Source organism: Oncorhynchus mykiss, chromosome 1, assembly GCF_057628025.1.
Source record: "Oncorhynchus mykiss isolate SJ-2025 chromosome 1, ASM5762802v1, whole genome shotgun sequence".
Lineage (NCBI taxonomy): Eukaryota > Metazoa > Chordata > Actinopteri > Salmoniformes > Salmonidae > Oncorhynchus > Oncorhynchus mykiss.
This window is the reverse complement of record NC_143022.1, coordinates 23,736,872-24,242,523: the sequence shown is the minus strand read 5'-3', so window position 1 is coordinate 24,242,523 and position 505,652 is coordinate 23,736,872. Positions and strand designations below refer to the sequence as shown.

At 42.7% G+C, this 505,652-nt stretch overlaps 8 protein-coding genes, 1 long non-coding RNA gene and 2 pseudogenes across 86 annotated transcripts; 8 read left to right on the top strand and 3 right to left on the bottom strand.

Annotated features, from left to right (window-relative positions):
• Window positions 1-13,956: 13,956 nt before the first annotated feature.
• LOC110510264 (kelch-like protein 25) lies at window positions 13,957-51,095 on the top strand. Of its 8 annotated transcripts, none has more exons than XR_016489124.1 (5): window positions 13,957-14,319; window positions 18,352-20,203; window positions 37,162-37,340; window positions 37,927-38,215; window positions 38,320-39,093. XR_016489124.1 is itself a non-coding variant. In XM_021591764.3 (3 exons), the coding sequence occupies exon 2, from the start codon at window positions 18,396-18,398 to the stop codon at window positions 20,163-20,165; it is 1,770 nt and encodes a 589-aa protein (XP_021447439.1). In that variant the 5' UTR covers window positions 13,957-14,319; window positions 18,352-18,395; the 3' UTR covers window positions 20,166-20,203; window positions 49,635-51,095. The 8 variants fall into 8 exon arrangements, 2 of the variants coding, with proteins under 2 accessions (XP_021447439.1, XP_090067963.1); XR_016489211.1 differs by having other exon boundaries at window positions 14,094-14,315; XR_002471547.3 differs by lacking the exons at window positions 37,162-37,340; window positions 37,927-38,215; window positions 38,320-39,093 and adding exons at window positions 44,012-44,090; window positions 44,429-51,095.
• LOC149985440 (uncharacterized) lies at window positions 33,689-61,840 on the bottom strand (annotated as a pseudogene).
• Window positions 61,841-94,238: 32,398 nt separating this feature from the next.
• On the bottom strand, window positions 94,239-251,158 carry LOC110510174 (A-kinase anchor protein 13). 16 transcript variants are annotated; one of them, XM_036971865.2, is made up of 38 exons: window positions 250,831-251,158; window positions 216,093-216,136; window positions 171,805-171,958; window positions 167,627-167,950; window positions 158,148-158,334; window positions 154,946-155,141; window positions 152,400-154,554; window positions 150,064-150,143; window positions 135,047-135,134; window positions 127,650-127,759; window positions 123,049-123,440; window positions 122,383-122,439; window positions 121,828-121,887; window positions 120,090-120,249; window positions 119,760-119,865; window positions 117,069-117,096; window positions 116,832-116,946; window positions 112,717-112,873; window positions 109,907-109,974; window positions 109,694-109,751; window positions 107,888-108,053; window positions 107,535-107,647; window positions 107,131-107,277; window positions 104,693-104,946; window positions 104,456-104,581; window positions 103,961-104,078; window positions 103,586-103,837; window positions 103,311-103,387; window positions 101,764-101,945; window positions 101,460-101,542; window positions 101,156-101,347; window positions 100,338-100,502; window positions 100,167-100,237; window positions 99,452-99,496; window positions 99,112-99,162; window positions 98,464-98,928; window positions 97,800-98,142; window positions 94,239-97,064 (listed from the first exon to the last, which is right to left on the bottom strand). In XM_036971865.2, the coding sequence occupies exons 2-38, from the start codon at window positions 216,123-216,125 to the stop codon at window positions 97,006-97,008; spliced, it is 7,437 nt and encodes a 2,478-aa protein (XP_036827760.2). In that variant the 5' UTR covers window positions 216,126-216,136; window positions 250,831-251,158; the 3' UTR covers window positions 94,239-97,005. The 16 variants fall into 16 exon arrangements, with proteins under 16 accessions (XP_036827760.2, XP_090067259.1, XP_090067229.1 ...); XM_090211133.1 differs by having other exon boundaries at window positions 99,112-99,159; XM_090211103.1 differs by having other exon boundaries at window positions 109,694-109,748.
• LOC149985439 (5.8S ribosomal RNA) lies at window positions 180,847-181,000 on the top strand (annotated as a pseudogene).
• Window positions 251,159-267,007: 15,849 nt separating the features above from the next.
• LOC110510003 (synaptic vesicle glycoprotein 2B) lies at window positions 267,008-308,898 on the top strand. 3 transcript variants are annotated; one of them, XM_021591382.3, is made up of 13 exons: window positions 267,008-267,215; window positions 290,129-290,877; window positions 298,495-298,675; window positions 299,332-299,483; window positions 300,328-300,461; window positions 300,774-300,863; window positions 300,983-301,096; window positions 301,204-301,292; window positions 303,981-304,145; window positions 304,411-304,544; window positions 304,868-305,068; window positions 306,153-306,312; window positions 306,745-308,898. In XM_021591382.3, the coding sequence occupies exons 2-13, from the start codon at window positions 290,415-290,417 to the stop codon at window positions 306,926-306,928; spliced, it is 2,067 nt and encodes a 688-aa protein (XP_021447057.1). In that variant the 5' UTR covers window positions 267,008-267,215; window positions 290,129-290,414; the 3' UTR covers window positions 306,929-308,898. The 3 variants fall into 3 exon arrangements, with proteins under 3 accessions (XP_021447057.1, XP_021446978.1, XP_021447136.1); XM_021591303.3 differs by lacking the exon at window positions 267,008-267,215 and adding an exon at window positions 272,663-273,011; XM_021591461.3 differs by lacking the exons at window positions 267,008-267,215; window positions 290,129-290,877 and adding an exon at window positions 272,838-273,011.
• Window positions 308,899-314,972: 6,074 nt separating this feature from the next.
• LOC110532107 (uncharacterized) lies at window positions 314,973-315,830 on the top strand. Its single transcript, XM_021615727.3, has one exon. The coding sequence runs from the start codon at window positions 314,973-314,975 to the stop codon at window positions 315,828-315,830; it is 858 nt and encodes a 285-aa protein (XP_021471402.3).
• An 8,591-nt stretch (window positions 315,831-324,421) lies between these two features.
• On the top strand, window positions 324,422-325,180 carry LOC110532100 (uncharacterized). Its single transcript, XM_021615713.2, has one exon. It carries the CDS (start codon window positions 324,422-324,424, stop codon window positions 325,178-325,180), a length of 759 nt encoding a protein of 252 aa, XP_021471388.2.
• A 15,753-nt stretch (window positions 325,181-340,933) lies between these two features.
• On the bottom strand, window positions 340,934-344,217 carry LOC110513869 (uncharacterized). 2 transcript variants are annotated; one of them, XR_016482435.1, is made up of 4 exons: window positions 342,695-342,794; window positions 342,466-342,556; window positions 341,770-341,910; window positions 340,934-341,635 (listed from the first exon to the last, which is right to left on the bottom strand). It is a non-coding gene; the product is annotated as an uncharacterized LOC110513869 (long non-coding RNA). The 2 variants fall into 2 exon arrangements; XR_005041338.2 differs by lacking the exons at window positions 340,934-341,635; window positions 342,695-342,794 and adding exons at window positions 343,137-343,182; window positions 343,289-344,217.
• Window positions 344,218-371,712: 27,495 nt separating this feature from the next.
• Window positions 371,713-384,109, top strand: LOC110509695 (uncharacterized). 5 transcript variants are annotated; one of them, XM_021590940.3, is made up of 4 exons: window positions 371,713-371,986; window positions 373,610-373,755; window positions 380,269-380,394; window positions 381,916-384,109. In XM_021590940.3, exons 2-4 carry the CDS (start codon window positions 373,629-373,631, stop codon window positions 382,902-382,904), a joined length of 1,242 nt encoding a protein of 413 aa, XP_021446615.2. In that variant the 5' UTR covers window positions 371,713-371,986; window positions 373,610-373,628; the 3' UTR covers window positions 382,905-384,109. The 5 variants fall into 5 exon arrangements, with proteins under 5 accessions (XP_021446615.2, XP_021446699.2, XP_021446454.2 ...); XM_021591024.3 differs by having other exon boundaries at window positions 371,737-371,960; XM_021590779.3 differs by having other exon boundaries at window positions 371,741-371,986; window positions 373,534-373,755.
• Window positions 384,110-389,568: 5,459 nt separating this feature from the next.
• Window positions 389,569-475,520, top strand: LOC110509621 (low-density lipoprotein receptor-related protein 5). 2 transcript variants are annotated; one of them, XM_036970849.2, is made up of 24 exons: window positions 389,569-389,965; window positions 401,854-402,054; window positions 402,324-402,540; window positions 404,557-404,754; window positions 407,581-407,777; window positions 417,524-417,655; window positions 426,477-426,873; window positions 428,637-428,808; window positions 452,782-452,998; window positions 454,858-455,147; window positions 455,364-455,590; window positions 458,436-458,620; window positions 458,852-459,175; window positions 459,826-460,022; window positions 460,297-460,511; window positions 462,106-462,296; window positions 463,595-463,804; window positions 463,971-464,096; window positions 464,199-464,435; window positions 472,543-472,653; window positions 472,836-473,078; window positions 473,224-473,366; window positions 473,551-473,648; window positions 473,780-475,520. In XM_036970849.2, the coding sequence occupies exons 1-24, from the start codon at window positions 389,881-389,883 to the stop codon at window positions 474,039-474,041; spliced, it is 4,875 nt and encodes a 1,624-aa protein (XP_036826744.2). In that variant the 5' UTR covers window positions 389,569-389,880; the 3' UTR covers window positions 474,042-475,520. The 2 variants fall into 2 exon arrangements, with proteins under 2 accessions (XP_036826744.2, XP_036826681.2); XM_036970786.2 differs by having other exon boundaries at window positions 473,536-473,648.
• A 4,688-nt stretch (window positions 475,521-480,208) lies between these two features.
• Window positions 480,209-505,138, top strand: LOC110509312 (serine/threonine-protein phosphatase 6 regulatory subunit 3). Of its 48 annotated transcripts, none has more exons than XM_090210169.1 (26): window positions 480,209-480,621; window positions 491,106-491,270; window positions 491,399-491,632; window positions 491,849-492,035; window positions 492,154-492,291; window positions 492,380-492,445; window positions 492,530-492,642; window positions 492,765-492,878; window positions 493,463-493,592; window positions 493,928-494,080; window positions 494,315-494,473; window positions 494,552-494,616; window positions 494,818-494,933; window positions 498,263-498,348; window positions 498,498-498,584; window positions 498,911-498,957; window positions 499,670-499,724; window positions 500,031-500,161; window positions 500,294-500,409; window positions 500,562-500,757; window positions 501,784-501,881; window positions 501,973-502,147; window positions 502,469-502,486; window positions 503,500-503,619; window positions 503,761-503,853; window positions 503,971-505,138. In XM_090210169.1, exons 3-26 carry the CDS (start codon window positions 491,406-491,408, stop codon window positions 504,020-504,022), a joined length of 2,742 nt encoding a protein of 913 aa, XP_090066295.1. In that variant the 5' UTR covers window positions 480,209-480,621; window positions 491,106-491,270; window positions 491,399-491,405; the 3' UTR covers window positions 504,023-505,138. The 48 variants fall into 48 exon arrangements, with proteins under 48 accessions (XP_090066295.1, XP_090065967.1, XP_021446127.2 ...); XM_090209841.1 differs by having other exon boundaries at window positions 500,294-500,415; XM_021590452.3 differs by having other exon boundaries at window positions 500,294-500,415; window positions 500,547-500,757.
• The last annotated feature ends 514 nt before the right edge of the window (window positions 505,139-505,652 follow it).

Below are 505,652 nucleotides of genomic sequence, written 5' to 3'. Positions count from 1 at the left end.
AGAGTCCGTATTTAAATCTTTACAAATAGAATTAGAACAGCTTTACTCAGATCTGGCAACGGGTGCCTTTGTCAGATCAAGAGCATAATGTTTTTAAGAGAGTGAAAGAAACACCAGTTATTTTTATACACCTGAAAAGACAAACTACAAAATAAAATCTGTAATGGCACTCAAAATGAATGATGTATTACACAAAGTTCCCAGTACAATATCAACATTTTGCAATTCCTTTTACGAAAACCTTTAAAAGTCACAATTGAATAGAGATACAGTGGGGAGAACAAGTGTTTGATATACTGCCGATTTTGCAGGTTTTCCTACTTACAAAGCATGTACAGTGGGGCAAAAAAGTATTTAGTCAGCCACCAATTATGCAAGTTCTCCCACTTAAAAATATGAGAGAGGCCTGTAATTTTTATCATAGGTACACTTCAACTGTGAGAGACAGAATCTAAAACAAAAATCCAGAAAATCACATTGTATGATTTTTAAGTAATTAATTTGCATTTTATTGCATGACATATGAATTTGATCACCTACCAACCAGTAAGAATTCCGGCTGTCACAGACCTTAAGAAGCCCTCCTGTTCTCCACTCATATTACCTGTATTAACTGCACCTGTTTGAACTCGTTACCTGTATAAAAGACACCTGTGCACACACTCAATCAAACAGACTCCAACCTCTCCACAATGACCAAGACCAGAGAGCTGTGTAAGGACATCAGGGCTAAAATTGTAGACCTGCACAAGGCTGGGATGGACTACAGAATAATAGGCAAGCAGCTTGGTGAGAAGGCAACAACTGTTGGCACAATTATTAGAAAATGGAAGAAGTTCAAGATGAAGGTCACACCCTCGGTCTGGGGCTCCATGCAAGATCTCACCTCGTGGGGCATCAATGATCATGAGGAATGTGAGGGATCAGCCCAGAACTACATAGCAGGACCTGGTCAATGACCTGAAGAGAGCTGGGATCACAGTCTCAAAGAAGATTAGTAATTAGTAACATTAGTAACACACTACGCCGTCATGGATTAAAATCCTGCAACGCACGCAAGGTCCCCCTGCTCAAGCCAGCGCATGTCCAGGCCCATCTAAAGTTTGCCAATGACCATCTGGATGATCCAGAGGAGGAATGGGAGAAGGTCATGTGATCTGATGAGACAAAAATAGAGCTTTTTGGTCTAAACTCCACTCGCCGTGTTTGGAGGAAGAAGAAGGATGAGTACAACCCCAAGAACACCATCCCAACCGTGAAGTATGGAGGTGGAAACATCATTCTTTGGGGATGCTTTTCTGCAAAGGGGACAGGACGACTGCACCGTATTGAGGGGAGGATGGATTGGGCCATGTATCGCGAGATCTTGGCCAACAACCTCCTTCCCTCAGTAAGAGCATTGAAGATGGGTCGTGGCTGGGTCTTCCAGCATGATAACGACCCGAAACACACAGCCAGGGCAATATAATGTTGCTCATATTGCTAATGTTAATTTCCTTTTTCAGCTTCATATCAATGCCTATTCTCAGATGTAATTTTAGCATGTATATCTTCGTGGGGCCAAACCAAAAAATAAACAATTCAGATGCATGGCAGCAAACCCACTACACAATACTAAACAATGCATAAATTGCACTATAATGGTGACAAACGGTGCCCACACACTGTTAGGGCCTACATAAAGCTGTCCCAACAGCATAGTCCAAACATCTTACCACTGCTACACCTGACTATCAGCTGAGCCTTGTCTGGCAGCGAAACAGTTAATTATTTACTGCCTTTAAAAAAACATAGCTGATATGGATAACTTGCTTAAACAAATGTGGTTTCTAATGACAATTGAGATGTAGAAACTATGGCATAAGGAGACGCCTAGCGGATAAGAGGCAATCCGTAATTTCGATAAAGACAATGAGCGAGCTAGGATGGACGTAGTCAAAATAACTATTTGTTTAGCACTTTTTAAATGTACACCAACAGAATTCAGAACATGGGCCGTTCTTACAGTATTCTACCTGCACACCAAGTCAGAACCATAGGATAAAAAAGGGGCTTATAAGCAGACAATGAAAGCTCTTACAATATTCAATGATTAAACTTCTCTTAAACAGGTTATAGGCTACATGTGCACCACCAAGTCAGAACAGTAAGCAAAATTAGGTTGGGAAACGGGACCAAATTATTAGGGTGAGACACATGGGCTACTAACAGCTTACTACACAACATACGCTTAGAATAATTTTCTTAGCTACAGTATACTGCGTTTACTGTGGAGCCCTTAGTCCCACTCAACATGCCTCAGATACCTCTTTTGTCCTATCTCCCACACATGCGGTGACCTCACCCAGCACAACTAGTGCGTCCAGAGATGCAACCTCTTATCGTCACTCAATGCCTAGGTTTACCTCCACTGTACCAGCACCCTACCATACCCCTGCCTGTACATTATGTCTTGGATCTATCCTACCACGCCCAGAAATCTACTCCTTTTATTCTCTGTCCCCAACGCACTAGACAACCAGTTTTGATAGCCTTTAGCTGTACCCTCATCCTACTCCTCCACTGTTCCTCGGGTGATGTAGACGTTAACCCAGGCCATGTGTGTCCCCAGGTGCTCTCATTTGTTGACTTCTGTAACCGTAAAAGACTTGGTTTCATGCATGTTAACATCAGAAGCCTCCTCACTAAGTTTGTTTTACTCACTGCTTTAGCACACCCCGCCAACCCTGAGGTCCTTGCAATGTCTGAATCCTGGCTTAGGAAGACCACCAAAAATTCTGAGATTTCCATCTCCAACTACAACAATTTCCATCAAGATAGAACTGCCAAAGGGGGAGGAAGCCTGCAAAGTTCTGTCATACTTTCCAGGTCTATGCCCAAACAGTTCAAGCATCTAATTTAATTTCCCTCCAGAAAGTTTCCGCCTGTTATAGACACCCTTCAGCTCCCAGCTGTGCCCTGGACACCATATGGGAATTGATTGCCCCCCATCTATCTTCAGAGTTCATTCTATTAGGTGGCCTAAACTGGGATATGCTTAAAACCCTGGCAGTCCTACAATCTAAGCTAGATAGTCTCAATCTCACACAAATAATCAAGGAACCCACCAGGTACAACCCTAAATCCGTAAACATGAGCACCCTCAAAGATATTATCCTGACCAACTTTCCCTCCAAATACACCTCTGCTGTTTTCAATTAGGATCTCTGAGATCTGCATCCACTATGGGTCCGCGGTGAAACGACCACCCCTCATCAATGTCAAACGCTCCCTAAAACACTTCTGTAAGCAGGCCTTTCTAATCTACCTGGCCCGGGTATCCTGTAAGGATATTGATCTCATCCCGTCAGTAAAGGATGCTTGGTCGTTCTTTAAAAGTAATTTCCTCACCATCTTAAATAAGCATGCCCCTTTCCAAAAATGTAGAACTAAGAACAGAAATAGCCCTTGGTCACTAAAATCCATGGAGAATAAGGGCACCTCCTCCCAGCTTCCCACTGCACTGAGGCTAGGAAACACTGTCACCACCGATTAAATCCACAGAAATCGAGAATTTCAATAAGCATTTCTCTACGGCTGGCCATGCTTTCCTCCTGACTACCCCAACCCCGGCCAACCTCTCCATACTCCCCGCAGCTACTTGCCCAAGCCTCCCCAGCTTCTCCTTCACCCAAACAATATCAATCAATCAATCAATCAAATTTATTTTATATAGCCCTTCGTACATCAGCTGATATCTCAAAGTGCTGTACAGAAACCCAGCCTAAAACCCCAAACAGCAAGCAATGCAGGTGAAGAAGCACGGTGGCTAGGAAAAACTCCCTAGAAAGGCCAAAACCTAGGAAGAAACCTAGAGAGGAACCAGGCTATGTGGGGTGGCCAGTCCTCTTCTGGCTGTGCCGGGTGGAGATTATAACAAAACATGGTCAAGATGTTCAAATGTTCATAAATGACCAGCATGGTCGAATAATAATAAGGCAGAATAGTTGAAACTGGAGCAGCAGCACAGTCAGGTGGACTGGGGACAGCAAGGAGTCATCATGTCAGGTATTCCTGGGGCATGGTCCTAGGGCTCAGGTCCTCCGAGAGAGAGAAAGAAAGAAAGAATTAGAGAGAGCATATGTGGGATAGCCAGTCCTCTTCTGGCTGTGCCGGGTGGAGATTATAACAGAACATGACCAAGATGTTCAAATGTTCATAAATGATCAGCATGGTCGAATAATAATAAGGCAGAACAGTTGAAACTGGAGCAGCAGCACAGCCAGGTGGACTGGGGACAGCAAGGAGTCATCATGTCAGGTAGTCCTGGGGCATGGTCCTAGGGCTCAGGTCCTCCGAGAGAGAGAAAGAGAGAAGGAGAGAATTAGAGAACGCACACTTAGATTCACACAGGACACCGAATAGGACAGGAGAAGTACTCCAGATATAACAAACTGACCCTAGCCCCCCGACACATAAACTACTGCAGCATAAATACTGGAGGCTGAGACAGGAGGGGTCAGGAGACACTGTGGCCCACTCCGAGGACACCCCCGGACAGGGCCAAACAGGAAGGATATAACCCCACCCACTTTGCCAAAGCACAGCCCCCACACCACTAGAGGGATATCTTCAACCACCAACTTACCATCCTGAGACAAGGCTGAGTATAGCCCACAAAGACCTCCGCCACGGCACAACTTAAGGGGGGGGGGGGGGGGGGGGGGGCGCCAACCCAGACAGGATGACCACATCAGTGACTCAACCCACTCAGGTGACGCACCTCCTCCAGGGACGGCATGAGAGAGCCCCAGTAAAGCCAGTGACTCAGCCCCTGTAATAGGGGATATAGCAGATGTCCTGAAAAAGCTGCAAAACCTGGACCCATACAAATCAGCTGGGCTAGACAATCAGGGCCCTCTCTTTCTACACTTATTCACCGCCATTGTTGCAACCCCTATTACCAGTCTGTTCAACCTCTCTTTCGTATCATCCGAGATTCCAAAAGATTGGAAAGCTGCCGTGGTCATCCCCCTCTTCAAAGGGGGAGACACTCTAGACCCAAACTATTACAGACCTATATCCATCCTGCCCTGCCTTTCTAAAGTTTTCGAAAGCCAAGTTAACAAACAGATCACCGACCATTTAGAATCCCACAGTACCTTCTCCGCTGTGCAATCCGGTTTCATAGCTGGTCATGGGTGCACCTCAGCCACGCTCAAGGTCCTAAATGATATCATAACCACCATCGATAAAAGACAGTACTGTGCAGCCGTCTTCATCGACCTGGCCAAGGCTTTCAAATCTGTCAATCACCGCATTCTTATCAGCAGACTCAACAGCCTTGGTTTCTCAAATGACTGCCTTGCCTGGTTCACCAACTACTTCTCAGAGTTCAGTGTGTCAAATCAGAGGGTCTGTTGTCCAGACCTCTGGCAGTCTCTGGGGGTGCCAAAGGGTTCAATTCTCGGGCCGACTCTTTTCTCTGTATATATCAATGTCTCTCTTGCTGCTGGTGATTCTCTGATCCACCTCTACGCAGACGACACAACTATGTATACATCTGGACCTTCTTTGGACACTGTGTTAACAAACCTCAAAATGAGCTTCAATGCCATACAACACTCCTTCTGTGGCCTCCAACTGCTTTTAAATGCTGGTAAAACTAAATGCAGGCTCTTCAACCAATTGCTGCCCGCATCCGCCCGCCCGACTAGCATCACTACTCTGGATGGTTCTGACTTAGAGTATGTGGACAACTACAAATACCTAGGTGTCTGGTTAGACTGTAAACTCTCCTTCCAGACTCACATTAAGCATCTCCAATCCAAAATTAAATCTAGAATCGGCTTCCTATTTTGCAACAAAGCCTCATTTAGTCATGCTGCCAAACATACCCTCGTAAAACTGACTATCCTACTGATCCTTGACTTCGGCGATGTCATTTACAAAATAGCCTCCAACAATCTACTCAGCAAACTGGATGTAGTCTATCACAGTGCCATCCATTTTGTCACCAAAGCCCCATGTACTACCCACCACTGCGACCTGTATGCTCTCGTTGGCTGGCCCCCGCTATAAATTTGTCGCCAAACCCACTGGATCCAGGTCATCTATAAGTATTTGCTAGGTAAAGACCCACCTTATCTCAGCTCACTGGTCACCATAGCAAAACCCACCTGTAGCACATGCTCCAGCAGGTATATGTCACTGGTCATCCCCAAAGCCAACACCTCCTTTGGCCACCTTTCCTTCCAGTTCTCTGCTGCCAATGACTGGAACGAATTGCAAAAATCACTGAACCTGGAGACTTATATCTCCCTCTCTAACTTTAAGCATAAACTGTCAGAGCTGCTTAGCGATCACTGTACCTGTACACAGCCAATCTGTAAATAGCAACTACCTCATCCCCATATTGTTATTTATCGTTTTGCTCTTTTGCACCCAAGTCTCTCTACTTGCACATCATCATCTGCACATCTATCACTCCAGTGTTAATGCTAAATTGTAATTATTTCGCCTCTATGGCCTATTTATTGTCTTTCTTCCCTAATCTTCTACATTTGCACACACTATACATAGATTTTTCTATTGTGTTATTGACTGTACATTTGTTCATGTGTAACTCTGTGTTGTTGTTTTTCTCGCACTGCTTTGCTTTATCTTGGCCAGGTCGCAGTTGTAAATGAGAACTTGTTCTCATCTGGCCTACCTGGTTAAATAAAAGTTGAAATAAAAAAATTGCAAAAAGCATTTCATGTTTAGCACACAAAGTAACCGGTGACCTAAAGTTTAAAGTGGAACTGACAGCGTTTTAACTACTTGACAGATCATAATATCAGACAATCATAATATCAGTAAAAAAATATCAAATGTCCAGGTCATGCAACAAAACCAACTTCATACAAGGTTTTAAAAATAGGTCATATTTGACTCAATGTTGCATGACGTACACTAAGGCAATGTTGGCAGAATAGATGGATGCAATTCAATGCATGATTAATATAATTCACCAATACATTTCTTGGTAGTCCAACAAATATTGCTATCAGGTTGTAAACCACAGCTGGCCTGGTACATTGTTTGCTGCCTTCATTCGGGATGCACTGGCATTTTTTCTGCCTCCATGCACAGAATTCTCATGGAAAACCAGAACACCATTGTCAATCACAAATATGAGAATCTGCTCACAAACTATGAGCCACGCCATGAAACCATTACGCAATAAACATTGTTTTCTGAAAAAAAGGACCATTGGTGCCAAATCGGCTGTATAATATGGCAATCAACGGTGCAAATACCCCTCCCAGCTGTTCAAATCTTGCCTACTTCCATAGATGTATTTTGATAATCCATCTGGTGCCAGATCACAGGCTGTTCTCAACACATTATTCAGTTTCACTGATAGGTATCAGATATCTAAATAAAGGACTGCTGCAAACCACAACAAGCTCAATTACCTGAAATGTTCTACTCTACTATCAGCTGTGAGAAACACCCCACTCAGCACCCTGAACCTAACCTGATCCAGTATGGCTCTTAGAAGACTGCTGGGGCCATATGAAGACCAGCAACTTACTGTACTATTTGGGAGCACACCTCGGTCTGATACTACAGCACATATCAAGCATGGTTGTGTTGCGGGGGTCAGTGTGCTGCTAACAGCTTAGCTTACTCCACTGTCCGACTGCCCCATACTGGGCTCGAACCACTGATCTTCTGCTTCTGCTTTGCAACACATGTGACCGCCCTCCTTGACAACATGTAAACAAAAAGTAACTTGTGCTTGGCTGCATCAGCGGCACTTCAAGCTAGCTGTGGAGTAATGCAGTTATGTTCTTAACTCTGTTACAGTTCCTCAGCACCCATTAGCAGTTCCATCCAGTCTGCCAACAATGATAGATAGGGGTCCAAGGGGAAAGGTTGGTGTCTCCATGTCCTCAAATGTATCCTCAGTCATCGCCCTCCCCCTTCTATGTTTCTGTCACGCCCTGGTCGAGGTATTTTGTGTTTATCTTCATTTATTTGGTCAGGCCAGGGTGTGGCATGGATTTTTGTATGTGGTGTGTTTTGTCCTGGGGTTTTGTTAGGTATTGGGTTTGTGGTTTAGTGGGGTTCTCTAGCAAAGTCTATGGCTGTCTGAATTGGTTCTCAATCAGAGGCAGGTGATTATCGTTGTCTCTGATTGGGAGCCATATTTAGTCAGCCATATTCTTTGAGTGTTTTGTGGGTGATTGTTCATGTCACTGTGTTTGTTTACACAAGATAGGCTGTTTTGGTTTTCACGTAATGTTTATTGTTTTTGTATAGTTCGTGGTTTTGTCTTCATTAAAGATGTATCGAACAAACCACGCTGCATTTTGGTCCGATCCTTGCTACACCTCCTCGTCCGAGGAGATAGAAGAAAGCCGTTACAGTTTCTTCATGCTATAATGGCCAACCATTGAGGTTTGGAAAGGGCTTGGTTGTGTCCCACTGGACACACCACATCATTTCAACATGGGAATTTGGGTAATACTTCGTTGAGACGTTTATTAATGAGATTTCAACCTTTATTCACCCACTCAAAAACACAGCCAGAAGTTTGTTGAATTACCAATGTGCTATCACTATGCTTTCAACGATCTAAAAACACAACCAAATTCCCAATCAAAAACAATGTCTGATTTTTGGTTTAGTTGTCACTGCGCTTTCAACCATTTAAAAGCAAAGTTCAAATGGGAATGCAATGTCAGATATTTTGTATGGATAGAACAACTTAATGTGCTTGATTTAATAGCACAACCAAATTACCTGGATGGATTCCAGTTGAGATTACATTCAAAGTACATAGGGCAAGTGATCAATACTGTTTGAGATACTGCACAGATATTTATAGCAATTACAAAAATCTCCACAGACCTGTAACCTGCTATTTTGAACATACAGGCTTCTATGATTACATAAGAAGACATTTATAGTCACAGTAACCTCAACATGTGGCCATGGATCAGTGGAGGCTGATGACTAGAAAAACTGAGGAGGATGGGAGACCCACGGTATACGGCGGGAACATAAAGCATTTAATAAAGACATTTATAGCACAATATTATGGGGAATGAGAGGGCTACTTACACCGTTTCAGGAAGGGATCACAGCAGTGATTGAATGACCACTGCTGTATGAGGAATGAGTTGAGGTGTTCAGAGGCTTGACTTCAGTGCAGTACAGGACTTGACTGGGAAGACAAAACAATAGCACAACACACTACACAGTTAAACAAAAGAGCTAAGGATGAGTTAGTTCAAGCAAGGCGTAACATCATTGATGTGTAATAATGTGATTGTGTATGTGATTGACTACATACAGTAATGAGAGAAAATTGATGGGGGTACTCACAGTGCTTAAAGAGGAAACATTAAATGTAACAGTGGATGATTGGGCACATGAGATGTGGCTTCAGTTCATGTCAGGAGAGAGTTGACAATGGTAGTGGATTTAAATGGTCATCACTTCTTAAATCAGGGAACAGGAGGGGACTTAGCTGGAAATACAAATACATTCTATTATGCGCCACTGTAGGGTTGAACAACAAGTTTGTCCATGAAGTTAAACAAAGACAGCGCATCTCGCCTGCCTGACACATCAAAGTAGCCCAAGAAACGTTCCTGAAAAGAGCCCTGATCATTCACATACCTGACGATAACTGACAACAGCAAGCAGACTGGTGGCACCATAGGTCCCAGAGTTGGGGGCAATTTTTTCTGTCAAGCAACCTTATATTTGGACTAGGTAAGGAGGGAGATTTCCTCTACCCAGACACAGAAACAACTGATAGACAATAGAACTCATGGGCCTGAGCTTGCTTTATGCATGATTGCATCATGCAGGCCTATGCAACTGTAGGCCTCATGACTATTATCTTGATTCATCCCAGTTAATAATTTTGGATTGAAAACGTATAGGCAGCCTAGCCAGCCCAATTTTGAATATAAACCAAATTTGATCACATTCACATGTTCTCCTGACACACAAATTGACTATAAATACATAACGTTACCATTTAGTTACCCTGACCAAATGGACAGCAAATGGATGCATCTGCTCTTATTAGTAGCCTACAGTTGATCAGACAAAAAAATGGTCTTGTTTTCATCCCATGTAGCAACTTAAATCTCAAATGTTTAGGTGTAGCCTAGGCTACTGCAACATTTATTTAATGAGTTTTTGCTTGTGTCTGTCTGGAGTGATCATGTGTTTTATTTTTAAAACTTTTAATGGATGATGCAATGAAACTATTAAATCATTCTGAATTGATTTCGACATCCCAGAAAAGACAGTAGAAAGTTCCATATGTTCAGCAAGTAAAGTATTGAAACGTGCAATTACCGCTACAAGCTCATTGTGGTTGCACTTGTTAGCGGAACTTTCCTACGTCGTGTCCTCTTAAAGCCAATTATTGAAAGCCCAAAAACTCAGTGGTGTTGATAAACTGCTTGAGAACATCCCTGTTTCTTCTTACTTCCTCGTTGTGTTGCGCATTTTGAATACGCAAACCTTCGTCATGATCGATACAGCTTTTTCCCAGAAACTTGAATCGTATATGCTCCCTGTTTTTGCCGTTTAGCTGAACGATCGATGTTCTTCAAGTCACTGTACCCCTCTTTCGCCCAAGGCTCAGACTTTCCAAAAAGCAGGCCAGGCCAGCAAAACAGGCGGATTGATAAAAGGCTCCCTGTTAATGAGGGCCCAACGCCCTCACCTTTTCATCTTACTTCATGAAACTGTTATCAGGCAGAGGTTGACTCTCGTTTTATTCGCACTCCAGAGAATGAAAGTAGTTCAACAAAAATACCCCCCATAATGCTCTGCGGCACAACCCCAATGCAACGCACTATGTAAATCCTCATCAATCTACACACAATACCCCATAATGACAAAGTGAAAACAGGTTTTTAGAAATGTTTGGATATTTGTTACTAATAAAAAACAGAAATACCTTATTTACTTAAGTATTCAGACCCTTTGCTATGAGACTCGAAATTGATCTCATTGATAATCCTTGAGATGTCTCTACAACTTGATTGGAGTCCACATGTGGTAAATTCAATTGATTGGACATGATTTGTCAAGGCACACACCTGTCTATATCAGGTCCCACAGTTTACAGTGCATGTCAGAGCAAAAACCAAGCCATGAGGTCGAAGGAATTGTCTGTAGAGCTCCGACACAGGATTGTGTCAAGACACAGATCTGGGGAAAGGGTACCAAAAAATGTCTGCAGCATTGAAGATCCCCAAGAACAGAGTGGCCTCTATCATTCTTAAATGGAAGAAGTTTGGAACCACCAAGACTCTTTCTAGAGCTGTCCGCACGGCCAAACTGAGCAATCGGGGGACTAGGGCCTTGGTCAGCGAGGTGACCAAGAACCCGATGGTCACTCTGACAGAGCCCCAGAGTTCCTCTGAGAATTGAGAAGCTTCCAGAAGGACAACCATCACTGGAGCACTCCACCAATCTGGCCTTCATGGTAGAGTGGCCAGACGGAAGCCACTCATCATTAAAAGGCACATGACTGCCCGCTTGGAGTTTGCCAAAAGGCACCTAAAGACTCTCAGACCATGAGAAACAAGATTCTCTGGTCTGATGAAACCAAGATTGAACTCTTTGGCCTGAATGCCAACTGTCACATCTGGAGGAGACCTGGCACCATCACTACGGTGAAGCATGGTGGTGGCAGCATCATGCTGTGGGGATGTTTTTCAGCGACAGGGATTGGGAGACTAGTCATGATCGAGACAAAGATGAACAGAGCAAAGTACAGAGAGATCATTGATGAAAACCTGCTGCAGAGCGCTCAGGACCTCAAACTGTGGTGAATGTTCACCTTCCAACAGGACAACGACCCTAAGCACACAGCCAAAACAATGCAGGAGTGGCTTTAGCACAAGTTTCTGAATGTTCTTGAGTGGCCCAGCCAGAGCCTGGACTTGAACCTGATCGAACATCTCTGGAGAGACCTGAGAATAGCTGTGCAGCGACGCTCCCCATCCAACCTGACAGAGCTTGAGGGGATCTGCAGAGAAGAATGTGAGAAACTCCCCAAATACAGGTGTACCAAGCTTGTAGCGTCATACTCAAGAAGACTTGAGGCTGTAATCACTACCAAAGGTGCTTCAACAAAGTATTGAGTAAAGGGTCTGAATACTAATGTAAATGTGATATTTCAGTTTTTTTTTTTTTGTAAATTTGCAAAGATTTCTAAACCTGTTTTTGCTTAATACTTATGGTATATTGTGTGTAGATTGATGAGGGGAAAAGGACTAATGAAACAAAATGTGCAAAAAGTCAAGGGGTCTGAATACTTTCCAAACACACTAGATACATCTCCTTCAAATGTTGACATTTGGTTGAACTGACAACCAAACACAATTCAATATCCAGTTTGTTTACAAATTAATTACTGATATGTTGGATTCACATCTTTATCTCAACCAAAAATATAAGTTAAAGGATGGAACCAAATAAAATCAAACTTCAAAGGCACTTTAAATAAAGTTAATCCTATTCTTTAACTTAGATTTTTGGTTGAGATGGCGACATAAATCCAACATATTCATTATTAACGTAAATATTACATTTCAAATCAACCAAATCTTGAAACCCTAGGCCTATATGTATTGTATATTTTTAGTTGAAGTTTGGATTTAATTGAAACAATAGCTGTTAATGACTTCGCAAAATATATATAGACCTTGTATCATTAAACTATAAGGCACAAGGGGGGGTATATGGCCAATTTACCACGGCTAAGGGCTGTTCTTATGCACAACTCAGAGTGCCTGGAAACAGACCTTAGCCATGGTATAGTGGCCATATACCACAAACTCCCGAGGTGCCTTATTGCTTTTATAAAGTGGTTACCAATGTAAAATAAGTGTTTTGTTATACTCGTGGTATACGGTCCCCTATAACACAGTTTTCAGCCAATCAGCATTCAGAGCTCAAACAATCCAGTTTATAATTAATGTTATATGACTTATAAAGTAAAGTTATATTTCATTTGCTCTGTTAAACCTACCCTTTGAAATGACTTCGATAGCAGTGAATCTATTTATTAAGGGATCTCTCAGTAATCATTCTCACGATAGCACATAAGTGACAAATATCAAAGCTAAGCAGAGCTGGCCTTAGTTAAAACCCTGGATGGGACACCATAATGGATAGCTGTAGATAGATTAACTATCCAGTAGGAGGTGCTGCTCATCTTATTCTCTTTTATTCTGATAGTGGAAATAACATTGAAGATCTGACCTTGTTTCAAAGGTCAAAATTAAACATATTTTATACAACGTTTGTTTGCGTTGGAAAAAAATGTACCTTCAAAACAACAGCTTACATTGACTACTTGATCTCAAGTGTCCCTAATTAGCAAGTACCAGTATTAGAGATGTTTCTTTGCATTGAAGGGGTATCATTGCAGTTCTATACTCTATATTGGAGTATTGGACTGCATAATGCACCTTGCTTGCTTACCTCCTTCTGAAGTGCCTTATTCATTCCCTTGGAGATGGCTTTTCTGTGAACAGAGAAGTTGTATTTACTCTAGGCCATATGCCACAGTATCTGCAGTGGTGTACAGTTGTAGGCCTACTTCCACTAGAGGGAACTCTACACTAGACAAAGGCAAAATTATAGACATGAAACCAAACCAAGTTTTTTTTAAGTCAATGTAGTGCAAAACATGAACCGAATGAGTAACATGTATTTTTCCTTGTTCAATGGTTGAACTTCATGTTCATTTTCGTTGTTGAGTTTTTCTGGAAAATTTTACAAGACTTGTCTTTAGAGTAATATCATTGCTAGGGAGAGAGGGAGTGCCCTCATCTTTGTGGGGAGACTTGAAAGAGGTTGAGGCAAGAGGGATTGGGTTAAATGCATTAGACACATTCATTGTGCAACTGACTAGATATCCACTTTCCCTTACAAATTATCTATGTACTGTAATTCATTAATTGTCAGTGGGCATGCTATTGTTTTGCTGTTACCACCAAGAGGAAGAGGGCGGACCCCATTCTGTCGTTTAATCCGATTGGTCTATTAGTTGTCAAAATCGCACCCAAAGATCTACTTTTATTGGTTGTTGTGCTGAATTGCATTAAATAGGTTGCCGGAATTGGGTAAAGAAACATACCACTGGATATGCATTTTTTTCTTGATTTCCCACCTCAGACCGAACCCAGTTGCAGACAAAGTGGCGTGAAAGGACCTCAACTACTTAGAGTAAAAAAAAATGGTTTAATCAATCAACCAGAAACTAACTATACACTTCTTGGATTCCCGTTTAACAACCACATGTATGTGAGTATGCAGTCAATTGTTATTAGGCTACTTTGCAAGTGTTTATCTGGATGTTGGCTAGCTTGTCATCTGAAGTCTTGACAGAAGGAGTAACTAGGTGGACGTCGTTACTTCAGCTAAAGTTTGTTTGCTAGTTTGTTAGCTGGCTGGCTAGGTAAATTAGCTGTTAAACTTATTTTCATATATAACTAGCTACTTAGCTTGACAGAACATAGGGTTAAACAGGTTTATTTGATACCAATTGGTGGTACTCTAGAAATAGACAAAAAAAACAATGTAACGTTAACGAGTTAGCTAGTTTGCTAACTGGTTAGCTAGATCTTTGGCGAAACCATCGATAATTAGCTAGCTAGCTAGCGTTAACGTGCAAGGCCTGACCAGATCATTCTGAAGATATTTTAGGGGGCTAAGACTGTCAGGTTAGCTTGCCTTAACAATGTGAGCGTTTCAATTAATTTCGCTATCGTCATAATCGGACTTCATTAGCTAGCCTACAATGCAACGGTTATTGGAATGCCAGCTTTGATGTCATGACATGATTCCACATGTGGCTTGTGTTCAATTGTCTGAAGGAAATCGAAGCTATTTAACCACGCCACCTTTTGATGTCTTGAATTCAACTTTTTTTGTACTTTTATAGGAGTTTTAAAATTTAAATTTATTCACTCAACAGCTGTTGTAGCCTAGGTGATACTTCGTTAACGTGATAATTCTTTAAGTTATTTGTTTGAAAGTAGCCAGCCGCCCACCACCCAGGATTTCAATATGATTTATCAGTGTAGTTATATCTTGCTGGCTGGCACATAGGGGTGTATTTTGATGTCTCTGTTTAATAATAATCATAACACACTAAACAGGGTTGATTTCCATTCATAAATAAGTTTGAAAAAATAAATTTTATATGGCACCCTACTGAGACGTTGAAAGCAAAATGCATAATTCCAGGGCTATAGCATAATAGGCTAGGAGTAAACTGGGACCTTGGTGACTAAAACTATTTTAAAGTTAGGCAGTAAAACAAAATAGCTTTATTAGACTTAGTTGTGGAAAATAAGTACATTTACAATGACGACTTTTACAGTTAAAATCTTCATTTTCCAAGTCACACCAGACCAGACACATTAATAAATTCATCCCACTTTAGATGGCAGATTCAGTCCAAAATGTAACTCTTTGGCTTTTCTCTCTGGTCCATCTGGAACAGGATGGCAAAGTGGCCTCCAAAACAATTGTTTCTCAGCCATAAAGGATTAACTCTTCTACTAAGAGAAGAATTTTCATCTTTGAATGCTCCTGGCTTGAATGTCCCTGACTCCCTGGAGCTGTTCTTTCAAACACTTTTTCATTAGACTCACTCACTGGCTTGTCAAAGTAGCGTGAGGGTTTGAACCCACATGCCCTCAGTTGCACAGACACCAGCCATTTCCCAATGGGCCATGTAGAGTCCCTATGGATTGACAGAAGCTCTTGGTTATTAGGACTGCAAACCAGCTGGTGATCCATTCAGCATCACAAATGCAGAGAAGTTCCCTGCTTCAGACTCCTGAACCCTCGGTTCTCCTCCATCCTCCCTGTGTCTAATAATAAAAGGGAGTAGCACTGGAATACAAACACCATGTGAAAAGATCCTGGAAAGGCTTTTAGTCAGAAGGGCTGAGATGTTTACAGAGGGAAGAAACAAGATGGGAAAATAGGGACCTTTTCTTTCTAAGTTTCCTATTGGCAATCTAATTAAGAGGCCCCATTCATGTGTGAATGTCCTGGAAGTTTGGTATTTAGTCTCACAGAGAATGATTCAGCATCGTCCTGATCATGCTGGGCATGACTGGCAGTTATTACTGGCAGTAATAGCTGATTAACAGGTTCTATCTCCAGACCATTGAACTGCTAAACAGTCATCATTATCTGGCCTCTGTCCAGTACCTTGGCCTGAACCTTAGACACTGTCACTAACCGGCTACCACTCGGTACTCTATCCTGCACCTTGGACTGCTGTCCTATGTACATAGTCAACACTGCTCACTTAAATGTTTACGTACTGTTTTACCCACTTTATTTATTTACTGTATTCTAGTCATTGCTCATCCTATATGACTACTGCTGTAAACACCTTTTCTAGTCATACTGTCTATACACACACACACACCATTCACATATTTATATTGCAGACTCTGATATTGCTCGTTCTGATATGTCTTAATTTTTAAAGTTGAAATTTTGTTTATTGTATTGCTTCATTATGGCACTATAGGACCTAGAAACCCAAGCGTTTTGCTGCACCTGTGATAACATCAAAACTGTTAGCCTGACCAATAAACGTTTTATTTTATTTGAGTAACATAAACCACCATCAGAACTCCTTTGGCCATTTTGTGGTTCCCTGGCCTAAGTAATGTACCAGCTCACAAGCTGCATAAAATGTTTCCTGACTACATGAAATATCACCCAGCCCTAATTTCTATCAGACCGTCCTCTAGGGGGAGCATTTTTTGGGATCTGATGCTGCCCCCCCCCCCAACCCTCTTCAGTCTGTGCCTGGATCAGCGGTTTGCTGTTGTAATTGGTACAGGACAATCGCACTGCTTTGCATTTACTAAATTTCATGGTTTGCTGTGTGCCCCATCTTTTTTGTGACTCACCTGCTGCATTGTGTTCCCTGTCAACCTGACATTTACATTTTTAAATGCCCTGCTGATGTGTGTATGCCTGCCTGTGCCCTCCAACCTTCCACAACTGAACCCAAACCTGTCTGCTATGGACCCCAAACTGCGTGTCAACACACACATACTTGGGCTGCTACTATAAAATTAAGTTGCTGAAACAGGGCTTTTATATACTCTCGTCTGTTTCCATGCCATGTAGTTAAAAGAAGACTTGATCCTTTTGGGATTGGAGTGTTGCTATGTGGTAGAAGTACTAACAGTGATTGAGCAGCAGTGTGCACCCCACAATATTTCCCCTCTGTTGAAAAAGAAAAGCATTCTAATGAATATTGAGCGCAATGTCTGCTTGTCTGAGATTGGAATGACTTCACTAATCGAATGCTCTGTGGTATATAATGGTTTGAAAGCTCTGAATTGGTTTATATGAATTACTGTTAGGGTTTTGTGGACTTTGACAAGTGGGAGAGACCGTTTTAAAAAGGGATGCCCGCTGTTGACTGACCATTATTAATAAGCCTGCTCAACTGCTGATATGCTATGAAACGTGCCAGGGAGTCTGCTTTATGATTTAATATGCATGTAGGCCATCGATAAGACATTACATAGGCTAGGAACTGTATCTACTACAATTTAATAAATAGGATTTGGTTACTTTGAAAGGTTGATTTTGAAAGGCTTTCCCACAAACGCTTAACAATTAGGCTATGCTTTACTCAGGAGATTCATTAAGTGGCTTGAATGCAATTTAGCTGAGGGTCGCATTCTGGCCACATTACTCTGTGGGCCTTCTCTGCTGTGTGTGTGTGTGAGCTCCATTAATAAAAAATGCTGAGACTGCTGAATAATTTCAGACATCAAGTGATATCATAATGTTGTACCTACAAAGCACGGTTCATTTTCATGAGTGACTTTGATTTTTTTTTTTTTTTTAATGCACTCATTTATTTAAATAGCCTAACCAAAATCATAGGCCTAACTTGTTTGATTCAATAGGCATATCCACTTTAGGATGATCCATTTTCTGCAATTAGGCTTAGAGGTGTTGTAATAGGCATTATTCCAATGTAGGAATGGCATTCAAATAAGCAGCACGTTATCACATGATCTAGATGTTGCCTAGTAATTGAATACATTTCCCCAATTTGGTTGTCTATGATCAGTTGGATAAATAATACTTTTGTTTCAAATTATATTTTAAGTCTGCCCTTAACTTTGGGCCAATGAGTAGATGTAAAGAATCTGTTAAGTTTATTTGATTTAACAATAAAGCTCAACTTTAGAAGCTCAACTTTAGAAGTAAATTGTATGTTGGGTAAAATATCCACCAGTTTTGTTTTGCATCTCATTTTCTGTTTTTGTTTTTCAATAGTTGGAGAAATTAGGACAAACGACTCCCTGGAGGTCTCTGAAACCATGTCAGTCAGCGTCCATGAAAACCGTAAGTCCCGGACCAGCACGGGCTCCATGAACATCTCACTGTTCCATAAGCCCTCGCATCCAGACAGCGTGCTCACTCACCTCAACACCCTCCGCAAGCAGTGCATGTTCACTGACGTGACGCTGTGGGCGGGGGACCGCTCCTTCCCGTGCCATCGGGCGGTACTGGCTGCATGCAGCCGCTACTTTGAGGCTATGTTCAGCGGCGGGCTCCGTGAGAGCCTGGACAACGAGGTGAACTTCAGAGACAGCGTGCATCCAGAGGTGTTGGAGCTGCTGCTGGACTTTGCCTACTCGTCACGTGTCATCATCAACGAGGAGAACGCAGAGTCGTTGCTGGAGGCGGGAGACATGCTGCAGTTCCACGACATCAGAGACGCTGCTGCGGAATTCCTGGAGAAGAACCTGCACTTGTCCAACTGCCTGGGTATGATGCTACTGTCTGATGCCCACCAATGCAAACAGCTGTATGAGCTCTCCTGGAGGATGTGCCTGGTGCACTTTGAGGCGTTGCGGGACACAGAGGACTTCTACGGCCTCAACAAAGACAAGCTGCTGAACCTGATCCTCAGCGACGAGCTGGAGATCGAAGACGAGCATATCGTGTTCAATGCTGTGATGCGCTGGGTGCGCTACGACCTGGACGGCCGCAGAGACGACCTCCCTGAGCTGCTGGGTGGAATCCGCCTGGCCCTGCTGCCCTCTGAGTGTCTGATTGAGGCGGTGGCCTGCGAGGAGCTGGTGATGTCAGACAAGAGGAGCCGGCAGATAGTGGAGGAGGCCATGCAGTGCAAGAAGAAGATCCTGCAAAACGATGGGGTGGTCACCAGCCCATGTGCCCGGCCCCGCAAGGCAGGCCACACGTTGCTCATCTTGGGAGGACAGACCTTCATGTGTGATAAGATCTACCAGGTGGACCACAAAGCCAAGGAGATCATTCCCAAGTCGGTCTTGCCCAGTCCCAGGAAAGAGTTCAGCGCCTGTGCAATTGGCTGTAAGGTCTACGTGACTGGGGGGAGGGGTTCTGAGAACGGGGTATCCAAGGATGTTTGGATCTATGACACGGTCCACGAGGAGTGGTCTAAAGGAGCTCCCATGTTGATAGCACGGTTTGGCCATGGTTCAGCTGAACTGGAGAACTGGCTGTATGTGGTGGGTGGCCACACTGCCATAGCAGGCATCTTCCCAGCCTCCCCCTCAGTCTCCCTCAAACAGGTAGAGCGGTATGACCCACTCACCAACAAATGGACCATGATGGCGCCGCTCAGAGATGGTGTTAGCAATGCAGCTGTGGTCAGCGCCAAGCTAAAGCTGTTTGTGTTTGGTGGTACCACCATACACAGAGACAAGGCCTCAAAGGTGCAGTGCTACGACCCTCTAGAGAACCGCTGGGCCATCGCAGCAGAATGTCCGCAACCGTGGAGATACACAGCCGCTGCTGTTCTGGGCAGCCAGATCTTCATAATGGGCGGAGACACTGAGTTCACCGCCGCCTCCGCCTACCGCTTTGACTGTGAGACCAACCAGTGGTCTCGTGTTGGGGACATGACTTCTAAAAGAATGAGCTGCCATGCAGTGGCCTCTGGGAACAAACTGTATGTGGTGGGGGGCTACTTTGGGACGCAGCGCTGCAAGACTCTAGACTGTTATGACCCCACGTCTGATAGCTGGAACAGTATAACCACAGTGCCTTACTCACTAATTCCCACTGCGTTTGTAAGCACCTGGAAACATCTACCTGCCTAGCAACCTTGACATGAACAAGGAGTGGTCTCCAGAACTGGGTAAGTGTTAGATGAATTTAGTTATTGTGTTCATTAACCAATTTAAAATACTCTGTCCGTTTCTAAGAATTTGTAAGATCCTTATTTGCATAAAATGGACAAAGACCAGTCAACCGAAATTGGCCAATAGCGTTTATTCTTGAGAGCACTAGTCATAATACCATGTACATTGGTTTAAATACCTCACATTTTGTCATAGCGTCTTGAATGCCCCTCCTGCTCACCGACAAGGACAAAGCTGCTTCTAAAGTCCATTCCAACCCACTAGCGCACATACATTACACACTATATCTGGATTATCTCCTGAAGTCTCACCACAGTATATTACCACTTGACAGTTCCAGTCCCCCCCCAGATATGGAAAACTCTCGCTGTCTTATTTTATCTCCACAGAGTTATAGCCGGGTCGGTTCAAACAGGTTAAGGATTCTCTTTGCTTACTTTAGACACATACAGTGCCTTGCGAAAGTATTCGGCCCCCTTGAACTTTGTGACCTTTTGCCACATTTCAGGCTTCAAACATAAAGATATAAAACTGTATTTTTTTGTGAAGAATCAACAACAAGTGGGACACAATCATGAAGTGGAACGACATTTATTGGATATTTCAAACTTTTTTAACAAATCAAAAACTGAAAACTTGGGCGTGCAAAATTATTCAGCCCCTTTACTTTCAGTGCAGCAAACTCTCTCCAGATGTTCAGTGAGGATCTCTGAATGATCCAATGTTGACCTAAATGGCTAATGATGATAAATACAATCCACCTGTGTAATCAAGTCTCCGTATAAATGCACCTGCGCTGTGATGATCTCAGAGGTCCGTTAAAAGCGAAGAGAGCATCATGAAGAACAAGGAACACACCAGGCAGGTCCGAGATACTGTTGTGAAGAAGTTTAAAGCCGGATTTGGATACAAAAAGATTTCCCAAGCTTTAAACATCCCAAGGAGCACTGTGCAAGCGATAATATTGAAATGGAAGGAGTATCAGACCACTGCAAATCTACCAAGACCTGGCCGTCCCTCTAAACTTTCAGCTCATACAAGGAGAAGACTGATCAGAGATGCAGCCAAGAGGCCCATGATCACTCTGGATGAACTGCAGAGATCTACAGCTGAGGTGGGAGACTCTGTCCATGGGACAACAATCAGTCGTATATTGCACAAATCTGGCCTTTATGGAAGAGTGGCAAGAAAGCCATTTCTTAAAGATATCCATAAAAAGTGCCGTTTAAAGTTTGCCACAAGCCACCTGGGAGACACACCAAACATGTGGAAGAAGGTGCTCTGGTCAGATGAAACCAAAATTGAACTTTTTGGCATCAATGCAAAATGTTATGTTTGGCGTAAAAGCAACACAGCTCATCACCCTGAACACATCATCCCCACTGTCAAACACAGTGGTGGCAGCATCATGGTTTGGGCCTGCTTTTCTTCAGCAGGGACAGGGAAGATGGTTAAAATTGATGGGAAGATGGATGGAGCCAAATACAGGACCATTCTGGAAGAAAACCTGATGGAGTCTGCAAAAGACCTGAGACTGGGGACGGAGATTTGTCTTCCAACAAGACAATGATCCAAAACATAAAGCAAAATCTACAATGGAATGGTTCAAAAATAAACATATCCAGGTGTTAGAATGGCCAAGTCAAAGTCCAGACCTGAATCCAATTGAGAATCTGTGGAAAGAACTGGAAACTGCGGTTCACAAATGCTCTCCATCCAACCTCACTGAGCTCGAGCTGTTTTGCAAGGAGGAATGGGAAAAAATTTCAGTCTCTCGATGTGCAAAACTGATAGAGACATACCCCAAGCGACTTACAGCTGTAATCGCAGCAAAAGGTGGCGCTACAAAGTATTAACTTAAGGGGGCTGAATAATTTTGCACGCCCAATTTTTCCGTTTTTGATTTGTTAAAAAAGTTTGAAATATCCAATAAATGTCGTTCCACTTCATGATTGTGTCCCACTTGTTGTTGATTCTTCACAAAAAAATACAGTTTTATATCTTTATGTTTTGAAGCCTGAAATGTGGCAAAAGTTCGCAAAGTTCAAGGGGGCCGAATACTTTCGCAAGGCACTGTATATAACATAGGCACATGATTTAATGATTCCACGTAACAGTTTGTGCTCTAAGTGCAACACAGTAGTCCTAAACTAGCCAACAATATCTGCTGTGTGAATTGAGCAGTCATTTGAAAGAGTAATAATTTCAGCGAGACCACTCGGGCGAAATCCGTTAAAAGCCAAGATGATGGAATTCATTGCTCTTGACAACCAACCTTTCTCTGTCATGGGTGATGTTGGCTTTTGCCGACTTGTTGAGCACTGGTACACACTACCAGGTGCGGTATTTTTCAGATGTTGCACTACCGGAGTTACACAGTAATGATGTCACTGCTATTAGCTTCACGACATACATACTATAGAACACTGTTTGTCTTTGCGTGTCACAAAAGATACAGTAGCACTGTCAAAGCTGTACAGAACAGTCTGCAAACACCGGCCACGAACGATGTGTTTACAATACCGCGTTGGTAATAAAGCATTTTGTTCGACCGCAACTTCTGGGGTAGTTAGCTTTAGCTTGGTACCTAGATAGCACCAATACAACAATACAAACTGACGAGTACAACCTGCAGTCATTCTCATTATTCTTAGCAATGATTTGGAAAAGTACAAACTCTGCAGTACCTGGATGAAGATGGTTTTTGGGTGTGGTAGCTAGTACTATAGTAGCAGTAAAGGCTAGAAGGTTTATCAGGGGGAAATCGCTGTGCCTCTGTCAGGATCAGCAGAGCAGTAAGCCACTCAGACATTTATTTGTGAGCTGCATTACAGAGGTTTTCCAGTCAATTGGCTATTAGCCTATTGGAGAACATGCTGGGGCTCAATCGGTTTTAATGGCGTGACCAGAGAGCAACCAAGAGCTACTCTAATGGGGGTGGGTGCTGTTCAGTTGTGAAAGCCAGTAGATCCCAAATGTACCTTAACCCCATTAAATATAAAGTACAGCCCTGTAGTTGTTTCCTAAACTGACATGATGTCCTGTTTTTATCAGGAATAAATGAGACCATCGCAGTTATTTACAGTTATGCATGTGCCTGAATTGTGCAATGTTATTTAACCCAATGCTATGGTTCTTATCTGAAAGGTAGGTGAGTGTGTTTGCTGGTGCTGAGCTACTATAGTGGGATTGGAGTATTGCTGAAAAGACCTTCAAACCCAATAACCCCTGTAGTCTTAATGGATGATGTTGCTACAGGGGACAGGGAGGCTCAAGTCAGTGTCCAGTCATCTACCAGGCTGGTGAGAACAGAAGCAACTAACTTAGTTCACATTACCCCTGTGCTGTGAGCTGAGGTTTAGTCTCCTGTGTGTAATCATTAACACTCACCTTACAGCCAACATCATAGGGCTCCATTTCAAAGGAGCAGATGGCCCAGCTTCATAATTAGCCCCTGGGGGCCAGGCTAGAGAGGCTGGATCCCCAGGGTGGCTGCCCTTCCTCTCTCACTGACTGATGAGAGAGGAGACTGTAGCTGGGTGACTCTCTGGTTGTTGTGAAATTGTTAGGTTAGATATTACTGCATGGTCGGAACTAGAAGCACGAGCGTTTCGCTACACTCGCATTAACATCTGCTAACCATGTGTATGTGACAAATAAAATTAGATTTTGATTTGAACTTACAGCTGCTGTTACATCCTCACCCTCTCCACACATCCATTTCTCCCTAAACACAATTTGTTGAATGACTGCAACCAACTTCCCCTGTAAAGGAGTCAGAGGTGAGTTGGTCACAGTACAGACACCCACATGCTTTGGTCTGTGAGCAGGCCAGTGAATCCTGTTTCAGTTATTTACTTTATTTTTTAAATATTTATTTTTACAACTACAGCAGGTTAAAGGGTAGAGTAGATGCCCGCATCTAGTCACACTCCACCTGCTATTCAATTATCTCTCTGGTTCTGCCCCTGAACTTTAAGACAGTCTCGCCTCCCCAGCAATATGGTTGAGCCATCGTGTTGGACCAAACCAGTGAACAGAAAAGCATGTCAGTACTCGGTAGGCACCTTTTATGCCAGAAGTGCGTATCCTAATCATTTTAGATTCGACTGGAGCCTCTTGTCAGACATTTTGGTACCCTCTTACACTTAATCAGATGTCAGCGCTTGAAGCGCTCACATTTTAATGAGGACTTTTATTTATTTTTGTCCCCCTGACTAGAAGCCAGCCTGTGAGGACTAGGGTTACACTGGATGGTTTTGGGTGGTCGAATAGTCATGATTATTAATCCAATCCAATATGAGGAATGATTCTATGAAATATAATTTAGGAAATTAGAATCATTGGTCCATAATATTAAGCCTTTGATACTGTTGGGGTTCGTTTCCTTGTCAATCATTGGTGAAACTAGCATTATGACTATCTTTTAATTAAATCATTAAAACCTTTAATGCAATTGCAGACAAGTTGACACTCAGAAACATGCGCTATGTTCCTGTTAAGTTCTGCAAAATGTAAAAGGTCCCAAGTTATTTTATTAAACCTGTAGTCCAGCCCTAGTGACGTCACTGCCTACGTCATTATCTTCTACTCCTGAGACCAAAACCATGCCTACTCAACACAAACTCTTGTTTATATAGCTATATAAAAGCTTAGCAGTAAATGTTCAAATTGATTTTATAGTGGAATGTTTGACTAATCTCTTACACTCCACTGCAGAGTTCTGTCTTCATTCACACATTTCTCAGAAAGTTTCTTAAGAGGCAGAGAGCCTAGAAAACACATGTGGAACAATACTAAACCTCTATAATGAATATATATTGTTAATCTCTAGTCTAGGACCCTATAAATGTAAGGAGGGAGGGGTCTTATAACCCCTCCCCTTCTATTAATACAACATAAGCATAATCTATTATTATAATATATCAAACATTTGGTACAGCCCGTATCGTGAACCCTAGGTGAACCCTTTTCAATACCAACATGGTAGAAACACTGTATGGAAAATGTATCTGGAGTACTGATGTGCTTAATTTGGCCTGCCTGTGTGTCTGAAGTAGAGGTCGACCGATTAATCGGAATGGCCGATTTAATTAGGGCCGATTTCAAGTTTTCATAACAATCGGAAATCGGTATTTTTGCCCTTTAAAAAAATAAAATAACTAGGCAAGTCAGTTAAGAACACATTCTTATTTTCAATGACTGCCTAGGAACGGTGGGTTAACTGCCTTGTTCAGGGGCAGAATGACAGATTTTAACCTTGTCAGCTCAGGGGTTCCAATCTTGCAACCTTACAGTTAACTCGTCCAACGCTCTAACCACCTGCCTCTCATTGCACTCCACGAGGAGCCTGCCTGTTACGAGAATGCAGTAGAAGCCAAGGTAAGTTGCTAGCTAGCATTAAACTAATCTTATAAAAAAAACAATCAATCAAAATCACTAGTTATAACTACACAACTTTCTAGCTTGTCCTGCTTTGCATATAATCGATGCAACGCTGGGGGATGATTAAACAAAAGCGCATTTGCGAAAAAAGCACAATCGTTGGACGACTGTACCTAACCATAAACAATGCCTTTTTAAATCAATACACAGAGGTATATATTTGTTAACCTGCATATTTAGCTAAAAGAAATCCAGGTGAAATTGTGTCATTTCTCTTGCGTTCATTGCACGCAGAGTCAGGGTATATGCAACAGTTTGGGCAACCTGGCTCATTGCGAACTAATTTGCCAGAATTTTACGTAATTATGACAGATTGAAGGTTGTGCAATGTAACAAGAATATTTAGACTTGGGGATGCCACCTGTTAGATAAAATACGGAACGGTTCCGTATTTCACTAAAATAATAAACGTTTTGTTTTCGAAATGATAGTTTCCGGATTCGACCATATTAATGACCAACGGCTCATATTTCTGTGTGTTATTATGTTATAATTAAGTCTATGATTTGAGCAGTCTGACTGAGCGATGGTGGGCAGCAGCAGACTTGTAAGCATTCATTCAAACAGCACTTTCGTGTGTTTTGCCAGCAGCTCTTCGCAAGCACAGGCTTGAAGTCATAAACAACGCTATCAGCCTAATGGCTGGTGTAACCGATGTGAAATGGCTAGCTAGTTAGCTGGGTGTGCGCTAACAGCGTTTCAAACGTCACTCGCTCTGAGACTTGGAGTAGTTATTCCCCTTCCTCTGCAAGGGCCGCGGCTTTTGTGGAGCGATGGGTAACGCTGCTTCGAGTGTGGCTGTTGTCGATGTGTTCCTGGTTCGAGCCCAGGTAGGGGCGAGGAGAGGGACGGAAGCTATACTGTTACACTGGCAATACTATAGTGCCTAATAAGAACATCCAATAGTCAAAGGTATATGAAATACAAATGGTATAGAGAAATAGTCCTATAAATACTATATGAACTACAACCTAAAACCTCTTACCTTGGAATATTGAAGTCTCATGTTAAAAGGAACCACAAAATTTCATATGTTCTCATGTTCTGAGCAAGGAACTTAAACGTTAGCTTTTTTACATGGCACATATTGCACTTTCTTCTCTAACACTTTGTTTTTGTATTATTTAAACCAAATTGAACATGTTTCATTTTATTTGAGGCTAAATAGATTTTTATTGACGTATTATATTAGATTAAAATAAGTGTTCATTCAGTATTGTTGTAATTGTCATTATTACAAATACATTTTTTTTTAAATCAGCCGATTTTAATCGGAATCTGCTTTTTTGGTCCTCCAATAATCTGTATCGGCGTTAAAATCACAATCGGTCGACCTCTACTGTGAAGAGTTCTGTAAATTGCTCTCCACACTGACGCATTCACCCTAGCTGGCCAAATGAAGCAAATCAGTACACAAGATACATAGTATCTCTGCCTTTTTTTGAAAGGTATTACTTTCAGCTTTGCTGTGTTATGGCTGATCGCAAGGATATCAGTCAATTGAAATTGGGAGACTGGCTTACGCACTGGGGAGCAAGGCCCAGCCAATCCAATTATTAATTTTCTTTGCCCACACAAGGGCTTTATTACAAACATTCTTCAGTTTCATCAGGTGGCTGGTCTCAGAAGATCCCGCAGATCAAGAAGCTGGATGTGGAGGTCCTGGGCTGGTGTGGTTACACATGGTCTGTGGTTGTGAGGCCGGTTGGACGTACTGCCTAATTTTCTAAAATGACATTGAAGGCTTCTGGTAGAGAAATTCTGGCAACAGCTCTGGTGGACTTTGCTGTGGTCAACATGCCAATTGCACGCTCTCTCAAATCTTGACATCTGTGGCATTGTTACAACTGCACATTTTTAAAGTGACCTCTTGTCCCCAGCACAAGGGGCACCTGTGTAATGATCATGCTGTTTTAATCAGCTTCTTGATATGCCACACCTGTCAGGGGGATGGATTATCTTGACAAATTTGTGCACAAAATTTGAGAAGAATAAGATTTTTGGGCATATGGAACATTTCTGGGATTGTTTATTTCAGTTCAAGAAACATGGGACCAAAACTTTACATGGCACTGGCGGAGCTTTACTAGTTAGATGCACTATGCAGAAATTGCTCTGCCATTTCCTGGTTGCTAAAATTCTAATAGTACACCTAATTTCAGTTTGATTAAAAAAGCAAGCATCGTGTAGAGCAGGGCTCTCCAGCCCGGTTCCTGGAGAGCTGCGTTCCTGTAGGTATTCACTCCAACCCGACTCTAGCACACCTGATTCTAATAATTAGCTGGTTGATAAGCTGAACCTGGTTAGTTACTGTGGTTGGACCAAAAACCAACAGGAAGGTAGTTCTCCAGGAACCGGGTTGGATGACAATTTGTTCTTAACCATGACAGAATAATTCATTTAGACATTTTTATGCCCAACATAGGTACAAGGCCATCAGACTGTTAAACAGCCACCACTAACATTGAGTGGCTGCTGCCAACATACTGACTCAACTCCAGCCACTTTAATAATGGAGAAATTGATGTAAAAAATGTATCATTAGCTACTTTAAACAATGCCACTTAATATGTTTACATACCCTACATTACTCATATGTATATAATGTACTCGATACCATCTAATGCATCTTGTCTATGCCGTTCTGTACCATCACTCATTCATGTATTTTTATGTACATATTCTTCATCCCTTACAGGTGTGTGTGTGTGTGTGTGTGTGTGTGTGTTTGTATAAGGTAGTTGTTGTGAAATTGTTAGGTTAGATTACTCGTTGGTTATTACTGCATTGTTGGAACTAGAAGCACAAGCATTTTGCTACACTCGAATTATCATCTGCTAACCATGTGTATGTGACATTTGATTTGCACCATGTAAACCACTGAAATATATTTTCCGGCTGTTTTTACTTTCAGTTTTTTAAGCCAGATTAAGACTCAAACTAGACTTAACGGGAAGCATAGAAATGGCAATAGATATTGTGCTTATGTTGCTTTCAATGCGAATTAAAGATCTATAACACTTCTATGTGAATTTGGTCGGGATGCCCAAAAATTTGCATATTGCTGCTTTTAAACCAAAATTGCAGCTCCATGTGTGTCCCAGTCCCACCACGTGACATTGTGTTTGAAAGCATGGTACACTTATGTTACTGCTTCTCTTACCTCCAGTCCAGAGGGATTGTATTGGGTAGCTGCATTGTGACTGTGCCTAGATCAGTAATTCAGTTAATTTGCCAGAACAAGCAGTCGTGACACCATGCCAACCAGTACCCCCTGCTTCCAGAAAGACTAAACCAGCTAATTGTGTGGCTGTTGCAGAGGCACTACATCAGATTTTGTGGATATTAATCTGATCTCTCTGTGGCACATGTTACTGTCGCAGGAAACATGGTGTTTTGGCCCAATGTACTGGTGCTCCAACTGTAATGCCATGCAGCTGGTAGCTAGACACAGGGAACATAGAGAGTACTAGACTCTCCCTCACGAATCTACATACATTAAACACAGCTTCCTCTCCCCATAATAGGGGGTGGTGAGGCTTTGCTTGTTCCGCCTGCCCTAATTACACTGCTCAAAAAAATAAAGAACACTTAAACAACACAATGTAACTCCAAGTCAATCACACTTCTGTGAAATCAAACTGTCCACTTAGGAAGCAACATTGATTGACAATAAATGTCACATGCTGTTGTGCAAATGGAATAGACAACAGGTGGAAATTATAGGCAATTAGCAAGACATCCCCAATAAAGGAGTGGTTCTGCAGGTGGGGACCACAGACCACTTCTCAGTTCCTATGCTTCCTGGCTGATGTTTTGGGCACTTTTAAATGCTGGCGGTGCTTTCACTCTAGTGGTAGCATGAGACGGAGTCTACAACCCACACAAGTGGCTCAGGTAGTGCAGCTCATCCAGGATGGTACATCAATGCGAGCTGTGGCTAGAAGGTTTGCTGTGTCTGTCAGCGTAGTGTCCAGAGCATGGAGGCGCTACCAGGAGACAGGCCAGTACAGCAGGAGACGTGGAGGAGGCCGTAGGAGGGCAACAACCCAGCAGCAGGACCGCTACCTCCGCCTTTGTGCAAGGAGAAGCAGGAGGAGCACTGCCAGAGCCCTGCAAAATGACCTCCAGCAGGCCACATGTGCATGTGTCTGCTCAAACGGTCAGAAACCGACTCCATGAGGGTGGTATGAGGGCCCGACGTCCACAGGTGGGGGTTGTGCTTACTGTGCTCTTCACAGATGAAAGCAGGTTCACACTGAGCACATGTGACACAGTCTGGAGACGCCGTGGAGAACGTTCTGCTGTCTGCAACATCCTCCAGCATGACCGGTTTGGCAGTGGGTCAGTCATGGTGTGGAGTGGCATTTCTTTGGGGGGCCGCACAGCCCTCCATGTGCTCGCCAGAGGTAGCCTGGCTGCCATTAGGTACCGAGATAAGATCCTCAGACCCCTTGTGAGACCATATGCTGGTGCGGTTGGCCCTGGGTTCCTCCTAATGCAAGACAATGCTAGACCTCATGTGTCTGGAGTGTGTCAGCAGTTCCTGCAAGAGGAAGGCATTGATGCTATGGACTGGCCCGCCCGTTCCCCAAACCTGAATCCAATTGAGCTCATCTGGGACATCATGTCTCGCTCCATCCACCAACGCCACGTTGCACCACAGACTGTCCAGGAGTTGGCGGATGCTTTAGTCCAGGTCTGGGAGGAGATCCCTCAGGAGACCATCCTCCACCTCATCAGGAGCATGCCCAGGTGTTGTAGGGAGGTCATACAGGCACGTGGAGGCCACACACACTACTGAGCCTCATTTTGACTTGTTTTAAGGACATTACATCAAAGTTGGATCAGCCTGTAGTGTGGTTTTCCACTTTAATTTTGAGTGTGACTCCAAATCGAGACCTCCATGGGTTGATAAATTTGATTTCCATTGATAATTTTTGTATGATTTTGTCAGCACATTCAACTATGTAAAGAAAAAAGTATTTGATAAGAATATTTCATTCATTCAGATCTAGGATGTGTTATTTTAGTGTTCCCTTTTATTTTTTTGAGCAGTGTATATTGGCAGTAGTCTGAACAGGCTGGCATTGCACTGAACTTCCCTTTCCCTTTCCACAAAAATCCACTGGCTCGTTGCTATCCCTACCCGCCCTGAAATTTCAAACCTTATTGCATTATGCAGCAGAGCTATGTTCATTCTGCTCCAGTCTTGACCGGTGTCCAGATAAGGATATCATGAGCCGTTACACAGCACACTGTAATAGGAGGCTGAGATCCTTCATCATACAATTACCATGAACCGGTGATATGCCAAATCCGCTATTGTTTCTTCTTTAAAGAAAATTGCCTTTCTTCCACACCGTGTGGGGTGTGAAAGCAGGATGTGCAGAGATGTTAAAAATGCAAAGCATTGAGACTTGTTAAGCAAACCTTATTGGTATCAACTTCCAGGGCATGTTCCATATTGTCTGAGAGCCTTACACAATAGTAGGCTGATACAGAACAAGTTAAAAGGCCTGTCCTCCGCCTTTTACTAATTTTGAATTAAAAGGAATGCAGTCCAGCGTCTGACAGTCTACAAACTTTGAAGGTTAAATCTGCAGGATTATTCATAAATATTATCCTCAAGTGCTTTAACCTATTTCATCAGCAGAAAAAGCTAAACTCATAGTCTCTTGTTCGACGCTGTTTAAGTAGGGATGGGCAGTTATTCGCATACCCAAACGGACGTTAGTATTTGATTTACTTGCGAGACTAATTTGAGTACATAAATGCCTAATTTTAATTAAAAGGCTTTGTCTAAAATTGTATTAAGTTCTGTGACATTGCTACATTACATACAAGGAAAGACTGCATTTCTAAATAGCTTTATTGTCACTTTATGATTTTTCAACGCCGATACCGAATTATTGGAGGACCAAAAAAAGCCGGTTCCGATTAATCGGCTGTTTTTTATAAATATAACTTTATTTTTTCCCCTTTTCATGACAATTACAACAATACTGAATGAACACTTATTTTAATACATTAATCAAATCAACTCAACTAAAATAAAAATTAAATCATGTTCAATTTGGTTTAAATAAGGCAAAAACAATGTGCCATGTAAAAAAGCTAACATTTAATTTCCTTGCTCAGAACATGAGAACATATGAAAGCTGATGGTTCCTTTTTAACATGAGTCTTCAATATTCCCAGTTAAGTTTTAGGTTGTAGTTATTATAGGACTATTTCTCTATACCATTTTGTATTTCATATACCTTTGACTACTGGATATTCTTATAGGCACTATAGTATTGCCAGCCTAATCTCGGGAGTTGATAGGCTTGAAGTCATAATCAGAGCTGGCTTCAAGCATTGCGAATAGATGCTGGGAAACGCAGGAAAGTGCTGTTTGAATGAATGCTTACGAGCCTGCTGCTACCTACCACCGCTCAGACTGCTATATCAAATCATAGACTTAATTATAATATAATAAACACACATACGAGCCTTAGGTCAAATCCGGAAACTCATTTAGAAAACAAAACATTATTTTTTTCAGTGAAATACGGAAACGTTCTGTATTTTATCGACCGGGTGGCATCCAGAAGTCAAAATATTGCTGTTACATTGCACAACCTTCAATGTTATGTCATAATTATGTAAAATTCTGGTAAATTGGTTATGGTCTTTTGTTAGGAAGAAATGGTCTTCAGACAGTTCAACGAGCCAGGCAGCCCAAACTGCTGCATATACCCTGACTCTGCTTACACTGAACACAAGAGAAGTGACACAATTTCCCTAGTTAATATTGCCTGCTAACATGAGTCTTTTACAAATATGCAGGTTTAAAAATATATACTTGTGTATTGATTTTAAGAAAGGCATTTATGGTTAGGTACATTGGTGCAATGATTGCACTTTTTTTATTACTTTTTACATTTTATTATAATTACAGAATTAAGTTGGCTAAATGAGTATGCTAGGGTGATTCTCACAATCTTAGTTTCAAAGATTTCAAACATGAAATCTTTAAAGACATGCATCAACAAATTTCCTTTTTAGGCATTAATATCAAGGTCTGAAGTGTTTGAGCATTCATTTTTAAAACATTTACTGACAATTTAACACCTTTTTGAACATATTTTCCAAAACAAGTCCTTAATCTCATTACATGAACGGTCTGAAAACGTCAAGACCATTAGGAAAGCTAATACATTTTCACATAAAAAATAAAAAAAAGATTTGTTACTTGAAACTCTGAAATAATATATATTTCTAAATTAAGATGTTTATTTGATTTTGACTGACTTCTCTCATTACCGCAACAACTTCCGCAATCTTCAACCTAATATTTTTGATATTTCATTGACACCTGACATATTTTCAAAATGTGGCAAGCCTGAAAGAACGTGACGTATAGATTCTGCATATGCATTTAAAAGCAAACTTTTCCATTCATTAAATTAACATTAAATGGACACAGGTTCTGAAATTAGGTTGATTTTTGGTAATGATACTAAGACTGAGGTATAGTTAAAAACATGACATTTTAATGTAGAAAATGAGATCATATTGGCACAACCATGGATTTAAGTTCAATCAATTTCATTTTGCAGTGCTTCAAAAGTACATAACAAACAGGCTAAAAACAAAACACATACAAAAAACATTAGAACACATATCACTACACACACTGGCCTGTACAGTGTCCCTTGGGATGACGTTTCTATGACCCCAAGCTCTGGTGCAGCTTCTTTATCTTTAAGCCAAAGTTTTCATGCGGTTTGCAAGCACATGTTTCTGTCTGACTCTTTGCTGGCCAATCCAAAGTGGCTTAAGTTTAAAGATTTTTATTTTTTATTGCACCATCATTTAACCAGGTAGGCCAGTTGAGAACAAGTTGTCATTTACAACTGCAACCTGGCCAAGATAAAGCAAAGCAATGCGACAAAAAGTACACAAACAAACGTACAGTCAATAACACAATAGAAAAATCTATGTACAGTGTGTGCAAATGTAGAAGATTAGGGAGGTAAGGCAATAAATGGGCCATAGAGGTGAAATAATTACAATTTAGCATTAACACTGGAGTGATAGATGTGCAGATGATGATGTGAAAGTAGAGCCTTGGAAAGGTTGTGCCTTGGATTCTCAGACTTCTATGAAGATTTGCCAATGTGTCTGTCAGGGCTCTCTTACGGAATGTCTGGCTCTTTTCCGAATTTCTCCGGATTCCCATTTATTACAGTGGAGACTTCATCTTGATGAAGGAAGCGGCTAATGAGTTTGCGCATTAGTCTTCTCTGGCTGTTATTGAATAATGTTCTCTGATGACCTCTCTTTGTAGTTTTCTTCTGGACCTATCTGCCTTCCATGTTGTCAATTACCTGCTTCCTCTTGGCCATCATCTCAAGTCTTTTCTTTAGGTTGACAATCTCTTTGGTCCTCTCCAGCAGCTTTTCTGTGTAGAGCAACTTTGACCTCAATTTGGATTGTTTTCTTTCTTCGGTTCTTCTTTCTGGGTGACTTTCTTGGTGCTTGTCTCTTCTTTTAGGAGTTGAGTTGATGGCAGGGACATTTACCTGCTGAGGTGAGAATGGCAGTTCTCTTGAGGAGGCTGTCTTTGAATAACTTCATTTTACCTCTTGAACATGTTGAAGTGTATTGTCTTCCTCGCTTGATGGTATTATGTCCAATACAGCTTTTAGATGTTTATTTTTTCTGTAATACCTCTTGAGTTTTCCCGCCACTTGTGCTTCGTTTATGTTGCTGCTTTGTCAGATCTGGAGTTTTCTTGATTTTACAATTTTGCTTTTGTTTTTGATATCTAGAAATGGAAAGGAAGCATGAAATGAGCATGTCTCAAAACATGGGGGAAATCGTACTGTTATGGACGATTTTATAGTAAAGACTGAATGGCTTACTGACGTGTGTGTACATCCTATAGTAGTGACTGAATGGCTTACAGACTGTGTGGACATCCTATAGTATCTAAATGGCTTACTAATTCTGTGTGTGGTGGATGTGTGCGCGTGCAAGTGTAGACTTCTAAACACTGTAGGGTATTGACTTCTTATAGACACTGAGGGCATAGGCTTCCTATAGACCTATATGCTAATTACTTTTGCTGTAACTTCTCCAACCCCTAACCTCTTGTCTTCTTTCTGTACTCTTCCAGCAGTTCTGGGTTGGTGTAAGCCTTCTCTGAATTTTGTCAGCCTATGGTAAAGCTTTATTTTTGTCACTTGCTGATTGTCTGCAATTAAACAGGACATAAAGAAAAATATCAACAGTTAGTAAATAATATTTAAATTAATAGTTCATTATATATATATATATTAAATAGTCTGTATGATTCAATTCTCATTACTGAAACAGAAGTTCTCTCTACCACAACTAGCCTTAAATTGCAGTGGTAAGTGAGAATGGTGTTGCGGAGGATGAGGAACCGTAGCATGTTTTGCTAACAATGGAGAAGACATGATGACTAAGCATATTTTTATCACTCAATGTACATAATTAGACATTAATGAATTATATTTTCATAGATTTAAAAACGTAACGTTTTCCTAAATTTTGGAAACTACCTGTATCGGTAATGATAATCAATACTGTCGTGTACGCAGTCTGACGAGATTGTTTAACTTTTAACTGGAGAAATATAAAGATCTGCTTACCATCTTGAAGGTACTGGCAGATTTGTTGCTTCATTCAAAATCAAACTTTATTTAAAATTCTCTGTGTAAACAGTCCAAATGTTGCGCAGGATGAGAACATCAGTCATGGACACCATTTTTCCACCATTTTTTCATTATTATACATGAATATTCGGTTAATAATTTATCATTTGAAAACATCTATTATAGCATCCATTTATTTTTTTCAGGATATTTTAATTTTACTCTGTTTTAAATTACAACATAACAACATACATTCAGACAGAATGTATGTCAGAAACCTTATGGCTTTATTCTTGTGTGCGAACAGATTTGAATGATATGAAAATTTCTGGATAGCCAGTACACCGGTGTGCTCTGAAATTGTTTGATTGCTGATATTTATAGGAAAATATTTTTATTTAATACATTACAAGCATCGTTACATGTACTGTAGTGAAAATACACCCGCTAAATCACTTAATATCTTACCGTTTATTTTATAAAACAGCATTTTCTTTTACCCTCCAAGATTGTGCAATCCTCTCCCCAAGCTTCCTCTGCCTTTGCAGTTTCCTACATTTACCAGAAATCCTCGTAACATTCAGCTCTCTCTCCCCTGGTTGCCACAGTCAGAATTGGCTATATCGTAAACATTCATAAAACAATTTGATTTTTGGGCTTAATTTAAGGTTAGCAATGTCGTTAACCCGGGTGTGTTCATTATACAGTGGTCCCTGCAGCATACTCTCAAACTTGTGTGATTAGAACACTTATTTAGAACATTGTTTCGAAACGTAATGTCCTAAATGTGACCAGTTTATTTTTGGATGCATGCAATGTTCAGACATCCTCAGAAGCTGTGTCCGCATAACACAATCATCCAAACCGGAAAATGTATGCTACATTATTCTTAGCGTTATCTGAGGAAAGATTGACTTAACACAAGCGGTCATATTTGGGTTGACAAACCATAATATGAATTGGCTAATAGCAATTACTATTTACAATTAATCACATCACGGGTGAGCTCAACATTGATCAAAATAATTAGAAAAATCTAAAATGTCACTTTTTTTTCTTCCCCGTGTCAACTTAAGATAAGACATGAGTTTCGTCTGTTTGCAGTATCCATGTTGAAGAGGGTGTGTCTACAATCATTCCCTTCCCTTCATTCAAAGATGAGTGAACCGTCCCTTCACATGAATTGGTTATAACATCTTTGGTCTGAGATGTTTACGTGACACCCAGAATGCATGATATAATGTCAACAAACATGGTGCCACACGTAGCTGGCGAACAGCTTCGGGTTAGTACAACTGTCAAAGTATTTTACACACATCCATTACAATCTATGCAAGAATTGGAACGCATCATTTTTCACCAGTACTTAAAACTAAATATATTATGCTCCATACATGCATACATTTGGTTATGCTACAGTAGAAACAACATGATATACAGAAAATAAGGCATGCACTTTGATAGGAACAGACATGTCCAAAGTTATTATTCCTCTTAGGAAAACAAAGTCAATGCGAGCGCCAGCCATAAAATGCCTTCTGGAACATATGAACTTTCATGTGCCTTTTTAAACTATGTCATCTCTAAATACAAATAAAATTGTTAAATTACGAGCCTAGTTGGTTTAGCCACAGAAAGACCTTCCCACTAGCCATGATTAGCTGAGATAACAAGTGGGCTGGACATGCTGAGAGATGAGTGTGGATTGGTCTGCAGTGTTGCATCTTGTCTATATAATGAGCTGCTCGTGATGCAGTTTTCGAAAGATATAACTTTAACCACGGAGAACTGCAAATATTTTGCTGCTGCTCTCAATAACATTGCTGCCCTGAATTTATCAGATGCTATCGACAAAGGTCAGTGGGGAAAATTTTCTGGATGACGATCGTGCCATGCAATGCTGACTCTGAAAATTACACGTTTTGAAATCGGTGGAACACAACCGGCCAAACAAGCTGTGTAAACTAAACAGAAACACAGGGGTTGTAGTCTGCCATGAAGCTTTCATCCATGTATACAGGTAAGAATCTAGCTATAGATTCAGACATTATATGTTTCTAATTTTGTTAACATTTTCATTGCAGGCTAAAGCTTGCTGTTAGCTAGCCAGCTGGAGTTTGATGGCTGGCTTGCTAACCAAATAACGTTAGTTTCATTTAACTTTAGCTTGCAATGACAATTGGTTTGTATTGCTAGTAACGTTACTCATTGGATTGGGATTATATTTCATATTTTAGCTAGTTAATGTGACTAAACAAAAGACCCCAAGTTAAAGCTTGCTGTTAACCTCAGCTGATGTTAGCTAGCCACTTAGCTAGCTAACATTAACGTGTGTGTGTGTAACGTTAGTGTAGTTCTCAGAATGCCATTCTGCATTGCTAGTTATAGCCTAATGTTAGCTAGCTAACATTGAACCTATTGGGTTAACTTTAGCTAGCTATGACAATCGGTTTGTATTGCTTGCTGTTAGCTAGCCAGCTGATGTTAGATGGCTGGCTAGCTACAGTAGCTAACATTCCCTGTATGAACTGTGTAGTGATATCTCAGAATGCCATTTCGCATCTATATAATAAGGCTAAAATATTTATCTGGAATATGTCTTTCAGCATCAATCAGTAGAATACGCCTGACTCTAATCCACCAGTCATACAGTTACCAAAACTCACCAAGTTTGCCCCCGACTGGTGCTTCGGCCTTATCAAGTGGCGCTTCAGAAAGACCAGAGTGAACACTGTCTGAGATTTCTAGTGTTGTGAAGGACAGCACTGTGACGGGTCAACATCTCACAGCTGGTTGGACTGGAGGATGGTACGGTGCTGGTGGAAAGCTATGGCTGGCAACAACACCTGACTCCGTACTTCAGGCTGCTGCCACAGAGCAAGCAGAGCACAACAGGTAAAAAATTATTTTCATTAAGATTATTCTTATCAATACTTGGGAGGTGAATTGATCTTGTGCAGGGTTGTGTCTTCTGATTTTTGTTATTCCCTGTTTTACAGCTTCGATGCTCTGGTGCCTGGTGTTGTCACCAAGGAGTTTCCGGGCGGTCGGGAACATGTTTCAGCTTCTGCGCATCCTTCCTCACATAGATAGTCTGCCTATAAAATCACCATCTGGACTGGACACAGCTAGACAAATTTATATTTTTAACAAGATCAGGGAGTTTTGCGACGAAGAAGCCATGGACATCACATGCCCTGCACCAAAGTCAAGGGCAAGACCGAAACAGGCTCTCCAAAATATACATTCTCTTGTTCATGCGTGGTTTGGACGGACCAGTCATCAGCACTATCTGCAGTGCCTCTATTCACATGACTCTCTCCTAACACACACGCCATACGTTGCTGCTAATATTAAATGTTTTTATCCTGCTGCTCACCTACTTTACCCCTGATTGTATACAACTACCTCATCAATCACTGATCGATAGTGTTAATATAAATGTCTATTTCTGATATTGCTACTATGCAAGTAACCATTTGGCTGCACAGTTTACACCGTCTGTAGAGACCACCCACTTAGCAAAATATTGGTATGTGTGGTCGTAACATACCACAACAATATTGTGTGACCGTATCAAGTGTAATTTCAGAAATATTTGGCGCATGCATCTTTATGTACTGTACATGAGTAACTCACTCAGGTTGCATGGCCTTAACTTATGTATGGACTACTGTGAAACAGTTTATAAAGTATGTAAATATACTGGTGTGAAAGAATTTGGGCAGTGGTGTGAAGTATTTTTATTAAAGTACTTTTTTGTGGTACCTGTACACTATACTTTTTTTCTATACTTTTGGGGGCTACTTTTACTTCACTACATTCATAAAGAGAATTATTTTTACTCAATACATTTTCCTTGACACCCAAACTACTTGTTACATTTTGATAGAAATTGTCCAATTCACACCTATCAAGAGAACATCCCTACTACCTCTGATCTGGCCCACTCACTAAACACAAATGCTTTGTTTGTAAATTGTCTTGAGTGTTGACGAGAGCCAGGGGCACACTCCAATAAATTGAATTGTGCCGCCTGGTTTAATATAAGGAATTTGAAGTGATTTATGATTTTACTGACAGTTTAGTTGTTTTTTTTACCACTGAATGTGGCTGGGGTTTATAGCATTTATTTCACATAACCCATCAATTTATACAATTGTGTCTGGGTAAGTGTCTATAATATTTATCTGGACACTGTTTACCTGGATGTGTTCCTTATTGTAGGCTACTATTACCTTTTTAGTCTTAGTCTTTACTACACTACTCACTGTTTTAACACATGACCTCATGTGAATCCTTAAAGAGATGGGTGGGGCTGGTTTAAGAGGGTGTGAACAATGCTGAATGGGTGTAGACAAGCGAGAACTCCCAGTTGGTCCTTTTCTCAAAAGTGAGTTTACAAGTTGATCAACTTTCAAAGCAGAATTACTTGCCCATTGTTCCTAATTGCAGTGTATGATATACCATTTTGTAGCTCTGAGTCTCTACTTTTATTCAATTTCAAATGTTGCTACATAAGACCGATTTGAACTGGTCAGTCACATTTTGGAACAGTGAGTGCATTGAAAGGGTGAAGATATTGTAGAACTAGGTGGGGTTCAGCTGAAACTTGTACTTTGTGGCTGTGGTAACTAGTGACTACCCTCACCCCTTCTATCTTAATAAGGGCTTGTATGTATATTTGATGAAGGTTGGGTTGTCGAGTTTGTATTCATCCTCCTGCTTGCTGGCGGACATAAGTCCCCTCGTGGGAGAGAGAAATCCAAAAGGATAAGTAATAACACTTCCAACTGTAAAACATTTATTCACCAAATTATGTTAATGTTTAAATTATTTCATATTTCCAATGTTGAGTCACTGGTGTTTATCAGCCTGTTGTCAAGCTAGCTAGCACAAGATCCGCGTTGGGGACGATGAAATAACGGAAGCCCATTTTTAATGACTGAAGCGAAGTGGGCGATGGAACTGTTGGACGATGTGAGCGGCGAAAATGGGAGATGGACATAAACAGGGCGGGGCCATAGTTGGGGGAAAGCTGAAATTTATGCAAATACTCCGACATCCTTTTGCTATTGACCAATCAAAGCTCAATATAATTGCCAGATCCTACTGGATTGGCTTATACCTAGCCTGCTTGCTAGCACCAACATGAGGGCGAAGCAAGTGTCGCCATCTGAATTTACGCGTTAAAAAGAATCTCGGACGTATCCGACGTGAAAGCTATGATGAACAACTAAACTAACTAATCAAACAAATTTAATCCAATTTATTCATATAGCCCTTCTTACATCAGCTGATGTCACAAAGTGCTGTACAGAAACCCAGCCAAAAACCCCAAACAGCAAGCAATGTAGAAGCAATGCAGGTGTAGAAGCACGGTAGCTAGGAAGAAACCTAGAGAGGAACCAGGCTATGAGGGGTGGCCAGTCCTCTTCTGGCTGTGCCGGGTGGAGATTATAACAGAATATGGCCAAGATGTTCAAATGTTCATAAATGACCAGCAGGGTCAAATAATAATACTAACAGTGGCTGTCGAGGGTGCAACAGATCAGCACCTCAGGAGTAAATGTCAGTTGGCTTTTCATAGCCGATCATTCAGAGTATCTCCACCGCTCCTGCTGTCTCTAGAGATTTGAAAACAGCAGGTCTGGGACAGGTAGCATGTCCGGTCAGGGTTCCATAGACGCAGGCAGAACAGTTTAAACTGGAGCACCAGCACGGCCAGGTGGACTGGGGACAGCAAGGAGTCATCAGGCCAGGTAGGTCTGAGGCATTGTCCTAGGGCTCAGTTCCTCCGAGAGAGAAAGAAAGAGAGAAAAAGAGTGAGCATACTTAATAAATTTATAGCACGGATTTTGATGATCCTTGGTTGGGATCTGAGCAGATTATTTGTTGCGATCGCAAACGTAATAAAATGGTGGTCCGATAGTCCAGGATTATGAGGGAAAACATTAAGAGCCACAACATTTATTCCAGTTAACAAAACTAGGTCCAAAGTATGACTGGCAGTGAGTAGGTCCGGAGACATTTGGACAAAACCCACTGAGTCGATGATGGCTCCGAAAGCCTTGGAGGGTGTCTGTGAACTTTTCCATGTGAATATTAAAGTCACCAAAAATCGGAATATTATCTGCTATGACTACAAGGTCCGATAGGAATTCAGGGAACTCAGTGAGAAACGCTGTGTATGGCCCAGGAGGCGTGTAAACAGTAGCTATAAAAAGTGATTGAGTAGGCTGCATAGATTTCATGACTAGAAGCTCAAAAGACGAACATTTCAGGGTTTTTTTGTAAATTGAAATTTGCTATCGTAAATGTTAGCAACACCTCTGCCTTTGCGGGATGTGTGGGGGATATGGTCACTACTGTAACCAGAAGGTGAGGCCTCATTTAACACAGTATATTCATCAGGCTTAAGCCATGTTTCAGTCAGGCCAATCACATCAAGATTATGATCAGCCATTAGTTCATTGACTATAACTGCCTTGGAAGTGAGGGATCTAACATTAAGTAGCCCTATTTCGAGATGTGAGGTATCACAATCTCTTTCAATCATCGCAGGAATGGAGAAGGTCTTTATTCCAGTAAAGATTGCTAAGGCGAACACCGCCGTGTTTAGTTTTGCCCAACCTAGGTCGAGGCACAGACAGTCTCAATGGGGATAGCTGAGCTGACTACGCTGACTGTGCTAGTGGCAGACTCCACTAAGCTGTCAGGCTGGCTAACAGCCTGCTGCCTGGCCTGCACCCTATATCATTGTAGAGCTAGGGGAGTTAGAGCCCTGTCTATGTTCGTAGATAAGATGAAAACACCCCTCCAGCTATGATGGAGTCCTTCACTTCTCAACAGGCCAGGCTTGGTCCTGTTTGTGGGTGAGTCCCAGAAAGAGGGCCAATTATCTACAAATTCCATCTTTTGGGAGGGGCAGAAAACAGTTCTCAACCAGCGATTGAGTTGTGAAACTGCTGTAGAGCTTATCACTCCCCCTAACTGGGAGGGGGCCAGAGACAATTACTCAATGCTGACACATCTTTCTAGCTGATTTACATGCTGAAGCTATGTTGCGCTTGGTGACCTGACGGTTTCATCCTAACATCGTTGGTGCCGACTTGGATAACAATAACCCTATTAGAGGTCGACCGATTATGGTTTTTCAATGCCGATACCGATACCGATTATTGGAGGACCAAAGGGGCCGATATCGATTAATCGGTCGATAAAAAATAAAAATTACAACAATACTGAATTAACACTTATTTTAACTTAATATAATACATCAATCAATCTATTTAGCCTCAAGTAGATAATGAAACATGTTCAATTTGGTTAAAATAATGCAAAAACAAAGTGTTGGAGAAGAACGTAAAAGTGCAATATGTACTATGTAAGAAAGCTAACGTTTCAGTTCCTTGCTCAGAACATGAGAACATATGAAAGCTGGTGGTTCCTTTTAACATGAGTCTTCAATATTCCCAGGTAAGAAGTTTTAGGTTGTAGTTATTTTAGGACTATTTCCCTCTATACCATTTGTATTTCATTAACCTTTGACTATTGGATGTTCTTATAGGCACTTTAGTATTGCCAGTGTAACAGTATAGCTTCCGTCCCTCTCCTCGCTCCTCCATGGGCTCAAACCAGCAACACAACGACAACAGCCACCACATCGAAGCAGCGTTACCCATGCAGAGCAAGGGAAACAACCACCCGCTCAGAGCTAGTGAAGTTTGAAACGCTATTAGCGCGCACTAACTAGCCAGCCATTTCACTTCGGTCACACCAGCCTCATCTCAGGAGTTGATAGGTTTGAAGTCATAAACAGCGCAATGCTTGACGCACAACGAAGAGCTGCTGGCAAAACGCATGGAAGTGCTGTTTGAATGAATGTTTACGCGCCTGCTTCTGCCTAGCACCGCTCAGTCAGATACTTAGATACTTGTATGCTTGTATGCTCAGTCAGATTATATGCAACACAGGACACGCTAGATAATATCTAGTAATATCGTCAACCATGTGTAGTTAACTAGTGATTATGATTGATGTTTTTTTATAAGATAAGTTTAATGCTAGCTAGCAACTTACCTTGGCTTACTGCATTTGCGTAACAGGCAGTCTCCTTGTGGAGTGCAACGAGAGAGAGGCAGGTCGTTATTGCGTTGGACTAGTTAACTATAAGGTTGCAAGATTGGTTCCCCTAGCTGACAAGGTGAAAATCTGTCTTTCTGCCCCTGAACGAGGCAGTTAACCCACCGTTCCTAGGCCGTCATTGAAAATAAGAATGTGTTCTTAACTGACTTGCCTAGTTAAATCAAGATTAAATAAAGGTGTAAAAAAAAAAAAAAGGCAAATCGTCGCCCAAAAATACAATTTTCCGAACCACGTCCAGATAAAGCGTCCGGGGTGGAAAAAAATGGAATGAAAAAAGTCGAGCAAGGAGAAAAAAATCAAATATAAACGGTAATTAAAAAATAGAAACCGTGAAGTTGGCAGGTAGCAAAGTAAGGTGAGCAACAAACCGCACAGCAGCACGTAAACAAGTCTACAAGTTGTGACCAGAAATTAACACTAATCGTAGATTCAGTAGTGTTAATTGTGAAGACCCAGACGTTATTTAATTTTTTTATCATGAATTGTCTAATTTGCTAGCCAGCTAAAGACATGTGGCAAATTAGTTTTCCCATTTGTTTTCAGGGACTAAAGAGGGCACCTGATTGGCATTTCACGCAATTGGCTTAGCAGGAGGAAACAGTTATGCTTGACTCGTTTGGAGGTAAGACATTTCAACATCTGATGGAAAAATGTAAATGCAGCCAGTTGTGTTCTGTTCAATCTATGCTTGCTTGCCAGCCAAGTTATTTGTGCATTCTGTTGAGTCTGTTTACCTAACGTTTGCTGACTTTCTCTTACGATATTGTGTTGTACCGTTGGGTTTGTCTTAACTTATCCTCTAATTTTAACTAGTAATTTTACTACTCTTAATGTAAACAACTTGATCAAGTCTATAAATATGCAAAACTTAACAAAACAATTGCACATTAAGAGGTTGTACCAGCACTGAAATTTGAGCAGTGAGGTTAATATCTCCCCTCTTATCTGTGCTTGTTCCAGGTTGAAGGATATCCCACCCTGACACCTTGGCAGATGTAAAGAACTTGAGAACCCCCCAGCCACCAGGACAATCACCATATCCCAGGATTTGTTTCAGGGGTGTGCAACATCAGGGGTGTGCAACATCAATGTTAGATACTTACTGTACTGCTGGAGCTAGAAGCATAAGCATTTCGCTGCACCAGCTATAACATCTGCTAATCTGTGACGTGACCAATAAACTTTTATTTGATTGTCATGCAGATGGTTCAGGTCATTGTAATTTATGACGCTCATTCTAAAATACAGATGTGACTTTTGGGGGATTGCACTGTGTGCAAGTCTTACATTTAGACCACAATTAGTTGATTGAGGTGTTGGTAAAGGGCTGGAACAAAAACCTGTAAACTCCTATGTATAAAAACATTTTAAAAACCTGTGGAATTTTCTAAGCTATTTAAAGGCACAGTCAACTTAGTGCATGTAAACGTCTGACCCACTGGAATTGTGATACAGTGAATTGTAAGTGAAATAATCTGTCTGTTAACAATTGTTGGAAAAATTACTTGTGTCATGCACGAAGTAGATGTCCTAACCGACTTGCCAAAACTATAGTTTGTTAACAAGAAATTTGTGGTTGTTGAAAAACGAGTTAATGACTCCAACCTAAACTTCCAACTTCAACTGTATGTACCCCACACATACAATTATCTGTAGGGTTCCTCAGTCGAGCAGTGAGTATCAAACACAAAGACCAGGGAGGTCTTCCAATGCCTCACAAAGGGCAGCTAAAAATTAATGCAGACATTGAATATCCCTTTTGAGCATGAAGTTATGAATTACACTTTGGATGGTGGATCAATACACCCAGTCACTACAAAGATGCAGGTGTCCTTCCTAACTCAGTTACCGAAGAGGAAGGAAACCAAGAGGAAGGAAAGAGTTAGAGTAAAATTGGCTGTGATATGAAAAAATGGAGGATGGATTAACAACATTGTAATTTCTAAACTATACTAACCGAAATGACAGTGTGAAAAGGAAGCCTGTACAGAATAAAAAATATTCCAAAACATGCATCTAGTTTGAAATTGGGCACTAAAGTAAAAATGCAAAACATGTGGCAAAGAAATTAATTTTATGTTCTGAATACAAAACCTTATGTTTGGGTAAAATCACTGAGTACAACTTTTCATATTTCCAAGCATGGTGGTGGCTTCATCATGTTATGGGTATGCTTGTCATCTGCAGGGTTTTTTATTTTTTTAAATTTAAATAAACCGAGGTAAGCAGGCAAATGATGCATGAAGATGTCGGTTGATCTGCTCTACGACGCACACAAGCTTCAGGGGATTCATCTGAAGGTAACCCAGGACCTGGCTGTAAAAATTGCAAAAAGTGCATATGGGATAAAATTAGCCAAAAATAATGTGACCAAACCTGAGTTTTATTATATCTCTCGGATATAGGACAGACACTTCAAAATCTTGTTCCTTATTATTTATTTATTTTACTGTGTTTTGTTATTTATGAATTATTCAATGCGTTTCTATGGGCTCTAGCAGTAAATCAAATCAAAGTGTATTTGTCACGTGCGCCAAATACAACAGGTTCACCTTACAGTGAAATGCTTACTTACAGGCTCTAACGGTGTGTGGGTAAGTAAAGAAGTAAAACAACAGTAGAAAGACATTTTAAAAAAGAGTAGCAAGGCTATATACAGACACCTGTTAGTCAGGCTTATTGAGGTAGAATGTACATGTAGGTATTGTTAAAGTGACTGTGCATATATGATGAACACAGAGTAGCAGAAGCGTAAAAAGGGGTTGGCGGGTGATGGGACACAATGTAGATAGCCTGGTTAGCCAATGTGCGTGAGCACTGGTTGGTCGGGCCAATTGAGGTAGTATGTACATGAATGTATAGTTAAAGTGACTATGCATATAAGATAAACAGAGTAGTAGCAGAGTAAAAGAGGGGTTGGGGTGGGACACACAATACAAATAGTCAGGGTAAGCATTGGTTACCTGTTCAGGAGTCTTATGGCTTGGGTTAAAAACTGTCGAGAAGCCTTTTTGTCCTAGATTTGGCACTCCGGTACCGCTTGCCATGCGGTAGTAGAGAGAAGAGTCTATGGCTGGGGTCTTTGACAATTTTTAGGGCCTTCCTCTGACACCGCCTGATGTAGAGGTCCTGGATGGCAGGCAGCTTTGCCCCAGTGATGTACTGGGCAGTACGCACTACCCTCTGAAGTGCCTTGCGCTCGCAGGCCGAGCAATTGCCGTACCAGGCAGTGATGCTCTCGATGTTGCAGCTGTAGAACCTTTTGAGGATCTCAGGACCCATGACAAATCTTTTTAGTTTCCTGAGGGGGAATAGGCTTTGTCGTGCCCTCTTCACGACTGTCTTGGTGTGTTTGGACCAATCTAGTTTGTTGTTGATGTGGACACCAAAGAATTTGAAGCTATCAACCTGCTCCACTACAGCCCCGTCGATTAGAATGGGGTCGTGATCGGTGCTCCTTTTCCTGTAGTCCACAATCATCTCCTTAGTCTTGGTTACATTGAGGGATAGGTTGGTATTCTGGCACCACCCGGCCAGGTCTCTGACCTCCTCCCTATAGGCTGTCTCGTCGTTGTCGGTGATCAGGCCTACCACTGTTGTGTCATCAGCAAACTTAATGATAGTGTTGGAGTCATGCCTGGCCATGCAGTCGTGGGTGAACAGGGAGTACAGGAGGGGACTGAGTACGCACACCTGGGGAGCTCCAGTGTTGAGGATCAGCGTGGCAGATGTGTTGCTACCTACCCTCACCACCTGGGGGCGGCCTGTCAGAAAGTCCAGGATCCAGTTGCAGATGGAGGTGTTTAGTCCCAGGATCCTTAGCTTAGTGATGAGCTTTGAGGGTACTATGGTGTTGAACGCTGAGCTATAGTCAATGAGCAGCATCCTCACATAGGTGTTCCTTTTGTCCAGGTGGGAAAGGTCAGTGTGGAGTGCAATAGAGTTTGCATCATCTGTGGATCTGTTTGGGCGGTATGCAAATTGGAGTGGGTCTAGGGTTTCAGGGATAATGGTGTTTATGTGAGCCATTACCAGCATTTCAAAGCACTTCATGGCTACGGAGGTGAGTGCTATGGGTCTGTAGTCATTTAGGCAGGTTGCCTTTGTGTTCTTGGGCATAGGGACTATGGTGGTCTGCTTGAAGCATGTTACAGACTCAATCAGGGACATGTTGAAAATGTCAGTGAAGAAACCTGCCAGTTGGTCAGCACATGCCCGGAGCACACGTCCTGGTAATCTGTCATGCCCTGCAGCCTTGTGTATGTTGACCTGTTTAAAGGTCTTACTCACATCGGCTACGGAGAGAGTGATCACACAGTCGTCCTGAACAGCTGATGCTCTCATGCATGCCTCAGCGTTGCTTGCCTCGAAGCAAGCATAGAAGTGATTTAGCTCGTCTGGTAGGCTCGTGTCACTGGGCAGCTCGCAGCTGTGCTTCCCTTTGTAGTCTGTAAAAGTTTGCAAGCCCTGCCACATCCGACGAGCGTCAGAGCCGGTGAAGTATGATTCAATCTTAGCCCTATATTGACGCTTTGCCTGTTTGATGGTTCGTCGCAGGGCATAGCGGGATTTCTTGTAAGCTTCCGGGTTAGAGTCCCGCACCTTGAAGCGGCAGCTCTACCCTTTAGCTTAGTGTGAATGTTGCCTGTTATCCATGGCTTCTGGTTGGGATATGTACGTACAGTCACTGTGGGGACAATGTTCTCAATGCACTTATTGATAAAGCCAGTGACTGATGTGGTGTATTCCTCAATGTCATCGGAAGAATCCCGGAACATGCTCTAGTCTGTGATAGCAAAGCAGTCCTGTAGTTTAGCATCTGCTTCATCTGACCATTTTTTTTATAGGCCGAGTCACTGATGCATCCTGCTTTCATTTTTGCTTGTAAGCGGGATTCAGGAGGATAGAGTTGTGGTCGGATTTACCAACTGGAGGGCGAGGGAGAGCTTTGTACACGTCTCTGTGTGTGGAGTACAGGTGATCTATAATTTTTTCCCTCTGGTTGCACATTTAACATGTTGATAGAGATTTGGTAGAACTGATTTAAGTTTCCCTGCATTAAAGTCTCCGGCCACTAGGAGTGCCGCCTCTGGGTGAGTGGTTTCCTGTTTGCTTATTTCCTTATACAGCTGACTGAGTGCGGTCTTAGTGCCAGCATCTGTCTGTGGTGGTAAATTAACAGCCACGAAAAGTATAGTGGAAAACTCTCTAGGCAAGTAGTGTGGCCTGCAGTTTATCACAATATACTCAACTTCTGGCGAGCAAAATCTAGAGACTTCCTTAGATTTCGTGCACCAGCTGTTGTTTACAAATATGCACAGACCTCCCCCCCTCGTCTTACTGCTGTTCTATCCTGCCGGTGCAGAGTGTATCCTTCTAGCTGAATATCCATGTCGTCATTCAGCCACAATTCCGTGAAGCATAGGATATTACAGTTTTTTTAAGGCTATATTCAATGTTAAATGGTTTTTTTGATACCTACATAGGTCCTAAAAATGTGTAAATCAAATGGCTAAATGATACATTTTATGACCAACTTATAACTTATAATTCCATACGTTAGCTTAGTAGATATTGTGATCTAAGGACTTAAACCTACAGGGGGTTTAATTGCACATACAGAACTAACATTAACAATATGCATGCCAGTCATTCCTGCTTTATTTGACCTTTATTTAACTAGGCAAGTCAGTTAAGAGAGATGAACTGCTTCTCCTAGTTTTTATGAGAAATATTACTGTGATGAAAATTCCAGATTGTCTGCATAATCAACACACAGTATTTAGTATACAGAGCAATGATCGCATGGAACTCCCTTCCATCTCCAATTACTCAAGCAAAATTACCATTAAAAATGTATAAAACATCTCATGGCACAATAGGGACTGAAATTATGCACACACTAACAGTCTACACATTCTTTAGTTGTATTGTTTGTATATCGTTGTATTTTACATTTGTGTGACCGTTCTTGTCTATCAGTGTATCTGTGGAAGAATAGCTGCTGCTTCGGCAAAATCTAATGGGGATCTGAATAAACCAATAAGTTGAGTTGATGTCTTGAGTCTGTATTCCTCATTGGCGCTGTTTTGTCTATTTCAGTGTTTTGCCTCTGAGACATGAGACTTTGGTTTCACTGTGTATCCATCCGCCTCTCTGTTCACAGGTGTCACATGTTTCCGGCCATAGTGACTAGCAGAGGCTTGCCTGCCTGTAGACCAACGAGATGTGTCAAGCGAGTGAAGGGTTTGGTTCCGCCAGGGTCGCCCAGCTATAGCTGTTACGCCAAACACCCCCTTGGAGGTAAAGACTGTTCCAGATTATCTGAGGGGTCTAACGGCAGAACACAAGGTCCTCCAAGAGGGATGCCATTTGCTGGATCTTCTCCCTCACATAACAAGGATACATCCATACCATGCTTCCTAACAGTCTTATTCATGACCATGGAGAGAAACAGACCCTTTATAGACAGACAACCGATTTGGGTATTATTGCTCAGTATTTCTAATTTTATTATTTGAGGGATCCCCTATTAGATCCTCCCAGCTTTGAACCCAGGCGATGTAGTCTTAAGGGGTGATTGTTTTTTTTAAATGACAATTAATTAACTACAGTAAGCAGGAACACTATCCCTTCCATCATAAAATGTGGTGCTGTTTGTTAGCTCTTTGCTGTAGGCTCTCAGCACACACTGTTAATGAGCCTCAGCAGACACTCAGATCCAACAAGCAGCCCTACACTACATTGCAAGTCAACTCTTTAAAACAATGAGATACTGTATATCAAAGAAACACAATACGTATCATCTAACTTTCAGGGGAAGTACATGTTAAAGTATAAGCAGTTGTACTGTATTTACTTTGTATCTATGAATTCAGCCTGGGACTCCTGTCAACACCACAGCACAATTTGCTATTGTTGACCTCTTATCATTGAAGCATTTCTTGAAGGTATGAAACGATACCCATTACTCACTGGTTTAATCAAGATTGTTTCCATGTCATTTCAACCCCCAAATTAAATGTGATTACATTGGAAACATGGAAAACTGATTTGGATTAGCAAAAAGTAATCAACGTAGGGGAATTGTCTTTTTTTCCACCCACCTTTTAACCTAAATCCAATGGACATGGTGACATTTCTTGTTGATTTCAAGTTTAATTCACATTTGTTGACAACTCAACAAAATTTAAAATCAAAACTAGATGTTGAAATTGCATCTGTACCCACTGGGTACATTGTGGTTGATGTGTGTTTTATTTATACAACCTTGGCACTATCCATTTGATAATATGTCAATGAGGGTACTAAGCTTTGATATTGGGATTTTTTTTTCCAGGGGTGAATTTGGTTTATATCTGGAGTTTATTTGTGGAATGATAGCCGCCCAGAAGCTACAACCTTTTTCTTCAGAAGCCCCGTAGGAGGGGGGATTTTTTTGTTTAATTGATAAAGACTCACTTTTAAACTACAGTTACTTTTCCATGTGGGGGGTGCCTTCAAGGACTGTAATAAGGACTGTAATAAGGCCTCCTTGTGAACTGAATTCCTTGTGCCTAATACTGGTAGAAAGGTTTGTCATAAATTCACTCTGTTAAAGTGTTTGAATAAATTACTTTTTAATTCACATTGACTACTGGTTGGTTCCATAAGTACAGGGACGGGGATGAATTGAGTGCCTCAGCCTGCCGTCCTGATTTGTCACACCTCTAATGCAGACATTCCAGAGGGCTTTGAAGTAGACAAAATCATTTTATGATCGTAATTAGAGATAGATTAAGAGCAGTGGGGATTTATTCCGGAATTTCATCCTTTTTCTGATGTGGTTAGTCTGATGAGAACGTTAATAGAAGAGGTAATAGGCACAGCTAAGTCAGCCTAGTAGTAGAAGTAGTCGAAGGAGGTGTCCACTTCACTGGCTGTAGCAACAACAATGCAATAAATATGTTCTCTTGAAAGCTAAGATTCATTATTTAATGCAAGGTTTTTTGGAAGCACAGTTCGGTCGATATTTTTTATTTTACTTTAGGATTCAAAACACTTACTCTTGCAGTATGCTGCATCAAATTACCCATTCTGTATTTTCACTTGTATATAGAATCCCTCCTTCATGAGCACCAATATAAAGACCCTAAAGCTAGCCTAGTGAAGGCAACAGTAACAATAAACCTCGCTCTGCTGAATATGTTGTCTGCCTAAATCAATTATTTAGATTTCTATTTATAACTGTTTGCCTTGCAACCCTCTCTTTCCCGGGATACAAGGGTCTTATCCTGTAACGTTTGCTCTGCTACAGCGAGAAGCTATTAGCATGACCCATTAGGCTGGGAGTGACAGGTGTGGAAGCGGACCACAACAGAGATATTTCCAGCTCAGTCCTGGCCCCTCAGGGAAAATAAATGCAAACTGTAGATTTCACAGATAATTTTTTTTAGCTGAAAGGAAAGTTTAAAAACAGAAGTATTGTCCCCGGCCACTTTTTAAGTAGTGGAAATGGGAATATTCGATCTAGATGTCCACTCATCCTTATACCCATCCAAATAATAACACCAACCCACTCACCAATCTCTCAACCTGACACTCAGAGTGACAGTATGTCCACAAGGTTGTTGCAACTCTGTTTTTAGCTCATTACATACACATTTACCCTCACCTCTAATCTGCCTGTGTGGCTGTCAGCCCAGAAGCTTTAGGAGGAGTTCCAAAGGCAGCCAATGAAGGGCACAGGCAGGCATCGCCAGGCAGCGTAGCAAGTCCTCTGGGCAGGTGGAAGGTGAGTCTTCTGCCAGGAGACGATCCCACCTGCCTCTTAGCCGTCTGGACAGACCACCTGCTGCCCTTCATCATCGCTGATATCCAATATCATCCAAGATCACCCTCCCTCCAACACATACTTTAATGCCCTTAGGGTTTTAGAAGAGAAAGCAAATATCACATTCCTTTTTCATTTATTAATTTATGTGTACAAGGATGTGGGCTTGTCCTGCATGTTAGATTGGGATGGCACTGTTCATAAAACTAGTTGATTTTCCATGTAATCAATTCCCACTATATGCTGTTTTCCATCCTGAGATGGTGGCACTCTGCACCAGGACGTCCCTTGTAACCCCCACACAAATTGACTCCTGACTACAGGTGTTACCATATAATAAAGTACTATACCTAACTACTTTCAGGCTGCATACTTCCAAACTGCTACATGAAATGGTCTGTGTATAGCCCTAATAGCATGTTAGCATTCACAGGGAGGTTGCTCACTAATTGAAATGCAGCATCAGAGTTGTTACATGTGTTTTCATAAGCTGCTTCATAATTGAGCAATCCTGGATCTTCACTTATGTATCTTTTAGCATATTCACCCCTCTCTTCCCAGTTCAGAAAACCCTCAAGCAACACTTAAGTCTTGCTAAACTTTACAGGATTTCAAAATGCAATGAATGCCTACTGTTTTGAATAAATAAATATCAACAACCTTTCTCACTGTTCAGAGAAGGGAACAGAAAATGCTTTGTTTCAGTGTCCTTTCATGTTTTCTAACAGAATACTTATGCTTTGGCATTGCATTTGCTCAATGACTACATGCTACAGTACATCCCCACCGATAATACAGCCAGACGTATATGGCAGGGTCTACAGGAAATCACAACAAAAATAAAACCAGCCACGTCACGGACACCGATGACACACTTCCAGACAAACTGAACACCCTCTTTGCCCGCTTTGAGGATAATACAAGGCCATTGTCGCAGACCTCTAACAAGGACTGCACCCCCCCCCCCCCCCTTCTCCGTGGCCGATGTGAGTAAAACATTTAAACGTGTTAACACTCGCAAGATTGCTGGCCCAGACGGCATCCCTAGCCACGTCCTCAGAGCATGCGCAGACCAGCTGGCTATCAAGGACTGTGGGCTCTCCTTCTCCGTGGCCAACGCGAGTAAGACATTTAAACGTGTTAACCCTCACAAGATTGCCGGCCCAGACGGCATCCCTTACCGCGTCCTGGTGGCTGGTATGTTTACGGACATATTCAATCTCTCCCTATCCCAGTCTACTGTCCCCACATGCTTCAAGATGGCCACCATTGTTCCTGTACCCAAGAAGGCAAAGATAACTGAACTAAATGACTACTGCCCCGTAGCACTCACTTCTGTCATCAAGAAGTGCTTTGAGAGACTAGTCAAGGATCATATCACCTCCACCTTATCGGCCACCCTAGACCCACTTCAGTTTGATTACCGCCCCAACAGGTCCACAGACAAAGCAATCGCCATCACACTGCCCTATCCCATCTGGACAACCTATGTAAGAATGCTGTTCATTGACTACAGCTCAGCGTTCAAGACCATAGTATCCTCTCAACCCGCCTTGTGCAAATGGGGCCTGGACTTTGATGGGTCGCCCCCAGGGGGTGAAGGTAGGAAACAACATCTCCACTTCACTGACCCTCAACACTGGGGCCCCACAAGGGTGCGTGCTTAGCCCCCTCCTGTACTCCCTGTTCACCCACGACTGCGTGGCTATGCAAGCCTCTAAGTCAATCATCAAGTTTGCAGACAACACAACAGCAGTGGGCTTGATTACCAACAACAAGAAACAGCCTACAGGGAGGAGGTGAGGGCACTCAGTGTTTGGTGTCAGGAAAATAACCTCTCAGTCATTGTTAAAAAAATAAAAGAAATGCATGTGAACTTCAGGAAACAGTAGAGGGAGCACTCCCCTATCCACATCGATGAGACAGCAGTGGAGAAGGACGAAAGTTTTAAATTCCTCGGCGTACACATCACAGACAAACTGAAATGGTCCTTCACACAGACAGTGTGGTGAAGAAGGTGCAACAGTGCCTCTTCAACCTCAGGAGGCTGAAGAAATTGGGCTTTTCACCCAAAACCCTGACAAACTTTTACAGATGCACAATCAAGAGCATCCTGTCGGGCTGTATCACAGCCTGGTACGGAAACTGCACCACCCTCAACCGCAAGGCTCTCCAGAGGGTGGTGCAGACTGCACAATGCATCACCAGGGGCAAACTACCTGCCCTCCATGACACATACAGCACCCGATGTCACAGGAAGGCCAAAAAGGACAACAACCACACGAGCCACTGCCTGTTCACACCTCTACCATCCAGAAGGCGAGGTCAGTACAGGTGCATCAAAGCTGGGACCGAGAGACTGAAAAACAGCTTCTATCTCAAGGCCATCAGACTGCTAAACAGCCATCACTAACTCAGAGAGGCTGCTGCCTACATTGAGACCCAACCACTGGCCACTTTAATGAATGGATCACTTGTCACTTTAACTAATGCCTCTTTAAATAATGCTACATTCATGTTTGCCTTTCTTACATTGCTCATATCATATGTACATAATGTATAACATGTACTGTACATACAGTATACCATTATACCATCTATTGCACCTTTCCTATGCCACTCGGACATCGCTCATCCATATATTTATATGTACATATTCTCATTCACCTCTTTAGATGTGTGTGTATTAGGTAGTTGTTGGGGAATTGTTAGATTACTTGTTAGATATTATTGCACTGTCGGAACTAGAAGCACAAACATTTCGCTACACTCACATTAACATCCACTAACCATGTGTATTTGACCAATACACTTTGATTTGAGTTGAGCTACTGCTAGCAATAAATATGTCTTATCCAACAAGGTGCAATTATCTGGGTACATTCATTCATGTCAATCCTGTCCTTTAGTGTTACCATGAATCCATTTTAGATAATTGGCATAGGAGAACTTTGTTTGACAGCTTGTAAATCTCTTCTGAAAGAATTCTGTTCATAAGACTTGAACATGAACAATCCCAGCTTTAGAACTCTGGGTGTCAACTAGTCTGATTAATCAGACTGTAATACACAATTCATTGGTACAGTTGAAGTCGGAAGTATATATACACTTAGGTTGGAGTCATCAAAATTCGTTTTTCAACCACTCCACAGATTTCTTGTTAACAAACTATGGTTTTGGCAGGTCGGTTAGGGCATGTACTTTGTACACGACACAAGTCATTGCTCCAACAATTGTTTACAGACAGATTATTTCACTTATAATTCACTGTATCACAATTCATTAAGTTGACTGTGCCTTTAAACAGCTTGGAAAATTCCAGAAAATGATGTCATGGTTTTAGAAGCTTCAGATAGGCTAATTGACATAATTTGAGTCAATTGGAGGTGTACCTGTGAATGTATTTCAAGGCCTACCTTCAAACTCAGTGCCTCTTTGCTTGACATCGTTGGGAAAATCAAGATAAATCAGCCAAGACCTCAGAGAAGAAATTGTAGACCTCCACAGGTCTGGTTAATCCTTGGGAGCAGTTTCCAAACGCCTGAAGGTACAACGTTCATCTGTACAAACAAGTACTCAAGTTTAAACACCATGGGACCACGCAGCCGTCATACCGCTCAGGAAGGAGATGTGTTCTGTCTCCTAGAGATGAACGTACTTCAGTGCGAAAAGTGCAAATCAATCCCAGAACAACAGCAAAGGACCTTGTGAAGATGCTGGGAGGAAACAGGTACAGAAGTATCTATATCCACAGAGTATCCAAAACGAGTCATATGTCAACATAACCTGAAAGGCCACTCGGCAAGGAAGAAGCCACAGCTCCAAAATCGCCATTAAAAAGCCAGACTACAGTTCGCAACTGCACATGGAGACAATAGAACTGTTTGGCCATAAGGACCGTCGTTATGTTTGGAGGAAAGGGGGAAAGGCTTGCAAGTCAAAGAACACCATCCATCCAGCAATGGGGTGGCAGCATCATGTTGTGGGGGTGCTTTGCTGCAGGAGGGACTTCACAAAATAGATGGCTTCATGAGGATGGGAATTTGTGGATATATTGAAGCAACATCTCAGGACATCAGTCAGAGAAGTTAAAGCTTGGTCGCAAATGGGTCTTCCAAATGGACAATGACCCCAAGCATACTTCCAAAGTTGTGGCAAAATGGCTTAAGGACAGCAAAGTCAAGGTATTGGAGTGGCCATCACATAGCCCTGACCTCAATCCAATAGAAAACGTGTGGGCAAAACTGAAAAAGCGTGTGCGAGCAAGGAGGCCTACAAACCTGACTCCGTTCCACCAGCTCTGTCAAGAGGAATGGGCCAAAATTCACCCAACTTATTGTGGGAAGCTTGTGGAAGGCTACCTAAAACGTTTGACCCAAGTTAAACAATTTTAAAGGCAATGCTACCAAATACTAACTGAGTGTATGTAATATTCTGACCCACTGGGAATGTGATGAAAGAAATAAAAGCTGAAATAGAATAATAGTAGAGAGAATTATTTAACATTTCACATTCTAAAAATAAAGTGGTGATCCTAACTGACCTAAGACAGGGAATTTCTACTAGGATTAAATGTCAGAAATTGTGAAACTGAGTTTAAATGTAGTTGGCTTAGGTTTATGTAAACTTCTGACTTCAACTGTATATACTGCCTGCAAAATCATGTAAATGTTCCTTACAAGCCAGAATGTTGAATTAAATTACAAACCGCACATACCGGTTGTCTGTGCGGTTCGTCCTTCAGCTGCTCTACATTTTTTACAAAATATCCACAGGTAAGTATTGTTTACCTGACTTTTTAGAGAGCTGGTAGGCATATCAGAGTAGGATGGAGAACAAGCAACACATTTTTTAAATGTTTTATTAGGATTTAAATGTACCAAAAAATTAAAAAATAATGTTGTTCTTCATCCTCTCCTGATTTTTTTACCTTTATTTAACTGGGCAAGAAGTTTAGAACAGTTATTTTCTTTTAAATGACAGCCTAGGAACAATGGGTAAACTGCCTTCTTCAGAACAACACATTTTTACTTTGTCAGCTTGGGGATTTGATCTTGTAACCTTTCAGTTACAAGTCCAACGCTCTAACCACTAGGCTACCTGCCAACCCATTGTTCATGGAATGCTTGGTTCAATAGCTATAGATGAGTGAAAACCAAATATCCAATATAAAACAAACTTTACCTTGGTGCCTAATCAAACCATACCTACCAGCTCCCTAAAAAGTTGGTTAAGCAATACTTTCCTGTGGATATTTTGTCCAAAATTTAGAGCAACTGAAAGACAAGCCACACAGGCAACCGTTAGAGAAAGTTTACATTTTGTTCATCATTATGGCTCGTAAAGAACGTTTACACGATTTTTCAGGCAGTATCTCTCAATTGCCCTACTGTAAATGTACAAGTACAAGGATCTGACATATACTGTGAGCCACACTGTTGATGACCACTATACTGTGGGCTATAATGTACGTACAGTCAGGATAATAACCTAGTTTGGCAGCTTCCCAGAAATGTCATGAACATACACAATTGAGTGGAGAAACAATGCATGCCGGTGAGATAATAATTTAAGATGAATACAAATATATACACAATTCCTGGAAGCGGAAAATGTCAGAGTTCCTTCATGGTCTGCGTACTCACCAGAAATGTCACCCATTGAGCACGTTTGGGATGCTCTGGATCAACGTGTACGACAGCATGTCACAGTTTCCGTCAATATCCAGCAACTTCGAACAGCCATTGAAGAGGAATTGGACAACATTCCACAGGCCACAATCAACAGCCTGATCAACTCTATGCGAAAGAGATGCACTGCATGATGCAAACTTCTTCTTTTTTTTTAAAGGTATCTGTGACCAACAGAAGCGTATCTGTATTCCCAGGCATGCAAAATCTATAGATTAGGGCTTTATTTATTTATTTCAATTGACTGATTTCCTTAGATGAAATGTAACTCAGTAAAATCTTTGTTCCATGTTGCGTTTATATTTTTGGTCAGTGTACATTAAGAAGACAGGGAGCCTTTCACACACTCACTCCTCCCTCTAATGCCAAACATAGATCAGGGCTTGTCAGATACTCCACAATCTCATATTTTATTTACCACTGATTAAGAGAGACATGTGAAATCAATAAATTCCATTAGCCCTATAAGTCTGTGTAAAACTAAATAAACACTTTGAACAGCGAATCTCACTCCCCAGCGATGGGATTGACAGTGGTCTGCTGCACTCACTGCTTAGTATGCAGACATGTTCTGCAGAAAGTCTATTGACCTTCTCTCAGTGAGTGCCTTGGATACACAGACTCCTGGGAGTTGAGAGGTTAAACGTCAAGCTGAGGATTGGCTGCAGCAGTATTGTGTGTAAGGGGTGGTTGGTGTTGTCATTGTGGAGCAGAGAGCAGCAGACTAGGACTGGCCTGACTGCACCACTGGGATAGAGCATACAAACAGGAACAGTTGAGGACAAAACTACAATTACAACAAACCCTACACTGAACAGTAGGCTACAACATAGATAGTGTTGTGTTGTAAATTTGCAAGCTTCCGCATTCACAATGGCTCACAAATTCTGGGGAAAGTATATTGGTGGTAGTTTAACTCAATTCAAATATAGTTCGTGTTTTCAGTAGTTAATTACTATTTTGCCATGTAGCGGTGTAGAAAACCACTGGAATTACTAATAAATTACTTTTTTGCAAAAAGTAAAGATGGGTCTACATTCTTAGAAAAAAGGGTTCCGAAAGGGTTCTTCACGGTTCTCCTATGGGGACAGCCAAAGAACCCTTTTAGGTTTTTTGTTTTTCTTCTAAAATTGTAGGCAAGAATTTCCTTTCTTTGTTAGCATAATACCTGCCTCATTTTCACTTGAAACAGGTTTGTGTTTAATAGACTCAACAACACATCCTGTTAACAAGGGACTCGAGAGCGATCTGTTTTTGCTATTTGTATTATATGACATTTTAGATTTGCATATGATCATTTTTCATAAAGTAGTTTGGATGTAGATAACTACTTTTTCAATGTATCTTTAGTTAATAAACTATATTTTTCTGAAGGGTAGATTTAGTGTAGCTGAATTCTTCCAGTGTGAAGTAATTGGTACCTTGGAAAACTATATTTTCAGAATAGCTTCCCCAACACTGAATCTCTTTCAACAATACATGGACTTTAAGCTTGAGCTGGAACTCAGAACCAAACATCATAAAGACAATCAAATATTCCATCCAGGACACAACTGTTGCATGTTGCCCTCCCCTATTATAAATCATGTATAGCAGCCATGAGAATTAACAACATGTGAGCTGAGCCAGGTCTCTAGTTGAATTTATTCAATTTAAGCTCAATGTATTAATTAGTCCCTGTAATAATGGTGTATGTAGTAACACTGGTTAATTCATGTAATAACTTTTATAAATATAATAACATTTAGTATTTTATTAAGATCCCCATTAGCTGTTGCCAAGGCAGCAGCTACTCTTCCCAGGGTCAGAAATAAAACATTACATCATACAAACATTGTGCATCATATGTACATTGCTCCATTATTACATTACTAAAAATGTGTATGTGTCTCTCTCTCATTGTGCTGTGAGTTGTTGTTTTATCTGTTTTTTTAAATCAGATTTTATTGCTAGCTTGAGTTACCTGAGGTGGGAGAGAGTTCCATGTAGTCATTGCTATATATAGTACTGTGCATTTCTTAGCCTCTGTTCTGGACTTGGGGACTGTAAAGAGACCACTGGTAGCATGTCTTGTTTCAGTGGGGTGTGTATGGGTGTCTGTGCTGTGTTTTAACTGATTGAAACAGACAGTTTGGTACTTTCAATACCTCTGACAAAGACAAGTAGTGATGCAGTCAATCTCTCCTCCACTTTGAGTCATGAGAGATTGACATGCATGTTGTATTTTTGTAAAATCCTGTCAAGAAAAGAGACTCAGAAGCACAGTTAGCCTAAAGTTTGAAATGGAGGTCGCTAACAAACCGTTTCAATGCTGCAGGAGCTGTGATATTTTGTTTTATTCCCAGATAACGTGGTCCCCCCGGACTTTCAATGTAGCAACTGTTTGCTCGCAGAGGTGAAGTGACTACTTGTTTGCTAAGAGTAGTGAACTTACACAAGCTACTGGGGAATCCACATCACCTGACTTGCCTAAGTAAATAAAAGTTAAATATAACAAAATAAAACATCCACATACTTTCTCTTCTACTCCAGTAGCTGGACGCCGCTCTAACCTGATGGGTGTGTTGCCGCCATGTCGTCTCTCCATAAACGACTGGCCAGTGTTCTGCAGGGATCCCTCCACGAAAGGGTCTCCCCCTTCCCTGGGAAATTGAATTAGTATGATGTTTCTGGATGACTTAATGGATGTTCCTATTTGTTACAGGCTTAGGTTTTTCCATTTGTTGTTTTGACTGAATGGAAGGCCAATGCAATGATACTGTATGTTGTGTGGTTCTAGGTTAGATATTGTCCACCCTACATACTAACATACTGTACATTCAAAATTCAACATACCACCTACCTCAGTCCAAAGTCTTTTGACGGCTGGACATTTCCATAACAGATGCATTAGTGTACCAACCTCGATTTTGTGCTTTTCCATGTTGCATCCCACTGTACTGCAGTGAGAGATACACCCAAGTCCTGTTCCCAACATAACTGAGCAGGGATGTTGTTGTTTGAGGAGAAGATGCCAACCAGCTTGTATAAGGCGGTAAACTTTTTTTTTCCCATAAGCAACACCCCTCAGTTTGCTGTCTATCACACTTTTAGATCCCACATCAATACCGTTGGAGGATTTACATTTTATTATTGATTTGTGTCAGGACCTGGTTACGAACTCGGGTCTCTGATGTGAGAAACAGTCACTTAGTAAACTGAGCCACTAATAGTCGGCAGAACCCAGAAGATGAGGCAGACACAGCAGTACTAGAGACGGTGATTTAATAAAGAAAAAAAACCTTCAGGCAAAAATATAAATCCACAACGTCAGAAGTAATTCCAAGAGAAAAAATGTATATCCTCCAAGACACAAGGAAAATCCACAAAGTGGTAACAGCAGGGAAAAAACAAACCTCAAAAGAATAATCAAAAATAAACAAGAACAAAACCAGAGTACCTCAAGAAAATCCAACTAGCGAAACAAAAGTTCACAGCATGGCTGGGTGCTAACATACAAACACAGAGCAAAGAACTGAGGAACACTAAGGGTTTAAATACATTCAAGGGAAATGAGGCACAGGTGCAACTAATAACTAGAACAAGGGAAAAACAAAAGGTTCAAAAAAGCACAATGGGGGCATCTAGTGACCAAAACCTGAACAATCCTGGGCAAATCCTGACAATTTGAGCTGAAAATAGGGTAGAAATGCCATATTTGTCACGCCTGTTATCCCTCCCCCTCTCTGGCACTCGAGGGTGCCAGGCTGCCCATCATTACGCACACCTGTCACCATCGTTACGCACATCAGCATTTCATTGAACTCACCTGGACTCCATCACTTTGTTGATTGCCTCCTTTATATGTCTATTCCTCAATTTGATCCCCATGTCAGCATTAATGTCGTTATGTTTCCCTTGTCCAGGCGCTGTCCGTGTTTTGTTTCATGTCTGTTATTTATAAAATATTCAGTCCATGTACTTGCTTCCCCTCTCCCAGTGTCTGTCCTCACAGAATGCTGACACCAATATTGGAAGCATCAGTGAGTTTTTTGTTGTTTTTTGTTTTGGTTGGTGAAGTCAGGTCCGTGTGCCACTGCCGAAGAAACCAGGGATGCCTTAGCTGGCTCGAGAGGTTTTATTATTTTTGTTATCCCTTTTTCTCCCCAATTTCGTGTTATCCAATTGGTAGTTACAGGTCAAGAGCTATGCATCCTCTGAAACACAACCCAGCCAAGCTGCACTTCTTGACACAATGCCCTCTTAACTTGGAAGCCAGCCGCAGGAAACACTGTACACCTGGCAACCATGTCAGCGTGTATTGTGCCAGGCCCGCCACAGAAGTCGCTAGTGCGCGGTGGGACAGGAACATCCCTGCTGGTCAATACGAACCACAGAACCCCCCCCCCCCAAAAAAAACTCTGTTAGTGATCCCTCTAAATTCTGGAAAACTGTTAATTCACTGAAGCTTGGTAATTCCTCTACTTCCCTGCCTAAGCAAGTAGTTTTAGACTCCATCATTACTGAAAAAGTTAAGATCTGCGATGCTTTTAATCAGCATTTTATCTCTGGCTTCCTGTTTGGCTTCATATTTCCTATTCCTGGTTTCCTATTTGAAAGAAATGGTAGTCATACCGGTCTTGGCCAGCCAGTTAAGCACCAAATTAAATTGCAAATGCCTTAGATGATGAATTGTGCTGGCAATTTTGTAGCTTGTTAAAATCTTTTGATACTGTAGTCCATGTTTTTCTGTTGAATAAGCTATTCTCAATAGGGTTGGGTACTGATGCTTGCCGATGGTTTCATAATTATCTCAATGACAGAACTCAGGCCATCAAGGTAGATGGGGTAAAATCTGAGTTCCTTTAGTTACATAAAGGGGTTCCCCAAGGTTTGATACTCGGCCCAGTATGCCCCACTAATGTTTACAATCTATATATACTGAACAACAAATGTAAAGTGTTGGTCCCATGTTTCATGAGCTGAAATAATAGATCCCAAAATGTTCCAAACACACAAAAAGCTGATTTCTCTGAAATGTTAGTGAGAATTTCTCCTTTGCCACGATAATTAATCCACCTGACAGGTGTGGCATATCAGGAATCTGATTAAACAGCATGATCATTAGACAGATGCACCTTGTGCTGGGAACAGTAAAAGGCCACTCCAAAATGTGCCTACCCTTAGTGACTATTAAAACCTACCCTAACCAGAAACCGTGGATATGTAACGATCTTCTTCATCTGCGGAACAGGAATAGGAAGGATCAGACCAATATGCAACGTGGTACGTGTCCATGTTAAATGTATTACAACTGAACACAAAATAACAAACGTGAAACAACGAAAATCGAAACAGTTCTGTATGGTGAAGACACAGAAAACAACTACCCACAAACCATAGTGGGAAAACAGGCTGCCTAAGTATTGTTCTCAATCAGATACAACGATTGACAGCTGCCTCTAATTGGGAACCATACCAGGCCAAACACATAGAACTATAACACATAGAACAAAAACATAGAATGCCCACCCCAACTCACGCCCTGACCAAACTAAAATAGAGACATAAAAAAGGAACTAAGGTCAGGACGTGACAGGATAGATGGCAGCATTCGCGCAAAACTGAAAGTGCGAACCATCGCATTTAACCATGACTGAGAATATGGCTGAATACAAAAAGTGTAGTTTTTCTGTCCACAAGGCAATCAAACAGGGCGAAATGTCGGTATTGGGACAAAGTGGAGTCGCAATTCAACGGCTCAGACACAAGACGTATGTGGCAGGGTCTACAGGCAATCACGGATTACAAAGGGAAAACCAGCCACGTCACAGACACTGACGTCTTACTTCCAAATAAACTAAACATCTTCCTTGCCCGCTTTGAGGATAATGCAGTGCCACCAACATGGCCAACTACTAAGGGCTGTGTTTCCTCCCTCTCCTTCTCCATGGTTGACGTGAGTACCAACAACGACAAGACAGCCTACAGGGAGGAGGTGAGGGTTCTCGGAATGTGGTGTCAGGAAAACAACCTCTCACTTAACATCAACAAATCAAAGGAGATGATCGTGGACTTCAGAAAACAGCAGAGGGAGCACTCCCCTATCCACATTGACTGGACAGCAGTGAAGAAGGTGGAAAGTTATAAGTACCTCGGCTCATCTCGGACAAACTGAAATGGTTCACCTCACACAGACAGTGTGGTGAAAAAGGCGCAACAGCGCCTCTTCAACCTCAGGAGACTGAAGAAATGTGTCTTGTCCCCTAAAACCCTGACAAACTTTTACAGATGCAAAATTGAGAGCATCTTGTCGGGCTATATTACCGCCTGGTATGGCAATTGCAGCGCCCACAACCGCAGGGCTCTCGCATCACCGTGGCCAAACTATAGGACACCTACAGCACCCAATGTCACAGGAAGGCCAAAAAGATCATCAAGGACAACAACCAACCAAGCCACTGTCTGGTCACCCCGCTACCATCCAGAAGGTGAAGTCAGTACAGGTGCATCGAAGCTGGGAACCAAAAACAGCTTCTATCTCAAGGTCATCAGACTGTTAACAGCCATCACTAACAAAGAGAGGCTGCTGCCTACATACAGACTTGAAATAGAACCCCTTCAAATTCATAGACAGTGCTCTAGTTGCAGAAGCTGTACACGGAGTCTCTGTGTTTACACAAATACACAGATTGATGGTGGCAACACTTCCTTATTCAGATATTGCTCCACTATAACTCAGAGGCCAGTGTAATAAATAAGACCTGATCGCTGCTGCTGCTGGGACTGAGCTCACTACTTTCTACAGGACCATCCCCCTCTACACCACTACAATACAGGCAACCTGACCTCAGGACACACCAGGACTGTTTACATGGGAGGGTTTCTGTTGGAACTTACCTTAGTCAGTGGTCATATCCAAATGAGTTAATGAGAAACTGGCGAGTCATCAGCGTCTCCCTTGCCTGAACTTTACTTATCGCCGATACTACTGTGATCTTCAAAAAGTGATGTATTTCTTTGCTCTCTCCTAATCTAATCCCATATAACAGTATAGTTACATTGCTACATGTTCAGTGGATCATTTCATATTTTATATTTTCTTTCATAATTTGTTACGGTTAAGTGAATCATTTTATGTAAACCTGCTGAGAAAATTCTCAACATTACTTACTGTATAGCCTACTGTGTAATGACAGCTTGAGAGAGGGGAATGTAGGAGCGAACATAGCATTTCCACAGAAACATGCTGTGACACGCTCCACCCAGGTTTAATGGGAAGCCTGGCTCCTTAAGATTGTCAAATTTACATAACAGGAGTCTGGAGCTGCCGGGTATAGGTAAGCCCAGGGATCGACAGCCCAGGATCTCTGTCTGGGCATTACTCTGGGGTAATGTCATCTGTCTGTCTGTCTGGCAGTAAACGTGCCAAGTGTGGGAAGGAACTATGCGTGAAATGAAGCTGTGAAATCAGAGGTGACCTCCCAGAGCAGTGCTGAAACAACAAAGCTTGTGCTGGATGCCACAGCCGCACAAGCTCACACTCTGTCTTACACACGCTCTCTCTCACAAACATGCATATACACGCTCTCTCTCACACACATGCATGCACACACTCGCATGCGCACAATCCCATGCACGCACACTCACACACAACAAAGTACAATATAAAACTCTTTCATTTTTGCTAATCCTTGAGAGATTATCTTCAAGTACACATCTGAGTAGAGGAACAGCATGCCAGGGGAGAACAGTGTTCACACGTCAACAGCACACAGAAGAATGAATCTGAGCACAGGGTTTAGTCACTCTTTGCTGCACTGCCTTTCAAAGTAGGACACTTTGTTTGTTGTCATTGTTTGCATTGCTGTTTCCATTTTCTCGTGAGTGAGAATCATGTTATGTAAACCATGTTCACTGGTGAAAGAGCGTGAGAGGGGAGATGTGAAGTGGGCAGAAGGGAGGAGGGAGGGAGGGAATGGGGGAGTTGTTTCAAGCCTCACACCACGTGGAAGAAATATATTTTGGAGGCAGTCATGTCAGCCACAGACTCAGCGTGTGAACAGGGCCCAGTGGGGGTTTGATGCGTCCTCTTATAGAAAGCACAACCTGAAGAAGTGTAGCCTGATGTTCTACCCCGAGAGGAATACTGTACAAAGAGCATGGAAGTCATCAGTTATCACCAATGTAATTTGTAAATGTATTATGGAATCTACGTGGAAAAAAACCTTGGATTTGAAAATAGTTGTTTGAGGGTGAAATTTCAACCACAGGATTATGTCATCATGGTAACCAAATTTCAACATAGACAAATCTTGAATAAAATATGTAAAATTTGTACCTTTAGAACAATGTCAGATGTTTCAACGTTATATCCATTACCAGACAAAAATGATAGACCGGGCAGCACCTCCTACTGGAGAATTGATCTATCTACAGCTATCCATTTGGTCTTCCATCCAGGGATTTAACCAAGCCCAGCTTAGATATGATATTTGTCACTGACTATTACCAATGTGCTATAGTGAGAATGATTATTGAGAGATCTCCACTTAAAAACTAAATAGATTCCCTGTTTCTAGTAAAGTCATTCCTAAGGGTAGGTTTACCAGAGCGAATGAAATGTGGCCATACTTTATCACTCATATATAATTTGTAAAGTCATCAACAGCTATAGTTTCAATTTAACTCAGAAATCAACTAACAATAGACAATACAAAAAAAACACTTAGCAAAAGGGTTCTTTGGCTGTCCCTATAGGAGAACCCTTTTTTGTTCCATGTAGAACCCTCTGTGGAGGGTTCTACATGGAGGGTACAATAGGGTACAACAGCTTATTTACTTGTCGACAAGTTAACAATTTATATGTTGGATTCATGTTTCCAACTCAACCTAAAATACAAATTTAAGAATGGGATTAAGCCAGTGTCTCAGATGGAACTATCCAAGCAGTAGTTACATCTCCTTTAATTGTTGATATTTGGTTGCATTGTCAACCAAACACACTTCAATATTACTTTTGTAATACAGTAAAAAGCCTAAAGTTAAGGCTATTTTACAAACTAATGTAACATTCTATTTTAAAATTAGTAACACATCCATGGCCACATTTCGAGGTTACTGTAACTCTAAATGTCTTGTGAAACCATATAAAGTGTGCATGTTCAAGAGAGCATGCCTAGGTGGTTACAGGTCTGTGGAGATCTTCACAATTCCTGTAATAATATGTGCAGAATCTCGAACAGCATTAATCACCTGCACATTGCACTTATAATGTAATCTCAACTGAAATCCATCCAAGTCATTTGGTTCTTCTATTAGATTAAGCATAGTGATAACATATTCATCTGTTGTATGAATAAACAAAACATCTGATGTTGTATTCCCATTTGAACTTAGCTGTGCTTTTAAAGGATTGAAAGTGCAGTGATAGACATTTGTATGAAAACTAAACAAGCAATCTGTAAAAAAAAATAGTTTTTCCATTTAATTTTGGTTGTACTTTTAGATGGTTGGAAGCATAGTGATACCACATTGGAAATTCAACTAACTTTTGGCTGTATTTTTGAGTGGGTGAATATAGGTTGTAGTCTTATTGATCAAAGTCTCAACCAAATGCACTACTTGACCGAAAGTATGCTCGTCGAACATTTCATTCCAAAATTATGGGCATTAATATGGAGTTGGTCCCCCCTTTGCTTCTATAACAGCCTCCACTCTTCTGGGAAGACATTACACTAGATGTTAGAACATTGGTGCGGGGACTTGCTTCCATTAAGCCACAATAGTTTATATCGAGGTCAGGCACTGATGTTGAGAGATTAGGTCAGGCTCGCAGTCGGAGTTCCAATTCATCCCAAAGGTGTTCGATGGGGTTGAGGTCAGGGCTCTGTGCAGGCCAGTCAAGTTCTACCACACCGATCTTGACAAACCATTTCTGTATGGACCTCGCTTTGTGCATGGGGGCATGTCATGCTGAAACAGGAACGGGCCTTCCCCAAACTTTGTTGCCACAAAGAATCGTTGATAATGTCATTGTATGCTGTAATGTTAAGATTTCCCTTCACTGGAACTAAGTGGCCTAGCCCAAACCATAAAAAATTGCCCCAGACCATTATTCCTCCTCCACCAAACTTGACAGTTGGCACCGTTCATTGGGGCAGGTAGCGTTCTCCTGGCATCTGCCAAACCCAGATTCTACCAGATGGTTAAGTGTGATTCATCACTCCAGAGAACGCATTTCCACTGCTCCAGAGTCCAACGGCGGGAAGCTTTACACCACTCCAGCCTCTTGGCATTGCTGCTCGGCCATGGAAACCTATTTCATGATGCTCCCGACGAACAGTTATTGTGCTGACGTTGCTTCCAGAGGCAGTTTGGACTTGGTTGTGAGTGTTGCTTCCGAGGACAGACAATTTTTACGTGCTATGAGCTTCAGCACTCAGTCCCGTTCTGTGAGCTTGTGTGGCCTACCACTACGCGGCTGAGCTGTTGTTGCTCCTAGATGTTTCCACTTCACAATAACAGCACTTACAGTTGACTGGGGTAGCTCTAGCAGGGCAGAAATTTGACAAACTGACTTGTTGGAAAGGTGACAACCTATGATGGTGCCACGTTGAAAGTCACTGAGCTCTTCAGTAAGGCGATTCTAATGCCAATGTTTGTCTTTGGAGATTGCATGCCTGTGTGCTCGATTTTATACACCTGTCAGCAAAGGGTGGGGTTGAAATAAGCCGAATCCACTTATTTGAAGGGGTGTTCAAATGCTTTTGTATATATAATGTATTACCCAATTATCCAAGTTTAAATGGCGTGGTGTGCCCATTGGGCAGTATTCTTCCTTTCCATTTTGTAGTCTTGCTCTATAGACTCCCCAAATATGGTAAATATGTCACTGGAAGAGCACTATACTTACAGTGCTCTGTGCGCTATGCAGGGATTCCACTTCCACATTTCAGGACTCTGTATACTGTATACTCTAATGTGGATTGAATCTCAAAGGTCTCCCATCCCTCCCCTCCTGCCAACAGTTGTGTGACAGGACAAGGCCTCTTGTTAGTCAAGGTAGGTACAGTACAGTCTGCAGTGAACAGGGCCATGCACCAGCCAGAGCACGGCGGCTCCCAGGGGCCCGATGGACAGGCCTGGTCAGGACATGACAGGAGACAAGAGAGGTGTGGTCCCCTGGACAGATGAGTCATCCCACACATTTTTAACAATGCAATTAACAGCCTTTGAAGAGGTGGGATACCCGGCCTGTTGGAGGGAGTTCTCTGGGGTACAAGGCAGTGAAGAGAAGAGAGGAGACGAGAGGAAAAAGGAGAAGAGGAGAGAAGCTGCTGGCTCTCTCTCACTCTCTGAGAGGAGTTGTTCTACCTCTGGAAATCAACAGCAGCCAGCCTTGGTGCCAGAGTAGAGTAGAGCAGAGCCAGTGTGTCAAAGACAGGATATGCAGCATAACACATCCACCCTAATGGACCTTACCTGGCATTCCTGTCCTTTATCAGATCACTCTGCACTTTAGAACCCAACCCTGCTATATGCTGAATCACTACGCTATACAGATGATGAAAGGGCACGGTGCCTTTCAAGAATACTGTAGGAATGCTGTCATAATACATCATAGCATAATGTAAGCTCTTTACGGTAAATGTGTCATATATAGCATGTCACTGCAAAGGACACTGTGCAAAGGACACTAGCAAATTATAAGGTCATTAATAAAGTAATGTATAAAGTATGGTGTTCAGGTGTTGTGACAATAATCGTCAAGAGGTCACTGTTGGTGCACAGTAATCTATTTGCCATAATAGCTGGAGAACAGTATCCTGAAAACCCGGGCATCAGAGCAGCCATACTGCTGTTATTCTTTAGTCTCCTCTCCCCTTCTTCTCTGAGTGACCTCTCCTCTCTCCCTGGTTTCCCCTGACTGTAATTCAGTGGAACACATTACTATGGCTCACGTAACCACCCTGTCACATTGTCTACTGCGGTGTTCAGGGTAAATACAGCTGCTGCTCCCTCCCTCCTCCTCTCCATCCCTCTCCCTCCAGCAGTAGGTTATATGGCCAGACCGAGCCAACTGCTGGGGGGGGGGGGGGGCTCAGGGAGTCAGTCTGTCCAGTCCTAGTAGCTGTGTGTTTGTATAACAGTCGTATGACACTGTGACTAGGTATTATAACTGTCCTGAGGAGGGGGTGGGACAGGGTATGAACCCAGTGTTTAGAGGGGTAACCACCGGAATGTCTGGGATAGTACTCGCCTGAAGCTGTCCAAGCTGTAATTTTGATCCCACTCTTGAAAGTTGTAATAGTAGAATGAATGGTAACACTTTACTTGACACTCAGTGTCACAACACATCATAATATGTCATAACCGCTGACATAACTTGTCATTAACTGTAATATGGTCATAACATTGTCATGACACATATTTAGACCTGTTGTGACATATATTGCGTTATTTTAAGGCCGGTTATGACTCCTACATAAGAGTCTCAAAACCCACAAAGCCTACCACACGAGGCAAAACATTCCATTACACCATAGCCTACGTGTCAACAGTATGTTTAATTAATTACATTGACCATATTAAATTATACAGTTGAAGTCGGAAGTTTACATACACCTTAGCCAACTACATTTAAACTCAGTTTTTCACAATTCCTGACATTTAGTCCTAGTAAAAATTCCCTGTCTTAATTCAATTAGGATCACCAATCACCAATCAGTTAGGATCACCAATATTTTAAGAATGTGAAATGTCAGAATAATAGTAGAGAATGATTTTTTTCAGATTTTACTTATTTCATCACATTGGGTCAGTGGGTCAGAAGTTTACATACACTCAATTAGTATTTGGTAGCATTGCCTTTAAATTGTTTAACTTGGGTCAAACGTTTCGTGTAGCCTTCCACAAGCTTCCCACAATAAGTTGGATGGATTTTGGCCCATTCCTCCTGACAGAGCTGGTGTAAATGAGTCAGGTTTGTAGGCCTCCTTGCTAGCACATTCTTTTTCAGTTCTGCCCACAAATTTTCTATAGGATTGAGGTCAGGGCTTTGTGATGGCCACTCCAATACCTTGACTTTGTTGTCCTTAAGCCATTTTGCCACAACTTTGGAAGTATGCTTGGGGTCATTGTCCATTTGCGACCAAGCTTTAACTTCCCGACTGATGTCTTGAGAGCTTCAATATATTCACATAATTTCCCTCCCTCATGATGTCATCTATTTTGTGAAGTGCACCAGCATCACCTGCAGCAAAGCACCCCCACAACATGATGCTGCCACCCCTGTGCTTCACGGTTGGGATGGTGTTCTTCGGCTTGCAAGCCTCCCCTTTTTTCCTCCAAACATAACGATGGTCATTATGGTCAAACAGTTCTATTTTGTTTCATCAGATTCGAGGACATTTCTCCAAAAAGTACGATCTTTGTCCCCATGTGCAGTTGCAAACTGTAGTCTGGCTTTTTAATGATGGTTTTGGAGCAGTGGCTTCTTCCTTGCTGAGCGGCATTTCAAGTCATGTTGATATAGGACTCGTTTTACTGTGGATATAGATACTTTTGTACCTGTTTCCTCCAGCATCTTCACAAGATCCTGTGCTGTTGTCCTGGGATTGATTTGCACTTTTCGCACCAAAGTACGTTCATCTCTAGGAGACAGAACGCGTCTCCTTCCTGAGCGGTATGACGGCTGCGTGGTCCCATGGTGTTTATACTTGCGTACTATTGTTTGTACAGATGAATGTGGTACCTTCAGGTGTTTGGAAATTGCTTCCAAGGATGAACCAGACTTGTGGAGGTCTACTATTTTTTTTCCGAGGTCTTGGCTGATTTATTTCGATTTTCACATGATGTCAAGCAAAGAGGCACTGCGTTTGAAGGTAGGCCTTGAAATACATCCACAGGTACACTTATTGACTCAAATTATGTCAATTAGCCTATCAGAACCTTCTAAAGCCATGACATCATTTTCTGGAATTTTCCAAGCTGTTTAAAGGCACTGTCAACTTAGTGTATGTAAACTTCTGACCCACTGGAATTGTGATACAATGAATTATAAGTGATATAATCTGTCTGTAAACAATTGTTGGAAAAATTACTTGTGTCATGCACAAAGTTGATGTCCTAACCGACTTGCCAAAACTGTAGTTTGTTAATAAGAAATTTGTGGAGTAGTTGAAAAGTTTTAATGACTCCAACCTAAGTGTATGTAAACTTCCAACTTCAACGGTATTTATTTATTTTCCCTTTTGTACTTAACTATTTGCACATTATTACAACACCATACATAGACATAATATGACACATCTTTATTATTTTGGAACCTTTGTGAGTGTAATGTTCACTGTTAATTATGTTTATTTCACTTTTGTTTATCTATTTCACTTGCTTTGGCAATGTAAACTTAAATTGTAATTGCACACACATTGATGTCAGACATGCACCTACCCCAATGCTCTGTTGCTGATGAGTGGGATGACTGCAGGAGCAGATTTCAGCAGCAGGACAACACACCCTTTTTTTGAAAAGGCTTAAATATATTGGGTCAATAAGTATTCAACCCCTTTGTTATGGCAAGCCTAAATATGTCCAAGAGTAAAATTTAGCTTAACAAGTCACATAATAAGTTGCATGGACTCACTGTGTACAATAATAGTGTTGATACTTTTTTTACGACTATCTCATCTCTGTACCAAATACATAAAATTATCTGTAAGGTCCCTCAGTCGAGCAGTGCATTTCAAACACAGATTCAACCACAAAGACCAGGGAGGTTTTCCAACGCCTCGCAAAGAAGGGATTGAAAATCCTTTAGAGCATGGTGAAGGTACTAATTACACTTTGGATGGTGAATCAATACACCCAGTCAGTACAAAAACACAGGCATCCTTCCTAAAGCAGTTGCCTGTCACGTTTCTTCAAAATCGAACCCAGAAGCAGACCAGGACAAGTAGAGTAGGAAGAAGGTGAGTATTTATTTACAAGTGAAAGTGAATGGTTAGATATATCCAGGTGGCGTAGCGGGCAGCAGTGGTGAGTAGATGGGAGTAAATAGGTGTATCCAATGGGGAAGCGGAATCCGACGACGACCAGGCGGGAATGGGGTAAATGATCCGGGTGAGTAACTGAAGACAAAACAAACAGAGGTAAGTTTAAGGCAAGCAATACGTAACAAACAACAAAACAAAAACAACAAAACAAATTCTATCCAACTTGAGGCTGATACTCTGGCACAACATACTGTTCATGGCTAACGATCCGGCAGGGAATGGATGTCAGGTCCGGGCTTATGAAGAGGAGAGATGATGATCAGGACCAGGTGTGCAGATAGCTGATGGGATACAGGTGCAGGTAATCAGAAACCCCAACTGGCTACATTGCCCGGCAACCAGACAGGGTGCGTTCCAGGACGCCGGAAAAAACACTCCAGGACAGAACATAGGCAAAAAACAGACTCAGGAAACGGGATTCGTGACATTGCCGGAGAAGAAGGAAACTGCACAGGGATTTCACCATGAGGCCAATGGTGTCTTTAAAACAGTTACAGAGTTTAATAGCTATGATAGGAAACACTGAGGATGGATCAACAACATTGTAATTACTACACATTACTAACCGAATTGACAGAGTGAAAAGAAGAAAGCCTGTACTGAATACAAAATATTCCAAAACATCCTGTTTGCAACATGGCACGAAAGTAATACTGCAAAAATTGAGAAAAATGAACTTTTTGTCCTGAATAGAAAGAGCTATGTTTGGGGCAAATCCAATTACAGAGTACCACTCTCCGAATGTTCAAGCATAGTGATGGCTCCATCATGTTATGGGTATGCTTTTCATCGTTAGGGACTGGGGAGTCTTTCAGCATAAAGAAAAAATGGAGCTGACTCACAGCTGTAATCACTGTCAAAGGTGCTTCTGCAAAGTATTGATTCAGGGTTGTGAATATTTATGTAAATTCAATATATCTGTATTTCATTTTCAATAAATTAGCAAAAATGTAAAAAAAAAACATGTTTTCACTTTTCCATTATGGATTATTATGTGTAGATGGGTGAGATTATATATATTTTTTATACAGTTTTAATTCAGGCTGTAACACAACAACATGTGGAATAATATAATGTGTAGGAATACTTTCTGAAGGCAATGTAAACGTGACAATAGTGAAAAAGTTCAGGAACCACTTCCCTACAAGCTGGAGAATGACAATGACTGACGGTGATCACAGCTAAGATATTAGGTTTCCATGAAGGCCAAAGAAAGGTATTTGGTCAGATGTTGGGTAAAATGTGGAGAAATTCTATTAAGAAAAGGAGAGAACATAGCACAGGCACACACAAACATTGAGTGACAAAATACGATTTCTGAGAGGATACTATCTAGAAAACAACTTTCGGTAGTTTCACACGCGAGGTGTTGCCGTGCGTCAGCATAGGGTACTATCCACTTTCACACCTTTCAGATGAAATCATAGAGAGAGAACACGCTGTACTGTCAGAGGCACGGGGAAACAGGAAACGGGATGGATTCATCATAAAACTGTATTCACATCAAAGACACCGTATTACTGGTCTGGCATGGATTTTTAGAAACACTCGAAGGTCATGTATCTCCTCATAATGAACATTGATGTCTGTCCTCCCCCTAAACTTACCATTTCATATCCACAGGGATCCGAAGAGGATATATGATGGATATGAAAGATTCCTGTCATTCAATCAGAGTACAAATAACTATATAAGGTTCCACAGTCGACAGTGCATGTCAGAGCAAAAGTCATGAGGTCAAAGGTATTGTCCGTAGAGCTCAGAAACAGGATTGTCACAGTGGCCTCCATCATTCATCAAGGGAAGAAGTTTGGAACCACCAAGACTCTTCCTAGATCTGGCCGCACGGCCAAACTGAGCAATCGAGGGAGAAGGGCTTTGGTCAGCAAGGTGACCAAAAACCTGATGGTCACTGACAGAGCTCCAGAGTTCCTCTGTGGAGATGGGAGAACCGTCCAGAAGGACAACCATCTATGCAGTACTCCACAAATCAGGCCTTTATGTTAGTGGCCAGACGGAAGCCACTCATCAGTAAAAGGAACAACAGCCCGCTAGGAGTTTGCCAAAAGGCACATAAAGGCTCCCAGACCATGAGAAACAAGATTCTCTGGTCTGAAGAAACCAAGATTGAACTCTTTGGCCTGAATTCCAAGCGTCACGTCTGGAGGAAACCTGCCACCATCACTACGATGAAACATGGTGGTGGAAGCATCATGCTGTTGGGATGTTTTTCAGCAGCAGTGACTGGAAGACTAGTCAGGATCGAGGCAAAGAATAACAGAGCAATATACAGAGAGATCCTTGATGAAAACATGCTCCAGAGCGCTCAGGACCTTAGACTGGGGCGAAGGTTCACCTTCCAACAGGACAACGACCTTAAGCACACAGCCAAGATGCAGGAGTGGCTTCGGGACAACTCTCTGAATGTCCTTGAGTGCCCAGTCAGAGCCCGGACTTGAACACGATCAAACATCTCAGGAGAGATCTGAAAATAGCTGTGCAGCAATGCTTCTAATGCAACCTGACAGACCTTGAGAGGATCTGCAGAGAAGAATGGGAGAAACTCCCCAAATACAGGTGTGCCAAGCTTGTTGCGTCATACCCAAGAAGACTCAAGGCTGTCGTCGCTGCCAAAGGTGCTTCAACAAAGTACTGAGTAAAGGGTCTGAATACTTATGTAAAGTGATATTTCAGGGATTCTTTTTTGCTTTGTCATTATGGGGTATTGTGTACAGATTGATGAGAAAAAACGAATTTAATCAATTTTAGAATAAGGCTGTAACACAACAAAATGTGGAAAAAGTCAAGGGGTCTGAGTACTTTCTGAATGCACTGTATACAGAATCAGCACAGTACTAGTACAGTAGCTTGGTTGGGATGTTTCTATGTGGTGAGTGTTTCATCACTGTTATAAATCAAATCAATAATGTCATATGCAACAGCAACAGACTGAGAATGGCTGCTGTGTAATCCTTTCGCCCAACCGTTGAACCTATCAGAGATCCCTATGGATCTCTAATAGGTTATAAATGACCATTGGCAGACTCAGAGATACGAATGGATAAAGAATGAAGGAGAGGAGGGGGTGGCACACCATTGGTCCTCTGTCTCTCTCTCTCTCTCTCACTCACTCATCCTTTCTGTGAAAAACAGCCTATCTATCTGAGTGCATAGTGCCATTAGTATTCATTGTTCAACCATTGATGGAAACATACACACATGACCTGACAACAAATATCGGCACTTGTCTGAGATTGAGGTTCCTCTCCACAATAATAATAACACCCTGCTTACTATTACCTGTCACCTTCCTCCTGTGGCTAGACTGTGAGGGGAGCAGGATAGGGGAGAGAGAGAGGGGATGGGCATTATACAAGCCTATTTGGAAGAGGAACAACACAATCTAAGAAACTGACTCCCTCCACTGTGACACAATATGAAAAAGATGTTTAATCTTTATCAACATCTAGCATAAAAAATATATGTAACACGCTTGAGGGTGTCTGGGGGAAATCAAAGGCTGGCAATGGTGAACACGCTGTTTTTGATACTCAATGGCCGTTCTGTTCTCTGTTCGTATTGAGACACACTCTCTGTCTGGATTTAAAGCCCAAGAAGTAATTGATGGAGTGGAAACACGTCCGTTATCACAAAGGCACCCAAAAAGAAGAGACAAACGTGGAGCAGACAGAGAATGCCATTGTTAAGTAGTGAAAGGCTCTCTAGAATGATCTCTCATCTTCATTAGTCACACCCTATTAGCAGGCTTAATTACTCCTATCTCCCTGGCCACTGGTCTTCCAAGTGTAATCAATCAATCGTGCTCTGGACCCGGCTGACAAGGACGGGAGAGGACTGGCTTTCATGGCTGTGTGATCAGACTGACCAACCAGATGCATTCCTACAATTTATGTCTACAGGTGGCAGATGCATTACTATGTTTACGGTTATGAATATGAAACTTACTAATAATAAACTCTCTCCAAAAACAATGTTTGTTTCTAAGCTGCTGCAGGAGCTGGACTGACTTGGCTTCCACCCCTTTGGTGAGCCATAGCTTATAGATAAATAGTGCACTTTATAGCAAATATTACAGTCTGGCAGGGGCAGACCGAAACGCCAGATAGGCTGGATAATGTTTTGCCTAGTGGGCCTGTCTAACTAGTTTTTTTTTGCACAAAATGATAAATATCTGGCTAATAATCGGGGCCTCAAGGAATAAATGGGCTGGTGTGGGGGTCTTGAATGGGCTGGTGTGGGGGCCTTGAATGGGCTGGTGTGGGGGCCTTGAATGGGCTGGTGTGGGGGCCTTGAATGGGCTGGTGTGGGGGCCTTGAATGACAAAATGTGCCGGTGTTGGGTCCTCAAGGAAAAAAACGGTCCGCTGTGTTTGAAATGTTCACTTTATCAAACTGTTTCAAGGTATTTGCATGCCATATGGTCCGCTGTGTTTGAAATGTTCACTTTATCAAACTGTTTCAAGGTATTTGCATACAATATGGTCCGCTGTGTTTGGAATGTTCACTTTATCAAACTGTTTCAAGGTATTTGCATGCCATATGGTCCGCTGTGTTTGAAATGTTCACTTTATCAAACTGTTTCAAGGTATTTGCATGCCATATGGTCCGCTGTATGTAGGGATGTGAACATAGCAGAATCAGTGTGCCCTATGGCGTACTTTTTAATGAGAGACTTAAGTGACCAGGACAACTAGTTAAGAATTATTATCAAAGGCTAAAACTAGGTCCCAGAGTTTTTCCTGGTTAGTTTACATGTGGAAGAAACACTCCTGGTCCTATCCATAGCCTATCAGGTGTGTGATTGTAGTTGATCATTAAATTGCCTGCCTGGGACCTTGGTATAGGCTGACTGGGGCCCTGGCATGGTCTGAGTTGGGACTTAACATTGAGATGTCAGAACCCTAGCGTCCTCATAATGCTCCTTCAGAGAATGTGACTCCTGTCCTCTCCTCGCTTCATTCCATTCCAAAGCATTTAGCAGTGATGTTCAGTAAAAAAGGACACTGATTGGCTTAAACCTATAGCATCTTTTCCCCCTATTTATTTTTTTTACCCAGAAAGGGCCTTCGGACGATTACCAGTCAGTCAGGGAGGACACTAGAACTGATGCCTAGTAGGGCCAAGTGTTTTTTTCCTCCTCTAGATTAGCATTTGAATAAAAACTGAAGGACCCTAGGGCCGAGGAGGGGAAAACAAGGAGGACTTTGCCCGGTGGTGAGAAGCAAAGGTTTCCTTCACAACCAAACTATTCTCCTGTATTAGCCAGTGGCTGAAAATAGCCTTTTGTCTGTGTTATGATTATTATGAATAATGACTAAATGATGTATACATTTAACGTAGAATTATAACTAACATAATTCTACCCTGTCTTTCTATAATGATAAATAATATTTGTTCATTAGGAAGGGGTTATGTAGCTTAGACCTAGGAAGAAAGGAATGCATGTGTGTGTCGAAAGAGAACGGAGAGGTGCATTAACCTATGTTTGAACCAACCTGGCTGTAACTCTGGGGAGATTAGATAAGACAGGGAGAGCCCCTCCAGAGCTCTCATATCTGGGGGAGACTGGAATTGTCAGCTGAGTGGTAATAAACTGTGGTGAGACTCATGAGAAAATCCCTATGTTGGTGTGTATGTATGTGTGTAGGGTAAGAGAAAGCTATAAAAGGAATGTCTTTGTATATGTACAGCAGCGTCCTCGTAAATAAACCTTACTGACTATTGTAAACTGGCCTCTGCATATTTCATTTCAATAAGAACCTTACAAATTCTTAAGTAATAGACAGAGTAATTTAAGGGAAGTTCAGTTTATGAACATTGAGAACAAAATTCTCATAACAGTCTGAGTCTCACTAATGTCATTCATTATATTATACAAAGCAGGATCCAAGGCCCCTCTGTGCATCACTTCATCCCCCCAACTTCATCTACCTGTCACTACAGACATGAATCAACAGGTTTCACTTCGGTTTTCAAGATAGTTTGTCTTACTTCAAAATGCAATTATTAATTATTGATAACAAAATACATTTCTTGAAAGTGAGAGGGGAGAATACTATGTTGTATACTGTACATACTGTTAGAATGAATATAATGAACAATCCCACCAGTTCCATGTTTTTTTGTGTCAACCTGCTGTGCAGAAGACAATTCCTCTACCCCATTCAAAGTAGGCTAAACAATTTGAATGCCTAATGACTAGAAGTCTTGAGTGGTCAGATCATGAAATTCCAATACTTCAGACTAGTCAAGGTGCCCTGCCCTGCCTATGGCTCTGACCTCCAGCCAAGTTTCTCTCAAGCAACATGTTTGTCTTCTTTCTCTCCTCTTTTTCATTACAGGGTGGTATTTGCCAAGCAGCTGTCACTGAGGAGATGTTGGCCATTGTGTGTCAACAGCCTGGTAACAATGGAGGTATGCCCAATAGGAAGCATCTAAATCAAAGTCTACAAAATATTTACATTCAACAATTTTTGTTTTAAACAGAAGTCCCATTTAAAGTTAACGGTCACAACCTTGAAACTAAAAACTCCTAGACAGAGAACTACATCAGTGGTCATCAACTGGTCAATCACAGTAGGCGAAGTGTTCCCATTTTATGTGTCTGAAGGTTCAAAATCAGCCTTCCCGGTGGGCCCGGAGAGCAAATCAAGTGCTCTATAGGCCTATCGCTGGCCAATCGAATGTCTCAGATTTCCATGTCTGCAGTAATGTAGCAGACGTTTAAAAAAAAGCAACAGGAAAGTTGTTACTGTGAGATTTCTAAATGTTTAAAACCATGACCTTAGTGATCACTCTTTAACAGCCTGTTTTCGTAATGGCTGCTCAGTGAAATGACCTGTCCTGATTTGTCATACGCCTGCAAAACATTTTTAGGAGCAAAGCCTTCCTTCATGACCTGGCCTCTGTAAATTGGTATAGAATCAGCTTCGAAGACGCATGGACCTTTTTTTTTTTACATTTTCAGTGGTATTGTTAACAAACACCCCATAAAGAAAATGAGAAAAAAAACAGGTTCAGCCCCTGGTTCGACCATGATCTGGCAGAGTTACTCCAACTCAAGAATTCCATTTGGCGAAAGGCTCGGCACACGCATACTCAGGTTGATTGGCTCTTGTTCAGGCAAATGAGAAATAAGTGCACTCAGGTTATCCGGAAGGGCAAGGTTATTAGCTTAAAGGAGCAGTTCTCTCTCTGTATTCTCTCTGGTATGCAATCTGGTTTCTTCTCAGGTTATGGATGTGTCACTGCAACCTTAAAGGTCCTAAATTATGTCACCATTGCTTTTGATTCTAAGCAATGTTGTGCTGCTATTTTTATTGACTCCCCACCTGTGTGATTACTACCTCTGAGGGTTTAGAGCTTGAGGTGGTCACCTCATACAAGTACTTGGGAGTATGGATATACAGTACACTGTCCTTCTCTCAGCACATATCAAAGCTGCAGGCTTAAATCTAGACTTGGTTTCCTCTATCGTAATCGATCCTCTTTCACCCCAGCTGCCAAACTAACTCTGATTCAGATGACCATCCTACTACCCATGCTAGATTACGGAGACGTAATTTATAGATCGGCAGGTAAGGATGATCCCGAGCGGCTAGATGTTCTTTACCATTTATCCATCAGATTTGCCACCAATGCTCCTTATAGGACACACCACTGCACTCTACACTCTTCTGTAAACTGGCCATCTCTGTATACCCGTCACAAGACCCACTGGTTGATGCTTATTTATAAAACCCTTTTAGCCCTCACTCCTACCTATCTGAGATATCTACTGCAGCCCTCATCCTCCACATACAACACCCGTTCTGCCAGTCACATTCTGTTAAAGGTCCCGAAAGCACACACATCCCTGAGTCACTCCTCTTTTCAGTTCGCTGCAGCTTGGTACTGGAACGAGCTGCAAAAAACACACAAACTGGACCGTTTTATCTCCATCTCTTCATTCAAAGAATCAATCATGGACACTTTTAGTAACAGTTTATTTTTCTCTACCTAACTAGGAAAGTAAGTTAAGAACAAATTCTTATTTTCAATGACAGCCTAGGAACAGTGGATTCACTGCCTTGTTCAGCGGCAGAACAACAGACATTTTTTACCTTGTCAGCTCAGGGATTCGATCTTGCAACCTTCTGGCTACTAGTCCAACACTCTAACCACTAGACTACCTGCCGCAGTTGTGGCTGCTTTGCGTGAAAAAACTTCCAAGAAGGCGTAGCAGTGGGATGTCTGTATTGATTGTCTTGTCCCGTCCCTTGTATATATCGTTTTTCTTTGTATATATTTCGTATATATTTTTTACATTTTTAAATCTAATTTTCCATCTACGGACTGAACATACTCTCCTGCAACCCGCCTCACCCAATGTGGTATGGATCTTCTATTTTTTACACTTTAGAACCGGAACCCCCTTCAGAAGGTAGCGAGCAAACTAGCTACTAGCTAGTAGTCAGTTAGCCACTGCAGGCGGTCATCACCGTTAACTCGGACATCTGCCAGCCTCAGCCCGGTCAACTCCTGCCAGCCTGCACAGCTCGATATCAACCCAGAGAATATCGGACTGCTTTTCTCTACCACATCTCCGGATTCCTCCTGCAAGCTCTGAACTTTTACTCTGGATCATCGCAGCTAGCTAGCTGCTATTTGAGTGGCTACTCCTGGCTAATGTCTCTGTCCCGAGCAAGCACCAGTAAACCTGGAGCTAGCCTCGAAGTAGGCCCATCTCCCGGCTAGCCGAAGAGATCCATCAAGCAATTCCTGGGCTTCAATTACCTCTTTTTCCAATTGGCCTGGACCCTTTGCTGCCGAAACGTAGCCCCGCTGATCCATCACGACTGGTCTACCGACGTAACCGTCCGATGGGGTTTCTGTCCCTAAGCAAACACCAGTTAGCCTGGAGCTAGCCTCGAGCTAGGCCCATCTCCCGGCTAGCCAAAGAAATCCATCAGATAATTTCTGTGCTTCAATACCGCTTTTCCCAATTGGCCTGGACCCTTTGCTGCCGACAAGGAGCCCCGCTGATCCATCACGACCGGTCTGTCGACGTAACCGTCCAAGGGGGTTTCAACAGGTTCTCCCATTGCGACATCCCCCTGAGGCCCATCTGCTAGCCTGCTGCTATCCCCGGCCTTCTAGCTGTCTGAATCGCCGTGCCTCCAGCTCGCCTAGCTACTCAATGGACCCTATGATTACTCAACTACAAATGCCTCCCCCTAATGTCAATATGCCTTGTCTATTGCTGTTTTGGTTAGTAATTGAATCTTATTTCACTGTAGAGACTCCAGCCCTGCTCAATATTCCTTAGCTAGCCCTTATGTTCCACCCCCCACACATGCGGTGACCGCACCTGGCTTAAATGGTATCGCCACTACTCACATCCTACAAACCTTGTCTGTACATTATGCCTTGAATCTCTTCTTCTGCGCCCAGAAACCTGCTCCTTTTACTCTTTGTGCCGAATGCACTAGACGACCAGTTCTTCTAGCCTTTAGCCGTACTCTTATCCTACTCCTCCTCTGTTCCTCTGGTGATGTAGAGGTTAACCCAGGTCCTGCAGCCCCCAGCATCACTCCCATTCCCCAGGCGCTCTCATTTGTTGACTTCTGTAACTTTAAAAGCATTGGTTTCATGCATGTTAAAATTAGATGCCTCCTCCTTAAGTTTGTTTTATTCATTATTTAACACACTCCGCCAACCCATATGTCGTAGCTGTGTCTGAATCCTGGCTTAGGAAGGCCACCAAAAATCCTGAAATTTCCATCCAGAGCTATAACATTTTTCGACAAGATAGAACTGCCAAAAGGAGTGAGTTGCAATCTACTGCAGAGATAGCCTGCACAGTTCTGTCATACTATTCATGTCTGTGCCCAAACAATTTGAGCTTCTACTGTTAAAAATCCACCTTTCCAGAAACAAGTCTCTCACCGTTGCCGCTTGTTATAGACCCCCTTCAGCCCCCAACTGTGCCCTGGACACCATATGTGAAATGATCGCCCCATCTATCTTCAGAGTTTGTACTGTTAGGTAACCTAAACTGGGACATGGTTAACACCCCGGCCATCCTACAATCTAAAATAGATGCCCTCAATCTCACACAAATTATCAAGGAACCTACCAGGTACAACCCTAAATCCGACACCATGGGCTCCCTCTTAGATATCATCCTGACCAACTTGACCTCTAAATAGACCACTGTTGTCTTCAACCAGGATCTCAGCGATCACAGGCTCTTTGCCTGCGTGCGTAATGGGTCTGTGGTCAAACGACCACCCCTCATCACTGTCAAACGCTCCCTAAAACACTTCAGAGAGCAGGCCTTTCTAATCGACCTGGCCCAGGTATCCTGGAATGATATTGACCTCATCCCTTCAGTAGAGGATGCCTGGTTGCTCTTCAAAAGTGTTTTCCTCTCCATCTTAATAAGCATGTCCCATTAAAAAAATGTAGAACTAAGAACAGATATAGCCCTTGGTTCACCCCAGACTTGACTGCCCTTGACCAGCACAACAACATCCTGTGGCGATATCCTACTTTTCAGGGAAGTCAGGAACCAATATACACAAAGTCAGTTAAGAAAGCTAAGGCTAGCTTTTTCAAACAGAAATTTGCTTCCTGTAGCACTAATTCCAAAAAGGTTTGAAACAATGTAAAGTCCATGGAGAACAAGAGCACCTCCTCCCAGCTGCTAACTGCACTGAGGATAGGAAACACTGTCACCACCAATAAATCTACGAACATTTCAATAAGCATTTTTCCATGGCTGGCCATGCTTTCCAACATATCAGCACCCCCTGCTGGGCTAGACAATCTGGACACTCTCTTTCTAAAAATGATCTGCCAAACTTGTTGCAACCCCTATTACTAGCCTGTTCAACATCTCTTTCGTATCGTCTAAGATCCCCAAAGATTGGAAAGCTGCCATGGTCATCCCCCTCTTCAAAGGGGGAGACACTCTAGACCCAAACTGTTATAGACCTATATCCATCCTGCCCTGCCTTTCTAAAATCTTTGAAAGTCAAGTTAATTAACAGATCACCAACCATTTCAAATCCCACCGTACCTTCTCTGCTATGCAATCTGGTTTCCGAGCTGGGCATGGGTGCACTCAGCCACGCTCAAGGTCCTAAACAATATCATAACCGCCATCGATCAAAGACAGTACTGTGCAGCCGTCTTCATCGACCTGGCCAAGACTTTAGACTCTGTCAATCACCGCATTCTTATCGGCAGACTCAATAGTCTTCGTTTCTCAAATGACTGCCTCGCCTGGTTCACAAACTACTTCTCAGATAGAGTTCAGTGTGTCAAATCGGAGGGCCTGTTGTCAGGACCTCTGGCAGTCTCTATGGGCGTGCCATAGGGTTCAATTCTCAGGCCGACTCTTTAATCTGTATACATCAATGATGTCGCTCTTGCTGCAGGTGATTCTCCCACTTAAAAAGATGAGAGAGGCCTGTAATTTTCATCATAGGTACTCTTCAACTATGACAGACAAAATTAGAAAAAAAATCCAGAAAATCACATTGTAGTATTTGGTCAATAACAAAAGTTTATCTCAATACATTGTTATATACCCTTTGTTGGCAATGACAGAGGTCAAACGTTTTCTGTAAGTCTTCACAAGGTTTTCACACACTGTTGCTGGTATTTTGGCCCATTCCTCCATGCAGATCTCCTCTAGAGCAGTGATGTTTTGGGGCTGTTGCTGGGCAACGCGGACTTTAAACTCCCTCCAAAGATTTTCTATGGGGTTGAGATCTGGAGACTGGCTAGGCCACTCCTTCGTTGCCCGGGCGGTGTGTTTGGGATCATTGTCATGCTGAAAGACCCAGCCACGTTTCATCTTCAATGCCCTTGCTGATGGAAGGAGGTTTTCACTCAAAATATCACGATACATGGCCCCATTCATTCTTTCCTTTACACGGATCAGTCGTCCTGGTCCCTTTGCAGAAAAACAGCCCCAAAGCATGATGTTTCCACCCCCATGCTTCACAGTAGGTATGGTGTTCTTTGGATGCAACTCAGCATTCTTTGTCCTCCAAACACGACGAGTTTTGGTTTCATCTGACCATATGACATTCTCCCAATCTTCTTCTGGATCATCCAAATGCTCTCTAGCAAACTTCAGACGGGCCTGGACATGTACTGGCTTAAGCAGGGGGACATGTCTGGCGCTGCAGGATTTGAGTCCCTGGCGGCGTAGTGTGTTACTGATGGTAGGCTTTGTTACTTTGGTCCCAGCTCTCTGCAGGTCATTCACTAGGTCCCCCCGTGTGGTTCTGGGATTTTTGCTCACCGTTCTTGTGATTATTTTGACCCCACAGGGTGAGATCTTGCGTGGAGTCCCAGATCGAGGGAGATTATCAGTGGTCTTGTATGTTTTCCATTTCCTAATAATTGCTCCCACAGTTGATTTCTTCAAACCAAGCTGCTTACCTATTGCAGATTCAGTCTTGCCAGCCTGGTGCAGGTCTACAATTTTGTTTCTGGTGTCCTTTGACAGCTCTTTGGTCTTGGCCATAGTGGAGTTTGGAGTGTGACTGTTTGAGGTTGTGGACAAGTGTCTTTTATACTGATAACAAGTTCAAACAGGTGCCGTTAATAAAGGTAACGAGTGGAGGACAGAGGAGCCTCTTAAAGAAGAAGTTACAGGTCTTTGAGAGCCAGAAATCTTGCTTGTTTGTAGGTGACCAAATACTTATTTTCCACCATATTTTGCAAATTCATTAAAAATCCTACAATGTGATTTTCTGGATTTTTTTTCTTCTCATTTTGTCTGTCATACTTGAAGAGATGTGAACTGTGAGAGATGGATGCTAAAACAAAAATCCAGAAAATCACATTGTATGATTTTTAAGTAATCAATTTGCATTTTATTGCATGACATAAGTATTTGATCACCTACCAACCAGTAAGAATTCCGGCTCTCACAGACCTGTTATATTTTCTTTAAGAAGCCCTTCTGTTCTCTACTCATTACCTCTATTAACTGCACCTGTTTGAACTTGTTACCTGTATAAAAGACACCTGTCCACACACTCAATCAAACAGACTCCAACCTCTCCACAATGGCCAAGACCAGAGAGCTGTGTAAGGACATCAGGGTTGAAATTGTAGACCTGCACAAGGTTGGGATGGGCTACAGGACAATAGGCAAGCAGCTTGGTGAGAAGGCAACAACTGTTGGCGCAATTATTAGGAAATGGAAGAAGTTCAAAATGACGGTCAATCACCCTCGGTCTGGGGCTCCATGCAAGATCTCACCTCGTGGGGAATCAATGATCATGAGGGATCAGCCCAGAACTACACGGCAGGACCTGGTCAATGACCTGAAGAGAGCTGGGACCACAGTCTCAAAGAAAACCATTAGTAACATACTACGCCGTCATGGATTAAAATCCTGCAGCGCACGCAAGGTCCCCCTGCTCAAGCCAGCGCATGTCCAGGCTCGTCTGAAGTTTGCCAATGACCATCTGGATGATCCAGAGGAGGAATGGGAGAAGGTCATGTGGTCTGATGAGACAAAAATAGAGATTTTTGGTCTAAACTCCACTCGCCAAGTTTGGAGGAAGAAGAAGGATGAGTACAACCCCAAGAACACCATCCCAACCGTGAAGCATGGAGGTGGAAACATCATTCTTTGGTGATGCTTTTCTGCAAAGGGGACAGGACGACTGCACCGTATTGAGGGGAGGATGGATGGGGCCATGTATCGCGAGATCTTGGCCAACAACATCCTTCCCTCAGTAAGAGCATTGAAGATGGGTCGTGGCTGGGTCTTCCAGCATGACAACGACCCGAAACACACAGCCAGGGCAACTAAGGAGTGGCTCCGTAAGAAGCATCTCAAGGTCCTGGAGTGGCCTAGCCAGTCTCCAGACCTGAACCCAATAGAACATTTTTGGAGAGAGCTGAAAGTCTGTATTGAAGGATCTGAAGGATCTGGAGAAGGTCTGTATGGAGGAGTGGGCCAAAATCCCTGCTGCAGTGTGTGCAAACCTGGTCAAGAACTACAGGAAACGTAGGATCTCCGTAATTGCAAAGTTCTGCTTTTCTGATGTATCAAATACTTATGTCATGTAAAATGCAAATTAATGCAAATTAATTACTTAAAAATCATACAATGTGATTTTCTGGATTTTTGTTTTAGATTCCGTCTCTCACAGTTGAAGTGTACCTATGATACAAATTACAGACCTCTACATGTTTTGTAAGTAGGAAAAACTGCAAAATCGGCCGTGTATCAAATACTTGTTCTCCCCACTGTATATCTCTCCAGTGTAAATTGCTAAATTGTAATTACTTCGCCACTATTGGCCTATTTATTTCCTTACCTCCTTACTTCATTTGCACACACTGTATACAGATGTTTCTATTGTGTAATTGACTGTACATTTATTTATCCCATGTGTAATTCCGTGTTTTTGTCGCACTGCTTTGCTTTATCTTGGCCAGGTCGTAGTTATAAATGAGAACTTGTTCTCAACTGGCCTACCTGGTGAAATAAAAATAAATGTAAAACAAACTGTGAACTCTCCTTCCAGACTCACATTAAGCATATCCAATCCAAAATTTAATCTAGAAACGGCTTCCTATTTCGCAACAAAGCCTCCTTCACTCATGCCGCCAAACATACCCTCATAAAACAGACTATCCTACTGATCCTTGACTTCGGCGATGTCACTTACAAAATAGTCCCAAACACTCTACTCATCAAACTGGATGTAGTCTATCACATAGCTATCCGTTTTATCACCAAAGCCCCATATACTACCCACCACTGCGAACTGTATGCTCTCGTTGGCTGACCCTCATTACATTTCCGTCGCCAAACCCACTGGCTCCAGGTCATCTAAGTCTTTGCTAGGTAAAGCCCCACCTTATCTCAGGTCACTGGTCACCATAGCAACACCCACCCATAGCACGCGCTCCAGCAGGTATTTTGCACTAGTCATCCCAAAAGTCAACACTCCCTTTGGCCGCCTTTCCTTCCAGTTCTCTGCGGCCAATGACTGTAGCGAAATGCAAAAATCACTGAAGCTGGAGTCTTATATCTCCCTCTCTAACTTTAAGCCTCAGCTGTCAGAGCAGTTTACTGATCATTGTACCTGTACACAGCATGTTTTGTACACAAAATGTTTTTTGTGCTATTGACTGTACGTTTGTTTATGTGTAACTCTGTGTTGTTGTTTTTGTCGCACTGCTTTTCTTTATCTTGGCCAGGTCGCAGTTATAAATGAGAACTTGTTCTCAACTGGCCTACCTGGTTAAATAAAGGTGAGATAAATAACCATGTTGTTGTCATGTGGTGTTGCTACATGATGAAATGTGTTGCTGCCATGCTAGGTTGTTGTCTTAGGTCTCTCTTTAAGTAGTGTTGTGGTGTCTCTCTTGTCGTGATGTCTGTTTTTTCCAATTTTTTTTATTTTTAACCACAGCCCCCGTCCCTGCAGGAGGCCTTTTGGTAAACCGTCATTGTAAATAAGAATTTGTTCTTAACTGACTTGCCTAGTTAAATAAAGGTTAAATAAAAATAAAAATAAAAACTAGAGCGAGAATGTCAGCGAATACAGCAAAGAGCTTTTGTTTTTATGAGCGAATTCATGTTTAAGTTCATTCTCAGCACTGTCAACACAATTCATTCAACACTTTTATAAGCCATAAAATGTGAGTTCTATCTTCTTCCGCTCGCTCTACAACCAGCATTGCAGCTGTAATGAGTAAGTAGGAAAGTGTATCAATAGGCTTGGTTGCATTGTTATTAGCGGATTGGGACTTTTTTAATATCGAGGAATATCACTTTCTCTGCTCATAGGCGTAACAACATGAATTTGTGCAGAAATAAGGCAGAAATAATGCGATGCGACTCAAGTTTCACAATCAGCTGGAAAACCGTGTACCTTTTTGGTCAGTGTGTCACGCCCTGACCTTAGAGATCCTTTTTATTCTCTATGTTTGGTTAGGTCAGGGTGTGACTCAGGTGGGAAAGTCTGTGTTTTCTATTTCTTTGTTATTGGCTGTGCGTGGTTCCCAATCAGAGGCAGCTGTCTATCGTTGTCTCTGATTGGGGATCACATATAAGTTGCCATTTGCCTTTTGGGTTTTGTGGGATCTTGTTTTCTGTTTAGTGTCTGTACCTGACACAACTGTGCGATTTCGTTTTCACTTTGGTTATTTTTTTTTTAGTGTTTTTTGAAAATAAAATATGAACACTTTGGTCAACTCCTTTCGACGAGAGCCATTACACAGTAGAGGAAAAGGAGAACGGAGGGATGTTGAGATGCTGACTGAGGATGAGACTGAGCATCAGCTGCAGGCACCATCAGCCCAGTAAAATACAAATAAAATACAAATGATTTAAATGTATGCTCACTCAGCTGTTCCCCACAAGTAATATAACAACTTATCTATTACAGGTGTGATCATATAGCCTACCTGACATTTTTCAAATATATACAGTACCAGTCAAAGGTTTGGACACACCTTTTGTAGAGTAATAGTGAAGACATCAAACTGTGAAATAACACATATGGAATCATATAGTAACCAAAGTGTTAAAATCTAAATACATTTTTTACATTTGAGATTATTCAAAGTAGCCACCCTTTGCCTTGATGACAGCTTTGCACACTCTTGGCATTCTCTCAACCAGCTTCATGAGGTAGTCACCTGGAATGCATTTAATTTAAGAGCTGTGCCTTCTTAAAAGTTAATTTGTCAACATACATTTTGACTCAGTGATTTTGACTCAGAAAAGTTTGGTGACCACTGAGGTGCATATACAAACTGGTAGAGATAAATATTTTTTTATCATGTTAGGTTCTGAACAAACAACTAGTGAAAGCTCAAACCAAGTTTCAACCCAATGGGTGCCTCAGCTGCAAGCACAACATACAAGTCACAGAAGCAAATACTTATACCTAAGATAAACAATCCTTCTCTGTTGCTAGGCAGAAACTCAGTCTGCTCTTCTTACTGGTATTGTCATGGCCCTGCCTAAGTCCTCTGGCCCCCCTCTCTCTTCAAATGTTGACCTTATTGAGTTGAGTTCCACACCCATCCTTATCGTAGTTCTACAGCATCTGGCCTGCCTCATCAGGAACTGAGACTAGACTGTTACTCTTCACTCTTCGCTGTAACGCTCGTCGGAAGAGGAAGAGTAGTCGGACCAAGGTGCAGCGTAGTAAATGTTCATACTTTATTTACAACTGAACACTAAGCAAAACAACAACGACGACCGTCACGTTCTGACAGCTACACAGAGCTAAAAAAAAAAAAAAAAACATCCCACAACCTAAGGTGGCAAAACAGGCTGCCTAAGTATGATTCCCAATCAGAGACAACGATAGACAGCTGTCCCTGATTGAGAACCATACCCGGCCAAAACATAGAAACACAAAACCTAGAAATAAAGAACATAGAATGCCCACCCAAATTACACCCTGACCAAACCAAATATAGAGACATAAAAAGCTCCCTACGGTCAGGGCGTGACATTCGCCTCCTTCCTTAGAAATATTAATATTCTTCAATGACATGTTTGCACAGCTATTAACTTTCTGTACTTCCCCTTGTCTCACACAGTAACTCTCCTTACACAAAGTTTGTATTCAACCTTCATTTACCCCTAACATATACTGTAAATGTCTTATATATGCAAAGTAATCAATGTTCTATAATGGTGACATGAATAAGTATATTTGAAGACAGAATCCAATAGGTAATTGTTGTCCCATGTAGCTGATTTGGAAGAGTATGGCACTTGCAACACCAGGGTTGTGGGTTTGATTCCCACAGGGAACCAGTATAAAAATGTATGCATGCACTACTGTAAGTCGCTCTGGATAAGTGTAGTAATTAGATCACAAACAAGGCCCTACAGCTGCTTGCCCTGTGACTGGGGGTGAAAAAGCTGACTACAGTTGTTTGTGTACCCAGACCATGGACTGTGGCATTCACTACTCTGGATGCAGCATTCCAGGGGTTTCTATACATCTGCATTTGACCAGAAACCCATTACTCAAGCTAATGCCAGCACAAAACACACCCATTCATCTTTTTCTTTTTTTAACACACATCAACAGAACATACAGACAAGCCAACCAACACAACATGCTGCACTTCCTCAAAATACTCTATTTACATACAGACACAGAGGGCTGTGGTAATTGGTCAGATGACACCCAGTGGGCTGTGTAGTGCAGCTCCCCCAGAAGGCCCAGTAAGATCAATGAGCAGTCCGTCTGGTCTATTCAGGACAGAGCAGAACAACGCTCCATCAGAAACATGGTGGAGCCTGGAACCCCTGATCGGCATGCCGATGAACTCATCCTCTCTCTCTCAAAGAGCATGTTCACCAGGAGCCCAATGGACTCTCACATTTTCAATTGGCCTGGCAGGCCCTTTGATCTATTGTTGTAACCCAGTGATTGAAATTTCCTGCTTGCTCACCAGTAGCTGGTTGCAGTGCCTGGTCAGCCTAGTGCTAATGATGCACACACAATCCCAGCAGCTTCCAAAGCCCCCGCTAGTCCAGCGCCAATGGCAGAGCGAGTGCTAAGCTCCCAGTGAACCGGCACATTAAAATACCCTTGTTGACAACCGTAATGGAGCGAAAACAATTGAATTCCTTCAGCTGCGGCTACAACCCATAGATTCTATTGTGGCCTGTGTGTGTGCATCTTGCATAATCCCCCCCCCCCCCCCCCCACAGAGCTAGGGGATGTTGGAGGAGAATTGGGGGAGAGCCTGGTTGTGGTGGGCTGGTGAGTAGAAGACGGTCTTTGGGGAAAACAGCAAAATTACAGAGCATGCAGAGAAGGGCAGCATCTGCTGGAGCACAGAAGATGATGACCAAACCCCTCACATGTCACACCAAGGATGTGCTCACATGCCAAGCTGTGTGACTGCCTTACTGCCTGACTGCTACAGCACAGTGGGAGGCCATAGAAAACCAATAATGGGCAGGGAGGAAAAGTGCTTTTGAAGTGCATGTACCTTACAAAAAAATGAGTTCTGGTTCAGAAGAAAGACATGTTCATTTAACAGCCTGAAAAAGAAGCAGAAGTTCTGGATGAGCATTATTATCCCTTCTCTCTCTGCCACTCCAACGGTATCAATATAACCCTAATGCCATCATTTATGATTCATGGAAAAGGCCAACAAAAAAAAATACATTCTGCAGATCAGGTATAGAGAACAAATTATCAGAAATAGAGATTGAAAGGTGGAGGAGGAGAGAGGAACAGAGGGAGGGAGTAAAACAGGAAGAGAAGGAGAGAGAAAGAGCTGCAGAGCGGAAGCAATTTAGTTCTGAACCTTTAAGAGTCTAGGTGAAATATGATTTGCCGATGGTGGGAGCCGCTGAGGGGGTAAATTATGAACCCTAGCCTCATCATCGCTGCCCCCGGGGAGAGGAGGCCCAGAGATGGATGGAAATGGCTTCAGACCCTCTGCCTCCCATTTCCATCAGACAGTGATTGAGTTCAATAATAACCCATCGGGTGCTGCCTGCGTGGTGTGTGGGGGAATGGGAGAGACAGGGAGGCACTGCACTGTCCTGCCTCCAATGTGATATATATGGAATGAACAAAAGAACGTGACACCTGTGAGATTTACGAGGTACTGGCTTGTAGAAACCCAGGCTGGCAAGTTATACAGCTTTCATTGTAAAACAAAGACATCAGTCAGCCATCCATCTGAGATGACTGCCTGTCTCATTAAAGTTATTATCATATTGAAATAGCTCAGTACCATACAGGCTGGCCTCTTTAATACATCTTAATATGTATTATGTTTCTTTGATGCCTCTACGTTCTCTAAGATCAGCATATCAGTATATTCTTCATCTGGTATCAAGGTGTTTCCCATGTTAATTATACACAGGTTTCCGTACTCAACTGAGGCAGATAGGTTGCCATAACATACTGTAAGTTGACTACCACGGTGAGCAGATCATTGATGTTTGTACTATAATATGTAAAAGGAGAATAATGACTCATGCCCATATCGGAGCACAACACCAGTCTGCCACTATTGTTCTAGCGAACATACCGACAGTATTTATATGCCCGTCGACACAGAACACAATAAAGACTCAGGTTTCTTTTGTTTTGTTCCTTTTTCTTTTCTTCCCCCAGATGGAGCAGTCTAGAATGGCTCTTTCACGTTACACACCAATTGGCACCAGGAGCTAGATAAAGGTCACTACTGACAGTGAGCAATGCATGATAATATCATCCTTTACAAGCCAAATCTCTGCTGTTCTGCTCACATTCTAACGGTGTGACAGGTTGCCCAGTCATTCTTCCACTGCAGTTGAGGGAGGGAGGGCCAGGGGGATTTGGAAGCACTTTGAAAAGGTCATACTAGCAAAGATGAATATGTGCTTAGGTGAAGTTATAATGGCAGACATCTTGTAGGCTGGAGCTTTGGGAATTATATAGATCTGGACCTGAAAGTGGGGCATTTCACAGCAGCTGCTAGAGAATGCTCATCATGGCTTAATAAAGCTGTTCGTATCCCAAAAAACGTTCAAAGTCAAATATGGATACTCATCTGGGACAAAATAATAGAAAGCAGAAATAGAGAGCATATTGTGTTAGTTACAAACTGATAGATTGAATGGATCTGATTAGACAGTTTATCTTCCCATCCTCGTACCTTGAAGTCCTGTGTTTCTCCTCAGCGCAGTGCAGTACGGTGCAGGCCAGCTGGGCAGGGTCACTTATTGTCACTGACAAAGGCAGGGCTAGTCACATCCAGATGTGGACTCCGCCACACCCTCTACCATAGAATTCCTCCTGAAGCCACTCTCAGCCTACAGAGCTGTCAGTGAGGTGGATGAAAAAGACAAGTACATTTCTATCTTGTCCATGGAGTGGAACACACAAGCGTAAAGAAAGACAACGTCCCCTGCAGAGGAATGGCAGTTTCACGAGGTACGTCGTCAAACTAGACAGCACAGGATCATGAGACAGAGAGAGAGAAAGAGAGTAACGGGTGGTTAAATCAAACATAACCTCTGTGCAGCTGGCATCAGACAGTCAATTAAGGCCAACATTCACCCAAAAACTGTGAAACACGATCCGTGCAGTTGTCCTGCTTGACTGGCCATTATGTGTGGCCTAGAGGCACACCAAAGCCATTTCATTATAGAACAAACAATTAACACACAAAGACAGGGGGAGAAAATAGACACAGACACAAATCTCAGTTGACAAACAATAATAGTTATTTATTAAGAGAAAAATGAATTTACATTTTATACCTCCAAAACAGGGAGGACACTGATAAATAAAGCCTCATTATAAAAAGCTTAAATCGATCCAAAAATCCACAAACAATACTTTAAAAGTTAAATTTGTACATGACACATATTTACATAATGGTTGCTTTGCCCTTTTATTTTTTATTTTTACATGAAATTCCGCAAGAAATACAAATTGTACCTTTTTAGTACAAACAACAAATGACTTTAAAAGCACTGGTATACAGTATAACTGTAAAACCCACTCCAACTCCTCACAGATGCTGGCTAATATTCTAGTGCATTTCAATTTGAGCATAATGGTCTCCCCTATCTCTGCATTTGCCACAATGCATCATGTACAACATTTCAGAGCCACTGTAGCACTGCTCAACATCTATACTGTAGACGGCCATGACAGTTGTTGTTGAAGGGATGATTAGCAGATATTCCCAGAAGAATATCAAGTGATAAAGGGTAGGGTCTAAGAACGTTCACACCTGTCAAAAGCGGAATATGTCTATTAAGGCAAGTCAGTAAATGTGAATGAACCAATCAATCAACCAATGATCCCTCCCTATGCTTTCACTTTTATAAAATCACTAAACAAGGGGCCATGAAACACCATGTTAACGTGGTGATTCACTTTGCATATATATGACCAGGGGGAATTGTTGTGAAATATCAAGATGACAAATCGAACAGAGTAGATAGTATTGGTGAATTATGAAGATTGCCACAGCGCCATCTGATGGTCAAAACAAGATAAACCAACGCAGACAAGAAGAAGCAGAGCAGTTAGGCTGCATTTACATAGGCAACCTAATTCTGATATTTTTTCCACTAATTTGTATTTTTACCCATCAGACCATATATATATTTTTTAGAGCTGATCTGATTAGTCAAAAGACCAATTAGTGATGAAAAAGATCAGAATTGGGTGTAAACACAGCCTGTGACTGATGATTAGCACCATATTTCAGTTTTACAGAGTCAGAAGAGGACTTTGCTGTGCTTTCATTTTAAATTCTGCTCATCAGCAGTAAAGAGAAACGACAAAACTGAAATATTACGCATTATGAACCACTGGTTATATGGATCAAAACCCCCAGACTGGAGCATGGACGGAAAAATATCAATGAAGAAAATACAGGGACATGAATTATTCTGGACTATTTGAGAGGCACAAGAGAGCTTGTGGTACCACAGGCTACCAATACTAGAGCAGACTGCAGGGGACATAGGGAAATATGGGGTTTTGTCCAGAGGAAAGGTTTGCTTTGGTTTGACTAATAGACGAACAGCCTGTCCTGCAGGCAGATATACAGTATCAGTGTAATTCCAATGGGAATGGTTGGTCAGGGCTAGATTCATCTATTCCAATATCAGCATTAAAATATTACCCAAAAATTGTATCAGAATTTCTGTTTCTGTAAATCCATTGTTGTGAGATAGATATCCCTTAATCAGTCTGGATTTCGATTTAGTCTGTGTACATTGAATGATTGTCACTCATTGTAAAGCAGGAAGTCTTGCCACTTGTAACAGAGTGAATATTATCATCACCTTCAAACCCTATGCCAGTATTGCATTGCAGTGATTGACAAATAAAATGGTTCACAAATTCAAACTCAAGTGTGCAGTGGAGGAATAGAAACACCGCAAATGTTTCTTCTACCCATTCAATCAGCTGGAACCATAACGTCTAACAGTTTATCATCATTATATTCAATTGCAAAGTGGACAATAGCGACAAAAGCAAGTCAGCCACTATGTCTTTGAGTTTCGCTTCCTTACACACTCTCTTTCTTCAGCTCTTCCTCTTCGTCACTCATCTCTCTCTCTCTCTCTCTTTTCTCTACTTTCTCTCCTCCATTACAAGCTATTCTTTCTCTTTATTTGGCCTGTCTTGTTTTCCGTTTCTCCCAGACTCATTCATCCTCTTCTCATAACTCAAACTCTGTGGTTAGTCATGTCTTCTCTAACCTTGAGTTGCCTTTCTTTACAACTGATGTAGTGCTGATGGGAGAAATGAGGCTGTAGTTCCTTACAGGCGGGAACAAAGCATTATGGGGCCCAGTGTTAAGCAATACCTTTAGAAGTATGACAATAAACACTATTGCATAAGCTTTACTCACTCAACTGGAATTGTTGAATAGGGTGTACTGTATGCTCTATTTTGTCATATTGGCAATTAGGGTATACTTAAATTTGTGAAATGCAGCATATTCTACAACAGTCACTCCCCTACGACACCTGCTCTGTTAAATCTTCCCTTCACATAGAAAACGAATGTCAGCTACTGTATACTTCATGAATGTTAAATCTTCTTCTAGCCATGGTAAAATTCCTGAAACTGTCCAAATCATAACGGAACACTATCAAACTCCAAAGTAACCAACCCATGCATACCAATCCAATCCATGCCACAGCAGACTTGCAGCTTCACCACAGAATCAAACCCAAATTATCTTCATCTAAAAGTTACACCTTGACAATTCAGTGGCAACTAAGCGCGAAGTGTCTGCATGGTTCCATAATAAGTTCACAGGAAGTGCTCAAGCTGTACATCCTGGCCATGGCCATGGTCGACCCCTCCAGGTCCAGGTCAGTGGGTAGGGTACAGTATGTCAATGGGGTGCATGTCTATCTGGCCACACTACTACATGGTCTGGCAGTCAGTTGATGCAGTGAGTGTGGGGCATTGTGGGATAGTGGATGACAGCGGGATCAGCAGAAGAAGATCTTTCCGTCGCACTGAGGCTCTGTGACCCCAGTGTTCCCGGGATCTGTGGGGAAGAAAGACGGACATAGACTTTAGTTAGACTGTAACAACATCCATCCCTTATACACCGAGTATACCAAACATTAGGAACCTTTCCCCCCTTTCGCCATCAGAACAGCCTCAATTTGTCGGGGCATGGATTCCACAAGGTGTAAAAAGCGTTACACAGGGATGCTGGCCCATGTTGACTCCAATGCTTTCTACAGTTGTGTCAAGTTGGCTGGATGTCCTTTGGGTGGTGGATCATTCTTGATACACACAGGAAACTGTTGTGAGTGTCAAAAACCCAGTAGCATTGCAGCTCTTGACACAAATCGAAGCGCCTGGCACCAACTACCATACCCTGTTCAAAGGCACTTAAATCTTTTGTCTTGCCCATTCACCCTCTGAAAGGCACACTGTCACATACATAATCCATATCTCAATTGTCTCAAGGCTTACAAATCCTTCTTTAACCGGTCTCCTCCCCTTCATCTACACTGATTGAAGTGGATTTAACAAGTGACATCAATAAAGGATCATAGTTTTCACCTGGTCAGTCATGAAAAGAGCAGGTGTTCTTAATGTTTTGTACACTCAGTGTATAGCGCGTAGCACAGGTAACTCAACTTTTCCCATGGCTCTCTTTTCCTTACAAAGATGTTTGGTGCTACTGGTACCTAGCTGGTGCTACTGGTATCTGGCTGGTGCTACTGGTACCTGGCTGGTGCTACTGGTACCTGGCTGGTGCTACTGGTACCTGGCTGTGATTGCTGCCCCTTCCCTTTCTTCTTCTTCTTCTCCTTCTTGTCCTTGGTCTTGGCCAGCTGCATCAGGCGGTTAGGGATTTGGTTCTGGCCCTCTGTGCTGCTCTGGGCCTTGGAGCTGGCGTTGGAGGAAGAGGACGAGGAGGAGAAGGGGTTCAGGTTCTTCCCTTTCCTCTTGGAGCCCATCCTGAGGAAGGGGTCTTTGGTGGCGGGGGAGGAAGACAACTCTGCCTCCCCTCCTCCAGGCTCTTTATCCAGAGAGGTGGAGCTCTGAAACTTCATGGACTCCTCTGAGGTGGTGGAGGGCGTCCGCTGGGTCCTGTGTGCCTGCTCTGCCTACAGATCAAACCAAACCATACAACAACAAGTAGGCACTTAAGCCTCACAGAAACTTAATGATGGAATCTGACTTTTGAAGGAAGAGATTTTATCTAGGATTCAAGGTTGAGCTAGTTTTAGAATTAGAAGCTCAGGCTTGAGCCCAGGTTATGGTAAAGGGTTATTTAAAGGCCATCATTACATGGCCCATATGTAGTCAGTCCATTGTGGTTACATTTTGTTAAATAATAGTTATTTGATTTCTGTAATGTGAGGTAACAGACAGAGACCAGTGAGCAGTAGCCCTCTTTGAGAACCGTGTTGGCCGATCCAGCTCACCTCGGCTTTCTTCATCTGCTCCACCATCTCAGCCTCCCGCTGCAGCGTCTCCTTGTCTCTGTCCAGCTTCCTCTGGGCGTCCCTCAGCCTCTCCAGATCCCTCTGATACTCCTCCTTCCTCCTTAGAAGCTCCTTCCTCTCCTCCTCCATCTGCCTACGCCTCTTCACTGTCTCCTCCTCCTGTTCCTTCACCTGCACCTCCCTGTCGCCCAGCCCCGACTCCCTCACCTCCCACTCCCTCTCCCTCCTCCTCCTCTCATCAGCGTGGGCCACCTGCTGACGCTGCAGGTTGGCCACCTCCTGCCTCTGCTTCTCTAGGCTGCGCTGTTTCTCCTGCTCGATCAGGGAGTTGGGCCGCGAGGAGGAGGAGGACAGGGAGGAGGTGGAGGAGTGGCGCGAGGCTGGCCGCTCAGCCAGAGCATGACGCTGGTCCTCAATGAAGGTGTCCTGCTGCACCACCACTGCCTGCAGGAGGACAGTAACAATGGTTATAAACACATGAAGTTGTATTGACATGCATACTAATGGCCAGTTTTTGTATGTCAGTATGCTTTTTAACAGCTCTGCGTGATTTATCTAATAAAAGAGGATAGGAAACATGAAGAAGCGAGGAGAACATCGTATGAAAGAGAGGAGAAGTGGATATACCTGCAGTGTGCTGAGGAGGTCATGGAGGTGTGTGACACTCTGGAGGACCTGCTACATTATAAGACGAGAAGAGAGATCATAAACATGTACCTGTGTATGGTTACACAGTAGGAACATACACACAATAAAATACTTCCTATGAAATAACATAATACAGTACAGCGGCAACTAGAGGCCTGTCTGTGGGAACAGGTAGTGATGCCTCTCTCACGCAGCCAGTCAGCCAGTCAGTCAGTCAGTCAGCCAGTCAGTCAGTCAGTCAGTCAGTCAGCCAGCCAGCCAGTCAGTCAGGGATGTACAGTATGCTGGTAGTGTAACATAGCGTTGGAGTCAGACCTACCTCACTGTTCCTCTTGAGCAGTAGCAGTAGGTTGTTGTTGCCCCCCTGTGGAAGAAGACAAGTACAGCTGCAGTTAGTTACTGAGATATTAACAGAGCTGCTGAAGCGAGGGGTCACGTTAATCACCCCCTCAAAGGAAGAGATTGATCCCACCTGCCTGGAGGGGCGGCCTGAGCAGAGGAGATTGTAGGCATTAAAAGCACAGGACTGCTCCCACACATTTCAGCCCAGCCCGGGGGCATCACCTAGCCTAATGGAGCCTTATTAATATGGACCAGCTCAGCTCAGCCCGGCCTCGGGCTGGGATAATGTCTGTCTGTTAATGTCAGTGGTGATGATGGGGGACCGGACCAGGCCTACTGAGACACATACATACAAGTTTAAATCCTTCCTGATGGCATTGGTTAGGAAATAATAGTTATAAAGAATAGCCAGGAGTTAATGAACAAAGTGTGTGTGTGTGTGTGTGTGTGTGTGTGTGTGTATATATGTGTGTGTGTGTGTGTGTGTGTGTGTGAGTATGTATATGTGTGTGTGTGTGTGTGTGTGTGTGTGTGTGTATGTGTGTATATGTGTGTGTGTGTGTATGTGTGTAGATGTGTGTGTGTGTGTGTGTGTGTGTCTAAGCTGGTCTTCAAGCATTCCTCTGTTCCTTTCATTCATTTGCTGTGACTCACACACATACACCTCTGAGTTGTACAGTTACTGTAATTACCTTCTTTAACACACCGTCTGACTCAGTCCTCCGAAGGTCTAATGAGTCATCCCCCTCTTCTTTCTCTCCGTCTGGAATAAAAAGAGACCTTTATCCCACAGCTCAGCTACAGTATGACAGGCAGTCAGGGTACATAGGGAGAGGGAGTAGGAGTGAGTGATGTGACCTTACTTTTGGAGATGTTCATCTGGTGGCTGTCAAAGCCACCGAAGGTCTCAGCGCGCCGAGGCAGACACACTGGCCCCACACTGCCCCCTGATGCATCTTGGGTACTGGACACCTGCTGCCCCACGGCCCCGCCCAGACTTCCATTCACCAGCACATGGAGAGTCTCCACTGAAACACACACACACATTACACACATAAGGATAGGACCTGCACTCTAGTTCTGTATTCATGCCGTAACATGACATAAAATCATTCACAGTTGTGTGTTGTTTTTTATTACTATTTGCCAGGTCTTGTGACCCTTAACTGGCTACATGTACACACAGCATCCTGTATGATTTCAGTAACGACTACACACACTACTCTAGGTAGCTGAAGAAACCTGGACAGACCTCCATAAACTGGGTTTCTAAGGGAACCAGGAGAAAATGAGAAAAAATATCAATATCTGGCTCATTACTCAACCTGCAGTGTTAAAGCAATCCATTTGTATTGATTATATCGCTGTCTACAGAGAGAAAACGCTGATATAAATAACTATGACAAGTAACCATATATCACTCTGGCTTTAGCCAACAATGAGTTTTCGGCACTATTCTGTAATCTCTCTGCCTTGGTCTTTCAGCTGCTACCGGCATTATATTATATTAGGGGTATTTTCGGGTAATTTCCTGATTGTTTCTGATTGGTCCTGTGTGTCTTTAGGGGCAAATCACTGGTTGGCCATGTGTCCAGGTAATTCAATAGGTGACCACTGATTGAATAAAGGGACATCTGTGTTGTGTTTGGTCTCTGCCAGAGGACTGTCCACTCTGACTCACCTTCCCTCAGGGCATCCTTCATGATGGGCTCTCCCTTGGTGATGTCATCTGGGGTGGCTCTAAACAGCATTTTGGTCCTGATAGACTGGGTTGGTCTGGTCTCCTCTGCTGGTCCCTCACACATGTCCCTGAACACCTTCACCTTCTCCTCCAATAGACTCATGATCTGCTCATCCTTCTTCCTCAGCAGCTCTGAGAGGAACAGAGACACACACTGTGGTTAATACCTGTCATACACAACACTGACAGAGGATATCCATCAGGTTATACAGAATTTGATGAAAAAAACAGAACAGGTTTTTACCTCTAATCTCCCGTGCTTTGGTCTCTAGCAGTCTCTTGTCTTCCTCGGTCTCACTGGGGATTCCCTCATCGTCATCCTTCTCTCTGTTAACACACACAATCCTCCATCAATCAAACCATTTACACTGCATGTGGAGTATAAAACAAACATGTTCTGCATATATATTTGTGGGTACACAATGTGTGTGTTCCCATTGATATAGAATTCCAGATATTTTTTATAATAAACAAATTGCTGTGGTCTGATGGGTTTTCCCCATTCTAGTCATTATATTTCTATGTGTGTTCCTGTCTAACTGACTCACATGGAGTGCATGGCGTCCTGTATGAGCTGCATCCAGGTGTTGCGTTCCTCCTTGGTGCTGGCCAGCACCTCCACCATCTCTGGCTTCTCTATTCCCGCTGTGATCAGGAACAGACCCCTCTCCTCGTTAGCCACCTCACGCACAATCAGCTTCTGCAGGGAGATCACCGTGGACCGCTGATCCTGGGGGACGGGAGAGCGGGGATGGAGGGGAAAGAAAGAGGGAAGAATGGAGTGAGAGGAAAGAGAGCGAGAGAGAGAGAGAGAGAATGGAGGTGAAAGGATGTATTGACCAGGTTTCTATTGAAGGATGTATAGACCAGGTTTCTATTGAAGGATGTATAGACCAGGTTTCTATTGAAGGATGTATAGACCAGGTTTCTATTGAAGGATGTATAGACCAGGTTTCTATTGAAGGATGTATAGACCAGGTTTCTATTGAAGGATGTATTGACCAGGTTTCTATTGAAGTGTGTATAGACCAGGTTTCTATTGAAGGATGTATAGACCAGGTTTCTATTGAAGGGTGTATAGACCAGGTTTATATTGAAGATTGCATTGACCAGGTTGCTATTGAAGGGTGTATAGACCAGGTTTCTATTGAAGGGTGTATAGACCAGGTTTCTATTGAAGGGTGTATAGACCAGGTTTATATTGAAGATTGCATTGACCAGGTTGCTATTGAAGGGTGTATAGACCAGGTTTCTATTGAAGGGTGTATAGACCAGGTTTCTATTGAAGGGTGTATAGACCAGGTTTCTATTGAAGGGTGTATAGACCAGGTTTCTATTGAAGGGTGTATAGACCAGGTTTCTATTGAAGGATGTATAGACCAGGTTTCTATTGAAGGGCGTATAGACCAGGTTTCTATTGAAGGGTGTATAGACCAGGTTTCTATTGAAGGGTGTATAGACCAGGTTTCTATTGAAGGGTGTATAGACCAGGTTTCTATTGAAGGGCGTATAGACCAGGTTTCTATTGAAGGGTGTATAGACCAGGTTTCTATTGAAGGATGTATAGACCAGGTTTCTATTGAAGGGTGTATAGACCAGGTTTCTATTGAAGGGTGTATAGACCAGGTTTCTATTGAAGGGTGTATAGACCAGATTTCTATTGAAGGGTGTATAGACCAGATTTCTATTGAAGGGTGTATAGACCAGGTTTCTATTGAAGGGTGTATAGACCAGGTTTCTATTGAAGGATGTATAGACCAGTGGGAGGTTTCTATGGAAGCTACTATAGGGAAATTCAATGTAAAGCCCAAGGAAAGGGGAGCTGAATGAAAACTCCAAACGTAAGTGAATGGTAAAAAACTGCAAGATAAGATTCTACAAAGAGTGTAACCAAGCTAATATACTGCTTCATTAAAATGTACATCTAGAATGCCACGGCCTTGCGAGGCACAATATTATTAGAGGTGGATAAACCTTGAAGGACTGGTGTTATAACAGCACAGAAAGGTAAACTTGGTGTAAAGTAACATGAAGTGGGCACGGTTCTCTACAAAGTGTATGAAATATTGAGCTGGGAAAAACAAAAATAACATACCAGTGAGGCAAAGACATATTTCTGGTCTTTCTCCTGGAGGAACACAAACACGTCAGACAGCAGCATGGCCTGGACATCTGAGGAAAATAACAGAGTCGGGATCAGTGGAGGAGGGAGGAAGGGGCAAGAGAGGGAGAGAGTGAGAGAAATTGAGGACAGAAAGAGTGAAAAAAACTAGAAGGAGAGGGAGAGAGGAGGGAATGAGAAAGAAAGAGAAACCTAGCGAGAGACAGAGAAGGCGAATGATACAGAGATAAACAAGGCTGATCCCGTACCCTTTAGTCTGCCTGCAGAGTTCTTGAGCTGCAGTGGTCCATCATGCAGCAGCCTCCTGCCTCTCACCAGGTCTTCCCGTGCAAACATCTGGCCACTCTTCATCCTCTGAATGGACTTGCTGTCCGTACGGCTGTACACTTCTTTCAACCGTTTCTTCTTGTCGTGTTCATTCACCTTGTTGTCCACCGCATTTAGAATCTCCTTCACCAGTCTCAGAGCCTGGGTTATATCGTCATGGTCTTCCTCATTCTCTGCATCAGGGAAAGAAGAGCCGCATGTCACTTCAGCACACACAGAGGGAGAGACATCACCACTCTTTCTCACAAAGTAAGTGTACGAGTGCCATTCAAGGAATAGAGAATACCAGGCCTCACCTTTGGTGTGATGCAGTATTCTCTGTAGTAGCACGGGGTACTTGGTTATTCGCTGTGTCACTAATAAGATACACTCTGGAATGCCTAGTCTTCGGACGATTGTGCTGCTCATCTTTTTCTGAAAAACAGACAGATCCAATTCATATATGAATATTCTGTTTCAAACAACTGCAGATTTATGCAATAAAATTACAACAGTGTAGTGGCACCACCTGGTGGATAAAGTTATGTTTTTCATACTGCTTATAATCAATCAAATGTATTTATAAAGCCCTTCTTACATCAGCTGATGTCACAAAGTGCTGTACAGAAACCCAGCCTAAAACCCCAAACAGCAAGCAGAAGAAACCTAGAGATGAACCAGGCTATGAGGGGTGGCCAGTCCTCTTCTGGCTGTGCCGGGTGGAGATCATAACAGAACCAGCAGGGTCAAATAATAATAATCACAGTGGATGTAGGGGGTATAACCATGTACAACAAAGAGCAGTTAGTTACCTTGATGAAGGCTTGGAAGCGTTTGTCTTTGGTGTGAAGCTCCTTATAAAAGTTAACCGCCTCATTGTGGCGACTGCAGAATTTCCCGTAGACTTTCTTCATGCGGTCGGCATTGGGCCCTGAGAACTGCAGACCAGACAACCCATCGAAGATTAACTTACAGGTTAGTCTGCTAGTCAACATTTACACAACGATCACTAAACCCCTCATGCCATCAAACAGTCTCCCCCTGCTAACCTGTGAGACAAGGACGTCTCCTATCTTGTGGATGAGGAAGCTCCCGTCATCCCGACCCTCGATTGAAGACTCCCTCTTGCGCTCCAGGAGGTGGGTGAAGAAGTCTGTGTGTAGGTCCAGGAGTTCGTCCAGCATGGGAAACACCCGCTCCACCGTGAGGGCCTCCAGCTGCAACTCCTTCTGCAGGCCCTTACTGTACACCTCAGACATGATCCTCAGCGTCCGTACGTGGTGCATCTCTGTCTGGACCAGCTCTGCAGAGAGACAGGAAGGGAAGGGTAGGACGGAGAAGTAGAGAGTGGGTTATAGTGCAACATCCCAATTAACAACACCCTCCTCACATTGTGTTTAACCCCAGGGTGAAAGTAAGCCGGTAAGGTCCGGTACAGAGTATCGTCAAAATAACTAGTGGGGATACGCCGTACCGGTTAAACATGGCCCTATCACAATAATTAAACAAAGATGCAAATAAAACTGTCAGTTTTATGTCAGTCGCATGAAAGAAATGTGCGAATGTGTAATACGCTCCAAAAAACATTTGTGTCGTTTTTTGCAGTGGTGTAAAGTACCTAAGTAAAAATACTTTAATGTACTACTTAAGTCGTTTTTGGGGTATCTGTACTTGTCACGAGTCCGACCGAGGGTGGTTTCCCTTCCCGGTCGGGTGGCGCTCGGCGGTCGTCGTCACCGGCCTATTAGCTGCCACGGATTGTCTTTCCTCCCCCTCCTTGTATGTTTATTGGCACCTGTTTATATATGATTAGTTTGTCTTTATTAGACAGCCGGCCCGTCTGGTTGTTGTGCGGGATTATTTCAGTGTAACCTTCGGCTCTGTTGTAGTTAGTGCCTGGTCGTGCATTTTCCGTTGTACATTTTCATTCCCTGTGTTTGGGGCCGTTACTATTGTGAGCACCCTGTGGTGCGTTGGTGCTATTAAAGATGCACAGCATTGCACTCTCTGTTCTCCTGCGTTTGACTCCACACCCACGACACCCGGAGCATTACAGTACTTGACTAGTAATATTTTTGACAACTTTTACTTTTACTCCACTACATTCCTAAAGAAAATAATGTACATTTTACTCCATACATTTTCCCTGACACCCAAAAATACTCGTTAGATTTTCAATGCTTAGCAGGACAGGAAAATGATCTAATGCACGTGCATATCAAGAGAACATCCCTGGTCATCCCTACTGCCTCTGATCTGGCAGACTCACTAAACACAAATGCTTGTTCGTAAATTATGTATGAGTGTTGAACTGTGGCTATCCTCTGGCTATCCGTAAAAAAAAAAAGAGAAGAAAATTGTATCGTCTGGTTTGCTTAATATAAGGATTTTTTTGTGATTTATACTTTTACTTTTGATACATAAGTACATTTAAGTACATTTAAAGTACATTTAAACATTTGTTTACATACTCATCTCATATGTATATACTGTACTCGATACCATCTACTGTATCTTGCCTATGCTGCTCTGTACCATCACTCATTCATATATCCTTATGTACATATTCTTTATCCCCTTACACTGTGTACAAGACAGTAGTTTTGGAATTGTTAGTTAGATTACTTGTTGGTTATTACTGCATTGTCGGAACTAGAAGCACAAGCATTTCGCTACACTCGCATTAACATCTGCTAACCATGTGTATGTGACAAATAAAATTTGATTTGATTTGATTACTTTCACTCAAGTAGTATTTTACTGGGTGACTTTCACCTTTACTTGAGTCATTTTCTTTTAAGGTATCTTTACTTTTATTCAAGAATGAAAATTGGGTACTTTTTCCACCACTGCGTTTTTGTTGGTTTTGGTGTTCAGCAGGGTTTTTTTCGGCTGTTCGAACACCATTTGTTTTCTTGAGGCAAGTCGAAGTCCGATAGACGAAGTCTACGCTCCTTCGTTGGTGATTGTTCAACAGTAATACTCTTAGTAGGAGTGGGAACTATGAACGGGATTCTTCAATTAAGTGTTTGTTGTCATTCAACAAGAGACGACTAGTTTTCATGCACATTTTTTCACATGAGAAATAATGCACCGAACATCTTAGTTTGATGTAAAATTAAGCGACTAAGACCTCCTCGGCAAGAACAAGAACAAAGTGAACCTAGTATGCGGGCGCCTTAACAGATGTCTCTTTCCACTCATCAAATAGCGGATGTACAGTGCAGTGTACGGATGTAGGAATGATTTTAGAGTAGACAGGCTTACAGGAGCCTATTGAAGTGATTGTTTGACAATCAGATGAGAACATGATGACTGGTTGTGTTTATACCACATTAAAAGGTAATACATTTTAAAAGTAAAATGGACAAATCTTTACTATTAGTCCCACAGATATCTTATTAAATTAATAAATGAATTGTTTGACTGAAACAAAGGATGGGAACATATGGAGGAATGAGTGGGATTGGGAGAGTTGCCCTCCTACCATAGATGACGTCCTGTCTCTTCACCACCTCCTTCTTGAGCCCCTTCACATACTTCTTGTCCACAGTGAAGGTCCAGGAGTCTGCCTCAAGATCCTTAGACTCTGCCTCAAACTCTCCCATCAGCTGGCTGTCCATCATCTCAGTCCCTAGGACAACACACATGAACAGTTAGTATGAACGGGGCAGGAGTGGCTATACTGTATGTACTGTAAGCATACATATGCTCTCCTACACTCACATATGCTGTAAATTGGACCAATACAAAGTCATGCAAAACAACAGCTGAAAACAGAGGAAATCCGAACATGTCACATTTGCTCACTCCTTTGAACCGATCCCCACAAAGAGAGTACAGCAAATACAGGCTCTGTCACAGTGATAACTCTCCAGCTCACTACCTTACCTTCATCAGTGAGAGACTCAGTGGACTCATTGACCTTGGAGGTCTTGTGCAGTGAGTCTGTGGACTGGGACAGGTACTTCAGGCCCTTCAGTGGCATCTCATCCATCAATGGCCTGCATGGACAGACAGACAGACAGGGTGGAAGAGAGAAACAGAGTTAGTGAAGGAGGGACTGTTACAGTGATAACATAAGTTGTGTATACACTCTGGTTGTACAATGCATTTGACACAACACTTGTGAGTACACAGTATTGTTGATGTGTGTCAGCATGAAAATGTACACCGTTTGTACAACCCTAGTATGTAAGGGGCGATAGTGAGTTGGTTGGTGATTGAGTGGCGTTGTGTCTCACCCTGCGATGTTGCTGATGGAGATGCTCTTGGACAGGTTGCTTTTGTTAAAGGGGAGAATGCTGTGATTCCTGCGAGGCACCACCGCTGCCACCGTAACCATGGCCTGGTCATCAGGGGACAAGATGGCAGACCACGGACGCTCCCGAGACGATGTCGATGATGTAGCTGATCACACGAATACAGTTAGCATGTAAAGTAGTACAGCTCATTAGGATATCAGGAATTCTACATGCACAAAGTCAAATAAATACTGTACATAAAAACATATACAGTACTTGGGATTTTTTTGGGGGGGGAAATATTAACAATGCATAGATTGAGACAGACAAGGTTGAAGTTAGAAGTTTACATACACTTGGGTTGGAGTCATTAAAACACGTTTTTCAACCATTCCACAAGATTCTTGTTAACAAACTATAGTTTTGGCAAGTCGGTTAGGACATCTACATTGTGCTTGACATAATACATTTTTCCAACAATTGTTTACAGACAGATTATTTCACTTAAAATCACAATTCCAGTGGGTCAGAAGCTTACATACACTATGTTGACTGTCCATTTAAACAGCTTGGAAAATTCCAGAAAATTATGTCATGGCTTTAGAAGCTTCTATTAGGCTAATTGACATCATTTGAGTCAATTGGATGTATTTCAAGGCCTACCTTCAAACTCAGTGCATCTTTGCTTGACATCATGGGAAAATCAAAAGACCCCCAGAAGAAAAAATTGTAAACCTCCACAAGACTAGTTCATCCAAGGAAGCAATTTCCAAACACCTGAAGGTACCACATTCATCTGTACAAACAATAGTACGTACGTATAAACACCGTGGGACCACGCAGCTGTCATACCACTCAGGAAGGAGACGTGTTCTGTCTCCTAGAGATGAACGTACTTTGGTGCGAAAAGTGCAAATAAATCCCAGAACAACAGCAAAGGACCTTGTGAAGATGCTGGAGGAAACCGCATAGAAGTGTTTGGCCATAATGACCATCGTTATGTTTGGAGGAAAAAGTGTGAGGCTTGCAAGCTGAAGAACACCATCCAACAGTGAAGCACGGGGGTGGCAGCATCATGTTGTGGGGGTGCTTTGCTGCAGGAGGGGCTGGTGCACTTCACAAAATTTCACATCATCACTTCACATCATGAGGATGGAAATGTATGTGGATATATTGAAGCAACATCTCAAGACATCAGTCAGGAAGTTAAAGCAAATGGTCTTCCAAACGGACAATGACTCCAAGCATACTTCCAAAGTTGTGGCAAAATGGCTTAAGGAAAACAAAGTCAAGGTATAAAAGGTGGCAATCACAAAGCCATGAGCTCAACCCTGTAGAAAATTTGTGGGCAGAACTGAAAAAGCAGAACTGAAAAAGCGTGTGCGAGCAAGGAGGCCTACAAACCTGACTCAGTTACACCAGAACTGTCAGGAGGAATGGGCCAAAATTCACCCAACTTATTGTGGGAATCTTGTGGAAGGCTACCCAAAACGTTTGACCCAAGTTAAACAATTTAAAGGCAATGCTAACAAATACTAATAGAGTGTATGCAAACTTCTGACCCGCTAGGAATGTGATGAAGGAAATAAAATCTTAAATAAATAATTCTCTCTACTATTATTCTGACATTTCACATTCTTAAAATAAAGTGGTGATCCAAACTGACCTATGGCAGGGAATTTTTACTAGGATTAAATGTCAGATATTGTGAATGTCAGGAATTGTAAATGTACTTGGCTAAGGTGTATGTAGACTTCCTACTTCAACTGTACATCTGAACTGCACAAATAAATATATCACATTTACTTCTCAATACGACTCCGGATATGGACTCAGAATCTGGCACCGTTTGCTGCTTCTGCTGCTGAAAAATACAGTAGTGTATTACAATACATCAATGCCATTAACAAGCCTGTTACCCATTCATTCACGATAGACAGAGACCGATCCCGCACAGATGCATTCTGCTCCTGTGTGTTTGAACAAAGTAGCGTTGTAGACAGCTGACGGCAAGCTTACCTTCATTTTGACCTGGACACACACAGGAAGACGCTCTCTGCAGCCCTTATGGACCTGTGCATTGCAGTCTGAAATCATCAGAAGAAAAACAACATTAGGACAAAGATTTGGTAGAAACATCTGTTAAAGATTGCAGGAAAAGCAGAGTAGTATGGTCTACCCATCTCACTCTCCTCCTTCATCAGGTGACAACGTTGCTACTTGCTACTAGTGTAAATAATGTAATTTCAATGCAACAAGATCACACAACAGTGTAAAAAACCTGCTAGCTTGGTGATGTGACTCATACCAAATCAACATAGCTCATCTGAACCACCCTGAACTATAGAAACAAACAGGCAGCAAGAGGAAACTCTAATCTGTACACTGAGAAAATGTCTTCATCCAGATTCCATCCCATTTTACGCTGCATAAAAGAATTAGAAAAAGTCCCAAAATGGTATGATGTTCTGTAAAGAAAAACATATTTTTTATGTTTCTGCCTAGTTTCCCTTTTCAGACAGGGTACAGTGTCTTACAGTACCTCTTCCAGCACTCAATTTTTGACCTCTGAACAACTACAAAGTCTTGTTTACTGAACACAGTTAGCAGACACACCCAGGTTAAGGTGAGTGGTGTTCAGAGCAGGCGCCATATAAACAGTTGACCTAACAACATAAAACATAAAACAGAGGAATCAAGACTAAGTGTAGAGTAGGAACAGACCATAGAGTTCAAAGTGTTCCACTCCACCTTCAGTCAAGCCCATCCAAACAACACCAACACAACAACACTTCAGGGAAGAAAGAGTTGGGAAGAGGGGAGAAACACAACAATGAGCAGGCTCTCCCAGCTCTCCCAGCTGGAGGTTTTAAACAGTGAGAGGGGACTGTGCTATTACTCTCTCCCAGCTGGAGGTTTTAAACAGTGTGTGGGGACTGTGCTATTACTCTCTCCCAGCTGGAGGTTTTAAACAGTGTGTGGGGACTGTGCTGTGCAACACGGTGTGTGTCCATTTTTTAAATTGTGTGTCAAACACAGATGACAAGACCGAATCTCTCAAAATGAGTCTGAGAGAACAGAGAGAGGAGCAGTGGTGTAAAGTACTTAAGTAAAAATACTTTAAAAGTACTACTTTGGGGTATCTGTACTTTACTTAACTATTTATAATTTTACTTCACTACATTTCTAAAGAAAATAATGTACTTTTTACCCCAGACATTTTCTCTGACACCCAAAAGTTACATTTTGATAGGAAAACGGTCTAATTCACACACTTATCAAGAGAACATTACTGGTCATCCCTACTGCCTCTGATCTGGCAGACTCACTAAACACAAATGCTTTGTTTATGTCTGTGTGTTGGAGTGTGCCCCTGGCTAACCGCCAATAAATAAAAACAAGAAAATGGTGCCGTCTGGTTTGCTTAATATAAGGAATTTGAAATTGTTTGTACTTTTACTTTTGATACTTACGTACATTTTCAGCAAATCTATTTACTTTTGATACTTAAGTATATTAAAACCAAATACTTTACAACTTTTACTCAAGTAGTATTTTACCTGGTGACTTTCACTTTTACTTGAGTCATTTTCTATTACGGTATCTTTACTTTTACTCAAGTAAGACAACTGAGTACTTTTTCCACCACTGGAGAGGAGGCAGCTCTCCATTAGACACTACACTCTATTAGTTCATATTTCAGAAAGAACTCATTGACTCTCCACAAAGCCCTATTTTACTATTAGATAAGATAAGGATCAAAATCACTGATCAAGAAAAAAAAAAATCTGAATAATTATGTCAATTGTCAAAATGAAGGGCTGGTTTCAAATGTAGGTCTTTGCTCGTCAAACCCGATGTGGGCCACAATTCTGTGTATCTGTGTGACAAAAACGAAGTCACTTTTGAGAAATGAGCAAAGGAAGCCCAAATAGGGCTTACAGCACATTCTCTGCCAGTGGAAGAAAGGAAGAAAGAAAAAGAGAGAGAGAGAGAGAGAGAGAGAGAGAGAGATAGCCGGGATGTAAGAGTAGAGTTGACATCTTCCCAGCTGCGTCAGGGGCCAGGGGCAGGGTGATGCAACCCATTGAAACGTTGAGAGGACTGACTGGGCCGAGGGGCACATCCCTCCCCTGACTCTGGTTCCCTCTAACCACCCAACTCCTATTCACTGGGACAGACCCACCCAGTCCATCACGCTTCAGACAGACTGACAACAAACAAAGTAGCTCTGAGAAAAAGTATTGGAAGTGGTCTACTCTGCTCTTCTAATGCATGCTGCTGGCCATACAGAGATGGTGGGAGGAATTAATATACTGCAGTGACATAGTTCCTATATATGTCCACTTCTGATGGCCCCAGAATAAACAACATCCTCTTTAGCTCTCTGCAGATAGACCCTGGATATGGAGAATTTCCCGTGTCCTGCTTAATGTGGAGCAGTTTCAGTAAAGTGACTAGACTGAATGAATAAACAGGATAACCAGTCACCATTTTGTCACATTACTTGGAGCTAACGTAGGATGTTCCACCACCAGACATTACACAATGATGGAAAACACGGCTTGAGCCCCTGAAAACATACCTTAAAGTACTGAATCTCTTGACTTACGGAGACAGCATAGTTTCAAAGTTTCAAAATACACACAAAACAGGTCCAAAGCAGCACCAAGTGTAGGCCTATGTAATCACCATGTAAAGGAATAAGGGGTATTGAGGTGTGGTAAATGGCGCTAAAACTAGAGCAGTGGTCCCTTACCACGGAACAGAGAGACTAAATAACTCTGTGGAGTCTGGTTTCTCATAAACACTCAGATTTGTTGTCTTACTGGTGCAGAGGAAGGCTTCTTTAGTGATAATGGGTTTGTTGCATTGGTGGCAGGTTGAGGATGGGGCTGGGTTCACAGAGCTGAAGAGATGGCCGTTCAGGTTTTTTTTCTCCTTCTCCTTGGGGTCTTTATCTTTCCCCTGAGCCTTCTCTTTCTCCTGCAGAGAGTTAGAGACACAAAGGGAATACCATAAATTCTCTAAGTCAAAGCACTATGGCACTGTGTATGCTTTCCGTACTGTAAGCAATCAAGGTCTCACAAATAGATCTCACACTTCGATAGTACTTAGCCAAAGCCGAGAGATATGAGTCATTTGTGCAAAGATGTACTGAAGTTTGACAGCTGTCAAAAACCCCTTCACAATATTTCTGTATTTTCTATCCAGAAGTCTCATTCACAAAAAGAAACATAATTATGACAAAAGGTTACAATATATCAATATAACCACAGACACAATACACTGGACTGGCCAATAACACACTCTCAGGTTGACTGTACAGGTAGACACTCATTCCTAATCAGTACAGGAAATGAAACAACCAATATCCTATGATTCTGACTCAAACTAAATGTGTTGCTATAGCAATTCCTCCTGAAAAAGGGAAGAATGTGTATTTAGAGAAGAGCATCAGAGCCTGTTCCTTTCTGAGCAGTGAGCCGTGAGACAGGCAACAGGCGTTAGCCAACACAAAGAACCAATATCTCCTACCTCATCCTGTATTGTATCAGCCCTCAGCTTCAGGGAGCAACCGTGTGCCAGGACAAGTCTACACAACATCACAGTGGCAGTCTGTCTGTCTGTCTGATACATTATTACAGTGGCAGTCTGTCTGTCTCTCTGTCTGATACATTATTACAGTGGCAGTCTGTCTGATACATTATTACAGTGACAGTCTGTCTTTCTGGCTGATACATTATTACAGTGACAGTCTGTCTGTCTGATACATTATTACAGTGGCAGTCTGTCTGATACATTATTACAGTGGCAGTCTGTCTGTCTGATACATTATTACAGTGACAGTCTGTCTTTCTGGCTGATACATTATTACAGTGACAGTCTGTCTGTCTGTCTGATACATTATTACAGTGGCAGTCTGTCTGATACATTATTACAGTGGCAGTCTGTCTGATACATTATTACAGTGGCAGTCTGTCTGTCTGATACATTATTACAGTGACAGTCTGTCTTTCTGGCTGATACATTATTACAGTGACAGTCTGTCTGTCTGTCTGATACATTATTACAGTGGCAGTCTGTCTGTCTGTCTGATACATTATTACAGTGACAGTCTGTCTGATACATTATTACAGTGGCAGTCTGTCTGATTCATTATTACAGTGGCAGTCTGTCTGATACATTATTACAGTGACAGTCTGTCTTTCTGGCTGATACATTATTACAGTGACAGTCTGTCTGTCTGTCTGTCTGATACATTATTACAGTGACAGTCTGTCTGTCTGTCTGATACATTATTACAGTGACAGTCTGTCTGTCTGATACATTATTACAGTGACAGTCTGTCTGTACGCTGGTCTGGAACAACAGGCAGTACAGAATCTACAGATGGAACTCTGGCATTCCCATGTTGCCAGCCATCAGCACAAAAGAAGGAAGTGAGATACCATGGATGTACCATGAGTGTCTGTGCTGACTGTTTTGCAGTCTCCGTTACACACCAGCCCCACTGCAACTTCCAGCCTATAATCTAGCTCACAGTCTCAGCAAACTATTGTAAAGTATGTACAGGGCATTCAGAAAGTACTCAGACCCCTTCACTTTTGTTACATTACAGCATTATTCTAAAATGGAATAGATTCATGTTTTTCCTCATCAATCTACACACAATACCCCATAATGACAAAGTGAAAACAGGTTGAGAAATGTTTCATAGTTTATTAAAAATAAAAAAACAGAAATACCTTATTTACATAAGTATTCACACCCTTTGCTATTAGACTCAAAATTGAGCTCAGGTATATCCTGTTTCCATTGATCATCCTTGAGATGTTTCTACAACTTGATTGGAGTCCACCTGTCGTAAATTCAATTGGTTGTACATGATTTGGAAAGGCACACCTGTCTATACAGGTATAAGGTCCCACAGTTGACAGTGCATGTCAGAGCAAAAACCAAATCATGAGGTCGAAGGAATTGTCCGCAGAGCTCCGAGACAGGATTGTTTCGAGGCAATATCTGAGGATGGGTACCAAAAAAATTCTGCAGCATTGAAGCTCCTCAAGAACACAGTGGCCTCTATCATTCTTCAATGGAAGAAGTTTAGAACCATCAAGACTCTTTCTAGAGCTGGCCGCCCGGCTAAACTGAGCAATCGGGGGAGAAGGGTCTTGGTCAGGGAGGCGACCAAGAACCTGATGGTCCCTCTAACAGAGCTCCAGAGTTCATCTGTGGAGATGGGAGAACCTTCCAGAAGGACAACCAAGATTCTCTGGTCTGATGAAGCCAAGATTGAACTCTTTGGCCTAGAGGAAACATGGCACCATCCCTACAGTGAAGCATGGTGGTGGCAGCATCATGCTGTGGGGATATTTTTCAGCGGCAGGGACTGGGAGACTAATCAGGATCGAGCAAAGACGAACGGAGCAAAGTACAGAGTGAAAACCTGCCCCAGAGCTCTAAGGACCTCATTCTGGGGTCAAGGTTCACCTTCCAACAGGACAATGACCCTAAGCACACAGCCAAGACAACGCAGGATTGGCTTTGGGACAAGTCTCTGGATGTCCTTGAGTGACCCAGCCAGAGCCCGGACTTGAACCCGATCAAGCATCTCTGGAGAGACCTGAAATTAGCTGTGCAGCGACACTCCCCATCCAACCTGACAGAGCTTGAGAGGATCTACAGAGAATAATGTGAGAAACTCCCCAAATACAGGTTTGCCAAGCTTGTAGCATCATACCCAAGAAGACTCAAGGCTGTAATCGCTGCCAAAGGTGGTTCAACAAAGTACTGAGTAAAGCGTCTGAATACTTATGTATATGTGATATTTCAGTTTATTTTTTATAAATTAGCAAAAATTGCTAAAAACCTGTTTTTACTTTGTCATTATGGGCTATTGTGTGTAGAGATTGATAAGGGAAAAAAACGATTTAATACATTTAAGAATAATGCTTTAACAAAATGTGGAAAAATACAAGGGGTGTGAATACTTTCCGAATGCACTGTACAGGGTACATACTTTCAAAACCCATATTGGAAGCTATACAAACATTGGACATTTTTATCAGTCTGTATGCATGTGTTATGGATTGAGTAGCATTTTTGATGATAAGCATGTTCTTCTATGTAATAACTAGGCCTGCTATAAAATACATAGAAATATATTGTTTTGGATACAACACAGGGAAATCAAATCACATGAGAACTGTGTTGATGCATGGTCTGGGCATTACTGTTATTTCCCTTAATGTTATCAGGAAGTCTAATGTTATTAGGTCTGAAAGAATTGTGGTTTGTTTTCGTAGCAGCAGTGATGCCATACAGACGTCTGTTTGAGACAAACCACAGCATGCCTCTGTTTCCTGTTTGGCTTCCCTACTGCGTGCAGACCAGGCGCCTCGCTCTGCTTCTCACAACTCACAGACTCACAGCCAGATACACTTACCCAGCAGATATATACTGTATACTCCCTCACAGTCATTTACAATCTGATTATGACACCTAGAACACAGATAAGCACCAGGGAAAAGTATCTTATTCTGGAAACTACAGTTTTGAGATTGCAATATGTGTATTAACCTGCACACAGCTATAAGCCTGGACATAAATTATAACCTGAAAACGTGTATCCAAAGAACTACAATGAGAAACCTTTAGACACGTAATAATAATAATAATAATTTGGATTCAACACCAATACAGACAATGGCGCTGGGATCAGACTGAAAAGGTACTGTACTACTGGATCTTCTTAAATTCAAGTCACTTCAATACTTTATTTATCCCCTGAGGGTCAATTCGGAGCCAGGCCCTATGCCGGTTATTTCATTGTTAGTCTACACCTGTGTGTACACCTTTGTTTACAAAGCATGTGACCAATAAAATGTGATTTGCTTCGCTAGTGCAGGAGGAGGAAGAGAGGCTGAATGGACAGACTCACCTTGTTCTTTTTAGTACTCATCTTGCTCTTGAGGTAACTGAAGGTGCGGCTGACCTTGGTCCCCTGTCTCCCCTCAGAGTCGCTCCGCAGTGGCCCCGGGTCCTCCTCAGAGATGCTGGATGAAAAAGAGTAGGAGAACCAGAGAGACAAACTCAGTATACTGTCAGATACTACCCTGCTGGAGAAATAGCCTTTAAGAACAGGCCCATATAAAACGGGACAAGGTTTCTGTCTTACCTATGCTCTAGTGATGCCGATCCCATTCCTACAGCAGAAATAGAGAGAGGAGGTGATGAGCTGGATCAATGGAACAGCAGATTGTGTCATTTATTTATTTACATTTGTATTATTTTTTATTGGTACACCGGATAGGTGCAGTGAAATGTGGTGTTTCACAGGGTCAGCTATAGTAGTACGGCGCCCCTGGAACACATTAGGGTTAAGAGCCTTGCTCAAGGGCACATCTACAGTTTTTTCACCTTGTCGGCTCAGGTATTTGAACCACCGACCTTTTGGTTACTGGCCCACACTCTACGTGGTAGGCTACCTGCCACCATAAATGGGACAGGGAGTTGTAAATGTAGTTAGAGAAATATAAATATGATCAAAATATAGTTGTACATGTATATACAATACGAGCAATGAAAGCATGTTGAAACAACAGAGATTACAGAGTGGAATTCCCCCCCCCCCCAAAAAAAAGATATGTACTTTTATCAGTATTTTGGTTCAGTACAAGCATACATTACATAACCATTACAATACATTTCCAAGCAGAGGTGATATCACATAACACGTAGTAGTACCAACATCCAACAGAACCAGGTTAAATGTGGAATTGCACACTGGGTCATTTGGTTAAGGCCAATTAACAAGACCAACAAATACATACACAAAGGAATGTGACGATTATGCAGCATATATGTACACTAGTAGTCAAGGGTGGCCAATAATAAAGAGATTTACTGAGGGTCAGACACAGCACTGAAACGCAGCCTCAGAACTACAACAAAGCTCAATAAGACACACATATCACCACAAACACAGAGACATTTTCAACAACAAAAGTCTGCCAGGCAAAATCTCTCACAGCTCTTAAGCTGTAGATATGACACGCTAGAGCAGCGAAAGCTCTTTGAAACGTCGTCCTCCAGCAACGGCCCGGGCAGGGATTTTCTTCCAATCGTTCTCTCCAAAATAATATACAAGGCTCAAAGGAGTGTGAAAGCAGCAGTGAAATGTTCCTATCCTTTCTAGCAGCTGTGAAGCCCAACAGGAACACTTTGACATGTGTTTATGTGGATTCCAAAGAATGGAGGCTAGGGGGAATAAATAGAACTGATGGAGGAAAGAGAGGGGAGAAATGTGTGTAAAACTCACAGGAGAGACAATAGGAATGTCCGCCATGTCAAATACAATAGAAAAAGGGCTACTTTGAAAAGGGGCTACAATGCTAACAGAAAGCTGATTATTTGGTCTCAGTTAGATACCAATAGAGGGAAATAGATTCTGGGATTATATGTGTCTCCAGCAGATGTAACATATGGCTGACTGGACTGCAAAAGGGCTTTTCACTCTGCTACAGCGTCCCTACTCTTTCAAAAAATCTGCACAATGAGTCTGCTGTTCTTGCATGGGTTTCAGCAATGTAGATAGAGTTCAGAAATACAAGGCTCTTAAAAGGACAAAAGAGTTAACTGTTCATAAACATTTATGAAATATGTGAACATCTTGGCAGGTTTGACATCCTTTCATACTTTTTTCAGTCATTTTCATGGCAGCCAAGGTTTTCGAAACTGATCAAATAGTTGAATTTGCTTGAAACTTCACATAAACAGAACAGCAAACAGTGCATATTTGATCACCTGTTGAGATTTGTATTAGTAACTAGAGGCAATTTAAGCCTATGTAAGTAAAACATTTTTAGAAACAATGACTTCTACTGATTGATATTTCATCAAACCAAATTATTTGCCTGACAATGTTAACCTTGTTAAGGTTAGGGGACCAAACAGAGATGAATTGATTTAAAAGAGTTGATTTAGAGAGAGGTAACGTCCTTTAGTGACATGGGTTGACCTAGAGGCACACTACACAGGAAGCAGCCAGGCGCTAAGGGGCCACTCAGGGCATTCTGGGAAATGTAGAACATCACTGGAGGAAGAGCCAATAGAAAATAATGTTCTATGTTGAGTCGGTCCACTGACTATCCAGTTCAAGGGGACAAAAAATATCAAATCACACGTTAAATTAGCACAAGAACCTGGGCCGCCCCTCATTCCCTTCCAAGTGATCAAATGACTGAACCCTACACAAAGGGACAGGGAAACAAGAGAAGGCAGAAATAATAACCCCAGTGATAGTGAGGAGAAGATCTAACAGTAGCCCCTGTTAGCCCCAGAGGAGATTGGGATTGAGAGAGTTAACAAACCACCTGATTCCTGTCTGGGAAACACAGCAGAGGGACAGAGAGAAAATGTACCTGTAGGACGAGGTTGGAAACAGCAGGTGACAGGAGACTTGATTGTTGGATAGATAGAGCCATGGGCCTGAATCCGCAAAGCATTTCAGAGTAGGAGTGCTGATCTAGGATCTGTCCATATAATCTTATTCATAATGACCTAAAAGGCTAAACTGATCCTAGATCGGCACTCTTACTCTGAGACACTTTGTGGGTACATGCCCTGGCCTTGTGTACCACCATGTCACCAGAGAGAGAGAGAGCGAGAGAGCGAGAGAGAGAGCGAGAGAGAGAGCGAGAGAGAGAGAGAGAGAGAGAGAGAAAGAGAGAGAGAGAGAGAGAGAGAAAGAGAGAGAGAGAGAGAGAGAGAGAGAGAGAGAGAGAGAAAGAGAGAGAAAGAGAGAGAAAGAGAGAGAAAGAGAGAGAGAGAGAGACAGAGAGAGAGAGAGAGATAAAGTGACCCTCACCGTCCAGGTCTCTGTGACTGATGGCCAGCATGGACACCGACTTGGTGAGTGCTTGGTGAGGAATGGAGGTACAGCTGTGTCTCACAGGCAGAACTCTACCTGATTTCTGAAATAAAGGAGAGAGAGAGAGAGAGAGAGAGAGAGAGAGAGAGAGATCAGTGAGCTGTCTGGGTGAAAATAAAACATGAACTACAGTGCATAGAGAGAACCAGTCTACATGGGATGGTACGAAGATTCATTGATTCAGTACAAGTGAAAGTCATTGTGCAAGCAAAACACAGGACCTCTATGGTAAAGATACGCCTGGACAGTATAGTGTGTGAGGGTTACCTGGCTGTCGAGGCTGCTGTAGTCTCCCAGGTCTGACTCCTGCTCCTCTGTTAGGGACAGAAGCGAGCCCCTCTCCTCACTGTCCAGACGCGCAACAGTTCCCACACCAGAGGAGATCTTCCCAGCATCCTCCTCTCCAGCTAGACCCTCCAAACTGTAACTGCAGACAAAACAATACCATGTTAGTGAAAGAACACTCCACTGGTGTTTCTGGTGAAAGATGTGGTAATTTGTTTAGGGACAGTAGATACAAACACCCTGTTCGATCTTTAAACCCTTGGCAGGAAGTGAACTCACACCCAGCAGATCTTCATGCTCCAGAAAGGATGACACAATCAGTTATTTCAAAACTGAAACCACACAAGTGGAGAGGACAAGTACATACAGATATACACAGTTAAAGGAAAAATCCACTCCAAAACAATATTTTTTACTTTTTTAAATTAGCCCACTGTTGATACAGTCCCAAAATGTTTTGCATGTCAGCAGTTACGTTTTGAAGATATTCGATTTTCAAGAAGCAAAGTGTCACTTGCCACATCATGATAATGATGCGTTTTGCACATCTTGATATCTTGAGAACTTGAAAAAAATAACAAAATATATTTTTTGAGTGGATTTGTCCTTTAACTAGATCCCTGCAGTGAGGAGATGATGAGATACAGAAAAGAGGAAAAGCATGTATAGACAAAGAAAATACATATGAACACCAGCACAAACAGGAAGAAACACATACATGTAAACTTAAACACAAATGTAAGAGGGAAATAACTGAAGTAAAATAAACATAAAAATAGAATTCCCCAAGCTTCAAATCAGTTAAACAACCTAGCTAACTTGATTAAAAATTGTAGCATGTTAAATAATAGGCGACAAATAAACCCCTTTGAGACCATACATATGTCATTTATGAATGCATAAGAAATGCATAAGAAATCAGCATTCACTATTAGAGTACAACAGATCTATTATCTCATTCTAGCTGTGTGTCAATTGATCCTCTCACTGAAGCTGTCAGTCTGGCTAAGCGAGATGAACAGAACTAAAACCATAACTCACCTGTCTGGCTCACTGATGATGATGATGACTATATTAGTCATTCTAATCTTTGCAATAGTTAACAAGCAGTGTAGCAGTATAATACTATTGTTCTAAAGATGCTTGATGCTTCCTCTCTAAATTCTAGCTTCCTTGTCTCAGAAGAGCGAGAGAGAGAGAGAGAGACAGAGAGAGAGAGAGGGGAAGAAGATAAGTGACTGTGCATCGCTGAGGTCGACCACAACTGACCAACAAGGTGAATAAGACAAAGATAGAGCAACAGCAGCAGTGACAAAGCATACACCAAGCCAGAGACACACCAAGCCAGAGACACACCAAGCCAGAGACACACCAAGCCAGAGACACACCAAGCCAGAGACACACCAAGCCAGAGACACACCAAGCCAGAGACACACCAAGCCAGAGACACTCCAAGCCAGAGACACTCCAAGCCCGAGACACACCAAGCCAGAGACACACCAAGCCAGAGACACACCAAGCCAGAGACACTCCAAGCCAGAGACACTCCAAGCCCGAGACACACCAAGCCAGAGACACACCAAGCCAGAGACACACCAAGCCAGACACAGACATGCACAGAACAGAGAACATGCAGAGGCCTCATCCTCTCTTTTTATTTATTTCATTTTGTTTGTGTGTTTGTCCTCTTAAGCTATTAGTTGACACGGTGATGGCATACCTTCTGCTATCAATCTGTGCCGGGTGGGGAGGGGGGACGTTGGAGGGACACCAGCTCATACTGACAGGGAGAAGCCAGGGAGGGAGAGGGATGGAAAGGGACAGGAGAGGAGAGGAGAGGAGAGGAGAGGAGAGGAGAGGAGAGGAGAGGAGAGGAGAGGAGAGGAGAGGAGAGGAGAGGAGAGGAGAGGAGAGGAGAGGAGAGACAGACAGGAGCAGAAGGGAAAGGGTGATGTTATTTCAGGGTGAGATGTGATGGTCAAAGGGGTGAGTTAATGGGTAAGGTTTTTTTCCCATTGAGGTGTCTTGATACATATCATATTGGAGAGATAAATAAATAAAAACAATAAAGTTTTCACTGTCTTCATTCTTTATATGTTTTAGAAATTATTTTTCAATTGCATAAGGCACATAAAATACAATTTGATTTGATTAGGGAGTGCTCAATATAGGTAGCAATGCATTTTACATTTTCTTTCTGTAATTAAAACACAGCTTGGCAGTGACACACCAGGGAGAGTCAGAATGGAAACAGTGAGGAATAACTGTGTGGTACCTTCTCCTATGAAATGTTGGCTTTCGAGGCTTCCCTTCCCCTTGACCTTGCAATAAACTGAGAAGAGATGGAGAGATGAGGAGAGGACAGAACAGATGGGATGGACAGAGAGAGATGAGAGCACTGACAGTACAGAACATGATCACATGGGTGATAATGAATAAAAGGAAAATGGTGCCAATAAAAATCACAGTGTTTAACCTTTGACCTAGACCAGGTCTTTCCCACAAAGTCCACTGACACAGAGGTGCCTCCAGGCTTATCTAACTGTACTGTATAAGGCTCCCTGAGGGAAAAGCATGGATTAAATACACACAGAGACAAATATCTACATACACATGCGCTCACACACAAACAGTGGCCCACTGACACACAAACACAAAGTGTCTGAACTTGAGGCCGTATGAGGACCAGTCCTCGGAAAGCAAGTCTCTGTCAGTCTCATCCCTGCAGACTGCGCTTCCCAGGGTACTACTGTCTCAAGTGACTCCCCAATAGATATCATCATACCGAGGACAAGTCAGGATACTGTAGGAGTTGGAGGCTTATGGTTCACACAGATTATGACTTTTCACCACTCATCCATAGCTATCCTTCCTGGGTATGTACTATAGGGTAGTGAGTGTGTTGAGTTAGAGGTCAGTGTGTGGGGTTAAGAGGACTCACCTGCGTTGGTTCATGTCTGTGTCTCCTGCAGGATTCTTCCCCGGGCCCCAGCTGTGCCGGCGGAATGGAGAGAGCGAGCGGATAGAGGAGCGCAGGATAGCGGAGCACACAGGCACCTCTGTCAGCTTGTCTTTCCTCTCGTCCTCCTCTCCGTCCCTCCCTGTCGTCTGCCAGGCGTCTCCGGCACTCCAACTGGCCCTAGTGCTCAACACCCCTGCCCCCGCCCCAGTCCAAGCGGGGCCCACTCTGCCCTGGGAGGAGACACTGAGAGGACCCACACTGCCCTGGGAGCTGGCGCTGAGGGGACCCACACTGGCCACGTCGTCTATGGAGGAGAAGGACACCGACACACCACTGTTGCTTTCACTTGGCCCAGTCACAGCCTCCTCTCCCTTTGGACAGAGAGAATACAGAAAGACCCTGTTACCCACTGCAGTCAACTGAATGGCATTGTGGAAGGATTTGGAATTGCACATTTCAGCTAACACATTTGGGTAAGGGGCACTTTGTTTTACACCAAAAACAAAGCTAAAAACATAAATTATACTAAAGGTGTGAAAGCTAAATAAATCTGTATCTATTGTCAAGGTAGTTAGTTTTGACCTAATGTCCTGTCTTGTATGCCAGTGAGGTTAGACCTGATGACCGGTCTGAGCTGCCTTTAGTCTGAGCTTACTGCAGCCTTCAGTGTGGCGAGGGGAAAGGGCAAGGCAGTGAGAGAGAGACATGCTGCTGGGAGAGAGAGTTCTTTCCAGCCCTATAAAAGGTTACATAACAACAGAAACACACACACACCCTTTAGGGAGGCCGGCAGGCAGGCAGGCTGCAGATGATTTCCATTGGGACTGTATCATTAGTTTTCACATTGTCCAGTAGTGGGCGTGCGAGCGGGTGGTGAGCTAACGGACGGCCAATTGTGGCTCAGAGCATAATCATGCAGGCCCCTTTATGAGGACCAGGCCATAGAATATCAGCTTCCAGAACAAATGAGTCACCCTTCCTGAGCTCATGCAGCAGAGCAGCAGTCAACCAGCTAACACTGTCTACACAAACACACACCTATAGGCAAGGTTATTATAGTAAATGAAAACTGAAACTAAAACAAGAACTAAAATTGGAAAAACTATTTAGTAAAGTGATATTAAAACATTTGAAAAAATAAAACTACTGAAACTACTCCCATTGACTGTAAAACTAATTAAAATAAAATAAAAACCATAATAAATTAAGCTGAGTTTTTTTCTTCTACACTCAGGACAAAAATCTAAAAGGGGATTTCAAGCTTTTTTGGTAATGGGGTTTTTGAGCTTCTGAATCTGGAGGTAAATGCTGCCAGTTGATGCCGATGTTTCAAATAGGCGGAGCTTGTGCATCACTATCCTTATTATCTATAACGAGCTAACAGTCAAGAAATCTGAGGGCGAGTACAGGAAGTAACTGAGCCAATCTAGAACAGCTTGTGAAGTTGATGGAGCCGTTCGCAATCCAACCAAACCAACTTCAAACTGACAGCCATTCACTGATTGATGTGGTGACCTGCCTTGAGGCACACTTGCAGTCAATTACTGTTGCAAAATAGTTGGCACATGTCCTCCTGAAGTTACTGCGTGAGCTCTTCGCATGCATACTGAATCCTCTGGCATCCAACTTTCATCCAACCCCTGCATTAGCTTGCCTCATGGCACAGATACAGAGATGTTATGTTTATCCAAGTCTATGGTCTTGGCCCATCACCTAATGTATTACTGCCCCTCAGCTGCAAGAAGTGGCACCCCCCCCAAAAAGACTATAGGCCTACAACACATAAATAGCTCCTAGCCTCCCACGCATAGGCTACTTTCTGTCCCTAACACTAAAACAGAAATTAAATAATAAAACGAAATAGAAATGTTGTTATCAAACTAAAACTAAATAAAAACTAGTAAATCAAGTCTAAAATCTAACAAACTAAAATAAGTTTAAAATAAAATGTTAAAATCTAACATGAAAACACATGTAATAACCATTATACTAATTTTGATAAAACATGAAAAGGTCTTGAGTCAATAAGTATTCAACCCCTTTGTTATGGCAAGCCTAAATAAGTTCAAGAGTAAAACTTTGCCTAACAAGTCACATTATACGTTGCATGGACTCACTCTGTGTGCAGTAATAGTGTTTAACCCCCTAGAGTTGGTTGATGCACTGGCGCGTCAATCTAAATTACATAACAAAAAAATCTGTCAGTTTAAGCTAGAGATATATTTTTTTTGTGGGGGGGAGGGGTGGGCACAAACTAATGGAAAGGGGAGATTATGGAAAGGGGAGATTCTCACGAACACCTCTCCGTTTTGCTCTACGACCCTAAAACTGTCACAGAACTCATCTGAAGGTAACCGGTACCGGTTTAAAAAAACAAATGGAAGCATGAAGATTGTTTTGTGACTAACCAAAAAAAAGGGGTTAAATATGTGTAAAATTGTACATACAGTGCATTCGGAAAGGATTCAGACCCCTTGACTTTTCCACATTTTGTTACGATACAGCCTTATTCTAAAATATATGAAATTATGTTTTCTTTTCGTGAATCTACACACAATACACCATAATGACAAAGGGAAAATCAGTTTTTAGATATTTTTGCAAATGTGTTAAAATTTTTAAAAAAATAATACTTTATTTATATAACTATTCAGACCCTTTGCTATGAGACTCGAAATTGAGCTCATGTGCATCCTGTTTCCATTGATCATCCTTGACATGTTCCTACAACTTGATTGGAGTCCACCTGTGGTAAATTCAATTGATTGGACATGATTTGGAAAGGCACACATCCGTCTATATAAGGTCCACAGTTGACAGTGCATGTCAGAGTAAAAACCAAGCCATGAGGCATTGTCCGTAGAGCTCCAAGGCAGGATTGTGTCGAGGCACAGATCTGGGGAAGGGATTTCTGCAGCATTGAAGGTGCCCAAGAACACAGTGGCCTCTTCCTAGAGCATGCCGCCCAGCCAAACTGAGCAATTGGGGGAGAAGGGCCTTGGTCAGGGAGGTGACCAAGAACCCGATGGTCATTCTGAGCTCCAGAGTTCCTCTGTGAAGATGGAAGAACCTTCCAGAAAGGCAACCATCTCTGCAGCACTCCACCAATCAGGCATTTATGGTAGAGTGACCAGATGGAAGCCACTCCTCAGAAAAAGGCACATGACAGTCCGCTTGGAGTTTACCAAAAGGCATTTAAAGGACTCTTAGACCATAAAAAACAATGATTATCTGGTCTGATTTACCAAGATTGAACTCTTTGGCCTGAATTCCAAGCGTCACGTCTGGAGAAAACCTGGCACCATCCCTACGGTGAAGCATGGTGGCGGCAGCATTATGCTGTGGGGATGTTTTTCAGTGGCAGAGATTGGGAGACTAGTCAGGATCCAGGAAAAGATGAACAGAGCAAAGTACAGAGAGATCCTTGATGAAAACCTGCTCCGGAGCGCTCAGGACTGGGGCGAAGGTTCACCTTCCAATAGGACAACGACCCTTAGCACACAGCCAAGACAATGCAGGAGTCACTTCGGGACAAGTCTCTAAATGTCCTTGAGTGGCCCAGCCAGAGCCCAGACTTGAACTTGTTCTAACATCTCGGGATAGACCTGAAAACAGCTGTGCATCCAACCTGATGGAGATTGAGAGGATCTGCAGAGAAGAATGGGAGAAACTCCCAAATACATGTGTGCCAAGCTTGTAGCGTCATACCCAAGAAGACTCGAGGCTGTAATTGCTGCCAAAGGTGCTTCAACAAATACTGAGTAAAGGGTCTGAATAGTTATGTAAATATTACATTTCAGTTTTATTTTATTTGATACATTTGCAAAAAAATCTAAAAAACAGTTTCTGCTTTGTCATTACGGGGTATTGTGTGTAGATTGATGAGGGGAAAAATTATTTAATACATTTTAGAATATGGCTGTAACATAACAAAATGTGGAAAAAGTCAAGTGGTCTGAATACTTTCCAAATGCACTGTATATATTTCCTGATTTAGAACAGACACAAAATCTTGTTTCTTATTATTTATTTTTTGACTGTCCTTTTTGCCATTTATGAATATGTTCTTCAATGGTTCTATGGCCTTTAGTATTAAATGCCAAAATCAGTATTTATCCACAAGAAACAAGAAATGAGGACCAAGGCTGTAATGTGAAATTGCATTGGAGTGCCATTATGCCGCAGCCCAAAAAAAAGGGTGGGGGGCAGGGCAGGGGAGGAATGAGCGAGCGAGGGGGATGAGGTCATAATGAGTTAGCTGGCCCAGGAAGGAGTGCTCATGGGAGGCTGCTGATGTTACATGGAACAGGCAAGCTGACCAGTCTGCTGTGGACTGGAGGTGGGGGCCAGAGGCCAAAACATAAACTAACGAATAGAGGAGCTGGGAATTATATGGAAATATATCACCAGAAACATCCAACATAAAGTCATAGACCATGTTGTTTGTGTTATAGGATAACTGACTTATAATATACTTGTATGCTATCATGTCATAGCCACTCAAGACACAGGCTTACTATTCTTCTTTGACGGTGTTGTGACTATAAAGGGAATGTCTCGTTCCAGTGTGCTGATCTCACCTTTCTGAAGACCCCTTCCTCTCCCAGACTGTCCAAATCACTGACAGAGTCCCACAGGGTGGTCGACACAGAGCCTCCAACAATCTCTGAGCATGGGGATACTGGGAATTCTGGGAAAGAGAAAATTGGTATTAAGATTAGAGTCAGATATTTACTATGGCAAGGCAGCACATATTTCATTGTATTGTTATTTTTAAATGTAACCTTTATTTAACTAGGCAAGTCAGTAAAGAACACATTCTTATTTACAATGACAGCATACTCCAGCCAATGCAGAGTCAATTGTGTGCTGCCCTATGGGACTACCAATCACAGCCAGATGTGATACAGCCTGGATTCGAACGAGGTACTATAGCGACGCCTCTGGCACTGAGATGCAGTGCCTTAGACCTCTACGCCACTCGGGAGTCCCAAGTCAACAGGCTTTAAAAGACCATCAGATTTTTCAATATCAAAACGCAACAGAAAGATTGATCATCAAGGTCACATTTTCTAAGAGAATTGGGCCAGATTCACCACAACACAGTCAAATGCTCAGTGAGACAAATGTGCTGCAAAACATAATTGCATCGCTAGTTGCAATCCTTTTGGGCAGGATGTTGATGTCAGAAAGGATTTTATTCTATGAGTATACTGTATGAGTGGGTTGTTGTTTTGTCATTGTTTGCCCTAGCAACCAGTGGAACAGTGGAAGTGAAAGTTGCCTAAAGCGAAGGGAAGCGCATAACATAAACACAAGATACAGTGATTTGGAGATCTTTTTAAGCTATGATCAAATCAAATCAAATGTTATTGGTCACATACACATATTTAGCAGATGTTATAGCAGGTGTAGCGAAATGTTTGTATTCCTAGCTCCAACAGTGCAGTAGTATCTAACAGTGCAGTAGTATCTAAAAACGATTCACAACAATACACACAAATCTAAAAGTAAAAGAATGGGATTTAGAAATATATAAATATTAGATTGAGCGGCATTGACTAAAACACAGTAGAATAGAATACAGTACATATGAGACAAGTAAAGCAGTATGTAAACATTATTAAAGTGACTAGGGTTCCATTATTAAAGTGGCCAGTGATTCCAAGTCAATGTATAGAGGGCAGCAGCCTCTAAGGTGCAAGGTTGCGTAACCGGGTGGAAGCCGGCTAGTGATGGCTATTTAGCAGTCTGATGACCTTAAGATAGAAGCTGGTTTTTAGTCTCTCGGTCCCAGCTTTTGATGAATCTGTACTGACCTCGTCTTCTGGATCATAGCGGGGTGAACAGGCCGTGGCTCGGGTGGTTGATGTCCTTACTGATCTTTTTGGCCTTCATGTGACATCGGGTGCTGTAGGTGTCCTGGAGTGCAGGTAGTTTGCCCCCGGTGATGCGTTGGGCAGACCGCACCACCCTCTGGAGAGCCCTGCGGTTGCAAGCTGTGCAGTTGCTGTAACAGGCGGTGATACAGCCCAACACTATGCTCACAATTGCATAATTTTAAAGTTTGTGAGGGCTTTAGGGGCCAAGACACATTTCTTCAGCCTCCTGAGGTTGGTGGACCATTTCAGATAGTCAGTGATGTGTACATCGAGGAACTTGAAGCTTTTCACCTTCTCCACTGCGGTACCGTCAATGTGGATAGGGGCGTGCTCCCTCTGTTGTTTCCTGAAGTCGATGAACAGCTCCTTTGTTTTGTTGACATTGAGTGAGAGGTTATTTTCCTTGCACCACTCTCCTAGGGCCATCACCTCCTCCCTGTAGGCTGTCTCGTCATTGTTGGTAATCAGACTTACTACTGTTGTGTCATCTGACAAACTTGATGATTGGTTGATGATTGAGTTGGAGGAGTGCATGGCCACGCAGTCATGGGTAAACAGGGAGTACAGAGGGGGCTGAGCACACACCCTTGTGGGGCCCCTGTGTTGAGGATCAGTGAAGTTGAGGTGTTGTTTCCTACCTTCACCACCTAGGGGGTGGCCCGTCAGGAACTCCAGGACCCAGTTGCACAGGGCGGGGTTCAGACCCAGGGCCCCGAGCTTAATGATGAGCTTGGAGGGTACTTTGGTGTTGAGTGCTGAGCTATAGTCAATGAACGGCTTTCTTACATAGGTATTTCTCTTGTCTAGATGGGATAGGGCAGTGTGCATTGCAATGGCAATCGCATTGTCTGTCGATCTATTGGGGCGGAAAGCAAATTCAAGTGTGTTTAGGGTGTCAGATAAGGTAGAGGTGATATGATACTTAACTAACCTCTCAAAGCACTTCATGATGACAGAAGTGAGTGCCACAAGGCAATAGTCATTTAGTTCAGTTACCTTACCTTCTTGGGTAGAGGAATATCTTGAATCAAGTGGGGACAGCAGACTGGGAAAGTGAAAGATTGAATATGCCTGTAAACACAACCAGCCAGCTAGTCTGTGCATGCTCTGAGTACGAAGATAGGGATGCCATCTGGGCCAGCAGCCTTGCGAGGGTTAACACGCTTAAATGTCTAACACACGTTGGCCACGGAGAAGGAGAGCCCACAGTCCTTGGTAGTGGGCCACCTCGGTGACACTGTGTTATCCGCAAAGCGGGCAGAAGAAGGTGTTTAGCTTGTCCGGAAGCAAGACGTTGGTGTCCGCGACGTGACTGGTTTCCCTTTGTAGTCTGTGATTGTCTGTAGACCCTGCCACATACATCTCGTGTCTGAGCCGTTCAATTGTGACTCTACTTTGTCTCTGTACTGACGTTTTGCCTGTTTGATTGCCAAACGGAGGGAATAACTACACTGTTTGTATTCGGCCATATTCCCTGTCACCTTGCCATGGTTAAATGCGGTGGTTCGCTCTTTCAGTTTTGCACGAATGCTGCCATCTATCCACGGTTTCTAGTTTGGGTAGGTTTTAATAGTCACAGTGGGTACAACATCTCCTATACACTTCGTGATGAACTCAGTCCCTGTATCCGTGTATTCGTCAACGTTATTCTCAGCGGCTACCCGGAACATATCCTAGTCCGCATGTTCAGTAACAATCTTGAAGCAACGATTCCGATTGGTCAGACCAGCGTTGAATCGACCTTAGCACGGGTACCTCCTGTTTGAGTTTCTGCCTATAGGAAGGGAGGAGCAAAATGTAGTTGTGATCTGATTTGCCAAAGTGAGGGCGGGGGAGGGCCTTGTAGGCATTTCGAAAAGTTGAGTAGCAGTGGTCCAATGTTTTACCAGTGCGAGTACTACAGTCAATGTGTTGGTAGAACTTCGCTAGCGCTTTCCTCAAATTTGCTTTGTTAGAATCCCCAGCTACAATAAATGTGGTTTCCAGTTTGCATAAAGTCCAGCGTAGTTCTATAACCGAAGACAATTATCTTGGGAGTTAATATGGTCGGATATGATTGAAGTATTCTAGGTCGGGTGAACAAAAGGACTTGAGTTTCTGTATGTTATCACAATCACACCATGAGTGGTTAATCATGAAACATACATCCCGCCTTTCTGCTTCCCGTAGAGTTCTTTATTCCTGTCTGTGCGATGTACTGATAACCCACATGCCTGTATGGATGGGGACAGTATATCCCGAGAGAGCCATGTTTCCGTGAAACAGAGTATGTTACAATCCCTGATGTCTGTCTGAAGGGGATCCTCGCTCTGAGCTCATCTACTTTATTATCCAGAGACTGAACATTAGCGAGTAACATACTCGGAAGCGGTGGATGGTGTTCACGCCTCCTGAAGTCGGACTAGAAGTCCACTACGAATATCTCTTCTCCGCCGGCTGTATTTTGGGGCAGCCCCTGGAATAAGTTCAATTGCCCTGGGGGAATACGAACAACGGATCCAATTCGGGAAAGTCGTATTCCTGGTTGTAATGTTGGGGAGTTAACGCCACTCTGATATCCAAAAGTTATTTCTGGATGTATGTAATAACATAAAATATTTTGGGCTAATAATGTAAGACATAACACACAAAAAAACAAAATACTGCAAAGTTGCTTAGGAGCTAGAAACAGAACTGCCATATAAACTCAGCAAAAAAAGAAACGTCCTCTCACTGTCAACTGCGTGTATTTTCAGCAAACTTAACATGTGTAAATATTTGTAAAAACATAACAAGATTCAACAACTGAGACAGAAACTGAACAAGTTCCACAGACATGTGACTAACATAAATGGAATAATGTGTCCCTGAACAAAGGGGGGGTCAAAATCAAAAGTAACAGTCAGTATCTGGTGTGGCCACCAGCTGCATTCAGTACTGCAGTTCATCTCCTCCTCATGGACTGCCCCAGATGTTCCACTCTTCCACCAAGGCACCTACAAGTTCCCGGACATTTCTGGGGGGAATGGCCCTAGCCCTCACACTCCGATCCAACAGGTCCCAGATATGCTCAATGGGATTGAGTTCCAGGCTCTTTGCTGGCCATGGCAGAACACTGACATTCCTGTCTTGCAGGAAATCACGCACAGAACGAGCAGTATGGCTGGTGGCATTGTCATGCTGGAGGGTCATGTCAGGATGAGCCTGCAGGAAGGGTACCACATGAGGGAGGAGGAACGCACAGCGTTGGCATTGCCTGCAATGACAACAAGCTCAGTCCAATGATGCTGTGACACACCGCCCCAGACCATGACGGACCCTCCACTTCCAAATCGATCCCGCTCCAGAGTACAGGCCTCGGTGTAACGCTCATTCCTTTGACAATAAACGCAAATCCGACCATCACCCCTGGTGAGACAAAACCGCGACTCGTCAGTGAAGAACACTTTTTGCCAGTCCTGTCTGGTCCAGCGACGGTGGGTTTGTGCCCATAGGCGACGTTGTGCTGGTGAAGACCTGCCTCACAACAGGCCTACAAGTCCTCAGTCCAGCCTCTCTCAGCCTATTGCAGACAGTCTGAGCACTGATGGAGGGATTGTGCATCCTTGGTGTAACTCGGGCAGTTGTTGTTGCCATCCTGTACCTGTCCCGCAAGTGTGATGTTCGGATGTACCGATCCTGTGCAGGTGTTACACGTGTTCTGCCACTGCGAGGACGATCAGCTGTTTGTCCTGTCTCCCTGTAGCGCTGTCTTAGGAGTCTCACAGTACGGACAATGCCATTTATTTCCCTGGCCACATCTGCAGTCCTCATGCCTCCTTGCAGCATGCTAAGGCACATTCACGTAGATGGAGCAGGGAGCCTGGGCATCTTTCTTTTGGGGGTTTTCAGAGTCACTGTGACCTTAATTGTCTACCGTCTGTAAGCTGTTAGTGTCTTAATGACCGTTCCACAGGTGCATGTTCATTAATTGTTTTTGGTTAATTGAACAAGCATGGGAAACAGCGTTCAAACCTTTTATAACCTCAGGGGGCTGAAGAAACTCGGCTTGTCACCAAAAGCACTCACAAACTTCTACAGATGCACAATCGAGAGCATCCTGTCGGGCCATCAGACTGTTAAACAGCCACCACTAACATTGAGTGGCTGCTGCCAACATACTGACTCAACTCCAGCCACTTTAATAATGGAAGTTGATGTAAAAAAAAAATGTATCACTAGCCACTTTAAACAATGCCACTTAATATAATGTTTACATACCCTACATTACTCATCTCATATGTATATGTATATATACTGTACTCTATATCATCTACTGCATCTTTCCATCTTTATGTAATACATGTATCACTGCCACTTTAAACTATGCCACCTTTATGTTTACATACCCTACATTACTCATCCAATATGTATATACTGTACTCTATACCATCTACTGCGTCTTGCCTATGCCGTTCTGTACCAGCACTCATTCATATATCTTTATGTACATATTCTTATCCCTTTACACTTGTGTGTATAAGGTAGTAGTTGTGGAATTGTTAGGTTAGATTACTCGTTGGTTATTACTGCATTGTCGGAACTAGAAGCACAAGCATTTCGCTACACTCGCATTAACATCTGCTAACCATGTATATGTGACAAATAAAATTTAATTTGATGTGAAGTTATTTGGATTTTTACGAATTATCGTTGAAAGACAGGGTCTTGAAAAAGGGATATTTTTTGGGGGGCCGAGTTTATGTCGGCGAAATCTTACTTAATGGCAACTAATCTCTGCACAGATGTGAACAGTAGTCTAAATCCTATGAAATAATGAGCAACATAAACTATCTTCTTTAGATATCAAAGGTAGCAGAGGTAGGGTAGCCTTGTTCGTGAGCTGCACAGTGTGCTGCATGCCTGGCCTGCCAAGCAAAGGGGTGCAGTGATAACGAAGGGACACATGGTACAGTAGGGATAAGATTCAAAGAAAGCAGTGCCATTCCATACCCATCTTATCTGCATCAATGACCTTACCATTTCAGTGCTCCAGACTGGGACTATTTAGTTGCCATTTTCGACCCTTTGACTTGACTGTGCAAGTTCAATTCTTAATTGGTGGCATTGGTGCGAGCTGCACATTCAATCTATATGGTCACCTTACTTTAAAAAAATATATATTTTTTTAGGAGGCTAAAACCATGATTTGGTGAAAAAGTCAAGTACATTAACTGCATCATTCCTGTAAAGAAAGTGTCTGCCTGCCCCTGTACCTGTTTCACTGCTGTGTGGAGCAATCCACTTTCTCTCCTTTCCTGGGAAAACATTTATGTTCCAGGATAAAACAAGTAAAGTGTTCTTATTGTATAACATTTCAAAATCCAATTGTGGGGAAACCATGGTTCTCAGCTTTCTGTAGGTATCATTTTTATTTCTCAACTCAAAATGTTGCGCTCAATATAAACTATTTTGCAACAGAGATACTTGATATGGTTTTGAGATCTGGAATGCGCAAAATGCGATATGGCCATTGAGATTGCATAGGCCTCATTGGGCAGCATAGGCTATAACAAAATTAGTCAATTACTTGCCTGAACGTGTTTTTGTTTAGGCATTTTAGTTTGCTTGATATTTGGCAATGTGAAAACAACTGGACCAAATGAAAAAAAATACAATGTAACAAGTAATCTAAATGATTCGAACTATAGCTCAGAACTGTGTGTGAAAACGCCCTAAGCCTCTCTCGCTCCTCCTACAAAGCGCTGCTCTCTCCTCTACAGTATGTCTTAATCCTCTGAAATCAAGTTACAACCTCGCCTTTCCAACTGAGATCCTCCAGAAATGAAATTACATTCTGGCAAATGCTCTTCCATGATCCAAGCAAGGACCTCTGGAACTCTGACAACCCTCCTAATCTTCATTTATGCTCCTCTCTATTTTATATAACCCCCAATGATTAGTGACTGCCTGACAGAAAAGAAAACTCAACACTGGCAATGCCATGGCTGGAAATTGTCAATACAAATTCCCCTGACATGCTGCCTTGAAGACAGAGTTTCTTTGACTAACAGATCTGTATGTAAGTTCCCTTAGCCTCATCTACAGTACTGCATCATATTTTGACTCGTTCTTACCTGTGCATTCTGGGATCGTGGTTTTCACCTGTAGTGTGGGATCTGTGCAGGGCTGGACAGGGTAAAATGACTCCTTCTCTTTGTGGATCTGTAAACAGAGGACATTTGGGATCAACAAGACTGAACTTATACAACAGATGTCTTCAGCAATGTAGAGGGTCAAATGTTGTAGTTTTTGAGAGACAAAACCACTACTGGATATTCACCAACTACCCGTTTCTCCGAATGTTCTATTTTCATAAACCCCAAGAATCTGAGAAGAATTCCTAGTATTCTCAACCACATTGTCTTGGCTGGTTGGTTGTGTATGAACAGTCAGACAGACTTACAGTAGTGTTAGTCTCAGGACATTAACATTGATGGCCTCTACTTTGGAAGACCCCATTTTCCCTACCACAGAACCATTTGAACCATTTTCCCTACCACAGAACCATTTTCCCTACCACAGAACCATTTTCCCTACCACAGAACCATTTTCCCTACCACAGAACCATTTTCCCTACCACAGAACCCAGCCTTGCATATGGGGGAGAGAAGAAATACATTCCTGGGGGTAGAGAGAATCTAATCACGTGAATAAAAGTGGGACTGTGCCGCAATCTGACTTGCCAGGCCCACATCTGGCCTATCCCATGGGCCCAGGTCTGCTACAGGCAGCATAGAGGCAGCATACAGGCAGCAGGCTCTCTGTCTGGAACAGCCTGGGCTGAGCTAAGCTGAGACTGCTGTTCACCACACATGCTGCTGGGAATTTGGACTGGGAGTCAGAGAGGAATTCTGCCCACATGTAAACATGAGGCCTGATTGACATTCAGCTAACAGCTGCTAGCAGTCTGAGGCTCTGGGTCTAGCAGGAGTTCAAGTAATATAAGGATGATCAGTGTTCACTGTTCAGATGGCAGTACGAGCAGAATAGAAGAGGGAGAACACAAACACTCAGATTCATACAGAGAGTGATGACAAAATGAATAGAGATAAACTATTGCTTTTTCTAGTAGATGCCCTTATTACAACCCAAATAGATCAGCTGAAGATTTCAAGAGTTAAAATATAGTGACTACAATAATTACACTTCTCCAGGGAGGGGTTTATTGAGAACTTGGCCAAGGAGAGTTGAAGAGGACAGAGAGGAGATTCACACCGCTCAGCCTCAGTACCCCATCATACAGCCCCAAACATCACACCCACAGTCAGCCCACTCATCATGTGACTCCAGGTCGCCAACTACAGAGCCAATCCTGGCCATGTTCTATTACAATCTCCACCCGGCACAGCCAGAAGAGGACTGACCACCCCTCAAAGCCTGGTTCCTCTATAGGTTTCTTCCTAGGTTTTGGCCTTTCTAGGGAGTTTTTCCTAGCCACCGTGCTTCTACACCTGCATTGCTTGCTGTTTGGGGTTTTAGGCTGGGTTTCTGTACAACACTTTGAGATATCAGCTGATGTACAAAGGGCTATATAAATACATTTGATTTGATTTGATTTGAATCCTCACATGTACTGTACTCAGTTTGTAATAAGTGTGTGTGTGTGTGCATGCTCGCGTGTGTGTGGCTGTGTGCTTTTGCTTATACTATCTTTGTGGGTACCATAGTCCTCACAAGGATAGTAAAACAAGGACAATTATGACAATTGAGGACATTTCACCGGTCTCCACAAGAAAAAAGGCTATTTTAGGCTTAAAGGTTAGGTTTAGGGTTAGGGTTAGAATTAGGGTTAGGTTAAGGTTTTAGAGAAAATAGGATTCTGAATGGGAATCAATTGTTTAGTCCCCACAAGGATAGTAAAACAAACACGTGTGTGTGTGTGTGTTTACATGAGTATATTATTCAAATGCACTCATGCATGCAAGTGTGACTGCATGTGTGTGTGTGTGTGTGTGTGTGTGTGTGTGTGTATCTGCTTATGCTTATGTGTTTATCCAGGACATTCTCCAGTCACACACACACAAACACGCACGAGCAGCTGCTGATTACAGGGCCTTATTGTTCCTCCCCTTATCAGCTGCTGCTGCTCAGACTCAGGCCAGGGTGACAATACGGACACGTGACCTGGTGATACTATCCTCTCAGACCACACAATGGCTTTATCACACCACACGACCCACGGAAAGATAGATGACCCATGACCACATCTCAACATGCTTTTATCACTGACAGACAACCCACGATGAGACCTCATCAAGGTTTATCTCACATAGACAACCCACGGACACATCGCAACATGCTTCGACAGTATCACACCAGACGACCCACATTCGGACATAAGCATGGTTTATCACGAAAACCGAGGACACATTAGGACCTTTCTATCCCTTTACAACCTGTAGATGACCCTGTGGAGACCTATCACATAAGGCAACCCCATCCTATCACAGACCAGCCCCACAATGCACCACCCTTTATCCAACCAGACTCTAAGATGTAAAGGTCCTGACTGAATCAATGACTATGGTCCCATCAGCCCAGACCCAGTTGAGTTTGTGACAGCCCCCTGGGCCCCTGACGGTGTGCCCAGTCCACATCAAACACAGGACTCTGACACCGGACACAGTTCATTGGCAAACTGCTGGACACATAGCTGGATTCCATTCTGATGCCATGTTGTGTAGTCACCAATTGTGATGTTAAGGAGCCTTGCAGTCTGGGTTGGTAGGACACACAACCTGGTCTACAGTCAGCGAAATCCTATCTTGGCTAAATATCCGTCTGAAGACCTCGACTCTGACTCAACCACTATACAGTACATTCTCAAAATGGGCAGAAAAATGATCAGCTATCTGGACTTCCAGAGGAGAGTTCACTGTCTATTGGGTTTCCACCACTGAGGAGAGAAAAGTCAAGACGTCCAGGATCTTTTTGTTAAAGAGGAAATACATCAGTCAATCAGTTACCTGTCTGGACTAAACAGTCCTTAAGGGCCAGAGATTGTTGGATCATAAATCATTTCAATTAACTTATGAAGCCATTCCACTGCTTTTTTTCACAACACAAACATGTGCACTGACGTTCATTACTAATGACAACTTACTCGATGACAAAACTGATTGAGTCAGGTAAAAGTCAATTATATTTCAAAGCATGAAACCCAATAAAATCTATATGCATTTTTGTTATGAGAGAGAGAGAGAGAGAGAGAGAGAGAGAGAGAGAGAGAGAGAGAGAGAGAGAGAGAGAATAAAGTCCATGTGTACATTGCTCTTCTCTGTAGTGGGAATGTGAAAACGTGGATTTCCCCATGCTTGTGGTTAATTGTCTTAGCCCCACTAGAGGGATGTGGGGGGAGGGGGCTTCTATACCAGGGGCTCTGCACAGTCAAAGTGGCTAGTGGACAATGCACAAGGCCTAATTGATGGGCCTGCCTACAGCCCAGTCAATCACTGAGCAGCCTCTGTGTGCCCTGCAGCACTAGGCGGAGGAGAACACTACACTCTTATCCTCCAGAAGCCCAGGGTCCAGGCCCCACAGCAGACACACACACCGGACACACATATTTAACATACAATATAGAACATGAGACATGGACACAGTTCTTATTGTATACAATGCATGCAGGTACAAACACATATCCATTATTATCCAACAATGAATAATAATTCATTTTTGTTCTATTCTATTTTATTATATTCTATACAAAAATAGCATGCATTTACACAGTATTTCAGGCCTTAAGCCTGTCTCCTGTGCTGTGGATGGGTGGAGAAAGAGGCTCCATGTTCAGAAGTGTCCCCGAAGGAAAATAAACCAAAATATAGTGTATGGCAGACAGAGACCTGCCATTTCCACAGTGACAGCCAATGGCTGGCGTGACACAGTGACATCCAATGGCTGGCATGACACAGTGACACAGCAAGGGAGAGGAATGTCCTTGGAGAGAACTAATTCGAAGTGCTTTGTTACAGTACTTACTGTGTAGATAAAAACAACACTGCCAAGCTTAGTTTACGCACATACGATCAATACATGCACTTAGAATAGATTTGTAAATTGTTTTTATTTAACTTTTATTTATTCAGGCGAATCCATTGAGACCAGGGTCTCAATTACAATGGTGCCCTGAGGACAACGATACAACAAATTCAAAATGATCAATAAAAATAAACTGAAAATTACATAATAAACACAACAGCTTCAAACACCAAATACAATTGTTTATATTAAATCCAAATGGTTGCAATTCTCATTAAATTCATTCAACATTAAAGTCCTAAACTGCCCTTGAGGCACCAGAGTCAAGATGAGTTTTGTAGACTATTCCAAAAATGGGAGGGGCACTAAAACTGAAGGCGGCTTTACCGAGGGGGAGGGGGGGGGGGTAATTTCAGAAAAGATTTCTCCCAGGAGTGGTACTATCAACGAGTAGCAAGGAGTTTTACCCTGGTCTATCTGGCACTGAGTTCACTTGGCCATCGCCCTTCACGGCACACATGACCACACCAAAGAACTTCACAGGACAGTTTGTCAGTCTGAGAAAGGGCCAAAGCTAAGGAAAAATAGATTTGATCTGACCACTACCGCCGTCAACCCTACTTTTGACAGATGCAATAAATAAGGTATAGAGGCCATCTTGTCTCTAATATACAGTGCCTTCAAAAAGTATTTATATCCCTTGACTAGTTCACAAATGTGTTTTCCCCCTCACCCATCTACTGTACACACAATACCCCATAATTACTAAGTGAAAACATGTTTTTAGACATTTTTACAAATGTATTGAAAATTAAATACAGAAATATCGAATTTACATAAGTATTCACACCCGAGTCAACAAATGTTAGAATCACCTTTGGCAGCGATTACATCTGTGAGTCTTTCTGGGAAAGTCTCTAACAGCTTTGCTCCAGTGTATATTTGACCACATGTTTTATTCTCCTGCTGAAAGGTGAATTCGTCTTCCAGTGTCTGTTGGGAAACAAACTAAGACAGGGGCTCCTCTAGGATTTAGTCTGCTTAGCTCTATTCTGTTGATTTTTATCCTAAAAAAACTCCCTAGTCCTTGCCGATGACAAGCATACCCATAACATGATGCAGCCAGCACCTAGCTTGAAGTGGTACTCAGTGATGTGTTGTGTTGGATTTCCCCCCCAAATAAACACTTTGTATTCAGGATATAAAGTACTTTTCTTTTCCACATGTTTAGCAGTTTTACTTTAGTGCCTTATTGCAAACAGGATGTATGTTTTGGAATATATGAATTCTGTTGAGGCTTCCTTCTTCTCACTCTGTTATTACAGTTAGTATTACAGTTAGTATTATGATTAGCATTACGGAAAGTATTAGACTCACAGATGTAAATTCTCGGGCCGACTCTTTTCTCTGTATATATCAATGATGTCGCTCTTGCTTCTTTGGCAACTAAGTTACGAGGAATGCTTGTATCTTTGTAGTGACTGGGTGTATTGATACACCATCCAAAGAGTAATTAATGACTTCGCCGTGCTCAAAGGGATATTCATTGTCTACTATTATTTTATTTTTTTTAAATACCAATCTACCAATGGGTGCCTTTCTTTGTGTGGCATTGGAAAACCTCCCTGGTCGTTGTGTTTGAATCTGTTTGAAATTCAGATTGTGTGGGGGACAGAGATGAGGTAGTCATTCAAAATGAGGAAAAAGTAACACAATAACAGTGTACTTGGTCTTCTCTTCCCCTCTGTATTGAAGCCATCCAAAATGTTATTTAACATTTTAGTGATACAGCAGACGCTCTTATCCAGAGCAATTTATAATTAGTGCATTCATCTTAGGATAGCTATGTAAAACAACAGTCACAGTTGTAGTGAGTACATTTTCCCTCAATAAAATAGTTATTAGCAAAGTCAGTGCTAGTAAGAAAAGACACATTTGGGGATTTATTTAAGATACTCTTTTTAGAGGTAGGGTTTCAAACGTTTTTGGAAGATGGGCAGGGACTCCGCTGTCCTAACAGAGTGAAGCTGGTTCAATCATTGCCAGGACAGAGAAGACTGGGCTGAGCGGGAGCTATCCTCCCAATCGGGTGGGACGGCCAAGTGCAGAGGTGGCAGAACAGAGTGCTCAGGTTGGGTGTATGATTTGAGCATAGCCTGAAGGTAGGGAAGGGCAGTTCCTCTTGCTGTTCTGTAGGAAAGCACCATGGTCTTGTAGTGGATGCAAGCTTCGACTGGAAGCCAGTGGAGTCGGTGGAGGAGCGGGGTGACATGGGAGAACTTGGGAAGGTTGAACACCAGGTGGGCTGTGGCTTTCTGGATAAATTGCAGGGTTTTTTTGGCACAAGAAGGAAGCCCAGCCAACAGAGAGCTGCAGTAGTCCAGACGGGAGATGACAAGTGCCTGGATTAGGACCTGCGCCGCTTCCTGTGTGAGGAAAGGTCGTACTCTACAGATGTTGTAGAGCATGAACCTGCACTGCCTTGATATTTGCAGAGAAAGACAGGGTGTTGTCCATGGTCACGCCAAGGATTTTTGCACTCTGGGAGGGGGACACCATGGAGTTGACAACCGTGATGGAGAGTTCTTAAAGCGGGCAGGCCTTCCTCGAGAGGAAGAGCAACTCCGTCTTGAGGTTGAGGTGGTGGGCCGACATCCAAACCAGGTGTTAAATCTCATCATTGTCCAATGCTAGTCTGGCCTGTTCTGTGACATCCAAAGATGATGGCGAGCAGAGAAGAGAGGTCGCAGGACTCAAGCCCAAAGATAGAGTCTGACGCCTGGCCACAGAGATGCAGCCTGAGCCCTTATCACACACCTAATCCACAGGCCACTCTACTCTGTCCAAGTGCTTGAACAGGCTCTGCTGATTTGGGCTGGCCTCTCTCAGACACAAATAAAGTGCCCTTCCTTACCACTACATATACTGTATATTCACCAGCCCAAAGCCCACAAGACACATTCCACCTCTGTTCCCAGTGCCACCCAGCTACAGTAGGGAGACATGCTTGATGTGATAATGATGTGAGAGATGCTATGAATATCACTCAAATCCTTCATCCTCCACTGAAAAGGTTGCCATACCCTTGAGCAATAATTGTGTTTTACAGAAAACAAATTCAGGTTTGCCTGTTTTATAAGACTGTATCTGTGAACGTCTATGGAAAAACATGATCTAAGCTGTATTATTTTTTAAATAAAATGTTTTATCTGTACAATTAAAAAGGGGACAGGTTTTGACAAGCCTATGAGATATTGTAGGCATAATCTATCCCGACACACACAGACAACTGAATACGCATCACATGCAGAATCCTAGCATTGTATTCAGTGACTCACACTTTGCACACAGACAAAGAGTCAACCAAAATAAACAAGGAGCAAGAGTGATAGAAAGGGAGAGAGAGACAGGTCGGGAGAGGAGAGAGAGGAGAGAAGGGAAGAGAAAACAGAGAGAATGAGAGAGAAAGAGAGAATGAAAGAGAGAAAGAAGGAAAGAGAATGGATATTAATGGGATCTGGCCTGCAGGCCTCCACTCTCCATCCAAAAACAAACTCCGCCCTGAGAGCACACTCCTAGAGACTGCCAGTGTGCCCATCTACCAACGGCTCACACACACACTCCACACCTCCTGAGCACACACAGAGGAACAGCTAATAATTAGACACAACCGGACAAATACACACTCAGCGACTAAATAATGTTTCTGTGACATTTTTGCGGCGTAGATATGAAATCTACTTTGTTACCACACGGATACAGCAGAGAAGAAAAGCTAAAACACACATTTCTAGTTACAAAATAGTTCCATTACCATATCCATAGGAGTAGAGCTCTCTCTCATGTGGCAACTGAAAATATTCTCTGTCCATTCATACCTTTATCAAAACGACATCCACTGTTCTCTCCCCCTTTCCACGCAGACTGTACCTCCGCTTGTGTCGCTCGTACATCTTTCCAGGCAGTGAAAAGGAGTGGTTATTAACAGAAATGCGCTAGATTCCAACATGAAGCCCAGCCTTGTGGAGTCCTTCGTAAAGTTTGGGGAAAATGAGCAACTCTTCCCACATCTGCTCACAGAACCAGCCCCTGGGTCTGACCCTCCCTCCGTCTCTCCCACACACTCCTCCCTCCTCTCAAATTCACTGTTACTCACCGAGCCTCTCCCTCTTTTCCTGGCCTCCCTTTTACTGATACTGTTTTTTTGGCTTTTTTGGCTGTTTTCCTCTATTCATCTATTTCCATTTTTGGTTCATTTCCCGTCCTCTTATCCTCCCTTCTATCTCCATCTATTTCCTCTTCCTGTGTCTCTTTAGTGACGAGTTGAACAGTGTTGTGCTGTGATGCTGAGCGGCAGGGAGAGCGCGTGTGTCTTTGGAAACAGTCTAAGGCAGCCAGCCATGAGAGAAGCCTCTGAGGCCTGCCCTGAATACTGCCATCCTGACCCCAGGAGAGGGATGCTCTCCTACAAACGGTGATTCCTCGGCCATAAGGAAGAAAGATAAGTATTTTCCTAAGGGAAACTATCAAATAAAAGTGTGTTAGTCACATACACAGTTTAGAAAATGTTATAGCGGGTGCAGTGAAATTCTTGCACTAGCTCCTAACAATGCAGTAAAATGTCAAATAACTACACAAATAATCAAAAACAAATACTGTTACTTCTCCCATAGGTTTCTATTAAATAACACTACAGTTAGTAATTGTTTTCATTAAAAACATATATTTAAGTAGAAACAGCAAATGCATGGTAAACATCCCAAGCTTATCAGTAAGCTCACAATTCATATCTCAATGTGAGTAAAAATGACCTCAACCCCCGGGAACAGAAGAGGAGGAGAATGCAGAGCTGCCCCCTGTGTGGAAGACTGGGGAAGAAAGCAGGAAAAAAACTCCACATCTGCAGACAGATCAATGGAAAGGACAAACAGCTGGAAGCATGGCAACCATTAAAAAACTGTCCACTTGACAAGAGAGAGAGAGAGAGAGAGAGAGAGAGAGAGAGAGAGAGAGAGAGAGAGAGAGAGAGAGAGAGAGAGAGAGAGAGAGAGAGAGAGAGAGAGAGAGAGAGAGAGAGAGAGAGAGAGAGAGAGAGAGAGAGAGAGAGAGAGAGACTTGAGACGGCTGGGGCTCCTTCCTTTCTAACTAACACGTCTGGGCAGCAGAGCAGAACGCAACACAACCCCTGGAACCAAGAGCAACATGGTCCTAATCCTACTACTCCCCAGGGCACACTACACATAACATTAGGAGAGGAACAGAAAAGAACAGACCAAAATACATGATGTGCCCATCTTGTTTAGGGTTTTTTTTCTAGTCAGGTCATTCTCATTGGTGAAAACCTATCACTATGGAGAAGGGGGAAAACATGTGGTTTTAGCTTCTCTTTTTCCTTCCGACTGCGTAACTTGCAAGAAATGTCCAACCAATTCACATTGTTACATCCTTATTACAATTGCTAAGATAGTTCAATCAACTGGCAGTCTGGTTTAGCAGCCATTCTGAATAGGAAGTCACACACGAGGGCAAAGACAGGACAAAGCCATGCAAGCTGATAGAAACACACTGTGCACACAGAGTGCATAGCCAGAAAATGAGAAAACAGCACAGAACACTCTCAAGGGCACACACACACATGCAAATGCACACACAAATGCACACACACACACACACACACAAATCACCCTCATAGCCAAAGCTTCCTGTTTCTATTGAGACTGATCTGCGTGCCCCGCCCCCACCCGACCGTTCTAACAGTAAACACTTCCATATTTCCTCCAGCCTCTCGTGCTGCGCTAACAAACGGCGGCCTTCTATTTGAAGGCAGTCGTTTGCATGCCACAACAAACTCTCAACACATGCCTACTGTAAATAACAGCCCTTTTCAAAACATTTAAGAACGCAGAATTCACTAAATGTCAATAAGCGTATCATTTCCCATGCTGCCTGCTCAGTTAGCATAGTGGTGTGGGTGCAGCTCGTCCCTGGGAGAAGGATCATTTATCATAAAAGGGTCAGGGTGGGTTGAGAGAGGTGGTAGAGGGGGGGGGGGGGGGGGGAGCACTGTGAAGGGGCCTTTGTAAAGCCCTGATGCATACAAACATAGAGGGTCTGAGACTGGGTCTCTGCTAAATACATGGCACCTATGGAGCTCTGGGCTTAGGACCTAGGCTAGTTCAGGACCATAACCAAAAAAGACCTAGGCTGTTATAGGACTACCCTATAGGACCTACGCTGGTGTAGGACCTCCCTACAGTAGGTGTTAGAGAAAAAGAAAGAAAAACAAACTATGTTTCCTCATAGACTCTTAGGACATTTTTTTAAACTAGGCAAGTCAGTTAAGAACAAATTCTTATTTACAATGACGGCCTACCAAAAGGCTTCCTTCGGGTATGGGGGCTGGGATAATACATTAAAAAAAATGATATAGGACAAAACACACGTCATGACAAGAGAGACACCACAACACTACATAAAGAGAGACCTAAGACAACAACATAGCATGGCAGCAACCTAAAAGGGTTATTCGGCTGTCCCCATAAGAGAACCCTTTGAAAAACCCTTTTTGGACCCAAGTAGAAACCTTTTGGGTTCCATGTAAAACCCTTTCCACAGAGGGTTCAACCTGGAACCAAAGAAGGTTCTACCTGGAACCAAAAAGGGTTCTACCTGGAACCAAAAAGGGTTCTCCTATGGGGACAGCGAAAGAACCCTTTTGGAACCTTTTTTTCTAAGCGTGTATCCTGCTGTACAACTACAGAGGACCTACGGAGGAAGAGGAAGAGAAACCAGAGGGAGGGAGAAGAAGAGGGACATATGTAAAGACTTAGTGAAACGACTGATATTCCCCTTTTCACACACACTCACGACAGCTAGACTCACCATGGTCAAACTCAGTGAGCCATGAACAGGCTCAGTGTGTTTGTCTAGCTCCACTGATCAATCTCACTGAAGACTTCACAAGCTACCCCTTCCTCCCATCCCAATGGTCCCCAAAATCAAACAATATGGTGGAAAACCTCCTTCCTGTTATGAATGGAGCACTGGGCAGCCTCAGGATCTACTAAGTTGTACAGTGCCCAGACAGCCCATTTCACTGCAGTAAGGACGAGTGCCAGATTTATAACAGCCTTAATACCATGCTCGCTTTGGTAACCTGTGAAAACTCTCAAAATCATTACCCTTCCTAATCACAATTCCTGACTAAACTGCAGGCTCTCAAGAATTCCTCTAAAATATTACTGAACCAAGGCTTCTGGAGAAGAATAAAAACAACTTTTAATAATCTATGTTGTCTTTTTCTTGTTAAACCATATGCATTGCAGTGAAGAGCAGCCCAAGCACACATCTGGAGGTAGTTATACTAGAACACAACACAAGGGGGTGCCTGAGGACACACAGCCATGGCTGGCAGGAACAGAAGCTCCATCTGCTCTGTCTTTGAGGACCTACTTCTCTCCAGGCTGCTCTCTGCAACTCTTCCCCCACAGTACTCAAGAGTTCTGTTTTTCGAAGATTACTCAACTGTACCTCGCATTAACTCCTTCACACTAAAATCTGTGATGCATGTCAAAACAAAGCATTCCACACACGTAACATCTTACTTTATATCATCAATGTAATATCAATAGTGAATCTGTAAGTGCTCTATATTCTCCTTTGTATGATCCATGTATTGTTGAAAACTTTGGTCATGAACATTTTCAAACAAATGTAGATCTCTGGTGCAGTCTGTCGACTAACATGCAGCTCCAGTTGATGTAAAACATCTCTCTGTTGGTGACAAGCACCAAGTTATTATTCCAGGTATCTCCTCCAATCTGTCCCTCTGACATGTTGTCATAATCAATGAGGCAGAAACCAAAGATTGTGAATAAATAAGATAGTTTACTCAGGCCATTTACCATTGAAAAATGTTTGTCAAGGTTCCTGTTCCTGTTAAACTCAACTTCATGATTTACGATGGAGTTGAGCGGCGACTAGTGTTGGCGGACTGGAGCTCCGACGTCACATAAAATTACATTTTTATCCAAAACGACTGATTTCAGCAACTAAAACAATAGTCCGCAATTACACACAACATTGTGTGAGTTTCTTAAAAGAGAGAGTGCTCCAGAGTTAGTGTAATTCCTTTCAAATGCTAACAATGTAGGGAGGTGGGAGTCTGGCCAAGAGAGAGCTGCGATAGTGGCCCTGTCTACAGTGCCTTCAGAAAGTATTCACACCCCTTGACCTCCTCCAGATGATGTTGTGTTACAGCCTGAATTAAACATTTATTACATTGATATTTCTTGTCACTGGCCTACATACAATACCGCATAATGTCAAAGTGGAATTATGTTTTTTGAAATGTTTCCAAATTGAAAAAAATGAAAAGCTGAAATGTCTTCAATATGTATTCAACCCCTTTGTTATGGCAATACTAAATAAATTCAGGAGATTATCTCGTCTCTGTACCCCACACAAACAATTTTCTGTAGGGTCCCTCAGTCGAGCAGTGAATTTCAAACACAGATACAACCACAAAGACCAGTTAGGTTTTCCAATGCCTCGCAAAGGAGGGCACCTACTGGTAGATGGTTAAAAAAAATATGGACATTGAATATCCCTTTGAGCATGGAAAGTGTATTATTACACCCAGTCACTACAAAGATACAGGCATCCTTCCTAACTCAGTTGCCGGAGATGGATATGGTGGATTTCACCATGAGGCCAATTGTGACTTTAAAACATCTAGTGGACCAGTATCCCTGTGGAACACTTGACACCTTGTGTCCATGCCCTGATGAATTAAGGCTGTTCTGAGGGCAAAAGGCTGGGAGGGAGCAACTCAATATTAGGAAGATGCTCTTAATGTTTTGAACACAGTGTATACTTCCATCAGTTTTTCAAACTGGTACTGGGCTATTTTCAGACAGGTATTTTGAGGCTTGTAGGCATCCTATAGCAAAACAACTGACATGTTGGGGTCATAATAGAGGGGTCATAATAGCCTGAGAAGAACAATTTTCGGGATAAAAAAAAAAAAAAATGCTAATTAGATTCCTGCAGGGGCGCGGAAATTGACTTGAGGGTTTTAAAACAGTTACAGTGTATAATGGCAGTGATAGGGGAGAACTGAGGACGGATCAACAACATTATAAGCTAACATTACCAACCTAATTGATAGAGTGAAAAGGAGGAAGCCTGTACAGAAAACACCTATTCCAAATGCATCCAAGTCACTAAAGTAATACTGCAAATAATGTGGCAAAGCAATTAACTTTTTTCCTCAATACAAAACTGGTTGAGAGAATGCCAAGAGTGTGCAAAGCTTTCATCAAGGCGAAGGGTGGCTACTTTGAAGAATCTAAAATATATTTTGATTTGTTTAACACTTTTTTGGTTACTACATGATTCCATGTGTTATTTCATAGTTTCAATGTCTTCACTAGTATTCTACAATGTAGAAATCTGTTTGAAAATCTATAGTAAGACTTGAAAATGGTTGTCTACCAATGATCAACAACCAAATCAACAGAGCTTGAAGAATTTTGAAAATAATAAAATGGGCAAATGTTGCAGAATCCAGGTGTGGAAAGCACTTAGAGACTTACCCAGAAAGACTCACAGCTGTAATCGCTGCCAAATGTATATTTCTGTATTTAATTTTCAATACATTTGCAAAAAATGGGCTATTATGGGCTATTGTGTGTATTGTAGATGGGTGATACATGTTTAATTGAGGCTGTAACACAACACAATGTGGAATAACTACTTTCTGAAGGCTCTGTGTACGTATACATGCCACTCCCCAGATTAGCATGAGAGCAGCACAGCTCCGCCACATTCAGAGTGGTGGGGGGAACAGAAGTACAGAACAAATTACAACTGAACAATACTAAAATACCTCATGAGGAAATACAAGTATCATAGTTGCAGACAGAGTTTAAGCTAAACAACGTCGATGACAAGCACACTGTGAGATTGTGGTGTGATTGTTTGTGTGATTGCAACAGTGGTGCCACACACCATGTGTTTGTGGCTGAAGCATATGACATGAATGAAGTATACAGTATGAGATCATCCCAGTCACATAGGCTCTGTGGCCTATGCTGACACAAAATACCACAAGACAATCACAAAGGAAGGCTGCCTACATCTGGAAGGTCAGTCCCTCACCATAACATCATTAAGCAATAAGGCCCAAGGGGTTGTGGTATACGGCCAATATACCACGGCTAAGGGCTGTTCTTAAGCACGACGCAATGCAGAGTGCCTGGATACTGGCCCTTAGCCGTGGTACAGTATATTGGCCATATACCACAACCCCAGAGGTTTTATATTGCTATTATAAACTGGTTACCAACGTAATTAGAACAGTGAAAATAAATGGTCTGATATACCATGGCTGTCAATCACTCAGCATTCAGGGCTCGAACCACCACGTTTCTAATACCTACTATACAACAGAACCTTTTAGAACCAGGTGGTCAAAAACAGATAACGACAATGGTATGAAACAATATGGCTTCCCATAGGAAGAGATATGTTTCTAGAGCTGTGATGGAGGGCAGTGCCCTGGCCCTGCTGGTGTGGATGTATCATGCTGGTAATAAGACACTTCCTCTCCCTCCCTTCCTTCACACTTCTGCTGCTGCTGTCAGACTGTTATTTCTGCCTCCCTCTCTACGGCTTGTTTCTTACCCCTCATATCACTCCTCTCAGGGGAGAGAAGATACAGTGAGGTCATCTTTCTTTTCTCCTGGTTAAACAGGGCAGGGCAGGGCGCACACACACAGTGAACCGCATGGCCACAGCTTTCCCAAATCTTCCCACTCGACTTTTAGAAGACAGAGTTCAACTTATCAGGCCGAAAAGTGCGTCATGTTTGTACGGACATCCCCAGAAGTGAAGGCAAACATGAAAAGGGTTTATTTAGTGAGGTCAGGTGAGACTGCTTCCCAGAAACAAATAGTCTCCCAGTCATGAAAAAATGTTACATTAATCAAAGTACATGTGACTTCCCCCTGATTTGTGGGAACTGGAGTCACAGTACGTTTTTACTTATGTTCCTAGTTCTTAAACAACCTGAGACTGTACATTCAGAAACACATGAACACAAACTCACCAGTGTAGAGTCTGCCGTGTCTGAGAGGGATTCCTTCTTCTCCTTCTCTTCTCCCTGGGATGGACAGACGATGTCTTTGTCTGGGGAGAGATACAGTAAGAGACATAGGTATGACACAGGAAGAGGAATATGAAGCCATGACCTTATGGAAAAACTAACACAGAATCCGCTCAGTAAATGAAACTTCATTTGAACTCAAAACACAAACTCATAATAACGAATCATACCAGTAGTGTCTAATGTATAAAATGGTCTATGCCTTGACAACCATTTGGATAGCAACGACAAACCAGCTGTCATGCAGGAAGAGAGGAGGTAGGTTGGGGGAAACGTAGTCATTTCTATTAGGGAACAATGATGTTGCTCAGCATCAGTCAACACTGCCCTGCTATTTATACCACATCAGTGTAGATGTAGAGGATCTATTCTGCCTCATATTCCCATCCAGACGGGAAAGGGCCAGGGCGTAGCCATGTGCTTACAGACTGCCAAGATTTGGCCCGGGGCTCCAAGTGGAAGACCACCGTTCAGGCTACCTCTATTTTCAGAACCTACTGTAAGGTCTGGTGAGATCATTGTATTGTTGCTTGGATACACAGACTGACATACATAAATACACAGCCAGCTCCATTCACATAGCGCTCTAGATGACTGATATGAAGCCTTTGACCTCTTCAGACTGACTAAAGGACCAGAGGCCAGAGGCTCATGTTATGTTTCTCCTGAAAATGAAGCTTCTCTAATTCACATACTAAAGCTGACAATGTTATGGACTTAAGTTACATTTTGTTCTAGTTTCTGTTTGGGGACTTGTTTGACGTAAATATTCCGTAGTTCAACATCGCCAGAATGTCATGACAAATGACAGCCTCTCTTTAGCAGCAGTTGACACATAGCTGAACTAATGGTCACATGCTCAGAGTCATACGACAGTGTGCCATGCCTCAGAGCAGGCGGTGCACATCAACAGCATTTGAGGGATGCACACTGGGCCTGAACTTAGCAGCTGGGCCAGGCTCAGATACTGTATACAGTAGAGCAGGGGTCTCCAACAGTTAGTTCACCAGCTAACAGCAGCTCGCAGCCATCCTCAAGTTTCAAGTTTTTAATTAGTTGTATGTATGGGATACGCATGGTATACATCGTCCAATGAAATGCTGACTTGCAGGTTCCTTCTCCACAATGCAACAACAATAAGAAATAATACAAGATAAGAACACAAACTATGAGTAGCTTGCCAAGCAATTCTGAAAGTACATGCGTTTTCTTCATGCGTTCCATCGCAAACTGTGAAAAACATAAAGCTCCCGGTTACTTTCCAGTCGAAGCCACATTGACATTATCCCACTCCTATTGGCTTAAAAAGCCAAACGTAACACATTATCTGCCAATTCATTACCAGCAATATTGCTTGTCTGTCTGTTTGGTGTGCACATTTGTCTATCACCCTGTGCGTAGCCAGTTAATGATGCTAATGATAACCGTCTCGAGGGTAGACAGAAAAACTTTCCCCAAAAACCTTCTCAAGTAAATGTTAATTGCTAAGCAGGCTTACCTGACAGAATATGATTATTTGTATCAATTGGTTGGCCATTGTTTTGCAAAGTGCTGTATCAGTAGTCCTAACAGCAGAAACATTCCTAGACAGACACATTCCTCTCTTATTTAATATACAATTAAAGGTGTATTACATAACAACAACAAAATAATCACCTCAAAATTGGTCATCTGATGCATTGACATTGACTTCATGAATTCTCTATGAATATGTGTATTATTGAGAGTAAAAAAATCTAAAACCAGGAAAACGTCCTGAGTCAATGTCAATGCATCAGAAGACCAATTTTGAGGTCTTGGAAAATAACTAAAAAAATGTGATTTTTTTGTGTAACCTTAAATTGTGCATTAAACAAGAGAGGAATGTGTCGGTCTAGGAATGTTTCTGCTGTTAGGCCTACTGAAAAAAATTGGGGGGGGGGGCCTTATAGTTGCTTATTAACCATTATTTTACAGAAAACACATCTCTTCTACACCAAGGACCAGGGGGAGAATAGAAGAATGTGCCTATTTGAAAGCTATAAAAAAATGAGGCTAGAAAAGGTTGGAGACCCCTGCAGTAGAGGGTGCATGTAAATGAAATATGAGCTTCAGGTTAGCCTCATGACCGAAATCTCTTTGAATTTCAGCTAGTGCCGACTGTATACTAAAAGCATTCTTCTTGAGCAATAAATGAATATCTATGCAAGCAAAACAAAGACAAAAACGGCAAAATCAGGATATAAAAGGGCCATAATTAGCTACAAACTAGCTATATGTGTATTATTATGTGGCCTTACCTTTCACTGGCTTGTCAAGCTGTCTTAAATCTTCAGAATGCTCTTCTTTAGTATCCAGTGTTCTCACACACACACCATCCAGGCTTTCCAGTGTGTCTGAAGACTGAAGGCCCAAGGACATGCCAATGACTACTTCCACAGAGGAGCTGTTCTGCTCGTCATCCAGGCCTGTTCCATTGTCTAGCTCCAAGGGGGAAGTCAGCTCTGGATTCAGGGATGTACCACTGTCTGGGTGTGTAAGGGTGGTCAGGGTCAAGTCACTGGGTGTATGTGTATGTTCAGGTGGGGCTGGTGGGGCCAGGCTCTCTGGGATGGCCTCCTGATGTGTCAGCTCTGAGGATCTCTCTGGGGAGATAGAGGAGGAGGAGGATATGACCTCAGCACTCTGTCTGTCCATAGCCCTTTCATCATGTAATAACGTGTGCGAGTGGGAGTCTGCACACTCTCTGCTGGCTTCTACACTTTCTTCCTGTGTCAGACTCAGGCCTGGTAGTTGGGCCTCCACTCCATTCTCACTTCCATGTGTGGTATTGGACAGATCACTGTTCTCCTCTACCTGTCTGACATGAGGCTCATCCGCTCCCTTTGAGGGGTTCTTGACCATCACATCCTCCTCTAATGGACTTGCTGAGACAGTCGGACCCCTGTCTGAGGTGCTAAGGCTCTCAGTGGCCTCAGACACCGTGACCCCTGACCTTCGTGCAGTGTCTTTGGGTCCAGTCTGATGCTTACTCTGGCTCTCTGCGGCAGCTTCCTGTACCTGGCCTCCCTCCAGCATGGAGTTGGAGTTACATTGTTCTAGGCTTGCTACAGCAGCTGCTACTGCTACAGCCACCACTGCTACTGCTGTGGCTGCTATTTCCTCTCTACATGCCAGAGAGTCTGCCTCTTCTAACGATGCCCACTGTACAGACACCTTCTTCCCAGGGGCCTCCTGTCCTGTGACTGTCCCCTCCTTAGACAGTTTGTCTGTGGAGCAGCCGACAGACTGGACGAGTTCCCCCTCCTCACAAGAGGATGTGTGGACCGTGACATCACAGTGTTGTCCTCCCATGGTCTCTCCACTCTCTCTGTCCTCAGCTGTTCTGCTGGCTAAGTCAGTGGACGGCTGTTCCTCACATTCCTGCCCAGTCTCGTGGCCCTGGCTGTGGGTGCCGTCCTGGTCCTGCCTTGGCTGTGGTGGGGTTGCCACTACCTCCACTGTATCCTCAACTTGTTGATCCAGGACCTGCTGCTCACTGGGTTCTTTTGCTGTAACGTAACCTGGTCCGTGTGAATGGCTGCTCTTGATCTCTCCCTCCACCATAATGGGGCTCTGCTTCATGCTGTTTGTGTCAGTCTCTCCACTTCTGCTGCTGGTTGTCTCAGTGCTACCGTTGGTCTGTTGGCTGGGGTTTCCTGCCTCTGTCTTTCTCTCGTCTGTACCGCCCCTCTCAGACTCCCAGGTCTGGTTGCTGTTATCGGCCCACTCGGGCTCCACAGAATAACTTGTCACTGCTGTAGTGGTTTCCTGTCTTTGTTCGGAGTCCTGTGCCTCTACAGCTTGTGCCTCATGGCGGCTCACTGCTCCCGTCAAAGTCTGAAGAGTACATTCAGAAGTGGCCTCAGCATACTCCACCTCAACCTCACCGCTATGTTTGTTGTGCTGTCCATTCTCCACAGGAGCCCCAGACTCCATCTCCTGGATGTTCTCAGGCTCGCCCTGCCTTTCCATAGTCCTCTGAACACTTGTGTCCCCACAGCCACTACTTCTGCTGACTGTAGTCCTCAGGGACTGATGCTTAGCTTCCGTGTGTTCCTGAGACTGCGCGTGGCCCATGGCTCGTGAAGCCTTTGTCGGAGCAGCAACAGCCTTATCGCCCGTCTCAGTCTCTGCTCTCCACTTCTCGTTCTCTTCCTGGTTCCTTTTACAGCGCCCTGCCTTGCTGCCCTGCGTGGCAGTGATTACGCCTGTCCTCTCTCTATCAGCTTCCTCCTGCTGGTCTCCACAGGATGGTGCGCTGAAAGCTGCAGTCTCGCCCTCTCTCCGCTGCTGGGCATGGCTGTGGGGGGGCTGGGACTCTGTGGCTGAGTGTGCTGATGTGTTGCTGATGCCACTGGATCCTGCTGTAGTGTTCAGCTCATCTGGTGACTGCTGCTGGAGCACATGATCTTCCTACAGCACAAACAGAAACACAGTGTGAATAACAAATGACACAAATAATAAATCACACACTATTTATTACACACACACACACACACACATATTAACTTCCTGTAAAGATAAGATGTACAAAAAACTTTCAGAGCAAACAAATGGAGAGCATGCAGGTAGATCACAATAGGCCATGTTTTCTCTTTTGGCAGATATTAATTAGCTAGCTAGTGCACACAAGATTTGGTTGTAGGATCTGAGAGTACATACTGTACTGTATGAGCCCTTAGCTCCATTAGGAGATGTAAGGAATACCTCAAGTCATGATTTAAAACAACAACATGTGAGAGTTAAAATCAGAAAGAGATGAAAGCAGACTTGGTTTAAAAGCAGATAGAGTTATATATCTCACCTTGTCGTCTCTGTGGCGCTGTATGAGTTTCTGTAGCTCCTCCACCTCTCCCTTTAGGCTGGGCAGAGGTTTCCCTAGCAACGTGTCCACCGTCAGGGTGTATGTGTTCAGTTTAGGGTGGTGCTGCAGCACTCGGCCTCCTGGGTAACACTGTCTCTCCTCCGTCTTTATCCGGGTCTCTGACAAGGTCTCAACCCTGCCCAACACAAACAGAGCACACCGTGTCAGAACGGAGGTAGCCAAATCACATAGCACTGATTCAGCATTCAGCACCACTACCTACGCCCATAATATATCACCTAGTGTGAATGACAGGTTCATTCTGGGGGTAGGAAGGCACTGGAGACATGGTGTACTACCAAACCTTTCAACAATCGACCGCCAACCTCCAAACTGGTTCAGCTTCATTGTATTGCTACTTCTACTCGGTCAGCTTTCTGGTATTTAATTCATTGTTCTACGGTATCAGTGGAATTGAAAATGAAAACACTACCTCTCCCTTTCTAATCTACTTCACGTGAAAACACTTCTACCGAGTAACAAAAATGAAGAAAAGAGACCAAACATGGCTGAGCTAAAATTAAGTTTCCTTCATGGTTCTAGACTAAATGTGTCTTGTAATGGGTAAACCCAGGTAGGGTCGAAATGTCTATAGCAGTGTATTGTCCTGTTGAGCTGGCTCTGGGTAGGGTCGAAATGTCTATAGCAGTGTATTGTCCTGTTGACTAGGTAGAGTCACATTTTCTACTCTCTTACAATGCGTGTAACTGACCCCAACTGACTCAGGGGTGATGATGTCACTGCTGGTACACTCCGGTGAGAGACACAACAAAACAATCTGATGGAAATAGGGCTTTAGAAACAAAAGGAATGAGGGAGTATGTAAGTCCCCCTCTAGCCCCAGCCCCATGAAGCCCCTGGGACAGGAGTGCAGACCTAGGTTCAAATAGTATTTGGAATAATTTAAAATACTTAATCTGTGCTTGATTGAGCTTGCCTGGCATATTGGACAAATGGAACAGTCCCAAAAACGTCATATCACGGCCATATGGTACTCCAGGCAGGTTAGAGCAAACACTAAAAGATTTCAAATAGTATTTGAAGCCAGGTCTGCAGTAGTGATGCGATCTGGGGCTGTTCTCACCTGCCTCATGGCACTCAGTGCCAATGCAGGGCAATAAAGGGCTGAATGGGTGTCCATGGCAACCCCCTGACATCACTCAGTGGGGACTGAAAGGCAAGACGCAGGGCGGGGGAAGAACAGAGGCACTTTGTGGGGCCTGAGGCAGCCTCAACTCTCTGCACATCCAGGGGAGATATCTTAACAACACACAGAACTGCACTATACATGTTAGAGCTTTTACTACTTCATTACTAGATTACTAGTATACAACTTAACCAACTTCTTCCCACAGTCAGCAGGTGGAATTAACACATGTATGCTGTCTTCAGAGTTGGAATTCAGTCATGACACCTAACTGTTTTCTTGTGCCAAATAACAGCAGGCCCTCTGCTTCTCCCTGACCTGAACTAATCCTGTCTCAGAGCATTTAACACCAGCAGCCAGGTGACTCAATCTCTCTACTCCCAGCTTAACTCAGGACTACTTCAAAAACATAACAGCTTCCCCTAACAATATCAGACAGATAGGCTTTGTGTCCAGGTGAAGGAGTACAGGTAGTGTAGGTAAGAAGAAAATGCTGGTCTGGTATGGAGAAAAGCTACAGCTTGGTTCTCTTCTGTAACACACACACACTAACTCTCCGAGGAGCTCCCACCAGGCCCTTTTCTTTCCTATGGTTATAAGGTTTCACCGCCTCCACCAAACCAGGGCACGGCCGACAGACACCCAGGATCCGGTGACCCAGGGGACAGCCTGTGTGACGCAGACCGACCGAGAGACACCGTTGATGTGGCCTGAGAGTGTCTCTGGGCCAACTCTTTACTGTTCCTGGTCAGCACAGGATAGCATATCTCTGTCAAGGACTGGGCGACACCTCAATCTCCATGTTATAGAGAAAGCTGATGATCTCAGGTGATCTCTGTAATGAGGTTGCTCATATGTGCTCAGCTGGAGAACAGATCACCACCTTGTCACGGACACTGATATGTGCTCAGCTGGAGAACAGATCACCACCTTGTCACGGACACTGATATGTGCTCAGCTGGAGAACAGATCACCACCTTGTCACGGACACTGATATGTGCTCAGCTGGAGAACAGATCACCACCTTGTCATGGACACTGATGGAACAGGTAAACAAACTGGTTTGGTGAGGTGCCAGTGGAGGTTGTGTTCATCGTCTACCAATAGGACAGAACTACCCCTGCTAGATCAAATCTGATAAAGCTCTGACAGTTTGTATACAAGGACCCTAGAACATCTATTTCCCGCCACTTGTACATGTGGTGCCTGGTGTTTTTATACAGCTCAGATGTGTCACAGAGCACATGAAAACAGTCCCATACAGCTATCACAGCCGGTGAGAACGCTGTGCAGTCTACGAGCTGTCATCTAGCACGTACACTTTTCCTCCTAATTCTAGGTACATTTTGTGATTTTATCCCACGACAAAAGACCCATACTAGTCTGATTTTATGTACTTTAACAAAGTGCATATAAATAAAGTTGGATTCTTTGGTGATTTCTGTGCTGACTTCAGCTGTTTACAGCAGCAGTCCGGAGTCTGTCCTTGGTTGGTCTGCTTATCTGTGTGTACCGCCAACACTCCAAACACATTTCAACATCCACAACAAGTCCCTCCTAACCATAGAGCTGCTCCCATTCCCATGGTTACATAAAGACCTCTCGTTGATTTGGATTCCAAATCCTAGTTTGCTAGCTAATGTCTTGAAGAATATAGGAGTGCAAGAGTATGTGTTCAAAAAAGAGGAAGAGGTGCTAGGTAAAGATGTGACGATGTTGAGAGCCAATAAATACTGTGGAGAGGGCTGTGCCTTTCATTCACAGATAAAACAGCAGAATATATTATGATGACACTGTTAGTTCAGCAAGTTCTGATGTTCAGCATACAGTCCGTCCCAGGGTTAGTAGAAACGATTGGCTAGCCAGCCTACTCCCATAGAAACATAATAATAATGTATCTGAAGGTTATTACTAGTGTAATAAAGGCTATTAAAAGGTTATTCATGTTTAGATCATGTGTGTTATATACAGTATGTGATCCAGTTAAGTACTCACCCAGTGAAGAGCTGCTGTAGCTGGTCGTGGCCCCTCTTCTCTGCCACGCTGACTGGTGTAGAGCCCTGCTTGTTGGGCAGTCTGAGAGCCTCTCTGCCTCCTGGCTGCTGGAGCAGAAACAAGGCTACCCTTCGCAGACCGCGCCGAGCCGCAAAGTGCAAGAGGGTCTCGTGTGGACCGGGCTCAGCTGAACGGGACACACAGGGAGGGAGAGTTACACTGGGCTCAGAGACGGTCAACAGTTACAGCCTTCTAACTAGAACACAACACACATTCAACGATGTCCTGCCAGTGAGCATCCAACAACACTCCAGCTTCTGCTTAATATCCAACCTGTTTTCTCTACTACCGTGTGACCAATAATCTGTTTTGCAGTACAGTATGTTCATATGTAAATCCCTCAGTGCGTTTGCAGGCGGACACGGTCGTCCCTCTCTCCACTCTCCCTAACCCCTCCCACCTTTGCTATCAGCCTTAACTGATAACCCTGTCAGAGTCCCGCCCCCTAACCTGTGTGACACACTGTCCTTCCTGAGTCATATGTCTATTAACCCCACCCCCTCCTACCCTCTCACTCCTACTGGTCAGACTGCTGATTCTCTGCTTCAATGCACACTGAGTCACCAGGAAGGCCTGACTAACTGTGTGTCTAACTAAAAAAACACACAGCTATAGTCCAATTCGGTGTGAGTAAGTGATTAAGTCTTATGGAGACCTTCTCCCTACCGATCACAATGATGTAGTAGGAGTGATGTAGTAGGAGATACAGTGGGGCAAAAAATTATTTAGTCAGCCACCAACCAGTTCTCCCACTTAAAAAGATGAGAGAGGCCTGTAATTTAATGAATCATTAATGAATTTATTTGCAAATTATGGTGGAAAATAAAATAAAATATATTTGGTCAATAACAAAAGTTTATCTCAATACTTTGTTATATACCCTTTGTTGGCAATGACAGAGGTCAAACGTTTTCTGTAAGTCTTCACAAGGTTTTCACACACTGTTGCTGGTATTTTGGCCCATTCCTCCATGCAGATCTCCTCTACAGCAGTGATGTTTTGGGGCTGTTGCTGGGTAACACGGATTTTCAACTCCCTCCAAAGATTTTCTATGGGGTTGAGATCTGGAGACTGGCTAGGCCACTTCAGGACCTTGAAATGCTTCTTACGAAGCCACTCCTTCGTTGCCCGTGCGGTGTGTTTGGGATCATTGTCATGCTGAAAGACCCAGCCACGTTTCATCTTCAATGCCCTTGCTGATGGAAGGAGGTTTTCACTCAAAATCTCACGATACATGGCCCCATTCATTCTTTCCTTTACACGGATCAGTCGTCCTGGTCCCTTTGCAGAAAAACAGCCCCAAAGCATGATGTTTCCACCCCCATGCTTCACAGTAGGTATGGTGTTCTTTGGATGCAACTCAGCATTCTTTGTCCTCCAAACACGACGAGTTTTGGTTTCATCTGACCATATGACATTCTCCCAATCTTCTTCTGGATCATCCAAATGCTCTCTAGCAAACTTCAGACGGGCCTGGACATGTACTGGCTTAAGCAGGGGGACACGTCTGGCACTGCAGGATTTGAGTCCCTAGCGGAGTAGTGTGTTACTGATGGTAGGCTTTGTTACTTTGGTCCCAGCTCTCTGCAGGTCATTCACTAGGTCCCCCCGTGTGGTTCTGGGATTTTTGCTCACCGTTCTTGTGATCATTTTGACCCCACGGGGTGAGATATTGCGTGGAGCCCCAGATCGAGGGAGATTATCAGTGGTCTTGTATGTCTTCCATTATAATAATAATAATAATTGCTCCCACAGTTTATTTCTTCAAACCAAGCTGCTTACCTATTGCAGATTCAGCCTGGTGCAGGTCTACAATTTTGTTTCTGGTGTCCTTTAACAGCTCTTTGGTCTTGGCCATAGTGGAGTTTGGAGTGTGACTGTTTGAGGTTATGGACAGGTGTCTTTTATACTGATAACAAGTTCAAACAGGTGCCATTAATACAGGTAACGAGTGGAGGACAGGAGAGCCTCTTAAAGAAGAAGTTACAGGTCTGTGAGAGCCAGAAATCTTTCTTGTTTGTAGGTGACCAAATACTTATTTTCCACCATAATTTGCAAATAAATTCATTAAAAATCCTACAATGTGATTTTCTTTCTCTTATTTTGTCTGTCATAGTTGAAGTGTACCTATGATGAAAATTACAGGCCTCCCTCATCTTTTTAAGTGGGAGAACTTGCACAATTGGTGGCTGACTAAATACTTTTTTGCCCCACTGTAATCTGGCCTTGTCGATGGGGCCTGGCAATCGCCATTACCATCCCAACAGTATGAGGACACACAGGGGGAGGATTCAGAGGCTGGGAAAAAGACTGCCACAAAACGGAGTCCTACTAGAACCGTAACCTGGTATTGAGGAGATAAGGATTAGGTCCTAGCAGGGGTGAGGATTTAACACAGTTACACCAGGTCTAACAACAGGGGTCTCATTTATCAATCATATGAAGGCAGAAATCTGCGCGTAATCCATGCGTAGGATCATGTACACGCAAAGTGTGAGATTTATCAGTATAAACATTTGGTTGGGTGTGTGTGAATTCACACAACCATGACCATGCGTACACACACGTGCCAAGTGCTGGAATGAGGGAGCTGCTTGTCAAGCACAGAATGAGGAAAAAATATATGTTGACCTTTTTTTAAATTATGATAGTGGGCCTAATAATGATGATAGTGGGCCTAATTAATTGTATTTCCATTGTGAATTCATGCAACATATCTTGACAGGCTATATATAATTTGACCATATCAGTGCCTTTGTTACAATATTAATCAATATAAAGTACAGTCATTTTGCTAAATTAGAGGCACGTGTGAAATTGAGACCTCTGTTGAAATACTATAAACTATAAACTGTTGGAAGATTTGGCACATGCTGCATTTCGGTTCATCAGATATCGTTTCCCAAAACCAATCTCATAGGATCTTTGTGAGGATGTGAGACCTACTTTAGAAAGGCAAACGTTCCATTCCGGTGCACATCAAAGTGCTATCTACCCTCTGGATTTTGGCAACAGACACGTTTCTGCGGGAGATTGCAGATCGGCATCTCACATCCCTCTATGAGCCAATGTTTTGGATGCAATCATCACCAAAACACCATCGCACAACAGGTTGAAGTCAAGAGGGGTTTCTTTGCCATCAATGGGTTCGCAAATATGAACTGAGCAATAGACAGCACCCACATCACCATAAAAGCACCATCCCATAATGAGTTCAACTATGTGAACAGAAAAGGTTTCCACTCTTAATGTACAGGTGATAGGTTATGTGATGCGCAAAAAAACACTGCTAAATGTGGAGGCCTACAGGAGGGAGCTGATGGCTTATTAGTGAGTTTTGCCTACTCATTTGAACTCTATTTTCCATTGTTAAGGCAACTTGAAATGGCCCAATTGGTCCTCGCTTTATACTTACGTTTGCATTTTTAATGATCAAAATATAACCGAGGCAGCCAAATTAAACCTTTTGGTTGTACTCAGTGTTTTGTTTTAATCTTTTTTTGGTTGCGCCGTTGTAGGCTATTTCATGGTACGGAGTTGTATATTCCCCACTGGCTTTAAAGGGATGATTTTTACCATAGATGGTGGTCACTCTTTACCCACGACTGCGTGGCCAAACAAGACTCCAAAACTATCATTACGTTTGCTGACGACACAAAAGTGGTAGGCCTGATTACCGACAACGATGAGACAGACTATAGTGAGGAGGTCAGAGACCTGGCAGTGTGGTGCCAGGACAACAACCTCTACCTCAATGTGAGCAAGACAAAGGAGCTGATCGTGGACTACAGGAAAAGGCGGGCCGAACAGGCCCCCATTAAAGGGGCTGTAGTGGAGCATGTCGAGAGTTTCAAGGTCCTTGGTATCCACATCACCAACAACCTATCATGGTCCAAACACACCAAGACAGTTGTGAAGCGGGCACGATGACACCTTTTCCCCCTCAGGAGACTAAAAAGATTTGGCATGGGTCCCCAGCTGCTCAAGAAGTTCTACAGCTGCACCATCGAGAGCATCCTGACGGGTTGCATCACTGCCTGGTATGACAACTGCTCGGCATCTGACCGTAAGGCGCTACAGAGGATCATGTACATCACTGGGTCAAAGCTCTACACCCAAGCCATAAGACTGCTTAACAATTAATCAAATGGCCACCCGGACTATTTATATTCATACCCCCCATTTGTTTTTACATTGATGCTACTCGCTGTTTATTATCTATGCATAGTCACTTCACCCCACCTACATGTACAAATGACCTCAACCAACCTGTACCTCCGCACCCTGACTGGGTACCGGTACCCCCTGTACACAGCCTCGTTATTGTTATTTTATTGTGTTAATTTGTTATTTATTTTTGGTAAATCTTGTCTTAACTCTTTCTTGAACTGCACTGGTGGTTACGGGCTTGTAAGTAAGCATTTCACGGTATTGTATTCGGCGCATGTGACAAATAAAGTTTGATTTGAACCAAATAGCCAAGGTTGTGCACGAGCACTGAGAAGAATTGGTATTTATCAACAGTTATCATCTCCTACCACTGTGAGTATGAAGCTCGTAGGATTGTTTGATAAATCACACTTTTTCTATGCGTACAAATTTCTAAATTCTTTCGTAAGTAGTATTTTAGAATAGTTTCTACACAATGTTGATAAATGAGGCCCCAGGAGTCTTGAAGCAGAGATTGTAATAACCACTGCAGAGTAGAGGTTGTTTTTATGTTTAGGTCTCATTTTCCTGTCAGAAGATGGCAGAGAAAAAGGGAAGTAAAACAAGAAAAACAGGCACTGTATTTCGTCACACTGACAGACACACAGGACAAAAAGAACAAAACAAATGTTAGGAAATCTGTAATACCCGAACTTACCATAATGCATGCATAATAAACAATATAAACTCAATGGCCTACAGTTGACGGGAAATTATCAACGTGAAAAATAAAAATCAACCCCGCTCCAGATCTCTACAGGCTCAGTTCAGTGGATCCGATTTGTAGAAACACAGAGACAATATGAGCATGGGCCGTCATTTCCTCTCTGTCAGCCCCATTCTATGGTAGAACTCTCACTCCAACAACCACTTACAGGAGTAGGGAGAGACACTAACAAATCAGATTTTCCACCAGTGCTGGATTCTCATGGCTACTTTTCTCCCACAAACCCTCAGTCTAATAGACGCCGGGCGATGCGCTGGAATGCTAGCAGATCCTCTGTTGGCATTTAGAGCGCTGGCAGCCGATGTGACAAGGGATGAAATATGCCTTTAGGAGTTTTTCTACGTTCTTCATGATATTAATGCCCCTCTGTGCTTTATTTTACTCAGAATTAGTTTTTGGCTGTGGCCGGGAGGTGCCAGTAGAGCCACCTAACAAAGACAGCCTCTAGGCCAGGCGGTGCCATCATGCAGCTAACAGAGAGAGCCTCTAGACCGGGCGGGGCCAGCAGAGCCAGCTAACAGAGAGAGCCTCTAGACTGGGCGGTGCCAGCAGAGCCAGCAAACAGAGAGAGCCTCTGGGCCGGTTGGTGCCAGCAGAGCCAGCTAACAGAGAGAGCCTCTAGACCGGGCGGGGCCTGCAGAGCCAGCTAACAGAGAGAGCCTCTAGACCGGGAGGGGCCAGCAGAGCCAGCAAACAGAGAGAGCCTCTGGGCCTGTTGGTGCCAGCAGAGCCAGCTAACAGAGAGAGCCTCTAGACCAGGCAGTGCCAGCAGAGCCAGCTAACAGAGAGAGCCTCTAGACTGGGCGGTGCCAGCAGAGCCAGCTAACAGAGAGAGCCTCTAGACCGGGAGGGGCCAGCAGAGCCAGCTAACAGAGAGAGCCTCTGGGCCAGGTGGCCTGCTGCTAGCTCCAGTTTCAAGGCTCACTGTGCCTCACCAAGGTGCCCTGGACCAGCTTCAGGAAATGCCAGGGCTGGATAAGGCATTAAACAGCTGGCCCACTCTACCGGCAGGTTGGGGAGAGGAATGAAATGTTCCTAACCTGACTGCAGCATCATCTATTCTAAAAGGACCATTCATCTTTCCCCCTTTTCTTTTTTCAAACATCAAAGAGTTTTGGAATCAAATATTATCAGGGAAGACCTCGGGTAATAGTGGAACCGGAGGAGATGCAAAGCACAGGGGATATAAGCAGGCTCACATGTCCCACCAAATAGAGGACAGCATGCTTTCATATGGGTGCACGTCAGACCCAGAACCACCTGAAGCATATAAACCGGCCAATCTGACAGGTGTTTCTAGCTCGCCATACATTGTTGGCTTGTTCTGTAAATTGTTACTAGGCAGATCCCTGTGCTCTTACATGCTGATTCCCTGAGAAAAAAGGATCAAAGCCATTCTGATACTATAAACCTATCCCAATGCGTTTAATAGGGATATATATCTATCACTGAGTGGACAAGACAAAGCAGTCCTTTGAGAGGCTGATAGGAGGGGCTCAGTCTTCTAGCTCTGTGAGTTTTTGTGTTCCTCTTATCTATTCCTGACAGAGGCACTGGTTTACAACCCAGACAGAACATCTGCTCACCACATCAGCTCTGACAGAATGCAGGAATTGGAACTAACATTAGAGGACTAAACACATTCTGTTAGTATTACAATCTGTCATCAGTCAAAGCTAAATACACAGACGGTAGACTAGATGCAGACATGGGTACACAGCATACCGATTTTAGGGCTTTGGAATTCAGACCATGGTTGTGTCCCGATCCAAAGGGCAGCTGCCTGCTGCCTACCTGCTTCCCAATGAACCTATCTTAGTAGGTAGCACTTTCCATTTGGGACAAGGCCCAAGGCAGCATCACGTGATAACACATTCACATTCCACTGAGCGCGAGACATTTGTTTACATTGTAGTCACTGTAGCAGGGTGAGCTAGCAATTCAGTGAACAACTATCCCAAAATTGAAATATCTGACATGAATAACAAGTAAACAAGTAACCGAGTCGATCTCCTCAGTACCTGTTAATGAATTAAGTTGACACCGACCAGAATAATTATCCTACGTTATAGGGTCCTCCTCTCGCATATTGCTTGGTGTGCTGCTCCATCGTTGTGGACATGACAGGTAAGCTTGCATGATAGAGGCTACATTTTTTTTTTTTTATATATAGCTAAATAAGCTATTTTACTGAGTGTTTAGGAATTATTAATAACCATAATAGTGGCGTTTCAGTGTGAAGCTAATATTGCATTCGAGCTTCTATTGTTTTTTCTAATAAGTAGGCTTGCATTGTGATTCATTCATACTATCAAACCATCTCACACCCGTGCATATTATTAAATGACACGGATGTTCAAGATAACGTGGTGTTATATTAGTTGACAACTAATATTGAAAGGTGATATGATGCAATCTAACTAGATTAGAAGGCTACTTCAATTTAATGTCAGCTGAAAAACAAGGTGTTGTGGGTTAGCCTCCCCGGCAAAGGATACATGGGATGCTACCTTCAAAATAGCCGAATGAAGAGTTCTGATTAGACGGAGTACAACTACGACCGGAAGGACTTTTTTATAGCAGGTTAGGAGAATCTATGCAGCAGGTTATGATAATTAAAGTGGCAGGTTGGGGACTTAGGTTAAGGTTAGGAAAAGGTTCAGACAGAGTTAGATAAAATGCTCTCCTAACCTGCTACAAAAGTCACTTCCGGTCATAGCTGATCTCCCTGTAGTCACAACCTGAATGAAGGCCCCTTAGAAGGCAGCACTTTAAGGTACCTTGGGATTGGGAGGCAGCATCCTCGTCATTTGGGACACAGCTCATATGTGCCTATGTCAACAAAAGTCTCAGGGGATGAGAAGCACAAAGGACTGAAAGGTCCTTCAAATGGCTTTCTGTAGTATTGCTGTAAATATCAAATCAGCCTGGAGTTTACATTCTTAACTAAAGATATGTGCATGATGGATTATAATTGCTAAGCACTGACAATGTTAGACAATGTTAGAAAACAGAAATCTGTCTTCTCCAGTATGGTGTTCCAAATTACCCAGCAGGAGCCAATAGTTTTCATGATGACCTATGGGTCCTATACTATTACAGTATATTGCTATAGGGCCATACATTCAAGTGGCTGAAAGGGCTGCCTGTCTGTCTCATCTGCCTCTAGTTTTTTCATGACTGTTCGTGCACAATTATTTCATCCTAAAATACCAGGTTTTCCTCCTTTACCACAATCTCTTATTACTGGTGCAGAGAGAGAGGAGCAGAGAGAGAAGGGAGGAGAGGAGAGGAGCAGAGAGAGAGGGGAGGAGAGGAGAGAGGAGCAGAGAGAGAGAGGGGAGCAGAGAAAGAGGGAAGCAGAGAAAGAGGGAAGCAGAGAGAGAGAAGAGAGGAGCAGAGAGAGAAGAGAGGAGCAGAGAGAGAAGAGGGGAGGGGAGCAGAGGAGAGGGGAGAGGAGCAGAGAGAGGGGAGGGGAGCAGAGGAGAGAGGAGCAGAGAGAGAAGAGAGGAGAAGGGAACAAAGAGAGAGGAGTAGAGAGAGAGGAGAGGAGAGGAGCAGAGAGGAACAGAGAGGAGCATAGAGGAGCAGAGAGAGAGGTGATAGCACACTAACACTCTACTGACAAGAAGAGGCTTACTGTCTCCAAATGAAACAAGTACAAGTCAGCTCTGACCAGAGCCGACATTTATCCCAAATGTCCCCTTTTGTGCTCCAGAATATGTCCCAGGCTCTGGTTAATAGGCCATATAAACACTGTGTGTTACTGCCTACTTATTAATTGGGTGGGAATGTTTGTTTTTAGCATATCTGACATTGCATTCCTGATTTATGATGATGAGGAGCAGAAAACAGAAACACAGAGGAAATAAAGTGGGTGTAAACGCAGTCGGAAAGCCGAGCCATGAACATCAGGAGTGGAGAACTGGTGCTATCCCAGGGGACACTGCTCTCTCAGCTAAAGCCCTTCCTCTCCTTTCTAGGGTAGACCTCTCTAGTCAGACTCTCTCCTCTGTCAGGACCCTCTGTGTGCCAATTAACAGAATCGCTGCAGTTTGACTGAAAGTAGTTACACATGTCAGAGCCCCTCCAAAAAAACACAAAATGAATAAAGTGACCTCTGATTGGCCGTTAGCTGGAGTGGATCTTTCTCCTAAAGGTGGCTGTTGCGAACATTAATGCACAGGCGGAGCTGGAGTATCATTAGTGAACCACCTGGTGGGCACGCTCCACTACTCACACAGCGGAATGGGACCCCGGCCAAATCATCTCTCGGTGGAAACAACAAATGTTCCCTAATTACCTCACTGAGGTGTGAACAGAACACAGCAACACATACTGTAGGAAATCTACAGGCACATACATTAAGAGGGTATAAGGCATAATAATGTACAGACAGACCGTGCTGCAACACTAAACTGTGAGAAACATACAGAAGTAGACGCACAGAGACACACAAAGCAGAGACCCCATCCCTACTCACCAATGCTGTTGTCCAGGTTGGTGCCTGGTGGTGTGCCTACGTTGGAGCCCAGGACGCTCCACCCCTGGGGCAGGGCCAGGTGTCTGAGTGCCAGGGAGAGGCTCTCGTCTAGTCTCTCACACTCCTGCAGGGGGATCTGGCACTCATCCAGCAACAGAGCCCCCTCCAGACCGTCGGCCCGCCCTGCAGCGCTCACCAGGAACTGGGCCATGTCGAAGGCCAGGTCCTGGACGAATTGGAAGCGTTCCTCGGCCACAGGGTCCACCGAGCCATCAGACCGCGCAGAGCACAGCGTGACCTGCACCGACTCACAGCAGTCATGGGCTGGGGAGGGAGAATGGAGGGTTAATATAACCTGCACACGTGCTTCAGACATGCCAAATATACTTTACAGTGTGAGTTTACAGTGTGTCGTAGCCCTACAGCTCAGACTCCAGAGAGAAGAACAGAGAAAACCATGTTCAAGCTCCACTGTCCTGCTGCAATGCTGGCTTGAGTTCTGTGGCTTCGCTGGTTGCTAAGATGCACAAAGTCCAAACATTAAACACTATTTGTCAGTGAATAGTTTTAAAAACCACAGAGAAATGAAAAGGAAGCCTTTAGCATGTATGTCTCTAGTCAGCTAATATGGGTGGGAGTGACAGAGTAACTGCCACGTTGCTTGCCCAAATAACTTGGCTGCATGGGGTCAACAGGTTTCAAAGCAGACAAACATGAATCTAGCCTCCATCCCAGTGGATCATTAAACAGACCATTTTAAAACAGACCACAGATAGAGATGTAACATTGAAGAGGCCTGTGAACCAAAAGGTAAATATGCTATTCTCACAATCAGAGGAATATTCATTCATATTCAAATTACCATCAAAACCTATTAGCAACAACAAAACGTGTTTAAAACATGGCCTAGTGACGTGATATACAGAGCTGTTCTTTACCATGTTCCTCCCTCCCTCTAAACGTGTTTAAAACATGGCCTAGTGACGTGATATACAGAGCTGTTCTTTACCATGTTCCTCCCTCCCTCTAAACGTGTTTAAAACATGGCCTAGTGACGTGGTATACAGAGCTGTTCTTTACCATGTTCCTCCCTCCCTCTAAACGTGTTTAAAACATGGCCTAGTGACGTGATATACAGAGCTGTTCATTACCATGTTCCTCCCTCCCTCTAAGAATGCATGGACTCCACAGCAAAAGGACTTAGTTAAGGAGAGCTCATATTATAAACAGGAGTGATGGGACAGAAGACCCAAATACACACGCACACAACACACACACACACACACACACACAACACAAACACCGATAAATCAAAGCTGGGGCAGCCATCATACCATCATCAATATGCCACTTTAGCCATGTTTTACATGGCCCCTGCATTCTGCTCAGGGTGATAACTGAAACCGGGTGAAAGACAAAAACACCTAAATATATTTTTGTTTTATCACCAAGTCTTCTTCTGGTAAGGCTGTCTAGACATAAACAGCCCTTTGATGAAAACATGGTTTATTGCCAACAACCAGACTGAGATAGATATACAGTCGTATGAAAAAGTTTGGACACCCCTCTGAGGCTGCATAATAATTGACTCTGTCGTCACAGAAAATGATCACAATGGCATGCCATTCATTTTCTAATAAAAGCTGAGTACTGGGGTATTGTCCAGACAAAGATTTTTAGTGTAGCAATATTAAGTTGTATGGAATTAAATCAGATGTGAAAAATAGGCTATGCAGAAATGTAGGCACCCTTGTCATTCTGTTGATTTTAATACCTGTAACTACTTAGCACTGATTAATTGGAACACACAATTGGTTCGGTGAGCTCATTAAGCCTTGAACTTCATAGACAAGTGCATCCAATCATGAGAAAAGGTATTTAAGGTGGCCAATTGCAATTTGTTGTTCTCTTTGACTCTCCTCCGAAGAGTGGCAACATGGGGGCCTCAAAACAACTCTCAAATGACCTGAAAACAAAGATTGTTCAACATTATGGTTTAGAGGAAGGCTACAAAAAGCTATCGCAGAGATTTAAGCTGTCAGTGTCCACTGTGAGGAACATAGTGAGGAAATGGAAGACCACAGGCACAGTTCTTGTTAAGGCCAGAAGTGGCAGGCCAAGTAAAATATCGGAGAGGCAAAGTCGAAGGATGGTGAGAACGGTCAAAAACAGCCCACAGACCACCTCCAAAGACCTACAACATCATCTTGCTGCAGATGGTGTCACTGCATCGTTCAACAATTCAGCGCACTTTGCACAAGGAGAAGCTGTATGGGAGAGTGATGTGGAAGAAGCCTTTTCTGCACACACGCCACAAACAGAGTCGCTTGAGGTATGCAAACGCACATTTGGACATGCCAGCTTCATTTTGGAATAAGGTGCTGTGGACTGATGAAACAAAGATTGAGTTATTTGGTCATAACAAGGGACGTTATGCAAGGCGGCAAAAGAACACAGAGTTCCAAGAAAAACACTTGCTACCCACAGTAAAATTTGGTGGGGGTTCCATCATGCTGTGGGGCTGTGGCCAGTGCCAGTACTGGGAATCTTGTTAAAGTTGAGGGTCGCATGGATTCCACTCAATATCAGCAGATTCTTGGGAATAATGTTGAAGAATCAGTCACAAAGTTGAAGTTACGCCTGGGCTGGATATTTCAACAAGGCAATGACCCAAAACACTGCTCAAAATCTACCCGGGCATTTATGCAGAGAAACAAGTACAATGTTCTGGAATGGCCATCCCAGTCCCCAGACCTGAATATCATTGAGAATCTGTGGGATGATTTGAAGCAGGCTGTCCATGCTCGGCAACCATCAAACCTAACTGAACTGGAGATGTTTTGTAAGGAGGAATGGTCCAAAATACCTTCATCCAGAATCCAGACACTCATTAGAGGCTATGGGAAGCGTCTAAAGGCTGTTATTTTAGCAAAAGGAGGCTCTACTAAATATTGATGTGATTTTTCTATTGGGGTGCCCAAATGTATGCACCAGTCTACTTTTGTTTCGATGCATATTGCACATTTTCTGTTAATCCAATAAACCTAATTTCACTACTGAAATATTACTGTGTCCATCAGTTATTTGATAGATCAAAATGAAATTGCTGATCCAAACACCCATTTATAAATGGAAATCATGGAAATTGTCAGGTGTGCCCAAACTTTTTCATACGACTGTAATTATTGAGCAATGTTCTCACATTATAACAATGTATTTCCATGACTGTGAAAAAAGCAAGATGGCATACATCTAGGAGAGAAGCAGTCATTTACAAATGCTACTTTCCTGTGGCAGCTGCCAAGAGACTCGTCCCATTTTAGTGGAACCATAAAGCACAAATCATTAGCTGGAAATCCATGTACAATGTCTCTCTGTGCCCATGAAGAGCAGGGTGTGTGTGTATTACTATCCTCGTGGGCACCGGAAATCCTCCAAAGTCCCCACAAAGATAGTAAAACAAGGACAAGTATCCCTCGTGGGGACAAAGGCTATTTTAGGCCTAGGAATTAAGTTTAGGGTTAGAATTAGGGTTAGGATAAGAGAAAATAGGATTTTGAATGGTAATCAATTTTAGGTCCCCACAAGGATAGTAAAACATATGCTGTGTGTGTGTGTGTGTGTGTGTGTGTGTGTGTGTGTGTGTGTGTGTGTGTGTGTGTGTGTGTAGTAAAACAAGGATAGTAAAACAAGGAAAGTAATCTCCCTTGTGGGGACATTTCCCACATCCACATGTGGACAAAGGCTATTTTAAGCTTAGGGGTGAGGTTTAGTGTTACAATTTGGTTTAGGTTTAGTGTTACAATTAGGGTTAGGTTTAGGCAACGGAGGTTGCTGAGGTGAGGTCGGGTAATAATAATGGCTAAAAAGGGGCAAATGGTAGCTATGTGTTTGTTGTTGATACATTTCCACCTATTCCACTCTAGCCATTACCAAGTGCCTGTCCTCCCCAATTAAGGTGCCACCAACCTCCTGTGCTTTAGGGTCAGGGAAAATAGAATTGAATAGAATAGAATTGTAGGTCCCCACGAGGATAGAACCACATTATGTGTGTGTGTGTGTGTAATCATAAAAGACTTGGTTAATCCAAACGGATCTGCCACACACACACCACCAGTACGACTGTCCAGCATCAGACCTAGCAACCAGTTGTGTGTGTGGTGCATGGTGGAATTTACCTGGGCACACAGCCTGTAGGGTGACATGGCTTATCCTCAAGGTACTGGTCAGGTGCCTCTGGGTGGTGCCAGCAAAAAGCAGGTAGAACTCTACATCCTCCTCATCCTCCAAACGCTCTCCATCACCCAGCTGCACCGTCAGAAGACACTCACCCTGGAACAAGACAGACAAATAGAAATACAGTTATACATTTGATCTACAAAGTTTGATTTACATAGTTTTAACCCAAACAGAAACAGAGAACATTAAGATCATGGTGGTCAGGTATCAACACCTGTCTATTATAGTGGGAAGAGGCTGGGTTTTGTTATATCACTATCAATCTGTAATGTAGGTTGGAACACTCTACTGTATACAGAAAAACAAACCCTGCTAAAACAATAATTACCCTGCCTTATTTAATTACAGTGTATTGCGTAAGAAATGTGTGTGTACCAGTGTTGGGGAGTAGTGAACTACATGTAGTTCAACTAGTAATTGAATTACATTTTGCAGTAGCTTGGTGGTAGTTGAATTAAATTCAAATCTAGGTAGTGTTTCCAGTAGTCAATTACTCTTTTGCCATGCACAGTGCCTTGCAAAAGTATTCACACTCCTTGGATCTCTTCACATTTTATTGTTACAAAGGGGGAATAAAATAGATTTAATTGTATTTTTTGTCGACAATCTACATAAAATACTATTTAATGTGAAAGTTAAAGACTTTAAAACATTTTTAAAAGATCGATAGCAATTCAATAACTAAATATAGGAGTTACATAAATAAGTATTCAGCTCCCTGAGTCAATACATGTTAGAAACCCCTCTGGCAGCGTTTACAGCTGCGAGTCTTCATGGGTAAGTCACTAAGAGCTTTACACACCTGGATTGTGCAATATTAGCCCATTATTCTTTTCATAATTCTTCAAGATCTGTCAAGATTTTGGGGATCATAGCTAGACAGTAATTTTCAAGTCTTGACATATTTTTTTAAGCAGACTTAAGTCAAAACTGCAACTTGGCCACTCAGGAACATGCACTGTCTTCTTGGTAATCAACTCCAGTATACACCGAGTCTACCAAACATTAAAAACATGTTTATAATATTGAGTTGCATGTTGAGTTTCATCCTCAGTTTTCTACCATCACTGCCATTAAACTACGTAACTGTTTTAAAATCACTAATGGCCTTATGGTAATATCCCCGAGAAGTTTCCTTCCTTCCCTGCAGCTCAGTTCAGAAGGACGACTGTATATTTGGGTCTGGGTGGCTTAAAACATACTGTAATCCACAGCATAATTATTAACTTGACCATGCTTAAAGGAATATTCAATGTCTGATTTGATATTGGCAACGATCAACCAATCACTGCCCTTCTTTACGAGGCTTTCGAAAAGTTCCCTGGTATTTGTAGTTGAATCTGTGATTGAAATTCAATAATTGACTGAGGGACTTTACAGATGTTGTACGTATGGGGGACAAAGGAAGGGTAGGTCATTCAAAAATCATGTCAACCACTATTATTTCAGTGAGTACATGTTACTTATTATGGGATTTGTTAAGCCAAATTTTACGACTGAACTAATTTAGGGTTTCCTAAACAAAGGGGCTGAATACTTAGGCAACAAATTATTTCAGTTTTCACATTTTCATTAATCTTAAAATATATATACACTACCATTCAAAAGTTTGGGGTCACTTAGAAATGTTCTTGTTTTTTAAAGAAAAACATTTTTTTTTTGTCCATTAAAAGAACATCAAATTGATCAGAAATACAGTAGACATTTTTAATGATGTAAATGACTACTGTAGCTGGAAACGGCTGATTGTTTATGGAAAATCTACAATGGAGTACAGAGGCCCATTATCAGCAACCAACACTCCTGTGTTCCAATGGCACATTGTGTTAGCTAATCCAAGTTTATCATTTTAAAAAGGCTAATTGATCATTAGAAAGCCCTTTCACAATTATGTTAGCACAGCTGAAAACTGTTGCCCTGATTAAAGAAGCAATTAAACTGGCCTTCTTTAGACTAGTTGAGTATCTGGAGCATCAGCATTTGTGGTTTTGATTACAGGCTCAAAATGGCCAGAAACAAAGAACTTCCTTCTGAAAGTCTATTCTTCTTCTGAGAAATGAAGGCTATTCCATGCAAAAAATTGCTGTGTACACAATGCTGTGTACTACTCCCTTCACAGTACAGCACAAACTGTCCCTAACCAGAATAGAAAGAGGAGTTGGAGGCCCCCGTGCACAACTAAGCAAGAGAACAAGGACATTAGTGTCTAGTTTGAGAAATAGACGACTCGCAAGTCCTCAACTGGCAGCTTCATTAAATAAAACCCGCAAAACACCAGCCTCAACGTCAACAGTGAACAGGTGACTCCGGGATGCTGGCCTTCTAGGCAGAGTTGCTAAGAAAAAGCCATATCTCAGACTGGCCAATAAAAAGAAACGATTAAGATGGGCAAAATAACACAGACACTGGACAGAGGAAGACTGGAAAAAAGTGTTATGGACAGACAAATCTAAGTTTGAGGTTTTCGGATCACAAAGAAGAACGTTTGTGAGACGCAGAAAAAATGAAAAGATGCTGGAGGAGTGCTTGACGCCATCTGTCAAGCATGGTGGAGGCAATGTGATGGTCTGGGAGTGCTTTAGTGGTAGATAAGTGGGAGATTTGTACAGGGTAAAAGGGATCTTGAAGAAGGAAGGCTATCACTCCATTTTGCAACACCATGCCATATCCTGTGGACGGTGCTAAATTGGAGCCAATATCCTCCTACAACAGAACAATGACCCAAAGCACAGCTCCAAACTCTGCAATAACTATTTAGGGAAGAAGCTGTAAGCTGGTATTCTGTTTATAATGGAGTGGCCAGCACAGTCACCGGATTTCAACACTATTGAGCTGTTGTGCGAGCAGCTTGACCGTATGGTACGTAAGAAGTGCCCATCAAACCAATCCAATTTGTGGGAGGTGCTTCAGGAAGCATGGGGTGAAATCTCTTCAGATTACCTCAACAAATGTACAACTAGAATGCCAAAGGTCTGCAAGGCTATAATTGCTGCAAATGGAGGATTCTTTGACGAAAGCAAAGTTTGAAGGACACAATTATTATTTAAATTAAAAATCATTATTTATATCCTGGTCAACATCTTGACTATATTTCCTATTCATTTTGCAACTCATTTCAAGTATGTTTTCATGGAAAACAAGGACATTTTTAAGTGACCCCAAACTTTTGAAAGGTAGTGTATATAATTGTTCTTCCACTTTGACATTAGAGTGTATTGTTATACAGTGCCTTGCGAAAGTATTTGGCCCCCTTGAACTTTGCGACCTTTTGCCACATTTCAGGCTTCAAACATAAAGATATAAAACTGTATTTTTTTGTGAAGAATCAACAACAAGTGGGACACAATCATGAAGTGGAACGACATTTATTGGATATTTCAAACTTTTTTAACAAATCAAAAACTGAAAAATTGGGCGTGCAAAATTATTCAGCCCCCTTAAGTTAATACTTTGTAGCGCCACCTTTTGCTGCGATTACAGCTGTAAGTCGCTTGGGGTATGTCTCTATCAGTTTTGCACATCGAGAGACTGACATTTTTTCCCATTCCTCCTTGCAAAACAGCTCGAGCTCAGTGAGGTTGGATGGAGAGCATTTGTGAACAGCAGTTTTCAGTTCTTTCCACAGATTCTCGATTGGATTCAGGTCTGGACTTTGACTTGGCCAGTCTAACACCTGGATATGTTTATTTTTGAACCATTCCATTGTAGATTTTGCTTTATGTTTTGGATCATTGTCTTGTTGGAAGACAAATCTCCGTCCCAGTCTCAGGTCTTTTGCAGACTCCATCAGGTTTTCTTCCAGAATGGTCCTGTATTTGGCTCCATCCATCTTCCCATCAATTTTAACCATCTTCCCTGTCCCTGCTGAAGAAAAGCAGGCCCAGACCATGATGCTGCCACCACCATGTTTGACAGTGGGGATGGTGTGTTCAGCTGTGTTGCTTTTACGCCAAACATAACGTTTTGCATTGTTGCCAAAAAGTTCAATTTTGGTTTCATCTGACCAGAGCACCTTCTTCCACATGTTTGGTGTGTCTCCCAGGTGGCTTGTGGCAAACTTTAAACAACACTTTTTATGGATATCTTTAAGAAATGGCTTTCTTCTTGCCACTCTTCCATAAAGGCCAGATTTGTGCAATATACAACTGATTGTTGTCCTATGGACAGAGTCTCCCACCTCAGCTGTAGATCTCTGCAGTTCATCCAGAGTGATCATGGGCCTCTTGGCTGCATCTCTGATCAGTCTTCTCCTTGTATGAGCTGAAAGTTTAGAGGGATGGCCAGGTCTTGGTAGATTTGCAGTGGTCTGATACTCCTCCTTCCATTTCAATATTATCGCTTGCACAGTGCTCCTTGGGATGTTTAAAGCTTGGGAAATCTTTTTGTATCCAAATCCGGCTTTAAACTTATTCACAACAGTATCTCGGACCTGCCTGGTGTGTTCATTGTTCTTCATGATGCTCTCTGCGCTTTTAACGGACCTCTGAGACTATCACAGTGCAGTTGCATTTATACGGAGACTTGATTACACACAGGTGGATTGTATTTATCATCATTAGTCATTTAGGTCAACATTGGATCATTCAGAGATCCTCACTGAAGTTCTGGAGAGAGTTTGCTGCACTGAAAGTAAAGGGGCTGAATAATTTTGCACGCCCAATTTTTCAGTTTTTGATTTGTTAAAAAAGTTTGAAATATCCAATAAATGTCGTTCCACTTCATGATTGTGTCCCACTTGTTGTTGATTCTTCACAAAAAAATACAGTTTTATATCTTTATGTTTGAAGCCTGAAATGTGGCAAAAGGTCGCAAAGTTCAAGGGGGCCAAATACTTTCGCAAGGCACTGTATATATACACTGCTCAAAAAAATAAAGGGAACACTAAAATAACACATCCTAGATCTGAATGAGTGAAATATTCTTATTAAATACTTTTTTCTTTACATAGTTGAATATGCTGACAGCAAAATCACACAAACATTATCAATGGAAATCAAATGTATCAACCCATGGAGGTCTGGATTTGGAGTCACACTCAAAATTAAAGTGGAAAACCACACTACAGGCTGATCCAACTTTGATGTAATGTCCTTAAAACAAGTCAAAATGAGACTAAGTAGTGTGTGTGGCCTCCACGTGCCTGTATGACCTCCCTACAACGCCTGGGCATGCACCTGATGAGGTGGCGGATGGTCTCCTGAGGGATCTCCTCCCAGACCTGGACTAATGAATCCGCCAACTCCTGGACAGTCTGTGGTGTAACGTGGCGTTGGTGGATGGAGCGATACATGATGTCCCAGATGTGCTCAATTGGATTCAGGTCTGGGGAACGGGCGGGCCAGTCCATAGCATCAATGCCTTCCTCTTGCAGGAACTGCTGACACACTCCAGCCACATGAGGTCTAGCATTGTCTTGCATTAGGAGGAACCCAGGGCCAACCGCACCAGCATATGGTCTCACAAGGGGTCTGAGGAACTCATCTCGGTACCTAATAGCAGTCAGGCTACCTCTGGCGAGCACATGGAGGGCTGTGCGGTCCCCCAAAGAAATGCCACCCCACACCATGACTGACCCACCGCCAAACCGGTCATGCTGGAGGATGTTGCAGGCAACAGAACGTTCTCCACGGCGTCTCCAGACTCTGTCACATCTGTCACATGTGCTCAGTGTGAACCTGCTTTCATCTGTGAAGAGCACAGGGCGCCAGTGGCGAATTCGCCAATCTTGGTGTTCTCTGGCAAATGCCAAACGTCCTGCACGGTGTTGGGCTGTAAGCACAACCCCCACCTGTGGACGTCGGGCCCTCATACCACCCTCATGGAGTCTGTTTCTGACCGTTTGAGCAGACACATGCACATTTGTGGCCTGCTGGAGGTACTTTTGCAGGGCTCTGGCAGTGCTCCTCCTGCTCCTCCTTGCACAAAGGCGGAAGTAGCGGTCCTGCTGCTGGGTTGTTGCCCTCTTATGGCCTCTTCCACGTCTCCTGATGTACTGGCCTGTCTCCTGGTAGCGCCTCCATGCTCTGGACACTACGCTGACAGACACAGCAAACCTTCTTGCCACAGCTCGCATTGATGCCATCCTGGATGAGCTGCACTACCTGAGACACTTGTGTGGGTGGTAGACTCCGTCTCGTGCTACCACTAGAGTGAAAGCACCTCCAGCATTCAAAAGTGACCAAAACATCAGCCAGGAAGCATAGGAACTGAGAAGTGGTCTGTGGTCACCACCTGCAGAACCACTCCTTTATTGGGGGTGTCTTGCTAATTGCCTATAATTTCCACCTGTTGTCTATTCCATTTGCACAACAGCATGTGAAATTTATTGTCAATCAGTGTTGCTTCCTAAGTGGACAGTTTGATTTCACAGAAGTGTGATTGACTTGGAGTTACATTGTGTTGTTTAAGTGTTCCCTTTATTTTTTTGAGCTGTGTATATATTTGTTTTTACTATTAAACCTATTTTAATCCCACTTTGTAACACAATAAAATGGGAAGAAATCCAAGAGGCATGAATACTTTTGCAAGGCACTGTAGTGGTATATCTAACTACTGGAACTACACACTACTCTTTTTGCAAAGGGAGTGTCTCCTAATCTGTGGGCTGCAGGCCAAATTCAAAGTAGACAGCCCTCAGCCCTAAACCCTCAGCCCTTGAATTACGTTTTATATCGTCATATCCGAATGTACCTTAAATGTCCATTGACCAAGGGAGAGAGAGTGATGATTGGAGAGGCAATGTCTCTGGTGGAAATGTTGAAATTCAGTTTAAAAACAACCAACCTAAAGCTATTAATGTACCTAGCAAGCTAGCATAGCTAGCTAGCTACCGTACAGTTACTCATAGCTGGCTAGCTAGATTTATAATTTGGTCATTTATTCCAATACATTTCAGAATTCCCTAAAATATGTTTATGAAGCTAGTTATATTTTAAAGGCTCCTCACTACGAGACTGAGACGATTTTACAACAATAAAATCAATGTCATATGGTACCAGTCAAAAGTTTGGACACACCTACTCATACAAAAGTTTTAAACAAATCAAAATATATTGTAGATTTTAGATTCTTCAAAGGAGCCACCCTTTGCCTTGACAGCTTTGCACGTTCTTGGCATTCTCTCAACCAGCTTCCCTTGGAATGCTTTTCCAACAGTCTTGAAGGAGCCCCCACATATGCTGAGCACTTGTTGGCTGCTATTCCTTCACTCTGTGGTCCAACACATCCCAAACCATCTCAATTGGGTTGAGGTCAGGTGATTGTGGAAGCCAGGTCATCTGATGCATCACTCTTCTTCTTGGTCAAACCAGATGGGATGGCGTATCGCTGCAGAATGCTGTGGTAGCCATGCTAGTTAAGCGTGCCTTGAATTCTAAAGAAATCACAGACCGTGTCACCAGAAAAGCAACCCCACCATCACACCTCTTCCTCCATGCTTCACGGTGTGAACCAAACATACGAAGATCATCCGTTCACCTACTCTGCATCTCACAAAGACACGGCGGTTGGAACCAAAAATCTCAAATTTGGACTCATCAGACCAAAGGACAGATTTCTACCGGTCTAATGTCCATTGCTCGTGTTTCTTGGCCCAAGCAAGTCTCTTCTTATTGGTGTCCGTAGTGGTTTCTTTGCACCAATTTGACCATGAATGCCTGATTCACGCAGTCTCCTCTGAACAATTGATGTTGAAATGTGTCTGTTACTTGAACTCTGAAGCATTTATTTGGGCTGCAATATTTGAGGCTGGTAACTGGCTGAACTTATCCTCTGCAGCAGAGAACTCTGGGTCTTACTTTCCTGTGGCGGTCATGAGAGCCAGTTTCATTATAGCGCTTGATACTTTTTGCAACTGCACTTGAACAAACTTTTAATGTTCTTGAAATGTTCAGGTTTGATTGACCTTCATGTCTTAAAGTAATGATGGACTGTCATTTATCTCTGCTTATTTGAGCTGTTCTTGCCATAATATGGACTTGGTCTATTACCTAATAGGGCTATCTTCTGTATACCACCCCTACCTTGTCACAACACAACTGATTGGCTCAAACATATTAAGGAAAAAAAATCCACAAATTAACTTTTAACAATGCACACCTGTTAATTGAAATGCATTCCAGCTGACCATCTCATGAAGCTGGTTGAGAGAATTATTAAATGTGACACTTTGCGGCCACCTGATTAGTTTGCAATGAATTGTGGGTCATATCAATCCCACAAGAGATCAAGTTCTTCACTCACTCCTTCAAGCTAATTCGAGGGCAGAGGAGGCAACGTTAGTTAATTGGACCTACACTTAAGATAGCAATCAAACTGCATCCGGTTTCGACGAACTAGACTTCAGCATGCTAACTAGTTATTCGGGCCTGAGCAGTAGGTGTCCAACTTCGTAGATGTTAGATGGTAGAAACCTTAGATGTCCAGGGCTGCACGCGCGCCACACTCAGCAGATCAGTATGTGTATACCCTTTGCCGAGAGGCATGGGTAACCCGCCGAACCCCACTCATGATAGGGATTGGGAAATGCAATTATTTCCCAGGAACAAGGAATTCCCAGTAAGCACGGATCATAAGTCCCTGCCCTTTGTACACACCGACTGTCGCTACTACCGATCGGATGGTATAGTGAGGTCCTCGTATCGGCCCTGCCGGGGTCGGTCACGGAGCGCTGAGAAGACGATCAAACTTGACTATCTAGAGAAAGTAAAATTGGTAACAAGGTTTCCGTAGGCGAAACTGCGGAAGGATCCTTAATGGTTTGCCAGCCGCCGGCACAGCTGACAGCTGGCGGCTTCCCCCCCGCCTCCGGTGCAGGCAGGGGTTTAATGTCTCCCTTCCTGTCATCTCATCAGGAGCGCCCGCACGCTGTCATTTCAACCTCAAACCTTTTTGCTCTGTGAACTGTGGCCTCTCGCTCTGGTAAAGACGGGGGAAAGGAAGGCAACCTTCCTAACACTGCCTAGCCACCAGCCTCTGCATAAAAACAAAAAGAGTACAACCCTTGGCTGGTGCGTCGATGAAGAATGCAGCTAGCTGTGAGAGCTAATGTGAACTGCAGGACACATTGATCATCGACACTTTGAACGCACCTTGAGGCCCCAGGTTCCTCCTGGGGCTATGCCTGTCTGAGGGTTGATTTGCCATCAATAGGAACCCCTGGGGTTCCGTGTGGCCTTCGTCCCCCTAAGTGCAGACCAGGACGGCTCGGTGGGAGTGGGCCTCGGTTCTCTCTCCTCTCCCCCGTGCACCCTTCCCTTCCTTCCATGGGCGGGAGGCACCCGCGTTCGCTGCATGGTCGGGCGTGGCTTCCGGTGGACTCTGTCTCTTTGTGCTGCCCGCACTACGTATGCAGTTCTCGGGAAAGCCCTCAGGGTTAGGTTTGGGCCACGGATCTCCGACCACCGACCTGAACTGAGAAGGTGAGCCCGGGCGCCCGGCCACACTCCATCACTTTGACTACGACCTCAGATCAGACGAGACAACCCATTGAATTGAAGCGTATTAGTAAGCGGAGTAAAATAAACTAACCAGTATTCTCTCAGTAGAGGCAAGCTAAGAGCCCAGTGCCGAATCCCCATCCATGCAGTGGGCGGCTCGCATTCCACGCCCGGGCTTCTTACCCACTTAAATATTGAGAATAGGTCGAGATCGTTTCGGCAAAGTAAATACCTGCTTCAAAAATATCTCTCATTGCATTGCATGCTCATGCATGAAATCTTTAGTTGTGTTTTTTTTTTTTGCATAAGAAAGAGGACTCACCCAACATGTATGATAGGTACTGACCGAGGATGAAAATCCTGATGACCACTAAATGTCCTCGTTTACCCATATTTAGATCAAATGCACTTTTTTGTCAATACTATGCGAATGACAAGTCCAATTCAATCAAGTGTGTGTGAGTGACATTGTGAATATCATATTTTAGAATGTTTTAAATATATATTTGGGGGGGGGGGGGGGGGGTGGGTGGTTCTTTGACGGTTGAGGGGCAGCTCTCGAGGGGAAATGTGTGGAAATGTGGATGGTTCATGGCCTGGAGGTTGGGAGCTTGGGCCGGTGGCCGAGAGGTGTTTCATGTCCTAGATTCACTTGGTGGGAGATCTGGTTGCTCCTGTGGGTCGTTCTGGATGGGAGTATCTGCTAGATGACTGAATGTAATGTAAATGTTGAGCAGCTTCACTGCAAGTAGATTGTATGGCAGTTAGCCTAGTGGTTGGAGCATTGGGCCACTAACCGAAAGGTTGGTGGCTCGAATCCCTGAGCTGACAAGGTAAAAATCTGTTGTTCTGCCCTGAACAGTTAACCCACTCTTCCTAGGGTGTCATTGTAAATAAGAATTTGTTCTTAACTGACTTGCCTAGTTACATTTTTAAAAATGCACCAAAAAAAAGATGACTATGTGCTGCAGAATTTGTGAATTTTGTCTTGTATAATAAATTATATACATTAGTTTATACTAGATTAAGCGTAAACTTTAATTAACTGTAATTTCGTTAGTTATGCTGCAACATTCCCTCCATCTTGTGCCAACATCAGTTCCTTTTTAAATCTTGGTTCCAATAGTTTAGAATTTCTTCTAAGAGATGGTCAGTTGGATATGCTATCTGCAAGGTTTTGTATATCTTCCCTATCATATGAACATCCTTTTCTGACTCAAATTAGATTCCTGCAGGTTACTCTGATATCCAAAAGATGTCAAATAAAAATTGTGAAATGTTACTTTTAAGTTGTATGTATTTGAAACTATCTAGATTGGTCAGTCCAAAATTACTTTTTAATTCTGTCATGGAAATAAATGTATTTCCGGTTTCTATTCCTTTAGTTTTCCATGTGGACCAATTCATCAGTGAATTCTGAAAAGCTATCCAAGGATTGTTCCCCATAAGGTTGTGTTTTTAGGGACTGATATTGGTTCTTGTAGAACACGTTTCATTTTCTTCCATTTTGTTGTAGTGTTTTTAACTCAGAGGTTGTTGATGCTCTTTGCTTTATCCTTTGAAATTAGACAAGTAAAAACGTTGGGTAGCGAGATGATACAATTACAAGGAAGATGTCCTTTTTATTCTATGAATTTTATTTGCCCATTTAAAGTCTGATATGACCGATTATACTTTTTTAAAGAATGTCTTTAGTGGGGTAATTGGTATTACAAAATAAATACAAAAACTTTGGCAGCCATGACATTCTTAAGAAGTGTATTCTACCTGTAAGATGTATGGGGAAATGAGTCCATGTATTTACAGTGCCCTCTGTAATTATTGGGACAGTGAAGCATTTCTTCTTCTTTTGGCTCTATACTCCAAAAGTTTGGATTTGAAATCAAACAATGACTATGAGGTTAACATGAAGACTGTCAGCTTTAATGTGAGGGTATTTTCATCCATATCGGGTGAAATGTTTAGAAATTACAACAGTGCATAGTCCCCCCTCAAAAGTATTGGGACAAGTTCACTTATATGTGTATTAAAGTAGCAAATTTGATCCCATATGCATAGCACACAATGACTACATCAAGCTTGTGACTACAGGTTGGTTGGATGCATCTGCTGTTTGTTTTGGTTGTGGTTCAGATTATTTTGTGCCTAATAGAAATTAATGGTAAATAATGTGTTGTGTCATTTTGGAGTCACTTTAATTGTAAATAACAATATAATATGTTTCTAATCACTTGTCACACCCTGACCATAGTTTGCTTTGTATGTTTGTATGTTTTGGTTGGTCAGGGTGTGAGCTGAGTGGGCATTCTATGTTACATGTCTAGTTTGTCTAGTTCTATGTTTGGCCTGATATGGTTCTCAATCAGAGGCAGGTGTTCGTCATTGTCTCTGATTGGGAACCATATTTAGGTAGCCTGTTTGGTGTTGGGTTTTGTGGGTGATTGTCCTTGTTCCTGTCTCTGTGTTACTTTGTGCCAGTATTAGGCTGGTTCGGTTTTTGTGGTACGTTTATTGTTTTTGTATTTTATTCGTGTTTACTTTGTTTCATTAAACATGGATCGCAATAGCCACGCCGCATTTTGGTCTGACTCTCTTTCACATACAGAAAACCGTGACATCACTTCTACAATAATGTGGCAGATACCATGATTACGGATAATCCTGAATGAATCTTGAATAATGATAAGTGAGAAAGTTAGAAGCAAAAAATATCATACCCCCAAGACATGCTAACCTCTCACCATTACAATAACAGGGGTGATTTGCATTTTGGGGATATGACATTTGTGCTGTAATTTCTGAAACAGTCCACATGATAAGGATGAAAATACCATCAAATTAAAGCCGACAATCTGCACTTCCTCACAGTCATTGTTTGATTTCAAATCCAAATTCCCACAAGATACCACGAGAATTTTTCCCAGATTAGGAGCCACTCCCTTTCGCCAAAAATAAAAAATGGATGAAGTAGGTAACAGAAGTCTTCAAATTGATAGGGCCCTATGTCACATTTTCTTTTAAATCCCAGCTATGTGTAGTTCTTCAGACAGGTCTGCTATATTTAGGGACACAGTGTAAAATGCAAGACAACCTGTCGTTCCGTTAGAACCGGTAGATTTATATATGGGGTTCGTGACATGAAGTTACCAAGCGCATGGTCCAGTGTGACAGCCAGCCACACATAGCAATAGCCTCAGCCTGAGAGGAAGGAGATAAGATTAGAGGATGGCTATGTTTCCTGACAGGACTGCCCTTATTTATAGGTTATCTGTTGGCCTGTCCAAAGCACTGCACTAATAGAGATGTCGGCCTGCTCTCCGTTGTTTTCCCTCACAGCTCCACATCATAGCCACTTTATCACATGCAGCAGTAGATAACGGCTGGGGGACATTCAGAGTCAGACACAGGGGTACTGACTGTCTAGTCCAAATAAACCAACTCTCTCCTTCAGTGACAGGATCTCTTCATAAAGAAAGAAACACTGAAGACATGCAAAAAACAAATATGTGAGAAACATACATTTCATGGGTAAAAAGAATGCATAGCATATTCACTCATTACACGCACAAACAATTCCCAAAGACTATACAAAAAGTGGTTCAGTGCTGCAAAGACACAAGATGACACATGCAACGTGTCCACTGACAGTATTCTTCAAACACTGGAAACACAGGCCTAATGTGAAACATGTTTTCATGGTTCAGAGCTACCAATTGTAGCCTTTGTAGCGGCTAGCTAGCTCACTATAGTGGTTGTTCAATAAGGGAGTGACGTGCAGTGGGCCTATGTGGACAGGACTATTGACTTTGGACATCCTGCAGTGCTGAATGCCAGTAAACTTTTCTCTCTGGCTGATGACGGTTAGAGGACAAGAGGCACAATATGGGGGAATACAGTATTGAAGGCTCTCTGACCATATACAGTTGAAGTCGGAAGTTTACATACACCTTAGCCAAGTACATTTAAACTCAGTTTTTCACAAATCCTGACATTTAATCCAAGTACAAATTCCCTGTCTTAGGTCAGTTAGGATCACCACTTTATTTTAAGAATGTGAAAAGTCAGAATAATAGTAGAGAGAATTATTTATTTCAGCTTTTATTTCTTTCATCACATTCCCAGTGGGTCAGAAGTTTACATACACTCGATAAGGATTTGGTAGCACTACCTTTTTTTAACTTGAGTCAAATGTTTTGGGTAGTCCTCCACAAGCTTCCCACAATAAGTTGGGTGAATTTTGGTCCATTCCTCCTGACAGAGCTGGTGTAACTGAGTCAGGTTTGTAGGCCTCCTTGCCCGCACACGCTTTTTAAGTTCTGCCCACCAATTTTCTATAGGTTTGAGGTCAGGGCTTTGTGATGGCCACTCCAATACCTTGACTTTGTTGTCCTTTAGCCATTTTGCCACAACTTTGGAAGTATGCTTGGGGTCATTGTCCGTTTGGAAGACCCTTTTGCAACCAAGCTTTAACTTCCTGACTGATGTCTTGAGATGTTGCTTCAATATATCGACATAATTGTCCTGGCCTCATTATGCCATCTATTTTGTGAAGTGCATCAGTTCCTCCTGCAGTGAAGCACCCCTACAACATGATGCTGCCACCCCTGTGCTTCACGGTTGGTATGGGGTTCTTTGGCTTGCAAACATCCTCCTTTTTCCTCCAAACATAACGATGGTCATTATGGCCAAACAGTTCTGTTTTTGTTTCATCAGACCAGAGGACATTTCTCCAAAAAGTACAATCTTTGTCCCCATATGCAGTTGTAGACCGTAGTCTGGCTTTTATATGGCAGTTTTGGAGCAGTGGCTTCTTCCTTGCTGAGCGGCCTTTCAGGTCATGTCGATATAGAACTTGTTTTACTGTGGATATAGATACTTTTGTACCTGTTTCCTCCAGCATCTTCACAAGGTCCTTTGCTGTTGTTCTGGGATTGATTTGCACTTTTCGCACCAAAGTATGTTCATCTCTAGGAGACAGAATGCGTCTCCTTCCTGAGCGGTATGATGGCTGCGTGGTCCCACGGTGTTTATACGTGCGTACTATTGTTTGTACAGATGAACGAGGTACCTTCAGCCATTTGGAAATTGCTCCCAAGGAACCAGACTTGTGGGGGTCTACAATTTTTTTCTGAGGTCTTCCCATGATGTCAAGCAAAGAGGCACTGAGTTTGAAGGTAGGCCTTAAAATACATCTACAGGTACACCTCCAATTGACTCAAATGATGTCAATTGGCCTATCAAAAGCTTCTAAAGCCATTACATAATTTTCGGGAATTTTCCAATCTGTTTACAGGCACAGTCAACTTAATGTATGTAAACTTCTGACCCACTGGAATTGTGATACAGTGAATTATAAGTGAAATAATCTGTCTGTAAACAATTGTTGGGAAAATTACTTGTGTCATGCACAAAGTAGATGCCCTAAACAATTTGCCAAAACTATAGTTTGTTATCAAGAAATTTGTGGAGTGGTTGAAAAACGAGTTTAAATGACTCCAACCTAAGTGAATGTAAACTTCCGACTTCAACTGTAGGCTAGCACTGCTGTACTAACTGTAACATACAGCTGGGGAATGGAGCACCTGAGATTATGGCTAATCCTGCAAGAGATTATGTCTCATCCTGTATGCACCTGAATGTGCAGAACCAAATTGGCCTAGAGCCTTTGTACCGCATGTATCTTTAACATATAGCACTGACAGCACCCTTACGAAAAAATATTGCAGTCAGAGTGCAGTATAACTGCTGTACACTGTAGTATAACTGCTGTACACTGTAGTATCTCTCTGCTCTGTCTGCAGCAGCCATTTTCTACAGTAATGGTGCATGGCAACACAAAAGAGGAGGGTAGCTAGTGTGTCTGTCTGCAGCTACCTCCCTGCTACTATGCTGTGTTGCGCTGTTACTGCAAGCTTCACTCTTGATCGAAGGTTACGTATGTAACCACGGTTATGTGAGCTATATTGATCACTCCAATATTGGAGGTGAGGATTTACAGATTTACTCCCGTGTACACCTGTGTCATGGCTGGGGTCCGCCCCTATATACAGAACCCATGGCCGCGACACAGGTTCTCTACATCATTTTGAGGCGCCTCTAGCACCGTAGAGGATTGGAGTGATCCATATAGCTCACATAACCATGGTTACATGCGTAACCTTCATTATGTTTCACTATATTGGATCACTCTAATATATTGGTATACCCGTACCAGAGTTAGTCCGTGCTAGAGAGGCCAGGCCAGCGGTAAAGACCCAGCGCGGGACCGAGAGGGCAGTCAATGTGGAAGCGGGTTCCTTGCACAGTCCCCGGGAAGGGGAGGCAACACACAGGACCGCTGAACCAACCGCAGAGGGAGGTGCCACATTTACTTGATAGTACTAAGCAAAGGTGCAAGAGGAAGACCAGCTGGCTGCAGCACAGATGTCAGTGAGGGGCTCTCCTCTCAGTAGAGCCCAGGACGAAGCCACACCTCGTGATGAATGTGCCACCACAGATCCCAGCACTGGCCTGCCAGCCAGGCGGTATGCTGTCGTGATCGTGTCCACGATCCAGTGAGAGAGCCGCTGCTTTGATAACCCAGCCCCCAGGACTCTCTCACTATAGCAGACAAAGAGCTGGACTGTTGTTCTCACTGACTGTGTCCGCTCCACATAGGCAGCCAGTGCCTGCACAGGGTACAACATGCCGGAGGGAGGCCCAGACTCCCCCGCCACTGCCGGGGGGTCGTAAGCAGAGGATAAAAGAGATGTTCACATGCCTGTCTGACAGAACATTTGAGAGGAATGAAGGGTTAGGGCGGTAGCACTCGGAACTTACCGAAAGATCATGGAGCTCACCCACCCTCTTCATGGGAGTAAATCGCTACCAAGAAAGCCACCTTCATAGAGAGGTGTTTCAGGGAGGCAGACTCCAACGGTTCAAAAAAGCTGCCAAGACCACATCCAGATCCCAGCTCGCCATTGAGCGGGTCCTAGCTGGATGCAGGTGATGAACCCCCTTCATAAACCTGGAGACCAAGGGATGGCGCCCCACTGGCCTGTCCATCCACCCCACATGGCAGGCAGATATAGCAGCCAAATACTCTCTCAGTGTAGAGGCTGCCAAGTCCTCATCCAAGTGAAACTGCAGGTATTGGAGGACATACTGCACCCTGCATGACTCAGGCACAACCCCTTGTCCAGGAGTGAGGAGATCTCCATCCGCAGGGTTCTTCTTCAGGGGGTCGGCCACAGTGGTGACACGAAGGCCCCTGAAGGACGGGGGCCGGCACCGGAATTGGAGTCGGTACCCCTCGAGCATTATGGACAAAACCCAGGGGGACTCCACACCCTCCTTCCACTATGCCCTTTGAGACCGGGAGAAGCGGCTGAGGGCGGGGAAGGGTGTGTCAGGGATCCTGCCGGGGCCTTCCTCTCCTCTGGTGCCCCGAGGGTCTGGGTCACCCAGGCATGTTCCTATGGTGGTGACGGTTAACAGGTTAGGCTGTGCCCCTCCCCGCTGTCGTCCCTCAGCACGATGGGGCAGGATGGGGCATGAGAGGGACCCCACCATTATTTGGGTACAGGTGGGTGGAGACGGTTCATCTGCCTTGGACCCAGGGCCTGAGGAGGCTGCATTAACTGTCTCAGGGTCTCCCAGTCCCTACGAACCTTATCGGTCTGCTCCAGAACCATACTGCTCCAGAACCTCAGAACCTCTTCAACCCCTGGGTAACAGAGTCTGCAGGTAGGCCTGCAGCAGTATGGTATTGGTAAGGCGGCCAAGAGAGCAGAAGGACCCAGATGTGGCATTCAAGTCCACCTCAATACTCTGGGGGGTCCCGGCTTCAGTCGTGGGTTCCACCCTATAATCTCCTGGTCCGGGAGGACCATGGCAGCTATCATGATGTCCATGGTCGGGTACTCCCGGAGGCCGAGTAACTGATCCCACAACATAACTCCATGGTCCTTTCTCTGCTGTGAGTTGGAAGCAACCCCTGGCAGAGGCCCAACTCGCCTCGCAGAACTCAGCAGAGATGGGGACAGATGGAGAGTCATCACTGTCCACCAGTTTGATGTCCATTGCAGTGGCTACCCGAGTGAGTAAGCTCCTCTGCCGGCTTCTGATGGCCTGTCAGCCTGGTAGCCCCGCTCACGGTGAAGAGTGACATCAAGAACAGCCTATCACTGGCCAACAGGGAACAGCTGTCGTCACCATTGAAGCTATCAAGGGGACAAGCAGGCAGACAAAAAAACACCAACCAGGTAATGGATTTGATTTATTAATTGTTTTTGTTTTACGCCAACTGCGATATTACCTAGCCGGTTTAATATCCAAGCAGTAAAATCAGCACCATATAATGGAGTAACTCTGTTAAGGAACTCCAGAGTTATTGTCTCAACGTAGTGGAAAGCCCACCACGATTCTCTTACACTCTACACTCTACAGGGAAAAGAACAAGAAAAAACCCTGCGGGGTAATTAGCAGAGCATAGAAGTGGAGAGCAGAATGTTAAAGCAATTCACAACACACTAATAGAACAAGCCAGTCGGCAAGTTGAGTATTGTAAATTACAGTTTGTGGCAGCAAGAGCCATCATATTAACGGATGCACACAGAGTCGTGTAACGCTAATGAAACACAAGTACAAACCACAGGCGGAAGATACAGATCAACCGCGTGCAGCAAGTGGAGCACTCAAGAGGAAGGGCCAGCAACCCCAGGCTGCAAACAGACAGTGAGTATACTTCCACACAAGATATTACACTTACCAGTGACTTACCAAGCGAACTTCAGAAAGTTTGTACCTCAAACCATACGGACATCAGCCGAGAAAATGAAAGAGAACGTGTGTCGCGGCCATGGGGTCTATATATGGGGGCGGGTCCCAGCCGTAACACAGGTGTACACGGGAGTAAATCTGTAAATCCTCACCTCGGATGTATCCCTCCGCCGCGGAGTGATACCAATATATTGGAGTGATCCACCTTTTGGAAACATGATATCCTCGCCGGTCCCACTACCATTCACAAGGGGGCAATAGGAAGAGTTGCCTTCCCTTGCTAGTAGTAGCTAGCTGGCAGCCTTTTTAGATTCCCACATCTCCATGTGAAATAATCCAATTTATAATTATAAAAAACATGACCGGGCTAATGTTCTTATACCTGCGAGTGTAACCTAAAACATTATCCCAGTTTGATATGCTGCTTGTGTATTCATTCCAATATCAGCTAAAAATAGAGTACCATCATGTTTTGGTCCCAGAGAAAAAAAAGCACATGGCTAGCTAGATGGCTACATCAGGATCTACCAATAGTCTGTAATCACAAGTTAATGCTTCTAAACAAAATAACTTTTTGGTTGGATTCTTGTTGTTTGGTTAACAATTTGAATAGTCGCTGAGATTATATTTGGTTATCAATGCAAAATATGCTACTTTGATGAATTTCCTATATAGCCAATAGATTAGATCAAGGAACCAAGTAACAACATTACCTCCACGGCTGCGGAAGGAATGATACGGAGCGTGTCAATTTTCAGGTAGGAAAAAGTATGTTGAATGCAGGAGCATATTACAAGGAGCCGCCCCTTTTGTGAAGAAAAACACTCCGAATCTTGCATCTGCATAGAGTAGATGCAATTGTAGTAAGCTTTAGACTCAGATCACATCGATGTGGAGGACACCTCCCCCACCTGTTGATGTGCACTACCCTGCTAGGCTATATGGCCTTAGGGTAGCAGAGAGATGGCTGGCAGGTTGGGTTCCTGGAGACTGTAGTCACTGAGAACAGAGTCTTCCATTTGTAAATTCTGGAGCACATTATAGTTGTGTATGATGTGAAAGAACAAAGCCATCTACAATCTATTTTTTTTTCCACTTATGTAAATGTTGCCAGGGAGTTAGACAGGTTTGAGACTTGGGTCAAATGACAAAATTCTGTGACAAAAAGCTATTTAATATTTTGAGCAGACAGAATTACTTGTTTGCAAAAGGTTTTAGGCCTGTCATCTGCAATATGAAGGCAATCTGAGAGCATCGGAGGACAAACATTTCTTTCAAGCAATCAAAAGTACAAATGGTCAAGAGTCTAAAACAAATCCAACCAATACAAAGTAAAGTCATGAAATGCTCCTCAGCAATGACAAAAGGCTTAAAACACCAAAGAGAATAGTCTGAAAAGAGAAAGGAATCACTGCAAAAGAGTCAGAATAAGTATAATGCATTGCTGTCCAAGAGCATGAGAATGAGCATGCATGGTTAACTGCGCCTTGGGCTACTTTCAGACTGTGAAAGCCCAATATGGACAACAGGTGTTGAATCAGAAAGAAACAAAGAGGAAAAAGAGAACTAAACAATGAGACAAAAGACAACCCTGCAGGGGTTTATGATTGTGAAATATATTTTGTATATATTTAAGATGTGATTCTTTGTTCCAAATCATGTAGGGTATGTAGCACTACATGACTACCAGACGTTGGAAATTGAATGCCCTAAGGTTTTAGGCGATACGGCCTAAAAATCATCTAGATCTTTTCAAATTTATAGGAGATTCACGAGTATGATTCACAAGTACTTCCTGGTTTGGGGGCTTATCTAAACTTATGAAGGGGAAGCTCCAGATAGCCCAGAATAAACTGATCAGGGTAGTATTGAAGGTGAGTCCACGTACTTACATAGGCAGGAGCTGCTTTCAGGAACTAAACTGGCTGCCTGTTGAGGCTAGGGTGTCCCAGATTAGACTGGGTTTGGTTTACAGGAGTATTTATGGTTCTGCACCCAGATATCTAAGTGATTACTTTCCTCATGTTAGGGATGCACACAATCACAGCACCAGATGAGGTGTTGCTGATATGTGCTTATACAGGTTCAGGAGTAATGCTGGGAAAGGTACTTTCTTGTATACTGGAGCCTCAGAATGGCAGGGTTGCTTCTGTCTATAAAAACAACATCCTCGCTGGACAGCTTTAAAAATAAAGTCAAATTATGTTTGATGTATGATGTAACTGGAATGATGAGAGATGTTCTTCTTCTATGTTTTTGTTTTATTATTTCAATGCCATACGATATTGCCATTCGATATTGTCTAGCCATCTTATGTCAAAAGGACCACAATGGAAATTAGTCCCAGACTTTGTTTTATCCTTGATGATTTTATTCACGTGTATGTATGGCTTTTAAGTTGTATGTGTGCTTGTTTTTTTTTAATTTTCGAATTAATAAACTAAACTAAATACAGTGCATTCGAAAATAATTCAGACCCCTTGACTTTTTCCACAGTTTGTTATGTTACAGCCTTATTCTAAAATGGATTAAATAGTTTTTAGACATGTAAACAAATGTCTTTAAAAAAAACTTAAATATGACATTTACATAAGTATTCAAACCCTTTACTCAGTACTTTGTTCAATCACCTTTGGCAGCGATTACATCCTCAAGTCTTCTTGGGTATGACACTACAAGCCTGGCACACCTGCATTTTTCTAGGGCTTGCCATGCTTTCCACCTGGCTACTCTGGACGGCTCTGACTTAGAATATGTGAACTCTAAATACCTAGGTGTCTGGTTCGATTGTAAACGTTCCTTCCAGCATCTCCAATCCAAAATTAAATCTAGAATCGGCTTCCTTTTTCGCAACAAAGCCTCCTTCACTCATGCTGCTAAACATACACTTGTAAAACTGAGTATCCTACCGATCCTTGACTTCGGCGATGTCATTTACAAAATGGCCTCCAACACTCTACTCAGCAAATTGGATGCAGTCTATCACAGTGCCATACATTTTGTCACCAAAGCCCCATATACTACCCACCACTGCGACCTGTATGCTTTCGTTGGCTGGCCCTCACTTCAAATTTGTCGCCAAACCCAATTGCTCCAGGTCATCTATAAGTCTTTCACTGGTCAACCCCAAAGCCAACTCCTACTTTGGCCACCTTTCCTTCCAGTTCTCTGCTGCCAATGACTGGAACTAATTGAAAAAAAAAATCACTGAAGCTGGAGACTTATATCTCCCTCACTAACTTTAAGCATCAGCTGTCAGAGCAGCTTACTGATCATTGCACCTGTACACAGCCCATTTGTAAATACGCCACCCAACTACCTCATCCCCATATTGTTATTTATTTTTGCTCTTTTGCACACCAGTATCTCTACCTGCACATCTATCACTCCAGTGTTAATGCTGAATTGTAATTATTTTGTCACTATGGCCTATTTATTGCCTTACCTCCTTACCTGCACCTGAGCTCAATTTCGAGTCTCATAGCAAAGGGTCTCAATACTTGTTTTTAATACATTTACAAAAAATAATCTAAAAACCTGTTTTCGCTTTTTCACTATGGGTTGATTGATGAGTAACATTTTTGATTGATTTGAGTAACATTTTTATTTAATCCATTTTAGAACAAATGTAACAAAATTGTGGAAAAAGGAAAGGCACTGTATATGTAGATTTTTTTTATATTTTCTCTTTAACCTTTATTTAACTAGGCAAGTCAGTTAAGAACAAACTCTAATTTTCAATTACGGCCTAGGAACAGTGAACTGAACTGCCTGTTCAGGGGCAGTTCGACAGATTTGTACCTTGTCAGCTCGGGGGTTTGAACTTGCAACCTTCCGGTTACTAGTCCAACGCTCTAACAACTAGGCTACCCTGCCTGCCCTCTAAATAAGCTTTGTTGTACAATTAAAGGTAAAATACACTGCATTTCAAACAGTCAGCAATATCTTAAAGATTTCAAGGTTTGTGAAATTATACCTAGGATTATTAATTTTATCAAAATAGTTTAACCTGCTTTTTTGAAATAATCACTGATCTGGCTTTCAAGTCTGTCTATGAAAGCACGCTTTTTGTTACAAATTGAACCAGATCCATGCATAATGCACATTCCCTGACAATGATCAAATTCTTGTAGCAGGCATTCTAGAACATTAACACAATCTCTCAAGCACAAGCCCACATGCTAGTGAGTAGCCAGCTAATCTTAATATCTCAAGACGAGAACAGTTGAATTGTTATGAACACACCATTCTGTCTGTCTCCAACTGTTTGAACAGCACGCTAGTCTGTCCCCTTTGTTCAGATGTTGAAATCAAGTGTCCTACCTTACTTCTCCTAATGAGAACAAGTTGCCAATTCCTTATATAATTGTGTTTTATGCTTTTTGCACATTTTTAAAACACAGACTAGACAACTAGTATAACAGCATTTGGTTCAAATTCTGCTAGCGGTACATGGCACTGCGCACAACAAACTGAGCATACATTTTCCAGAATCAATGTTCATTGACACTCTCATTTTAGTGTCTTCTCTGCACGCAATTTGAGAAGTTGAGACATAAATAAGGTATCGTCAGAAAGGTTTAACTTCTCTATTAAAGTAAAATAATGTCTCAATGTGTTTCAGTATCCATTAGACCGATTCTGTTGGACCAAACCTCAAATGCAAATAGCGAGTTGAAACCACTTGTTAGGGAAGAAGAAGTGATCTCTCATCTTTGTCGTTGTGAGTAGCAGAGGGAGGGGCTTGGTGTGTGAACAGAGAGGAAAAGGTGAAGCGGGAAGTTTCACTCTCGCTAAAATCTTTCAAAAATAAGCCCAATACTTTTCTACGGGCTTATTTTGGACCTAAGCTTGTTGCCTACCTTCCCACCTTTAAGACAATGACTCCCATTGTTAGGGCGGCGACATGAGCATCTCGTCATTATATTCAGATCTCTGATGTAAATTGGCAGGTGCGCACAGCACAGAAGGAGCGAAGGAGACCAGACCAAAAACACAACATGAAAACAAGAGGACATAAATGCTCATAAAAACATCTATAAAGAAAAAGTGTGATTCTTGCTATATAGGCATTTGGAATATCCCGCAAAAACATATATTCTAATTAATCAAACAATTTCACCATATTACGTTGCCCTGGTTCCAACTATTCCACTTCTCTGCCCTTGGGTCCTGAGTGGGTTGCCTTGCCTTCTTATTGTATGCTCTTAGGCATTCTTGGGTTGTTTGTGATGCTGTTCCAGATATCTACATCAGAAGTAGGCCTAAATGCTCACTGGAAATAACCCCAGAGAGAGACAGTCCAAGGAGGGGCTCCTTCCTGGCTGCCTGCACCCTACTGATGCACTTCTAATGACAGACTAACTTTGACACTCCTCACACCAAAGACAGGGTGGCTTTCGGGCCCAGAGTGTGTGTGTGCCTTAACGTGTGTGTCCTGTGTCCTCCTATTCATTCAGAGACTGCTGTATGACTCCAAGGGCCCTTGTCAAGGACATAAAGTACAATCTCCAAGGCTTTGTACAAGAACTGGAGTCAGGACACAGACTCTGTACTCTGTTCCTACATTTGTTCTTAGCCAGTCTGCAACAATTACATCAAATCAATAGTGCAGGACATGTGATTGAATTATCCACACTGCTCCACTACTCTGACTCATTTAGCTCCAAGGCCATGACCAGAGTTGGTCCCTGTAGGCTTAAAATCACACAGAGCCTAAACCTCTACTGTCAGAAACAAGTTCAAACACACAATATTGGAAAAATAATTCACTTTTTTGAGTGCTTGTGCTATGTGCAGGATGAGGATCCCTAGTTGAAATGTCCTCCCTATGCGTACACCAGCATGTGCCAGCCACAGCACAGCCACACAGCATATGTGAATGAGTACTGTCACGAGTGGCTGGCATGGTGAGGTGTGCCCCGGTCCCGATACATTCCTGACCTCTCTACTCACACTACACCACAGCCAGCACCCTGCACCAGGGGAATGAGTACTGTCACGAGTGGCTGGCATGGTGAGGTGTGCCCCGGCCCCGATACATTCCTGACCTCTCTACTCACACTACACCACAGCCAGCACCCTACACCAGGGGGCTAACTCTGAGCTTACAGGTGAGGAGCCAAGGAAAGATGAAGAAAGAAAGAAACAGAGAAATGGAATGAACTTCTCCAAATGTAGCCTAGTTACTTCCTTCCTCCTCTATGGGTGGGGCACCAGAGGCAAAACAGTCGTGTGTTTCAAAGTGTGTCAACTCTTCACACATCACTTAACTTATGTGTTCCTTATAGAACAGAGTTGTTACTTGAGTTCACTTCTCTGTTCAATATTTAGAATAAAAAGCTGACAAACGTCACGTAATGGACTGGAAACAGCAGACACATGGCAGGAGTAAGCAACCAATAGTGACCACATACACAAGTACTGCAGCACATCTCAGTCACGTTGCTCTGCAGCTGTTAGTCTAGTTCAACGCCTGGCTCAGTGTGTCGGAGAGGTACTCTAAGAGAATGTTTTATAAATCAAATCCCTTGTTTTCTGCATGCTTTCTGCCACCGCACACTGAACCTTTTTTTTCTCCCGTCTCCTGACAGAATCCTGTACTTTAGCCTTACCCACCACAACAGGCACAAACAGTGATAGGTTGCATGCATCCAGAGAACACTGCTTAAGTTACGGAATATTTACTTTGTCAGTGGCTCTGATGTCAGTACATCAGCCAAGTAGAGTTTTGAAAGTAAATGCTGCGTCGCAAAATTAGGTAATCCAGCTGGCCACAAATCTGTGGCCAAATAAGGACTGTATGTATGAATGTATTAGATCAGAGTTATAATAGCTGATCTTGCGTCTGAAAGCAGAATATCTGTGGTGGAGAGCAAGGCTGGGATCGGATACTCAGAGTGATCAGGTTCTGTTTGCTTTCCTCTCTGTTAATGAGGATACCAGCACATACACTGAAAATACAAAACATTAGGAACACCTTCCAAATATTTAGTTGCATCCCCTCTTTGCCATCAGATCAGCCTCAATACACCAGGGCATGGGGGGGATCAGATTTAATATTGCAAATAGATTATGACTTCTATCAATGTAATTGTTTGTATCATTTCCAATCCCCCATATGTATTTTTTATGTACTGTTCTTGTCAAAAGTTTGGAAACAATTACTCATTCTAGGGTTTTTCTACATTTTTTTCTATTAGATTTGTTTAACACCTTTTTTGGTTTTTATATGATTCCATATGTGTTATTTCATAGTTTTAATGTCTTCATTATTATTCTGCAATGTATAAAATAGTAAAAATAATGAAAAACCCTTGAATGAGTAGGTGTGTCCAAACTGTTGACAGTACTGTGTGTATATATAAACTCAGCAAAAAAACGAAACGTCCTCTCACTGTCAACTGCGTGTATTTTCAGCAAACTTAACATGTGTAAATATTTGTATGAACGTAACAAGATTCAACAACTGAGACATAAACTGAACAAGTTCCACAGACATGTGGCTAACAGAAATGGAATAATGTGTCCCTGAACAAAGGGGGGGGGGGGGGTGAAAATCAAAAGTTACAGTCAGTATCTGGTTTAGCCACCAGCTGCATTAAGTACTGCAGTGCTTCTCCTCCTCATGAACTGCACCAGAATTGCCAGTTCTTGCTGTGAGATGTTACCCCACTCTTCCACTAAGGCACCTGCAATGAGCCTGCAGGAAGGGTACCACATGAGGGAGGAGGATGTCTTCCCTGTAACACACAGCGTTGAGAGCAAGCTCAGTCCGATGATGCTGTGACACACTGCCCCAGACCATGACGAACCCTCCACCTCCAAATCGATCCCGCTCCAGAGTACAGGCTACGCTCATTCCTTCAATGCTAAAAACGAATCCGACCATCACCCCTAGTGAGACAAAACCGTGACTCGTCAGTGAAGAGCACATTTGCCAGTCCTGTCTGGTCCAGTGACGGTGGGCTTGTGCCCATTGGCAACTTTGTTACCGGTGATGTCTGGTGAGGACCTGCCTCACAACAAGCCTACAAGCCCTCAGTCCAGCATCTCTCAGCGTATTACGGACAGTCTGAGCACTGATGGAGGGATTGTGCGTTCCTGGTGTAACTCGGGCAGTTGTTGTTGCTATCCTGTACCTATAACGCAGGTGTGATGTTCAGATGTACTGATCCTGTGTAGGTGTTGTTACACGTGGTCTGCCACTGTGAGGACAATCAGCTGTCCGTCCTGTCTCCCTGTAGGGCTGTCTTAGGCGACTCACAGTATGGACATTGCAATTTATTGCCCTGGCCACATCTGCATCTCCTCATGCGTCCTTGCAACATGCCAAAGGCACGTTCATGCAAATGAGCAGGGACCCTGGGCATCTTTCTTTCAGTGATTTTCAGAGTCAGTAGAAAGGCCTCTTTAGTGTCCTAAGTTTTCATAACTGTGACCTTAATTGCCTACCGTCTGTAAGCTGCTGGTGTGTTAATGACTGTTACACAGGTGCATGTTCATTAATTGTTCATGGTTCATTGAACATGCATGGGAAACAGTGTTTAAACCCTTTATAATGAAGATCTGTGAAGTTATCTGGATTTTTAAGAATTATCTTTGAAAGATAGGGTCCTGAAAAAGAAACATTTATTTTTTTAGCTGAGTTTATATCAGTAATTTATTTGTTGGCAAACAAGTTTCACTGTTACAACAAATATTAGTTATGAGGTCATTCAACTTGGAAACCCATGCAAAAATGAATAAATAAAAAGTCATATTCATACTCATAATAAAAACTACTCTGTGTTGCTGAATTATTACTACAAATACAGTGGGGCGAAAAAATTATTTAGTCAGTCACCAATTGTGCAAGTTCTCCCATTTAAAAATATGAGAGAGGCCTGTAATTTTCATCATAGGTACACTTCAACTATGACAGACAAAATGAGAAAAAATCCAGAAAATCACATTGTGTCACGTTCTGACCTCTATTTCTGTTGTTTTGTATTTATTTAGTATGGTCAGGGCGTGAGTTGGGTGGGCAGTCTATGTTTGTTTTTCTATGTTTTGGGGCATTTCTATGTTTTCGGCCTAGTATGGTTCTCAATCAGAGGCAGGTGTCATTAGTTGTCTCTGATTGAGAATCATACTTAGGTAGCCTGGGTTTCACTGTGTGTTTGTGGGTGATTGTTCCTGTCACTGTGTTTGTTGTCACAGGATAGGACTGGTTTGCGTTCTCACATTTCTTGTTTTCGTTAGTTTGTTCATGTGTAGTGATTTATTAAAATATGAATAACCACCACGCTGCGCTTTGGTCCGCTTCTTCTCCTCCTACAGACGAACGTCGTTACAGAATCACCCACCACAACAGGACCAAGCAGCGTGTCAACAGGCAGGAGCAGCAGGAGAAGCAACAGCGGCAGCAGGAGATACGTAGTAAGGAATTCTGGACATGGGAGGAAATCCTCGACGGGAGAGGACCCTGGGCTAAGCCAGGAGAATATTGCCGCCCCAAGGCCGAGCTGGAGGCAGCAAAAGCAGAGAGGCGGCATTATGAGGAACTAGCACGGCAGAGCGGATGGAAGCCTGAGAGTCAACCCCAAAAATTTCTTGGGGGGGGGGCACAGGGGGAGTGTGGCAGAGTCAGGAGTCAGACCTGAGCCAACTCCCCCCGTTTATCGTGAGGAGCCAAGGAGGAGCTCAGAACCAGAGCTGGTGTTGGAGGTGAGCGAAGCAGAGACTGTGAAGGAGTTAATGGGGAAATTGGAGGAGAGTGATATGAGGGACTTGCTGGTTTGGTGCATGAGGCACGACATTCGCCCGACGGAGCGTGTCAGGGATTTAATGGCACCGGGGTCAGCTCTCCATACTCATCCTGAGGTGCGTGCGAGGGGTCTGGTGAAGACTGTGCCAGCCTCACGCACCAGGCCTCCTGTGCATCTCCCTAGCCTTGCACGTCCTGTGCCATCTCAGCACTACAGTGCTCCTAGCAGTGCTAACTGTGGCGGGCGTGGTGCTGGTCAGGCACCGTGTTATGCAGTTGTGCGCACGGTGTCCCCAGTACGCGTGCTTAGCCCGGTGCGCTACATCCCAGCTCCCCGCATCTGCCGGGCTAGGGTGAAGATCCAGCCAGGGCGGTTGCCGGAGCCTCTCGCCTGTCCTGCGCCGCTGCCGGAGCCTCCCGCCTGTCCGGCGCCTCTGCCGGAGCCTCCCGCCTGTCCGGCGCCGCTGCCGGAGCCTCCCGCCTGTCCGGCGCCTCTGCCGGAGCCTCCCGCCTGTCCGGCGCCTCTGCCGGAGCCTCCCGCCTGTCCGGCGCCGGAGCCTCCCGCCTGTCCGGCGCCGCTGCCGGAGCCTCCCGCCTGTCCGGCGCCGCTGCCGGAGTCTCCCGCCTCTCCGGCGCTACCAGGGCCTTCCTCTTCTCCAGCGTTGCCGGAGCTTCCCGTCTGCCCAGCGCCAGCTGAGCTTCCCGTCTGCCCAGCGCCAGCTGAGCTTCCCGTCTGCCCAGCGCCAGCTGAGCTTCCCGTCTGCCCAGCGCCAGCTGAGCTTCCCGTCTGCCCAGCGCCAGCTGAGCTTCCCGTCTGCCCAGCGGCGCCAGCGCCGCCCGTCTGCCCAGCGCCGCCAGCGCCGCCCGTCTGCCCAGCGCCGCCAGCGCCGCCCGTCTGCCAGGAGCCGCCAGCGCCGCCCGTCAGCCAGGGGCCGCCAGTGCCGCCCGTCAGCCAGGGGCCGCCAGTGCCGCCCGTCAGCCAGGGGCCGCCAGTGCCGCCCGTCAGCCAGGGGCCGCCAGTGCCGCCCGTCAGCCAGGGGCCGCCAGTGCCGCCAGTCAGCCAGGGGCCGCCAGTGCCGCCAGTCAGCCAGGGGCCGCCAGTGCCGCCAGTCAGCCAGGGGCCGCCAGTGCCGCCAGTAAGCCAGGGGCCGCCAGTGCCGCCCGTCTGCCAGGAGCCGCCAGTGCCGCCCGTCAGCCAGGGGCCGCCAGTGCCGCCCGTCTGCCAGGAGCCGCCAGTGCCGCCCGTCAGCCAGGGGCCGCCAGTGCCGCCAGTCAGCCAGGGGCCGCCAGTGTCGCCAGTAAGCCAGGGGCCGCCAGTGTCGCCAGTAAGCCAGGGGCCGCCAGTGTCGCCAGTAAGCCAGGGGCCGCCAGTGCCGCCAGTCAGCCAGGGGCCGCCAGTGTCGCCAGTAAGCCAGGGGCCGCCAGTGCCGCCAGTCAGCCAGGGGCCGCCAGTAAGCCAGGGGCCGCCAGTGCCGTCAGTCAGCCAGGGGCCGCCCGAGCAGCTGCCCCTCTGTCCAGAGCAGCTGTCGCCCCTCTGTCCCAAGCTGCTGCCGCCCCTCTGTCCCAAGCTGCTGCCGCCCCTCTGTCCCGAGCAGCTGTCCCTCTGTCCCGAGCAGCTGCCCCTCTGTCCCGAGCAGCTGCCCCTCTGTCCCGAGCAGCTGCCGCCCCTCTGTCCCGAGCTGCTATCGCCCCTCTGTCCCGAGCAGCTGCCCCTCTGTCCCGAGCAGTTGTCCCTCTGTCCCGAGCAGCTGCTTCACCTCTGTCCCGAGCTGCCCCTCTGTCCCGAGCAGCCCCTCTGTCCAGTGGGGTCATTGAGAGGGGTGGCCATGGTGAGTAAGCCAGGGAGGCGGACAATAAGGCGGACTAAGACAATGGTGAAGTGGGGTCCGCGTCCCGCGCCAGAGCCGCCCCCGCGGACAGACGCCCACCCAGACCCTCCCCTATAGGTCAAGGTTTTGCGGCCGGAGTCCGCACCTTTGGGGGGGGGGTACTGTCACGTTCTGACCTCTATTTCTGTTGTTTTGTATTTATTTAGTATGGTCAGGGCGTGAGTTGGGTGGGCAGTCTGTTTGTTTTTCTATGTTTTGGGGCATTTCTATGTTTTCGGCCTAGTATGGTTCTCAATCAGAGGCAGGTGTCATTAGTTGTCTCTGATTGAGAATCATACTTAGGTAGCCTGGGTTTCACTGTGTGTTTGTGGGTGATTGTTCCTGTCATTGTGTTTGTTGTCACAGGATAGGACTGTTTTGCGTTCTCACATTTCTTGTTTTCGTTAGTTTGTTCATGTGTAGTGATTTATTAAAATATGAATAACCACCACGCTGCGCTTTGGTCCGCTTCTTCTCCTCCTACAGACGAACGTCGTTACACATTGTAGGATTTTGAATGAATTTATTTGCAAATTATGGTGGAAAATAAGTATTTGGTCAATAACAAAAGTTTCTCAATACTTTGTTATATATACCCTTTGTTGGCAATGACAGAGGTCAAACGTTTTCTGTAAGTCTTCACAAGGTTTTCACACACTGTTGCTGGTATTTTGGCCCATTCCTCCATGCAGATCTCATCTACAGCAGTGATGTTTTGGGGCTGTTGCTGGGCAACACAGACTTTCAACTCCCTCCAAAGATTTTCTATGGGGTTGAGATCTGGAGACTGGCTAGGCCACTCCAGGACCTTGAAATGCTTCTTACGAAGCCACTCCTTCGTTGCCCGGGCGGTGTGTTTGGGATCATTGTCATGCTGAAAGACCCAGCCACGTTTCATCTTCAATGCCCTTGCTGATGGAAAGAGGTTTTCACTCAAAATCTCACGATACATGGCCCCATTCATTCTTTCCTTTACACGGATCAGTCGTCCTGGTCCCTTTGCAGAAAAACAGCCCCAAAGCATGATGTTTCCACCCCTATGCTTCACAGTAGGTATGGTGTTCTTTGGATGCAACTGAGCATTCTTTGTCCTCCAAACACGACGAGTTGAGTTTTTAGCAAAAAAGTTATATTTTGGTTTCATCTGACCATATGACATTCTCCCAATCTTCTTCTGGATCATCCAAATGCTCTCTAGCAAACTTCAGACGGACCTGGACACGTACTGGCTTAAGCAGGGAGACACGTCTGGCACTGCAGGATTTGAGTCCCTGGCGGCGTAGTGTGTTACTGATGGTAGGCTTTGTTACTTTGGTCCCAGCTCTCTGCAGGTCATTCACTAGGTCCCCCCGTGTGCTTCTGGGATTTTTGCTCACCGTTCTTGTGATCATTTTGACCCCACGGGGTGAGACCTTGCATGGAGCCCCAGATCGAGGGAGATTATCAGTGGTCTTGTATGTCTTCCAACTCCTAATAATTGCTCCGACAGTTGATTTCTTCAAACCAAGCTGCTTACCTATTGCAGATTCAGTCTTCCCAGTCTGGTGCAGGTCTACAATTTTGTTTCTGGTGTCCTTTGACAGCTCTTTGGTCTTGGTCATAGTGGAGTTTGGAGTGTGACTGTTTGAGGTTGTGGACATGTGTCTTTTATACTGATAACAAGTTCAAGCAGGTGCCATTAATACAGATAACGAGTGGAGGACAGAGGAGCCTCTTAAAGAAGTTACAGGTCTTTGAGAGCCAGAAATCTTGCTTGTTTGTAGGTGACCAAATACTTATTTTCCACCATAATTTGCAAATAATTTCATTAAAAATCCTACAATGTGATTTTCTGGATTTTCTTTCTCATTTTGTCTGTCATAGTTGAAGTGTACCTATGATGAGAATTACAGGCCTCTCTCATCTTTTTAAGTGGGAGAACTTGCACAATTGGTGGCTGACTAAATACTTGTTTGCCCCACTGTAAGTATAGTACAAAACACACACACTCTCCCCTAGGAGATTATATATATAATTGAATTGAAGTCGGAAGTTTACATACACCTTAGCCAAATACATTTAAACTCAGTTTTTTATGATTCCTGACATTTAATCCTAGTACAAATTCCCTGTTTTAGGTCAATTAGGATCACCACTTTATTTTAAGAATGTGAAATGTCAGAATAATAGTAGAGAATGATTTATTTCAGCTTTTATTTCTTTCATCACATTCCCAGTGGGTCAGAAGTTTACATACACTGACTTAGTATTTGGTAGCATTGCCTTTAAAATGTTTAAGTTGGGTCAAACATTTCAGGTAGCCTTCCACAAGCTTCGCACAATAAGTTGGGTGAATTTTGGCCCATTCCTCCTGACAGAGCTGGTGTAACCGAGTCCGGTTTGTAGGCCTACTTGTCCGCACACACTTTTTCAGTTCTACCCACAAATGTTTTATGGTATTGAGGTCAGGGCTTCGTGATGGCCACTCTAATACCTTGACTTGGTTGTCCTTAAGCCATTTTGCCACAACTTTGGAAGTATGCTTGGGGTCATTGTCCATTTGGAAGACCCATTTGCGACCAAGCTTTAACTGATGTCTTGAGATGTTGCTTCAATATATGCACATAATTTTCCTCCCTTATGATGCCATCTATTTTGTGAAGTGCACCAGTCCCCCCTGCAGCAAAGCACCCCCACAACATGATGCTGCCACCCCCGTGCTTCACGGTTGGGATGGTGTTCTTCGGCTTGCAAGCCTCCCCCTATTTCCTCCAAACATAACGATGGTCATTACGGCCAAATAGTTATATTCTTGTTTCATCAGACCAGAGGAAATTTCTCCAAAAAGTACGATATTTGTCCCCATGTGCAGTTGCAAACTGTAGTCTGGCATTTTTATGGTGGTTTTGGAGCAGTGGCTTCTTTTTTGCTGAGTGGTCTTTCAGGTTTTGTCGATATAGGACTCGTTTTACTGTGGATATAGATACTTTGTACCTGTTTCCTCCAGCATCTTCACAAGGTCCTTTGCTGTTGTTCTGGGATTGATTTGCACTTTTTGCATCAAAGTACGTTCATCTCTAGGAGACAGAACGCATCTCCTTCCTGAGCGGTATGATGGCTGTGTGGTCCCATGGTGTTTATACTTGCATACTATTGTTTGTACGGATGAACGTGGTACCTTCAGGCATTTGTAAATTGCTCCTAAGGATGAACCAGACTTGTGGAGGTCTACCATTTTTTTCTGAGGTCTTGGCTGATTTCTTTTGATTTTCCCATGATGTCAAGCAAAGAGGCACTGCGTTTGAAGGTAGGCCTTGAAATACATCCACAGGTACATCTCCAATTGACTCAAATTATGTCAATTATCCTATCAGAAGCTTCTAAAGCCATGAGAGAATTTTCTGGAATTTTCCAAGTTGTTTAAAGGCACAGTCAATTTAGTGTTTGTAAACGTATGAATTGTGATACAGTGAATTCTAAGTTAAATAATCTGTCTGTAAACAATTGTTGGAAAAATTACTTGTGTCCTGCACAAAGTAGATGTCCTAACCGACTTGCCAAAACTATAGTTTGTTAACAAGAAATTTGTGAAGTGGTTGAAAAACGAGTTTTAATGACTCCAACCTGAGTGTATGTAAACTTCTGACTTCAACTGTATATATAATCCTAAACCACATCTAGAGTGCTGCTTGGACACAGCTGCCTCCGCCGGCTCCTGCTATATGTCTAAAGGCCCTGAGTTTCCTACTATATATCTGAAGGCCCTGGTTTTCCTGTTTGAGGACTGAGCATGCTCATGCCAGGAGAAGAGGAGATCCCAAGCCTAGCTGTGAGCACTGAGCCCAGCTGATCCCCTTCTTCATGTGGCTGCTCCCTGAAATCAGACACCGCTGGGCCATGCATCACACAGCAACAACCTCTTCCTTCCCCCTCTCTACCTCCTTCCGCTCCATGGGCCAGGCTGAGTGCTCTGCTTAGGGATCCAATGGCAACTTGAAGCCAGGCCCTTATTTTAAATATTTTAAATACATCGGGATTTTGGCAATGAGGTCCTTAATCTACTTCCCCAGAATCGGATGAACTTGTGGATACCATTTTTATGTCTCTGTGTCCAGTATGAAGGAAGTTGAAGGTAGATTTGCGAGCCAATGCTAACTTGCGTTAGCACAATGATATGGCTATCAGTTCGCATCCAGATACCCATAGACGTTCAGTGTGCTAACGCTGGTTAGCAATTGCACTAGCGCTATTTAGCAACTTCCTTCAAACCGCACGCAGAGACATAACAATGGTATCCACGAGTTCATCTGACTCTTGGGAAGTAGATAAAGGGCCTCATTGCCAAAATTCTGAAGTATCCCTTTAACTCCCTGCCTGGATGCATCAACATGTTTAGACGTTTTTGGAGAAAAAAAAGCCACTTAGCAAAGTCAAAGCAAACCTTTAAGTTATTTAACCCCCACATTCTGTTCTGGGATATGAGCAACACGAAACCATGTTTACAGAGCAGACTTGGTTATGACCAAGAATATACGGTGAGAACCTCACCAACAGCACAGACACATATGGCCATCATCTGTCCATGTAAAGTTAGACCAGACATCCTAGCCTAACAAAGGCAAGGTGAACAAGGAAAAATAAAATGGCAAAGGAAGAAATGGCAGCAGTTTTACGGGCGCCCAACCAATTGTGCTATTATGTGTTTTTCTCGCATTATTTGTAACTTATTTTGTACGTAATGTTTATGCAACTGTATCTTACGGCAAAAAAAGAGCTTCTGGATATCAGGACACCGATCACTCACCTCGGATTAGACAAAGATTTTTTTCTTCAATAAGCAGGACACACAGGACATACTCCAAACACCTGACAAGGCCAACATCCCAGTTATTTGCAAAAGGAAAAGAGGCAGGCACAGAGGACACAGAGCAGGATGCCTCGTTAGGATCCGCCGACGGCAAGTGGGTAAATTGCTGTTACCGTAAATATTACTCGCCAACGTGCAATCATTGGACAATAAATTAGACGAGGTACGATCACAAATATCCTACCAGCGAGACATCAAAAACTGTAATATACTATGTTTCACGGAATCGTGGCTGAATGACGACATGGATATTCAGCTAGCGGGATATACGCTGCACCGGCAAGATAGAACAGCACACTCCGGTAAGACGAGGGGGGTGGTCTGTGCATATTTGTAAACAACAGCTAAGGAAATCTAAGGAAGTCTCTAGATTTTGCTCGCCTGAAGTAGAGTATATTGTAATAAATTTCAGACCACACTACTTGCCTCAAGAGTTTTCAGCGATACTTTTGGTGGCTGTTTATTTACCACCACAAACAGATGCAGGAACTAAGACCACACACAGTCAGCTGTATAAGGAAATAAGCAAACAGGATACCACTCACCCAGAGGTGGTGCTCCTAGTGGCCGGAGACTTTAATTCAGGGAAACTTAAATCAGTTCTACCTAATTTCTATCAACATATTAAATGTGCAACCAGAAGGGAAAACATTCTAGATCACCTGTACACCACACACAGAGATGCATACAAAGCTCTGCCATGCCCTCCATTTAGCAAATATGACCATAATTCTATCATCCTGATTCCTGCTTACAAGCTAAAATTAAAGCAGGAAGCACCAGTGACTCGGTCTATAAAAAAAAGTGGTCAGATGAAGCATATGCTAAACTACAGGACTGTTTTGCTTTCACAGACTGGAACATGTTCCGGGATTCTTCCGATGATATTGAGGAGTACACAACATCAGTCACTGGCTTTATCAATAAGTGCATCGAGGACATCGTCCCCTCAGTGACTGTACGTACATACCCCAACTAGAAGCCATGGATTACAGGCAACATTCGCACTGAGCTAAAGGGTAGAGCTGCCGCTTTCAAGGTGCGGGACTCCAACCTGGAAGTTCTTAAGATATCCTGCTATGCCCCGCAACGAACCATAAAACAGGCAAAGCATCAATAAAGGGATAAGAATGAATCATACTACACCAGCTCTGACGCTCATTTTATGTGGCAGGGCTTGCAAACTATTACAGACTACAAAGGGATAGCACAGCCGCGAGCTGACCAGTGACAAGAGCCTGCCAGACGAGCTAAATCACTTCTATGCTCGCTTCGAGGCAAGCAACACTTGCATGAGAGCGAGGCATGCATGAGAGCATCAGCTGTTCCGGACGACTGTGTGATCACGCTCTCCATAGCCGACGTGAGTAAGACCTGTAAACTGGTCAACATTCACAAGGCTGCGGGACCAGACGGATTACCCGGATGTGTGCTCTGGGCATGTGTTGACCTACTGGCAGGTGTCTTCACTGACATTTTCAACATGTCCCTGATTGAGTCTGTAATACCAACATGTCTCAAGCAGACCACCATAGTCCCTGTGCCCAAGAACATGAAGACAACCTGCCTAAATGACTACAGACCGTAGCACTCATGTCCATAGCCATGAAGTGCTTAAAAGTCTTGTCATGGCTCAAATCAACACCATCATCACAGAAACCCTAGACCCACTCCAATTTTACATACCACCCAAACAGATCCACAGATGATGCAATCCCTATTGCACTCCACACTGCCCTTTCCCACCTGGACAAAAGGAACACCTACTGTATGTGAGAATGCTATTCATTGACTATACAGCTCAGCGTTCAATACCATAGTACCCTCATAGCTCATCACTAAGCTAAGGATCCTGGAACTAAACACGTCCCTCTGCAACTGGATCCTGGACTTCCTGACAGGCCACCCCCAGGTGGTGAGGGTAGGTAGCAACACATCTGACACACTGATCCTCAACACTGGAGCCCCCCATGGCCAGGCACAACTCCAACACCATCATTTTGTTTGCAGATGACACAACAGTGGTAGGCCTGATCAACGACAACAACGAGACAGCCTATAGGAAGAGGTCAGAGACCTGGCCGGGGACCTATTGTCCTTACCCGGACTATTGTCCTTATTTTCTATGGTGGAGTAGGTCAGGGCGTGACTGGGGGTTAGCCTAGTTTATTATTTCTATGTGGTATTCGAGTTTTGTTTTTCTATGTTGGTGATTTTGTATGATTCCCAATTAGAGGCAGCTGGTAATTGTTGTCTCTAATTGGAGATCATATTTAGGTAGCCTTTTTTCCACCTGTGGGTTGTGGGATATTGTTTTGAGTTAGTGCACGTAGCAAATCTGTAGTCACGGATCGTTGTTTGTTTCTTGTTTTGTTTATTAGTTTCACTTTAATAAATTATGTGGAACTGTAATCACACTGCGCCTTGGTCTGTTTCTACAAACGATCGCACTGTGTGCCGTTCCCCAAAACCTCTTTTACGCTAATGCTACTCTCTGTTCATCGAATATGCATAGTCACTTTAACCATATCTACATGTACATACTACCTGAATCAGCCCGACTAACCGGTGTCTGTATGTAGCCTCGCTACTTTTATAGCCTCGGTACTGTACAGTCGTGGCCAAAAGTTGAGAGTGACACAAATATTAATTTTCACAAAGTTTGCTGCTTCAGTGTCTTTAGATATTTTTGTCAGATGTTAATATGGAATACTGAAGTATAATTACAAGCAATTCATAAGTGTCAAAGAATTTTATTGTCAATTACATGAAGTTGATGCAAAGAGTCAATATTTGCAGTGTTGACCCTTCTTTTTCAAGACCTCTGCAATCCGCCCTGGCATGTTGTCAATTAAATTCTGGGCCACATCCTGACTGATGGCAGCCCATTCTTGCATAATCAATGCTTGGAGTTTGTCAGAATTTGTGGGTTTTTGTTTGTCCACCCGTCTCTTGAGGATTGACCACAAGTTCTCAATGGGATTAAGGTATCACCTTTGCCCTATGGCAAGGTGCTCCATCATGCTGGAAAAGGCATTGCTTGTCACCAAACTGTTCCTGGATGGTTGGGAGAAGTTGCTCTCAGAGGATGTGTTGGTACCATTCTTTATTCATGGCTATGTTCTTAGGCAAAATTGTGAGCGAGCCCACTCCCTTGCCTGAAAAGCAACCCCACACATGAATGGTCTCAGGATGCTTTACTGTTGGCATAAAAAGGACTGATGGTAGCGCTCACCTTGTCTTCTCCGAAAAAGCTTTTTTCCGGATGCCCCAAACAATCAGAAAGGGGATTCATCAGAGAAAATGACTTTACCCCGGTTCTCAGCAGTCCAATTTGCAGAATATCAGTAAGTCCCTGATGTTTTTCCTGGAGAGAAGTGGCTTCTTTACTGCCCTTCTTGACACCAGGCCATCCTCCAAAAGTCTTCGCCTCATTTTGCGTGCAGATGCACTCACACCTGCCTGCTGCCATTCTTGAGCAAGCTCTGTACTGGTGGTGCCCCGATCCCGCAGCTGAATCAACTTTAGGAGACGGTCCTGGCGCTTGCTGGACTTTCTTGGGCGCACTGTAGCCTTCTTCACAACAACTTAACAGCTCTTGAAGTTCTTGATGATCCGATAAATTGTTGATTTAGGTGCAATCTTACTGGCAGCAATATCCTTGCCTGTGAAGCCCTTTTTGTGCAAAGCAATGATGATGGCATGTGTTTCCTTGCAGGTTACCATGATTGACAGAGGAAGAACAATGATTCCATGCACCACCCTCCTTTTGAAGCTTCCAGTCTGTTATTCGAACTCAAACATTATGACAGAGTGATCTCCAGCCTTGTCCTCGTCAACACTCACACCTGTGTTAATGAGAGAATCACTGACATGATGTCAATTGGTCCATTTGTGGCAGGGCTGAAATGCAGTGAAAATGTTTTTTGGGGATTCAGTTTTTTTTTTTTTTTCACCTTTATTTAACCAGGTAGGTTAGTTGAGAACAAGTTCTCATTTGCAACTGCGACCTGGCCAAGATAAAGCGTAGCAATTTGACACATACAACAACACAGAGTTACACATAAAATAAACAACCTACAGTCAATAATATAGTAGAACAAAAGAAAACAAAAAGTATATATACAGTGAGTGCAAATGAGGTAAGTTAAGGAAATAAATAGGCCATGGCGGCGAAGTAATTACAATATTGCAATTAAACACTGGAATGGTAGATCGGCAGAAGATGAATGTGCAGGTAGAGATACTGGGGTGCAAACGAGCAAAATAAATAAATACCAGTATGGGGATGAGGTAGGTAGATAGATGAGCTGTTTTCAGATGGGCTATGTACAGGTGCAGTGAACTGTAAGCTGCTCTCACAGCTGGTGCTTAAAGCTAGTGAGGGAGATGTGAGTCTCCAGCTTCAGAGATTTTTGCAATTCGTTCCAGTCATGGGCAGCAGAGAACTGGAAGGAAAGACGACCGAAGGAGGAATTGGCTTTGGGTGTGACCAGTGAAATATACTTGCTGGAGCGTGTGCTACGAGTGGGTGCTGCTATGGTGACCAGTGAACTGAGATAAGGCGGGGCTTTACCTAGCAGAGACTTGCAGATGACCTGTAGCCAGTGGGTTTGGCGACGAGTATGAAGCGAGGGCCAACCAACAAGAGTTTACAGGTCGCAATGGTGGGTAGTGTATGGGGCTTTGGTGACAAAACGGATGGCACTGTGATAGACTGCATCCAGTTTGTTGAGTAGAGTGTTGGAGGCTATTTTATAGATGACATCACCGAAGTCGAGGATCGGTAGGATGGTCAGTTTTACGAGGGTATGTTTGGCAGCATGAGTGAAGGATGATTTGTTGCGATATAGGAAGCCATTTCTAGATTTAACTTTAGATTGGAGATGCTTAATGTGAGTCTGGAAGGAGAGTTTACAGTCTAACCAGACACCCAGGTATTTGTAGTTGTCCACGTATTCGAAGTCAGAGCCGTCCAGAGTAGTGATGCTGGACGGGCGAGCAGGTGCGGGCAGTAATCGATTGAATAGCATGCATTTAGTTTTACTTGCGTTTAAGAGCAGTTGGAGGCCACGGAAGGAGAGTTGTATGGCATTGAAGCTCGTCTGGAGGTTAGTTAACACAGTGTCCAGGGAGGCGCCAGAAGTATACAGAATGGTGTCGTCTGCGTAGAGGTGGATCAGAGAATCACCAGCAGCAAGAGCAACATCATTGATGTATACAGAAAAGAGAGTCGGCCCAAGAATTTAACCCTGTGGCACACCCATAGAGACTGTCAGAGGTCCGGACAACAGGCCCTCCGGTTTGACAAACTGAACTCTATCAGAGAAGTAGTTGGTAAACCAGTCGAGGCAATAATTTGAGAAACCAAGGCTGTCGAGTCTGCCAATAAGAATGTTGTGATTGACAGAGTCGAAAGCCTTGGCCAGGTCGATGAATACGGCTGCACAGTAACGTCTCTTATCGATGGCGGTTATGATGTTGTTTAGAACCTTGAGTGTGGCTGAGGTGCACCCATGACCAGCTCTGAAACCAGATTGCATAGCGGAGAAGGTATGGTGGGATTCGAAATGGTCAGTAATCTGTTTGTTAACTTGGCTTTCGAAGACCTTAAAAAGACAGGGTAGGATAGATATAGGTCTGTAGCAGTTTGGGTCTAGAGTGTCACCCCCTTTGAAGAGGGGATGACCGCGGCAGCTTTGCAATCTTTGGGAATCTCAGACGATACGAAAGAGAGGTTGAACAGGCTAGTAATAGGGGTTGCAACAGTTTCGGCAGATAATTTTAGACAGAGAGGGTCCAGATTGTCTAGCCCGACTGATTTGTAGGGGTCCAGATTTTGCAGCTCTTTCAGAACATCAGCTATCTGGATTTTGGTAAAGGAGAAATGGTGGGGGCTTTGGCGGGTTGCAGTGGAGGGTGCCGGGCAGTTGACCGGGGTAGAGGTAGCCATGTGGAAAGCATGGCCAGCCGTAGCGAAATGTTTATTGAAATTCTCAATTATAGTGGATTTATCGGTGGTGACCGTGTTTCCTAGCCTCAGAGCAGTGGGCAGCTGGGAGGAGGTGCTCTTATTCTCCATGGACTTTACAGTGTCCCAGAACTTTTTTGATTTAGTACTACAGGATGCAAATTTCTGTTTGAAAAAGCTTGCCTTAGCTTTTCTAACTGCCTGTGTATATTTGTTCCTACCTTCCCTGAAAAGTTGCATATCACGGGGGCTATTCGATGCTAATGCAGAATGCCACAGGATGTTTTTGTGCTGGTCAAGGGCAGACAGGTCTGGAGTGAACCAAGGACTATATCTATTCCTAGTTCTACATTTTTTGAGAGGGGCATGCTTATTTAAGATGGTGAGGAAGGCAATTTTAAAGAATAGCCAGGCATCATTTACTGACGGGATGAGGTCAATGTCATTCCAGGATACCATGGCCAGGTCGATTAGAAAGGCCTGCTCGCAGAAGTGTTTCAGGGAGCGTTTGACAGTGATGAGGGGTGGTCGTTTGGTCGCAGTCCCATTATGGAAACAGGCAATGAGGCAGTGATCGCTGAGATCTTGATTGAAAACAGCAGAGGTGTATTTAGAGGGCAAATTAGTTAGGATGACATCTATGAGGGTGCCCGTGTTTACTGATTTGGGGTTGTACCTAGTAGGTTCATTGATAATTTGTGTGAGATTGAGGGCATCAAGCTTAGTTTGTAGGATGGCCGGGGTGTTAAGCATGTCCCAGTTTAGGTCACCTAGTAGCACGAAGATGGATGTAGGGCAATCAATTCACATATGGCAGAGGGAGGTCTATAGCAAGCGGCAACAGTGAGAGACTTGTTTCTGGAAAGGTGAATTTTTAGAAGTAGAAGCTCAAATTGTTTGGAGACTTAGATAGTAATACAGAATTCTGCAGGCTATATTTGCAGTAGATTGCAACACCGCCCCCTTTGGCAGTTCTATTTTTGCGGAAGAAGTTACAGTTAGCAATGGAGATTTCAGGGTTTTCCTAAGCCAGGATTCAGACACGGCTAAGACATCTGGGTTGGTAGAGTGTGCTAAAGCAGTGAGTAAAACAAACTTAGGGAGTAGGCTTCTAATGTTAACATGCATGAAACCAAGGCTTTTACATTTACAGAAGTCAACAAATGAGAGCACCTGGGGGGTGGGAGTGGAGCTAGGCACTGCAGGACCTGGATTAACCTCCACATCACCAGAGGAACAGAGGAGAAGTAGGATAAGGGTACGGCTAAAGACGATACGAACTGGCCGTCTAGCACGTTCAAAACAGAGAGTAAAAGGAGCAGGTTTCTGGGCACGATAGCATAGATTCAAGGCAAAGTGTACAGACAAAGGTAAGATAGGATGTGAGTACATTGGAGTTAAACCTAGGCATTGAGTAATGAAGAGAGAGATATAGTCTCTAGAGATGTTTAAACCAGGTGATGTCATCACATATGTAAGAGGTGGAACAACATGGTTGGTTAAGGCATATTGAGCAGGGCTAGAGGCTCTACAGTGAAATAAGATAGTAATCACTAACCAGGACAGTAATGGACAAGGCATATTGATATTAGAGAGAGGCATGCGTAGCCAAGTGAACATATGGGTCCAGTGAGTGGTTGGGCTGGCTGGGGACACAGCGATTCCGACAGTTAGCAGGCTAACAAGCTAACAGTTAGTAGGCCGGGGCTAAACAAGCTAGCAGCTAGTAGACCGGGGCAAGCTAGCAGTCAGCAGGCCGGGTTAGCAAGCAAGCAGTTAGCATGGCTAGCAGTTACAGACCGGACAGGTAAGCTAGCAGTTAGCAGGCCGGGCCTAAACAAGCTAGCAGTTAGCAGGCCGGGTTAGCAAGCAGTTAGCAGGGGCTAGCAGTTAGCAGACCAGGTTAGCAAGCAAGCAGTTAGCAAGGGCTAGCAGTTAGCAGCCCGGGCAGGCAAGCTAGCAGTTAGCAGACCGGGTTAGCAAGCAAGCAGATAGCAGGGGCTAGAACGTTAGCCTTTGGGGGACGTCGCGATGGGGGTGAGTCTGTTTTTGCCTCTTTGTGCGGTGACGTCGATAGACCAGTCGTGGAATTAGTAGGGTTCCAAGTAGCTCTAGGTAGCTAGCAGGCCTAGCTGGTTAGCATAATGGGCCTTCAGCGGGCGTCGGAGGGGCCTGTTGGAATCCTCGGGCAGCCCAGGAGTATACTTCGGTGGTAGCACAGGAGCCCTGGCCGGGCTAGTTTCAAGTTAATTGGTGCTTACTCTGGGATGGAAACGCTACCCAGGAGTAGTCTTCCGGGATTGCGATTAGCTAGTTGTGAAGATCCAGATGAAAATGTTCAGTTTGCGGTAGGAATCCGGGGATAAAAATAACAGGTCTGTTATGCTCTGGTTAGAGTCACATTGTTCGAACTGACGAGAGCTTTCCGAGCTGAAGGTTAGCTGATGACCGCTGGCAATGGTTTGCTGACTGATAGCTTGTAGTTAGCTGGCTAGCTTCAGTTGAGGGATTCCGGATCCGAAGTAAATATAAATACTTTAGGGGAAAAAAGCAGATCCACGCCACATTGGGTGAGGCGGGTTGCAGGAGAGTATTTAGATGTTGAGGTTTAGCAAAATATTTTAAAGGATATGCGACGAAAAAGATGTAAAACGATATATACAATGACACGACAGGACAAAGACGTCTGACTGCTACGCCATCTTGGAGATGGTTTCATTTGCATGGCTTCATTTGCATGGCAAAGAGGGACTTTGCAGTTAATTACAATTCATCTGATCACTCTTCATAACATTCTGGAGTATATGCAAATTGCCATCATACAAACTGAGGCAGCAGACTATATGAAAAGTAATATTTGTGTCATTCTCAAAACTTTTGGCCACAACTGTATATAGCCTCGCTACTGTTACTTTTCACTGTCTTTTTACTGTTGTTTTTATTTCTTTACTTACCTATTGTTCACCTAATATCTTTTTGCACTATTGGTTAGAGCCTGTAAGTAAGCATTTCACCGTAAGGTGAAATACCGTAACACCTGTTGTATTCAGCGCACGTGACAAGTAAACATTGATTTGATTTGAACATGGACAACGAGCTTTAACGAGAGGTACCACCTGCATGTTTTAAAACAGTATAACAAGTTACAGTAACCCACATAATCTAATAACAGTGTTATGTCTCGAGCCCAGCCACCCTTCTGAAATGTGGGCACCACATGCACTGTGTAAATCTAATTAAACATGCTCTAACCCAAGCAAAACACCAACATGCAATTACCCAGGGCAGCAATATAACTCGGCCCACTGGCCCTCACTGTCACAGAGCACAGACAGACTCTATCACTCACTCAAACCAATGTTATTTACACATACATTCTATGTACCATCTATATTATGGATACATTTCTCTCTTTTAGTCTTAGGTTCCTTTAATGAAAATGTCAATATTTAATTTACGTGTCACAAAAACAGAACTCTTTAATATCTATAGAACATGTATTCCAGCAACCATAATAGGTTTTAATGGTTTGAATCCATTTCCCAGATGCACCACAGACAGAAATACGATTTTGGATTAAAGTGGCATACTTACATATAGCGGAGCTTGCTGTGGATTTAGTTTCATGACACTGGACACTGTGGAGAGAAGAGGGAGAACATCAGAGTTAATAAATATAGTAAACCCAAAAGCAGAGGGCAGCATGAGGTAAGCAGCAATTATATAGTCTTACACTATCACTTCTCTGTGTCAGCTCCACACAACAGGCCAACAGCCTAAGTCAGACCATGGAAGGCGGTGTGGCTGCAGCAGCACTAGCCTTGGGTCCAGACGAGGCATTTATTAATCCTAAATCAGACCATGGAAGGCGGTGTGGCTGCAGCAGCACTAGCCTTGGGTTCAGACGAGGCACTTATTAATCCTAAATCAGACCATGGAAGGCGGTGTGGCTGCAGCAGCACTAGCCTTGGGTCCAGACGAGGCACTTATTAATCCTAAATCAGACCATGGAAGGCGGTGTGGCTGCAGCAGCACTAGCCTTGGGTTCAGACGAGGCATTTATTAATCCTAAATCAGACCATGGAAGGCGGTGTGGCTGCAGCAGCACTAGCCTTGGGTCCAGACGAGGCACTTATTAATCCTAAATCAGACCATGGAAGGCGGTGTGGCTGCAGCAGCACTAGCCTTGGGTTCAGACGAGGCATTTAACAGACCAATCAGGCCTAATAACCGTCATTAAGGGCACATTACAGAAATGTAGCTGCCTATGCCTATAATGGCTACCCTGTTCTTCCTTTTTCTCTGTTCCCTAAACTAAGGAATCTAGCTGCTTTCTTTGTCTGTATAGAACACTGCAGATAGAGAGAGACCATTCCTGAGGTTTGGGATTTTGTTGTTAATGATTAAGGTCTAAATATTTTAGCATTTTCTATGCTGTTTTCATGGACTACAGGTTGAAAAAATGTCTGTGAAGATGTGGTGGACCTTGACTCTGATCAGCTGAGCACTTTACATATGTACAGTCGTGGCCAAAAGTTTTGAGAATGACACAAATATACATTTTCACAAAGTTTGCTGTTTCAGTGTCTTTAGATATTTTTGTCAGATGTTACCATGGAATACTGAAATATAATTACAAGCATTTCATAAGTGTCAAAGGCTTCTATTGACAATTATATGAAATTTATGCAAAGAGTCAATATTTGCAGTGTTGATCCTTCTTCTTCAAGACCTCTGCAATCCGCCCTGGCATGCTGTTAATTAACTTCTGGGCCACATCCTGACTGATGGCAGCCCATTCTTGCATAATCAATGCTTGGAGTTTGTCAGCATTTGTGGGTTTTTGTTTGTCCACCCGTCTCTTGAGGATTGACCACAAGTTCTCAATGGGATTAAGGTCTGGGGAGTTTCCTGGCCATGGACCGAAAATATCAATGTTTTGTTCCCCGAGTGACTTAGTTATCACTTTTGCCCTATGGCAAGGTGTTCCATCATGCTGGAAAAGGCATTGCTTGTCACCAAACTGTTCCTGGATGGTTGGGAGAAGTTGCTCTCAGAGGATGTGTTGGTACCATTCTTTATTCATGGCTGTGTTCGTAGGCAAAATTGTGAGTGAGCCCACTCCCTTGCCTGAAAAGCAACCCCACACATGAATGGTCTCATGATGCTTTATTGTTGGCATGACAGGACTGATGGTTGCACTCACCTTGTCTTCCCAGGACAAGCTTTTTTCCAGATGCCCCAAACAATCGGAAAGGGGATTCATCAGAGAAAATGACTTTACCCCGGTCCTCAGCAGTCCAATCCTTGTACCTTTTGCAGAATATCAGTAAGTCCCTGATGTTTTTCCTGAAGAAAAGTGGCTTCTTTGCTGCCCTTCTTGACACCAGGCCATCCTCCAAAAGTCTTCCCCTCACTGTGCGTGCAGATGCACACAACAATTGAACCGCTCTCCTTGACGTTCTTGGTGATCCAATAAATGGTTGATTTAGGTGCAATCTTACTTTAGGTGCAATCCTTGCCTGTGAAGCCCTTTTTTGTGCAAAGCAATGATGACGGCACGTGTTTCCTTGCAGGTAACCATGATTGACAGAGGAAGAACAATGATTCCAAGCACCACCCTCCTTTTGAAGCTTCCAGTCTGTTATTCGAACTCAATCAGCATGACAGAGTGATCTCCAGCATTGTCCTTGTCAACACTCACACCTCTGTTAATGAGAGAATCACTGACATGATGTCAGCTGGTCCTTTTGTGGCAGGGCTGAAATGAGGGACTTTGCAATGAATTGCAATTCATCTGATCACTCTTCATAACATTTGACTCATTTCAGGAAACTAGGCGTATGTCGTGCGTCACTACTTCACAGGATAGCCATTTGAACGTAAACTTTTTTTTATTTTATCCAAATGCGTTTTTCGGCAGAAATGCCTTCTGGAACATGTGAACTTTCATGTGCCTTAATAACAAACGTGCATGCCATCTGTAAATACGAATAAAATTGTAAAATTTTATTGATGAAAATGATGAGCCTAGTTGGTTTAGCCACAGAAAAAGAGAGCAACCTTGCTGCTAGTCATTATTGGCTGAGATAATGAGTGGGCCGGACATGCCGAGAGATGAGTTCAGATTGGCCTGCCATGTAGCATGCGTCTGGCTGTAAAATGTGCTGGTCAGGATGTGTAGGTAATAATTTCTAACTCTGCTTTTTGAAAGATATCACATAGCAGAAATGCAAAAGTGTTGCTCTCTACTTCCTGGAGGACCGAGTTTTGAAATCTTGAGATGTGGAAAATTCTGGCAATGATTGCAAATATGCAGATGAAGTCGAAAAGAGAACATACAAAAGGCTGTTGTATAAAACACGGTCTCCCAATTACATCTTCAAACTAAGGCAACAATGGCTTCCATGGGAGAAGTGTCCATACATGTATACGGGTAAGAGTCTAGCTAACTATATTTCCCGATATTACACGTTTCTAATTTTGTCAGAAAGTCATTTTCATTTCAAGTTAAAGCGTACTGTTAGCTAGCTAGCTAACGTTAGCTGGCTGGATGGCTGGCTCGCTAGCTAACGTTACGTATATGATCCGTGTAGTAATATTATTCATATCTCATAGCTATTTGCATTGCTAGTTATAGCCTAATGTTAGCTAGCTAGCTAACATTGAACCTGGTTGGTTAGCTACCAGAAGATTCATGCAGGGTAGTAACGTTATGAGTTGGTATTATGGCTCATTGTTTAGCTAGCTAGCTACATGTCTAAGCAAAAGACTCCACTATGCAAGTAACCATTTTAATAAAATGATGTCACTGCGACAACTGTTGATAGACGTAGTTGGTAAATTCGCTCTGATTTCAGAGCTCTCTCGTCTGAGTGTGCCAGAGTGCAGAAAAACTGACGAATTTACGAATGCTCAACACCCGTTGAATATGGCCGGTGTCAGTAAACGTTGGCCAAAAAAGCATAACTAAATTGTTGCCAGCAGCACAGTTGCAGTCACCAACGCTCTGAATAACATAACAACAGCCTAACCGACTCTGCTGGGGTGAGTAAAATGAGCTGTTCCCTCATTTATGTCAGGAAGTAGCTAGTAAGCTAGCCAACATTAGCCAGTTAGCTTAGGAATTGTTAGGTCAGAGCGCTCGGATCAACCCTACTCCTTGGACAGAGCGTCCAGTGTGTGCTCTGAACGCTCCGAGAGCGAAACGCTCTGAATTTACAAACGGACAATCTGACAACGCTCTGAGATTATGAATGCCCAAAGCGAACTCTGAGCACACTCTGGTACTCCAGATTGACTTTACGAACACACCCGTAGTAAAAACCAGCCTTTAGTCTTGAAATCTTTGGTTGTTTAGTACATGGCCTCATGCGAATCCTTAAAGAGATGGTTTGGGGCTTAGGCTTAAGAGGGTGTGAACGATTCTGAATGGGTGTAGACAAAGAAGAGCTCTCTGGTAAGTGTATCAAAACATTCAAGGACAATTTTCTCAAAAGTGAGGTTACAAGTTTATCAACTTTCAAAGCAGAATTAATTTCCTATTTTTCCTCAACTGTAGTGTATGATGTACCATTTTCTAACTCTGAGTCTCTGCTTTTATCCAATGTAAAAAACACTATTTAAAGTTTTGCTACATAAGACCGAATTGAGCCGGTCCATTAAATGCAAACTCTGATCCCGGGTCAGCTGATCTGTGTGACGAGGCTCTGTTCAAAGCAGCAACAGGAAGTGTCTCCATTGAAAAGTGAACAGAGAGGCCTAACAGGCCTGGATGGCACAAGCCCTGCCATTCATCCCAAACATATCACTTTGCATGGCAAGTAGAGACCCATAGATATGCACAGGCAGACAGGCAGGGAAACTGTTATGGCCCAATAAATACAACACAGACAATGTTGCACTGCAGTGAGCAATGGTAACTTTTAAAGAGACAGTAGCATTAGTTTCCAACTCAATACTTATTTCCTCTTTAGCATTACTTCATCATGTACTATGAACTCACTTTGAACTTGCACCAGTTGTTATATTGTATTTGATCAATGCATAAAATCACACACACAAACAAACACGCATGAAGCTGCCTGCCTTCTACACAACACAGAGTGACTGTGACACAGACCTCACTTCAGGTATATGTTTTGAGAGAACAGAGCAGGCCTGAGAATATGTGCATGTGCCCTTTCCATGCTTTGGAATCTCAGTGTGCTGCTGAGTGTGATACCCATGTGCAACAGGGTGTGGGCTTTAACCAGCTAAACCTAGGCATGAAAACATCTATGCACCACACACAGTAGGCCTTACTCAGTCCACAGCAACACTGACTGAACTAGTCGCAACTAGCCTCCTTATTGTATCATTGAGGAGAATGTTCTCTCTTGTCAATCCATTAGGGCGTACTTTTTATCTGTGAAGCAACCATTCAATGGGAGCTGAGTAAATGGAAAAACCTTCCTCCTCATTATCTTGTCCACCTTCTGTCTACTTCAGATGATAATCCACCCCCCCCCCACTATTGTTTAGCAATCAGCCTCAAGTCACGTTCTGCAGGGGGGAGTTTAAAGAGGCAATCTGATTATTGAGTCCCAAGTCACACACTGTACCCATGCCCACTGACAAAATGAAAAACTGATTTGTTTTTGGAAGAATATATGACTTTAAACTGAATTGCAGTCCTGTAGGTGCCGGTCACTCACATAAAGTGTCTCTCTAATCCTTCATTGTGATGTCAAACTCCCAGTTATAATTCCCTTTAAAACCACCAGCACAACTGCACAGACCATAGCCCTGCCTGCCCAACCCCCACTATAAGCCACTGCTGCAGCTTGAGCACCAGCCCCATTCTACCCCTTCCCTCATCAAAGCCCCTGTTCCAGTCCCAGCTTAACCCCCATGAACCCTCAAAGTGAGTAAAAGCCCCAGCCTCATCCCCAGTCCCCATAAATTATTTTGATTAGCTAATGTTACCTTGCTAGCTAATGTTACCTAGTTCTGTAGCATATATTATAATATGAATTACACTGCATGATAACACAACTGTACTTTTATATTCATATGGGAGAGGTAAATGTTCATAATTGATATGCTAACATTACTTGATCATGAAGCATGCTGTTAGTTAGCTAGCTAGCCAGCAGGAGTGAGCTGTATAGCCTATTTTCAGCTAATTTAAGTGTAGGGATGAGAAAATAAACACTTTAATTGTCTGCACATGCTTGTGGATTGTTGCATTATTCAAGAGTGTAATGTGGTTTGTTTGCATTATTCAATATTGCAACATGTTATAGAAGAAAAGTTGCTCGGATTGTTAAATAGTTTGTGCTTACTGGCTCGTGGCTACTGGGATATTTACGGTCAAAATGAGCTCCGGACCAAGAATGTCGCATTGCCAGCCACAACGAAAGGTAAGGATTTAATGTGAATTGAAAAGTAGAAATCTCTTTTGCCACTCCACTCCTCAGACTTCCTCTCTCATAGTGGGAATAGGGCCTTAGACCCAGCCACATGCTGACCCCCTGCCACAAGCGTCAGACAGCCTGATGCTGTTGGCCTCACACTCACTAAACAGGTGCTGATTTAAAATGGAACTCATTGCAAATACATCATCAGCTTGTCCACATACTGAGCAGTGAAGTGATCACCACCAGCAAGGAACATCTCAATCTCTGCCATTAGCCAGGACCAGGCAGAGACAGTTTGTCAGAAGGAGGAAGAAAGTCCTGACAGAGTGCTGTACGGTGAGCTGCTGAACATGGCTACAGAGGGGAGATTAAGAATGACGAAGGAAAAGAAACCGCAAACAGACAAAAGTGGCTCCCTGAAGTAGAAAAACACTATAGGATGGGCCAGGAGAGCGACTGTAGCGGCAAACAGCAGAATCAGCAAGGCTGCGGTTTTCCGCACCATATCCATGTCTAAAGGCATTCACAAAAAAGTAGAGAGGGGGAACTGTTGTTTGTGTGCCTTGGCTAGCTCTCTCTGGCACCGCTGAAACTCGACCCGTACATTTGGTCTGCTCCAAAACCCCATAAACCCAATAAAAAGCCGACCATTTCAGAGGGGGAGAGGCCAGGACAGGACAGGAAGTGGGGATTCAAATAGAGGGTATGGACAACAAGCAGCTCAGAGTCAGCTCCTCCCAGCATCATAAGTCTGGAGGAGTGAGGGGGAATCCATCATGGGGCAGGTCATGCTCACTGTTCCTGGGACAGTTTCTAGTTCTTTCCTCCGTAAATGGTACTACTGTTGGAGTCAGATACACAAACAAGTTAGAGGGATAATCAGCTGTCTCTAATTATACACATTGATCTCATCCTGATGCCCTAAGTCCTCACAGTCCAGTCTTGCAGACAGAAAGACAGACGGACAGAGGGATGGACACACACAGCCCTATACCTACTGACTCACACAGACAGAGCTTGAACTCTGACCTGTAAAGCGTCTGGACATCAACTGCTGTCAAAAAAGCTGTAAGGAGAGATGCTAGTAGGGTTGTCCCAGACTAAAAAAAAATCTTGGTCGACCGAGAGTTGTCTGTTTCGACCAACCGATTGTTAGAAATGTTCAAACCTGTATTTTTCCATATATAGACACACCCTATGTTTGAATAAAATCAGCTATATGTAGGCTAATGAGCTTGTCTGATGCTTTAAGCACTGCAATGAAAAATGAAGACACACAAATTACTAAAGAGGGAGCCAGAGATCAATACGGCCTAACCAGAAAAAAAAGAAAAAACTTTTCCTGACCCCTTTCCTTCCGCTGCCCAGTTAACCTCCTGATGTTGCTGGTAATAGGCTACACCAGCTGTCTGCAACCTTTTCCATTTGGAAAGCCAAGTTATCCTAACATTTCTACTGATCTGCGTGCCAGTTATGATTTTTACATGCACATTTTTGTGGAACAGTTTAATTTAATTTAAAATAAAGTGTTCATATCTCAAAATCAAATGTCATGTGGTTAATCAAAATTCTAAATGAAATTATATAAATCTAAAAGTAACTTCTATTGCATTGCCAATATGTAAAATAGCCAACATAAAGCTAACAAATAAAAACATTGCAGCCCGCAGGTAAAAAATATCTTGATTAAAATAAATATCCTATAAATCACATTGGCTACGTATGGCCTATCTGCAAGGAACTTGAAAAATTGTATCAACTATGTATTAACTTGGTCCAGCCCGAAGCAGTGCTAGCAAACTTGCAACATTGTATAAAATATAAGGGATAAGAAGTAAATTAGGTAGGCTTATTTTCTGAAGTTTCCACCAGATCAGAACATTACATTTTTTGTTTACTTGCTGTTTGAGGCAAAGAAAAAAAATACTTTGAGAATCTCCACAACGTGTCAACTCCTACACCAACAAAGGTAAGACTGTAATAATAATACAGTGCATTCGGAAAGTATTCAGACCCCTTGACTTTTTCAATATTTTGTTATGTTACAGCCTTACTCTAAAATGGAATAAATAAAACATTCTGCTCATCAACCGACACACAATACCCCATAATGAAAACAGATTTTTAGAAATGTTACAATAAAAAACAGAAAGTCCTTATTTCCATAAGTATTCAGACCCTTTGCTATAAGACTCAAAATTGAGTTCAGGTGCATCCTGTTTGCATTGATCATCCTTGAGATGTTTCTACAACCTGGAGTCCACCTGTGGTAAATTCAGTTGATTGGACATGATTTGGAAAGGTCCACACATTTCTATATAAGGTCCCACATTTGACAGTGCATGTCAGAGCAAAAACCAAGCCATGAAGTCGAAGGAATTGTCCCTAGAACTCCAAGACAGGATTGGGTCAAGGCACAGATCTGGGGAAGGGTACCAAAAAACAGAATTGAAGGTCCCCAAGAACACAGTGGCCTCCATCATTCTGAAATGGAAGAAGATTGGAACCACCAAGACTCTTTCTAGAGCTGTCCGCCTGACCAAAATGAGCAATTGGGGGAGATGGGCCTTGGTCAGGGTGGTGAACAAGAACCTGATGGTCACTCTGCCAGAGCTCTGGAGTACCTCTGTGGAGATGGGAGAATGTTCCAGAAGGACAACCATCTCTGCAGCACTCCACCAATCAGGCCTTAACGGTAGAATGGCCAGACGGAAGCCACTCAGTAAAAGGCACATAACAGCACGCTTGGAGTTTGACAAAAGGCACCTCAAGGACTCACAGACCATGAGAAACAACATTCTCTGGTCTGATGAAACCAAGATTTAACTATTTGGCCTGAACGCCAACAGTCACATCTGGAGAAAACCTGGCATCATCCCTACGGTGAAGCATGGTGGTGGCAGCATCATGCTGTGGGGATGTTTTTTCAGTGGCATGGACTGGGAGACTAGTCAAGATCGAGGGAAAGATGAAGGGAGCAAAGGACAGAGATATCCTTGATGAAAACCTGCTCCAGGGTGCTCAGGACCTAAGACGGGAGCGAAGGTTCACCTTCCAACAGGACACCGACCCTAAGCACACAGCCAAGACAAGGCAGGAGTGGCTTCGGGACAAGTCTCTGAATGTCCTTGAGTGGCCGGACTTGAACCTGATCAAACATCTGGAGAGACTTCTGGAGAGACCTGAAAATATCTGTGCAGTGACGCTCCCCATCCAACCTGACAGAGCTTGAGATTACCAGCAGAGAATAATACAGGTGTGCCAAGCTTGTAGAGTCATAACCAAGAAGACACAAGGCTGTTATCGCTGCCAAAGGTGCTTCAACAAAGTACTGAGTAAATTATCTGAATAGTTATGTATTGTGATATTTCTAAAAAAAAAAATTGATTTGTCATTATGGGGTATTGTGTGTAGATTAATGAGGCAAAAAAAAACTATTTAATCTATTTTAGAATAAGGCTGTAACGTAATAAAATGTGTGAAAGGTCAAGGGGTCTAAATACTTTCCGAATGCAATGTATATTGAATGCATTAACATAAATCACCATAACAAAACAAACATTGTAGATTAGAAATGATGGGAATTAACAGTAAATGTACCACTGGTGATTTGGACACATATGTTTCATGTTAGTTGCAGATGAACCTGCAGGGCTTCCGTAGTAAATTTGTGTTCCCTGATATTAATCCTTAACAACAGGCCGGTGCATGACAGAGCGTTGCCTGGAGATTATTCTATATATCCAGAGAAATACCCGTTACTAACCTATAATAACATCTGATCTTCAAAGGGAGTGAGAGAAGAGGGCCTGGCTCGCTGCTACTGCCCTGAAGTTGTAGTTGTTGCACAATAGACCACAGAACGAGTTCAGCCAGCGTAAACTAATACTGTTCTGCGTAAAAAAATTGCTGCTATAAGTTATGCAAGCAATGTTTTTATTAATATAACACTTACTTTCTCCGCTATACAATCCGGTTTCCGAGCTGGTTTCCAAACTACTTCTCAGATAGAGTTCAGTGTGTCAAATCGGAGGGCCTGTTGTCCGGACTTCTGGCAGTCTCTATGGGGGTGACACAGGGTTCAATTCTTGGGCCGACTCTTCTCTCTGTATATATCAATGATGTCGCTCTTGCTGCGAGTGATTCTTTGATCCACCTCTACGCAGACGACACCATTCTGTATACATCTGGCTCTTCTTTGGACACTGTGTTAACAAACCTCCAGACGAGCTTCAATGCCATACAACACTCCTTCCGTGGCCTCCAACTGCTCTTAAATGCTAGTAAAATGAAATGCATGCTCTTCAACCGATCGACGCCTGCACCCGCCTGGCCGACTAGCATCACTACCCTGGAAGGTTCTGAATTAGAATATGTGGACAACTATAAATACCTAGGTGTCTGGCTAGACTGTAAACTCTCCTTCCAGACTCATATTAAGCATCTCCAATCCAAAATGAAATCTAGAATCAGCTTCCTATTTCGGAACAAAGCATCCTTCACTCAAGTATAAGTCTTTGCTAGGTAAAGCTCCGCCTTATCTCAGCTCACTGGTCACTATAGCAGCACCCACCTGTAGCACGCACTCCAGCAGGTATATTTCACTGGTCATCCCCAAAGCCAACACTTCTCTGCGGCCAATGACTGGAACGAATTGCAAAAATCATTGAAGTTGGAGACTTATATCTCCCTCACTAACTTTAAGTGTCAGCTGTGAGAGCAGCTTACCGATCGCTGCAGCTGTACACAGACCATCTGTAAATAGCCCATCCAACCAACTACCTACCTCATCCCATATTTGTTTTGTTTTTCTGCTCTTTTGCACACCAGTATTTCTACTTGCACATCCTCATCTGCACATCTATCACTCCAGTGTTAACTGCTAAATTGTAATTACTTCGCCACTATTGGCCTATTTATTGCCTTACCTCCTTACTTTATTTGCACACACTGTATATAGATTTTTCTATTGTGTTACTGACTGTATGTTTTTTATCCCATGTGTAACTCTGTGTTGTTGTGTTTGTCGCACTGCTTTGCATTTTGCTTTTTTTTCTTGGCCCAGGTCGCAGTTGTAAATGAGAACTTGTTCTCAACTGGCCTACCTGGTTAAATAAAGGTGAAATTATTATAATTATTATTATTTTTGGTATTTTTGGTTTTGCATTTTCATGCCAAAAATTTGCATCAGCAGCAAAAAGGACCAGCCACTCATTCTGCACTTGAAAACATTTGAGTAAAAAGCGAGAAAGTGCTTACCGGTATTGTAATGCCGATAATGGCTTTACTCAGTAATGGAGCACGTAGTCTGACAAACCACGACACAACTAACATATTTACTCTGTTTGTGTACATCCTTGGGTTGTTGTCTCAGTCTATGTGGATGAGTGGAGTGTGTGTGGAGTTGATTTGCTCTGCAACCACAGCTTCAGTGCCCTCAGTGGTGGTGGCCATGTTGGGTAATCAGTAAACAGAGGAATTGTGGCACATACCTCAGTGTGGTAGAATGAGACATTGTTCCGCAACAAGAACAAGGTCAGTGAGTTTAACTTGATTTATTAATCTGGTGAAACACAGACCCGCAACACAGATAGTTAGAGCAGGCTGCAGAGTCTCTCAGGTTAAAGACCTAGAAGTAGAGTATCCCACTAAACAAAAACAGACAACTATGGTCAATCCCAGAATGAGTGGAGAACTCTGTGGAGTTCAGCAACTAAGGCCAGACACCTGTTTGTTTAGTCTGAGTAAATACATCAGACCACAGACTCCTCAGTGCTAGTCTCTACCTCTGGTCTCTGTTACCTCTGGTCTCTTTTAGGGAGGCATTAACTGCACTGAAACTGACTATTTCTCTTTAAAAAATCATAAAATATTAAAGTTCTGCTGCAGAACTAACATACTGCAAATCAAATGCAAGGGAGTACCCCGGCAGTAAGTCTAGAGAGAGAGACAGTATTGATGTACTGTAGCTCAAGCCTAGGTAAGTCAATTCCCTATTGCACTACACAATTACCAGGGAGGGATATTAGTGTGGATGTGGATGATGCTGAGACAACAGCACTACACAAAGCCTGAAATAGCATTAGGTGATTACGGATTAGCTGGCTAACGCTAACCCATTTATTACATTAGGTTAGCTTTAACCCTCTCATCTGCACAATCCATCCCAACAGAGAAACAAAAAACTATGAATGGATGATAAGGACTCCCATGTCTTTCAACACAACACAATTACCGTCATTAGTTATTATATGAAAAGTATGGCAGCTATGAGGTATCATGGTATAAGAACACGGCTGGACCCCTGGTACAGACTCTCATGCTATTACATGTGCATGCCTTCGTCATGGTGGAGGAATGCATGAACAATCTGAGCTACTGGGGCTGATGTTCATTCACAAGGGTCTGCAGAAATAGTTTGGATGTCAATGTCCCTCCCGATGGTGGTGTTGTTGCTGCGAGTCTGTGTGTGTATTTACAGAGCCGACTCAGAGGGATAACAGTGCATTGGGGGCTGATGGCGTCAACGCGCACACACACACACACACACACACTTGTGACATTAACAGGATGTAGCATGTGTCACTCTCTAAGGAACTTCCAAGTGGAACATGGGAAAACCTTTGTACTGTGGACCAGTCAGGCCCTCTGAGAGGTCAGGGGTCATGTGCACCATCTCCTGCAGATTGCAGCATTACATAACTGGTTGTGTACCTGATAGCCATATGCAAGACAACAGAGTACATAGCAAAGACTATGGGCTATCTGAATTATTCTTAATCAAAGCCTGGTATCTCTCTAACTATGACCAAGCCATCATGTGGTGGGAACAAATCATTATGTTAGGTAATGTTTACATTAAAGAGATTCTCCGGTAGGTTTGTATATTTTCTTAGCCGGTAGTTCTGAAAGTAGTGCTCAAGAGCCAAAAGTGGTACTAGCCTCCAATGCTCCGGAGCATGTCTCTAAGCACCGGAAGCATTCACTAGACTTGGAAAAGACCAGCTTAAGTTGAGACCTTCAAAGCGCTCCAGCATATCTACTCTACCATGACAGGATTCCAATGTTGGCAAATCATTCTTTATGCATTCAATACCTTTCTTATTTATTACACTTGTTTACCATAGACCGGGGGGGGGGGGGGGGGGGGGGGGGGGGGTCTGTAAGAAGTCACCTTGGCCTTTACATGATACCATTGGCACCACTGTGACTGAGTTAATGGCAAGGTAATATTTCTAACACACACACACATACACACACACACACACAAAGGTGGAACATTGGCCCAGATTTTGTTCGTACAAGGAGTGATTAGATTGCATATCTGGCTTAATCATTTCACTTCAGTCACACTTTGTGATTTTAGCTGCCTGTCTCACCTCCTGGAGCTCAACAAATCAGCTGTCTCACAGTTAAGGTCTCCATGCCGACAGACAAACAAAAACAGCTCAGTTAGGATATCCCTGCTGCAAGTCAATCCCGGGATATCTAAATGGAGCCCTAGCCATTAAGGGAGTTAGGGAACTGTAGTGCTGGTAAATCAGAAGGGAATATATAACAGCTACAGCTGGCACAGGATCATCATGTAGCAAGGCCAAGACTGCTTTCAGATATATTCAATGTCCTAAAAAATGACCCAACAACTGATGATTGATCTCACTGTTAATGCGTTTTGTAATACAATAGTGTCTAATCAGTCTTCAGACCAATAGCCTGGTGGAACACTGAACAGCTAAGAGTCAAGCAGAAATAGCCTGATGCTCACTGTGTCTAAATCAGTCTCTGGTGCTGTAAACAAGCCTTCTTCGTTTGGGGTCATGGCCTGTGTGCGACTGTGTGTTCTGAGGGTGGGACAGAATCTGTTCAGGTCAGCAGGACAGGAATATGGTTTGATGGAGTTAAAGTTTAACCAGAGACCTGGTTAATGCTCACCCCATTGGTAACTGCAGGAGAAACTAGCCTCCCACAAACCACCATGAGCCACCTCTCCTCCAGAGGGAAGGGGAAAATAAGAAGACAAAATGGAACATGTAGCATCTCTAGAGATCAGGTTTGGTATAGCAATTATTCAGAGTGCAAATAAAAATTATATATATTTTACTTTTAGTTTCTACGATGAGGTAAAACAATGTAACGGGACATCTTTGAAGTAAACATGGGTCTTCTTAAAAAGGTTTGGCATTTGAGTGGCTGCTCTGAACCAGTGAAGGGTTTTGGTGGAATGCATACCAAGGATGGAGAACACTCAGAACAGACGGAGCATCTAAAAGGAGCCTGATAACCGCCTGTTCTGAAGATGGCGGTGCCCAAATTTAGAGATCGCTAAGAGCTTGTTGAGAGGCTTTCATGCCAGCAAGAATCACTGGTGCACAGAAGAAAGCAAGGCTCTGGGGATGTTAGAGGAGGAGTGGTGGGAGATAAAGTAAGATGAGGATCAGCCCTTGAACTGCAGGTAAAACAATCCAAATGTTGCTACACTCCTGCCGGAGCGCTCATCGGTTTTCCTCAAGTCAGGACAGAGGAGCAATAGAGGTTTCCTATTGGTTGAGAGGATCTGCCTACATGGGCCCTACTTTAATAGATATCAGGATATGTACCATAAATGACCCCGCCTCTACACACAGCTGTGACTGACCAGCAGAGCCAGAACTCAACTCACAGACCCAGAGGGGTGTCCAGGAGTCTCCCTCCACAGCAGACTTATTCTCAGTCACTGCAGTCCCTGGTTCGAATCCAGGTTGCATCACATCCGGCTGTGATTGGGAGTCTCATAGGGTGGTGCACAATTGGCAAAGCGTCGTCCTGGTTTGGCCGGGGTAGGCCGTCATTGTAAATAAGAATTTGTTCTTAATTGACTTGCCTAGTTATGTAAAGGTGAAATAAATAAATAAATCTCTGTCCTGAGAGTGATGCATGTAACCTAGATGTCGCTCAAATATACTGTAGCCTGGCAGCAATACTGGCATATTGGAAAGAAGTCATGAACTAAAAACAGAATATGGCCTGTTGTTTGTGAAAAACAAAGCTCTGGATTTGCATATAGCCTAGGTGTGTAAAATCCCAAATACCTTAGTAGCTGTCTGATCACAGTGTTCTAAATTACCTCAATGTCATCAATCACTTTCTATACAGGAATGACATTTTGCTCCATTATGGCCTGGAAACAGCTGTATTCTGCGAGTATACAGTGGGGCAAAAAAGCATTTAGTCAGCCACCAATTGTGCAAGTTCTCCCACTTAAAAAGATGAGAGAGGCCTGTAATTTTCATCATAGGTACACTATGACAGACAAAATGAGAGAAAAAAATCCAGAAAATCACATTGTAGGATTTTTTATGAATTTATTTGCAAATTATGGTGGAAAATAAGTATTTGGTCAATAAGAACTTGCACAATTTGTGGCTGACTAAATACTTTTTTGCCCCACTGTATGTACAGTATAGTCACTGTTTCTAACACATAAATAAGTTAAATAGTCTCTCAAACAGGAGAGAGGGTGCATCTGCTTGCCTCTTTCACCATAACTATGACAGTCACATCATCACACACTACACTGCAGCACAAGCAGAAATCAGAGTCCAATTAAAAACCCAGTCTGAAGACAATACCTCCCAGTGTGTCCCAGGCAGCTTGGCCGCTTGGACACTCTGGCAGAGAGACAGAGAGCTGCAGCTCATTCACAGACAGGCAGACAGACAGACGGACGGACGGACAGATGGACGGACAGACAGACAGAGACATGCAGGCAGGGGGCTGTGCTGACAATCCCCAATTCTCATCCACCTCTACACAGACTGCCATTCATTTGAAGTAAAAACAAAACATGGATCTCCAAATAGTAAATGATACAAGTGTCAGGCAGGAATAACATGGTGCCCAAAGAGAGCCATGTCTGTCTGTCTGTCTGTTCAATTACAGGTCCTGACTGAAACCACAAAACCGGAAATGCCGCTACATCAAACTGGAAGTATTCCGACTAGCTTAGAAAGACAGTACCGAAGAGCCCTCACTGCTGCTCGATCATCCTATTTTTCCAGGTTAATTGAGGAAAATAATAAATAATTTATTTTTGATACTGTCGCAAAGCTAACTAAAAAGCAACATTCCCCAAGAGAGGATGGCTTTCACTTTTCAGCAGTGATAAATTCATGAACTTCTTTGAGGAAAAGATCATGATCACTAGAAAGCAAATTACGGCTCCTGTTTAAATCTGGATATTCCTCCAAAGCTCAGTTGTCCTGAGTCTGCACAACTCTGCCAGGACCTAGGATCAAGGGAGACAGAGGTTTTTTAGTACTAGATCTCGACACATTGATGAAAATAATCATGGCTTCTAAACCTTCAAGCTGCATACTGGACCCTATTTCAACTAAACTACTGAAAGAGCTGCTTCTGTGCTTGGCCCTCCTATGTTGAACATAATAAACGGCTCTCTATCCACCGGATGTGTACCAAACTCACTAAAAGTGGCAGTAATAAAGCCTCTCTTGAAAAAGCCAAACCTTGACCCAGAAAATATTTTAAAAACTATCGGCCTATATCGAACCTCCCATACCTCTCAAAGAATTTTGAAAAAGCTGTTGCGCAGCAACTCACTGCCTTCCTGAAGACTAACAATGTATACGAAACGCTTTAGTCTGATTTTAGACCCCATCGTAGCACTAAGACTGCACTTGTGAAGGTGGTAAATGACCTTTAAATGGCGTCAGACCGAGGCTCTGCATCTGTCCTTGTGCTCCTAGACCTTAGTGCTGCTTTTGATACCATCGATCACCACATTCCTTTGGAGAGATTGGAAAGCCAAATTGGTCTACACGGACAAGTTCTGGCCTGATCTTATCTTTCGAAAAGATATCAATTTGTCTCTGTGGATGGTTTGTCCTCTGACAAATCAACTGTAAATTTTGGTGTTCCTCAACGTTCCTGTGTTTCCAGGGAGAGCATAAGGAAGTGGATGGCTGCAAATGTTCTACTTTTAAATTCAGACAAAACAGAGATGCTTGTTCTAGGTCCCAAGAAACAAAGAGATCTTCTGTTGAATCTGATAATTAATCCTGATGGTTGTACAGTCGTCTCAAATAAAACTGTGAAGGACCTCGCCATTACTCTGGACCCTGATCTCTCTTTTGACGAACATATCAAGACTGTTTCAAGGACAGCTTTTTTCCATCTACACAACATTTCAAAAATCAGAAACTTTCAGTCCAAAAATAATGCAGAAAAATGTATCCATGTTTTTGTCCATTCTAGGTTAGACTACTGCAATGCTCTACTTTCCGGCTACCCGGATAAAGCACTAAATACACTTCAGTTGGTGCTAAACACGGCTGCAGGAATCTTGAATAGAACCAAAAATGTGATCATATTACTCCAGTGCTAGCCTCTCTACACTGGCTTCCTGTCAAGGCAAGGGCTGATTTCAAGGTTTTACTGCTAACCTACAAAGCATTACATGGACTTGCTCCTACCTATCTTTCCAATTTGGTCCTGCCATACATACCTACAGGTACGCTATGGTCACAAGACGCAGGCCTCCTTACTGTCCCTAGAATTTCTAAGCAAACAGCTGGATACAGGGCTTTCTCCTATAGGGCTCCATTTTTATGGAATGGTCTGCCTACCCATGTGAGAGACGCAGACTCGGTCTCAACCTTTAAGTCTTTATTGAAGACTCATCTCTTCAGTAGGTCCTATAATTGAGTGTACTCTGGCCCAAGAGTGTGAAGGTGAACAGAAAGGCTCTGGAGCAATGAACCAACCTTGCTGTCTGCCTGGCCGGTTCCCCTCTCTCCACTGGGATTCTCTGTCTCGAGTCACTGGCTCTTCCATGCCGTCCCTAGGAGGGGTGTGTCACTTGAGTGAGTTAAGTCACTGATGTGATATTCCTGCCCGGGCTGGTGCCCCCCCTTGGGTTGTGCTGTGGCAGAGATCTTTGTGGGCTATACTTGGCCTTGTCTCAGGATGGTAAGTTGGTGGTTGAAGATATCCCTCTTGTGGTGTGGGGGCTGTGCTTTGGCAAAGTGGGTTGGGTTATATCCTGCCTGTTTGGCCCTGTCCGGGGGTATTGTCGGATGTGGCCACAGTATGTCCCGAGGTGCATTTACTCCTGAGGTGATGGATGACCTGTTGCACCCTCGACAACCACTGTGATTATTATTATTTGACCCTGCTGGTCATCTATGAACATTTGAACATCTTGGCCATGTTCTGTTATAATCTCCACCCGGCACAGCCAGAAGAGGACTGGCCACCCCTCATAGCCTGGTTCCTCTCTAGGTTTCCTTCTAGGTTCTGGCCTTTCTAGGGAGTTATTCCTAGCCACTGTGCTTCTACACCTGCATTCCTTGTTGTTTGGGGTTTTAGGCTGGGTTTCTGTACAGCACTTTGTGACTTCAGCTAATGTAAGAAGGGCTTTATAAATACATTTGATAAATTTGATACCAGTAGGCTGAGGTTGACAAGAGTGCAGTCTAAAGTCTTTATAGAGGTGTAGAAGGAGAGGATGTTTTTAATCACCTGCTGCTGGTTCGTCTTATCTAAACACCCTATCAGGCCCTGAAAAGGCCTATTGTACAATCCTGTGCCACTATGTTTACACACTGGATATTCAATACTAGTTAAGAAAGGCTACACATCAGCGCACAGTCCACATCAGTAAATAACTTCACTGTTTTTTACAAGATGTACAAAGGTCATTTTGATGAATGATTTGACTTCCTAGAAGGACATGACTAAACACTCCAAACTTCTGCTATGAAGTGGACCATGAAATAGTGTTCATTAAAAGTCATTATCAACACATTTCCTAAGAGGAGAGATATTTAAACGCTCTTACCAAGCCCATGCCTACACCCAAATGCTAAATACGGAATCTGTTCTAAGGGTTGAAAAAATATGAAATGATCTTTCTGAGGATTAAGTAACAAAGTGGGTGTAGTGAATTCATAAATTAACAAATGAAAAAGATAACAAAAAACTGGTGTCTCACTGACCTAACCTTTCATAAAAGTAGAAACAAACGTTGTTACTGATAACACAGCACAAATGGCAATGTTTACAATTCACTGCACACGGGCTACAAATGGAATACTGCAAATAGCAAAAATAATTTGCAACATGACTCTGACCGATAACTGCTATGATTACCTTGGGACTAAGTAGTAGCATATTAGCGACAGAGATCTACCACCACCACAGAGCATGACAAAGAGCAAGGGAGGCTGAGCAGATGGTCATGAAAGCTACAGCAGTGTAGTGGATGTGGATAGGTCCAGCTAGCACACTGCTGCTCTGCTCACAGGAAGCTGTCCAGACGCAGGCACATCATCATTAAAAGTGCAGATGTGGGCTCAACTCACACAAAGGAGGACAAGTTGAAAAGGAAGCTGAAGAATCATTCATCTCAGAGGTAACTAAAGGTCACCAAAGTTCACGGCAACATTCAGATCTGAAATTATCCCAGCACTTTAAAACTCTTGCCACTGGTAGAGTGCTTAACTGAAGGCACTTGTTGGAACTTGGAAAGGCCAGCCTTTTAAGGTCTGAGTGAGTGATTTTCATAACTTATTTTCCTTCCATTTACACGGAAGCACAATACATATCGAATGCAGACTTTACATCAACAAAAAAATAGGAAGCAAGGCAGTGTTTGGAACATGCAGTGACTCCAGAGGATCCCGTGTGTGTGCTTGGCCAGGCTGAGGCCCACTACACTGATTACAGAAGGGCTAAATATGGAGATGGTGGTGAGGGGGAGATAAAAGATGTGATGTCACAGTGGAGAGGGGGAAAGGCAGCCAGGCCACAGGCAGGTGTGTGTCAACAGCACTGGAGTGTCTGGGACATGTGCTGTTGGATGCTGTTGGTTGCACTCTCTAGTGCAGATTTGACTTGGCTTGTTTAACACATGCTCCCTTCTGAACAGTTGATGGCCCTTCTGTAAACTCCTCTATAGTAGGAATGCTAAAAATGAAAGATTGGTACAGAGGATCTGGAGTGAGTTATTCATGTTTATTATGATGAAATTTAACAAAATAAAACCTTCTGTAGTCATCGGGCAGATCAAGGAAGAACCAAGTTTAATTTGATGAAGTAAAATGGCAGAGATAGAACTCTGAGGCCTATCTGTTTGCAATCAATGTCGTCCACTACAACACAAGGCACAAGTGTGAGTATGACTCGACACAAAGAAAGCCTAACTTGGTTAGCTAATTCCATACTTTTGAATCAGTGCTATGAATAGAAGTGTTGCTTGGTAGTGCCATCAAGTTTTCAACATATTCTAACACAGCCTCTATCTGAAGTACTGTCATTCTATTGTCACATCCTTTGTTGGAGTAAAAGGTGCTGCTTGGTCAAGCCGACGTCTGCATTGGCCATGCAGCATTTACGGTGATATGGCCTCTGAGAAGTCAGGGCATTCATACTTGCAAAGGAAATTGTCAAGGAAGTGAGTTTGAGTTTATACAGGACCTCCCACCGTCACCTACCATTAACCAATCATGTCAATGCGGAGCTATACAGAGCCCTCTGCATTATTAGAACATTTGGGAGGCGCACGGCGATATGGTACGGAGCTCAATTTGGCCTCTGCGTGGCTGCAGAGGCTCCACAATTGCGTCACACCATCCATATAGCACTTCCGACCACATTTTCGGATCAAGTATAAATGGGCTCTTAATGTGCGCTGCAATTGAGGACACAACCAGAGTTCGGTGTGCAATCTTTCATTAGGGGGAGTTAGCAGTAAGTCAAGCATGCTTCGTATCAGACCGAGACAGTTGGGCACTGGAAAACCACTTCTCAAGTCACTTAAAACCGGAAAAGCAGGAATGATTGGAATTGTGACCATGCTTACCACTGCAGAATAACCACAGACATATAAGTGGAGTGAAGAGAAAACAAAATCACTGGACAGGGAAGACAGTATAGAACACTGAGCTCTGCTCTCATACATTATTTCCCGTCTGAAATAATAACATCCCAATAATTCACCCAGTCCATCTGTGAAACAGCCCAACAGCTACAGTAGCCAAAGAAAGCTTATATACAGTGGGTATCATAAGTATTCCCCCCTTTGAAAACAGTTTTAATTATTTGTTAAAACTGTTTTCCCACCCCATTTGTTACATTTGAAGTGTGTGTGACCTGAGATAAAGAGGTGAAAAATAAGCCCACAAATTGAGTATTTGTTTTATGGAGGTCAATGAGAGTGTTGAATTTGGTCAACTAAAAATGTAATTGCTAATTTGCCATGTGAGGCGTATTTGATTGAAAATAAGTTCCATAATGGTTAGGTTGATACGAATGTGCTGATATAAGTGGACGTACACATGGCATTACGGCAACTTTGAAAAAAACAACTTTATATCAGAGTTGTTTTTTGTCCTGCAGTATTACTCTAGTGCCTTGCTAAATCATGTCCACCCCTATTATTTTACCATGTGGGAACATTGTCCTGGACTTATTCCACATTTTGTTTTGTTACAGCCTGAATTCATTAATTAATTAAAATTATCCACAATGATTGTTCCTGTGCTTAGCTCCATTCTGTTTCTTTTTTTATCCTGAAAACCTCCCCAGTCCTTAATGATTACAAGCATACCCATAACATATTGCAGGCACCACTATGCTTGAAAATATGGAGAGTGCTACTCAGCAATGTGTTGTATTGGATTTGCCCCAAACATAACACTTTGTATTCAGGAAAAAAAGTGAATTGCTTTGCCACAATTGTTGCAGTATTACTTTAGTGCCTTGTAGCAAACAGAATGCATGTTTTTGAATATTCTTATTCTGTGCAGGCTTCCTTCCTTCAGTGAAGGAAGCCTGATTTAGCATGTATTTCTTGGTATGGCAAACTCCCCAAAAATGTTTTAGATGCATGCCAGAAAAGCCACTACACAACAATAAACAATACATTAATTGCACCACAACGGTGACAAAATGTGCCCACAAACTCTTAGGGCCTACATTAAGCTTTCTTTTCAGCACCATGGAGTGAATACTTACCACTGCTACACCTGGCAATCAGCGGAGCCTTGTCTGGCAGCGAATGTATTGCCTTTTAAAAAAACAGATGATATGGCCGACTTGCTTTAACAAATTTGGTTTCTACTGACAATTGAGATGTACAAATTATGGCATAAGGGGACAATGAGCAAATAAAAGGCAAGCCATAATTTTGATTTATAAATTATTGAGCGAGCTAGGACAGACATAGTCAATATAACTATTCGTTCAGCACTTTTGAAATGTACAGCGACAGAATTCAGAACATGGGCCATTCTTACAGTATTCTCCCTGTACACCAAGTCATAACCGTAGGACAAGAAAAAGGGGGAATATCAGCAGACAATGAAGCTCTTACAATATTTGATGATTACATTTCTCTAAAACAGGCTATAGGATACATGTGCACAACCAAGTCAGAACAGTAGGCTAAATTATGAGGGAGAAAGGGACCAAATGATGAGGGTGAGGCACATGGGCTACTAACAGCTTACTAGACAACATACTAGGAATGCACGATATATCGGTGAACTTATTGGAATCGGACAACATTAGCTAAAAATGCCAACATCGGTATCGGCCCGATGTCTAGTTTAACGCTGATGTGCAAAACGGATGTCAAAGCAGATATAACATGACATAATGACTCCAAGGAAAATATTGCGCTACACAGGCAACACAGCATTCCTAACCTAGCCCACAATGTCTGCTGTGTGGATCGAGCAGTCATTTGAAAGAGTAAGACATTTTCAGCGAGACAACTCAAAGGTGAAATCTATTAATGCCAAGATAATGGAATTCATTGCCCTTGACAATTAACTGTTCTCTGTCGTGGTTGACGTTGGCTTTCACCAACTGGTCGAGCACCGGTACACACTACCAAGTCAAGTGCGCTATTTTTCAGATGTTGCCCTACCGGAGTAATAGCATCAGTGATAGCATCACTGCTATTAGCTTCACAACATACTATGGAACGCCGTGTGGGTTTTAAGTATCAAAAAAGATACATGTCAAATAACACTATTTGACGAGTAAAATTCCCCTATTTGACGAGTTAAATGAGCTTTTAATTTGAGACGTCAAATAACACAGTTCTATTATAGAATGTTGTGTGTTCTGAATTAGCATGTGCAAGCCAAGCACCACCACTACTATCAGCCAAAGCTGTACAAAAAAGTCTGCAAACAAGCAAACACCAACCACGAACGATGTGTTTACAATACCGTGTTGGTAATAACGCATTATTTGTTTGACCACAACTTCTGGGGTAGCTAGCTTTAGCTTGGTACCTAGCTAGCACTAACCAGCCTGAAAACACTGACCAGTAGAAACTGCAGTCGTTTTTGTTATTCTTAGCAATGATTTAGGAATCCTTGTGAGTAAGTATTAGCTTGGTAGCCACTTGTTGTTCTCCTATTGAAATTGAACTTCAGTTCATGAAAATAATCAGCTGGCCAGCTACTTCCCTGTTGCCTAAAGCTAACGTCATAGGCAGTCAGCTAGCTTCATCTGGCTAGTGATGCTCGACCGGACCGGGATATGTGTTATGTGCTAGCCACAATAAGGATTAGGCACAATAGTGGAATTTTGCCTTCAAAATAAAAGTACCTCTTTCAAAGTGATGGAGACGTTTACAATTGATGGAATCATGCCATATTTAGACTAGATAATGTTAAACAAGGTTGGAATGTGAAGCAATGAAATTGGGTATCAGTCTACTCAGTGACACCCACAGAACACAACTGTAAAGCGTTTACACAAACATTAGCGTTGCAGCTCTTAAAGTGCTTTGAGAGACTAGTCAAGGACCATATCACCTCCACACTACCTGACACCCTAGACCCACTCCAATTTGCTTACCGCGCCAATAGGTCCACAGACGACGCAATCGCAACCACACTGCACACTGCCCTAACCCATCTGGAGAAGAGGAATACCTATGTGAGAATGCTGTTCATCGACTACAGCTCATCATTTAACACCATAGTACCCTCCAAACTCGGCATCAAGGTTTCGACCCCGCCCTGTGCAACTGGGTACTGGACTTCCTGACGGGCCGCCCCCAGGTGGTGAGGGTAGGTAACAACATCTCCACCCCGCTGATCCTCAACACTGGGGCCCCACAAGGGTGTGTTCTGAGCCCTCTCCTGTACTCCCTGTTCACCCATGACTGCGTGGCCATGCACGCCTCCAACTTAATCATCAAGTTTGCGGACGACACTACAGTGGTAGGCTTGATTTCCAACAATGACGAGACGGCCTACAGGGAGGAGGTGAGGGCCCTCGGAGTGTGGTGTCAGCAAAATAACCTCACACTCAACGTCAACAAAACAAAGGAGACGATTGTGGACTTCAGGAAACAGCAGAGGGAGCACCCCCCTATCCACATCGACGGGACAGTAGTGGAGAGGGTAGTAAGTTTTAAGTTCCTCGGCGTACACATCACGGACAAACTGAACTGGTCCACCCACACAGACAGCGTTGTGAAGAAGGCGCAACCTCAGGAGGCTGAAGAAATTTGGCTTGTCACCAAAAGCACTCACAAACTTCTACAGATGCACAATCGAGAGCATTATGTCGGGCTGTATCAACGCCTGGTACAGCAACTGCTCCGCCCACAACCGTAAGGCTCCCCAGAGGGTAGTGAGGTCTGCACAACGCATCACCGGGGGCAAACTACCTGCTCTCCAGGACACCTACACCACCCGATGTCACAGGAAGGCCATAAAGATCATCAAGGACAACAACCACCCAAGCCACTGCCTGTTCACCCCGCTATCATCCAGAAAGCGATGTCAGTACAGGTGCATCAAAGCAGGGACCGAGAGACTGAAAAACAGCTTCTATCTCAAGGCCATCAGACTGTTAAACAGCCACCACTAACATTGAGTGGCTGCTGCCAACATACCGACTCAACTCCAGCCACTTTAATAATGGAAATTGTATTTATCCGTTATTTTATCAGGTAAGTTGACTGAGAACACATTGTCATTTGCAGCAACAACCTGGGGAATAGTTACAGGGGAGAGGAGGGGGATGAATGAGCCAATTGTAAACTGGGGATTATTAGGTAACTGTGATGGTTTGAGGGCCAGATTGGGAATTTAGCCAGGACACCGGGGTTAACACCCCTACTCTTACGATAAGTGCCATGGGATCTTTAATGACCTCAGAGAGTCAGGACACCAGTTTAACGTCCCATCTGAAAGACAGCACCCTACACAGGGCAGTGTCCCCAATCACTGCCCTGGGGCATTGGGATATATTTTTTAGACCAGAGGAAAGAGTGCCTCCTACTGGCCCTCCAACACCACTTCCAGCAGCATCTGGACTCCCATCCAGGAACTGACCAGGACCAACCCTGCTTAGCTGCAGAAGCAAGCCAGCAGTGGTATGCAGGGTGATATGCTGCTGGCAATTGATGGGAATTGATGTAAAAAAAAAATGTATCACTAGCCACTTTAAACAATGCCACTTAATATAATGTTTACATACCCTACATTACTCATCTCATATGTATATGTATATACTGTACTCTATATCATCTACTGCATCTTGCCATCTTTATGTAATACATATATCACTCACTAGCCACTTTAAACTATGCCACTTTTATGTTTACATAACCTACATCACTCATCTCATATGTATATACTGTACACGATACCATCTACTGCATCTTGCCTATGCCGTTCATTCATATATCTTTATGTACATATTCTTTATCCCTTTACACTTGTGTGTGTATAAAGTAGTAGTTTTGGAATTGTTAGGTTAGATTACTCGTTGGTTATTACTGCATTATCGGAACTAGAAGCACAAGCATTTCGCTACACTCGCATTAACATCTGCTAACCATGTGTATGTGACAAATATATATTTTTTTATCTGAGCAGTAGACGTCAGCTTTTTGACTGCAAAAATGATCTGACCACTGTTCCATGGCAACTGAGTTAGGAAGGATGCACATTGACAGATCTCCCGACAGGCCAAAAAACATGAACCCAAACCCTCCAAGATCCCCCCTCCCACAGTTCCCCAATAGCTGTCCCTCAACCATTCGAGACCCCTCCCACAGTCGCCCCCCAAGAAGAAAAATAAAAATACAATTAATTCCGTTCCACACCCCCAATGCACCAAAACTGAATGCACTGAAAGGGATATTAAACGTCCTTTTTTACCAATCCACCACTGGAAAAGCTCCCTGGTCTTTGTGGTTGACTCTGTGTTTGAAAATCACTGCTTGACTGAGGAACCTTACAGATGTATGGGGTACAAAGTAGAGGTCGACCGATTAATCGGAATGGCCGATTAATTAGGGCCGATTTCAAGTTTTCATAACAATCGGAAATCGGTATTTTTGGGCGCCGATTTCGGATTATTTTTTTAATCAAAAAAAATAAATAATTGTTTATACCTTTTATTTAACTAGACAAATCAGTTAAGAACACATTCTTATTTTCAATGACTGCCTAGAAACTGTGGGTTAACTGCCTTGTCCAGGGGCAGAATGACAGATTTTCACCTTGTCAGCTCAGGGGTTCCAATCTTGCAACTGCACAGTTAACTAGTCCAACGCTCTAACCATTGCACTCCACGAGTAATCTGCCTGTTACGCGAATGCAGTAGAAGGCAAGGTAAATTGCTAGCTAGCATTAAACTTATCTTTTAAAAAACAATCAATCATAATCACTAGTTATAACTACTAATCCAGTTAAGCAAGCAATATTATCCAGGTGAAATTGTGTCATTTCTCTTGCTTTCATTGCACGCAGAGTCAGGGTATATGCAAGTTTGGGATGTCTGGCTCATTGCGTACTAATTTGCTAGAATTTTACATAATTATGACATAGATTGAAGGTTGTGCAATGTATCAAGAATATTTAGACTTAGGGATGCCACCCGTTAGATAAAATACCAAACGGTTCCGTATTTCACTGAAATAATAAACGTTTTGTTTTCGAAATGATAGTATCATATTAATGACCAAGGGCTCGTATTTCTGTGTATTATTATGTTATAATTAAGTCTGATTTGATAGAGCAGTCTGACTAAGCAGCAGCAGCCTCGTAATCATTCATTCAAACAGCACTATTGTGCGATTTGCCAGCAGCTCTTCAGCAGCTCTCACAGCGCTGTTTATGACTTCAAGCCTATCAGCCTAATGGCTGGTGTAACCAATGTGAAATGGCTAGCTAGTTAGCTGGGTGTGCGCTAATACTGTTTCAAACGTCACTCGCTTTTAGATTTGGAGTAGTTATTCCCCTTGCACTGCAAGGGCCGCGGCTTTTGTGGAACGATGGGTAACGATGCTTCGAGTGTGGCTGTTGTCGATGTGTTCCTGGTTCGAGCCCAGGGAGGGGCGAGGAAGGGGATGGAAGCTATACTGTTACACTGGCAATACTATAGTGCCTATAAGAACATCCAATAGTCAAAGGTATATGAAATACAAATGGTATAGAGAGAAATAGTCCTATAAATACTATATTAACTACAACCTAAAACCTCTTACCTTGGAAGATTGAAGTCTCATGTTAAAAGGAACCACCAACTTTCATATGTTCTCATGTTCTGAGCAAGGAACTTAAACGTTAGCTTATTTACATGGCACATATCTTTACATGGCACATATTACTTTCTTCTCCAACACTTTGTTTTTGCATTATTTAAACCAAATTGAAAATGTTTCATTATTTATGAGGCTAAATTGATTTTATTGATGTTTTATATTAAGTTAAAATAAGTGTTAATTCAGTATTGTTGTAATTGTCATTATTACAAATAAAATATATATTTTTTAAAATCGGCCGATTAATCGGTATCGGCTTTTTTGGTCCTCCAATAATTCGGTATCGGCATTGAAAAATCATAATCGGTCGACCTCTAGTACAAAGATAAGGTAGTTATCCAAAAATCATGTTAAACACTACCATTGCACACATTGTGAGTCCATGCAATGTATTATGCAAATGTTTACTCCTGAAATGATTTAGGCTTGCCATAACAAAGGGGTTGAATACTTATTGACTCAAGACATTTCAGCTTTTCCTTTTTAATTAATTTTTAAAAATTCCAATTTGACATTATGGGGTATTGTGTGTAGTGACAAAAAAAATCTAATTTTAATCATTTTTAAAATCAGGCTGTAACACAACAACATTTTTAAAAAGTCAAGGGGTGTGAATACTTTCTGAAGGCACTGTATTATACCCACCGTAGATTGAAAAACTGAAATAAAACTCTAACAATCCAGAGAGGTGTTGGTGATTCAGAGGTGTGGTGTGGTCTTCCCCCGTGTCACTCGTCCCCCCTCTCTACCAGGGTATCCAGCTGGTGTCATGGGTGTTTAGACACAAGGGTGCACGCTTTGTTAATAGAGGGTTTTTAATGTTGTCATCCCACATTAAAATGGGAGGAAACTCAGGCAGTGAATGCATTCTTCAATCATCCACTACATACAAAGATCTCCCATGGATTTGAGTTCTAACCTTCCTGTCTATGTCTTCTAGCCAGCGTGAGGACCCCAACCAGCCAGTGATGTTGGCTTGGCAGCATATCTACCGTTCTACTGTGGAGAATGTTGCTGACAAGATGCCAGTATGCAATTCCCTTTAACACCTCCATCCTTAGAGTCACACTTGAAAAATAAAAAAGGTCATATTTCAATCAGCAAGTAATGAAATAGGCGAGAAACAGACACATTGCTCAAAGTGAAACTCAGACAGGATAATTTCATATACCCCTGTTTAACCCCAGGAAAACGTGAAAGCACTTTCAGATCAATCTTTAGCAGGCCCTGTAGTCTGTGAGGAACTACTCATATAAGGAGCTGAAACTGAAACCCAGGCAGTGAGTGGCAAACGGACCCTCTTGTGTTTCATTAGACAGAGAATTCCACTGTATGAAATGTTAGAAACCACTTTCTCCTGTTTTACAGTTCTATTCCCAGAGCAATTTCTTCCCACAAGAGTGGCTGTTTTAAACGTCATATTCCAGAATAGAATGTGTCAATCTTCAGAATACAATGTTTCTCATGGTTTTAGGCCTATATCATCAAAGTGCTATAGCAGTCTTTATGAACCAATGTGACTAACTGCCCCATGCCAAAAGATATCAGACAGATTCAAATACAGTGCCTTCATAAAGTATTCATACCCTTTGAATTATTCCACATTTTGTTGTGTTAAATTGTTTATACACAAAAAAACTTCTAGAAATGTTTGCAAATGTATTGAAACTTAAATACAGAAATCTAATTTACATAAGCATTCACACCCTTGAGTCAATACAAGTTTGAATCATCTTTGGCAGTGATTTCAGCTGTGAGTCTTTCTGGGTAAGTCTCTTAAGAGCTTTGCACATGTGGATTGGACAATATTTGCACATATATAGATTTTTTATTATTATTCAAGGTCTATCAAGTTGGTTGTTGATCATTGCTTGACAACCATTTTCAAGTCTTGCCATAGATTTTCAAAACGATTTAAGTCAAAACTGTAACTAGGCCACTCAGGAACATTCAATGTCATCTTGGTATGCAACTCCAGTGTATATTTTGCCTTGTGTTTTAGATTATTGTCCTGCTGAGAGGTGCATTTGTCTGCCAGTGTCTGTTAGAAAGCAAACTGAACCAGGTATTCCTCTAGGACTTTGCCTGTGCATAGTTATGTTCTGTTAATTTTTATATATTTTTTAAAACTCCCTAGTCCTTGCCGATGACAAGCATATTCAAAGTCTGCGTTTTTATATTTACACGGCATGGCCGAGTAATTAGGGCCGATTTCAAGTTTTCATAACAATCGGTAATCACCCTTTTGGACACCGATTACATTGCAATCCACGAGGAGACTGCGTTGCAGGCTGACGACTTGTTACGCGAGTGCAGCAAGGAGCCAAGGTAAGTTGCTAGCTAGCATTAAACTTGTCTTATAAAAAACAATCAATCTTTACATAATCACCAGTTAACTACACATGGTTGATGACATTACTAGTTTAACTAGCTTGTCCTGCGTTGCATATAATCAATACGGTGCCTGTTAATTTATCATCTAATCAAAGCCTACTTCGCCACAATCCTGTCTCTGAGCTCCACGGACATTTCTGTCACGACTTCCGCCGAAGATGGCTCCCCTTCCTGTTTTGCGGTGCTCGGCGGTCGTCGTCACCGTCCTACTAGCCGCTACCGATCCCTTTTTCGTTTGTCTGTTGGTTTTGTCTTATTAGTTTCACCTGTGTGTATTTTGGTTAAATTAGCTTCCCTATATGTAGTAGTTTGACCCGCCCTTGTTTTGTGCGGGATTTTTTTTTTTGTTACTCTGTTGGTTGTGGTTTTCATGTTTGTATTCTCCGGACTGTTTGGTCCTGTGTTTGGGCTGGTCGGTTTATGCGCCCTGTATGTTGGCGTGACCGTTTTTTGCCGGAGAATAAATTACGATTTACCGAACCCTGCTCTCTGCGCCTGACTCCAACCCACCACTCCTAGTAGGCTGTGACAATTTCCTTCAAACTCATGGCTTAGTTTTTAGCTCTGACACACACTGTCAACTGTGGGACCTTATATAGGCAGGCGTGTGCCTTTCCAAATGATGTCCAATCAATTGAATTTACCATAGGTGGACTCCAATCAAGTTGTAGAAATATCTCAAGGATGATCTATGGAAACAGGATGCACCTGAGCTCAATTTCGAGTCATATAACAAAAGGGTCTGATGACATATGTAAATAAGGCATCTGTTGTTGTTTTTATACATTTGCAAACATTTCTAAAAACCTGTTTTCGCTTTGTCATTATGGGGTATTGTGCGTAGATTGATGAGGATTTTTTTTATTAATCCATTTTAGAATAAGGCTGCAATGTAGCAAAAAGTGGAAAAAGGGAAGAGGTCTGAATTCTTTACCATTCTTTACTCTTTGCACTAGAGTTCAACTGATTATGATTTTTCAACGCCGATGCCGATACCAATACCGATTTTTTATATATATATATATATATATATATATATATATATATATATATATATATATTTGTAATATTGACAATTACAACAATATTGAATGAACACATTTTTTTAAAGTTAATATAATACATAAATAAAAATACATTTAGTCTCAAATAAATAATGAAACATGTTCAATTTGGTTTAAATAATGCAAAAACACAGTGTTGGAGAAGAAAGTAAAAGTGCAATATGTGCCATGTAAAAAAGCTAACGTTTAAGTTGCATATGAAAGCTGGTGGTTCCTTTTAACATGAGTCTTCAATATTCCCAGTTAAGAAGTTTTAGGTAGTTATTATAGGAATTATAGGGCTATTTCTCTCTATACCATTTGTATTTCGTATACCTTTGACTATTGGATGTTCTTATAGGCACTATAGTATTGCCAGCCTCATCTCGGGAGTTGATAGGCTTGGAGTCATAAACAGCGCTGTGCTTCAAGCATTGAGAAGAGCTGCTGGCAAACGCAGGAAAGTGCTGTCAGACTGCTCTATCAAATATCAAATCATAGACTTAATTCTAATATAATAAACACACAGAAATACGAGCCTTAGGTCATTAATATGGTCAAATCCGTAAACTATAATTTTGAAAACAAAACGTTTATTTTTTCAGTGAAATACGGAACCTTTCTATATTTTATCTAACGGGTGGCATCCATAAGTCTAAATATTGCTGTTACATTGCATAACCTTCAATGTTATGTCATAATTATGTAAAATTCTGGCAAATTAATTACGGTCTTTGTTAGGAAGAAATGGTCTTCAGACAGTTCGCAATGAGCCAGGCAGCCCAAACTGCTGCATATATCCAGACTCTGCTTACACTAAACGCAAGAGAAGTGACACAATTTCCCTAGTTAATATTGCCTGCTAACATTCATTTATTTTAACTAAACATGCAGGTTTAAAAATATATACTTGTCACGCCCTGACCATAGAGAGCCCTTAGTTCTCTATTGTGTAGTAGGTCAGGGCGTGACTAAGGGGTGATCTAGTATAGATATTTCTATGTGGGTGCTATTATGGTTCCCAATTAGAGGCAGCTGTTTATCGTTGCCTCTGATTGGGGATCAAATGTAGGTAGGTTGTTTCCACACCTGCATTTGTGGGATATTATTTTGTGTTTTGTGCATGTGCACCACGTTGTCACGTTTTGTTGTTAGTTTATTTGATTTATTGTTTTGGCTAAGTTTCACTTTATAATAAATATGTGGAACTCAACATTCGCTGAGCCCTGGTCCGTCTCTCCTCACCTTCGTGACAGAAGATCCCACCATAACAGGACCAAGCAGCGTGCCCAGGAGGAGAAGGGATCCTGGACTTGGGAGGAGGTCTTGGATTGGAAGGTAGCCTGGACTTGGGAGGAGATCTTGGATGGGAAAGGATCCTGGACTTGGGAGAACATCATTGCAGGACAGGATAGCCTTCCTTGGCGGCAGACGCAAGGAGAGAAGGGAGGACAGTGACGATGCCGGGGTTCGCGGCCACAAAGAAACCCAAAAAAACAGCCTGACATTTTTTTTGGGGGGGGGGGGGGCACAAGGGGTGAACCAGAGCCAGCCATTCTGGGAGAAGAAGGATAAACTGGAGGAGAGTAAACGGAGAGTCAGAGACTGTCAGTGAGTGGATGGAGATATTGGAGGAGAGAGAACGGAGAGAGTTGTTGAGTTGGTGGAAGATGCACGCATTTGCCCTAAGGAGCATGTTATCAGTTTAATGCCACCTGAGTCAACTCTCCGTACTCGTCCTAAGGAGTGTGCTATCAGTCTGGTAAAAATCTGTGCCGGCTCCACGCACCAGGTCTCCGTACGCCTTCCCAGCCCTGTACGTCCTGTGCCAGCTCTCCAAACTCGCCTTGAGGAGCGTGTCATTTGTCCGGTACCAATACTTGTGTGTTGATTTTAAGAAAGGCATTGATGTTTATGGTTAGGTACATTGGTGCAACGACAGTACTTTTTTCGTGAATGCGCTTGTTAAATAATCACCCGTTTGGCGAAGCAGGCTTTGATTCGATGATAAATTAACAGGCACCGCTGTTTTTTATAAGATAAGTTTAATGCTAGCTAGCACCTTACCATGGCTCCTTGCTGCACTCGCGTAACAGGTGTTCAGCCTGCCGCGCAGTCTCCTTGTGGAGTGCAATGTAATCGGCCATAATCGTCATCCAAAAATGCAGATTACCGATCGTTATGAAAACTTGAAATCGGCCCTAATTAATCGGCCATGCCGATTAATCGGTCGACCTCTAAACTGCTCTGTACTTATTGACTCAGCTTTTCCTTTTTAATAAATAAATAATTTGACATTATGGAGTATTGTGTGTAGGGCAGTGACACAGCAATATAATCCATTTTAAATTCAGGCTGTAACACAAATAAATGTGGGAAAAGTCAAGGGGTGTGAATACTTTCTGTAGGCACTATATCTAGGCTAAAAGTGATGATTTGCACTGCAATCCTGATTTCTTACAGACATTAAGGCCTAGCCTTTGGACAAGACCCAAGTGCAGATATATATATATATATATATATATATATATATTTTTTTAACCTTTATTGTCAGTTAAGAACAAATTCTTATTTTCAATGACAGCCTAGGAACAGTGGGTTAACTGCCTGTTCAGGGGCAGAACGACAGATTTGTACCTTGTTAGCTCGGGGATTTGAGCTTGCAACTTTTCGGTTACTAGTCCAATGCTCTAACCACTAGGCTACCCTACCGCATACAGATGAGCCACATACAGAGCTAAGAGGGGGAACATGAAACATGCATGTATGCCAGACAGACTGCGAGTCCAACTGTGTGTGTGTGTGTGTGTGTGTGTGTGTGTGTGTGTGTGATCTGTAATGCATGCTGTGGGAAACAGAGACCCAACATATGTTGGGAATTCCACTACTCCAATTCTTGACAACAAACTCAAAGCTACAGAATGTAATCAGACATTCTGAGTTAAAAGCAATAAAACATCCAAAACAATAACATGTAGCATGTACTGCAGGCTAGCTCCCAGGCCTTGGCATGTTTTACCAATCACAAACTCTCTTGGAGAAGTCACACCGAAGTCTGTCTCCTGTAGCCAATTGGTATAAACATCTTATCTAAACAAATAGATTGTTTAAAATAAAAAAAACATGTATTATGTTTATCACAATGCTAATGTTGTAGTCTAGTAATAAATGTTACATTAACATCACATCTGATTCAATGTGGCTGTGTGTTTCAGACCACATTCCCGAGCCCCTGACCTTACAGAAGAAATAGTCCCCTAACAACATACAGCTATCTGCATTTTTACAAAAGTAATATAATCTTAAAAGGTGAGACACCTGTATAGTGAAAAGGTAACAGGCCGGATTTTGTATTGCACGAGTTCTATAAAAAACTACATGAAATTACATCAGAATTACATGTAGGCTAATTACGTCATGGAAACCATGCATTGTATTAATATTGCAGGGGATCATTTTTAGGAGGTCATTCTATTCAGTCTGGTAATAAATGTGTCCGTTTTACTGGCACAATAGTGGAGTGCAACCCCCCACGTCTTTTTGGTGGACACTCATTTAGCATTTATATCTGATCCGAATTTAGGAGGTGATGCATGGGACGGGGTTGTACCGGTGTGTGCCACAATTATTTACCACCGACATAGCTTCGATTATTTGGATTCTAAGCAGCAAGGCCACCTCAGGGTCACTACGACAACGTTCTTAACACTTTTACATTGGTGCAATCATGAGGCTAGACGCAATTAACCGGCTACAATCTGCCATTTCTAATATGGGGGAAAAAACATTGTATCTCGTGCAAAAGAGACCGAAATAATTGTTTCAAAATAGTTTCCAGAAAACAGTTTATTCACATTTCCCAAATGCTACTGTCCTTTTACTCAACTCGTGCTACAGCCTAAAATGTTTCTTACCTCGAATTTAGCGGGTGTTTAAAGCGTGCGTTCCTCTTTCCGAAGCATTCCCCTCTCCATTCACAAGTTATCAGAACACAAACCACAACCTTTTCGTGCCATCTATACTCATTGATCTGCAGAGAGAAGTCCAGATCCCTTGGGCATCTAATTTTCATATAAAGTCCCTCTTCTTCTCAGCATATTGAATGGCCGCTACTTCTAAATGCAGTAGGGCTACTAGATAGCTCCCAGAGCGCCCACTTGTTGATCTCGCTTAAAACTCTATTCTCAGTTCACCAGAAGACCAGTATTCTGCCAGCATCACAAACAATGACGTGACTATCATATGGTAATTTTGAAACCTTCAAAATAAAAGCCCGCATTTCAAAACACTGCAATGTGGATAGTGCATTCATAATAACCTGAACAAAAATACAAACGTTGGTCCCATGTTTCATGAGCTGAAATAAAAGATCCCAGAAATGTTTCATACACACAAAAAACATATTTCTCAGAAATCTGTTTACATCCCTGTTAGTGAGCATTTCTCCTTAGCCAAGATAATCCATTCACTTGACAGGTGTGGCATATGAATAAATTGATTTAACAGCATCATCATTAAGCAGGTGCAGCTCGTGCCTCTGGAAAATAAAAGGCCACTCTAACATGTGCAGTTTTGTTACACAACACAATGCCACAGATGCCTAATGTTTTGAGAGAGTATTCAGTTGGCATGCTGACTGCTGGAATGTCCACCAGAGTTGTTGCCTTACAATTAAATGTTATTTTCTCTACCATCAGCAATGTCGTTTTAGAGAATTTGGCAGTACGTCCAACCGGCCTCACAACCGCAGACCACGCCAGCCCAGAACCTGTACACCCGGCTTCTTCACCTGCTGGATGGTCTGAGATGAGCCACCCAGACAGCTGATGAAACTGTGGGTTTGCACAACCAAAGAATTTCTGCACAAACTGTCAGAAACCATCTCAGAGAAGTTAATCTGCGTGCTCGATGTCCTCATCAGGGTCTTGACCTGACTGCAGTTTGGCATTGTAATCGACTTCAGTGGGCAACTGCATATCTTCGATGGCCACTGGCACGCTGGAGAAGTGTGCTCTTCACGGATGAATCCCGGTTTCAACTATACCGGGCGGATGACAGACAGAATTTATGGTGGGTGAGCGGTTTGCTGATATCAACATTGTGAACAGAGTGCCCAATGGTCAGGGTGGGGTTATGGTATGGACAGGCATAAGCAACGGACAACAAACACAATTGCATCAATGGCAATTTGAATGTACAGAGATACCATGACAAGATCCTGAGGCCCATTGTTGTGCCATTCATCTGCCACCATCACCTCATGTTTCAGCATGATAATGCATTGCCCCATGTTGCTAGGATCTGGAAGTTGAATATGTCCCTGTTCTTCTATGGCCTGCATGCTCACCAGACATGTCACCCATTGAGCATGTTTAGGATGCTCTGGATCGATGTGTACGATAACGTGTTCCAGTTCCCGCCAATATCCAATAACTTCGCACAGCTATTGAAAAGGTGAGGGACAACATTCCACGGGCCACAATCAACAGCTTGATCAACTCTATGCGAAGGAGATGTGTCGTGCTGCGTGAGGCAAATTGTGATCACACCAGATACTGACTGGTTTTCTGATCCAGGCCCTTACCTTAAAAAATGGTATCTGTGACCAACAGATGCATATCTGCAGTCAGGTGAAATCCATAGATTAAGGCCTAATATGTTTATTTAAATTGACTGATTTCCTTACATTAACTGTAACTTAGTAAAATCTTTTAAATTGTTGAATGTTTAATTTATATTTTTGTTCAGTGTATATTGCATTTTAATCAATGGCCCCTTTTTATTATTCCAACAAGAAAATGCAATGTAATTTATGAAAACAAATATGTAAAATAAAAATAGAATAAAAAAATTGCTACTTAAATATGATCCCCAATTAGAGACAATGATTACCAGTTGCCTCTAATTGGGAATCATACAAACACCAACATAGACAATATGAACTAGAACACAACATAGAAATGATAAACTACAATACCCCCTAGTCACACCCTGACCACCTTTTCTACCTGTCTCAGCTGTAGTGGGGTGGAAAATAATCAGTCGGGTCTCCACTAAGTTTTGGAGGTGGACTGTTTAATAGATATATGCATTTAGTCCTGCGTGTTATATTAATGTCAAACAACACATTAATATACTGTTGTTGTGTTGAATATCAGTTGGAAAGACAAAACCCCTTAACACTTATTTTTTTGTTGCTTACTCTGTTTGCTCCCAGTGTGAAATAAAATTCCATTCCATCCTAAACTTTCATGCATTGCCTTGCCCTAATGGAGGTGCCAAATATTGATTATTAGCAGTTGATTAGTCTACAAGACAAAAGACACAATGTAACAATGATGGACTGGCAGGCCTGTTACTGACCTAGATTAACTTCATGGTGATAGTAATGGCTGCACCTTCACACATTTAAATCAGCCCAAGGCCAGCCTTGACAAAAATGCGTCAGGTCAATCTCTTGGCCTGGCAAATAAAATATTTGTTTAGGCTTATATCACCCCAATAATGCATAGCCTTCTAACACTTTCATAAAACCCAGCTTGGTCGCAATTAATCCAAAAGGTTTGCCTCTTGGACTTTGTCTTACATGTCCCTTCTTACTTACTTACTCTCTAAAGCAGTCTTATTAGCAGTCTTACTTTGACACAATAACATTTTTATATGAGTTATTAGAGAGATAATTACTTTGTAATACATTTTTTTAATCTACAGAAAATGCCTGGTAATAGTCATTACATGTCATTTGTAAATGTAAAATGTAAATTAATTAGATTTTTGTTGAGTGTGTATTGATTTCAGGACCATGGATAGTACCAGGTTATTTGTACGACATGGTTATTTAAAGCTGAATATGCATGGCATGGTCCTCCTCCAAAACTATCCATATTTGGTTAGTATCGACCCTACTGGGTATTTTCAACCCCACATTAGCTGAGACAGGTCGAAAAGTTTTCTCTAGAAGCCAATATGTACAGTTTGTTACAGCAGATTGCATTGTGGGCTATGGAGGGGGCGGAGCAAAAAGCCAGCAGCAGGCCATGCGACACAGTCCCCCTAAAAAAACGAACCATGTTTGGTTAGTGAAGACTCAAATGAGTATTTCCTACCCCTGTTTATATAAGACAGGTAGTAATTTAAAATAAAATCTACAACCCAATAAGTGTCCCAGATACAATGCATTGCATTGCAGTGAATGGAGTGGATGGAGTAAGGAGCACCAGCACTCTGTATTAAACCCATTGCCCAGCAATGTTTTGCAGATACTATTGAGTAATTCCAAAAACATATATTTGTACTTTATTACAAATGTATTTCTTTAAATATAGTTTACACAATAGCTTTCAAAATACCAGTATTTGTGTAAACTTTCAAAAGAAATGCTGGTTTAAATAATACAATGTGAAAAATAAAATACATAAAATTATCCATGTATTGCTTAAAAGGCGGTTGCAATGCTGTGATAAACAGTTGTACTGCACTAGATGGCTAAACAAATCAATAATCTCAAAGTTTAGCATGTCTTTCCCTGGGGACTTTATTTTGAAAAATGTGTATCTCCGGTCCTGCTAACTATTTCAGTATAATATATCCTGCTGCTAGGAGAACGGTAATCACAAGACGCATGCATCAGAGGGCGGTTATACCATCTCTAGGGAGACGATGTTTAGTTGGAACTATGTTCCATTGTCTTCTCTCACCGGTCCAACGAGCTGTCACTCAGTCATCCTTATAAAATATAGGTTAGTGCTACCAGAGATCCTTGGGACATCCCTACCCAACATCCTAACGCTAACCTTAACTATTTTAAATGTAAACTTCAGTAGGGTGATGTCAGAGTTATAAAATAGGGTGGGTTTTGGCATTGTGTCGGGTTTCTTTCTATGCAATTCACGTTTTTAAAATGCATCAATTATAGGTGATGAAACAACTGCATATAAAGTTGACAACTTGTCATTTTCACATCATTGCATAAGACTGTACAGTATGCTTTGAAACCATGGAGTATTATGTGTGAAGGGTAAACACAGTACATTTATTAGGCAATCATGAATGTACTTCATGTAAGTAAGGTGGACTTCTAGTGGCTATGTGAAGGGACATGGTTTATTAATGTCTCTAACTTATAAATGCATACGCTTAGACTGCACTGTGATTGACATGGCAATCATGCATTGCTCTGCATGACCAATAGCATGTAATGCCATCATTAATGTACCTGTTAATGTAGTTTATTTTGCCTCAGCTACTGTAGAAAATGTCATTAAGGGTGGTTATTGGTAAAGAAAAAACATAGATGAGAAACCCATTAACTCCAACTTTAATGGTTTTACTGTTTGTCATAAATTCTATTTAATGCACAATAGATCTAGTCCTTAGTCCTTAGTCCTTGGTCCTTATTCCTGGAACGGGAGAGGGGGTAAACAGAGGGTTAGATGCTCCCAAGCTGAAAAAACATTGTGTACGTGTATGTATACGCACACACACGCGCACACACACACACACACACACACACACACACACAGAGGAGAGACAGTGTGAGTGCTTTGTGGTCATGCTGAGAATACGCCACAGTTTTATGTCCTCATGAAGTGTGGCAGTCTGTCAGAAAACAGGTGATTGAGGCCCGCTCTCCAGGAACACTGGCCCCCTCTATTTGGTCACCTCTGAGAGATAACTGTTCACGTGAACTGTCCTCGGCCCCAGCCGACCGTATAGTCATTTCAAGCACAGCCAGGGTGCCACAAGACATAGCCATAATAAACATATTATAACCATTAGTAGATGGGTTTTGTGAGTTAGAATAATTTAGTTCAGCTAAGATCTGTTTATATCACCACCCAGGACCACCTGGCTGGAAGTGGATCATGCATCCTCAATGCTTTAGCAGATAATAAATATTACAACTGGAAACCTGTGTGGGCCTGTGCTGTGTAGTCAGTGCATGCATGTGTGAGTGAGGCACCCAGTGTGGGTAGGGTACAGCTCCTTGCACGTATTTGGGGCATCAGTATGGTCGAGACAGTGTTAGGTTTTATAGGGAGCAATGGACATTGCATACTAGGGATGAAGAAGAGAGTGTGAGAGTCGGAGTGGGGCTAGATTAATAAAACTTGGGGCCTCTGGGTTCAAATAAAGTGCACCACACTAACACCAGTGTACAGTCTAGCTCGCCATTCTCTATTCATCCAGGGAGGGAGTCCGCTTGAAAGCCGGTCTGTCTTCTGAAGACTGTGGCATTATCTTGGGTACTGCTGTTATATCAAACGGTTTAAAGGTGCTGCTGTTATATCAAACTGTTTAAAGGTGTTAATGTTATATCATACAGTTTAGAGGTGCTGCTGTTATATCAAACTGTTTAAAGGTGTTAATGTTATATCAAACAGTTTAAAGGTGCTGCTGTTATATCAAACTGTTTAAAGGTGTTAATGTTATATCATACAGTTTAGAGGTGCTGCTGTTATATCATACAGTTTAGAGGTGCTGCTGTTATATCAAACGGTTTAAAGGTACTGCTGTTATATCAAACAGTTTAAAGGTGCTGCTGTTATATCAAACTGTTTAAAGGTGTTAATGTTATATCATACAGTTTAGAGGTGCTGCTGTTATATCGAACGGTTTAAAGGTGTTAATGTTATATCATACAGTTTAGAGGTGCTGCTGTTATATCATACTGTTTAAAGGTACTGCTGTTATATCAAACGGTTTAAAGGTGCTGCTGTTATATCAAACAGTTTAAAGGTGTTAATGTTATATCATACAATTTAGAGGTGTTAATGTTATATCAAATGGTTTAAAGGTGCTGCTGTTATATCAAACGGTTTAAAGGTGTTAATGTTATATCATACAGTTGAGGTGCTGCTGTTATATCATACTGTTTAAAGGTACTGCTGTTATATCAAACGGTTTAAAGGTGCTGCTGTTATATCAAACAGTTTAAAGGTGTTAATGTTATATCATACAATTTAGAGGTGTTAATGTTATATCAAACGGTTTAAAGGTGCTGCTGTTATATCAAACGGTTTAAAGGTGTTAATGTTATATCATACAGTTTAAAGGTGTTAATGTTATATCATACTGTTTAAAGGTGCTGCTGTTGTATCATACAGTTTAAAGGTGTTAATGTTATATCATACTGTTTAAAGGTGCTGCTGTTGTATCATACAGTTTAAAGGTGTTAATGTTATATCATACTGTTTAAAGGTGCTGCTGTTGTATCATACTGTTTAAAGGTGCTGCGGTTATAAACCAACTAAAGGTGCTGATGTTTTATAGCAAACTGTTTGAAGGTCATTCATTAAAGTCTAGAGACTCAGGTTAGTGTGAATCTTTCAAACGGGTGCAATGTATTTATTTTTTTAATCAAGTGAGTCTGCCTCTTGCTCTTTTCCTATTCAACCCTTTCTCATTCCTGTCTTTTCCCCGTCTTCCCTCTCCCTTTTCCTGCTTCTCCACCCTCCTTTCCTCGCCCCTTCCGAGAACGGGGCCCCTGGACTACACACTGGTTCCATGACTACCACGTGTTAGTGGGCTTTGAAGAACTGTCATGTTTTTTTAGGCTGAGAATGCGTCGCTCTCTCTTTTTCTCTCTCTCTTGGTTCTTCAGTAAGCAGCCCAAAGGTTAGATAAATAGGACACTGGGCGCGAGGAGATGCAGCTCAGGTTTTCTATCATGCTGGGCTGCTTTGAAACGCATTTGTCCAGGGCAGCATCAGGCCTGATTCTGAGGGTGGAGGAGCGTAGGGGTACTCTCAACGGCGGTGCTGTGGGACACTGCTACTGTGGGCTGCCTGGGAGGATGAATGGATGGAGAAAAATACACAGGGGATCACTAACCAATGACCATTAGGACACAAATAAGCACAAAGTAGATTCTGTGTTACAGCATCAGTGATTGTGGGTTAGAGGACATCTTGATATGTGCATACAATTGCATTGTAGTTTTCAGTCATCCGTTATATAGTATGGTACTTATACAAAGGCAATAATATCTTTTCACCAGATAATCAAGAAAAATATCTTTATCCACTGCATATAACATTTAAATACCCACCAGGCAGGAGACCTACAGGCAGGGAAGGAACACAAGTGATATGTTACAGAGATTCCTGCCAAGAGCAATAGGCAGTAATGTCTGAGGCTGACAGACAGAGGTAATATAGAGTCTAAATTTAGTTTCTCTAATCCTGCAGGAGCTCTAATGTGCTTAACAATAATGAGATTCATCCCCCTGTAATTCTTTAGCTTCCGCATTTTATTTCACTAGGCAAGACAGTTAAGAACAAATTCTTATTTATGATGACAGCCAGTGGGGTAGCTGCCTTGTTCAGGGGCAGAACAACAGATTTTCACCTTGTCAGCTCAGGGATTCAATCTAGCAACCTTTCAATCATTGGCCCAATGCTCTAACCACTAGGCTACCTGCCGCCCCACTAGGCTACCTGCCGCCCCACTAGGCTACCTGCCGCCCCACTAGGCTACCTGCCACCCCACTAGGCTACCTGCCACCCCAAAGCATTATGTTTCCTTTGCTTGATCTGGAAGTGGTATTCCATTCAAGGTAATTCATGAGACATTTCTAAGCAATGAAGTGTGTCCAGTTTTGGACAATGTAAAAGCAATTTATGTAAATTGAATAAAATAAAGTTTGTTTATACAGGAGGTGGGACCATTATCAGTAAAAAAATATTACATCATTTGTCAAGTAGAGGGCACTGTAGTCATTTTAATTAAAACACAATGGATGTTTGTTTGTTTCAATGGGAGACATTTACTTGGGCCCGACTCCATGAGGGGGAAAAAGGGGACTTAGCCCCCTCAGTTGAAACTTGTGCCCCCTCAGTTTTAGGTCCCTATATAAAAATAGCAAAAAAGTTCAAATTATTGAGTGACAGGTTGGAGCAAAATCTGTATCTCCGCTGCACATTGTAAGCAATGGACAGAGCGCGCCATGTGTGTAGGGGGGCTCTGGAAAGCCACTGGGACAATTAGGTATGAATCCTTTGGGTTTCCATAAAAAGTGAGAGAACACGCTTCTCTTCTGTTGTAGGCTAAGCAAATAAAGGTGATGTGCCTCCACATGTAATATTTTATTTTGATTTATAAGGGTTAAGTTTACCATTGAAGCTGCTTCACTCAACTTTGCCTCGCGCCCCACCATAATTTCAGAGTTAAGTTAGCTTCTTAGCTAGCTGTAAAACCAGCTATTCTGCAACAGCCGCATGATGGATATCAGAAATTGGTTTCACCAAAGTATCCAAACAAAGCGAAAGGAGAAGGGGAAACCTGGCTACTGTGTCAGTGGTTGTTAAAAGTTCCACTCTGACATCAAAGTCAGACTCGAAGGTACAGGGCTGCTGAAGGCAGTGATGGACCCGGCTTTAAGTTTACAGCCACCATGGTGCACAGAATCCTCAGTCATCTCAATACAGATCTTTACACTGGAGTCAAAGTGGTCTGCAGTACTTTGGAGTGCAAGAGAAGCTGAGGTGTGACAGTGAGTTTGAAGTCATTTGGGCACAGTGCAGTGCCAGTGGCACTGATGCACCACCAGCTCCAAGCAAATGACTACCTTATGTAGGCTGAGTACAAATAACCAGCAATACGTGGTGGACAGTACCGTAGGCCACCAGGACAGAGGACAAGAGACTGTAAAAGACTGTTCTTCAGCCCGTTGGATGCTGTCATTGGTGAAGTGTGAAATATTCTGCTAACATAAAAGCCAACTGGTGGAGGGCCTGTGTACCCTTGACCGAGAGAGCCATACCTTTCTAGATGTGAAAACAAACCACTGCTACGCAAATCAAATTTGGTGGAAGCTGAGTTTAGTGTTGCCCACTAGTTTTTGCAGTTTGAAATTTCCGGCTCTGGCTCCAATGAGGACAAATGGACCCCACTTGATATCCTGCAACTATTCTCTGGGCTTTTCTCTGCTATGCTGACTGTTTACCGCACTGAAACATGTATTGACTTTTGGTGCGTCCACAGCTACAGCCAATAACTCGTTTTTCACTTTGACAAACGTATTCAGTCAGCACAGAAGGAGTATGCTACACCTGAGGAAAGCTCAACTAATACAATTGGCATTTGAGGGGGATCTTAAAAAGAACAATGGAATGATCGATTACTCGGGAAGTTCTACAGAGCTTCAAGGAGGCTGCAACTCTTCTGTAAAGATAACACTCTAGCTGGTTGTTTAAATCAAAATCTTGGTGTTTTCAGCAAAAACATAGGGTATAGAATGGTAAAAGGATTTCATTAGACAGCCTTGGTTTTCAACAGCATTGCTTTAGTGTGTGTCAATGGTGCTGGTAGAGCGCAGCGGAGATGTCACGCCAACCTGTTCCTTCTTGGGCAAAAGCACTCAATGGTCTAGGCATTTGAACTTTTGTTTATTTTGGTATAGCATGATACAGTTGAAGTCGGAAGTTTACATATACTTACGTTGGAGTAATTAAAACACAAATTTCTTGTTAAACAAACTATAGTTTTGGCAAGTTGGCTTGGACATCTACTTTGTGCATGACACAAGTCATTTTTCCAACAATTGTTTACAGACAGATTTCACTTATAATTCACTGTATTACAATTCCAGTGGGTCAGAAGTTTACATACCCTATGTTGACTGTGCATTTAAACAGCTTGGAAAATTCCAGAAAATTATCTCATGGCTTTAGAAGCTTTTGATAGGCTAATAGACATGATTTGAGTCAATTGGAGATGTACCTGTACCTTTTGTAACGGTTTTCTTGAGGTGAAGGAGAGGCAGACCAAAATGCAGCGTGGTTTCTATTCATGGTACTTTAATAAAGCAACTACACATGAACAAACAAAACAAGAAATGTGGAAAAACCAAAACAGACCTATCTGGTGCAAACACAAAGACAGGAACAATCACCCACAAACCCAACACCAAACAGGCTACGTAAATATGGTTCCCAATCAGAGACAATGACTAACACCTGCCTCTGATTGAGAACCATATCAGGCCAAACATAGAAATAGACAAACTAGACATGTAACGTAGAATGCCCACTCAGATCACACCCTGACCAATCAAAACATAGAAACATACAAAGCAAACTATGGTCAGGGTGTGACAGTACCCCCCCCCCCCCAAGGTGCGGACTCCGGCCGCAAAACCTGAACCTATTGGGGAGGGTCTGGGTGGGCATCTGTCCACGGTGGCGGCTCTGGTGCTGGACGTGGCCCCCACTTCACCATAGTCTTAGTCCACCACCTTGTCCGCTTCCGTGGCCTCCTAACCACGGCGACCCTACTGGACTGAGGGGCGGCAGCTCGGGACAGAGGGGCTCTGGCGCCTCTGGGCTGAGGGGCTCTGGCGCCTCTGGGCTGAGGGGCTCTGGCGCCTCTGGGCTGAGGGGCTCTGGCGCCTCTGGGCTGAGGGGCTCTGGCGCCTCTGGGCTGAGGGGCTCTGGCGCCTCTGGGCTGAGGGGCTCTGGCGCCTCTGGGCTGAGGGGCTCTGGCGCCGGACAGGCCGGAGACTCCGGCGGCGCCGGACAGGCGGGAGCAGCTGTAGGGGTGAGACGGAGAGACAGCCTGGTGCAGGGGGCTGCCACTGGAGGGCTGGTGCGTGGAGGTGGTACCGGATAGACCGGACTGTGCAGGCGCACTGGAGCGCTTGAGCACCGAGCCTGCCCAACCTTACCTGGTTGCATGTTCCCGGTCGCCCTGCCAGTGCGGCGATGTGGAATAGCCCGCACTGGGCTATGCAGGCGAACCGGGGACACCATGCGCAAGGCTGGTGCCATGTAAGCCGGCCCAAGGAGACGCATTGGAGACCAGATGCGTAGAGCCGGCTTCATGGCACTTGGCTCGATGCCCACTCTAGCCCGGCCGATACGCGGAGCTGGAATGTACTGCACCGTGCGCTTCACAGCATAACACGGTGCCTGCCCGGTCTTTCCAGCCCCCCGGTAAGCACAGGAAGTTGGCGCAGGTCTCCTACCTGGCTTCACCACACTTCCTGTGTGCCCCCCCCAAGAAATCTTTGGGGCTGACTCTCGGGCTTCCATCCACGCCGCAGTGCTGCCTCCTCATACCAGCGCCTCTCCTCCTTCGCCGCCAGCTCTTTGGGGCGGCGATATTCTCCAGGCTGTGCCCAGGGTCCTTTATCATCCAACTCATCCTCCCATGTCCAGTACTCCTCGCGCTGCTCCTGCTGCCGCTGCCTGTTACCACGCCGCTTGGTCCTGTTGTGGTGGGTGATTCTAACGGTTTTCTTGAGGTGAAGGAGAGGCGGACCAAAACGCAGCGTGGTTTCTATTCATGGTACTTTAATAAAGCAACTACACATGAACAAACAAGAACTGTGCAAAAACCAATACAACCCTATCTGGTGCAAACACAGAGACAGGAACAATCACCCACAAAACCCAACACCAAACAGGCTACCTAAATATGGTTCCCAATCAGAGACAATGACTAACACCTGCCTCTGATTGAGAACCATATCAGGCCAAACATAGAAATAGACAAACTAGACATGTAACATAGAATGCCCACTCAGATCACACCCTGACCAAATAAAACATAGAAACATACAAAGCAAACTATGGTCAGGGTGTGACACCTTTCAAGGCCTACCTTTGCCTCTTTGCTTGACATCATGGGAAAATCAAAAGAAATCAGCCAAGACCTCAGAAAAAAAATTGTAGACCTCCATAAGTCTGGTTCATCCTTGGGAGCAATTTCCAAATGCCTGAAGATTCCACATTCATCTGTACAAACAATAGTACGCAAGTATAAACGCCATGGGACCATGCAGCCGTCATTACCGCTCAGGAAGGAGACACATTCTGACTCCTAGAGAATAACGTACTTTGGTGCGAAAAGTGCAAATCAATCCTAGAACAGCAAAATACCTGGAGGAAACTGGAGGCAGAAGATGCTGGAGGCAACAGGTACAAAAGTATCTATATCCACAGTAAAACGAGTCCTATATCGACATACCTGAAAGGCCGCTCAGCAAGGAAGAAGCCACTGCTCCAAAACTGCCATAAAAAAAAAGACTACGGTTTGCAACTGCACATGGGGACAAAGATTGTACTTTTTGGAGAAATGTCCTCTGGTCTGATGAAAGAAAAATAGAACTGTTTGGCAATAATGGCCATCGTTATGTTTGGAGGAAAATGGGGGAGGCGTGCAAGCTGAAGAAAACCATTCCAACCGTGAAGCTCGGGGGTGGCAGCATCATGTTTTGGGGGTGCTTTGCTGCAGGAGGGACTGGTGCACTTCACAAAATAGATGGCATCATGAGGCAGTAAAATTATGTGGATATATTGAAGCAACATCTCAAGACATCAGTCAGGAAGTTAAAGCTTGGTCACAAATGGGTCTTTGTTACGAATCCCTTTTGGCCCGACAGTCTAGGGCGGGATGGTAATGAGACTCGTAACATAACTCATGCAAATTATAACAGTGACAAAGTAAAAGTGTGAACGAAATAACCAACTGACAACTGAAAATCTACCGTCAAACTCAAGGTTTATTTGAAAACAAACGGTAATGGGGGGAGCAGGAAAAGGGGCTGAGCTGGACCCAAGGAAAGAAACAATAAGTATTCAAAAACACCCCTAAGCTAGACTAGCCTACTTTAACAACAGCTAACTAACCAAAAATACAGTGGGTGGTCCGCCCAGTTCTAACTAGTGTATTTAACAAAGTCTACCTACGGGTAGTGTATGCCCATGGGCAACTTGTCTTGGTTTCCCCTTTTCCCACCAGCAACAAACAAACACCATAACCAAAACAATACTCACAGGTGATGAAAGTGCTAAGGAGGTGCTCAAACACAAAGAGAGAGTGAAACACAGAGACCTACAGACATGGCATTTACAGAGAGATTGAGCTCTAGAGCAAACAACTGATGGGGTTTTTAAACCAAGGGAAAAGAACTGTGATTGGGTAGGAAACAGGAGGAGGTGTGTCTTCTGATTGATGATTGGATTGGTGACTGATTGGGGAGTGATGATTTTCACCTGTGAGGGGAGAAGGAGAGAAAACAACACAGGATACACACACACACACACACACACACACACACACACACACCTTTGTGCAATGAAGAAGTAGGGCTGTCCAGAATGAGGATCGAGTGAAGTGTACTGTTTGATAGAGGCAAGTGACCTGAAAAGCACGCTCCACTTTGTTTTCCTCCGGTATTGAACGCAGTTTATCCCGTCTTAAATTTGCATCGATTATTTACGTAAAAAAATCCCTAAAGTTGTATTATGAAAGTTGTTTGAAATGTTTGGACAAAGATTACAGGTATGATATTTTGTAGTCATGTTGCGCCAGTTGGAACCGGTGTTTTTCTGGATCAAAAGCGCCAAATAAATGGGCATTTTGGATATGTAACAACGGAATTAATCGAACAAAAGGACCATTTGTGATGTTTATGGGACATATTGGAGTGCCATCAGAAGAAGCTCTTCAAAGGTAAGGCATGAATTATATATTTATTTCTGAGTTTTGTGTCGCGCCTGGCGGGTTGAATTATGATTGTCTGTCTTTGTTTGATGGGGTGCTGTCCTCAGATAATAGCATGGTTTGCTTTCACCGTAAAGCCTTTTTGAAATCTGACACGTTGGCTGGATTAACAACAAGTGTAGCTTTAACTTGGTATATTGCATGTGTGATTTCATGAAAGTTTAATATTTATAGTAATTTAATTTGAATTTGGCGCTCTGCCATTTCACCGGATGTTGTCAAATCGATCCCGCCAAAGGGATTTGATCCATAAGAAGTTTTTAAGGACAACAAAGTCAAGGTATTGGAGTGGCCATCACAAATCCCTGACTTCAATCCTATAGAGAAGTTGTGGCAAGGAGGCCTACAAACCTGACTCAGTAACACCAGCTCTGTCAGGAGGAATGAGACAAAATTCACCCAACGTATTGTGGGAAGCTTGTGGAAGGCTACCCACAATGTTTGACCCAAGTTAAACAATTAAAGGAAATGCTAACAAATACTAATTGAGTGTATGTAAACTTCTGACCCACTAGGAATGTGATGAAAGAAATACAAGCTGAAATAAATCATTCTCTCTACCATTATTCTGACATTTCACATTCTTACAATAAAGTAGTGATCCTAACTGACCGAAAACAGGGAATTTTTACTATGATTAAATGTCAGGAATTGTGAAAAACTGAGTTTAAATATATTTGATTAAGGTGTATGTAAACTTCCGACTTCAACTGTAAGCAGAATTCAATATAACATAACAATCCGTATTATCAGCATATTCAACAGCATTTAAAAAATATAAATTTTATTGCATTTAATAATGTTATTTTGTGATCAAGCCATCAATGTTTTGTGATTATTTGTGTCCTAAAAAAGTTAGCTAATGGGTTACAATTAGCATGTTTGACATTTCAGTGGAAATACTACTACTATCAGCTTTTTGTTAAGTGGTTTAGCAAAGAAATACATCCTGTATTATCGGCATATCGGCCCAGTTATTGGCCACCTTACTATTTTGGTCAATTACAAGATATATCCGTTTCATTTTGTTCAAAAAGAGACACCGACCTCGTATGCAAAGTGTTTACTAGATAGTTGACTAGCCGTCCAGTAAAATATATATATTCTTTAAACGGACCTGGCAACTTTTCAATTCGTAGCCCGGTCCGATGTTAGGGGAAAATTTGCTCATTTCAATGCAAGAACCCAAATGACGCCCCTGCGTATAGCTACATATCAGTATGTTTCACCATAGAAATAGATAACTACAGTATAATAGACTTTATTGGTAGCCTACTGGTTTTCGTGGTAATAAATGGAACTGTACGAATTGGAAATGTGTATGTGGTATGCTGGCATTGCTTAATTGATTATGTGGGTTGAATTTGATCCACAGAAGTGTATCGTGTCGTATTACAACTCGTGATTTCCATGTTTGAAGTGACCTATAGGTCTATTTATTTGACAGGACAGCTGTGGATGGCTGCATCTCACTGTAGTAGGCTGTAGGGTATGTTTTGTTTATTTGGATCTCCATTCACCTTTTGTTTACCATGTTTGTTTACTATTAATGTAAAATATAAATTGTGTCATGCCTTTATTGATCTGATATTTTGTTTTCTAGGCCTACTTGGTACCTCTGTTTTGTTCTGTTTACATTCATTAGTTTGCATTCGCAGTTGTCGGTATTCTAAGCCAAACTGCTATTCAGTGTTTTTGTTTGCATGCATGGACAAATAGGCTACTACTTTCAACATTTAAATTGCATTATTTTGGTAAGACAGCAGTGTGTATGGCTGCATTCACATAGGGTAATTCACCTATTACAAACAGTCTATCTTGTAGCCTATATTCATTACCAAAATGGCCTTGCTTTCGTGTGTAGGGCGCTGTCCATTGTGCTGATACAGCGCAGCGGAGAAAGGCTACAGATTCCTTGGCAATCTGTCACTTCTGTCACTTCAAAAGCACTCAAAAGCATTTCGCTAAACCCGCAATAATATCTGCTAACATGTGTATGTGACCAATAAAATTTGATTTTGATTTAATAAATAAATTCTTTAGCATGGTGGTGGTGTTGGTGGTGGTGGTGGTGGTGATGCTGATGCTGGTATGTGATGTGGAATGCCCGTCCACGCTGCATACAATATGAAGGATGACTGCTGCTAGCTGTACTCTGCAATAATGTATGACAGACGCCAGCCTAACCCTGCAGCAGTCAGTGTGTAATGTCACGTTGATATTGATACATTATTTAGCTGTGAACTGCATGCAATCAGAGACCCTGGGTTTCTGGAGTTGGTGATACAACAAATACAGTATATAATATAAATGCATTTCTTTGTTGAAAATATAAGTGTGCCGTTCTTAATTTGATTCTGTTTGTTCCCATAGAGAGTACTTTTCCTGTAGGATACCTGGCTCTACCTGCCATACAGGTACATACAACCCTTGTTACAGTATGAGCAGTCAGTCAAGAGTTAGATGCAGGCTGGCAGTGGGTCTATGGTCTGATCCAGCCAGTGGATAGTGCTGACTGGGCAGGATTCTGGTTGTGAGTGGGTGTTACAGGGATATATATGGAGGGGGTCTGCTCTGCACTCCTCCACTCATGGGGAAAGGCCTCCACTATCTGATTAGCATTCAGCTAGTGCCCAGACTGCATCAAGAAACTCCGCTGCTCTAATACTCCACACTCCTTCCTCCCTCCCTTTCACCTCTCTCACTCTCTCTGCATCATTCTGCTGGACCGGGAGGACCCTCCAATACAAAGTGAATGCCGTGCAGGGGTCTTCCAATCTCAGGGATGAAGGTAAACAAAATTCCATATTCTCTTGCTTTTACAAAAAATAAACAGCACTCAACTTGGCTGAACTCAGAGATTATTGTAGTTTTTTTTTAAAAGTAAATCAATACTTGTTGGGCTCACTGGGTGGACAGTAAGTTCTGCATGATGATGTTACAGAGGTTCCTTATTACATAACTGCTGTGGGAATATCAGTGTACTTATGGAAAACATACTGCAGCATAATCTGATGTCTTTGAAGCATTCCCTCTTGACTCATTACTCTATTATCACTACTGATTACAATTCTGACTCCGTAGAAAGATCAATCGATAAATTGATACATGAACAGGTTTTCATATACAATTTTAATTTATTGTTGGTTTTTACTGTAAGGCAGACTTTATAATGTTGCGTAAAGACAGCGCTGTTGCAGTTGGTCGGGAGATTTGCTTGCCCAGTCCCAGGGTGGGGATTCACCTGTAGCTTATTGCAACTTTGATTTGCTAATATTCTCTATTTGTGTTCTAATTCTATTTGTGAATATTCCGATTTTTATCTTTCAGTCTGGAAGAACTCTGGGTTTAGTTGTGGTGTTGGTTGTGCTCTGATGCAGTAGGGTTGGGTTGCAGCATCACTGCATTTCATCAATCTTGATCACATTGTTTATTTTGAATTCCCTTCGTAACATTAACAGCCCATGATTGTGAAAATGGTGAGATTAAAACAGAGTGAAATGTCTTCATGTTTCTCGAAACATAATGAGATGGGCTACCTGAAAGGATAAAGAGTATTGAAAGAACTGATATAGCCTTGAGACAGGTACTGATGTTTCTGATTCAAGCCTTCATTTCCTCAGTGCATCCAGCAATGTCCCAGTTATTCAAAGGAAAATGTATGAGAACACATTATTCCATCCACAGTCCACTATCCTAACAAAGGCTGTGGATTGATGGGTATGACTTGGATGTACAAAACTAATACAAATAGAAAATCTATTGATTCTCAAGCCGTTTGTTTTGCTGGAGTTAATTGGGAGGTGAGATATCCACTTATCCCAAACCATTCATGAAAACAAACATTGTTTGTTGCACGTAATATCTGAGCAGGGGAACACAACCCTTCTGGGCATAACGTGAAGCGGCAGGGCATTAAAGCATCTAACGACCCACTTAGCTTTTCTACAAGTGGTCTGAGGCAGTTGGTAAATATCGAAAGGCTTCAAGTGCAATTTTAGTAACAATGGTTTTAGGAAACAGATTTAACGATGCACCTACAAAGGTTCTAAAGATGAACTTAGCCTTAAGATGCTTTTGTGAAACCGGTCCAGATATTTAGCCAATTATTGGGCAAAATATAGGAATTGGGCTGCCTGTGTCAACGCAGCCTCAGTACCAGGAAATTAATCATAGAAATTAGGTCTGAGGGCTAAGATGGGAACACAGAGGCCATTGACACTACAGGGGAGCTAACGGAAATATGCAGTCCAGCGTTATCATCGTTTCGATTCAGCTCACACACACCCAAACATAATTATAGGGATTACCAATCAACAGGTCAAGAGCTGCTGGAGCTGGTGTTACATCCCTACATCCCATTTGTGATGAAGGGCTATGCTCTCAGGATATTTGAAAACACCAGATATATAACAGTTCCTATATCAGAGTAATGCTTTAACAAGATCATAGTGATATGGGCACCATTCAAAATATATATTTGAAGTGGTTTTGATATGGTATGGATAGGAGCGTTTCATGTTTATCCTAACATGTTCCAGCAGTACACGTTTATATCATACTAGGAGTATTTGACAAGCATAACATAATACAGTATTAGAAAGAGCTGTCATTGTACTTTATCAAAGATGACTTATTCATTACTTACATAATATAGTTATTGAAGGGAAATGACCACAGGTGGCCCTTGGTGTCCCTACTAACATACTGTGTAGCCAGGGCAGCGCTAGTGCAGTGGGTGTCGTCATTCATTCACCTGCCCTAGTGCCTTTCAGCTGTGTAAAGAGCAGGAGAATAGACACTCCGCCCCCACACCTCGGCACCTGGCCTCTCTCATGGGCATGGTTGTCAGGCAGGTAGCGCTCTCTGTTCCCTTTTAGGTCTTTTAAGTATCTCCCTCTTTTCCCTGGGCTAGATCAAGGGGAGGCAGACATTACAAGGCCTGATCATTATTTATGTGGCGTCCAGAGGGGGTTATAAACCAGAGAAATAAAAAATATATAAAGTTAAGTAAGGTAATTGTGTATCTATGATATCTACAGTTGGTCTGATTGGGGGGGTCATTGTTTATTTCTGGATAATAATTAGGAATGAACTTGTGTTATTTACTGGTAAATGCTCATTGGGTGTTAATTACCCTGTTTTGAGGGGTTGATGCCAAATGGGCCTGTCTTGTCTGGTCACTGCCATCTGTTTGTAGATAATTATCTGTTGGGAGGGAGGTAAAGTGGTAGTACAGCTGACGGTAGTAAAACATACATTATCCCTGTTTAACAGCGCTTCATCCAGGAGAGATGATAGGCTCCGCAGAAGAATAGAGAGAGATGCTCATCTGGGTCCACGCTGATTTATGAGTGAGAATGGGAGGGAGAGATGGAGATGGCATCACTGGATGCCCCACTGGATTGTAATGATGATTTGTGTCAGGGCCTGCAGAGTGGCAGGCAGCATAGTATGGGGGATAGACAGCTCAATGATTAATGTTGGGGCCCTGCTGCACCAATCTGTTCAGAGGGATTTGATGATGCTGTTGTGGGTTTAAACACCCGCCCCATTCCTCCAGGACCCACCCCCTACAGGCTGATATATATTTTCTCTCTCTCTCTCTCTCTCTCTCTCTCTCTCTCTCTCTCTCTCTCTCTCTCTCTCTCTCTCTCTCTCTCTCTCTCTCTCTCTCTCTCTCTCTCTCTCTCTCTCTCTCTCTCTCTCTCTCTCTCTCCTCTCTCTCTCTCTCTCTCTCTCTCTCTCTCTCTCTCTCTCTCTCTCTCTCTCTCTCTCTCTCTCTCTCTCTCTCTCTCTCTCTCTCTCTCTCTCTCTCTCTCTCTCCCTCCCTCCCTCTCCCCCTAACAGTTAACCAGTCACTGATACCATCTCTCAAGCAATGTAGCATTTTGTCATCTGCATATAAACGAATTCTATGGCAGAATATTTTGAGGCGGCAAGCATATGATGTTTAATGAAATGCAGCCACACTGATATAATCAAAGTGGTTATGCATACAAAGGATGATGGATGACCACTGGATAAATATAAACCAGCCAGGAATTATGAATTGAACTCAACTCATTCAAACCACTGAGAATAATAAAACGTGATTTATACCCCTAGTGTGTACCCAGCATAATCCCTATATCTACCTCAGAGAGCCTCCTGCCTTAAAAGCAAACAGATACACGGGGTCAGTTGGAATCAAAGCTTATCGATCCTGTGTGACGACTACAACAACTGGACGTGTCGGTTTGCTCTCAGGGTGGAGAATAAATTGCCCTGGATGGCGTAGTTATTTTAAGTCAGACCGGTAAGAATGAGGTTGGTGAATGAGGTTTGTGAATGGATAAAGGTTAAATATTTTTTTTAATAAATGTACTATACTGTAGTAAAGTAATTGTCAAAAATGAAGACAGATTGTCTATTAAATATATTTAGTGGATGGTTCTTCCTCCTGACCCTATCTGTTGGAATTAATCCTCTTTCGAGCAGAATTATATGGCATGGGGATTAGGGATCTCTAGATGCTGTGTTGGCCATCTACTCTCCATAATGATGTCCTAGTAGGCAGCAGCAGGACAAACCAACTGGACCTCTCCAGGGGTGGGCCCTCCTGCCTGCCTGTATGCCTGGCTGCCTGGCTACAGGGAGGGGCTTAGGGGGAATCACCCACATCACAGCTGTGCAGTTAGGACAGAACTCCATTTTAGGACGATAGCGGAAGTCCCACTACACCATTTTAGAAGCATGTACAGTACATACATCATCGTAGACAGTTATTATTATTATTATTATTATTATTATTATTATTATTATACAAGGGATGGGTGCGGAATGCTGATATTTGAATTATTGATGACCTATCTGAGGATAGTCTGAGGATAGGAAGTACCAACAGTTTTATTCTCGTTCTGTGCTTTTCATGGCTCATCAGAGACAGAGAATGTAATTCTTTCTATTTGGTCATTCCTGCAAATGTTCAGTTGAATGTCACTGGTAATAGGATAAATTAACTGTGTTTTAGACAGACTGGCTATTTCATCTCACAGATGCCATTTCCAGTCAAACTATTGGTATTAAACGTTATGTACATTATGTAGTTGGAATTTGTCAGACAACTTGACATCCTGAATGGACCATCTTATGGACTCACCATATTATTAAGTGAAGACAACTTTCTGAATCTTAGAAGACAATTACCTTTATTCAGTACAGTATAGGTCTTCTGGCAGAGTAAACAGCAGCCACAGCATCTGTCTGTGAAAGTCAAGGACCAGGCCAAGCCTTTTAATGAGCACAGTGGGTGCTGCTCCATATGGACTGCCCTTGGTGCTTTACACCCCCCCCCCCCCCCCCCCACACACACACACACACACACACACACACACACACACACACAGTTAGGCAGACTGAAAGGTGAGAATAGAGGGCCTGCTGATCTGGATCAGGTAGACAGCTCTGGACAGAAATCTGTGGGCCAGTGTGGCTGTTAATCTAATCCTGACAGCGAGCTTTTATTCCATTATAATAGCTGGTTATTTATCACTGTACAATTCTGCCCAAGGAACTCTCATCAAAATATGACAGGGTAGCTTCAATTCCCTGCCACGCTAAAATATGTTTTTTTAAGCACTATTGTAAAACATTCAAGGTGTGGAAGCCTACAGTTGTATTTGACAGTATGCTGCCAGCCGCATCCTCCTGTGTGTAACATCACTCCATCTTAGAAAGGAGCCAGAGCAGCATACTGTAGACGGCCTGCAGTAATTCACCTGTCCTGTGTGACACTGCTGAACTCCTTCTCCTGAAAACCCATCTGAAAGTGTCACAAGACAAACAGCAGCTCTGAGCTGAGCTGCCTCTCCTCCCACTGTCTATTGTAGGAGTACAGCAAGATCATCCATTTCCACTTTAACCTAAGCCAACACGAGGCAGCAGATAACCTAGCTGTTAGGAGTATTGGGCCAGTAACCGAAAGGTTGCTGGTTCGTATACCTGGGGGAAAAATGAACACGGTAGTTAACCCCCCAACAACACTGGCTCCCCAGGTGCTGATGACATGGACATTGATTAAGGCAGCCCCCCGCACCTCTTTGATTCAGAAGAGCTGCGTTAAATGCGGAAGACACATTTTGGTTGAATGCAATCAGTTATGCAACTGACTAGGTATCACCAGCCACCCATCTGCCAGCCTCAATCCCTCCTCCACATCTCTGCTCTCCTCTCATTTTCACTCTCCTTCCATCACACACACACACACGCACACACACACACACACACACACAATTCAGCGCAGTAGTGTGTCTCTCCTTCCTTCCGGGGAAGAGGTGTGAGCTTGTTGTTGCAGAGAGGTTGGGTGGACTCTACCATTGTGAGTGTGATGGGGTGGGCGTGATCAGGGATAGGGAGCTCCTCCTTTGATGAGTGGGGCGGATAGCAGGCGCAGACCCTAATCTGTTCCTGAGTTGTACACTGAAGCTAGAGGAGGGTATCCTCTGTTACTTTACTACCATAGGCCCCAGTCCTGGATTTGAACCTCTTTTAAGGGATGTTTTGGTCTTTATCTAAAGGAGGAATTACTGTTTTGATGCCAACACTGGTAAGATGACACATTTTTGTTTGTTTGTTGATGTTTTTTCATTTCAAATGCATTATTTTCTCTTGATTTTAGATTAGATTCTGATAGAATATTTGCTGGTGTTTTTATCCTAGAAAAAAGGCTGGAGGCAAAGGCTGAGGATGCAATCTCAAGAAGCCCTGCACTTTTCAGCACTTTTTTCACATCTTAAAACAGATCATTCCAGAGTAGTTTTGGGAAAACCTTACAGATAAGCAAATGCAGAAAACACCGTCTTCAAATAAATGAGGAAGACACTAAGGAAGGAACTCCAATTTCAGCAAGATAGATTACGGGTAATATTGCACAATCAATAGATATATTTCAGATAGACTTTTCCCTGAAATGTTTTGAGTCATTAATGTAGCATTGCCAATGAAAATGTATTTGATACTTACATTTTTGTATTATTCATTTATTTAACCAGGAAAACCACTGTTAGGGTAAGAAATCATGACCAGAATAGCAAGGATGTGAAAACAAATGCAAAAAAAGTTTAAATCATATATATAATATCATATATTATATTTATATATATAATTTGATTTCACATGCTTCGTAAACAACAGGTGTAGACTAACAGTGAAATGCATATTTTGACATTTTCTGTTTGTTTCCAATATACTGTAATATCGTGAAGATACTCATGAAAGCGATTGCCACAGATTCCAGCGCTATTCATTTCTACTGTAGTGTGCAGATAAAGTTGCTACAGATGAGAGAATGTTGTTTAAATCAAAGAATGTACCAAGAGTTTGTTGCTGTGCTAAACAATTTTTATTTGGATCCTCTGTTGAAGAAGCAGCAGCTATTCTTCCTGGGGTCCACACAAAACATAGAATATGACAAAATACATAACACTAATGGACAGGAACAGCATAGTACATAGATCACAGAATTGATGTGATGCTGCAGCTAAATTAGTGTAGGTTCTATTGCTCTACTTAGCTGGGCTTTACTGAGGGAGTGTGTGTATGAGGGGACAGGCTGCTTCCTGCAGTGGAAAGGAACATATGCATTATTTATCAATAATAATCTTGCCTATGCAAGGCAGAAGCAAAGCACGGCGGTGCATTACTGTCTTTAGATCACATAACCAGAGCTGGCCTGTTAGCACGTTATTCTCCTCCTAAGAAGACAACAGCCAGAACAAGCCCACTTACACTCTCTCTTAACCTGCTGTCACATGCAAAGTGTGGACAGATGGGAGGGTGGAATGGGACTATCTCCAGAGGCCAGTGGGCCCAGAGAGGTCCCTGGGTATTTCAGTCACGTTTTATCTGTATTCCACATTCATCTTAACCACGATCAGGAAGAAGTTCGTATGTGTGTAAGAGCTAAATCAAATGCTCCAGAGCAAAATATCCAACATTTAGAAGTTGACAGGATATCTTAGACGATTAGATCTCTGAGATGGCTGGTGTGCTTTGAGATAGGGCTGATATGGTGTGCACCAATAAAGTGTTGCCGGTAAAATGTGTGTTTAATCAAAAAAGATAGGTTGAGGGGAGACTCGATATTAAACAACGGGACGAAAACATCAATGCTTTGCTGCAACAGGTTCTGTAGCTAACTTAGATGCCCAAGGGAAAATAACACAATTGACGGTCTACTTTCATCTTGACAATCTGACAGTTTGTCCCTGTTGAAAGGTCGAGAGAATGTTGTTTTCAATCCTGCACGTCTGATGATCTATACAGGGACAATATGTAGCTTCTAAAAAGTGAAAACACCAGGACCATGTTAAAACCAGGTAGCAATACTTAATGCATGAAGTAAAACCCCAAAACAAATATAACTAAATAGATTCATTCAAAATATTTAAAGGTCATTTAATTTGATGGTCAATCTATTTGGAGAAATGCTGATTGTTATAAAACAAATACATTAATCAAATGCCAAATACTTACTCAATGCTCTTTGTATGTACCAGGGACATTATGTGGTCAGTTCAATTTACTGTGGGTTGAGAGCCAGGACCAGTGGTTTGGTTTTATAGTGGGCCCTCCACTATCGAGTGAGGAAATTGACTGACCGGCCTTTTCTCAATTAGATTTGCTCATCTCCTGCATCCTCACTCCTGCATCCTCACTCCTCCAACCTCTCTCGCCTCCTTTTAAAAAAGGTCAAAGGTAATCGAGGAGAGGTGGCGAGGAATATGAATGGAAGATGAAAATGCTCTTGTTTGAAATAAGCTCCTTTTTCCACTCGCTCATCATCAGGCAAATTATGTTTACAAGAGTGGATATCAAAATAACCTTGTAAAGTGATAAAAACTAAATAAGTAAGTTGTAATTCAAATGTTTAGTACCACATCATTTTTAAATGTCTGCATGCTTTCAACAACAGCTGATTCAAAGGGTGTTTGGCAGATATCAAAACTTTTCCGCGTTAAGGTACACTTGTGCTTCTTCGCCAAAAGGAGGCTATAGAGGGGAGGACCGTTTGCCTGTTAACGAATTGGTACTCCTCGACCACTCTGCCACTTATCAGTTTCTGGGTCACAGAGAGAGGAAGGAAGATGGACTTTTGCCCAAACGAGAAAAAGCCATAGAATATGCTAATGCTTGTACACATACAAAATAATTGCCTGCAATCGACGCAGAAAGAAAATATGAATTTTAAATAAAAAGGACAACTTCAGTAAGGTTACATTCATGATACTTTACATTAGAAGCTCTATCCGGTGAATCATCAAGACTCTTCAAATATGGTTGAAAGTATTCCTTCTAATGCTAACTGCTTAAGAGTCTATTGATGCTATTTAGCTGTGCAACTGAGGGCTTTGGGGGCTGAAAATAATGTGGTACAGACTGTCCCTGAATATGAATCTTTAATATGTTGCACTTTAAAGCATCTCTCTCTCTTTCTCTCCCCCATTCTTTCTCTTTCACTCCCCCATTCTCTCTCTTTCCCTTGTTCTCTTCCTTTTCATGACCCTCCTTCTCTCCGTGGCCTCTTTGAGCACCTTCATGTGTGTTTTGAAGCTTTGTTCTTTTATTTTATCTGCCGACGCCATTCATAATGTTGAATTTTACCGCTACAGTACGTCCCTGGACATGACATAATTACAACAAAATGGTCTTCCAGAACAATACCAGTAATGAAAATAGCATAGCAATGTCCTTCCGGAGACCCATCTCAGAGAAAGCGTCTCTCTCTGGCTCTAGGATGGACGGTTGTAGGAGGCAGTAAATAGAATGTGCAGTCAGACGCCAGTGGGTTCTTTAATATTTAACCATGAGTTACAGCAGCATAGAGGCACTTCTCCTAATGACACAGAAGATCCCCCACTTCATCTTAAACCCACGGCTCGGCTATCGTCACTGAACCTCTTCCAGTGGACCCTTTGTTCTCCCCTCAGGTCACAAAGGCTGTCCAGACCCATGCCATCATATTTCATTTAACACGTGTCAAGCAGCTTAGGGCTTCCCAACTGATTCCCTGACTTTGTCATTGTGACCATTCCTTTTGAAGTGAGTGATAGCTGCCCAGGGATATTGGTCATAGGAGACATGTCCTCTGTGTGCCTGAACATTGGACCTTGTTGGTGCACACAGTGAGTAGTCTCTCCCCACAGCCACTGTAGTGAGAAAACACAGTGACAGTCACTGGGAGCTCGTCAATAACATCATGATGAGTTCTAGTCCAAGGTTATTATCTCAGTTCTGTCTTTGGTGATCAGTAAAGCTACAATAGATGGTTTGGCTACCTCATGATGACACACTGCCAGCAAAGGAGGTACCATCGGCGATATTATGTAATTAGCAATCTTCAATTGCTACCTGGGCATGACGATCATTGATGACCAATAGTTTACTCCTAACAATATATCCAATCTCCTGTGCTGAATCATTGGTCACACAGCAATGTAATTAGGACACTTGTTGAATGACACTGATGAGACTGGCCGGAAATGAACAGTGTGTTCAATTAACAAGAGGCTATGAGAATGAAATAATAAATTCCATTTTATCCGTAGAACGGGCCCCATAGCAATCTGGAATCTCTCTGTCCATTGGTAGTGTTCTTAAAGAACTGAGGGCCAGAAAGTGAATCAATAACAAATTATTGAAACTAATGTGTGCTCTGTTCTATGTGCCTTGAAGCATAACGGTACACACTGCAGGGCCGAGTAATAGACATCAGCCTCCCCCTCTCTGTTTAATGGACCTCTCACTTTTATTTCTCCCTTTTTATTTGCGGGGTAGACGACAGCATGAGACCAGCACACTGCCACCCCTCAGCCTGGCCCCTGACTGGCACACCAGGCCTTATAACATATATTTTATTTCCCCACCCAGGGATGGCTTGGTTTATATCTCTGATATTTACCATACACCCAAAATTGGGATGTATCAGAACATATCTATCTTATTTGTATGTGAGATGTTGATGAAATACATCGCAATGGAGAGGTAGTGATAGTGGTGAAGATAAAAAAATAATACTGCCAGAGCAGAACCATGAAATTAGCCTATGTGTGAGCATTTTCATTTGCTGAGACTACAATGTCTTGCTTGGTATCTTGAGCAGATGTAAAATGTTTTGGCTTCAGTTCTGTTTTGTACTAAACTATGAGTCATTGCCTTTATGCGCAAAAACCTCCAGCAAACTTTAATGACGTAACAACACCGAACACTAGGCACAGTATTCTTCCCTTTATAACAAGATTCACTCAAGCATCAGATCTGAATCTGATACACCAGATGCTTAAAACAAACCTCTTTTGTTTTAGCACTAATTAAGATAGAAATACAGACATATGAGGAGATATACATCACATCACATCAATTAGTGGGAAGAGGGGATGAGATGGGATGACAGGACAGCACATTTTTTTTGTGTTTTGTTTTTTTACCCCTTTTTCGTGATATCCAGATGGTAGTTACAGTCTTGTCCCATCACTGCAACTCCCGTATGCACTCAGGAGAGGCAAAGGTCTTTCCTTCGAAAGACAACCCCGCCAAGCCGCACTGCTTCTTGACACACTGCTCGCTTTACCCAGAAGCCAGCTTCAGAGGAAACACTGTACAGCTGGTGACATTAGTCAGCATGCATGCACCCGGCCGCCACATGGCATTGCTAGAGCGAGATGGGACAAGGACATCCCAGCGGGCCAAACCCTCCCCTAACCCAGATGACGTTGGGCCAATTTTGCGCCGCCTCATGGGTCTCCAGGTTGCAGCCGGCTACGACACTGCCCAGGCTCGAACCCAGATCTGTAGTGATGCGTCTAGTACTGCGATGCAGTGCCTTAGACCGCTGCGCCACTCGGGAGGCCAGTTACAAACACTGAAGTGAAGAGAACTCCTTTAAATGAACACGTATGCAAAAGAGCAAGGCAGCATCATTAGCTATGTTTCCATTAACTTGTCCAGTGATTTTTCTGTCAACATTTAGAAAGTTTGCATAGAAAATAGATGCAACAATTACCTGCTAGGTTGCGTTTCCATGGAACTTTGAAAACAGCTTGACGTAATGACGTCACACCTAAAAACTATATATCTCAAAAACCTACACTGTTGAATGAAAATATTGTGGTTGAAGGGTTTCCATTACCCATTTAGGCAAATTACGCATTAATATATTGGCGGCAGCTTGTATGCTTTCCCACCTATCTGTTTCATGTCTCAGGTAGCCTGTGAAAGCCAACATGGATAGAATGCAATAATTGACTAATATTTGCATATTGTAATAATTCTCATGTGCCAACGTATCGCCTCGGTTGATGACATGGTGAAACGTGCATTCCTGTAGATCTGAAGTAATTAGATGGTGAAACGTGCACTCCTGTAGATCTGAAGTAATTAGATGGTGAAACGTGCACTCCTGTAGATCTGAAGTAATTAGATGGTGAAACGTGCACTCCTGTAGATCTGAAGTAATTAGATGGTGAAACGTGCACTCCTGTAGATCTGAAGTAATTAGATGGTGAAACGTGCACTCCTGTAGATCTGAAGTAATCAGATGGTGAAACGTGCACTCCTGTAGATCTGAAGTAATTAGATGGTGAAACGTGCACTCCTGTAGATCTGAAGTAATTAGATGGTGAAACGTGCACTCCTGTAGATCTGAAGTAATCAGATGGTGAAACGTGCACTCCTGTAGATCTGAAGTAATTAGATGGTGAAACGTGCACTCCTGTAGATCTGAAGTAATTAGATGGTGAAACGTGCACTCCTGTAGATCTGAAGTAATTAGATGGTGAAACGTGCACTCCTGTAGATCTGAAGTAATCAGATGGTGAAATGTGCACTCCTGTAGATCTGAAGTAATTAGATGGTGAAACGTGCACTCCTGTAGATCTGAAGTAATCAGATGGTGAAACGTGCACTCCTGTAGATCTGAAGTAATTAGATGGTGAAACGTGCACTCCTGTAGATCTGAAGTAATTAGATGGTGAAACGTGCACTCCTGTAGATCTGAAGTAATTAGATGGTGAAACGTGCACTCCTGTAGATCTGAAGTAATTAGATGGTGAAACGTGCACTCCTGTAGATCTGAAGTAATTAGATGGTGAAACGTGCACTCCTGTAGATCTGAAGTAATTAGATGGTGAAACGTGCACTCCTGTAGATCTGAAGTAATTAGATGGTGAAACGTGCACTCCTGTAGATCTGAAGTAATTAGATGGTGAAACGTGCACTCCTGTAGATCTGAAGTAATTAGATGGTGAAACGTGCACTCCTGTAGATCTGAAGTAATCAGATGGTGAAACGTGCACTCCTGTAGATCTGAAGTAATTAGATGGTGAAACGTGCACTCCTGTAGATCTGAATTAATCAGATGGTGAAACGTGCACTCCTGTAGATCTGAAGTAATTAGATGGTGAAACGTGCACTCCTGTAGATCTGAAGTAATTAGATGGTGAAACGTGCACTCCTGTAGATCTGAAGTAATTAGATGGTGAAACGTGCACTCCTGTAGATCTGAAGTAATCAGATGGTGAAACGTGCACTCCTGTAGATCTGAAGTAATTAGATGGTGAAACGTGCACTCCTGTAGATCTGAAGTAATTAGATGGTGAAACGTGCCAACCAACCAGAAAAGTAAGATGAAGAATTCCAGGTATTCTTGAAAGTAAGGACAATCCATTTCCTTCAAAGAAACATAATTTTTATAGTTGAAAATTGATTTTTGCAAGAAGTAGGCATTTACAATTAATTTTGGGGTGGAGCTTTATAGTTATGTGGTGACATCACGTGCCCGTAGGCTACCTTCATTATTATTTGCCAATCATAATTTATTCGAAAAAAAGTTTCCATCATCATTTGTCTTAATAAAGAAAGTTCTTCTACAGATTTTTCTACAGAAGAAAAATCCACCCATGTTCGAACAGATAGAAATGTGGTCGATCTTTAGAAAATGTATCCTATATCTGCTGTTTCCATTACACATGTCGCAATGATTTTTTTTGCGACATTGTGTTTGTCGAATAAACCTGGGTCAATGGAAACCTGCCTAGTAACAGTTTAACGAGATGTTTTAAATCAACTTCCGAAGCATTCTATAAAGTACTGTATTTTTCCAACCAAACGAACCTCATAGTCCTATAGTGTCCTCCATATATATTATTCTAATGGCCTTGGAGATATACATTGATACATGATAGAGGAAGGCATAGATGGAGTCAAAGCCTGGTAGACAGACTCAAAGCCAAATAGATGGAGTCGAAACCAGATAGACGCCATAGACGCCATAGATAGATTTTTATGGTTCTGGATAGAGTACCTACCCAACTGAAAGGCACAAGCTAGTGTTATGCAACTCCCAGCTGGGCATGGCGTCAGCAAAGAGAGAACCAAGGCAGGATGGGCAAGGCGGCGCAGCAACCTGAAAGACTCTGGATCATGGGAGAAGTGTTGTCCTCTGACTAGAGAGAGAGAGAGAGCGAGAGTGAGGATGGTCACATGAGACAGAGTTTATTTTGTTTGTTTTCAGACCGAGACAATGAAAACTGGTGAAAATTGACAACCTGGTTTGAGATGAGTTACGAATGGCCTCCTATGCCACTTTTCAGGGTAAATTTCACATTTCCCAGACTACAACAACTAATGTCGAGATTAGATCCAGTCAAGGAATAGAGGTGTCAACGTGCTCTAATAAAACCAGCCTACTCGTGTGTAGAAAGACACCAATGAAAGGGAGGGATTGTTTTTTCATTCAGCCAGACATTCATTTCCTTCTCATACACAGCAATAAAAGCCAGGTCTCCTCCTGCCATCCTTCACTCCTGACTTTATCAGTTCAGTGTTGACATCGAAGCATGGAGTGCTGCATCTTTTATGTTTGGCCCTGTTTTTCTGCTGCTGGAACAATAATCTAAAGCTTTCGGAGCAGCGCTGGACATAATTACATTTCTGCAGTCTTCAGCAAGATTCAATTGCGGGGCAGCCGATCTCAATGTCTGATTTCTCTCTGTCTCTTTCACACACGCTTTCTCTCTCTTTCTCTCTCCCTCTCTCTCTCTGCATTAGCATAAGGGTGGGTTAGAGAGAGAAAGAGCTGGACACAGATCGTGGGGCGGGGGGGGGGGGGGGGGGGGGGTCAGTCCAGTCACTGAGAATAAGTGGGCTGGTTGAGGTTTAATGTCAAAGTGGGGGATTACAGATTGTGCACTGTGTTAGTTCCAGCCAACCACCAGTCTCATTGGTCAACATGTATATTCCATCCAACCATGCCAATAATCACCGTGACACACACCCTATAAAGACTTCTTACTTTGTTAAATATGGAGATTTTGGGTATGCGTTGCATGCCTGCCAATTAGTGAAAGTTGTTACACATACAAACTGAGAATTATATCTATACCTGTTCAGATATCATCAATATGTCATGTATGACATTTGGCTTCCCATGGTTCATGTTGGCTGACTAACCTTTTCCTCAAACATTGATGTGGCCTGATTAGTCAGGGGGCAGACACAGAGGTTGTTAGAGAAGGTTGCTACTGTATTATTAAGGTTGCCACAATCATGTGTGCAGACCTGATGCAGCACCCAAGTGCTCTCTGCTGTGCTGTGGCTGTAGCTCCACACTGGTTCTCATGTGCCTTTCTACTTGATTATCTGCATTATGCCCGTTTCTGGTCCTTTGATCCCTGAGGCAGTAATGATGTACTACTGCCCAAGACAAAACCTCCTCATCATCACACTTTTAGATGATTTGAACATGTTGCGATGAAATGCTAATATCGGTCCCATAATTTGAATGGGATTTGTGCCACACATGCTAAAACGTTAGCATTAGCAAACGGTGCCAGCCACTGCCAGGGAAACTAAACCAAAGCATGGATTGCTGTAATACCTTGTACATAGACAGCTTACAGGGTAAGGAGACCAATGTGTCACTTTGTAATTTGGGTGAACTTTCCCTTAAAGAACAACACCAGGAACATAAAATATAAAATCGAGGATCAGGTCACCCCTGTCCATGTAATCTTATTCATGGTGTCATCTAAAAGGAAAAACTGATCCTAGATCACATTCCTACTCACTCACTTACATAAAGTCAGGAGAAACCATAGAATCCTGACCATGGAAACAGAGACCATTTGTATGTACCAGGTTGACACAGATTCATGCCTACAAACCGCCTGCAGTTTCCCTCAGATGTAGCCAACGTAGGCAGCAGGTACCAAGGGAGTGACCGTCCGTAGCCTAGATAGGGAGTTTTGCTTGCTCTCTGGGGTTTTAGGCTCGGTTTCTGGATAAGCACTTTGTGATAACTGCTGATGTAAAAAGGGCTTTATAAATACTTTTGATTGCAATAGATTTGTTATATGTTTGGAGGAGTCATCCCCTTAGACATGCAGAGAAAGGTCAAACCTCATGGATGCAAATGTATATGATGCAGGCTGAAATCATCACATCATCTCATAACGTGATTTAATAATGAGAGGGCAGAACAAATAGTGTATATTATGAATACACCAGCATATCAGAATCACTGCTCACCCACTGGACACGCCCTGGTTGAATCAACATTGTTTCCACGTCATTTCAAGGAAATTACATTGAATCAACGTGGAATAGACATTGAATTGACGTCTGTGCCCAGTGGGCAGGGCATAACCTGGTGAGTCAGCTATTATAGCATTATAGTGTTATAATGTTATAGACCCCAAACAAAATGTAGCTTTTGCCACAGAGTCTATTTATGGAATAAGGGTGTGGTATATGGCCAATATACCATGGCTAAGGGCTGTTCTTAGGCACGACGCAACACGGAGTAGCACGGCTGTCAGCCAATCAGCATTCAGGGCTTGAACCACCCAGTTTATAATGGTATAATTCTCTGGCATCTGGAGTGGAAGTTGTGACTCGTGCCTATCCTGTGCCAGAATGTCTCGCTCAGGATGTCTATACCTGGTGTAGTCGTGGTGGTGCTCAGTGTCAGGAAACAGAGACTGTCCTCTCTGGTGAGACTACACTGGGAGGGAGGCTGGCACAAACTCAGCTCACAGACAATAAAATGGTGGCGCAAGGAAAGCAAGGAAATCACTGTACTGTGGTGGTAATCAGCTCCAGGTCGGTTCTAGTAAACTACCTACACACCACTCACTTTCTGGTGTAGAAATACTGGAGTTTACTTGATCTGTTTGTTTGTGTCAGATTCATCCAATGTTCATGTGTTAAATATTACATTTTTTTCTGAAGAGGAAAAAATATAGAATGAGTGTACAAAACATTAGGAACACCTTCCTAATATTGAGTTGCACCTCCTTTTGCCCTCAGAACAGCCTCAATTCGTCAGGGCATGGATTCTACAAGGTGTCAAAAGTATTCCACAGGGATGCTGGCCCATCTTGACTCCATTGCTTCCCACAGTTGTATCAAGTTGGCTGGATGTCCTTTGGGTAGTGGACCATTTTTGATACACACAGAAACTGTTGAGTGTGAAAAACCCAACAGCGTTGCAGTTCTTGACACACTCAAACCGGTACGCCTGACACCTACAACCACTGAAACATTTTGTCTTGCCCATTCACCCTCTGAATGGCACACATGCACAATCCATGTCTCAATTGTCTCAAGGCTTAACAAGTGACATCAATAAGGATCATAGCTTTCACCTGGTCAGTCTGTCATTGAAAGTGTTCCAAATGTTTTGTACACGCAGTGTATGAGCAGTCTGTATGTAGCCTAGGGAGTGTCTGCCTGAATCACTTAAATTCATCAGAAGAAACAATATCAATACATAAACCTCATATTCACTCTGGCATTCTGCCTCTGGAAAATGTAGATGAGCATAAAGAAAAATATATATGTAGATGGATATTCCAATATGATTTAAGGGAGCTCCTTATTGCCCTTTCCATTGTCTATAAAATACACAAGCACTTTTCCTGAATTGTAGTCATTACTGAAGCAGAAACAGACAGCCAATACCATGATACACAGTAATCATCATCAAGTAATGGCCCTTCATTTACCAAGCTCACTTCAGACATCCACCATGATATCCTTCACCATAGAATGGCCTTTTCACTCAATTTCTGGAAGGAGGCTTAGTGTGCATGAAATGGTGTCTGTGTAAAGAAACTGTTGTTTCTCATGTCATGCTCCACTCAAAATAATGTGCTTTAGATGTTTTCATAGCAAATGGTAGAGAGATCCGTTTGATATATATCCTTTAAACTAAATACCACAGCACTGGATGGGCTCAGCTGATTATCACATAACCTTTATTTGCAATTTATTACACAGTCTGAGTAACATCATGAAAGAGCACTTGATCGCTCCACAAAATATGATTTCCCTACCAACACATTCAAAAGGCTATAGATTCTAAATCATCCACTCCATGCTGTCACTTCACACTGTCGATAAAGCCTACCTCTCCTGATACCTGCTGGTGATTTGGCAGGAAAAACTGCAAACTATCATATAAAACTGAAATATTTAGTGAACTATAAACGCAAATGTTCTTAGACACACTCTAGTAACCTCAGCTCTATAATAGCGTAGAAGATTTTGTTATAGTGTCTATATGCCTCAAAGCAATCTCCATTCAGTGGTCAATTCCTGGGCAGTTGAAAGCACATATTATATTGGACTGGCGCAAGTAACACAGTATAATATTCCACTCTGTGCTTTAGTAATCACCTACTATTCTGCATTTTGTTGATATTTCTAATGTTGCTGCTTCCCACATAAAGTCAAATATTGTTCAGACATTGGTGAGAAGGAATCGCTGTTTGAAAAGCACATCTCTAGGCTACCTGCAAAGTGTTCCACCTTGCTCAAGGATGATTCGATTCCCATAGACAGCCTCCTGTGTCAAGCTTCCTGTGGCACTTTATGACACTACTGTTATTGACAGTCTATTGCTTATTCAATGAGTTGTTCAAATCTTTGATTCCCTGCTGCTGGTTCCCTCCAGAGGTCTGTGCCCTCTCCCTGGTGTTAGAGTGCCTTCCGTTCATCATGTCATCACAAGAGAACAGAATAATTCATTCAAACATAATGTAGCTGTGTAGTAAGATTCCTGCAAGCCTGAAATTTAAGCTGTCTTTACATGGTGCTCCCTGCATAATATAAATGAAATAGACTAAAACATATTATTTTAAACCACATTTAAACCAAAACAAGAAAAGGCCGTTATCTACAGCAGTGTTTCCCCCAACAGCACACATTGTTGTTGTAGCCCCAGTCAAGCACACCTGATTCAACTTGTCAACTAATCATCAAGTCCTCAATGAGTTGAATCAGGTGTTTTGTCCGCAAAAATGTGTCCTGTTGAGGTTACTGGAGGACCGGAGTTGGGAAACGCTGACCTACAGTGCTGGACTCGTACACACCTCAAACTCAACCCTGGACATCGAAGCCAGTTCCATTAAATGTTTTCAGGGACTGATTTAGACCTGGGACACCAGGTGTGTGCAATTAATAATCAGGTAGAACAGCAGCCTCCGAACCTCATAGGGTAAGAGTTAAGTAACCCTGTCCTACACGGTTCTCACATGCCATACGTTTGTGTTTGATCAAATGTTTTACTGGCCTGTCCTGCAGTCTTTATCCGACAGTGAATTCAACCATTTACACCTCATTGTATTGTACTCTGCTACCAGTACTTTTCGAACAGAGCATGGGTTAGCTACTGATCTTTTTCCCTCTCTCTGTCCAATACCTGTTCTGTCTCAGAAAGGAACCGCTCATCTCTCTGGGATCTCAGAATACAGGGTATCAGGTAGAGTTGGCAACCGTGCTGAAAGTGATTCCCTCCCTGAGCCAAGTCCATATGGGCATCGTGACCTTCACTTGTCTTAGTCAACAAACAAGGAAGTGGCACTAGAGTAGGTTTAGCAGTATAGAGGCAGGGCCAAGGCTTTCAGTATGTATTTTCACACTTTATGAAGAGAAATAGAAGAAGGAAAATATATATCCTACATCAGTGTTATTCAAATCCAGGTCTCAAGCTGCTGCTGGTTTTCTTTTCTACATCACAGATAATTGATAGATATTCAGTTTTGTACTCCACAGTATATTCGATTGGTTAGAGAGCCCACTCACCTGGGGTCTGAAACAGTCCCTTATTAAGAGCCTAGATGGGCAGGAGGAAAACCAGCAATGCTGCAGAACTTCAAGGCCCATATCCCATGTGCTTCATGGTCTTGCCACTGCAATATTAAACAAAATACACTACATGACCAAAAGTATGTGGAAAAAGCTCTCTAATTCATAGACAGAGGTTTGGATGCAAGGACTGACCATCCATGAGATCAAAATTATAGTTTTAACTATGCTTTGAGGCTATACAGTGTTTGTTTACATTTACATTGGTTTACTACAAGGTTTGTAAACAATCTTATTTTGGGTTCTGATGCGTACAACAGTTAAATTAGCTCATGAGGCATTTAAGAATAAATGGGTATATATAATTAATTTATGAGTCCAAAAATGTATGTAGCAACTAAGGATTCCAGATTTAAACTAAACACAGATGGACAAACAATATCATTCCGACAGCTATGGAATTGGGCAGGGGGAACAGCTGCTGCAAAATGTATTATAAATTGATTTTACTCAGACAACCCTTTTCAAACTAGTGAGAACAATGCCTTGGGGAGCTCTCGTCCCATGCATTACTAATGATACTATACCTCATGGCATAAGCAGTCTTCTTTTCCTGAACCCCTATTCTATTCATGCAGTATGATTGTATCATACAGGACAACCCTCCAATCTGTCACAGGTATTGCTTTGCGCCTCTTTGCTCCCTGTTCTCATCCAATTTGCCATTCATTTCCTCTTTGTAGAGAGAAGGGCCTTGGTGCATGAGTGCTGTGTGAACTAGAGTGCTTGCATGGAGAGGTGAGAGAATGTTGCTGTATTGCTGAAGGCAGCCAGGCTGGGTGGGTGGGTGTGTGTGAAGGAGGATGGGAAGTGTTGATTAGATGTCAGAGAGGAAGACATGCACTATATATACAAAAGTGTGACTCCTTAAAATTAGTGGATTTGGCTATTTCAGCCACACCCGTTGCTGACAGGTGTATAAAATCGAGCACACAGCTATGCAATCTCCATAGACAAACCTTGGCAGTAGAATGGCCTTACTGAAGAGCTGTTATTGTGAAGTGGAAACGTCTAAGAGCAAAAACAGCTCAGCCGTGAAGTGGTAGGCCACACAAGTTCACAGAATGGGACCGCCGAGTGCTGTAGCGCTTAAAAATCATCTGTCCTCGGTTGCAACACTCATTACCAAGTTCCAAACTGCCTCTGGAAGCAACGTCAGGATAAGAACTGTTCGTCGGGAGCTTCATAACAGGGGTTTCCATGGCCGAGCAGATACACACAAGCCTCAGATCATAATGCACAATGCGAAGCGTCTGTTGGGGTGGTGTAAAGCTCGGCGCCATTGGACTCAGTTGAAACGCATTCTCTGGAGTGACGAATCATGCTTCACCATCTGGTAGTCCGACAGACGAATCTGGGTTTGGTGGGTGACAGGAGAACACTACCTGACCCAATGCATAGTGCCATCTGTAAAGTTTGGTGGAGAGGAATAATGGTCTGGGGCTGTTTGTCATGGCTCAGGCTAGTCCCCTTAGTTCCAGTGAATAGAAATATTAACACTACAGCATACAATAACATTCTAGATGATTCTGTGCTTCAAACTTTGAGGCAAAAGTTTGGGGAAGGCCCTTTCCTGTTTCAGCATAACAATGCCCCCATGCACAAAGCGAGGTCCATTCAGAAATGGTTTGTCGAGATCGTTGTGGAAGAACTTGACTGGCCTGCACAGAGCCCTTACCTCTACCCCATCAAACACATTTGGAATGAATTGGAACGCAGACTGCGAGCCAGGCCTAATCGCCCAACATCAGTGCCCGACTAATGCTCTTGTGGCTGAATGGAAGCAAGTCCCCGCAGCAATGTTCCAACATCTAGTGGAAAGCCTTCCCAGAAGAGTATAGGCTGTTATAGCAGCAAAGTGGGGACCAAATCCATATTAATTCCCATGGTTTTGGAATGAGATAGTTGACGAGCAGGTGTCCACATACATTTGGTCATGTAGTGTAGATCCAGGGAATCATCATCACACACGCACAAACACACACACGCAGTTCCTGGCTTGGCCTCCTGGGACTCCTTATCCGTTTAATGAATCCAAGAAGATGCCCATGTACCTTCCGGTGTCCCTCATTACACCATGATTACAATGGAGAAACAAATTAATCCTATTCTCATTGACTACCACTACAAAATAGGCTATTAAATACTCAAAGGTTGGCTGATATAGAATATGTAGTGGGGTAGATTCACAAAACTTCTAAAAGATTCAAAAAGTAGAGATAATTCTCAGTGAGTCACATTTGCCTCATTCCTACCAGATGAATGATTAGACTCTGATGCCCATGTGGCAACACTTCCTTGACAGCAGCCATAGTGTCATCTCAGTGTAGTGACATGGTGGGAACAAGTGATAGAGAGGAGGGGGAAGTTGGAGTGGAGGCATCCTATCCAGAGAGCCAGTTGAGAGACTAGTGACAGCCAGCCAGCGTCGCCCAGGGCGAGACGAATCTCATTTGTAGCATTACCAGGCTCTTTGGTGTTTGAGAGGGCTGAGGAAAAGGCCTGCTTGTGACTGTGACAGTGTGGATTCCCTCCCTCACTGCTCTCTGGCTATAGAGATTTAAAGAGCACTGCTATGGGGTGGATTAGTGGGGGAGATTCGTTAGGGTTCCGCTGATCTCAATATCAGAATGAATGTTCAGAGGTTTAACAAGAATCTAGATTCCAATCTGCACCATATGAAACTTTAGAATCATTTACAATTATAAAACGGTTGTTTGGATCCTGGAGGCTGATTGGTTGAAAGCAGGGAGTAATAGCACCACAATCCTCGCATTCTCCGGGTAATGCATGTTAACAGTTCCATTAGAATTATCAGTGCGCATCCACTGTCCCACAACCCAGCCTGTTAATTTATTAACTGTACAGAGAAATTGTGAAAGTGATATATATAATTACACAATTATAAGGCTCATCAGGTATGGGGTGCCTTATTATTGTTGTCATTGTTGTGTTTAAGTGTTAGCTGAATGGTCTGAGAGGTTATTACATTATACATCTAGTCTATGACCTGGGGTAACTTATTGTTGGTAAAGACATGTATAAGTAGCAATAGGAATTCTCTAAGGAACATATTGAAATTGATCATGTTAAGGAAATATTTTATTGTTCCAGTGAAAAAATTAACCCCCTGAGGCATATTCATTCAATTTCAGTAGGTGTTTCAGTATTGAGTGCATTAGAACAACAGAAATCGTCTCATTATAAGCCTTTTGTGTGGTAACAAATTAGATTGAAAACGAAAGTGCAGGATAACTGTTTTATTTCTTCTGTTTTAAGAGAGAAGAGCAGGCAGATATCAGGGCTGTCGCTGAGACCCAATGGATAGATACAGTCAATGCCATGTGCAGTAGATCCCAATAATATACAGTATGTCTGAGTTCTAGTGTCATCTCCCAGTCAAATCTATTCAAAATGAAGAAACATTCCCATGTTTTCTGAGTAAATCAACAGAGTATTGATTTTGTTATCAATCATAAGAAATTTGGATGGCATAACTGAATAAACTTCCTCTTTCAGGTTCAGCATGAGGCCTTGTGAAGAACTGAACAGTCAAAGGTAGTTATTCGAAAACAATCATTATTGTTCCAGTCCAGGTATTGTTCAAAAGATTACTTGAACAACACCCTCCTCAGATTAGCAGAACAGGAACAAGAAACAGCGACAGCATAGCACCTGGAATACCAGAACACATAAGGAGCAGAACACCGGACCAAGGTGCCCAGAATTATGCCAATCTAGTCAGAATCACCTGAAGGATCTTACTGCAACAGTGCTGACTTGGCTGTAACGTCTCAGCGATAGCATGGCTGATCCTTACCAGAACAATGTGTACCACCAAGGAGGAGGTGACCCCTACGGCACCTACGGAGAGGGAGGAGACCAGGAGGGCTACGGTTACCAGGGCGAGTCCTACCCTCAGGAGGAGGATGCAGCCAGCGATGCCACGGAGGGCCATGATGACGAGGACCAGATGTACGAGGGGGAGTACCAGGGGATCCCCCACCCTGACGAGGTGAAGGCGGCCCAGAGGGCAGCGAGGGCCAAGGCCAGGCAGGCTCAGGCAGGGGCCACGGAGCTGGAGGAGCTGGCTGAGCAGTATGAGGACATCATGGAGGACTGTGGGCATGGACGGTTCCAGTGGAGCCTGTTTATAGTGCTGGGCCTAGCCCTCATGGCTGACGGGGTGGAGTGCTTTGTGGTGGGGTTCGTGCTGCCCAGCGCAGAGAAGGACATGTGCTTATCCAATGGAGAGAAAGGCATGCTAGGTGAGTCATGGCTAAATGCCAACACTTGTTGGAAGACATACAACCCATATTAACACTTGTCTTGTATAACGTCTTGGTCAATTCATTCTGGGAAAAAGGAATAAGAGGCTGAATTAAGATGCTGAATTAAGAGTCTGAATTGTATTGGGAAAATAATAATGTTATATCTTCAAAATGTCTTACTTAAAGTTCTGATACCAAATGAAAGAATTCATCAGAGGACACAAGTCAGTCCCTGCACGACATTCTGTGGATATCAGTGCAAACTGTGTAAAAAATCAAAGCTAAGTTGTGGATTGTCTTGGGGATGGTTCCAGCCAATAGCAGCCTTGCAGTCAATACTAGCCGGCAGGTACTTAAGTGCTCCGTAAATTAAAAAAGTTCTCAAATAAGCTAATGGCACAGTTGATTTCAAGATGAATCTGGATGCTTTTTATGCTCTACTTTACTTCAATATATTCCTGCTTAGTGAAGCAGGGGAAAAATTGATTATCTGTTTCTCCACGGCAAATAACACGAGTTTGGCAACTGGAGCGATCTGCGGCATGCCACCAATCACACTGATTGAGACTATGCAGTATTTTGTAGGCCCATGTCTGAGGGAAATGTGGTTCTCTCTCCGTTCCACCCTAACATAAGCAGCTAGCTATATGCAAAAGTTGCTCTCAGAGACTGCCGTAGAATATTGCAACACAAAAAGGGGCATCCAAATGTTGAAAGTTTTCTACTCAAAGGCTAGATGAAAGTTTACATATCTATAAGAACTGACAGAGATATATCAAACTAGACTTGAGAAAATGGGGTTGAGAATAGGACTTCTTTGAAGAGTTGGACACATTGTTCTAGTGCAGTGGTGGAGTCAGACACCACTTTGAAACCTTTGAAACCTGTGGGTGGAAGCTGTCCAAGGAGACAAGTATCTGGAATGAGAGGGCAGTTTTTTCTCCCTCTCCACAGCCTTCCCAGCCTCAGCGGCCCAGCAGCCCATCCGGCTGTACTGGTTGATAGTACTGAGTCAGCAGGTGGCTGAGGAGATGAGATCAATAGCCACTCTACTGACCTTGTGTCTAGGATACATACTGTTTGCCTGCTGCTTCACTTCCCTTTGGCTAACTACACTCTGTCAATCACAATCACGAGCAACTTTTATTCACAGCACTGTATATTCTGTAGCCCTCAGATCTCAGACTGACTCACATAGACAAAGTAATTGCCCTTCTGGGATAATTAAAAAATATATATTATTGAATGAAATTGAATTGAATAAATAGGGTGGAGTCAACTTTTAGGAACTCAGAGGATACAGGATAAGCTGGATCATACACTGAACAATAATATAAAAGCAACATGTAAAGTGTTGGTCCCATGTTTCATGAGCTGAAAAAAAAGATCCCAGAAATTTACCATATGCACAAAAAGCTTATTTATATCAAATTTTGTGCACAAATTTGTTTAAATCCATGTTATTAAGCATTTCTCCTTTGCCAAGATAACCCATCCAACTGTCAGGTGTGGCATATCAATAAGGTGATTAAACAGCATGATCATTACACAGGTGCACCTTGTGCTGGGAACAATAAAATACCACTCTAAAATGTGCAGTTTTGTCATACAGTTGTTTGACAAAACTGCACATTTTAGAGTAGTATTTAATTGTCCCCAGTACAAGGTGCACCTGTGTAATGATCATGCTGTCTAATCATATAATGTGTAATGATCAACACAATGCTACAGATGTCTCAAGTTTTGAGGGAGTGTGCAATTGGCATGCTGACTGCAGGAATGTCCACCAGAGCTGTTGCCAGAAAATGTAATGCAAATTTCTCTACCATAAGCCTCCTCCAATGGCATTTGAGAGAATTTGGCAGTATGTCCAAATCAAATCAAATTTGATTGGTCACATACATATGGTTAACAGATGTTATTGAGAGTGTAGCGAAATGCTTATGCTTCTAGATCCGCCAGTGCAGCAGTATCTAACAGGTATTATCTAACAATTCCACAACAAAACCTAATATTGAACAAATTCCACAACAAAACCTAATACACACAATCTAGTAAAGGAATAGGATACGAATATATTGGTATAAAATATATAGATGAGCAGTGACAGAGTGGCTAAGATGCAATAGATATTAATGAATAGATAGTGTAGGATACAGTATACAGTATATACAGATGAGAAATGCAAGATATGTAAACATTCTTAAAGTGGCATTATTAAAGTGGCCAGTGATATCAAGGCTGTAGGTAGGCAGCTGCCTCTCTGTGCTAGGGGTGGCTGTTTAACAATCTGATGGCCTTGAAATAGAAGCTGTTTTTCAATCTCTCTGTCCCAGTTTTGATGCACCTGGACTGACCTCCCCTTCTGGATGGAAGCAGGGTGAACAGGCAGTGGCTCGGGTGGTTATTTGTCCTTGATGATCATTTTTGCCTTCCTGTGACATCGGGTGTTGTAGGTGTCCTGGAGGGCAGGCAGTTTGCCCCCGGTGAAGCGTTGTGCAGACCGCACCACCCTCTCAAGAGCCCTGCAGTTGTGGGTGGAGCAGCTGCCGTACCAGACGGTGATAAATTGTGCACATGTAAAAGTTTAGTGAGGGTTTTCAGTGACAAGCCATATTTTTTCAGCCTCCTGAAGTTGAAGAGGTGTTGTTGCGCACTGTCCATTTCAGTTTGTCGGTGATATGTACACCAAGGAACTTAAAACTTTCCACCTGAGGATCAGCGGTGGAGATGTTGTTTCGTACCTTCACCACCTGGGTGGCGGCCCGTCAGGAAGTCCAGGACCCAGTTGCACAGGGTGGTGTCGAGACCCAGGGTCTCAAGCTTGATGATGAGTTTGGAGGGTACTATGGTGTTGAATGCTGAGCTGTAGTCAATAAACAGCAGTCTTACATAGTTATTCCTCTTGTCTAGATGGGATAGGGCAGTGTGCAGTGTGATGGTGATTGCATCGTCTGTGGACCTATTAGGGCGGTAAGCAAATTGGAGTGGTTCTAGTGTGACAGGTAGGGTGGAGGTGATATAATCCTTGACTAGTCTCTCAAAGAACTTCATGGTGACAGAAGTGAGTGCTACGGGGCGGTAGTCATTTAGCTCAGTTACCTTAGCTTTCTTGGGAACAGGAACAATGGTGGCCATCTTGAAGAATGTGGGGACAGCAGACTGGGATAGGGATTGATTGAATGTGTCCGTAAACACACCAGCCAGCTGGTCTGCGCATGCTCTGAGAACACAGCTAGGGATGCCGTCTGGGCTGGCAGCCTTGCGAGGATTAACACATTTAAATGTTTTACTCACATCGGCAACGGAGAAGGAGAGCCCTCAATCTTTGTTTGGGGGCCGCCACGGTGGCACCTTATTGTCCTCAAAGCACGCAAAGAAGTTGTTTAAAATGTCTGGAAGCAAGACGTCGATGTCCGCGACGGGGCTGGTTTTCTTTTTGTAATCCGTGATTGTCTGTAGAACCTGTTTGAACCGTTTAATTTCGACTCCACTTTGTCTCTACACTGACGCTTTGCTTGTTTGATTGCATTACGGCGTGAATAACTACACTGTTTGTATTCAGCCATGTTTCCAGTCGCCTTGCCATGATTAAATGCTGTGGTACGTGCTTTAAATTTTGTGCAAATGCTGCCATCAATCCATGGTTTCCGGTTAGAGAAGGTTTTAATAGTCACAGTGGGTACAACATCTCCTATACACTTCCTTATAAACTCGCTCACCGAGTCAGCGTATACGTCAATGTTATTGTCTGAGGCTACCCGGAACATATCCCAGTCCATGTGATTGAAGCAATCTTGAAGCGTGGAATCCGATTGGTCAGACCAGCGTTGGATAGACCTAAGCACCGAAGCTTCCTGTTTTAGTTTCTGCCTATAGGAGGGGAGCAACGAGATGGAGTCATGGTCGGATTTGCCAAAAGGAGGGCGGGCCTCACATCCGGCCTCACAACCGCATACCATGTGTATGGAGTTGTGTAGGTAAGCGGTTTGCTGATGTCAACGTTGTGTATAGAGTGCCCCATTGTGGCGTTGGGGTTATGATATGGGCAGGCATGAGCTTCGGACAATGAACACAGTTGCACTTTATCGATGGAAGTTTGAATGCAGATGATGAGATCCTGAGGCCCTTTGTCGTGACATTCATCCGCCGCCATCACCTCATGTTTCAGCATGATAATGCATGCTCCCATGTCGCAAGGATCTGTACACAATTCCTGGGAGCTGAAAATATCCTAGTTCTTCCATGGCCTGCATACTCACCATGCACGACAGGTGTTCCAGCAACATCGCACAGCCATTGAAGAGGATTGAGACAACATTCCATAGGCCACAATCAACAGCCTGATCAACTCTATGCGAAAGAGTTGAGTCGCGCTGCATGAGGCAAATGGTGGCAACACCAGATACTGACTGGTTTTCTGATCCACGCCCCTACCTTTTATTAAGGTATCTGTGACCAACAGATGCATATCTGTATTCCCAGTCATGTGAAATCCATTGAATAGGGCCTCATTTATTTATTTCAATTGACTGATTTCCTTATATGAACTGTAACTCAGTGAAATCTTTGAAACTGTTGCATGTTACGTTTATATTTTTGTTCTGTATAATTATCTTGTGTAACATCTAGATTTAAAAAGAACAAGTTAGCAGCTTTTCTGTTTAAGTGTGGCATGATTACAAATTCAGTCAGGTATCCTATTAGTTATTCACTATCTCATCTTGCCCTAAATGTTGCTCTTTACGGTAATTTAATCTACAGTTTATCCAATGCCCCTCAACATTTTTCATTCCAAATGTACAGAATACACTACAGTTTACTTCAATGGTTTAGATTTTAAATTCCTAACCATAATCAATCAGCCTCAATTGGTCTACTAAAATATGAGATGCCTCTAATTCACACTTTCACTGTGATCACTGCAAACATTCTGACTCAATGGATGTAAACTGTCCAATCAGAAGGCAGAGTGGCAGCACTGTCACTGTTCTACAGGGAGAGGAGGTTGGGGGATTGATCCTCATCTCCATATGTTTATCCGTTGACAGCAGGCCCGAGTCTTCGCTCTCATACCAGTCATCACCCACACCCCCCATGGCATTGCCATCTGCAGTGACATCATGCCACCATGCTAGGCGCTGGCACTTGGCACAGGCTGCTGGTGGTAAAATGTGTTCTTTTTGGGAGATTCTTCCCCAGTGATAGGGTTAGGTTGAAAGGCTACAGGTAAACTGAGTAATGGTTTAGATGTACAAATAAAGTGCATAGAAAAGTGCTCTCATCTGCAATAGTCAAGCAGGCCGCTGATGTACAGTACTTGAATGGGCACATGAATTATATCTACGGTTGGAAATTTACATACACTTAGGTTGGAGTCATTAACTCGTTTTCAACAACTCCACAAATTTCTCGTTTCTAATTTTGGCAAGTCGGTTAGGACATCTACTTTGTGCATGACACAAGTAATTTTTCCAACAATACTTTTCAGACAGATTATTTAATTTATAATTCACTGTATCACAATTAAAGTGGGTCAGAAGTTTACATACACTAAGTTGACTGTGCCTTTAAACAGCTAGGAAAATTCCAGAAAGCTTCTGATAGGCTAATTTACATAATTTCAGTCAATTGGAGGTGTACCTGTGGGTGTATTTCAAGGCCTACCTTCAAACGCAGTGCCTCTTTGCTTGACATCATGGGAAAATCAAAAGAAATCAGTCAAGACTTCAGAAAAAAAATGGTAGACCTCCACAAGTCTGGTTCATCCTTGGGAGCAATTTCCAAATGCCTGAACGTACCATGTTCATCTGTACAAACAATAGCACGCAAGTATAAACACCATGGGACCATGCAGCCGTCATACCGCTCGGGAAGGTCTCCTAGAGATGAACGTACTTTGGTGTGAAAAGTGCAAATCAATCCCAGAACAACAGCAAAGGACCTTGTGAAGATGCTGGAGGAAACAGGTACAAAAGTATCTATATCTACAGCAAAACAAGTCCCATATCAACATAACCTGAGAGGCCGCTCAGCAAGGAAGAAGCCACTGCTCCAAAACTGCCATAAAAAAGCCAGACTGCGGTTTGCAACTGTACATGGGGACAAAGATCGGCCTTGTGGAAGGCTACCCACAACGTTTGACCCAAGTTAAACAAATTAAAGGCAATGCTACCAAATACTAATTTAGTGTATGTAAACCTCTGACCCACTGGGAATGTGATGAAAGAAATAAAAGCTGAAATTATTCTCTCTACTATTATTCTGACATTTCACAGGATTAAATGTCAGGAATTGTGAAAAACTGAGTTTAAATGTATTTGGCTAAGGTGTATGTAAACTTCCGACTTCAACTGTACTTATCTGGGGCTTAATTAATAGGCTTTATTACCCAAGGTTAGAAAATACTGTACTTTGAGGCAGAAACACATACTGTCACGTTCTGACCATCGTTCGTGTGTGTTTTCCTTGTTTTAGTGTTGGTCAGGACGTGAGCTGGGTGGGCATTCTATGTTGTGTGTCTGGTTTGCCTATTTCTATGTTTGGCCTGATATGGTTCTCAATCAGAGGCAGGTGTTAGTCATTGTCTCTGATTGGGAACCATATTTAGGTAGCCTGTTTTGTGTTGGGTTTTGTGGGTGACTGTTCATGTCTCTGTGTTTGCACCAGATAGGACTGTTTGGGTTTTCATTTTTCTTGTTTTGTTTAGTCTGTTCATGTATAGTTGTCTTTATTAAAAACATGAATAACCACCATGCTGCATTTTGGTCCGCCTCTCCTTCACCACAGGAAAACCCTTACACATACACCTTCATGATTATATCAAATGTCAGCGTTTAGCGTACTTAAACAAAACTTTTTTTTTTATGCAAGCATTCATTATATGCAAAAAATAGGTGTTAAAGTCAAGCTTTGAGAGATGGACAAATGCACACATTAAATACTGTTATGTTTCTTTTGATACAGGTTAAAGTCCTTAAAGTGGTATGACATAGAAATATGATACCTGTTAAGGCTTCACAAAATACCATTCAAGGCTATTCAATTTGACCAAAAATAAATTTTGTCTGTCGTTACCTTAGAAACGCAATTTTACCCCTCTGACCTAGCCTTGAGAATGAGTCAGAATGCAGAGTACAAAAATATATTTACAAATGCACAACTATTCCAACAATTTATTTTGTTTGTTTTTGGGGTGTTTTCAGTTAAAATGTATTGTATTACACAGAGAGATTTCTCAATACTGCCCTAGGACATTGCCCTCCACTGTCTGTCTGTCAGGAGGGATGTACAAGCCTGTCTCCTGGTGGACAACATCAAAGTGGCACCAATGTCCAGATATCCAGTTTCAGCATTGCTGCCGATGCTGTGGCAGTTGTTGAGCATTCAAAAACAACTCTGTATACTGTATGTCATCAAAGGTGTCCCTAAAATACTGTTCTGTGATCCATAAAAGCACACCGCATCACCAGAATGTATGGTCACCTCAAGTGTGCTGAGTGGAATCTACCTTCCACTTTATTCACTGAGTTCAAATCACTAGATACATGTCTGCTAGTGAACTGTACCTGTACTGGCTACTGACTGTGTCTTGCCTTTCTCTCTCTCCTGCAGGTTTGATAGTGTTCCTGGGCATGATGGTTGGGGCGTTCATCTGGGGAGGCATGGCAGACAAACTGGGCCGCCGGAAGTGTCTGATCTGGGCACTCACCATCAACTGTGTCTTCGCCTTCCTCTCCTCCTTCGCCCAGGGATATGGCTTCTTTCTCTTCTTTAGGCTCATCTCCGGCATCGGGTAAGAAAGACCCCATCTATTGAGAGCGGGGAAACGAGATGAGTTTCTACTTGAAGGAATTAGGGTTGTGACTGGGATGCTATAGGACAAGTGAACATGATCCTTTCGACCTGATAAAATATACTTTGAACAACGTAACGGTTACAAAGTCACAGCCTCTGAAGAAGCTACATGGAAGAGGCAGTAGTTACTGTAGGACTCGTGCTAGATTACACTTCCTCCCATGTTCAGCACATTCAGAGCTACTCTCCTCCTCCACCTACAACAATGCAGCATTGTGCTATCTCAGAATAGCATTGTTCCACAGGGATGTAAGCAAGCTTTGCTTACTGACTCCAGAATCAGGTCAAAGCGTATGCAAAAACATTGTGTATACAGAAGACCTCAGCTGGAGGAGCATGGTGTATTAGACTATTGTGTATCTATGTATGGTTGGATATTAGTGGAAGCTCAAACTACTGACCTTCAACTACTGACCTTTCGGAAACTTACCTGATTACAAAAATACTGAAGTCTGTTCTTCCTAGAAAAATAGATGATTCATCTAGGGACTTCCTGGATTCATAATGGTGAAATAAAAAAGCAAATCTCTTGTGTTATCTACAATCATAATCTGTCAATGAGTTCCTATACTAATCCTCTGTATCTCCCTTCAGTATTGGAGGTTCTGTCCCCATCGTCTACTCCTACTTCTCAGAGTTCCTTCAGATGGATAAGAGGGGGGAACACCTGAGCTGGCTGTGTATGTTCTGGATGGTGGGAGGCATCTATGCCTCCTTCACAGCCTGGGGCATCATCCCTCACTATGGTACAGTACAATACTGCATACTAAACACTCAACAGACAACCCTTACTATAGCGGCCATGACCTGGGATTAATATCATCCTCCTTGCTGACATAAGCAAGTTCACCCAAGTTCAGCTACAGCAGTCCCTGCATTGGATGTTATGGTAATGTAACACGACTAAGCCACAGGAGGTTGGCGACACCTTAATTGGGGAGAATGTGCTTGTGGTAACGGCTGGAGTGGAATAAGTGGAATGGTATGCCATTCCAGTCGCTACGTTCTAGCCGTTATTATGAGCTCAGCAGTCTCCACTGGACTAAGCATATGTGTTGGGTTAATTAACTGGCTGATAGATTTGTAATCCTAATATTAGTCTGTAAACACACCTATAGACCCAGGGAGTGATTTGGCTTGTGTTCCAGGTTCTAGAGTCTAGACACAGGTAATGGATGATGATTGTGTGGTGGCTGTATTGTATTGTGCTGTGTTCCAGGCTGGGGCTCTAGACCGAGATAATGACTGAGGTTGTATGTTGTGTGTTGTGTTCCAGGCTGGGGCTCTAGACCGAGATAATGACTGTGGTTGTGTGTTGTGTTCCAGGCTGGGGCTCTAGACCGAGATAATGACTGAGGTTGTATGTTGTGTGTTGTGTTCCAGGCTGGGGATCTAGAACGAGATAATGACTGAGGTTGTGTGTTGTGTTCCAGGCTGGGGATCTAGACCGAGATAATGACTGAGGTTGTATGTTGTGTGTTGTGTTCCAGGCTGGGGCTCTAGACTGAGATAATGACTGAGGTTGTGTGTTGTGTTCCAGGCTGGGGCTCGAGACCGAGATAATGACTGAGGTTGTGTGTTGTGTTCCAGGCTGGGGCTTCAGCATGGGGACAGAGTTCCAGTTCCACAGCTGGAGGGTGTTTGTGCTGGTCTGTGCCCTGCCTGCCATCACCTCCCTGGTGGGGCTCATGTTCATGCCTGAGAGCCCCAGGTTCCTCCTGGAGGTAAGATCTATTTTCTTAAGATTAAGATGAACAGTACAGGAACGTAATACTCAGGACCTTTAACATATGGTGTTGATCATGCAATATTTTCATACAAAACCCCAAACCGAGTTTGCAGATGTATTTGGTTTAAAAACACACACAACTGAAATGTGTGGACTATAGGGAGGTTTTGACTTACAGTGTAACGATGTGCGCTGAGAGTCAGGAAGCAAGTTCAGGGAGTGAGTGTTTTTAATAAATAAACGCAACATAATACGAAACATGAACAACGCACAGACATGAAATACAGTATGTGGCTGTCTTTGTCAGAATGCCAAACATGACGAGGCCTGGATGATCCTGAAGAATGTCCATGACACCAACTGGAGGGCAAAGGGCCAGCCTGAGAAGGTCTTCCAGGTGTGTAGAGACAACATCACAGATGACCACTAAATAACACTTGCTTGAAGGGCTGCTTTGGCATTTTCAGCTTCACAGAATATAATGAAACAAAGTGAACATAATTTCATTCCCCTCAGGTGACACACATCAAGGCTCCTAAGACCCAGGAGGATGAGTTCATTGAGATCCAGAGTGCCACAGGGACGGCTATGCAGCGGTGGGCCGTCCGGACCCTCACTCTGTGCAAACTGGTAGGACCAAAAATGTTCTGAAATCAAACACATTACTAATGAGACCAACATTAACACCAACAGGCTATTAGTATGTGATGTGTCACTATGCTGTGTTTTCATTGCAGGTGCTGAAGAACGTTGCTTCTCTCTTGGGACCTGAGCTGAGACTGAGTACACTGTTCATGGCAATCATCTGGTTCACCATGGCCTTCAGGTAAATACAGTGCCTTCCACATTTTGTTACGTTACAGCCTTATTCAAAAATGTATTACATTGTTTTTATTCCTCATCAATCTACACACAATACCCCATAATGACAAAGCTAAAACAGTTTTTCTGAAAATGTTGCTAATTTATTAAAAATAAAAAACTGAAATATCACATTTACGTAAGTATTCAGACCGTTTACTCAGTAATTTGTTGAAGCACCTTTGGAAGCGCCAAATACAACAAGTGTAGACCTTACCGTGAAATGCTTACTTACAAGCCCTTAACTGACAATGCAGTTCAAGAAATGTAGATAAGAAAATATTTACTAAATAAACTAAAGTAAAAATATTGAATCAAATCAAAAAGTAACACAAGAAAATGACATAACAATAATGAGGCTATATACAGGGGGTACTGGTACCAAGTCAATGTGCGGCGGTACAGGTTAGTCGAGGTAATTTGTAAAGTGACTATGCATAGGTAATAAACAGTGAGTAGCAGCTTTCAATGTAAATAGTCCGGGTGGCCATTTGATTAATTGTTCAGCCGTCTTATGGTTTGGGGGTAAAGCTGTTAAGGAGCCTTTTGATCCTAGACTTGGCGTGCGGTAGTAGAGAGAACACTCTATGTCTTAGGTGACTAGAGTCTTTGCTGATTTTTTGGTCCTTCCACTGACACCGCCTAGTATATAGGTCCTGGATGTCAGGAAGCTTGGCCCCAGTGATTTAGTGAGCCGTACGCAATACCTCGAGACTTCTTTAATATTAGACATCGCTCACCAGCAGTTATTGACAAAGAGACACGCCCCTCGTCTTACCAGATGTAGCTGCTCTGTCCTGCTGATGCACAGAGAAGCCAGCCAGCTCTATATTATCCGTGTCGTCATTTAGCCATGTCTCAGGGAAACACAAGATATTACAGTTTTTACTGTCCCGTTGGTAGGATAGTCTTAATCGTACATCGTCCAGTTTGTTTTAAATGATTGCATGTTCTTGGGGACCTTCTTAACCTACTTCTCGTCTAATTCTTACAAGGCACCCCGTCCTCCTCCCCCTTTTTTTCTGTCTTTCTTCACACTTATGACTTGGATTTGGGCCTTGTCTTGACACAGCAGTATATCCTTCGAGTCGCACTCATTAAAGAAAAAATCCAGAAGCTCTTTCAGTCATAAGAGACAGTAACAGCAACATTACGTACAAAATGAGTTAAACAATATGAAAAAACAAAACAAAATAGCACAGTTGGTTAGGAGCCTGTAACACGGCAGCCATCCCCTCCGGCACACCTGTATTTGGGGAGTTTCTTCCATTCTTCTCTGCAGATCCTCAAGCTCTGTCAGGTTGGATGGGAAGCGTTGCTGCACAGCTATTTTCAGGTCTCTCTAGAGCTGTTCGATCGGGTTCATGTCCGGTATATTTTCAGTTCTCTCTTGAGCTGTTTGATTGGGTTCATGTCCGGGCTCTGGCTGGGCCACTCAAGGACATTCAGAGACTTGTCCGGAAGCCACTCCTACGTTGTCTTGGCTGTGTGCTTAGGGTCGTTGTCCTGTTGGAAGGTGAACCTTCGCCCCAGTCTGAGGTCCTGAGCAGGTTTTCATCAAGGATCTCTCTGCCCTTTGCTCCGTTCCTCTTTGCCTCGATCCTGACAAGTCTCCCAGTCCCTGCCGTCGAAAAACATCCCCACAGCATGATGCTGCCACAACCATGCTTCACCATAGGGATGGTGCCAGGTTTTCTCCAGACGTGACGGTTGCCATTCAGACCAAAGAGTTCAATCTTGGTTTCATCAGACCAGAGAATCTTGTTTCTCATTGTCTGAGAGTCTTTAGGTGCCTTTTGGCAAACTCCAAGCGGGCTGTCATGTGCCTTTTTACTGAGGACTGGCTTCCATCTCGCCACTCTATCATAAAGGCCTGATTGGTGGAGTGCTGCAGAGATGCTTGTCCTCCTGGAAGGTTCTCCCATCTCCACAGAGGAACTCTAGAGCTCTGTCAGAGTGACCATCGGGTTTTTGGTTACCTCCCTGACCAAGGCCCTTCTCCCCCAATTGCTCAGTTTGGCCGGGCGGCCAGCTCTAGGAAGAGTCTTGAGGGTTCCAAACTTCTTCTGTTTAAGAATGATGGAGGCCACTGTGTTCTTGGGGAGCTTCAATGCTGCTGAAATGTTTTGGTAGCCTTCCCCAGATATGTGACTTGATACAATAATCTCTCGGAGCTCTATGGACAATTCCTTCGACCTTTTTGCTCTGAGCAAAGAGTTTGCATACTTATGTAATAAGGAATTTCTGTTTTTGTTTTTTAAAATAAATGTGTTAATTTCTAAAACCTGTTTTCGCTTTGTCATTATGGGGTATTGTGTGTAGATTGCTGACAATGTAATTTTTTTAAAGTCCATTTTGAATAAGGCTGTAACGTAACAAAACGTGAAAATATTCAAGGGTCTGAATATTTTCCGAAGGCACTGTATATGTACAATATATGTGATGCTAAACAGGAAAGATTGTATACTGTGAGCAGCTGATTGTAAATACCTGTCGATACAGTCTGTGTCCCAAATGGCACCAAATTCCTCCCATGGGCCCTGGTCAAAAGCAGTGTACTATATAGGGAATAGGGTGCCATTTAGGATGCCAAAATACTGTATTTTAATGTTGTCTACTGTGGTCCAATAACGCTGATACCATCGTATTCCAGTTACTATGGACTGGGTGTGTGGTTCCCTGACATGATCAAATACCTTCAGCAAGAGGAGTATGAGTCCAAAGTCAAGGTGTTCCACAGAGAGAGAGTAGAACGCTTCCACTTCAACTTCTCCCTGGAGAATCAGATCCACAGAGAGGGAGAATACATCAATGACAAGTATGTAATATCCATGCTCCACCTTCTGGCCCTTCTAAGTACTACACCACAGCAAGTAATACTGTATTACAACAATTTATCATTGTCATGTCTCTTGATAATATCACAATGTAACATATCATTCTATGTAAGTACGGCACTTATTACTTATTTCACAATGATACAGACAATATTGAGGAAGGACTGTGCTGTCTGTCTTTCTAGCATGTAATGTGCCAAGTTATCAAAAATTCAGGAATCATGCTTTTGTGTTCCATCCCTTTAGGTTCATCAACATACAGATGAAGTCTGTTAAGTTTGAGGATTCACTGTTTGAAGATTGTTACTTTGAGGACATCGAGTCCACTGAAACAATATTTGAGAACTGTACCATCAGATCCACTGTCTTCTATAACACAGGTGGGAGCCGCTGGAGGTGTTACAGTAGGCCAACCAATGCACCACATTGTCAACAAGTTTAACCCTTTGGAATGTTTCCAAAATGAAAAAAGGTTCAACAGAGATTGAACTTTTGCAAAAATCAAGTCCTGCTCAATATGAATGAATGATGTATAATGACAATGCAGTATGTAATGCATTTCAAAATCATCAATTACCGTTGCTATATTTCACTGAAAACAGACAGTACATATTGACCAGTGGACTGAGAATTGCAAAGCCGTTAATGTTTCTCCAAGTACACTATTTATGTTATATCGTTGGCATTGTCACGTTTCCTCCAGATCTGTATGAGGAAAGGTTCATAGACTGTAGGCTGGAGAACACCACATTCCTCCATAATAAGAAGGGTTGTCACTTGGACATCGACGAGGAGAACGATGTGCTCATCTACCTGGTCAGCTTCCTGGGGTCCCTGGCTGTTCTACCCGGCAACATCATATCAGCTCTGTTCATGGAGAAGATAGGCAGGGTTAAAATCATAGGTGAGTTGGTCTGTATTGGACAAAGTACAATGGTAATAGGTTTCTATGATTTTAACTGTATTGGTTCTTATAATGGACAGGTAGGAAAATCAAATCAAATTTTATTTGTCACATACACATGGTTAGCAGATGTTAATGCGAGTGTAGCGAAATGCTTGTGCTTCTAGTTCCGACAATGCAGTAATAACCAACAAGTAATCTAACTAACAATTCCAAAACTACTGTCTTGTACACAGTGTGAGGGGATAAAGAATATGTACATAAGGATATATGAATGAGTGATGGTACAGAGCAGCATAGGCAGATACAGTAGATTGTATTGAGTACAGTATATACATATGAGATGAGTATGTAAACAAAGTGGCATAGTTAAAGTGGCTAGTGATACATGTATTACATAAGGATACAGTCGATGATATAGAGTACAGTATATACGTATGCCTATGAGATGAATAATGTAGGGTGAATAACATTATATAAGGTAGCATTGGTTAAAGTGGCTAGTGATATATTTACATCATTTCCCATCAATTCCCATTATTAAAGTGGCTGGAGTTGAGTCAGTGTCAGTGTGTTGGCAGCAGCCACTCAATGTTAGTGGTGGCTGTTTAACAGTCTGATAGCCTTGAGATAGAAGCTGTTTTTCAGTCTCTCGGTCCCAGCTTTGATGCACCTGTACTGACCTCGCCTTCTGGATGATAGCGGGGTGAACAGGCAGTGGCTCGGGTGGTTGATGTCCTTGATGATCTTTATGGCCTTCCTGTGACATCGGGTGGTGTATGTGTCCTGGAGGGCAGGTAGTTTGCCCCCGGTGATGCGTTGTGCAGACGTGACAGGTGTAGATTGAGTGTATAGCAGCAGCTCAGCTATTATTCTGACATTCTGCTCTTCAATTGGCAGATGAGAAAAGTATGAACATTGAGTTTTATAAGGGTGTGAGCCTTGATATATGATCAAGGAACATCGAAGTGTGATTGATTCTTACCGCACACCTCACGGCTCCATCTCCCTCTGCACATGATGTGCCAGTGCCACTGAGCTCACTGTTTCCTACTATGATCCCAATCTGCTTCTCCCTTTGCAGGCCTCTCCATGCTGATCTCAGCTGGCTGCACCTTCTTCCTGTTCCTGAGCTTCAGTCAGGCGGCCATCATAGCCTGGCAATGTCTGTTCTGTGGGGTCAGCGTGGCAGCATGGAATGGCATTGAGGTCATCACAGTGGAACTTTACCCAGCCTCCAAAAGGTACAGTACAGCAATCTGGAAATCAGACATGAATGTATTAGCTAGGCCCATCTAATTTATTATATTGTGCCTATTGGAAATAGATTGTTGATATGATATTGTATGATTTGCTTCATACTGTTAAAAGTATGTCAACCCATTATCATCAGTTACTGAATAAAATGGATGGAAAATGGTACATTTAATTTCAATCTTTATTTTACTAGGCAAGTCAGTTAAGAACAAATTCTTATTTACAATGATGGCCTACCCCGGCTGCGCCAATTGTGCGCCGCCCTATGGGACTCCCAATCATAGCCAGATGTGATACAGACTGGATTCGAACCAGGGACTGTAGTGACGCCTCTTGCACTGAGATGCAGTGCCTTAGACAGCTGCACCACTGTGTCCCCTGTGGTGTATTTAACCGATGTCCCTAACCTCCTCTCACAGAGCCACAGCGTTTGGGGTGTTGAATGCTCTCTGTAAGCTGGCGGCCATCCTGGGCACCTCCATTTTTGCCTCCTTTGTGGGGGTCACCAAAGTTGTCCCCATCCTCCTCTCCTGTACTGCTCTGGTGTGTGGAGGTCTGGTGGCCCTCAAGCTACCTGAGACCCGGGAGAAGATACTCCAGTGAGGAGGTCATACTGGCTAAAGGTCACAGGAGCAAGGAGCCACCTTTACAGGCGGAGTTCCTCTGGAAGACACACAGGCATTATGCAAGATTGGTTGTAACCACCTGGAGCTGACAAGAGTTTGTTCCACCAACATAGAGATCCTTTAATTACATGCTAACTAACAGTGTTCTTCATTGTCTGTTCTGTCTCATTAGCTACGATGTGTTTGGAGTGAAATGCTTTAAAATCAACTCCAAAAATCAAAATTATTATTGGGATTAAATGGGAATATTTCTCTAATTCCTTATCTATTGGTCTAAAAACCATAGTTTGCCCCATTAATGTACGATATTGTCGACACAAGATAAGAATGGGAAAATATGTAAACCTCTTGATGGAGACTGGTAACCAGAAACAGATTTCTGGTCAAGGGAATCTTTCTCCAATGCCATTTTGAATTCAGGTACTTGTTTTAATCTTGGCCCTGCCTTAATGAATACTTATCAACTCAAACACTCTACCTTCTCTCCAAAATGTAAACTATATTGACTGTAGTGTAGCATTCCCTCCATGTATTCTCGTCTTGTGTTTCAATCAACCCACAGTATGTAGTGGGAGGACAGCAAATATCCTTCACCACATCTATACTGTATTTTTGAATCATTACCTTTAGTTGAGTGTTTGAGGTTATAGTCCATTAACAAGGGGTATATTCAGTAGGTTGCCATTTAGGGAACAGCATACAACTGCTATTTACTGCAGTATTCTCCATCAAATTTAGGAGATAACGTATTTGGCCGTTCCATTCTAATCTTATTTGCTGTCATGCTCTGAAAATGTAATCCTGCTGAATATGCACCTGCAATCAAACCAAAAAAATTGCATTCCAATTTTCCAATTGAAACTAACTTGCAACTTCATTCAGCAAACTGTTTGGTCCTAGAGTGTGTTTGTGTGCTTGATGTAAATGTTCTCAGTTTCTCACTTGGGCTGTGGTTTATTTGTGTTGTCTATGCAACAACATCTTTAGTTTTTCTGTGGAAGTGGTACCACATAGGAATATGGGGGAAAAAATGAGTTTTAAAATATGTGGGGGAAATGCTCTTATTGGTGATAGGAGATTCACTGAAGCACACAGTGCTGTTTCTGCTAACTGTTGACTGAGTTGCATGTGTGTGTTAGTAATGTTTCTGTGTCTTTCATGTGTTGTTCAAAAAGTAAGTCGTCTGAATGATGATTGCTGTCTGTGTGTGTCACTGTAAATAGCTGACTGGATTGTAGCCTGTACCGGCTTGAATTAACAATCACTTTAGTTAGTTTAAGCATTTCTTAGCTGTTTCTTGTCAAGTATTGTGGAGCCAATTGCATTTCTTTCCAATACAAAACAAGACTTTTGCCAATTATTTCTGTCATACTAACAATCTAACAGTTGCACAAACTGAAGCTTTGCTGTTGAAACACTATTTTGCATTTGACTATCCTTATTGTATCTACACTATATTCACACAATAACATATTTCAAAATAGAGAAAGCTACAAAACAAGAATAAAGGTGATGTTGCATCATCCTTTTTCAAAGTGTAGGTTTGGTTTCCTTTAGTCTATAGAACATCTGTACCATTATATGGAGGTATACATAATTATTTCCTATACATTGTGTAATACCTGTTATCAATTGAGTTGCAGGAAGAAATCAGCCTTAATTGAATGCGAGGATTCAATAAAACATTTTTTCTTTCTCAAGCATCTTTTTGAGCAGCAGCATCACTGTTATAAAGGGATTGGCTTATGGATACACTTCTTGGGTGCATTCATGTTTGTGTCTGCATCTTTGTGAAACAGAAAGCCATACTTTGTTCTTTGTTTTTATATTTTTATCTCAAAATATTGTCTGTCGTGGAAAAAAATATTTTGCATATATTTTTTGTTTTGGGGTTTTGTGACTGTGAAAAGATGAAACAAATAAAATAAATCTATCAGTGTACTGTGAGCGATGGTTGGTTTGTTCTTCTTGGCATTAAGTCTGTAATAGGCCACAGAGTGGTAGACAGACCTGGTTGATTCAGGTTTCTACAGTGATATGAAAGTTGTAAAATAGGAACATGAGGAACTGCACACCAGTCATTCATTCTGAATTAGAAACATGCTCTCTTACGCTTGGTTGAGATGTTTTGAGTCAGACATAGAACCCACTCAGGGGTCCCATCATTTCACCTATTTTGAGTGGGGGGGTACTTCTCAGCACAGAGCATTGGAGGGGGGGGGGGGGGGGGGGGGGGTTGTGGGTGGTGCTGTTTACTCTACCAGAGGTGTGAAACAACTTACTTCACCAGGCAGTTCCTCATGGACCACAGGTCCAAAAGCAGAGTAAAAATGGGAGCTGTGGATATTTATAGGTAAAGTGGGACAGAATGAATAAATTGTATTTCTTCGTTTGCATATTGTATGAAGAATTGTTAACAATTATATCGGACATCTATATAGCGGCAGGTAACCTAGTGGTTAGCGCGTTGGGCCAGTAATCGAAAGGTTGGTGGATCGAGTCCCTGAGCTGACAAGGTAAAAATCTGTTGTTCTGCCCCTGAACAAGGCAGTTTACCCAATGTTCCTAGGCTGTCATTGTAAATAAGAAATTGTTCTTAACTGACTTGCCTAGTTAAATAAAGGTTAAGACATTTTTTTTAAATCTTGTGATCCTGTTCAGCACGTGGCTATGGAACCTGCTGCACTGGACGTGCTATCTTGGTTCCTCTCTAGGTTTATTCCTAGGTTCCTGCCTTTCTAGGGAGTTTTTACTAGCCACTTGCTTCTATATTTGCATTGCTTGCTCTTTGGGGTTTTAGGCTGGGTATCTGTATAGCACTTTGTGACTCCTGCTGATGTAAAAACGGCTTCATAAAATGCATTTGATTGACTGACATGATAGAGGTCAACTGCTACAAATATGAATCTAGAGAACATCCATCACAGCTCTTCTCTAAAACCCCAAACAGGGCTTTAATGGCGAAAACTAGACTCACGGCTTTAGACAACTCTGGAGAACTAGTGAGTGCTGATTGCGCACCCCTGGGAAGGCTCAGGCCATGTCAAGCTGGCTGAAGGTTTTGGGGGCATGGGGAGGGGACAGGACAGGTGCTAGCTCGGGCTCCAGCTTTCACTATGAGGTGCTAATGGCCACTGCCTCTACCCCACAGGCCACTGGCCTCTCCCACATAGCTGTGGGAAATAGTTTGGGCCCGCGCTGCAGATGTCTTCACTTATTATTCTACAATTTCGAAAATAGAAAAAATAAAGAAAAACCCTTAAATGAGCCAGTGTGTCCAAACTTTTGACAGGTACTGCAGTTGGCTACATCAGTCCGCTAATACAGGACTATTAAAGGCCCACTACTTTCACTACTTTCACTACTTTTGTGAATTTAAAAATATATATATTCTATATATATATATATATATATATATATAGAGAGAGAGAGAGAGAGAGAGAGAGAATTAAACAAATTATAATAATCATTCATAAAAGTAGTGAAAGTAGTGAAAGTAGTGAAAGTAGTGAAAGTAGTGGGCCTTTAATAGTCCTGTATTAGCGGACTGATATAGCCAACTGCAGTACCTGTCAAAAGTTTGGACACACTGGCTCATTTAAGGGTTTTTCTTTATTTTTTCTATTTTCGAAATTGTAGAATAATAAGTGAAGACATCAAATCTATGAAATAACACATATGGAATCATGTAGTAACCAAAGAAGTGTTAAACAATAAAAAAAATGTCATATTTTTGATTCTTTAAAGTAGCAACCCTTCGCCTTGATGACAGCTTTGCACACTTGCACACTTTAAAGAAGGAAACCCCCCACAAACCTCCCCAGTCCCAGTGCATGAGGTGGGCAACTCATTGGTTCTTTAACTGATCATATAAAATCACAATCTATTTTGAAATTCCTCATATTGTTAATTTTTTTAATATATGGGTTAGTAGGGGATTCAAGACTGGTCCTTCAAAGTGAAAATATCCACATATTAAATAAAGATAACATTAATAAAATATAACGTATGCATACTATTCAATAAGTCGGTTATACTATCTCATAGTGTCAGCATACTGTAGCATGTTTCTCAATCACAGCAAACTATGAAAGGCCTTAATTGTGTTTGACCATCTCTTTAGTCCCAGTTACACGTGGGGTGTGACTTTCCATTACTGGTTCACACAGTCCAGAGAACAGTGGCTGTGTCTTTAGCTGAGCTTATTACAGGTGCCAAGTGACACCTTGGCTGTGAGAGAGTTACCCCTGCTCTAAACTGACCACCAGTGTACACACTACGATCTGGTGGCTCTTCATATTGTGGTCTTAAACTGCCATGCTGTAGGCGATATGTGTAGTGCCTTCAGAAATTATTCACACCGCTTGAATTCAAAATGGATTAAATATCGATTTTTTTCACCCATCTACATACAGAACCCTATAATGACAAAGGCCCAGATTCTGACCAGAGTCAAGCGCGCGTAAATGGAACTGTAATTTATAACTTCATAATATCTATAGAGAATGAGTAATCCATTTGGAGAAGGGGATTGTAAATACACATTTTATACACACAATACACAAATACACACAATACACATTTTCCTTATGATCTCTGGAGACGAATGTGAAACCAGCCATATGGAAGAAAACTGAAAATCATATCAACATGACATGCATTGCGGTCCCTTTTCCACAGTGAAATAGTCTATAAATATACGTGTTATGTTATTTAGATTTCTAATTGTGTGCCCTCGTAATTTGTGTGGATGAAATTTGGAGACCAAGCTATAGGCTTCTGTAAGACTGAACCTGTCGAGTTGATGTATGCGTTTAAGAACGTTTTGATTGTATGCCTGGGCTTTTCTCCAGTTTATTTTACAATTTGTATCATTAAATATGTTTTGTATCATTAAATATGTTAAATATTAGCCACTATTGGGAGCCACCGTGAGTAAGAGCCACATTCATGTATTTTTGAATGATTCTATTCCGTTTAATTTACTTTCCTCTGTCACGTCCTTGTAAATTGTTCCCGAGGGTTGTTAGCATTAGTGGATCATATTAGTCAACGTTGAGCAATACTTTGGGACATGTAGCCTATTTGAATCATTATGGAACTCAGAACAGACGTCGCAGGTTAAACCTGGAGCCTGGCGCACAGTTCACGACGACTGGATCGTTGTCATACAGTCCCATGATTAGTGAGAATTAGGGTAGAGTTATAGGATTATTGTTTAACCCCTATTGTACACTTTTTCCCCCACCTTTCAATATTTCATGGACCTGAATATGACAACTTTCAGGATTAAGAAAACCACCTTATTTTGTTATTCATCAATAGACATTATTTCGTGGGTAAAGGCTCTCCAAACCATTAAAACATATATATACAGCTGAAGTTGGAAGTTAACATACACCTTAGCCAAATAAATTTATACTCACTTTTTCACAATTCCTGACATTTAATCCTAGTAAAAATTCCCTGTCTTAGGTCAGTAAGGATAACCACTTTATTTTAAGAATGTGAAATGTCAGAATAATAGTAGAGGGAATGATTTATTTCAGCTTTTATTTCTTTCATCACATTCCCAGTGGGTCAGAAGTGTACATACACTCAATTAGTATTGGGTAGCATTGCCTTTAAAATGTTTAACTTAACCTGACAGAGCTGGTGTAACTGAGTCAGGTTTGTAGGTCTCCTTGCTCACACACGCCTTTTCAGTTTATTCGGGGCTTTGTGATGGCAACTCCAATACCTTGACTTTGTTGTCCTTAAGCCATTTTGCCACAAATTTGGAAGTATGCTTGGGGTCATGGTCCATTTGGAAGACCCATTTGCGACCAAGCTTTAACTTCCTGACTGATGTCTTGAGATGTTGCTTCAATATATCCACATTATTTTCCTACCTCGTGATGCCATCTATTTTGTGAAGTGCACCAGTCCCTCCTGCAGCAAACCACCCCCACAAAATGATACTGCCACCCCTTTGCTTCACTGATGGGATGGTGTTCTTTGGCTTGCAAGCCTCCCCCTTTTTTCTCCAAACATAATGATGGTCATTATGGCCAAACAGTTCCATTTTTGTTTCATCCGACCAGAGGACATTTCTCCAAAAAGTACGATCTCTGTCCCCATGTCCAGTTGCAAACCGTAGTCTGTTTTTTTATGGCGGTTTTGGAGCAGTGGCTTCTTCCTTGCTGAGTGACAGGTTATGTTGATATAGGACTCGTTTTACTGTGAATATAGATACATTTGTACCTGTTTCCTCCAGCATCTTCACAAGGTCCTTTGCTGTTGTTCTGGGATTGATTTGCACTTTTCGCACCAAAGTACATTCATCTCTAGGAGACAGAATGCTTCTCCTTCCTGAGCAGTATGACGGCTGCGTGGTCCGAAGGTTTTCCTCTAGGATTTTTCCTTTGTTTAGCTCCATTCCATTAATTTTTTTATCCTGAAAAACTCCCCAGTCCTTAATGATTACAAGCCAATCCATAACATGATGCAGCCATCCCTATGCTTGACAATATGGAGAGTGGTACTCAGTAATGTGTTGTATTTTATTTGGCCCAAACATAATACTTTGTATACAGGAAAAAAAGTGAATTGCTTTGCCACATTTTCTGCAGTATTATTTTAGTGCCTTGTTGCAAACAGGATGCATGTTTTGGAATATTTAAATTCTGTACAGGCTTCCTTCTTTTCTCTCTATCAATTAGGTTAGTTTTGCGGTGTAACGACAATGTTGTTGATCCATCCTCATTTTTGTCCTATCACAGCCATTAAACTCTGTAATAGTTTTAAAGTCACTATTGGCCTCATGGTGAAATCCCTGAGCGGTTTCCTTCCTCTCCGGCGACTGAGTTAGGAACACCTGTGTCTTTGTAGTGACTGGGTGTATTGATACAGCATCTAAAGTGTAATTAATAACTTCACCATGGTCAAAGAGATATTTAATGTCCATTTTTTTTTACCCATCTACCAATAGCTTCCCTTCTTTTTGAGGCATTGTAAAACCTCCCTGGTCTTTGTAGTTGAATCTGTGTTTTAAATTCATTGCTCGACTGAGGAACCTTGCATATACTGTAAATGTATGTGTGGGGTACAGAGTAGTAGTCATTACAAAATAATGTTAATCACTATTATTGCCCATAGAGTGAGTCCATTCAAGTTATTATATGAGTTGTTAAGCACATGTTTACTCCTGAACTTATTTAGGCTTGCCATAACAAAGGGGTTGAATACTTATTGACTTCAATACTTCAAGACATTTCAGCTTTAAATTTGTACTTAATTAGACAATGTTTTCGAAAAACACAATTACACTTTGAAATCATAATGTTGGGTGTAGGCCAGCGACAAAATAAATGATTATTTAATTAATTTTAAATTCAGGCTGTAACACAACTAAAATTTGGAAAAGTAAAGGGGTGTGAATACTTTCTGAAGGCATTGTACCTATATTAAACAATTAATACAAATTTTAAATATTATTTTATATTTTATTTAATTGTAGTCTATTTAATCATTTGTCTTTACGCACACAAATGGATATCGCTTTCAAAATGTGTTTGGATGTATAAAATGTGTTTGAAGGAAATGTTTCCCACGTCATGAAAAATGAAAGCAGTCAATCAGAATATTCAGCCTCTGAACCACTACGGTCTGAATGAAAGAATATTAACAGTGGCCTTATTCAAATCATTAGCTGATGTATCTCATGAGGGACAAAGACAGATGACTATGGAGGCCACAATGGTAAAAACATTATAAGAGAGAAATTGTTTATTGTTTTGGTGAGGGGTCAAATTTGACACGTCACTCTCTGAGCAGCAGTAGTTGTATTTTTTCCCAGCAGACTGCTGGTGGCTACTCTCTCTATCCAGGAGCTCTGGGAGGCCATGGAGATGGTCTGAGAGGGTCTGTGGAGGTGTCACTTCACACCTCAGACTCCTGCATAAAACCAAGGCTCTCTGAATGACCAGCCCACAGGCCAAGCTCTTCAGTTCAGTCCTACTGTTCAACATACAGGACACAGCATGGATATCTCTGCTCCTCTACTCAGCAACTATGGTGTTGGTGTGCAGTACCACTGGAGTTATCCCAGTTCAGACTCTGAGTTCTATAACCTCTCTTCTCCAGAGACCTGTATCATCTCACCGACCTCCTGCATGGACTTCTCCCTCTCCTGGCTACCTCGGGGGACCGCCACAGGACCTCACAGACCAACATACTCTGGGGGAGCCAAGGCATCCGCTTCCCCGTCCTCCAGCGATGAAGGAAGACTCTCTGGAGGGAGGATTAGAAAGAACTGCTCCAAGAACCCCAGCAAGCAGAGACAGAGTGCCAGCGAGAAAGAGAAGCTGAGGATGAGAGACCTGACCAAAGCCCTCCACCACCTCAGGACCTACCTGCCCCCCTCTGTGGCTCCTCCTGAACAGACTCTGACCAAGATCGAGACGCTGCGCCTCACCATCAGCTACATCTCCCACCTGTCTGCCCAGCTGGGACTCAGCGAGGAGGCTCTGTGCCAGAGGAAGGAGCTGAACCTCAACACATCAGGACACCACATATCACCTCAACAAGAGGTGTGCCAGTTCAGCCCCTCCTCATTGGGGAACTGTTGGAGAGAGGAGGCAGAGATAGGGAGATGTGCAGGGCAGCACCAGACCCTCCACCACACAGCCACGTCCACGTACCCACTCCACAATACGACTGGGATGGAGAGACACCCGATCAGCAGTAACGACAACGTTATCAACTCAAGTATGGATTCTCTGTTGGAATCGCCGGTGTATGCAGAGACTGCACAGTCAAGTCAGGTATGTACACTGATTATCCATCCACTACACATTTCAATAAAGCACAGATTCAATGTACTTGTAAGTTACAACTAGGTGTTTAAATAATTGTCAATTTATATGGTGAGTGATACAGTGGATTGTGTCTCTGTACTACCAGTGATTATTCACTGCAGTGTTCCAGTTTGATGAAGTCCCATATTCAATGGAATTAGACATCCTATTTGAACCAGTCAACTAATTACACATTTCTTTCTTTAGGTATTCAGCAAAGATGACCATTATCAAAACTTTGCTCAAGACTTCTGGATGTAACAGATGTCCTCATCAAGAGAATCTACTGTCCAGTCAATGAACTTTTACTTCGATTTACAGAGTCATTATATGTTAATATAACTCGTTTATTTTACTTTCAAATTCTATATTTCATACAACGATCATTGTAAATACAAAACGTATTCTAATATTTATAATTAAATATTAACTAACTACTTAACTGTGTCTTTGGTTGTTCCTGACCTGTATTTAAAGTAAAGTAGTATTGTTTGCAAGTAAAGTACCAAGTAATAGTATTGAAATATTAATGATGTATACTGTACTTTTCTGTCTAGACAATTTTACGTCAATCATGTAAGTCAGTTCACACCGCTTTTTGTGATGATGAAACACAGTCATTCTTCAGCATGGCAGTATTATAAGTCCATTTTAAGAATAAATGCAAACACAGTCAGGCTGCCAGACAACATTTACACAGCAAGATCAATTCAATAAAAGAGAAACCTCTGTTGGTCAATATTAAAACGAGTATTATGTGAAATACAGGAAGTCTACAGTCAGACGTATCAGTAAACACATAGAGAAAAGATTCACACACAACTTAGCATGACTATGAAACACAGGGCATGAACCAGAGCACAAACATGTCTGTTGTACATAACCACAACATCTTCTTAACTTTACAGCACAGTTAGGTTTTCACAGAGAAGCTCCAGACTCCACACTCCTCTCTGACATTAACATTCTAATGACCCCTCTTATCCTAGTCCTGATAAAGAGTTTAGCACCTCCATGCTAATATGAGAATGAGACAACCCTGATTAGAGCCCTAGTGAGGGACAGAAAAAAACAAGCTTTTATTTCACATGGAACATAAATTACACTCATGGAGAGTAATGAGGTCAAGGTGAAACCTTAACTTTGACTGAAACCATAGCTGCCAGAAACCTGTTAAAATAACTGATTGTAATATTGGAGAACTAAAGAGAAAGTTAGATATAGTCCTCTATCGTGATCAGTATACCACAGTGTGGCATACTGACAGAATGTAATATCAACAGAATGTAATATCTTATGTTGTTCTTGTCTGTTCTGTACTTTATTATGTGTTTGGATTTGTTATGTGGATCCCAAGAAGATTAGTAGGTAATGAGGATCTTAATGCACTAAACTAAACACACACACTGCAGTATCAGCCTATGTATCAACTATCTATCAGCTATGTATCAACTATATATCAGCTATGTATCAACTATCTATCAGCTATGTATCAACTATCTATCAGCTATGTATCAACTATATATCAGCTATGTATCAACTATATATCAGCTATGTATCAACTATCTATCAGCTATGTATCAACTACCTATCAGCTATGTATCAACTATATATCAGCTATGTATCAACTATCTATCAGCTATGTATCAACTATCTATCAGCTATGTATCAACTATCTATCAGCTATGTATCAACTATCTATCAGCTATGTATCAACTATATATCAGCTATGTATCAACTATCTATCAGCTATGTATCAACTATCTATCAGCTATGTATCAACTATCTATCAGCTATGAATAAGAATTTGTTCTTAACTGACTTGCCTAGTTAAATAAAGGTTAAATAAAAAATAAAAAGCAATGTATCAACTATCTATCAACCCTCTATCAACTGTGTATCAACTGTGTATCAACTGTGTATCAAGCCCCAGAGAGATAAACAGATCCAGGTCATTACTGATCCTCTGTGTTGGCACCTCTCAGTCTGGAGAGAAGGTATGATCCCTGGTTTAAACCAACCTTAACTATCCCATAATGTGAGAGAGGATGAGTTAGGATATGCGTGTCACTGGGGAGGTGAGGTGTTGGATATCTGGGGAAATAAAAATAAGCACCTGTTTCATCAGCTTACCAAGGGCATTTGATTTGTTAATGGAAAGCTCAATACACCAATACACACAGGCAAAAGCAAAGATTTAGACTTAAGTTGTAAATAAACAATCCAGCATGCAGGCTGGGAATGAAACTAGTTCATTTTAATTTGCTAATCAACCTTTGATCCTAAAGACTGCAATACTTCCTTATCCTTATCCCTTATTCTGGTTTAAGGGACATTAATCACATATGTTAAAAATCTCCTTTAGAGTTGAGAAGAGTAGAATATACAAAGCAAGACTTATGACACAGTTAGAAATAGTAACCAACAAAATACTACATGATACAAAGTCATGACAAAGGATTATGGCTCATATTTTGTGTTCATTACCATCAATGAACTACCCAGTAGCTAAACACAGATAAGAATAATTTTTGAATACATTCAGAGGGGTCTGATTCAGAGGTCAGGCCGAGTTTAGGAGAAGACATGGAAATGTTACCTTCTGACCTGTCCATCCCTGCATATGTCAGTTCTGTCAGTGCCACAGCGATGTCTCCTCACACACCACGTCTCTTTAAGAAAACCCAGAGAAAAATCAGTTAGTAGACACTCAACTAATTAATTCTACCCATACTCCTTACTTTCAACAAATGTGACTCTACATTAAGAACACCTGCTCTTACCATAACATAGAATGACCAGGTGAATCCAGGCGAAAGCTATGATCCCTTATTGATGTCACCTGTTAAATGCACCTTAATCAATGTAGATGAAGGGGAGGAGACAGGATAAAGAATCATTTTTAAGCCTGGAGGCAATTGAGACATGGAATGTGTATGTGTGCCTTTCAGAGGGTGAATGGGCAAGACAAAAGATTTAAGTGCCTTTGAACGGGGTATGGTAGTAGGTGCCAGGAGCACCGGTTTGTGTCAAGAACTGCAACACTTCTGGGTTTCCATACTCAACAGTTTTCTGTGCGTGTCAAGTATGGTCGACCACCCAAAGAGCATCCATTCAATTTGACACAACTTGGGTAGCATTGGAGTCAACATGGGCCAGCATCCCTGTGGAACGCTTTTGACACCTTGTAGAGTCCATGCCCTGACGAATTCAGACTGTTTTGAAGGCAAACGTGGGGGGGGGGGGGGTGCAACCAGTGGCATGTATTCATGGATACCAAGGGAAGCCAGGCTTCCACAAAAGAGTGTGTCTTTCGTCTCTCTGTATTTAATGTCCTTCAATTCGCAACAGGTTGAATGTATCTCACCAGAGAAAGCATCTATCTGATGTTGTCTGGTCAAAAAGAGCATGCCATTGTTGTCGCCTGTATCATTGAATGCAAGGGAAACCAGAGAGCCTTTGGCCTTCCTTGATAAAAAATAATATAATAATAAGAGCAAATCAGCGTTGACCTGAACCGAGTGAGCTTAGCTGTGAATGGTCCTGGCGCATCAAAAAAAAAAAGTGTCAAGGGAAGCCAGTTTGAATTTGGCTTCACACCAAACAAATCACATCAGAAGCCAAATGTCATTGACAGATAAAATCTAGAATAGTTTAATCTCATTGTGTTGTTGTCCTCTGGTGGCTAGCTAGCAAAAAATCATCCCTTTCCTAAATTAGCCATGGATGGAGATAGGGATTTGGACTTGTGGTTTTACTTAATTCTCCGTACTGGCCAATGATTATAATGGCGATTCTGATCCAATCATAACTTCATACATTATGCCCCTGGACTGAGAGGATGGAAGTTCAACATGTAGCTAGATGTAGTAGGCTAATGTTAACTAGCTGGCCTGGTGCATTGTTGCCTATGAAAGGAAATTAGGCTTGCGAGCAAGCATTTTAGCCAGGTAGCTTAGGAAAACAAAAACTCAAAGCGAGTTATGTATGCAGTGGCGACAGGCGGGGATTGCCTGTTTTGCATGTTATTTTGGCATTAATATGTGTCACATATCAGTTTGCAAACAATGTAAAATATATATATATATCATTGAGTTAATAAAGCCAGCTTAAAAATGCAGGTCTTTCAGCTTAGCCTCTAGCACTTAGCCATCCCGGATCCGGGATCGTGAATACAGCCTCAAGCTCATTACCACAACGCAACGTTAACTATTCATGAAAATCGCAAATGAAATGAAATAAATATGCTAGCTCTCAAGCTTAGCCTTTTGTTAACAACACTATCATCTCAAATTTTCAAAATATGCTTCTCAACCATAGGAAAACAATCATTTGTGTAACAGTAGCTAGCTAGCGTAGCATTTAGCGTTAGCGTTAGCGTTAGCATTCAGCAGGCAACATTTTCACAAAAAACAGAAAAGCATTCAAATAAAATCATTTACCTTTGAAGAACTGCAGATGCTTTCAATGAGGAGACTCTGTTAGATAGCAAATGTTCAGTTTTTCCTGAAAGATTATGTGTTTAGGAGAAATCGCTCCGTTTGGTGCGTCACGTTTGGCTACCAAAAAAAAAACGAAAATCCAGTCATCAAAACGCCAAACTTTTTTCCAAATTAACTCCATAATATCGACTGAAACATGGCAAACATTGTTTAGAACCAATCCTCAAGGTGTTTTTCACATTTCGCTTCGATGATATATCGTTCATGGAAGTGTGCTTTCTCTCCTGAATCCCAGGAGAAAATGCCCACCAATTTAGACAAAGGACACCGGGCGGACCCCTGGGAAATGTAGTCTCTTATGGCCAATATTCCAATGATATGCCTACAAATACGTCACAATGCTGCAGACATCTTGAAGAAACGACAGAAAGGGCAGGCTCGTTCGTGGTGCATTCACAGCCATATAAGGAGACAATGGAAAACAGAGCTTCAGAAATTCTGCTCATTTCTTGTTTGAAGTTTCATCTTGGTTTCGCCTGTAGCATGAGTTCTGTGGCACTCACAGATAATATCTTTGCAGTTTTGGAAACGTCAGACTGTTTTCTTTCCAAAGCTGTCAATTATATGCATAGTCGAGCATCTTTTCGTGGCAAAATATTACGCTTAATACGGGCACGTTTTTTTTATCCAATAATGAAATCGCGCCCCCATAGACTCAACTGTTGTGGTAGGGCAAGCCAGCAGAAAATACGAAGCGTTGTGCCATGATTGGCTCAGTGTTCTGTCACTCATGGGGACACTACGTCACCACCAAGTCTAAGGTGAAAGCTAGAAAATTCTAGCCCCTTGTGTGGTGCCATGGAGTTACATTAGAAGTGCCGATCCAAGAAGGCTCAAGGTCATTGGCACAGATAAAATGACGTCAAATCACGTTTTATGTACAGTAGCTTTGATTGGACTGATCATGTCAACATCATACTTTCAAAATCTTAAATAGCAGTCATCATCATGAATCACGTTGACAATCTACTGGCAAATCCGTTTTAATCCTTGTAATATGAAGAGAAATGATGAAGAGAAATTTTAGAATAAACACATCAAATTCAACAATGAGTGGTTTGGAAGGAATCAGGGACAATGGCTAACTTCATAAGCAATCACTAGCCTGCTATTCAGTTTAGTGGCTGTGTGGTCCCAAATCTCGGATTAAGGGTCTATTTTCCAAGTTCAAAATGATAAACATTCAACATTGGCCATGCTGTCAGTGAAGTATGATTTGTGCCGTGCTCAAAGCAACTGTTAACTCGGAACTGCAAAAACTTGACTGCATTGAGTTCAAGACAACTGGGAAGTCGGGAATAAATTAGCTCCGACTGGGAAAATACATTTTGAACGGTCATCCAACTCGGATATGTAAATCCGGCTTCTTTCTCGAGCTACAACCTGAAGATCAATGACTTCATCATGATTCAATCTTGTTTTTTTTCAAGTTCCCAGTTGTTTTGAAAGCACCATAAATCCAGAGAATGCCAGACTTTGATGACAAAATTTTCCCACAAATTTTCCCACGAATGACCACCTTCCTGTTCAAGTGAGTACAACACAACAAGGTGAGTCCAAAATTATATTGTATGCTGCTGCATAAATTATGTAATATGCCAGGGAGATATGTATACTGTAGCTAAGAAAGTAATACTATATGTATGTTGTGTAGTAAGATGTTAGTAGCCCATGTGCCTCACCCTAATAATTTGGTCTATTTACCCCTCTTAATTTTGCCTACTGTTCTAACTTGTGGTGGTGCACATGTAGCTTATAACCTGTTTTAGAGAAATGTAATATTGCAAGAGTTTTCATTGTCTGCTTTTTTGCCCCCTTTATTTTTCCTACGGTTCTGACTTGGTGTACAGGGAGAACACTGTAAGAATGGCCCATGTTCTGAATTCTTTAACTATATATTTCAAAAGTGCTAAACAAATAGTTTTATTGACTACGTCCATCCAAGCTCGCTCATTAATGTCTTAATCGAAATTACGGATTGCCTCTTATCCACTTGTCGTCCCCTTATGCCATAGTTTGTATACTATCTCAAGTGTCATTAGAAACCACATTTGCTTAAACAAGTCAGCCATATCAGCTATGTTTTTTAAAAAGGCAGTAAATTAGGCTAAATTAACTGTTTCACTGCCAGACAAGGCTCTGCTGATAGCCAGTTGTAGCAGTGGTAAGATATTGGGACTGCTGTTGGGACAGCTTTATTTAGGCCGTTTGTGGGCACCGTTTGTCGCTGTTATAGTGCAATTAATGTATTATGTAGTGTTGTGTTGTGTAGTGCCTTTGCTGGCATGCATCCCACATCTTTTTTTTCCCCCACCAAGATTTACATGCTACAATCGCCACTAACTGTATTACAGAGTCATAGACCGTTTAGCAACATGAAAGACTCATACTACTAATTTCTCTACAAGTAGTGTGAGTCAACATGTTTTTTCTATTTGCATGCATGCACACACACACACACAGAGAAATCAGTACCATGGACAGACACATCATATTTAGCTTACTGATTGGACTAAATCGTTTTTGGAATCTTTTAGTTGTCACTGTATTAGACAAAGCATAGGTGATTAGATCATGTTGAAATGTTGAAGTTGAAACATTGATGGAATAGTGGATGTAGCGCCTGTTTCCTTTGCGACTTGCAGTAACTCTAAATCAGTAGTTGTTTAGTCGTCCGAAAATGTGGGAAACATTAACTTTCTTGACCATGCTGTAGGTCATGTAACTGTTTGACACATGCAATAGGATTTGTGGACTTCACCGGACAGATGTTGCTCTACGGTTTTTCCCAGTGATTTTACCCACACACCGCTACTTGGTGCAACTCAATACGTGGAAGGTGTTCCTAATGTACTCAGTGTATTTTTAGTCACTGTAGAAATGAATTAGAACCATTGGTTGTGTTGCTGTGAAACACTTTTTAAAAGTGTGTGTGTGTGTTCTGGCTATATTCTGAGTCTCATCATCACAGCTCTACACCTATGAGGGAAGGGGTTAAATGTGACACTCTCTTCTGTGGGAACATTCTCTTATGACCAGTTCCACAACCACTGCAATCCACATGGCCAGGGCTGAGAAAGGTTGAGGTGTCACATAACACCTCAGGGCCAGAAGAACAGCTAAAACCACAAAAACACAACATTACTTCTGTTCACAGGGTTTATTAATATGAAAAAGGTGTTAGAGATGGTTTACAATAGAATTACTCTTTCCAAATCTAAAGTTATTATTAGAGCCTAGTTTCAGTTTTGTATACGAAACAATTACTACAGAGTAGTTTTCATCCACGTGTGATATCACATTGATATATCCCAGACAATTGGGCCTCTTTTTGCATCCGGTGACTAATTCACTCGCATAGAAGGGCATCGCCTTGATCTTGTCAGAATAACAACATCTCACCATAATTTGTGATATGACATTCAATCTAGGCCTAGTATGCATGAAGGGAGATTTCTTTCTCTCAATATTAATAGCAAATAATAGACAAAACAGCTCTACCTCTATTTCTCAAGGCAGTGTAGGAGCTTGTCTAAACAGAGGCGAGGTGTGACCTCTTCACACATTACAGCTGGCACACTTCTTTTACTACTGAGGGCTGCTGAGAACCCTAGGACTATTGGTCATGGAGAATGATGAGATTCTGCTAAAGGCAGGCATTGTATTGAGTTATGTAGAAATATAATTGAATAGACTTTGGGTGTTTATAATTATTTGCATAATCTGCATTCCAAAAAACAAATATGAATATTTTATTTGCTAAATATTACCCATATTCAAAAATAAATCAATACAATCCTATCCATTACTGCCAAACTTAGTGAATTGTGCAATACAACAATCGCTCCCACTATGAATTATTGAACTTGATGCAGACTTAATTCTAATCTGCCGGCTACCTCACACCTGGTTCTAGGAAGATGTGTTTCCCAGGGACCCCCTGCCTCTAGTGTGATCTCTCCTCGGGCACTTTGAAGTCCAGGCATCCTGAAGGGACCATTGAAGGTGACACATCACACCTCTGTCTGCAGGATAAATTGGGGAGCAGCTCTGAGGTGCCCCAGTACTCCTCACAACTTCTTCAAGGACTGACTGAACTGAAGATCCCTGCTGCTCAGAAACACTGCAGTCATGGACACTGCTGCCTTCTCCAAACTCTTGCTTCTTCAGGCTGGAGATCATCTGCTGGACAGTGATGCCTTGCTGGAGCCTGGTTGTCCCACCTTAGACCCTGGTTACTACAGTGCCTGTAGTAGCCTATCGCCTGCCTCCTCCATTGACTCCTGCTGCTTCTCTCCCCCTTGTTTCCAGTGGGGAGCTGTTCAGGAGAAGGAGGCTGCAAACCCTTCAAGCTGCATCAGCCAAGCTGCCAAAAGACAGGGGAAAGAAGAACTCCCAGCTCAGGAGAAGAGACGGTCTAGGTCAAAGTTCCCTGGGAAGAAGCGGGAGAGCGCCAGCGAGAGGGAGAAGCTGAGGATGAGAGACCTGACCAAAGAACTCCACCGTCTCAGGACCTATCTGCCCACCTCTGTGGCTTCGCCTGAACAGACTCTGACCAAGATCGAGACCCTGCGCCTCACCATCAGCTACATCTCCCACCTGTCTGCCCAGCTGGGACTCAGCGAGGATACCCCATGTCTGAAAAGAAAAATGGATTTCACACCATGCCAGTACTCACAAGATATGCCACAATTCCCCCAGGGCAGGTCCATGTCTGGACAGTGGTGTCAAGAGATACTGCAGGGCAACAACCAGAGCAATAATCAATACTGTCTGCCACTGGCCACAACATATACCAACAACACAGAGCCACACATGGAAACAGACTACCTAATGCCAGATGTTTCCTATCAGGACATGTCCTTATATCACAACCAAGTTTTCCAGTGACAAGCTTGTTCATTTAGCCCATTTCCAATGCTGATTTAAGTGGTTGTTGGGTGAATGCACCAGAAGAAGATCAAATCAGAGACATTGGACAAAAGATCCCCTAAATATCTAAACTGTGACACAATTCTGATTGTTTCAAAGAGAGATGATTTGTATGTAGCTATTTATCAGATTATATTTTTCCTAAATTGTATTTATTTCTTGGATTAGGTTTTTAATAAAACTAATGTTGAGAGTAATATTGCTTTGTGTATTTTATTTCTTTAATTAATCAATTACCTATCATGTTTTTGGCAATTTGTGAAATATATCCTTTGATTTTGTAGACTATGATTTACAATAGGCTACCTTAATGAGATTAGTAGTCTACAATTGACTGTTTTACATTTATCATAACTAAGGATTAGCCTGGCTGACGCGGCTCACGTGACTCATATTGCAGGGAGAGCTGTGACAAGGAGGACTTCAAGCTAGGTGTTAGCCAGACTAGCTAAGGATATACTCTTAACCCAGAAAGCGTTCTTTTTTTACCACTTGTAAACTACTGAACCTTTATGAAACCTATGAGGATAAACATTTGACAATGTTGTAACTATGTGTCACAGCCTACTAGGAGCGGTGGATTGGAATCAGGCGCAGAGAGCAGGGTTCAGTAAATCGTGATTTATTCTCCGGTCAAAAAACGGTCTCGCCAACATACAGGGCGCATAAAACAGACCAGCCCAAACACAGGACCAAACAGTCCGGAGAATACAAACATGAAAACCACAACCAACAGAGTAACAAAAAAAAAATCCCGCACAAAACAAGGGCGGGTCAAACTACTACATATAGGGAAGCTAATTCAACCGAAATACACACATGTGAAACTAATAAGACAAAACCAACAGACAAACGAAAAAGGGATCGGTAGCAGCTAGTAGGACGGTGACGACGACCGCCGAGCACCGCCCGAACAGGCAGAGGAGCCAACTTCGGCGGAAGTCGTGACACTATGTCAAACATTAGACCACCAATCTCACATAATCCTACATTAATTGCACACACATTACACAGTAGGATAATATACACTTGCCTATGTATTTATTTGACTCTATACTCCAGCATTTTGTACATGAGATCAAATGTTAAATATGAGGCGACAGTACAGAATGTCACATTTTATTTGAGGGTACTTTCATACATATCTGTTTTACAGATTAGAAATGAATGTACTTTATGTACAGTATCTAGGCCCAAAATGTTAAGGTGTCATAAGTATTTGGACAAATTAACTTATAGTGTATAACATTTCGTCAAAAGTTTAGTATTTGGTCCCATATGCTTAGCACCCAATGACTACATCAAGCCTGTAACTATTTTTGGATAATGTAGTGCACAAAATAAATGAATGGTAAATAATGTATTGTGTCATTTTGGAGTCACTTTTATTGTAAATAAGAATAGAATATCTTTCTGAACACTTCTATATCAATGTGGATGCTACCATGATTACTGAGAATGATGAATGAATTGTAAATAATGATTTATTTAGTGAGAAAGTTACAGATTCCCAAAGATCATGCCTCCAAAACACGCTAACCTCTCACCATTACCAATAACAGGGGAGGTAGCATTTTTTGTGGAGTATGATATTTATGCCTGTAACTTTCTAACTTTTTTCATTATTCACAATTCATTCATGATTATCCAATTAATGTAGAAGTGTTTCATTTACAATAAAAGGGACAATCTACCATTCATTTATATTGGGCAAAAGAAAAACCCAAAATACAACCAAAACAAACTGTAAATGCATGCTAGGAACACGGAACCAAGTACTAAACTTTTGACTAAATGTAATAGACTATAAGGAAAGTTGTCCAAATGTTTATGACACCTTCAAATGGGGGGACTAGATACGTAATGTGCTTTACATTTCTAAACGTTAAACAGATATGAAAATGCCCTCAAATAAAAGGTGACATTCTGTAATGTGTATTTTTATAGTCACTGAACTCCACCATGGTTCATTGAACAAAGCCCAAGGGAAAATTGATGGAGTTTTTGTAGGTTTTTTCGATAAACGCCAAAAAAATAGGTCTGGGGTAAAGACAGGCTTTGGAGATCTTATATGTTTTGTTCTATGAGATAATATTAATTAGTTAACATTACTTTTTGTGAATTGTGAAGAATTTACGTAATAAAAAATAAAAAACGCAAATCAAGGCTTCATAATTCATAAAGGTCATGTTAACTGACTGATATTATCCCATAGAACAAAACATATACGATCTCCTAAACCTGTGTTAACCTCAGGCCTTATTTTTTAAGTTTATCCCCAAACCCTATTCTTTCCCCATTCATTTTCGTCATAGGAATGGCTGAACGAACCAGAGGTAATGCAGTTCCGTTTTTAAGGACTATAAACTGGCGAGCTCTATTGTAACTGTCTTTACCATTTTCCTGCTGTCAGTGTTGATATCCTCCATCGCCGGGATAAAGATAAGTGCCCGTGTTCACCTCGGGCCCGCCCAATCACAAAAAACAAAAACATTCTCAAGAGTTGTTTCACATTTGACAAATTATTACTTTAGCCATGCAGTAGACCTAACGTCAAAACTTGTGACCTAACGTCAAAATGTGTTATTATTTATTTAGACCGCATAAAATTATTTTCACTGCAGAACAGAGAAGAGATGACCACCAACTACGCTGAGGCCTACTGACTGTGAGTAGACATTTTATATAGTAGCATAGGCCTAGCCAATGGTTCCACAAAAATACGAAAATACAACCAGTATGCTGCAGATAAACTTCAGTGAACTACTGACAAAGACATTTACAAAAATGTATACTGGAGCAGATCAGCATATTATTATTACAGCAGGTTGCTGTATGCAGGTCACTGTAATAATAATACTGTAGTGTGTTTCGACTGAACAGGTAGGCTATTCCTTAGGGTCGGAAGCAGATGTGCCGCTAGAAATACAAGTGGAGGTGTAGCCTACTAAACTCAACTCCACATTTTACGATGGTGTTGAGCGGTGACTAATGTGGGAGGACTGGAGCTCCGACATCACATAAAATGAACAATGTGCTGTGTAATAGCGGTCAATTTTTGTAGTGTTGAAATCAGTAGTTTGGGGCGGCAGGGTAGCCTAGTGGTTAGAGCGTTGGACTAGTAACCGCAAGTTCAAACCCTGAGCTGACAAGATACAAATCTGTAGTTCTGCCCCTGAACAGGCAGTTAACCCACTGTTCCTTGAAAATAAGAATTTGTAATTGAAAATAAGAATTTGTTCTAAACTGACTTGCCTAGTTAAATTTTAAAAAGTAGTTTAAAAAAAAAAGACTTCAGAGCTCCAGTCCGTCCACACTAGTTGCCGCTCAACTCCATCGTAAATTGTTGATTTGAGTTTAATCGGCAAGTGGAGCTGCAGAGTGTATCACACGCCATCAACAACTGTAATCTAAATATATATATTCAAATTGATATCTTATTTTATCACTCCCCTCAAAACGTTTTAGTGTGCTTGCATACAACATGGTATGCCAAATAATGAGCCTAAAAACGCCCCTGCTAAACTACAGCCATCTGGTGTGCGGCATTGAAATCAGCCATTTAGTGAATGCTGCCTTTGAAATCAATGAAAACTGCTATACTGCTCGCGTTGCGTCACATCAGATGACAGCGTCCAAGCTCAATAATCGCTCAGGTTCAATTCTCGATGGCTGACCCGTGCAGTCATTCTATCTTGTGAATGGAAATAATGATTCATTTTGCGTGATTTTGGTTGGTTTCTGTGTAGCAGGTAGAGCTTCACATTGATGGTGATATGTGTAGTGTAGCTGAAGTGTAACGTTGTCTACTCTGTGAAAGATCAAACACATATCCCATCATCATTACATAGGAGTGTTAATTGAACCATCATTGGGCTTGTAAGGGTTTCAGAGGATTATCTTGGTGGTATTTAACACTCAGGGGCAGGACATGGTGCTAATTGTCACTAAAGCTTCCTTTCTTCCTGGCTTAAGCAAACAAATGAAACCTATTAGCCCAGCAAGAGGCCTCCTCTGTTACTCATTCAGTCCAGACAGCACCAAGTTCACTCAAATCAACAGCTTTTCTCTATGTGAAACATCATTTTTTTTCCAGATTTCACAAGATTGATCTACATGAGTCCAAGATCAAGATGGCAGAGTCATGAGGTATGTATATCTGTGCACAGCCCTTATATAAATTGCCTGTAGGGCGAACCTGAGAGGGGGTGGATGGGTAGTTTATGGTCAGTTTAGGTAGGGGTTGAGCTTCTATTAATCTCCCTGCATGTGCTGTGGGTGAGTCAAGGTGACAGCTAGTCAACAAGGTGACAGCTAGTCAACAACTGCTGTCCGTGTATCCTGATTCCCAGACAGTCAGTGGAGGAATGTCACACTCTTCATCTGTCCATGTCCCATCCACTTCCTCTCACCAACAACAAATGGACAGGTTAATGGACAAGTTTAATGTTTTTCAACAAGAATGCTATTATAATAGAAATTATCTATTGAAAACTCAAAAAAATAATACAGTCATAGATACTCATAAATAAAGGTTAAATAAAATAAGTATTAAAATAGATAGTCATAAGATAAGCAGGGGTCAGTAAACCAGAGGTGGGGCAATTACATGTTACTTATGCCAATACACACAAACCTGTACTGTATATTTGGTTTACTGATAAGTCCCTTTTTGGTGTCCAATTCACTGTGTGAACATGTACTCCCCACTTTCTGTCACAAAGTCCCGAGCCAATGATTGACTTTCAACATTACTGGAGATGTAAATGATGACAGACATTGCATGCAAATTTTGTCATAATCTAAAGTCTATACCAGGTACCTGTAGTCCATAGAGTATTGATATAAATAGACAGATTGTTTGGATTGACTGTATTTGTCAATATGAAGACAATGGAAAATCAAAACAGTAGTTCAACATGATCTTTCTAATAGTACCCTAACAAAATAATCAGATGGAACCTACCTATTTTGAAGTTCATAGTTCTTAGTACATGCCAGAGATGGCATCGGTTTGTATGATTCACTAGCGGTAGTAGCATTCTTGAACACGTTCCAACCGAAAGCCCACTCTGCATTCCCACCTGCTGCCAGGTCACTGCAGTACTCCGTCATCCTCCAATTAGGATGTATCCTGATATCACATTTTTTAAGTTGTTATGACAGGGTGGAATTCTTTGTTGTTGAAAATAGAGCAAAAAAATCCTGATATAGTATAGGCTAAATTATGTATACCAGGTACTCCTTAAAGTTTATAAATTAATAAATTATCTATATATACCAACAGGTTGATGTCAGGGTCAGCCATCCACTGACTGTACCAGCCTTTAGTCAGATAATCCAAGATGGCGTAGCAGTCAGAAGTCTTTTGTCCTCGTCTTGACGTGTCCCGTGTATATATCTTTTTATATATTTTTTCTTCGCATATATATATCTTTTTTGATTTTCTTAACCTGAACTTCAACATACTCTGCTGCAATCCGCATCACCCAATGTGGTATGGATCTGCTATTTTCTTTACTTTTGAACCGGAACCCCCAACAGAGGATAGCCAGCTAACTAGCTACTAGCTGTCATCAGCTACCTTTAGTCCGGAGAACTCTCGCCAGTCAGCACAGCGCGACTCAAACCAGAGCAAATCAGACTTATTTTTCTCCATATTCCTACCGCAAGCTCTGAAACTTTTCACCTGGATCATCACAGCTAGCTAGCTGCTATCCGAGTGACCACTCCTGGCTAACGTCTCTGTCCCGAAGCAAGAACCAATTAGCCTGGAGCTAGACTTTTCTAGGCCCATCTCCCGGCTAGCCGAAGAGGCCCATCAGCCACTCCTTGGGCTACAATTCCTATTTGGCCTGGACCCCTTTTACTCCTGTCACGGAGCCCCGCCGACCCATCACGACTGGACTACCGATGTAATTCGCACAAGGTTTTTTTTCAACTGGCTCCTCCGTCGCGACGTCCCCTGAATGACCATCTCCTAGCCTGCTAGCCACGGTCCACTAGCTGTCTAGAGCATGTCGGACTGTTAGCTGAAGAGGCCCATCGGACAACTTCTTTGGCCACTATACCTATTTTGCCAATTGGCCTGGACCCTTTTACAACATGGAGCCCTGCAGATCCATGACGACTGGTCTGCCGACGTAACAGCATGAGGGGGCTACAACAGACTTCTTACATCACGACGTCTCTCTAAGGCCCTTCTGCTAGATTGCTAGCCCCGGCCCGCTAGATGTCTGAATCGCTGTGTCTCGGGCCCGCCGAGCTACTCACTGGACCCCTTTGATCACACAGCTACACATGCCTCACCCGAATGTCAATATGTCCATTGCTGTTTTGGTTACTAATTATTGCCTTATTTCACTGTAGAGCCTCTAGCCCTGCTCAATATGCCTTAGGTAACCCTTTAGTTCCACCTCCCACACATGCAGTGACCTCACCTGTTGGATAATGGTTTAAATGTTTCTAGAGACAATATCTCTCTCATCGTCACTCAATGCATAGGTTTACCTCCACTGTATTCACATCCTACCATACCTTTGTCTATACATTATGCCTTGAATCTATTCTACCGTGCCCAGAAACCTGCTCCTTTTACTCTCTGTTCCGAAAGTACAAGACGACCAGTTCTTATAGCCGTACCCTTATCCTACTCCTCCTCTAATCCTCTGGTGATGTAGAGGTTAATCCAGGCCCTGCAATGCCTAGCTCCACTCCCATTCCCCAGGCGCTCTCATTTGTTGACTTCTGTGACCGTAAAAGCCTTGGTTTCATGCATGTTAACATTAGGAGCCTCCCCCCTAAGTTTTTTGTTCTAGCCGTGTCTAAATCCTGGTTTAGGAAGACCACCAAAAATGTTCCATCCGTAACTATAACATTTTCCAACAAGATAGAACTGCTAAAGGGGGTGAAGTTGTAATCTACTGCAGAGACAGCCTGCAGAATTCTGTCTTACTATCCAGGTCCGTGCCCAAACAATTTGAGCTTCTACTTTTAAAAATCCACATTTCCAGAAACAAGTCTCTCATTGTTGCAGATTGCTATAGATCACCCTCTGCCCCCAGCTGTTCCCTGGACACCATATGTGAATTGATTGCCCCCCATCTATCTTCAGAGCTCGTGCTGTTAGGTGACCTAAACTGGGACATGCTTAACACCTCGGCCGTCCTACAATCTAAGCTTGGTGCCCTCAATCTCACAAAAATTATCAATGAACCTACCAGGTACAACCCCAAATCCGTAAACTTGGGCACCCTCAAAGATATCCTCCTAACCAACTTGTCCTCCAAATACACCTCTGCTGTCTTCAACCAGGATCTCAGTGATCATTGCCTCATTGCCTGTGTCCGTAATGGGTCATTCCGTCAGTAGAGGATGCCTGGTTATCATTTAAAAGTGGAAAGCTGCCACGGTCATCCCCCTCTTCAAAGGGGGAGACACTCTAGACCCAAACAGCTACAGACCTATATCTATCCTACCCTGCCTTTCTAAGGTCTTCGAAAGCCATGTTAACAAACAGATCACCGACCATTTCGAATCCCACCGTGCCTTCTCCAGTATGCAATCTGGTTTCCGAGCTGGCAATGGGTGCACCTCAGCCACGCTCAAGGTCCTAAACGATATCATAACCGCCATCGATAAGAGACAATACTGTACAGCAGTATTTATCGATCTGGCCAAGGCTTTCGACTATGTCAATCACCACATTCTTATCGGCAGTCTCAACAGCCTAGGTTTCTCAAATGACTGCCTCGGCTGGCTCACCAACTTCTTCTCAGACAGAGTTCAGTGTGTCAAATCGGAGGGCCTGTTGTCCGGACCTCTGGCAGTCTCAATGGGGGTGCCACAGGGTTCAATCCTCAGGCCGACTCTCTTCTCTGTATACGTCAATGATGTCGCTCTTGCTTCTGGTAATTCTCTGATCCACCTCTACGCAGACAACACCATTCTGTATACCTCTGGCCCTCCTTTGGACACTGTGTTAACCATCCTCCAGACGAGCTTCATTCAACACTCCTTTCGTGGCCTCAAACTTCTCTTAAATGCAAGTAAAACTAAATGCATGCTCTTCAACCGATCGCTGCCCATACCAGCCCGCCGTCCAGCATCACTACTCTGGACGGTTCTGACTTAGAATATGTGGTTAACTACAAGTACCTAGGTGTTTGGTTAGACTGTAAACTGTCCTTCCAGACTCACATTAAGCATCTCCAATCCAAAATTAAATCTAGAATCAGCGTCCTATTTCGCAACAAAGCATCCTTCACTCATGCTGTCAAACATACCCTCGTAAACCTGACTATCCTACCAATCCTTGACTTTGGCGATGTCATTTACAAAATAGGCTCCAACACTCTACTCAGCAAATTGGATGCAGTCTATCACAGTGCCATCCGTTTTGTCACCAAAGCCCCATATACTACCCACCACTGCGACCTGTGTGCTCTCGTTGGCTGGCCCTCGCTTCATATTCGTCGCCAAACCCACTGGCTCCAGGTCATCTATAAGTCTTTGCCAGGTAAAGCCCCGCTTTATCTCAGCTCACTGGTCACCATAGCAGCACCCACCCGTAGCACGCGCTCCAGCAGGTATATTTCACTTGTCATCCCGAAAGCCAATTCCTCCTTCGGTCACCTTTCCTTCCAGTTCTCTGCTGCCAATGACTGGAACAAACTGCAAAAATCACTGAAGCTGGAGGCTCATATCTCCCTCACTAGCTTTAAGCACCAGCTGTCAGAGCAGCTCACAGATCACTGCACCTGTACATAGCCATCTGTAAATAGCCCATCCAACTACCTCATCCCCAAACTTTTATTTATTTATTTATTTTGCTCCTTTGCATCCCAGTATCTCTACTTGCACACTCATCTTCTGCACATCTATTACTCCAGTGTTTACTTGCTATATTGTAATTATTTCGCCACTATGGCCTATTTATTGCCTTTACCTCCCTTATCTTACCTAATTTGCACACACTGTATATGGACTTTTTCTATTGCATTATTGACTGCATGTTTGTTTATTCCATGTGTAACTCTGTGATGTTGTTTGTGTCGCGCTGCTTTGCTTTATCTTGGCCAGGTAGCAGTTGTAAATGAGAACTTGTTCTCAACTAGCCTACCTGGTTAAAAAATAAAAAGATTCTGAGACTCCACCAGTCCAGTGCCATCCTAATGGCATTCACCTGGTTGTACCTGGTTGTGCTTGATGTTATCATAAAGCCGTATACTCATTTCAGACCATTTCAGGGCCATTCCACTCACTGGTCTGTTTGCCCACCAGGCACCTTAGTCCAGTCTGAAGTAATAGTCTTAGAAAAAAAGTGTCACTAGATTCCTCACATAATCCTATGACAAGAACAGAGAATAAGATACTATGTATGTATTCAAGTACGATCAGTATTTTCTGTCTCAAATGATCTTATACGTGTAATTGTCACAAATTATATGACTGACATTCTACCTGCATAGTCCCAAAGTTATCCAGAGCGGACTCCCATGTCATGTGTTCCTTTTCTTTGCAGAGATATTTTGTGGTTCTCAGAGATGTTTACATTTTTTATTACATTTTATTACCCCTTTTTCTTTTGTGATATCAATTGATAGTAACAGTCTTGCAACATCTCTGCAACTCCCGTATGGACTCGGGAGAGGCGAAGGTTGAGAGCCATGCGTCCTCTGAAACACGACTCCACGAAGTCGCACTGCTTCTTGACACACTGTACCAATGTGTCAGAGGAAACACCATACAAGCTGGTGATCGAAGTCAGCACCGCAAGGAGTCGCTACAGTGCGATGGGACAAGGACATCCCAGTCAAACCCTCCCCTAACCCGGACAACGCTGGGCCAATTGTGCGTCGCCTCATGGGTCTCCCGGTCGTGGCCGGCTGCAACACAGCCCGGGATTGAACCTGGATCGCTCAGCGCTTATGTTGTGGAAATGATTATTACTTTGTAGAAAGGTAAACTGGTTAGAAATGCAATCACCAAAATATGATGCATCCATCTGCTTTGTGACATCGTGGTGGTTCATAAATGTTAAAATCCCAACCATGCCAGATTAAAAGCATTGTCCACAAAAGGTGACCTGTTTATAACTGATATGACCTGCAATATTAAATAAAATAGTATGGTATGACCTGCAATAAAAAAATCTGACTCTATCAGTGTTGTATTCAAGCAGAATAACATGGGCAGTAATACCCTTCCTACGTAATCTGATGAATACGTTTTTCTTTTTACCTGATGAATAGCCCTCAATTGGAAGAGAAGATGTTCCCACTTGCTAAGGTGATACTTAACCCTGTAGTATCCAGTCACATTGAGGTTGGCTAGTACCCACTGATCACTTGTCAGGTTATTGCTTATAGCTGAGGAAAATAATATAATGCATGACAATGAAGATACTGATAGTAGATCAAATCTGCTTGTTATTTCATCAGATCATTTTATGTTTTAATATTCGTCCACAGTTTTCCACAGAGGACACTAGTAAACAGGTTTCTTGTATCTGTACCTTTTTTCTCAAGCAGCCATATTTCTTTCTGAACCACTCCTGCCTCCATCCACTCGTACCTAGTCACCAAAATGAATTATTATATTATTCATACGTATGTAACATTCATGACATATACAGTGCCTCGTGAAAGTCTACATAACGAAATTTTGCTGACTTAAAATTAAATCTAAATGTATGTCCAGACTATGTTCGGATGGTGGTACAGTCTACACAGAATCAGGGTCCAATATGAATTGTTGCTGGGAGATCTGTCCAGTGGCTGTATTTATGGTGACCACTGGGAAGCCCATCTGATAAGCCTCCCTCTACAACTGGATCCTGGAATTCCTGACAGGCCACCCTCAGGTGGTAAGGGTAGGTAACAACACATCCGCCACGCTGATCCTCAACACGAGGCCCCTCAGGGGTGCGTGCTCAGATACCTCCTGTACTCCCTGTTCACTCATGACTGCATGGCCAGGCACGACTCCAACACCATCATTAAGTTTGCCAATGACACACCGACAACGATGAGACAGCCTATGGGGAGGAAGTCAGAGACCTGGCCGTGTGGTGCCAGGACAACAACCTCTCCCTCAATGTGATCAAGACAAAGGAGATGATGGTGGACTACAGGAAAAAGAGGGCCGAGCATGCCCCATTCTGATCGACGGGGCTGCAGTGGAACAGGTAGAGTTTCAAGTTTCTTGATTACATCACCAACAAAAACATGGTCCAAACACACCAAGACAGTCGTGAAAAGGGCATGACAACCTATTTCCCCTCAGGAGACTGAAAAGATTTTGCATGGGTCCTCAGATCCTCAAAAGGATAATTATACAGCTGCACCATCGAGCACATCCTGACTGGTTGCATCACTGCCTGGCATGGCAACTGCTCGGCCTCTGACCGCAAGGCACGTCAGAGGGTAGTGCGTACGGCCCAGTATATCACTGGTGCCAATCTTCCTACCATCCAGGACCTCTATACCAGGCGGTGTCAGAGGAAGGCCCTAAAAATGTCAAAGACGTCAGCCACCCTAGTCATAGCCTGTTCTCTCTGCTACCACAAGGCAAGCGGTACCGAGCACCAAGTCTAGGTCCAAGAGGCTTCTTAACAGCTTCTACCCCCAAGCCTTAACACTCCTGAACATATAATCAAATGGCTACCCAGACTATTTGCATTGCCCCCCCGCCCTACTTTTATGCTGCTGCTACTTTATTATCTTTGCAGTCACTTTAATAACTATCTACATGTACATTTTACCTCAATTACCTTGACTAACCGGTGACCCTGCACATTGACTCTGTATAGGTAACTCCTGTATATAGCCTCACTATTGTTATCTTGTTGGTTAAGGGTTTGTAAGTAAGCATTTCACTGCTCATGGGATCAATGTTCTTTGGGGTAAAAGTAAACTAAAGTAAACCTGTTGTATTCGGCGCATGTGACATGCACTGTACCAGGAAGCTACATGCCACCGGCATCTACTGCCTAGAGAGGGAGACCAGACACATAGGGGAACTACTAGAGAGATTTTGTATGTTCCCTGAACCATTGGAGGGAAGAATTGTCATTATAATACTGGTCTCCACATTCTCATTGATATGACTATAAATGGAAGATATTAATGTGGGCTCGGTCAGTATCATTTGCTGCTGTGAAGACAAACATAAAATCTGATGGAATCTGTAGTCCTGCTATAATACTGCCAAAATCATTCATTTCAACAATACAAACCAACTAGCTGAAAATAGGAATAGACAATGCACAGTATTGATTGTTTCTAAGGAACTTAGTCATTGTAGATGATACCAAAGGGTTGTCTCCACAGTGTTATCGTAGGCAAAGTGATTGAGGTAGCTCTTGAGAAACATATGTTTGAGGCACTTAAAGTGGAAAAAGTCAAGGAGTCTGAATACTTTCCAAATGCACTGTATATAGTTATAGTTGATACACATTTTAAATTATTTGAAGTTAGGATAGGCTGAACATGTGACAATTGGTTTGGTGTCTAGCTTGAACGGTTCAATAATTACTGTTGTTGGGTTATATTGTGCAAACCTATGCAGAATTATATAGTTATTAGTTCGTAAAAGTTTTAAATATTTTGAAGTTAGGATAGCCTTTACATATGAATGTTGGTTTTGTGTGGTAAGCAGTTGTGGTCAGAAGTTGTGTGGTTGTTGTCAGTGGTTGTGGTCACTAGATGTGGTCAGAAGTGTGGTTGTAGTCAGATGTGTGGTTTTGGTCAGTTGTTGTGGTCAGAAGTTGTGGTCAGTAGTTGTGTGGTTGTGGTCAGAAGTTGTGTGGTTGTGGTCATTTGTTTTGGTAAGTAGGTGGGTGTTTCAGTAGTTTCGGTTAGTAGTTGTGGTTAGTAGTTTTGTTCTTAGTAGTTGTGGTTCAGTAGTTGTGGTCAGTAGTTGTGTGGTCAGTAGTTTTGTGGTTGTTGATAATATTGTGTGGTTGTGGTCAGAAATTGTGTTGTTGTGGTCAGTAGTTCTGTGGTGTGGTCAATAGATGTGGTGAGCAGTTGTGTGGTTGTGGTCAGAAGTTGTGGTCCGTAGTTGTAGTTGTGTGGTTGTGGTCAGATGTTGTGTGGTTGTTGTTTAGGATATGTGTGATTGTGGTCCCTAGATGTGAAAAGCAGTTGTGTGGTTGTGGTCAGAAGTTGTGTAGTTGTTGTCAGTAGTTGTGTGGTTGTGGTCACTAGATGTGGTCTGTAGTTGAGTGGTCAGTAGTGAGGTCAGTTGTGTGTTTGTGGTCGGACATTGTGTGGTTGTAGTTAGATGTAGTGTGGTTGTGGTCAGTAGTTGTGTGGGTGTGGTCAGACGTCGTGCGGTCCTGGTCACTAGATGTGGTAAGCAGTTGTGTGGTTGTTGTCAGAAGTTGTGCGGTTGTGGTCACTAGATGTGGTAAGCATTTGTGTGGTTGTGGTCAGAAGTTGTGTGGTTGTTGACAGTGGTTGTGGTCACTAGATGTGGTCAGAAGTTTGGTGGTTGTTGTCAGAGGTTGTGTGGTTGTAGTCAGACGTTGTGTGGTTGTGGTCAGTTGTTGTGGTCAGCAGTTATGCGGTTGTGGTTAGATTGTTGTGTGGTTGTGGTCAGTTGTTGTGGTCAGCAGTTATGCGGTTGTGGTTAGATTGTTGTGTGGTTTTGGTCAGTTGTTGTGGTCAGTAGTTGTATGGTTTTGGTTAGTAGTTGTGTGGTTGTGGTCACTGGATGTGGTCAGCAGTTGTGTGCTTGTGGTCAGATGTTGTGATAAATAGTTGTGGTCAGTAGTTGTGTGGTTATGGTCTAGTTGTGTTGTTGCCGGTCAGTAGTTGTGTCATGGTCAGTTGTTGTGTGGTCAGTAGTTGTGTGGTTGTGGTCAGTAGTTGTGTGGTTGTGGTTAGAAGTTGTGTGGTTGTGGTCAGTAGTTCTGCTCAGCAGCTGAGTGGTTAGTAGTTGTGTGGTCAGAAGTTGTGGGGTCGTGGTCAGTAGTTGTTTGGTTGTGGTCAGAAGTTGTACGGTTGATGTCAGTAGTTGTGTGGTTGTGGTCACTAGATGTGGCCAGCGTTGTGATTCTGGTCGGAAGTTGGGGATGTAGTCAGTAGCTGAGTGGTCAGAAGTTTGGTCAGAAGTTGTGTGGTTGTGGTCAGAAGTTGTGTGGTTTTGGGCAGTAGTTGTGGTCAGAAGTGTGGTTGCGGTCATTATTTGTGTTGTAGTCAGTTGTGTGGTCAGTAATTCTGTGGTTGTGGTCAGAAGTTATGATTTTAAGTAGTTTTGGTCAGTAGTTGTGTGGTTGTGGTCAGTAGTTGTGGTCAGTAGTTGTGTGGTTGTGTGGTTGTGGTCAGTAGTTGTGGTCAATCGTTATGGTTATGGTCTAGTTGTGTGCTTGCGGTCAGTAGTTGTGGTGTGGTCAGTTGTGTGGAAAGTAGTTCTATGGTTGTAGTTAGTAGCTGTGGTCACTCTTCACCCTTAGAATTGTTGCCCTCTGTGTCTGAGTATAGCAACGTCAACGGCTCCGTTTGGGCAGCTCAATGATGACACAGAGCTGTTAGTAGACGTCAGCTAGACACTTTTTGTCACTCTAAACTCAGACAGAGCTGTAACTTTTAGTGGGTTGAAGGTATTCCTAGTCCGCTCTTTCCAATCAGAGGGGTACAGCCCACCCTTCTATTTAGAGACTAGCCAGTTATGTTATTTAGAGTACAGAGCATGGTCCTGGAAAAGGAGGACGAAGCTGCAGTTCCCCCAAAAAGTTTTGGGAAAATATGGTAATGCAGGTAGTAAAACAGCTGTACTGTAAAATCTGTAGTAAATATCAGAGGAAGAGTTCATCATTTGTTACATTTTTGTCTAACCTGAGGGGTAGTGATCAAATAGGTCGTTTTTTGCAAAAAGGTTACAGAAAATGTTGTCGATGCGGTAGCTAACTATTATTACACCCGTACCGAATATTTGTTATTATTTCAGATATGAATAGCGAAAAGTAGACCAATGACATACCCTCTAACTTTGTCTAAGTCGTTAGAAAAGAGGTCAAAGTAGATCTATGTCAAAAGTTATTTTGCATTAACAGTGAATTGCAGTCGGAAGTGATAACGTCTCAATCGGGAGCTTTAGAATGTTGAGGAAAATGCCATGAAAGTGAATGAAGATTGTTGTTGTCCTTATTTTTGACAATGTAAAACTTAAAGTATAAAATATATCAAAAGGTTGTATAAACTCAAATAGGGTAAGACTATTCTGCACATTTAAAAGTTTGAACAGCGTTTAGCTTAAGCGGTGTAGGAGGAGTAGCATGCTAAAGAAGAAGGTCGAAGATTGAAGCTGGGGCTTTTGCTGCGCAAGTCCCAAAATAATTAGAAGAAGAATGTCGAAGATTTTGAATTGGATGTTTGCGTTGCAAGTCCCATTAATTACAGTGGAGTGTAATTACAGTGTAACAAGAATTGTAATATCTAATGTAATTTTTACACTGTACTTGGGTTAGGTCATAGGTAGATGTTACTGCTGTAAGTACTGCGTTATAAGGAGTAATTACGATACTTGTTACATTACATTGCCCTTATTACTGTGTAACTGTTACCGTAAAAAGTCTAGTTGACAACATATTTAATCAAATATGTTTGTCCAGTGACTATTTCAGAGTGCTAGTCCACCGATTATTATATAATTATTTCCAGCCATGTAAACGTCCATAAGAAGCAAAATTACACCATTAGAAAATGCATTGTAAAACAGTTGTATTTATTATTTCCACATTATTCCACATTATTTCCACAATCCACAATCATAAACCAGTGTTTAATAGCAATGCAGCATTTTAGAAAGTTAGTCTTTGATAGAAAAATTATGTTTTAATTCATACAACGTTATTTCCCCAAAAAATAGAAGTATAGGCCGACATAGTATTTCTGATTAAGGGGCAGGATAACTTTAGAATAAAAAGTGTCATTGACTGTTAGAGAGACAAAAAAACAACAAGAAACATGGCTTTAGGATTGGTCTTAGATAATAAATAAATGGACAGGTGTTTGTTTCTCCATGTGACCATTATGGTGCATCAGTCTCTGCTTTAAGCCATGCCTGCACAGTTCTTGTTCTCTGCCACCCATTTGATGTTAGCTGTTGTCCGCTCAATGGCCTGTGAAATTGCAAAGATACCCGAGTCGAAGCCAACCTCAGTTGTCTGCCTGTAACTGCATGAGCTGTGACAGCGAAGAGAAACATTAACTTATATTGTGCAATATAGAAAACTCTACATTTAGGGTCCACATCGTACCCCAATACAAACATGTTGAGCAATATGTGCTGACAAATCCCCTAATCTGTAATACCATCTGTTAGAACTCAAATTCAGTTGAAAACCTCTTGGTCACACCATCGATGAGATTGGAGATGGAGAAGGAGAAAGAACCACCTCCGTACCTATGACAGACGAGGTCAAGTAAGAAAACAACATCTAATGTAGAGTTAGATCAAATATCAGTGTACCAAATGTGACAAAGAATCACTTCGAAATTAAACAATCAATACAATATGTGATAAAAGCTCAAACTCACTGAGTTAAGATGTAACCCCATCTGTCTCTCATAAAGTCCCAGGCCAGAGACTGGCCAACAACATTGCTTGCAATGTAAAAAATGGTAGAGGTGGCATCCTGCTTGCAGATGTTGGTTGCATCCAGGGTGTAGTCCAGGTACCTCAATGGTGAAAGGAGGTACAAAGACAGTATGAGGCATTGAAGCACCTCATATTCATGTCAGACACACAAGTCTCTTTAAAGCACTCCTTGAAAATGTCTCCTTTTTATGCCAGGCAGAGAATCAATGCTTTGCTGTTTATTGAATACTCTGATGCCTAGGGGAGGGATAATCACAGATCACATTTGACCAATAAGCCATGGATACGTAGCACTCTTAACTCATTTGTTGAGTAGCCAGGGCTGCTTTGTACAGGTCAGGGCAGATCAAAGCTTGTCTGCCTGATTAGCGATGCTGGCAGCCTCAAACTGCTCCCAACCAAATTCCCACTCTGCAGCCCCCCCACCCCGCACTGATAACAATGCAGTACACTGTCATCCTCAAGTTGTGGTGTATTCTAATAGGAAATCAAATATTTCAACATTTAAGCATGGAATATCCTATCTATCATCACACCTTTTAATCTTAAAATAGTGGTGCAAAAACATTTTGATATTCACGGTTAATGGTATCAAGAAATGTATCGGAATTGTGTTTAAATCCCGCTGAACTCACGGATTGTTGACAGGGTCAGCCATTAGTCAGATTCTGACACTCCGTCATTCCAGTGCTACAGGCCATCCTAATGGCATTCACTTGGTTGTACCTGAGGGTAGGAAGATACAGTACAACTAAGTAAGGGGATTGTTTTGGTTTTCAAGCAGTTAAAAAAGCCAGAGTGCTGTGCAAAAGGTGGCCATAGCAGGGTAAAATGATTATAATGACATTTTATTGATTAACTCACTGGTCCATATGCCCAGTGGGTACTGTTTTCCAGTTGTCAGTGATACCCTTATAGTATGTAAAGTGGTTCTACTTGTTTTTGAGGTAAGCCTAAAAGACAGAAAACACAACTAGTGTTCGTGCCAATATGTTTTGTTTATTCTACTATTTTTAAACATGTTTGTATTGCTTGCTTATTGCCTTTCAAGAAAATAAACCAACCTGCATATCCCCATAGGCTTCACTCCTATCAAACATGAGGTAGAAAAATTCCAAGTTGTCAAGAGCTGACTCCCACGGCATATATTCCCTTTCTGTTCGTTGTTCGCAACACTATTGTTAGGTCGATATATTTTGCCCTTTACAGAACTTTTTTTATTTATTGAGACTCCTTATCGGCCTACTATAAATAAAATGTTAAGTATTACTCTTTAAATCATGACTACAGTGAACTATGTACTCACCTTGCAAGGTTAAAAGGATCATCCACCAATTGAGCTCCATTGATAACTGGAATTGACGAGACAAAAACCACTAACATCAGCATTAATTACTTTTTTTTCTAACAAGACAATAATTTGGGATGGAATAGATTGTGTGTTCATCAATGGCTTACCTGAGGAATGGTGCTCAGTACGTTGATGAGACTTTCCCAGTTGGCTTCATCATAGCTCTAACCCTGTAGTATCCAGAGACATTTAGGTTGACCAGTACCCATTCTTTCCCAGTGACTTTCATTTCAGGCTTATTTGCTTAATATTTAGGGACAAACACAACATGTCAGCTTCTGAATCATATAACATGTGCCACCAGGCAGTCATTCTCAAATAATTATCTTTGATGAGAGTATCTTGGTAGTATGGTAATCCTTAGATTGTGCTCATCTCTATTCTTTAACTGTTCATTGATTTAAATATACCACAATACAGATCTTCACATCAGTGATCCTAATACATGTACAATACATGACAAAAGTATGTGGACACCTGCTCGTCGAACATCACATTGCTGTGGGGACTTGCTTCCATTCAGCTACAAGAGCATTAGTGAAGTCGGGCAATTAGGCCTGGCTTGCAGTCGGCGTTCCAATTCATCCCAAAGGTGTTCGATGGGGTTGAGGTCAGGGCTCTGTGCAGGCCAGTCAAGTTCCCCCACACCGATCTCAACAAATCATTACTGTATAGTCCTTGCTTTGAGCACAGGGGCATTGTCATGCTGAAACAGGAAAGGGCCTTCCCCAAACCATTGTCATAAAAAGTTGGAAGCACAGAATCATCTGGAATGTCATTGTATGCTGTAGCGTTAAGATTTCCCTTCACTGGAACTAAGGGGCTTAGTTCGAACCATGAAAAACAGCCCCAGACCACATTCCTCCAAACTTTACGGTTGGCACAATGCATTGAGTCAGCGTTCTCCTGGCATCCGCCAAACCCAGATTCGTCCATCGGACTGCCAGATGGTGAAGCTTGATATAGTGTATCACTCCAGAGAACGCATTTCCACTGCTCCAGAGTCCAATGGTGGTGAGCAACGTTTGTCTATGGTGATTGTATGGCTGTGTGCTTGATTCTCTACATCTGTCAGCAATGGGTGTGGCTGAAATAGCCTAATCAACTCATTTCAAGGGCTGTCCATATACACTATAAAATCGAAGTCGGAAGTTTACATACACGTTAGCCAACTACATTTAAACTCGGTTTTTCACAATTCCTGACATTTAATCCTAGTAAAAATTCCCTGTCTTAGGTCAGTTAAGATCACCAATTTATTTTAAGAATGTAAAATGTCAGAATAATAGTAGAGAGAATGATTTATTTCAGCTTTTATTTCAGCTTTTATTTCTTTCATCACATTCCCAGTGGGTCAGAAGTTTACATACACTCAATTAGTATTTGGTAGCTTTGCTTTTAAATTGTTTAACTTGGCTCAATTATTTCAGGGAGCCTTCCACAAGCTTCCCACAATAAGTTGGGGTAAATTTTGGCCCATTCCTCCTGACAGAGCTAGTGTAACTGAGTCAGGTTTGTAGGCCATCCTGCTCGCTTTTTCAGTTCTGCCCACAAATTTTCTATAGGATTGAGGTCAGGGCTTAGTGATTGCCACTCCAGTACCTTGACTTTGTTGTCCTTAAGCCATTTTGCCAGAACTTTGGAGGTTTGCTTGGGGTCATTGTCCATTTGGAAGACTCATTTGCGACCAACTTCATGACTGATTTCTTGAGATGTTGCTTCAATATATGCACATAATTTTCCTACCTCATGATGCCATCTATTATGTGAAGTGCACCAGTCCCTCCTGCAGCAAAGCAACATGACTCAAAGGATATCAATTAGCCAAAAAAAAAGAGACGTCCTAACCCACTTGCCAAAACTATAGTTTGTTAACAAGAAATTTGTGGAGTGGTTGAAAAAAGAGTTTTAATGACTCCAACCTAAGTATATGTAAACCTCTAACTTCAACTGTACGCTCTAGGGGTTAGACCGAAAGGTTACTAGATCGAATCCTCGAGTTGACAAGGTAAAAATCTGTCGTTCTGCCCCTGAACAGGCAGTTAACCCACTGTTCCTAGGCCATCATTGTAAATAAGAATTTATTCTTAACTGACTTGCCTAGTTAAATAAAGGTTAAATAAAAAAAATATATAAAATATATATAGGAAAGGTAATCAGGGACGTGATGGAGTCCAGGTGAGTCTGACAACGCAAAGGCTTTTCTGTGGGCTGCATTTGAGTTGTGGCAACAACTCTGAGACAAACAGTACAATGGTTATCAATTGTTTAGAAAACAATCTGTCAAATGTAGGTGTAATCAAATATCAAATATTACATCTACAGTATCATGTCAATTTATTCTATTCTAGGTATAAATACCCAGGGGATAAGTGGGGAAGTGTTACAGGTGTTTTAATACCCAATTAAAATTAAACACTGTCAATTCATAAGAATTTGTAAGACTCTTATTTGTATAAAATGGACAGAGATCAGTCTTTAAAATCAACCAACAGCGTTTATTCTCGAGAGTACTGCCCATGATACATTTTACCACAAGTTATAAACTGAAAATGACGTCAGCGTTTTCTAACTGTTCCGTCTCCTCTTGACACTGGTACAAAGGCTGTATAGTTCTCAAGCCTTCCCACATCGTCTAGAGCCAAGGCCAGCCTGTGTAGATAAGCATTCTAGCCAGTCTAGCGATATAGTCATTAATTTCTACCAAGGAACAGACAGTCATTGTTCTAATTCTTGATTATATTTCCACACATTATATTCAGTACTAGGATTAAAAAGAAAATTCATACATATACAGTAACATAATAGTATTCTGATTGAAATGTATACATAATTAGTCATTATTGATAAAAAATTCCCTTAACAGGAAGATGGGTGACAGCTGGAGGGGGGTGGAGACAAGCACAAGGACAAGTAAAACAGATCAGGGTGTGAAAATCACATCGTTATGATGCACTATATGGTGCCTGATCTCACAATAGTTAGAGAAAATAAAGCCAGGTTATACCGTTAAGAGTTCAAAACACCTGACCTTGGGTGTGACTCTTATCTCAACATTTATTTGATAAATGGAATTTTAAAATGCTAAGAGAGCAAATAAAAAGCTTTGTCAATTTTTCAGAAAACAAAGAGAGGTAAAGTGTGTTACTTTGGAAGATGCTTCTAAAGGATGGATTTTTATTGATTTATTCTGATATATTCTCAATTTCTTCCTTTATTCTTTTATGGATTATGTGTGTATTGTTTTGTATTGCCAGGTATTACTGCACTGTTGGAGCTAGAAACACAATAATTTTGCTGCACCTGCGATACCATCTGCAAATATGTGTATGTGACCAATAAACATTGATTTGATAAGATTTATGAGAGTTCTTTCTAGTGTGCACATTTAATCTACCCGCTCTCAACTTTTGATGTGTCCATATCTTCAAAGATACAGTAGTTACCCATATAAGATTTGAAAGATGTGAAGACACTTACAGTATTATTGCCACATGATATTAGACATTGATCTTACAAAATAAACAGAACCTTGGTGACTCTCTAATATACTGTATTTTCTTTTGGAAAGGGGATTTGACCTGATAATAAGTATGGGCTTTCAGATCATGGAAACAGTTTCTCAAGTTATGTAAATTCCTATAATTCTGTGTAACCTATTCTCATGGCTGTGGTCCTAAGCCATTGCAACATATCTTAGGCCAAAATAGGTCAAAACTGGATCAAATGTGGAAGCTCTATTGCCCCCCTCCATCCCCACCCTGAAATTCAAATTCTTAGTCTAATTTATTGTGTTTAATGTACATTTTAAATAACATGTTTCCTAAGTCGTAGACGACTATGCATGTTACTACACTGTACCACAGCGCCCATAAAGGACAATATCCATCCGGACCTTTGCCACCTAGGGAATTTGTGTCACTGGAGTTTCTCAAATAGTAGTTGAGTACCCCTGGTTTAGATCATTACACATGTTTTTTAGATTGTCTGCCACGTACACTCCCTCTCCGGCGCTCTAGGTCACCAGGCTGCTCATTATCACTCACACCTGTCACCATCGTTACGCGCACCAGCGCCTCATTAGACTCACCTGGACTTCATCACCTTCCTGATTACCTTCCCTATATCTGTCACTCTCTTTGGTTCTTTCCCCAGGCGTTATTGTTTCTGTTCCAGTGTTCATGTCTGTACACTACTCGTGGTTCTTGTTTTGTTCTATGTTCATTTAGTTATTAATTACACTCCCAGAACTTGCTTCCCGCCTCCCAGTGTACACGTTACATTGTCTGAAGCCTGCATTTCCCAATCATAATTTAGGTCACTCAAGATAATAACTGATTTAGTAAAAGACAATAAACTAGTTAACTCCTAGAGTGCACAAAGGTTAGCCAAGGGAAGGCAGTAGATCCCTATAACAGTAAGGGATACATTTTTCCTCAGACAAAGGCTTAACGATATTATCTTAAATGTTTTGGCAAGGGAAACGGATTTCAGTAAAGAGACAGATCAATTATTTTTAATTACAATGGCCATAAGTTGTGCTCAAAATGTGCTGTGATCCTACTCAAAAACAATTTGGATCATGAGGTACAATGAGTTCAAATAGATCCTCAATGAAGATGGATTAGCTTGAATATACTGCTTGATGATAAACAGTTACGGCTCATAAATGTCTTTAATGGCATTCAAATAGAAATATCAAACATTTTATGAATTATTGAAAGATACACTACTAGCGTGTTTTAACTTGTATATAAATGGTAAACTGTCTGACACACAAAAAGGGGCTGATTTGTCTCCTACTGAAGCAGGAGCCGGGAGACAGTATAAAGACCCAGTCTCTCTAAAAGGCCCCTCACCCTTCAATGTTGCGATACAAAAATATTGGCAGAATTAAAACGATCTTATCGAATATTATTCATCACAGTCAGACAGGATTCTTAAAAGGAAGATACATTGGAGATAACATTAAACACTTTTTATAAATAATTGAAAACTATGAGAATGCAGGGAAACAAATCATAGTGTATAGCAGATTTTGAGAAAGGCTTCGATAAAGTAAGGGTAGAATTTATTTTATTTATAAGTGGCTGGATTATTTCAATTTTGGAGAATCTCTTATAAAATGGATTAAAGTCATGTATAACACTCCTTTATGTAAAATTTTAAGTAATGGTTATTTCTCTGAGAATGTTGAATTGTCAAGACATGTAAAACAAGGTCATTATGGCCATTGAATTGTTAGCTATAAAAATGTGATCCAATTATAAAATTAAGGGGTTAGAAATGAATGGGCTAGAAACAAAGGTAGCAATGTATGCTGATGATTAAAATTTCTCTTGAGTCCACAATTTTCAACTCAACTATGATAACTGTACTATATTACAAATTGTGTCTCCAAAGACACAACATTTTAAATTGCTATGTGGTCTCCCGATTTAAATAGGTGACTGATGCAGTTGATGTGCTTGGTGTACACATCCAGTAAAAGTTGAATGATCTTGCAACTATCAATTTTAATAAAAAACGTCCCAAAATAAATAGGCACTTGAAACCATGGAAAAGGAAACACCTGTCCATCTATGGGAAAATTACCCTGATTATTTCGATATTGCAATTTGCATATCTATTCATGGCTCTACCGACTCCAGGATAACCTTATGTGAGCAAAAAATACTTCATTTTATTTGGAATGGAAAACCAGATCAAGTTAAATGGGAACATTTATGGAATGAATATGAGTTTGGAGGGCTAAAACTATTAACTATCAAGGCATTAAACCTCTCAAAGCTTCTATTATACCAAAACTTTATCTAAATCCAAACTGGTCTTCCAGTAGGCTACTAAAAGAGGCACATACGATGTTTAAACGTGTGATCTTTGCTGTTATACAGGTTAAAACTATACATTTATGGTGGATTGACAATGAAACCCTGTTTCATGTATCCTTATTTTTAAATGAAGCTATACAGATTTGGTTACAATTCCAATTGTATCCTCCAGAAGAGGCAGAATATAAACTGAGTGTACAAAACAATAGGAACACCTTCCTAATATTGAGTTGCACCCCCTTTTGTTCTCAGAGCAGCCTCAATTCATCAGGGCATGGATGACTCCAATGCTTCCCACAGTTGTCAAGTTGGCTGAATGTCCTTTGGCTGGTTGACCATTCTGGATACACATGGGAAAAGGTTGAGTGTGAAAAACCCAGCAGCATTGTAGTTCTTGACCCACTCAAACATTTGTGCCTGGCACTTATCAACATACCCTGTTTAAAGGCAGGTACATATTTTGTCTTTCACATTCACCCTCTGAATGGCACACATAAACTATCCATGTCTCAAGGCTTAAAAATCCTTCTTTAACCTGTCTCCTCCCCATCATCTACACACCAACCAACCCATGCTCAGGCTATCCTACCAATCACTCAACCAGTCAAACTTTCCATACTTTTTTCAACTATAACCAGTCACTACCATTAATACTACAGAATCTATCACTACAACTTATTTCACAAACATAAATACTTTAAGACAAGCAAGCAAGCACACACATTTTCTTTAGGAAATGTATTTTTCTAGTTATTGTTATTTGCTTTTTTCCACACACTCTAGCACTTAAACCGCTTAAGCTGTCAACACCAATTCAACTTTGGAATGTGCAGACTGACCGTCTTCAGGTTGCTTGAGAAAATCGAATCTACTTTAAGAGAAGCTAGAAAGCACACAAGTGTTATTTAGGAAATGTACTTTTCGAGTTTTAAATATAGTTTAAAAAGTGTAAATGCTATCAAAAATATTTCCTCAACCAATCTAAGTTGAGGTCGTTGGTTTCTTGTTAATATCGCAAAGTTTTTAAGCTCTAGTGCGAGCAGAAGAAATCCAATAATAATAGTATGTAAGAGTGCTAGAGTGGTCTTGCTTTTAGCAAGTACATTAATAATTATATTGATAGAATATCCAGTATCTTAATAGGCAGCAACTTTAAAATACAGTATTTCACTGTCAATTCATTATGGAGGAGTATTTATAGTCAGTGGTAAATAAATGGCATACTACAAAAAAAATCTGAATTTGCTTCTGATAAATGTTTTGCATGGTTGGCGTATCGGTGTGGCACCTCAGACACAGACAGATGTAATCACCTAATAATACCTTATAATCTCAAATATATTCTATACTTCGGGTCCAAACCATTAAAGAAAGAAATCGGAGGAGAAAGGCCTTGGTCAGGGAGGTCACCAAGAACCTGATGGCCACTCTGACAGAAATCCGGAATTCCTTTGTGGTGCTGGGAGAACCTTCCAGGAGGACCAACCTCTCTCGAGCACTCCACCAATCAGACCTTTGTGGTAGAGTGACAGACAGAAGCCACTCCTCAGTAAAACGCACATGACGGCCAGCTCGGAGTTTGCCCAAAGGCAGACTCTCAGACAATGAAGAACAAGAGTTGCTGGTCTAATGAAACCTAATGAAACCAAGATTGTACTATTTGGCCTGAATGCCAAGCGTCATGTCTGGAGGAAACCTGGCACCATCCCTACGGTGAAGCATGTTGGTGGCAGCATCATGCTGTGGGGATATTTTTCAGTGGCAGGGACTGAGAGACTAGTCAGGATCGAGGGAAAGATGAACGGAGCAAAGTACAGAGAGATCCTTGATGAAAACCTGCTCCAGAGTGCTTCGGACCTCAGACTGGAGCCAAGGTTCACCTTTCCAACAGGATAACGACCCTAAGCACACAGCCAAGACAACGCAGGAGTGGGTTCGGGACAAGTCTCTGAATGTCCTTGAGTGGCGCAGCCACAGCCCGGACTTGAACCCGATCAAACATCTCTGGAGATACCTGAAAATAGCTGTGCAGCAACGCTCCCCATCCGACCTGACGGAGCTTGAGAGGATCTGCAAAGAAGAATGGGAGAAACTCCCAAAATACAGTTGTAGATTGCAGCATCATCAAATCAAATCTTTTTTATTTTTTTCACCTTTATTTAACCAGGTAGGCTAGTTGAGAAGAAGTTCTGCTACCTGGCCAACATAAAGCAAAGCAATTTGACACATACAACAACACAGAGTTACACATGGAATAAACAAACACATACAGTCAATAATACAGTAGAAAAAGTCTATATACAGTGTGTGCAAATGAGGTAGAATAAGGGAGGTAAGGCAATAAATAGGCCATGGTGGCGAAGTAGTTACAATATAGCAATTAAACACTGGAATGGTAGATGTGCAGAAGATGAATGTGCAAGTAGAGATACTGGCGTGCAAAGGCACAAGATAAATAAATGAATACAGTTTGGGGATGAGGTAGTTGGATGGGCTATGTACAGCTGCAGTGATCTGTGAGCTGCTCTGACAGCTGGTGCTTAAAGCTAGTGAGGGAGATAAGTGTTTCCAGTTTCAGAGATTTTTGTAGTTTGTTCCAGTCATTGGCAACAGAGAACTGGAAGGAGAGGCGGCCAAAGGAAGAATGGGCTTTGGGGGTGACCAGTGAGATATACCTGCTAGAGCGCGTGCCACGGGTGGATGCTGCTATGGTGACCAGTGAGCTTGTTGTCAATGGTGGAAGAAGGTGAAGAGGACCAAGGTGCAGCGTGGTACGTGTTCATGGTAGATTTTATAAAGAAACTGAACACTAGAACAAAAAAACAACAAAGCGGAACAAACTAAACAGTTCTGTCTGGTGCAGACACACAAAGACAGAAAACAATCACACCACAACTAAAATGGTGAAAACAGGCTACCTAAGTATGATTCTCAATCAGAGACAACGAACGACACCTGCCTCTGATTGAGAACCATACCAGGCCAAACCCATAAATACTATATAGAAAAAATAACATAGACTACCCACCCCAACTCACTCCCTGACCAAACTAACACAAAGACATAATAAAGAAACTAAGGTCAGAATGTGACAGAGAAGAGATAAGGTGGAGCTTTACCTAGCAGAGACTTGCAGATGACCTGGAGCCAGTGGGAACCAGGCAGCTGCGACACGAACGTCAGAAATAGCAATATAAAGTATGCCTTACCTTTGAAGATATTCTTCTGTTGGCACTCCAAAAGGTCCCAGTTACATTACAAATGGTCCTTTTGTTCGATAAAGTCCTTCTTTATATCCATAAAAACTCAGTTTAGCTATAGCACTTCAGTCAATAATCCACTGGTTTCCCTCCATAAAAATACATACAAAGTGAATCCCAAATGTTTCTAATAAACGTTTCCAAACAAGTCAACAACAAAAAAAAGTGCCAGCCATTGAAATCAGTGGTAGGATGACATTTTAATTTTTATTGTCCTCTGGGTTTTGCCTGCCATTTCAGTTCTGTTATACTCACAGACATTATTTTAACAGTTTTAGAAACTTTAGTGTTTTCTATCCAAATCACCAATTATATGCATATCCTAGCTTCTGGGCCTGAGTAAGAGTCAGTTTACTTTGGGCACGCTTTTCATCCGGACGTGAAAATAGTGCCCCCTACCCCAAAGAGGTTAACCTCTATAACCTCACAGTGTCCAAAGAAGGTCTAGAGGTATACAGAATGGTGTCGTCTGCGTAGAGGTGGATCAGAGAATCACCAGCAGCAAGAGCTACATCATTGATCTATACAGAGAAGAGAGTCGGCCCGAGAATTGAACCCAGTGGCACCCCCATAGAGACTGCCAGAGGTCCGGACAACAGGCCCTCCGATGTCTGAGAAGTAGTTGGTGAACCAGGCGAGGCAGTCATTTGAGAAACCAAGGCTGTTGAGTCTGCCGATAATAATGTGGTGATTGACAGAGTCGAAAGCCTTAGCTAGGTTGATGAATACGGCTGTATCTCTTATCGATAGAGGTTATGATATCTTTTATGACCCATCACCAGCTCTGAAACCAGATTGCATAGTGGAGAAGGTACGGTGGGATTCGAAATGGTCGGTAATCTGTTTGTTAACTTGGCTTTCGAAGACCTTAGAAAGGCAGGGATCTAGAATGTCTCCCCCTTTGAAAATGGAGATGACCGCGGCAGCTTTCCAATCTTTGGGAATCTCAGACGATACGAAAGAGAGGTTGAACAGGCTAGTAATAGGGGTTGCAACAATTTCGGCAGATAATTTTAGAAAGAGAGGGTCCAGATTTTGCAGCTCTTTCAGGATTTGGGTGAAGGAGAAATTGGGGAGGCTTGGGCAAGTTGCTGTGGGGGGTGCAGGGCTGTTGACTGGGGTAGGGGTAGCCAGGTGGAATGGATGGCCAGCCGTAGAAAAATGCTTATTGAAATTCTCAATATTAGTGGATTTATCATTGGTGACAGTGTTTCCTAGCCTCAGTGCATTGGGCAGCTGGGAGGAGGTGCTCTTATTCTCCATGGACTTCACAGTGTCCCAGAACTTTTTTGAGTTTGTGCTACAGGATGCACATTTCTATTTGAAAAAGCTAGCCTTTTCTTTCCTAACTGCCTGTGTATACTGGTTCATAACTTCCCTGAAAAGTTGCATATCACGGGGGCTATTCGATGCTAATGCAGAATGCCACAGGGTGTTTTTGTGCTGGTCAAGGGCAGTCAGGTCTGGAGAGAACCAATGGCTATATCTTTTCCTGGTTCAATGCTTATTTAAGATGGTGAGAATGGCACTTTTAAAGAATAGCCAGGCATCTTCTGCTGACGGGATGAGGTCAATATCCTTCCAGGATACACGCGCCAGGTCGATTAGAAAGGCCTGCTTGCTGAAGTGTTTTAGGGAGCGTTTGACAGTGATGAGGGGTGGTCGTTTGACCGCAGACCCATTACGGGCACAGTGATCGCTGAGTTCCTGGTTGAAAACAGCAGAGGTGTATTTGGAGGGCTAGTTGGTTAGGATGATATCTTTGAGGGTGCCCGTGTTTACGGATTTGGGGTTGTACCTAGTGGGTGCATTGCTAATTTATGTGAGATTGAGGGCATCAAGCTTAGATTGTAGGATGGCCAGAGTGTTAAGCATGTCCCAGTCTAGGTCACCTAGCAGCATGAGCTCTGAAGATAGATGGGGGCAATCAATTCACATATGGTGTCCAGGGCACATCTGGGAGCAGAAGATGATCTATAGCAAGCGGCAACAATGAGAGACTGGAAAGGTGGATTTTTTTAAGTAGAAGCTCAAATTGTTTGGGTACTGTTCTGCCAGCTATCTCTGCAGTAGATTGCAACACTGCCCCCTTTGGCAGGTCTATCTTGTCGGAAAATGTTTTAGTTAGGGATGGACATTTCAGGGTTTTTGGTGGTCTTCCTAAACCAGGATTCAGACATGGCTAGGACATCCGGGTTGGCAGAGTGTGCTAAAGCAGTGAATAAAACAAACTTAGGGAGGAGGCTTCTAATGTTAACATGAATGAAACCAAGGCTTTTACGGTTACAGAAGTCAACAAATGAGAGCACCTGGGGAATAGGAGTGGAGCTAGGCACTGCAGGGCCAAGACTAACCTCTACATCACCATAGGAACAGAGGAGGAGTAGGATAGGGGTAAAGCTAAAGGCTATAAGAACTGGTCGTCTAGTACGTTCGGAACAGAGAGTAAAAGGAGCAGGTTTCTGGGCGCAATAGAATAGATTCAAGGCATAATGTACAGACAAAGCTATGGTAGGATGTGAGTACATTGGAGGTAAACCTAGGCATTGAGTAATAATGAGAGAGATATTGTCTCTTGAGACATTTAAACCAGGTGATGTCACCGCATATGTGGAGGTGAAACTAAGTGGTTGGTTAAGGCATATTGAGCAGGGCTAGAGGCTCTACAGTGAAATAAGACAATAATCACTAACCAGGAAAGTAATGGACAAGGAATATTGATATTAGGGAGACGCATGCGTAGCCGAGTGATCGGCGATTCAGACAGCTAGCAGGCAGGGGATAGCAAGCTAGCAGTAGGGCCTTAGAGGGACCTTTTGGAGAAAAAAAACTCGGGCAGATTACGTCGGTAGTCCAGTCGTGATGGATAAGCAGGGTTTCGTTGAGTAAAAGGGGCCCAGGCCAATTGGCAAAATAGGTATAGTGGCCCGAAAAATTGGCTGATGGGCCTATTAGCTAAGAGTCTGATATGCTCTAGACAGTTAGCGGGCCGCGGCTAGCAGGCTAGCAGATTGGCATTCAGGGGACATCGCGACGTAGGAGCCAGTTGAGTACCCCCTTGAGCAGAGTACGTCGGTAGTCCAGTCGTGAAGGATTGGCGGGGTTCCGTTCCCCGTACCGGCAGTAGAAGGGGTCCAGGTATTGTAGCCCAGGAGTGGCTGGCTGATGGGCCTCTTCAGCTAGCTGGGAGATGGGCCTAGCAAAAGCTAGCTCCAAGCCAATTGGTGCTTGCTTCGGGACAGAGATGTTAGCCAGGAGTTGTCACTCGGATTGCAGATAGCAAGCTTTGATGATCCAGGTAAAAAGGTTCAGACTTGTGGTAGGAATCTGGGGATATGGAGAGAAAATAGGTCCGGTATGCTCTGGTTTGAATCGCGTTGTACAAACTGGCGAGAGCTTTCCGAGCTTACTGCTTGCTGATGACTGCTAGCAGTGGTTAGCTGACTACTAACTAGTAGCTAGTGAGCTGGCTAGCTTCTGTTGGGGGATTCCGGTTCCAAGGTAGATAAAAATACTTTAGAAAAAACAGATCCACACCACATTGGGTGAGGCGGGTTGAAGGAGTGTATTTTGAAGTTGAGGTTTAGAAAAAGATCAAAAAGATATGCGAAGAAAAATATATAAAAATATATATACATGGGACACGACAAGACGAAGGACAAAGACGTCTGACTGCTACGCCATCTTGGATGCGTTGGTCACATACACATGTTTAGCAGATGTTGACGTGAGTGTAGCGAAATGCTTGCGCTTCTAGTTCTGACAGTGCAGTAATATATAACAAGTAATCTAACAATTTCACAACAGCTACCTTATACACACGTGTAAGGGATGAATAAGAATATGTACATATAAATATACGGATGAGAGACGGCCGTGCGGCATAGGCAAGATGCAGAAGATGGTATAGTGTAAAGTATATACATATGAGATGAGTAATGTAGGTTATGTAAACATTATATAAAATGGCATTGTTTAAAGTGACTAGTGATACATTTATTACATCGAATTGTTAATTATTACAGTGGCTAGAGATTTGAGTATGTATGTTGGCAGCAGCCACTCAGTGTTAGTGATGGCTGTTTAACAGTATCATGGCCTTGAGATAGAAGCTGTTTTTCAGTCTCTCGGTCCCAGCTTTGAAGCACCTATACTGGCCTCGCCTTCTGGATGATAGTGGGGTGAACAGGCAGTGGCTCGGGTGGTTGTTGTCCTTGATGATCTTTATGGCCTTCCTGTGACATCGGGTGATGTAGGTGTCCTGGAGGGCATGTAGTTTGCCTTCGGTGATACGTTGTGCAGACAGCACTACCCTCTGGAGAGCCTTACGGTTGTGGGCTGAGCAGTTGCCGTACCAGGCAGTGATACAACCCGACAGGATGCTCTCGATTGTGCATCTGTAAAAGTTTTGTGTTTTCGGTGTCAAGCCAAATTTCTTCAGCCTCCTGAGGTTGAAGAGGCGCTATTGCACCTTCTTCACCACGCTGTCTGTGTGGGTGGACCATTTCAGTTTGTCAACTTTCCACCTTCTCCACTACTGTCCTGTTGATGTGGATAGGGGATTGTTCCCTCTGCTGTTTCCTGAAGTTCACAATCATCTCCTTTGTTTTGTTGACGTTGAGTGTGATGTTATTTTCCTGACACCACACTCCAAGGGCCCTCACCTCCTCCCTGTAGGCCTTCTTTGTTGGTAATCAACCCTACCACTGTAGTGTCATCTGCAAACTTGATGATTGAGTTGGAGGCGTGCATGGCCACACAGTCATGGGGGAACTGGGAGTACAGGCGGGGGCTGAGCACCCAAGTGGAGGTGTTGTTTCCTACCTTCACAACTTGGGGGCGGCTCGTCAGAGTCCAGGACCCAGTTGCACAGGGCAGGGTCTCGAGCTTAATGACGAGTTAGGAGGGTACTCCTTTGTTATCTACTAATAGGCTTTACCCAAGTGTTAATAATATTCCATAATAGCCCTCATTATCTCTGGTTACTTCAAATTGTTGTGATCAACTCCTGATAAATGCAATGGCTTGGGAATGTTATCCAAACATTGATATCCAAAGTAGTTACAAAGAATGTACATGAATTGACAGGCAGTGCCGGCCCCAAGCGTTAGCGGCCCCCGGCCGCTAGGGAGCCTCCAACCATTTGTATTATATTTTTTTATTCAATTATTTTGGGGGGAACTCAGTCAAGATCTCAACTTACTATTGAGAGTAATTATTTTTTTGTGTGTATTTTTCACCCCTTTTTTCTCCTCAATTTCATGGTATCCAATTGGTAGTAGCTATAGTCTTGTCTCATCGCTGCAACTCACGTACGGACTCGGGAGAGGCGAAGGTCGAGAGCCATGCGTCCTCTGAAACACAACCCAACCAAGCCACACTGCTTCTTGACACAATGCCCATCCAACCCAGAAGGCATTTTAACGTCATATTTTTAGCCGGTGGTAACTTCGCTTTCCAGCTGGTTCTGTTCCACAAGTTACCACCGGCTAAATCTCTGACGTTAAAATGCCTATTTACTCTGTTCCAGCTGACTGCGCAATTCACTAACCAATCAGCATTCAGGATTAGACCCACCCATTGTATAAAGTACAATACACCAGGTGGAATTTAGAAATGTGGTTGTGCATCAGCAATTCTTCTCTTGTTATGTCTGTCAGTCACTCAACTAGCCATTTCAGCAACAACAACACAAATAGATTTGTAGTGTCACAAACGTGTGTATAGGTGGCAGGGAAGTCAGGCGCAGGAGAATAAACTTGGTAAATGGAGTTAATAAAACAAAACATAACTCCAAAACCATAAATGAAACAAATTGGGTACGAGGACCCATCGCGCACCAAATACAAACACGAAACTGAAACAAGAAACAATCTCTGACAAAGACATGATGGGAAACAGAGGGTTAAATACACAACAGGTAATTAATGGGATTGAAACCAGGTGTGTAGGAAGAGAAGACAAAACCAATGAAAAATTGATCGATTGCTAGAAGACCGGTGACGTCGACCGCCGATCACCACCCGAACAAGGAGAGGCATCGACTTCGGCAGAAGTCGTGACAGTACCCCTCCCCTGACGCACGGCTCCAGCAGCGCAACGACACCGGCCTCGGGGACGACCCGGAGGGCGAGGCGCAGGGCGATCCGGATGGAAACGGTGGCATTCTCGCAGCATGGAAGGATCTAATACGTCCTCCACCGGAACCCAGCATCTCTCCTCCGGACCGTATTCCTCCCAGGGGCAGGTTTCGGGTCGAGAGCCAGACCCTGTCCCCTGGTGCAAACACCTGGGCCTCACTGCAGTGACGGTCTGCGCCAACTTTCTGGCGCAGTATGACGCGCTGAAGGTGGACGTGGGCAGCCTCCCAGGTTTCCTCTGTGCGCCTTAACCAATTGTCCACCGCAGGAGCTTCGTTCTGACTTTGATGCCATGGAGCCAGAACCGGCTGATACCCCTAATACACATAGAAAAGGAAAAAGGTTAGTGGAGAAGTAGCGTAGTGAGTTCTGGGCCATCTCTGCCAAGGGCACGAATTTCGCCCACTCCTCCGGCCGGTCCTGGCAATAAGACCGCAGAAACCTACCCACATCCTGGTTAACTCTGCCCACCTGCCCATTACTCTCGGGGTGAAAACCTGAGGTAAGGCTGACCGAGAACCCCAGACGTTCCATGAATGCCTTCCAGACCCTTGACGTGAACTGGGGACTCCGATCAGACACTATATCCTCAGGCACCCCATAGTGCCGGAAGACGTGTGTAAACAGAGCCTCCGCAGTTTGTAAGGCCGTAGGCAGACCGGGCAAAGGGAGGATATGACAGGAAAATGACAGAAAAATGATCCACAACGACCAGGATCGTGGTGTTACTCTGTGAAGGTGGAAGATCAGTTAAGAAATCCACCGACAGGTGTGACCACGGCCGTTGTGGAACGGGTAAGGGTTGTAACTTACCTCTGGGCAGGTGTCTAGGAGCCTTGCTCTGGGCGCACACTGAGCAGGAGGAAACATAAATCCTCACGTCCTTAGCTAAAGTGGGCCACCAGTACCTCCCATCAAGAACGCACCGTCCGACCTATCCCAGGATGACCAGAGGAAGGTGACGTGTGGGCCCAATAGATCAGTCGGTTGCGGACATCAGACGGAACGTACAGATGCCCAGCTGGACACTGAGGGGGACAGGGCTCTGCACGTGACGCCCGCTCAATGTCCGCGTCCAGCTCCCACACTACCGGCGCCACCAAACAAGAGGCTGGGAGTATGGGAGTAGGATCCATGGACCGCTCCTCTGTGTCATACAGCAGGGACAGTGGGTCTGCCTTAACGTTTTGGGAGCCTGGTCTGTAAGAGAGGGTAAACACAAAACGGGTGAAAAACATGGCCCACCTTGCCTGGCGAGGATTCAGTCTCCTCACCTCCCGGATGTACTCCAGATTGCGATGGTCAGTCCAGATGAGAAAAAGGTATTTAGCCCCCTCAAGCCAATGTCTCCACGCCTTCAAGGCCTTGACGACAGCCAACAGCTCCCGGTCCCCCACATAGTTTCGCTCCGCTGGGCTGAGCTTCTTCGAAAATAAGGCACAGGGGCAGAGCTTCAGTGGCGCACCCGAGCACTGAGAGAGCACTGCTCCTATCCCAGCTTCGGATGCGTCCACCTCCACTATGAACGGCAAAGAGGGATCCGGATGAGCCAACACAGGAACCAAGGTAAACAGAGCCTTCAGGTGCCTAAAAGCCCTGTTTGCCTCAGCTGACCACTGCAAGCGCACCGGGCCCCCCTTTAGCAGTGAGGTAATGGGAGCAGCAACCTGACCAAAACCCCGATAAATCTCCGGAAGTAGTTGGCAAACCCTAAGATTTGCTGCACCTCCTTTACCGTGGTGGGAGTCTGCCAATTATGCACGGCTACAATGTGATCACTCTCCATCGACACCTCTGATGTGGAAATCTGAGACGGACTGTTGGAAGAACAAGCATTTCTCAGCCTTGATGTGCAGGTCATGCTCCAACAGTCGACCAAGCACTTTGCGCACCAGGGACACATGCTTGGCACGTGTAGCGGAGTATATCAGAATGTCGTCGATATACACCACTACACCCTGCCCGTGCAGGTCTCTGAAAATCTTGACCACAAATGATTGGAAGACTGATGGAGCATTCATCAACCCATACGGCATGACTAGGTACTCATAATGCCCTGAGATGGTACTAAATGCCGTCTTCCACTTGTCTCCCTTCTTAATATGCACCAGATTGTACGCATTCCTGAGATCCAGTTTAGTGAAGAAGCACGCCCCGTGCATTGACTCAATCATCGTAGCGATAAGAGGTAACTTCCGGCGCCGACAGAGATGGCCGCCTCGCTTCGCGTTCCTAGGAAACTATGCAGTTTTTTGTTTTTTTACGTGTTATTTCTTACATTGGTACCCCAGGTCATCTTAGGTTTCATTACATACAGTCGAGAAGAACTACTGAACATAAGAGCAGCGTCAACTCACCATCAGTACGACCAAGAATATGACTTTCGCAAAGCGGATCCTGTGTTCTGCCTTTCACCCAGGACAGCGGAATGGATCCCAGCCGGCGACCCAAAAAAACGACTTCGTAAAAGGGGGAAACGTCGTGCACCACTCCCTAGCATTCTTCTCGCCAATGTCCAGTCTCTTGACAACAAGGTTGATGAAATCCGAGCAAGGGTAGCATTCCAGAGGGACATCAGAGACTGTAACGTTCTTTGCTTCACGGAAACATGGCTCACTGGAGAGACGCTTCGGGGTCGGTGCAGCCAGCTGGTTTCTCCACGCATCGCGCCGACAGAAACAAACATCTTTCTGGTAAGAAGAGGGGCGGGGGCATATGCTTCATGGTTAACGTGACGTGGTGTGGCCACAACAACATACAGGAACTCAAGTCCTTCTGTTCACCTGATTTAGAATTCCTCACAATCAAATACCATACTCAAAGGAGCGGTGGCCTCCCCGATAAACCCTGACCCTAATGGTTGACTATCTAAAGCATGAACGGGGAAAGGCATATTTACAGGAACAATGGGAATCCCTAAACTATGAGCTAATCCTTTATTAATGAAATTCCCAGCCGCACCTGAATCTACTAGCGCCTTATGCTGAGAACACGGGGAAAATTCAGGAAAGGTAACAGAGACAAACATATGTGCAACAGAGGGCTCTGAATGAGAATGGTGCCTAGTCACCTGGGGTGCCGCCAGAGTGCCCTGCCTGTCACCTTGATACCCAGAGGAACCAACCCGGCACCGACCAGCAGTGTGACCTCTGTGGCCACATATGGTGCACGAGCGGGAACCCCCTCCGTTCTCCCTGTGCACTGCACCTCCCAGCTCCATAGGTATCGGAGAGGGTGTGCGGGAGGATGGAGGAACCAGACCCTGATCTGAACGTCCGCGAGTAGCCAGCAGGTTGTCCAGCCGGATGGACAGGTCCACGAGCTGGTCGAAGGTGAAGGTGGTGTCTCTGCAAGCCAGCTCCCGACGCACGTCCTGACGTAGACTACAGTAGTAATGGTTGATTAAGGCCCGGTTGCTCCATCCAGCTCCGGCAGCCAGGGTCTTAAACTCCAGTGCAAACTCCTGGGCGCTCACCCGCTGCTCTGCCCTCAGATGGGTGGTCGAATACTGTCCGGAAACAGCGGGTGAATTCCTCAAAATCGTCCAACGCTGCATCTCCCCCTCCACACACAGCGTTGGCCCACTCCAGGGCTTTCCCGGTGAGGCATAAGAAGGGGACGAAACTCCTCACGGTCCAATGGAGCTGGGTGGACCGTGGCCAGGTACAGGCTTAGTTGAAGAAGGAAACCCTGGAACCCGGCAGCATCTCCGTCGTATCTCTGTGGCATGGATAGCTGGATCCTGTTAGGTTCAGGTGGGAAAGGGGCGTTCAGGGGAGACCCCGGTTGTGCTAGTGGAGGCGCTGGGAAAACTCCCTGTGTCTCCCAGCGGTTCATATTCTGGACAACACGATCCATGGCGACGCTCAGTTTGGAAATCATTGCTGTATGTTCCATGACGCGCGCCTCCACCTCCATGGTCGGGGTACCTTCTCCTGCTGACTTCATTGGTGGTCAGAGATTCTGTCACAAACGTGTGTATAGGTGGCAGGGAAGTCAGGCGCAGGAGAATAAACTTGGTAAATTGAGTTTTTAATAAAACAAAACATAACTCATAAAACCATAAATGAAACAAATTGGGTACGAGGACCCGTTGCGCACCAAATACAACACAAAACTGAAACAAGAAACAATCTCTGACAAAGACATGAATGGAAACATAGGTAATGAATGGGATTGAAACCAGGTGTGAAGGAAGACAAGACAAAACCAATGGAAAATTAAAAATGGATCAATGATGGCTAGAAGACCGGTGACGTTGACCGCCGAGCACCACCCAAACAAGGAGAGGCATCGACTTCGGCAGAAGTCGTGACATGTAGTTAGTCTAACCAGCTATCTAAACTTCGCTGAATACTGACCAGGCACATACCCAAGGACCCTGACCTCCAGCGGGTGCCCAATAATTTTGTTTGTCATTCTCACTCAGACATCATATTAACATGGGATAAGTCATATCAAAATGTGTAGAATTGCAGTAAATTAGCTATAAAACTGCAAAACTTTCTCTCCACCCCATAGCAAAACAGGTAGAATTGCAGGAAATTAGCTGTGAAACAGCACATTCTTTCTTTCTGCTCCATGGCAAAATTAGTAGAATTGCATGAAATTTGTTATAAAATTGCTAAATGTTCTCTCCGCCCCATGGAAACATTTGTAGAATTGCAGAACACTTGCTTTAAAACGGCAATATTTTCTCTAGGACATGTAGATAACCTTCAATTGAAGATGGCCTATCTACATGAACTCACTTTATTCATGTAATGATCTTGCCCGTAGATATTTTAAAAGCGTAATAACCTATAAAGATAGGTAGGGATGTAAAGATAACACTCGGGTGTGCATTGCTAAAAGTTCATTTAATGTGTTTGAGTCAATCAATTGTGTTATGAAAAGGAAGGGTTGATGTACAGAATGTAGAATATATTTGGTAAAAGACCAAATCCATACTATGGCAAGAACAGCTCAAATAAGCAAAGAGAAATGACAGTCCATCATTACTTTAATACATGAAGGTCAATCAATCCAGAACATTTCAAGAACTTTGAAAGTTTCTTAAAGTGCAGTCGCAAAAACCATCAAGCACTATGATGAAACTCTCTCATAAGAACCGCAACAGGAAAGGAATACTTAGAGTTACCTCTGCTGCAGAGGAAAAGTTCATTAGATGTAACTGCACCTCAGATTGCAGCCCAAATAAATGTTTCACAGAGTTCAAGTAACAGACACATCTTAACATCAACTGTTCAGAGGAGACTGCATGAATCAGGCCTTCATGGTCGAATTGCTGCAAAGAAACCACTACTAAAGGACACCAATAAGAAGAAGAGACATACTTGGGCCAAGAAACACGTACAATGGACATTAGATAGGTGGAAATCTGTCCTTTGGTCTGATGAGTCCAAATTTGAGATTTGTGGTTCCCACAGCTCTGTCTTTGCTGGTGACACTGTCAGTGATTTATTTAGAATTCAAGGCATACAACCAGCATGGCTTCCACAGCATTCGGCAGCGATACACCATCCCATCTGATTTGCGTGTAGTGGGACTATCATTTGTTTTTCAACAGGACAATGACTCAAAGCATACCTCCAGGCTGTGTAAGGGCTATTTGACCAAGAAGGAGAGTGATAGAGTGCTGCATCAGATACACCTGGCCTCCACAATCTCCTGACCTCAACCCAATTGAGTTGGACCGTGAAGTAAAAGCAGCCAACAAGTGCTCAGCATATGTGGGAACTCCTTCAAGACTGTTGGAAAAGCATTCCTCATGAAGCTGGTTGAGAGAATGCAAGAGTTTGCAAAGCATACCAGATCCTCAAAAGGTTCTACAGCTGCATCATTGAGAGCTTCCTGACTGGTTGCGTCACCGCCTGGTATGGAAACTGCTCGGCATCTGACCGGAAGGCGCTACAGAGGGTAGTGCATACGGCCCTGTACATCACTGGGGCCAAGCTTCCTGCTACCCAGCACCTATATAATATGTGCTGTCAGAGGAAAGCCCATAAAATTGTCAGAGACTCCAGTCACTCAAGTCATAGACTTTTTGCTGCTACCGCACAGCAAGCTGTACCGGAGCGCTAAGTCTTGGACCAAAAGGCTCCTTAACAGCTTCTACCCCCAAGCCATAAGACTGCTGAACAATTAATCAAATGGCCACCGAACTATTTACATTGACCCCTCCTCCATTTGTTTTGTACACTGCTGCTACTCACTGTTTAATAGTCACTTCACCCCTACCTCCATGTACAAATTACCTCAGCTAACCTGTACCCCCGCACACTGACTCAGTACCGGTACCCCCTGTACATAGCCTCATTATTGTTATGTTATTGTGTTACTTTTAATTATTTTTTACTTTAGTTTATTTGGTAAATATTTTCTTAACTCTTCTTGAACTGCTCTTTTGGTTAAGGCGTTGTACAGTAAGTAAGCATTTCACGGTAAGGTCTACACTTTTCGGCGCATGTGACAAATAAAGTTTGATTTGATTTGAAGCTGTCATCAAGGCAAATGGTGGCTACTTTGAAGAATCTAAAATCTAAAATATATTTTGATTTGTTTAACACTTTTAGGTTACTGCATGATTTCATATGTGTTATTTCATAGTTTTGATGTCTTCACTATTATTCTAAAATATAGAAAATAGTCAAAATAAAGAAAACCCCTTGAATGACTTGGTGTATCCAAACCTTTGACTGGTACTGTATATTGGAAAGAAAAACAGCTAGAGAATGTAATGTTATCTGACAGTATTGATAATAGTATTATAAAATGGTATTGAATATTGACGCCAGTAGACCATTACAGTTGATACAATTTGACAATAGTAGTTAGCTAAATGTTTGGTGCAACTTCTTAATACTGACTGCTGTTGGTATTTATTTATTTTTTAAACTGTGGCTTTAAATCTAAACAACAATCACGTTTAGAAATGTTCAAGTATGCCAAAAACATTTATTTTATTTTATTTATTTCACCTTTATTTAACCAGGTAGGCTAGTTGAGAACAAGTTCTCATTTACAACTGAGACCTGGCCAAGATAAAGCATAGCAGTGTGAACAGACAACAACACAGAGTTACACATGGAGTAAACAATAAACAAGTCAATAACACAGTAGAAAAAGAAGAAAAAAACAGTCTATATTGTTTCTGAAACGTTGGTTCCACTTTATTATGTATGTTCATACACTCACATACGTATTTCTTTGGAGAGTGAAGCTAAAACTTTTAATTTGATTCTTTACTCCAGCATTTTGGATTTGAGAGAAAATGGTTCAATATGAGGCGACAGTACAAAACGTTACCTGTTATTTGAGGGCCAATAGAAATGAATGGTAAATATTGTATTGTATTATTTGGAGTCACTTTTATTGGAAATAAGAATATATGTTTCTGAACACTTGGATGCTACCATAATTACAGAAAGTCTGAACTCTAGAAAGAGGCCAGAGTTCCCCACTTGGAAATCTGAGTTGGATGACGATTCAGTCTCATTGTCCCAGCTTTGAAACACCTGTACTGACCTCGCCTTCTGGATGATAAAGGGTGAACAGGCCATGGCTCGGGTGGTTGATGTCCTTGATGATCTTTTTGGCCTTCCTGTGACTTCATGTGCTGTATTTGTCCTGGAGGGCAGGTAGTTTGCCCCCAGTGATGTGTTGGGCAGACTGCACCACCGTCTGGAGAGCCCTACGTTATCGGGTGGTGCAGTTGCTGTACCAGCCCGACAGGATGCTCTCATTTGGAAATCTGTAAAAGTTTGTGAGGGTTTTAGGGGCCAAGACAACATTTTTCAGCCTCCTGAGGTTGAAGAGGTGCTGATACACATTTTTCGCCACACTGTCTGTGGGAGTGGACTATTTCAGATGTGTATGCTGAAATAGTGATGTGTACGCAGAGGAACATAAAATGTTCCACCTTCTCCAATGCGGTCCTGTTGATGTGGATAGGGGTGTGCTCCCTCTGCTGTTGTCTGAAGTCCACAATCAGCTCCTTTGTTTTTTTGACATTGAGTAAGAGGTTATTTTCCTTGCACCACTCTCCCAGGGACCTCACATCCTTCCTGTAGGTTGTCTTGTCATTTATTTTGTACCTTTATTTAACTAGGCAAGTCAGTTAAGAACAAATTCTTATTTTCAATGATGGCTTATGGACAGTGGGTTAACTGTCAAAAAGACAAGACAGATTTTTACCTTGTCAGATCGGGGATTCGATCTTGCAACCTTTTGGTTATTAGTCCAACGCTCTAACCACTAGGCTACCTGCTGCCCCATTTGTTAGTAATCAAGCCTACTACTGTTGTGTCATCTGCAAACTTGATGACTGAGTTGGAGGTGTGGGTGGCATTTGGGCAAAGGGAAAGTACAAAGGCTGAGTGCAATAATTATTCTATAAGGGTTGAATAGGAGCCATATGTCTGGGGTTGGAGCTGATAGATCGTAATTACTATTCTATAACACTGTCTTAGGTCTTTACTGTTTTCTATCATTATGTACTCTTAGTATGAATATACAATTATTATATATTCTTCGAGATTGAAAGTAGTGTTAGGTTTAAGCTCTTTGTGTATGAGAAGTGCAATTATCTAGTGGACTTCAGGAGAATGTGGGAATGTGTACTCCCAATAACTCAAGGCCTCTCCTGACTGATAAGACCCATGAAAGGCACAGAGGAGTACAAAGGTTCTGAACTCCGGTTGGGACACGATAAAATCAATAGGAAGAACAGACTAGCAACAGAGACAGATTGTCCATCCTAGACATAGAAGGGGGGAGGGCCTAGTCGGAAGGTATAAATATATGTGCTTGTGTGACTGTATACATGCTATGCAGCAGGAACACCCAGTATGGTGAATACATTTAGCTTGAGTTTGTCTTGGTCTGTCTGGATGATTGCACCAGAAATTAGAACCTAAAACCAATAACAGGCGAGGTTAGCATTTTTTTCCATTTTTTTAAAATGTAGCCTTTATTGAACAGCCCGGGATCGAATAGGGTCTGTAGTGACTTTGATTAAATGTAATACACTATAAGTGAATTTGTCCAAATAATTAACACCTTCAAATGGGGGACTAGATACAAAAAGTTATTTAATTTTTAAATGGTAAAACAGATTTGTATGAAAATGTCCTCAATAAAAGGTGACATTCTATACTGTCACCTCATATAAAATATGTTGAACAAAAATATAAACGCAACAAGTGTTGATCCCATGTTTCATGAGCTGAAATAAAAGATCCCAGAAATGTTCCATACGCACAAAAAGCTTAGTTCTCTCAAATTTAGAACATATATTTCTTTACATCCCTGTTAGTGAGCATTTCTCCTTTGTCAAGATAATCCATCCACCTAACAGGTGTGGCATATCAAGAAGCTGATTAAACAGCATGATCACTACACAGGTGCACCTTGTGCTGAGGACAATAAAAGGCCACTCTAAAATGTGCAATTTTGTCACACAACTGGCATGCTGACTTCAGGAATGTCCACCACAGCTGTTGCCAGAGAATGTAATGTTAATTTCCTGGTAACCTGGTCAAGAACTACAGGAAACATATGATCTCTGTAATTGCAAACAAAGGTTTCTGTACCAAATATTAAGTTCTGCTTTTCTGATGTATCAAATAATTATGTCATGCAATAAAATGCTAATTAATTACTTAAAAATCATACAATGTGATTTTCTGGATTTTGTTTTAGATTCCGTCTCTCACAGTCGAAGTGTACCTATGATAAAAATTACGGACCTCTACATGCTTTGTAAGTAGAAAAACCCTTCAATGAGCAGGTGTGGCCAAACTTTTGACAGGTACTGTTTTTCTTTATTTTTACTATTTTATACATTGTAGAATTTTAAAAAAGTGTTAAACAAACCAAAATCGTATTTTCAGTACGCTGCAGCTAGCGCAACAAACACTAAAACTGGACAGTTTTATCTCAATCTCTTCATTCAAAGACTCAATCATGGACACTCTCACTCTTATATTAACAGATGTGTCTTGTTAAAAGTTCATTTGTGGAATTTCTTTCCTTCTTAATGCGTTTGAGCCAATCAATTGTGTTGTGACAAGGTAGGGTTGGTATACAGAAGAAAGCCCTATTTGGTAAAAGACCAAGTCCATATTATGGCAAGAACAGCTCAAATAAGCAAAGAAAAACTACAGTCCATCATTACTTTAAGACATGAAGGTCAGTCAATACTGAACATTTCAAGAACTTTGAAAGTTTCTTCAAGTGCAGTTGCAAAAACCATCAAGCCCTATGATGAAACTGGCTCTCATGAGGAATGCCACAGGAAAGGAAGACCCAGAATTCATTACAGTTATCAGCCTCAGAAATTGCAGCCCAAATAAATTCTTCACAGAGTTCAAGTAACAGACACAATCTCAACATCAACCGTTCAGGGGAGACTGCATGAATCAAACCTTCATGGTTGAATTGCTGCAAAGAAACCACTACTAAAGGACACCAATGTTAAGAAGAGACTTGCTTGGACCAAGAAACATAAGTAATGGAAAATCTGGTGAAAATCTGTCCTTTGGTCTGAGGAGTCCAAATTTGAGATTTTTGGTTCTAACTGCCGTGTCTTTGTGAGACGCAGAGTAGGTGAACGGATGATCTCCGCATGTGTGGTTCACACCGTGAAGCGTGGAGGAAGCGGTGTGATGTTGTGGGATGCTTTGCTGGTGACACTGCCAGTGAATTATTTAGAATTCAAAGCCAGCATGGCTACCACAGCATTCCGCAGCGATACACTGATAAGTTGTTTTATAAGTTGTTTTAAAGAGAAAAAACAACAACTTTTATTTAAGTCAGTTAAGAACAAATTCTTATTTACAATGACAGCCTACCCCGGCCAACTCCGGACAATGCTGGGCCAATTGTACCCTGCTCTGTGGGACACCCGATCACGGCCGGGTCTGTAGCGATGCAATGCCTTAGACCGCCATCCCATCTGGTTTGCACTTAGTTGGACTATCATTTGTTTTTCAACAGGACAATTACCCAACACACCTCAAAGGTGTGTAAGGGCTATTTGAACAAGAAAGAGAGTTATGGAGTTCTGCATTAGATGACCTGGCCTCCACAATCACCCTACCTCAACCCAATTGAGATGGTTTGGGATGAGTTGGGCTGCAGAGTGAAGGAAAAGCAGCTAACAAGTTCTCAGCATATGTGGGAACTCCTTCAAGACTGTTGGAAAAGGTGAAGTTGGTTGAGAGAAAGCCAAGCGTGTGCAAAGCTGTCATCAAGGCATAGGGTGGCTACTTAGAGGACTCTAAAATCTAAATTCTATTTAGATGAACACTTTTTTGGTTACTACATGATTCCATATGTGTTATTTCATTGTTTTGATGTCTTCAATATTAGGCCAATTGTACGGACCTCCCGGTCGCAGCCGGTTACGACAGAGCCTGGGTGCGAACCCACTCTGATGGCACAGCTGTCGCTGCAGTACAGCGCCCTTAACCACTGCGCCACCAGGGAGGCCTGCCACTGCATATTCTTGACCTTCAACAGATGCACAGCCTTTGGCAGGGGAAAAAAACTCTGCTGTGAGAGTAAAATCTCCCACTCAATGGTGTTCTGTTTCAAATATGTATGAATGCCACCACTGGGAAGACAGACAAACAAACTAAAGCCAAAGACAAATATGCTGTTAAAATGAACAAGAATGCAGTAAGTTCAAAGACAGATCACTGTAACTTACAACAATTTAATTTGAATAATTTTGAAGTAGTCTATTGGTAAATAGCCCACCCATTTTCACCTACCTCATCCCCATACTGTTTTTATTTATTTACTTTTCTGCTCTTTTGCACACCAATATCTCTACCTGTACATGACCATCTGATCATTTATCACTCCAGTGTTAATCTGCAAAATTGTAATTATTCGCCTACCTCATGCCTTTTGCACACATTGTATATAGACTCCCCCTTTGTTTTCTACTGTGTTATTGACTTGTTAATTGTTTACTCCATGTGTAACTCTGTGTTGTCTGCTCATACTGCTATGCTTTATCTTGGCCAGGTCGCAGTTGCAAATGAGAACTTGTTCTCAACTAGCCTACCTGGTTAAATAAAGGTGAAATAAAAAATAAAATAAAAAAAAGTACTAACTGACAATGGAATGTTACTCAATAAATTGGAAGATTGTGGACCTTTAAACGGGTGTCCCAACTCTGTGGACACAAAGGATCCCATGGGGTGGTTCTTATATTTGTCCTGTTTTCAACTGCATGTGTATATCATCAAACTATTCCTATCATGTAATACTGTATGTAAAAGTAACATTGTATGAAAAGTGTATGAATAATGCATATGTAACAAAATATCTGTAAAAAAAAAAAAAGTGACTTTTGTCCTCCGAAGAGGGCGGTGGATGGACAATAAGATAAATAAAAATAAAGAGGATGTAAGTGAGTGGTGAGTTTCACACTGTAAAGAACTTTAGGTGTCTAGAAAAGTGCCATGTAAGTTCAATGTATTATTATTAAATGTTTTGCTATCATCTATAGCTTGAAACCATGTCTTTGTACAGAGACGGAAACTGGTACAAAATATATATATATATTTAACCTTTATTTTAGTCAGTTAAGAACAAATTGTTATTTGCAATGACAGTCTACCCCGGACAAATCCGGACGAAGCTGGGCCAATTGTGTGCCGACCTATGGGACTCCCTATTATGGCCGGATGTAATACAGCCTGAAATCAAACCAGGAACTGTAGTGACGCGGCTTGCACTGAGATGCAGTGCCTTAGACCGCAGCATCACTCGGGAACAAATAAATAAATAGACTATACTAAGTGCCTAGGTGCCAAATAAATTCACAAAGCTGAAGTTTTCATCTTAAATCAACCAAAAAAATCTACTAATATCAAATATTTTAATTTCTGTGAAACTGTGTACGCTTTACTTGTGGATTTTGAAAATAAAATCTACACTTAAGCAGTGTCAATTTGTTTGTCTCACATGCCATTTAAAAAACTTTGTAGATATTGGAGTAAACCTTCAGTATTTTGGGTTACGACAAGTAACTATCAGCCATGAGTAAAGGGCAACACCATGATAAGCTTGCAAGTTGAGTTTGAATAAGACATCTGATAAACACTTTGCATTTATAATAGTTGTTTTTCTTTATCTAATAAATAATCAAATCATTGACGAATCAATAGATCAAATAAATACGTCTCTCGCATGTCCCTGCAAGCCGGCCGGCATACGCGTCATCACATCTCGTCATCTGATTGGTTGTTTACTACGAACCGTAAACCGGCATACGCGTCATCACACTCCCTCATATGATTGGTCGAGTAGGCGGACCTTCTGACTTTGTGATTGTGGTAACTAGTGATGACGACCTTTAAGTAGTTGTTTGCTTAGCAAGCTAGCTACTTCAGTTAGCTACACCTGTGTTGGAAAGTGGGATGTTTTTCTGATGTTGGTTGACATGAGATGACACGTCTTTGGTTTGTCTATAGACTGTCAACTGCTATGGTGTTTTCTAGCTACAAGAACAGAGATATAAGTTGACTGAAGGTGTGTATTGTTAGCCTCCTGCCTGGGTGAGTTTCATTTGGTGTTCAACTAACGTTAGCTAGCTATCCAGCTAGGCGGCTAGCTAGTTAGCTGGCTCCCCTACCTAGCTACTACCAAATAATATTGAAGTGGGTATTGACTGTTGAGTGTCATTTGCTACCAGAGATATGGGGTTATTTATCTACAGTCTCTGTTTGTTACTACTAACAACTTTGGACCTGTGCTGTGGTGGATGTGGTAGGAACTAGCGAAGTGAAAAACTATCCTGTACTAACTGTTAGTTAACTGTCCAATTTGGCTAATAAAGTAACTAGCTAGCGAACGTTAACAAACTAACGTTAGTGTGATGAACCTGCATTGCAACGCAGTGTTGGCTATTAGTTAGCGGCTAGCCAAATTACTGGGCAAGGGAGAGGTTCGTTCTAGTTCAGCTCCCTGTGTTAAAAAAATAAAGATATCTATCTCGTTGAGTAAACTCGTCTAGGGAGAGGTCTGAAGACAGATGCTTGTATGTTTAGGAAAAAGTAATGCAGGTTTAGCTGTATTGACAAGCATCTGCGACGGTATATGGTTAACCTTAGTGCCAAATGAATGCACAATGGGTTAAACATGTGTAATAAATAACTAGCCAGAAGGCTCTGGTGTTTTTCATACACATACTCTGTAAACTGGTCGTTTGTCCAGTTGTGGAGTGAAGTGGAGCAAATCCATTGTTGAGCCCATCACATGATCTCCACTTTGGCATGCATGTATAGTAGTGAACTGTGACAATTTGCTCAGCTCAATGCTGATTATATTTAGGGTAGAGCCAACAGGAGTTCTGAAAAAGTGTTCTTGAGTTTGCCTTTTGTAAACTTGAGCATTGTCTAAAAACACAGTGAGTGTCCAGAAAGAATGAACAGGACTCTGGAATTCAAAAACTGCTTTGAGACCTACTCAGTTGAATGTCTGACCTGTATACGTGTGATATTTATTGTATCACAATTATAGTGCCTCAACATAAAACCTGTACCTGAAGGCCAGAATAGTTAACCATAGTTGGTATTGCCCTGTACAATACCAACTTTTGTGCCTTTCTGCAAGCTTAACTTGCTCTCTGGTCTTCAGGCTAGCTAGATCTTAGAACTGTAACCTCATGTATAATTTGTGTAATAGTCCATACAATTATAATATTGCGTGAGATTTTAGTTCCTCATTACCCGAGATTAATAAATTACGAAAGTCCCACCTTGCAGTTTCCGTGCAATCCTGCTAGATGGTGCTCATGAGTCGAACTTTGATTCTAAACTGCTCAGGTCCCGTTACTCAGGGCAGACGCCTACAGCAAAACATCGACTGTTTTATTTCGCTCTACGGATGTAAAAAATGACAAACTATTTTTATACAAATGTGTCTTGAATAAACTGGAATTTACATGGTTATAATATATTCCAACTGCTGCTCTATTGAAAAAATATAATGAAATGCAAGTTTAAAAATAAATAAAGTCAAGTAGGCCTATATGAATTTGTATGGGCTGATGACAACTGCAAACACCTTAAATAAGACCGTTTTCCATGCCTGTGTCCTGTAGATGTTAGAGCTGTGATGGTGGTGTCCCCCCTGCCTTCATTGTGACTCCTGTCCACCACCTCTGTCTCCCTTCCCAGTGCGTGCCACCATTTCACCATGACCCTGCATCTTCTCCTGGTCCTGGGGCTCTTTTTGCTGCCTTGTCTGTCATCCCATGTTATCAGCGAGTCCTGTGTTATAGCCAGCCTGAAAATGACAAATCAAACCCAATGCTTGGAAGAATGTAAGTTTGAGTCAGCCTATAAATCAGGTGTTACTGCCATATTGCAGTGGTTTGTCCCACTGAAAACGCACCTAAAACTCAAACAATTGATTTGACTGTAAACGTATAAAATGGCTTGTTGTTCAATGTAGCCTACATACACCCTGTTCACAGAAGTTAATTAAGTAATTTTTGTTACGTTGTCATACTACTTGTGGAAATGGTATTTGCTCATAAGGTGTCTAAAAACTCATTTAGAAGATAAGCTATGCTGTATGCTACCTAGAATTGCATCCAAATATATTGGCACCCATGCAGTTTTCATAAAATATTCCCCATTTATTTTAAGATAGACACATTTTTTTTTTTAAATATACATTGCTCACCATACCTTGTTATTGGATTTTCAGTATTGCGCAACCAATTTTATATTTGTAAATGTAAGTTTACAATTGTAATTTAGAAAATAACGACAAATGGCATCAAAAATATTATTGGCACCCTGGAGCTAGTACTTGGTTGCATAGCCTTTGGCTAAGAACTGCCAACAAATTATTTTTGTAGCCATCAATGGTTATGTTTACATGCACACTAATAATTTGATTTTAAACTGATTGTCATTTTTGCAAGGTTACGAAGATGGACGTTTTTGAAATATATACGCCTTAGTTCCACCTCCCACACATGCGGTGACCTCACTTGGTTTAAAGGATGTTTCTAGAGACAATATCTCTCTCATCGTCACTCAATGCATAGGTTTACCTCCACTTTATTCACATCCTACCATACCTTTGTCTGTACATTATACCTTGAATCTATTCTACCGTGCCCAGAAACCTGCTCCTTTTACTCTCTGTTCCGAACGTACTAGACGACCAGTTTGTATAGCCTTTAGCCGTACCCTTATCCTTCTCCTCCTCTGTTACTCTGGTGATGTAGAGGTTAATCCAGGCCCTGCAGTGCCTAGCTCCACTCCCATTCCCCAGGCGCTCTCATTTGTTGACTTCTGAAACCGTAAAAGCCTTGGCTTCATGTATGTTAACATTAGAAGCCTCCTCCCTAAGTTTGTTTTATTCACTGCTTTAGCACACTCTTCCAACCCGGATGTCCTAGCCATGTCTGAATCCTGGCTAAGGAAGACCACCAAAACACCTGAAATTTCCATCCTTAACTAAAACATTTTCCGACAATATAGAACTGCCAAAGGGGCTGGAGTTGCAAGCTACTACAGAGATGGCCTGCAGAGTTCTCTCTTACTATCCAGGTCTGTGCCCAAACAATTTGAGCTTCTACTTTTGAAAATCCACCTTTCCAGAAACAAGTCTCTCATTGTTGCCGCTTGCTGTAGACCATCTTTTGCACCCAGCTGTGTCCTGGACACCATATGTGAATTGATTGCCCCCCCATCTAGCTTCAGAGCTCGTGCTGTTAGGTGACCTAAACTGGGACATGCTTAACACTCTGTCCATCCTACAATCTAAGATTGATGCCCTCAATCTCACACAAATTATCAATGCACCCACCAGGTACAATCCCAAATCCGTAAACACGGGCACTCTCAAAGATATCATCCTAACCAACCTGTCCTCTAAATAAATCTCTGCTGTCTTCAACCAGGATCTCAGCGATCACTGCCTGCATCCGTAATGGGTCTGTGGTCAAAAGACCTCCCCTCATCACTGTCAAACACCCCCTAAAACACTTCAGCGAGCAGGCCTTTCTAATCGACCTGGCGTGGGTATCCTGGAAGGATATTGACCTCATTCCATCAGAAGAGGATGCCTGGTTATTCTTTAAAAGTGCATTCCTCACCATCTTAAATAAGCAGGTCCCATTCAAAAAAATGTGGAACCAGGAACAGATATAACCCTTGCTTCACCCCAGACTTGACTGCCCTTGACCAGTGCAAAAACTTCCTGTGGCGTACTGCGTTAGCATCGAATAGCCCCCGCGATATGCAACTTTTCAGGGAAGTTAGGAACCAATATACACAGGCAGTTAGGAAAGCAAAGGCTTGCTTTTTCAAGCAGAAATTTGCCTCCTGTAGCACAAACTCTAAAAAGTTCCAGAACACTAATGTCCGTGGAGAATAACAGCACCTCCCAGCTGCCCACTGCACTGAGGCTAGGAAACACTGTCACCACTGATAAATCCACGATAATTGAATGTCATTAAGCACTTTTCTACGGCTGGCCATGCTTTCCACCTGGCTACCCCTAACCTGGTCAACAGCCCTGCACCCCCCCACAGCAACTCGCCCAAGCCTCCCCCATTTCTACATCACCCAAATCCAGATAGCTGATGTTCTGAAAGAGCTGCAAAATCTGGACCCCTACAAATCAGCCGGGCTAGACAACCTGGACCCTCTTTCTAAAATTATCCGCCGAAATTGTTGCAGCCCCAATTACTAGCCTGTTCAACCTCTTTTTTTGTATCGTCTGAGATCCCCAAAGATTGGAAAGCTGCGGCGGTCATTCCCCTCTTCAAAGGGGGAGACACTCTAGACCCAAACTGCTACAGACCTATATCTATCCTATCCTACCCTGCCTTTTCTAAGGTATTCGAAAGCCAAGTGAACAAACAGATCAGCGAACATTTCGAATCCCACCGTACCTTCTCCGCTATGCAATCTTGTTTCCGAGTGATATCATAAACGATATCATAACAGCCATCGATAAAAGACAATACTGTGCAGCTGTATTCATTGATCTGGCCAAGGCTTTTGACTCTGTCAATCATCACATTCCTATCGACAGACTCATCAGCCTTGGTTTCTCAAATGACTGCCTCACCTACCTCTGGCAGCCTATGGGGGTGCCACAGGGTTCAATTCTCGGGTTGACTCTTCTCTGTACACATCAATGACGTCGCTCTTGCTGCTGGTGATTCTCTAAACCACCTCTACGCAGACAACACCATTCTGTATAGTTCTGGCCTTTCTTTGGACACTGTTAACTAACCTCCAGACTAGCTCCAATGCCATACAACTTTTTCCGTGGCCTCCAGCTGCTCTTAAATTCTAGCAAAATGAAATGCATGCTCTTCAACCGATCGCTGCCCACACCTGCCCGCCCGTCCAGCATCGCTACTCTGGACGCTTCTGACTTAGAATATGTGAAAATACATAGGTGTCTGGTTAGACTGTAAACTCTCCTTCCAGACTCACATTAAGCATCTCCAATCCAAAATTAAATCTAGAATTGGCTTCATATTTCACAACAAAGCAACCTTCACTCATGCTGCCAAACACCCTTGTAAAACTGACTATCCTACCGAACCTTGACTTCGGCGATTGTCATTTACAAAATAGCCTCCAACACTCTATTCAGCGAATTGGATGCAGTCTATCACAGTGCCATCCGTTTTGTCACCAAAGCCTCATACTACCCACCACTGCGACCTGTATGCTCTTGCTGGCTGGCCCTCGCTTCATATTTGTCGCCAAACCCATTGACTCCAAGACACCAGTCTTTGCTAGGTAAAGCCCCGCCTTATCTCAGCTCACTGGTCACCATAGCAGCACCCACCCGTAGCACGCGCTCCAGCAGGTATATTTTACTGGTCACCCCCTAGCCAATTCCTACTTTGGCCGCCTTTTCTTCAGGTTCTCTGCTGCCAATGACTGGAACGAACTGCAAAAATCACTGAAGCTGGAGAGTCCTATCTCTCTCACTAGCTTTAAGCACCAGCTGTCAGAGCAGCTCGCGGATCACTGCTCCTGTACATAGCCCATCTGTAAATAGTCTATCCAACGACCTCATCCCCATACTGTTATTTATTTATTTTTCTCCTTTGCACCCCAGTATCTCTACTTGCACACTCATCTTCTGCACATCTGTCACTCCAGTGTTTCATTGCTATATTGCAATTATTTTGCCACTGTGGCCTATTTATTGCCTTACCTCCCTTATCCTACCTCATTTACACACACTGTATATAGTCAATAACACAGTAGAAAAAGTATGTTTGTTTATTCCATGTGTAACTCTGTATGTGTCGCTTTGCTTTATCTTGGCCAGGTCGCAGTTGTAAAAAAAATAAAAAAAATAAATTGCTGCGTCATTGCGCAAAATGGTACGCAGCATCATTTGGATATGTGTACAACTAAAGTTAAACATTCACCTTTATACTACCAATTCTGTCAAGCCGTGTGCGTATACAGTTTGATGCATACTTTCGATAAATCCGATTTATGTACAACACAGAACGTACTGCAAATGCCTCTGCAACACAAATGCAGCGGCCCATTGGAAATGAATGTTCTTACGATGTACCAAAACAACTGATAAGTATGCGTCTTACAAAGTTAGAATGTGAAAACTATTTCTATGTCTGATCTCAGAATCAAATAGTCTTCGCAAAAATAACATGGTCACTGTGGTAGAGCGTTTGTGATTTTCTGCATTTGTCAAAAGTCCCGTCAAGTAGTCTGATTTCAAATGTGTCCGTGTAAACAGGATTATTAGGGATTATAATACATTTGTGCCAGTAATTTTGTCCATGCCATTTGCCTTTATTCTCTCAATTTAAATTTAAGGTTACTAAAATAACATTTGTTCTGCAATGTTGAAAATCCATTAAAAAAAACTTATTCTACAAGAAATAGGGAACTGTTTAATAAAAGTGCAGGGTGCCAATGTATTTGGCAGCAACTGTACCTCCCTGCCTCTAAAAGTTTACCTCTTGGATGATGTAGGAACACAACTGATATGGGAATAGTCTGTGGAATATCGTCTTTGTTAAAAGCAAAGCCATGTGTTTTTTTTTTTTTTTTTTTTTTCAAATCACATCTCTGCTAAAGGACATATAATTTCAAAGAAGCCATGTGTTTCAGATTTAAGATGAAAGGGATGCTTAGGCCTTGCTGTGTTTATGAGCCTGGCCTTGCTTTGGTGAGTCTTTGTCATGACATGTTCTTTAATTAAATCTTACAATACTTTTGCCGCACACGCTGCACCACCTGAGTGGTCGGATGCATGCAGCAAGTACACGCATGTACCCCAGGCAGTATTTATCGGGAGGAGTTAGTTGTAAATGGCCCAGCCCTCTTTCAGTTCCACCACATGATCCACTCTAAACAAGCGACAGCTTTTCTGAGAGGCATACGATGCAATGTGGGTTGAGAGTAGTAGGGCATGAAAACAAGGTTGGTATTACCATCTGGAAGCATGTAATGTGTGGTATGACAAAGCGCTATAAATACATAATCATTCAGCATTCCAGCTTAGAGACCTGTATGTTTGGTACACGTCAAGCCCCTAGCATAGGATGACCCCTAGTAATTTAAGAGGGAGGGGAGAGAGGGGCCCTCTGCAACTTTGATTTTCAAACCCACTGACCCTGCTTTCCCCAACTCCCAACCCTCCACTCTTTTCCCGTCCCATTTGGAACAGCTGCAGAATAATTTAAAACACAAAGTGTCTGGCCTTCCAATTAGTTTGCCGTCACTGACCAGGAATGGCTCTCTAGGCCATTTCACCTGAAGTTTTTAACCACAAAGGACTAGCAGCAGCTCCAAAATAAGGCCGGGGAGGAGTGTGACATGAGGTCTCACAACTAGCTCTGCTATCTCTCACACTGACTCCCTAACGGGCTAGCTCCTCTCCTTCGGTCCAGGCCCAAGGCTGCCTCTGGTCTGAAGATTTCCCCCACCTGTTGTCCTCATCAGTAGGTCTGCTCTGCAGTGGGAGAAGAGACACCAGGCGGGCACTGCTGGATGTTGAGGCTGAGGTGTTCTGGAGCTACCTCTTCAGTCACACAGTTTGGCAGGGATCAAAGGAGGTGTAAACAGGCCTGTTTTTCTCCCATCTGTTTCTGTAATGGATCCCAGGTCTCATGAAAAAGCCCTGACAGTGGTTGCTGAGAGGAATGAAATAAAATAAGAGTTGCACAAAAAAAATAGAGTAAAAACAACCCTAGTGCTGTGGTGAAAATGTAAGAAGTTCCCAGGGCTGATTGTGGTAACTTTTTTTTATAAGGATGGTAAATGTTTGGATAAGTTGTTGACCAGCTATATTTTTGTATTTAAAAAAATAAAGATAATTTAACCTTTTATTTAACTAGGCAAGTCAGTTAAGAACAAATTCTTATTTACAATGACGGCCTACACCGGCCAAACCCGGATGACGCTAGGCCAATTGTGCAGCCGTTTGGGACTCCCAATCACAGCCGGTTGTGATACAGCCTGGAAAAGAGCCAGGGTGTCTAGTGACACCTCAAGCACTGATATGCAGTGCCTTAGACCGCTGTGCCACTCTGGAGCCCAAAGGTGATGAGGTAACATATTGATGTTGCCTACATAACAAATGCTTTTGGTTCATGCTGCTGTTCAGTCTGAATTGATTTGATTCATGGCAGGAAAATTTACTGAATTCATTTGAGATGTACAGATTGTCATGGTGCCAGGAATCTTGCTCACAATGAAGCATAAAGGGGTACAATTTATTTTGAGCAATTACTTATTTGGCGATGGTTTAATATAAGATTTTGACTGCATGCAAGAGTTTCTTTTAATTTGTTGTGTTCATTCCACAGGCTTACTGTATATGACCTGTGATCACTCTGTCTTTTGGAAAGAGAACTACACATGCTTTTTCTTGAAGTGTCCCAATGGCACTAACTGCAATGATATCTCCGTCGATGACCTGATAAGGATACAAGGTATACAAATGCTGCGATATTTAAACACAGTTGGTGGAGAATGTTTAAATATGAAAGTGCATGTGTACTCATTGTTAGTAATGTTCAGAATATAACTTATTACCGTCAATATAAATATTATTACACTGAACAAAAATATAAATGCAACATGTAAAGTGCTGGATTCATGAGCTGAAATGAAAGATCCCAGAAATGTTCCATATGTACATTTCATCCCTGTTAGTGAGCATTTCTCCTTTACCAAGATAATCCATCAACCTGACAGGTATGGCATATCAAGAAGCTGATTTAAATGGCATGATCATTACACAGGTGCACCTTGTGCTGGGGACAATAAAAGGCCACTCTAAAATTTGCAGTTTTGTCACACAACACACTGCCACAGATGTCTCAGGTTTTGAGGGAGTGTGCAATTGGCATGCTGACTGCAGGAATGTCCACCAGAGCTGTTGCCAGAGAACTGAATGTTAATTTCTCTACCATAAATCGTTTGCAATTTTGGCAGTATGTCCAACCGGCCTCACAACCACAGACCAAGTGTAACCATGCCAGCCCAGGACCTCCACATCTGGATTCTTCACCTGCGGGATTGTCTGAGACCAGCCACCCAGACAACTGATGAAACTGGGTTTGTACAACCAAAGATTTTCTGCACTGTCAAAAAAACGTATCGGGTAAGCTCATCTGCGTGCTCGTCGTCCTCACCAGGGTCTTGACCTGATTGCAGTTCGGAATCGTAACCGACTTCAGTGGGCAAATGCTCCGCTTCGATGGCCACTGGCATGCTGGAGAAGTGTGCTCTTTACGGATGATATCCGGGTTCAACTGTACCAGGCAAGCATATATCTGATTTTTATTTATTTTTCTGCATGTTAGTGATGGCAATTTGTTTGCACAGAGATACCGTGAATGAGCTACTGAGACCTATTGTCGTGCCATTCATCCGCCGCCATAACCTCATGTTTCAGCATGATAGTGCATGTTGCAATGATCTGTACACAATTCCTGGAAGCTGAAAATGTCCCAGTTCTTCCATGGCCTGCATACTCACCAGACATGTCACCCATTGAGCATGTTTGGGATGTTCTAGAACGACGTGTAAGACAGTGTTCCAGTTCACGCCAATATCCAGCAACTTAACACAGCCATTGAGGAGGAGTGGGATAACATTCCACAGGCCACAATCAACAGCCTGATCATCACACCAGATGCTGATTTAAAAAAAAAATAATAATAATAATTTAAGGAATCTGTGACCAACAGATGCATATCTCTATTCGCAGTCATGTGAAATCCATAGATTATGGCCTATATGAATTTATTTCAATTGACTGATTTCCATGTATGAACTAACACTGTAAAATCTTAGAAATTGTTGCGTGTTATTTTTGTTCAGTGTTATTGATAAATCTAACGGTATCTTTTGGTTTGTAAATTAACAATCTATTTTGTGATTTGTAATACTTATCATGTAATGCATTTACATTTGTCAGAATTTAAAATCAGTTTTTTTCCCCCCAGATAAAAACATCAGTGGTCTTAAGTGTGACGCTGGACCTACCACTGAGTCTTCAAGTTCCAGTTCCATAACTTCATCAGAAATCTATCAAAATCCCACTGCTCCTGAATTGACAGCCAGCAATAATGCCAATCAAATTACAGACACCTCTGCCCTCAATGAGACTGACTCTACCTTGCATTTTCGTGAGGATAATGGGCAGGCCCCCATCTCCACTGCATTTACTACCATTACTGCAACACCCATGCCAGCCGCTGAGAATGACACCTTCATTCCAAGTAAGACTGTTAGCAATGCCTCCAGAGGAACTACAGTACCTGACATACCCCATAAGTCAACAGTCCAAACCTCTGAGACAACCACTTCAGTAAAGCAGGAACCCAGAACTACAAAGACTCCCTCAGCCCTGACCCCTCCACCAGCCAATCCACAGATGACGACAACAGCATTATCAACAACAAATACCACTACTATCACCACTGCAGTACCAGTAGCAATGCTGTTAACTACCACCACAACACACCCAACAACAAAACCACCACCAACAACTACCACCACAACAGCAATACCACCAACAACAACTACCACCACAACAATACCACTAACAACTATTCCAAACATAACCACCCCTACCACCATAGACTCATCTACAGTTGTGGAGAGGAATCCATCACCAACCAGTCCGGCGGTCCCCAGCTCTCAAGCTACCTCCAGAAATGCCATAGTCCCTTCGACCTTCACTGTTGAGGTCAGCACAAAAAGGCTTGATGGAGGTACCAACAGAGCCATTATAGACGTTGTTGCCGGGGGGCCTCTGACACGCCAGTTGGTGGACACAAGTATCCTATTGGCTGTCCTGTTGTTTGGCCTGGTCTTCTTCCTGGTTATGGTTGTCCTCTTCCTCACACAGGCCTATGAGAGCTACAGGACGAAAGACTACACCCAGGTGGACTATCTCATCAATGGAATGTATTCTGATTCAGGGGTTTGAAAGTTGAGTGTTTGTTTTTCTAATTTCTTTATTGGAACAGGATTAATAACTTGTGAGTTAACAGATTGCCAAAGTATCGCAACAGTGGTTTGTTTGTCCTATATTTCTGTCTTACATTTCTACGCAAATGCTTCCAGCCCCAACCCATAGGACGAAATACATATATGGTTAAGTACTCTTTTTTTTTTTTTTCCTAAGGAATGTCATTTGGATTGTTGTGGGAAAGAGGGTGAAAATGTCCGGTGTTTATTATTTTGTTTGTATCCATTGCGTTGTGTATGCATGTCATTTTTCATGCCTTTTTTTCTTTGTTCATGACTAGCATATTTCCTTTGTTTACCATTCCTCTCCTTGGATTAAGATTGAATGGCAAATTGATCACTGAAGCACATTAACGTTGAAGCCAAGGGAATTGTCTAGCCATTTATGAAGGAGGAGGAACAGTTTGTATGATGACCAAAAGAGACTTTCCAAGGCAGAGGAACTTCTGTCAAGGGTGGAAATGGGTATGAAGGCCTGTTATGTGCCTTCATGCACTGTTAAATTATGGTATTTCACAAAAGAAAGTTTGATAAAATGGCAGTAGGGGAAAATCAGCACTTTAGCAATATGCATTAGTAGGCTGCTAGTGTTTCAACTGTTGTAAGACTTAAGATTTCTGCAGGCCTGTGAACAGTATATGCTGTGTTTCCCAGGCAGGGAGAAATATTGATGTTGTTTATTACAAGGGCATATCAATCAGTCTGGGTGTACTCAAGGTGGTGCACATAAATATCCCACATCTGTAGCCCAGTAATTACTTCCTGGGAATGTGATGCACATGTAATGTCTGAGAAGGTTTGAAGGTGTGGACTAGGAATTAATTGACAGAAGAAAATAATGAGAGCAGGGAGGTGGTCCGACACCTTAACAATGCACTCACCAGTGATGCATTTTTTTGGGGAAAACAACAGATTCCAATTGTAACATTTAGGAGAAAACAACTTTTGGTACCTCGAGGCAGTTTTTAAATGGTGTTTCTCTGCTGCGTTTCTGCTTAGCTCTCTTCATTCCAGTGCTTTCTAAAATGTCCTTGTTCAGACATCTATTACCTTGGACTTTATCCCTGTTCCACACACAGTTCTCTTGGGAACTTCCTGGTCCAAACATGCTTTAGTTTCCCATTTCCTGGAATAGTTAGCAATAAAATAACATTTTTGACCCTTGCCAAAGAATATTGCATTTAGTAAAAAAATAACTAACAATTGGTTGCTACAGTATTTGTCATTGATCATTTATCACCCCTCTGCAATTCCCCAATATATTGCTGCCAAGACCTGATATTCATTTTTTTTTTTTTACTTCAATATTCTGTATTTGCTCTGTTTGTGTGTTTGCTCCCATTATTGAGCTGTAACTGTCAGATCAGAGACAGCAGGAAATCACAGCCTCCAGGACATGCGATTTCAATATCTGCAATATGAATATCTGGTGAGAAGCAGAGAGTGAGGGGGTTAGTGATAAGCTCACTGACATGCCTGTATAAGCCTTTTGTTTTGAGAGGGCCTGTTCCACATGGACTTTGTTACACTGTAGTGTGGATATTACTGGGAGAAACAATATTTATAAGCAACAAAGACCAATGATTTTAATTTTTTTGTGGATAAGGCCCAGTGGATCAAAGGGAATGCCGACGGCTATATGGTGCAGGTGACTATAAAGACAGGTTTCATTATGGCATATTTATCTGGGCTGGGAATGGTTGCCTGCCTCACTCATACACAGAGGGACATCTGCTTCTACTTTTCCCCCTTTTGAGTTCATGCCAGTTGGAGAACCTTAGCATTCAACCCGAGTGCTTTTTCTGCCAGGACTATGGCTTAATCCTCAGTGTTTACAATGCCTGGTGTCTTATGAAAGAATGAGGGGAAAATTGTATATCATAAAAGTAACTTTTCTGTTATTGTATATTATAGAGAACATGAGTAGAGACCAAGTGTGCCATTGTTTTAAAATGTTTTTTTATTTAAAAAAATAATTTACATCCTGCGGCTTCAGACACATTATCAAATCAGTAAATAGTCCGGATGGCCATTTGATTAATTGTTCAGCAATCTTATGGATTGGGGTTAGTAGCTGTTAAGGAGCCTTTTGGTCCTAAACTTGGTGCTCCGGTACCGCTTGTTGTGCAGTAGCAGAGAGAGAAGTGCATGACTTGGGTGACTGGAGTCTTTGACCATTTTTGACACCGCCTAGTATATAGGTCCTGGATGTCAGGAAGCTTGGCCCCAGGCATGTACTGGGCCGTTCGCATGACCCTCTAGCGCCTTACGGTCAGATGCCGAGCAGTTACCATACCAGGCGGTGATGCAACCAGGACCCATGCCAAATCTTTTCAGTCTCCTGACGGGGAAAGGTGTGGTCGTGCCCTCTTCACGACTGTCTTGGTGTGTTTGGACCATGATAATTTGTTGGTGATGTGGACACCAAAGCATTGAACTCTCGACCCGCTCCACTTCAGCCCCGTTGATGTTAATGGGGTCCTGTTCGGCCCTCCTTTTCCTATAGTCCACGATCAGCTCCTTTGTCTTGCTCACATTGAGGGAGAGGTTGTTGTTGGTCTCATTGTTGTCAGTGTTCTGGCCTACCACTGTTGTGTCGTCAGCAAACTTAATGATGGTGTTGGAATTGTGCTTGGCCACGTAGTCGTGGGGTGAACATGGAGTACAGGAGGGGACATGCACCCCTGAGGGGCCCCAGTGTTGAAGATCAGTGTGGCAGATGTGTTGTTGCCTACCCTTACCACTTGGGGGCGGCCCATCAGGAAGTCCAGGATCCAGTAGCAGATGGAAGTGTTTAGTCCAGGTGGGAAAGGGCAGTGTGGAGTGCGATTGAGATTGCGTGATCTGTTTGGGCAGTATGCGAATTGGAGTGGGTCTAGGGTTTCCGGCATGATGGTGTTGTGAGCCATGACCATCCTTTCAAAGCACCTCATGGCTACTGACTGCTACGGGGCAGTAATCATTTAGGCAGGTTACCTTCGATTTCTTGGGCACAGAGACGATGGTGGTCTGTTTGACACATGTAGGTATTATAGACTCGGGGAGAGATTGAAAATGTCAGTGAAGACATTATGGGCTAAGTGTAGTGTCAGCTAGGCAAATCAAAGTGCAACACAAATTTGGAGACTGATACTGTTAGGTAATATATTTATAAATGTTATTTCACCTTTATTTAACCAGGTAGGCTAGTTGAGAACAAGCTCTCATTTACAACTGCGACCTGGCCAAGATAAAGCTGTGCAACACAGAGTTACACATGGAATAAACAAACAAAGTGAGGGGGGAATGTATTTGATCCCCTGCTGATTTTGTACGTTTGCCCACTGACAAAAAAATAATCCATCTATAATTTTAATGGTAGGTTTATTTGAACAGTGAGACAGAGTAACAACAAAAAAATCCAGAGAAACGCATGTCAAAAATTGATTAGCATTTTAATGAGGGAAATAAGTATTTGACCCCTCTGCAAAACATGACTTAGTACTTGGTGGCAAAACCCTTGTTGGCAATCACAGAGGTCAGATGTTTCTTGAAGTTGGCCACCAGGTTTGCACACATCCCAGGAGGGATTTTGTCCCACTCCTCTTTGCATATCTTCTCCAAGTCATTAAGGTTTCGAGGCTGACGTTTGGCAACTCGAACCTTCAGCTCCCTCCACAGATGTTCTATGGGATTAAGGTCTGGAGACTGGCTAGGCCACTCCAGGACCTTAATGTGCTTCTTCTTGAGCCACTCCTTTGTTGCCTTGGCCGTGTGTTTTGGCCGTGTGTTCATGTTGGAATACCCATCCACGACCCATGTTCAATGCCCTGGCTGAGGGAAGGAGTTTCTCACCCAAGATTTGACGGTACATGGTCCCGTTCATCGTCCCTTTGATGCGATGAAGTTGTCCTGTCTCCTTAGCAGAAAAACACCCCCAAAGCATTTTTCCACCTCCATGTTTGACGGTGGGGATTGTGTTCTTGGGGTCATAGGCAGCATTCCTCCTCCTCCAAACACGGCGAGTTGAATTGATGCCAAAGAGCTCCATTTTGGTCTCATCTGACCACAACACTTTCACCCAGTTGTCCTCTGAATCATTCAGATGTTCATTGGCAAACTTCAGATGGGCATGTATATGTGCTTTCTTGAGCAGGGGGACCTTGTGGGCGCTGCAGGATTTCAGTCCTTCATGGCGTAGTGTGTTACCAATTGTTTTCTTGGTGACTATGGTCCCAGCTGCCTTGAGATCATTGACAAGATCCTCCTGTGTATTTCTGGGCTGATTCCTCACCATTCTCATAATCATTGCAACTCCACGAGGTGTGATCTTGCATGGAGCCCCAGGCTGAGAGAGATTGACAGTTCTTTTGTGTTTCTTCCATTTGTGAATAATCGCTGTTGTCACCTTCTCACCAAGCTGCTTAGTGATGGTCTTGTTGCCCATTCCAGCCTTGTGTACGTCTACAATCTTGTCCCTGACATCCTTGGAGAGCTCTTTGGTCTTGGGCATGGTGGAAAGTTTGGAATCTGATTGATTGCTTCTGTGGACAGGTGTCTTTTGTTACCTGTATAAACTGAGATTCGGAGCACTCCCTTTGTGTGCTCCTAATCTCAGCTTGTTACCTGTATAAAAGACACCCGGGAGCCAGAAATCTTTCTGATTGAGAGGGGGTTAAATACTTATTTCCCTCATTAAAATGCTAATCAATTTGTAACATTTTTGACATGCGTTTTTCTGGATTTTTGTGTTGTTTTTCTGTCTCTCACTGTTCAAAGAAACCTACCATTAAAATTATAGACGGATCATTTCTTAGTCAGTGGGCAAACATACAAAATCAGCTGGGGATGAAATACTTTCCCCCCTCACTGTACAGTCAACACAATAGAAAAAGTATATATACAGTGTGTGCAAAAGAGGTAAGATAAGGGACGTAAGGCAATAAATAGGCCACAGTGGTGAAATAATTACAATATAGCAATTAAGCACTGGAGTGATAGATGTGCAGAATAGGTAATGCTAAAAAAAATAAAGGGTTAAGCATGCCAAATATCCTCTGGGAGGATGGAGTAAAGCCTACATGGCCATTTGTTGTAAAGGAAGTGTATACCCCTATAGCATACCCTTATTGAGAAGCGGATGTTAGTCTTCCGATGAATCATCCTGCACTGGACCAAAAAGGACTCAATTTGTCACTTTGTTTTCACATCCACTGTAGCCTACACAATATATTTATGAAGTCAAAATGATTCTCACTTTAAGTTGTTTTGTGTTTTTAAGCTAAGAAATCCATTTCAATATTTACTACTTTATATAAATCAATATTTGACATTATATAAATCTAGTTTGTGACAGAACACTACATGGCCAAATGTATGTGGACACTTGCTCATCTAACATCTCATTCCAAAATCATGGGCATTATTACGGCGTTGGTCCCCCCTTTGCTGCTCTAACAGCCTCCACTCTTCTGGGAAGGCTTTCCACTAGATGTTGGAACATTGCTGTGGGGACTTGCTTCCATTCAGCCACAAGAGCATTGGTGAGGTCGGGCACTGATGTTGGGCGATTAGGCCTGGCACGCAGTCGGCATTCTAATTCATCCCAAAGGTGTTTGTTGAGGTCAGGGCTCTGTGCAGTCAAGTTCTTCCACATTGATCTCGACAAACCATGTCTTTATGGACCTCACTTTGAGTACAGGGGAATTGTCATGCTGAAGCACAGAATCCTATAGAATGTCATTGTATGCTGTCGTGTTTATTTCCCTTCACTGGAACTAAGGGGCCTAGCCCGAACCACGAAAAACAGACCAACCCCAGACCATTATTCCTCCACCAAACTTGACAGTTGACACTGCATTTGGGCCAGTAGCGTTCTCCTGGCATCCACCAAACCCAGATTTGTCTGTCGGACTACCAGATGGTGAAGTATGATTCATCACTTCAGAGAACATGTTTCGGCTGAAGTTGCTTCCACAGGCAGTTTGGAACTGTTGCAACTAGATGATTTTTAAGTGCAATGCGCTTCAGCACTCAGTGGTTTGTGTGGCCTACCACTTTGTGGCTGAGCCGTTGTTGCTCCTAGAGGTTTCCACTTCACAATAACAGCATTTACACTTGGCCGGGGCAGCTATTGCAGGGCATACATTTTTAAGAACTGACTTGTTCTAAAGGTGGCATTCTATGAAGGTGCTATGTTAAGTCACTGAGCTCTTCAGTAAGGCCATTCTACTGCCAATGTTTGTCTATGGCGATTGCATGGCTGTGTGCTCGGTTTCATATACCTGTCAGCAACTGGTGTGGCTGAAATAGTCAAATCCACTCATTTGAAAGGGGTGGTATATATATATATATATATATTGTACCTGTGAGATTTTTTTATTTAACTAGGCAAGTCAGTTAAGGACAAATTCTTATTTACAATAATGGCCTACCCTGGTCCAACCCTAACCCGGACGACGCCTGGCCAATTGTGCGCTGCCCTATGGGACTCCCAATCGCGGCCGGTTGTGATACAGCCTGGAATCGAGCCAGGGTCTGTAGTGACGCTTCTAACACTGAAATGCAGTGCCTTAGACCGCTACGCCACTCGGGCCCCTTATAGCCTTAATTAAGTTATCTATTTTTTTTCTTGGAAAATATTTAGATGTAGCAATGATCTTGTCATTGAATGCTTTGGAATTCAATGATTGTAAATGAATTTGTGACATTAGATATGTGCTTTTTTTTTAAAGGTGCAACTATAATTTAAAAACTCTCAAGTGAAACACCACGGGCATAAAATAACCGTATGTCTAGTGACGTCGTCCTTTTTCCGCTGTCATTCTCGTTTGTGCCTCCACGATGAGGGCAGGCAGGCAGGCGGGAGTAGCGTTCCAACAAAAGTATCGACCAAGACAGTCGCTCGGATTATAACTTTATTTTGCACAAATAACCAGAAGAATGGAGTCGGAGTTATGGAATTAAAGCTACGAGCAATTGCAATGGACGTTTTTCTCGTGGAATTACTGTTTTATAGTAGCTTGCTCTCTGTAGTTAATGGTAAGTAGCGACTTTTATTGTTCGGATTTAGCTCCGAGTTTACAAAGTTTTAATATGTTTTTTAGAAAACACTGGGAAGCAATGTGGCTTTAGTTACGTGAATGTGTCTCGCTAGAGGTCGGTAGTTATAATAGCCATAATTAAGTTATCCATTTGTGTTTTAAAGTTAAATGGGCATGTATTTTCGTATATTTTCTTTAGATATACGTTTGAGCCTTTTCTTTACAAGTTGAATACTCACTCCGTGGCAAGGCTATCGCAGGAGTTCACTCAAGTCTAAACTTTCTCGCGTTTTCAATTGATCAGAAGAGTGACATTTTTCAAAATAGGAATTTTGACTATTTACCCCAACTTTACTTAATTCTTGCAGGGTACAGCAAAAGTTCATTTTTAGAGCCTATACTCAGAGGCCTCAATGCACTGCGATTGATCGCCGGTGTCGGGTGTCATAAGGACACCGTTTCTGCTTGAAAGTGTGCAAGGTTTGTGGAAAGGAACGACGTTATTTCTCTGATTTCTTTACACACTTTGTTTTGGAGTAGCAAAATATAGGCCTACAGAATGTCCCAATGAGATAGGTGAGACAGTTAGTCTTGATGTGCACATATTTCTGAATACAAATATACATTTTAGTTATTTTGTAAGATGTAAACCACTAGCAAAATGCATAACAAACCTTTCACCAATTACATTCCATATCTAATACAAGTCTACAAGTGGGACTAGGTCTATAGAGTTCCTGGTTATTTTGGTGCATCTTGTCTACTACACTGTTATAGGTCCCATACAAATATTTGTATGCACTATTAGACAGCTGTTTCCAATAGGTTGACTATGGATGAGTTTGCACTATAGATGAATGGACTGTATGGATACACTTAGTTAATCTTTGATCAAATACCTAGGCTGGCTATGTCTAGGAATAAATCAATCAAGTCTTTCTGTATGCAGTGTACTTGCATGATTAGGCCTGCACATCAAGTGCAGTAGACAACAATTTCCAAAAGTTGGAGAAGTTGAAATATAATCTTTTTCGGTTTAATGGCCCGTTCGTCTTTCAAGTTGAAAATGGCAGATTAGGACATGTCTTTAAAGCCCACAATGAATTTGTTGATCCATTTTCCTGGCATTGATTTGGGTGAATTTTCATATCTAGTGTGTTATCATGAAATACTCTCTTTCGCCAACTCTGAATGAACTGTTAATTTAGTTACACCCATGGGCCACTGCTACGGTATAAGCAGTGTGTATCAACCTGAGAGAATCTCAGTGTGTGACTTTGACAGAGTTTAGGGAGGGGGTGAGTGGATGTAATACACACTCACAGGCTAAAACACAAAACAAGTGTCATCAAACACCAGTCAAGCCAAACACCCAGTGCTGTGTGTAGAGAGAAGCCCTATATTGCCCTGTGACTTGTATCAATCACTGTTTATTAAAAAATAAGCCAATATATTTTATGTATGATTTATAAAAGTGTTATTAATACTCACATCTCACATTACACATCCCAGGTAAGATTCAGCCCTTAGATCACTTCAGTGTTTAACATTTAAAAATTAAGTTTGACCATGTTATGTAATTGTGTTGCTTTCTTGCAACTGCATGTTATCATGAATCAATCCTTTCATACCTACGCTATTTATACAATAGATCTGAGTTTTGGCTACTTTTAAAATAAAGCATGGCAGTGTATGGAAAAATTAGCTTGTCTTGAGGTGTGGATGTTATTCAATTCCATGGGTGAAGAATGTATAGCTATGGATTAAATATTTTTCCTTTTTTTTAAACTTTTGAAATACAAGTAGGTTATTGGTTGCATTTCATCTGGGGATTTAGAGGAAGTTTAGTGGAAATCTACTCAGTAGCAGGCTGTCTTGATTTCCCCTGGTTCTCCCACACTCCTAGGGAATCACTTCTCAAGCTGGGCACAGTTCTAGAGCAATGGAGGCTTTCTACCTTTCCTTTCAGGACCCTGTGAAGGGTACAAAAGTATCTATATCCACAGTAAAACGAGTCCAATATCGACATAACCTGAAAGGCCGCTCAGCAAGGAAGAAGCCACTGCTCCAAAACTGCCATAAAATAGCCAGACTACAGTTTGCAACTGCACATGGGGACAAAGATCGTACTTTTTGAGAAATGTCCTCTGGTCTGATGAAACACATACAGAACTAATTGGCCATAAGGACTAGAGGTCGACCGATTTATGATTTTTCAATGCCGATACTGATTATTGGAGGACCAAAAAAAGCTGATACCGATTAATCGGACAATTTTATTTATTTATAATAATGACAATTACAATAATACGGAATGAACACTAACTTAATATAATACATCAAAATCAATTTAGCCTCAAATAAATAATGAAACATGTTAAATTTGGTTTAAATAATGCAAAAAGAAAGTGTTGGAGAAGAAAGTGCAATATGTGCCATGTAAGAAAGCTAACATTTAAGTTCCTTGCTCAGAACATGAGAACATATGGAAGTTGGTGGTTCCTTTTAACATGATTCTTCAATGTTCCCAGGTAAGAAGTTTTAGGTTGTAGTTATTATAGGAATTATACGACTATTTCTCTCTATACCATTTGTATTTCATATACCTTTGACTATCGAATATTCTTATAGGCAGTTTAGTATTGCCAGTGTAACAGTATAGCTTCCATACCTCTCCTCGCTCCTACCTGGGCTCGAACCAGGAACACAACGACAACAGCCACCCTCGAATTAGCGTTACCCAAGCAGAGCATGGGGAACAACCACTCCAAGTCTCAGAGCAAGTGACATTTGAAACGCTATTAGCGTGCATCCCACTAACTAGCTAGCCGTTTCACATCACATCGTTACACCAGCCTAATCTCGGGAGTTGATATTCTTGAAGTCATAAACAGCAGAGCTGCTGGCAAAACGCACGAAAGTGCTGTTTGAATGAATGCTTATGAGCCTGCTGGTGCCTACCATTGCTCAGTCACTGCTCTATCAAATCATAGACTTAATTATAATATAATAACACACAAATGCGAGCCTTAGGTCATTAATATGGTCGAATCCGGAAACTATCATCTCGAAAACAAGACGTTTATTTTTTCAGTGAAATACAGAACCGTTTCGTATTTTATATAACTGGTGGCATCCATCAGTCTAAATATTCCTGTTACATTGCACAACCTTCAATGTTATGTCATAATTACGTAAAATTCTGGCAAATTAGATGGCCCAAACTGTTGCATATACACTGACTCTGCGTGCAATGAACGCAAGAGAAGTGACACAATTTCACCTGGTTAATATTGCCTGCTAACCTGGATTTATTTGAGCTAAATATGCAGATTTAAAAATATATACTTCTGTGTATTGATTTTAAGAAAGGCATTGATGTTTATGGTAGGTACACATTGGAGCAACGATACGCACCGCATCGATTATATGCAACGCAGGACACGCTAGATAAACTAGTAATATCATCAACCATGTGTAGTTAACTAGTGATTATGATTGATTGTTTTTTATAAGATAAGTTTAATGCTAGCTAGCAACTTACTATGGCTTACTGCATTCGCGTAACAGGCAGGCTCCTTGTGGAGTGCAATGTAATCAGGTGGTTAGAGCGTTGGACTAGTTAACTGTAAGGTTGCAAGATTGAATCCCCGAGCTGACAAGGTAAAAATCTTTCGTTCTGCCCCTGAACAAGGCAGTTAACCCACCGTTCCTAGGCCGTCATTGAAAATAAGGATGTGTTCTTAACTAACTTGCCTAGTTAAATAAAGATTAAATAAAGGTGTAAAAAAAATAAAAAAATATGCCAAATCGTTGTCCAAAAATACCGATCTCCGATTGTTATGAAAACTTGAAATCAGCCATTCCGAATAATCGGTCGACCATCGTCATGTTTGTAGGAAAAATGGGGAGGCTTGCAAGCCCGAAGAACACCATCCCAAACGTGAAGCATGGGGGTGGCAGCATCATGTTGTGGGGGTGCTTTGCTGCAAGAGGGACTGGTGCACTTCACAAAATAGATGGCATCATGAGGGAGGGAAATTGTCATTGTCATCGCAAATGGGGTCTTCCAAATGGACAATGACCCCAAGCATACTTCCAAAGTTCTGGCAAAATGGTTTAAGGACAACAAAGTCAAGGTATTGGAGTGGCCATCACAAAGCCCTGACCTCAATCCCATAGAAAATTGGTGGGCAGAACTGAAAAAGCGTGTGCGATCAAGGAGGCTTACAAACCTGACTCAGTTACACCAGCTCTGTCAGGAGGAATGGGCCAGAATTCACCCAACTTATTGTGGGAAGCTTGTGGAAGGCTACCTGACACGTTTCACCCAAGTTAAACAATTTAATGGCAATGCTACCAAATACTAATTGAGTGTATGTAAACTTCTTACCCACTGGGAATGTGATCAAAGAATTAAAAGATGAAATAAATTATTATTCTGACTAACTGACCTAAAACATGGATTTTTTACTCAGATTAAATGTCAGGAATTGTGAAAAACTGAGTTTAAATGTATTTGGCTAAGGTGTATGTAAACTTAAGACTTCAACTGTATCTGTTTCGGCTTCTTGCAGTCAATAGTCCGTCTACAAATTATTTGTAGTTATGTCCTGGCCCCCGATGAATCTACAGTGCCTTGCGAAAGTATTCGGCCCCCGATGAATCTACAGTGCCTTGCGAAAGTATTCGGCCCCCTTGAACTTTGCGACCTTTTGCCACATTTCAGGCTTCAAACATAAAGATATAAAACTGTATTTTTTGGTGAAGAATCAACAACAAGTGGGACACAATCATGAAGTGGAACGACATTTATTGGATATTTCAAACTTTTTTAACAAATCAAAAACTGAAAAATTGGGCGTGCAAAATTATTCAGCCCCTTTACTTTCAGTGCAGCAAACTCTCTCCAGAAGTTCAGTGAGGATCTCTGAATGATCCAATGTTGACCTAAATGACTAATGATGATAAATACAATCCACCTGTGTGTAATCAAGTCTCCGTATAAATGCACCTGCACTGTGATAGTCTCAGAGGTCCGTTAAAAGCGCAGAGAGCATCATGAAGAACAAGGAACACACCAGGCAGGTCCGAGATACTGTTGTGAAGAAGTATAAAGCCGGATTTGGATACAAAAATATTTCCCAAGCTTTAAACATCCCAAGGAGCACTGTGCAAGCGATAATATTGAAATGGAAGGAGTATCAGACCACTGCAAATCTACCAAGACCTGGCCGTCCCTCTAAACTTTCAGCTCATACAAGGAGAAGACTGATCAGAGATGCAGCCAAGAGGCCCATGATCACTCTGGATGAACTGCAGAGATCTACAGCTGAGGTGGGAGACTCTGTCCATAGGACAACAATCAGTCGTATATTGCACAAATCTGGCCTTTATGGAAGAGTGGCAAGAAGAAAGCCATTTCTTAAAGATATCCATAAAAAGTGTTGTTTAAAGTTTGCCACAAGCCACCTGGGAGACGCACCAAACATGTGGAAGAAGGTGCTCTGGTCAGATGAAACCAAAATTGAACTTTTTGGCAACAATGCAAAACGTTATGTTTGGCGTAAAAGCAACACAGCTGAACACACCATCCCCACTGTCAAACATGGTGGTAGCAGCATCATGGTTTGGGCCTGCTTTTCTTCAGCAGGGACAGGGAAGATGGTTAAAATTGATGGGAAGATGGATGGAGCCAAATACAGGACCATTCTGGAAGAAAAACTGATGGAGTCTGCAAAAGACCTGAGACTGGGACGGAGATTTGTCTTCCAACAAGACAATGATCCAAAACATAAAGCAAAATCTACAATGGAATGGTTCAAAAATAAACATATCCAGGTGTTAGAATGGCCAAGTTAAAGTCCAGACCTGAATCCAATCGAGAATCTGTGGAAAGAACTGAAAACTGCTGTTCACAAATGCTCTCCATCCAACCTCACTGAGCTCGAGCTGTTTTGCAAGGAGGAATGGGAAAAAAATTCAGTCTCTCGATGTGCAAAACTGATAGAGACATACCCCAAGCGACTTACAGCTGTAATCGCAGCAAAAGGTGGCGCTACAAAGTATTAACTTAAAGGGGCTGAATAATTTTGCACGCCCATTTTTTCAGTTTTTGATGTGTTAAAAAAGTTTGAAATTTCCAATAAATGTCGTTCCACTTCATGATTGTGTCCCACTTGTTGTTGATTCTTCACAAAAAAATAAAGTTTTATATCTTTATGTTTGAAGCCTGAAATGTGGCAAAAGGTCGCAAAGTTCAAGGGGGCCGAATACTTTTGCAAGGCACTGTATTTAATGATCCCTGTTCTAGTGTATATAGAGTTGATAGAGAGTTAACCCTCACCGGTTAGACCTAGATGTTAGTGCTGAGTTAAGCTACAGCCTTATTAGCTACAACACCAAATGAAAATGTGGCCCATAGGCTGTTTGTTTCCATGTATATATTAGCTGGATAATCCTGCTGGTGGAGCCACTTGAACATGATGATGAACATCACTCTTCTGAGTGAATGATCGTGCCCAAAGGCCAGTCATGGATGTTTAGGAAAGAGCTGGCATTGTTTCTTGTAGTGAGACTGGCTTCTCCTTGGCCCTGCCTCTTGGGTTGTGGCAGAGACAGAGTGAGACTGGTTTGCAGAATGTGGAGTGGACAGGCCTGGCTGCTGCCTCTGCTCTGTTCTCATAAAAAGATCAGCTGTTGTGGAGAGATTGATCTTTGTAATCCCCGCTGTTATGTATCCACTGGGGGCTGAGGTGTCAAGAATCCTCACTGATGGCTTTCGTTGGTCTCTCCCTGGGCCTCCACATTCTGCTGTCTTGTTAGGAATGCCTTTGGATTACCAGTGCTGCATATTTATTTTTAACACGCCAATACACACAACCACTTAGAACTTCTTCTACACTACATCCTTGAGATCTCATAAGAAGTATGTAGGCTACTTGTTGTATGCCAAGTGTTGAGTATGCCTATTTTCTAGAGGCAGCGTTTCTGTGATTGTGGCTTTTCTAGAGCATAGGTCTAGTTCTCCTGTACATTTTTAGGGATTGATACTGTGTTCATTGTGTTCTTGTGTTCCTCTGTAGGTCTCACTTATCCTCTTTCAGTTTTGACCTATGCACCTGTGATTCAGGGAAGAAAGGAAAGAGGCACACATGGCCTTATGGTAGAATTAGGCTATGACTTGTGGCTTTACATCTAACATCAAATTGTATTGGTCACATACACATGGTTAGCAGATGATATTGCGAGTGTAGTGAAATGGTTGTGCTTCTCGTTCAGACAGTGCAGCAATATCTAACATGTAATCTAACAATTCCACAACAATTACATAATACACACAAATCTAAGTAAAGGAATGGAATAAGAATGTATATACATGTAAATATATGGATGAGCAATGACAGAGCGGCATAGGCAAGATGCAATTGATGGTATGAAAATACAGTATATACATGAGATGAGTAATGCAAGATATATGTAAACATTATTAAAGTGACCATTGATCCATTTGTTAAAGTGGCCAATGATTTCAAATCTGTATTTAGGCAACAACCTCTCTGTGTTAGTGATGTCTGATGGCCTTGTTATAGAAGCTGTTTTTCAGTCTCTCTGTCACAGCTTTGATGCACCTGTACTGACCTCGCCTTCTAGTGAACAGGCAGTGGCTCGGGTGGTTGTTTTCCTTGATCATTTTGGCCTTCCTGTGACATCAGGTGCAGTAGGTGACCTGGAGGGCAGGTAGTGTGCCCCCGGTGATGCGTTGTGCAGACAGCACCACCCTCTGGAGAGCCTTGCGGTTGTGAGCGGTGCAGTTGCCGTACCAGGCGGTGGGCGATACAGCTCGACAGGATGCTCTCAATTGTGCATCTGTAAAAGTTTGAGGATTTTTAAGACAAATTTCTTCAGCCTCCTAAGGTTGAAGAGGGGCTGTTGTGCCTTCACTACATTGTCTGTGTGGGTGGACCATTTCAGTTTGTCCGTGATGTGTAGGCCGAGGAACCTTCTCCACTGCTGTCCTGTCGCATGTTGATTTTGTCCACCCACACCAGACGCGATCAGGATACGCAGGTTGAAATATCAAAACGAACTCTGAAACAACTATATTAATTTGGGGACAGGTCGAAAAGCATTAAACATGTGAATTTAGCTAGCTAGCTAGATTAACATTGGGTTGCTATTTTACCTGAAATGCACATGGTCCTCTACTCCGACAATTAATCCACAGATAAAAGGGTAAAAGTGTGTTTCGTGTAATCTCTCCTCCAGGCTTCTTGTTCTTTGGACTTTATATGGCGGTTGGCAACCAACTTGAAGGTGCACTACCAACTGGACTTGAGTGTGAACCTCAGTTCATCTTTCAATTACCCATGTGGGTATATGCTCCTAAAAAGCAATGTGGAGACGGGAGAAGAGGGACTTGCAGCGATTGTATAACATGTATGTGTACATTTATTTAGCAACACTTGTGCACGTGACACGAGCAGTGTGGTCAGCATGCCAAGCTTCTTCTCCCTTGTTCTTCACAAGTACCTGTATGATAGCAGTCTTCTCAGTGTCTCTCTCACTGTCTAGCAGGTGCACCACACTACAAAGACATATGGTATGTGTTTGTGGAATCCAGATTTTATGCCGCAATAAAATCATGGTCTAAACAAGGTTATGTATGGGGAGGGTTTAACATGTGTAGCTCATCTGTTAATTTGCCTCACAACTCTTTTGTAGTCAAGAATGAGGAGTCGTGTTCTGAGGTTGTGTAGATAGACGGGCAGTACATTGTGATTAGTCTGGGTTTTTACCCTGTTGAAGGGAGGACAGTAGGAGGTGACTCAACTGGTTTGTGACTACGATGATTTCCCATTGTAGCCAATTCAATTGCATTAATTCCATTACCGATTTTGTAACAGCATTGAGTTTTAATCACTTAATAATTCATAAACAAACTTACAGAAAGCAATTTCCAAAACAAAAAATGTGTTGATATTAGTTGGCAGGGGTCTTTTCTTCAACATTGTGTTTTGATATACACTGCTCAAAAAAATAAAGGGAACACTAAAATAACACATCCTAGATCTGAATGAATGAAATATTCTTATTAAATACTTTTTTCTTTACATAGTTGAATGTGCTGACAACAAAAATCACACAAAAATGATCAATGGAAATCAAATTTATCAACCCATGGAGGTCTGGATTTGGAGTCACACTCAAAATTAAAGTGGAAAACCACACTACAGGCTGATCCAACTTTGATGTAATGTCCTTAAAACAAGTCAAAATGAGACTCAGTAGTGTGTGTGGCCTCCACGTGCCTGTATGACCTCCCTACAATGCCTGGGCATGCACCTGATGAGGTGGCGGATGGTCTCCTGAGGGATCTCCTCCCAGCATCCGCCAACTCCTGGACAGTCTGTGGTGCAACATGACGTTGGTGGATGGAGCGAGACATGATGTCCCAGATGTGCTCAATTGGATTCAGGTCTGGGGAACGGGCAGGCCAGTCCATAGCATCAATGCCTTCCTCTTGCAGGAACTGCTGACACACTCCAGCCACATGAGGTCTAGCATTGTCTTGCATTAGGAGGAACCCAGGGCCAACCGCACCAGCATATGGTCTCACAAGGGGTCTGAGGATCTCATCTCGGTACCTAATGGCAGTCAGGCTACCTCTGGCGAGCACATGGAGGGCTGTGCGGCCCCCCAAAGAAATGCCACCCCACACCATGACTGACCCACTGCCAAACCGGTCATGCTGGAGGATGTTGCAGGCAGCAGAACGTTCTCCACGGCGTCTTCAGACTGTCACGTCTGTCACATGTGCTCAGTGTGAACCTGCTTTCATCTGTGAAGAGCACAGGGCGCCAGTGGCGAATTTGCCACTCTTGGTGTTCTCTGGCAAATGCCAAACGTCCTGCACAGTGTTGGGCTGTAAGCCAACCCCCACCTGTGGACGTCGGAGCCTCATACCACCCTCATGGAGTCTGTTTCTGACCGTTTGAGCAGACACCTCCTCCACGCCTCCTGATGTACTGGCCTGTGTCCTGGTAGCGCCTCCATGCTCTGGACACTACGCTGACAGACACAGCAAACCTTCTTGCCACAGCTCGCATTGATGTTCCATCCTGGATGAGCTGCACTACCTGAGCCACTTGTGTGGGTTGTAGACTCCGTCTCATGCTACCACTAGAGTGAAAGCACCTCCAGCATTCAAAAGTGACCATAACATCAGCCAGGAAGCATAGGAACTGAGAAGTGGTCTGTGGTCACCACCTGCAGAACCACTCCTTTATTGGGGGTGTCTTGCTAATTGCCTATAATTTCCACCTGTTGTCCATTCCATTTGCACAACAGCATGTGCAATTTATTGTCAATCAGTGTTGCTTCCTAAGTGGACAGTTTGATTTCACAGAAATGTGATTGACTTGGAGTTAGTTACATTGTGTTGTTTAAGTGTTCCCTTTATTTTTTTGAGCAGTGTATTTCTTCTGCATTTTAACACTTATTTTCTGGTAGATGTTTTACCAGAAATCAAAGACTTTGCATTTTCCTAATTAATTTGATGGAAAAAAAAAAAAAGTGAGCCTTTAAAATAAAATTGACTCTTAGTTTTCATTTGACACCTACATTGACATTTGTCAGTGTTTCCGCTTTGAAAATGTGGCGCCGGACAACATGACCAGAAAGATTAAACATTTTAACGGCCATTTGAGAAATTTACCGGACCCATATGCATTGCTCAGAATGACAGAAATCCCATTTAGATTATGACAATGCATTTTAACAGAACGTGCAACTCCTGTTCCGTATGTGACCGAGATGAAAATCTCTTATACATGCGGGCTTCAATTACCAGTTAAAAAAAATGAAATTGTAGCTATTTTTAATCATGCACCAAAATGTTTTTTAACACGCGATTCCATTTAGAATTGTTGCGCAATGAATGTTCTTATAAAAGCACGTTTTAATACAGGAGGAGAAATCCCACTCAAAATACGCTCTGTATGCTGTCTGCGTGTGATAGTTGTGTTGGATAAATAAGATACATGATGACTAACAAAAATACACACAAATAACCTATCAACTGATAAGCATGACTGTCAAACGTATTTCCATCGATGAATAAAAAGCATTATCTTGCAAAGGGATTTTTTTTCTGCTGGTCATTTTGTCCGTAAACAATTTGTTAGTTCAGTAATAGGAAAAAAAAAGGAAAAAGCTGCCAGTTGCCAGCCAACGAAAACCCTGGCTACGATGAACTTCACATGTTGGTGCTCATGGGTCCTTTTAGATGGAAATACTTTTTTAAAACTCTATTAGGCCAAGTACAGATTTTTATGCTCTTTAACAAAAGTCTATTCAAGTGGCAGAGAGCTGACACCATAAGTTTTCTATTACTATGCCACTCAGTCTTATTCATATATTAAACTGATGCATTGGAGTAACTGTCCCAGTGAGGCGCTGTGCTGTGGTGGAAACTAATGATGGCTCTTGTCTGGTGTTTTGGTGCTTAGTTACCTGGCATGCTGGTAAACCACAGCGTGGCACACCTAACCCACAGCCCTCTCTCCTCTTTTCTCTGCAGGCATTGTGTCAGCACTGTCTGCATGTGATGACATCAGTCTGTGTGCATGCATCCAATGCCTCCATCCCACTCAAAAGTCACTGAGGCACCACTTACTTACTGGGTGGCACATTATGCAATCCAGCCTTTGGCTATTGGCTTTCACTCTCATTGCGGAATATCTAACTCGATTCTAAATGTAACTAACATGAACTGTCATGGAATTCTCTGCCTAGTTACTTTTCAACCTTGGTAGGTGGCGGTACTAAATGAGAATAGCTGGCTGTGTACCCTTTCTTTAATGTATTTCTTCTGATTTTCCTCAGGATCCCCCTTGCTGCTGTTTGCCAACCGGCGGGATGTGAGGCTGGTGGATGTGGAGATGGGAAGGCCAGAGTCAGCAGTGGTGGTCAGTGATCTGGAGGATGCTGCTGCTGTGGACTTCCTCTACTCTGAAGGACTCATCTTCTGGACCGATGTCAGCGAGGAGGCCATCAAGCAAACCTACTACAATCAGTCCACCAACTGTAAGCTTCACACTGCTACATCCAAGTTAGGGACTGTTCTTATGTTGTTGTCTTACATTTGTAAGTGTGTTAAATATTTAGTTTTTAAGTTTGGTGCAAATATAATCGAAAAACAATTTATTCTGCAAAACAGAAAAACTTGAAGAAAGGTCCAACACCTCTGGATACATCTAGAAAAGAACAGCAGAATGTCACTATTAATGGAGGGATATTGATATTGAAGTTTAGACCTAAGTGTTCCTACTGAAATGTTGGGCTTTTGTTTTCAGCTCTGAAAGAGGCCTTGGGGACAAGGCAAACGGTTGTTGTGTCGGGTCTCGACTCCCCTGACGGACTAGCTTGTGATTGGCTGGGCCGTAAACTATACTGGACCGACTCTGAGACCAATCGCATTGAGGTAGCCAACCTGGATGGCACCTCTCGCAAGGTGCTATTCTGGTTGGACCTGGACCAGCCCAGGGCCATCGCCCTGAACCCAGCCCACCGGTGAGTCTCTGGCCTGGCCTCTCTCTCTCCCCTGACGGGGATGTTGGTGATGTATCCACAGCAGCAGCCCCTTCCATCCATGTGTATTTATGGTTATATATGCATCTGTTGGTTGAGTGAGATGGTTGAAAACCTGCTTTTCAGCTGGGTCTGTTTCCTGTTGTTGTGTTGCGTAGATCCTCTGGAGTTGATTGCTCTTCTCTCATAGGGCACTGTTTCTAATTATATGTTGGGGACTAAGGATGTGTATCCATTGTTAGCATTATTGAGTCAGTATAATTTCACTCTAGTCAGTGGAAAGTACTGCAGTAATACCTTTTTTATTTCATGGATTTGGTGCTATTTTTGAACATGTATGGTTTTGTGAAAAAAAACTTCAAACCTCAAGAACCTGAGTTTTGCAATTTATTAACATGGGGTTATAAAACGAAACAAAGGTTAAAAGGGTGAAGAGTGTAAAACGATGATCCATTCTTCCACAAATCCACATTTTGATTTTAATGGAGGTGCAGAAAAGATATGGCACTTGGTCAAAAACAATACTTAGATTCTTTCCAGACAAGGCATTTTTTCGGTTGCATGTAACTTCTTTAGACCTTTTATGGAAGTACTTACCGGCCGTAATGGCAGTAACGACGATAGTTGCTCTGCGAAACTCCATTATTTGGTAGGCACCGATCAAACTTTGACATTATTAAGCTTGAATGCTGGTGAAAGGCCAGTTGAATGGCTGCTTCCTGGACTTGAAGGAGAATCGCCATATTCAACGTCTCCTGTAAGACCAGATTCTGGTTCAGTGTAGACCTAGATCAGCATGTGTGTGCAACGGTATATTTTTAAATCGGAAGAATATGCGAAGCATTAATATTTAAGAAGCATCAGATGATAGAATTAACTTTAATGTTCCAAGGGAAAACTTGTCTTAGACACACAGCTACACACAAGCTACATAAAGCAAGATAACATTTAATGTAACATCTAATTAGCGTCCACTGGGAAAAACTGACCAACACTTTGGTTCCAGCCCTGTCACAATAACTCCTCCCTGGCTTTTTCATTCATTGTCATGTCAAAAAGCATTGAATTCAAAGTGCCCACGATATCCCAAGTTTTGGTTGAAGTTTGTTTTATACAAGGAGAAATCCCCAATTAAAACACTTAGAATGTACTGTATGTGTTGCCACCCTAGGGTCATGCACTACTCATAAAGCATATTTAGAACTTTTATTATTAAAAAAACTAAAATACCTTCAAATATGTCATACTGTCAAAAATGTGAAAAATATTGTGATGATATTTTGGCCATATCGCCCAGTCCTACCAACACCTTCTCTAGACATTTTGTGAACCACAGACCAGGACAATTGGGAAACCAGGAGGCAGCTCATACGTTGTTCACAAATTCTGTAAGTTTGTGTCTGGTTAGGTTATTTTAGAATCGCTTTTCAGTTCTTAGACCATTTTGATTCTGTCAATTTAACCGAACCTAGGGCCCACACCTAGATCTGTTATATTTGCTGGTGGCCTTCCCTGCCCATCCACCTCCATAGCTGTCTATGAATAGAAATTTAGCATGCCTAATTAAGCCTGCTTTCAATGTAGTGCACATTGAAGCGACTGCAGCTATTCTGGGCACAACATGCAGACAGCTTGGAGATCTGGCGAATTTTAAGATATATATCTGGCTTTGTCAGAGGACCTGTAGACATGTGAATTTGTGTGTGTGTGCATGCGTATGTTTGCGAGCATCTGTGGTTTTAAAATGAGGATAAGTAGAAAAAAGGTTTCAACTTTCAAGCCCTTTGTAGAGCACCACTGATAAGACTCACTCTGTGTTTTGCTGGGTGTTTTGTCTAGTTTGTTTCCAGCTGCATTTGGCTCCAACCACAAGACTTGCCCAGTGCAAATAAAACCCATTTGTCTGACTTTTCTTTCATAGGTATCAGATGTGGTTATGTGGGTGGGTTTGTTTGGCCTGATCAGATTGGTTGTGATTTTGACACAATTATTTTCCAGCTATATGTACTGGACAGACTGGGGGGAGGAGCCTCGCATCGAGAGGGCAGGGATGGACGGAAGCAACAGGAAGATCATCGTGGAGGTGGACATCTATTGGCCCAATGGCCTCACCATTGACCTGGACGAACAGAAACTGTACTGGGCAGACGCCAAGCTGAGCTTCATACACAGAGCCAACCTGGACGGCTCCTCACGGTTAGTTGGTCTTCTCTCTCTCGAGCACACATTTTCTCCCTCTCTCCCTGTTCTTCTCATTATTGTTTTTTACACCCTTAGTGGAAAAACAGCCAGGGATCCCAGACTGAACTATAGCACTGGGCTGAACTTAATTTCAGAGGATGGTATGGATGAAACCTCCAATCCAAACACATTTGAATCTGGAGGCCCCAATCCAAACATTGGCTCTGCACGTAGGCCGAGTTGTGACCCCTCCCTCTGTGCGGTTCTCTAAACTGGAAATGACATCTCCGCCATACTGTTGTAACCCTATCTGACTTGGCATTATGGTTGTGATTGGGGCCCTCGGGGCAAAGATTGTGTAATTGAGGTTTAATGGCAATATTAATAAAGAGGTATGGCATGTTTACCTTTTCTTGTTTAGACAATAGACCACTTTCAACAGGATGTAGAATGAGAGAGGTTGTTTTCTCAAGACCAATGCAGTTGTATTGCCCTTAGAGTTTGTGTATAAGTTGCTCAGGAAACAATTTCCCAATTTGAGATTGAGGATACGAACAAGATGCACCATGGTAGAATTTTCCAATTGGCAAGAGACAGTTGAATTGCATAATTGACCTCCAGTAATGGTACTCCATTGTTGAAGTTGGTTGGAATTATCATAAGCACTTTTACGGAGAAATGTAAACTTCATCCCAGAAGTAGTTTCTGTTAGCATTGACCTATTCTCTGTGTTAAAGCGAGAGTTTTTGCTTTTCATCTGCACATTCTTGAGACGTCTGATTAATGGAGCAGTTTGCAGTATGTTTTAAATGGCTTCAAACACACACATGTCCAACTTCCAAGTACGTCAAATGCGAAATAGCTGTGAAATCGGGATGTAATACATTTCTTCTCTCCCAACCAAGTTCTTCAAACGCTATTAACGTTTTGGGGAGAACATGCTGTCACCCTCTATCCCTCTGGAAATGGATCCCTTACCAACCAACAGTTGAAGTCGGAAGTTTACATACACCTTAGCCAAATACATTTAAACTCAGTTTTTCACAATTCCTGACATTTAATCCTAGTATAAATTCCCTGTTTTAGGACAGTTAGGATCAATCACCACTTCATTTTAAGAATGTGAAATGGCAGAATAATAGTAGAGAGAATGATTTATTTCAGCTTTTATTTCTTTCATCACATTCCCAGTGGGTAAGATGTTTACATACACTCAATTAGTATTTGGTAGCATTGCCTTTAAATTGTTTAACTTGGGTCAAACATTTTGGCTAGCCCCTCCACAAGCTTCCCACTATAAGTTGGGTGAATTTTGGCCCATTCCTCCTGACAGAGCTGGTGTAACTGAGTCAGGTTTGTAGGCCTCCTTGCTCGCACACACTTTTTCAGTTCTGCCCACCAATTTTCTATGGGATTGAGGTCAGGGCTTTGTGATGGCCACTCCAATACCTTGACTTTGTCCTTAAGCCATTTTGCCACAACTTTGGAAGTATGCTTGGGGTCATTGTCCATTTGAAAGACCCATTTGAGACCAAGCTTTAACTTCCTGACTGATGTCTTGAGATGTTGCTTCAATATATCCACATCATTTTCCTACCTCATGATGCCATCTATTTTGTGAAGTGCACCAGTCCCTCCTGCAGCAAAGCACCCCCACAACATGATGTTGCCACCCCCGTGCTTCACAGTTGGGATGGTGTTCTTCGATTTGCAAGCCTCCCCCTTTTTCCTCCAAACATAACGATGATCATTATGGCCAAGCAGTTCTATTTTTGTTTCATCAGACCATAGGACATTTCTACAAAAAGTACGAACTTTGTCCCCATGTGCAGTTGCAAACCGTAGTCTGGCTTTTTTTATGGCTTGAAAAGCAGCCTTTCAGGTTATGTCGATATAGGACTCATTTTACTGTGGCTATAGATACCTTTGTACCAATTTCCTCCAGCATCTTCACAAGGTCCTTTGCTGTTGTTCTGGGATTTATTTGCACTTTTCGCACCAAAGTACATTCATCTGTAGGAGACAGAACTCGTCTCCTTCCTGAGTGGTATGACGGCCGCATGGTCCCATGGTGTTTATACTTGCATACTATTGTTTGTACAGATGAACGTGGTACCTTCAGGCGTTTGGAAATTGCTCCCAAGGATGAACCAGACTTGTGGAGGTCCTAGCTTCTAAAGCCATGACATAATATCTGGAATTTTCCAAGCTGTTTAAAGGCACAGTCAACTTAGTGTATGTAAACTTCTGACCCACTGGAATTGTGATACAGGGAATTAATTATAAGTGAAATAATCTGTCTGTAAACGATTGTTGGAAAAATGTCCTAATCGACTTGCCAAAACTATAGTTTGTTAACAAGAAATTTGTGGAGTGGTTGAAAAATGAGTTTTAATGACAACCTACGTGTATGTAAACTTACGACTTCAACTGTATGTAGTCACCGGCCTGACTGTGTTGTCTGCTGGAGCCGAAGGGAGCAGAGTGCTGTACTAGTGGATGGGGTTGCACTATGCTGTTCTGCTCTGACTGACTTCCTTTCTGAATCAGGACAGCTGTACCATTAGTGCAACCGTTCCCCTTCTAAAGAGTGTACCAGATGCTCCATTAAAGTCTGACAACCTGATTTGTTTTATTTCCTCCTGGAAAAGGCTTGAAGCGGCTCCTGAAAGCTACGTGTTCTAACAGATCTGCTTTAGGGTCTCAGAGAGATCCCAACCAAGGGGCTCTCGGTTGTTTTTGGGTGGTTAGTTGAACTGTCATGCATTAAAGATAGTTGAACTGTCATGCATTAAAGATAAAAACGGTATTCTGCTCTGTAAACATATGTTGAATTCACAGGGAGACTGTGGTGGAGGGCACCCTCACCCACCCGTTTGCCCTCACCCTGTCAGACGAGACTCTCTACTGGACAGACTGGCAGACCCGCTCCATCCACGCCTGCAACAAACACACTGGAGACAAGAGGAGGGAGATACTCAGTGGAATCTACTCCCCCATGGACATCCAAGTGCTGGGTTCAGATAGACAGCCAGATAGTAAGTACTGCTGGGTCCTGATAGACAGTCCAGACAGTAACTGCTGCTGGGTCCAGATAGACAGTAACTGCTTCTGGGTCCAGATAGACAGTAACTGTTGCTGGGTCCAGATAGACAGTCCAGACAGTAACTGTTGCTGGGTTCAGATAGACAGTCCAGACAGTAACTGTTGCTGGGTTCAGATAGACAGCCAGATAGTAAGTACTGCTGGGTCCAGATAGACAGTCCAGACAGTAACTGCTGCTGGGTCCAGATAGACAGTAACTGTTGCTGGGTCCAGATAGACAGTAACTGTTGCTGGGTCCAGACAGACAGTAACTGTTGCTGGGTCCAGATAGACAGTTACTGCTGCTGGGTCCAGATAGACAGTAACTGCTGCTGGGTCCAGATAGACAGTAACTGCTGCTGGGTCCAGATAGACAGTAACTGCTGCTGGGTCCAGATAGACAGTAACTGCTGCTGGGTCCAGATAGACAGTCCAGATAGTAACTGCTGCTGGGTTCAGATAGACAGCCAGATAGTAAGTACTGCTGGGTCCAGATAGCCAGTAACTGCTGCTGGGTCCAGATAGACAGTCCAGACAGTAACTGTTGCTGGGTTCAGATAGACAGTCCAGACAGTAACTGTTGCTGGGTTCAGATAGACAGCCAGATAGTAAGTACTGCTGGGTCCAGATAGACAGCCAGATAGTAAGTACTGCTGGGTCCTGATAGACAGTCCAGACAGTAACTGCTGCTGGGTCCAGACAGACAGTAACTGTTGCTGGGTCCAGATAGACAGTAACTGTTGCTGGGTCCAGACAGACAGTAACTGCTGCTGGGTCCAGATAGACAGTAACTGCTGCTGGGTCCAGATAGACAGTAACTGCTGCTGGGTCCAGATAGACAGTCCAGATAGTAACTGCTGCTGGGTTCAGATAGACAGCCAGATAGTAAGTACTGCTGGGTCCAGATAGCCAGTAACTGCTGCTGGGTCCAGATAGACAGCCAGACAGTAACTGTTGCTGGGTTCAGATAGACAGTCCAGACAGTAACTGCTGTTGGGTCCAGATAGACAGTCCAGACAGTAACTGCTGCTGGGTTCAGATAGACAGCCAGATAGTAAGTACTGCTGGGTCCAGATAGACAGTCGAGACAGTAACTGTTGCTAGGTACAGATAGGCAGTCCAGACAGTAACTGCTGCTGGGTCCAGATAGACAGTAACTGCTGCTGGGTCCAGATAGACAGTCCAGACAGTAACTGCTGCTGGGTTCAGATAGACAGCCAGATAGTAAGTACTGCTGGGTCCAGATAGACAGTCCAGACAGTAACTGCTGCTGGGTCCAGATAGACAGTAACTGCTGCTGGGTCCAGATAGACAGTAACTGCTGCTGGGTCCAGTTAGACAGTAACTGCTGCTGGGTCCAGATAGACAGTCCAGACAGTAACTACTGCTGGGTTCAGATAAACAGCCAGATAGTAAGTACTGCTGGGTCCAGATAGATAGTCCAGACAGTAACTGCTGCTGGGTCCAGATAGACAGTAACTGCTGCTGGGTCCAGATAGACAGTAACTGCTGCTGGGTCCAGATAGACAGTCCAGATAGTAACTGCTGCTGGGTTCAGATAGACAGCCAGATAGTAAGTACTGCTGGGTCCAGATAGCCAGTAACTGCTGCTGGGTCCAGATAGACAGCCAGACAGTAACTGCTGCTGGGTTCAGATAGACAGCCAGATAGTAAGTACTGCTGGGTCCAGATAGACAGTCGAGACAGTAACTGTTGCTGGGTACAGATAGACAGTCCAGACAGTAACTACTGCTGGGTTCAGATAAACAGCCAGATAGTAAGTACTGCTGGGTCCAGATAGACAGTCCAGACAGTAACTACTGATGGGTCCAGATAGAATGACAGCCAGACAGTAACTACTGATGGGTCCAGCTAGAGAGTCAGACAGTATCTACAGCTGGGTCCAGATAGTCTGACAGGCAGACAGTAACTAGTGCTGGGTCCAGACAGTAACTAATGCTGGGTCCAGACAGTAACTAATGCTGGGTCCAGACAGTAACAAATGCTGGGTCCAGACAGTAACTATTGCTGGGTCCAGCTAGAGAGTCAGACAGTATCTACAGCTGGGTCCAGATAGTCTGACAGGCAGACAGTAACTAGTGCTGGGTCCAGACAGTTACTAATGCTGGGTCCAGATAGATAGACAGACAGTAACTAATGCTGGGTCCAGACAGTAACAAATGCTGGGTCCAGACAGTAACTAATGCTGGGTCCAGACAGTAACTAATGCTGGGTCCAGACAGACAACAAGACAGTATCTAATGCTGGGTCCAGACAGTAACTAATGCTGGGTCCAGACAGACAACAAGACAGTAACTAATGCTGGGTCCAGACAGACAACAAGACAGTATCTAATGCTGGGTCCAGACAGTAACTAGTGCTAGGTCCAGACAGACAACAAGACAGTATCTAATGCTGGGTCCAGACAGTATCTAATGCTGGGTTCAGACAGACAGCCACACAGTAACTAATGCTGGGTCCAGACAGACACCCACACAGTAACTAATGCTGGGTCCAGACAGTAACTAGTGCTAGGTCCAGACAGACAACAATACAGTATCTAATGCTGGGTCCAGACAGTATCTAATGCTGGGTCCAGATAGACAGTAACTGCTGCTGGGTCCAGATAGACAGTCCAGACAGTAACTGTTGCTGGGTTCAGATAGACAGTCCAAACAGTAACTGTTGCTGGGTTCAGATAGACAGCCAGATAGTAAGTACTAATGGGTCCAGATAGACAGTCCAGACAGTAACTGCTGCTGGGTCCAGATAGACAGTAACTGCTGCTGGGTTCAGACAGACAGTAACTGTTGCTGGGTCCAGATAGACAGTAACTGCTGCTGGGTCCAGATAGACAGTAACTGCTGCTGGGTCCAGATAGACAGTAACTGCTGCTGGGTCCAGTTAGACAGTAACTGCTGCTGGGTCCAGATAGACAGTCCAGACAGTAACTACTGCTGGGTTCAGATAGACAGCCAGATAGTAAATACTGCTGGGTCCAGATAGACAGTCCAGACAGTAACTGCTGCTGGGTCCAGATAGACAGTAACTGCTGCTGGGTCCAGATAGAGAGTAACTGTTGCTGGGTCCAGATAGACAGTCCAGACAGTAACTGTTGCTGGGTTCAGATAGACAGTCCAAACAGTAACTGTTGCTGGGTTCAGATAGACAGCCAGATAGTAAGTACTGCTGGGTCCAGATAGACAGTCCAGACAGTAACTGTTGCTGGGTCCAGATAGACAGTCCAGACAGTAACTGCTGCTAGGTCCAGATAGACAGTAACTGCTGCTGGGTCCAGACAGACAGTAACTGTTGCTGGGTCCAGATAGACATTAACTGTTGCTGGGTCCAGATAGACAGTAACTGCTGCTGGGTCCAGATAGACAGTAACTGCTGCTGGGTCCAGATAGACAGTAACTGCTGCTGGGTCCAGATAGACAGTAACTGCTGCTGGGTCCAGATACACAGTCCAGACAGTAACTGCTGCTGGGTCCAGATAGACAGTCCAGATAGTAACTGCTGCTGGGTTCAGATAGACAGCCAGATAGTAAGTACTGCTGGGTCCAGATAGCCAGTAACTGCTACTGGGTCCAGATAGACAGCCAGACAGTAACTGCTGCTGGGTTCAGATAGACAGCCAGATAGTAAGTACTGCTGGGTCCAGATAGCCAGTAACTGCTACTGGGTCCAGATAGACAGTCCAGACAGTAACTGCTGCTGGGTTCAGATAGACATCCAGATAGTAAGTACTGCTGGGTCCAGATAGACAGTCGAGACAGTAACTGTTGCTGGGTACAGATAGACAGTCCAGACAGTAACTGCTGCTGGGTCCAGATAGACAGTAACTGCTGCTGGGTCCAGATAGACAGTCCAGACAGTAACTACTGCTGGGTTCAGATAGACAGCCAGATAGTAAGTACTGCTGGGTCCAGATAGACAGTCCAGACAGTAACTGCCGCTGGGTCCAGATAGACAGTAACTGCTGCTGGGTCCAGATAGACAGTCCAGACAGTAACTACTGCTGGGTTCAGATAAACAGCCAGATAGTAAGTACTGCTGGGTCCAGATAGACAGTCGAGACAGTAACTGTTGCTGGGTACAGATAGACAGTCCAGACAGTAACTACTGCTGGGTTCAGATAAACAGCCAGATAGTAAGTACTGCTGGGTCCAGATAGACAGTCCAGACAGTAACTACTGATGGGTCCAGATAGAATGACAGCCAGACAGTAACTACTGATGGGTCCAGCTAGAGAGTCAGACAGTATCTACAGCTGGGTCCAGATAGTCTGACAGGCAGACAGTAACTAGTGCTGGGTCCAGACAGTAACTAATGCTGGGTCCAGACAGTAACTAATGCTGGGTCCAGACAGTAACAAATGCTGGGTCCAGACAGTAACTATTGCTGGGTCCAGCTAGAGAGTCAGACAGTATCTACAGCTGGGTCCAGATAGTCTGACAGGCAGACAGTAACTAGTGCTGGGTCCAGACAGTTACTAATGCTGGGTCCAGATAGATAGACAGACAGTAACTAATGCTGGGTCCAGACAGTAACAAATGCTGGGTCCAGACAGTAACTAATGCTGGGTCCAGACAGTAACTAATGCTGGGTCCAGACAGACAACAAGACAGTATCTAATGCTGGGTCCAGACAGTAACTAATGCTGGGTCCAGACAGACAACAAGACAGTAACTAATGCTGGGTCCAGACAGACAACAAGACAGTATCTAATGCTGGGTCCAGACAGTAACTAGTGCTAGGTCCAGACAGACAACAAGACAGTATCTAATGCTGGGTCCAGACAGTATCTAATGCTGGGTTCAGACAGACAGCCACACAGTAACTAATGCTGGGTCCAGACAGACACCCACACAGTAACTAATGCTGGGTCCAGACAGTAACTAGTGCTAGGTCCAGACAGACAACAATACAGTATCTAATGCTGGGTCCAGACAGTATCTAATGCTGGGTCCAGATAGACAGTAACTGCTGCTGGGTCCAGATAGACAGTCCAGACAGTAACTGTTGCTGGGTTCAGATAGACAGTCCAAACAGTAACTGTTGCTGGGTTCAGATAGACAGCCAGATAGTAAGTACTAATGGGTCCAGATAGACAGTCCAGACAGTAACTGCTGCTGGGTCCAGATAGACAGTAACTGCTGCTGGGTTCAGACAGACAGTAACTGTTGCTGGGTCCAGATAGACAGTAACTGCTGCTGGGTCCAGATAGACAGTAACTGCTGCTGGGTCCAGATAGACAGTAACTGCTGCTGGGTCCAGTTAGACAGTAACTGCTGCTGGGTCCAGATAGACAGTCCAGACAGTAACTACTGCTGGGTTCAGATAGACAGCCAGATAGTAAATACTGCTGGGTCCAGATAGACAGTCCAGACAGTAACTGCTGCTGGGTCCAGATAGACAGTAACTGCTGCTGGGTCCAGATAGAGAGTAACTGTTGCTGGGTCCAGATAGACAGTCCAGACAGTAACTGTTGCTGGGTTCAGATAGACAGTCCAAACAGTAACTGTTGCTGGGTTCAGATAGACAGCCAGATAGTAAGTACTGCTGGGTCCAGATAGACAGTCCAGACAGTAACTGTTGCTGGGTCCAGATAGACAGTCCAGACAGTAACTGCTGCTAGGTCCAGATAGACAGTAACTGCTGCTGGGTCCAGACAGACAGTAACTGTTGCTGGGTCCAGATAGACATTAACTGTTGCTGGGTCCAGATAGACAGTAACTGCTGCTGGGTCCAGATAGACAGTAACTGCTGCTGGGTCCAGATAGACAGTAACTGCTGCTGGGTCCAGATAGACAGTAACTGCTGCTGGGTCCAGATAGACAGTAACTGCTGCTGGGTCCAGATAGACAGTAACTGCTGCTGGGTCCAGATACACAGTCCAGACAGTAACTGCTGCTGGGTCCAGATAGACAGTCCAGATAGTAACTGCTGCTGGGTTCAGATAGACAGCCAGATAGTAAGTACTGCTGGGTCCAGATAGCCAGTAACTGCTACTGGGTCCAGATAGACAGCCAGACAGTAACTGCTGCTGGGTTCAGATAGACAGCCAGATAGTAAGTACTGCTGGGTCCAGATAGCCAGTAACTGCTACTGGGTCCAGATAGACAGTCCAGACAGTAACTGCTGCTGGGTTCAGATAGACATCCAGATAGTAAGTACTGCTGGGTCCAGATAGACAGTCGAGACAGTAACTGTTGCTGGGTACAGATAGACAGTCCAGACAGTAACTGCTGCTGGGTCCAGATAGACAGTAACTGCTGCTGGGTCCAGATAGACAGTCCAGACAGTAACTACTGCTGGGTTCAGATAGACAGCCAGATAGTAAGTACTGCTGGGTCCAGATAGACAGTCCAGACAGTAACTGCCGCTGGGTCCAGATAGACAGTAACTGCTGCTGGGTCCAGATAGACAGTCCAGACAGTAACTACTGCTGGGTTCAGATAAACAGCCAGATAGTAAGTACTGCTGGGTCCAGATAGACAGTCCAGACAGTAACTACTGCTGGGTCCAGATAGAATGACAGCCAGACAGTAACTACTGATGGGTCCAGCTAGAGAGTCAGACAGTATCTACAGCTGGGTCCAGATAGTCTGACAGTCGGACAGTATCTACAGCTGGGTCCAGATAGTCTGACAGTCAGACAGTAACTAGTGCTGGGTCCAGACAGTAACTATTGCTGGGTCCAGCTAGAGAGTCAGACAGTATCTACAGCTGGGTCCAGATAGATAGACAGGCAGACAGTAACTAGTGCTGGGTCCAGACAGTAACTAATGCTGGGTCCAGACAGACAACAAGACAGTATCTAATGCTGGGTCCAGACAGTAACTAATGCTGGGTCCAGACAGACAACAAGACAGTAACTAATGCTGGGTCCAGACAGACAACAAGACAGTATCTAATGCTGGGTCCAGACAGTAACTAGTGCTAGGTCCAGACAGACAACAAGACAGTATCTAATGCTGGTTCCAGACAGTATCTAATGCTGGGTTCAGACAGACAGCCACACAGTAACTAATGCTGGGTCCAGACAGACACCCACACAGTAACTAATGCTGGGTCCAGACAGTAACTAGTGCTAGGTCCAGACAGACAACAAGACAGTATCTAATGCTGGGTCCAGACAGTATCTAATGCTGGGTCCAGACAGACAGCCACACAGTAACTAATGCTGGGTCCAGACAGACAACAAGACAGTATCTAATGCTGGGTCCAGGCAGACAGCCAGACAGTATCTAATGCTGGATCCAGACAGACAACAAGACAGTATCTAATGCTGGGTCCAGGCAGACAGCCAGACAGTATCTAATGCTGGATCCAGACAGACAGCCACACTGTAACTAATGCTGGGTCCAGATAGATAGACAGCCAGACAGTAACTAGTGTTGGGTTCAGATAGATAGCCAGCAAGACAGTAACTAGTGCTGGGTCCAGATAGACAGCCAGCCAGACAGTAACTAGTGCTGGGTCCAGATAGACAGCCAGCCGGACAGTAACTAGTGCTGGGTCCAGATAGACAGCCAGCCAGACAGTAACTAGTGCTGGGTCCAGATATACAGCCAGCCAGACAGTAACTAGTGCTGGGTCCAGATAGACAGCCAGCCAGACAGTAACTAGTGCTGGGTCCAGATATACAGCCAGCGAGACAGTAACTAGTGCTGGGTCCAGATAGACAGCCAGCCAGACAGTAACTAGTGCTGGGTCCAGATAGACAGCCTGACAGTAACTAGTGCTGGGTCCAGATAGACAGCCTGACAGTAACTAGTGCTGGGTCCAGATAGACAGCCAGCCAGACAGTAACTAGTGCTGGGTCCAGTTAGACAGCCTGACAGTAACTAGTGCTGGGTCCAGATAGACAGCCTGACAGTAACTAGTGCTGGGTCCAGATAGACAGCCAGCCAGACAATAACTAATGATGTGTCCTATTAGACAGCCTACATAAATGTGTGTGTTCATGTATGATCATCTTGTTTGGATAAAGCAAATCATGTTTAATAAGCCCATGTGGGCTGGGCATTGTAAAGATGCATGACACAACAATAAAATCAATCAGACAACCAGACAGTATGTAGTGCCTTTTCAGTTCAATCTGTACAATATGTTAATGTTAAGTACACATGAATGTCCCCCCAGTACTCTTAGTTTTCTTATGCACAACATAAGATTGCCTTTGTTTTGTAAAGATATTTTTTAGACTGAACTGATGGACAGTTAGTGTCCATACACAGTAAAATGGGGTCATGGTGTACAATTAATCTGTCAAGAAATGAACATTTTCAAATGTCTGACATTCCTGGCTGGACAAATAAATGTCTGTGCTGTGCAGAAACAGAGATGTTCCAGCACGCTATGATTCCCATCTCCGTGGCATGTGTGTATGCGTGCGTGGGTGTGTGTTGAGACTGGAAGTGACAAACTGATTACTTTGGCAGTGTGTAAACATTGGTGCGCCAGTTATTGTGTGTGTTTGTTTGGGGAATGAATGATAAAGAACTCCACCATTATGGTGGTTTGCTTCTCTCCAGGAGTGTGGGGAGGGCAGGGGATGTAGAGAAAGAAGGGTTAGATTTTTTTGAGTAAATGACATGGAAATTGAGGAGGTAGCCTAGTGGTTAGAGCGTTGGGCCAGTAACCAAAAGGTTGCTGGATTGAATCCCGGAGCTGACAAGGTAAAAATCTGTAATTCTGCCCCTGAACAAGGCAGTTAACCTGCTATTCCCTGGTAGGTCGTCATTGTGATTAAGAATTTGTTCTTAATTGACTTGCCTAGTTAAATAAAAATGTAAAAAGAATTATAACATTGGCCAATAAATCATTACCTTACCTGTATATCAAGCCTCCATAAATCAAATCCAAAAATGTATTGGCTTTTTTTAGACTGCGTGTGAGAGGAGTTTGAGTAGTTTGAATGTAGCCTTGTTGTAATCAGCCTGTAGTGCTGTGTGAAGGGGAGAGGGTTGGTGTTTGCTGCTCTGCTGTGCCAGCCACTGGGCTCTGTAGCTCTGTAGTGCCATGCTGAGAGTAGACAAGGAAAATCTCACCACATGATATCAAACTTTATGGCACAGCTATTGTCCAAGCAGTGATTTTATTGTGGAGGGAAATATCAATGTTGGTCTTGTTTGAAAATGTTTTTCTTTGGTTTTACTTTTAGTCTTCCCAAGTTCTCCATCAATTGTTATGTTGTGAAAATGGTTCTCTGAATATACACCAATGCATATGACTAGATCAGACCCTCCAGGATTATGCGATTCTGTGATAGAATTGTTTTTGTTGAATCACCAATTTCCTGCATATTATGCGTGGGCTTGCAAATTTGACCAATCACTGCAATGTTTCTGCATAAAACATTCAAATCATCACAATATTATTGCCTAAAACTGACCCATCACCGCAGTACAAAAAGAGGGCTTGCAATTTTAACCAATCGCATATGTTTCAGTCAAGCTACACATCAACTTTCCCTAGTCAGTGGATTTGTGAGAATTTGGACAAAATAATTTGAAAATGTCAAAATTGATGCAGCAAAGTCCTTAACTTTTCCCGCAAATATCACAAAAAATCCAAACAAAATTCTGGAGGGACTGATGGGTGTTTGCAGTGTGGATTTCAGTCTTAGTCAGTGAAACTGAAAGGACCCCATCTTTGTTATCTCTTCTGACATTGCTCATTGCGCCCACAGTCCATACCCCATGCAGCGACAGCAATGGAGGCTGCTCCCACCTGTGCCTGCTGTCGCCCATGCAACCCTTTTACAGCTGTGCATGCCCCACTGGAGTCAAGCTCAAGGAGGATGGGAAGACCTGTCGCCCAGGTAAGAGACTAGCTGTCTGTGACCATCTAGACCATCATCTGGTGTGGGTTACTAGCTACTCAGTCTTTTATAGGGGGCACTATGCGTCCCAAATGCCACCCTATTCCCTATACAGTGCACTACTTTCGAACAGAGTTCTATGGGCCCTGAATGGTCAAAAGTAGTGCATTATATAGGAAATAAGGTGCCATTTGAGACTCGGTCCATACAGTGCCCCCTCAGTGATAACTCCCTTTGCTTATGCTACTGTACATGTGTTGTGGTTTCACAGACGTTCCCATCTGGTGTATGGGACGTTATTGACATTCCTGAGGTGATTTTAGTTTTGGACTGTCTTGCATTAGGCCTATTGAACTGCAGAGCTGCTCTTAATAATTTCATGTTATCGTGTCAAATGTCATTTTGTCCCATTTTCTTTAACTAGATTAGGAAATAAGACAAAGCTCTACTTTTAATTACATAACTATGTAATTAAGCATAACATTTTGTGGAGAAAAAAAATACAGTCGTTCAATTGAGATATTTGTCTTGGGTGCATTGGCATCCTGTTCCTCGTCAAAACATTAGCATGCCTAACCAGAGAGCCATGACAGAGACCTCATCTCTGACAGATGGCAAGCTTCTGAATGCACAATTTACCCTGCCGTTTGCTCTTAATTTCTATTTCTCTCACATACAGACAGCTACATTTAGGCTAGAAGCATAGCACTCCACCCTTCCTCTCTGCACATTCCCTACTTTCCAGAGTTTACCAAAGACCACATATGAGACAGACTGAGATTCAGGAAGGTTGGACCTCCTCTTTTTTTGCATTGTTATGTTTCTGCTGCTGTCATTCTCCTTGCTCTGCTACTCCAATCTCATTGCCTTGCTTCTGGGCAGAGAGACATCACGTAGGTAGCCAGGCCTAATCAGGTCACTGCTCCGTTTGTGTGTGTAGTGGTTACGGCCCGGGCTCATGAAACCTGTTTATTTGACTTGCCCCAGAGTGTGTTTAACATTCCCTCTGCTATGGTCTCGCTCTCTCTCTGGAGGGTCTGATCTCTTAACCCCTCCTGCCCATGACTTAAGGCATCCACATGTTTCCCATCTGAAACAGTTTGTTCATTAAGTATGTGGACACCCCTTCAAAATTTGTGGAGTCTGCTATATCAGCCAACCCGTTGCTGACGGTGTATAAAATCGTGCACAGCCATGCAATCTCCATAGACAAGCATTGGCAGTAGAATGGCCTCACTGAAGAGCTCAGTGCCTTTCAACGTGGCACCGTTATAGGATGCCAGCTTTTCAACAAGTCAGTTGGTCAAATGTCTGCCCTGCTAGATCTGCCCCGGTAAACTGTAAGTGATGTTATTGTGAAGTGGAAACGTCTAGGAGCAGGAATGGCTCAGCCGCGAAGTTGTAGGCCACAAAAGCTCACAGAATGGGACCGCCGAGTGCTGAAGCGCGTAGTGTCTGTCCTCGGTTGCCACACTCACTACCAAGTTACGAACTGCCTCTGGAAGCAACGTCAGCACAATAACTGTTCGTCGGGAGCTTCATGAAATGGGTTTCCATGGCCGAGCAGCTGCACACAAGCCTAAGATCACTATGTGCAATACCAAGCGTCAGTTGGAGTGGTGTAAAGCCATTGGACTCTGGATCAGTGGAAACGCAACAATGTTCCAACATATAGTGGAAAGCCTTCCCAGAAGAGTGGAGCACAACGGGACACCAACTCCATATTAATGCCCATGATTTTAGAATGAGATGTTCGACAAGCAGGTGTCCGCATACTTTTGGTCTTGTAGTGTTTATTATGACTCCATTTTGTGAGGTTTTTGGCCTCACAGCTGTTTGTGGACACACACAAAAAATTGAGGCAAGCCCAAGTCTACACCCCTTTACAGTAGTGTTTTTTTTGTCATTCAACGACAGATCAAATCAAATTTTATTAGTCACATGCCCCGAATGCAACAGGTGTAGGTAGACCTTACAGTGAAATGTTTACTTACGAGCCCCTAACCAACAATGCAGTTAAAAAAAAATATGGATAAGAATAAGAAATAAAAGTAACAAGTAAGCAGCAGTAAAATAACAATAGCGAGACAATATACAGGGGTGTACCGGTACAGAGTCAATGTGCGGGGGCACCGGTTAGTTGAGGTAATATGTACAGTTGAAGTCGGAAGTTTACATACACCTTTGCCAAATACATTTAAACTCAGTATTTCACAATTACTGGCATTTAATCCTAGAAAAAATGCAATGTCTTAAGTCAGTTAGGATCACCACTTTATTTTAAGAATGTGAAATGTCAGAATAATAGTAGAGAGAATGATTTATTTCAGCTTTTATTTCTTTGATCACATTCCCAGTGGGTAAGAAGTTTACATACACTCAATTAGTATTTGGTAGCATTGCCTTTAAATTGTTTAACTTGGGTCAAATGTTTCGGGTAGCCTTTCACAAGCTTCCCACAATAAGTTGGGTGAATTTTGGCCCATTCTCCCTGACAGAGCTGGTGTAACTGAGTCAGGTTTTTAGGCCTCCTTGCTCGCACACGCTTTTTCAGTTCTACCCACACATTTTCTATGGGATTGAGGTCAGGGCTTTGTGATGGCCACTCCAATACCTTGACTTTGTTGTCCTTAAGCCATTTTCCCAGAACTTTGGAAGTATGCTTGGGGTCATTGTCCATTTGGAAGACCCATTTGCGACCAAGCTTTAACTTCCTAACTTATGTCTTGAGATTAGAGGTCGACCGATTAATCGGAATGGCCGATTAATTGGGGCCGATTTCAAGTTTTCATAACAATCGGAAATCAGTATTTTTGGACACCGATTTGGACGATTATTATTATTTATTTTTTTACACCTTTATTTAATCTTTATTTAACTAGGCAAGTCAGTTAATAACACATTCTTATTTTCAATGACGGCCTAGGAATGGTGGGTTAACTGCCTCGGTGGGTTCAGGGGCAGAACGACAGAGCGACAGACCTTGTCAGCTCGGGGGATTCAATCTTGCAACCTTACAGTTAACTAGTCCAACGCTCTAACCACCTGATTACATTGCACTCCACGCGGAGACTGCCTGTTACGCGAATGCAGTAAGCCAAGGTAAGTTGCTAGCTAGCATTAAACTTATCTTATAAAAAACAATCAATCAATCATAACCACTAGTTAACTACACATGGTTGATGATATTACTAGTATATCTAGCGTGTCCTGCATTGCATATAATCGATGCGGCGCGTATCGCACCGATACCAATGTGTACCAAACCATAAACATCAATGCCTTTCTTAAAATCAATACACAGAAGTAAATATTTTTAAACCTGCATATTTAGCTAAAATATATCCAGGTTAGCAGGCAATATTAATCAGGTGAAATTGTGTCACTTCTCTTGCGTTCATTGCACGCAGAGTCAGTTTGGGCCGCCTAATTTGCCAGAATATTACGTAATTATGACATAACATTGAAGGTTGTGCAATGTAACAGGAATATTTAGACTTATGGATGCCACCCGTTATATAAAATACGTAACGGTTCCGTATTTCACTGAAAAAATAAACGTCTTGTTTTCGTGATGATATTTTCCGGATTCGGTCATATTAATGACCTAAGGCTCGTATTTCTGTGTGTTATCATATTATAACTAAGTCTATGATTTGATAGAGCAGTCTGACTGAGCAATGGTAGGCAGCAGCAGGCTTGTAAGCATTCATTCAAACAGCACGTTTGTACGTTTGCCAGCAGCTGTTTATGACTTCAATCCTATCAACTCTGGAGATTAGGCTGGTGTAACCAATGTAAAATGGCTAGCTAGTTAGCGGGGTACGCGCTAATAGCGTTTCAAACGTCACTCGCTCTGAGACTTGGAGTGGTTTTTTCCCTTGCTCTGCATGGGTAACGCTGCTTCGAGGGTGGCTGTTGTCGTTGTGTTCCTGGTTCGAGCCCAGGTAGGAGCGAGGAGAGGGACGGAAGCTATACTGTTACACTGGCAATACTAAACTGCCTATAAGAACATCCAATAGTCAAAGGTTAATGAAATACAAATGGTATAGAGAGAAATAGTCCTATAATTCCTACAACCTAAAACTTGTTACCTGGGAACATTGAAGACTCATGTTAAAAGGAACCGCCAGCTTTCAAATGTTCTCATGTTCTGAGCAAGGAACTTAAACGTTAGCTTTCTTACATGGCACATATTGCACTTTTACTTTTCCAACACTTTTGTTTTTGCATTATTTAAACCAAATTGAACATGTTTCATTATTTATTTGAGGCTAAATTGATTTTGCTGATGTATTATATTAAATTAAAATAAGTGTTCATTCAGTATTGTTGTAATCGTCATTATTACAAATAAATAAATAAAATCTTCCGATTAATCGGTATCGGCTTTTTTTGGTTTTCCAATAATCGGTATCGGCGTTGAAAAATCTTAGTCGGTCGACCTCTACTTGAGATGTTGCTTCAATATTTCCTGCTTCATGATGCCATCTATTTTGTGAAGTGCAACAGTCCCTCCTGCAGCAAAGCACCCCCACAACATGATTCTGCCACCCCCGTGCTTCACGTTTGGGATGGTGTTCTTCGGCTTGCAAGCCTCCCCCTTTTCCCTCCAAACATAAAGATGGTCATTATGGCCAAACAGTTCTTTTTTTGTTTCATCAGACCAGAGGACATTTCTCCAAAAAGTACAATCTTTGTCCCCATGTGCAGTTGCAAACCGTAGTCTGGCTTTTTTATGGCGGTTTTGGAGCAGTGGCTTCTTCCTTGCTGAGCGGCCTTTCAGGTTATGTCGATCTGGGCCTCGTTTTACTGTGGATATAGATACTTTTGTACCGGTTTCCTCCAGCATCTTCACAAGGTCCTTTGCTGTTGTTCTGGGATTGATTTGCACTTTTCGCACCAAAGTACGTTCATCTCTAGGAGACAGAATACGTCTTCCTCCTGAGTGGTATGACAGCTGCGTAGTCCCAGGGTGTTTATACTTGCGTACTATTGTATGTACAGATGAATGTGGTACCTTCAGGCATTTGCAAATTGCTCCCAAGGATGAACCAGACTTGTGGAGGTCTACAATTCTTTTTTCTGAGGTCTTGGCTGATTTCTTTTGATTTTTCCTTGATGTCAAGCAAAGAGGGACTGTGTTTGAAGATAGGCCTTGAAATACATCCACAGGTACACCTCCAATTGACTCAAATTATGTCAATTAGCCTATCAGAAGCTTCTAAAGCTATGACATCTTTTTCTGGAATTTTCCTAGCTGTTTAAAGGCACAGTCAACTTAGTATATGTGAACTTCTGACCCACCGGAATTGTGATACAGTAAATAAGTGAAATAATCTGTCTGTAAACAATTGTTGGAAAAATTACTTATGTCAAGCACAAAGTTGATGTCCTAGCTGACTTGCCAAAATTATAGTTTGTTAACAAGAAATGTGTGGAGTGGTTGAAAAATGAGTTTTAATGACTCCAACCTAAGTGTACGTAAACTTCAGACTTCAACTGTGCGTACGGTCACTGTGGGGACAACTTCATCGATGCCCTTATTGATGAAGCCAATGACTGATGTGGTGTACTCCTCAATGCCATCGGAGGAATCCCGGATCATATTCCAGTCTGTGTTAGCAAAACAGTCCTGTAGCGTAGCATCTGCTTCATCAGACCACTTTATATTGATCTAGTTACTGGTGCTTCCTGCTTTAATTTTTTTCTTGTCAGCAGGAATCAGGAAGATAGAATTATGGTCAAATTTGCCAAATGGGAGGGAGAGCTTTGTGTGCGTCTCTGTGTGGAGTAATGGTGGTCCGGCATTTTCTTCCCCTCTGGTTGCACATTTAACATGCTGATAGAAATTTGGTAAAACGGATTTAAGTTTCCCTGCATTAATGTCCACGGCTACTAGGATCGCCGCCTCTGGGTGAGCATTTTCTTGCTTGCTTATGGTGAAATACAGCTCATTCAATGCTGTCTTTGTGCCAGCTTCAGTCTGTGGTCGTGAGATGACTTGTTTTAATGTACATTTTTCACTTGAGAAATACTGTACCAAACATCTTAGTTAGATGTAAAATTGCACGACTAAGATGTCCTCAGCAAAAGAGAAGTTCTGACAATTTTGAGGAAGAGTATACTGGCTATGGCGTCTCAAGAAGGACAAACGCTACTTTTTCCGCTTATTTCTCATTTTTCAAGCAATGGGTGTATGCGAGCACACTAGTTTGAATCGAACCGAACCAGCTAAACCGAAGCACGCAGATGCCTTAAGGAGAGGCCCCACCCACAACCCTCCTCGTGTGTGTATAAAGGTGATAGAAAAAAAACTGAGTTGTTGCGGTTTTCTTGGTCAACCCTTGTTTGTGGAGTGACTGCCCTGATTGGAGGCTGTTTTACCTGGGTTTACTTGTCAGGTGTGCGTAAGTGGTGGCAAGGAAGTCAGGCGTAGGAGAGCAGGTATTTGGTAGCACACGGAGCCTTTTTTCCAGGCGAACCAAAAGCACATGGCACAACGAGATAAAACAAATGGAAAATGAAAAATGGATCGGCGATGGCTAGATGCCCGGCAACATCGAACACCGCCGGAACAAGGAGAGGCATCGACTTTCGGCCGAAGTCGTGACAATACTGCCCTGTTTCTTTAGCTTATCTTTAACTCTGCATTTTTTTTAAGGACCCGTAAGTAAGCATTTCACTGTTTGTCTACAGCTGTTGTTTACGGCGCATGTGACAATGTCATTTTATTTGTTGGGACGTACCAGTTAAACGTCAAGCCAAGGTAGTCATAATTCTGAAACCCAGGTTCAGGCTGTCATAGTCCTGGTTCCCATCCCTCTCTGCAGGGGACAGAAAACACTATTGTCTATGTGCACCAGTCCTGTTAACGACAGCCTATTCATTACCCCAAAAGGACTCTCCTCTCCCAGGCCAGGGATGCAGCGGAGCCTCTCTATTTGAATTTATAACTCTTCCAAATTGAGGCGGTGTATTCCCAGGCCAGGAGACAATGAGTCTTATTCTTTTAGCCTTCATTCCAGAGGCACAAGTAAAACATAGAGAGGGCCTGTGTGTGTGTGTTAGGGTAGCGGAGGGTTAGTTATCCCAGCCTGATAGTACATATATGTATTCAGTGACCACAGGATTAAACAGACCTCCAGCAGTGTTGACAGCTAAACAGAATGTAAGACAATACCACATTGTATCAGCTCTGATAAGGAGGAAAGCAGTGTGTGTGTGGGGGGGTGAGGGGGCTGTGTAAAGTTTTTTAAAGCACGCATACACGCTCCTCATTTGTTTAACTTGGGTGGCTAAATGGAGGGCATTTGTTGTGGATTTAGGGGACATCTTGTCACTTTGTCAAATGTGAAGCAGACCGAGGAGCGAATTTAAATCAAAGACGTGGCGTTGTTCTCTTCTTGATGGAAAACAAAGGGCTATTTTTTCACTGTCATTACTGATTGGTGTCACCCCTGATGGATGACCCTTCTGATTGGGTGTCAGTAGTCTGCAGCTGGTTTTAAGGGTACTGGAGCGTAAATGGCTAAAACAGGAGATTAGGCAAGGAAAAATTTGACCTAATTGCCTCTGCAGAGTGTGGCCCCAGTGACCAAATGCAGCTGCTATTTCAACCATTCTACGATTCCACTAAGGAAAACAAACATACACTTTTAGATTTTTTTTAAAATTTGTTTTATTTTTATTTCACCTTTATTTAACCAGGTAGGCTAGTTGAGAACAAGTTCTCATTTGCAACTGCGACCTGGCCAAGATAAAGCATAGCAGTGTGAGCAGACAACACAGAGTTACACATGGAGAAAACAATTAACAAGTCAATAACACAGTAGAAAACAAAGGGGGAGTCTATATACAATGTGTGCAAAAGGCATGAGGAGGTAGGCGAATAATTACAATTTTGCAGATTAACACTGGAGTGATAAATTATCAGATGGTCATGTACAGGTAGAGATATTGGTGTGCAAAAGAGCAGAAAAGTAAATAAATAAAAACAGTATGGGGATGAGGTAGGTGAAAATGGGTGGGCTATTTACCAATAGACTATGTACAGCTGCAGCGATCGGTTAGCTGCTCAGATAGCTGATGTTTGAAGTTGGTGAGGGAGATAAAAGTCTCCAACTTCAGCGATTTTTGCAATTCGTTTCAGTCACAGGCAGCAGAGTACTGGAACGAAAGGCGGCCAAATGAGGTGTTGGCTTTAGGGATGATCAGTGAGATACACCTGCTGGAGCGCGTGCTACGGTTGCCAGTGAGCTGAGATAAGGCGGAGCTTTACCTAGCATGGACTTGTAGATGACCTGGAGCCAGTGGGTCTGGCGACGAATATGTAGGGAGGGCCAGCCGACTAGAGCATACAAGTCGCAGTGGTGGGTGGTATAAGGTGCTTTAGTGACAAAATGGATGGCACTGTGATAGACTGCATCCAGTTTGCTGAGTAGAGTGTTGGAAGCCATTTTGTAGATGACATCGCCGAAGTCGAGGATCGGTAGGATAGTCTTTAAAGATAAAGGCTAAACTTAAAGACATTTGAAATGCATATTTAGATCTGGTCTTTTGGCCTCTTCTCACTTTTTTTTAATTAAAAAGTGATAACATTTTTTATTTTCATAAGCTAAAGAAATAAAATCAAGATTTTAAAGTTACACTATAAATTGCCCCCTGAAATGTTCTTTACTAAAACATATTAATTTATGCTTGTCAGGTAAGGCTATGTAGAACCTCAGATAAATCCCCAATAAGCTGTTATTTCACATGCTAGTTGAATGTTATGCTTTCTCCCCACTCATTCCCAATTATATACACTTCTCTACCCTAGGTGCGGAGCAGGTTCTACTGTTGGCCAGGCGGACTGACCTGAGGAGGATTTCTCTGGACCTCCCAGACTTCACTGACATCGTTCTGCAAGTGAACGACATCCGCCATGCCATCGCCATCGACTATGACCCTGTGGATGGATATGTGTACTGGACAGACGACGAGGTTAAAGCCATCCGCTGCTCCCGCATTGACGGCACCGAGGCCCAGACCCTGGTCACCACGGAGATCAACCACCCAGATGGCATTGCGGTGGATTGGGTGGCCCGGAACCTTTACTGGACGGATACGGGTACTGACCGTATTGAGGTTACAAGGCTGAACGGAACCTCGCGCCGCATTCTGATCTCAGAGAACCTGGATGAACCAAGGGCCATTGTGCTGGACCCTGTCAATGGGTACGTGTGTCCATTTGTAGATTTGTGGCTTTTTTTCTTACTTCATCACAGTAATCAATTTAACTAATTTCAGCAAAACATTTGAATTAATGTATTTGAACTCAGTAACTTTTTTACAGCATTCCTTTTGATTTCAACAAAACCTTCCGTACATATGTGCCCATTGAAGAAGTGATCAGAAATGTGACTTTGGACCTGAATGCCAAAACATTCAGGAGATAAAGGTGCTCAAAGTTGACCCACCATACCATGAGACAACCATGTCTGCTTTACTGGAAAAGATTAACGGTTGAGTTTGATATCATTTAAAAGCTTACAAACGGTGTCAAACTAATTTATTATTTAATAAAAATGTAATTGAGTAATCAAACCCTTTACTCTGTACACTCTAATCACCTTTGGCAGGGGTTATAGCCTCGAGTCTTCTTGGGTATGACGCTACAAGCTTGGCACACCTGTATTTGGGGAGTTTCTCCCATTCTTCTCTGCAGATCCTGGATGGGGAGTGTTGCTACACAGCTATTTTCAAGTCTCTCCTGAGATGTTCGATCGGGTTCAACGCCGGGCTCTGGCCGTCCCATTCAAGGACATTCAGAGTCTTGTCCCAAAGCCACTCCTGTGTTGTCTTGGATGTGTGCTTATGGTTTGTTGTCCTGTTGGAAGGTGAACCTTCTAACCAGTCTGAGGTCCTGAGTGCTCTGGAGCAGGTTTTCATCAATGATCTCTCTGTAATTAGCACTGCTCATCTTTGCCTCGATCCTGACTAATCTCTCATTCCCTGCCGCTGAAAAACATCCCCACAGCTTGATGCTGCAAACACCATGCTTCAACATAGGGATGGTGCCAGGTTTCCTCCAGGCGTGACGCTTGGCATTCAGACCAAAGAGTTCAATATTGGTTTGATCAGACCAGAGAATCTAATTTCTCATGGTCTAAGATTATTTTTGGTAAACTCCAAGCGGGGGTGTCGTGCCTTTTACTAAGGAGTGGCTTCTGTCTGGCCACTCTACCATAAAGGCCTGATTTGGTGGAGTGCTGCAAAGATGGTTGTCCTTCTGGAAGGTTCTCCCATCTCCACAGAGGAACTCTGGAGCTCTGTTTGAGTGACCATCGGGTTCTTGGTCACCTCCCTGACCAAGGACCTTCTCCCCAAACTGCTCAGTTTGGATGGTTGGCCAGCTCTAGGAAGAGACTTGATGGTTCCAAACTTCTTCCATTTAAGAATGATAGAGGCCACTGTGTTCTTGGGTACTTTCAATGCTGCAGAATGTTTTTGGTACTCTTCCCCAGATCTGTGCCTCGACACAATCCTGTCTCGGAGCTCTACGGACAATTCCTTCGACCTCATGGCTTGATTTTTGCTCTGATATGCACTGTCAACTGTGGGACCTTATATAGACAGGTGTGTGCCTTTCCAAATCATGTCCAATCAAATGAATTTACCACAGGTGGACTCCAATCAAGTTGTAGAAACATCTCAAGGATGATCAATGGAAACTGGATGCACCTGAGCTCAATTTCGAGTCTCATATCAAAGGTTCTGAATACCTATGTAAATTCTGTTTTTTCAAAAATGTCTAAAAACCTGTCTTCACTTTGTTATTATGGGGAATTGTGTGTAGGTTGCTGAGAAGAAGAAAAGTAGTTAATCCATTTTAGATCCATTTATATTCAAATGGATTTTCCGTATATACTAACCCAAACCTGTTTTTTTTTTTTACAAACGGTGCAAACGGTAATTCTGTGCTGGATTCTCTCCACAGTTACATGTACTGGACAGACTGGGGGGAGAAGCCTAAAATAGAGCGTGCTAACCTGGATGGAATGGAACGTCTCGTGCTGCTCAATACCTCGCTGGGTTGGCCCAACGGTTTAGCCATTGACTATGAAGCAGGAAAACTATACTGGGGCGATGCCAAGACGGATAAAATTGAAGTAAGTAAAAAAAATAATTAAAATTTTTTTTTCTTATGCAACAAATAGTGTATGGTGCAACTATACTATTACCATCATGGTTTGATGCTGTTGATTGTGGAAGCAGTTGAGTTTAGATCTCCCTAGGACTTGTTGTTCTCTCATTCATTCTCCTCATTTGAGGTTGTCTGGTGTGTTGGTGTTGCCTGTGGAGGTTGAGAAGTGCTTCAGGAGCACATTCTTAGATGAGGTGAGGCAGCCGTGGCCTGATATTTATCTGACCACTGATCCCATGTGAGCGACAGAGGAATGTCAGAGAGAGCTCTTATGTAATACCGGGAGAGGCAACACTAGATTTCCTGTCAGACATGCTCTGCAGTTTTAGCGTTTTTTTGTATTCTTACGGCTAGGACTTTATACTGTACATCTTTCCTGACTGCCTCTGTTTAAAGCCTACTTTTTTGAAACACTGATATTGCCCAATATTGTTATTTTTGGGGGGCCATGTGAAGGACAGAATTATTTGAAGAGGATAGAAACTGATCTAGGCCCCTCCTATGTGAGAGCGCGGTGGGTGATCATATCTTTAGAGGAATAGCTGTGTGTGTCTTCAAGGTTTCTGACTGTATTGTAGGATTTATCGTCTACCTGCATGCACAGGTCCCTGGGTGTACCATGGTGGCCATTTTTCTCCAGTCACACGCTCCATATAATATGTAAATACAGGAAGAGCCGGAGCCTCCTCCCAGATGAGGTTTAACACAGGACTTGATGGAAATAAGTTTGTTTTCCTTTTCCTTGTGTGTGTGTGTGTGTGTGTCTCCTGTTGGTTGAATATTCCCCTCATCATAACTATGCTTTTACCAGTGGCTATTGAACTCCCTTTAGTTTCTGCTTGTTTAGGAGCAGTATGTTTGACTGACCCCATCAGTCTTTCGAAGTTAACCCAGGGAATAGTTTTCCTAGCTCGCCTCAGTCGCCTAGCACCCTGCAGGGGCATTGTTCACAGTATCTGAAAGCATGAACTGCCCCTAGCTCCAGAGTTGGAAGGGCAGCAGGGGAAAGGGGTGGCTAGGGAGAAGACATTCCATTTACAGATTCACTCAAACTCTTGGTTGAACTGTACATCATTTTGACCTACCTAGCTAAAATGCTCTGAAGCTGTTGTTTTTTATTAAGGGGGTCAGACGTGCAGGCTGAGATGAATGAGCAGGGATTAGGGAGCTCCCGCTGAGATATTGAGCTCACTGAGAGGCCATAGACTTGTCCACATGTCACGATACCAGAATATTGACTTCGGTACCAGGTTTAGAATAATGATACTCGATGCCATCGCAATAGCAAAACAATACCACGTTGGTAAATCAGTTTATAATAGCAATCAGGCACCTCAGGGGTTTGTGGTATATGGTCTATATACCACGGCTAAGGGCTGTATCCAGGCACTCCTCATATATAAAAAATATAATTTCTGGATTACATGTATGTTTTTTTTAAAGTATTATTGCAAGGTATTACTGCACGGCTGCAGCTACAAACACAAGCATTTCGCTGCACCTGTGATAACATCTGCAAATCTGTATTGGCCGTTGTTGGAAGAAGGTGAGGACCAAGATGCAGCGTGGTATGTGTCCATATTTATTAAAATGAACACGGAAATAACAAAAATACCAAAGAGAAACGACCGAAAACAGTACAGGCTGGTGCAGACACACAACAGAAAACAATCACCCGCGAAACACAATAGAAAACAGGCTCCCTAAATATGGTTCTCAATCAGGGACAATGATTGACAGCTGCCTCTGATTGAGAACCATACCAGGCCAAACAGAGATAGCAAATCATAGAAAAACTAACATAGACAACCCACCCAACTCACGCCCTGACGTGACAAAACCTGTTTACGTGACCAATAAACTTGGACTTGATTTATGATGGTAAAATGCATCCCACCAATTCACGATAGAAAAAAAAGAAAACCGTTGTGCCGGTATTGGGGTCACATCTTTTGAACGTATTGGCTAGATTCAAGCAGTTTTTTTCTGGGGAAAAGAGGGCGTCGTGGCTATGGAACCTGGCTAGGAAATGAAGTGGGGAAAGTGGGAGGGTACAAATTCAAGTACAGACTTGGGGGGAGAAAAACATAGCTGGGCTGTTTTTAATTTTGTAAAGCAGCTTGTTTCTTAACCAGGCAAGGGTAGCAAAACTATAAGGCTGGTTGGTGGTGACTGGTTAGCTATGGGGAAGCAAGAGTCGCCTGCGCGATTTGTATAATCAATTTAAGTCATCGCTGAAAAGCTCTCAATCTCTCCAAAAAGTATTGTCCAGTCCACTTAGTAGTCAGATTTTAGTCACAGAGATAATTTAGTCTGGTTTTAGTCAACTAAATGAAAAATACCATTTGTTTAGTTATAGTTTTTTTCTGGGTCAGTTATAGTGTCGTCAATTGAAACTCAAAAATAGATATTTTACAAATATTTTAGGGTGTTTTCACACTTTGTCCCTTCCAGACAATTTTCGTGAAGTGGTTCACTGAATTTTGCTCAATTCAAAAGAGTCCCCCAAAGTGAACCAAACTGAGACCACCTTTTTTAGGGCAATGTGAACACAAAGCTCCCCAGGTTTGCTTGTCATTATTCCCGCACCACACACTAGACTACTGCAACACCGTTTCCCCTGCCATAAACCTTCTCCCATTGGAAAAAATGCGTGCTGTTTCTAGATAGGCCTATTGATTGGCGATTGTCAAGGATGCACAGAAATTCCAAAATACAGTTGAAGTCGGAAGTTTACATACACCTTAGCCAAATACATTTAAGCTCAGTTTTTCACAATTTCTGACATTTAATCCTAGTAAAAATTCCCTGTCTTAGGTCAGTTAGGATCACTACTTTTATTTAAAAAATGTGAAATGTCAGAATAATAGTAGAGATTATTTATTATAAGCTTTTATTTCTTTCATCACATTCCCAGTGGATCAGAAGTCTACATACACTAAATTAGTATTTGGTAGCATTGCCTTTAAATTGTTTAACTTGGGTCAAACGTTTCGGGTAGCCTTCCACAAGCTTCCCACAATAAGTTGAGTGAATTTTGCCCATTCCTCCTGACAGAGCTGGTGTAACTGAGTCAGGTTTTTAGGCCTCCTTGCTCGCACACGCTTTTTCAGTTCTACCCACACATTTTCTATGGGATTGAGGTCAGGGCTTTGTGATGGCCACTCTAAGCCATTTTGACAGAACTTTGGAAGTATGCTTGGCGTCATTGTCCATTTGGAAGACCCATTTGTGACCAAGCTTAAACTTCCTGACTGATGTCTTGAGATGTTGCTTCAATATATCCACATAATTTTCCTACCTCGTGATGCCATATATTTTGTGAAGTGCACCAGTCCCTCCTGCAGCAAAGCACCCCCACAACATGATGCTGCCACCCCCGTGCTTCACGGTTGGGATGGTGTTCTTTGACTTGCAAGCCTCCCCCTTTTTCCTCCAAACATAACGATGGTCATTATGGCCAAGCAGTTCTATTTTTGCTTCATCAGACCAGAGGACATTTCTCCAAAAAGTACAATCTTTGTCCCCATGTGCAGTTGCAAACCGTAGTCTGGCTTTATTATGGCGGTTTTGGAGCAGTGGCTTCTTCCTTGCTGAGCAGCCTTTCAGTTTATGTCGATGTAGGACTCGTTTTACTGTGGCTATAGATACCTTTGTACCAATTTCCTCCAGCATCTTCACAAGGTCCTTTGCTGTTGTTCTGGGATTGATTTGTACTTTTCGCACCAAAGTACGTTCATCTCTAGGAGACAGAATGCGTCTCCTTCCTGAGTGGTATGGCGGCTGCGTGGTCCCATGGTGTTTATACTTGCGTACTATTGTTTGTACGGATGAATGTGGTACCTTCAGGCATTTGGAAATTGCTCCCCAGGATGAACCAAACTTGTGGAGGTCTACAATTTTTTTTCTGAGGTCTTTGCTGATTTTCTTTTGATTTTTCTCATGATGTCATGCAAAGAGGCACTGAGTTTGAAGGTTGGCCTTGAAATACATCCACAGGTACACCTCCAATTGACTCAAATGATGTCAATTAGACTATCAGAAGCTTCTAAAGCCATGACATAATTTTCTGGAATTTTCCTAGCTGTTTAAAGGCACAGTCAACTGTGTATGTAAACGTCTGACCCACTGGAATTGTGATACAGTGAATTATAAATGAAATAATCTGTCTGTAAACAATTGTTGGAAAAATGACTTGTGTCATGCACAAAGTAGATGTCGTAACTGACTTGCCAAAACTATAGTTTGTTAACAAGAAATTTGTGGAGTGGTTGAAAACCGAGTTTTAATGACTCCAACCTAAGTTTATGTAAACTTCTTACTTCGACTGTATGTGTGGCGTTTTTTTAGTTCAGATTATTTGTTTGCAATGTGTGATCTATAGGCTAAGAGAGCTTCAGTCGATTTTGGGGTTTGAATAGTGTGAAAACACAAACATACAGTATTTGGTGAGATCACAACACAGGGTAGAAAATCTGTTCTAGCTCTTAAAGGGGCAGTAGACTACATTGGATGTACAATTTTAAATTACAGCATTAATTAATCTGCAGTTATTCTTCTGATATTATTATTCTAATATTTACATGTTAATAGTATCGTTTTTTTACTAAATGTTATTTAGCTTCTTTTTTTTTTACCCCAGAGTTCACTTTAAAGAGGACTGAGATATGTTATTTTAAAGAGCACTATATGTGAAAACACATTTTTTAAACTGTCTGTTTGAGTTCGGTCTTTTATTTCTCCCAATTTATGCTTTGGTCAAAAATATGAGAATAGGGCGAGCCCACTACATTATTTGGGAATAAGTTAACAGAATGCAAACTTATAAAAGTTAAATTTTCACTGGACAGTTACTTTAAATCTAAGTAATAACCTGTTTAATTTAAGTGCCACATTTCTATAAGCATCACACACTAGTGTTGCCAGAAGTCTTACATTCCTTACCTTTCTGTCTGGTGAAGAGTTGTTTATTTTGTCTGTAGTCTGGACCCTGCAGCCCAGAGCCCCCCTACTTGACTCTCACTGTCTGTGTAGAGCAGATGGGGGAGAAACAGAAACCGAGCAGGACTAGTGGTGGAGCGCTTCAGAGAGGAGGGGGTTGGGCAGCACTGCCTCGCCTCTCACAACACAGCACACCTAACCAATGTGCTGACTGACAAGGGGAGCCCCTCGCCCATGTGCTCTACCGTGACCCCTGCACTGGACCTGACAATGGCAGCATAGAATGGTGGCGGGGCTGGCCCTTAGTCTTCCTCAGCAGCCCCCACCCCTGAACCAGATGCACACTTTGGTGGCAACCCTGCTTCCAGAGGCTCCCAGCAGCTGACAAGTGTGTCTTGTTCTGCTCTTTTCACAAGGGTTTTTCAGCTTCACCTGATGGAGGCCCGGGCCATTCTCCCACAGACCCACTTAGCTGCTGAAAGGGACAGTAGTGCTTGAAGTGCTAATGGGGGGAATCCACGTGCAGCTCAGACATCAGCAATTTCTCATTAAAGTTTTTTTTACAGAATGCAGCACTTGTTTTTAATTCCCCTTTTGTGTTTTTGTAATGGCTGTCCAATACTATTTTTTCCTTAAAGAAGTGTTAATTTAGTTGCTACTGTTTTCTTTTTAACCTTTTTCTTTTTAGATGAAAACAACATTAGGCATTGAATGAAACGTTTTTAAAAGTGCCTTCTGGCATTTGGAATGTGGCAGTTCACTGGCTGAATGGTTATAAATAGAGGTCTGGAGGCTTTTTAGCCCTCCTCCCAGCCTCTCTTTCCATCCCCCTTTTTCTATTTTTCTGTGCTGTTGAAGGAGCCTGTCTGAGAATATATTTCATTCTTCCTTTCTGTTTCAAAGTGAATTGCTTTTGTGTCCAAATACATTTCCATTATAAATGTTTCATGTGTGAGGGGTTGGATCTTCAATAAATGTTTTTCATCTTCACACATAGCATAGCTTTCATGCACTGGCATGTGTGGCTCTGACCCAATTTACATCTTCCGATGTGGCTGAGAGTGTCTCTCAGGGGACGTTTCGTATTAAATACCACTTTTACTCTAGTTTTTAAAGATAATTATGGCTTACAATTCACCATTTCCATCTCCAGAGGTAGCAACCTTTCAGAGTATGCTGGAAGAGGCATGTTTCAGTCGGCATTTTCCATTGCTTGCTTGTTGAGTAAATAGTCTAGAGTAAGTCAGACACTTTCAATTAAGTACATTTTGTAAATATCATTTGTTTTTCTTTGTCCATCTTAATATATTTTCTGAAGTGAAGTTACAATACTATTAAAGGACCCATCTTCTGCAACGTAATTGAATGATCAAGGATGAATAGAGTTTAGCATGTACTGGAGTTTTACCGGCAAAACTAGAGGCTAGGGCTGTGGCTGTCACACAATTTCGTCAGCCTGTGATTGTCAAGCAAATAACTGTCAGTCAGGCGGGAATTGACCGTTAATTCACAAACACATTTAGCATCTCCTGGCTATAATGATATAATAATGATGAATCCAAGGACCGGTGATTAGTATTCTGGCAACGTCGTACGCCAGAGGGGAGGAGCAGGAGAAGACGTGAAAGTACCCCCGATGCGCTGCTCCAGCCGCAGGACCACGCCGACCAGAGGGACAACCCCGAGGACGAGGAGAGCCGGCTTATTCTATCCACTGGAATCCCAGGACCAGTGATTAGTATTCTGGCAACGTTGTACGCCAGAGGGGAGGAGCAGGAGAAGACGTGACTGTACCCCCGATGCGCTGCTCCAGCCGCAGGACCACGCCAACCAGAGGGACAACCCTGAGGACGAGGAGAGCCGGCTTATTCTATCCACTGGAATCCCAGGACCAGTGATTAGTATTCTGGCAATGTCGTACGCCAGAGAGGAGGAGCAGGAGAAGACGTGACAGTACCCCCGATGCGCTGCTCCAGCCGCAGGACGACACCGACCAGAGGGACAACCCCGAGGACGAGGAGAGCCTGCTTATTCTATCCACTGGAATCCCAGGACCAGTGATTAGTATTCTGGCAATGTTGCACGCCGGAGGTGAGGAGCAGGAGAAGATGTGACAGATATGAAGAAAATGTATATTTCAAAAGAACAGAATAGCATACTCTGAGTTGTCCTTGTGTTAGGTCCTTATCTGGTTATGCCATATGGCTGTGGGCTACACTAGTTCATTTAGCAGACAAGAATTGCTTAGAATTACAAAGCATCATTTTATAGTATGAAGAATACAATTGAACAAAGCTGAATAAAATAGAAAGGATATTTTCTCCGAACAGTGAAAGCACGAGCCTATATCAATCTACTATCCCCCATAGTAGAAAAGATTACCTATTCTGTGTGAGAAGTAAATATTCCAAAGATAAGTCTGAGACAGTTGTGGTATGTGGTAGTTCCCAAATTAATACAACCACTAGCGTCAACAAACCTTTTTTACGCAATGTGGCTGACGCAACAGATCAGAACATTTAGCTTAAAATGTTGATAAACTATTAGGCTATTTCTTAATATTATAAGCGCAGCAATGCGCAAACGGCAGTCAAGGCACAAGGTGAGACCCAAATGCAGACACAGGAGGCAGATGGTTGGAGTCTTACCATGTTTATGAATCCAAAGAGATGGGCAAGAGAATGGTTGTGGACAGGCAAAAGGTCAAAACCAGATCAGAGTCCAGGAGGTACAGAGTGGCAGACAGGCTCGTGGTCAAGGCAGGCAGAATGGTCAGGCAGGCGGGTACAGAGTCCAGGAGGTACAGTGGCGCAGACAGGCTCGTGGTCAAGGCAGGCAGAATGGTCAGGCAGGTGGGTACAAAGTCCAGAAACAGGCAAGGGTCAAAACCGGGAGGACTAGAAAAAGGAGAATGCAAAAAGCAGGAGACCGGGAAAACCGCTGGTTGACTTGGAAACATACAAGACGAACTGGCACAGAGAGACAGGAAACACAGGGATAAATACACTGGGGAAAATAAGTGACACCTGGAGGGGGTGGAGACAATCACAAGGACAGGTGAAACAGATCAGGGCGTGGCAGTAGGCTATAAGCTCGAATGTTCCGTTAATGGGAAAACACTTATCAAAAGTGACCGCAAATGCGATTGTGCATGCTTTTATAAAAGGTGCATTTTTATGGTGAACATTTTCTTCCCCAAACTTGAAACTCACGCGCTTCTTATTTATGCCAGTTAGGCTCTACACCCCTTGTAAAGTGGATTAATATGCTTAATTTTAAGATGGTATTTGGCCACTATTTAGTTGTGATACAAACCTTATCAAAAGATAAGGGCTAGGCTACATGAGGTGTGCGACTATGATTTGAAAAAGTTGTAAAAAATAAGGCGGCAATGTTTCTTGCCTTATGCTGGGCATCATTCACAAGTGATGGTATATAATTCAAAAGTGATAGGCTAATATTGTCACCCATGAGACTATTCTTTATTTAATCTTGTCTTTACATATACTAAATACTGTGTGAAATTGGTTTTGATTTAGAATGGACCATTATCATGCACCTGTCTCGAAACATGTCAGCCAGGTAGGTTATACTCCTGTGGTAAAGATAAGCAATATGCCTCATATTAGGAAAGTTGAGAAATAAATATAGTAGGCCTAGCCTATAGAAAGCTGATGGGATCCTTCTCTTTTTAAGAGGCCATCACTCTGTTTCATCGCACAATTGCAAAGCCTATAGAAATGTTGCTGCTCTCATGAAGTGTTTGATTAGATTTTCTATTACATTTACATTGATGTCAGAGTGATTAGAGGGACAATATAGTGCTGTGTACCATGCAGTTGGCAAGTTTGGTAGGCTACTAACAACCATCAGCAGCATCACAACTTCGAGAAGCCTAATTACCATAACTAAACGGTCACGTGGAATTTGACTGCCTTCATGACTAGTGACTGCTAGTGTGGCGGTAATACGATTACAGCCTTACTAGAGGCTAGCTAACCTATTCCCTGCACTAGTAAAGCTAGCTAGCCAGGTAGCTACCGGTAACTATTAGCAACTGTAGATAATTGTTTCCAATGTTGTTTCAATCATAGGAATACCTGTCACTATGCTAGCTAGCTACCATTCTACTGTTTTTCATTATCTGAAGAGTAATGGTTAGGTAGCTACTAACTACTGTACTCAATGTAGTTAGCTTACTAAACAACAACTGGAATGACCTAGCTGTAATGTTTACATGTATCCCCACTAGCTGGTTATTAGATGACCAATATAACAGTTGGCCCTAAATCTTTTTGTAGTGAGCTAAGGAAAGCAACTCTTCCCTGTATGTATCAGTAATGGACAGTAGCTAGAATGTGTAACGCTAACAATACTATTAGAAATAGGCCACTACCAACACAGTATGCCAACTTCTTGCACATTGTTGTGTTGAGCCGGTGCCCTTAGAATAAGGTTGTCACTTGGTCAAATATGAATTCATATTTTTTACAAATACATTGCATATCAATAAACATCATACAATGTATGCATACCATGTAATCCTACTGTATGTTCCTTTTGTATTAGCAAACTTCATCCAGATATTACACTGTTGATGTGTATGTAGTAGTGCTGCAGCTCTCTGCCCCCCTGATTGCTGAATCATTAACCCATATTTTTAACCTGACAATTATATCTGGTACTATCCCCAAGGTTTGGAAGGCAGCCATTGTACTCCCCTTCGAAAAAGTGGTGACCCTTGTGAACTAAATAATTATCACCCTATTTCTAAACTTTCTTGACTAGCTAAAATATTAGAATCCTTTATTAATTCTCAGCTAAGATCTTTCTTATCTTTGAAATGTATTCTAAATGTACATCAGTTGGGTTTTAGACCAGGTCATAGCACTCTCTGCTGCATCCCTAGTTATAAATTATGTGGTTACCTGCATGGATAAAAGGCAACATTGTGCCGCCCTCTTCATTGACCTGTCAAAGGCTTCCGATAATGTTGATCACTCACTGCTAATTCAGAGGCTTTCCTCAATTCGCTTAGACCAGGCTGCATGTAACTGGTTTAAAAATTACTTGACAGATAGAACTCAATGTGTATCTACTTATGGTGTTAAATTAGGTTTCCTGGATATTACGAAAGGTGTTCCGCAGGGGTCAATTTTGGGTCCACACATTTTGGGTCAACATAACTTCTTTGCTGACAGGCTACCAAGTAGGCCTATTCCTTTTCCCGAGATACAATGGAGTTTGAAATGGTGATTGGCCTAGAGTCCACTGCCTCCTTTTCTTTTAAACGTGCTGCTGAAAGCCTAGTTTTGAATACGGTCCAAGAACATCCCCTTTCATCTTGGGACTCGCACGTCTGAAAGAAGGCTAAGTTATTGGCACTCTGATTAGCGGGTTTTTCCTTAAACAGTAAGGGAATTGTGGTCTTTTATTTGTCTCTCTTTGTGTTTTTGCCTCTTTTTGAGGAATCTGACTCCCTCTGCAGCCGCGCCACCCCCACCTCCCGGTGAAAGCCTCTGATGTTGCCGCACACCCCCTCTTTCACCCCATCACTGGTGAGATCCTGAGGATAACTCATTTGACTGATGCGCTAGTCCTCTATACAGAAACTCCTGCTTTGTTGTACAATTATGCAGATTCTCCTTCGGTGGAGCATTTAGTCACCCTTCATTGCCGTGTGTGTGCGGCGGGGTTCCATATGGTACATTAGAGGGAAATAACAGGGGGCGGTGATGGAATTTCCTCCTGTAAAATATGAGAGGAATGAAAAATATATCCAGGAACTGGGTGTTAGTTCTCAGAAGTGGTCTGAACCTCAAAGACCTCCTGTGATCTCAACAGCTAGGCCTATACCCATCTCTACGTGCTGGTGAGAAAAGAGTAGAGGCAACTTTGAACCCATGTGTGAAAATAACACTTTTCCTTCTATGGCACTCTGAGCCATGAATCTCATTAAAATAACCAAGATTAGGGCCTCCCGAGTGGCACAGTGGTCTAAGGCACTGCATCGCAGTGCTAGCTGTGCCCCTAGAGATCCTGGTTAGAGTCCCCCCCAAAAAATTACTACGATTAAATGGACAAAAATAGATTCTAAATTGCCTGTTTTTATGACAAATAAATCATTATGTGAAGTGGTCTATTTCTATTTTAAAAAAGTGAAGAAAGTGCACGAACAACAATGAGTAATTGAGTGCATTTGATTACTTGAGTTGTTTTCTGTGCTTCAGTCAAAGTAGTGGCATCCAGGCCTTTTTCACCACAACAATGAAAAGCCTTGCTCTGAATGGAAGTCTTTATTTGGGCTTGAGAGCTGAGTCTGACCAGCTGAAGGCCCTGGTGCTGATGGATGCTGGCTGAAACCCCTCTCGTCTGAAAGGATCAATAATCTTTTCTTTAAAGTTCCTCCGAAGCGTCGCTCAGGTGGCCTCGCCACATTGTTGTGTCTTGAGCCGTGAAACTTAATTTGTGGAGGATTTTCCAACAAGGGGCCTCTCTCTAAAACATTGGCCATGCTAATGACAGCTTTAGTCTCAGTGTAAGTGGCCCGTCCAAGCCTCTTCACATTCAGGACGGTGGGTAGGACAGCAGCTGAGTAAGCCATAGAGCACTCAACACGTACATAGCCCTCTGATCGGTCAGTCTCAACTGCTCATCAACAGGTAGACTCACTCTGCTAATGCCTGTCCGACCACTCCCACAGTCAGTAAACTCAAACCACCAACTTCTAGGAAAAAAGTTCAAAAACTCCTTAATAAATTCCCATTCCCCTATGGATTCCTTTGCCCATCATAGTCAATTCTGCGTTTTCGTTCAGTAACACTTTTGAGGGATTAAGTCTGGCCCAGCATCAGCTGGGTTGTTCCCCTCTTCCTACAGGCTATCCAAAGGCTTACTATGGAAATCTGTGGCTTTTATTAAGAGGGAAGGGGGTGATGGCATGTGTATCTCATGTTCAGAGGTGTCCAATAAGACATCTTTGTACCAGCTTGTTGTGCTGGCCTTGTTGGCTTGTTTTGTTTGCACTGCTACGTTTTATAGCTCACTTGTCACCGCATCTGGACCGAATAGTTTGGCTTCCGTTGCCCTTTGCTTTAAATTACACAAAAATAAATGACTGGCCTTTCTCCCTGAAAGGGTCTGCTCCCATTTAACAGTGCCTTGATAAATTATACTTTTTTTTGTGGAGACTTCAGTCAAAACCCAGATTTCTTTAAAAAGCCCCTTGTCCGAGAAGCCAAGAAGTTAATTGCCTGGTAACAGATTGTTGCTGTTTTTTGCCTTATACAGTGAGGTCTTAAAACATTCATGTGCCAAGCTCTGAGGAAGGATGCAATGTTTGAGGAGAATAAAAGACACCTGACTTTTGTAATATTTTCCACCCCCATCGGCCCATCTGCTCACTCACTTCGCCATACATCATGTACAAGGCTGTTTTAGAAGACATCTCTAGGTATCTGAAAGACTCATTAGTGGCAAGTGCAGCTCTTTTAGTGCATTCATCAAGGTTAGTTAGTGTTTTAAAGATGGCTGCCCAGGCTGATGGTTAAGAGCTGGCTTAAACCTATTAAACTCCAATGTGTCTGACATAATTAGGCTAGATGAATGGAGGTTTTCCAATACATTTTTTACATGAAGAGAACTATTAGCTATTACCTGTTTCAGGTGTCTTGCCACAATTTTCCAAGATATCTCACCGGTAAACGCTCATCATCATCGTCTTGATGGCTCATAGCGGTGCACCTTTTGTAAATAACAAATAAAAACTAAAGATGGTTTGGAGAGTAGGCTCTTGAATCAACAAGAACGTCTGTTTTCTTTTTGACGTTACAGCCCTGCTATATGGGAGGACGTGATCGGCTTCTTCAAAGGTTAATACCTGTACAGAGTGCTGTCTGGCTCTTCTCCCTAGCTCCAGCTATGAGCCTGCCTGTTCTCATAGTGTTCAACCAGAAAGGCAGTCCCAGCTCCGTGCTGCACAACAATCTGTCTCATTTCCGTAGGGATGTGCATTATTCCACATCTGTCAGCAGGCGTGGGGGGGGGGGGGGGTGTTCCTCTGCTCCTGTTCTGGCTATGTTTGTGGCTTAACATGATTGTGCCGTGGCTACCCCTCGTTCCATAGCAGTGTTGTGATGAGGAGTTGCCGGCAGTTGTCGACTTGTCTGTTCACAATGCAGCCCATATGTATCCTAAATACCACATTGTGTTGGAATTTACAGGCAAATAGGCCTGAGTGGCATTTAAAGAAGTTGCTGAGACATCCAGCCTGTTTAGACCGTTCTTTGAAAACCCAGTTGAGAAGAAAGGAATTAACTCTGATAGTTCCTAGCTACATTAACATTAAGTCTACATTTTCCTTGAATATGGTGCATGGAGGGTTGATTTCCCCATCACTTTTCCCTAAGTTATGTGTGTGTGCAGGTGGGCTCAACGATTGACTGACATTATAAATATAGGCTAAATAATGTTTTGTATACTGGTTCTGTACACTGTTGACAGTACTCTTTGCTGTAAAGATTCTGAATGAACAGCCTAAATGAGCCCCAAAGCTCTTCTTACCCAAGTTATGTATTTACTCATGCCTCCTGGATCAGCAGGATTGTCTGAGTGTGAAAGCTGTAACACCATGTAAGTGTAATAATGTTTTGGCTATGCTGGACATACTGTTGGCAGGCCTGGTAGGCGAATACATGGCTGTTTATAGACTGGTGCATGAGATTGACTGTGAGTGAATCTCTCCAGACACTATATCTATATCTCCTGGGAAGGTGTATGGATCAGGAGAAGATGGAGTTCCATGGATCAATAATTATTATGTTCAGCTACAGGTAGACCAGTGTTTCCCAAACTTGCTCCTCTGGAACTCCAAGGGGTGCACATTTAGTTATTTTTTTGCCCTAGCATTACACAGCTGATTTAGATCATTAAAGCTTAATTAGTTGACTTTTGAATCAGCTGTGTAGTGCTATGGCAAAAATCATAACATGCACCCCCTGGGGTCTTGAGTTTGGGAAATACTAAGCTAGACCCACTCTGCCTCTGGTTCTGTGTGTCTGTTTGGGTGTGTGTGTGCGTGTTGGAGTTTGTCCATATGGTACAGTGGGATTTGGGCAGGTTTTTGTATGGAAATATTCATGCCATACATTATAAATCCCAGTATTTCAACTTGATCCTGTGGGGCTAAAATGTCTCCTTCAGCCAGGAAATAACTCAATCATCTACCATTTGAAGGTATGCCTTTATAACCAAATGATTGTATTTTATATATAGTTTTCTAGCAATAAGCTAATCCTGTTACTGTACTATGTGAGGAAAAGCTGTTTGCCCAGGCTCTGAGGTAGGAGTTCGGCATCATATTAGGCTCATGTTGAGTTCCAGAGGAGGGCTACGATTATGATAATATAAATATGTATTGCAGTAGGATGTTGATATTTTGTAAACAGGATACAGGAGCTCATGAGATCCACCAATTATTTTTAAAGATTGGTCTGTGAAGACTAACATCAACATGTAGGAGCAAGCCAGTAAAACATATTCTAGAATCATTTGATCATACAGCCAATAGTCTAGTCTTTAAACCACATTTTTGTTAAAGGATTCAAACAGTAGAAACATTTTATATTGGGTGACATAGTTTGAATGTTATTTGAGAATATAGCGTTTTTTCTCCTTTCCTGCTTATTTCCTGTGGAGGTGGTCAACCCTCAGAAGGGAGGGAGAGAAAGAAAAGAGAGAGGGAGGCTTGAAAAGGGACTGAAGGGGGTTGGGGGGGAAGTGCATGGAACATTGAGATGGATTGGGAGGATTGGAGGGGGAAAGAAAAGCAGTATGGACATTCTGTTTGACTTAAGGCAGCGCTCTTCTCGGCAGATAAAAATATAATATAATTTGTTGCCGAGTCGGGCCCTCGGAAGAACTGGCCAAACCCTATAAACCCTACCTGCCCAATGATATGACGGGCAGGTAGGAACACAAACCCAGGAAAATACCCAGATCCCACTACAAATATCTAACTTTTTAAGGACATTGACTTTATAGCCTACATGCTTTTTAATTCAGATGAAATAGGATAAACTAGTGCTTGATATTTTAAAAGGTCTTTGGAATTATGATCTGTAATTTTGAGACGGTGTTAAAAAGAAAACATGTTATTTATGTCATAAATGCTGTGTGTGCCATTCCTCTGTCGTCTGTGTAGAGCATTGGTCAGGCCTCAGTCATTTTCCTCAGAGAAGCTTTAAAGTGGAACTGACGGCTTTTTAGCAAAAAGGAAATCTTGATAAAATGTTTTTTATATTTTCTGACAAGCGAGCAGTCATTTTCATACTTTCATAGAATGTTTGAGAATGGCGTAGAGTAAGGCATTTGTAAAAAAAAATGTATGTAAAAAAATATTTTTTTAAATACAGCCATGCGTTTGGACAATTAATAGCCACTGCAGTAGATAAAACCTAATAAAAACGTGCCAGTTTTGTTCAGGCCCAGACTACACAGACCGGTGCGCCATAACCAATCAGAACTTGTGTAGGCATATATGTAACTAAGCCATTTGCCACATGTGCCTTTCATCATACACTTTGAAGTGGACTGTGTGTTTACAGACTGTAGCATTAGCTCAACTTTAGATCATTAGAAAGTGTTTGTCAAAAACCACAAAATACCCCTGAATGGTTTTCTGCTCAAATGTAAATAAATACTACGGACATTCTCTTATATTTGGGAACTTAACAGTCCTATTGATCAAACAACCCTGAACAGGTAGGCTCTCTATCTCTGTTGCCTATAAGGCAGGGCTCTCCAACCCTGTTCCTGGTGAGCTACCTTCCTGTAGGTTTTCACTCCAACCCGACTCTAGCACAACTGATTCTAACAATTAGCTAGTTGATAAGCTGAACCAGGTTAGTTTACAACTGGGGTTTGAGCAAATTTTGATAGCCTAGCAAAAGACAGTTTTTTTTTTCCTTTATCCTCTGTTTTTCCAGCTAATTGTATTTTGAAATATTGCAACAGGCCTAGGTCTATTATAGATGCTTTTCACTTACAACCACAAATCAACAATCAGCTATTTCATATCCTGCTCGCGCTGCCCAAATAGCACGCTTCCTGACTGTTGGTTATGCCCTATCATTGTAATTTAAGGCTCTCCAACCCTGTTCCTGGTGAGCTACCTTCCTGTAGGTTTTCACTCCAACCCGAATCTAGCACACCTGATTCTAATTATTAGCTAGTTGATAAGCTGAACCAGGTTAGTTACAACTGGGGTGGGAGCGAAAACCTACAGGAGTGTAGCTGTCAAGGAACATGTTGGGATACGTCTGCTATAAGGGCTCCAACACACTGGTAGGATTGTCAAACGTTTGCCTGCCGACAGTATTTGGCACCTCTGAACAGAATGTCGGCATTCACACACACCAAAGACTTTGGAAGTCGTCAGCCTCGCCGCCTTGTTAAAGTACTTCAAAACCAGACGGTGGCAGAGTAGCATTGTTTGGCAATGCATATCCGTGCATGACTGTGCCTTTAAACAGCTAGGAAAATTCCAGAAAATGATGTCATGGCTTTAGAAGCTTCTGATAGTCTAATTGACATCATTTGAGTCCATTGGAGGTGTAGCTGTGGATGTATTTATCTATATCTTTATCTATATATTTATCTGTGTATCTATATCCACAGTAAAACGAGACCTATATCGACATAATCTGAAAGGCTGCTCAGCAAGGAAGAAGCCACTGCTCCAAAACCGCCATAAAAAAGCCAGACTACGGTTTGAAACTGCACATGGGGACAAAGATTGTACTTTTTGGAGAAATGTCCTCTGGTCCGATGAAACACAAATAGAACTGTTAGGCCATAATGACCATCGTTATGTTTGGAGGAAAAAGGGGGAGGCTTGCAAGCCAAAGAACACCATCCCAACCGTGAAGCATGGGGGTGGAAGCAGCATGTTGTGGGGGTTCTTTGCTGCAGGAGGGACTGGTGTACTTGACAAAATAGATGGCATCACGAGGTAGGAAAATTATGTGCTCTGTCTGGAGGAATGGGCCAAAATTCACCCAACTTATTGTGGGAAGCTTGTGGAAGGCTACCCAAAACGTTTGACCCAAGTTAAACAATTTAAAGGCAATGCTACCAAATACACATTGAGTGTATTTGACCCACTGGGAATGTGATGAAATAAATAAAAAATTCTCTCAACTATTTTGACATTTCACGTTCTTAAAATAAAATGGTGATCCTAACTGACCTAAGACAGGGAATTTTTACTAGGATTAAATGTCAGGAATTTAGTTTTTAAATGTATTTGGCTGAGGTGTATGTAAACTTCCGACTTCAACTGTAGCAACTGTAACAATTTAATTAACTCATCCCATACTGCCAGTGTCAGCCCATAGCCAAATGTTTAGCTAGGTAGCCAGCAAGCTCGGCAGCTAACACAGGCAGCTCTTTCATGGAAACTAGCTGATGCATTGTGATTCAATACTAGCTACAATGGTTAGCTAGATTGGAGGAAGTATTTTTAGTGTTGGGTGCATTGCGTCTTTGCACTTAGCTAGCTACCATCCCATAGCCAACATTGCATATGAAGTGTGACTGGCTCATCCGTGGTTGTAAGGAAAACATGCACCTTTTTTTCCTTTTGTTGGCTCCCCCACTTGGGGGTTCATGCTTTCTGATTGGCTCAAAGTTAAGTTGTTGTCCACTTACAAGCGTTGCGATTCTACAAGTAGAATCAGTAGATTTGTCGGCACGGAGCAGGAATCGATTTTGTTCTAGCAAGAGAAGGAACGGCCACCCACTGTGAAAAGTATCTATCCGCAGTCAATCAGTAGTGAGATTCTCATTGTGTTTCATGCTTAAGATCAATAACTAATTTTAGCCAGAGCAAGTTGAGCTAAAATCTAAATAGGGAACTGTAGATAAACCCTCTCAAACCTTTTCAGCTTGTAGTTGGTTGTCAAAATGGAGCTGATAAACGCTGAGAATAGTAGCCTGCTCACCCTTCTGCAGCTTGCCTGCTAACGCATGCTTCTATCCCAACCCACGTTTTGACAACAATGGGAACTTGCCTGCCTGCCCATTTGTTCGATGCCAAATATATTTGATTGACAACTAAGAGATGGTAACTGTGGATAAGTCGTTCAAGTTCAACATAGCTGTATTTGGGGAAAGCAAAACAACATATTTAAAAAATCACCTTAATTATAAAGTATTGCTGCATCTGTCATCACCTTTGCAGATTAATGTAAGATAGCCAACTATTCCTAATATGATGTAGATTGGATAGTCGTAAATTAGGCTAATAATATATGTATTTTTATTTAACTAGGCAAGTCAGTTAAGAACAAATTCCTATTTACAATGATGGCCTACCCGACCAAACCCTAATCCGGATGACACTGGGCAAATTGTGCGCCGCCCTATGGGACTCCCAATCACGTCCGGTTGTGATACAGACTGGAATCGAACCTGGGTCTGTAGTGATGCCTCTAGCACTGAGATGCAGTGCCTTAGACCGCTGCGCCACTCGGGAGCCCAATATAACTGACTCACTGTTCGAAAAAAATACTTCTGCTTTTCTTCGCCTTTCTTTGCACACATCCAGAGCTCTGCCCCAGCTAGAGTGACATTTTTTTAGGTAGATCCAAGAAAAATCTTTAACTATTTTTGCCTTTTTATAAATGTATTTCATTCAATTCTACGACTCTTTACCTTCGACTGGAGACACTAGTATAATCTTTAATACCCCAAAAATTACAGTGTAGGCTACTCGGCTGACCCGGACAAACTGAGGTAAATGAAAGCGACCTCGTCTTGGAGGAGGAAATTATTGTTCTAAGAAACTGTCAAGGAGCACGGAGACACCCAATGATAAAGACAGTGAATATGAGCACTCACCGGGATATGACCGATGCTCTTCACTATAGTGCCAATAAGATGAGCTACTGTTCACTCAAACTATTGCGAGTTGAGAATTTTGATAGCCTAGCAAAAGACAGGTTTTTTTTTTCTTTATCCTCTTGTGTTTTTCCAGCGATTTGTATTTTGAAATATTGCGGTAGGCCTAGGTCCATTATAGATGCCTTTCACTTACAACCAGCTATTTCATATGCTGCTCGCACTGTCCAAATAGCAAGCTTCCAGCCTGTTGGTTATGCCATGACCTTGTGATTTTAAAACAATCCAAATAGCAAGCTTCCAGCCTGTTGGTTATGCCATGACCTTGTGATTTTAAAACAATCCAAATAGCAAGCTTCCAGACTGTTGGTTATGCCATGACCTTGTGATTTTAAAACAATCCAAATAGCAAGCTTCCAGCCTGTTGGTTATGCCATGACCTTGTGATTTTAAAACAATCCAAATAGCAAGCTTCCAGCCTGTTGGTTATGCCATGACCTTGTGATTTTAAAACAATCCAAATAGCAAGCTTCCAGACTGTTGGTTATGCCATGACCTTGTGATTTTAAAACAATCCTAAGCAACAAAGAAAAATAATAAGCTAATGATCCTCTGTGGCTAAATAATTTTCTCTGGTGTAGGGTTTCGAAGGATTGTATTTATTATTGTGTAGACCAGATAAATTATATAACTTTTCCAAGTTCAATTTACTTTAGGGGAAGTGATTCACATGTTTTGCTAGCTTACCAAATGACACCTGCATCTCTAGCTGTAGCCACCAAAAAACTAAATGGAGGGAAAGTCTGCCACTCAACCACTCGTCCATCCAATGACATGGCATCCTTCCAGCAGGTAGCTAGGCTCTGTGGTTTTAGCTTGCCAAACATATAGCTACATATTCTCTCCGCACCATGGAAAAATGTGTGGAATTGCAGGAAATTAACTTTAAAATGTTTTGCTCGCAAAAGGGGAGTGGTATGGATGTCGGTACGCAAACCCACGAGTCACTGCAGCCCCTCATGATGAGTTTGTGTGGCTCCCATCCCAATGAAAGTTGCCCATCCCAGCTCTACATCATGACATTTTTTGTCAAATATAACCTCTTTTGTAAAACCTCTTATGAAGTTGGTTTTGAAGCATAAACTGTCCATTTTATATTTTTGACTGATATTATCATTGTCTGTTTATTTCTTATTTACAAAGTAGTTAAAACACTGTCAGCTCCACTATAAGCTGCTAGCTAGTAGAAACTAAGACTGGGCTTTGAGGGCCATGCAGCCTTCTTCCGTCACACTGCCCCGGCCTGCAGATTGAATTTGTAAGGCATCTCAATGACACTGAGGCGCAAAGAGGACGTTTACAATTGGCTGGCATTGAAGCCTGCCGAGGTTTGACTTTTCCCTGAATTACTGATGAGACTTTTGTGTTTTCTGTTTTGTTTATCTTTTCCTCGGTCAAGAAAAGGGTTCTCACACTATTAAAAAAAACTCTCCCAGTGAAAAAGAGCAGGGAGAAAAAATGGTGCACCCATCTTTCAGTGGTGAGGGCCATGTCTAATTGTCTCAGTAAAACATGAATAGAACGTCTAAGGGAGGGGGATAGACTCCTGCTGATAGGATGGCCATCAAAGTGCTGTTTTTTTGTTTTCCTGGTTGGTCCTAAATGTTGAGTCCATTTTGTGTTTTGTTTCCAAGATTTTCCTTTTTGGTAGAAGGGGAGGTAAATTCCGTCAACACTTTCTTATTTTTTTCCCCCTGTGGCATTATATGTTTTAATGACCTCAGAGGCCTGCTTAGGTTTGTTCTGGACTAATTAGCCTAGGCAGCTGGTGTGTTCTTAACAGCACAGAGGGTCCAGTGTGTGCTGGCAGCCATGCGTTTACCCGTGCCTCCCCCACTTCCCTCCATCCTCCCCTCCACTCCCAGGCTAGCCCCAGAAAGAGTTAACCTGGAGAAAGTGTGTCCGCACCGTGGCTGGAATCCAGAAAATCCAAAAATCAACCAGCTGCACACTTAGTCCTTTGATGCGCTGCAAGGTGAGCGGTGTATGTGGAATTGTCAGGATGTGGAGGAACATGACTCCATAGAAAGAGCAGTAATCTTACCTGGATTAGACTACGAAAGAAATGGAGAGGGAAGGAATGCCAGAGTTGGAGATTTTCTCCATTACTGGTAAAAATAGCTGGGGGTTTTGGTGGTTACTCGGGTGAGCAGTCAAACAATGTCCTATAGTCCACTGAAAGCATAAATGCAAGGGGAAACAGATGTTTGAAAGGTATGCCATCCAATAAAAAGGTCTAATTACACCAGTGGAAAGAATTCATGCCTTACTCCTACGTAACCATGAGACGAGAAAGATCAACTCCAGCCCATCCTATGTTCAACCACGCTCCCAAGATTGTGTTATAATAATATTAAAGTGAAAGTCTGCTTCCAAAGCACAACTGGTCATCCATATTTTAATTGGGTCACAGATAATGCTCTAATTAGGCCTAACTGCAAATTAACATATTTGCATTCCAAAGTCAGGAAAAAGTGTTTAAAACGGTCAATTTCCCTAAAACAGGGAATCATAACATTCATGGCATACCACACAAGTTGTGTGAAGCTTCCAGGGAAGTCCAGTTGAGGTATTATATCTCTGCTAGCTGGGGCTGCTATAGAAACTATGGCTGCTGTTTTGTTGAGCATTATGACCTACCCTCTCCCCCTCAGTGTGTTACTGCAAACCTTTCTGAATATCTTACCAGTTCCCCGTTAAGACTTTCCACTGAGTTGTGCTTAGCCTTCTTAGTCAGTGCTATATGCTTTCTCCTAATGTCTTTATCCTAACAGACACACAGGTATAATGTTCCATAAAGAATGCTCGGTGTGAACCCAGTCCACCCCTCTAGTCTCTCTCTCTTAGCCATGTGGTCAGAGCAGTTTAGTGAGCTGGATTATCCTCCATCTCACCTTCTCCTCAAAAGCGACACCATTTCTCTGTGGTGTCAAATTCTGCCTGTCCCCCTCATATTGTGCTGTCTGCAGTGTTTGTGAAGAGAAAAAGTATTTCACCCAACAATGTGCCAATAATTTATTTATTTTCATATTGGGAGAGCGGGAGGAAGTCAGTGAGTCGCTCCATCAGCTGTAGGAAGCGAGGGACTGAATTACAGAAATTAATCAAGTGGACACCCCTCCAGGGCAGGCAGCCCTTGGAAGCAGCCTCAGCCCATCGCCGTCTGCACACTCCAAGCTCCCTGGCCACACAGGAAGAGCTCAAGATGGGAACCACACCATACAGAAAGTCTTTGTTTTAAGAACTTCTCGGCAAAACAATATGCCACACTAATATGGCCCTCACTGGCAGACCCGTCTGTGAATGCGTAGGTAGTATTTAGACATCAGCCGATATCTGTCGAAAGGGCCTAAGTTTTTATTCACTAGAGCGATCCAAAGTCATCTGTAAGACCACCAGATCAAGTTGCCATTGTTAAATACCTGCTGTGAACCGGATATGCAAGTGTACTGGTGCCTTTGTGCTCAGTTCCTATAGGGTTTTGTAAAGTGCTTGTGGACGGCATCGTTTTCATCCAGAGAAGTCAACTTTTCATTATCATTTTTGTGTCCGAGCTACTTCGGCTTGTCTCCCACCAAAATAAAGACCTAGGGTTGGTTGTTTGTATGGAGTGATTAACACCCACGTGAACCCACTGATACCTCCATGTAAACTGAAATGGGACAAGCACACAGTGCTGATCTGTGTAGTGCTCAGTTTCTCCTAGAGTAGAATATGCTCATCATGTCACGTAGGAGTAGCCATAATAAGATGCCACACTCCAGAATTTTCAGTCAGACTGAAATATTTCCTGGAACTTACACCAGTTTGCTAAAATAAAAAACACAGGTCTATTTTCAGTGGCACAGTTTTGTGTAATAGTAATGCCGGGTCGGCTAGGATTCGTGTCGAGTGTAATTGCAGCCTTTTCAGAAATAAGCAGTTAAGTTCCCAGTAAGGAACAGTCAGTTTCAGCTCTCTCTTTCTGCTCCTCATAAGACAGAGGCATGCTTTGGCACCACTCCCTATATCCGTTTACTTCATTTTCTAATGCAACCCTTGTGACTGGAATCCTATACTGTCACATTTATTCATTTAAATATGATATACTCTGCGTGAATAAGGATTATTTGTGTGGTCTCCCACTTAGCAGAAATTGTGTTTTTCCCCAGATAGAGATCTTGACGGTCATGCTCCACAGTTAATGGTGATCTTTGAATATAAATAGCTTGTCAGTTTGCAGTTAGTTACATATTGAGTTTTATTGATTTTAAAAATGTCTCCATGATTTGGCTTTGAAACAGTCTTGAAATTAGTGCTCTCAACAACTCTATTAAATACTATTGTCATTGTCAGTGCATTCTATCCAGTGTCAGTAACCTGCTCTGACCTGTTTGTGTGTTTTAAATTGTACCTTACCTCAGGTTATCAAGAATTAGATGTCATAACTCATATTGACGCCTACAGCATCTATGGCAGGGATCATCAACTAGATTCAGGCGCAATACTTTTTTTTATTTTCTTGAGCGGATGGTCGGGGGGGGACACACACGACATAATTCCAAATAATTTGTAGACTGCAAATTGACCGCAAGAAGCCCAAACAGATATATTTGACTAAAACATAATCATTTCAAACCTTGCTAACTTCTGTATACAATATTATGCTTGGGAATACTGTGGAACATTTCTGAAATTAAATCACTTGATTTGCTATTGTTTTTACAAAAAAATATTTGTTTTGGTTAGTAAACTTTGGCAGCCAAATAAAATCCCCACCAGTTTCTTTCCGCCAATTGGGGAATCCTGATCTATGGGTGTGGGTAGATGCTTGTGTGTTACAGAACAAGAGCCTGAGGGCAAACTTTTGCTTGGACAATTGCTTATGCCTAATCAGACAAATGCCTATCAGTTGCTGTTTCCTACCACTGTGCCCTTGAGCAAAGCACCCAACTGCTCCACGGGTGCTGAAATGACAAACTTTTTTGCTCATACTTGGCAAAAGATACTGCTTGGGTTGCCCATCAATATTAAAACCCCCTCCTCTCCGTAAACCCAGGTGATTGATGTGGACGGCTCCAATAGGATGACCCTACTGGAGGACAAGCTACCCCACATCTTTGGCTTCACGCTGCTGGGCGACTACATCTACTGGACGGACTGGCAGAGGAGGAGCATCGAGAGGGTCCACAAGACCAACGCCATCCGAGAGATCATCATTGACCAGCTGCCTGATCTCATGGGACTCAAAGCCACCAGAGTCACTGAGGTCTCCGGTAAGAGAAAGAGGAAATTATGGGGTTTTATTGTTATTTGGATGTACACAGCTGTAGTAGTGTAAGAAGTGTGTTTCATTTAAACTCAGCAAAAAAAGAAACATCCTCTCACTGTCAACTGTGTATTTTCAGCAAACTTAACGTGTAAATATTTATGAACATAAGATTGAACAACTGAGACATAAACTGAACAAGTTCCACAGATATGTGACTAACAGAAATGGAATAATGTGTCCCTGAACAAAGAGGGGGTCAAAAGTAACAGTCAGTATTTTGTGTGGCCACCAGCTGCATTAAGTTCTGCAATGCATCTCCTCCTTATGGACTGTACCAGATTTGCCAGTTCTTGCTGTGAGATGTTACCCCACTCTTCCACAAAGGCACCTGCAAGTTCCCAGACATTTCTGGGGGGAATGGCCCTAGCACTCACCCTCCGATACAACAGTTTCCCAGGCGTGCTCAATGGGATTGAGATCTGGGCTCTTCGTTGGCCATGGCAGAACACTGACATTCCTGTCTTGCAGGAAATCACGCACAGAAGGAGCAGTATGGCTGATGGCATTGTCATGCTGGAGGGTCATGTCAGGATGAGACTGCAGGAAGGGTACCACATGAGGGAGGAGGATGTCTTCCCAGTAACGCACAGCATTGAGATTGCCTGCAATGACAACAAGCTCAGTCCGATGATGCTGTGACACACTGCCCCAGACCATGACGGACCCTCCACCACCGAGTACAGGCCTCGATGTAACACTCATTCCTTCGACGATAAACGTGAATCTGACCATCACCCCTGGTGCGACAAAACCGCAACTCGTCAGTAAAGAGCACTTTTTGCCAGTCCTGTCTGGTCCAACGTCAGTAGGTTTGTGCCCATAGGCGACGTTGTTGCCGGGTGATGTCTGGTGAGGACATGCCTTACAACAGGCCTACAAGCCCTCAGTCCAGCCACTCTCAGCCTATTACGGACAGTCTGAGCACTGATTGAGGGATTGTGCGTTCCTGGTGTAACTCCGGCAGTTGTTGTTGCCATCCTGTACCTGTCCCGCATGTGTGATGTTTGGATGTACCGATCCTGTGCAGGTGTTGTTACACATGGTCTGCCACTGCGTGGATGATAAGCTGTCCGTCCTGTCTTCCTGTAGCGCTGTTTTCGGCGTCTCACGGTACAGACATTGCAATTTATTTTCCCTGGCCACATCTGCAGTCCTCATGCCTCTATGCAGCATGCATAAGGCACGTTCACACAGATGAGCAGGGATCCTGGGCATCTTTCTTTTGGTTGTTTTTCAGAGTCAGTAGAAGGGCCTCTTTAGTGTCCTAGGTTTTCATAACTGACCTTAATTGCCTACCATCTGTAAGCTGTTAGTGTCTTAACGACCGTTCCACAGGTGCATGGTCATTAATTATTTATGGTTCATTGAACACGCATGGAACAGTGTTTAAACCCTTTACAATGAAGATTTGAGAAGTTATTTTCATATTTACGAATTATCTTTAAAAGACAGGGTCCTGAAAAATACATTTCTTTTTTTGCCGAGTTTAGGTATAGTGTGGCGCACAATTGGCGAAGCATCGTTAGGATTTGGCCGGGGTAGGCAGTCATTGTAAATAAGAATTTATTCTTAACTGACTTGCCTAGTTAAAATAGAGGTTCAATATTTATTTTTTATTTTAAAGTTCTACAGTATTAAGTATGCAATAATTCTGAGTACTACTAGGGTAAATGTTTTCTTATGTATGATGTATTATCACAACTGGCAGCTGTAAACAGTCCTTAAAGAGGACAGTACCAGACCTCCCGGTCTGCTGCAGCTAAACTGACCATGTCTCTCTCTGTCCCTCTCTCCCTCATAAAGGCACAAACGGCTGTGTGGAGGATAATGGCGGCTGCAGCCACCTGTGTTTCCACCGGCCCCAGGGCCTGCGCTGTGACTGTCCCATGGGCCTGGAGCTCCTCAGTGACATGAGGACATGCGTGGTGCCCGAGGCTTTCCTGCTCTTCACCAACCGGGCTGACATCCGCTCCATCTCCCTCGGGACCAACTCTAACGACGTTGCCATCCCCCTCACCGGGGTCAAGGAGGCCTCCGCCCTCGACTTTGACGTCTCCGAGAACAGGATTTACTGGACTGACGTCAGCACCAAGGTGAGAATGACTCCTTTTCTCTGTCATTCTATTCTAGTCATTCGTTTTAGGGTTTCCATTCAAATTTTGGGGGTTTGTTTTCTGTCATCTGGGTTAATTTAGCTATCGGGATGTTTTATTTATATTTAAGCTCCAGTCTTTTTTGGTTCATATTGAGCTCAGTGCCTGACTGTTGTACCAGTGTCTGACTCTACTCCACTGTCCTCCCTCCCTCAGACCATCAGCAGGGCCTTCATGAACGGCAGCTCTGTGGAGCATGTGATCGAGTTTGGGCTGGACTACCCAGAAGGCATGGCAGTAGACTGGATGGGCAGGAATGTGTACTGGGCCGACACAGGGACCAACCGCATAGAGGTGGCCCGGCTGGATGGACAATACCGACAGGTCCTGGTGTGTAAGGACCTGGACAACCCTCGCTCCCTGGCTCTTAACCCTGCCAATGGGTAAGATTGACTGGGATCCAGCTCATCTGCATGACACAACTCACAGACCTGTCTGACTGGCATGAGCCTGGTCCCAGATCGGTTTGAGCTGTCTTGCCAGCTTTGAACGTGTGAGAATGTCCATAGGAGTTGGAATGGCAAGGCGGTACAAACGGATCTGAAACCAGGCTAGGCTGACGTCATCTGTTCACCAGTACCCATAGAGATGACTGTCTGGCTGGAGGAATCCCCTTCGCATGATTCGTTCCCTCTGACTTTCTTAGGTAGGGAGTGTAGTGAGGTTGCATCAGTGGCACAGCACTGCGGCTTTCAAGTTTTAGTCACGTGCACATGTACAGTGAAATGTCTTTCTTGCAAGCTCATTCCCAACAATGCAGTAATCAATATCAGTAGTACTATAAAATATAGCCGAACAAAAACACACGAGAAATAGAAATAAGAAGAACACAAGTAAGCTATATACAGGGTCAGTTCATGGTCCATGCCAATACCATAGTTACAATGAGCAGGAATACAGTGTGGTTGAGGTAGATATGTATTGGGGTAAGGTGACTAGGCATCAGGATATGATAAAGGATATGAAGATAAGATAAACAGAGTAGTAGCAGCATTGTGTATGCGTGATGCGTGTGTGTAGAGTCATTATGAATGTGTGCATGTTGTGTGTGAATACATTTAAGTGTGTGAGTGTATAGTAGTCAAAAATAAAATAGAAGGGTCAATGCAGATAGTCTGTGTAGCCATTTTGTTAGCTATTTAGCAGTCTTATGACTTAGGAATAGAAGGTGTTTATGAGCCTGTTGGTGTCAGACTTGTTGCTCTGGTACCACTTGCCGTGCGTAAGCAGAGAGAACAGTCTTTGGCTTGGGTGGCTGGTGTCTTTAGCAATTTTCACCACCTGATTTGGAGGTCCTGGATGGCAGGGAGCTGAGCCGCAGTGACGTACTGGGCTGGCCGTACCACCCTCTGTAGCGCCATATGATCAAGGGCGGTGCAGTTGCCAAACCAAACAGTGATGCAGCCAGTCAAGATGCTCTCAATGGTGCAGTTGTAGAACTTTTTGAGGGTCCAATCCAAATCTTTTCAACCTCTTTAGGGGGATGAGGTACTGTTGCGCCTTCATGACTGTGCGGACCATTTTAAGTACTTTAGTGATTTGGACACTGAGGAACTTGAAGCTCTCAACCAGCTCTCGATCAGCTCCCCCCCGTTTCCTGTAGTCCACGATCAGCTCTTTGATCTCTACTGACGTTGTTGTCCTGGCACCACATTGCCAAGTCACTAACCTCCTTTCTGTAGGCGTCTCATCGCCGCCGGTCGTGTCGTCAGCTAACTTGATGATCGTGTTGGAGTAGTGCGTGACCATGCAGTCGTGGGTGAACAGTAGGGGACTAAGCACACACCCCTGTGGAGCCCCCATGTTGAGAGTCAGCGTGGCGAATGTGATGTTGCCTACCCTACCCTTACAGACGGAGACTTCTCCTCCATGTGAGGAGTTGTTAGTCGATACATGTGTGCCAACATGTCACAGCATTTACATGTCTGGGTTGAGTTCTACAGGTATTGTCCCCATTGCTGGGGCCGTTGCCATTTACCAATTTACCAGTCCATATTGAATTAGTTTGGGAATGCAGACATAGTCTTGGCTGGCATCAAGTGTTTGGGGATATATGGGCTAGAGGTCGACCGATTATGATTAATACCGATTATTGGAGGACCAAAAAAAGCCGAAAAATCGGCCGATTAATTGGTATCGGCTTTTCTTGGTCATTATATATATTATATATATATATATATATATAAAATGATAATTACAGCATTTCTGAATGAACACTTATTTTAACGTAATATAATACATCAAAATGAATTTAGTCTCAAATAAATAATGAAACATGTTCAATTGGGTTTAAATAATGCAAAAACAAAGTGTTGGAGAAGAAAGTAAAAGTGCAATATTTGCCATGTAAAAAAGCTAATGTTTAAGTTCCTTGCTCAGAACATATGAAAGCTGGTGGTTCCTTTTAACATGAGTCTTCAATATTCCCAGGTAACAAGTTCTAGGTTGTTCCATATTTTATCTAACGGGTGGCATCCCTAAGTCTAAATATTGCTGTTACATTGCACAACCTTCAATGTTATGTCATAATTATGTACAATTCTGGCAAATTAATTACCATCTTTGTTAAAAAGAAATGGTCTCCACACAGTTCGCAACGAGCCAGGCGGCCCAAACTGCTGCATATACCCTGACTCTGCTTGCACAGAACGCAAGAGAAATGACACAATTTCCCTAGTTAGAAGAAATTCAGGTTAGCGGGCAATATTAACTAAATATGCAGGTTTAAAAAATATATACTTGTGTATTGATTTTAAGAAAGGCATTGATGTTTATGGTTAGGTACATTGGTGCAACGACAGTGCTTCTTTTCACGAATGCGCTTGTTAAATCATCACACGTTTGGCGAAGTAGGCTGTGATTCGATGATAAATTAACAGGCACCGCATTGGTTATTTGCAACACCGGACAAGCTAGTTAAACTAGTAATATCATCAACCATGTGTAGTTAACTAGTGATTATGTTAAGATTGATTTTTAATAAGATAAGTTTAATGCTAGCTAGCAATTTACCTTGGCTCCTTGCTGCACTCACGTAACAGGTGGTCAGCCTGCCACGCAGATTCCTTGTGGGGTGCAATGTAATCAGCCATAATCGGTGTCCAAAAATTACAGATTATTATGAAAACTTGAAATCTGCAATAATTAATCGGCCATTACGAATAATCAGTCGACCTCTAATATGGGCTCGTTCTACTATGTATAAAGCAGCTCTGTGTGTCTCCTCAGCTACATGTATTGGACAGAGTGGGGAGGCAAGCCCAGGATCGCCAGGGCCCACATGGACGGCAGCAACATAATTACCCTAGTGGACAAAGTGGGCAGAGCCAACGGCCTCACCATCGACTACATCGACCAGAGACTCTATTGGACCGACCTGGACACCTGTATGATAGAGTCAACCAACATGCAAGGTAAACGCATACAGTAGTCAAGCTCTTCTCCAACCCCTCTGTTGTTTATGATTGATGATACATGATGAGCATAAAACTCTGTAATATTGCTATGGTTGACAGCAATATTTATTCATGTCCATTCTCCTTTTCCACCCAATATTACTGTACAAATATATCATATTGCTGTGGTTAACATCAATATCCTCAGATCTTCAATAATCCATATATTGATAATCATGTTTCATCCAGGTCTGCAGAGGGAGATAGTGGCTGACGACCTCCCTCATCCGTTCGGTCTGACCCAGTACCGGGACTACATCTACTGGACAGACTGGAACCTGCGCAGCATCGAGCGGGCCGACAAGCGCTCTGGGCTGAACCGCACCATGGTCCAGGGACACCTGGAGTACGTCATGGACATCCTGGTCTTCCACTCCTCTCGCCAGGATGGTGCCAATGACTGCTCCCAGAACAACGGCAACTGTGCCCACCTGTGCCTGGCGTCGCCCTCCGGCTCCCAGTGCCGCTGTGCCTCCCACTACATCCTGGACTCAAACAGCAGGAACTGCAGCTGTGAGTAGAGAAATGACCAGGGCCGGCATTGATAGGGGGTTGTTGGGTTTATGTTTTTAGTTTGGTTCAGTGTTGTATTTAGTGTGTTGGTACAGTCAGTTTATTCTGTTTTGAGACATATGCACTAATCTCCTGTGGACATTTTACTGTAAGTTGGAAATGTAATCTCTCCGTTAAGAGTAGGCGAGTCAGTGTATTTTACAACGTCTTTGCTCTAGAAGGATGTATTGTCTTAATCAAATCCAGGTGTGTCTACAGCCCTTGGCCATGCAAAACCTCATAACACGTGTCTGTCTGAATCATACCATGAGCTGACCTCAGACTTTCACTGAGGCCTGATGTGGACAAGTGTTAGAAAGGAGGTTGCTGTGCACATATCACAGACTGAGCATTCCTCTGGTCTTGGCATGGGATGAAGGCCCTGTGTTCCTACATGTCTTTTTCTTTCTTACTGTTGCATACTTCCCTGGCCTCTGGGGACCACTGATTACTGCATTCTATTAAGCTGATTACAACATCCTGAGTCATGGAAAGATTGGTAGGAGAGGGAGGAAGAGATATAGAGGGAGGGGACCGAGAGAGTGAGCGAGATGGAGAGATTCAAATGTTTGGATTCGGCCTGTTAACCTCTGACCCCTCCCTCCCCCCAGCCCCCTCGAGCTTCCTCCTGTTCAGCCAGAAGGCCTCAATCAGCCGCATGGTTCTGGGTGAGCAGAGCCCCGACATCATCCTTCCCATCCACGTCCTCCGCAACGTCCGGGCCATCAGCTACGACCCCCTAGACCACCTGATCTACTGGGTGGACGGGCGGCAGAACATCAGGAGGGCCCGCGACGATGGCACACAGGTGAGTCATGCTGATAAAGAGGACCATATATTTACATACACACTTAAGATGCATATAGTATATTGTGTATATGAATGTTTTTCAATTATATTCTAGTTTACATGCATATAAAGTTGAGGGAGTTATAGAACTTAATTTAATTGACGTCAGTGCAGCCATCATGCACAAATACATTTGTTTGAACACTCGCATATCTTTTGTCGACAGTGTGAAACCTTTCACAATTACAGGCCCTTTCTCTAATTTAATATCTATCTCCTTCATCCTCTTCCAGTCGTCAGTGGTGGTGTCCACCACTTCCACCCACCAGCAGCAGCCTGACAAACAGCCCCACGACCTGAGCCTGGACACCTACAGCCGTACTGTCTACTGGACTTGTGAGGCCACCAATACCATCAACCTCCAGCGCCTGGACGGAGATGCCGTGGGCGTGGTGCTGCGAGATGAACATGACAAACCCAGAGCCATTGTAGTCAACGCCGAAAAAGGGTGAGGAGGGAAGGGGGAGTGTTGTATCAAAGAGACTGCAAAACAAAGTGCTGCCTGGTTCATACTGTTACAGCTCGAGGCAACGTTTTTTTGTGCAGATAGAGGCAGACTGACTCAATAACTGGATTTAGGGATGGCAACATTTCTATTTCAAATCTCCCAGGCTCGGTTTTCAAATCTACCCCGATTGTGGTGGACTTGGGAATGAAAAACCGAGGGACCTCACTCACTTGAAAGCTTTTGAAAATAAACAGGACTTCCAAAATAGTTCAGTGTCCCCTTATGAAATATTTTCAAGTGAGCGATGCCACTTGTATGTCTGTAAATATAGCAGTTGGCTGGCGGGCAGATCAGGGACTGGGTGTGGCGACACTCCAAGCAGCAGAGTAATTAGTGGGTGATCAGGTGTTTAGTGATGTGGTGTTGACAATTTGACATAGGAGACTCTGTGGAACAGTGTTTATTTTCCTTCGATAGGGCAGGGAAGGAACCACAGCCCCAAGTAACTACGAGGCTGAGAATGTCAGGTCATGTGTGCAGCAGATGGTTGTGTTTACTGTTCTGCCTGCACTACTTTCTCCTCTCCAGTGGTGCAGTAGTATGGTCAGGGCCGTAGGTCAGGGCCTGGCAGGCTGCACTGTAATTGTGATGCTCATTGTTGATGCGGCCGTCCTCCATGTTCCGTTCTATTTGGGGCTCTCCTATGTGGTTTGGCTTGGATGTGGCGGAGATGACTTCTCTCATAGGAGTGACCCGGAGTAAACTAATCAACATGAGACGTTTAATCCCAAAAATCTCAAACTGAATATTGTTGGCAATCAGCTTGACAATTTGTATAATTTGACATGGTCTTGTAGTTGTTTTTATCCGATTTGAAAGTTGCTTGTCTCTCCATGGGCATGGAAAGCACTAAATAGACATTGAAGATATTTGGCCGAGCTCAGTAGACAGTCTCAAAAGGTTACAGGCAGGTTGAAGAGCTGTGGGGTTCATTTGTATTCTCCCACTTTCCCTTGAAGTGACGGCTTCTACATTTACTCAAAGCATTATGTTATTACATTAATACTTCAACTGATTACACTCAGACTGATATAAAAAAAAAATGGTTCCCTTTTGACTTGAAGAAGCAGAACCAAATTACAAACAGACGAGCATTTGCGCAATAGCATTTCTTCCTTCAAGTCTTCTGTCTAAACAGGTGTTAAGGGAGGTTCTTATCAGAGCTGATAGAAGCTGGTGTGAGACGTAACAAACCGGGAAAGCCCACAGCCCGATAATAGCCTCTACTCCTCCAGGCTCTGAGAGGGGGGCCAACTTAACAGCCCTGCGCTCTTGTCTACACCCAGCACAGTACAATTCAGGCTGCCCTGCCCACTCATCAAAACACATATCTCAACTGTTATTTATCTTCCATCTATCAGTAAATCTCTGACTGATTTACATGTTGTAATGTGAGTAAGATATACATATCAATGTTGACTAATGTCTAAAATCCTGTACACAGTTGGTGGTTTAAGGTTTGGGCAGCAACTGTTCAAATGTCTGTCAGTATGCTTTTCGTTGTTTTTTCTTACTGCCTCCATCTCTCCTGTAGGTATATGTATTTCACGACCATGCAGGATCGCTCTGCTAAGATCGAGGGAGCGTCTCTGGATGGGACAGAGCGGGAGTCTTTGTTCACCACGGGTCTGATCCGGCCTGTAGCCCTGGCCCTGGACAACAAGCTGGGGAAACTCTTCTGGGTGGATGCTGACTTGAAACGCATTGAGAGCAGTGACCTCACTGGTGAGTCCCAATGCTAAAGAAGTGTGGACAGCCATTCTAGATCCAGAACGTCAGCACTCAAACACTGCTGATCATCTGAAAAGCTGTTGTTGCTATGGTTGATCAGTTTTGACAGCATTTATTTACATCTCTCATTCTCAGTAGTACACAGCAGTACCATGGAAAATTACACAATGTTCCTCGAGTCCAAACACAGTTTGTGGTCTAAAATAGTCTGCCCATCTTCCTAATACGTCTGAAAGCCTACATCTTCACACTAGAAAAGCCTGGCCTCTTTGGACCCCCCTTCAGGCCAATGAGGAGTCATTTGGACTCAACATACTAATGAATACAATTTCATGTATGCTATCGGGAAAATAATACTTTGGTTGTGTTTATGAAGAACACAATAGCATTTTTATTAGTTTGTTACTGTAGGCTGTGGAGTGGATGGAATTGTGATATTTTGAAAAAGGGCTCCTCTCTTCAGTCTTAAGAGTTATTTGGCAAGGGTAAATGTTTTTTTGGTTTTTTTAAACATCAGAATCTACTATATATAAATCAAGTATTGCCTTCCTGTGACACTACAATGATATGAAAAGGTCACTTTTTCGTGAAAAACAACTGTTTTTAACAATTCTGTTTGATACCGGTGCTAGGCGCACTGGTTTGAGTGTCGAACTGCAACGCGGCTGGGTTTTTCATGCTCAACATTTTCCTGTGTGTATCTAGAATTGTCCACCACCCAAATGACATCCAACCAACTTGACACAACAGTGGGATGCATGGGGGTGCAACTCAATATTAGGAAGGCGTTCCTAATGTTTTGTACACTGTATGTGTGTTAAATAGACTTATTTTAGGAGAAGTCCAGAACAGAGGGGGGCATGACTTTAAAATGGCAGGGAAATTTCCATTTCAATTCACATTGGGTCAAAATGATCCCCTTGGCCTTTCTAGTGTTAAATAATTCCCCCTGCCTCTGAAGTCTGGACTGGATATGAACAATACAGCATTCAGACTGATTTCTCCAGGCCATTTATGCACCATCAGACTTTAAAGTTATACAAGAGAGTGTCTTTATTTTGGCAGACCATGTTTGGCAACAGTTATTGAATATTAGTCAACCTGGTTTTAGTGATGGTGTCTATATTTATACCTATATACCTATATAAAGTTTAGAACTTAAGAAGGAAGACCTAAGGGTCTGAAAATAAATGCATTTGGGAGGATACACTGTCTTTGATGTGAGATATAGGATATCTATTGTTTGGTGTATACTACCCTTGTTCTGAGGTCATTCCTATTCCTTCTCCCAGGAGCAAATCGTATCGTCCTCCAGGACTCTAACATCCTGCAGCCCATGGGTCTGACAGTGCTGGGGGAGCACCTGTACTGGATCGACAGACAGCAGCAGATGATCGAGAGGGTGGACAAGCTGATTGGGGAGAAGAGGACCCGTATCCAGGGCCGCATTGCCTACCTCACCAGCATTCACGCTGTGGAAGACATGGACCCTACAGAGTTTGGTAAGGCACCTGGAGGAGCCTGTGTTTAGCCACTTCCTATTGCCTCAGCAGATACCAATTATTTTGGAAAACAATGTGTGATGCAGTGCTTTACTACAATAGAGTTCCGTTACTCTCCAGGGGCAAAAACTCAATGTCCACGTCTTCTCCTTCCTCTTCTTCACAGCTTCTCATCCCTGTTCCCATGACAACGGAGGCTGCTCACACATCTGCATTGCCAAAGGAGACCGGACACCTCGCTGCTCCTGTCCCACGCACCTGGTCCTGCTGCCCAACCTGCTCATCTGTGGAGGTACAGCTGCTGCTGTAACACATTCAATAATGATGTGCGATACACAATAAGTCAAGTTTTACATCAGGCATTGGCTCTGAATCTAAACTCCTCCCACTTCAGACCCACCCACCTGTTCCACAGAGCAGTTCACCTGTGCCACGGGTGACATTGACTGCATCCCCATGGCATGGCGCTGTGACGGCGTTGCTGAGTGTGATGACAACAGTGACGAGGAGAACTGCCCCGTGTGCTCGGCAATCCAATTCCAGTGTGACAAGGGCCAGTGTGTGGATGCTCAGCTACGCTGCAACGGAGAGCCAGACTGCGCAGACAACTCCGATGAACAGGACTGTGACAGTACGTTCACTCAACTGACTTTATGCACAATATTGACACATACTGCTGCGCCATCTTGGAAGTATGTAAGACGTTTTAGTCCAATGTAAATATAGTCTTTCGGTTTTTGTATACGTTTCACTCTTTTTTACATTTTCAAATTAAATATACCTTCCTGCAACCCGCCTCACCCAATGTGGTACGGATGTGCTATTTTTTAGACCTTATAACTGGAACCTCCATCAGCAGCTAGCCAACTAATTAGCTACTAGCTATTTAGTCATTGTTAGCCACTGCTATCGGTGTTTACTTTTAGCTCGGACTCCAGACGCTTTAGCCCGGATAATACTTGCCAGTCTGCTGATATTTCGCTGTACATTCTTTTTTTCCCACTACATCACCGGATTCCTGCCGCAAGCTCTGGACCATTACACCGGATCGTCGCAGCTAGCTAGTTACTACTGAGTGGCTATTGTAGCGAACGCCCTTGTCCAGAAGCATGCACCAGTTAGCCTCGAGCTAGGCCCATCTCCCGGCTAGCAAACAAAGTACACCAACTACAATACCTCTCTTGCCAATTGGCCTGGACCCTTTGTCGACACTGAGCCCCACCAATCCATCACCACTGGTCTGCTGACATAATTCAGCCGATGTGCTCTCAACCGTGGATGTTGGTGATGATCCACCTGCTAGCCCGGGCCCGCTATGCTTCCTGAAAGCCGTGTCTCCCGCTCGCCTAGCATAGTAATCGACTACCGAACGGCTCCCTGTTTCATCTATTGCTGCTCATTGGACCCTATGATCACTCGGTTACACAGCTGATGCCTGCTGGACTGTTCATTAACACAGTACTTCATTTTGTTTATCTGTCGGCCCCAGCCTCGAACTCAGGCCCTGTGTGTAGCTAACTGATCCTCTCTGCCCATTCATCGCCATTTACCTGTTGTTGTTGTCGTCCTAGCTGTTTACCCGTTGTTGCCTTAGCTCTCCCAATCAAGACCTGTGATTGCGTTATGCCTTTCTCGAATGTCAATATGCCTTGTATACTGTTTAGGAGAGCTCTCATTTTATTTTACTACGGAGCCCCTAGTCCTGCTCAACATGCCTCAAATAGCCCCCTTGTCCCACCCCCCACACATGCGGAGACCACACCTAGCTTAACTGGCACCTCCAGAGACAAAACCTCTCTCATCGTCACTCAATGCCTAAGTTTACCCCCACTGTACTTGCACCCTACCATACCCATCTGTACACTATGCCCTGAATCGATCCTACTACGCCCAGAAATCTGCTCCTTTTATTCTCTGTTCCCAAAGCACAAGACGACCAGTTCTTATAGCCTTTAGCCGTGCCCTCATCCTAATTCTCCTCTGTTCCTCTGGTGTTGTAGAGGTTAACCCAGGCCCTGTGTGTCCCCAGGCGCTCTCATTTGTTGACTTCTGCAACCGTAAAAACCTTGGTTTCATGCATGTTAAATCAGAAGCCTCCTCCCTAAGTTTGCTTTATTCACTGCTTTAGCACACTCCGCCAACCCTGATGTCCTAGCCGTGTCTGAATTAGGAAGGCCAGCAAAAATTCTGAAATTTCCATCCCCAATTACAACAAGACAGAACTGCTAAAGGGGCGGAATTGCAATCTACTGTAGAGAGAGCCTGCAGAGTTTTGTCATACTATCCAGGTCTTAGTTAGAGCTTCTACTTTTAAAGATCCATCTCTCCAGAAATAAGTCCCTCACTGTTGCTGCTTGTTATAGACCCCCCCCCCGCCCCCAGCTCCCAGCTGTGCCCTGGACACCATATGTGAATTGATTGCCTCCCATCTATCATCAGAGTTCGTACTGCTAGGTGACCTAAATTGGGATATGCTTAACACCCCAGCCGTCCTACAATCTAAGCTAGATGCCCTCAATCTCACACAAATGATCAAGGAACCTACCAGGTCCAACCCCCTCATAGATATCATCCTGACCAACTTGCCCTCCAAATACACCTCTGCTGTTTTCAACCAGGATCTCAGCAATCACTGCCTCATTGCCTGCGTCCGTTATGGGTCCGCGGTCAAACGACGACCCCTCATCACTGTAAAATACTTCTGCGAGAAGGTCTTTCTAATCGACCTGGCCCAGGTATCCTGGAAGGATGTTGACCTCATCCGTCAGTAGATGATGCCTGGTTGTTCTTTAAAAGTGCTTTCCTCACCATCTTAAATAAGCATGCCCCTTTCAAAAAATGTAGAACTAAGAACAGATATAGTTCTTGGTTCACTCCAGGTTTGACTGCCCTTGACCAGCACAAAAACACCCTGTGGAGAACTGCACTAGCTTCAAATAGTCCCCGCGATATGCAACTTCTCAGGGAAGTCAGGAACCAATACACACAGTCAGTTAGGAAAACAAAGGCTAGCTTTTTCAGACATTTGCATCCTGCAGCACTAATTCAAAAAAGTTTTGGGACACAAGTCCATGGAGAATAAGAGTACCTCCTCCCAGCTGCCAACTACACTGAGACTAGAAAACACTTGTCAGCACTGATGAATCCATGGTAATCGAGAATTTCAATAGGCATTTCTCTACGGCTGGCCATGCAAAATCTGGATCCCTACAAATCAGCTGGGCTAGACAATCTGGACCCTCTCTTCCTAAAATGATCTGCTGCCATTGTTGCAGCCCCTATTACTAGTCTATTCAACCTATCTTTCGTATCGTCTGAGATTCGACCGATATCCATCTTGCCCTGCCTTTCTAAAGCCAAGTGAACAAACAGATTACCAACCATTTCGAATCCCACTATACCTTCTCCGCTAAGCAATCTAGTTTCAGAGCTGGTCACGGGTGCACCTAAGCCACACTCAATGTCCTAAACAATATCATAACCATCATCGATAAAAGACAGTACTGTGCAGCCATCTTCATTGACCTGGCCAAGGCTTTCGACTCGGTCAATCACTGTATTCTTATCTGCAGACTCAACAGCCTTAGTTTCTCTAATGACTGCCTCGCCTGGTTCACTAACTACTTCTCAGATAGTTCAGTGTGTCAAATCGGAGGGCCTGTTGCCCGGACTTCTGGCAGTCTATGGGGTTGGCACAGGGTTCAATTCTTGAGCCAACTCTTTTCTTTGTATATATCAATAATGTCGCACTTGCTGCGGGTGATTCTTTGATCCACCTCTACGCAGACAACACCATTCTGTATACATCTGGCCCTTCTTTGGACACTGTTAACAAACTTCCAAACGAGCTTCAATGCCATACACACCTCTAACTGCTCTTAAAACCTCTCTGGGATATGCGGGACGCTAGCGTCCCACCTGGCCAAAAGGCAGGGAGAATGCAGAGCACCAAATTCAAATAAATTACTATAAAAATTAAACTTTCATTAAGTCACACATGCAAGATAGCAAATTAAAGCTACACACAAAGCTACTTGTTGTGAATCCAGCCAACATGTCAGATTTCAAATAGGCTTTTCGTTGAAAGCAAACGATGCTATTATCTGAGGATAGCACCATAGTAAACAAATAGAAAGCATATTTCAACCCTGCAGGCGGGACACAAAACGCAGAAATAAAAATAATTCATGCCTTACCTTTGACAAGCTTCTTTTGTTGGCACTCCAATATGTCCCATAAACATCACAAATGGTCCCTTTGTTCGATTAATTCTGTCGATATATATCCAAAATGTCCATTTATTTGGCGAGTTTGATCCAGAAAAACACCGGTTCCAACTTGCTCAACGTGACTACAAAATATTTCAAAAGTTACCTGTAAACTTTGCCAAAACATTTCAGACTACTTTTGTAATACAACTTTAGGTATTTTTTAATGTAAATAATCGATCAAATTGAAGACGGGATGATCTGTGTTCAATACAGGAAGAAAACCAACTGAAGCATGCTTTCTGGTCACGCGCCTCTAACAGTACACTTCATGTGACCCTCGTTCAAGATGGCCGTACTTCTTCCTTACACAAAGGAATAACCTCAACCAATTTCTAAAGACTGACATCCAGTGGAAGCGATAGGAACTGCAAGAAGGTCCCTTAGAAATTTGGATTCCCAATGAAAACCCATTGAAAAGAGTGACCTCAAAAAAATAAATCTGAATGGTTTGTCCTCTGGGTTTTGCCTGCTAAATAAGTTATGTTATACTCACAGGCATGATTCAAACAGTTTTAGAAACTTCAGTGTTCCTATCCAAATCTACTAATAATATGCATATCTTATCTTCTGGGGATGAGTAGCAGGCAGTTGAATCTGGGCATGCATTTCATCTGGATGTGAAAATACTGCCCCGTCACCAAGAAGTTAAATGCTAGTAAAAGGAAATGCATGATCGATGCCCGCACCCGCCCGACTAGCATCACTACTCTGGATGGTTCTGACTTAAAATATGTGGACAACTATAAATAGGTGTCTGGCTAGACTGTAAACTCTTCTCCAATCCAAAATTAAATTTAGAATTGCCTTCCTATTTCACAACAAAGCCTCCTTCACTCATGCTGCCAAACATACCCTCGTAAAACTGACTATCCTACCGATCCTTGACGTCGGCGATGTAATTTATAAAATAGCCTCCAACACTCTACTCAGATAATTGGATGCAGTCTATCACAGTGCCATCCGTTTTGTCACCAAAGCCCCATATACTACCCACCACTGAGACCTGTATGCTCTCGTTAGCTGGTCCTCGCTACATATTCGTCGCCAAACCCACTGACTCCAGGTCATCTACAAGTCTTTGCTAGGTGAAGCTTTGCCTTATCTCAGCTCACTGGTCACCATAGCAATACCCACCCGTAGCACGCGCTCCAGCAGGTATATTTCACTGGTCAAAGCCAACACTTAATTTGGCCGCCTTTCCTTCCAGTTCTCTGCTGCCAATGACTGGAACAAATTGCAAAAAATAACAAATTTGCTGAAGTTATATATATATATATATATATATACACATATACATATATACATACATATATATATATACATACATACATACATACATACATACATATATGTATATGTATATGTATGTATGTATGTATGTATGTATGTATGTATGTATGTATGTATGTATGTATGTATGTATGTATGTATATATATATATACATATATACATATATACATACATACATACATACATACATACACACATACACACACACACATACAGTGGGGCAAAAAAAGTATTTAGTCAGCCAGCAATTGTGCAAGTTCTCCCACTTAAAGATGAGAGAGGCCTGTAATTTTCATCATAGGTACACTTCAACTATGACAGACAAAATGAGGAAAAAAATCCAGAAAATCACATTGTAGGATTTTTAATGAATTTATTTGCAAATTATGGTGGAAAATAAGTACTTGGTCACCTGCAAACAAGCAAGATTTCTGGCTCTCACAGACCTGTAACTTCTTAAGAGGCTCCTCTGTCCTCCACTTGTTACCTGTATTAATGGCACCTGTTTGAACTTGTTATCAGTATAAAAGACACCTGTCCACAACCTCAAACAGTCACACTCCAAACTCCACTATGGCCGAGATCAAAGAGCTGTCAAAGGACACCAGAAACTAAATTGTAGACCTGCACCAGGCTGGGAAGACTGAATCTGCAATAGGTAAGCAGCTTGGTTTGAAGAAATCAACTGTGGGAGCAATTATTAGGAAATGGAAGACATACAAGACCACTGATAATCTCCCTCGATCTGGGGCTCCACGCAAGATCTCACCCCGTGGGGTCAAAATGATCACAAGAACGGTGAGCAAAAATCCCAGAAGCACACGGGGGGACCTAGTGAATGACCTGCAGAGAGCTGGGACCAAAGTAACAAAGCCTACCATCAGTAACACACTACGCCGCCAGGGACTCATCCTGCAGTGCCAGACGTGTCCCCCTACTTAAGCCAGTACATGTCCAGGTCTGTCTGAAGTTTGCTAGAGAGCATTTGGATGATCCAGAAGAAGATTGGGAGAATGTCATATGGTCAGATGAAACCAAAATATTACTTTTTGGTAAAAACTCAACTCGTCGTGTTTGGAGGACAAAGAATGCTGAGTTGCATCCAAAGAACACCATACCTACTGTGAAGCATGGGGGTGGAAACATGTTTTGGGGCTGTTTTTCTGCAAAGGGACCAGGACCACTGATCCGTGTAAAGGAAAGAATGAATGTGGCCATGTATCGTGACATTTTGAGTGAAAACCTCCTTCCATCAGCAAGGGCATTGAAGATGAAACTTGGCTGAGTCTTTCAGCATGACAATGATCCCAAACACACCACCCGGGCAACGAAGGAGTGGCTTCGTAAGAAGCATTTCAAGGTCCTGGAGTGGCCTAGCCAGTCTCCAGATCTCAACCCCATAGAAAATCTTTGGAGGGAGTTAAAAGTCCGTGTTGCCCAGCAACAGCCCCAAAACATCACTGCTCTAGAGGAGATCTGCATGGAGGAATGGGCCAAAATACCAGCAACCGTGTGTGAAAACCTTGTGAAGACTTACAGAAAACGTTTGACCTCTGTCATTGCCAACAAAGGGTATATAACAAAGTATTGAGACAAACTTTTGTTATTGACCAAATACTTATTTTCCACCATAATTTGCAAATAAATTCATAAAAAATCCTACAATGTGATTTTCTGGATTTTTTCTCTCATTTTGTCTGTCATAGTTGAAGTGTACCTATGATGAAAATTACAGGCCTCATCTTTTTAAGTGGGAGAAATGGCACAATTGGTGGCTGACTAAATACTTTTTTGCCCCACTGTATATATAGAGAGAGATATCTCCCTCACTAACTTTAAGCGTCAGCTGTCAGAGCAGCTTACCGATCGCTGCAGCTGTACACAGCCCATCTGTAAATATCCCATCCAACTACCTACCTCATCCAATATTTGTTTTTCTGCTCTTTTGCACACCAGTATTTCTACTTGCACATCCTCATCTGCACATCTATCACTCCAGTGTTAATTGCTAAATTGTAATTACTTCGCCACAGGCCTATTTATTGCCCTACCTCCTTCATTTGCACACACTGTATACAGATTTTTATATTGTTATTGACTGGTTGTTGTTTTGTCGCACTGTTTTGCTTTATCTTGGCCAGGTCGCCGTTGTAAATGAGAACTTGTTCTCAACTGGCCTACCTGGTTAAATAATGGTGAAATAAAATAAATAAAAACACTTCCAGATCAGTAAAACATACACCAATGTCATAGGGATTAAAGGGCGACTGCACTTCCTGATTTGACCTCGTTTTGAAGATTGCTCATTGAGAAATGCTAGCGGCCATGACTAAAGCCAAATTATAGTTATCTTGGATGTGGGCGTGCTATGTTCCCATATCGTACCCTTGCAGGTACTGTTGTTGTTTGTCCCTCCTGAGTCACCGTAGCAACAGCCACTTCCTCAAAATAAATTGAATTAATCTAAGAGAAATCTGTAATTTTGATATTTTAGCTTAGTCGTGCAATTTTACATCTAGCTAAGGTGTTTGGTCCAGTGTTTCTTAAGTAAAAAAATGTGCATGGAAAACTAGTCAGTGGGTTTTGGAATATTGACAAGGTGCAGTTGGGATACAAATGCGCTTTGATCGTCTCAATTCTCATTTTGCCCCAAAAGTTGGCAGGCGTTAGTGATTGACACTGTCAAACACATCAGCATGTGGCCACTCCATAAACGGCTTAGGGCCAAGAGTTATTTCAACATAACATTGGCAACGTGTTGTCTTATGTAAACAAGTCAGAGGCGCTGTGTAATGGGCAGGTCTGTCTCACTGTCTGGAAGTTCTGGCTGCTATGGTTGGAGTGCACACAGCTGCTTCTCTCGTGTTAGTGGGCACGATCGTAATCATACCCAACCCTTCAGTAAGTCGCGACGAACACACAAAACTCAGTTTTGGACAAGATGGACTGACAAATGATGCCATTTACACTTTGTGGTAATTTTTACACTAGAATAAATGTGTTTATGCTTCATAGATGCCACATAGAATCAACTTCTCTGAATTTAAATGGCCTAAAGGGCAGTTGGCCTTTAATACTGGGAGATTGTACTATCACCACCAGCAACCTTGTTTGTATTGATTTGATGATAAGCCATGCCAAGTCTTGTAACGTGGACTTTGCTCTCCTCCCCTCAGCCATATGCCTGCCCAACCAGTTCCGCTGCAACAACAAGCAGTGCATCCTGAAGAAACAGCAGTGTGACTCCTACAATGACTGTGCTGACAACTCTGACGAGCTCTTCTGTGGTGTGTTTAACTTCACTCAGTCACTTGAGAAAATCAAGGGAGTTCAGAATTTACACTATTGTCATATTTTTCAGTAAGGAGAAACCAGTCAATCCATCTACAATATCACATTGATTTAACCGACTACTCATACTTGGCAGCAGTCCGTTAAACCTGTTGTAATGTCTTTGCCCGTCTTGTAGAATTCCTCACCCCCCCGTCAAGCGACGTTCAATCACCATCTCACACCAGCACCATCGGCCCAGTCATTGGCATCATCCTGTCAGTGTTTGTGATGGGAGGGATGTACTTTGTGTGCCAGCGGGTGGTGTGCCGCCGTTACAAAGGTCCCAACGGAGCCTTCCCCCACGATTACATCAGTGGCACCTCACACGTACCCCTCAACTTCATCGCACCCAGCAGCTCACAGCACGGAACCTTCACAGGTAAAGGTTGGCTATTACACAACACTGAATACTAAAGATCAAATGGATGAGTGTATAGATATGGCCTGTACTGTGAAAGGATAGTATTTACATGCTGAAGCAGGTAGTTGTTGTCACTGTATTTGACTGTTTTGTTGTTTCTTAGGTATCTCGTGTGGGAAGTCTATGATGAGTTCTGTCAGTCTGATGGGGAGCAGCTGTAGTGGGGCACCACTCTATGACAGGAACCATGTGACAGGGGCCTCCTCCAGCAGCTCCTCCAGCACTAAGGGAACCTTTTATCCACAGGTATGTACCCAACTTCTCTGCCCTCTCTTAGGAACCCAACACCTGTCCTCGCCGCGGTGTCTCTCATACATTATTTCTAAAAACTGAGGGGAATGTACATTTTCTCCTGTTTGAACTTTACTGGACACTGGATGATCTCAAAACTTAAGTTTGTAATTGAATGGGTAAGGGTTTGTATTTGCAGATGCTCAACCCGCCTCCCTCTCCAGCCACGGATCGCTCCCTGTATAATGCAGAGATCTTCTACTCCTCTAACAGTCCCTCCACCACCAGGTCTTACAGGTAAGAGATGAGGCACACTTGATCAGTTTCTCTCTTTGTATTATGCAACAGTCAGCTTGATGCAAATTGGCACCTCTTTGCTGTTGTGAAATAAAAAAGTATTTTCTCTCCTCCATGCTTGCTCCTGAAAGGCCTTATCTAATGCGCGGTGTGGCACCCCCCACCACCCCATGCAGCACTGATGTCTGTGACAGCGACTACACCACAAGTCGTTGGAAGAGCAACAAGTACTACATGGACCTAAACTCAGACTCTGACCCTTACCCTCCTCCCCCTACTCCCCGGAGCCAGTACCTATCAGCAGAGGAGAGCTGCCCCCCTTCTCCATCCACAGAGCGCAGTTACTTTCACCTCTGTCCCCCACCCCCGTCACCATGCACTGACTCTTCATGACACCCGGGGAAATAGCCATGTCTGTAAATAATTTTAAATATTAACAAATGAGAATTATATTTTATTCATATCCACTGATTGCCATGGGTTAAGGTGGGGATGGAATAGGGCCAGATCAAGTGTGACGTTGTTGTACAGTAAATTGTATCACTTGTCTATATTTTTCACGTTTCCCACCCTCGTTTCAGATGGAGTATCCTCCTAATTAGAAGACTTTCAATCTGACTATTCTATTGGCCTTTAATAATTCTTCGTTTTTTTCAGCAAAGTACTTTAGAACTTCCTTCAAACGTACCAATTTACAGTGACATTTGGTTTGAGAAAATACTGCATTCAAATGTTACACTGGTGATGTGGCCAACCACATTACCATTAACAAAACAAATTGTAAATATTTGTAATTAAGTAAATAAGAAATGTTTCACAACAGCCATGAAATGCTCTTATTAATTGAACTGGTCCTGAGCATGTCTTTGTTTTGGAGTTTACCAAAAATGTGTTTGCTGCTACTGTACATATACTTTACTCTGAATTATGAGAACACCCAACAAAACAATAGATCATTAAGCTGTTTCAGTTAGTAACGTTATTATTTTTTTGTGTAGAACAGTATGTATACATGTTAATTGTTTTGAAGGAGTCCTTATGGAATAACTCATAAGAGCAGCTTCATCGTTGATGCAGTTATCAACCAGAAATGACAAGGTTTTGCACAACCTTAACTCTATCATGAATCTCTTATGCAATGTCCATGTGACATACTAGACTGACTATTTCCATTTATTGAAACAATAATACTGTTGATATTTCAGCTTTTATCCATGAGACAAATGTCTGTAGTTTAGTAAAAGCTATTCCATCTTTTGTAAACAATGTTTGAAAACTGTAGATGATTAAATTGTAGTGAAACCCTCACTATCTTCACATACCTTTCAACCTATAGATTGAATTTCAGAGTGGTGAATATCATGCACCTGTAAAATCATGGCTCCATTATATTGTCTCACTTTGAAGATTGTTAACATTGTCAAACTGAGCACTTCCTTAAATGAACTATCCAACCAGTTAAGAAATGTGAACAGTGAATGTAAAATTACATAGAGAGGGAAATGTATTTTGAATTCATACCTCTTGTGCTTGTTTTCTGAGCTTTTTTCTGCCATTTGTATACAGGCAATTAACCATGGTGCTGACAAGTGAAATTAAATCATATGATCAAAAGTGTCAGGCTTCCATCTGTATGTTGGACACCTCTGGCTTCTAGCAGAGAGGTTGTACAGGTTCCTCAGACCTCCACAACACAACCTGCTGCCCAGCCCATTTCAAGCCACGCCCTTACTGGACAGGGACAACTCCAGCTGTACTTCATTGTGCCAGTATGTAGATGCTCCCCAAACAAACCTGTGTTGTGTTATTTACACTTGTGACAATTTTTGTATCAAAAGCATTTTTATATAATAAAGGTTCTATTTTAAGGAATACTTGTGTGGCTACTTTAAAGAATCAAAAATATTTTGGTTTAACACTTTTTTGGTTACTAAATGATTCCATGTGTTATTTCCTAGTTTTGATGTCTTAACTATTATTGTACAATGTAGAAAATAGTAAAAAATAAAGAAAAACCCTTGAATGAGTAGGTGTCCAAACTTTTGACTGGTACTGTATATACAGTAATATTAATTTGTTGCATGGAAAAGGTTTTTGGTGATCCAAATAGGGCTCACATTTTCTATTGCGATACTATTAACTGCACTGGTTATGCGAGTGAATCATAGCTAAATGCTGCCACCACGTGTAGAAAAGTTGGAACGTCATCCTTATCTATTTTTCAGGTCTCGTTTTTTTTTTTTTTTTTTACAAATGGACATCCATGTCAAATCATATCAATCTACCCCAGTAAAGTCTAGTTATGGCCAGAATATTTTGAGTGAGGACTGAAGGCGTGTTGTATGGGCTGACCCAAAGACACCCCTAGAGCAATTGCTGCTGCTTACAAACTTCTCCAGCATAGCACATCAGTCTGCAGTTCAAATAATAATGCTGAGCCAGTGTGGTATGTCAACCTCAAACAATAACAACCTGTATAAAAGCTGCTGTCAATGTGACCCCTATTAGGAAGGATTACAGACTGGACATGGAAAACTCATTGAAACTTTGCAACTCATGCCTTGGGTATGTAAAACCAAAGGAAACTACGTATGAGGAAACATAGCTATTCAATGTCTTTGACGTTCCTATTTTGGTGTACAGTACATTGCAGAAATAGTTGTGCATGCGTGAAAGATTCCCGTGAAACTTTTGAGCAGGTTGATTGAGAACAAACAACGATATAAGAGTATTGCATTTGGTGGCTGGCATTAGAGATTACTAAACTGCTCTCCATTCACTGTTAGAGGACCGCTATACTCTTCAGGTGAAGTTACTCAAGTGCAGGCCTGTAATGACAGGCCTTAACTGGAAAACCCCTCACATCACGTTTTTTGTTTTGCTCATTTCGTTTGGATGTCTTCCATCTCCGACAAAGTTCTACTTTCACTTGCTACAATCCCTAATGTTAACAATGATTTTTTTAAATTAAATAACTCAATGTTATCAGGGGAGTAATAGCAAAAGACAGGGGAGACCCATCTTGGCAATCAAGGGCCAGTGTCTACAGGATTTTGATCCAACTCCTATTGATTCAAAAATGATCACACGTAGACTGTAGTCTGCAAAACATCTTTGGCACTCTGTGCATTTGTAACATGACGATACTGTAGGCTTGCAATACATCAATGTTCAGTTTAAGGTCATTTCCATCTTCAGACCCCATGGTTACAGGTTGTAATGTCACAATAAGAGAAAAACTATTCAGAATACTCATGACACCAACACTTTACAGTGATAATAACCACAGGGACAACACAACAGTTAAAAATGCTGCACAATAATATGGTTTAACACTGACAGATAATTTTTGCTTCATTCCAAGAGATATCTGGGTTTCTCAACTCCACGATATGTACATCTCCGCAGTGGTGGCTGGTGGCACTTTAAAATGGGGAGGATGAGCTCATAGTAATGGCTAGAACAGAATAAATGGAATTGTCTCAAACACCTGGTTTCCATGTGTTTGACATCATTCCATTTACTCCATTCCATTCATTATTATGAGCCATCCTCCCATCGCCAGCCTCGGATTGAGTTGGGTTGCGACGACTGTGGGAAAAGTGTAGCTCCGACTACATCGAGTCGCTGTCATTCGATACGAGGAAACAGTTGGTGGTTGTATTTGACTAGTTTTATTAAAAAGTAGGGATTTCAGCAAACATAGAAAGGCACGCAGCTGCAGAAGAAAAACGTACATACACCCTAAGAGTTTAAGAATTCAGAATTGCACAAGTACCGACTGATAGTGACTCGATGTAGTCTGAGGTTCAGTCCACCCAGTCATCTCCGCTCAACTCCAATGACGTGAGGTACATCTTGGAGTTGAGAAAAACTTGGCTAGCCAAGACATTAACTTCGATCAGTTGCACTGGCTCTAAATCCTCTAGATGCAAAGATAAGCAACTCTCCTGGCACCGGGTTTAACCCATCAATCTCATCACACTGAGAAATTATACAATGTAGTTTAATGTAGGATACTTTTGGAAATACACCTCAGATTATCAGGTGTCATTTCTTAGCCTGACAACTCACACTATATTCTTCCACTGCTCTGTCATTCACTGCATACTTCAAATACTGAAGTTGTTTGTGGATCAGTGTATCAAAGCCAATGACATTTTCAAACCGCCTCTTTGCTAGAGGTCGAATGATTATGATTTTTCAACGACGATACCGATTATTGGAGGACCAAAAAAAGCCGATACCAATTATTGGAGGACCCAATAATATAATGCATATATTTAGTCTCAAATAAATAATGAAACAGATTCAAATTTGGTTTAAATAATGCAAAAACACAGTGTTAGTTATTATAGTTATTATAGGAATTATAGGACTATTTCTCTCTATACCATTTGTATTCCATATACCTTTGACTATTGGATGCTCTTATAGGCACTATAGTATTGCCAGCCTAATCTCGGGAGTTGATAGGCTTGGAGTCATAAACAGCACTGTGCTTCAAGCATTGCGAATAGATGCTGGGAAATGCAGGAAAGTGCTGTTTGAATGAATGCTTACGAGCCTGCTGCTGCCTACCACCGCTCAGTTAGACTGCGCTATCAAATCATCGACTTAATTATAATAAACACACAGAAATACAAGCCGTAGGTCATTAATATGGTCAAATCTGGAAACTATCAAAACAAAACGTTTATTCTTGGTTAAGTCTAAATATTGCTGTTACATTGCACAACCTTCAATGTGATGTCATAATTATGTACAATTTTGGCAAATTAATTACAGTCTTTGTTAGAAAGAAATGGTCTTCACACAGTTCGCAACGAGCAAAACTGCTGCATATACCCCGACTCTGCTTGCACTGAACCCAAGAGAAGTGACACAATTTCCCTAGTTAATATTGCCCGCTAACATGAATTTCTTTTAACTAAATATGCAGGTTTAAAAAATATATACTTATGTATTGATTTTAAGAAAGGCATTGATGTTTATGCTTAGGTACATTGGTCCAACGACCGTGCGTTTTTGCAAATGCGCTTGTTAAATCATCACCCGTTTGGCGAAGTAGGCTGTGATTCGATGATAAATTAACAGTGTTAACTGTTAACTCCTCCCACATTGATTATTTGCAACGCAGGACAAGCTAGTAATATCATCAACCATGTGTAGTTAACTAGTGATTATGTTAAGATGTATTGTTTTTTAATACGATAAGTTTAATGCTAGCTAGCAACTTACTTTGGCTCCTTGCTGCACTCGTTTAGATGGTCAGCCTGCCACGCAGTCTCCTCGTGGAGTGCAATGTAATCGGCATCCAAAACTGCCGATTAATAGGGCGACCTCTACTCTTTACCTACGTGTACTGGCTTTGGCTCAACCCATCGGTTTCTGGACCAATCAGACCCCCTGAGTGTGTTCAGATTCAGTGACAGGTTGGGGAGTTACTCAGATCGAGACTCACTGCCAGAGAAGAAACTAGTGTCTGTGTGCATGTAGTAGCATTTGGCCGGAGCAAGGAGTCTAAGTATCCTTTATGTTACCAATTCACAACGCTGAGTGGAAATCTTATGCTAGAGTGAATCACAGACCATAACCACAGGAGGCACTTATATGCAAGACATCCTGCAACTTAGAAAATTGTGTGTGTCCCACTCAAAGCAAGGCCTACTGTGTGTTCGAAGAATGTTCCAACAGAAGGGCGTGCTAAACTATAGTTTAGTTTAACGTTGTAGATCAGTTACCAAAACAAATCCATCTACCATCTTTACCTCTGCAAAAGTCCCGCTATTCCCTGCAGCTGCGTCCAGTTTTGGCGAGAGTGAAACCTCCTTGTTAGCTAGTTTGTTAGTTAACAATTGAAACAGGTTGCCTGGGTCCAATAAGCAACTAAGGCATTATAACTTGAACGGTAAGGAGTCGTATACCAGTTAACGTTAATACTATAGCGAATTGGTTAGGTTACTAACGTTAGCTCATCTGATTTTGTGCTGTCTGACTTTATTAGCCAGCTAATTTTCACACACTCATATTTGATCAGTTAAGTTGGCTAATGTTGCTCAACATTTCTCTGGCTAGCTAACGGATAATTCGATCCAGCTAGCAAGATACTTAATTAACAATGCCAGTTGTTTTTACACTTCATCACCTTCTCACCAACCTCTTCGTTATCGTTCAGGGGCCTGTAGCTGGCAAACTAACGGCTTTCCGCTGTCTTTCCAGAGTGCACGCTAATACTGTAACTAGCAAATTGCCTGTCTCTTATCTCTTCGTGCTGCATTCTGTTTATGTGAACGATTGGCTGAGCCTTGGGAACAGCCAGTATTGCTCCAAACGCGCATCACTCGTTCGCTTACAGCCAGTAGTGATTCAAAGCCTCTTCCCCAAAAACTTTTCTCATCGGATCTACACGAATCATATAGGTCACCGAATTATTTGATTAAAAACGGCACATTTAGCCGAAAGGTGACTAGTTTGCATCCCTGCAGTCCAGCTCCAAAACGTAAGAAATCACTTTTCACTCAGTGTTAACTCCTCCCACATAATCGAATCCCTTCCTTGTTTTTTCACGCGTTCCACCCTCCTCTATCTGCGGAAAATGGGAGTATCTCGACGCGGCAATGTTTTTTTTACCGCAAAGGAGTGGACAGTATGCAGTGTACAGTACCAAATCACAAGACTGAACTCGCTAGAAGTAGGTCTAATTGGCGTAATTCATAGCCAATAGAGCGCCACCAGTATGTTTGATTGACAGGTAGATACTTCAGTTGTGGTGGGGGAAGGGGTCGTTGAAGTTGATGGAACCGCCATCTTGAAAAGTGCTCTCTGATGGTCTACCTTTTCGCGCCTGTCAGAATCACTTGTAAACATAATTTTTTTTTCTTAGGATTTGAATGTTCCTCGCTTTTAACACTTTAGGCTAATGGATCAATAAGCTACATGCCGGGGACTCGCCATATACCGCTGTTTATCGGTACGTACTTGCTTGCTATTCCATGCAGTTCTGAGGAGACACGAACAGCACTGGACCAGCTAACTCGCTAACCGGAGCAACACTAACTTTAGCATTTTCTCGTTAGCTCCCGGTAACGTTGCTACACCGATGTATTTCACTTGTTGTATCTTGTAGTCAATAGTTAAGGTAAGTTATTGTTATTATGTGGGACTGAAAGTCGACTGGGGTCGATTGAAATACACAATATTGTTAGCTAACGTTAGCCGTATTTTAGTGTTCGACACCGTTTGGTTTGGCCTGTGCTCTGGTTAGGGTACTTCCGAAAATGCTAACGTTTGCTAACCAGAGTTAGCTAGCTAGTTTGCATGTTATCCATCAGTGTTTATACCTCTTTCCTCTTTACAGATGTTGGTATGTTTTAGCTAACTAAAGTAGATACCATAGTTGGAGCGTCAAGTCTTCCAAAATAACAACCTTGTTGACATCTATGTTAGCTAGCTAACCAATATCCGGCTAGGTGGGTAACATTAATGTTTGTTGGCTAGTTAGCGTTTGCTTTTCGGGTAAATATGCTTTGAAGTAGTTAACTACTAACTAGTTACCTAGCTTGGAGATACCGGGAAAACACTTTTGTATTTTGCTAACTTGTTGTTTTGTTCTCAAACTCCAGTTAGCCAACTTGGCTAGTTAGCTATCAATTAGCGGTCTATTGATGTTTTGTATGTAGCTAGCTAAGTCGTCTTTGAATTGTTTTAAGATTCTCCAAGTCACGCGAAGTATTGCATTTAGCTAGTTCAGTTTCTGATCCCAATAGTTAACGTTACATAACCAGCTAGCTAGTTCCAGCTTGTCCTGATATATCTCTATATTAGTTAAGTTACCTAGCTTGATAGCAGACTCGTAAAAGTAGTGTACAGTACGAACACTGAACAGCAATTAGCCCCACTTGTTAGGGAAAACAGCAATGTAACGTATATGTAGCCCTTTGCTCTGGGCAATGTATTATACTTGGCAAACAAAAGTAAGCCTATAGCAAAACACATTACCTAGGTTGGATGACACGTTCTAGTTTAGTTTACATGGAACAGTAGCTACAGGTTGTACACCTGATAATGTGTCCATCATTGGGCGTTACAGAAAAGCCCCATACAATCCGCCACCATAGATTTTTTAACTAACCTGTTCATAGCAATAGTTTATTCCTTCTAGATTCTGTGTGGGGGGGAGCAGGTGTTGGAACTGGTTCAGGGAACAGACCCTGGAAAAGGAAAAAATATATATATTCAAGGAACAGAACTGGGAACGAAAGTGACCTATATTGTTCTGGAACAGAACTGTTATTTTAAAACCATGGGAACACAAACAAATTAAACAAAATGCTTACACAAAGCACTCTCCCCTGTCAATCATTAACTTCTTCCAGTGTCTGGCTGCCAATTGAAAGTCTTTAGCTGTGTTTGCGGCTTGTAGGCTACCTGCCACTCCCCCCGAAGGAGGGGCAGGTAGCTGATGTTAACTGATGTTATTCAGATAATGGGAAGAGGTTTTTAATTAGACAATGTATTAACTTTTTGAATGCTAGCTAGGGATACTATAGTTATCACATTTCACATTGGCCTCGTTAACCACAAAAAGGTAAGACGTGGTTTTATCTCTGGTGCCGCTCTGCACACACAAGCTTGTTAGATAGCTAGCTCTGGTACAACATTAAGACAACTGAAGTTCAAAGACATTCAAAGTTCCTCCGTAGAAGCCGCTCCTCCGTTGGTAGAATTCTGTGGGCTTTATTCAGTGTGTCATCACAAGATGCCCAGTGCTTCAAGCTCAGCCTCATTCATCCTCTCACTCTCTCCCCACTTGCAAAATTTCAGTTGCATCTCGCACCCTACACTTACTTGGCTGTCCATCATCCATGTAAACAACTCACTGAGCTATAGCTTGCCTGCTCCATAGCAAGCTGCTCTATCTGCACTGCATGATTGGTGAAGTAATTTAATTTCAAATCAAATTGTATTTGTCACATGCAACCTTATAGTGAAATGCTTACGTACAATCCCATAACCAACAATGCCGTTTTCAGAAAATATTTATACAATAAACTAGTGAGGAAAAAGGTTACACAATGGGGCTATAAATAGGGGGTACCGAGTCTGTGTAGGGGTATAGCTAAATGTAAAAACAATATGATTTTTAAAAAATAATGTTTTTTTAAAAAGAACAGAAACATATAAACCGGTACTTGTTTTTGGTTCGAACTGGTTCGGAACTTTTATTTTGCTGGTTGGAACAGTGGAACGAAGAAAATTTAAAATGGTTCTGTTCAGAACAAACTATTGCAAATACTTTGCCCCCCCCCCCCCCAGAAATTCTTGGAAAGGTCATTTTTCACATGCAATTGTAGACAGACATTTCAAAGATACTTCCTTAGTTCTCGTTTCATTGGAGAAAAAAAAAGTATTTCTAAGGACAGGTAGTTGAAAAATCTATGATGGATGTTTGTATGGGGCATTCCTGTAACGCTCAGTAATGGACACCAACCATCTTTGTACACCAATCTGGTTTATTGGACATATTGCATGTTTTTGTTTTCACCCACTGGGGATTGGCTATCCAGTATTCTTTGAGTGTCCTGTCTTTTTCAACTGGGACTGATGGGGTTATGCCTTAAATATGCACCATGCAGAAATCTCTCTGCCATTTCCTGGTTGCTAAAATTCTAATAGTTTGTAGAGAATCATTGTACCATCTAAACCCCTGTGAAATATAGTTTTCATATTCAGCTGTTTGAAGTTGGTGTACAAAACCCAAAAGTAAAAGATGCAAAAATGAAACTTCAGCATAGAAATAGTACACATATCTTTAATTCCCGTTGAAAGCAAGTCTAAGAGGTGGTAGATCTGTTAGAACTCACATTTCTATGTGAATTTGTTGTGGTCCCCCACAAAGTTACACATTGTAGCTTTAAATTATGGAAATTGGAATTAAGTGCTCTCATAAGCCTTCTCAGTAGCTGCTGTTTTCCAAGGAGAGCAAACACTTTTGCTATACCAGAGGGCTACTACAAAGCAGGATCAATAAGTTAGCCAGCTAACTGTTAACTTGATAAATAATCTGGTTCATCAATAGTGCTACACAGGATTTTTTTTGGGGTGGGGGGAGGGGGTTGCATTGTAACAATATATCTGGCGATAATAGTAGAATTATAGTGTTTCACAGTATTACTTACCTGCCAGTGTTGTGATATTCACCTATTGATTTCTCCTGCCGGCATGGCATCTGTCAAAATACTAAAGCTGGTTTGACTAGCTGTTTTATCTAGTGGGAATCGCTATCATTTCCTGGTTGCTAAAATTCTATGCTGTTCGCTCAATTTCAGTTTGAGAAAATAAGCACTGACTAGTGTAGGGAATCATTGTACCATCTAAATCGCTGTGAAATATATTTTAATTTACCAAAAACAGCTGGTTTTACAGCTGTTTGAAGCTGGTGGACCAAAACCGAAAGTAAAAGGCTCAAGTGTGAGTTCAGCCTTTTACTTTTGGTCTATCAACTAGATAGTACAATGAATATCACAGCCAACCACAACACTGGCAGGTAAGTAATACTGTGCAACACTATTTTTGTTCAGTATAAGTTGAACTTTAAGGTGCTAGACAGGAATTTAAAAAAGGTTTACATTGTAACTTTAGAAAATGTCCAGAATATATATCTGGCGCTAATAGTGGAAAGAAATGCAATCATTTTACAGAGTTACAGTTCATATGAGGAAATCAATCAATTTAAATAAATGCATTTGGCCCTAAACAATGGATTTCCCATGATCAGGAAAACAGATCTGCATATGTTGGTCACATACCGAGGGGGAAAAAAAGAAAACATGCGCCTCAGGATGTCACTTGTCACTTTATTGTTGTGTATTGAAATTGCCATCGATAAAATGCAATTGTGTTCGTTGTCCGTAGCTTATGTCTGCCAGTACCGTAACACCACCGCCACCATGGGGCACTCCGCTCGCCCACACAACGCCATACATGGGTTTGCGGTTGGAAGGCCGGTTGGATGTATTGCAGAATTCTCCAAAATGACGTTGGAGGAGGCTTATGGTAGAGAAAGTTACATTAAGTTCTCTGGCAACAGTTCCTGCAGTCAGCGTGCCAATTCCACGCTCCCTCAAAACATGAGGCATCTGTGGCATTGTGTTGTGACAAAACTGCACATTTTATTGTCCCCAGCACAATGTGCACATGCGTAATGATCGTGCTGTTTAGTCAGCTTCTTGCTATGCCACACCTGTCAGGTGGATGGATTATCTTGGCAAAGTAGAAATGCTCACTAACAGGGATGTAAAATGTAAGAATTTTGTGTGTATGGAACATTTCTGGAATCTGTTATTTCAGCTCATGGAACATGTTACCAACACTTCACATATTTTATATTTTTGTTCAATGTAGATGTCTGTTTTTGGTTGAGGCAATTGCACCATGCCTAGTTTAAGTTTATTTTTCTCAAATTTAGAAAGTTATTTCAGAATATTTAGGAAACTTAGCCAGCTAACTCATTTATCCTTCTTTGTAATATACCCCTCTGGCAATGGTTAGAATTAAGGATGCACAATATATCGGTGAACAATTTTTTGGAATCGGCCGACATTAGCTAAAAATGCCAACATTGGTATTGGGCCGGTGTCTAGTTTAACATCGATGTCAAAGCTGACGTGCATACCTATAGTGGGGAGAACAAGTATTTGATACACTGCCGATTTTGCAGGTTTTACTACTTACAAAGCATGTAGAGGCCAATTTTTTTTTATCATAGGTACACTTCAACTGTGAGAGATGGAATCTAAAACAAAAATCCAGAAAATCACATTGTATGATTTTTAAGTAATTAATTTGCATTTTATTGCATGACATAAGTATTTGATCACCAACCAACCAGTAAGAATTCTGGCTCTCGCAGACCTGTTAGTTTTCCTTTAAGAATCCCTCCTGTTCTCCTCATTACCTGTATTAACTGCACCTGTTTGAACTCATTACCTGTATAAAAGACACCTGTCCACAGACTCCAACCTCTCCACAATGGCCAAGACCAGAGAGCTGTGTAAGGACATCAGGGGTAAAATTGTAGACTGCACAAGGCTGGGATGGGCTACAGGACAATAGGCAAGCAGCTTGGTGAGAAGGCAACAACTGTTGGCGCAATTCTTAGAAAATGGAAGAAGTTCAAGATGACAGTCAATCTCTCTCGGTCTGGGGCTCCATGCAAGATCTCACCTCATGGGGCATCAATGATCACGAGGAAGGTGAGGGATCAGCCCAGAACTACACGGCAGGACCTGGTCAATGACTTGAAGAGAGCTGGGACCACAGTCTCAAAGAAAACTATTAGTAACACACTACGCCGTCATGGATTAAAATCCTGCAGCGCACGCAAGGTCCCCCTGCTCAAGCCAGCGCATGTCCCGGCCCGTCTGAAGTTTGCCAATGACCATCTGGATGATCCAGAGGAGGAATGGGAGATGGTCATGTGGTCTGATGAGACAAAAATAGAGCTTTATGGTCTAAACTCCACTCGCCGTGTTTGGAGGAAGAAGAAGGATTAGTACAACCCCAAGAACACCATCCCAACCGTGAAGCATGGAGGTGGAAACATCATTCTTTGGGGATGCTTTTCTGCAAAGGGGACAGGACGACTGCACCGTAATTGAGGGGAGGATGTATGGTGCCATGTATTGCGAGATCTTGGCCAACAACCTCCTTCCCTCAGTAAGAGCATTGAAGATGGGTTGTGGTTGGGTCTTCCAGCATGACAACGACCCGAAACACACAACCAGGGCAACTAAGGAGTGGCTCAGTAAGAAGCATCTCAAGGTCCTGGAGTGGCCTAGCCAGTCTCCAGACCTGAACCCAATAGAAAATCTTTGGAGAGAGCTGAAAGTCCGTATTGCCCAGCGACAGCCCCGAAACCTGAAGGATCTGGAGAAGGTCTGTATGGAGGAGTGTACAGGGAATGTATGATCTCTGTAATTGCAAACAAAGGTTTCTGTACCAAATATTAAGTTCTGCTTTTCTGATGTATCAAATTCTTATGTCATGCAATAAAATGCAAATTAATTACTTAAAAATCATACAATGTGATTTTCTGGATTTTTGTTTTCGATTCCGTCTCTCACAGTTGAAGTGTACCTATGATTTAAAAAAATTACAGACCTTTACATGCTTTGTAAGTAGGAATAACTGCAAAATCGGCAGTGTATCAAATTCTTGTTCTCCCCACTGTATATGACGTAATGACATACTATGGAACGCCATTTTGGGACTTTGCGTGTCAAAAAAGATACCCGTCAATTATTGACGGGTTAAATAAGCTTTGGCTTATTTTGAGGGCTAACGGCGTATTCCACTATTGTGGCTAATCCTTATTGTGGCTAGCTTCACATAGATGGGTCCAACCACCATTAATCATATAAGAACTGTCTTAAAAATTATAGTTATTTTAGATGATGAAACCTAGCTATATACTGAAACAGATTGACGTTTTGCTACGGTTGAAGTCAAAGTTTACATGCACCTTATCATTTAAATACATTTAAACTCAGTTTTCACAATTCCTGACATTTAATCCCAGTAAAAATTCCCTGTCTTAGGTCAGTTAGGATCACCACTTTATTTTAAGAATGTGAAATGTCAGAATAATAGTAGAGATTTATTTCAGCTTTTATTTCTTTTATCACATTCCCAGTGGACCAGAACTCTACATACATTCAATTAGTATTTGGTAGCGTTGCCTTTCGATTGTTTAACTTGGGTAAAATGTTTCGGGTAGCCTTCCACAAGCTTCCCACAATAAATTGGGTGAATTTTGGCCCATTACTCCTGACAGAGCTGGTGTAACGGAGTCAGGTTTGTAGGCCTCCTTGCTCTCACGCGCTTTTTCAGTTCTGCCCACAAATTTTCTATGGGATTTAGGTCAGGGCTTTGTGATGGCTACTCCAATACCTTGACTTTGTTGTCCTTAAGCCATTTTGACAGAACTTTGGAAGTATGCTTGGGGTCATTGTCCATTTGGAAGGCCCATTTGCGAACAAGCTTTAACTTCTTGACTGATGTCTTGATGTTTCTTCAATATATCCACATTTTCCTACCTCATGATGCCATCTATTTTGTGAAGTGCACCAGTCCCTCCTGCAGCAAAGAACCCCCAAAACATGATGCTGCCACCCCTGTGCTTCACGGTTGGGATGGTGTTCTTTGGCTTGCAAGCCTCCCCCTTTTCCCTCCAAACATAACTATGGTCATTATGGCCAAGCAGTTCTATTTTTGTTTCATCAGACCAGAGGACATTTCTCCAAAATGTACGATCTTTGTCCCCATGTGCATTTGCAAACCGCAGTCTGGCTTTTTTATGGTGGTTTTGGAACAGTGGTTTCTTCCTTTCTGAATGGTATTTCAGGTTCTGTCGATATAGGACTCGTTTTACTGTGGAAACTTTTGTACCCGTTTCCTCCATCGTCTTCACAACATCCTTTGCTGTTGTTCTGGGATTGATTTGCACTTTTCGCACCAAAGCACGTTCATCTCTAGGAGACAGAACGCGTCTCCTTCCTGAGCAGTATGCCGGCTGCGTGGTCCCATAGTGTTTATACTTGCGTATTATTGTTTGTACAGGTGAACGTGGTACCTTCAGGCATTTGGAAATTGCTCCCAAGGATGAACCAGCCTTGTGGAGGTCTACAATTTTCCAGGTCTTAGATGATTTCTTTTGATTTTCCCGTGATGTCAGGAAAAGAGGCACTGAGTTAGAAGATAGGCCTTGAAATACATCCACAGGTACACCTCCAATTGACTCAAATTATGTCAATTAGCCTATCAGAAACTTCTAAAGCCATGACACAATTTTCTGGAATTTTCCATGCTGTTTAAAGGCAGTCAATATAAACTTCTGACCCACTGGAATTGTGATAGTGAAATAATCTCTCTGTAAACAATTGTTGGAAAAATGACTTGTCATGCACAAAGTAGATGTCCTACCCGACTTGCCAAAACTATAGTTTAACAAGAAATTTGTGGAGTGGTTAAAAACCCAGTTTTAATGACTACAATGTAAGTGTATGTAAACTTCTGACTTCAACTGTATGTTTTGGGGGAAGAACACTGCATCCGTGAGCTAGCTAGCATTTTTTAATGACCAGCACTGTAGGTGCATGAGACAACTTTACCAGCATCATAGTGTACGTATCGATGACATATGAAATACGAGTGATAGTCTAATCGATGTGTAATAACTGTGTACATTTATGAACACGTTAAATTATAATGTGCAGTCATATTCAGGTCCTGATTGGTCAACAAGCTTATTTGACATTTCAAATAGTGTTATTTGACATTTTTTGACATGCAAAGACTCAAACGGCATCCATTATAAATCCTGGTTCAAAATTAAATGACTGAACAATGAAACGGCACAGCAAGTAAGTGAAAGAAATCGGTTTTGATTGTTTTACTGGTTATGGGGACATATGTAAATGCCAACTTTTTGGTGTGTGTGTAACCTTTTATTTAACTAGGCAAGTCAGTTAAGAACAAACTCTTATTTACAATGACGGCCAAACCCGGACGACGCTGAGCCAATTGTGCGCCACCCTATGGAACTCCCAATCCCGGTCGGATGTGATATAGCCTGGATTCGAACCAGGGACTGCAGTGACGCCTCTTGCACTAAGATGCAGAGCCTTAGACTGCTGTGTCCGTGTGTGTTCATTATTTAACTCTTATTTAACTCTAACTTGCTTAAAAGACTGCAAAAATGTTAAATATCGGTATCAGGGTTTTTTTGCATGGAAAATATTGGATATTGGTATCGGCCAAAAATGTCATCGTTGCATCACTATTTAGAATAGATGGAAACTAATGGCTGACAGTGCCTATTGCTGTTTGTGGCACGGGACTTTGTTCAGTCTTCGGTTGTGTTCCTGGTTGATCATAAAATCAGTGTTTTAAACATTATTTGGTTGGCTATGGTAGACAGAATTAATGCCAGACAACCAATGTTATCCATGTCATTCATTTTGACCTCTGTGTACTGGTGTTTTGAAAATCACATTGTTTTGTATTTCATAGAGCAATGATTTGAGTTGCACACTTTCATCAAAGCATGCATGTGCCTGGACAGGGGCCAATGTCAATTCTCCCCCAGCCCCCGCTTAGTCTATGAATAAACTTTTTCCTCTCAGCCATTGATGAATCTGAGGTGCTGGTTTAGCATAAGCCAAGATGGCTGCTATGTAACCTTTAACCCTATTTCTCACAGGCTTCCCCACAAGAAAATACTTAGGTTTTTTTTGTACTGAGGGCCAGGTGTACACAGAGGAAAATCTGTTTATTTTGAGTCATATGCCTATTGTGTGCATTGAACATATTTCACTGCATGGTTCCTACAGCGAGTTCTTGACACAGTGTTATGTTGCCTCTTAAAGGGGAAATAAGCAGTTGCTATATCAGTTTTTTTACTTCTAAATTTGATTTTTGTACCCATTTATTCTTGAAGAATGTAACTTAAATGCTTCATGGGATTAATTCAACTGTTGTACCCCATCAGCACCCAACATATAAGCTTTTTTTAACTCCCATGTTTGTAATCAAAGTAAACAAACACTATATAGCCTCAACATGGTTAAAACTATGATTTTGGTATCATAATGGTCAGTCCATACATCCAAAGCTCTCTGAATTTGACTGTTACGTTTTTCATGCCCCATCCCTCTGTCCTTTACCGAAACAGTGGAGGAGAGTTTGCTTTGTTTCCGCTCAAACTACCGTTTGGTGTAGTATTCAGTAGTCCGCTGTTAACAGTCAAAGGTTTTTGCATGTCAAGATAAGATATTGGACTGATGATGCAAAATGCATCATGATGATGATGATGATGTGACACTTTGCTTCTTAAAAATCCTATAATTTGACTGCTGATAATCGCATGCAAAACATTTTTGAACTATCAACTAATTGGGGGGTGGGGGTACCAATAGGTGTTTGAGTGGTATTTTCCTTTAAAATGTGACAGTGATTTGACCAAGTTCTGTGCAAGCAATGACGTTGCCAGTATGTTTGCATGAGGAGAGATTTGCTGAGTAGAGCTTCTCTTAATGCTTTTAAGTTTAAACAAAAAGTGCATACACCTTCTGTTTTGGGCAAAGTTGTTGGGATGATGACAAGGAAGTGCAGTCTTTTCCTACCATGATGGAAAAGACATGGTTTACCGGCCCAAATACTTTCCTAGGGCTTTGTTTGTCTTATGACCTAGGCTAAATATTTGTTTTCAGCAGTTTATCATATTGCTTATTTTAGAAATGAATGTTAATTCAGTTAATTACATATCTTAAATTGCTACTTGTTTCAGTAGCACTTAATATTTAACATAATAAATCTCACATAGTAAATACCAAAAGTTGTTTCCAGTGCAGGGAGTAATATGCTCTGATGGCTAAATTCGGTTCTTTCTTTCAGGTGTGCGTTGATCTGTTGAGGCCGAGGTGGTCATTCTGCTGTATGTGTCCTGTGTCCAAAGGTCTCTCGTCACTGCTGTCTGTGAAGCCTGTAATGGGCCAGAACTCCCAAAGAGCACAAGCATTATTTTATTTTTAACCTCTGGACGGACTCTACCCCAGTCAGGTACGTTTGTGAAGCTATCAGTTTGACCACCTACTTTCCATTTGACTACCTCCTCTCAACCTGCGCCGTGTACTTTTAGTCACTGAGTGTTTTCCCATTTGCCTTATGACCATTTTACTTCCTTGCAGAAGCATCATGTTTTGGAAGTTTGATCTACACACAACGTCTCACATTGACACCCTCCTGGAGAAGGAGGATGTGACTCTGACTGAGGTGATGGACGAGGAGGATGTTCTGCAGGAGTGCAAGGCCCAGAACCACAAACTGGTGGACTTCCTGGTGCGGCCTCAGTGCATGGTGGACCTGGTCACCTACATCACACAGGAGCCAAGTGATGATGTAGAGGAGAAGATCAAGTACAAGTGAGTGAGATTCATACACACGGTTTTGAGAATGATTCTGAATTTCTTTCAGCTTCCCTTGCGTTCATGTGTTTACGTCATAAGGGAATACCCTTACAACCCCAAGGGGGCAAGCATGACTTGCTAGGCTGTCATTAATACAGGAACTTTGTGTTTTGTGTAGTTGGCCAGCTGTACTCGGTAAATCACCAAATGATGTATTTGCGCTATTTGCAGGTACCCCAACATATCGTGTGAACTCCTTACCTCGGACGTTGGACAGATCAATGACAGACTGGGAGAAGATGAAAGTTTGCTGATGAAACTTTATGGATTTTTGCAAAGGGACTCTCCACTCAACCCTTTACTGGCCAGCTTCTTCAGCAAGGTCCTTAGCATCCTCATCGGCAGGAAACCAGAACAGGTGAGATCAGTACAGACCGCTAGTCATAATCAGTGTGATTTTGAAGAGTTTGACATGCTGCCGTGTCTTGTTAAAGCTTGAGAAGAAGAGTGTCTTCTAAACAAACTATCTCTTGTAGATTGTGGAGTTTCTGCGGAAGAGGGAAGACTTTGTGGACTTAATGATTAAACACATAGGGACCTCCGCCATCATGGACTTGCTGCTCAGAATGCTGACCTGCATTGAACCACAGCAGCTCAGACAAGATGTCTTAAATGTGAGTGTTGGAGTTTTCTTAGTTTTGAAGTTTCTGTCCATTTTCTTAATGATTAATCATCATCAACCTGTAACTTATTCATCCACAGTGGCTGAATGAGGAGAAGGTGATCCAGAGGCTTGTTGATATGGTCCAACCTTCTCAGGATGAGGATGTAAGTTGCATTTCATTAACCATTTGTGTGGAGTACTGTTTCTTCAGACAGTGTTTTTACAAGTCTCTCTCTCTCCTCACGCAGAGGCACTCCAACGCATCCCAGTCTCTGTGTGAAATAATCCGCCTCAGCAGAGATCAGATGTTCCAAGTGCAGGGCTGCTCTGAGCCTGATCCCTTACTGGCCACACTGGAAAAGTAAATCAACAACCTCTGCTTGATTCTTTCAGCGAAGAAAACTTGTTGCTATCATGATATTCAAAGTATGACTTTATTGTCCTGGCAAAAGCATGATATTTTATCCCCCTCCCATTTCTCAGACAAGAGACTGTGGAGCAGTTGCTATCCAACATCTTTGACAAAGAGAAAAATGACTCTGCCATAGTCAGTGTAATTCAGATTCTCCTGACACTCTTTGAGACACGAAGACCAGCGTAAGTTCACAATGTCCTGTTTTGGGTTTGATGTTGGTTTGGTTGTGTGGTATAGTGTTTTAAGATACTATTAGTGATGAGTTGTTAGACTTGTCTGATATGCTGCTCTTTTGTTCAAGTCCTGGTTATTTCTGCATGTTAATGAATGTTGCATTTTACCTAATGATACCCATAGCAGGTGGTAACTGTAACAAAAGGCTTGCAAGTTTAAGAGATTACATGTTACCTCAAACACATTGCGGGTGATAACTGTAAAGTCTATAATACCCCTGGAGACCCAGTTACTATAGAAACAAGGTGGCTTTATTCATGTCGGGAATCTAACGAGAAGTGTCTGCCGGTTTGACAACGCACCTCCTTATTGCATTTCCGTTTTTGTGTGTTACACTTGCATTCAGTAGTGTCTATGAATCACATTATTATTATTATTATTATTATGATGGAATAAATGTATGAAATTGTGTATTTTTGAAATGCACATAGTTCTGACCTTGTCTATTAATGTGTTTTATGTGGACCCCAGGAAGAGTAGCTGTGGCTTTGGGGATCCTAATAAAATACTAAATACTTTTTGTCATGTACAGGTTCGAAGGCCATTTGGAGATCTGTCCCCCTGGTATGAGCCACCCATCCTTCTCAGTCAATCAGAGCATTCTGGAGGCTGTCAGGCCCAGGCTCAAAGACTTCCATCAACTGCTGCTGGAACCCCCAAAGGTAATACTTTACATACCTATAGTGTTACACACACAGTAAAAAGTGCACACATTTCTTAGATTAGTAAGCTCATTAGAGTAGGTTGTCCTCCTTGCTATCCACTTGAGTGAAATATAACTACCACAATATTTTCAATAAACTTATACTACATTTCTGTTTTTTGTGATCCTTCTATCTCAAACTTTTTAACTTTGAGTCATTTATCTTCAGTCGGTGGTCCTTCTTCTAATTGACTCTACATGTGCACTCCAATGGTGGTTTTATTTGCATTACCAAGTTAAATGAATATAGACTGAACGAGACCCTGATTGTTCCTTTCATCCCCACATTTGCAGAAGAATATAATGAAAACCACATGGGGCATGCTGGACCCCCCAGTGGGCAACACCCGGTTGAGTGTGGTCCGTCTTGTGGCCAGCCTCCTGCAGACCAACACTCATATTATCAACATGGAGCTGATCAACCTCAACACTCTTGGAGTCATACTTGTCAGTTGCCTGTCTTTTTGTGTTTTTTACTTGTTTTGGCGTACTAGTTTTTCCTACCAAAACCAGCACCATGATCTAGACTTAATGCTGTGCACAGGGTTTTCACTTTCTTTTGACACTGGTTCCCTTACTACCCCATCTCATAACCAAGGTCAACAGGAATGATGAGCATTTCAACAACTAGATTTGGGATGTGTAATTAATGGCTGTCTTTCTCTCTCCATTTATTCTCAGGACATGTACTTCAACTATATATGGAATAACTTCCTACATATACAAGTTGAAATCTGCACTGCGATGATCCTAGCAATGCCCCCAGCCCAAAGTGAAAACCCCGAAATCAACAGAGATCAGGACCAAGAGCCTGTCAGAGAAAGCCACCTCATCAAACACGTGAGGCTTTATCACCCTTTATATCGATGGCATTCATGTCAGACAAGTCAATTAACTGCTTTTTGCTCTGTGTTTTAGCTGTTTCAGAAGTGCCAGTTTATCCAGAGAATTCTTGATGCATGGAGCTCCAATGAGAAGGAGCAGTAAGTACTGTTGTCTTTTTTCTCATTCCACTATGAATTTTAGACCATAATGCTATTGTTACTAGACCACTGGACTTTGCATATTTTTCTAACTCTCTTATGAGCTGTTTGGTTTTTACCCTTAACAAGGCTGAATGTAGTGTAAGAAATGTCACCATAATGTTCATATAGGCTTCAATACGCGTGTTTTTCCTGTTTCAGGGGTGAGGGTGGACGTAGACGGGGCTACATGGGGCACTTGACCAGAATAGCCAACTCAATAGTGCACAACAGCGACAAGGGCCCCAATGGTGCGAAGATACAGCAGCTCATCTCAGGTGAGTGTGCTTTGAGGTGTCATGTCCCATCAGAAATTTGAAGTTGGAGCTCCTAAAATGAATTACTGTATTGAGGTGGAATAGACTAATCTTGTGTTATTTATATGTGTGACTCATAAAATGGCGCTGGAGAAGGTTGACGTTTTTACGTGCCCCCAATCGATTGTTTTTTGTTCGTTTATTTGCAACTTATTTTTTCACAGATTTTGCACATAATGTTTCCGCTACCGTCTCTTATGACCGAAAATAACTTCTGGACATCGGGACTGCGATTACTCACCACGGACTGACAGAATCCTTTTTTTCCTTTAACGAGTCTGACAAGCCCGACGCGAACAATATACCGCTTTCTCGGAAGCAGGCCCAGATCCCTGTGATTTACGTGAAGAGGAGGCGGAGGAAAAGTGGCCAGAGTACGGGCTGCCTTCTGAGAATTCGTAGGCGATCAAATAAACCCCCACTTTTTATTTTTTATTTCACCTTTATTTAACCAGGTAGGCTAGTTGAACAAGTTCTCATTTGCAACTGCGACCTGGCCAAGATAAAGCATAGCAGTGTGAACAGACAACACAAAGTTACATATGGAGTAAGTAAACAATTAACAAGTCAATAACACAGTAGCCTTCGGTTATGCTAGCAAATGTGCAATCTTTGGACAATAAAATAAATTACCTACGCGAAAGATTAATCTACCAACGGGACATTCAAAACTGTAATATATTATGCTTCACGGAGACGTGGCTGAAAGACGACACTATCAACATACAGCTGGCTGGTTATACGCTGCACTGGCAGGATAGAACCATGGTGTCTGGTGGCAGCTATGTATTTTTGTAAATAACAGCTGGTGCACGATATCTGAGGAAGTCTCGAGCTATTGCATGCCTGAGGTAGAGTATGTCATGATGAGCTTTAGACCAAACTATCTACCTAGAGTTTTCATCTGTATTTTTAGTAGCTGTTTACATACTGCCACAGTCAGAGACTGGCACTAAGACAGCATTGAATGAGCTGTATTCCACCATTAGCAAACAAGAAAACGCTCACCCAGAGGCGGCGCTCCTAGAAGCCGGGGACTTTAATGCAGGGAAACTTAAATCCGTTTTACCAATTTTCTATCAGCATGTTAAATGTGCAACCAGAGGAAAAACAAACTCTGGACCACCTTTACTCTACACACAGAGACGCATACAAAGCTCTCCCTCCATTTGGCAAATCTGACCATAATTCTATCCTTCTGATTCCTGCTTACAGGGTAGCCTAGTGGTTAGAGCGTTGGACTAGTAACCGAGCTGACAAGGTACAAATCTGTCGTTCTGCCCCTGAACAGGCAGTTAACCCACTGTTCCTAGGCCGTCATTGAAAATAAGAATTTGTTCTTAACTGACTTGCCTAGTAAAATAAAGGTACAATTAAAATAAATAAAAAAGCAGGAAGTACCAGTGACTAGATCAATAAAAAAGTGGTCAGATGAAGCGGATGCTAAGCTACAGGACTCTTTTGCTAGCACAGACTGGAATATGTTCCGGGATTCCTCCGTTGGCATTAAGGCGTACACCATCAGTCACTTGCTTCATCAATAAGTGCATCGATGACGCTGTCCCCACATTGACCGTGCGTACATACCCAACCAGAAGCCATGGATTACAGGCAACATCCGCACTGAGCTAAAGGCTAGAGCTGCTGCTTTCAAGGAGTGGGACTCTAACCCACAAGCTTCTAAGAAATCCTGCTATGCCTTCCAATGAACCATCAAACAGGCAAAACGTCAATACAGGACAAAGATTGAGTTGTACTACACCGGCTCTCACGCTCATCGGATGTGGCAGGTATTGCAAACCAATACAGACTACAAAGGAAAGCACAGCTGAGAGCTGCCCAGTGACACAAGCCTTCCAGACGAGCTAAACTACTTCTATGCTCGCTTCGAGGCAAGTAACACTAAAACATGCATGAGAGCATCAGCTGTTCCGGGAGACTGTGATCATGCTCTCCGCAGCCGATGTGATGACCTTTAAACAGGTCAACAGGGCCAGCAGGGCCAGACGGATTACCAGGACGTATTCTGCGAGCATGCGCTGACCAACTGGCAAGTGTCTTTAATGACATTTTCAACCTCTCCCTCTCCGAGTCTGTAATACCAACATGTTTTAAGCAGACCACCATAGTGCCTGTGCCAAGAACACTAAGGTAACCTGCCTAAATAACTACCCACCCGTAGCACTCACGTCTGTAGCCATGAAGTGCTTTGAAAGGCTGGTCATGGCTCACGTCAACACCATTATCCCAGAAACCCTAGACCCACTCCAATTTGCATATCACCCCAACAGATCCACAGATGATGCTGTCGCTATTGCACTCCACACTGTACTTTCACACCTGGACAAAAGGAACACTTATGTGAGAATGCTATTCATTGACTACAGCTCAGTGTTCAACACCACAGTGCCCTCAAAGCTCATCAATAAGCGAAGGACCCTGGGACTAAACACTTCCCTCTGCAACTAGGTCCTGGGCTTCCTGACGGGCCACCCCCAGGTGGTAAGGGTAGGTAACAACACATCCTCAACACGGGCCCCTTGGGTATGTGGTCAGTTCCCTCCTGTCCTTCCCGTTCACTCATGACTGCACAACTCCAACACCATCATTAATTAAGTATGCAGATGACACAACAGTGGTAGGCCTGAAAAATGTCAAGACAGCCTATAGGGAGGAGGTCCTAACCTGGCTGTGTGGTGCCAGGACAACAACCTCTCCCTCAACGTGATTAAGATAAAGGAGATTATTGTGGACTACAGGAAAAAGAGGACCAAGCACGCCCCCATTCTCATCGACTCTGCTGCAGTGGAAGCAGATTGAGAGCTTCCAAGTTCCTTGGTGTCCACTTCACCAACAAACTAACATTGTCCAAGCACACCAAGACAGCCGTGAAGAGGGCATGACAAAACGTTTTCCCCCTCAGGAAACTGAAAAGATTTGTCATGGGTCCTCAGATCCTCAAAAGGTTCCACAGCTGCGCCATCGAGAGCACCCCCTCTCCACCTCTTACACGGCTGCTACGCTGTGCTGCTACTCTGTTATCATCTATGCATAGTCACTTTAATAACTCTACCTACGTGTACATATTACCTTAACTAACCGGTGCCCCCCCTGTGTGTTGTCTTGCTATTGTTTTACTGCTGCTCTTTAATTACATGTTACTTTTATTTCTTATGTTATTTTTTAACTGCATTGTTAGTTAGGGGCTCGATAGTAAGCATTTCACTCTAAGGTCTACTGTTGTATTCGGTGCCTGTGACTAATAACATTTGTTTTGCTTTGTGTTTCAGAGCTCACAGAGGATGACAAAGAGAGATGGGAGGCCTTCACTTCTGGTCAGCTAGCTGACACAAACAAGAGAAACACTGTAGACCTAGTAAGTCTGATCCAGACACCTGTTACTCGATGCCAAAATGTTTGCAAATTATTTACACTGGAAGTTGAGGTGCCAGTAGTGCCAAAGCTGTTTGAAGAAGGTCTAATGGTTGTCCTCTTAGTAATAAGGTTGTTTGCATTGTGCCCTAGGTGAACACACACCATATTCACTCATCCAGTGATGATGAGGTAGACTTCAAGGACAGCGGATTCCACCAGGATTCCTCTCTACAACAGGTAAGTCTGTAACTGGATAAGACTGTAGACGCACTGCTAAATCTGCATATTTATAGTGTTTGTAATTGTTGATAACATTATTATACTGGACTTGTCTCGTAGTAGTACTGATATATGATTTAAAAACTAACATTAAACATGTAAGTATGCATGTGCTCTTAATCTTAACTATTAACCAATAGCTACAGTACTAGCCAATTGTTTTGAATTGTAGAACTTGAAGACTTTTGTAAGTGCCAAGACTATATCATTATCGTTGGTCCTGGGTTTGCCAGGCCTTTTCTGATTATCAGATGCAACAAATGACGTCCAATTTTATTGAGCAGTTTGGCTTCAATGACGAAGAGTTTGCCGATCAGGATGATGTCGTGGAGTGAGTACTGATCCTGCATGATGTTTTGTTCATAACCTACTATTACATTGGTTGTGGTTTTTTAATGAGGGTTTGGGGAGACTAGAACTCTAATATATTATCTGTTTAACGTAGCAAAGGTGTGCAAACCAGTTTCTTTCTCTGCACAAGGTTTAGGTCACATGTTTGTAATTTAACATCTACATATGACAATAAATGCCACTGTTTGGATAGTGATATCTCTAGTGTGGAGAAATAAAGCTGTATCTAAATTGGATGCCAGTGTGAATTCGGCAACACACGAGTCAAATTTCTTTATGATTCCATATAACTAGCTGTTATTATACAGGCCTACCATTAAATTGGATACATGACTGTAAAGTTCAAAATACTTGTCACTGTCAATAGACTGGTGGTTTGCTTGGACCAGAGTCTAGAACAGTAACTTTGTAATTGGAAAATTCAGTTTAGTTTGGAGTAAGTAGCACACTTCTGCCCTCTATGCCACTTCTGTCTGGATCTGGTTGTTATGTGGGGAATCTGCTAGTGTTTGGGTTCCTGTGGAGAATGGCTGATGGGGTTTCTGCAAAAGCTGTTTTTAATGTGAGTTAGTGTGCCATCATTGTCCTTCTACCTGTTACTGGGCCTCTGTCGGGAGGAGTCCTGAAGCCATGTTGTGAAGTCATTGTCTCACTAATATAACTAAACTAAACTCTTTTCTTTAACATTTCAGTATTCCCTTTGATAGAATATCAGACATCAATTTTTCCTTGAATACAAATGAAAGTGTAAGTATTTTAATGTAATGTATTATACAATTATATAGAAATGGTTGTCCTTTCCAACTGTGCTCTAGGCTAGATGTAGTAAAAATAAAACTGCTACACTAACTCCCAAAACATTGAAGTTCACCATTTTTATAATGCTGTACATAGTATTAGCCAATGCTGATGTTTGAAATTCCTTTACGTATGAATATGAAAAAGGTGCACATACTTATTTTCTTTGTTTTTTCTCCATGTACAGTAAATGAAGTGGAAGCATGTCTTTTTGTGCATCTTGTGCTTTACCCTGGTACTGGTGTTGTCTTCCAGGCAAATATAGCTCTGTTTGAGGCCTGCTGTAAGGAGAAGATCCAGCAGTTTGAAGATGCAGGCTCTGATGAGGAGGACATCTGGGATGAGAAAGATATCACTTTCGCACCTGAAGCTCAGAGATGTCCTCGGTACGGCAGCGCCTTTTGGCCATAAGTAAATTAAATATCTGAAATGACTAACGGCTTACCTTCTGAGGCCTATTCAAGGCACCTGCTGATTATTTTAAAGACTTCTGTCCATTTTGTGACTTGAACCATTAGGAGCTCTGGCAGTACAGATAGTGAGGAGAGCACAGACTCTGAGGAGGAGGATGTGAAACGTGATCCCTTTGAGCCTAACAACGCCAGCTCTGATGACAGAATGGAGGTGGACACGGGTGAGGGTGAGTGATTGTCCCGGACTGACACGGTTGGGTTGGTGGTTAGGTAGGTCTGTCTGGTGTGATCTCCTCAAGAAAATGCTGCATGATTTGTCTTGGCTGGCTTTTTTGTGACGGTTGCCCTGTCGTTTCAGGGCCTGTGTGGACAGCTAACTTTGACGACATACCCATGGACACTGGGAGTTCTACGTCGATCAGAGCACCTGGCCCAGCCACCACTACTGCCACAGCATCCCCTTCCTCCCCTGCAGTCCTACCAGAATCTGCTGGATGGAGCTCCCCCAATGCTTCCCCTGACACAGCCACGGGCTGGGCAGACTTCTCTAGCAACTTCTCACCAGTCAAGTAAGGGTTCATTCCACCAGCCTCGGTCCCAAGACTTTATGTGGCACGATTGCCGCACACGTTTCCATATTGTTATCCTCCCATGTACATGCTATATAGAAATATGTGGACACCCCTTCAAATTAGTGGATTTGGCTATTTCAGCCACACCCGTTGCTGGCAGGTGTAAAAAACCAAGCACACAGTCATGCAATCTCCATATACAAACATTGGCAGTAGAATGGCCTTACTGAAGAGCTCCGTGACTTTCAACATGTCACTGTCATAGGATGCCACCTTTTCAACGAGTCAGTTTATCAAATGTCTGCCTTGCTTGAGCTACCCCGGTCCACTGTAAGTGCTGTTATTGTGAAGTGGAAACGTCTAGGAGCAACAAAGGCTCAGCTGCAAAGTGTTAGGCCACACAAGCTCACAGAACGAGACCACTGAGTGCTGAAGCGCTTAAAAATAGTCCGTCCCCGGTTGCAACACTCACTAACGCTACAGCATACAATGACATTCTAGACGATTCTGTGCTTCCAACTTTGTGGCAATAGTTTAGGGAAGGCCTTTTCCTGCTTCAGCATGATAATGCCCCACTGCACAAAGCGAGGTCCATACAGAAATGGTTTGTTGTGATCGGTGTGGAAGAATTTGACTGGCCTGCACAGAGCCCTGAATTCAACCCCATCAAACACCTTTGGGATGAATTGGAACGCCAACTGCGAGCCAGGCCTAATAGCATGAAATCAGTGCCTGGCCTTGCTAATGCTCTTGTGGCTGAATGGAAGCAAGTCCCTGCAACAATGTTCCAACATCTAGTGGAAAGCCTTCCAGAAGAGTGGAGTCTGTTATAGCAGCAAAGGGGGGGACCAACTCCATATTAATGAGCATAATTTTTGGAAAGAGATGTTCGACAAGCAGGTGTCCACATACTTTTGGATGGTGGTGACTGGTGTTCAGTTTATTCCCTTTCCATGCATTCTATATTTGATTTTGGCTATTTTAGGAGGACAAATTAAAGACCTTTTACTTTTGATCTTCCAGCCCCAAAGATCCTTTGAGGAACAATTCCCCAGTAGCGATGGAGACCTGCATAGGGACAGGAGACCCCTTGGGTGTCAACGCACCACTGCAGCCTGAAGGTGAGCTTTGCCACAGTGCCATACAGGAATAAGCATTTTACTTCTTACTCATTGATCACTGTAATGATGCTATCCCTGTGTGATGTCCCAGTTTCTGACCAGTGGCCAGGGGACGAGGCAGCCCAGCCAGCCAGCTCCCCTGGAAGGAAAGCCGGAGGCTCGGACGCGGAGGAGACTATCACCACTGAGACGGTCACCAATGGATCCATGAAGGAGACAGTTAGCCTTACTGTAGATGCCAAAACTGAAACGGCTGTTTTCAAGAGGTACGGCTTCTGATAACACACCATACCCCTTTCCCCCTGTCACCAATCCTTCCCTTACAACACAGCCATTCACCTCACAGTGCATGTGGAATTGACCTCTGTGCCTTGCCAAGTTTTCTCCCTACACTGGGTGATTTCCAGCCAGGCAAGGCAGGGACACTCCAGTTGACTTGTATAAATATCGATGTACCATTTACGTATCACCAAATCTTCCCAACCTACATTGCTGTCCTTTTGTTGTTTGAGAAACTGTCCTTCACTTTAACTGCAACACTTACAACATGAGCTTCCTCTTTCTCTCTGGTGTGCGTGTGGCTTCAGAGTGTTGAAATCTTATCGGTATGTACAGCCAATCGGGGGGGAAAAGTCTGCTGTGTCTTGTTTTCATGTCAGCCACTGAGTTTTAGTTTTATTTATTTTTAAATTATTAATTATTTTGCCATCTCCATATGCATGTCTATCTCCGATGTAATGATTTGGTCGTTGCTCGTCCTCAATGATGTCATGAAATGGCCATCGGCACTCAGGATTAGCCATTCCCAGGCTTTCTGAATTGGCCATTTTCTCTTTGTGGTGTGGATTGGCGAAAGCGGTCTTCATTATGTATCCACCCTTCCCTGTGCTGGTATCTCATTGGCTTCAGTTCGCAGCACATGGCATTGAGGTGGCTGGAATAAACTGGAGAGATGAGTCTTAGACTAGCAGTAGAGTAAGCCTGTTATCATGCAAAACTCGGCTCTACTTGAAATTAGCTTCATTTTTTAAATTGCATGTAAAAATCAAAGACCTTCAAAATGCTATCTAGGTAGTTGTTTTTAGTGAATACACTTAACTGTGCCAGGTTATTATGAATTGGTTCTAAATTGACTTGCCTGGTTAAATTAAATAGCTTACCTTACAACTTCCTCTTCAATGATTATGTAACTTTGGCTGTAGAACCCAAATACATAATGTCCTGGTGCGTATTAGTTTTGCATAGTAATCGCGGTGGTTTAATGACAAAAAGCAAGACTGATGGCTGACATGAGTTTGATCCATTCAGTGAGTTTCTAAAATGGTCATAATCACCCCATGCTCTGCTCCTCAAAGCAAGCTCACCCTTAAAGAGGTAAACTCCTGTAAGTGGATGGTCAGAGAATTTGCTGCTGCTTTCCATTTAGTGTACATTATGATCCCTGCATCCATTTTTAACCGCCAACCACATTTCAACACTTTTTTTCTTTACCCCATCGCTTTGTGGTCTTTCTGTCCCATTCTGCATGCGTCCGTCTTTTCTGGCCATTGTCTTAACGGGGGGGTCTGTATATTTAGAAATGGCAAGAGCTCTGTAAATTTGTTCCTTTCCTCTGCAGTGAGGATGAGAAGTCTACCTCAGAGGACACATCTGCGAAGTACACTGTGGGGGAGAGTAGAACACCAGAGAAGGGTGTGTCTGCATCAGTCCAGCCTGCCAGCAACTGTTTGAAACCAAGGTCTGGCTCCATGACCATACAGTGAACTCATACCTTCAGTGGAACGGTCTAGCACTAGTGAGCTGTTTTCAGACATGCTGTTGTACCTGTTCTAATTGTCCACCAGCAGCTCATGAGCTCCTCTAATTTCCTCCCTTTCAGCAGTGCAAAACATTCAGATACAGAAAAATCTAAAGTCTCCAGTGATGCTGTTAATGGTCCTCTAGAAGAAGGAACAGCAATGGACAAAGCCAAGTAAGTGGCAGCTAGAATCAAAGGTTGTGCTGCGGATTTCCACAGTCTGGCATGTCTTATAACTAGTGTAGTCATCCAGAATGTTACATTGTAGCCTCTCTTTCTGCACCCCTACAGAACACAGCAGAGTGTGACCTCACCAGAGGCAGCTGTGAACGGCCCGGTGTGATATGTGGTTCCTGCCAGCCTGTTCCTGCAACTCACAGCTCTCTGCCTGGATCACCAGTAGAGGGCAGTGCAAGCCCAGTCAGAGCTGCTGCTGCACTAACTTCAACAGATCAGGACCAGCAATATTCATAATAGGCTATTACAGACAGTTGTACAGAAAGTTGGAACTGAATGAAGAGCGAAATGTAATGGATACAGATTTTTTTTTTTTTGCATTCGTTTATATACTATTGTTCTTATGAGGTTCTGTCCATCTTGCCACTCAGTTAAATAGTCATGTTGATATAGTTAAAATGATTGTATGAATAAAATATTTTATAAAAAAAAATGTATACAGTAACAGAAGATTAATAACTGAAATATACCAATTGGAACACTTAGTGTGACCAAAAGCTGTTTTTGATAGGGTTTCCTCCTGCACAAAATCAAAAAATTAAATTTCCTACTAAATACAATAGCTGCCATGAAATGTTAATTGGAAACCAATGTTGGTCTATTTGTCAGTACGCGTGTTAGTAGGGATTCAGAATGATTTTTAAATATTCAAAGTTTATTTTGCCACAGGTATTATTTTGTAAATGTTTCTTGTATCCTTTCAACATGAGCAAGATTTGAAAACCTTTGGTATAGTTTTTAACTTAATTTATTATTAAGGTAGATGATACTAAGAGCCATACACATGGGGTGTATGTATTCCGCAGATTCTGTTGCAAAACATTTTTTTTTAAATTAAGCATTTCTTAACGGAACGGGGAGGGACCTACCTGAATTTGTCCAATAGAAACTCATTTTAATCTGTTTTGGTTCTTAACTAAACAGATTGCGTAATGAATACACCCATGTTCTCTCCCCCTTGACAACATTAAACTGTACAAACCCCAAGATGAATAACTGTAGAAGATGGTTTCCAGTTGCATGTAGCTAGTGAGTGTTAACACTGTCTGAAGGCTCGTGGTAAATGGGTCCCATTTTAAAACTTTTCCCGTATCACTCAAGTCAACCTTTCTACCTGCAAAATGATGGGGATGTAATGCATATTCTTGGTATTGCTTCAATCATGCATCAACCATTGATTCTTTTTTTTTAATAAAAAGGTATCTGTGCCAGCAATGGGAAAGGGGTAAACTATTTATATAAGCACTTTTCTACCCTATTTTCCCCAGATATTACATTTCACCTTGTATTGTGTTAATCTCTAGGTTCAGAAGAAAAACACCCACCACTCCTCTGAGCTGCACGTCTCAGATTGGGAGCACTGTCCAATCCCAGAAATTCTGAGACGATAACTTCACTTTAAAGGCACAATTAAGAGTGGTTTGCTGTACCCTGTACCTATACCAAATTGAGTAAAAAATAAAATGTTAACACTTAATCTAACTGAATGAAGAGGTCAAAACAATAGAAAGACCTATACATAACAATTATCAATTGAGTTATATTGCAACTTTTCTGAGGATGTTGACCATTAGGTTGTCATGCGATTGTTGTACTGACAAAGTTTTCAGCAGGTGGCACTATTTCCCAGTGACGGCCTGGTTTTCCAAAAGCATTTTAAGGTTAAATTCATCGTTAACAACTTCGTAGGAGCATCATTAAAAGCCATCGCTACTAAAGTTGCACTTGAAAACGGA

What these genes read in the sequence shown, in the direction of transcription:
- LOC110510003 (XM_021591382.3), top strand. Translation starts at nt 290,415, where the DNA reads ATGGCTGATCCTTACCAGAACAATGTGTACCACCAAGGAGGAGGTGAC. An exon ending in TGGTTCACCATGGCCTTCAG is followed by an intron (nt 301,293 to 303,980) that starts GTAAATACAGTG and finishes ATCGTATTCCAG; the next exon opens with TTACTATGGACTGGGTGTGT. An exon ending in AGGCAGGGTTAAAATCATAG is followed by an intron (nt 305,069 to 306,152) that starts GTGAGTTGGTCT and finishes CTCCCTTTGCAG; the next exon opens with GCCTCTCCATGCTGATCTCA.
- LOC110509621 (XM_036970786.2), top strand. Translation starts at nt 389,881, where the DNA reads ATGGAATTAAAGCTACGAGCAATTGCAATGGACGTTTTTCTCGTGGAA. An exon ending in GTAGTCAACGCCGAAAAAGG is followed by an intron (nt 460,512 to 462,105) that starts GTGAGGAGGGAA and finishes TCTCTCCTGTAG; the next exon opens with GTATATGTATTTCACGACCA. An exon ending in ACAGCACGGAACCTTCACAG is followed by an intron (nt 473,079 to 473,223) that starts GTAAAGGTTGGC and finishes GTTGTTTCTTAG; the next exon opens with GTATCTCGTGTGGGAAGTCT.
- LOC110509695 (XM_021590940.3), top strand. Translation starts at nt 373,629, where the DNA reads ATGACCCTGCATCTTCTCCTGGTCCTGGGGCTCTTTTTGCTGCCTTGT. An exon ending in AACCCAATGCTTGGAAGAAT is followed by an intron (nt 373,756 to 380,268) that starts GTAAGTTTGAGT and finishes TTCATTCCACAG; the next exon opens with GCTTACTGTATATGACCTGT. An exon ending in TGACCTGATAAGGATACAAG is followed by an intron (nt 380,395 to 381,915) that starts GTATACAAATGC and finishes TTTTCCCCCCAG; the next exon opens with ATAAAAACATCAGTGGTCTT.
- LOC110510264 (XM_021591764.3), top strand. Translation starts at nt 18,396, where the DNA reads ATGTCAGTCAGCGTCCATGAAAACCGTAAGTCCCGGACCAGCACGGGC.
- LOC110532100 (XM_021615713.2), top strand. Translation starts at nt 324,422, where the DNA reads ATGGACACTGCTGCCTTCTCCAAACTCTTGCTTCTTCAGGCTGGAGAT.
- LOC110509312 (XM_021590261.3), top strand. Translation starts at nt 491,406, where the DNA reads ATGTTTTGGAAGTTTGATCTACACACAACGTCTCACATTGACACCCTC. An exon ending in TTTGAGACACGAAGACCAGC is followed by an intron (nt 492,879 to 493,462) that starts GTAAGTTCACAA and finishes TGTCATGTACAG; the next exon opens with GTTCGAAGGCCATTTGGAGA. An exon ending in CCTTGAATACAAATGAAAGT is followed by an intron (nt 499,725 to 500,030) that starts GTAAGTATTTTA and finishes GTTGTCTTCCAG; the next exon opens with GCAAATATAGCTCTGTTTGA.
- LOC110532107 (XM_021615727.3), top strand. Translation starts at nt 314,973, where the DNA reads ATGGATATCTCTGCTCCTCTACTCAGCAACTATGGTGTTGGTGTGCAG.
- LOC110510174 (XM_036971865.2), bottom strand. Translation starts at nt 216,125, where the DNA reads ATGAAACTAAATCCACAGCAAGCTCCGCTATAT. An exon ending in CAGTCACAGAGACCTGGACG is followed by an intron (nt 117,097 to 119,759) that starts GTGAGGGTCACT and finishes TTTCTGCTGTAG; the next exon opens with GAATGGGATCGGCATCACTA. An exon ending in GAGACAGGACGTCATCTATG is followed by an intron (nt 104,947 to 107,130) that starts GTAGGAGGGCAA and finishes GTCTCTCTGCAG; the next exon opens with AGCTGGTCCAGACAGAGATG.